The sequence below is a fragment of the Apostichopus japonicus genome, chromosome 15 (genome assembly GCF_037975245.1).
Source record: "Apostichopus japonicus isolate 1M-3 chromosome 15, ASM3797524v1, whole genome shotgun sequence".
NCBI classification, from domain to species: domain Eukaryota; kingdom Metazoa; phylum Echinodermata; class Holothuroidea; order Aspidochirotida; family Stichopodidae; genus Apostichopus; species Apostichopus japonicus.
In genome coordinates, this window is record NC_092575.1 from 12621064 (window position 1) to 13192500 (window position 571437).

The 571437-nt window shown below is 37.0% G+C and overlaps 14 protein-coding genes and 1 long non-coding RNA gene across 34 annotated transcripts in view; 8 read left to right on the plus strand and 7 right to left on the minus strand.

Moving 5' to 3' along the window:
* Positions 1-5593: 5593 nt before the first annotated feature.
* Positions 5594-18224, minus strand: LOC139980556 (NIF3-like protein 1). Its single transcript, XM_071992282.1, has 5 exons — positions 17172-18224; positions 13005-13158; positions 11904-12012; positions 9309-9447; positions 5594-8050 (listed from the first exon to the last, which is right to left on the minus strand). Exons 1-5 carry the CDS (start codon positions 18100-18102, stop codon positions 7782-7784), a joined length of 1602 nt encoding a protein of 533 aa, XP_071848383.1. The 5' UTR covers positions 18103-18224; the 3' UTR covers positions 5594-7781.
* Positions 18225-27891: 9667 nt separating this feature from the next.
* LOC139980557 (uncharacterized) lies at positions 27892-59429 on the plus strand. Its single transcript, XM_071992283.1, has 17 exons — positions 27892-28080; positions 28640-28880; positions 29671-29790; positions 30391-30517; positions 32380-32553; positions 35380-35463; positions 37826-37963; positions 38669-38757; positions 41089-41289; positions 42637-42725; positions 45748-45964; positions 48598-48728; positions 49200-49306; positions 50158-50260; positions 52837-52979; positions 54140-54317; positions 55356-59429. The coding sequence occupies exons 1-17, from the start codon at positions 27898-27900 to the stop codon at positions 55479-55481; spliced, it is 2451 nt and encodes an 816-aa protein (XP_071848384.1). The 5' UTR covers positions 27892-27897; the 3' UTR covers positions 55482-59429.
* A 3097-nt stretch (positions 59430-62526) lies between these two features.
* On the plus strand, positions 62527-80605 carry LOC139981036 (sodium-dependent serotonin transporter-like). Its single transcript, XM_071993142.1, is given in 13 exon segments — positions 62527-62910; positions 68438-68572; positions 70764-70995; positions 71434-71572; positions 72247-72381; positions 73123-73226; positions 73467-73591; positions 74236-74348; positions 75158-75289; positions 76111-76180; positions 76183-76289; positions 77234-77401; positions 78741-80605. Coding segments are annotated over 13 exon segments (1797 nt in total). The 5' UTR covers positions 62527-62660; the 3' UTR covers positions 78828-80605.
* Positions 80606-80744: 139 nt separating this feature from the next.
* LOC139981037 (kinesin-like protein KIF22-B) lies at positions 80745-108224 on the minus strand. The gene is made up of 16 exons (XM_071993144.1): positions 108124-108224; positions 105968-106279; positions 104786-104943; positions 103807-103952; positions 103430-103493; positions 101532-101644; positions 97727-97802; positions 95950-95994; positions 92871-93015; positions 91666-91798; positions 90274-90479; positions 87509-87627; positions 86854-86923; positions 86140-86264; positions 84596-84655; positions 80745-83923 (listed from the first exon to the last, which is right to left on the minus strand). The coding sequence occupies exons 2-16, from the start codon at positions 106248-106250 to the stop codon at positions 83897-83899; spliced, it is 1770 nt and encodes a 589-aa protein (XP_071849245.1). The 5' UTR covers positions 106251-106279; positions 108124-108224; the 3' UTR covers positions 80745-83896.
* Positions 108225-126068: 17844 nt separating this feature from the next.
* LOC139980759 (uncharacterized) lies at positions 126069-132069 on the minus strand. Of its 3 annotated transcripts, none has more exons than XR_011797678.1 (4): positions 130404-132069; positions 129356-129513; positions 128153-128268; positions 126069-127501 (listed from the first exon to the last, which is right to left on the minus strand). It is a non-coding gene; the product is annotated as an uncharacterized lncRNA (long non-coding RNA). The 3 variants fall into 3 exon arrangements; XR_011797680.1 differs by lacking the exon at positions 130404-132069 and adding an exon at positions 130300-130319; XR_011797677.1 differs by lacking the exon at positions 130404-132069 and adding an exon at positions 130099-130229.
* A 138-nt stretch (positions 132070-132207) lies between these two features.
* On the plus strand, positions 132208-140420 carry LOC139980758 (leukocyte cysteine proteinase inhibitor 1-like). The gene is made up of 4 exons (XM_071992662.1): positions 132208-132349; positions 138152-138243; positions 138722-138823; positions 139640-140420. The coding sequence occupies exons 2-4, from the start codon at positions 138169-138171 to the stop codon at positions 139757-139759; spliced, it is 297 nt and encodes a 98-aa protein (XP_071848763.1). The 5' UTR covers positions 132208-132349; positions 138152-138168; the 3' UTR covers positions 139760-140420.
* Positions 140421-146271: 5851 nt separating this feature from the next.
* LOC139980757 (uncharacterized) lies at positions 146272-167254 on the minus strand. The gene is made up of 10 exons (XM_071992661.1): positions 167177-167254; positions 163627-163810; positions 160185-160243; positions 156771-157018; positions 155498-155761; positions 154625-155070; positions 153633-153814; positions 153111-153379; positions 147330-147617; positions 146272-146866 (listed from the first exon to the last, which is right to left on the minus strand). Exons 2-10 carry the CDS (start codon positions 163803-163805, stop codon positions 146762-146764), a joined length of 2040 nt encoding a protein of 679 aa, XP_071848762.1. The 5' UTR covers positions 163806-163810; positions 167177-167254; the 3' UTR covers positions 146272-146761.
* Positions 167255-183511: 16257 nt separating this feature from the next.
* Positions 183512-194801, plus strand: LOC139981085 (probable thiopurine S-methyltransferase). Its single transcript, XM_071993253.1, has 8 exons — positions 183512-184023; positions 184834-184926; positions 187157-187289; positions 188306-188358; positions 188896-188970; positions 190451-190542; positions 191660-191704; positions 193096-194801. Exons 1-8 carry the CDS (start codon positions 183941-183943, stop codon positions 193218-193220), a joined length of 699 nt encoding a protein of 232 aa, XP_071849354.1. The 5' UTR covers positions 183512-183940; the 3' UTR covers positions 193221-194801.
* A 9876-nt stretch (positions 194802-204677) lies between these two features.
* Positions 204678-223566, minus strand: LOC139980501 (probable ATP-dependent RNA helicase DDX52). Of its 2 annotated transcripts, none has more exons than XM_071992167.1 (14): positions 223408-223566; positions 222336-222528; positions 216912-217036; positions 215874-216059; positions 215536-215616; positions 214408-214582; positions 213978-214050; positions 213086-213289; positions 212589-212679; positions 212086-212208; positions 211231-211457; positions 209322-209393; positions 208234-208320; positions 204678-206857 (listed from the first exon to the last, which is right to left on the minus strand). In XM_071992167.1, the coding sequence occupies exons 1-14, from the start codon at positions 223495-223497 to the stop codon at positions 206656-206658; spliced, it is 1929 nt and encodes a 642-aa protein (XP_071848268.1). In that variant the 5' UTR covers positions 223498-223566; the 3' UTR covers positions 204678-206655. The 2 variants fall into 2 exon arrangements, with proteins under 2 accessions (XP_071848268.1, XP_071848267.1); XM_071992166.1 differs by having other exon boundaries at positions 216912-217039.
* Positions 223567-223635: 69 nt separating this feature from the next.
* LOC139980500 (RIMS-binding protein 2-like) lies at positions 223636-416130 on the plus strand. 10 transcript variants are annotated; one of them, XM_071992162.1, is made up of 34 exons: positions 223636-223906; positions 228162-229337; positions 250927-251073; positions 252539-252640; positions 256361-256516; positions 260711-260944; positions 310138-310251; positions 339979-340062; positions 346543-346632; positions 352782-352904; positions 353446-353550; positions 357408-357576; positions 369428-369556; positions 370823-370902; positions 372727-372969; positions 374500-374575; positions 376279-376305; positions 379174-379221; positions 380149-380226; positions 381080-381235; positions 382810-383079; positions 383606-383887; positions 385437-385463; positions 388879-389055; positions 389712-389878; positions 394607-394780; positions 395326-395535; positions 396221-396419; positions 397662-398143; positions 398325-398535; positions 401061-401257; positions 401613-401750; positions 403166-403214; positions 410124-410210. In XM_071992162.1, exons 2-33 carry the CDS (start codon positions 228414-228416, stop codon positions 403172-403174), a joined length of 5628 nt encoding a protein of 1875 aa, XP_071848263.1. In that variant the 5' UTR covers positions 223636-223906; positions 228162-228413; the 3' UTR covers positions 403175-403214; positions 410124-410210. The 10 variants fall into 10 exon arrangements, with proteins under 10 accessions (XP_071848263.1, XP_071848261.1, XP_071848262.1 ...); XM_071992155.1 differs by lacking the exon at positions 403166-403214 and having other exon boundaries at positions 223637-223906; positions 410124-416130; XM_071992156.1 differs by lacking the exon at positions 403166-403214 and having other exon boundaries at positions 223638-223906; positions 396221-396404; positions 410124-416130.
* A 7117-nt stretch (positions 416131-423247) lies between these two features.
* LOC139980774 (SMC5-SMC6 complex localization factor protein 1-like) lies at positions 423248-457996 on the plus strand. Of its 3 annotated transcripts, none has more exons than XM_071992697.1 (20): positions 423248-423481; positions 431826-431985; positions 434207-434285; positions 435537-435771; positions 436272-436458; positions 438309-438411; positions 440143-440330; positions 441011-441076; positions 441213-441380; positions 442015-442208; positions 442609-442767; positions 443179-443356; positions 443665-443812; positions 444335-444504; positions 445984-446108; positions 446269-446363; positions 446559-446759; positions 447702-447821; positions 448919-449050; positions 449433-457996. In XM_071992697.1, the coding sequence occupies exons 2-20, from the start codon at positions 431854-431856 to the stop codon at positions 450002-450004; spliced, it is 3252 nt and encodes a 1083-aa protein (XP_071848798.1). In that variant the 5' UTR covers positions 423248-423481; positions 431826-431853; the 3' UTR covers positions 450005-457996. The 3 variants fall into 3 exon arrangements, with proteins under 3 accessions (XP_071848798.1, XP_071848800.1, XP_071848799.1); XM_071992699.1 differs by lacking the exon at positions 423248-423481 and adding an exon at positions 426993-427188; XM_071992698.1 differs by lacking the exon at positions 423248-423481 and adding an exon at positions 429385-429952.
* On the minus strand, positions 457749-464133 carry LOC139980780 (lymphocyte antigen 75-like). The gene is made up of 5 exons (XM_071992710.1): positions 463877-464133; positions 462230-462454; positions 460825-460986; positions 459489-459767; positions 457749-458730 (listed from the first exon to the last, which is right to left on the minus strand). The coding sequence occupies exons 1-5, from the start codon at positions 463956-463958 to the stop codon at positions 458471-458473; spliced, it is 1008 nt and encodes a 335-aa protein (XP_071848811.1). The 5' UTR covers positions 463959-464133; the 3' UTR covers positions 457749-458470.
* Positions 464134-514654: 50521 nt separating this feature from the next.
* LOC139980777 (uncharacterized) lies at positions 514655-520141 on the plus strand. Its single transcript, XM_071992706.1, has one exon. The coding sequence runs from the start codon at positions 515215-515217 to the stop codon at positions 516910-516912; it is 1698 nt and encodes a 565-aa protein (XP_071848807.1). The 5' UTR covers positions 514655-515214; the 3' UTR covers positions 516913-520141.
* A 7313-nt stretch (positions 520142-527454) lies between these two features.
* On the plus strand, positions 527455-545404 carry LOC139980776 (E3 ubiquitin-protein ligase RNF10-like). Of its 5 annotated transcripts, none has more exons than XM_071992702.1 (21): positions 527456-527887; positions 528777-528955; positions 529605-529816; positions 531259-531407; positions 531712-531838; positions 532494-532639; positions 533812-533876; positions 534497-534550; positions 535411-535455; positions 535829-535883; positions 536956-537041; positions 537734-537842; positions 538636-538872; positions 539829-539962; positions 540940-541057; positions 541729-541830; positions 542759-542932; positions 543157-543233; positions 543496-543672; positions 543813-543846; positions 544411-545404. In XM_071992702.1, the coding sequence occupies exons 1-21, from the start codon at positions 527809-527811 to the stop codon at positions 544503-544505; spliced, it is 2454 nt and encodes an 817-aa protein (XP_071848803.1). In that variant the 5' UTR covers positions 527456-527808; the 3' UTR covers positions 544506-545404. The 5 variants fall into 5 exon arrangements, with proteins under 5 accessions (XP_071848806.1, XP_071848803.1, XP_071848804.1 ...); XM_071992703.1 differs by lacking the exon at positions 543813-543846 and adding an exon at positions 544111-544144; XM_071992705.1 differs by lacking the exon at positions 543813-543846 and having other exon boundaries at positions 527455-527887; positions 535829-535871; positions 543496-543709.
* LOC139980778 (transmembrane and coiled-coil domain-containing protein 6-like) overlaps positions 544615-571437 on the minus strand; it is a 112815-nt gene continuing 85992 nt past the window's right edge. Inside the window, exons 6-13 of one of the 2 annotated variants that reach the window (XM_071992708.1) lie at positions 556451-556533; positions 554751-554876; positions 554138-554237; positions 552463-552637; positions 549779-549876; positions 547410-547577; positions 545846-546018; positions 544615-545815 (exon numbers count right to left, since the gene is read on the minus strand). In XM_071992708.1, coding sequence (XP_071848809.1) covers positions 545893-546018; positions 547410-547577; positions 549779-549876; positions 552463-552637; positions 554138-554237; positions 554751-554876; positions 556451-556533 — 876 coding nt within the window. In that variant the 3' untranslated portion in view covers positions 544615-545815; positions 545846-545892. Of the gene's footprint in view, positions 546019-547409; positions 547578-549778; positions 549877-552462; positions 552638-554137; positions 554238-554750; positions 554877-556450; positions 556534-571437 lie in introns of both variants that reach the window. The other variant, XM_071992707.1, reaches the window with a different exon arrangement.

Below are 571437 nucleotides of genomic sequence, written 5' to 3' on the forward strand. Positions count from 1 at the left end.
CAATTGCTCGTCGATTGCATGCAAAATCCGCTCTTTTGCACTCTATGAAATAGAACCATGTGTTATACTTTTTTGATAGCACTTTTTTCAATGGTAAGAGAGCAGAGAAACCTGTCTGTTCAAAACAATCTGTTGAATGAGTGTTTTTACATCCAATTATATCCAAATTTGAGGGTGTTGTATAAAACAAGTAATGAATGGTTTCCATTCGTGCAATAGTGCAAATATTTCATTCGTTGAAAGATGTAATTTGTTCCATTCAACTCGGCTGCGCCTCGTTGAATGGAACAAATTACATCTTTCAACTCATGAAATATTTGCACTATTGCACTCATAACCATTCATTATTTGTATAATAGCATCTGGCAGCTTATCATTTAATATGCAACTGAAGACAAAATACTTTGCATGTAAAAGTTGTCGTCGATGTAACCAACCTTAACGTGATCATATAGTTACTATCAAAGTTGCTCTTCGGGCAAAGGTTATAAGACTCTAACCAGAAGGTTTTAACAAAATCACATTGCCAAACAAATGCTCTATTGTTTCATTATCTTTCTGACAAAATGTAAATAGCGAGCTATCCTTTACATTGATCTTGAATAAAAATATGTTTGTACTAAGTATTCTATGCAAGAAACGGAACTAAAAGTAATGTATTTTGGTATCTCGTACAGCCAGATAAGGTAACGCAAAAATTATTTCCTATAGTTATACGTCATTGCATTACCATACCAATAGCACTTCCATTGTTGTCGGATAAGTCAGTCACACTCGGTTAGCACCGTTTTGTTTGAGAATATTTGAAAAAAGGAGCTTATTAACAATTTGATGAAGGAATTATACAAAACAAATTGGTTACCATACGTATCTGGTGGTCTGTAGTTAAAATCCGACCATGCGTAACACACATCACGAATACAATATTTGAGATATTAATGTCATTTTTATAAAAGTTGCATTTAAATAAATATCCTTTTCCATACCTCTTAAGTCCTTCGTCAAATAACACTTTCCATAAACCTAGATTTTCATAAGATACAGTTTAACCCACTTGCACTGTAAACTTGCTGCGAAAGACCTTACGTCAATCATATTCAGGCCTCCTTTGCATGTATCTTTAACCAAAACTTTTCTCGTCACTCTGCCTGGTTTACTACACCAAATGAAACCAAAAAGAAGACATTCAACTTCTTAAAAAAATTGTGTTCTCGGATTTAGTAAAGCAGTAAATAAATAGACAAGTTGTGAAATAAGGAACGTTTTAATGAGAACAGTTTTTCCGATGGGCGTAAGATCTCTGGAAGACCAGAGATTAATAATACTTTTAATACGAGACAGTTTGGGAACATAGTTCAACTTATAGAAGTCTTCTTGGTGATGAGTAAAACAAATACCTAAATAATGACAGGTTCGTCGTTTATAACAAACTTTAAATTGCGAAAATAACGTGGTGGGAACAAAAGTCCAAGGGGGAAAAGGCAAGATTTGTCCAAGTTTACTTTTCAACCAAAAACTTTACGAAACTCCTCAAGTATTTTTCGAAATATCTTTCATTGAGCCATTAGTCATTACCACGTGTCATCAGCATAGGTCGGAAGTTTTAAAGCAGAATTTGCAATAACGATACAATGAATGTTAAGACTTGACTTAATAAGAGCAGTAAAAATCTCAGAGCAAGTGATGAATAGATAAGGGCTAAGAGGGCACCCTTGACGGTCGCCCCTGGAGACTCTGAAATACTCGGAAAGAATGCCATTGTTAACAATACAAGATGAAACAGTATACTGTCATGAGTTCTGACCCACAATCTGAAATCATTGCCAAAGTTAAAATAAGTAAGGGTATCTTGAATAAATTCCAAATCGAGTCGGTCGAATGCCTTCTCGTAGTCAAGGAAAGTGCCCCTGGAATATCATTTTCATCACAATAATTGATAAAATCTAAGATTAATCCAATGTTTTCACCTATAAAACGTCTTTTATGGAAACCATTTTGCTCCGGACTTATTTGATCTGAAAGAACATTCTTCATACGGGAAGCCGAACACTTAGCTGCAATTTTGTAGTCTGTGTTAAGCAGGGCGATCGGTCGGGGCCATTTTTTAAATATCGATAATCTTTATTTCCTTTAGGGATAAGAGTTAAACACGCTCTACCCTGCTCATCTAAAATAAAAACCCTTTTGAAATGTGTGGTTAAAAGAATTCACAACCATTGGACCCATGCACGTCTTCGCCAAAACATACGATAGAATTCTGTCGGGAATCCATCGAAACCTGGAGATTTGTTCAGTGGCATTGAGAATAAAGAATTGCAGCACTCGTCTAATGAAAGAAGCCCCTCGCAGCTCTTTGATTGCTCCTCGGACAATTGTGAATGATAAAATACTCGGGCGATTATAAAAAGTATTCGAATTGACGTTTATGTCTTTAGTATAGAGTTCCTTGTAGTATTTTTGAGCTGTTTTTAAATGTCATCAGGGCTGTCTATATCACTTCATTATTATCTAAATTTATCTGCTTGATACTGTTATAAGATTTATTCCCTTTCTCCGAATTTAGGAAATACTTCGTGTTTTCTCCCCATTTTCAGACCAACGGGCCCTATACCTAATAATAATACCTTTTACTTTGTAATCATAGATGGTATCCAACGTTTCCTTAATTCCTCAAGTTGGTTTTTAAGATGAACAGATTAACATATGGCATTCTGCTGTTGAAGAAATGCCAACTTTTCAATTAACCTCTTTTCATCAAGAGAGCGAGGTGATTTGAAATTGGAATGCATCAATATGGAAATTCTACCAAAGGTATTTTACACAGAAATGGCCTAACCATCAATTAAGATCTACATTATTTACATTATATTGAATGTCAAGTTACATTGAATTTTAGAATGAAAATCACGACAGTGGGTTGTGCTTGTTTGGAAAGTCCTTCTCTTTAGCAGGACAAAATTAAGACATCTGATAGACTGCATTATAGTCTTTTCTGTCCAGTGCGTCCTAAATCATAGTATAAGCAGCTTCAACAAATCTTAAGTGTTTGCCAACTCTAGAGAAAAGTTCTTCGCGTGTTGACGGTAACGATTACTGTCATTGTTTCATTTACAATGTAGCTTTTGAAGTTATATATACGGACTTCCCTACGTCATGTAATTTCTTAAAATCGGAGATTATAAATTAGGCAATCATTAAGAGATAATAAACTTCTTCAAAGTAGCCTATAAGGAATCGTATTTTTTCACGTAGACAAACATGTAGGTGCAGGTGTTTATATTGCAAAAATGGGGAGGCATGTGCACCTTACCTCCCGCCCCGTCACCCCACCCTCGCCCAATTCTGACACCCCTTTTGCTATCAACTTTTCCAATTCACTAAATCATGGCAGAGAGCAGGATAATATTGTGTTGGTTCCAGCATGCACTGGTTTACTTTCAATTTTCTTGTGCTTTTGTTTACTTTACACAACGAAGCATATGCGTAGGAGCCTAATTTGATTTGGGGGGGGGGGGGGGCTGTAACGACTTGCCCGAAAAATAAAACCAACAATTTTCGCGCGCGTTCATCTTGTTAATGTGCATATCATATAGAGCATGCATCGGCTATTACATCTCATGCCAATAACATACAAACATTTTCCGTGTTATTACCCTTCCATATTGGTTATAATTATTGGGCAAGTCGTTACAATAATAATGACAACAATAATATAAATTTAACCATTGAAAAACACATTGCAAATTATTTTCTTTCAGTAGGTGCCCGAAAAATTCTCAGCATATTGCCCGAATTTTCACGAGAAGTTTTGGTTGGGGCGGTAGCCCCCCTCCCGCCTCTTACGCCTATGCAACGAAGTAAAGGTGAGTGATGAAAAGTTTTTTTTTTAAACTATTACTTTAATGGACTATAGCTCATGCACATGTAACTCTCTGTTTCTTCCTACTCAGCTACGTTAGGTAAAAGCCGGTACCAGAACCCCTGGTTGTTTCATTTTCTAACAACATTCTGTCGCCTCATTAATTCCTTTCATCAAAACAAACGACGGGTCATCGGTCATAGAACTTATCTTTATTGAAAACTACACATACATACCATTTCCTCTCTCTCCCCATTCCACCTTCCCCTCACATTAAGTAACGTACCTATTTAACTGATACTTATCAATTTAATTATTTGATCATTACGAACCGTTTATCAGAGAAAAGTTCCAACCAAGTCATTTAATTCCGTAGTGTAGTCGTAAAGTTTGTTAGACAACTCCATGGTATGGTGTGATGGGACCGAGGAAGATGTACGGAAGCTTTACAACGCCATCCCATCGTTTCAAAATAAAGCGTTTGTTCATAAACCAAACAGCGCCATCGGTCAAACCATTCATTCGCAATATTTGTGTCGTTTTCCCTAAACTGGAAAAGAAATCCTATATAGCAGGATCATACATCCATACTCACACTGTCACGCAGACACGAAGTTCTTAGTTTTGGTGGACGGGGAGGGGGACGGGCGTGGAAGCGGCGCATATGTTGTCATTATGTCATATGTCCATCCGGGGGTGGGGGTGTCTCACCCCCCCCCCCAACTTGGTAAAACTGACGATAGTTGGAAAATTGGAGTGCGACAGTCGGAATTTCCGACTGTCGCACTCTAGTTTATCTAGGCCTATTCATATATTCCTGTGATTGTGAATGACCTCAAAATTGACCTTTAATCAGTCATATTTACCACGTTTCCTTGCCACTTTGAGAAATTGTATCTCGCGATTCTTATACTCCACCATACAAAACTTCGTGTGATTTTGAATACTCCAAACAAAATGCCTAATAGAACTACCGTCATAGGCGCCCAATTTGATTTGGGGGGTGGGGTGGGGGTGGGGGCTGTAACGACTTGCCCGAAAAATATAACCAAATTTTCCACATGTTAATGTGCAAATTAAATAGGCATGCATCGGTTTTACATCGCATGCAACATACAATCATTTTCCGTCGTTACAAATATTGATGGTAATAATAATATAAACACAATGCAAATTATCTTTCTTTCAGTAGGGGCCCGAAAAGTTATCAGCATAATGTCCGAATTTTCACAACAATATTTGGTTGGGGGTGGGAGAGGGATGATAAGTTTGTGGAGTGAGTGCCAGTGGGTACAAATGTATCGAAAAAAGTTCGGAACAAAAGTGCAGTCGCGAAAGATGGGTGTCTGACTGACACTGACCGTATCGTTGACAAGCAGCGCGGGGGTGGGGGAGGGTACAAGGCGGCAGTCGGAATTTTCTGGATTCAAAACCCATCCAGTTGGATTTTCAGCCACTACACCCCCAGTCATCTGGCCTTAGCTACGTCCCTGGTCAGGGGGACTACAGACTCGACTCCACACTCAATTGTGTGGCCTGGAACATTAAAGAACAGGCAGTGAAAAAACATGGGAAACGGAGTGCAAAAGGAGGGACCCGCTGACATGTTTGCCCCTATGGTCCCACCTGTCTCTCGACGCCCCTGGCTATTGGGGTTATAGGTCATTACTAAAGGATGATAAAATTTCCAATACAGACACAGTTTGTATAAAAACAAAGAGAAAAATCAAATCATTATCATTCATCCGTGTAATCCAATAATGGCAATTGGCTATACATATCTATAACCTTACTCTTACTGCGCCTTGTCTTCAAATATTCTGTCATGATACCATTTCATGGTAACATTATTATACGACATAAATATATTCAAGCTCTACCTGCCTGTTAGTATAAATTCCTTTCGGTAGTCGCTACAAAACAGAACACTAAATACAGAAGCATGTTATATATTGACTGAAATATAGAATAATCTTACAATGCCCCATGAAGTAACAGTATTTACCAAAATACCATCAGAACTTTAACGAAAAATATCTTTTTTCTCATTTTTTTCCAAAGTTACCTTCCATAATTGGATAAATTTCAGTAAATAATAATGTTTAATATCTGCATTTAATGTGACAACAGTATAAGGGATATTAACCTTACTTTAACTACCAACTTGAACAGGTAAAGGTTTTTTTTTTCCTTCTGATTTGGCTAAGTCTACCTTCATAATAATGGTAGCTTTGAGACAAACTAGTCCCACCAAATCCCAAACCTTAACGTGTCTATGTACAAAATTGTGACTCTATTACATAATTCAAGGCGGCCCTTAAACAGCTCTCTTTCCAACCTTCCTCGATCCAACAAATTGGTAATTTTTTCATTAAAAAAGAAAGGGTTCTATGATCCATTAAAACTGTAATCTTCAATCACTGCCTTGACTACACACATTATATCTGTTGTTTAGATATATACGATATGCAACAACAAAAAATGTTAAAATAAGAATTAAAATAAAAAGAGTTTTAAAATCAGATTGGATTACATGAAAACAGAGAAAGGGGGCATGAGACTATAGCTGAAAGTGTTTTCTCTTAAATGTACAACACGGGCAGTGGCGTAGCTAGAGGTTTTGGCGCCCGGGTGCAAGGGTAGAAAATTGCGCCGACCCCCCCACTACTGAATGAAAAATAAATTGCGCGCGAAGCAGGCGAAAAATTTTGGTTATATATTTCGGGCAAGTCGTTACAGCTCCTACGCCTACGATATTTCCACCTTTCGAATCTACTGCCTATCACAATCTATAAATTTGCTAATAAAAACAGCTACATTCAGTTCAGATTCTTATTAGTAACTGGAAAATATTCATGCCTGACGACATACATCAATTTTGTTATGTTTTTCTAAAAAGTGCTTATTTTTTTTACTCTCATTCTCCCATTTCAGCGCCCCCCTAAACCCGGCTCCCGGGGCACGTGCCCTCCCTTGACCCCCCTAGCTACGCCACTGAACACAGGATTGAAATTTACATAGACAGATGTGCAGTTAGAGTATGATATCAGTAGAGAGGAGGTTTGATGAGAGAGAAATTACATTTCAATCTACTAAATGTTATCCTTCTATTGAAGAGCACATTGCATAATACTTATCATTTCATAAAGTTCAAAAATGACATTACTGCATTTCATGCTTGATTTCAGTATCAAAATCTAAAATTTCCATTTTAATTCTCATACCTTCATCTTAACTGCAGTGCATTGAACAGTTTACCCTTAATAGTGATGTGCCAAGTGATTTAGAAGTGAAGCTCCTACAGAGTAGAAAAGGTATTTAGTATAAACTATAACTGTAACTAATTACTTTCCATAGTGGAATATATACATTACAGTGATTACACCCACCAAAGAATGAATTTATCCCAAAGAAAAAATAAAATCTCTGTAATGTTCTTTTTTAAAAGGAAACAAACTGTCTGTACCACATTTGTAAGATAGAAGCTCACAATATTAACTGTATACACCAAGAGTGTATAGAAAGCTACTGACAAAAATCCTCTTCACTTGTTAGACCTACTAGTCAGCACAGGCAACTACCATTGTCCTTCAAATGTGATGCCATAGCAATACATTTTGATAAGATCCTAAACGTTCATGTCACAAAAGTTGCAGAAAATTCCCCTGAAACAAATTAAAGATCCTAACATAGTTCAAAGGCTGTCATTTTTAAGCTGTTCCTTTCTTGCGAATGATTGGACGTGAATCCTTTTTCACCATTTTGGTGGAAACAGACATTTCTTAGCTGCTTGGGCATGTTGTTAATCATTTAGATTCTGTCTGTATTTCCTCAATGAACAATGATACTTGTTATTTGAATCGACTTTAGATGTTAAAATGAAGTTTGTATCTTAATATCAGTTGGCTGAGACTCTCATTTCTTAAACCACTTTCAGAGGGTCTGCATCAACTTCCGAGACCTGCACTGGGACATCCTTTGCCAGCCATTTCTCCAACTTTTCTTTCAAATCTTTCAGGTATCCTCTTTCTGTGTTGCTATGGTTACAAGTGATGACACATGTACCATTGGATACAGCAGCCAGTACCTCATGGTGAGACATTTCGCCAGTCAGGTAGAGGTCGGCCTTTGTTCCGGTGAGGACTTTGCCACCAGATCCCGCACAGACAGCCACGCTTTGGATCGGTGACTCTGTAAAGCATGAAACGAAAATGTACTTCTGTGAGTAATATCACAAACCGAAGTGAGGGATGGATTTCAGCACTTCTTTTTCATTATAATGTGTGCATGGTTAACACCTTATGACAGACATTATATATAGACTTTGTGGCTAGAACAGAAATAGTTAAAAAAGCACAAATATGACAGTGAGGGCTCAAGTTTGCAATTTTTAAGGAACAGTAGGTATTCCCCAAACCTTACCTGGTTTGTGAATAAACGAGCGGCGTACTCACCTCATATAACCTATACCCTTCCGTAATTGCCAGCCTTTTGCGCAAGTATCGCTCTTTCATTGCTCTTAATAAAGCTTAAGATTTCAAAAGGTGGTTACGCGGAACCCGTCTGCCATGGATCGGGACGACCAATTCAGGGAGTCCAATACCAGGTCTCGGCGTGTTATGGTGGCCTTAACCCAAAGACTAAACAAGGCAGTTACTTGACTGTAAAAGTGGGATAACGTACACGACTGCTGTACGTGAAGGTAAACAAACGCTAGGACAACGCTACACTAAAGTGCGGGCCTAGCAACGCTTCCTGAACAACGTTCAAGAGGCAACCAAAAAACGTTCGAAAATCACAAAAAATAAAACGTTTAATTGACAAAAAGCAGTTCAAACGTGCAGGACGTTGAACAGATGAAATAGAATTACAAAAACAAAGATAATAGTATACGAAGTGATTGAATTCTTAAGCTTTATTAAGAGCAATGAAAGAGCGATACTTGCGCAAAAGGCTGGCAATTACGGAAGGCATAGGTTTTATGAGGTGAGGGAGTACGGGCTGTGAATTCGCTAATTTTCTTTTAAAATGTTCTGGTTACACTGCTTTGTTTTACAGAGAATAATTCTTTAACCTTCTTTTCATTACCAACGATATTGCGACTATCCTTGATTTATTTCCACCAGGTATTTGAATAGCATACAGTATATGTACAGAACACCCAAAGGATTACAGAGGTATTCTACAGTACACCATCTGTATATCACAATCTAAAACAGCTTACCGAACTGGATCCACGTCTAGAAATTACTACAATTTTAATTAGTTTTAAGCTAAAATACTACTGATCAAAATTTACAAAGATTTCAAATTGGCTTCAACTTTTTGCTACACATGAAAATGCTTTACTGGTAATCTCGAAACATTTTTATCAACTTGAATGTGGAAAAAGTATTGATTCTATTTTCTATTTTTGGTATAAAACTGACTTAGAAATGTACACACTTACCTAAAGTTTTGCCCTTTCCCAGAGCTAGCTGGCAATGCTCAATCTCCAAGTGCTCCTTAACTTTTGTGATACATGTCTCCAGTGGGATCGGGTCCAAGAGAGTTACAAATCGGCCCATGCCAATCTCACTGCAGGGATCCTAGTCGAGTAAAAATTATGCAAGGCATGAAATAGTGACCATACTTGTATACAGTAGTATATCTCTTATTCAGTCTTCTGTTATTAAGCCTGAGCAGTGAGCACTGATGACAACACTGCCATCAGTAACTTAAAAGGATTGGTTCAGTTGTGATACATGTTTATGTTATATGAAAGAGGACAATCAAAGAAACACAAATATCTTTTTCGGTTAAAGAGATATTCAAGTGTAAAGTTTTATCAGATTATGTAGAAACTGCTGAAATCTGACTAGCTGTGATGTCACATCCTCACATTCCTGAAAAGTCTTTGTTTTTTCTATAAATATTTTGTGAGTTTTCATGACTTTCAACCAAAATATATGTCAGGAGATCTCATATTTGTCAAAGGAAGTATTTGAGATTAAACATCTGAAGAATTTTGATTATATTAATTTCAAATGTGTTAAAAAATGTAAATAATTTTTATAGAAATATATTCACACATGTTAAGGAAGTGAGGATGTGACATCACACCCTGACAGTTAGTCTTTCTACACCAGTCATTTGCAAGAATATTTGATATCATCAAAGTGTCATATCTCCTTAACAGAGCATGCTATCATTGTAGTTTCTTCACTGTTCTTTTTGTCTTTTTGTCTTTTTGTGCTCTTTCATACAAAATAGACATGTCAAACACCTAAACCATTCCTTTAACTTAGGCTAACCTATGCCACTTGAAGAGAAAATCCAAACTGAAGCAAAGAACTGGTTATTAGAGCATTATAGTAGTTCAAGGTTATTAAGTTGCATATTTATAAGAAAATATTTTAGAGGTGTAAGAGCCTCCTTGATCGTCCTACTTCTTCCTACCATATTAAACCCACCTGGGAGGCAGAAAGTTTTACAACACTAAAGCAAAATGTAAGAAGCAGCTGTTCAGTAGAATCAGTACAGTATGTGTATAGTATGTGAGCAATCAAAGGTCTTGCAGTTAACGTGTCTCTATCCATGGCTAGAATCTACAAATTATCAGTCTTTAGTATCTTATTTGCAAATTTGGTTTATGATGGTTTGTTTCCAACAGAAAACCTACCTTCTCCCCCCCCCCCCCCACACCCCTGCTGATTCCAATTTCACCACTCACTGGTTCTCTGCATTCATAACCAAGCCATAGTAAGAAATGATTGGATTGGTTTATTCATTGATTTATGTTCTGATTTTGCTTTGACTACTTTATACCTTTCATACCTTGGTACCTTTCTTATATTTGCACTTCTTAAGATTTTACTAGAGTCCCATGTAAAGTGATTGGAGATATTTTTTTATATGTGAACTGCGAAGTGCTATATAAATTATTATTATAGTTGTCATCGTCATTGTGACAATGCACAGTGTGGAACTCTTCGGGACAGTACTGTAGCTTAATTTCACAGAGCACATGTTGATGATGATGATGATGATGATGATGATGATGATGATGATGATGATGATGATGATGATGATGATGATGATGATGATGATGATGATGATGATGATGATGATGATGATGATGATGATGATGATGATGATGATGATGATGATGATGATGATGATGATGTTGTTGTTATCAATGAGCATTGCTTCATTTTCTGTTGCAGTACTCCATACTGAACATGTAGGTCTGACCAGTGAACTGTACCAGTACTGTAATTACCTACAGAGCACATTTAGAATCTTACAATTTCACAGGTTTGTGCGGCCTGTCCCCTACAGCATTGGATCGACCTCCTATGGATCCTTGGATCCCACATATGGATCCGACCTATGGATCCGACATATGGATTCTTGAACAAGAAGCTGCTTCTTTGTTTATCTTCATCATTTGTGGCAAATAATAAACTACTGAATAGTACATATGATCAATCCTTCCCTTACCACAATTTTTTTTTAACAGATGCTCTTTCATTATCTAAGTACAAAAAACGGGGGAAACAGGGGGAGGGGGTGGGGGGGGGGGTACAGGTCTGAATATACAAAGTTACCTTGGTCAAAATGGCAAACATTTTTCAGAGCTGATGAGCGACGATTGGTTAAAAGTCCAATACAAGCTTAAAATATCTTAAGGATAAGACCACTTACAGAAAGCTTGCTGATGAACCACATGCAGGGATCATAATTGTAACAAATTGATTTTGGTTGTTAAAATGAATTAGTATTTCTCATATGTACTTGGCACAGAGAAAGCTGCCATTCAAATATCGGTTAATGTGTTGACCTGAGGTTCCATTGTCACTGGCTAATAAATTATGAATTTAAATTGATATTAATATGATATATATCTATTACTTGAGATGTATCACCAATTCACTCAATTTTTTTCCCCCTTTCATTTTTATAGATCTGAGAGTTCTGTTTCAATCAATTCCATAAACTTACAAGCAGCCGGCACCTGTGAAATTTTTAATCCTACGAGAAGTAGAGTACTTAGCCTACTTACCGAAAAGAGTTTAGTGATCTGCGTGTCTCGTTTCACATTCTGAGTATTCAGAGAGGACAGAATCGAAACCATCGCGCTCCTGTCACATACGGCCGTGAAGAGGTATGAACTATAGATGATGAAATGTAAAAGCTAATTAATTACAGAAATGAGGAGACACAAGAAAAGAAAGAAGCCACTCGTTAGGAAGTAGCAATCTCTAACCACTTCATATACAGATGTTGGGCCACCTTTTATCTGGAATCAATTCTGTGCAGATTTGATAAAAATGAAATAACCCCTTCCCTTAATCCTCTCCTTGTCCCTCCAATGTTTATCTCCTACCTCTCCTCTTCCCCTGTTGCTTTCTTCTCTCCATCCCTTGTCTACTAATCCCCTTACATCTATCTCTTTGTGTTCACCATGCTCATTAACCTGTCTGTATTATGTGTGTTTTTGTCCCTTCTGTTACTGTTACTTGTCGTTCAGCCTCTGAAGAAGATCCTGCTAGGATCAAAATGTCAGGCCAACTTACTTTTACACATTCTCTTACACATGCTCTCTAGTGGATAAGCAGTTTGCTAACAGTTTTATTTTATTTTGAAAATGAAATAAATGCAATGTGATCACAGGTTACTGTACAGCACTGTATAATCAACGTAACTTGCAAAACATGTGATGTGCACTACAGTAGTATGTACAATTTTTTAGTAAAAATAAATAGAATACTGTACTTGTGGGTTTAAATTGTGAAGAAAATTTGCTTTGTCAGAGCCATTATGGAGCCCTTCACATTTCATGATCACCATCAACTTTATGAATTGAGAGGTTATTAGATGTACGTACATGATTACAACTTACTAGTTACACAAATACAGCTAGCACACATCAATAATGAAACTGACACTGAATTTACTAATAAACAGTAAACTCATACAGTATCAATATTTTAAGTTTTTATTTCACTTGCACAAGTTTGTAACACTTACTGTATCTGTAATACATGTATTTATTGTTTATTATTATTATTACTTAAATGACCACTTGATCAGGATGCCTGTGATCATAGTCAAACAGTAATGTACATGTACAGTACATAGCAAACATGCATTCTTGGCTTACCCATCCCCCTTCTTCATTACTTTAGAAACTCCAATTTCAGCTGTTAACTGCGCCAGGACTTTCTGTTTGTACTCCTTGACAACTGAAATCTCTAGTCTAAACTTCTTGGCTTTATCGCTGCTACTACATGAGATAGCAGAGCCCTCCTTGTTACCTGTCAGATATAAAAAGAGAGATAACTTCAACACAGTACTATATATATTCTCATAGATCTGATGAAAGATTTTCTCCATTGATAATCCTACTACCCTGATTATAATGTATGAAGTATGGCTGATAATTACTGCCAATGTACTTGATTTAACCATTTTGTATTTAATTTAAAAAAATGGTTAACTGTACTTGATATACTACAAAAATGCACTTTACAGTACTTCTGTTAAAGTGGCCATGACACGAAAATTTCAAAGTCCTATATTTTTGGGATCCATCAAAGAATGTTCTCTAGAACATGTATCAACCAATCTGCCAGTTTAAAACTTGATTTTTCAAGTCGAAAATTGAGAATGAATTTACCCTTTTCGGCGTTTGAAACTTTGTTTACTCGAAAATTTTCCGATTCGCATGACGTCATGTGACGTCACGTTTTGAACACATTTGTTGTCGCTGCATTCGATCCTCCGAACATACCATTCACGTACACAGTAGACAAGTATAGTCAGTATTGCGAAGTTCGCCATACTGCGAAGTTCGGGCACCCTAAGAAATACACGATTTTCACCATGAAAACCTACAGGAAGAGCCAAATTTCACCAAAAAGTACGAAGCTACAGTTATTTTCTCTCCAAAATGACCCGTGTGCAAGAAATTACTTACATATTTGTCAATAAAATGACGAAGATCTATGAAGTCTGTTATAATTACTGAAAGAGCAACAGCGCCACCAATTTTTACCAGCGCCACACTGTAGGTTGCGTGGCCGAAATTCGCAATACTCTAGCAAGAAATACCAGTTCCACAATCACGAAGAATCTTCTTGGAAAACAACGTGAAAACAGTTTGCAGGAAAGAAAGTTTGGCCGTGTATCGTACTATAACAAAATTCTCCCACCATATGAAGTATATTTTCAAATGATTTATACCAGAAGATTTAGTTTTGGGGTGTTTTAAGTCTTAAGTGGGCGAACTTCGAAGTCACCATCCTACACATACCACTAGTAGTTACTAAACAAAACACCGATCACAAGTGCGATATCAAATCAAAATTTCCTGTGAAATGGCGGATCCAGAACCAATTGCGGCAACCGAAGTTCAAAGTAATAATGGTTCTTCACTAGGCAGTGAAATTGGGCTATAATTAGAGTGCCCTTTCTCATATTCGAAGCAGAGAGTGAAGGCGATGATCTTTCCAATATTGAACCGAACGCTGAGGGTGGAGCGGAGGTGTTAGAACCGTATCAGTTCGAGCCTGTTAAACGAGCCGAAATTGAAGCTCCACAACATATCGAAGAAGAAATCCGTTCGAAACCATTGCAAGGAACATACAACGTGGTAAGAATTTATTAACGAAGCATTTAAAAACAAAATCGAGTCCATTTTGTGCATGTGTTGTTGGAATTCGCGGAACACCCTAAACCGTATTGTGCGTTGTGTTACGGTAACTTACAACCCATATGTAGAGTGTGTAGTGCTAGTAGGGTTGGTTGCATACTGAAAGTTTGGCTCGAAGTTGCATTATGCAGCCATGCTAGGTAGGCATATATGTGTTATTTCATACTCATTATTACTTGGCTAGTACTTTGGCCTGGAGTTTTGCAAATCAATTTTCTGAAACAAAAGAATGTTTCATGATACATGGAAGGTGTAAAATCACAACAAATGTAACCATAACTGTACATTGTATGCCTGCTTGTTATTGTGGACATCATGGGCCAACATTAATACATTTTGTACTTTCATAAATTTTTTCCCAGGCAGTACAGATACATAGCCTACGGTCAACAGGTTCAATGATACTTAGGGTTCCTAACAAGACACGTCAGGGTTGTGCTACCATCACGTGCAGTCCAAAGGATCAGAAGTGATTTTCCAGCCAATGGTCATTACACTGGATTCAAGTTGCCAGGAGAAAACTCATTGTATAGGAAGCCTTGGTTGAGAAATTCCTCCAGAAACACCTTTTCTAAACTACGATTGTGTTGGATTATCAATCCGTCAGGGTTCCCTCAGTGTTGATATATTGAAATTCAAGACTTTTAATTCAGGATGAAAAGGTTATTTTCCAGACCCAACATCAACAATGAAAGAAAAGGCATGTTTTGAAGCATTTGGACACAAGTATTGGCATGACCGTGATGTCATATAATATGTGCATAAGGGAACGGGCATTGACCTTTTTAGGGGCATTTACCTCCCAGACGTTTGATTCGTACCTTTAATCTGGAAGCCAAAATATCCATATCACCAATGATATTTGACAGAAAAGTCATAATAAAGACCAATGGAGGCAGCAGAACTCTTGAATGTTTAGACTTTGTTTCTTCAGTAGCAGTTGGTTTGTTTTGTAGTCTTTCTTCAAAAACGCAGTACACCCTGTTAATGGTCTTCGATTGTTTTAATGCGTGTGATGCTGTGTTTCACATTGCCCATCAGTGTTGCTTGTGTAACATTTTTGCATGTGAGTTACTTCGTGCAGTGTTTCTTGGTTTAAATAACCCTTTATTGTATTTGCTTCTGGATTATTCTAATTAATTTGTCACAACAACGATTGATAGCGATGGACATACAACTGCTTTGTAGGCTTAAAGCAAAAAAATTCATGTAAGTTGTTTTCTTTTAACCTCCTTTGATGTCACAAATTACATTAGTGTAATTAAGGAATGATAATGTTTATGGAAAGTACATTTTTACTTTAATGTCATATAATACAATGATTGTTGTTAATGTTAGTTCAGATTGTCCAGAATGACTGTCTAGAACTGATATTGAATAAATTTTGTTCAATGATTTAACACTTGAACTATGTTGTGTGAATTTTTGGCTCTGAGATTTAATTAAACACCCTTTGGAATAAAATCTTTTTACCTACAGTATTTTGACCCATCCCCATTACCCCCACTCCCTCCACAACATAAAAAATGGTTTTCCTGGAATAGGAATAAGAAATTATTGCTATAACTAACTGATCCAGCATATTCCAGAAATAAATTGGGGCACTGAGATTTGTTCACAAGTAGATGTAACCCATCGCTTCTGAAGCTAACCTCATAGCTTATTTGTATACAAGAGAGCAATGAAGGGGGTGTTAATTTAGATGATACAGTAAAATCTCTTTGTCTATTGTGACTTCAGTGTAGTAACGCTAATACTATAGTACTACTAGTGCTCGGCGCGCTACCTCCTAAGGATCGCCACTCGCCCCATTGGAGGTTTCCTGTTCCCCGATCTTTTTTTTTGTGGATTACTTGACAGAAGAATGACTCTTTTATGTCGAACCGTTAAAGTCCATTTGTTTTATTTCATAACAAAAAGGAGGGATCGTAGTATGCTTCCGTGAAGTGTTCGCTTCATTCGGAGCTGCATACTGGCTAGGCCCAGTGAAATCGGCGCTGGTGTTGTGCACTAACTTGGTCATAATCGCCGTGTTTTTTCGTCCTTCAGCCATGGATGAAGGCTAATTGCATGGGTAATGATATTTATGCAGCCCCCAACAACACAACGGACCGGCATTTCTCTCAGATAGTTTACAACAGTTGTAAAACAAACTTGAAATTTCTAACGATATAGCGTAATACAGTGGTTGTTCTCTCAGTGTAAATGTGCGTGTATATGGAACGGTATGATCGTCGCGCATCCGATACATGCCTGGGCTTTGCATGTGTGTTCCTAACATGATGTCATCATTGTCTTGTTGTGAAATCGCATTCTCAGATATCTATTTTCGGTTGCGAATATTAAAACGTTAATTACTAATTAGTCCTTGAGGTTTTCAAGGTGTTGAGGATAGTTTTGAACATAGATTTTCTCATAGATTCAGAGGAAGTTACTCTCGATGAGTTGGATTTTTCGTGTCATGGCCTCTTTAATGCTCAGTCTTTTCCAATAGGCTGAGCAGAATGTCCTTGTGATTCATTTGGATGAATTCAATATATACCAAGAAGAGCAAAATATTTTACAACGAGAATTCATGCTACTGTATATATAAATAATATTTTGTTCTATACTTACCAAAGGCAGATAAAAGCCAGTCATTGACTCCACCTCTAGCTGCATCATGGGCTGTGTGAGGAGAGTAAATGGCTATCCCTTTCTCAATGGCCTTGACAATAATCCTCTCTTTCTCAGTCTTCATCGTCAATCGTTTCAGCGGTGAGAAGATGGGTGGATGATACGATAAGATGAAGTTAGAGTTGCTTGCAATGGCTTCTTCTAGCACTTCTTCTGTCAGATCATTTGTCAAGAAAATTTTCGTTACGATGAAGTCTGATGTGGGTTCTACTAGCAGGCCTACATTATCCCATTCCTCTGCTAGGCTTAGTGGTGCAAACTTTTCCAGCTTTGTCAGAACAGTCTTCAGATCAACCTTACCATCTGGAATGATTATCTCCTCGTCTGGTTCTGCTTCCACCACACCAACAGCCGTCTCCTCCTCTCCAGAATCCTCATTATCTTCTTGGTTTAAGTCTTCAATCTCAGGATTATCTCCATCGGTGCTTCCTTCATGATTTAAGATAGTCGAGTCAGGGTTGCTTGTTGCACCACCTTCAGGCGGATCTTCTTCTTTCTTGTTCTTTTTCATTTTCCCGCGGACTAAATCTATGACAGAACCCGCCTTTTTGCCCTTTTTAAGACCTGGCATGTTCAAATGTTGGTTCTGATTGCTACAAAAATGTCTTGATTCAAGATTAATGAGTAAAAAACAATGTAGGCCTACTTTTAAAACTTCTCGATGTAAGTAACGGTTCCTGTGCGACGTCTGTGTTATTTTTTGTAAAAGTAGCAGTTCTGCTACTTTAGGCCTTGGACAATATTCGGCTCGGTCAGCACACAAAGTGACAATGTATTTCTCTGTGTGAGGTAGTAAGCAATTTCCTCGGGAATAAATACAACTTCGTCCAAACAGGACTCTTGTCAGTATCTTCGGATAAGCTTCGAACATCTGAAATAAATAAGTAAAGTTCAGTGACAGGAAACATGGAAGAACATCCGTCTGAACTTTTCTCGAAACTAAGAACTGTAAACAATTGGTTTCGGTTTCGCAAGTAAGGGTGCATAGGAATAATAAAATCTACCAAACTTGCTTAAGTGGCTCTTTATGCAAATTCACAACTAAATTCACAACTAAACTCGTTTCCGCGCATTGGTTCAATCTATAAATACTTCGAAAGCAAGTATTAGTATAACCTTAGTTACGTTAATACCTAATATTAGACCTAGATGATAGTCTAAATATGACTCACAAGGTAGCTTTTCTTATTGGGGAGTGATGGGAGTCAGTGTCAACGTCCCCAAGTCAACGACCCCCCCTCCCCCCCCCCCCCCGCCTTCTGAAAGGTCATGGATGTACTCCTGTAAGCCCTTTAACAGTAGGATGTTGGTTTCAGAATCGATCAGCCTAACAATCAAGACAGGCCAAAAGAAAACAATACGTAATTAAGTTTTTGTTGTTGTCTGAGCCATGATTTCTAATATTTTTTATTCGTGTCGAAGTTTACTCTGTCGAGCTCTCGAAAATATTTCAGTTTAAAAGGATTGTATTGGGTTCAGATATATTGTGTGACCGATTTCCAATCGGTTCATTTATTTGTTGTGGCTAAATCCAGTATTACTGAACAAGGTCGCCATTGGTGCTATAAACAGCAGTGCGACCACAAGTTCTTGCGCATTACATTTAGTTTAGAATCTGTTGCAAAGTGACGTTGAAATGCAGATTAAAGACGAACACACAGAACGTTTTGGTTGACTGATTTATCCAGTTCACATTTCAAGTTGGACATTCAAAGGGGATGGTTATAAACTTTTCAATTTGATGAGTTGAGTTATGCATAATTGTTTAATACGATTACGAATGCCTATATGCGCAATCATATTTGCACACAGTGTAACTTCTGATCAACATTTAGATGAAACGCAAACAGCACGAACAACAACAACAAACAAACAACAAGACAGAACAATTAGTCAAAGCTGGAAAGAAAATGTGATTATAGTTTGGATCTATGAACCCTTTTTTTTTTTGTATTTACTTATACAATTATATACATTTTTTAAACGCACTGCATGTATGGTTCCAGGAATATAAGACCCTTCACCGGGCAAGAAAGGACATTTTTTTATTAGAACAATCTTAGCTCAAGCCATAACAATTTTCGAGATAAAGTGAAGTCTTGTATTTATAAATACTGCAATTGTAGGAAGAAAGTTATTATTGCATGAAATGCGCGGCTTGCTCTATACTTTCCTGTCAATTACTTATCAAATCACCACATCATTGTTAATATATGACTATAGGCCTCTTTAATTTCAATACCTTCAGAGGTTATTTATGCGCTTGGGTAAACATCGAAGCAATTCCCTTTCAGGGATTTTTTACCTTCTTGTACATGGCCATAAATAAAATATCACTTCTTGTGATAACAAAATTCCATCTTTACAAATTCTTTCGCAAGTGAATTGATACTATCTCAGTGGTCAAATCTCACGATAAAGCTTTCATTGTTCGTCGAGGCCAATTTACATTTCACTCTGAGAAGGATATGGTCGACGTACTAGATACAAAACTTGTTGCCGCGGCACAGAATAGTAAAGTGCAAGGTCGTCCTCTGTGTACAATAGCGTGTAATGTAAACTCCCTACGAAGTAATTAGGTGATACACCCTCGAGTATGTTGGTTGAGGTATAGCTCAGCTCGTGAAACCTTTTTTCTTATAAGTTGTCAGACGAATAGCAACCAAATGTTCGCTTACATGCAGTCGTAACTTTTCCATTCAAACTAAGAAATGTGTCTCTGGTGGGGGTGTGGGGGTGGGTGTGAAAAACTTCCAGGATCCACCAGGATTCAAATCCAGGCCTCCCGCTCTATACGAGGTCGCTATGGACAATGATTGTATGTCTATTAGAGGTTCGAAACCCTGCAGGAAGGAAGTTCGTCATTCCACTGTAGGACTTGCCACCTGTACCTGAACAATGCTAGTCTTTTTTGGTGATATAATTTACCTTATCACAAGTTAGCATATCAATCATGATGCTGACAAACTCGATATATATCTTTATTTATTGATAAATCTACTTTATATTTCATCCTCCTCATTGCTGTTCCACCCGCTCGCCATGCCACTGTATGCATACGCCAAGGGATGAAGCTATGTTGGAACTGGTGTGATACACCCTAATATCACTTTATTTTTATTCAGCATGAAGATCAAGAAAACAGAGAAACACATTTTGCTGAGGTCACCCAGATCACTGCAGCATGTCACAACGGCGCTGTCGGTGGTATTGACCATAATTGCTCACATTTGCATTATTTCACACGATATAAAGAATACAAAGTTGGGTCAGTTGAGGGGTGTTTGTGGAAATAAGTAAGTTCCACTTTGGTTCAGTCTAGTGTTACCAATCTCGATCGACCACTAAAGGAAGATGTAACCGGGTATATACATATCTGCTTGTTCAGTCCACCAAACAAAAACACGGTGAAACTTGATAATAGTAGGCCTATAGGTCAATAGTTATACATGAAAATAAATACATCACATGAAAAATGTGTATGACAGAAACTCTTGAATCAATCTCGCTACATAGGTAGGAACAACTTGAATCAGCCAAATGCCTGAACAAATAACATATATCTTGAAAGTTAAGAAATGGTGCTCCTCGGAATAAAAAATGGGAAATAAATTATGTCGGTCCGTATAAGGGCTGGCCACAAGTTGAATTTACACAGAACTGCCTTGCTGTAATAGGCTTTATCAGATCATATATAAAGTGTTCATAACATTGCTACATTAAAATTACGACAACCAACTCATGAAACAACGCTAACACCTTTACATCTGAACGCGTTTATGATACATATTCATTCACAGTCTTGAAAACTTTCATAGCCTTTTGCTCATGTGTAAACCAAATCAGGTTACTTTGTAATAACTTTTTCGCTCACATTGTTACCATAGCGACATAGACTGACATAGACTAACAAAGATCGGCCATTTCTGTGCGCAAACGATATTTTTCTTGGCATACAGTCTCCTCAATCACGTATTTATATGACGTCACATGGTATGTTATGGGGGCGCTTTCATTCTTTATCCACTATGGATCAACAAATATTTCACGGAAAAATCGCGGAGAGAAATGATTAAAGACAAATGCCTTCGTGGACTATCTGTGTATTTGAAACTGACTTAAAAAGGAAATGAACACTTGTCTGTTATAAACACTGTTTGTTTTACTCGCGTTAAAATAAAATTACTTCTGGTGCTTCTGTTCATACGGTTATATACGAAGAGAATCAAGAAAGGACCACTAAAACAGAAAATGGACCAACCAACTTATGTTAAAGATAAGAAAAGGAAAACTTACCCACTTGCTTGGTAGTAGCCTATAGAGAAGACCTGAGTGGTTATGATAATTTCTTCCGCTTGTTGTTGTGATAAAAGGGTCTAGTGTGCTCAATGACCCATGACCCACCCCTCAAAAGTAATAGATTTTGCACCCTGTTTTGAAATGAGTAGGTTGTATAGCAACGTATATTTTGCATTCCAAACAACATCATCAGGAGCTATTCTTTTAGAGCTTCGATATATTCAATTATTCAACCGAGGGCGTTTGTTTACTGGTGATTCTTCGACAATTAATAATACTGAAGGTTTGTCAGGGCCGATAAGTTACAAAAAACTTTCAAGAGCTCCCCTCCTCGACTATATATAATATACGAAATTGGTCTCCAAGTATAAACGTTACTGGCTTTATAGATACTAATAGGTGTAAATTATTGAAATATACCCAAGGGGAAGGACGATATAGAAGGGAAAAAAAAGATTTGGTACTCTTTTCATATGTTTCTTCTCATTGTAATATATTGCACTTCAAAAGGCATGCATTGTACTATGTGTGTATATGCAGGCTATGTTAAAGAGTTTTGTCTTTTAGCAGTTAAGATAAATTATATTTTATAAGTGAAACAGAAAGCCATAATGTTTTGAGCATGAGTACAATCATGATTATTCTGTGCTATATATGCGTAAATTAGTTTGCATTCCTGGTTTAAGTCAGTGATGACTTTATAAGATTAAACTGCATGGTTGCATAATATATTCAGTTGCATAATTATCAGACGAATGTCTTATGATGTACTAAATTAAGTTTATTATTCCTTCTTTTTTCTTCTTTCTTGTTTATGTACACTTTGTGTTTTTTTCTTCTATTTTGATAGGGAAATGAAATGTTTCCTGTTGCTTTCAAATTTCCTTGCTCTTTTTCATTTTTTTCATCATTTTTTTTTACTTAGCAAAATGGCCAGCTTTGACAGTTATTCCTTAAATTTGATTAACTGACAGCTCGCCAAATGCTTCTTATGTTTCCAAGCACTTAAATTTGCAAGATCTTTATATTTTTCTAGTTTTTAACGAACTTATCCCTGTGCAATGACATAAGAAGCTTAACCTATATATACTTCTCATTTTCCAGCATTTAATAAACTCTTAAAATCATTTCCGATATTTGGAATGAGTCCGACATTAGAAACTGTATAGGTCTTGTATGTCATAATGAGGGTGAAGGTTATATTCCATGACAAATGACATTATGTGTTGCTGTGGTTATAGAGGAAAACGGCAAAGATATCGGAAGAACTCTCCCTCACCGAGCCAGTCAAAACTATCAATTGTCAACACACGTAGAAAATGTCATCACTTGCTTAGTGGGAGTACAACAGCATGATTATAGTACAACAGCGTGACAACGAGTACAACCAAGGGCGTAGGAACCGGGGGCTGGGGGGCCAGCCCCACTCCCAGTGAAAAATATAGGGGGCGGAAGTATCATTCCGCCCCACCCCCTCCCCGCTTCGCAAGTCAGAAAACCCCTTTTTCATTTCTCAATAAATTATTAAGTGTGAAGTGTGCTATATTGCACCAAATTGCATCTAAGGCCACCTGGAAATGCAAAAAATTTCCAAAGGGGAGGGGGACACCCACTCCCCTTAGACCTCTCCCCCAGGCCGGCCATCAGTCTTCAGCCCCCCCCCCCCAATCAAAAGTACCTTCCTACGCCGCTGAGTACAACAGCATGAATATATAGCAGTACTATACAGCATGAGAACAGCAGGATGAGTACGCGTACAACAGGATCAGCACAACAGCATGAGTACGAGTACAGCAGCTTGGGCAAGAGTACAATAGGATACAACAAATAGAGTACAATGTCCATGTTATATTTCAATAACTCTTTTAATCTTTTTAGAAATTACCCTTAAAACATCTGAAACTCGTCGAGTAAGTGGCTGGAATAATTAGGCTAGCAAAACGGCAATAGGAAAGGATAAGCCTTTCATGGACTTTGAAATGTGTACAACTACTTAGACATCTGGGGTGGGGTTCCCACAGATTAAAATAAGTTTTAGCACCACCCACCCACCCCCAGCTACAAAAAATGGTGATTGAGATCCGGCCTTATATAACACGATACATTGCATTTCAACTTTTGCAACGACATATAGTATTGAATATTATCCAATGGTGACCTTTTATTCATAAACGATCTGTTTTGGTTTAATTATTAAAATGAAGAAATCAATGGATAGACAATAACAATAACTCCTGCACCGAGTCACCGGTGTCTTCTTTAAGGGGCGGGTGGGGATGTGGTGGGGGAGGGTGAGGGAACTATTGCATTTATCAAGACGAAACATTGTGACTAAAGTCATGCTTTATAAAGTATGACTTCCACAAATATGCCTGGTGTTTAAACCTACTTTATTCATCTGTATATACCTTTCAGTGACCGAGTCATAGAATTGGTGAATTTAGTAAAGGTGACAGATAACATCTAAAGTGACACTCCGCCCACTTGACAACAAAAAAAGAAAGAAAGAAAAAAAATATTTAAAGGGTGGGATTACTATTGTTTTGGTATAGATCTGCACATGTCCCTTTAAGATTTGGTTTAACAATTAATCCATTGTGTAATGTTATGTGTACATTGAACCCGTTGCTTTACAATTGAAGTTAGCAATACTTTTGTCATCTCGCAAATGCAGTTATGCTCAAACGATTAGAGCTTAAGTGTCGGTAGGCATATCACTATACATGAGTGAATATAGCACGTATATGTACATACTTACAGTATAGTGTTATCTGTAAATTAATATAAATATATATATATATATATATATATATATATATATATATATATATATATATATATATATATATATATCGAAATCATATATGCGCACAGTGTTGAACATTGGATTTCAAAGGTGCTAGCATGAAAAAATAAGGACAGTCACCACCTTGGAAGGTCGTTGGTAAACGAGTTTAGTAAGTTCGGTTTTCACCCCAGAGCAATCAAGTTTTTCCATCTAAAATAATCGTCCAACGGTTACAATAAAACAAAATTAAACAAAAATCTAAAAGAGCATAACATGTTCATTGGATGGCCATTCAGCTCTCGCACATACAGTTGTGATTACAATAATTAGTGTTGTAACCAGACAAGGTTTTTTGTCGTAATACATGGCACAATCATACTGATGCCCGGCATCCCCGAGATGGTTTCAACAGAGCTGTACTTCTTTAAATTTATTCTGCTTTATCAGGGTGTACACACTGTCTGATTCTTATATACCGTACTGTATCTAGCCTATTGAATGGAGTTTGATTTATAGCTATAGTAGTATAATCGATGTGAAAACAACTATTGTGTTATACCTAACACCTTATAACATTATAGATCAAAGTAGGCCAAAGGTGCATGGTCATCTAGTATATATAAACACTAAAGTAAGGATTCGACACCCCCTATTACTCCCAAAAGGTGAACCAATCACAGTCAGTGTGAAGAAAACAAAAAGAGGACCGAGCCAGAACTAGGCTAACCTGGAGAAACTTACCGGTCAACTTTAACGGGGAAGAAAATCAGGGCAATCCAGCAACAAACGCGGGGTAGTTTTAATTGTTAGCCGATACAAAAGGCCGGTGCAAGGTATCAATTGAAAATGGCCCTAGAGTTTTTAAGTTAGATTATTTTGACTAGTTTGCGCTGCTAGTAATTTTTCTTCTTTCTCTCATATGGATGATGAGAGATCTATAGATGGGACTGCTAGATTGGGTTGTATTTTAACATGTTTACAGGTTTGTTCCTGCAAGAATTTCGGACTGTAGAGTTATACGAGAGTATAACTTTACGTCTGTTGAATTGTGAGCAAAAAAAAAAACATCTCGTTAGAAATTAAAATTATGTCTGAAATCATGCAAGTGCGTCCATCAGGTTGGCAAAAAATATGAATTGATCATGAAATATATAGATTTATTCAGTGTTTAATATGAATTTAATAATATAATTGTGTGCACCAGCTTAAACATTATCTATAGGATGAAATTGCGCATGTCAACCCCTGCACGTTTATTTTTCTTTAAATTTATACATACATTTTTTGTTAGGCTTTTTCCAGTCAATTTTATCACAAATCGAGTAGCGCGAGTATCGACTTTACCGTAAATTATTCCGGTAATATCAGTATTGTATATCCCACTCGACACCTCCAGTACTCCCCTGCTACACCCCCTCCTCCCCCGCCCCACACCACCGTCACCTACTTCTGTTACAATATGTTCTCCTACGCCTACATTGAGAGTGCGCTATAGTAAGCTGGAAAGATTCGTCCTTCTTTATAACTACCAAAAATATATAGTAGGAAATGAAGAGAAAATTAGACCAATTAAAAAGAAACTATACAGATATATATTGTAACTTTGATGTCGGACATCGTTGACTTTGTAGGGACGAGGAAGATTTTAAGTGGAACGAGTGCAGGTCTAGTTAACTCAGCAAACGTTATCATAACATTTTTAAAGGAGCCTCTAAAATACGTTTTTATAACGTTAAATGTGGTGTTATAAAAACGTCGGCATAACGTTTTTATGAGATATTAATGTTATATTGATATTTTAACGAAAAAATGTTTTGAAATAATAGCCTGAAAACGTTTTCGTGACATATTTATTACACCACAAATAACGTTATCAAAACAAAAGACGAAACGTTTTAATAACGTTTCAAAAACGTTTTTGTGTTTACACACATGACAAAATTGAAAACATAAGAAAAAGATATAAAACTGAAGGAAAGTATATTAACCACACGAAACAAGTTTTGCCTCAAGGTTTTAACTCAGAAATTCTTCGCTGTGAAGTAGGTAAATAACAATTTCGAGTGGGTGCAGTCTTTCTGTTTTATTTGTTCCTTCTAAAGTTCTACATGCATGGGATGCATTCCATAACTATTCATCCAGTAAACAGTTTACTCGGTTGTTCAATTCTTCTTAAAACGTAAATTTACGCATCGACCCGTAACCTGACTATAGGCGTAGAGTTATTTTTCTCGAAACACTGTAAAACAGGACTGAAGGTCAAAGTACTTCTCTTTTGTACACACCTATAGTATTTAAATTCTACAATTAAAATGCCGTGCCATGATGGCTTTTGTAATACAATTAGAGAAGTGTAAAAACTGAATTATCACTTGTTTACATTTTTAAAGAACCAGTAGGCTACAGTGTTTGTATCCGGCCTACTCGCATATATTTTACGGTGAATTTCCAGTGCTATAGACACGAGGCCCTACTTATTTACGGTAGTATATACGCCCATTAAAAGCCCAATTGACTTACACACTAAATTACAAAAGTAATGTGGTCTCAAAGCTAGATATAAGTTCTCACTAGCTAAACGCTACCATAATCACTGGATTCCTGACAAGTTGGCCTTTCATGGCACTATCAATATTCCGTATCATGATTGTGCAGATTATTTGCTATCAGAGCCCGAAGTTTTCGTCACTTGTAAACAAACCTCTTCACTCAGTATAAACAATTTTCGTACGCTGCTTCTGGGAGTCCTAAAGGGGTCTAAAATTGCCCCAATGGAGCCAAGTTTTGCACCACATGTATACCTCCATTCATGCACTTTAACATGCAAGCCACAAAACAACAGATCCTGATTAATAACATATCAAACAAGATGTTCTCCTACTGCACTTTCGCACTTTTCCTGAAGTAGGCTAGTATATGTCACCTTACGGTAACGAATGTATTACCCAACAATACCACTTGAATATACGAGGGCGGTCTTATACATGATCTGTGGTACAGTCGACTGCATATGTCCCTTTCCACTTCACTGACACACGGGGCAGCTACATATACCCGGAATGGATTATACAACATTGTTGATGAGATCGTTTGTAGACATGAAAGAAAACTATATGAAACAAAGTCATGTTTAAAGTTGATATTTCTTTTTTTCTTTAAAAATAAAACAAGAAGAGTGGTATCCTTGAGAGATAAAGGATTTTACATGGCCCTAACTTATACTTTCGCAACTTCATGAATACGATGTAGTTTTGCTCAGGGAGGTTACATTTTACAAATAGAACTACTTAAGATTATTCTCGAGTGTGTCACAACAAATCAACACAGTTTTAATCAGCATAATTGCGAGAACTGTTACAAAATTAATTTGACATAGATTTATATAATTATTTGCCTGGATATACGAATTTATCAATTGAAAAATTTAAGTTAATGGCTTCATTTATATTTCAATCGGTAGAAATTTACATAGCTAGATCAACTGATTCGTTACAAGTCGTCTTCTTCCAAATTCAGGCGCTGAAAGTGATAAAAAAGTTTCTTGTTGAGGGCGCACAAACAGAAATCAAAACATTCAAAATGGCCGCCCCCACTTTCGGAAGCGAAAGCGTTCTGATTTGTGTCTCAGTGCTTATTTACAACGATAATGAGCATAAATGCCTCCTCCGTCTCACGCAAGAAACAAATGGGTGGTGGCTTCCTTTTGAGTCTGGGCCTGTACTTTTGAAACCTTTCTCTGCCATTGCCAAAGAAGTTGTGGAGGTGGGTAAACAAAAACTTTGCTCTGCTCAGCCTTTGCTAGCCTACAGACCCATAGTACCTTAGGCCTAGCCTAGTACCGTAACATACAGTAGTGTATGCCTTACCCTAATATTCTTAAAATTATGTTTAAAGAAACCGCGCAAGGAAAGTGTATTAGATAAAAGTTAACTTTTAATACTACATCAAATCTTGAGTGAGTCCCACCACTAGAAGAGCTGTTCGTCATCTTTTGTTTAACCTAAAACAGCTAAATTTGGTCAACTCTCCAGAAGCTGAAGTTAAATTTAATTTTAAGGAAGGCAATTTAACCCATCATACTTACTGTAGTTTCTTAATATCATAACTAAGAACTGACATTCCCGAATAAGTCGACTCCTACGATGAAACCACTGTTCAAAGTTTAATTGACATTCCACCGAAACTGGAATATTCACTTAGAAGTAACATCTACTTTCGAAATATTTTCTAAGTTTGTTAATTTACCCAATTTAAATCCATAATTAGACTATAGGCCTATGCTCAAAATTTGTGAACTTTGTTGGTTTTCTCATTTCTTCAGGGTTTAAAGCTTGGCTCAACTGTCAACATTGAGACTATGATCAAAGTAAACCACACTGTTTGTCAGTCAACTAAATACAGGATACTTCATGTCACCTTTTTAGCCAGGCATACTGGGGATACCAATAAGTCAGACGATGAGGCAGAAATGAAGTGGTTCTCTTTAAAGGACCTCCAAGATATCAAACCACCAGGTCTTCTCTCACCAGAACCTGTAGAGTTGATGCCAGTACTGGATAATGGTAAATTGATTTGAAATGGTACAAGTTGTCAATGGCTACAGGACAATGTTTTGTTTTCTTTGTTTTGTGGAAGGGGAGAGGTAAGGAATTGAATGGAGAGTGCATGGAAAGATGTGTTTTAGAACAACTGATAAAATGCCAATATGCTACCCATCATTTGCTTGTAATTCCTACAAAGCGTTTTACAGATATTGATAGTTAAAATTGCCACAGTTTGTAAGTATGTGAACTTGATGCAAAGAGGTGTGATCTTATACTGTAGTTGTACACTGACAGCAAAATGTCCCTTTTCTCCTTCATTATACCCTTTAAATATCGTCTTGTACTGGATACTGGATAGGGATGTGATACACATGTATAATATCCAAATTGATCTGTTCCAAGCATATTTACATTTATAATTTACAAGTAAAATATTGCATTGTAAACTTACGAGGAAAAAAGATAAAAGTAATAAAGTCAACTTCAAATGTGTTATCCGAACAAGAATATGAGGTAATATGCAAATGTTACCAGGACACTTACTGTACACATTCCTCAGATTATCATTGGAGTCAAAATTAACTTTTCGTCTGGACGATCCCTTCAGTGGATTTGGAAACAACCAAGTGTGACCATGTTAATCTCATATTCAGAATGAAGGGTACTGTATCCAAGCATACAGTACATGTGATTTTATGACATGCCTTGGCCATAGTGACAACTTGTTTTCAATTAAATGCAAACGATTTTGTCCCTCTCATTCCTTTTGTAATTCTCACTTCTTTCAATCCATTCATAAATCTGTAAGGTGGACCGATCAGTATGGAGTTTGAAGAGATGGTTCTACCAATCAAAGAAGATAGTGATGGGACTGAAGCAGAAAACCATTTTCATCAACTGCTCGCTGCTGCTAAACTAGGAGTAGAGGGTTTGTAAATTAATTATATATGACATTGCCAGCTTTATTGAGCTATGATCCGATTAGTTTGGCCATCATTTCAATGTGTGTTATCGTAGAAACTTAAGAAAAGGAGAACTGTTATCCATTTGGTTCATGATATTACATCTCCCTTTTAAGTATGACTGGATATCAGCTCTTTGTAAGATCCTGATCATTGGATATAATCAGTGTAGTGAGCTATTTAAAATTTGTCTGATAAGGTTGAGGAGGGGTGGGCATTTCATCGAGCAGTGTCAATCATCATTTGAGAATGAACTGAATTTGTTCATCGCATTGTCAAGCTATTGGCTTTCCCCATTTGTATAAATGAAATGATTCTTAGTAAATTATCCAATTGAGAAAAATTATTGATTTAATTTGCATCTTTATATTTCTATGCTCTTAAAAAAAAAAAAAAGGGAAGTTTGAAAGACTGAAGACAAATTTACTGGGTAGAACATACTAGCTAAAAGTAGTTGCTCTTCGAACTGTCAAATTGTATTGCAGTTTCCCAGTCACTTTCACCTGTTTGCATGAAATTTATAAAAAATTGCATCAAGCCAGAAGTTAATTTCTTTTATTTTACAGAACAAAGTTGCCTTTTAGATGAGTTTTTGACCACCTGTTATCCGTGCACAGTCATGAATGAAACCAACTTCACCTTGTATATGAAGAGTCAAGACATTCCAGAGAGTCTTTGCCATGCTCATTTTAGGTACTTTTAACTTCAGAAATGGCTAGTATTTAAAGCAGCGTTTCACGTTTGGTAGCCGTTTTCTACAATTCAATTTCAATTTCAATTTCTTTATTCCAGTATAAATGATAACATTTATAAATAGGACACATAAAAAAAAGTGATACATAAAAGACGTAAACATGTACAAAAATGAAAGCATGAAACAAAAACAAGAAATAAGATAGAGGAATAGAAGTTTTAAAGATTAAGGATTAAAAGTATTATAACAGAGATTCTAAGAACCCATTTTGAATATAAATGGCTGCTCTGTAGATAAATGTAGATACATTTTTGACATGTCCATCAAGTTTTTTACATATATCAATCACAAAACAGCAAACTAAGATATTAGCCAAGTTTTTCCCTGCCAACAACGTTAATTGGTGAGTAATTAAGGATATTTGCAGATAATGAAAAAAGTGTCCACGACAAATTCCACATTTAAAATTTATCCCATACAGTTCCCCAAAACCCACTAATTTGAATTCAACCAATCAGAGATGCAGGTTTAGTTATGAGCTGTTACTAAAAATAGATTCAAGATTTTGCTTTGGTACAACCAGGGAGTTGTTCTGGAACTCCCTCGTACAACTGCCATATTGACTGTACACTAATCAAGCATGGTGTTGTATTACTTATTGGTCAATGAAGTTCGTAGTGTTTGAATATTCATATTATGGGCGAGGTTATTGGGTTCCCAACGAAAAATATCTTGGAGAAAAACAAAGTTGAAAGTTGCAGATTTTTCGACTTTTATGCCACCATTTGAAGTAAGATTTAAATAGATAAGCTAGTTATGTATGTCGTTATGGCGTAGTGGAGTCAGTGAGGTTGAGAAAAATCATAGAAAAGGATGCAAAATGCTGCTTTAAAGGAGACACAAATCCAATCATCATCTGTGGCTTATATAACAGTGATCTTTAAGAATAAAAAATTCCCCAAACAGCTAAAACAAAAAAAAATAGCTTGCTCAGTGCGGGAGATACTAGTTCAAAACTTGTGTCTGGCAGCTGTCTTTTCTTGTAAATCTGTGATGTCATAGTGCTACTAGGATTTGAAATCTTTGATTTTCGTTTGGTTTATCTTTTCATATTTTCAAAGGTAGAATGTGAACAGTGTCGACACTGCAACCAATTCCATCGTAAGATCACAGTAAGAGATTCAATAATTTAGAATCAATGTTCGCAAACCCATCTCAAGGCAAGATCAAGTCTTCAGCCTTGTGTGTGAATAAAATATAAACACTGTGATACCTCCCAATCCGAAGTTATTATGACAGTCTCTAATCAAATACAGTACCATCAATAATGATGGAACTGTAAGGCTTGTCTCTCCTTTAACCATGTTACAGGAACTGCTTGTACCTATTTTGGGGCAAAGATACTGTAGGTATTACCATACATCCGTGGTGACTCAGTTTGATGAAGATCTATCAATCTGAATTTGAGGTGAAAATTGTTGGAATTGGACAGCAAATGGAAAATTCACTGCTTTGGGTAGTGTGAATGTGAGGACGCCATCTTACATTCTAGTGATAGAAACATCCACAGTTGACTACAAAAGGAAAAAAAAAACATTTACAAAACAACAACAAAAAATCGCAGAGGATATATCTGTTTGTATTTTGAGATTCTGTATTTCATATATATACCACTGTATGTATGTCAGATTATGTTACAATAATTTAAGAAATTGGAGAAATTCTCTTTTCCATATTGTTCATATAATTTGAAATTAAAACTTGAGAAGCAATCACCCAGATCTATCTCTAGTAAGAACTGTTACTTTTAATGCACGCCCACTGTATTTCATCTCTCTCTCTCTCTCTCTCTCTTGGCCAGGGCATTTGATGTCAGACGGAAGAGTTATCTCGACTTTGGTGATTTTCTCTACGGATTGGCAGCAATGCAGCCATGTACTCCACACGGCGCTTTACCGGCCGAGCTCCGCTGCAGGTATATCTTCAGGTACTACGACTCAGACCAAGACGATATGCTGAACTTTGAGGAATTCAAGTAGGTCTTCAAGTTTGGGATTACACTTTGAGGAAATCAAGTAGGTCTTCAATGTTGGGATTACACTTTGAGGAAATCAAGTAGGTCTTCAAGTTTAGGATTGCACTTTGATGAATTCAAGTAGGTCTCCAAGTTTGAGATAACACTTTGAGGAATTCAAGTAGGTCTTCAATGTTGGGATTACACTTTGAGGTATACAAGTAGGACTTCAATGTTGGGATTACGCTTTGAGAAATTCAAGTAGGTCTTCAAGTTTGGGATTACACTTTGAGAAATTCAAGTAGGTCTTTAATGTTGGGATTACACTTTGAGGAATTCAAGTGGGTCTTCAAGTTTGGGATTACACTTCCAGCAATTCAAGTGGGTCTTCAAGTTTGGGATTACGCTGTTGAAAAATTCATGTAGGTCTGCAAGTTTGGGATTACACTTTGAGGAATTCAAGTGGGTCTTCAGTTTTGGGATTACATTTTTATGGGCTTGTCTATCAAGATTGTTTTTAATATACATTGCGAGTAGTGTTCAACCGATTATGCATAACAGAAAATACCGATTACCGATTATTTTTTTCATAATCGTACCGATTCCGATTCCGATTATTTGAAAATGAGAAAATATCCCGTCTATACGAAATCGGCAATAAAGTTTGACAGAAACAATTATTGTTGTGATTTTCACCTGTTTCCTTTTGCTTCGTTGTTATACAATGCTCTAAGGTATCATTTTGTATGAACCAAATTACCTCTGGAGTTTCTCGGAAAGAAAAAAAAAAGTTTCTTTTTTTTTAAATTTCCAAAATACGGAAATATGACATCCTACCTAGTCAGCTAAGCGAATGGCCTAACCACCTCGACGGGAATGTCACCTGTTAACGGCTTGAAATGGGTTAAGAATAGTTACTCAAAATATCCATCTCAAAAAGTATCTCAGACAAACCATCCATCTTCAATCTATACCAAAGTGTAAATTTTAATGACATATTGCCTTCATTCCGACATTATTTTGTACTTATTTTCAGTATTATACCGTTTATGAACAAATAGAAATGTTACCTATTCGTTACCTATTTAACTCCACTCAGGTTCAATTAGAAAATGTAAGCTTAGGCCAATCAAACTGAAAAGCAAATTTTACCATCGTATCTTGTTTAAAATTACTCTAAAATGTAATACCAGATTGATGTAAACAAATAATAACAACTAGAAACTACTCCAATATAAAATATAACATTCCCTCTTTAAGACATATCACTTACAGTACCTTCCAAACAAATGCCGATTTCCAGCAAATTGAAAGTTGTAAACTAAGCTACGCATTTTTTTTTTTTTTTTGCAAACCGATGGTTAGGCTACATTTCCCATTGACTTAGTGTGGTTGTTAGGCTAACATGTGGTCGAAGATTGCAGTTTCCATGGATATTTTTATTTTTTATTTGCGACACAACTAGAGCGAATAAACAGATGGCAAGGTTAGATTTCCATGCAGTTGACTTAGTGTGAAGTAAGGCTACCATGTGGTCGGAGATTTGTGAGGATTTTAGGTTATTTTCGCTGGTACTGAAATTGCTTCGTGCAGGCCGTAATTTGCCACAGGAACTTCCCGGTGATTGTGCGCGACCCTCTCGCACTGCTTCAAATTTGATGCGGGATGTCAAAACTGTTTGCGCGATTCGCGCTGCAACTGCAATTCCTAGCTAAAGCAAACGCATGTCACAATTAATTTTACACAGACACCTGATATAACGAGGGCGATTTTCTTATATTTCTTTTTTCTTTTTCGCACTCGTAATTGTGCTTTAGGAGGTCTTTTTAGCACTTGCGAATCGCCCGTCGCCCCCGCTTATTTCCGACCCTGTCCAGCACATTTGTTAATTCGCGAAATTGGTATTGCTGCTATGCTTACTGTGCCAAGAAATATGAAGTCACTAACCACGAGGGAAGCAAAATCGGCGACCCTGGCAGCCTAATTTGATGAAAGTATACACTGTGAAAGACGTATAGAGGATGTCTTATTTTAATATTTCGTAGTAAAACAACAAACCTAATACATCAGTTGATATTTTCAACTCCCATATGTTTTTGAATAATGATATTTTCACCTTCCATATGTTTTTGAATAATCGGTATCACAATACTGGTATTCCACGTAATTTTTACCGATTCCGATTATGTTCCGATTATGCAATATTCGTACCGATTCCGATTCCAATTAGGTTAATCGGTTGAACACTAATTGCAAGAAAGCTTTAGTGTAATGGCATTATTTTTTTCCAGGTAATTGTGACTAAAACTTGAAATTTACAACTATTTCAGTTTACTTATCATAAAGTCATTATGATATTCCTTTCCAAATAGTTGGTTAAATTTGTCAAATTTGTATCTATGTCATCATTGCCATGAGTTGTTGCTCTTATATTTTGGGGAAAATTCTCAGACAATGCTTCGTTCATCGAAGTACTGATTGTTGGTAAGTTATGCATGTTAGATGTCAGTTAAAAGCAGTAAAATATCTGTTTTGAATTATGATTCATTGATGATGATTGTATTTTAACTTACAGATGATCGCAATCTTGGTCAACCAGTATATCTGCTGCATGCTTCTGAATGATGTAAAGACCTCTTTTATCAGACTCTGTGATTGTGACAATATTTTGGCAAATCAGTACATTGTTTATCATTGTGGATTATTAACGACACAACAAACCAAACTCAAAGATCAGATAACCAATTATCAACAGATATATGCTTAGGAATCTTATATTGTCATTTTCATCTTGCTTGATACTATTGTTTGTAACATAATGTTTTTTTTTTCATTAATGTTCCCCAGGAACCTAGTGACAGATATAAGAGTCAAGAGGGGCTTGCCATGTGATCAGAAATCTATCAACCTAGATGCAGCTCAACATGCCAAGTAAGTAAAAAACTGGTTATAAAATTATGCTAGATCTTTAATGTGAAATTGCGTTTATAGTCTGTACAAATAAAGTTGATGTATAAGAAGGGCAGGAACTTTAAAGAACCTGCAGTTTTCATATGAATGTTGTGAGAAGAGAGTTAATAATGAAAAGTAAGGAAATAGAAGAAGCCTCTCTGAACACTTGTGTGTGCTGTACATCTCATTGACACTGATTTGGGAATCTAAGAAGAACTTGATTTTCCTCCTGTATTGTATTTGAAGATACTTCGAAGTTCCACATAGGTGTCATCTAACTCAGATACCATTTTATTATAAAGGAGTACCAGTGTAGGGTAAAAATGGTCACCCTGTTAATATCCCAACACCCTACTGTGTTCAAAGCAAGGAATGGTTTAGCCCCAGTTTACCTACAAGAGCTTCTCCAAGAATACAGACCTAGCAGGGTGCTTGGTTCAAGCGTACAACATATGCTATCTGTTCCTACTGTTCGCACTTCCACCCATGGGGAAGGTTGCTTTGCTAGATCAGCTCCACAGCTCTGGAACAGTCTCCCCTTACATCTGAAAACAATCCAGCATGTGTCAACTTTTCAGAAAGAACTCAAGACGTTCTTATTCATGAATGCGTATCCGTTTGTTTAATAACTGTTGTGTCCATTTTGGGTACTTTGCTCCTTCAGCGCTTCTGAGCAGATTTTCTTTAGCTGGATAAAAGCGCTTTACAAATTCTTATATGATTATTATTATTATTATTATACTGTGCCTGCTAATTTTGAAAGGAGGTTGTTTCTATCTTGCATTTACCGGGCCAAAATCATTTGTACAGTAGTCAAATAGAGACACGATGTTATTGTGTGTTCACATTTTGAATAGCAAGCTTGACATTCATGAATATCTGCATTACATATACAGCTCGCATTTATTAATATACCCTACCTTATTCTCTTAATCTTCTCTATGTCCTTCTACAGTTTATCTCCTACATACCTCTCCTCTTCCCGCTGTTGGTTTCTTTCTTCTTGTCGACTAATCCTCTTACAACTAACTCTTTTGTGTTCCACCCTGCTCATTAACCTGTCTGTATTCTCTGCTTGTATTTTGTCCCTGGGAAGTTTCTGTCATTCAGCCTCTCCTGCTAGGATCGAAACGTCAGGACCACTCACTTTTACACATTCATGAATATCTGCAGTACTTTATACAACTCGCATATCAAACCATTGTAAAGTTTAATAACCTGCACATGTATCATGAGCTACAATTAGAGGCCAAATATCGGAAAAAGAAAAGTGTAGATTTACAGCATACTAGACTGTAGGTTTATGACACATTGGCCAGTCTGTAATAACAGATGAGAGTCCTGTGGACAAGGGGTGGAGGCAAGTGGACTTGCAAAGTTAGGGATTTGTATCTTGGAGTTCTCGCCCTTGTGTCGTTGGGCCAGGCACTTAATCTCCATAGCCACCCTTCAATAATATAAAAATGGGGAACCGGCAGGGGGTCTTTGTCTGCGTCCTACTGTATATGGAATGTCCCCCAGAGGACAAGTAGACGTCTCGCCACGTACCATCTTGGGACGACTGTTTGAATTGTGGCCCACTTTGGTGTGGGTGTTAACCAGTGAAGTCGTGTGTAGACCTAAGTAATTTACAAGACTGTAAAACCTTCAAATTTTAATAGTAAAGTGTACTCAAATCTATTCAAAACATTGATGGGTTTTGTGTCTTTATTTGTGATATCAGGACAAGTACTGGTTGCTATAGCTGTCCTAATAACTCAGATTTTTCTGTAGTGTGATCGATCAAATTTGTATTCTTTATCAAACAATCTGTAAGTTGACTGACCTAGGTTGAAAACTCACAGTCAGATACAAGCAGATTTTTTTAAAAGTGGAATATTTGGGTTGTTTTGTATTCTGTTTAATATGCACTTTTTCCTCCATGGTTGTTATTGACAACACAATGGTAATTGTTCACAGGTATTTTGACAAGCGTGGGATCCTTCTTTGTCTGAGGAATGTATACAAATCAACAGCTTGGGGAATTAGTTTTTATAAAAAGGCCGATGGAGTTGTGATACTATGAAAACCACTTAAGCCAAGAAATGAAATATTTGAGGTTTTTTCTGAGTTATTTCCAAACTGAAACTTGATCACTCGAATCAGTTTAAGCACAAAAGTGTAATATCACAGCAGTATGCCAAACTAAGTTAAACCATGTAATATACTTATGAGATAAAGTTTTGTCTTGTTTGTTATAATTTCCAGAATAATTTTGCCCTAATGTTATCTTTCATGTTTCTCTCGTCATGTGATCACAAATAACTAAAACATGAATTATATTTGTTGGTTCTTTCTACAGAGTTTTTGGTCCTGAAACCAAGTCAAATCTAGAGCTTCTGGAATTCCTCAGGGCCGTCGGACAACTGAAGTTTCGCGGCACATCTTCACTGTTCAGACTGAAACAGGCCAGTGGCAAGAAATTAAACGACGATCAGGGGTACGTTGATATTGACTAATGTCTATGCCCCTGATATCTCCAAGTGGCCCTTGGTTTTGCAGGGGTATGTGTAGTGGGTGTCAAACTGAGACACCCCTCTAAGTGTGTCAAAACATGAAGATGATGGAGCCAGTGATCAACGATTCCGTTTGGTTCCGATCATTCTTGTCACCCTGACAATCTTCTTTGCTACCATTGGTCGCATGTCTAATGCTAGTTGCAGCATCTCTACAACGTTTGACTCTTCATTTTAAAGTGAAACATGGCTAGTATCAGATTTGCATAAAAATTGCATAAAAAAAGGAAGGAAAAGAGTACATTTATAATTTTAGTCAAACAATGAAAGAGGTGACTAAACTTGCAGTTAATTATCAGTTTAAGTTAACTGGAAGAATACCATCGGCAAAGACATGAAGGCTCTTTGAGGCATCCTTAGTTTAAATAGTATGAATATGCTGTACCCTTCTAGTAAACCAGGATCCCTGTGCGTTACGGTTTGTATGGGAAGGATCTTACATAAACATTTTTCAAGCTTGTGTCTAAAGAGGTTTTTTTTATTCAGTGTTAAGGAAATTGTAATAAATTAGGTTTTTGGTGTTCAACTAATTTCAAAATTGTCAGTGGCAACAGTATGTACCAAGTTTAATCATTTTTTGTTCGTAACATGTATAAATATGTTTTCTTTTCCTTTTGTTTTTCGTTCAGACAAAATGATATAAGTGATGATGAAGATGAAACACGAGGGGCTAAGAGGCAAAAGACGAGTAACAACCAATCATTCGGAAATATTGAATGTAAGTGATCCTCAAGAACGGCTTCGGAGAGTTGACCAGACTCTTACCCATGTTCCTAATAGTGTGCACTAGTTTAAAACAGTGAATATATAAAGGCCTCAGAACCAAGATAATCATTAGGCTACTTATCATTAAGAAGTATTTATATTTTTGTTGGAATTTGTGTCTTTTTCATTATGTTGTTTGTGTCATTATGTGTTATTATGTCCTTTCATTTTTATGTCTTTTGCATGCCAGTTATACCTACAGGCAAAATCTTCCAAATGGTGTCTCAGTATTTGCTTTTTTTGCAATATTAGCCAAATACACTTTCAAGTCTGTGACTTCTATGTTACATGAAACACTCAAATTAAAAATGAGAACACGTCATTCTGTACTTTGACGCACCATGGCTGGATTTTGAAATGCCACCCAATGCAATTGACAGACAGTACACAATACACATCGCTCCATAGCATCCACGGTAATAATAATAATATAAGAATTTGTAAAGCGCTTTTATCCAGTTAAAAAAACTGCTCAGAAGCGCTGCAGGAGCAAAGTACCCAAAATGGACACAACAGTTATTAAACAAATGGATACGCATTCATGAATAAGAACGTCTTGATTTCTTTCTGGAGAGTTGACACATGCTGGATTGTTTTTCAGATGTAAAAGGGAGACTGTTCCAGAGCTGTGGAGCTGATCTAGCAAAGCAACGTTCCCCATAGGTGGAAGTGCGAACAGTAGGAACAGATAGCATATGTTGTACGCTTGAACAAAGCACCCTGCTAGGTCTGTATTCTTGGAGAAGCTCTTGTAGGTAAACTGTAATAGCGAGTATTAATAGGACTGAGAACCAAGATAACCCTAAGGCCAATAAGGGTTAAGAAATTATAATCGTTTGATTGGCAATCTTTATCTCTTTCATTAGAGAATTGGTTTCCTGCGTGCCCTGTTATATCTACAGGCCAAAATCTACTTCACGGTGTCACACAAATACAATTGACAGTACACAATACACATTGCCTCACTGCATACAGTAGAGATCTAATGATAGTTTTTGTTTGCATTTTTGGGAATTTTAAGATTGTAAACATGGTTGTGCTTTAAAGGAGATTATGCATCTGAGGATTATCACCTGGCTTGAGTACAGCAGCATTAACTAGAGTATGAGAACCAGAAGGAGTACAACCTGGTCTTTCAAGCACGAGTACATAATCTGCATATACAATCTTCCCTGCCTATAGCAAATACTGCCCGAGTTCCCTGTTTTTGGCCAAACACAGGGGAGATTGAATATCTACCCGAGGTTTGTAACGCTAGCCGTACTGAATGCTCCCATCCGCAAATTCATGATAAATCACAGTGTGTACTTTTTCAGTGGTCAAGCCAAATTGGTCTTCACACTGGGAAGTAGTGCTGGCCATTAGAGTACTTGTGTTTACAATCATTTGGTGGCAGGTCAATTAAGTCGGTGCGCTCAAGGATGAGTCCTAATGGCAGTACTTTGGGTAGTTAATGTTATCAAGGAACAAATTATTAAGGCTCAAGTGAATTTGAGAAGGACTGTTTTTCTATAGACAGGCTTGACCGTCATTTGACACTAGAATTTATACTCAAATTTTGTAAATTGCCGAGAGTACAAGTGTATGTACAAATCCACAAGGGAAGTGTGAGTACAGGTAATACAAGGACGAGTACAAACTCACTAAAAGCCTGCATGGTTATCTCAGATGGTTTTGTACTCTCCTTTAAAGGCATAACAGGATGAAACATATATTTTAATGTTTCATTTAAAATTATCAATGATCGTGAATGTTTTCTCCATTTCCATTTTTTTTTTTTTTTTTTTTTTTTTGGTGAGGAAAATTAGGATATCATTTTTAGGTAATATAAATTAGGTTGAATCCTTCACTCCATATAAATTCAGTTATATCAATGAGACCCATACTTAAAATCCAGTCTGTTTCAAAATCTACTACCACCGTAAGGCATGTGTTAAATTATAAACACAAACTATCTGTATTACTGACTATACAACCATTGTTTGAATTTGTGTCGTTTAAATTTGCTAAGAAATTTTGAATAATTCGCTGAAAATGGGTCAAAACTTTGGCGAAAAAGGTGTATACATCCTCATGATTGTGTGGTTATTAACTAGGCAATAGTACCAAACAAAGAGATTGTTGTTTAGACCATCAAGATGGAATGCATAATGGGGCTTTAACATGCCATAATGTGTGGCTTGTTGACTCCACTTTAATACTTTGAAATCTCTCTAGGTCATGGTTTAATTTTTTGGTAATATTATTAAAAAGTGAGGCTATTTCAATCTTTTCTTTAATACAGCTGCTTCTACCTCCAAATGCAGTACCCCAGTCAACAGCAGTACCACAGAATCTCCTGTAATCTTTAAGTCTCCAGAATCGAAACCAAAGTTACCGTCTACCTTGCAGTCTAAGTCGATTCTATATGAGCTGGCAACCCACTCAGTGAAAGTCAAAAGAAGTGGTTTCCTTTCCGATGTTCGCACCCTTTGGGATCTTAGAGGTAAATAGTTTTTAACACATAGTTTATGATTCCTACATTTGAACAATTTCAAGCGAATATAGTCATTTTCTTATAGCTGCTTCTATATGCATATGCTGCTGTACCCCAGTCAAGACCAGTACCCCAGAAACTCCCCAGTCAAGACCAGTACCCTATAAACACCCAGGAACTCCCCAGTCAAGACCAGTACTCCAGAAACTCCCCAGTCAAGAACAGTACCCCAGAAACACCCATAAACTCCCCAGTCAAGACCAGTAGCCCAGAACCACCCATAAACTCCCCAGTCAAGAACGGTACCCCAGAAACTCCCCAGTCAAGACCAGTACCCCAGAAAACCCATAAGCTCCCCAGTCAAGACCAGTACCCCATAAACACCCTTAAACTCCCCAGTCAAGACCATTACCCCAGAAACAACCATAAACTCCCCAGTCAAGACCAGTACCCCATAAACACCTTTAAACTCCCCAGTCAAGACCAGTACCCCAGAAACGCACATAAATTCCCCAGTCAAGACCAGTACCCCATAAACACCCATAAACTCCCCAGTCAAGAACAGTACCCAAGAAACACCCATAAACTCCCAGTCAAGACCATTACCCCAGAAACACTCATAAACTCCCCAGTCAAGACCATTACCCCAGAAACACCCATAAACTCCCCAGTCAAGACCACTACCCCAGAAACACCCATAAACTCCCCAGTCAAGAACAGTACCCCAGAAACACACAGAAACTCCCAGTCAAGAGCAGTACCCCAGATGTTCCCGATTAAAAGTGATTTTCATCATAGCGTTTCTGGGCACCAGGTTTAGAATATACTGACATTTTGTTTTTTTATTCAACTAAAATAGGAAGTTAATCAGAGTATGTGTTGTTCAGATGCTTTACTTTGGATATCAGAACCTTCCTGTTTGATTTATCCTTGAAACATGATGCATCTGGAACGTTTCTTGTTTAGCCGTCAATGTTTTCCGTATTTTATAAACTTCATCGAAAACGCAAATCTTATCTTAAATATTATCTTGCTCAGTGGATTAGGACATTTTTCAGCTCAATTGACCTGATGACATTACTCAGATTTCTTCTGTTGCCAGATGCATTTACAAATTAACGATTAAAAGGTCGATATCTTGGCCTTACAAAAAACTGCTGTGAGAATGTAGTTTTTACCTAAAGCTGCAGAACAATTGTCAGCAATTTATCTAGTAAGCAATCTTGATAAATTTACCAGCTTCAGCCACCAGAATATCCTTTGCGACTCTGTCAGGAGAAAATAAAAAACCTTCATTAGGCGTTCCCCTTAGATTATCCACTTCATATCTGTTTGTGTCATACCATTTTTACTCAGGGACATCAGCAGTCAGTGGGTCCATCGATTTGTCTCCTCACGATAAAACCAGAATGGAACGGGTCCTATCTGTGGATTCATTTGATTCGGTGAGTTATCAGATATCCTTGTACTGGCAATAAGGTTTGGATTTGTCTCTCTTCTACCTTGATTAACTAACTTGAACGGTTAAAGTAGATCAGATTTCAGGTTCAATTTCTCAATTTATATTTCTGTAGTAAATATTTGACAAATACTTATTTATGAGTTAGGACTAGTTGGAATGTAAACTGTTCTAATCATTCTGATTATTAAAGGAGACAGACAAAGGTATGTGATAGAGATAACTGTCATGAACAACTTTCCTTAAAACAGTTATTAAGGATAGTCATGTTCCATCTGGTAGGTATCACAGATACCATGTTTCTTCGCACACAGGTGTGAAGACTTGGTCAAGTCTAGTTTATGACATCATCGAGCCACATGTATTTTACGTTTTCCTCTGTAGGTTTAGGTTGTTTATTTTTTGTAATGAAGATGCGCTTTATACGTATGCTGAATCTAAAGTGTTGGACCTTTCAACATGCATGACCTTATGATGACATTGGTTACGGGGTCAACACTGTTAACATTCCACCTTGAAAATACGAAGAGAGAACCAACGAGAAAATAAAATGTTTTAGATCCTTGCTGATGATGTCATACATTGACAAAGACACAGCTTCCAGACATGACTTTTTGAACTAGGAAATCTCCCAAACAATTTCCATTTTTTTTTTTTATAAAGTTGTACGACACAAATATATCTGCAATGGAAGCTATTAGATGATGGTTGTGTTTCCTGTATTAATATTATATCCCTAGGTGGAAGAAAAAATATTAGTGTTTGGTGACTTTTACTCTTCAAATTTCAAAAATCTGTCAAGATGTGTAATAATAAGTAATATTTATATATCGCATAATCAGCAAAACTGCTCAAAGCGTTTCACAAATGTAAAACCTAAAAACAAATAGTAACAAAAAACCTAAATATTAAATATATAGAACCAATAAGGCAAAAAATGTAAAAGGCTACAGCAACAATAAAAAAAAAAAATCCTGTGCTAAACGATAATAAAAAAGCCCTAAAGATTATTAAAGTGTAAGTCAATATATGTTTAGAGTACTTTACTTGAAATCAGAATCAAAACATTATATGGTTTGATGATTTACTGCGACTGAAATGAACCTACTCTATCCATTTGTCGTCTCTGGCTTTTCAGTGAGTGAAGGTCAAATTGCGGTGAATGGAGTGAAAACATGTAGTACTTGTACAAACATAAATAAAAGTTCAACTGCACAGTCGTGCCTAACTATTGCAAAGTGAAACTGCACAGCCGTACCTAACTATTGCAAATCAGTATTAGATTTTCTAACTATAAAGATAGCCGACGCCTCAAGTGGTGTTATTTGACAACTGCAACACTATCAAAGCCTATTGTAAGGAGAAAACAAAAGGAGGTATTTTTCATAAATTGTATACTGTGGTGGTATCTAAACTGTGGTTAACCTATACTTTCCTTAATTATTCCGGTAGATTTGTGATCAGCTTTTGGGTTTATTTATATTATACAACTACGGATCTGCTCTGCTTGAGCGATTTTATTCTTTATTTTCATTCATATTATTGGTATAGGAGTGCCCATATCAGTGAACCTAATCTGTAAACAAAATTCCTACGTAAATCTGATAAGGAAAAAGTTGGGAAAAATTTCATTGAAAACAAATTTTTCTGATTGTCCCTGTATTTAAACAACTTTAAGCTATATTCTTTGAGATATTCCAAGAGAATTGATTGTTGATAAATTTGAAGAATTCTAAGTGGGCTCCAGAGTTAGCTCTCTGTACAATTACAAGTTCTAATTCTCAAATCTGTCACGTCAAAGCACTTTTGACACCTCCTTTTTAACAGGTGGGCATATACCTGTATGTTACATTGACTCAATATGACTTGTCTTTAGTCATCGTGAAATATCTGAACGGAATTTCCAGAAGGATCTGGCGAGTTTAGCCTTCTAGTGCCAGTCTACTGCCTTGATCCTCACTGAATTATTAATTAGCTGGCTTGTACAGTAGTTCTTTAAGGTCATTCCAAAATATTTAGGAAGAATATCTTTTAGACATTCACAAAAAATACTTATGTCTTCAAAGATGTACAGTGGTTCATGGATTATCCCATCCTCTTATATCCATATCATGGCTCATCCAAAGCTGATATGTAGGGCAGAAGAGGGTTTAATTTGAGCCGGTGGGTCAGTGGGTGAGGAGGGAGTGGGAGGTGGATTCACAAACTCCAAAGGTCAGTAAGATATGTGAATTTAATTTGAGGAAGTTGATTGCCGAATCGACTCAAAACGTTCCTGACAAAATTGACCACCTGTGAATTCTATATGACCAATTCCAATATTTGAATGTGTTTTCAACAATACTGCGACTTTTAAACTACCGTACTATAGATTTCTTGTTTTTAATTTTTAGAGAAAGGCGCACCCTCTAATTACATTTTTCATCATGTCTGAACAAAAGGTCACAAGGTTTTATTCATTAGTAAAAAAGAAGCAGTTATTATATATCCAAATTGCAATTTTTGAGGTGCTTTATAAAACTGGTTGGCATGTGTCCAAAAGTAGGATCAGTTGAATAACCTCTGTTAGTGATAAAGTTCCATTGGTTATAAATTGAGATGTGGCATAAATCCTAGAAACATTGTTTCCTCCCACTCCCTTCCCACTCCCAGGGTTTTAATGATTGGATACCCACATTTTAATTAACAGATCTATATGCTGTTACAAACATTTGGACTACTCTGTATGTAGCCTGACAATGTTTTTTAACCCATTAAATCCACTGCAGATATATCTGTGTGCCAAGTTTCATTGAGTGTTTGACGGTTTTGCTGTTACTTCAAGTATCCTGGTACAATTATAATGAGTTTAATACAATTTTTATTTTATAATTTCATGTATATTTTTCGCTTTCCATTAACCTCCTGGAAAGATACTACCCATCTGTGGCCAACATTATTTTTCTTTATAGTCTTTGTCACTTAATGATTTTATCTATCTTCCTGTTTGATCTTTCCTTCAACTTCAGAAATCTCATCCGAATGAAATGTTGAACGGACTCCGTTACTTTGAGAGGTCAGTTAAGGATCCGAACAGTGACACTCTGAAGAAGGAACCCTTTCACTGGGCTGCGGTAGATATGTTATCCCTAGCCAGGTGTCTTCTCTCCGTCTGTAGGGATGCAGAGAAACTCTTCAGGGAGGAGAAAAGACTTGTGAGATTGTCGGCACCAACCTACATCTTAGGTAAGGAAACAGTAGTTGTCTGCAACCTACGTCTTAGGTAAGGAAACAGTAGATGTCTGTAGCCTGTGTCTTAGGTAAGGAAACAGTAGATGTCTGTAGCCTGTATCTTAGATAAGGAAACAGTAGATGTCTGCAACCTACATCTTAGGTAAGGAAACAGTAGATGTCTGTGGTCTACGTCTTAGGTACAGTTACTGTACATGTCTGTGGTCTACGTCTTAGGTAAGGAAACAGTAGATGTCTTAACAATTTACAAGGTGTCTGCAGCAACCCATGTCATAAATAGGAAAAATACAAGATTGACTGCAACAAGCTACAAAAACAAGATGTCTGTACCATCCCATTTCCTACTGTAGATAACTTAAAAAACACATAAAAGTTCCTGCACCAACCTCTACCTTCAGTAAGACATGGTAAGGTGCCTGCATCAATCCAAGAAATACAAGGTGTGTGAACCAACATAGGAAATTTAAGATGTCTGCACCAACCCAGGCATATAGGAGGTGTCCCACATTTTCTATTTACAGTAAGAATATTTAATAATCCAAACTGTTCATGGGAAAGAAAGTGAGGCTAACACAAAGAAAGGTGACCCCCTCCCACTGCCCCCCCCCCCCCACCAAACCACCTTCAGCTTTACCTTTATTATTAGGTTAATCAAAATCTCTCCAGATTTTTAGAGCAAAAGAAAACAAACTTTAAAATACAGTTTGTTTAACAGTTCCCCTAACCTATATGAATGACCTGGAGTCCTGGTCAAGCATATCAAAAATTCAAACAAATAATTTTAACTGATATAAACAAATCTCAAATTGCCAATAATATTCCCTGTATTTTATGACACACCACTGTTTGCCCTATTAAAGTTTTATCTGATAGTAAACACACAGCAATTATATCTTTTGTGTCCTAAGTACAACTGCCATTAAACTGTACCATCAGCTATACAACGTATGGCAAATAAGTGGGTTTGTTGTTTGACCTCTCTGAAGGCAACAGGAATCTATGCAATCGTGATGGGATGTGTGGTTGTGCACATGTGTATGTGATGCCTTGTTTTGTAAGAAACGGTTGCTCACTTTGCATAGCCACCGTAAACTGCATATTTGGTGAATAGATTTGTCATGGCCAAAGTTGAAAGGTCATTTGAGGTCACCTGTGGCAAAAACATGGAAATCTAGGGAACAATTACCATTTGCAACAAGTACAACTTGTTGTGAATTTTAAAGCTTGTTGGATTCTACAGCAAACGAGACAAACCCTTCCATCATTATTGGCTTTTGTTATGGAGATTAAAGGATATGAACAATGTTCCCAACACAGCTATTACGGCAATCTTTTTACACTGAGGGGAGATACCACTGGATAATTTAATGGTCCTTCACACTCAATGCCGAAGACTTGATCAAGTCTAAATATGACATCATCTGGCTTGTGCTTAAAGTCTCTTGTTTATCATCTACATATTTATTACAATGTTTATTTTCTTTTAATAATAAGTAATATTTATATAGCGCTTAATCAGCAAAGCTGCTCAAAGTGCTTTACAAATGTAAAACCTAAAAACAAATAGTTACCAAAATCTAAATATGAAATATATAGAACCAATAAGGCATCAAATGTTAAAGCCTAAAGCAACAATATAACAAACACCCATACTAAACGATAATAAAAAATATATATATATATATAAAAAAAAAATTAAAAATTATAATGGAGACGTGTTTCGGAAATGTTGAGTTTGCTGGCTCTAAAATATTGAAGCTCGTAAGATGACCTAATGATGGCTTTGTTTTTCAATGTCAACCCTGTTAGCATTTTACATGGAAAATATGAAAAGAAAAGCAAAGAGAAAGTAACAGATGTCCCTGATCTTAGTGACGATATGATATAACAGGTTTACAAAATGACAGCGACCAGACACGACACGACTTTTAAAACTAGGATATATCCCAAATCAAGTAAGATTTTACTTAGCTGTGTGGCGGTAGGGGGGGGGGGGTAGGGGGACTTATTCATCACAAAGAACTTTGTCATATTAGATAAAAAGGATAGTTGAGTTTTTGTCCCATTTAATGGGAACTAGCTTTGTAGATGTTTTGGGTCCATCTGAGGTCATATGAGGTCAACAGTCTTATACAGAAACCTTTTAATGCGGTGAAAGCATTTGTTTCAGATGCTCTTGTGATAAGTTTCGCATAAGATGATCTAATATGTTATACCCATGTATATTTTTTCTAAATCAATGAGTTTATTGTTTTACAGAAAAGGGGCACTTTCTCTTTTGATCCTTCACAAGTTTATGCAACAAGACAATGATGTATAATGCTTTATTAGTTAAGTCTGTTAACATCATTCTGTATTGTCTCTCCTTACTTGATTTTCACTCTGTTAACTATTTTTAAGTTTGACCAATTTGACAAAGTCACCTCAAAAATCCTATAAAACAAGACACCTATATGAGACAAAAACACTGTTAACGTTCTTCTCACTTCCTTTTGCTCGTATGGTGTAGTGACCTCTACTTTTGACTTAGGTCAGCCTTTGGTTAATTAAAACTTCAAGAATTTAGAACAAACATATAGACAATAAAAATCCATCCTGTATGTGGCCTTATAACCTCCTCTTTACAGGCGATCTCCACGGTAACTTCCATGATCTGGTTTGCTTTGAGAAGGCTTTCTGGAGGATGGGTCCTCTATTAACACCTTGCTCCTTCCTGTTTCTCGGTGATTACGTTGATAGAGGCGACCATGGAGTAGAGGTCAGTAGACAGCATTCGATAGTGTACAACAAATCATAATCGTAACATTTCTTTGAGGGGGAGGGAAGGGGAGAGGAGGGGGGTACAGGTATGTTATTTTGCCTTATAATGGCATCTGTCTTTTGCTTTAAGTTTGTAACGCCTGGAGATTATTCACGTTTGATTATATTTGTCTCTTGTCTTTAATTTCCAGAGAAAGTTCTAACTGAAAGTACCTGTGAACATAATTACAGCTATCTAAAAATATCTTTGTTTCAGTCTGGAAAATGGCATCTCCATTTCTCTGAAAGCTTAACTGGATAATATCTGTGTTTACAATATTAAAAAAAAATGATTTTGATAGCATTGATTGGAAAAATTAAGAAAAAGTGATCAGAAACTCTGCCATTTACTCTTCTGTAAGTTGACCTTTGACCCCAATAGATGGGAGCGTCGTTTGTGACAGTGATTGGTCGATGTATTCGTTGACAGGTTGTGGCTTATCTCTTTGCTCAGAAGATCTTAGCACCTGACAAATTCACCTTGATTCGTGGAAATCACGAACTACGGAAAGTGCAAGAAATGTTCACCTTCAAATCGTAAGTAGCAAACCAAAAGAAAGAAGAAAAAAAACATGATTGGGGCAGGATATTTATTTATCACTGTAATTGTTATGTATTGTAACATGTTTCATTAAATATAATTTGTAATTAAATGGAATCTTAATTGTCAAACCATACTTTATTTGAATGAGAAACTTTTTGAGAAATTAGCTAGGACATTGGTTACTCCCCTCTTGTTTGTCATTTTAAATATGGCATTGAATGAATGAATGAATGAAAAGTTTATGCACAACCACTACCTTAAAACACAAGATTGCACGGTCGTGCTGAAACCAAAATACAAAACTGGAGAAATTTATCAATTACAAAATAACATTACTTAGCATTAAACTTATTGAAATAAGTATCATGATTAACAAAAAGATAACGTTTGAGAAGTTTCTTAAAGCGGTTGATAGGAAGAATACTGCGAAGTTCAAAAGAAACAGAGTAAAGATCTGACCAGTACTTGAACTTGAGATGCTGAGATCGCTTGTGACCACAGATTTTCATCGATAGTATCTATTTCATTTATGTATAAGAAGGAGAGTGTTTTATTTACAAGGAAGTTTCAAGAAGAACAATTTAGCAGCTTCCTTGTGTAACCCCCTCAACCATTTATCTTTTTTTAACTTCTTTTGTATGAAACCATAACTGTAAATTCATTTATTGTTGTTGGTTGAAATCAAGTTGAATTTAATTAAAGAAAAGCTACTTCTAATGTAATATATTGTATGTTCCCTATTGCCACTGATTGTATATTGTTTTTTTCTATTTTAATAGAATAATTTATTGAACAATTTTCAAACACGTTTTATGTGTTTTTGTTTTTGTTTGTCCTCTTACAGAGAGTGTGTTAAGAAGTTTGGTAAAACTGTTGGCAAGCAGGTGTGGGATGCAATCAACACATGCTTTGATGCTATGCCCATTGCCGCATTGGTAGATGACAAGGTAAAGAAATCTACCTTTAAGCGGAATTTCTTAGTTATTTCTTTTTTTACCGGGGACTTGCAATCATAAGGTCCCCAGTTGGAGTCACTCTTAGATTAATGGATGTCGTCCAGTTACAGAGTTGTTGACAATTCATAATCATGGACGTTAAGTATGAATGTAAGAGACTGACTTCGGTCAGCTTGCGGCTTTTGATAAGCCAATGAGGCTTTTTTGCGAGTTCCTGCTTGCAACAGGATCTAAAATACATACATACATGATAGTCGGATTTTAAATACCATAGTAGGTCATTAAACTTACCAGCCAAAATTTTCAATTTCAGCACTAATAGGAATAAGAAGCCTTTCTTTCCCCACTATTGCAATTTGCTTTTCAGTTTTTGCTTGACAGACTGTATGATACAAATATAAGAAAGTGTCCCAAAATGTTGTGCAACTGAAAAGGAGTAATTAATTATTTGCTCGTTAAATCTCTATAGTTTGATGAAAACAAAAATAAATCTTAATGAAGTCTTTGTTTGATTAAAATGTTGCAGCTGGTTATTACTGAGACAATCCTTGTATTAAGGGTGTTTGGTTTCTTCATCTCTGCTCGTCATATAATTAGAGACGCTCGGCCCACCTGGCTTAACTTGATTGGGTTTGTTATGTAATAAGTCCCCCATTACAAAAGGGTCTCATGTTAAAGAGTATGAGAGGCTTCCACCCACAGGCGATCTCATGCTTCGCCACACTGTATTTATATATAATAGCAGAGGCTAGACGCTCCGCGATTTCTCGTAAACCATAGCACGCCATCGACATGAACCAGGTTCACCCAAAGTATTGAGAACCGAGTCTGGTCTATTACTAATAGGCCACAGCTGACATGTAATGGAATGAACATAGCCATTGATTTTTGCTGATTAGTAAAGCTGGTTTGTCTGTTATTAGTTTGTTCGAATTTGGTCAATGCACAGTCATTACTAAAGACATAATAGTATAGTTCCAGAACTCTCAAACACCATTTTCAAAGACTTTCTTACCAACGATTTTAAAGTCGCTTTCTTATTTCTCTTGTCACTGAAATACATATCTGATAGCTCAAACAGACTGCCATGCTCTCAATGTAGCATTTTTAAAGTCAGAAAATGATCAATTTGCTCTAACTTCCAGATCAACATATTCGACCTTGGGTAAGCCATTATTGTTCAAATAAAATATTATCGCTATTATTTAAGCCAGGATCTGACCATTGGCCCCAAAAAAATAATCAGAAGAGGTAAAGCAAAACAATTTAGTCACCGTGTCAAAAAGAAAACCATATATATATATATATATATATATATATATATATATATATATATATATATATATATATATATATATATATATATATATATATATATATATATATATATATATATATATATACATATATATGTAAATATATATATATATATACATATATATATATATACATATATATATATGTAAATATATATAATTTATATAATATGTAAATATATATTATATCTATCTATATATCTTTATATATATATATATATATATATATATATATATATATATATATATAAATATATATATATATATATAGTATATCTCTCTCTCTCTCTATATCTATATATATATATATATATATATATATATATATATTATATACATCTATATCTATATATCTTTATATATATATATATATATATATATATATAGTATATATATATATATATATATATATATAGTATATATATATATATATATATATATATATATATACATATATATATATATATATATATATATATATATATATATTATATATATATATATATAGTCTATCTATCTATATCTATATATATATATATTAAATATATGTAACTTCTTCACACAGCTTGCAGCATTTTAAAGCAGTACATCAAAACAAAAACAATATAGTTTTGGGAGAAAAGTATAAAACGAGCCCTTAACAAAATTTCTGATAGAAAGTGAAGGCAGCTTCATCTGATCCATGATTGATCCATAGTTTGGTATAAATCGTTCTCAATAAAAAAATTTAAAATATAAGCCAAAGGTAAAATGGATGGCCCCTTCCACCATGTGACCCATGTTACCTTGGTCAGCACACCTATTCTATATGATCTAATTATGAGTTTTCCCTTTCAAACACAGCAATGGTCTTTCAAAAGTGGGATACCAGGTATTGTAAGTGTTGCATGTCAGATGTTCAACTCTAGTTTCTCAGGGTTTTATTTGTTGTAAACAAAAAGTTTGGCCCTCAGTAGTTGACTCGGGAGTGAAGGGTGTTCTAAATTTTATATTCGTTTATTTGTTTTCTTTTAACCTTGGTTTGGTATTTTTAAGTTAAGTCTTGTCTTTTGTGTTGTGGTATGTTTTTCATTCCTTTCTTACCTTTTCCATAAAGCAGTGAACCGACCAACGACATAGTGAAACGATCCCTTTTCCCAAGAAAATTGAGGAGTTAAATATTCAAAGTTTGCTCTGATGAGTGCACTATGTATCACTGCACGTTTATGCATCAGTTCTATAACATATACTGCTGTACTACTTGGTCAACAGATATTTTGCGTCCATGGAGGGGTACCAAGTCCAGAGACTGGATTTAAAGTTCTGTCAGATATTAATTCCATTCCGGTGCCTTTAAACGATGCAGAGAACGAAAGCCGTTTAGCTTGGGAACTCATGTGGAATGACCCTGTCAAGTGAGTATCTCGGTTTTTGTCAAGAAATGTAGTTTGCAAACAAGACTCAATCAAGGTGTTTTGTAAGAAAGGGTAGCATTTGATATCTCTTTATTCTAAATAATCAAATTTAGAAAATGTAAATATTTCAGTAAACACTAACAACAAGATGGTTCAATTAGTATTTTGAAACAAAACTTCCTGATCAGAAAGAAACTTAATCATATGTTGAATTTATTTTTATAAAGCATAACTTGATTCTTCATAAATTGGTAATGCAGTTTTTGGTTTCCATGTAAATTGTAGCCTTTCCAACCAACATGGTGTGTGTTTGTGTGTATGTGTGACGCCTCACCTCTAAACAGGCGCGTAGCCAAGGGGGGGGGGCGACCGCCCCCCCTTCATTTTCTTCTTCATTTTCGGCCAAATTTTTCTTGTACGCTTCGCGCCAACTCATGGTGGCGCTACGCTTAGATAGTTTGCAGAGCCATATATACGGCTCTGATAGTTTGCCTACAGGTTCGCCCCTCCCTTGGCAAATTCCTGGACGCGCCTGCCTCTAAACAGGATATCTCAAACTTTATAGTGGTGGGAAGGTGATTTTAAACCAAGTGAGGTTCATCAATGAAAATGACTGGAAAATTGAGTCTAATACACAGACCATTTAGGTCAGTTCCTCAGATACAACACAAAACTCAATGGGAGAATCATAAAAAGGGTTGTACAGTTATGTCCTCAGATGAAATGTTTACCCACAGATTTGAAATTTATCAAGGAGGAATGATGCTGACTGTCACATTCCAGAGTGAAATGTTTATTGAATGTGCCTTGTTTCTATTAAGTTGAAAGAACATGTTTGGCTTGAGCTTCTAGAATTTATAGAACTTGATTAGCATTAATATTTGAGCCTTCTGACATCATCTCTTAATATAGTCTAAAGGAACTATTTTTTATCAACATAACATGACCAATCAGAAAATCATATTTTGAAACTTTATATATGATCTATTAACACACATTGCCAAAGTACACAAACTAAAGTTCTATACCAACCCTCTATGATATTATCTCACCACCTTTCAACAAAGTAGGAAAATTCATATAAAAAGTCTTCAAAAGAAGAAAGAAATAAAAGGAGTTTTCGACTGTTTTTGTTTTGTTTTCTCTAACCTGTTTTATAGGATGGAATTGCTCTCTGAAGATCAAAAGACAGATTTGGATTCCTCCAAAGGTTTCCTTTTCAACAAACGAAGAGGCACTGGTCACATATTCAGTTGCACAGCCTTGGAAAAGTTTCTCAACAGCAATAATCTATCTCATGTAGTACGTGCCCATGAGGTGCAAGAAGCTGGCTTTCAGGTGAGGGTAAAAGCACTCTCGGGTAAAACACCACTTTGTTTTAATGTAATGGGAGACTTGAAAACATAAATCAATGTTGGTATGTTGTAATTGACTACAAAACACTGCTGTCAGTCCACATTGTGTTTCTGTACCACTGCAGTGTAGAAGCACTTTGTTGTAATGTAATGGGAGCTAGACTTGAAGACATAAATCAATGTTGGTTTGTGCTTGAAGACATAAATCAATGTTGGTATGTTGTAGTCAATTACAAAACACTGCTGTCAGTCCACATTGTGTTTCTGTGCCACTGCAGTGTAGAAGCACTTTGTTGTAATGTAATGGGAGACTTGAAGACATAAATCAATGTTGGTATGTTGTAGTCTATTAAAAACACTGCTGTCAATCCACATTGCATTTCTACACCACTGCAGTGTAGCAGCACTTTGTTTTAATGTAATGTGTGACTTGAAGACATAAATCAATGTTGGTATGTGCTTGAAGATGTAAATCAATGTCACTATTTTGTAGTATATTACACCACTTTTAACTGTTGACAAATGACCCATGAAACATCTGTGGCTCATCAAGTAAAGTGGCTGGGCTACACAGTCCAATGCAAATGGGGTGGATCTAGGATTTTGTTAAGGAAGGGGTGTTGCCCAGAGGGTGTGTCTTTGAAGCCAAGCCTACACAGGGAATTAGACTGCAAATGGTACATTCTGATGCACATTTGGACTTAAAAGTAGGTCTATAATTAGCTCTACGCAAGGTTGTGCTATTGATTACTATTGAAACTTGTTGAACAGGGGAGGGGGGAATGTACACCCCCTTGATCCATGCCTAATTGCAATCAATAATTAATGCCTGCATAACTGGCTGGTCTCTTAGTGAGGGAGTACCATTGTTTGATTACGCTAAACACTGATCCGGTAAGCTTGGTAGGAGGGGTCTTGGCATTGTATTTATCGCTCTCGACCATATATCCTTAAAATATCAATCTATATTCATTTTAATTTGCATTTCAATTGAGTATAAATTTCTTTTCTTTGCTCGTAGGTTTTACAGAAAGGGAAACTTCTGACTGTGTTCTCTTCATCTCACTACTGTGGAGGATCAAACGAGGCTGCGTGCATCCTCGCCGACCGACACAAACTACGGACGATACGTCTCGACACTTCTTGACCTTGCCGACGAGCTTGTTATATTGCCAGATCTCTTGCCAAAGTCAGTCAGAATTTTGCAGAACGTGTTACATCGTGGTGCGTCTTCCTTTTGTCCTCAAGACACGTTGATTCGATCTTTATCAAACTTTGACCAAGCTACCACCTACCTATTAAAAAGCAATATATATGACTGTGATTAATTTGAAAAGTACTCGTCGTTACACTGGTGCTGTAAAGCTTAGGAATGTACGAAGGTAGAGGAGTGTGGGTAGGGGAGGAAGGGGGTGGGTAATTGGGAATTGGTGCGTCAATGAAAACCAAAAAGTTAAAAGAACTTGCAAACGATTAACAGATCGAAAAGTTGACAAGGTTAATTGTTTTGATTGGTCTGGTCTTCTATTATGATGGCCCAGAAGGAAACATTTTACTCCCAAGGTGAAAAAAAGCCTCCTTGTATTTCTTACCAACGCTGTTTGCACAAACCTATGTACAATAGCCAAGACAACAGTAAAATATCATGCAACTCATACTTATGTACACTGGTACTACTACAGGTAGATATGCTGAATAAGGTTGTATTCAAATTGTGTCCATTAATATTGCATCAAAGAACAAATAATTTACAATGAAAACATTTTTTTTTTTTTTTCAACATCTCTTTTTGTTTCTCACATGTCTTGAAGTGGCAACTCTAAGAACAGTCATTTTCCAGTCCATATCTCATCAAAATGTTTGTAAATGAACCAGGCCTAGACTTTTCCAAATTTAGGACTCATCGCTAACTAATGCAAGTGCCTTATCCTTTGACTAATGATTGTTAACCAACTTACAATGTGTAAATTTCTTAAGTTCTTAATGTCTAATGGTTTTATTATTCAACAGGCAAATGGCGAAATTTCACTTTTATTTAGCCAGTGCATAGCCTTAATGTTTGAAGCCATACAAACATACATGCATGTAGACACAAACTGGAAAGTCTAGTTATGGAATTAAGATTTTCATTAAATTTACTTTGATGTAAATTTTAGCTTTAGGAAAGTATGTTAATTTTTTTTCATATTTTTTTTTTATTATTGTCATCTTTAAAGAGGGTAGGAGGAGCCCTCAGAGGAGCCCTCAATATGTATGTTCAATGTATGTTATAGCATTGATAAAGGTGTGAACAGTAACTTTCAGTTGTGAAACCTTTGTATAGAATAGGTAAAAGTCAAGAAGCCCTTTATCTCTTCTACCTTCCCTAAATATGTTGTAACCAATATAATTAATTATACATCACATCCTAAAGTGTAAATCAGAAAATTTCCAAATTTGCTCAATTTGTCTTTGTTTATTTTCAACTGAACATCTGCAGTTGCTTTTAAAAGTGTATTTTATGATTAAAAATTCCAAAAGAGATGACATACCATAATTTATGCAAAAGCAAGTACTTTTAACCTTAACCTTCATCATACCTGTACAATTTTTGGGTATAACAACTCAGAAGGCAAATTTAATTATCGTTAATTTGTCTTAATTAATTATTCCCTTATCATTACTCCTTCTGAATTTGGGTTTGAGTCTTTCACAATTATTGAACACTTAGATATGTAAAGCTGTGTACAGTAACATTCAGTTGTGAAGGCCTTTATACATTTACCAAACCCTGTTTTCTATTTTCCTTCCCTGATTACATTGTAACCTTGATAAGTTTGAGGGCAGTTAATCTTAATTAGTTTAGTTAAAATAGAAAATAATCAATACATGCATCTAGGTTTATTCATTAAACCAAGGTTATACAGAGATTGACTATTCAATCATTCCAATTAAAGTTGAAGATTTTGTCTCCAAAAGACTTTTTCATGTCATAATAATAATTATACATCACTTTCAAAAAGTGCAAATCAGAAATTTTCAAAATTAGTTGCATTAACAATAGGGATATAAAGTTTACAAAATTATTATAAATGATTTGAAATAAAAACCACTACTCTTTGTGATGTGTTTAATACTAATGTCCGTTACAGTCTTTCAATGGTGTGAAGACTCGCGCACAAAGAAACGTCTCATGCCGGTAATCTGACCTAGTTTTGAATGAGGTGTAACAGAAGTGTTAGACACCACCATCGATCCCATAAAATACACACACAGCTTGCTACCGTCGGTAATTAGACCAGGGAGTTGTTATGGAACATAACAACTCCCTGATTAGACACTAGTGTACAGTCAATAAATACAGCTATGGTCAATACCCACAACACAGTGTACATAGCAGAGTGGACATCTCAGGTCTAGATAAAAGATAACAAGGTATCACGTTTCATTACTGTCTGCATTTTGTAGCGACAAGAAGACAATCGAAAGTTAACTTTTTCAGAGCGCGGCACAGGGTTTGGGGCGAGTCTTCAATGCCTTTAATAATACTTAATCCCATGTGATGGTTTGTATTGTATGTTCATTTCAATGGGTTTCTAGTTGCACAAGTGCACCTCAGTGATTTATACTTTTCACCTCAGTGTTTTTATAATGCAGGGTTTATTATCTCATTGGTTGATTTCCTTGTTACTTCCATAGTATGCAATTGTATTGGTCCAATTTTCTCCCTGTTGTATCTCCTAGTTTTATTACAAGCCTAGTCTGTCAAAGTCAAACTTTTAGAGTAGGGAATGAACTATGTGCCTTTTGTATATATTTAAAGTTACAAATGCAATTTTTTAATTTTTTATAATGATGGTGCTTCTATTACTAATTTCATTAACGTTATTAATACTACTAATTTTGTTTCTCAATGTTGAATTTGTTTGTTAATTAAGCTACTACATCTCTACGTACATACGTACGTAAAAAATTCATTTTGCAGCTCTACGATGAAAATAATTACATTCCATTTTAAATATAATTTCTGTGGTCTTTCATGTTATACTTTGTTAAAATTTAAAATATGAATCCGTCAAGAATCAGAATTAGATGCAGGTTCTCTGCTATTTAGCAGATATAGTTCTTTTGACATTGTTACTCAATTAAATTTAAATAAAGTGTACAATAACAGTCTTTTTTATCATGGCAAGGCCTTCTCGTCATACTTTACAACACTTAGCCCCTTGTTATTGGTAACTTGTTACACCCACACACCCCAAGTGTACACAAACAGTGACTTCCCGGGTTATTACGATGCCTACATATATGTGTCCTCTGGGGAACTTCCCATAAGGTGAAGCCACAACTAGCGCAAGCAACTATAGTTCCAAGTTTCCTCGCAGGTCCCCATTTATACACCTGGGTGGAGAGAGCCAATGGTTTCTTGCCCAAGGACGCACGTTAATGATTTGGCCAGGACTTGAACCTGCAGTACATAGAAAGTAAAAAGGGACTCACTGCGATGGTATACTAGGTAGCAAGCGCTCACATATGTGCATTTCAACCTGTGATCTGGGTATCAATGCAGTTTATAAGGACTAAACGTTTGTGGTGTAGGGGGATAGTTTTTATATCTGGTATCACATAGCAAAACTGCAGATACAAAAGTACCCATTTTTACAATGGACAATTGCAAAAGATTTTTAACAGTTTTGTGCAGAGAACCTTATTACTTTTCACAAAACTTATGATAAACTGATTTGGCAAAACTTAGCAATATATGTTATGCTAGATGTAACAGCTCAGATGTCACATCAAGGTGCCCATTCTGTTCCAAGCCACACGAATCAACTTTGACAATGTTGGCATTGAGAGTTTAAGTTTTCAAAAAGTATGTTCATTTTAATATGTGACATTACTTCATACTATGATATCTAATTCAATGTCAGTCAAGGTACCTGTGAATTAATAGGACGTGACCTATTAGGGTCAAAATTTGTTAGTCTTTTTTAAAAAACTGATACATAATAGTATATGCTAATGTTATTGTTCTTGAAAACAAAGTTGCAAATTACCGTTCCTCTTTCTTTCTACTGTCACCTCTGTTCTTTATTAATTAAATTATACATTTGAATGATTCTTTTCATGGTTGTTTGTGTTTTTGCAGCGTAACATTATACATATCCATTGCATATTCACTGATTGGTATGAACTTAATTGTGCCAGAAATTAACAGTACTTAAAAAAAAAAATTGAGGATATTGCAGGATACATGAACAGTGAAGGATACGCACATTGGTTTTTTGGTTTTGGGTTTTTTTTTTTAAGCTGTAAATTCTGTTATAATGTGAATCAAAGCATTATGCATCCATATAAATCTGACCTCACATTGACAACTTTGTAAAAAGTATTGAATGGTTCAGTGGTTTCAGTAGCCTTGAAGTTCCTACCTTCGATCCCATCTTTGATTTACTACTCCTAGGCTTATACACAAAGATAATGTTATGAGTGATCATGCTCATCAAAGCTATCCTAACATTAGGCCTAAGTTATTAAAATTAGCACCGGCTTCCTATAGCGGGCACGTGTCAACTCGATCCAAAGCCAACTAGGGGCCTAGTTCTAGGTTTAATTTTGATAGCCTTGCACATTAGGCCTAGCCTATATGACATTTATAAATATGAATTAGCCTAAATGTCTAGTATATGAGCTAGGCAATCAAATTCTACTTTTCAACTCAGATTAGGGCTTTAAATCTTCATTTCCTTTAAAATGGGGGAGGGGGGATCGATGCACGACTATTAAATATGAATCAACCAGGAAGCACTTTTTAGCCGATCGAGTTAAATATCAGTTTATTATGGTTGATTTCAGGTTGATATTTATGATTAAATCAGCGCAGAACAATATACAGATGAAGTACGAAAGTAAAAGACTTGTAGTTAGTTTGTTTCTCAACTAACATGTAAAGTTTCAAATGAGCCTGCCTTTACATGCATATTTTTCTCATTGTCATGTGCTACCATATTTCATTAGACAAAGAGAATGCGATAACAAATACAATAAAGGGGTCGGATCCTATTCCATTACTATAAAAGCCTAACGCATGACTAACTATGATGCAAGAGACCACGTGACTTCTCCCACTGGTCCATTATCGTTATCAGCTTCTGAGTTCATGACCTGGAAATTGTCATCAATCCTACTTTCACGTAAGCAATATTAAAAACTTCTTAACTGTGCTAGATATACATATAACAAACAATGCACAAACTATTCCTCCTCAACCACATGGTTTCTATATCTAGGGAACTCTGCCAGGGCGGTAGGAGTCTGGGGGCACATGCCCCCCCCCCCACTTTTTCCAAAATAGCAAATTTGTCCTACTGGCAAATAAAATATGCCCCTTTATAATATTGATAGCATACTTACACATATATATTTAAGTGATATGGCCGGTGTGTATCGGTTTATAGCATAACGAGTGGTGGTTGTGGAATGAGAAAGTGCCACTCTGATGTTGTGAACCCTCTCCACTTTTTGGAAGCTTCCTACCCCCCCCCCCTGAACTCTGCGATCAAATAGGTAAACTCTGGGTCTAAACTTGTAATTATTCAAGAACAACAACCATTGAAGAGGACACTCACCCACGAATATATCTAGAGGGGAATGACTCTCTTCAAAAATCTTAATAGGGAAGGATTCACTCTTTAAATTTTAACTACTATAAACAACTTGAAAAGAAACATTGAATGTGTTCTAAACAATGGATTTCTAAACATGTAAAAACTCTACGACAAACTCTACGACACCCAAATATATACTACTACATGACTCTAAAAAAGGTTGTGTATATTTAGACATTTGCACACAGCACCTGTGTAAGTTCTCAATTACACAGCATTGCGTTACACTGGAACACAATTAACAAATATGTAGCTCGGGTGTCCAAAGAAGAGAAAGCAAGAACCTATTTTGAAAGATGATTTTATTTATTACATAAAATAGCTATAAAAATTCTTTTTATTTGAAAATAAATTTTTAAATTCTAATTTAATTAACTGACCGGGCAAGTTCGAAAAATTTGCAGAAAATATAATGAAGATAATTACAAATGTAAGCAGTCTGGCCAATAACAGTTTTTAGCGGGACCTAGGATCCCAATTCCATATCCTCCCTTAGTCCGCAAAAGCATCCGGGAGATTACGTTGAGAGTCCAGCCCAGAAGTGGGCTAGCTGTCTTGCAATGGGTGGGGGGGGGGGGGGGCTCACGTCTATTAGACAACGTTCAGTGAAACCATGGCCTCAATGAGGCGTATTCTCTTGTTAACTTTGGTTTTGTTTCCAAATTGTTATTTGCAATGCCTTCTCCATCATCTCTTCCTAGGTTCGATTCCCTTTAAATTTCTTTTCTGACTCAGTTTTTTCTCGCTATGTAATCACTTTTGACTTCGCATTATATTTATTCTCACATCTGCCTAGGTTCGATTCCCTGCCGAAGCATATATTTGTTATCCCTTTTCTCCTTAATGGTGGTCTCGACTACCGTAGCCGTTTAGAGAAGTCAAAGATAAAAAAAAAAGTCAGGATGCTTTATTTGGAAACCCGGAACAATTTCGCGATACTTCATTTATTGAAGTATCGTTCAATTCCGTTTAATTCCCATTACATCAGGACCGTGGACCGTGTGATGATGCACACTAACAATGATGCTCATCATATATACAAAGTCAGGGTTTTACCATAGGCTGTTGTGTCATGTGATTTTAGCGAACTTGCCGAGACTCAAGGAATGTTTTGACCAATACCCTACAACCGCTACAGCATGATTCTCACGCACATGCACATAATAATCGTAATTAGAAGATCATTTCTTACTGTTTGTTATCTTAATACCTGAGGGAGAAAACAAAACTCGTTCTTGTCGACCGGATATTAAAAGTCCTTTGTTTGAAACCAGAGCTATTTTTAGTGAAATTTTCTAATCCTAAATTTTATACTGGTGTAACAGTTTAATTGATGGCGTGTACCAACGTGTGGTCTCATTAATTGCCAACACCCCCACATGGTCTCATTATTGATAAAATACAGTATTTCAATTAAGTGAGAGGCCGTCTGCATATGGACACGCGGCAGTATATACTTCTGCGCATGCGTTGGAAAGAAATTTTCGTGACCAATGTACTTCAAGTCGTGAAAAATTTTGAGTCATATATGGCTTTACTATAAAAAGTGAAGGAGAATTTAACAATTTGGACAGATTCAAACATCACCCAACGAAGATTTAAGAAAATATATTAAAAAAAAGTCAGGCGAATTTATTTTCAAGTTGAATACAAAATCGATTACAAAAAAAGACGCAATTATGAAAAGTTTTTCAAAAGATAGCGTGCGTAGTGCTAGGAGGGGGCTGTTGATGTCCACATCTTCCAGTAACAGCCACGCTGGCTATCAAAATGGAGGACCAGGCAGACAGTTGTCCAGGGTTACAAGTTCAGCCTCTCAGAGAGATTCTTGGAATAAGAAGGGGGATTACATCCTCTCTCTGATCGGTTTCGCTGTCGATTTAGGAAACATTTGGAGATTCCCATACGTCTGTTACCACAACGGAGGAGGTAAGAATTACACAGCTTCTCCTTCTTCCTTCCTTTTCTTTATGTGAATGAGTGCGTGTGGGGCCGGATGAGGGTGCTGTGGGGGGGGGGGGGTGGATGGCTGGTTAGAGGAAGAGATTGAATTAGTTATAGAAGACTGGAATGGTGTGAGACAAGTATTTTTTATTTTAATATATAGAAAAAAGTTCTTGGGTTCACCTTAGTTTTGTGTGATATTATGTAACATTAGGCATAAAAGTTGAATATCTGTGCAGAATTGAGAAGGGAAGCGAAAATCATTTCGTATTGATGAAAGTAAGCAGAGATTAGACACACTAAATGTACAAAATCTTCGAATCTAGTTTGCTACATTTGATAAAAAAAAAATAAGCCTTAAAGATTAAAAAAATGTTGAAAAAGACCGACAGGTCTTGAATGTATTTCTGTTATCAAAAGAGAAAGCAATCCTGACAGTTTTAGAGGCTGGCAGGTAAGAAAACTCAAAACACAGAGAACTGGGGAATTATAAACAACCTTTACAAAAGGACAAAAGGAAAAAGACTTATTTATAGAACGGAATTTGAACCATTGACCGCCGGACCAGGGATGGTGTAGCCAGGTGGGGGTAGGGGATTGTACACCTCCCCCAGTTTTTTGTGTGAAACCCTTGAACGTGTCATTTTCATAAATAAGGAGTGTTCATTGTTTAAATAATTTTTGCAATGTAAAGTTTAAGAAAAAAAAAAGCAAAATGGTTATTAAAAAATGCCCTGTTGTTATATAAAATGATTCAAATACTGGAAATTGTGATACGGACGATCAGAAGATCCATTTTGTTGCTATGTTGTAAGTGTTGTGTGGTTTACTCCGTCAAATTAAAGTCAAAAATGTCTCACTGAGATGAAGACCGGTTACGTTTATGGTAGGCCATACGGGAAGTATAATTGCTGATTTATTGTCCGTACGAATTAAATTTTATCGGTATTAATTCTATTTAATACCGGCATTAATTCTCAGCCAATCACCATGAAAACAGGGTAGTTATTTCTGCTGAAGAAAGCAAAGTAAAACGCAATGGCACGCATGATTACAGCCAAACACAATTTCTGCAAGATTTTCGTCGAGAAGCGAAAGATACTTGTAGGTTATTGACAAATGTTGACTCCCAATCCCAATCCGATGTTTTACCAGTTCGTACAATGCTTTGAACCGTTTTGTTAATCTAAATTACGAGCATTACGCTATGAAAAGTTTGGAAGACTCCTGAATGAAGATGGATGAACTAACGGGGCAAGTTTCGCGCTTGGCACAAGAGCTGGAAACATGTAAGGAAGCTTGTCAATAATATTGCATATTATGCAATAGCGCAACTAAAGTTGCAGTGCGAACTAAACAAAGATGGTCTATTCAATTCCGGTATTAATTCTAGTTAATGCCAGTATTAATTCTAGTTAATGCCGGTATTAATTCTATTTAATGCCGGTATTAATTCTATTTAATACCGGCATATGAAGCTGCATGGTGATTGGCTGAGAATTAATGCCGGGATTAAACAGAATTAATCCCGGTAAGAATATTAATTCGTATGGACATTTAATCAGCAATTATTTCCCGTATGGCTTACCATATACGTCAGGGTGTGCGTGTGTTTTTATTTATTTATTAATTTTGTTGCCGCAATCTGAAGCTACAGCTAAAGTTGATATAAACGAAAAGGGGGAAGAGAGGTGTTGCGTTTCTTCCTGCTATTATTCGGAATAGTTGGTGATGACCCTTCAACATACACAGTAATGCACAGCGAATATTTTCATATGTGATTTTTCCAATATGCAATTTGGTAAACTGAGAAATACTGTATTGTAGGAAAAATGTTTGCAATTGACTTGAAACTTGTCCATAAATTTGTGATAAGGGAGTGGCATCTCTTGCTTGTTGATGATTTTTGACATTGATATTCTATTTCAATAAAAAGAACCCAACTTTAGCCCCAAAATTCAGCTATCTAAAAGAAACGCTATTTGAGGTGGGGGATGGGTTGGGGCGGGGAGGTTTGGAGGGGGTTACTACATATTAACTATACATGTGAAAATCATATCAGTACTTAAGGAGAGATATCAACTTTTCTCATTTTGCTCATTAAATATACAAAATGACGACCTAAATATGTAAATGAAGTCATCTTACTTACCCACAATGATCTCTCTCCCAACAACCCCCACCGTCACCACGCCCCACCCCCATGCTGTTTACATCCCATGATAATTATCCAAAGGAAATAACCCACCGGGTGGGGAGGGTGGGGGGTTCTGTATGTTGTCATTGACATTTATCATGTGTACAGAATTTAACTCGATAATTAGAATGAGTGACTCATATAATAGCGATTTTAGTTGACTTTCGATACAAAAGGAAGCTATATATTGACAATAGGAAGCTTTCTTTTTATTTGTTTTTTCCCCCGCTGATGATCAAATTATTGCATTAGAAGTGAATTCTATAGAAATCTTCATAATTGTCCGGTAAAGTTTCAGACCGGTAACAAGTCTCGAGGGACGACCTTTTGACATGTTACAGCCACACACGCTGGTTTTGTTTGTGTTGACATCAAAAAAATAACAATAAAACAAAATAAAAAACAAACAAAAACTAAGAAAGAGAAAAGGTGGATATGTAAAAGAAAATAGAAGTAAAAAAAAAGGTTAATATTATCAGGAGACGTAATAAGGAAACACTGATCAACTCTATCTTAAATGATGATGCTTTGTGTTGGTTCGAAAACGTTGTTCACTGATCTTGCTTTGGTGGTACTCTGTGGTGATTCTTTGGGTGTGGTCCTATCAAGGAGTTGTTATGTTCCATAACAACTCCCTGGTCCTATATGTATGTATTTTAGATCCTCCTGCAAGCAGGAACTCGCGAAGAAGCCATCATTGGCTTATCAAAGCCGCAAGCTGACCGAAGTCAGTCTCTTAGATTCATATTTTAACGTCCATGATTAGGAATTGTCAATTGTCGACAACTCTGTAACTGGACGACATACATTAATCTTGGAGTGACTCGAACTCGGGACCTTATATCGGGCACTGATCAACGGGACAGGAAGTGTAGGGGGTGGAGGAGGCGTGGGGGAAGGGGTGGGGAAGTGATGCATCTCCTTTTGTGCGGGCGGCAAACAATAGTAACATGTGTGCTATTCTTCGTGATATGATAAATAACGTTTCCTTTTGTGGGTGTCGCTAAATCCAATAGAGTGTTTATAAACACTAGATGGTTGCCAGGTGCCTAATGCAATATGTCAAACTCCCCAATTACTATTTTGCTCATGGGTATCTCATTAATTGTAAGAATAATAATTATAATAATTGTTCGTCTGATCTACCAGACAAATCTTTAACAACAAAAAATTAGACTCAAAATAATCTATATTTAATTGTGGATCTTAAACTATTTAAGAGACAGACCACAGTTTGTTAAATTAAATGGCATTTGCTCTGATGTTCGATCCGTTAGTACTGGTGCCCCTCAGGGATGCTGTCTATCTCCTGTCCTTTTCTGCTTATACACTAACGATTGCAGAAGTAAACACGATGTCTGTTCTATTATTAAATATGCTGATGATACAGTGATAACCGGTTACCTGCACAACGATGTTGTTGCTCCGTATGAGAAGGAAATCGAGGATTTTGTTACTTGGTGCAACCAAAACTACCTAAAATTGAATGGCAAAAAAACTAAGGAGATAGTATTTGACTTCAGAAAACAGCCACATGATCATGCTCAAATCAGGGTTAATGATGATATTGTCGAAAAGGTGCACCACTATAAATATCTAGGTACTATCATTGACTGTAAGCTTAACTTCAAAGACCAGGTTGATGCAATTAGATCAAAAGCTTGCCAACGATTGTACTTTTTACGTAAACTGAAATATTTTAATGTCGACAACACTATTCTTTTACTTTTTTTACCAGTCAGTGATACAAAGTGTGCTGACTTTTAGTATTATTTGTTTTTACGGGCTGCTTACAAAGGATTCTTCGATTAAATTAGAGAAGGTTGTAAGGGCTGCCAGCCGTACTATAGGGAGGGATATTTGTTTAAAAACTATTTATGAACTCTACATTGATATGGTGCACCAGAAAACCCATGGAATATTAAAAGACCATACACATCCTCTTTTCGAAAACTATGTATTCTGCCGTTCAGGCAGCAGACTTCGCATGCCACGGTCTAAGAATAACAGATTCAGGTTTTCCTTTGTACCCAATTCTGTTTCTCTTTTCAACCTGAGGGCTGTTAGATAGGTTTCTTTTGTTTTATAATCTTGTTTATATATGTATATATGTGTATATTTTTCTCACATGTATGGATATTGTTGCTGTTGATATTCTTACCTTTTCATTCAACTTCTCTGTGTTTTGTTTATACTAATATTTTACTGTATTCTGTATGTAACTTTATAACTTTGATTTTTATGTGTTTTGCTGCAGGGCGACAAATTTCCATATCTTATGGACGAAATAAATAAATATCTATCTATCTATCTATCCATCCATCCATCCATCCATCCATCCATCCATCCATCCATCCATCCATCCATCCATCCATCCATCCATCCATCCATCCATCCATCCATCCATCCATCCATCCATCCATCCATCCATCCATCCATCCATCCATCCATCCATCCATCCATCCATCCATCCATCCATCCATCCATCCATCCATCCATCCATCCATCCATCCATCCATCCATCCATCCATCCATCCATCCATCCATCCATCCATCCATCCATCCATCCATCCATCCATCCATCCATCCATCCATCCATCCATCCATCCATCCATCCATCCATCCATCCATCCATCCATCCATCCATCCATCCATCCATCCATCCATCCATCCATCCATCCATCCATCCATCCATCCATCCATCCATCCATCCATCCATCCATCCATCCATCCATCCATCCATCCATCCATCCATCCATCCATCCATCCATCCATCCATCCATCCATCCATCCATCCATCCATCCATCCATCCATCCATCCATCCATCCATCCATCCATCCATCCATCCATCCATCCATCCATCCATCCATCCATCCATCCATCCATCCATCCATCCATCCATCCATCCATCCATCCATCCATCCATCCATCCATCCATCCATCCATCCATCCATCCATCCATCCATCCATCCATCCATCCATCCATCCATCCATCCATCCATCCATCCATCCATCCATCCATCCATCCATCCATCCATCCATCCATCCATCTAAACGCTTTTCTAGCCATACTTATAATTAACATATCGCACAATGCATATATATATCTACGAATTTAGGAATGACGTGAGTTGGACTGTCATTTTATTCACTGGAAAGGCCTTGAACAAACTTGTGGGATTTCAAATAGGCATCAAATTACAAACCGTTTTGTTCAACAGAAACAGCCAGGGAAAATCTGTAAGACTTTTCTCAATTATTTATGAAATTGAGTTCTAAAAAAAACATCGTTTATTTTTATTCTTATTTTTTAGGGGCGTTCCTTGTACCGTACGTGCTGATGGCGTTACTATGCGGTATACCTCTTTTTTACCTCGAGCTGGCTTTGGGTCAATATCAACAAACCGGGTCAATCACCGTCTGGACTCGGCTTTGCCCTATCTTTGAAGGTAAACTATATATATATATATATATATATATATATATATATATATATATATATATATATATATATATAATATATTTTTTGTACAATTTACTATTAAAATGTTATTTATCTATGAATGGTTTACCAGCGAACCTCTCATAGCCCACTAGTGTTTTAACTGGAGTGTATTTTTTGTACAATTTATTATTAAAATGTTATATATCTATGAAGGGTTTACCAGCAAACCTCTCATAGCCCACAAGTGTTTACTAGATTACAATTTTGTATATTCATTTCCATTGGCGCATAAATAATATAATTTTTTCCTGTGAAAATGCTGAATTGTTCATTACTGTTAATAAATATTTACTTTGTAAACACAAAACATTTGTCATGATTTTTATTTCAAGTATTTTCAGATTTTCGTTCAAGGGACAAAGTTTTCCAACAGTCTTCATATTTATATTGTATTATCTCATTATCTTTATTTGGTGCTTATAAGAGACAATTTATTCAGGTTTTTGATGAAATTCGCTAGTGAATTGGAGTAGAGTACACTGAAATGCTGGTTAGTACATTAAAATTAACTTTGCCAAAACCGTCTTAGCTGACATTTCTTTTTTTCTTTAAAAATATTTGAAATTTAGAATCTTCCCTTATCTTCCGGAAATGTTGTATTTGTTTTCAGAAAAAGTTCAGATGACCAATTTTTCAATATTATCTTGTGTAGGTGATTTTCATTAAAATATCAGAAAATGCTTAAATGCAATAAATTGGAAGTATTTGCAACCACGTTATATATATATATATATATATATATATATATATATATATATATATATATATATATATATATATATATATATATATATATATATATATATATATATATATATATATATATACCAGATATTGATTCAAAATGCGGTGTGCTATTTTCTCATAAAGAAAAGTAAGATTAAATACATATTAAGTCTAATGTAGAGTATTTATCGGGTAGGAAGAGTTATATTTGACTTATCATAGAAGAACGCGATGCAATATTCTAAGCATCCTGGTGAAACTTGCATTCAATTCATATATATATCGTCTTCGAGATTACAACATATATGAAGCTTACAAGTATTGTATACCAAAAGTGAACTTGAAGCAAACAGACTTGATGTCGTATGTGGATGATACACAATGGAAAATCTGTTTTATACCTTTTTCTTTAAAATATTTATGTATAGGTTAACAACACATGAAACACTTCAGCCATTTGGGGGCATCAGTAACTAAATCACATCTCCTAAATGAAGGTTAAAACCCAATATGATCGAAGGTCAAACGATAAACTGACAACATAAGGGGGGGGGAGGGAACGTTTAGCTTCAATTTTACTTATGCATACCGTGAATTTTAATTCAATTCAATTCAATCTTAACGGTGTCCATATCCCGAAAACGCGATGTATGAGTTGAATGCACATTTTACCGGGTAAGTTCTTCTTTCATAAGACAAAATGAAATATCCTCTGGACTCTCCCTTTAAGCTCACGTCCTCGTCTCCCATCCCGAGTTTTGTGAAAATCTTTAAAAGTACCCATTTTCATCAATTAAAAGTATCTTTTGGGTGGTCAAGGTAGGAGGAGGGGAAGGAACACATTGATCTGACTTAAAGACGTACCCATTTATAATTTAAAAGTGCCAGTTTGATGAAATCAATACTACATAAAAATGATAACATGAGAATTCAAACTTGCTCCTGTTATTGAAACTTTAAAAAAAATATATATATACATCAAAAGTGATCTTTTAAAGTATCCTTTTGTCTAAAGGATAGTCGACCCAAACATAATTCATTTTGGAATCTCTAATATTAAAAATGATCAATAGATATATTTTCCTTTGTTTTCAGGGGTTGGCTACGCCATTGTACTATAGTTAATATATTTATATCTTTATATTACAATATCGTAATTGCCTGGGCCCTTTACTACAGATATATTTTCCTTTGTTTTCAGTGGTTGGCTATGCCATTGTACTAGTTAATATATTTATATCTTTATATTACAATACCGTAATTGCCTGGGCCCTTTACTACATATATATTTTCCTTTGTTTTCAGGGGTTGGCTACGCCATTGTACTAGTTAATATATTTATATCTTTATATTACAATACCGTAATTGCCTGGGCCCTTTACTACAGATATATTTTCCTTTGTTTTCAGGGGTTGGCTATGCCATTGTACTAGTTAATGTATTTATATCTTTATATTACAATACCGTAATTGCCTGGGCCCTTTACTACCTCATGAGCACCTTTACGTCAGCGGAACTTCCTTGGACCAGCTGTGACCATTCATGGAACACTGAAAAGTGTTTCAGTTCTTATCAACATGCAGACAACATCTCGAGAATACTACAAAATGAAACCGTCTCACCCGCAGCAGAATTTTTTGAGTAAGTCAAGTTATTTGATAATTAGTTTGAAACAAAGTGGAATATTCTTACCTTTCAGAATTGTTACAAATCTTGTCATTTAAGCGTCAATTGAGCCAGACTTTTTCTTTTAGCAGGCCATATGCTTTCTTAAAATGTTTCTGAAAACAAAAATTCTGGCAATTGTGTTTACACATTTTTACAATTACAACCGGTTCTCTCTCTCTAATGCAATCAATTATCAGATACATGTTCCAATTTTCCCCTTGCATTATTCTGCTGTAACTAGACCGGAGCGGCCGGTGCGGCCGGTGTAAACTCCCGGCCCCGGCCAGGTATCAATGACTAGTCTTACATATTCCCTAGCTAGGGTAGAAAAATGTAGACACGTCTTCAGTCTCTCATCATCATGTGTGATTTATATTCTGGTAACTTCTCTATTTCTCTCAATTTAAATAGACGCAAAGTGCTTAATCTTCATTTATCATCTGGCCTCGAAGAGATAGGACTGATCAAATGGGACCTGATGCTTTGCCTGTTAGCTGTTTACCTCATTGTCTATTTTTCGCTCTGGAAGGGGATCAAAGGATCTGGAAAGGTTGGTTTTGTAATGCAATAATACAAACTTAAAAAAAAACTTTTATGTATTTCCAAGTCTGACGTTTGCTCACACGCATGCGTAGATTATCGATTTTAAAATGCATCGTATATGTTTGGACACACGAGTTGATAACATTTGTAGTGATATTCATGTTTCAGAAAAAAAAACTCGATCTTTACACCGATTACCGGCGTCGGAAAGGGGGTGGGGTAGGGAGGATTAAATCAGGGGGTGGGGTATGGGAGGGTCATGAACTTCACCGGGTAGGCAACCGTAGGTGTGACGGAGGACTTACTTTCACAGTATTTTCACTCAAAATTTGAGGAGTTTGTGTCCCTGTGCCCCGAGACTTCTCCGCCTCCTGTTTTCTGAAAATGACCGCGTGTAGATTGCCATAAAAAGGTAACATACTTATCATGAACGAGACAGCACTCGATAAATTCTTCACAAACATAGAATTTCTCTTTTAAGGTATAACAAGGGGTGCTTAACGGGTTTATGGCAAAAGTTGGAGGACGCGTGCTCCCCCACCCCCACCCCACCCCACCCAATCCCCACCTCTTTCTACCGCTACGCCTCCCATAATAACGAGAGAAAAAATAAGTTGTTTGCAAACAAGTTTTTTTTTCGACGAAAATTGATACAACCAACGGCATGTTTTCTGTTTCTAGGTTGTTTGGGTCACAGCAACCCTGCCATACATTTGCCTCCTGGTATTACTGATTCGTGGGATAACGTTAGAGGGCGCTAGTGATGGTATTATTTACTACCTAAAACCACGATGGGAACTTCTCTTGGATGCAGGGGTAAGCTTATGTAATGGATGTATTTGAAAGTAAAAACAATTCTTGTTAATAAATGATTATTTCATTACTTGTGGTGTTCATACCTTTTGCCTTACATGTGACTACGTAAGCATGACATCATCATTCAATAATATATGGTTAGTGTACAGTTTGTTATATTCTTGTAACTACCTCAGAGGGCAAAAAAAGGGCCTTTAAAATTCAAAAGGATGGCTTTATTTATCTTAGATCTCAGATAAAAATAAACTGCTGCATTATAAAGGGAAATATGCGATCTCAAAGCAGTTAATTCAAAATGACTAGAATGATGTAAATATTGCGTAATAATGGGACAGATTTTATCATCTGCCAAATTGTGACAAACTTAAGTGAAGCATTTAAAACATTACGTGTAGTTAAAGATGAGTTTATAATGCTTGATCCAGAATAGGAACAAACCGATGTGATATGTGTATAGGCCTATACGGGTAGGTATTTGTTTTGCACAACTTCGGGTGGGTGGGGGAAGGGGAGGGGTTGGGAGTAGCACGTCATGAAGTAACTCTTTCATTGTGTTGTTTAAAATCATTTAGAGTTTTACTATACAGAAGATGAAGCCAATACGTTTATAACATACATATAATTTTTTAACTTCCAAGACATCTTCAAACGACATGATAGAATTATTTTCTCTAGCTATAAATGAGTTATTGCATGGTATATTTAATATTACCAAACTCTGATTTCCATTTCTACGTAAAGGTTTGGGTGGCAGCAGCAGCTCAAGTATTCTTCTCATTAGGGCCTGGATTTGGTGTACTTCTTGCATTTGCCAGTTATAATAAACTTCACAACAACTGTTACAGGTAATTAGAAACCTTATTTCTTGAACTTAAAATTGCCATCCTTCTCATTAGTCTCATTTTCCCTTCCTCTCTTCACCGTACATTCGTTTATACCTATACCACATCGTTCTTTGCTGCTTATGATCATAACATTTCGCATTTTCTTCAAGTTTGATGATATTTCGTCTGCTTATAAAAGTAAAAATCTTATTCATCTTATTGTCATCTAAATAATAACAAGTACTTTTTCATGCATTACAGAGACACGATAGTTGTCAGCGTCGTTAACTGTTTAACCAGTTTCTTCTCCGGGTTTGCCATATTTTCTTTCCTTGGTTACATGGCACTCAAACAGAATACAAGTGTCAAAAATGTCGCCACAGACGGTAAGAAAGTAATATCGTAATCATATCACAAATGTGACTTAAAAAAAAATTATTTAGGAAAATATCGAAAGATCACATGAAATTATCATAGCTATATGTGGTAGATAAAGTTTACTGCTTCATTATAGGTTTAAACCTTTTTTTAAGTTTCTCACAACAATTTCGCCAGGAAAAAAAAAATAGATACAAGCGTGGCATGTCTGTATTGATATGGGACCGAAAGGGGACAAGGAAGTGATATAGGGTGTGAGATGGGGGTGAGATAGGGTGTGATATAGGGTGTGACATATATGGTGTGATATAGGGTGTATTATAGGGTGTGCTTTAGGGTGTGATATTGTATGTGAGATAGGGTGTGAGATAGGGTGTGATATAGGGTGTGTTATAGGGTGTTCTTTAGGGTGTGATATAGCGTGTGAGATAGGGTGGGAGATAGGGTGTGATATAGGGTGTGATATATGATCTGATATAGGGAGTGATATAGGGTGTGAGATAGGGTGTGATATAGGGTGTGATTTAGTGTGTGAGATAGGGTGTGATAACAACTATTTTTAATATGTTGTGTGGGTTTAAAAGTGTGTTTGTATTGGCTTTATCTTAAGAGAAGATCCAATACTTGCTAACCGTTTCTTTTTACCATGCAGGACCAGGTCTAGTCTTCATAGCATACCCAGAAGCCATTGCTACTTTGCCTTGGTCACATCTTTGGTCAATACTGTTATTCATTATGCTCATAACTCTTGGCCTAGACAGCACAGTAAGTGGAAACGAGATTTAACTTTCAGAAAAATATGCAATTACTTTTATATGGCTCGAAACAATGCTTAACAGATGTTAAATATGTTCTAAGGCGTGTTTTTCTGCAGTGACTCAACCAAATATATAGTTTGGTTTATAATTGTTTCATATTCCACTTTTTCCTATCGATTTTTAACGATGATAATAATGAGATTGTCAATATACAGAGAAACAGCCATATTTCCCTCTGTTTTTTTGGGCTTGCCTTAAATAAATAAACAGTAGGGTAAAGAAACTGGGGTTAAGAGGTCATTATACCTCCTAGTCCCGCCGCTATCCGTAATGTACTATATAAGAGACAAGAATTAGAAGGAAATAATTCCACGAACACCTGTTTAGAGTATTCCGTTTCAGGTTTTTATTTTGTCGTTGAACATCGCTACAACAATATTCCAAACTGTTTCGACGACCAGGGCTTTCGTCTCTCCCCCTCTTCCCCCCCCCCCTTCGTCAGTGTTCTCATTTCCTCTTGGCGTCCTCTGTACCTCAAATTACAACAGTAAAATCTCTCCCTAAAGGCGGCCACTCATGTATAAGAGCACGAACAAGTAAATTTATGCAAATTCGCAGGCAAGAGCCCAGTTTAGAAAACCGTGGTAAAACATTAGTTTTTTTTCAATTAGGCTATAAAAAATGGTATAAATTGTTTAATTGAGAATATATTTTATCAGAACATCGTAATATCGGAAGTTCATGCCTTATGAATATACCTTTATCGACAAAGAGGGTTTTCATTTCTGTTTTTCTTATCGTTTTTTCTTTTTATAGTTTGGAGGATTAGAATCAGTTATTACTGCTTTCTCAGATAAATTCCCGGTCAAGATTGGAGGACATCGTGAACTGTTCGTCGGGGGACTGGTGGCTCTCAGTTTTACCGGCGCATTATCTACTGTTACTTACGTAAGTCCTCTTATCAACATGAACGCGAGATAAACTAACCACATAACGTCAGACACACACACACACACTCTTTGTTTGCTTCAAAGTTATAAAAACTATCTGCAAATAGAATAAAAATTCCATTTATGCAGCTAAGGAAATGGTGTCTCTATGTTATATATATTTCGTCAACATTCTTGCTAAGGACTGATAAGAAACCAATCTTGCGTATCATAATATCTACAGTCATAAGTAGAAAAGTACGCTAGAGCTAACTTATTGCTATAAATTGTGATTATTATTAAATAAACAAGAGCGCTATACAGGCCGAGGGGTCAGGCCGGGTAGTACAAGGAGCCGTGCACGTCCCCCTCTCCCCTCCCCTCCCCCTTGCAGAGTACCGTTCATCACCTCCCTCAGGCCAAAGTCTTGTGCACTGAAGATTCAGGACACAGTTATTGTTCCTCTCCTGAAATTATTTGTGCCCCTCCAAATCAGAATTCCTTGCTACGGTGCTGGCACCATAGCTTAAATTCCTGAGGCATATTTAGACTATAAACAATGTTCATAATTACGTCTAAACGCAAGGTTCTGCTAATAATTACTTTTGAATTTGTGTGAAGTTGCAAGCCTGCAGGGGGAGGGAATACAACTCCACGACCCAGGATCCACACCAGGGCTTCCTTGGTCACGGAGGAATGGTCTAATTTCTGCCCCGCCTGAATGTTCAAGTTCCCCGACTGACGTTACGGTCTATGTAGTCCCCCCTCCCCTCCCTCCCCTCCCTCGCCCCTTGCCATATGCACGTCTGTCAACTCTTGTTTTACTTTTTTCAATAACAGGGAGGTCAATATGTCATCCAGTTTCTGGATACATATGGTGCGGGGACAACCCTCCTGATAATCGTCATTCTATATATGGTGTCAGGCGATTTATGAATGATATCTACAGTATGTTAGGCTTGAAGCCTAGTCTCTACTGGGTCGTCTGCTGGTGTTTCGTGAGCCCGGCATTTTTGATAGTAAGTACGATAAGCTTTAACTAAATCTATCTTCTTGTATATATAGGCCCCTCGGGTTTGTCAGAAACTGGGGTTATTGTTAGACATTTTCAACGGAATGGTGAGTTGTCGTTAATTGTAGCCGCCTAATTTGTCACGATTGAGTAGTTAGCTAACATGCATAATAACTAGGTTGTGCTTAACGAACTTTATTCATTTTACATTAAGCTAAGCAGTAAAAATCAATTAATTATTACCTATAACTTAAACTTGAACAATATGAAATCCCGTTCAAACATAACGACGACTGTATAGGTTCCGTTCAATTTATAAATTTGAACACTGATTGCAATATCAAGTGAGCTATTAAATAACATTGTTATCATTTATTGTAGGAATTTATTTGATACTTTAAATCATTGTTATAACTAACTTTTCCTTTGTGTTATCTCGACGTTGAATAAGCTGTGTAGCTCGCCCCCCCCCCCAGTTGTGCATCAGTATAGCGGGAGGCCCCCTTTTGGTCGAGGCCCCGGCTCAGCACGGTCCGAGCCTATAGGAGTTACACTTCTACTGACCCCCTCCTCCCCTCGCCGCCAGGACCCCTTCAACGGTATATCCCATGTTTTGATAACAACATGACTGTAACTACTTTTGTAGTAACAGTGAATGCACAGTTAATTTACACTATAACATTCCCATATATATTCAAGTCGGATCATTGACTGATTGATAATTTCTGGGCTGTGTTTTATGCTGACTCATCATAATTAAATAGCCTAACACAGGCATATTAGTAGTTTACATTCTAAAATCCTACTCTATACAGCGATAGTATACATTCTGCATTTTACATAGGTCAATACTTCAAATAACCAAAAGCACAAATTGATAGAGGCCTCAGTATATCAATATACTATTATATCACTTTTGAAGTGAATGTCCTGTTCCTCGTACCTATACAGTTTGTCGTGATCTTCAGCCTGTTATCGTACACACCGCTGCAGTTTAATGGGTACGTCTACCCGAAGTGGTCTGTCATATTAGGATGGTGTCTCGCATCTTCCTCCATAGCCTGTGTCGCAGTTTTTGCAACTTATAAGTTCCTGATTACTCCTGGATCCTTTACCGAGGTAAGCACATAATTAAATAGTTAAGCTCACCCGAAATAGTTCCGGTTTCTGCTGAGTTATCAACGTCAAATATAGTGGCCTGTTTTAGTTTGGGCTATTTTTTCCTCGAGGTTTGGCTTTCAATCAGAAACATAAGGAAATCCTTATCCAAGGGCGTAGGAACCGGGGGGGGGGGGGCTGGGGGGGGGGGGGGGGCGCCAGCCCCCCAGTGAAAAATGTGGAGGGGCGGAAGTATCATTCCGCCCCCCCCGGTCGGCAAGTCAGAAAACCCCTTTTTCATTTCTAAATGAGAAAAAAAATCTCATTTGGAGCACCAAATTGCATCTAAGGCCAGGTGAAAATACAAAATTAAGTTTACAAAATGGAGTGGGTATTGAAGTGTGCTATATAGCACCAAATTGCATCTGAGGCCAAGGGCGTAGGAACCGAGGGGGCTGGGGGGCGCCAGCCCCCCCAGTGAAAAATGTGGAGGGGCGGAAGTATCATTCCGCCCCCCCCCCCCGGTTCGCAGGTCAGAAAACCCCTTTTTCATTTCCAAATGAGAAAAAAAAATCTCATTTGGAGCACCAAATTGCATCTAAGGCCAGGTGAAAATACAAAATTAAGTTTACAAAATGGAGTGAGTGTTGAAGTGTGCTATATTGCACCAAATTGCATCTGAGGCCACCTGGAAATGCAAAAAATTCCAAAGGGGAGGGGGACACCCCTCCCCTTAGACCCCTCCCCCAGGCCGGCCATCAGTCTTCAGCCCCCCACTCAAAAGTACCTTCCTACGCCACTGTCTGAGGCCACCTGGAAATGCAAAAAAATCCAAAGGGGAGGGGGACACCCCTCCCCTTAGACCCCTCCCCAGGCCGGCCATCGGTCTTCAGCCCCCCCACTCAAAAATACCTTCCTACGCCACTGTCCTTATCATAAGGTTACCAAACAGATATCCGTGAAACATATATGCAAGTGTAATCAGTATGGTATTGGGTAACTTTTAATATACACCCAGGGTCCTCAAACTTTCTTTACTTGTTGAACCCAATTTTTTCTCCTTGACCATCTTGGCGACCATCCAGTGGGTGGTGTTGGGGGTTAAGGACGGGGCCTGGAGCAGGAGGTATCCCCCTCATTATTTCATAATATTTTATTTGATTGAGGGTTACTAATCGTAAACTGGTGTCATGTTTTGCAACTTTTGAAGTAATTTATGTTTCAGATTTTTTCCCTCTGATTTCACTATAATATCAGCAATGCTCTTTTTCTTCCAATAGTTTTGGCGACCCAATACAATATTTGATATTCGTCAGCGGGGTTTGCAATGTTAATTGTTTTGTATTTTTGCTCATTTCAGCGACTGGATATAATCATGAAACCAGAGAGTGAGCCTGATCACGTGACCGACAAACGAGACACGCCATTGGCGGCAGAGTATGTCTAAATGCTACAATGTGTAGATAGACTCATTACGATGTATAAATGAGTAACATACAAGGGGAGGGAGAGGAATTCTTAGCAGCCTACTTTAGCAATAGCTGTTCCCTTCCACTCCCCCCCCCCCCCGGCAAAATCCCCAACCCCAAATCACCACCAAGTTTCCCCTACGGAATTCATGGTTAACTTGCTGCAAGCGACGAGTCGATAAACTGAGGGCCACTAACAGTAGATAGCATACACCGCATCCCCCTCCCCTTACTTTCTCGTAAAATGTTTATGTATGCTATGCCACTATTAGATCATCGGTTATATATATGACAATATTGATGGCTAGATTGCCACGTATCTATTGTGTCGAAGATATATATATTCCCTCATTAGCATGTTGAAATCAACAGGAAGGGCGTAACTGAATTCATGTATGATATCTGTTTCCAGCGGATAAGTTTTTTGATACTTTCGATCATTACTTTATTTATCAATGATATTAATGAAAATAATGGTGAAACCTTCTCATTTTTTTCATCAGCAGCTTTAACCGTTTTATGTAGTATATCCTATTTCGAAACGCACAGAATCACCTTAGATTGTCAAAAAAAATTAACTAATTAATCGATATACTTTAAGATTCTATTGTGATTCCTTGTGACGTAACTTTTGTATGGAATACATCCACGTTCAGCTCAAAACTTACAGATATATATATAACTTACAAAAGAAAAATTATATTGGAAATATTTTAGAAATAAAATCACATATCTTCAATGTGGGTGGGGGTGCATGTGGCATTATTTCTGTACAGGCTATCTTGTATATTTAGAACACACGATAGCGGTAAGCTTCTCTAGTAACACAATCATCATTAGGAAAAAAGAGGATCAAGGATCATGGATTGCGTACTTCCACTAAACTCTTAAAACAATACATTGCTGTACGTCACGAAGACAAAATGACAAGCTTAAATGAGAGTGAAGCTACATTGATTCAGGACTATGTAGCCATGACACATAAAACAAAAAGACAAACCTTTCAGGCAACGGTAAAATACACGCATATCGCAAAGTACATGACTGGCGTAAAACCTCAGCCTGGCGCAGAGATGCCAACCTCTTGACACACACAAAAAAACAGACTGAATATCCTAAAAAATTAGATTTTGGAGAGAAAAATCAGATTTTCACGAAAACTCGACACTACGTTGGCCCCGGGCCAGTAAAATGTTTTACTGGTAAGAACGGGCAAGTAAAATGGTTGCTTTTTCATTAACATTTAATGAGAAAATTGTAAAGCTGCAGATTCCGCGTATTTCCCGCCTATGTAGGCTCGTTGTTCAACGTGTTTGGGGGGTTACTTGTACATGCTTCTATGCGATTCCGCTTCCTTTTTTTTTTGAAAGATGAAAAATCGTATTTTCAAGAGGCAATATCGTATTTCACTTGTTTATAGTACTTTAAAATACGATAAAATCGTACTGGTTTGCATCTCTGCTGGCGCATACTACATTTCTACGCAATAAATAACACTCGATACACACCTGTATGGATAATTTCTTTCATACGGCGCTCCATATTACCTAGCACATCATAGAATCGACTGGCCAACTCTATGAAGGGTACACTATTCATATATTTATGATGAATGTATAAACAAAACAGTAAATTTCTTATGCTTGTTTACAGTCTATGGAAAGGCTAACCACTTGATAGAGATTGTGAGATTCTATGTAGTAACTTTTCAGAAGAGAACTGACATCTAGGGTGCTAACCACATGTACAGACATAAGCACATGTGGTGGCGGGTGGGGTTCAACATTTACGTGTCAGTATTAAATATAATTATGTCACTGTTTATAGACTAGTTTGACCATGGAATTTGTCATAACACTATGAGGAGAAGACAAAAAAGAAAAGTCTCAGAATCCTTCTGTAAGTTATTTTTGCTGGAGAATTTATTATTCCAATATTCTGTGATTTATTAGAAAAGAAACAATTTAAGAAAAAATGTAAATACTTCACAGATAGTGTGTTAACCGAGATTGCATATTGGGGCATCTCGGTGATGACGTCACAAACACATTGGACATAGTGTAAATACTTACAAACAAGGACAGGGACATTTACAATGATATATTGATATATACACAGGGCAAACAGCTCCACATCATGCAAAGTTGATCAAAACGGGGGGAGGGAGGGATTTCTGCATGTTTTCTGCACCTCTTTGTCAAAACCACATATCCTGGCAGCATTTTTATATGCCAAAGATATGATTTTTTCAAAGGTATGAAGGGATATTTTGTTTATCCATCTGGCAACAGCCACCACTTTAATGATGTCACCACGGCAATGGAACTGCCAATTCTTTTACATATTTCACATTTTCATTTATCCAGAGGAAGTTAATATATCTCTACAAAAAAAAGGTTGTATGTTGACGAAATTTTGATACTTAGATTAAAAGTGCTCACATGACAGAGTAAACCTTCCATGCATGTAGATCAGCAGTGTTTCTGTGTTCAAGTTATAACATTTTACAACATCACGAATTATATATTCAAACATTGTTTGTGTTCTAGTCCATTCTTACACGCATCATATTCTGTTTTACATTTCTGACATTGAATAAACTTTTGTAATAGTTGTACGTTTAACCTTTTAGTGCACCCGATTGTATGTTCTTCAACTTAATTCTATAGATGTTTATATAAAAATAAATACAAATGTTCTATCCACATCAAACAATTTTTGTCATTTGAATTCTTTTTCAAGGGTAATTTTGTTGTTGTTTAAGATTACATTTTCCATTAATCTAAACATTTCCCAGACAGTAACTTGAGATTGCAATGCAACTCGCTATTAGTCCAAGAAGTTTTTAATTGTCACGACATCGAAAACTTTTGACTCTGCATAAACGTGGGCTTATGTGATGGTTGTCTATGTGGCCAACTAAGACTCTGAGTGAAACAATTATCACAGATTTAAAATGGATTGACTCATTACTCACTAGTTAGATATTTAGAGGGGAAAACGAAAAGCTAGGCGTATCCTAAGTTGATTGATGAAAGAAACGTTCTTGTTTATCGAAAATTGGCACATTGGGTAAACCTTGCTCTCAACTTACAACCAACACATAGAATGGAGCTATAATGATTCGGTGGATGCTTTATCATTGTTTAAAGGTAAGTTGTCAGTACAAGGACTACCACCATATTCTAAGTAGCGTGGTTCTCATTGAGTAATAAAATTAATCGATGGACAAATTATTATTAAAGTATTATTAAATTAAATTATTATTAATGTACAAGATTGTCCACTTCTGCCAGAGCAGATGAAACACCCTAAATTGTTTTTTTGATGATACAAGTCAACGAACAACGGAAAACTGACCAGGATGTGAAAAAAAACCGGTAAACTGAGCAACAAAAATGTATGGTTAGAATGGGATTTGAGCCAGTGTGACCCAGTGGATCAACAAGCCCAGCACTATACAAAAATGAGCTATTCCAGCATTAAGCTGGTGGCGATCCCTATACACAGCCATTTCCTTTGCTGGTAGCCCCAGTCAGCAGCCACAGTACTTTGCATAATGTGTAACCATGCATCACGCCCCAGTCTCCTTTGATGTACATCCCAGAAAACTGGCATTTGGGACAAATTTCAGCTTTATCAAGAATAATTATACCCATAAATGAACAATGGAAAAACTGACTGGGTAGATTATTAAGAATGAAACAGGAGCAAAGGAATTAAGGGCTAGAACAGGATTTGAACCAGCAGCTTCTGGGTTACCCCCCTCCCCCCTGGGTTACAAGAGCTGTTTTGTGATGATTTGAGAGTACTTGATCTACGGAGCCTCAGTATATCTGACATTCCTGGAAATTAAGAAACATCTTGAGTAAATGGATGTAACAGTCCGTAAATGAGTTGATACCTACATTGTTACCTAGACAAGTTACAGTATCGGGTCAACATGGACATGAAATTATCATACACGTTACTCTCTTTTTTGCTATACAACACGAAAGCAACAAACGATAACAATACTAGCCGTAGCATCTACATATATGCATCGACATACGTATAATACAAAAAAAAGCCAAAGAGAATTGACCTAATCCACAAGGTCACAGACATATTAATGTCCATTTCACACACTCTGTACATTAAAACTATTCACATGGACTTTACTTACAGCATCCCAAACTTAATCCCATTGATGACAGAATACAACCAGAGGACAGATCATCCCTTGCCTTATATTCTTTCTTATTCTCTACGGGATTTACTCCAACCTGTCTAGGCTGTCAGCTAACTTCACTAATATCTCTCTGGCATCAGTTTTCAACTCTTTTCTTCTTCTTCACTTTCAAAATGACCTGAATATTTCTTTCACAAGTAACAACTATGCATACCTCCAATTTGCATGCTCTCGTCTGCACAATGCAAGTGTATGCGTATGTTACAGGAAATAATTTATTTCTTTGAACAGTGTTCTGACATGCTCTCGTCTGCACAATGCAAGTGTATGCGTATGTTACAGGAAATAATTTATTTCTTTGAACAGTGTTCTGACATGCTCTGGTCTGCACAATGCAAGTGTATGCGTATGTTACAGGAAATAATTTATTTCTTTGAACAGTGTTCTGACATGCTCTGGTCTGCACAATGCAAGTGTGTATGCGTGTGTCACAGGAAATAATTTATTGCTTTGAACAGTGGTTCTGACATGCTCTGGTCTGCACAATGCAAGGATGTATGCATATGCCACAGGAAATAATTTATTGCTTTGAACACCGTTCTGACAAAAATCAAGTGAAAGACTCATCTGCAGAGACTGCTGTGTACATCAGACGACATGTATGATATGACGATATCCAGCTTGTAGATTTCTGGGGAGACCGAAGGACAATCTTCTCGTTCGCAAAGAAGGAAGACATTGGTGAGGGAGGGCGGTCCTTTCACTGTCAGTATGTATGTTTGAAGTTATCTATAGACCGGCTTGACCCAGGCTTCTGCTCCGGCTACTTTTAACCTCTCTCGCAGATCTGTCTTCCTCTCTCTCTCTCTCACTGCATCAAATCACCATGGCAATCAAATTGTTCTAGAGAGACAAAAAATGGTCAGATACAAGATATGCCTGGAAACTGTAGTTGAAATAAGATAATGGTCCAGGGAGGTTTCAAACGGAAGTGTCTGCAAATATTACGAGTTTTAATATTATTTATATATATTTATATATTATACATTTTAATATATAGACCGGGGGGGGGGGGGGGTTCTCAGTTATTTTTCTAACAGGGCCAGCGAGAGTAAAATACAACATTGATTGGAGTAACGGCACACACTATACCTAGATTGTGCAATGTTCTGGGTATGGCCGGAGGGTGATCAAGCCTATAACACCTTACATTCCTGCAAAGTGGGAGATTGGGGGTCAATTCTTCCTTTGGCAAGCCGAATTGAAATCTTTGAATGGGGGGGAGGGGGGCTTTGGCTTGCAGGCTGCCTATTATACTGGTTTAGACTATTTGATGTGCTTAATACAGTATCAAAAGTAGTCCACGAGACTTGCAGATATTTTGACATCATATCATCGTCTGTTTCAGGCACATTTAGTAAAATTCAATAAGCAATGAATGAAATGATTTACGTCTATGTTTGCAATGAGTGTATTAAAGAGTTACAAAATGGTCGACAACTGCGAAATGTTCTTTCTGAAATAGACAGGACCGTTGAGTCGAAGGACCACAGAATGATAAAAAATACCGCTCACCTGAATTATTAAATTGACTGTCTTTTGTGGGAGCCCCGTAACTTTGTGCAAGTCTTCAATCTGACAAAGAAAATATTAAAATAAAATAAAACTGTTAGCAACACTGCTTATCCACTAGAGAGCCTGTGTAAGAGAATGTGTAAAAGTAAGTTGGCTTGACGTTTCGATCCTAGCAGGATCTCCTTCAGAGGCTAAATGACAAGTAACAGTAACAGAAGGGACAAAAACACACAGAATACAGACAGGTTAATGAGCATGGTGAACACAAAGAAATAGATGTAAGGGGGATTAGTAGACAAGGGATGGAGAGAAGAAAGCAACAGGGGAAGAGGAGAGGTAGGAGATAAACAGTGGAGGGACAAAGAGAGGATTAAGGGAAGGGTGTAGGGAACATATTAAGAAGAGAATATTAAGAAGCGAGACTTAAGGCAGTGAACAGGTAGAAATTTACTCAGGAGAGAAACTAAACATGATAGCCAGACTTCATTCCCTGGCTGGCAAACTGACCCTATTCTCATTTCAAATCCCCTCACGCAAGGACTGTGATTGTGTCATGATGGCATTGATGTGCCTCATGTAGTTTCTTCTGCATGTTTTATGCAGATAAAGGTTAAAAACCAAAAATCGGAATCCTCCGAAAGCCCATAAGTGCCCTTTGAAAAATATTTTTAAATAGTTTGAATGACTTTTATTAATTTCTTCCTGCAAAATATGAATTGGTAAAATCAAATAAATAATTCGTGGCTAGAAAGTTACATTACAAGTTTTTTATCAACAAATTAATAATATAATCATTAAATAATTCAAACGAATTAAGTAATTCATACAAAAAAAATCAATATTTTGTAGCTACTGATTATAACAAAATATTTGTCAAATGGCACTAATGGAATCCCATACAGTGTCTGAACTATTATTTCTCTAGTATCAGAGGTAATAACCATGATATCAGCCTACAGTATTAGCATACTTATATGGCCAAAATGTCAATCAACTATGAACACTTTTTGAGAAAAACAAATCATGAACCAGTGAGTGACACTAAGTGATCAGATTAACTACAAGATACTTTCCTCCCTTTTTTGTTGTTGTACCTTTTCCATTTCAAAAGGATATTTTACTGTTATAATTTAAAGGATATTTTCACAAGAAGAGTACAGTGATTGTAATGCATCACAAAAAACATCACAAAAACAGCACAGAAACATCACAAAAACATCACAGACATATCTCATTTCAAAGACCTAAACAAAACACTGACGTCACACTTCAGCACAAGTGTGGTTTTTTTACTTTTCTCAGACTACCAACTCATCTGGTAAATTGTTGTAATTACACTGGAAACGTTTGTGCATAACGCCACTTGTGCTTGGACATTATAGCTATGTATTTGGCCACTTAAATTGGACTCTATAGCTAATACCCTTTTTCCATTTCATCGAGCATATAAACATTAATTAATATATAGAAGTAGCATCTGTTGTTACTGTTTGATACTGTATGATATTAAAGACGACATTGCTCCCACATATGGCCAAACTTACACTCTGAAATTGTCCAAACATTTGTCTCCAGTTGTAAATAAGTTGAGCTCTCTTCTCTCCGATGCTCTGTAACGATTTCAGTTGCTTGACTGTTCCAGTGTTTAGGACATTTAAAATAGACGCCACTAGGGGAAAATCAGAGACAGAAACAACACAAAATAAAAATAAAAATTTGAAAAAACTGCAAGGCAAAATATGACGTTCCACCACAACGGCAAACTAGATCAAAACACAAGAGTCCAATTAAAGAAGGACTTCCGGGTTAAATTCCATTTCAAGAACCACGGTAAGATCTAGACATAACCACAACGGTTTCAAATGGAGACAAACGTTCAGTAATTTCATAGACAAACTGTTGAACATTACATGGAAATATTAATCACCATAATTCAAGCAACAACAGTATGTTAATGTAGTATTTGATATTTCCTCTTTTACATTTGATCTGTTTTGTTACATCAAATCTTCCAAAAGTGAGTTAATGACCTAACTTTGAAGAGAACTTTTAGCCCTCTCCACCCCCCCCCCCCCCAAAAAAAAGCAATCTTTGAAATAAACTGAAAGTTACCAATGCTGTTTACTAAACAAACAATTCAAGAGGGCTGCAATATCAATCAAATTTGAAAGTCCGAGCTCTGCTTAAAAATAAATAAACTAAATCATGACAATTTGTTGTTCTTGCAATGAAACCTTTGTAAAAAAAAAAGGTTTTACCATGTCTTTCTTTAAATTCAGGATCCAGTCCTACGACCTGCAGGTTTTCTTTATCTGTTAAATCTTTCACCTAGGTGGTAAGAAGATGCGAGTGTTATATATATATATATGCAAATGTTATATATAGGTAGTATTTTGAAGGGAAAGATGGAAGCAAAACGGTATTGGCCACGGAAACACTTGATTTGATAATGGTAACTAAACAGATCCTAAATTACAGACGTGCTTACAACTAATAGCCAGTTGGAACTTACACTGATACCTATCCAGAGATGCAATCATAATAGCATTTCCTCCATGATGTTAATAAATTTAAAAAGGGGAAATAATTTCAAAAACAGAAATCTGGAGCAGGATTGGTCTCCACCCATTCTCAAAAGCAAAGGGGAGAGCTTACAACACCCCCACCCCCTACCCCCCATCTCCACCCCACTTTCAAAACATTCATTTTAAGCCATTCAATTCAAACCATCTTGTGACCTGTTCTTTCAATAGTGAGAACATAACTGTTAATATAATGGTCATAAATTGTGAACACAAGTTGCTCTAGGTTGGCCTGCATTCGTTTCATGTTCTCGACGTCAAATTTATTTGACATTGCTAAACGTCGATGCCTCTGCAACATATCTCACAGAGTGTTACAAGTCCAACTTACCTTTGCAAAGTGTATTTGTCTCTGTTGGCTATTTTTGCCAGACTTTCTGCTCATTCTTATATTCTTACAGTTAGTAAGAGGTGACCAGCCACAATCGTCCTTCGTAGATGACCTCGGGTCTTCAATTTAAAGAACAAAACAATAGCAGAAAAGTGAAAACTTTTTAAATTAGAGAATGAAATAATAGAAGGAAAGTTGCTGAATATCCTATTTCCCGTGATTTTCTGACCCTACATCTGTCAAAAATAAACTGTTAACTGTGTAGGTCTTATACTGTCCATGTTGGTGTTACGTTGAAGGTTACATGATCAAATATCGATGTGGAATATTTCCTTTGTCAGGCTTTAAAACAAAACCTACTGTATTGATCCAAAGCTGTTTTTATTTTCATTATGCAAACTTGAAACAAGTAAATAGAAACGAAACACCTGCAAGAGTTAGTATCTTACTTGTTTTGTTTTTTTTCTTCTTCCTTTTTGGACTGGTAAACTGAATCAAGTTAGTTTATATTTCCAACTTAGTTAAAACCCACACAAATGCCAGGTAATTCCACACATACAAAGTAAAACTTTCTAGGTCAGATATAGTATACAATTTGTCTATACCTCCAGTGTATACAAAGCTAACTAATTTTCTCCACTTCCATGAAATATGCAAACTAAATCAGTAGGAACGTCCCTAACATCCTGAGGTACTGTAGGTTATGAAATTAACTGTACAACAAATCAAATCATTCAGTAAAAATGATAAAAATTGAAGTACCTCCCCCTCCCATTCCCCCCCCCTCCCCCTAAAAAGATATGCCAGACAATAATAAAACGCCCACTTATGTTCAAACTTCGATTCAGCATTTTACTGCCAATCTAACAGTCGTTCTTCCAATGAGACACCCTACAGTAGGTTGTTTCATTTCATTCACCTCAATGTCAGGAAATTATAAGGAATGGCAAACTTTTATCTTTTCTAAATTCGGGTCAGGACTGACGACCTTTAAAATCTGTCTTCTCTTGCCCCTGCTACCACCCTTGCCCCCTTCCCCATCTTGATTACCATATATCATATCCAACCCACACACACGTTTGTACCTTCCAAATTTACCCCCCCCCCCTTTGTCTCCTTACTCCCCTTTTATTCCCTGACCTCCATTGTTACTCCCCATTAATTCCCTGACCTCCATTGTTACTCCCCATTAATTCCCTGACCTCCATTGTTACTCCTCATTAAGTCCCTGACCTCCATTGTTACTCCCCATTAATTCCCTGACCTCCATTGTTATTTGTTACTCCCCATTAATTCCGTCCTCCATTGTTACTCCCCATTAATTCCCTGACCTCTATTGTTACTCTCCATTAATTCCCTGACCTCCATTGTTACTCCCCATTAATTCCCTGACCTCTATTGTTACTCTCCATTAATTCCCTGACCTCCATTGTTACTCCCCATTAATTCCCTGACCTCCATTGTTATTTGTTACTCTCCATTAATTCCCTGTCCTCCATTGTTACTCCCCATTAATTCCCTGACCTCTATTGTTACTCTCCATTAATTCCCTGACCTCCATTGTTACTCCCCATTAATTCCCTGACCTCTATTGTTACTCTCCATTAATTCCCTGACCTCCATTGTTACTCTCCATTTATTTCCTGACCTCCATTGTTACTCTCCATTACTTCCTTGACCTCTATTGTTACTCCCCATTACGTCCCTGACCTCTATTGTTACTCCCCATTAATTCCCTGACCTCTATTGTTACTCTCCATTTATTCCCTGACCTCCATTGTTACTCTCCATTACTTCCCTGACCTCCATTGTTACTCCCCATTAATTCCCTGACCTCCATTGTTACTCTCCATTACTTCCCTGACCTCTATTGTTACTCTCCATTAATTCCCTGACCTCTATTGTTACTCTCCATTTATTCCCTGACCTCTATTGTTACTCTCCATTACTTCCCTGACCTCCATTGTTACTCTCCATTACTTCCCTGACCTCTATTGTTACTCTCCATTAATTCCCTGACCTCTATTGTTACTCTCCATTAATTCCCTGACCTCCATTGTTACTCCCCATTAATTCCCTGACCTCTATTTTTACTCTCCATTAATTCCCTGACCTCTATTGTTACTCTCCATTTATTCCCTGACCTCCATTGTTACTCTCCATTACTTCCTTGACCTCTATTGTTACTCCCCATTACGTCCCTGACCTCTATTGTTACTCCCCATTAATTCCCTGACCTCTATTGTTACTCTCCATTTATTCCCTGACCTCCATTGTTACTCCCCATTAATTCCCTGACCTCTATTGTTACTCCCCATTAATTCCCTGACCTCTATTGTTACTCCCCATTAATTCCCTGACCTCTATTGTTACTCTCCATTAATTCCCTGACCTCCATTATTACTCCCGATTAATTCCCTGACCTCTATTGTTACTCCCCATTAATTCCCTGACCTCCATTGTTACTCCCCATTAATACCCTGACCTCTATTGTTACTCCCCATTAATTCCCTGACCTCCATTGTTACTCTCCATTAATTCCCTGACCTCCATTGTTACTCCCCATTAATTCCCTGACCTCTATTGTTACTCCCCATTAATTCCCTGACCTCCATTGTTACTCTCCATTAATTCCCTGACCTCCATTGTTACTCCCCATCAATTACCCCCAAAAATTTGTATAGAGTTTGTCATTGCTCTATATGTAATGGATCTACCACATGCACATGATAAGTTATGATTTTGTGACAGAATGCATTACTCACCACTCTGTGTTTTATGAAGTACGTTTTTAACGGAGGCCATTTCTTTCTCCAGCCTTTTCACATGTTGGAAACCCCTCTTCAATTCTGGATGGGTGTCTGCTGTAGATTTAATTGTCTGGGTTAATTTCTGAAGTAGATTTTGCTCTAGGTTATCCAACCTTGATTTAACATTCTCTTCGAAACTGGCTTGTCTCCTGATGAGAGGACTGTTCAGAGGAAAAAAGTGAAAAAAAATTAATTAACCTAGACATTTTATTTGCCAAGACAGATTTCTATTCATCACCATCTCAAAGACAATTCTTTCTTTGTATAATAAAGAAAAACTTAAGTAATGTAATTATATGATTAAAAATATTAAAATATAAGAATAAAAGAAATATATATGAAAATCTTTCATGCAAGTCTTTGTTCCAAAAGAGCTCTAGGAAATATTCTTTTGACGTAGATCATTGAACTTTCTCTTCAAGAAATATAATTTCTGTGTTGTAACTTTTCCTTGCATAATGTTTTAAGATTATATGGAAATAGTGAATGAATATCCTAACAACTTTTCATATTATTGTTTGGGCTTTAGCGCTTAATATTGTCATTTTGTACTGCATCATGGAAGACATAATATTTATCTCTGTCTCTCTATTTCATATTCCATGTTTAATACTGCAGAGTTTTAATTTAACATTTTTTAATTACTAAAACTTTAAGTGATGACTGACAAGTGAGGAATGTTTCTCTTTTGCTACAAAAACAGTACCAAGTGCATCGGAGAAAACATTATAATACTGATACTTAAACAGAAAATTACAAGCACAATCAATCATAACTTAGCTTTATAACTGTATGTAGACTAATGTGAACACTGAACACACACAAAGAATGTACGTTATCTCATTACTGAAAAACCCTATACAATAATTTAATTCTATACCACCAATTTATAGAAAATTATTCTTTCTTTAGCTACTCTGAAAAGTGATGTCTCTAAAAGAATAGTAAAGCATTTGTTTTCCAAATATATGGTACAATACCATAAAAATAAAAATTACCAATTTATATTTTTTCTTAACGGTGTACTCCTTATTTGTCAATTACTGTATGAGTCGTATTTTAATTTTCTGCTTTTGTCTTAATATATATATATATATATATATATCTATATATATATATATATATATCTATATATATATATATATGTAACAAAGATTCAATTGTTCACTTCCTGATATATATTTATATAGTATATATAACTTTGTATATTAATATATACACATATTATATTTACGGGAGGTTAATAGCAAATTGTCGCCATGGGACTATGGGAGGACTTAATTATTTAAAATCAGTTGCAAAATCTATTGAAGTTTCTTTCTTCAATTGAGTTTACAAGTCTTTTACCTGAATCCTGTATCGTGTATTCTGTCAGTCACTGTTCTCTGGTATAGTTTGGCCTTCTTGCTGTCGACATTCTCTTCGTCAGAAATGGAACGTTTCTGAGGGACATTCTTTGCTTCTGGGATCTTCTTTGTTTCTGGAAGGCCAACAATAACATATTAACGGAATCAATGTATACATTTTCTCTGTCTAAAATTAAAAGAGGAAGCAATACTCCTGACAGCAGTCTCTCATCAAAATCATGTGTTCATTCATACTTAGTAAAGATTCCTAAATCCTATTGGTCCATTCAGGTCAGCTGACCGTGGTTAATCCTGTGAGTAACGCACGGTAAAATTACGGGGCATCACTTTAATAAATCTTTGGTTATATGTAACCAAAAATGTTTTGTTTTATGATTTTTCCCCCACACAAATGGTAGTGTATGAATGAACAGGGTTAATCAACGGTCTAGCGTGCGTTACTCACATGATTAATGCACTCCGGGTGTTAATGCTATCGCTGGATGCACTTGGGCTCCGCCCTTGTGCATCGCTTGCATTATCCCCCGATCGTGCATTAATCCTGTGAGTAACGCACGCTAGACCGTTGATTAACCCCTTATTCATTTATATGATTAATATCAATCACGTACTAAAACTAATTATCAGAATCCCCAACATTTATCATTGTGGGAATTATTTCATGTTCGATAAGTCGCAAATTTGATTATTAAAGGCATTGAAGACTCGCCCCAAACCGCGTGCGGCCATCTGAAAAAGTTAACTTTCCGTTGCTTGCAAGCGAGGTTTTGTTGGTGTCGCTACAAAATGCAGACAGTAATGAAACGTGATACCTTGTTATCTTTTATCTAGACCTGAGATGCCCATCGCTGTATTGCTTGTACACTGTGCTGTGGGTATTGACCGCACCAGTATGTAGTGACTGTACACTAGTGTCTAATTACCGACGGTAGCAAGCTGTGTGTATTTTCTGGGATCGATGGTGGTGACTAACACTTCTGTTACACCTCATTCGAAACTAGGTCAGATTACCAGCATTAGACGTTTCTATTTGTGCGAGTCTTCACACCGTTTAATCTCTGTGATTCATACATCACAAAAATAGGGAAAAGTACCTATTGGGTCATAAATCAGTGAGTATAACATTTTGCTGTATATATCTTGCTATATATACGAGATTTCATGGCAAGAGTGTCGATTTAGTACCTGAAATTTCCCTGACGAAAGGCTTGTTCACCACATTTCGTGACTTTGCAGCAAAGTTGAGGGTGGTGTAGGTGTCCATATAAAATTCCTGCTCTGGTGCGATGTTGGTCAGCATGCAGGCATGGGCATGGCCGCCCAATGAGTCCTACCAAGAAGAAGAAAAGGAGGGAAAGGTAAACTTTAACTGCCAAGTATACTACTGACTCCAAATTGTGCCAAAACTCTAAACAAAATGAACCATTCAAAAGATCAAAACTCCTTGATGAGGGCTTGCAGTTAATAATGAAACTGCAAATGAAAGTCTATCAATTTTAGCATATAAGCTGAGCATGGTAATTTACAAAGGGAAGGACCCAACATGGCAGCAAAGTTAGCTAAGACTCTGGTAGGGATGTGCCCAGGATTTCCTGAGTGCTGGGTATACTGATCGTCGTCCTGCAGGAGAGGTCTAAGGGGGAGGGGGGAGAAATTTTCTTGAAGGTGCTCAGATGCCAAATGCTGGCACTTGTGTAGCTTTATAAGCTCATACACAAGTACTAGTTTTGCTAACAATTTACATTTTGTTAATTTTTTTTTAGTGAAATATATTACGTATACCTGGTAAAAGTTATTAATTTGTTTCAAAGAGATTTTAAAAGGGACCGATTGAGAGCCGTAAGTAATGTTTCTCGCATGCGTAACTGAGGCATTATTAGTCTGTATGATTTTGGCATAGGCTAGGCCCAATTTATGTTGAATATATTATTAGGAATGTCGGGATGTTAGATGAAAAATAGTGCTGGGCGGGATTCACAATTTTTAAGACAGTGCTGGGCGGTAAATTTTAGTGCAGGGCGGGGCCACACAGTGACGCCCAGCGTGAGCACATCCCTGCTCTGGATGCCAATTTTAACCGATTTTTTTCTCAATTGGGGTCTTATCGTTCTTCTCTGATGGGGAGAAGACAATGGGGAGGGAGAGACTGTGTGGGAAGGGCAGATCAAGAGGAGGGGTAAGGTAGAATCTTGAAGGACACTTAATTTAAATAATTTGCTGTTATCAGGACTGCACTCATGCATTTTAATACTTGACAATCTGAAAGATCATTGGAAAGGAATTTCAGGACCTACAATGTACAATTATAAATTTATTTTGCATCACAAATTCTTCCCAAATTAAAGTGACTAAATCAGCATTTTCATGCCACACTGCCCATGTGCAGCTATTTTATAAACGATTGATACAGGCTGATGTCAAAGGGATGCCTCGTCATCTCTGAGATGACTATAAGTTAGCTTGACATTGGCAAACAGTAGAAGTCAAGGATACCTGAGACTCTCGGATAACCTTGACTTATATATACTGAGAGGAAACCAACTTGCAGTCATTGGCAAAAACAAGTTAATTAAATAAAAAAAAATAAAAACAAACTGATTGGAAGATGTTTCACTGAGCGAGAGTCATAATGCCAACTAGTAATTTATGAACTGGAGAGTCAACAGTCAAGTCAGTGGTTACTTGCCACGTTGGTTATATACATATAACATTTAATGTAAGCAGTGTTTACAAGGTTCTCGTAATTAAACGCAATCACCATTGCACAAAATCAGTTTGCCTTCGGTATAGGAATCAAAAACTGATTAAAACATTGTCAGATTGCATGGTCCTGCACGGGGAACCAGAAAACAAACATGTTTTAGTGGTTGCTACGCCCAAACGTATACGTAGTGTAATAAGCCATACATGTTAATATTCATGAACTTGTGCACACCAAAATGAAGAGGGATTGTGTATTGACTAATGCGGCAACATATAATATGAAGGCACCAGGAAATCAGTTATCATATTGTCAAAGTCTATTTGGTGACATTGTTTAAAAACATATCCATGCATGAATATTAATGAGGTCAAATTTTACGATCTCAAAAGCATGAATTGTGTATCTACATACAGTACTGTACTTACATTGTGTTAGCCAAGTACATATGTATCAAACTAATAAGACAAACTATTTCAGGGATATCTGATTAAGAAATTTTATGTTCACTGATTAATATTCATTATATGCACACAAAAAACAACACGGTTGATTGAATGAATTTATGTAGTGTGACAGACCTGATACAGTACGTCAAGGGTGAAAATCATTGAACATTTGGTTCTTGTCTTGTGTTTGAAAGTCATTTCTTGCAATTTCATGAATATTAATGACATTGATGGAATTGGAAATGTCCTGAAAATGTGCTTATTTTGTACCAACATAACCATACCAGTGTAAGGCAAATTTTATGTTAAGCCCTGCCCATTCATAAATATTCATGACATGGTAACCACAAACAATCTGTTAATCACAGGCCATCTACCTAAAAAGTATGAGATTGATTTAAGTTGTGTTTGTTGAGATATCATGTCTACAAGCTGTTTTTGACAATTTTCCATATAGACCCACCCATCATGAATATTAATGAGGTGAAAATTGTATTTGTTAAGAACATTTACTTACTATGTAAGTTACATCACCATATCCAGTATGAACTAAATGGGACAAACAGTTGAAGAGATACTGACATTTTCAGAATTTTACATTCAGCCCCGCCCACTCATTCATATGCAAGAAGCCATATCAAAAACCATCGGGATCATCTACTAACCATGACTGAAGTATTACATCAATCACATAATTCCTGCTTGAGATACCTTGTCTACAAGCTAGGGAATCACATACACACACTCATATACTCATACACACACGCATAGGCGGTTCAAGCATATGCCCACACATACACACATGCATAGGCCAACACTAGACTGCATAGGTTCCGACAGATGCCAAAGCATCGGAATACAAAGAATCACTGAACGAACTTATCGATAACGTGTAAGTTGAACCTGTTTTGTCCTGTACCGTTGAACATTGCTTTATTACGGCAGTTTAATTTTCGAAAACATTTATCTTAACGAAGCAGCTATTGATCCAGCTGTGTATATATTCTACAGTACAAGGAATAAACTTCAATGGAAGAAATGCATCACAGTGATAACAAAACAGTATTAAACTATCTATGGGATGTTTCTTGTTATATACATTCTAACATCTTACCTGTAAAAGCCTTGTTAGTTTACTGTCTCTGTATGGTATTCTAGGCTGAGAAAAGGGATAACAAAAACATATCTGTACAGATAAGGCATGAGAAACTAATAAAGAATTTAGTCTTCAAATTTTAAACTTTAATCTCCCATCCCCCCACCACCCACCCTCTCCCCCCCCCAAAAAAAAGGACTGCAAAAAATCACTGTAATGATGTTTATTATTATCCTAAATTTTAAATATTTATAATTACTGATCTATAGGCAACATACAGTATGTCTTCTTTAATTTAAGAAAGATAAAAAAGAAAAGCGGTAAACATCACATAATTTGAAATTTAATTAGTTCAGTGACAAACAATGAACACACAAAGATTTCCTAGATAGCCTGAGGTTGTGTGAAAACTTAGAATGTGTTTTGTAACTTTCGTAACCTGAAAATGGTTGATAATTTTAGAGCAACCGTTTTTTTCCAGTGAGGTAGAAGTCATTAAGAAACCTATTAAAATTCCAAGGGTTGCTCTTATCAGCTTCGTAATTGTCATCTTTGAATAAGGATAATTAGAATATTTGAGGACAAGTTGTCAGCTTCCTCAACAATTATAAATCAAGCCATGTACTTCATTAATTTTCCAAGGGTTGCTGTGTTTTTTCAAGTATTTTTTTCTCAGTTTGTTTCAAGAGATAATTATTCACAAAACAGTCTGGAAGGTGGTATACATGATGATCTTCAGCTCAAAGTCAAAAATTTGACAGCAAATAACTTCAATCTTTTTTTCTCTGAGACTAGTTTTGAAGTGATGATTTTAGCCTTTCATTCAACAATGTTTGGTTTCTAAGCTTGACATGGGGTGTGTAGCAAATGCATCTACATAAACACTGACCAATAACTTATAGGAACTTTGAGTATTTGAAATTAGTCCACTCGAACATAAATAGTGTAAGTATACTATACATACACACTCATTAATATACTTTACACAAACGTACAGTAAAACAATTGAACTGGTATTGCACTGCTGTTTGGTTTTACTTTTCCACTCAACAAAATACAGCTCAAGTAAAGCTCACAGTAGCAAGTACATACTGTATTATTGTACATAATGATAAGTATTATATATACTTCGTCTGTGACAATTGCGGTCGAATTTTGGCGTTTTTTGGAAATATATAAATGAATAAAAAAACAATGATAAAATGAGTAAAATTCTAGAATATACAACAACACAATGTACACAGTACACACACTCATTAATATATAAACTCTAGACAAATGTACGGTAAAACAATTGAATTGGCAGGTATTGCAATGCTGTTTGGTTTTACTTTTCCACTCTACAAAATACGCTCAAGTAAAGCTCACAGTAGCAAGTACATATTATTGTATATAATATGAAGTATTATACTTCCTGTATGATAATTGCGGTCAAAGTTTGGCATTTGTTGGAAATATATAAATGAATGAAAACGAAAAAATCATGATAAAATGAGTAGAATTCTAGAATATACAAATTATACAACAACACAATGTACACAGAGTCAATGCGTTTCTCATTGCCTTATGTTCTTATTTTTACCTGACATGATACTTCAAAAGGTATCACCGAAAAGGAATGTAATATTTTATCCTTAGACGCTATCTGAGGGCTATTCAAACTAAGCCCAGAAAACTTCCAGTGCAGAGGTAAATAAATACTGTCAGCGGTGATATGCCACCAAGATAGGGTTTGAATTGAAAATTTGAGCCACGATAAATGATTGTCCGTGCTACCTGAGACGATCGAACTTACCAAGCCTTGGTTCAGAGCATCCACTACCTTGCCAAGTTGAAAGAGGGACATGTTAATGCAGCCACTCTCTTTAAGTCTAAAGTGAAATCAATATAAAAAAGACAGATATAGGCTTAACAGGTATTCAAGCCAATGCCACAGTAACGCCAAGAATAGTTTTCCAGTTTTTGTAGTACTTAAAGGTAAAGGTGCAATAACATTGAAATAATAATAATAATAATAATAATAATCAGCAGTTATTTTTACGACCCTTAAGGACCACAAATGTGGGAGAAACCTGCAAGGGCTTCTATGGATTATCACTTACATGTCGGGTGGATTCCAATTCAACGTTTGCAACTCAAATTTGGAATCTTTTCGATTTAGAAAGTCATTTCTGATGGCAAAAACCGTAAATTGCCCTTGAATGAAAAACCCACCTTACCTGGCCGGGTATCGAGCCTGGAACCTCCCGATTGCTAAGCCTAATTGCTAAATACCACCAACTTTATCCACTAGGCCACAGCACCGGTTGCAATGCACTGTATCATATTATATTGTATTGCCCTGCACTGTTTGTATTGTAATGTACTGTATTGTATTATAATGTACTGTAATGAACTGTACTATATTGTAATGCACTGTATTGTATGGCAGTCTACTGTATACATTGTAATTCCTATATATTGCAGTGTTCTCCACTACTGGTTTTGTCCAGGCGCGCCGCCCGGACAAAATTTGAAAAGGCTGGCTAGCGCCCGGACATAAAACTACCGCCCGGACGAAAAACTTGGCCGCCCGGACAAAAAAAAAATACACTGGCACCTCGTCAAACATTTTCTAAAAGTCACTCATATTCTTTAAGAGTGACGAATTTGATCGAAAATACATGTTTTGTTCCTGCCGCGGCCGCGATCGATTTGCGCATCACCCCCGTATGCCTGTAAATTCTCCAATACCTACACACATGACATATCGTAAATAAACACCGACTCCGCGAGGTACGAAACTTCTTCGATATTATGAAACAAACTACGTTCGGCAAAGCCCTGTTTCTAGAATGCCTAACAATGAACAGGGTGCACGATACGTACATCAGTTTACAACTGCAGTGTTTAACCCTACTTAAATATCACGGTAGGCTGGCTTCATGTGTTTCGAATTTTCCCAGGTACCTTGCCAAACAACCCCCTGTCTAACACCTGTTTTTTAACATTTTTGGCACGTTTCCAAAAAACTTTTCATGGAGTAAACTATTTTGGCTTCACTCTAGAATTAATTAGGTCAGTCAGTAAAGGATCGGTGAAGTTACGCGAAATATTATCTTATACGTTCAAGAAAAGTAGGTAAATATCCCCGTAACATTAGGGTAAGTAAAACACACCTCAAGCCAACTGACTCCTTCGCATGAACAAAACAATCTATTCCCCATGACACCAGGCACAGTCTATACTAGGGTTGTCCAACCTTTTGCAGAGGAGGGCCACATGGAATGATTATGATGAAGGAGGGGCCGCATGAACCCTACGCTCGATTTTTTGCCCGAAGCCCAAGGCAACAAAATTTGAGCACTGCGCGAGGAGCGCACTGATTTATTTTCCTTCCTGATAAAACAGATGATTAAAGTTCAGCCGCCCCCCCCCCCTACCTCCGCTGAGAGAGTGTCACACAAACTGACCTGTATGCAGTTTTTTGGACCCAGAAGGTTCGAATGATTGATTATATATATAGCTTCAAATTGCTATCAATAAATCTGCTCACTAAAATTTCGCACCGTAGAGCATCTCTGGCGGGCCGGACGCAACCCTGCGACGGGCCGGACTGTGGCCCGCGGGCCGTAGGTTGGACAACCCTGGTCTATACCATACAGACATAGCACCATATCAAGGCCTCAATAGCTACAGTATGGCCATCTTTATGAAAGTAAAACGTGCAATCCCATGTTTTAGGCCACTTGGCATGATTAACTAAATGCTAAATATTGTGTCCTTGTAGAGAACGTCAACTTCGCAAAATTCAATGTAAGTTGTGTTTTTGTTGTTACGGAGACCCGTAACCGACGAAGTGGTTAGGTTATTTACTATACACTTAACTATGGTAGGATATTAATTTTTCCTTTTTTTGTGAAAATTCTAGAAAATACTTTCTTTTTCTGCGGCTCAACACCAGATGTGGTCTTATGGTTAATTCATAAATGGGTGTACTAGAGCCTTGTTTACATGAAATTAGTTGCATTTAGCACGATATGCCAGTTTCGAGTGAATTTTTCGAAAGTATTTTGCTCGATCTTTCGTAAAATTTGAAAGGTGTACCAACTTACTTTTCGTACACAATTGGTAATTTCTCTACTGATTTTCAGAGTTTTGTTCTCTATACAGTGAATGTTGTAAAGGACGGGTTTTTACGAACTTCAAAAGTCATGAAGTTGATAAACTATATTTCTTTTCAACTTTCTCACTGCAATTGTTATCCTGTTAGTGTTGAAATAAATAAAGACTAATTTGTTATTTGATCATCTATTTATCATTCTTTCATTCATTGTGTGCATCTGTGTAATAAGGACTGATAATTGGTTGATATGCCAGAACTTGGCAATTATCCCAGTCAAGCACAGGCTGTGTTGGGTTAGCCTTGCACATTGTAGAATAAGTTTTCATGGACTTAGGGCCTATTCATTACTACTCATATTTCAGCAACAATTTTGAAGTGTTCTTATTTTTTTTTTCATTTGGCAAACGTAAGAGAAAATTTAAAACACTGCCTAAAAAATAGCAATTCCTGGAGATACATGCAAGGCAAATATAGCACCAAATGTTGCCCCATTTGGCGTCTAGCCCACCTTCGGAGTGCAAAAATTTTCCAAATGGGAGGGGGACACCCCCTCCCCTTATAGACCCCTCCCCCAGGACGGCGATTACCCCCAGGACGGCGATTACCACCCGGACAAAAAAATGACCTGCGGAGAACACTGATATTGTATTATATGTATGGCATTATAACAAGGAGTGTTAGCTCAATGGTTAACGCCGGTGCCTTCCAATCATAAGGTCCCCGGTTCGAGTCCCTCCAAGATTTATGTATGTTGTCCAGTTACAGAGTTGTTTACAATTGACAATTCGTCATCACGGACGTTAAATATGAATGTGAGAGACTGACTTCGGTCAGCTTGCTGCTTTGATAAGCCAATGAGGCTTCTTCGCGAGTTCCTGCTTGCAGGATCTAAAATACATACTGTACATACATATTATAATGCACTGTATTGTATTATATAGTAATGCACTGCACTGCTTTATAGTGAATTGTTATGCACTATATTGTATAGTAATGTATTGCACTGCTTTGTAGTGTATTGTATTGTAATGCACTGTATTGTATTATAATGGATTGCAATGAACTGTAATATATTGTAATGCACTGTATTGTAATGCACTGTATTGTAATGCACTGTATTGTAATGCACTGTATTGTAATGCAGTGTATTGTATACATTGTAATTTCTATACATATTGTATTGTAATATAATGCACTGTATTGTTATCTACTATATTGCATTGTCATGTACTATAAATTTTATTATATTATCATGCACTGTTTTGTATTTTGTTATTTTGTAATACACTATTAATTTTTTATGCACTGTATTGCAATTCATTGTACTGTGCTGATGGCAAAGTTAACCAAATGATACAACTGCAATCAAGGTTTTGGCAATGATAACTCAGTGCCTGCCTGTCTGAAAGTTCCATGAACAGGTACCATTTACTGTAGAAACTACATAGGCTCTCCATTATCAGAATTATTTCAGTCAATCTTACTACATTCTCACCTAATTCCCTGGTTCCCAGTCTTCTTATTGTTTTCACTTCCTGCCAGGTCGATCAGATAAAGTTTGCCGATCTGACTCCGCACCTCCTTATCGGTTTCTTTGGTCTTCTTGACCTTTGAACCAAATTGAAAACAAAACCGTATAATAAGTTGAAAGAAATGTTTACAACCACTGATACTATATATGAGGTACTACTGTATATATGATCACAAATACATTCACTGCTATAATTCAAACACATTCTGCAATATCTGAGCATTCAATATCAAATCATGTATAGGTTCAACAAATTATGACAGTGCACTATCAGTCATTTATCATACATGTGTTGCCTCAAATAAACCAATTGCCTAAAGCGATGGTTCGCAACCTATGCTTCGCAACCCGATGTCTCGGTCACAAAAGGATTTTTGGATGTTGTTAGCCGTGTGTGTTATTCTCAGGGTTGCACTGTAGCCCCGGGCTTCAAGCCAAGATTGACGAACTTGTGGCAAGGAAGCAGAGCCAACCAGCACATTCCAGGTGGCATTGTATTTGTAATGACAAATTTAATGTGGTGGGAGTGGGACGATCAATGGGTCGGGCCTTCAAAAAGTTTGCCGATGGCTGGTCTAAGGGCCTTTGCACCGGTAAGTATTTCATGGCTGCCAGAGACAACATTTTGAAAGACAGGCATGGCCTATGGGCCATTAGAGGGCTAGGCTACATAATTATTTATGGGAGCGGACGTCACAAATTGAAGGGCAATCTGAATATTTGAATGTCACTAATCATTTACCATGCATTCTCCTTGTCTGCTTCCCCCAATGTGTTTTAACAGAAACACTTAATACATACTTGTACAAGAAAGTAGCAATAATTCAAGATAAGAAGAGGTGATGTGTTTATGGGGCTTGTTTTGGTTTTCAAAACAGAATATATAGGTCTTCTGGACAGAAATTCCAAAGTGAGTACTATTATTAAGCTTCTGCATGGTGTGGTTCTAGCAGCAAGCATCTAGAATGAACAGAGCTCATTGGATTCATTTTGGAGTATATCGCTTCAAATAGTGGTGCATGGTGACCTCTGACCTTAAATTTTTGATAAAGTTCTGGGCAAACCTTGGTCAATATTCACATTCATTCATTTACAGTGGAAGGTCAATCAATTTTTTATATATTTTCAAACAGCATCCCAGAGCGACAACTATATGATTTTGGACCTACAGTATAGCCTACAGTATGGCCTACACTGTAAACTAACTATGCTACTAAGTACGAGTACTAAGTTAGAATCACCATAACAAGCCCAGCCTTGGTCAAACGTATATAGGCTAGTATTAATATAACCTAGGCTATAGGTCTAGCCTAAGCCTAGTTAAGGCATAAGTAGGGCGACTGACAATATAGCCATGGCTTAGGTTTCTGGCCGAAATAACGCTAAATTTTAAAAACATATCAATCAATAGTGGGTCTGCATATATATTTAAAAGTATCTAGATGAGAAAGTCAAGTTGGTACTTGGTAGACTAACGTTAACAAGACATCTTCGCAAATGGTTTCTTTTCATATCAGTAGCGGAACCTGGTTACGTTTAAAAATTGTGCCACAAAATAGAGGGTGTCCTTTAAAAATAAAAGCCTGAAACAAAAGAAAGTATGTCTTCAACAAACAGCATCCCAGAGCAACAACTATATGACCTTGGACCTACAGTCATCTCTGCTGAAAATTTCGAAAATGACCCCCTGCCCCGCAACTATCCACTGTATGAGCAACTCTATTCCATTCATATCTGCGGGAGGAAAGCATTTATCAGTACTTTACAAGTCTGATTTTGTCTTGAGGTTCGTACAAATGAAACCAATTTTAAAGTTGGCAAAAATGAGAGTTGAGTAGAAATTAGAATCAAAACGGACTTACTTTAACCAGAAGGACGCTGTGACTTCGACTGGATCTGCTATTGAGCTTTGTTGCTGCAGTTGTTCTATCAAATTAGAAAGATAAAGAAAATTACAACAGTCTTCTAGTGACAAAAGAGGTGTTGTTTAAAAATAACATTAAACTGAATCATTATTAATATCATGTATTTTTTAATTGCTTTCAATTTTCTCTATCTTTATTTCACTTTAACAAAATCATCCATTGATGTCAGGCGATGAAGTCAAAAGGTACCTAACAGTTTCTTTTTGTTCATATGAAACATAAGATAATGAAAGATTTCTATCGAAAAAAATCCATCTTTATCTATCAGCCATGACATGACGAATATTCTAGAAAGGGATAAAAACAGATCGTACCGATTTTGATTGGCTGGTTGAAAATGCTTTTGGAAGTCTTGAACTGATGTTATCTCTTGCTCTCCTAAATTTGAGATGAAGATATTACGTTGTTGGTCTTCTCTTATCGGAAGGTTGTGAGCTTTGACCTCTAACAGGTCATATACCTAAAAGGAAAGAGATTATTATCGGCAACAGATAAGAAATGATGGCTTTAACGTAAAAAGGAAATTTTTTTTGTTCAAGCTGATTATTGACCAGTAGTAATCTTTCACGACACGTGAAATGTACTATGAGCAACACTAATATAGGCCGTATACCTCCACATGGGACTTCCACTGTGAGACCGATATTAATATACTATACATATGAATTTAAATGTTTTGATTATACCGCTGCCACATTATGGAATAACTTACCCCAGGACATATGCAATATTAATATAGACTTAACGCAATTCAAGAAATTGCTCAAAACACTGTTTTTCAGAGCTGCCAACACAGATTAATGTACTTATTTTTATACTTGCTGTACATACTTAATTCAGGTGTTATTATTGTATTTGTATTTTTCTTTTTCTTTTTTAACATTTCTATCATTTATTTTTCTATACAATCTTATCTTTTATAACCGTTTTAACTGTTTACTGTTAACAAATTATTATCTTTTGTTGTAAAGCGCTTTAGAGCAATCTTTTAATTGAATAAGGTGCTATATAAATTTCGTGCAATAATAATAATAACATAGATGTATTACGGACAGCATGAAAGGTGGTTATGTACCATACAGCATTAAATACAACAATAACATTGATCAGATGCATTGCTCTGTTGCAGTGGTTATAGATGGACATGTAGAGAATGCGTTATTGTTCAAGGACAGGAAAGTACTTGAAGGAGTGATTGTTAATTTGGTAAGTAGTAATAAGGACATGGTCGTACATGGCTATTAATTGCCAAAAGCTCTAAAATCAAGGGTAAGCGGTCAGTTTTATACCAACCTTCTCTTGGTATATCTCTAGGTAACTGAAACTTATTGTATGTTTCCACTCTGGGTTGGGACCTTTCTCTGAGTTCTTTATCGCTCTGAAGAGAGTGTAAAGGGACCTCGGAATGACTCCTGGCTGGTCCCTGGTGCCTTGCATTGTATATGTTTTACCTGTTAAAAAGCAGAAACAATCAACAACACAATTCAAACGTTTTAATAAAAAACTACCAATCCTCCAGTTGCTCTACAAATGGCATATTAATAATACATTTGTTATGTTGCCACGGCCCATCGTCTAATATGATAGCTAATATCTGTACCTCATAATGGTCAGTAGCGCTCTGCGAACGATCTTGTAAACAATACAATTGTTCAGTTGCATTTACAGTACGTGTGGTCTTAGCCGTTCGCTTATAGCTAAATATCTTTAGGTAATAATGGTCAGCCTTGTTCTGCAAATAGCATAAACGATAGGCTTGTGACGAAGTAACATTGCTTCGATGTTAGCCTGATAGCCTAAATCTCTATATGGTCAGCCATAACATAACAAGGTAAATTGCATGTGTCATCTCTATACTCTGTGATATCTTAAATCACTATTAATGCAATCTACACTTCCAAATGAAATGGACAAATTTCACTGTTTGGGATCTCAGCAGCAGAACAGACTACTGTACAGTATTGGACCCACCAGTCTAATGACTTTCATATCACAATGTCAGTATATACCATATTGATGTGGAAGGGTTTTTTCAGCTACAGTGTGGCTTTAGATTCCAGGGTTGTAAAAACAGACTAATTACTAATTCCCTTGGATAATTCACGTGGCATTCGCAACAGTGCAATTACAGAAAGTTGGCCTTTTTTAGGAATTACTCTCAGATTGCAAGGAGGTATTGGCAGATTTTTTCAACATTAAAAGTGTGATTCATTTTTTTTAACACATGTGGAAAATACTATAATTTTAGTGCATGAGAAATTTTACAAGAATTTCCAAACATTGATAAATACTGCCCACAAGATGAGTAGCTAATGTCATGTTATAAAATATATCCAGATTATAATAGGTTACATACATGTGCCTACAGTATATGATATCTCAAAAGATCAAAGCTGATTCCTGTACACCATCTCAAAAACACCCCTTGAGTAGTACATTTACGATGATACACTGCTGTATATAGTCCATCTTTACCTGCACCAGTTGGTCCATAAGCAAACACACTGACATTTTGTCCTTGCAGTGTATGATGTAGGAGAGGTCGAACACATTTGGAGAAGATATCTTTCTGTTGAGATTCTTCTCCGAAGAAGTTGTCAAACTCGAACCGCAGACTCTGTTCGCTGTTACGCCAGTTCCATATTTCCAGAGATTTGTGGTCAATTCCACTAACACACTTATCAACTGTGGGCTTGCTCAATGCTGGCCTCAGTCTAACAGCCACTTGAACCCTGCTACCTTCACTTTTCACTGCCATAGCTTAATACAAGCAAGTAATCTTCATACCTGAAAGATTGTAATGAGGAAATATTGTTTGCACATGTATGTATGAGACCTGACAATTTTCGATGACGCTACTCAAGTTTATACTTGCTCACTAACTATGCGACTTAAGTGATAAGGTTTTCATTTGAAACTTCCTCAGAATTTTCCTCTGTCATTTCTGTTTGTTTTGTTCTATAATTCTATAATTTTATCAATCATGTCTATGCTGGATAATAAAATGATTGGATTGAATTAGGGCATAAAAACTTACAGAACAGTTATCCGGAGTCAGACAGATAGGAACGTTAGAAATAGTCCTAGTTATTTTGTTCATGCAGGGGATAATGTTAGGGCTAGGTTTAAGGGAATTCATATTCTTTGTTTCATTTTCTTTACCCTAGTCTTTTTATTTCTTCTTTTGTTAGCCTAGGCCTAACACTGAACTGACTTCCACAGAGTAAGCCGTCAATTGACTTAGGCCTAGTAAGCTTAGGCACAGTAAGCCTAGGCACTAGGCAGGCTAGGAAACATGTTCTTGAGCAAACATGCACACATTGTTATTGTTACCAGTAGCCTTGGAAATATTAAACATTGTTGTTTGCCAATGCATGATCCTATACTTAGGCCACCTAAAATACTTAATCTCAGTTCTAGGCCTAGACTACAATATTTGGTTAGGCTTCACCATGGCCAAGTCGATTAGGCTAGTAATTTATAGTAAGCCTATAGTCTAGGCTACAATACAATTATAGTACAGTACCTCAGTCCAGGGAGCTGAGTTAGAGTAGCAGCTCCCTGCTCAGTCCAACACTACCTGTAGGACTAGAGCCTACACTATACACTAACTACTAGTATAGTAAAGGCTTCATAATTTACGCACAGTTGTAATTGACACACCTACAAATATTACTGGCAACGATACAGCATGGCAACTTAAACTCTTTGCAGTGAAGCAGTGTTACATATTTATGAGTTTGAATCCATATCAGCTATGTGCTGATCAATAAGAAAAACTCGCCCGGGAAAGAACTTGGGCAAGAAAACCAAACTACGGAACGCCTGATCCGCTCTCAACCCCAGTCCCCTTGCATCGGGACTGTGACTGTGTGATTATCGTCGGGTGTGCATCACCATTCCCCTCAAAAGGGAACAGATACTACACATGATCTTAGCCAAAAGGGCGAGAAGCGATTCCCTCACCCCAATTTTGCACTGGGGATTTGGAAATCTTACTCCCTAAAAAATAACCAATATTACCACAGCATGATACCACTACTCTCTGGGACCTGACCTGTCTGAGCCTAGGGGCTCAGAGCATAGCAAACAGCATTCAGAGTCAATTGATATATACTTTCACAAAAGTTACAGTAAGCTTATCGAGGAATGTGTCAATTTGGTGGTATGAAAGAGCTTGACACGGCAGACATTTTGTGGTCAAGTTCTGCTCAAGTATGTTCGGATGCACAGAACAATAAATACTTTGGGATCATTACATTTCTGAGGAACCACACATATGAAAAAAACAAACAGTTGAGTGATTTGGATTTTTCCTTGATAGATATCGTTGATCAAATCCTTAAGTGCGTCAATTATGAGCCCACCATGCTACTAAGTTAGAATCTGCATAACATCCAGCCTTGGTCAAACATTTATAGGCTAGTAATTATTAATACAACCTAGGCTATAGCCTAGGTCTAGCCTAAGCCTAGTTAAGGCATTAGTAGGGCGACTGACAATATAGCCATGGCTTAGATTTCTGGCCGAAATAACGCTAAATTTTAAAAACATATCAATCGATAGTGGGTCTGCAAATATATTTAAAAGTATCTAGATGAGAAAGTCAAGTTGGTACTTGGTAGACTAACGTTAACAAGACATCGTCGCAAATGGTTTCTTTTCGTATCACTAGCGGAACCTGGTTACGTTTAAAAATTGTGCCACAAAATAGAGGGGGCCCTTTAAAAATAAAAGCCTGAAACAAAAGAAAGTATGTCTTCAACAAGGCATAGTCTGCGGAGAATTGTACGGAAGCCAAGAAGAGACATGCCTATTGACGATTTTCACACATTGCAACAACAAAAAACCAACAAAAAAAACCGGGTAAAAATCTGCAAAAGACACGTTTTGCACGCTTCCTTACAACTCTACAAACCGTCAAAAATCTAGAAGTTACCAATTTGATAAGATGTACTATATGTAAACCGCGAAAACTGAAACTTACCGTCTTTTCACACTTTCTTACTTCTTGACAAAAAATCAAAGATCTGGAAAATAACGTTTTGACGAAATGTAATTTGCCGTTTTGCTTGATTATACTTGTATATTATTTTTAATGCGAATATATTATCTTGCAATGAGTAAACTACAGGTGCGTATCCAGGGGGGCGTTGGGGGCGCGCGCCATCCGGGTAAGAAAAAGAGGAGAGGGAAAAAAAAAGAAGAAAAAAAGGAAAAAAAGAGGGGGAAAAGAGGAGGAAGGAGAGGAAGGAAGGGAAAAGAAAAAGAAAAAAGGAGAAAAGGACGAACCCACCACTTCTTGAGATTGTTCCCATGTGCATGATAACGCGCGCCCACAACCCTACGCCCAACCCCTCTCATCACTGCCCGATGAGTTACGAAACTTAATGACCTTTGCCCGTAGTACCAAGACCTCTTGACAATATCCGGCAACACACCACTTCATCGATAAAAGGGATTGGGTTGTGTATTAATGACGTCTGGAGGTCGTGCACTGACCTACATGGAGTGTGACCACTCCGGACTTTGCAATTTCCCAAGATCAGGTCCCGAAAAAATCCAAAGGGCACTGTACTGTATGAACATCTAGCAGTATCTAGCGATATCTAGAGATGAAAATCTAGAGATCTTCCCTAGACTGAAAGCAGATAGAGAATCGAAGCCTTCAGTGTGTAATGAACTTGAAACTGTGCGTCTTTCGAAATGAAAAGACTGTGGGGCGCAACTCCTATGGGCTCCTATGGGCCCTATGCTTAGGTTTGATAACTGTATTTGTGCAGTAGTCTCCTCCCCACTGGCCTTGATGCCCTCCCCAAAAACATGTATTCCAAGGCCCTAGAAATTACGAAATTCGAGCCCTGGTTGAAAGCTCCCAAAAATTAACATAATCAACTGTCTGATTGCAAAATTTGGCAAAGATTCAACTCTACGGGCAGCATTAACTAAAATCTCTTGCATGGATACGTAAATGATCTTTTCATAGTTACTTTAGTTTCAATAGCAAACAATCTTATTACAAGAAACATGATAATCGTTCTATGTCATATGAGCTTTGCAACTTAAAAATGCTGGTATATAAAGAACGTGCTAGTACTTTTCCAACAAGTAAAACTTACTATCAGCGCTTTGATAGGGTTAAGATATAATACTATAAAGCACAATGGATCAATACTTATACATCCTCAAGTAAGTTGAAGGATCTTGAATATTTGGTATTAGCCAGTTAAGAAATTAGTTTCCTTCTCTTTTCACATAAATACCCCACCTCTTCAACGTTTAAAGTAAACATCATTTTATAGCTAAAGTTAAATCATAATCAACTGTTGGTTTTGAAGACAATTACAAAGATACAGCTCTTCTTGTAGTCACCCATATATAAGCAGCATTTTCATAATCTGCTGCAGATAAAAGTTTAATTTCAATCAAGAGTCAAGAATCAACCACTACCAAATAAAGAATGAAGAATGAAATGAGCCGATATAATCTTCTTGAAAGAAAATGGAAAAATAGTGAACTTTGTGACCTGAAACATATTTGTATTAAACTGACCATTAGCATTCTTGGGACACTGAATGCTATGACAGTATATCAATTTCATGTTACCTTTTGTGTAATAAATGTTACATTCACCATGTTAAACACACAATCATCACATTGATTCAGGCGCGGCGGAACGGAAAAATTATTGGGGGGGCTAATGTGTGGAGACTATCTAAGCGGAGCGCCACCATCGGTTGGCGCGGAGCGTACAAGAAAATTTTGGGCTTTTTCAAACCCCCAGATGGCCGGAAACGGCACTTCCCGAGTGTATATGCTGCGAATACCTGGCCCTAAAATATGGGTCTCAAGCCTGCAATTTCTCAGATTGCACGTAAAGTATGTAAAAACATTGTAATTTGTATATTCGATGGTGTTTTAAGAGAGTAGCTATTCTCGTAGTGTACTCGCAAAGACGTTTTTGAGTGTAGTAAGGGCAGTGGCGGAGCTAGGGGTATTGGTCGGGGGGGGGGCAAGAATGGTCTGTAGGGGCGCTTTCGACACTATCTAAGCGGAGCGCGACCACAGGTTGGCGCGGAGCGTACAGACAATTTTTGAGTAAAGATACTCCCGAGATTGCAGGAAATGACCCTCTCCGGGGCCTTGCTAATTTGCAGATAAACGGAGAATAAATAGGTGTCGTCGCCATTTTGTCGGAAAATTACACCGACAGAATATGACAAATGTCAATAGGTATATGAGAGCGCAATAAAATAGTCAAAAATCGCGAATAAGTAAAAAGTAGTGAAAAGCTGAAAAGGGCGCCAGCAGTCCATTTGAGTCTGTCGGGGGGGGGGGGGGGCATCCGCCCCTGACTGTATATATGGACGCTCGATCCGCCACTAAGTAAGGGGATGTTGGAGAACTGGCTGAAATGAGGCAAGTCATTGGCCTAAGACGAAGTTGTGTTACGCTTACCGGTACTCACACTCACTGCTTCCACTTTTCACGGGGCGTGAAGACGCGGTTTGGGTGACAATGTGGTCTATAGCCAAGGGACGGGCCGAGGGTCCCCCAGCAATTACTAAAATTATTACACCTATTGAGTATACATGTGCATCGGACAGATCGACAAGTATGCATTGAAAAATGGGCCTTGGTAAATATTGGGGGGGCTTATCATGCATTTGCCCCCTCAACTTTATTATTGGGGGGCTGAGCCCCCCCCCCCCCCCAAGCCCCCCCCCCGGTTCCGCCGCCACTGCATTGATTGGATTTATTATTGTACTGCTGAGTATTAAGTACAATGTATGTAGCACTCTTACAATAACAACAACCCCTCAAGTCATGATGTGACGGGTCTAAATATGTCATGACACAGAAACAACTCTACGACACCGGGAAGAGAAAGAGGAACAGTGACATAATTACAGCGCTGATCCCTATTATATACACAGGGTAGCCAGTGACGGATCGAGGATTTCGGAAGGGGCGTACGCCTCAGCCTACCCCTTACACCGACAACTCCATTTTGACGTTTCCATTTTTCCTCTCTCACTAATGCATATAATTATACCATATATGGTCTATTACGCGTGTGTGTATGGACGCCTTAAACAATTGTACAATTGTGTTATGAAACCAACTGTGGCTGGTCTCGAACATTTTCGGTATTAGACCAGGATCTATATGCGAACTGCACTAGACCTATGTCCTTCGATGCAACACTGTCATCCAAAAATAAAATGCTATACACTCCGACCTGAATGCTAATTGTTACCCCCAAATCTAGTACCGTAACTCGTACAAGGAATCTAAAAATAAATTCCGCATGCGATTGGAGAATTGAGCACATCTCCTGTGAATATCATGTAATGGAGGGGGGCGGACGCACCCATCACTCCTTGAGATTGTTCCCATCTGCATAAGAACGCGCGCCCCACAACCCCAGAACCCTACGCCCAGCCCTTCTGATCGCTTCCAGATGAATGACTTTTGCCCGTTGTACCAAGACCTTGACAAACTCCGGCAACACACCACTTCATCGATAACAAGTGATCGGGTTGTGTATTAGTGACGTCTAGAGGTCGACGTCCACTGACCTACATGGAGTGTGACCACTCCCGATTTTGCAATTTCCAAGATCAGGCCCCGAAAAATGCTAAGGACACTGAACTGTATGGATATGCAATATCTAGGTATGAAAATCCCAAGATCTACCCTAAACTGAAGGCAGATAGAGAACCGATGCCTTCAGTATGTAATGAACTTGAAACTGTGCATCTTTCGAAATGAAAATAATGTGGGGCATCGCACAATAAACAGATAAAAGTTATTTATTTCAGTCTTTTGTTTTCAATTACTCGAATTTGTAAAGCATACAGCAGATATCACATCATATCAGTGAGCATGAAAATGGCGTTCCAGGATGAACAACCTCCAAATTGTATATGCACCCAAGCCGAAAAGGTGTGAGCTTATATTTGTTCTTAACGTGTAGCATATTATGCATTTATATGCCAGGGTGTTATAACACACTAACACGTGTTATGTTTTGGGAGCATGCGAGAGCTAGATATGTTAAAGATACAATACAGTAAATCGTAGTGGTATTATATTTTTTATATTTTTTATTTTTATATCTTTTTATATTTTTATATAATATAAAATATTTTTTATATTTTATATTTTTTTTTATATTTATATATTTTTTTAACACAGGCCGCAATAAAAAGGCCTGTAGCATATAACACGTGTTATCATGTTATAACACAGATGCATATAAATGCGCAATATATTCAAGTCGAAAACGCTATTATAAGCAACTGTACAATTCGGTTCGGGTGGTATATGTATGTAGTGTTCGGTTTCGGAAATATATGGTAGTTTTTCATTCCATTCAACGAAGTTCGATAGTATAGCCGTTATAAGAGGTTTTGATATTTGTACACCAATAAATTAACTGTGTCTGAATTTTCGAAAATTCCCTGACCACCATTCTTCATCATACTTCCCTCTACTCGTGCAATTTTGACCGGTCTGTTAGGGGTAGAAGGAGGTTTTTCTATATTGGTGTCCATAGATGAAATTTGTGCAACATTATGGGTATTTTTGGAAGAGAATTTATTCACGAGAGTGTGAATTTTCAAATTCTGAACCAATAATGGGCTCAAAACCTTGAAAAATTGTGCTTACGGGTATTGTGGGCCGCGACGTAGAATCACCTACAAAAAGCAATGATCCACAGGAGATGCAATGAGGTCGAACAGGATGTGTGACTGGTGACAATCTTCAAAAAGGTTATGGATGAAAAAAACTGTTAGGAAATTCTTGGTTATCAGGCAAAAGTGTACCGTACATTTGGTTGGTCATTTCAAGCCCGAGAAGTGCCATTTCCGGTAATCTGGGGGGTAACAAAACCCGAAATTTTCTTGTTCGCTGCGCGCCAACCGATGATGGCGCTCCGCTTAGATAGTACTTCGCGCCCCCCGGATCAGAAAATCCTGGATACGCCCCTGAACTAACTAAAAGATCAACCTTTGACTTTGCTACGTAAACTACTGAAACCAATGCCATCATTAGTTCATATTAAAAACCTCAATGTGTTTGAATCAGCATTTCCAATACAAAAAATAAATACAGAAAAAAAAAGTTGAAGCACCTTTGGTTCGATGTCATATTTAGACTTGATTAAGTCTTTATTCTTCTGTGTCAAGAAGCATTAAGTTTGTAATATCTAATTTTCCAAATGGAACTTACAATTCTTCGTAGCTGTTTTGAAAGCTGTTCCTGACAGTTATCTCTATCACATACATCCATCATAAGGGTATGTATGTCTCATTTCACCTCACCTCACCTATCCCGGAGTCTGGTAGACCGTAGGGGCGCCACAGATGCCCCCCAACTATTTCTTTCCCCTTCTTCCTGTCCTCGGCCTCTCGAAGGGCATCAGGCAGTTTGAGGCCCGTCCACTCTGGGATGTTGTCCTCCCATCTTTTCCTCTGTCTGCCTCTCCTTCTTCCTCCCGGTACCGTGCCCTGCAGGATCGTCTTAGCCAGTCCTGTAGATCTTGTGACATGGCCATACCATCTCAATTTACGTTTTTTTCACAATAGTGAGCAGGTCATTGTAGGGCCCGATAGCCTGGCCAATTCTTTTCCTCACTTCTTGATTGGAGATGTGGTCCCTGTAGGATATGTCTCATTTAAGTTTGTCATTAATTAAGAATATTGTCTATGGCTGATAACTAATTACTAAACCTGCTGTCGACCAAACTAAAACACAGAGATGGTGGACATTTTCTGATGAAGTGGACTTTCATGCTAGACTTTGAAGCAGTTTTTATTGATAGTATGAGCTTTCGTCTCTCAAACGACAGAGTATTTTTATTTTTCAATTTTGTGATTGGTTGAAAAGAGTTGCTAACGGAAATGGATTTCCTTTTACATGTTTCATGGGTAAAACATACATTGTTAACTTCTTATGCTTTTCCTGTTTAAAATTGTTTAACTTACTAATATCGATAGTACGGCAAAAATTTTAAGAAGATATTTTGTAACTACAAATTTGGTTTCAAATTTTAAAGAACTTTCTCTCTATTCACCATGATTTGCACCTGGCATTACCATTTACCGTAAATATCGCGTAGTGCGCGCTATAATCGTATCGTTACCGGAGAACCTTTGATGAAACACTTTACAGTACACTTTATGTATGCTTTCTGGTTACTTCGCCAGACAACCATTTCGCCCGACTGCCATTTCTCCCAACCAGCATGGTCATTTCGCCCATCCAGCATGATCATTTCGCCCAACCCTGTTGGTCATTTTGACCAACCATTTTTTTTTGTGACAATGTGTGACAATCTATTAATTTTCCAAAATTTGTTCTTTTTTTAATGGTGGTGTGTCACTGCATTGCTGCTACATTTGGGAATTATGTTGTTAATTTCTTTATTAACACAAAATTTGCCATTATAAGACAAGTTTTCAATGATATGGATGATGTTATTAATAAAAAATATAAGAGAATGCATGGTTAGACAAAATTAATTTTTTCCTGAAATAAAGTTTAAAAAAATCTTCTTTAAAGAACTAAATTGAAATTAATAGTAGCAATTATACCATAAAATTAAACCACAACAATTCCCGAACGTTTCCTTATTAAATTGACCAAATCTATAAAAGTATCCCCGTCCGTTATATTGAAGTATAATATTTAATCAATGTTGGTCGAAATAACCAGCAAGGTTGGGTGAAATGACCATGCTGGTTGGGCGAAATGACCATGCTGGTTGGGCGAAATGACCAACAAGGTTGGGTGAAATGGTAAGGTTGGTCGAATTGGCAGTTGGGAGAAATGGTTGTTGGGCGAAGTGACCAGCTTCCTACATTATGAAGGACAGCACATAACGACACATGCAGCACAACGATCAGTTCGAATTCAACCATCACTTACCGTACAACAGAAACATTAATTTTTACTGAGGACGGTGTAAACGTTGCATTATGTCATCCAAAGATTCCAGTTTCTTGGATTCTCGAATAGAATCGGAGCCGATGTCTTGCAAGTGCCGTGGCACTCGTCAACGGGGTAAACCTACCAGGCGAGCCGGAGTTGGATGCCTGTGTAAATCGTTTGGTTCGTTTTGCAATTATCATTGCAAATGTGGCACGCAAAAAAGACCGTGTCTCAACAAAGCACCTTTTTGTCTACTGATTGACAAAGGCTTAAAGTTTGTATATCGAATTCTTTGCAATTTTGTACTAAAGAAAGGTCTATTAAAAGTTAAAATTTGAGCTTTATGAAACAATTCATTCAGCAATCGGTACTGACATATAGGGAAGCCTATAGTAAAACGGTCGTATATTGCAGTACACGAGTAATGCACGGTGACCAACGGGATTCATACCCTGTGAAAATTGAGTTTGAGTTGTACTGACTGGCTAGAGTAAAAGACAACCTGATGCCGTATACAGTCTGTGACATTATGCAAATTAAGGGCATCCTTTCACGCACCAGTGATGTAAGCATAACCGCATATGGCATTTCCTTCTAAATTTCGTATCATGCTCTCGACTGACGTAACTGTACTTGGGACCACAAAACTAAAGCTGCGCTGGATTAAAGGCAATTTTGTTGAATGTGTAACATTGCAGTAGAGTGCCGGACCATACCCAAATTACAGTATGTCAAAGACTTAAGTCAGTGAACTATAAAGTAGCCATGTAACATTTTAACAGTATGTACCTATTATAACTTTGAAACAGCTGCTGATTTTGAACAGCTTACACATGTGTTTATATGCAATAACCCTACAGGGTTCAATGAGGTTTATTTGCAGTCATCAGTAGTGTAATGATATGTTAGTCAGATATCCCTAATACTGTTGTATTGCATCTTGACACGTACACGTATACAGAAGCGTTACCATGCATTTCATTCAAATTTAAATAGTTTTACATTGAGTTTTTTACTTGTTAATTAAAGCCCAATTAAGCGAGTGTTATGTCAACAAACTTCAACATACCAAAAACTGTCTCTTACATGCCTATAGGTATACCGTAGCCTGGTATCACACCACTTTTTTTTCGAAACATTGGCTGTTTGCAAAGTTTGAACGCCTCAAAAGGACCAAATCAAGAACAAAATGTAACTCTGTTTACAATAACAAGACCCAACTTGGCATTTTTGGATAAAGCAATTCCCATTATTTTAAATGATACTGCTGTCTCACACGAAAGCCTTGTTCTGGTCCCTGATTAAGAAATTCTGAAAAGACCATATCGAGTTCGGTAGTCTTATTATACAGAATGCACTTGTACATTTTCTTGACAGAACAGTTATAGTATTTTATATAAGCTAATAAATTGGAAGCCATCTCTCTAGTTAGAAATGCTTTTAAAAATCGGAATAACATTTGCTCTTCTCCAACGTGATGGGAATTTGTTGTTACCTGAACTTGTATTTAGTTTATGTATTATATATACTACCTTTATATGTTTACGTTACTTTTAACCGGGGCATTTCTGCAGCAGTTTCGTTTGGAACTTCCAATGAAGGAAATCACTTTGTTTTGTCACTATAGCGGTAAGACGTCAATGTATACCATCTTCTTAACTAATTAATCTATCATTTTAATAGCATATGATATAACTTGATTAAACCAATGTGACTGACATTTCCGCGTTATCCTCCTCTCTTTTTTTGGAGCCTGTGTCATGAGAATATTATCAGAAGCATTTTCCCAAAATCCCAGAGTTTTTCGGGATTTGACACAATCGCATCCCAATTGCTATCTGCTATATCCCGTTGAAAATATTGGTCATCAATATAGAATGTATGCTTTGATCACCCTTCTTGTTAACTCGCATAGCAATTTCTTGCCATGTAAAATTGATTGGTCGGTGATCACTTTGTAATATCAATCAATCAGTGCATCAATGTGACAGTAGGTCAGTGACCCTAAGTAATGGCTTAATCATCACCTGCTCCAAGATACTGTTTATATATATATATATATATATATATAGATTTTTCTTCAGTTTTTGTTATTATCATGAATAAGCTTAATATTGAAGTCAATAGTAATGAGAAATATCTCTAAATGTGTTGATAGGTGCATTTACAGATTTCAGAAAACGTATTAACAAATCCATTCAGCCTTTGAACCAGGAGGTATATATATATATATATATATATATATATATATATATATATATATATATATATATATATATATATATATATATATATATATATATATATATATATATATATAGACATATGAAGCACGCACATTAAGACACGTTTAAAGTACATTTAGAAGTTTCATTAAGAAAATACTACAAATTTAATATAAAAATGCACAAACTGCAGTGGAACGAGATTATTTCACTTCTGTTCTGGGACAGTATAGTTTTTCGACTCGATATGTTTTTCCAACTTTAGGTATCTATTTGGGGTTATTTTTTTTATAAAAAGCAAATTATTATATTGTTATGCTGTTTTGAAAATTCATCAATTCTTATCGTGATACTAATAGCTCGTTGCTGCTTATTAAAAGATTGAAGTTTAAAAAAAAAAACACGCATCAGTAATTCCATTGATATCAAACATTCTTGTTATGTTAAGTTTGTTAACGTTCAACGGCTTTGTTGTATTAACTTTTCCAGAGAGCAAGGTTTTACAGTCTGTGTATATTAACTTAAAACCAACAACAAAAAACGCACCATGAAATCCTATGAAATTTCTTGCATAGATTCGTAAAATGATCTGTTCATAGCTACGTTTAAGTTACAATTACAAGCATCAGCCCATGAATAATCCTAGAAACCTAATCTTCTATATGTCATTTGAGCGCGGCAACTTAAACATGATGGTATATCATTTTTATACGGGCTCCCATGACCTTTGACATTTCATGATTGTAATGAAATATTCTCAAGCTTTCAAACAATGCAGTCACTATACTACCTCATGGGCGCAACACTTCAGCTTTTTTCCATTTTAAGTACCCATGATGAAATGTTCCACGTGTTGGATAGAAATAATAGTAGAAAAGATAAGGACAAAATGTAATGCCTTTAAATCCAACATAATAATTAGAATAGATATAACAACACGCTACACAAATTTTCAGACACCCTGGTCCTTCGTCAGATGTAAAAAGAGTGATTGAAATCACGTCAGTCTACCGTAAACCCCAGACTACTCAAAGTGCTTGAACCCGGAAAGAAAAGCCATATCCATATTGAGACCATGACAGTGTGAACGTACTTTAACTTAAGGATCACTCTACTTCCTTCAAGTTTCTTTTATTATGATCAGACAGATTACCTAGGATTATGGCAGTCGATATTGTGTTGTGGAAGATTAAAATGTTCAGCCACAGGAAAACTGGATTTCTTGAGTCTGATTGTGCTTTTGTGATTATTAAGCCGTAGACGAAAAGGTGTGGAGGTTTGGCCAATGTATTGTATATCAGTACAGAGAAAAATTGTGATAAGCTATATCACAAAGGGGGTGTCACACTTGGATGTAAACACATGACCCCTGAAGGAGAGAGATGAATGTCAGGGTCCGTGATCATATGATGACAGACCTTACACCGGGATTTACCACATTTAATATTCCCCTTGGGTTGGGAAGTGTCGGTGGAGGGTAAACGACTCAAAACAAGGATGTTTCGTACGCTGGGAGGTTGTCTTCTAGCAACTACAGGGGGTTAATAAAAAATTGTAGTTATATATAGTTATATCTATTCTTATTATTATTTTGGATTAAAAGGCATTACACGTTGTCCTTATCTTTACTACTACATATACATAAATTTATATATATATATATATATATATATATATATATATATGTATATGTATATGTATATGTATATATATATATATATATATATATATATATAAAAATATATATGGAAGGAATATATTACGTACAAATATATATATGCTGTACAGAAATGAACGAAATGATTTTCTTAATAACTAATATGTATTCTGTATAATGTATTTGGAAAAATTAAAAATTTGTGTTAGAGAAAATATATTTTTTTACAGAATATTTTCTGTAAGAGAATATATGTTTTTGTACAGAATACAATATTAGTTATTAAGAAAATAATTTCTGTACGCTTGGAGAATATATAAATATATACTTCAAAGGAATAAATATAATTTTCAGGGAATATATATGTGTAAACATATATATATATATATGTGTAAAATGTATTTTTGAAGTTAAACATTTATGTATTTCGCAAGTACAGCATATATATATTTGTACGTAATATATTCCGCTTTCTCGCACCATAATATATATATATATATATATATATATATATATATATATATATATATATATATATATATATATATATATAAATATATATATATATATATATATATATATATATATATATATATATATATATATATATATATATATATATATATATATATATATATATATATATATATATATATATATATATAAAATTGAAAACGAAATGAGAAGGAAAATTTATATATATGAAACGATCAAGTTTTGATTTTTGTTTCGTATACCCATAATCCGTCAAAGTAAAAGTCACAATTTCAAGGAACTATTTTCGGTGCAAAACAATGCTTCGAAAAAAACGATAACTTCATGAGATGAAAAGCATAAAATATACTAACTTAAAACGTATCATTATTGATATTATGATGTATCATTTCAAACCTTACTGTCTGGATGTCTTCCACTTCAAACTTATACATGTCTTGTAAATGAGATATTAGTTTTAAAACTGACAGAGCAATACCCATTCATTGTGTCGGTCTTTCCTATCTATACTTATAATACTATATCCTGATAAACTAACTTCGTTGTCTTGGAAAGTCAAATGTTTACGAAACTTTATTTATGGCAAAAGTATATGAAATGATTAGTCAGAATTATGCATAATCGTACGCTATGGCACTAGATATGGTGGATATTTAGAAATCATATATTAAGCCCAGTTACCTCATCAGGTTTACAATATGACTCTCTGGTCACTCACCCTTACTTTTGGAGCTTTAGGATCTGGAGATATGGTTCTTTTATAATTTTGTGGCTACCTTATTTTTAATGGCGATTGCGCAATAACAACAAGACATTTTGTAATGCTACCAGATAGAATTATATAATGCTAGCAAGAATCAGGGAATATATTTAACAATTTTGGTAACCTGATTCAACACAATTTAGCATAAAGAAATATTCTCCTGCTAATTGTCAGATGACTTCAGGCCAATTCTATACACCAGTTCCATACTAGCAAGAAAATATTACAAATTTAATATAAAATTGCACAATATGCACAAAATGCAGTGGTATGAACTTATTTTCACTTCTGTTCTTATGGGACAGTATATTTTTCGACTCGATATGTTTATCCAACTTTAGGAATCTATTTTGGGTTATTTTTTATAAAAAGCAATTTATGATGAATGTTGTTTTGAAAACTTTTCGTAATATCTCGTTTCTGCTTATTAAAAGAAAGAAGGGGAAAAACGTACCATGAAATCCTACACTCACAATAACAACTACACATCAGTAATTCCATTCATATCAAATATTTGTGCAAGAAATTTATTCAACCATTGTCATCAACTTCTGGGAAGAGCACAGTGAAACCAAAATGAACCCACGCGTGTATATTAATAGCCAAGGAATACCATTGTCGCAGAAAGCATCGTCAGCAAATAACACGATCGAGTGGACTGTGCACGGAGTTGCAGATCCCACCCCAAAATCATGGTAAACGACAACCATGACGTCACATATCACCATGACTCACCAAAGGTTAAGTCTATAAACCTCGAATTTTACACGGGTACCATGACCTTTGACATTTCATGATTCTAAAAAAATGTTGAGAAACATTAATTGAAACAATGCAGTCACCACTCAGGGGCGTATCCAGGATTTTCTGATCGGGGGGGGCGCGAATTACTATCTAAGCGAAGCGCCACCATCGGTGGTGCGCAGCGTACAAGAAAATTTCTGTTTTAGATACCCCCCAGATCACCGGAAATGGCACTTCTCGGGCTTGAAAATAAGCAACCAGATGTACACTTTTTGCCTGAGAACCAAGTATTTCCCAATAGTTTTTTTTTCCATCCATAACCTTTTTGAAGATTGTCACCAGTCTCAAATCATTTTCGACCTCATCGCATATCCTGTGGATCATTGCTTTTGTAGGTGATTCTACGTCGCGGCCCACAATACCCGTCAGCCCGACTTTTCAAGGTTTTCTCCATCTACATAAAACATTTCGTCGTTTACATTAGCATCCCGCGGTATACTGCGCAATTTTCACGGACCGTACGGTACACTATGGCATGCGATGTAATAACCGACGCTGGCTTATATGATAATGACATTAACATGTCGAACGCGCGCGGAGCGCGTGAAAATGTTTGGTTATTTTTTTGCGGGCAAGTCGTTACAGCCCCCAAATCAAATTTGGCTCCTACGCCCATGACTTCACACATAGACAGTGTTTAGGTTGTTCATCCTGTAACGCCATTTTCATGCTCACTTATATGATGTGATATCTGCTGTTTGCTTTACAAATTCAAACAGGCGCGTAGCGAGGAATTTGCCAAGGGAGGGGCGAAGCCTGTAGGCAAACTATCTAAGCGTAGCGTCACCATGAGTTGGCGCGAAGCGTACAAGATTTTTTTGGCCGAAAATGCTCCCAGATCGCTGGAAATGGCACTCCCCAGGACCATTTGTTGGTGCGAAGCGTACAAGCAAATTTTGGCCGAAACTGCCTCCCAGATCGCTGGAAATTATTCTTCCCAGTCCTTGTTAGTTGCATCTAAGCATTTTTTAATTGGAAATTACTAGCGATATCATAAAAAAATATGCTCAATGGGGGGGGGGGGCTGTCGCCCCCTTCCCGAAATGCGTCATGGTCCCCGACGACACGGTCGAGTTCGAGACCAGCCACAGTTGGTATCATAGCAGGTTTCATATACACACACACGTGTTATGATAGACCATATATAGTATATATATAGATAAATTAGTGACAGAGGAAAAATGGAAACGTCAAAAATGGAGTTGACGGTGTAAGGGGTAGGGTGAGGCGCACGCCCCTTCCGAAATCCTCGATCCGCCACTGGCTACCCGATGTTTATAGTAGGGATCAGTGCTGTAATGATGTCACTGTTCCTCTTTCTCTTCCCGGTGTCTTTGCGTTTTTCTTTTACTCCCTCCTTAATTCCTTTTTCTCTCCTTCTTCTTTTTCTTTTCCCTTCCTCTCCTCCTCTTTTTTCCCCTCTTTTTTTTCCCTTTTTCTTCTCTTTTTTTCTCTCCTCTTTTCTTACCCGGGGGGGCGCGCGCCCCCAACGCCCCCCTGGATACGCGCCTGCTACTACCTCATGGCCGGGCGCAACACTTCAGTATATTTTACATTTTGACATGTACATATAATAACCAAAAGAACAGTTTGTTTATACAAAAAATTAAATGTCTAGCAATCTTGTTAAAAATCAGCTTCAGCCACCGTAATATCCTTAAAACTTGACCTTCTATCTCAAGTATTCTGGAGTATTCTCATCGTAGTTTTGCATTCCACGCACATTCACGGTATATAAAGTAGCCTATACAATATCTGAGAAAAATGAATTTGAAGATGGTTTGAAAAGTTTGGAGAGGTGAAGTACGTTTCTGTGCCTCCCAACGACTGATGCTCTCCGCCAGCCAGTTGGAACAATTTCCTGCTGCTAATACTGTAAACCAATATCATGCTCTAAAAGCACTGGTATTGACAGTATATAAACAGTTCCCAACCTTGATCCGATAGAAACATGATGTTCATACTGCTCGTACTGACAATACGAGTGATATGAAGCGGGACATAATATTTACAGTATAGAAAAAGTTGTCCTTACTAGATGACTCCGCGGCTGTGTTGAATCATTCAGTTGGATCAATTGCATTAGTAAAAGAATCGCCAAGAAATGAAACGATCAAGTTTTGTTTTTTGTTTCGTGTATATATACCCATAATTCCGTCAAAGTAAAAGTCACATATTTTAAGGAACTATTATCGGTGTAACAAAAAGCTTCGAAAAAAATAGAAACTTCATGAGGTAAAAAACATGAGATATATTAATTTAAAACGTATCAATATTGATATGGAAAGTAGTAACTTTCAAGAATACTCTGAGACATTTGGATAAAAATGGATATAACTGGATATAGAGTCAATCCAGATATGCAGATAAAGTTTTATCTGGCCATATAAAGCCAGATATAACTGGATATAGAGTCAATCCAGATGTGCAGATCAAGTTTTATCTGGCCATATAAAGCCAGATATAACTGGATATAGGGTCAATCCAGATATGCAGATAGTTTTATCTGGCCATATAAAGCCAGGTATAACTGGATATACATGTAACACTGTATGCTCTTACATAGTGTATTTTCATAGAGATTTACATTGCACTATATTGTGGTACCGCACTATGCATATATATTTCAATGGTAAATCACTTACAGTGCACACTAAGTCAAAGGGGGGGGGGGGATAACTATCTCTATCTGGGTTTATCAGGGTCTTAGCTAGAAACAGGATGACTTAGAGGGTTATTAAGTGTGAAGCCCGCTTGTGAACAAAAGACATATGTGTATTGATACTCTGGGAGTGAGATAGGAAAGGGAGTGTACACATGGTAGGAGTAGAGAGCAGAAGGAAGTTTAATAGAAAGGATTGGTACATTAAGAAAAGGTGATGGAGATTCGTAAATAATAACCTATTGATGTCCTATAGTGAACTGAACAGTCAGAAGTAAGGAAGAATTGTTTGGAACCGATGGAAACAAGGATGATATTTTGGGACTGAACTTCCATACTGAATGGAACATATATCACCCTCCGTATTTAATAAAGCAAATATATTAAATAAAAGAATAGCACAACGCAATTTAGTATCAACATCTACAGGACCACAGAAGAATAAAGAACTCAACCTTTAAGTATTATTTTTAAGTGTACTAGTGGTACCGCGCGATGCCAGTTTATTTAAGTAAGTAATATGATTTACCTGGGCCCAAAATTTGAATGTACATGTATTCAATATCAGTTTGCAAATGTTTTGGTAAGGATAGTAAAAATGTGTAATGTGCATGCACATTACATATTTCCACTATGTTCCAATCCAGTTGAGTTCTGTGTTTATATTTTGCGTGTGTCTTGCTCTCTGTATGGGTCTCCGTACCAGAACAGAGATAACTGATCACGCTGGAAAGTTACTCTCAATGCTAGTCCAGTTTTGGCCACTTATTTTCTATTTGATCGACATAACCCGCTTACATACAGTTATTCCAGATATGCAGATAAAGATTTATTTGGCCATATAGAGCCAGATATAACTGGATTATCTGGATTTTCTTTATATCAACCAGATAAAGTTGTATCTGGCCCAGATATGGATGGCAAAAAAATTAGCCAGATAAAATTTTATATGGGCCATATTAAAGTTTATCTGGATTTTCTTTATATCAACCAGATAAAGTTTTATCTGGCCTAGATATGGATGCAAAAAAATTTAACCAGATCAAATTTTATATGAGCCATATGAAACTTTATTTTATATCAAGTTATATCTGCCCAAATTTTTTATCTGGCCAGATATAAATTCCAGATCTGGAGCAGATCTGGCCCAGATTAAAATTCCAGATCTGGGCCAGATCTGGAATTTTATATCTGGCCCAGATCTGGGATTCCGGTAAGGGAAGATTGCAGGAAAAAGTCAAACATATGAGAAAACACTTAGTCGAATGTTGGAAATAAAAAATAGTTGAATATTATTTGTTTTCTTCAAAAATTGTTACATTTTATAAGAGAAAGTCAAGAAAAAAACAGGGTCAGCCGAAAGAATCGAAATTTTACTGTGAAAAAGTTAACTATTATGCACGTTATTTACAATATAATGTTTCAAACGTGACTTGGTATTATAATTGAATAAATAAATATACCAACCATATATGCCCTGTAACATCCGGGCCAGCTTGAAGTAAAACACTTTGTTGGGAAGTGGTCCTATGAATTGAGGAATGGCGCTGTTCAATGCTCATAATTAGTGTTCTAGAACCAAAAATCAGAAAATACACCATTTTGGATCACACTGATCATGCATCAGTTAAAACGTTAGGACCCTCATTTAAAAGGAAGATATTGTTTCTATGGTTGATCTTCAAGGATACCATGCATCTACAGGTGTTTGTGAGGATAAAACGTTGAACTCGATATTTCCTGTGAATATTTTGATAGAACTGTATTCATTGCTGACGACAAGAAATGAATAAATATTTTCATATCTGCATAACTCCATTCAATTATTGTTTGCTTTAATCATAAGAATGTTTTGTGGGTTCAAAGGACCACTTTCAACATCAATATTACTGAATAATAGACTCGTTTGCGCCTTGACCGTTATCCCGTCTACCAAATTGACTGGCTCGAAAACTTACACTCTTAAAATTGTTGGGCAAATTGTTGCCCAACCTGGGCAATTATTTACACAACCGTTGGGTCCGTATGCCTCCTGGTTGATATTGGGCAAAAAAGTGCCCAACTAAGTTGGTTAATGATTTTGCCCAGCAAACGGTTAAATAAATACCCAACACCTTTGCCCAACACCTTTGCCCAACGCCTTTACCCAACAATGTTGGTCAGCGATTTGCCCAATGGTTGTGTAAAACCTTTTACCAATGGATTTTTCTTTACCCAATGATTCTTGCCCAACAGCTAGTTAAAAATAATAGTGGTTGGTTAACTAATACAATACCAACATTGGATTGTAACATTTTTCATACAACTGGGTTTATTTAATAGGTTATAAAGCTTAAACAGAGAATGATAAAGAACAAACAAGTAATACATGTTTTTATACTTTTATTTTTTCTGGTCTTAGCCGACTTCAGATTGTTCCTCCAGTATGAATTCTCACAGCATTCAGTGCTTGACTTCTATTTAGCTAGTTAAATGATCTGTGACTTCCATCCAAAGCAATAATTTCATAAACTCACAATGGGGATAAACACATATCAACAATATTAAAGCTGAAAATATTAGCTATCCATATTTTGCCATTGTTTATTATATTCAGTTCTTGAAATGTGTTGACCACAGAAGACCTCCTGTATGTTGACATCAACTACATCACTGATAATTTCCAACATATAGTCAATTGCAGCTAACCAGTTTATGTTTTAAACAAGGACACACAAACCGAAAAATATTGATACACCATTGTATCTGCAATTGCTTTAACAAGGAGCCAAGGCATATTTTGCTAACATTTTGATTGTGCTTAGATGATTGATGAACTGTAAAATTTAAACATCTTTTCAAACAAAAGCCAAATGGTTACACATCCCACATTGATTCTACATACTAGAAATAAAAGCAGCCTCAAGATCACAATTATAAGTGATCATAGGGACACTGCTGGCACCTGATCTGTTAAACACAGAAAATTAAATGTTTGTTTGATATACCAACCCTGCCTCAACCTTTCACAACTGTATACAATAACAAATCTACCCCCCCCCCAAAAAAAAAAAAACATATTTTTTGTAGGTACAGTTTGCCAAGGCAAACAGTTACTATTTCCCTTTAATATGTAAATATATATGAAACCAAAGCAACCTTAAAATGTAAACATGTCAGGTTAATACCGAGAAACCATTTGAAAAGTTTGTTGCAAGACACTGTGACCCTTAAACACTTCTGTTTGCTACGAAAGCTCCAAAGGCACTCAGTGAATGACTTTTGATAAAACCAAGTTCATATACCTCAGCATGGAAAAACTCCCAAACCCCCTTACATTGAGTTTGGAAGTTAATGTCCAACACATAATGACTTTAAAACAAATAGTCTACTGCCGGTAGGAGTGAGGACTGCATTATTGGATGTCTCTCAATTATCACAAAAAAATGCTGAGGGGAACCTTTGCTCTCTCCTAAGTCACCGACTGCAAATTAAAGAAAATAAACTCCTCGAGTTGCAAATAAAATGTAACAAAAACAGGTGGATAGACAGAGTTTTAAGACTTCTGCACAATGCTATGATACTGTGGACCAGTATAATTAAAAGAAAAAACAGGTCAGGAAAGTCAACATAGTTATCTTGACAAGGTTTTCAAAGTGTAACGCCCACCCCATTAATGTCAAATGACCTTTCCCTTGCACTATCAAGTACCGGATCACTTCATTATTATGACCAGGGTTTACATACCGACGATGAAATTTATTGAACCTTCCCCCATTTCATCACTAGTGTAATTAAAAAAAATTGCCCTGGTGGCTTCTAATGAGCTCTGACCTCTACTATAATCAATGGGATTCTTGTACTCATGTTGGCAAACCTATATGCATCACATATGAGATTCATCTAACTTTCACTTTTTAAGTTAGCATATTCACAAGGTTTTAAGTGTTTGGCCCTTGTTAACCTCAAATGACCTTTGACCACTAGCACAATACGTAGCATTCTTCTGCTCACTATAAACAACAACACACCAAGTTTATGAGGTTAAACAAACTTTCAGCTGAGCTGGTATGAACCAAAAGGTGTACCACCAAAAGAATACCAAAAAATATATATAATTAATGATTTTGCTTACTGGCTGATCGTCTATGAATGCTTGAAGGCAACTAGTCACCGTAGTAGATCCGCTTTTCTTTGCCCGTCCTCGAAAAAGCAATGGCAACAGAAAGAAAGCTAAGTTCTTCTTTTCATCTGTAAAAGAGATTAAGGCAAGAAATGAGAATGCTTGCAGGTATAAACGACAAAAACATTAATAAGGCACACTATAGTCTGACCATAAAAAACTTCAAGGACAGGATAAAATTCAAGGGATCTACACCGCCCTAAATGTGCTCCACAACTTTATGCTCATACACATTAATAACAGCAACATGAAAGTTAATGTGGCATGTGTACTCATAGGGGACCTACACATTTGTATTAGAAGACTTAATTACCTACCCTACACACTAATTTCAAGCCAAATTTTATAACATTTTGAAGGAAAAAAATGAAAAAGCCCATAGTATGTGCTAACCTTTCATTGACACAGTCGTACTAAAATCTGAATACAATTGTCCAAAGATTTTTGGAAAAATCAACTTCTAGACGTTTTAACATGTTTAATCTTCCTGCTCATAAAACATCTTGAGAAGAGTACACAACACAACAAGCTAATTTCTTTTCCTCAGCATTGGAAAAGTATACACATAAGGAATCCATCTCATTGGCCATTTTCAAGTTTGTGCTTATCGACAGTAGAATTAATCCAAATATTATATTCAATTGAGCATTAATGAGTAAACAAGGCTAATAATGAGGTTTTCAGTCATTACTCCTGCTGACAAAAAAACACTTCACTTGTTGAGAAATCAACAGGAATTATTCAAACCCTATGTGGAACCTACAAACAACACTGATACATGTCCAAGTGACTGTCATTGAGTTAATATTATAACAGGGCTGGGTCTCACTTCGACCACACACAAACCCGAACGCGACTACAAATAAAATAGTAGCCAATTAATAATATTGAGTGCAATGTTTGGAGAAAGTTTGCAGAAAGGTTCAGAAGCCACCATTTGACATTAACCAGCTGATTTGGTCCTTTCAGATCAGTTGATTTTGATAGATTTTTAAAAAGTAACAAACCACCAAAAACATATTTTGAAGGTTAATCCAAATATTGACCCATCTTTACAGACATACTGGAAAGAGAAACTATATTGTCATGGCATAAGCTCTGAATGAAGCTAGCTATGAATTCACAGGCCATGACTATACAATAAATTTGGCTTACCATCAGTCAGTGCATCCAACGTCTTCTCTAAATGCAAAAAGTTCGGCCAGTTTGGGATGATCGCCTGTATAGCACAAAATGTCCATTGTCAAATATCCCACTCTGTTGTATAATTTGTTGGCAGTTGGTTTTTGTAGTAATTCGAAGTCCTGTTCTACCTGTAGGAAAGAGAAAAATATGAAAACAGCATTATAGGCCTATATAGCGCTGATGTTCTATGCTATACTTATATTATTATAGCCTATAACTCATTAAATGCCAGGCCTAACTTAGGCTACTTTGAAGTTTGAAAAACCCTCGAAGTTCGGCACCCCTAACGAATGCATAATTTCACCATGGCACAAATACAATAGGATCAATTTGACGAAACCTATGAAGCGACTTTTTTTCTAACGAGAATGTTTCTTCTGCCATCGATAGTATCATTTTAAAAGAATTGTGAACAGATACAATTCTGGAGCATTTTAGTGCTAAAGTGTTCGAACTTCGAAGGGTCCATTATTTTACTACTGTATGTACGTACTACTACTAGCATTAACAACGTACGTGTAAGTCTAACATTAGGCCTAAGTTATGACAGGCTAGGTCTAACGTTAAGCTAATATTCATGTGGTCATTTGCCGTATAAAACTTAAAAGAAAAAAAGGAGTACAATTTATCATTTACAACGAAAATGTGCTACAATGAAACCTTGTCTAGCCAAGATATAGGCTAGAGAGACCTGGTGCATACGCATAGCTTACCGTAAGTTGACAAGGATCTGCATTACACTGCAGGCGTTCGCAACGTTAATACAATGTGAGTAACTTAGGCCTAGTTACACACTTGCGGATTCGCATGTGGCGCCTGTCAATCGCTTCACTACAAGCTAGCCTAACGTAATACAACTATGCTGGAAATACAATTAGTATCAGTAGCCTTTACGTATGCCTGGTATAGCCTACATGTAGCACCGAGAGAACGAACGATCATTCGATACCACTGATATGTAGAGATCGCAGTGTTCGATGCACACACCAAGCAGAATATTGTTTTTCTTTACGCTCACCTTCAAATGTAGCACATAACTCTGGCATTTCCCACCTCTTGAGTACTGCGCTAACAAATTCGTCAGCCGTTGTGTAAGTTATAACACGTTCACTATATACGATCTACTCATGATGCATGCACATCGCGCAGAGTGCCAGTATAGTAATGGCGCAAAAATGCTGGGTTTTTGCACAACATTGGGCAAATCAAGCTTGTTTGCCCAACAGAAAGTAACAATAAACTACATCTTAATTTTTGCACAACAAAGTTTACCCATATCAGTTGTGTAATTTCTTTTACTCAGTTGTTGGTTAATATTTACTCATATTGGGCAATGCTTTGTTTGCCCAACCAGTTTTGCCCAACAGTTTTTAGAGTGTATTCACCAATGGAATGAAACACTTTTCCTTAAAGGTTGTGAAGACTCGCGCAAAACGAAACGTCTAATGCCGGTAATCTGACCCAGTTTCGAATGAAGTGTGACAGAAGTGTTAGACACGTGCACCATCGATCCCAGAAAATACGCACACAGCTTGCAACCTTCGGTAATTAGACACTAGTGTACAGTCAGTACATACAGCTGCGGTCAATACCCACAGCACAGTGTATAAACGATACAGCGATGAACATCTCAGGTCCAGCTAAATATAACAAGGTATCACGTTTCATTACTGTCTGTATTTTGTAGCGACAAGCAGAAAACTTCACTTGCAAGCAAGAGAAAGTTAACTTTTTCAGAGTGCTGCACGCGGTTTGGGGCGAGTCTTCAATGCCTTTAAATTACAGGTAACTAAAAGTTTGGAAAATTTCACTTAATTTCAGTGTCTCGTATTTGATATGCATTGTTATAGTGTCCTTACATGTGACTCTGCAATTGTTGCTTTGCCACAACAGACCTATGAGGCTAACCATTATTCCAACAATAACTGATTGATAGGACTGGTGATAAAGCACAATATCAGCTAATGATTGGTCGGAAAAGTTACGACATCACCAAAGAAACCTTCACTTCGAGGTTACCAAAATCCATTCGTTGCAACGAAGTTATACCCGTCCTATAAGAAAGATGTTTATTCAATAGATTCCTCTGTATATGATCTACCCCAATAGAGAATCATATAATTCAAATGAAAAGTTTTGTAAATTAAGCCTTGATTATTTGCGTACCATATTCCAAACTTTAGACAGGAAAATCCAGACAAACTAGTGACCTAATCTAGTCGCGCAATTCACTCACGTATTGTAACCGATTCAAAGTTTTGCCGATGTTTTGTGAATAATTATTCCAGACTCGTAAACTCACGTCGTGAAGTTGATTTAAGTGTACCCATTCCACGAAAAGAATTCCGATTTCAATGGAACGGCTCTCGAATCTTGGATAACAAAAACACGAACCCAATGGAATGTAGCGTAAATCATAAGTGAGGTCAACATATGTTCCAAGCGTTGAAAGTAAAGTTAGGGCGTTTGAAAGGAAACCTCGTAACTAGACTTACATAAGTGTCACAGATCAATCAACAACAAAAATTAATCTGTTCAGCTTAAGCAACATGTTTCTGTGACGTCAATAAACTCATTCATGTTTCGACATTTTAAGATCCGTGGACATTCTCATTCTTCTGATTCCGTGTACCCCTTCTAACTTCCAAGCGATGATCATTATTGATGCTGACGTCACGAGCAATCTGATTGGCTGAAAACTCCGTAATTGAATCTGTTTGAGAAGAAAAATCGCAACCCCGAGCCAGATATCAGCCAATCAGAGCCAATGATTAAAATAACGTATATACTGTAAAAAGGGTTGTAGCCTATTCAGTGAATGCATTCAGACGTTTACTTAATGCATTTTCGAATGTTATACAAAAGGCAAATGCATTCTGAAATAAATCACTTTGATACAAGACCTAATCAAGAACACAAACAACAAAACCGAGGCCGATCATATTCAGCACAGTATACAACAAGGTAAGTAGAATGTCCTTCTTTATTTTTTCTTATGGTAAAGGTAGACATGCAATTTACAAACCAACAATAATACTTTTTTTTTCATGTTGCATCGCTGTCATTATACAGTTTAGCTTATAAAGTGCTAAATGCTAAACGCATTCTATGCATAATAAGTCTAACGGTGTGATGATTGATACTCCCTATAGCTGAGACATGTAGTATAAACTGATGGAGTAACGATATGAAATAATCCAAGATAAATCTTTTTGGTCGAAAATGTAAGCAAGCCGAAAATTAATGAAAACCTTTAAGTTCTTTCATTGGAATTCTGATACTCAGGTTAGACATATCCATGGTGTTAAATAAAATAGTTTATTCATATGATGAAGAAAACTATTTTGAGGTGAAATGAAAGCTTGTGGAATTTTTCAGCTGCTTTCTTGTGTTGAAAAAGCCATCGGATACTCCTACAATCTTGCTAAGAGATCGTTACAACTACTCAGCCAATATCGAAAACTGTATTCCACAACTTTATCGTGTTTGCATAATTTTTTATTATTAAAAACACCTGAGACGTTTTCGCTTAATTTCATCGTTCTTGATGAAATGTTGATGGCGTTTTGTTACAGATTAAGTGTCCATGTTTGGTGGTGTACGGTCAACTTCGCGTGTAACCTAACTGTGGTATACAAAAGCGATATGGCTGCAGTAATAGACACTTTCATTGTCTTCACTTAGCATTTTTTTTTTGCACAGGTTAAGTAAAATTTGACTTGATTTTCATGTCAAATAAGGACAGTAAAATATTTAAGTAAAATGTAATTCACTGCTGTTTTGTAAAGTTTTACATGATCAGCATGTAACGCAACTATGTAAAATTTTGCCAGCGATTTCTACATAGCACCTGTTCAGTTAGCTTGGTGTATCTTGTTCATTAATTCGATCACAACGGGAAGACACATTTAAGAGACAACAAGAAGGAATAACAACACAAATAATTCATAATATTTGATGAATTCAACTTTTTATTTCAACACTTAAGAGGGTATCCTGTGCATCTACAATCATGCATGAATAGTGAACTACAGCCATGATATTTTAATTTTTGTGTCCAGTTATGGATGACAGTTTGCATCAGATACATTAGGCGGCCGTAACCACATTGATATCATATTTTCAAATGGTTACGATTTTTCAGCAATGTAAATCCAACTTTCACCTATAATAAAAAAACTACAATAACAAAACATAAACAATAGGTTATAACAAAAACAGAAACAAAAATAACTATCTTTTAAAGGTGCATGCTTACGAAATTGTAAATGATTAACTTTTTTTTTGAGATGCATGTACAAAAGCATTTGGTCGACCAAGGAATTTTCACCAAATTACCTCAACGTGTAAAGATATTTGAAAGCTCCCAAAATTTAACATAATCAACTGTCTGATTGCAAAGTTTGTCAAAGATTCTTCTCTCCGCAGCATTAGCTAAAATTTCTTGCATAGATACGTAAAATGATCTGTTCATAGTTACTTTAGTTTCAATTACAAAACATCAACCAATGAATATTCCAAGAAACATAATCTTCTATGTCATGTGAGCTTTGCAACTTAAACATGCTGGTATATAATTTTTATACGAGCCCCCATGACCTTTGACATTTCATGATTGTAGTGAAATATTCTAAAGCTTTCAAACAATGCAGTCACTATTACCTCATAGGCGCAACACTTCAGTATATTTTGCACTTTGACATCTACATTTAATAACCAAATGGACAGTTCGTTTTTACACACACAAAAACAATTCTAGCAATCTTGTTAATAATCAACTTCAGCCACCGTAATATCCTTAAAACTTGACCTTCTATCTCAAGTATTCTGGAGTACATTGTGCCATATATCTTTATAGTAACAACCATTACGGAAAATGATCAAGGTGTCGTGCTTTGATTTATTTATATATATATATATATATATATATATATATATATATATATATATATATATATATATATATATATATATATATAAATATATATATATATATATATATATATATATATATATATATATATATATATAATATAACGAAAATCCACGTTTACTCCAAAAGAATATATTATTAGAGAAAACCAGAGAAATAAGATATGACTCATAATTGACAAATAAGGAGTAAGTTTTAGAAAATATATTGGAATTTTCGGTCTTGCTGACGAAGGTCCAATATATTTTCTAAAACTTACTCCTTATTTGTCAATTATGAGTCATATCTTATTTCTCTGGTTTTCTCTAATTATATATATATATATATATATATATATATATATATATATATGTTTATATAATTTGACAGAATAGATTCTTTGCTGAGGTAGCCTATATAATATCTGCGAAAAAAATAATGGGGAGATAGTTTGAAAAGTTTAAGGGTGAAGTACGTTTCTGTGCACCCCCCTCCCTCTCCCCCTCCCCCAACGACTGATGCTCTCCGCCAGCCAGTTGGGACAATTTCCTGCTGCTAATACTGGAAACCAATATCATAACCTTGATCTGATAGAAACATGATGTTCATACTGCTCGTACTGACAATACGAGTGGTATGAAGCGGGACATAATATTTACAGTATAGAAAAAGTTGTCCCATCTGGGTGACCGGGGCTGTGTTGAATCATTCAGTTGGATCAATTGCGTTAGTAAAAGAAGCGCCAAGAAATGAAACGATCAAGTTTTGTTTGTTTCGTGTATATATATATACCCATTATTCCGTTAGAGTAAAAGTCACAATTTCAGATATCAGCCAATCAGAGCCAATGATTAAATTAACGTATTTACTGTAAACAAATATCGTGGCTACCTTATTTTTAATGGCGATTGCGCAAATAACAACAAGACATTTTTTTATGCTACCAGATAGAATTATATAATGCTAACAAGAAAACAGGTAATATATTTAACAATTTTGGTAACCTGATTCAACACAATTTAGCATAGAGAAATATTCTCCTGCTAATTGTCAGATGACTTCAGGCCAATTCTATACACCAGTTCCATACTAGCAAGACTACTATTTAATATAAAATTGAACAATTTGCACAAAATGCAGTGGTATGAGATTATTTTCACTTCTGTTCTTATGGGACGGTATATTTTTCGACTCGATATGTTTATTCAACTTTAGGTATCTATTTTGGGTTATTTTTTATAAAAAGCAATTTATGATGTTGTTTTGAAAACTTATCGTAATATCTCGTTTCTGCTTATTAAAAGAAAGAAGGGGAAAAACGTATTATGAAATCCTACGCTCACAATAACAACTACACATCAGTAATTCCATTCATATCAAATATTTGTGCAAGAAACTTATTCAACCTTTGTCATCAGCTCAAGGGCGGCGGAAGCACTTTTAATCTGGGGGGGCACCGACATCAAAGGGCACTTTGCAGAAATTTGATTGGACAGATGCAGCCTTATTTTAGTACCCTTTATAACTCTTATTTTATTATCATTTTTGCGTAACACATCACTCCATCAACGCCCCCCCCCCCACCCGCAAGGAAAATATGCATACTAGCACTGCAATATCCAATGTGCAAATTGGGAAACAAGGAAAAAGTTTTCTTTTGAGACAAAATGAGGTGAAATCATGCTAGTTGCTAATGTAGGAATCTTCCAAATTAGAGTTTAGTTCTTGTTAATATCTAACAATTGTTTTCCCATTCGCAATAGCTTTGAGTTTGACCCACAGAAATTAATTAAAAAGTCAGCGGCGTAGCCTGGATTTGCAAGGTTGTATGCACGACTATCTGAGCGGAGCGCCACCATCGGTTGGCGCGGAGCGTGCAAGAAAGTTTTTGGTTTTACAAACCCCTCAGATGGCCGGAAACGGCCTTCCCGAGTGTTCATTCTGGTTCCCTGGCCTCCTGCTAACTTGAGACACCTCAATTTTTATGTAGAAAAAAGGGCACATTTTTAACCTGAGGAAAAGTGGGGGGGCACGTACCCCCTGTGCCCCCCGGTTCCGCCGCCCTTGCATCAGCTCCTGGGAAGAGCACAATGAACCAACAATGAACCCACGCTTGTATATTAATAGCCAAGGAATTCCATTGTCGCAGAAAGCATCGGCAGCATCAAAGCGAGCTGCACCTCCGCTCGAGTATCGAAACTATAGTCTGTAGCGACAAAATAACACGATCGAGTAGACTGTGCACGTAGTTGCAGATCCCTCCCCAAAATCTAAACGTAAACAAAGTTTCAACTGACGTGTTTGGAAAGATGTTCAATACAAAACCCCCCAAAATTATACAAGATTGGTAAGATCGTTCTCTAGGATGCATTTTGGTACTTAAACAAAGTATGCAGGATGAAGTATTGGGAAGATACAATGCTTAAAAATGCTCACTCCAACTGTCTGCAATTGCATACACTGCTATGCTAAGGGTTAGATCACTACCATATTATAGCATTAGTTAGGTCTATTAGTATCACCAATCCACATCAGCCTTGGCCTACTTGCTACCTGCTAAAATGGCAAACCAGTAATTATAAATTGCATTACATGAATACGTTTACTTAAAAAAAAATGGTATCAGCGTTACGATAGGCCAATGCTCAAGGCCATTTTAAAATGTACTGCCTAGATAGGCTAAGTAAGGCCTACTACGTAAAAAGGACTAGAAGGATACACTTAGTTAGGATTAGGCTTAACTGAACTTACGAATAGAATACACTAAGGAACAGTATTAATCCTCTGTCCGTCCGTGATTCTCTGACAATTATGAGTTGAATATGACAAACAGCATCTAGCCTATAATATAACTTAATGTATAAATTGAACGTTAGGTCTACGTAACGCAAGGGAATAAAAATCATTCGTCTACCCAATTTAGTCGTGAGTCTAGAAGCATTTCTCAGTATTGTCACGTTCACTTACAGAGTAACTAATCTTACCTTTGAATTTTTCAATCAATTAAACTTTCCAGGCCCCAGTCCTTTAACATGATTGTCCATGCCATTGTAGCTCGAGTGGTCGCGAACTGTATGTGGCTTGCGCGTGTATGGCCATGGATTACTAGTATATTTAGTAAAGATAAATGACTTTAATTGACAGACTGGTACAAGTTAGGTTGCATTATCTAACTCTGCATCTGTTGATTAACGCTTTGGCAAAAGTAACCTGTAATCATATAAAATGACTAAGTGGACTTTTACTATAATTTTCGGCAATACTCAATCGCATGCATACGCATACTTTTACTGAATGTTGTGTAATACTTACAAAATGCCACGTATTTTTTACAACCCGTGATTTACATAACATTATCTTACAAAAATTTTTCTGTGTGTTCTTTGATAGTCAAATTGCTAAAGCTAAAATACATACAATAAAAGAAAGAAAATAATTGTTTCTTTTAATCATGACGCACTTTCATGAATTATTCCACCCCCTCGAACTGTAATATTTAACGCATTCGCAATAGGTTAGAGAATTTTTATCCTTGCTTCGACTGTATCGACGGAAGACCGTTACAAGCATAGATCTCATTCTGGCGGAATTAGATCAAAGCATCGAGGAAATCACTTAGTTAAAACTTTACCACAAAGCAAAGACCAAAGAGATCATCATAAAATTTGACTTTTAAAATGAACATCTCCTGGAGTTACTTTAGTTACCCTTATACCATACTAATTTAATCTATTTCCAATCAGGTTGAAGCAAAGTCAACTCAAAGTAATTGAACATTAATACAGGTGCATGACCTAAGTTGTGGCGACTCTCATGCTAAACTACCTTTCTCTTGTCCATTTGAACATCTACAGTAGAAAGAGAAGACAACATGAGTGAGCAACGCGATGGTGGGTGGTCGGACACGAAACCTACAGGGCCAGAACAGCAGGCCCTCGCCGACAAGGTGCGATTTTGAAGAGTTTGTTTCATATTCATGATGCAATTACAATACATATATAGATAATTGAATATCTACCCCATCATCATTACTCCAAAGAACATTCAAATTGTGGTCCATACAGTGCATACTTGTTACCACAAAGTTTCGGTAGTTATGCTACTCGAGTTGATGCCGCATCGGAGTTTTAACATTCAATTCACACAGAAGGTAGTTTCATTTACGTAATATACGAGTTATATATTCCGTCTCTTGTGTTGCTTCTGTACAAACTGTTGTCACACGGGTACTACAAAGGTGGTAGACTATTGTAAAGGAACAATCCGCTTCCACATTCCAGAAACGTTTGATAAATTGATAATCGGAATCAACCAATATCAGAATCTCTGAACTCCTGACCGTCATGAAATAACCGTGTAGTTGCTGATCCTATATAAACGTTTAACACTTGAAATATTAACGGAGTGTCTCTTATTACTTGTAGGTTAAAGGAGATGTTGAAAAAGCGGCCAATAGAATCTTTTCAGAGTACAAAGCGGTACTTTACCGCTTTCAGGTTGTTCAGGGAATGAACTATATAATCAAGGTAAGATCGTGTTGCATGTACCATCAATTTGATCATAATCATTTTTTGTTAAATTAAAGCATGGTATAAAGTAACAGTTTCATACGGAAACTGTATACCATTGTATCTATCTCGTTTAGGTCAATAGCTGACGAGTACTTTGTGAAAGAATCGTATCTGCAGTACAAATTAAAACTATATTATCTCCGGTAGATTCCTAGGTCTTATAAAAAAACTTTACGGAAACCACGTTTTTTTTTAGCTAAGTCAGCCATGCGTAACCTTTAGTATTGTTTGAATGCGGCGATTCCCTGCACTATACCATTAAAAAAAAACTACTCTGCATTGTACTGTATGTCGCATTTTCACCTGGTTGCTTTTGGAAATACTATCTTGCAAATAGTTGCCGTCACGTAGGTGCCGCACTTGTAAATTGCTTCAAGAGTAGGCAGTGATCGTATTCAGAAATCCTGAAACAGCAATCGGGGTGAGCGTCATTTCCTAAGCGATCAAGGACCAAATCCGGATACGAAAATTGTGTTGTTTCAGATACTTCCTTTGTTATTAAAGGCAATAGGTTTCTAGACAAATAAGAATATACTAATACCGTTGACGAAACTGTTTACGTTTGTCATTTTATAAATGCTCAAATGGAACTTATAGTCAACAGATTACTGTTTGTAGACAACAAACTAATATGCAGATAGTTCTAAGGTCAGTAAAAACAGCATTCCTATATCCTTAAAGTATATAATCAATTTAGTCAACATAAATAAGAGATGATTAATAACTTCCATATCATCTGAGTTTTCTTTTTCAAAACGTTGTGTTTTTTAGGTACACGTCGAGGCGCCTACGTACGTGCACGTAAAACTTTTCCAAGACCTAAACGGCGGAGTGAAGTACGAAGGTTTCCAGGATCATAAGACCGAAGAAGATCCTATCATTATCTTCTAGACGCCTGGCTTTGACCGTTGTCTTTGCTTAAGATTTGAATCATTCTGGAATTAAAAATTAATCTGTAAAGTAAAAAAAATCAAGATTTTCCATTCATAATTCGCTTATAAATTTTGTAAGCAACTTCACAAGACAACTTAACTGGAACTAGTGAAAATGGGATTATGTAGCTACAATGGGTAGTCCTGGCTATATTTCTACATCCAATGGACAGTTCATATGAGACAAGGACAGCTTTGGATGAAACAAACTGAGATATCATCATTTTTAAGAAAGATGACGGGATGGGAGGGGAAGGATAGGATAGTAGGAGGTAAGAGAAAAGGGAGAAAGATGCATTTTGTTGGGGGGGGGGCGGGGATTTCAGAAGGAAGGAAAGGGAAGGGCATAAGCGACCAACATCACACCCTTTTATTATATGTCTTCCAACCAAGACCCATTAAATGATTAAGCGTTTCTCCCGGTGGTGTGGGGGTGAGGGGTGGGTGAGAGAGTTCGGGACCAACTAGCTTCTTACTCAGACCGTCTTCAGTGCCAGAAAACATCAGCATTTTTAATAATTACAGTTGCACATTTGCACACTTGGAATGTCCGATTATGACTTGCAGGCTTCAAAAGGGCAATAGAACGTCTCAATACAACGGATAAACACCTTTCATAACATATGTCACGTCTTAATATTTTCCTTATTAACTGGAATATTCGAGCCAGTGTGCATCTATGAAAATACTATCTATACTATGGTATCTACTTGTAGAAATGAAAGGAAGGTGTAGCTCTTGCAATGTAAAAAATACCATTAACGAGAAAGAAAGGGGCAAAACATAAACGTTAACGGCAGGGGTACAACAACGTACACTTCTGGAGGGCTTTAGAAAACAGGTGGGTTTAGCTCGCCTCTCTCCCCCACCCTCCCCGAAATAATCCTAGTGTTCAGTATATAAATATATAACACGTACACGGTTAAAGGTCTACTGACTAAGCAAAGCGAGAACTTCAAGATGCCGTGATGAAGAAAACAAAAGATTATCCATATAGTGTCAAGTATAATTTCAAACACTGTTTCCCCATTTAGTCTAAAACGAATTATTGGTAGATATAGAGGAACACATACGATTTCCCTGTCCTTAATCTGCTAGTAGAATAATATTATGTAATATGTTAAAGTAAATTTGTGTGGAGATAATTTTCTTATATGTTCTCAGTTTTCATGAAAAAAAATTGTTTTTAAATTCTTAGTGATCCTTCAACAGATGATACAGTTGATACAAAACTGTATCAACCCGTACATATATGGTCAAATATCATTACAGATCAAGTAAGAACAAAACAATTGTAGGGAAGTTTCTTACCAGTCAGGAACAGTAGAAGAGCGAGACCTACAAAATTTGCCATTTCTGAAAGTTGAATTGTTAGCATCAGTAGGCCACCCTAACACAGAAAGGAAAGCAATGCCCTGTGACAAAGTCGTACCTATATGTATCAATATCAGTGGCGGTGGAACCGGGGGGGTGCTTGGGGGGGCTCAGCCCCCCCAATGAAAAAGTTGAGGGGGCAAATGCATGATAAGCCCCCCAATATTTACCAAGGCTCCGAAACGTGCATCTGCCCATTTTTCAATGCATACTTGTCGATCTGTCCGATGCACACGTATACTATATAGGTGTAATAATTTTAGTAAATGCTGGGGGGGGGGGGGGCTCTCGGCCCGTCCCCTGGCTATAGACCACATTGTCACCCCAACCGCGTCTTCACGCCCCGTGAAAAGTGGTAGCAGTGAGTGTGAGTACCGGTAAGCGGCGGGTGACAGTGCTTGGTTCATAGAAATTTGTTGGCAACTGCATATGGTTTTGGAATTACCCATTTGTTGACATTAAGAAATGCTTTCTGTTTTTTCTTATGACATTTATTAAATTATTGCATTTAATTGCAAGTAGTAATTTACTACACTCAAAAACGTCTTTGCGAGTACACTACGAGTAATAGCCACTCTCTTAAAACACCATCGAATATACAAATTACAATGTTTTTACAGATTTTTACGTGCAATCTGAGAATTTGCAGGCTTGAGACCCATATTTTAGGGCTAGGTATTCGCAGCATAAAACACTCGGGAAGTGCCGGGAAGAATATACTACGGTACGTAACAGCAAAGATTAGAAAGTAAAAGAAAAGACACTCCGCCGAAGAAAAACCAGAAGAAGATGCTCACTGGGAAGGACGCCATTACTCTTCTGGTAGGTGAAAAGTTGACAAGTTGTACTGCAGGGATTTGTTACAGAAACAACTCCCTGGTTGTACGTTGTATACAACAGAGGAAAGACCGAAGACATGACTTTGTTCAGTTAATTGCAAGGACTAAAACACCACACAGCTTTTCTACAGTTTACCAAAGATTGGAGGGGTAACTTGAATCCAGTTTCTACATTAAACAAAAAAATTGGGGGCCCAAAATTGGCAAAGTTTGAAATGTTTGTCATTGGTAATTACTGTGCATAATTGTCTGAAATTGTATCCATGCAGGATATATAAAAAAGATACTAGAGCGGCCCGGTTGGACCGTTGACGCCGACGCCCATGTTGGGGCTCAAAATTTAAACCTGTTGAGTGATGTAAAATGACGCATTTTGAGGAACGTATTGGCTACAAATTATAGGTATATAATTAGGTCTGCACGCAATGTTGTGCTTAAATCACTCCTATAACACCCTGGGCCCCACCCCTGGATCTGGGCCCGTTGTTCATTGTATGGAGAAAATCAAATGAACAGTTTCCCATATTGTAGAGTTTAGTACTTAATGTGTCTTTCTTTTTAAGTTTAGCATGATAGTTATTTCTGATTCTTAGAAGGCTCTAGTGGAAAAAACATCACACAATAATTTCACTTCCAAACAAACGAAGAGGTCCATAAGCAATGAAGTTACCAAATGAGCCCAGCGGGGACTTATACATTACCCTCATTTTGTTAAAAGTAATGCTATTTGTCGGAAACTAACATGTAACATTACACAGATGACCGACCAATGACCTAATGACGCTTTTTGTCTTTATCAATCTGTTATCAATCCTGTATTTGTTTTGTGTCATTGAACCATGGAATAGTGTACGCCGTTGACTTTACCCTGCTGAACGATCCTCATAAAAATACGTACTACATCGTTTTTTATCATCCAATCAGAAAGATCCATATAGAAACAGTACCACACCGTTTGTATCATCCAATCAGAATGATCCTCATAGAAACACGTAGCACGCCGTCTTTATCATCCAATACTGGATGAATGTTGCACAGAACACTAACTATATGGAATATCTGTATGGTGTAGGGAATAATCAACCGGACTTTCAGTTTATACATGGACTGGGCAGAGGAACGGTTTTCACAGATAACAGGAATGCTCCCTTCGGCTTTGTACTGCGAGAAGTATTCCATGTTGAGAGTTCCATGCTGTACCGGATGAGAGTTATCAGCAATGCTTTTACTGGTTGTCAAATACAAGTTTCCATTGATAACCACTTCCTCCTAGCTATCAAAATGGACAGTTATCCAATCGATCCAGTACCATTTGATTCTCTTATCAGAAATGCAGGGGGAGGTTTGATTTTTCTCTTCAAGCAAACCGTTCTATCGAGAATTAAATGGTCAAGACTTATTTTCAGGGAACTATTTTCGGTATAAAAAAAGTATTAAAAAAAAGTGAAATTTCAGTAGATGGGAAGCATATGATATTACATAAAACATAGCAGTATAGATGTGAAATATATTAACGTTGAACAAGTCAACACCTTGAGACATCTGGATAATATAATCGCCGTAGACTGCATGACAAATTCAAACATTGGTGAGAAAATATGTTGGAAATAAAATAATTGAAATTTCATCTTTTCTTCGAAAGTTTCCACTTCTTATAAGAGAGAGTCAAGAGAATAGTCGAGTCGAAAGAATCGAAAGTTTTCGGTGAAAAGGTAGAAATGTGAACCCTGTACTACCAGAAAATACGGAATAGCAAACGCGAAGTCATTTCCATGTGAGGTTTGTACATTTAAACCGTGGGCCTAACTGTGGGCCTAACTATGTGTGATGATACATAGGTACAGCTAGTCACATGCATCTTTCTCTTGTGTTCTGTGGTACTTGACCTTTATATGATGTTTGACCATAGGTACGGGTAGCTACAGTTTTTTTTTTTTTTGGTTTTTGTGGTTTTGTTTTTTGTTGTTGAAGGGTCACAAAGATTGAAACTGAGAACATATAAGAAAAAATATTTCAACCCACGTTACTCTTTGTTCCATAATATTTTTCCCTTAGCAGATGAAAGTTTTCTTGATCCATGTTGCTATCTATATTCTTCCACATATATTTGATTAAAACACCCAGATCCGCTTTAAAGAATATAAAAAGCGAGAATTGAAGGCATTAAAGAGCTGAGGTTTATTCCTGAGTTTTTTTCCATCATTAGTTAATGTAGGGGGTATGGGTGTCGCGGTTGTCGAAGACATGCTCTGAACTATTATTGTAGTAGAAGTAGACAGTCATAAGTGTGTGTGCTTGTGAGTGGTGTGGGGGGGGGGGGATATAACCAAGCATCAGGCAAGTATAAAAACGTTCAATGTGAAAATGGCAGGAATTTATTTTGTGTTCCTGTCTATAATTAATTTGTTATAAATTGACTGAACGGGGATTACGGGGAACAAAAAATGTTATTTTAATAACATATGGACCATCTTCTGTTATCTTAATCACGACAAGGTGAAGTTATCGATGTGCGTATTCAGTACACCTTTTACCACGGGCGCAACCACCTTTATTGTTTGGGTGGAGGGTTAGGATGTTAAGTCGTCTAAAGAGAGGAGTTGTGGTTAAATGTTGGTGAAATGGGGGTGCTTTATACAAAATGGAGCTATATTTTGCAATTTTTCAAACGATGTTAAAGAAATTTTGACTGTTATGCTTATACCGCATGTACGCATTATATATTTATTGAACTGAACCCTAGGATTTTTGGCGGGAGGGTGGTTGTTGGGACGGGGGCGGGGCAGAGCCCCACCACATGTTTTCTCGTTTGCAGGAAACAAACAGGCTATTTTTGTGATCTCTATATAATAAGGTTCAATGTAACAGAGCAGTATGTGTGTTTCTTCATAGGACTGACTAATGCTTCCATGAAGTCGCCATGTCGATGCCATAGTTATACAGTTTGATAGACTGAAATTAGAAATAACGACAGATATAGCAAGACCTGAAATATGCACCCAATCATACCATTGCTTGGGAAATAATGAAAATCGACTTACTTATGCGAATGTATATGTAACATGTACATATACGTTCATACTGACACACGTGTCACAATTACGATGACGTCAGAGCAATGACCATATCATGATTCATTGAAATATTAATGTATACAATCGACATTTTTAGCTAACGTTCAATGAAACGTTTCCCTTGTTGGTATACAATTTCTTTTGCAAGTTCTTCCAGGACAACATGTTTTGTTGGAACAATTGTTAGTCAGATGTCATGGAAGCAGTTATTTAGTTGCAAGTACTTGCCGGAATTGAAGGAATGATTGGCAGAAAGGCATGATAAATGGGCTACATTGTTTTGTAAAGAAGTTGCCCTAATTTTTGTCGTAGTTGATATCAATTGGTTGAAGCTGATAAAGAGGGTCAGCCGTTAGTGATCACTACAATATACAGTTTTTGTTCATTGTATAAATGGTGTATGTAAAGGATCCCGTTAGCTGCAACAGTAATCATTCCATATGTGCTAAACAGGGTAGGTCACTGGCCTTTGAAAGTGTGTAGCCTAGCCTATAGATTTGGAACAATTGTTGTGTGATGTTAATGACAAAATACGTTTAAATGAACCCACGCCAACAAGTAACAATCGGTATTACATCATGAGACATATAAGAGTTACATTTTTCAGTAAACATTTACATTAAGTTGGGAGACATTGGGACACGTCAACCCCCCCCCCCCCCGACACACACACACTCCTCTCAGTGTGATAGCAAAAACCATACACTGTGACCAATACGTGTACCACATAAATGTAGTTAAGATGATGGAAATGATAACACCACTTTGCATCAGTCTAAGCCTCTGTTTATTACCCGAAAAACCGTGATGATATATAATCAATTGTTCTTAGCGTAGTGATCCTAAGCGTTTTGTTACATGTGAATAGATAAACTGTTTGAAAGTTAGTTATTACACATATTACGAATGGCAGCGATTCATTAGTCGTTATAGTTAACATTTCTGCAATCATTGTTGAATATATTGTTTAAAATATTATAAAGTGAGAATGACAGGTTTTTCCGAGGATGAACTTTTGACTTTCGATATGTGCGCTTCTCGTTGCAAACATAAGATATTGTCTGTATATTAGCTAGACAAATGTAAACAGGATTACTTCAAATAAATTGTTACGATTTGTCAAGTTGATATATATGGACAAATCAATTCCGTCAAAAAAAAAAAGAGTCAAATACAAAGTTAAATACAAGTTAAATACAGCTGCTTGTTTGCTACGTTGAGAAACAAACTTAGTTGTAAACAGTTGTCTGGCTTCAAACTTAATTTTGCACTCAAAATTACAAATTTCAAATATAAAATCCTTTGAAACTCCTGCGGAATCTAGTAATTGGTGCACAATTTTATGTACTTTTCAGAAAGCTGTACAATTACAAGAGAGAAACAACATTAATGCAAACATGGAACTTTATATAAGATTCATATCTTGGGAGGCCTAAAGGGTTCTATAATTTTTGCACCACATGTACTTCCATCCTGGCTCTTCAACATGAAAGCCACCAAAATAAAACAGATCCTGATTTATAACACATCAAAAAGAGGTTTTCCTACTGCATTTTGGCACTTTTCCTGAGATGGGAGAACATGCAGGCGGATTGATATAGACTCTAATAGGAGTATGCCACCAAATTGGTAAAATAAAACTGAAACTACATATATCCTTGACATATACAGTGTTTAAAACCCAGGAGGAGCAAAGTTGTTACATCGTGGAAAGTTTGGTGGAATCAAACCACGTAGATCTTCATCTTTACCAACTCGGACTACCATTGCCATTCCAATCTGTATATGTAGAAACAAAAAATAAAAAGATATATATAGATGCAATTACACGCCGGGACAATCAAAGCAAGGACAATAAGTTGGTATGACTGTGACGTGGTACAACGTCTTGTAAATAATTATGTGCAACCGTTGGTAATAGTGATTATACATACCAGACAAGTACATGTGAAAACTATTTAACGAGTTTCAACTGCCCTGTAGTTGTCATCTTCTTCAGCTTACAAAATTTCTCTTTGCCTTCAAATGAATTCCTAGAGTAATCAACAAGTCTTCTTGGCAGTATAAACTGGACCCGTTAGACGTTATAAGTTAACTAGTAATAAACTCATCGTGGCTCATTGTAAAGCGAAACTCATATCATTTCTGTTAGCAATGCTTCTAATTAGCTCAGTTTCATATTGTTATGCATATAGCGACACATATGGGAAGGGTGGAAAACAAAAGTCTGCAATACACTTACCAAGGCATGGAAGTCCAGATGGCAATGTAAGAACCACCAGCCAGGATTATCAGCTATGAACTGAATAATCATGTACGAGCCATGGGAAACACAAACAGTGTCTTTGTTTGGCGGGAAATTGGATTTCAACCGGGGAAACTCTCCTTTCATGTCACGTGCTTCAATTTCGGCTGGAGTAAAGCTACCATTTAGTCGCCCCATTCCGACTATGCGATAGGAGAATCCGTGCAAATGCATTGGATGACATGCGTCCCTTGGATGTCCATTGTAGAAAAACAGCTCAACCGTCTGTGAAAGAGACAATATATCCGTAACATGTAACTCCAACTTGATTGCTAATTCCATTGATATTGGTCTTGGATGTGGATGTGCGTGTATGCTGCACTCCACTTGTGCTCTGTCTTTTCAACATCTTTCTACTGGCACCAGACTGATTTCATGAATAAATGCTCTATTAAGCTTTCAGGATAACATCACTGACTTATTTGATGCAGATTTTTGATTATTTTGTTGTGGAATATGCCATCTCTTCCAACATTTCATTTCGGATTCTCAGTGATACAGTCACTATCTCTGAGCACTGAGTGTTCAGCCATATTGGTATACCATGGAGAGTTGTAACATAGCAGTTCTGACACTAATCATCCTATTGTGGTTGGTCTTTTGTCCACTTAATCGCCTAATTATGGAATCAGCACAGCTCAAGTACTCCTATTCAAGAGATTGCTTGTTAGCAATCAATGAGCAAGTCAAACAGAACAGGAATTTGTATTATCTACCAAGTGATTTGTTCAAATCAATACGCTCAATGGGTGTTTCTAAGATTAAACCTACAAGGAGAGGAATGAATAGAAATAATCTGCAACCGTCTATCTCTCATCCTAAAGATAGACTTTCTTTACTGGTATTCGCTCTGAATTGTCAATCTGCAAAGTCTAAATCTACTAGAGGAATCATAACAGATCTTATTGTTGAACATGACATCGATATTTTTGCACTTTGTGAAACCTGGTTTATTGACAATAAAAGTGATGACTTCTATGTACATTCACTTACTCCTCCTGGCTATGATATCATCAATGTCCCTCGTGGAAATGGAGATCCTCATGGTGGCATTGCAGTCATATACAAAAAGAACCTTATTATTGTTTCCACATCTGAAAATAGAGGCTCTAACATCAAGAGTTTTGAATCTTGTGAGGTTGTTTTCTCGACTGGCACCAAGTGTTTTACTTTTGTTGTCATGTATAGGCCACCCCCATCGGCTAAGAATCAGCTCAACACTGGCATATTCTTCTCAGAATTTTCGCAAACCATGCAAGACTATACCATTGCTAAAGGTGACCTCGTTGTTGTTGGAGATCTGAACTTGCACCTGGATGTTGTTAATGACTATGCCACGCTCAATTTCAATGATCTTGCCAAAACACTTGGTTTTCAGCAGTTTGTCACCCAACCTACTCATCAATGTGGGCATACACTTGACGTGGTAATATCACGCTCTACTGACAATATTGTGGATACAGTTCGAGTTCTTGATCTTATATCTGATCACCATATTGTTGCTTGCAATCTTAACATCGCAAAACCACCTCCGCTTGTTAAGATAATAACATCAAGGAAATATCGCTCTGTTGATTTGCCTGCGTTCAAGAACGATATATCATCTTCTGATCTAAAAACGGCTTCATCGGAGTCAAACAATGTATGTGATCTTGCTGACAAATATAATAGTGTCATGTCTGATCTCCTCAACAAACATGCACCCCTTAGTACAAAAAGGGTGGTGATTCGTCCAAAGCAGCCTTGGTTTACTAACTCTCTACATTCTGCTAAGCGCAATCGCCGTAAGGCTGAACGAAAGTGGATTTCAAGTCGCTAGCTGATTGACTTTGATAAGTTCAAGAAAGCAAGAAATAGCTATAACATCGAGCTGTACCGTTCCAAGTGTACTTTCCTCAACAACAAGATCATGGATTGTGGAAATGATTTCAAGTCCATGTTTCGTACCATAAATGACATTCTTCAGAGAAAGAGACCCACAAAACTACCGGACCATGACTCTGCCAAAGACTTGGCAGATCAATTTGCAGCGTACTTTTCTACTAAAATTCAAACCATTAGGGACAATCTCACATGTCAAAACTGCGATTCTTCCACGCCATCTCCTGTTTCTCACTCCTGGGACACATTTGTTATTGTCAGCGAGGACGATCTTCGTGAGATAATTTCCAAGGCACCAAGCCCGTCTTGCATTCTCGATCCTTTGCCTTCTTGGATGGTGAAATTGTTGCTTGACTCTCTTCTGCCAACCGTAACAGAAATTGTGAATACTTCGCTTAGATCTGGCGTTGTTCCAGATACCTATAAGGAGGCTGTTATTGCGCCACTCCTCAAAAAGGCCAACTTAGACCATAACACGCTGAAGAACTACAGGCCTGTTAGCAACCTTCCCTTCCTATCCAAGGTGCTTGAGCGTGTTGTTGCAAAGCAGCTAACCAACTACATGACCGAGAACAGACTTCATGAGCCACTTCAGTCTGCCTATAAGCAGTTTCACTCAACTGAGACTGCCTTAATCAAGGTTCACAATGACATCTTGTGGGCAATGGAGAGACAGGGAGTAACAATCCTTGTCCTACTTGATTTGAGCAGTGCATTTGACACTATTGACCATGAAGTTCTTATACATCGCTTGGAATATCTGCTGGGTGTACATGGAATTCCGCTTACCTGGTTCAAATCGTACCTGTCTGATCGATCTCATCGTGTCCTTGTTGATGGCAAATTTTCTTCTGTTCAGAACTTGGTGTATGGCGTGCCTCAGGGATCGGTGTTGGGTCCTTTGCTGTTCGCCATTTACATTTTGCCTCTCGGAAATCTTGTTCGCGAATATGGGCTAGATCTGCATATATACGCTGATGATACACAAGTGTATGTTTCGGTTTGCCCAACATCTGAGGAGGGAGTGAAGCAAGCAGTTTCGAAACTTGAAGACTGCCTTTGCAAAGTGCAAGCATGGATGTCAACAAACTTCCTGAAACTCAATGCTGACAAAACTGAGGTTATGGTCATTGGGTTTAGAGCCCAATTGGTTAAGTTCAACCTGCCCTCAGTGACTGTTGCTGGTGTTGATGTTCCCGTCCAGACAAACCCTGTCAGAAATTTAGGGGTTATTTTCGACTCCGGTATGACAATGAGTGCACAGGTCACAACTATTATCAGATCTGCTAACTATCATCTCAATAACATTAGTCGTGCACGCAAAATGCTCACTACTGAGGCAGCCAAGCTAGCTGTGCACACATTAGTTACCTCCAGGTTGGACTACTGCAACAGCCTCTTGATTGGTGTAAACAAATCCCTAATCACTAAACTTCAAAATGTCCAACGCACCTCTGCTCGCATCATTGTCAAGCGTAAGAAGTATGACTCTATCACTTCGGAACTCATTGCTCTTCACTGGCTTCCTATACAACAGCGCATTAAATTCAAAGTTCTCCTTCTTGTGTACAAAGCTCACCATAAACAGTCGCCATCCTACATATCTGACTTACTACAGCTGCAAGCACCACGCAGACAGCTTAGATCATATATATCTTCTCCTCACTTTATCGTGCCCAGAACCCGTGCTGTGTCATTTGCAGATCGCTCATTCTCCTGCTATGGACCAAAAGAGTGGAACACTCTTCCAAATCACATCAAGGATGCTCAGACTATTCATATTTTCAAGAAACTGCTCAAATGTTATCTTTTTCAAGAAGTGTATTGTAATTAATTTCATGTAACTGTCTTGAGCGCCTTTGAACAACTTTTGTTGATTTTGGCGCTATATAAATATTTTCTGATTGATTGATTGATTGATATCTGACAAAGTTTCCGCTCAGGCGCCATTGTTTCTTGATTAAATAAAATAAAACTAAAATAGGTAATTTTTCTGGGAGGTGACGTAAATAGAAGTTTGGATGTAAAAGATAACAAGCTTCAGATTCAAAAACTGAATCAGGTAATGGAATGGATAGTTCTTTCGAAGATCATTTTAAACTTACGGAATTAATTTACTATCTTTGTACATGCAGTCCGTCACCATATTTACATCGCATTTGCATGCGCATAATCAAAGTGTACGGTAGTACGTTAGTTATCGGTTCAATAGCTTGTCTATGCACTCGTAGATCTTAGAACCATGACGTGGTCGCAGAACTCCAAACACCCCACCACCCAAAACACCCAAACTGTTATGTATGTGGCATATATGGATAGGCCTAAGTGCAGCATATGTGACGGCAGCTCCGCCATGTTCAATAGATAGCTTCGGACCTTAGTGAACGGACCTTATGACGTAGGGGAAATAGGCTAATGCAAAAAGAAATGAGAACAGTTGAATTATGATCGATTGAATTAAATATATTGATCCTATAGACTCTCTCTTCTGTCTGTCTGGCGTGGTATGCTGACCATTGTTCCTGGCAGGCTATCAGCCTGCTGAAAGTTGGTTCCTATTAAGCATGCTGACGTTTGTTGTTCTTCCGCACACTGACAGTGGATGCTCCTGCAGGACGCTGACAGTAACTTCGACAGTACGTTCCCCGGAATTTCCTCTCAGCATGCCGACGGACTCTTCCAAAGCACGCTGCCAGTTGTTTTTTCTTCAGCACTGTCTTCAGCACAGTCTTCCAAAGTGCACTGAATCTTAGTAGGTGACAGGTAATTATTCTCAACACTCTGAACTGAGTGCAGTGATCTTGGGCATATTGCACTATTACTCGTGAAAACCGAATGTATCGATGGCACGTTAAATAGGAGGAAGGGGAACTGTTAGTAGGGCGCTACATTCCCACTAGGAAATAAGTATGCTTATCAAACCTGGGTCAGGGGGGAGGGGGGTCACAGTTTCGACTATAACCAAAGATTTAATTTCTCAAAGACAAGTTTAGGAAGAACACGAGTATGCGCCAAATGTTCACTTTCAACTTCACCCAAGCCTGACGAACAATAATCTTAATTTACCACTATGGTATTGCTCTTTAATTACCTCACCAAAAATTCCAATTATTGGTGAAACGATGTTTTCTAATTTTTTGCAACTGTTTTTTTTTACCAATGGGAATCACTACGTGCTCTCTGGTTGATGTCTCGAAGCCGATTGATGCAAGTGCACGTTTTGTGGTTTGTCCCAGGACCGGATGTACATGACAGAATCACATGGGCGCGCTGCAACGCGCAACCTTAGCGCATGAAGTACAGAATGTCGCAACTTAAAGGGACCATCAATCGGACTAAGACTCCTAACTCTTATTACACATCCCACGCATACTTCGCAGGTTTAGAGCGGCATAACCAGGTATAAAAGTACATTGGTGAGTGATATAAGTGTTTTCTTACAACATATCGACTTAATTTGTGCTTAAAGTTATTGTAAACAGTTAGGTCAGCACTGAAGAGCTTACTGATCATAAAAAAAAGCCTTAAAGTAGCATTTCAGAGGTGAAACGTATTTTAAAACCCGCATACCTTAAAAGGGGAAAACCTACAGAAATAACAACTCTTAACTATTCATTTAAGTTCTCTAAGGGTCCCAACTGGTCTAATGAGGTGATTCAGAGACAAGTGCAATATGAAAGGGGACGGGGTTTGTTTCCACAAACCTAAATTGGATCCTTAGACTAGGTTCACAAAAGGTTCGGTATATCTCAAATTCAGAATAAATATTACATTCCTTAATACAGATGTAATTATCCTATAGTCACCTCCCTTCCCTTGAGTCTTTATTCTACCTACCTGGTTTAATGCTACAGAAATGATTTGTGTGCATCTACATTGGATGTCAGTGCAGTTGGTCCAAGTACTCGCAACTCTAGCATCACAGAACAACGATTGGTCAACCTCGTTATGTTGTGTAAGAAGCGGCACAGGAGGATACGTGAAGGTTATGTGGTTGATTTGAGGTATGCGTTTCCGTCCTCGTAACCTAGGCTCACGAACTTTCGGATCTTCGAGCCCCAATGGCAGGTAGTAACTATTGGCCTTTTGATTCCCAGCGAACCTGACTAAAAAAATGGGAATGTAGCATGAAACTAATTTAACTTTACAGATCTGTGTTTCATCGAAGAAACACTGATTTTGTTTACTGGTAAGGAAAATGGAAGGAATACAAGTGCTGACTTATATGAGCATATTCAAGTCAAAATACACTATTTTCATTTTGTTGATACAAACTGAACTAAACTAAATTAAATTGTAACAGTAAATACACTCAAACATCCCAACGATTTGAAACAGATAGTCAGTACAACAACTCACTCAGTGACGTTAAATTGATCATCCTAATAATCGTAGGGGCATTTACTGTCGAGCTTTCAGGGGCATTAAGAAGTCTGCTAGGAGTAGTAAGGGATCTTTCCGGTGCTGTAGGATCCTCTTCTGGTGCGCTCATGTATCGTATGATTGCAAGTTCCTGAAGTGTTTCACAATTATCACCCACTCTGTAAAGAGTAATAAGTTCGAGATATTTGCAATCAAATCTAATAATATTATATAGACGAAGAAGTGACTGAGATCTTAAACGGCGAACCGTATAAATATGTATAATTAATCGCAAAGAAATGTTGTGGTTCGAATTGCACACATGATACATTTTTCGGAAAGTTTGTAGCTCGCTCCATCAAAGCAAAGTAACACTATACACACTGCACATCAACTTGATCCCCCCAGCCCCCCCCCCCCCATCTCTATCTCTCTCATATTCAATCATCTGCCGTCGTTCCCGTCTGTTATAATGGAAAGTATTTATGTGTTCTACTAAGGGGATCTATTTCTTTTCTCTGATGGTTCCCTTGTGTCGTTACTGATCCTTTGCTCGAAGCCGATACTTAATCATTTTTAATGCAGAAAACATTACATTTGCACCTCGGGACTTTGCATATTGGGTGTATAGAATGTGTACGTTCTCATCAGTTTTGTCATGTGTGAAAGATACAACTCTTGTTTGATGTGAAAGGATATAAATTCAATGAGAAACTTTGAAAAGTCATGTAACATGTATTTATATGCACTGTTTATCAGTTTTAATGCCTTAAATCCTAGACGGTTTTAGCAAGTCTAATTCCTGTTGAATTGAAATGCTGTAGTGTCTAGCCCACATAACGATCTTATTTAATAGGTATTTCTTATGGCAGATTTGCTTTACTCTCTATATAAATCTCTATATGATTTGATAGTTACAGTCATCAATATGTAAAATATTAATCAGTTGAATTAAGAATGCACTAAATGAAGTTATCATAGAGACTCACCCTTTCAGTCTGAGCCAGTAATTCCCAATGGATTGGTTTGCGTGAAGTATAAAATCAAACCTCTCCCCTGCATTGCTGATTAGAGCATCGAATGGTACTGGAACGATTGGATAACTGTCCATATTGATAGCTAGGAGGGAGTGGTTATCAATGGAAACTTGCATTTGACAACCAGTGAAAGCATTACTGATAACTCTCATCCGGTAGCGCAAGGAACTCTCAACATGGAATACTTCTCGTGGAACAAAGAAGGAACCATTACCGGTTTCACCTTTGAAAACTGGTCCTCTGCCCTTTCCATTTATAAGCAGAAAGTCCGGTTGATTATGCCCTACACCATACAGATATTCCATATAGTTAGTGTTCTGTGTGATATTCATCCAGTCTTGTATAAAGACAGTGTGGTTTGAATCATCTGCGTCATACGTGTTTCGATGAGGATCATTCTGTGTACAAAGGAAACTGCGTAGTAACATTCTGGCAACATTCTGATAACTTCAGATAACTTCAACAGAAGTGTTTGTATCTATAGGCTATAGCGACAGTCATTAGGAAACAAAAAGGACAACTCGGCTCGATTTGCTTTGTTTTGTCATTATAGGTATCCACAAATGGATAATCTTAATTGGAAAAGTACTAGTATAGAGCAAAACCTTTAAGTATCCTGGGTAAAATAGATATAAAATTACTGATTATTGATATGTTTTGCCATTATTCCATTAATGAAGGGAAAACGATTTTCTACCTTAATTTACTTTATGTTAGATGAAATTCACCTCAGCGTGCATCTCGTTACCATGACGGTTTGGACAGATATACAAAGTGTACAGTATCAATTCAGTTGTTATTATGTCTTTACTGAACACTACTCACCACTTCTCGAATAACTATTGGACCAGCGAGGCCGTCTGCTCGGTTTGATCCTATGTGAGAGTGCCAAAAGTATGTGCCTGGCTCATTGGCAATTATCTTGTAGGTGAACGTCGTTGCAAATGGAATCGGGCATTGTGTTATCATGGATGGTCCATCCATTGCGGGTGTATGGAATTGGTTCAAACCGTGCCAGTGGAAAGTTATCCCCGTCATATCGTTCAGCATGTTCGTAACATTTACTATGAACGTGTCGCCTTTGCACACCTATACAAACATATCACCACCAAAAAATTAGGATTCACCAACTCTCGACTTTCACAACGCCAATCATAACGTCATTTAATATGATCCTAATTTGACTTACATTAGCAAATATTTACCACAAAAAAATGAAGTAGATATATACGGCTATACTTGACAACCATATGACGGACTCTTTCTGTGCCGGTCAATTGAATACCTTTTGCGTGTTAAAGTCTATTATCTCACTCCGGATACGCAGAAGCATTTGTTGCTATTTACTAAAACAGATACAGCAATGTGAAGTGTTCTACCAATTTGAAAGGAGAGAGATAGAGAGAGAGAGAGAGAGATAGAGAGAGGGAGAATGTTCCATACGCGATGTCTTTGTTTAACCTCTGTGGTATCCTTTAAAATATATGCCACTTCATTCAACGTTAGGCCATTGCAATTCCATTACATCTCCCGTGCTGTATTAAACTACTGTATGCTGCAGTACACGTCCCTTCATTGTACCACACGGCTCCACTCCACTATACATCACTATACTACACTGCGCACCTCTGTGATTTCGTCGTTCGTTTCTGTTTGACCACAGAGAGCAAAACTGGTTAAACTAGACATGTATTTGTAGTCAATCAGAATTCATTTTTACATAAAAGCAGATAATAATGATTTTATGCATTAAATCTAATTCATGGTCGAACTTATTCGGAACCAATGTTCAATTATATATTCAACTAAAATTCTCTTTTATATTCCAGAACAAACATAACTTGTTCTGTCTGTGAGTATATAATGAATATCTGCTGGCACGGAAGTGTGTTAATTGTAATTCGATGTGATTTCTCATATATTTGAATTAATGCCCACATTGAAGTGATAATATGCCAAGATGTGGACTAGGAATGAATTAATGTGAGCTTCAATCGAATTAATGTAGACATATAGGCATATTTTCGTTTTCAGGTCTGCATTTCTTAACTATTTTTTAACTCTGTGGGCATAATCTTTTTCCATCGACCATACTTACAATAATTTTTGGCCCGGGAACTTGTTGGTTAACTGTTGTCACCGGACGTTTTAGTCCATTCAAAGTAACGCAACCCTTATTGCTGCAATTTTTTGGGATGATCGGGCAGTCCCCACAGGCAGTGTCACCGCTACCCGTGCTATTTGTCAGCATGGTATAGTAGTAAGAGACTTCCCAGTCGAAGATACATGTGCGGATATCCCCTGCTCTGCATGTCCGGTCACATTCTGCGCCGCTGTAAGCTTTATCTACCAGGAAATGATGTTTCGACGTGGTGTAATATCAGTTAAACCAATACCAAACCAACATGAAAATCAGGTTAATCATTTACTTAACAGCTTCATGCAGCCTGTAGATAAAATTCAACATTAACGTATAGGTCTTACAAACAGTAACTTCTGACATTCATTATACAGTATTGTGGCAATATCAAAAAGATATGTATATAGCTCAGCATATTGAGGAAGGGTTGAAAGTCGTTAGGGACAATTTTTTTCCCTGGTGAGATTATGGGGCTCAAATCTTGTGGAATTGAGTTTCCCATTTTTATCTAAGGTCTCACATAGCTTGCACATATAGGCTATATGTGTCACACATACGAAGGTCCCATTTATAGAAAAGTTCAAAATAAAAACAAAATCAAAGACAAAAAAGTAAGCCACCGAAAGAAAAAGAAAAAGAAAGCCACCGTTGGACAACGAACCAAATAGACGGAAGACTTGCTTAGCATTAGCATATACGTAAATCGGACGCATCAGTATACGACGTTAGAGATCAACATAATTATCTAAGTTGTATGATAGTCTCTTTACACAGTAAGACTAGGATGCAAGTTTTGCATGGTTGGTTCCGATGCCAGTTTTATGGAACGTCCTTGGGTAAACTATACGTAACAATGATTCAGATCTGAAACTTCAGAAAACTTCCTACTTTCTGTGACAGACCTAAATATTTAACATACTTTGCTTGACCAGACATACTTTGGAGTTATAGTGTTTGCATGGTTTTAAGAGACTTTGCTCCCTGCTGTCCATAAGTGACCTTTGACCTTTATCAACTCATTATATACTATAGCATGTTCTATAACAATAACGTTTTTACAAGCGGAGGGAATCAAACACATACATCTACACACCTTTAACTCTCTTTTAGAAGAGGCAAAATGACCGGATCTTAGATTAAGGGTATAGGATTAAATTTGAAAAGGAGATCAACAATAATAAGTACGATACTGAAGTAGGGCAAAATTGTCTGAAGGGATTTATATATGGGGAGTAAACAATTTCAAAGACGATTCTGGAAGAGACAGGAAACCAATGAAGTCCCTTCAAGACTGAGGCGCTATGACAATAATGTTTGGACAGGATTAAAATAATGGCTGTGGTATTCTGTATTATTTGAAAGGGTTGATGATCCTCTTTCGAAGCATTTGAGCGACTAATGTTTATACATACTTGATGTTGTTCTGAGAGGGAGCTATATACCACGAATAAACTATTCATATATTTGAATGATCACAGGGAAGCCCTTCATAGCAATGTACAATCAAGGAGTTGTTATGGAAAAACTCCTTGCTCCAAGTGTTTCGGTACTCGTCAATGGTTTTGTATAGCTCCGATGGCGCTTATAGATTGATGACTTTCATATCATTCTGCACACGTTAGTTTTGACAACATGATTTTTGTGCAACGTGTTCGTATTACATGTAATAATGAAGTCCACTTATGCGTATATGCGCGGGTATTCGTTAGACTGAGCTGTTCGTTTCGTGAAACTGCTTTGCCGTATTTCTAAGTGGGCGACCGAAACATTGTTTTAGTAGTAGGCCTATAGTTATAAGGAACCGTTACAATAGAATAGAACAGAACTCATTTTTAGATGTTAATTTGTATATAATTCCAGGAACTTCTGTTTCTAACGAGGAAGGATGTAGGCAAACATTGTTGGAGAAATCATACCGGAATATTATTTGCAGTTACGATGTCCCTTATCTGTTTTGCATAAAAAGTGTTTCTGATTTGGCAAAAGTTTACAGTTAAGCTTCTTACTTTTCAGTAAGAAGTTACGTTTCTAGCGGCTATGGCGCTGAAGCATATCTTTGGTTCACATACTTGCAACAGTTTTCAGTCAATCAGATTGCTCGTGACGTCAGAATCAATAATGACCATCGCTTGGAAGTCGGAAGACATACACTAAATCAATAACTGTCCGACCAATCATGAGCCTGCGATTATTTACACATAGTAGCAAACATGTTTGGGAAGAAAAAATCGCTATACCTTGGTGCTCCGTGAAGTGTCCATGTTACATGCGGAGAAGGCAAAGGGGTGTGGGGGTTAGGGGGGTTAATGTTATCGTAGATAAATCGATGGGGCGCTATAAGGGTCCTGTGGCTTTCGACATTGTATCAGATCAGAGAATCTGGATTATACGTAGATAGTAACATTATACGTAGTGTGTAGGGGTGAGCTAGGGGTGGCACCAATGTAGGACGGGTGAGGATAGATGCAGAAAAGGTACTGAGAACGGGTTAGGTTGAGTGAAAATAGTTGCAATCGCGTTGAACGAATTGAAAAGAGTCACCGAAAGTTGATCAATAGATATGTGTTTGCTGTTTACCACCCGTTTATGGAATATGATTAAACTCTAACAACCAGAAATATTTCTTTGAAACTGTTAAGTTAAATTCTTGGATTTATACAACTTACTTCTAAAATCACACAAATGATAATGTCTCAACATTTTACTCACTCACTTCCCACATATTGAGAGTATATTAAGTTAATATCAAGAAAGGCTGCAAAGATGAACTTGATATAATGTTCATCGGAGTCCATGAATTGTTGTTTTGCTGAAAGTTTAGTAAAGCAAGATTTATTGTCTTTGCAACAATATCTTTTATTTTTATCTTTGCACAGGAAATCGAATTGCATATGTTATTTGGAGACTCGTATTCAAAATAACAATATTTTTGATTATTACTTTGTAAATCGAGTCTCTATGCTAAATCATAAACATCACTTCATTTAGATTTTCTAAATTATTATTTTTTGAATGTGGATATTTTAATTCCGTTTTCGTGAGAAATAATAATGGTTGCTACGACTCAATCTGTCAAGTTGCAGAAAAACTTTTATGAAGCTCAATAACAAAGGAGCATACCATGTCAACGCATCAATACAATTCCTTATTCAAATTAGCTTATTACTAAAAGTATGAAAAGGCTCTCACAACAGTGGAAAGTATACCTTTTAGACATCGTCATGAAAGCAATATAATGCCCATCCCCAGCTGTTGAACATTAACATTCCAAAATGGAAAATAAACACATCTCCATAATTCGTTTGACAATTTGAATTCTAATATCTAGTTTGTTTCACATGTTTAATCCCTCTATTAATCGACATTTCTTACCTTCGGATGTCGGAATAGATACAGTAGGTCCAGTTTCCGGTAGACGATCAACGTTGTCTCTGCAAAAGGTGAACGCAGAAAACGAAAACAAAAATGTTAGTCTTGACAGTGACATATGAGTTCTTAATTCAACAATGGCTTAGGAATAGTTTTACTAGTGGGGGAATGGGGTGGGGGAAGGAGGGGAGGGGTACAGAAATCTAGTTTTGGAAACGTTTCCAGACGAATTTACTTTAATAAAATTGGCTACGGTGACCCAGGTGGAAATTCGACATCACAGTGCTTCCTCAACAAGTTCCAATTTTGAGTTAGTCATTACAACAAAAGGTACTATAGCTTTGGCCCAGGGAGTTGATTGGACGTAGTGCATGCTGGGATATCGATAAGAACCAATAACGGGACACCTGCAGTGATTTTTGCCGTGTGCTAACCTAGCTTATAGTGATTCTCTGTCTTAATCTTGAATTTTAAAACTGTGAATGAAAACATCACGTTGTATCATGAACGACTCAACAACGTACAGACAAGTTACCACCCAAATAAATATAAAATTATTTTAAATTGATAAAACTTCGACGAATTGGCAAAGATATTTTTCCTTCTGATAAACTTACTCCTCGGTTTTGGCTCCGTGAATATGCAGCATAGTTCTCATAGCGGGAATTTCCCCAAAATTAAAACAAAACTTAATTCCCGGACTTAAGGTTTCATGACAAACATGATTGTAACGTCGACCAGTTTCTGGCTGTTTGAACTGAATAATAATCTTCAACACATATTGAGACTAAAATCGGATCAGAGGATGATTAATGGCTCTCTACTTTATCCATGGCCTTGATCACTGGTTCTAATTGATAACCACAAGGTTATGGCAATGACTGACTTTTACAGAGATCACATTAATAAAACAATGTAAATAGAAATGATAAAGTAAATTGTCTTGGTTACGCCCTAATGCGGTTCATCTTCACATCAAAGTCCTGTTATTCGACTCTGAGTACAACTAATGCACTTGAATGCAAAACGATTAACTACGGTATGTTGGAACTTTTAACTTTTTTTTTTTGGAAATTGTAATCTGTCATACCGAAATTGTTATTTTTCATCTCAAAACTGATTTCAACATTTGTCTATATAGAAGTATATATTTCATTTCATTTTATGTCTGTTTTATGCTTTAAATATATTCTTCAACTTTTGACCATTTTTTCGGCTATTATATCACGGAATTACTACTCGTTGCTCGAAATTACGACTTTTGTATCGAAATTTGGAACTTTTGCATTAAAATGTTTTCTTCTCAGTCATTCAAACTTTTGACGATTTCATCTCAAAATATTCATAACACCCTCCATTGTATTGTTAATGTTATTCCTTGAATTTACAAATGAATTTCTCAAAAGTTACAATATTTTATCTCAAGATATCAATTTTCTTACGAGTTAAGGATGAGGATGGAACTTAAGTAAGGTGGATGGTTGTACATAAAGTAGGGTAGGGTAGACAGGTGGCAAAAGGTTACAGTGGAATGCTGACCTTCCTTTCTGTAGATACCATCAGCGTCTATGGTCTAGTTGGTTAGGGCGTCCTCGTATAAAGAGGGAAGCCGAGGTTCGAATCCCGGTGGAGGCTGCAATGTTTGTCGCTATTCTGGACGTTCCAACTCATTATAATGATTTAGTCGGCAGGGCGGGGGGGGGGGGGCTTGTACGGTTGCGTTGTATTCATGTATGTACGCGATATTGATGCCAAGCGCGTTCACACCTACGTTCACGAATGCACACGCTCTATGCACAGGTATTCAAGGCGAGGCGAGCGCAGGCTATTCCACGTTATATGTCCATAATATAACCGTCCATGGAGGATTGTGCGTGATCTATGAATGATCAGTTTTATGGCGTCTTTATTCACCCAGTCTCTATACTGTAGTGTGATGTCCCGCTTCAGAGCACTGGCACTGTCAGTACGAGCAGTATGAATATCATGCTTTGAGAGCATGATGTGAGTCTACAGTTTAGAGAGATAGATGTATGGATGTTTAGAGAGATAGATGTATGGATGTATGGATGTATGGATGTATGGATGTATGGGTGTATGGATGGATGGATGGATGGATGGATGGATGGATGGATGGATGGATGGATGGATGGATGGATGGATGGATGGATGGATGGATGGATGGATGGATGGATGGATGGATGGATGGATGGATGGATGGATGGATGGATGGATGGATGGATGGATGGATGGATGGATGGATGGATGGATGGATGGATGGATGGATGGATGGATGGATGGATGGATGGATGGATGGATGGATGGATGGATGGATGGATGGATGGATGGATGGATGGATGGATGGATGGATGGATGGATGGATGGATGGATGGATGGATGGATGGATGGATGGATGGATGGATGGATGGATGGATGGATGGATGGATGGATGGATGGATGGATGGATGGATGGATGGATGGATGGATGGATGGATGGATGGATGGATGGATGGATGGATGGATGGATGGATGGATGGATGGATGGATGGATGGATGGATGGATGGATGGATGGATGGATGGATGGATGGATGGATGGATGGATGGATGGATGGATGGATGGATGGATGGATGGATGGATGGATGGATGGATGGATGGATGGATGGATGGATGGATGGATGGATGGATGGATGGATGGATGGATGGATGGATGGATGGATGGATGGATGGATGGATGGATGGATGGATGGATGGATGGATGGATGGATGGATGGATGGATGGATGGATGGATGGATGGATGGATGGATGGATGGATGGATGGATGGATGGATGGATGGATGGATGGATGGATGGATGGATGGATGGATGGATGGATGGATGGATGGATATATATATATATATATATATATATATATATATATATATATATATATATATATATATATATATATATATATTAGAGAAAACCAGAGAAATAAGATATGACTCATAATTGACAAATAAGGAGTAAGTTTTAGAAAATATATTGGAATTTTCGGTCTCCCTGGGACCTTCGTCAGCAATACTTGGCAGTCGAATGAGAAGTACAAAATGTGACACAATGCAAGTATGACGCTAGATAAGTGTAAGTTGCCATCTTTGCAACTTACACTTATCTAGCGTCATACTTTCATTGTGTCACATTTTGTACTTCTCATTCGACTGCCAAGTATTGCTGACGAAGGTCCCAGGGGGACCGAAAATTCCAATATATTTTCTAAAACTTACTCCTTATTTGTCAATTATGAGTCATATCTTATTTCTCTGGTTTTCTCTAATAATATTTTCCTTTGGAGTAAACGTGGATTTTCGTTATATTATATATATATATATATATATATATATATATATATATATATATATATATATATATATATATATATAGATTGGATGCATATTAACCTACCGTTGACGTGATAAAATCAGACCAATTATCAATCCGATAACGAAGACCAGAATCAAGGCAACGATGAAGATTATTCCAATCTTTACAGTCTTCCACGAGAAACGACCGTTTTGATCTGACCCATCTGTCGTTCCCAAAGAAAATGGATGCACCACACTTTGATCCGCTGGATCAGACATATTTTCTGAGGATTATTATGAAAATGTAATCATCAAGTAACCAAAATATAACTTTAAAGTGAATTGAAATTTCTTGTTACATGTAACAACTTGGATATTGCCTTTGAAGCGAAAAGACAAAATATAGTGCTAAGAGACACAAGAAACAAACCAACTATTTTATACCAATGGCAATGCAACCATATAATTTATAATGACAACGTAACAGTTTTTAACATATTTAGTTTCGTTTCGTTTAATTGCAAAGTGGTGCTTAACGTTTGCACGTTTAGAAGCAATGTTGAAGAGTTTTCAAACGCACAGTCTGCACTATATATATATACTATATATATGTGTGTGTACTGCACTGTAGGAATTTGTTTTGTTTGTGTGGCAATATTCCGTCTGTCAGTGTGGTGGATCCCCTTCGCCGAAAAATATGCGTAGTACATCTACGCCCCTGATTTTTTTCTTTTCTTGTAGTAACTTCAAACTTCTTATGCCCAAATATGAAAACGGGGGTGATTGTCCGTTTGTAACACTCAGTTTGTGTTCACAAGTTATGAAAATAGAATGCAAGCAATTTAATCAGACTAGTAATGGTTTAGTAAAGAGGATGACAAGATATACCACAAAAAGGTGTTGACATTCTTGTTTGCCAGTTTCAAGAATCCAGATGAATTATCCAGCTACGACGTAGTGGATAGTTTACATCTGTACTGACTGTGGCAGGGACAGAACCAGGGGGTAGGAAGCTTCAAAAAAGTGGGGGTGCACAACATCAGAGGGGCACTTTCTTATTCCACATCCACCACTCGTTATGCTAAACACCGATACACACCGGCTATATCACTAAACTATATATGATGTGTTAGTATGCTTGCAATACTATTTATTGCGATTGTTTATGATCATGTAACCGTGCTACAAAAAGATATTGGAGGCCATAGCATATACAGACTGTTGTGTGTTCCGAACTTCTCAATACTGACTAAACTGACTATGAGATATAGAATAGCCTAGCTAAATTATGAAGTATCTTCAGGACTAGACCTAAGAAAGTGTATGCCTACAGTGTGTCATACCCATACGTAGCAAGACCTAGACCTTCGCTAAATCACGGGCGCTTCTACTTCTACCGAATGCGAGTTATTGTGGTGTATGGTAACTTCTGTTGGCACACCTAACGAAAGCCACAAATTTATACATGTATTGATGTGCACGCCCTCTGCACAATGGACTTCTTACTATTTATTCTTAATTATATACAAACCTAAGAACAATACAATACACAGGAAGTTTTTACGCTTGGGTCAGCACACTTTAGACTCCGTAGCTTGCCTTCACTTTTAAAAAAGACTAAGCCTAAGCCAGTAAGCTGGATATGATAAGACCGCTAGTCGTCTACATGTTCGGGAAAATGGCTATAGGCTACTAGTGATTGCCGACATTGAAAGAAGAAAATATAGCTGTTGCATGTGATGCATTTATTGTAGTAGCCTAGAGTAACCTAGGAAAAACTAACCTAGGCTAGGCTATAGCAATTAAGCTTTAAAAGGTTATATGTATTGATAATGTGAAATTTATTGAGAATAATGATAATTTATACTATTTATTTATAAAAAACATGAAACTCGTGTATGGTTAATCTTAATCTAGACTATACTTACTATACAATCTAAATTGGTCAACAATTAATGCTTTAGGGTAGGGGGGGGGGGTACTGGTGTGTCAAACTCTAACAGGTTTTGGCTGAAATGTAAGTTAATATAGTCTAACCCTAGTAACTTGTATGTTTATCCACATGAGAAATGTCAAATAAAACACCACATAACTAGGTCACAGCTTTGCACTCCTTACACACCTTGCAATATAAAATAGACATAAATATGAACTGTTGGATTATTACATCTCATGCTGTTCTTAAAATACGAGTATACTCCCCAAACGTAGGTTTGGTAGCACTGTAAGTAAGGCAGTTTATATTTCCATTTTAGGCACAGCAGATCATGAAATTGGTGTATATAAATCTCAGCCCATAGCAGGGACTCCTTATGGGATGATTGTCTGAACATTCAATAAGGGACGCATTTACAGTTTTCATTGGAGATGTCACTGCCCTATCATCAGGGACGTAGCCAGGGGGGAGCAGGGGGAGCGACTGCTCCCCCCTTAAATTTCAGTGTCAGTTTTATTTTAAACTGTTCTTTATTAGCATGGTATTTTGTCAGTGCTCTTTTGATCTTGAATACTCGTCAGCTCTGTTAACTCGAATTATAATCGTAGTAACATTCAGGCCTACTGATTCAACTATACTTACTTTGGCAGCTGTAATTAGCTTAATTTAGCCTATAGCCTATTACAAGCCTACAGTTGGCCACTGCGTAATAAAATACTAACCGCACTCGATGGACAACGTTTGTTTTCATCCTTTCTATGATTCGTCCTAATTGTTGTTGCACTAACAGCATGTTATGAAGCTAAGCTAGCAATCGTACGTTATACGCATTTCCTATAAATAATTATTACAGTACTGCTAATTCACTGCGATAACGATATTTGTTTTTAGGCCACTGCACATCTGGCTGTCTTACAAAATATGAAAGTTTATATTGTCCATCAGTTAAGTACGTCAAATGTATTAAAGTCCAGACATTGGACGATAAACAAGAATCATCCTACTGGAAAAATTGTAAACGAGCACTATTTATGTCTTTCTGATATGTACAATGTAAAGGAACATGTAAAAGAATTCAAACAGGAAAGAAAATCTGCTGATAATATGATATCATATGATAATGATGAAACTGGCAAAAGATTGCACCAGATCGCATCTAAGGACCTTCAATTGTTCAAAATATCTCAAAGGGGAGTGGACACCCCTCCCCTTCGACCCTCCCTCATATCAATCGCAAGAAGTGCTCACCCTTTCAAATTCCTGGCTACACCGCTGCCTATAATACATCTCTTCAAAGAGGAATGTTTACAACAGTACATAGATATAAACTGGTAAGTATTTCAACATGGTACAAACTCAACTAAAGACCTTTGGAATTAATTTTGTTTTACTTTTACTTTACTTTATAGCCACCGTACGCTAACTTTGGCTACACGCCAAATCGACCGTATACCACGATACAAGGACATGTGATCTGTAACTTACGGCCGTATACGGCAAGCCATTTCACTTTAATTCGATATTTGATGATATCAACAATTATTGGTGATATCAGCAATTATTTAATGATATTACCAATCAATTGCTGATATCATCAAATCATTTGATGATATCAGCAAATATTTGCTGATAGCAGCAAATCATTTAATGATATGAACAATTATTTGCTGATACCATGCAGCTGTAATAACTATCGAAAAAACATTAATTTTACCTTGTATACTGCGCTGAATGATCGGCCTCGGTTTTCTTGTTTGTGTTCTTGATAAGGGCTTGCTGCCAAGTGATATTTGTCAGACAGAATTTGTTATTTTGCATCACATTCAAAAATGCATATTGAGAAGGTATGAATACATTCATTCAAGCGTGTCCTATACGTTATTTTAATCATTGGCCCTGATTGGCTGATATTTGCGTCTGGGTTGGCTGATTATTTTTGGCATTATTACCAATCCTACCAATCAGCCATTCTCGGAAAAGGGTAGTAGGTGGTAGGTGTATTGTCACTATTGTGGCAACTCAGCAGTTTCAGACAGTGACAAAGCATATCAATTGCGTTATACTGAAAGTAAGTGTGATTTTCCAAAATCTAACTGTAATGTAAGGAATATATGTCGTTTTGCTGCTATATTCATTGGTTTTCGAGCCAGTCAGTCTGGGAGAGGGTATACGGGCAGCGATTTTTCCCAAACAGGTTTGCTAGTGTGCGTAAATAGTCGTTCATGATTGGTCGGAAAAGTTACGTCATCACCATAGAAGCCTTTACTTCGAGGTTCTGCATCCATTTGTTGTAACGAAGATATACCCGTTCAAAATTACCCGTAGCTTTACGTACATATATTTAGATATGTTTGGAATTGGTTTAGACATATTAAGCACACTAGTATTGTATGATCTACTTTGATCGAAGTTTTCTGTGAAGGCATTAATCGATAACATCGCACAGTGAAAGTTTCCTACAGGGTACATCACACATGCGCTGTAGGCCTATATGTATTATAACTATGTACACAGTGCAGTGACGGAAATATATCATACTATACACTATACTGTTTTGCGTATATTCACTCAAGACTCTTGAAGTTGCTTTTAGTGTAGGCCTACCCATTCCATGAAACGAATTCTGATTTCAATAGAACGGCTCACGAATCGTGGATAACGTAAACACGAACCAAATAGAATGTAGCGTATGTATAATAAGTGAGGTCAACATGTAATCCAAGCATTAAAAGTAAAGTTAGGGCGTTTGAATGGAAACCCCTTAACTAGACTCAATCAAGTGTCAGTGTGTAACTCAGTATATAACTTCGAACTTCCAAGCGATGGTTATTATTGATGCTGACGTCATGAGCAATCTGATTGGCTGAAAACTCTGTAATTGCAAACCTGTTTGGGGAAAACAAATCGCATACGGGCAAGGCGCAAATGAGTCTAATATTATTTTATCTATATTTAGGTTGGAAGTGTTCTATGAACCTATACACCCGAAACAACACATTTCTATCGTTAATCGCTCGGTAAACGACATGTGAGCTGTGATACAATGAAAAGCGAAATAACCCATGCCACCCAATGATTGCACGGCGGTTTCGCCAACCGCATTGTCGAAATGGCCAGGGTTATGCAAAGGTACCTCTACTCCAGCCGAACTTCAATCACGTGAAATGAATAGAGACCCCCCCCCCCCCGTTTGTAACCTAATTAACCGCCAAACAGGACACTCTTTGTGGTTAATGACTTTTTATGAGTATTCATGTGTAGCCGATAACCATGGGTGGTGGTTCTGACATATGGACTTTTATGCGATGGTATGAGGATTGCAATTGACGATGTCAGATTTTCCTCAAGACTTCCCATGCTATCACTGGCCATATATAGCAGAATGTGAAAGTGGGTTTACAGAATATTTGTTAACAGTATCGATACATTTTCGCTCTACAAGTGCTGATATCCCATTCTTTCGATTGACCACTACGAAATTTGTGTTTCCAGTCAGTCCCCAACGAGCGGGTTTTTGAGCTCAGAGAGCAGTTTTCTTGTAGCCCCGCCCCAAAAATTTGGCCAGACGTATGAAATGCTTGAGACCTACCCCTCTGACTGACTTGTTTGAATAATGCAAAAGAAGGCGTCGCTAGCCACCATGACGCGGTAAGTTGAATGAATCTAACAACGTTTGTTTTTCGTAATTAAACAGTAAAAAAATATCTATTTTTGTCGTACTTTTTGATAAATCTCCATTGAATTTGGCGTCTTTTATAATGGCTCCAAAAAGTGCCGTTAAATTTGCCATGAACTTGACTTCATCCATCCATCCATCCATCCATCCATCCATCCATCCATCCATCCATCCATCCATCCATCCATCCATCCATCCATCCATCCATCCATCCATCCATCCATCCATCCATCCATCCATCCATCCATCCATCCATCCATCCATCCATCCATCCATCCATCCATCCATCCATCCATCCATCCATCCATCCATCCATCCATCCATCCATCCATCCATCCATCCATCCATCCATCCATCCATCCATCCATCCATCCATCCATCCATCCATCCATCCATCCATCCATCCATCCATCCATCCATCCATCCATCCATCCATCCATCCATCCATCCATCCATCCATCCATCCATCCATCCATCCATCCATCCATCCATCCATCCATCCATCCATCCATCCATCCATCCATCCATCCATCCATCCATCCATCCATCCATCCATCCATCCATCCATCCATCCATCCATCCATCCATCCATCCATCCATCCATCCATCCATCCATCCATCCATCCATCCATCCATCCATCCATCCATCCATCCATCCATCCATCCATCCATCCATCCATCCATCCATCCATCCATCCATCCATCCATCCATCCATCCATCCATCCATCCATCCATCCATCCATCCATCCATCCATCCATCCATCCATCCATCCATCCATCCATCCATCCATCCATCCATCCATCCATCCATCCATCCATCCATCCATCCATCCATCCATCCATCCATCCATCCATCCATCCATCCATCCATCCATCCATCCATCCATCCATCCATCCATCCATCCATCCATCCATCCATCCATCCATCCATCCATCCATCTACCTATCTAATTATCTATCTATCTATCTATCTAATTATCTATCTAATTATCTATCTATCTATCTATCTATCTAATTATCTATCTAATTATCTAACGATCGTCAGCTGTTCTTATGAGCTGGTTGAAGTCCATCCTAGTCCAGGTTTTTATGTTGTCAATCCATGTCATTAAACCGGCCTGCCTCTCCTTCGTACTACATTTGTCCCTTCTTGCAATATAGTGTTTGCCGGGCTATTCTTCTGTCTAATTACATGACCAAACCACTGAAGTTTCCTTTTCTTCACCACTGAAAGGAGGGTTCCTGTTCCTTTATGAAACTCTCCATTATTTGCCATACTTGCTTGTTCGTGGTGTGCGAAGTGTAATAGATCTGGAGAAGTGTCCGGATATAGCTCATTTCAAAAGCATTTATTCGCTTTTCCATCTCCGCGTTTAAAGTCCACGTTTCGCAGCCATACAGGAACACTGTTGTTACTAGTGCTCTCAGGAGGCCCATTTTTGTTTTCATTGTGATGTTCTTATCCCTCCAGATGGGCTTCAGATTTTGCCATTGAAGATATTGCAACTGCGATTCTGATCTTAATCTCTTGCACTGACTTTGCATCATCCGTGATTGTTGCCCATAAATATTTGAACTGAGCCACTGTTTCAAGTTCTTGACCTACAATATGTACCGTTACTTTTTCGACAGAACACATCCTCATGACCTTGTTATTCTCAGCATTGATTTCCATGCCAAGTTGCTTTGCACGTTCCTCTAGTCTTGTAAGGATGGTAAGTTCCTCCGGTTGTCCTGCTATGAGGTCAATGTCATCTGCAAATCTTAGGTTGGTAATAGCTCTTCTCCCAACACGCACTGTTCCCTCATACCCTTCAAGAGTATTACTATGGCCCTGAAATATAGGAACAGAAAATGCATCTTCTTTCAACAGATTATGCAAGCTCTGAAGATGAAGTGTAGCCTTAGAAAAAAATTATCTCACACTAACCACGTCAATATACCACCCTTTTTACCCTACTGTGAAGATATCTTGTATAAGAATTGGGTGGGGGGGGGGGGGCGGGGGCTTAATGTGAAAAGTTTAAAATGGCAATTTCCAAGTAGCTATACATGACATTTACTTAATATTTGGTGTGGAGCGTTGGTCCATCATCACTATGTTTTCACTGTCATTTGGGGTTTGTTGAATGAGAATGGCGGGACCAAATGAGAATGTAAACACAAAATGTAAAAAAAAAATGTATTTATGTTTGAGTTGATACTAGGTATAATTATAACCATTAACCCAATGATAGTCTCTGTTGTTTTTGGTGCAGATATCATGCATAGTAATCAGTGGGCAGGGCTTAATGTACCACAGGTCTTTTCTTATTTATGCCAGACATTAATTAAAACAAAACAGCTTGAGAGTATCTCTGTTGAAGGTCCTTGCTTGATAATAAATTTTTCTTACTACTTGGATCACTATACGTTTATTATTTTCGGATGCAGATTTCACGTTTTTGTAAGTGGTACATGCAAATAAATGCCTTTATTTTACACCTAGCCTTATTATGATGGGAATGTATTTACCTTTTGTTACTTATGAAAGCACCAACTTGCAGTTCTATTTGCAAAATATTTCAGAAAAGCCTCTTGACTTTCTTTTATAAAATGTAATAACTTCGGGAGAAAAACAATAATATTCAACTATTTTTCATTTCCAACAGTCAACTAAGTGTTTTCTCCAATGTCTGACTTTTTCCTGCAATCTTAGACTATTATATATCCAAATGTCTCAGAGTACTAATTATTCTTGGAAGTTACTAATATTCATATCAATATTGATACGTTTTATATTAATATATCTTATATTTTTCATCTCATGAAGTTTCGATTTTTTTCGAAGCTCTTTGTTGCACCGAAAATAGTTCCTTGCAATTGTGACTTTTTACTTTGACGGAATTATGGGTATATTTACACGAAACCAAAAACAAAACTTGATCGTTACATTTCTTGGCGCTTCTCTTACTAACACCCTAACACTTAGTTAAGTCTAGTTTCGGGGTTTCCTACCAAACGCCCTAACTTTATTTTTAATGTTTGTAACACATGTTAACCTTACTTATGATATACATACGCCACATTCCATTGAGATCGTGTTTACATTGTCCAAGATTCGTAAGCCGTTCTATTGAAATCGGAATTTGTTTCGTGGGTACTCTAAAATCAACTTCACGACGCGAGTTCACGAGTGTTGAATGAATATACGCAAAACAGTATAGTCTGCAGTATACTACATTTCCGTCACTGCACCGTGTACACAGATATAATACATATAGGCCTACAGCACATGTCTGATGCACCCTGTACGAAACTTTCACTGTGCGATGTTATCGATCAATGCCTTCACAGAAAACTTCGATCAAACTTCGATAGTAGATCAAACAATCATAACAAACTAGTGTGCTAAATATGTCTAAACCAATTCCAAAGATACGAAAGCTTCGGGTAATTTTGAAAGGGTATATCTTCGTTGCAACGAATATATGCAGACATTTTGGTAACTTCGAAGTGGAGGTTTCTATGGTGATGACGTAACTTTTCCGACCAATCATAAGCGACTGTTTACACACAATTGCAAACCTGTTTAAGAAAAAAATCGCAACCCGCTCGACTACTTCATCATATCGCCCCTATTATAAAGCGCGATATCCTACGTAGGCCAGTGTACGTATTATTATAATTGGGCTACATATTTGTAGACAGCGATAAGCAAAGTTGTCATTTTAATGTTTTTTTTTTTCTAGTACCCTGTATTTACCATTACTGCACTGTTTTGTATGTCTTATTATGTGCTAAATATATTAACTGAACTGAACTGTCGTAGGCCTAGGCTAGGCTCATTTGGACTCAATCGAAGGCTGTTCACTAAATCGTGTAACTGTACCGTGAGTCCCTCATTTGTGCGTCAACTCATATGAATATTTGTCGCAAATTCAGTGGTTTTGGGAGTAGTGAATGGGACTTGATTAAGCTCATTTGTAAACAGTAAGCCATGTTTCGTCAGTAATGATTCATATTCTTAGCTTCTCATCTAAAGAATCAGTAGTATGAATTTGAGAGGGATCTACACCGTGTCACAATGTACTTTAAGAACAGATGGTGGCGCTAGCTTAAAACTCTACGCTTTTTGTATGGAAATTACTATTATGGCACTTACAACCAACATATATTTGCTCTTAGGACAACAGCGCATCATCAGGACACGTATTCAGTGGACGGTGGCTGCAAACATACCGGTGGCAAAGAGTATTTCGACCTTCTGGCCACAGGCGCGTAGCCAGGAATTTGCCAAGGGAGGGGCGACACTGTAGATTCGGCAATGCAAACTATCTAAGCGTAGCGCCACCATGTTTGGCGCGAAGCGTACAAGAAAATTTTGGCTGAAAATGCCTCCCAGATCGCTGGAAATGGCACTTCCCAGGCCTTGTAAGTTGCATCTTAGCATTTTCTCTTTTGAAAATACTAGCGATATCATAAAAACATTAAAACAATTTTTTTTTAAATATGCTCAAGGGGGGGGGGCGGCTGCCCCCTTCGCCCCCCCCCCCCATTGGCTACGCGCCTGTTCCCAAATCTACTTGCTAAACTCAAAACCCTATGAATTATGTTTCGAGTTTCGAATTACTGTGCTATTTCCAGCCATTCAGATTCCTAAATAAGAGTAGTCACATGTAGTTAACGTGTTTGAATTAATAAGTATTGTCCCTTCCTCATTCAAAAAGGTCTTGAAATGTGATTAGGTACCGTATTGTTTGTTGAAATGTTAGGCTTAATCCCAGTTCATAATCGTCTGCATAGAATATAGTTGTAAAGGGAGACAACCTACAACAAGAACTCTCTTGCGAGCATAATCGTAAGCGACCTTTTGTGAATAAGAAGATTTCACGGAATCGGTTTTTCTTTTACTGCTTGCTTCGAATTCATCGATAGTATCAGGGAATAAGCCTATTGTACATTTACGTCTTGAAAGGAAACGACATTCTTACTGCTTGCTGCAATGTAAACAAAGACATTAAAGCGTGAGCTTCTTGTCAATACAGATATTCAGATCCGTTGTTCTAATGAGAGTGAAACAGGATGAATAGAGATTTCGTTGAAGGCAGTGTCATTCACTATTACCAATAGATTGTATCCAACCAATAATACCTATTTAAGCTCGATAAATGTCAACTTGTCAAATGGCTCAGATGGTAGAGCAGTGGACTGGTAACCCGATGAAACTGAGTTCGACTCCATCAATGGTTGGTTATACACGATATAAATTTCTTTTTCTCTTTCAGTAGTCGACGCTAAAGTCTTGATATATTAATTCAACCACATAAATTACTAGCTGATGTGGTGGCCGATGCTGTTAAGTGGGTGACGAAAGACTCATTCCTTGTCGGTCGTGTAAATCGTGGCTAGGGTTCAAGACAGGCCTCTGGCGATAATACCTTTGGCTGTAGGTATGGTACTTTTTGTGGCCTAGGATCCCGTACCATGTCTCCCTTGTTGTCGCAAAAGAACCCGGGAGGATGCGCAGAAGGTCGGTCAAATCGACCAGAAGCGTACTAGGTGGCGTGCGTGAATCCTTGCCTTTGGCCAGAGGTGGTGACATCTCTGCGACCGGCATGCTTGCAGCCACCGTCCACTGAATACGTGGCCTGATGAGGCGCTATTCTCCTAAAAGTGAATCTACGGATGCCTTTAAGAGCCATATAATTATTTTATATTAAAAAACACCCTGTTTCAAACTAGCGCCATCGAATTCCCTAAAAGCCCCTTTTTTCTTGTCACTCTGAAGGTGGAATGAATTTATTGTAATGGGTTATTTGTGGTAAGCCAAGCAATTAAATTCATTGTTGGGTATAAATGTGTTGGCAAAGATTTACCCAACCTACACCAAAACAAGCATTATATTCGTTGCAATGCCAGAGACATACAAGCCAGCAAGACCATGTGATAACATTTTAATATACATAGAATTCAATCTATATCACTTTTGCAAGAAGACCAAAGTATACCAGTGTCAATATGGTCCCATTATAAGCAACAGTGTTGTAGCAATTCTCATACCGGATAGGTAGTTTCGGAAACTGAGTGATTTTAGGAACTTTGTTTGAGATTCACAAACAAAATATATACCCATTATTGTGTTTTGATAACTTCAGGAACCAAATTCACTTTGATATGCCGTGGACCGTTAAAAACCACTGCTCTCGGTCTAGCTAGGGTTGTATAGCACATTTACTTATTTTTTGTTTGTTTTTTGGAATGACCCTTCAAACAGTTGAGGTTCACTAGTTAAAGTGACTTGACCTTTTAGCCCATCAGACTAGTTCCTCAGTTGCAATACAAAACTCAAAGGGAGAAATTAAGATGATATGTTCTCAAATGACATGTTTATAATTTATTACCAATTTGTTAAGGACAAATGGTGTTGAATGTCATCCAAGGGTGCTCTGTTGCGTATATGAAGTTAAACGAACATATTCTGGTTGACCTTAAGAAACAACGGATTAACATTAACTATAAGAACTACAATGAGGAGCCGACGTCACCATCAAGCCTAGTAAACGAATATTCCAGAAATTAAGTATATTTAACGATACATATCTTGAAAAATACTGGAAAAGCTACAGAAACAGTTTTGGACTCAAAGTTTTTTGTTTTCTTTCTATTATGATATTAAGACTAAAATTCTGCTTTGTTCATTATTTAATTATTTAAGTGAGTAATCAAGTTACAACAAAATCTATCTGTCGATCATTCTCCCATGATTGAATACCGGGGATACTTTTTTTTAAAAGAAAACTCACCCAGGAAAGAACCTGGGCACGAAAACCAAACTACCGAACATCTGATCCGCTCTCAACTATAGTCCCCTTGCATCGAGACTGTGACTGTGTGACCATCGTGAGGTGTGTATGACCATTCCCCTCTAAAGGAGACAGATACTACACTTGATCTTCGGGGATGTCTTCAGCTCTTCGGTCTATCTGTTCGTTGTACACGTCTCAGGATAAAACTAGTTTGATCTCGGATGAATGTTATCCGATTCCTTGTTCTTTGTTCTATTTGTTTTACAAGTCAATTGACTACATTCTGATGAACAATGAAGAAATGAAGAAAACCGCCATTACTGGAATACCAAGTAGTCCCGTTATGTCCAACACGTAACACACTAATGGACTTTATCGATACTCATTGACGAACCACATCTTCATTATTTGAAACAATAGAGATAGATTAATGCCATTCAAGTGGTGCATTTGCTTTCATATTACTGAAACCTAAACGACAAGATGTTTACGCTATGTGAGCAGTTCAGAATTCACAGTGAACGTTTTGCGTTTTAACCGGCCTCCGGTAACACGTATCAAGCATTAAATTTATGACTATACAACGACGAAAGACATTAAGCACATGGACATTAATACTCTCTTACTTGAGGTACGTATGTGAATTTGTTTGAATCCATTATTATCATTTGCTGTAAAATCAACTTTGCTAGCATTTTTTTTCGCAATCTGGGAAATCAAACTCGATCTCTTCGAGGAAACTTAAGGTCCCTGAAAAAGCACCGTGTAATGGTATCCCCTCGGTAGGACCAGGGACGATTATATAGGAAAACCCCTTTAATTGGAATAAGAAAAATAAAAGACTATAAATTAAATACGTTGACAATTCGTTACTTGTTAGTGGATAGATCCATTTATGTTTTTGTATTACGTTTGTTTGGTAAAAGTAACGCAAAACCGGTCACGATGTGGTTCCAAGCGGTACCATTATCTGGCAACAGCACTAAACGCCAATGGCGTGCACAAGGAGGGAGGGCGGGAATGCCCCCTCCTGCACAAGCTCCTTCCTTCGCATCTGGCTGTTTCCATCAAATTTCAGCCTCCTATATCTAATTCGCCGCTGCTACAGGCATCTGTAAATGCTTGTATACATAATAATTCTCTAATAATATCTTTACTTACGCGTCTGAGAAGAGTCTTAGTTAAGGTATCAGAAGCACACCCAACCATCATCAGGTGTCTATGTGATAGAGATGAACGACATACCACCCCCCCCCCCCCCCCAAAGAAAAGGTAAGAACATTTTTATTCCACCCTGCATGGAAATAGCAACTTAAAAGTTCTTTGACAGACAAAGGTGATAGCTTGAACAAATCAAAATATTACAGACCGATTCTCATTTGCATTGATATTTATAGACTTATTATTTATAGCACTACATATTTTCCGTTATAAAGTTGAGCTTTCCAAAATAATGGTGGATCAAACATGTTGAATTTCTGAGCATGTACCTAATAAGTGCTTTCATTGTTTCAGTGTCAAGTGCGTAAAATCAGCTTGAACATGGAAAGAAGAATGAAAATGCAAAGTAAAAAGAGAAGAAGAATAGCTAAATGAATAGCCGTGTTTGCACCTTCGACAACACTTTGTCTTCATGACCTGACAAAATGACACACTCATGACACAAATTTTAATACTGTTATCTCCCAAATATTTCGATTTATTCCTTGAAATGTTAACGTTTTAAAAGTTCAACAGGCTATTTTAATCTCAAAATAGCAACTTTTCTTGAAACCTCGGGATAGTGATATCATTAGGTGGTACTCAATAAAGTAGGAGGGTGTATGGGGGTACAACGAAAGGTCCAAATAAACTGTTGAAAGATTTCGGTGTTTTCCTCAAACTTTCGACCATTTATAGAAAGTTTTAAGGAAAAAGCCAACATTTTCACGGACTTTGGTAGGCCTACGAAAAAACACAAAATGAAAATTTGACAGTTAGCTAGCTGTCAATTTCCTCGTAGAAATGAAACCGGGCATTGTTTTTACGTCGGTATACCAATGTGCTATGCAGTCATACTTGTTAAGTTGACTCGAATTTTCAATGATTACAGCAGTCTGGGTTATTATTATACATGTTTAGACATGGCAAAACAAAAAGTGACGGATAAATCCACACCTCAGCTCCCCCTTCTCCGTCGGTCCCGTAGAAGGTGAATTACCGGCACGCGATTATAGTGAGCTATATATAGAATTGGTCAAACTCGTGCAGAAAAGTGTGCTGCAAAGTCATTCCTATAAAACGGAAATGCTTCGAACCTTGAGCTTTTGTGATGAATGTTGTGTTTTATATAACGTTGAACCTTCGTGGTTCACGATCCACACGCTAATGGTTGTCTGAATAATTCATGCGTCACATTTTGGTTCATTCTCCTCCTTGTTATTAGACCATCTTCCTTGTCGAATTCAATATTTGTTTCCTTTTCTATTTCTTCTTTTCAACTTCAACTCTTAAGCAGTTGACGTTCATCAGTTAAAGTGACTGGACTTTGTAGTCTAACCCACCGACTACAAGATCAATTCCATCAGATGTAACACTAAACTCCATGGGAAAAATAGGACATTTTATGACCCTCACATGACATATTAACGATGCATATACAAATGTGTCAAGCACAGATGGTGCTCAATGACATCCAACTCTCTGTTCTTTATATGTTATTAATAAGAACATGATGTTTTGGCTGAATGATTAAAATTGATATAAGAGTTGATTAACCTCAACCTTTAGATATGCAATGAGGAAGTGACGTCATCGGTACCTATCCAGAGATTTAGCATAAAAGACGATCCTTTTATATCATCTTACAGTATCCTGAATCTTCCCAACGGACAGTCAAGATGAACATACCCAGTGACGTCATGGAACAGAATTGTCCGTTGCTTAAGATATCGACCCGGTTAAAATTGTCCGTAGTTAAAGCAGCCCATTGAGTTAATAGTGATAGTTGTTGCCCATATTGCTTACCCCTTGTATCCACAAACCAACGCCCCTGCCCCACTCACTCCATCCCATCCACCTAAAAAATAATTTTTGCTTTGAGACTGCTCATAACGATTGCAAATATAGGAGAGAAATTGATGGTTGATGAATATTGCATCAACCTCCCAACACCCATATGTAATGTTCGGCCCCCTTGTGTAACCCATTCTGAACTTTACTCCGCAGTTCCATAGTATATTACTATCGTATGGAAATATGATGCGCGGGAGTTATCTACTATATATAAAATATATATATATAAAATACCAAACACCAACACCATTTACTTTTACTGCCTACGCTTTCGTCAGCTGTGTATTAACACGAGATTCTGATACGTCAACATATTTACATAATGCGTAGGGACTAAGTTTATCAGCTGCTGATATACCATTTGCTGTTTATTATCAACTCGGCGAAAGTATCGGAATCATGGTCAGTTAAGGGTGGATAAGTACTTGACATGTATCAGGCGCGTAGCCAGGAATTTGCCAAGGGAGGGGCGAAACTGTAGATTCGGCATTGAAAACTATCTAAGCGTAGCGCCACCATGATTGGCGCGAATCGTACAAGAAAATTTTGGCTTAGAATGCCTCCCAGATTGCTGGAAATGGCACTTCCCAGGCCTTGTAAGTTGCATCTTAGCATTTTTTCTTTTGAAAATACTAGCGATATCATAAAAACATTAAAAAAAAAAAAATTTGCTCAAGGGGGGGGGGGCGGCTGCCCCCTTCGCCCCCCCCCCCCCTTGGCTACCGTCGAGCACGTCACCTTGTACGCTGGTCGACCTTAAAATTGACCAACCCTCTTCGCATCCTCCCAGGTTGTTTTGCGACATCAAGGGAGACATGAACCCGGGACCCTAGGCCAGAAAAAAGCATGCATACCTCAGCCGGAGCGTATATATGAACACCGCACATGTCTTAAACCCTAGCATGATTTACACGATCGACGAGGTATATGAGTTATTCGTCACCCTTTTTAATTTCTTTCGGTTTATTGACTTTTCACTTTACAAAACTACCAGAAATCGATAGATACAGGATTATACAAAGGAGAAAGAAAGAAAAAAATACCTATATATAAAAGCTAAAAGTAAAATAATAAGTTGATCTATACACTCTAACAATACGGTATTTTAATTTAATTCCCCGTTTACCATTTCACAGAAAGACGAACCATGAATCCAAGTTTTCATAAAGTTGACTTCTGACCATCTACTAAAATCAAATTCAATGCGCTCTTGCATTACTCTTTTAATCGATTTCACTAACTCCTTTTTATCAATAGTTGTCTTATCAAACACAAGTCGACACCTTCTATTCCAAACTACGATAGCAAAAACAAAGACCAGTCATTTTAAAGTCACCCTTTTTAAAGTATCGGCCACCACATTCAGACTGGTAAAAGACTTGTTTAAATTTGAATTAATATATAAAGTATTAAGTGGAGCAAACGAAAGTGAAAAGATACAACAACCTAACTTCACTTGGACTCGAACTCAGGACATACCATCCACTGCTCTATCCTCTGAGTCATCTGACTGGTCACACTTCCAAGAGCATAATTTATTTGTTTAATTTAACCTTCAACAATACTCCTTCCATTCTTTTTGTAATATTATGCTGTGCGGAAACCAACAATCACCATCGGGAAGGAAACAGATGACCAAGAAACATATTCAGTTTATTGTTTACACGGAACTACGTTTTGTTATTTATTCGAAGTATTTTGTTGGAGGCGTCCCAACTGGCAGTTGGGCAATTACTTCCTAATATTTATATGTTATTGAAGATCTTCCAAAGTTAGTTAAACCCTAGTTAGGTTAATTATATATTGTCTGAGTGACTTAAGTATCGAAAATATCGATCTGACTTAAGTCCTCTGCACTCTTTTGTACATTGTTATTTATTCTATTTATGTGTTTCCTAGATATGCTCAGATCAAAGGTTTAGTAAGATACTAACAAGAACCCTCAATACTCGATTTCCCTTACATATAGACTTGAACATCTATCGACATAACATTGACAAAATAACACCACTTTCTTGCACTATAATAGCTAGTTCACCATCCCCAATCCGCCCCTTACTATAACAATTCATTTCGTGAATTAATGGTGAATTAATATTCATTATTTGTTTATTATTATTGTTGTCCATATTTATTCCAGAAATTGATTGCGTGCACCTCCTCCTCCTCCACCAATCTGTTCGAACGAATTAAGAATTCTTAAATTAGGAAGAACGAAGTTTATATTTCGTCCGAACGAATTAATAATATTTTTCGAATGGCATTATTGAGCTTTCGAAGACCTATAAAATTTAGCTTTCCTGAAAACACATACACTTAGGGAAAATTGACTATACTGAGCGAGGTTCTGTGAGCCCGGTCTTGACGCACAGTGTAGGGAAAACTCTTTCCCATGAATAATTAATATCTTATAAACAGATATTTTACAGCGCCGGGGTAAAGCAACGGAAGTGAAGCAGCCGTACTGTAACATCTTTTGTAGAAGACCTGTAATGATTGTTTTATGCATTCAACAGATTAGGTACATTGTAACTGAAATAAATGGAATAGTCTGGTATGGTTGTCCATCCATTCTTTGCTACGTCCGTTAATCTCGTTCGACTAAATACTAGTTCCCTGGTATTAAATTCAAATTACCATCTTAATTGTGCCTGGTTCTTAATTGTTTTATCCTACTCTTATACGGTTAACTTTCTGTACTACGAAAAAAAAATGACGAGTTTTCTTCGGTCGACGTCTTAGAAATACGGCAAATGCAGTTGCACAAAACGAATAGGTAATTCAAATGAATATCCGCGCGTTTCCGCACAAATTGGCTTCAACTCTAAATGTATAGGAACGCTCTGCCTGAAAACATATTGTCAAAAACGTACGTAAGGATCATACTTCCTTTACGTGCTTTCACGTGCCTTCACGTGTTTGTTAACTTTTCAAGCGCAATTACACTACTCTTATTGTGGTATAGAATACCTATATTGAAAGTTGTGCAGTTACATATAGTTACGGAATAACAATATAGAGCCATGTCCCAAAAGGTGGTTGCACCAGAAGTTTAGGGGTTGGGTGGTTGCGAGGGGATGCTGTTAGTAAATTGAAAAATGCACCGATAAAAAATTAATATACTACAATTTACTGGAATAGCGGGACTCCGTTTTTGTTTAATCGGAGCCGACTGGACAGGGACGACTGGGGGAAAGCATCGCGGTTGGGGAATTTACCAAGCAACCCCCTACCCCTTTCCGCCCTACAGTGACGTTGGGGTCTGGAAACTAGCCCCTCAAGCCTTGGAATTATCTGGAAGTTTGTTTGGATGCCAAGAAGAAGAAAACTTGCAGAAACGAGGAAAAGCAGTTCTGCTAGTAAATATCTAACGTCAGGCAATTATGATGATGATGCTTATTATTATGAATATGATTATAATTATGATTTCGATAATGATTATGATTATGATTATTATCATCATCATCATGATCATCATCATTATTATCATTATGATCATAATTAACAACGTATTCTTGCAGTTAACAATTTTCTGGTTTTAGGTGTTGCTGATTCTCCTTTGTGTACTTTTTGTCGTTTATATGATGAAACACCTATTCTGAGATTGTCATATTGTTGCCAAGTAAGTTTGGAGGGATGCTTTGTTCAATACTGTTAATCATTTTGTTAATCTGAGTAATAAAATATGATTTTATTGGTGGTTAAAGTGATATGTTTTCACCCATTAATTTTCATTTTCATTTTCAACGCCAAGAGCTATATCTATTCCTGGAGGGTCTATATTTCATTGCCTCGTAGTAATCATTTCCATCGTGTTTTGTCTTTCAGTCTGAAAGTTGACAAGTTTATTGAACGGGACAGGATTGATAGGATGATTTGCTTCTTCAATTTCTTTTCAAGTAGTGTGCTTGTGTACAAATGTCAGCTTATGTAGAAAATGTTTAAGCAGAATTGTTAATTTCTTGCAAATTTCGTTTTCATATCACTATGAAATATGTTATGTGAACATATTTTGTTGTTGATTTGGTAAATGATGCATTTAATGTATGTTTGAACTTTGCTATTTATGTTCTTGTAGGCTATATGATTTCATCACGTTAAGAAGAAAATTATGAAGTTATTTTTGCTAATTATGTGTTAGATTTCAATTAATTTGCTTAATGTATTTTAAAATGTTAAAAATGAAATACAGAATAAAAAAAATATTATTACTATTATTGTTTTTATTATTGTTATTGTTGTTGTTATTATTATTATGATCATCATCATCGTCATCATCATCATCGTCATCAACAAAATTATGATTATTATTTTGATAAAAAGGTTACAGAAACAAATGAGGGACAACAAAGTTGCAGAAAAAAGCTGGAAAACTTGCAGGAACAATAAAGAAGGTGCAGAAACGAGAACAAATTAGGTTTAGAAAACGAGAAACATTTTTTATGACATGGCGCTAAACGTCTACCGTATTTAGCAGATTATTGAACAGAAATTACAGCCGATTGTCGACAGCGTGAAGATCTGGTTACCCTCTATTTACTTTTATTTGAAAATCAGGTATTGCATAATAGGTTGTTATCTACCAAATAGCAAACTGGGACACAGAGAAAGTGCTGTGTAATTACGTTTCTTTCAGTTCTGTCACTTCGAATAATGCAGGTTGAAACAGCACGTTGACAGAGGTGTTGGGGATCTGCACGAACACCTCTGCCAGCACTAACACTAGAGGCTAGAGCGTGAAGACATCTAGCTCACTGTGTAACACATGCATCATCCTGCACAGATATTTTATATATACAATTTCTTTGGGCTCATTGACATAGTCGGTCTTGGTTAGTATATGCATACGCCGATTGTTGTAGCCCACAAAGTACAATTCTAATTTCTAGGGTTCTATTACAATAGAGCAGTTCTGCTAGTAAATACCTAAATACACGGTAGCAATAGTGATCAAAGAAGATGGAAGGGAAAGATCGACTCGCTGAGTGGTCCTCAAGATGGGACGATGGGAGAATACAATTTCATCGGTCAAAAGTTACTGGGTAAGTAGTACCTGTAATATATATCAATAACTATCATTAGAGTAAGCACTGGTGTAAGGTACTGTAGGCCTAGTTCAGATCAACAATATTGACTTAATGTGCTGTAATATTTCAATATTAGCTAGGGGTAACCATTAGTCCTAATCAGGCTTATCAAGATTGTCCTGGTTTTCATTGAAAGCAAATTGTCCCACTGGCAAACTGAATTGTTCCAATGTGTTAGGTATTTAAGACGGTGGGAAAATCCGTAACTTGGGCTACATAGTTGCAACAAGTGCTGACACGAACGTTATGTATTTATTTGGCTCTAGTACAGTGTAGTGCTTCAGTTACCTAACCTATTGAGCCTTAAAGGCCAACCCAAATTTTTTTAAAAGGGCAGGACAGTGTTCGACACTAAAACCAAAGAAATTTGGTAACGGTAATACAAAGCACCCCTAAGTTCTTTTTTTCTCTCCTTTTGTTTGGTATTAACTATTACCTCAGCATCTAATTGAAATGCTTTAACACAAAGGTTGGCTTTGAAAGTATCTGTATGCAACCTACAATAGGCCAACCATAACACCAAACCATGAGCTTCAGTTGGGAAAGATCATAACAAATTGTTGATAGATCAGTCCTACAGTAGATAAACCTTTCAATTCATAGCATTGTTTTAAAGCGTATTCTGAGGTAGACTACCAATTAAGAGCTGTTTTAGTAGTTTCTTTGCATCTGAACTCTTTTCTAACATGATTTGTCAATTACAGTACAAAATGTTGTTATTTTATTTTGTTATGATTCTTTGTTACTTTTCATTCATGTTGACAGTGTTTTGATGGACAATATTGATTATCTATCCAATGGCAAGAAAGGACAAAGATTTCTAGTTCCTCTTTGTGGCAAAACCTTGGATATGCTATGGTAAGCAAAGTTGTTCTTCATGTAATTGCTTCTCGCCAACAGTTTCAGGTGACCAAAAAAAATGAAGAAACAAGATGGTTTAGAATTGATCAAGCTACAATTAAAAGGCTCAAGGAAAGATCATTAATACCCTGTAAGATGTCGTACAGTACACCAATAATTGTCAAGCCTACATTACTTGGGATAAATCTCTGTACATTTTAATATCAGAAATATTTTCGTCCCGAGTTTCACGCAATGTGCATATCACGACAAATACATGTATACACAATGTTCTTTATTAGTACTTTATTAGTACTAGTACTGCTATCATGTCTACTATATATACCCACAGTATCATGGTCAAAACATGTTTCAGCATTCATGTTGAATTTTTCTGCATTGACCCTTACTGTGTGCCTACATAATAATCTGACATAATGAGTTGTAAAATTTATACAATAGCCTTCACTTTCAATTCATTAATAAATTTGCATTTGTTTACAATGAGCAGTTATATATTTTATAACCACTGCACTACAGTAGGTCATAATGAGAACTTTACATTATTGTACTAGAAGCAGTACTGATGAATCCCGGATCAAGGTCCAAACGAGGCAACGTATACAGTCGAAAATAAAGAAAATAATTGAAGGGATATTTTAGTAGCCTATAATGTAACTCTTCAAGAGAAGAAAAATATTCCACACTGAAAGTTGTAACCCCCATATCAGTGCTGTTTCGTGCCTGTTATTTGAGATATGCTTGATTGAATGTACATACATTAGTAACCTGTTTAGCCAAAAGTCAACCCTTCTTTCTCTGCAGTAAGTGGATCACAGTACTGTAGGTGATGTGTGATGTCATCGCAGTTGTTGGTGTGACTTACTGTAATGTTCAAGTGGTTCCTGACTACAAACAGTGTATAGCAATGCAAGAAATCATCACAAGTACAAAGAGATGGAGAGTGTAAATTATATATAGATCTTTATTCAATGATAAACAGCATTGTATTTATGCACAGTACAGATTGTGGTCAAGGGGCTCTAGAACAAAGCTGGCAACCATTGTGAATTTGTGACACATCTAAAGGGGTAGACTTTCTCTTACTGTGGTTTGGGATTGATATCACTGGTCTGTACACAAACTGGATTGGCGCAAAAGGCCTACTCTGTGAAGTCACCTGTCCGCCATGTTTGTTCACCCATGGAGTTATAGCCCCATGGTTCACCCAATTAATCTGAGCGATACGTTTCACTGATTTTGTATGCTAGCTGTACCAAACATAAACGTTGATTTAATTGCTATAGTTTCTTGTTGATAGAAAGTATCCAAAGCCAAGAGCAGTAGCACTGATATGAGGTGTGTGCCACTGAGGTGGGGGAAGGTGCTCAGGAGACGTGCCTACCCCCCCCCCCGTACCAAATACTAGGTTGACTTTTTTATTCTGGTCAATTTACTGAGTAATAAGTGGGTTAGTGTACAGATCAGTGATTGGTACGCTTTGTTTACCAGGGAGTTTACTACAGTTGCTCATCATTACACTTTCCAATGATAATATTCTTGTTCATTGACAATATCCTTGAAATGTGATACACATTTGAAATGTTTGCTTTTATTAAATTTATTCACTGTCAATGTTCCTTGTTTTTGTATGATATCAAAATTTATGCAACCATTTGTTGTTGTAGAAGTTTGACTTTCTCCCTAGGTGCATAAATGATCTAAATCTCCAAATAAAGCAAATACATTCAATTTGCATATACGGTATTCAATTACCATAAAGATGACATCGTTTACTCGACAGAACTTTGCCAGATACATTCACAAAATGTAACTAAATTTAAAAAACCAAAAATCCATATCTTCACCTTAAGCACAAAATGCTAACATATGATAGATTTGGCTTATACCTACATTAAAAAGCAAAACATATCCATCAATTGTTGAAACAGGCAACTCCTGTCATCGGTCTGTCCCTTTAAGTTAAGTACAAGTGATTCAATTATGTCATATTTAGACCAGTTTGAAGTTCTAAGTCTTTAGTCTTGTCATTCATATCCATTGTTATTTTGTTTATATGAGTAAAAACTTACAATTGTTTACAAGTAGCAGTACTGTACTGTACGAATCACTTCATACAGAAGGCCAGTGTTGATTTGCTTTCTTTTTCATTTTCTGTTGTGAAAGACATGATATTTTTTATATTTACTTTTGGAATTTCTCTCCTTTACCCGTTCACCTTAACCAGGTTAGCAGATCATGGCCATTATGTGGTTGGCATAGAAGGAGTGTCTAAAGCCTGCGAAGACTTTTTTAAGGAAAATGAAATAAAATATACCGAGACAGACGTGCCAGATATTGCCGATGGTAAACTGTTCAAGGTATCGCCTGTTTCTGTGGTTTCATCCTCTTAAGATGTTTATGGAGTATGTTAGAGGGTGGTAAGGGTGGAGGGGAGGGGTAGGGGGTGTGCTGGGGCAGAGGATGGGCATGATTACAGTTGGAAAAGATTGAAGCGTATGTATGAATGTCTTTGGGATTTCTGTGCCCAGTTGGAAAGTTGCATGTACAGTAGGAAACAGCTCAATGTGTTTAAAGTCCTTAATTTGTATACAGTAGCTGTGTGGAATTGTTAATACATTACAACTTTTTGGGAAATTTCAAGGGAGAAGATACTTTACAAAGTTAGAAACAAAAAAATGTACTGCTTTTTGTTCATCTCCCACTGTAGTATGTATGATGATATCATCAGAGATGGAAAGAGTTGTATGCCTGTTGTTTATTACTGCATGATATTTTAAGTAAAGTCTGTAATATAGAGCGGCTCGCATTATTGCAAGGGTGAGTCCTCGTGATCACATCTCACCAGTTCTGGCGAATCTGCACTGGATTCCGTGTGACTACAGGGTTAGATTCTGAATCCTGACGTTTGTCTACAAGTGCCTTCACCAGTCGTCACCGGCCTACTTACGTGACCTCATCACTCAGTACCAACCGTGTCGCACACTTAGTTCATCATCTGACAAGTCTATTCTGGCGTTGAAACCTTCCAGCAAGAGAATTGGAAACCATGCCTTCAGTCACACTGCTCCTGAACTGTGGAACAAACTCCAGTCAAACATTCGGAATGCATGTTCTTTTTATACCTTTAAGTCTTTGTTTAAAACGCATTACTTCAAGGAAGTCTATGGTTAATTGTTGTATACAGTAGTTTTCTTGTTTGTTCAGCGCATTGAGCTTCGGGATATTGCGCTCTATAAGTACTGGTGTAATAATAATATATATTGCCAAATTTCTTCATTGGAATCGAGGAGAGTTGACTCCGAGTTACACCCTCTGCAGCATGGTTTCTATCTTCTGAATTATGTGTGACCATATTATTCATTTTTACCTTTAGAGTGAAGATGGAAGAATTCTTCTATACTGCTGTGATATTTTCAAGCTCAATAAGTGAGTATGACATTTTTTGGTGATTTGTGCTGTATTTGTTTGAACCATAGTTGGTAGAGGTAGTAGTAGTAGTGCCTACAATGCCTAAGCAGGCCAAATGTTCAGAACGATCGTCCGAGATGACCAGATTTTGAATAGTCGTTTTAATTAGTAAAATTCAGATTGCGTTGTAACTAAATACCCCCAAAATATCTAAAATGAAAATAGGTATTTGTCCTCAATCGTGTTGGAGATACAGAAATGGAACAAATAAAGACTTGTTTTGCTTATTATTCACCCAAAAGGAGAGGTACTGAAATAAAATTGGGCCAAAAGCTGGTCTTCTATTCACCAAACCTACACATATTAGTCGCTATTTATTAATTTGCTACTTTTTTTTGTGCAACTGAATTTGCTTATCTGGACAACCAAAAAGCTAACGCCTAATTGTGCGACAGGCAACCAGAAAAGAAGATCTTAAAATCTTTACCCTGCTAATCCTTGCTCAGGCCTCTGATTGGGTTCACACTGGATGTTTGATTTTGTTTGTTATTTCAGGGACATACTTGGTCAGTTCGATGCAATCGTGGACAGAGGTTCACTTGTAGCCATCTATGAACAGGACAGGCAGAGGTAGGTTTCATTCTATTAAAGATAGTTTCTATTTTACTTCAATGGTGACTAGTCTGTAGTCATGGAAACTTGGTCAGTTTGATGCAGTCGTCGACAGAGGTTCAATTGTAGCCATCTATGAACAGGACAGGCAGAGGTACTGTAGGTTTCATTCTATTAAAGATAGTTCCTATTTTACTTCAATGGTGACTAGTCTGTAGTCATGGAAACTTGGTCAGTTTGATGCAGTCATTGACAGAGGTTCAATTGTAGCCATCTATGAACAGGACAGGCAGAGGTAGGTTTCATTCTATTAAAGATAGTTTCTAGTTTAATTTTGGTGACTAGTCTGTAGTCATGGAAACATGACACACAGAAATTTGCAAATGCATCATTACCATCCTACAGAACTGAAGGTAAGTTAAGCATAGGTATTCTGAGGATTTCAAAAAGTCGCACAAATGGAAACGAATGTAGATTTCCTTAAAGCTGACACAATTTATTCTACACGTGAGCTGCGTGGAAGACGGTGTTTAATGGCCTGAAATGGTAGTAAAACATATGCAACATATTTATCCACTTCAATAGTTGGAAACCAAAGAAACAGAACCTAAAAGCTGTAAAAAAATATTGCCAGCTTTTGATTGTCTTAGTATCGTAGACCTATTAGCCTGTTAATACTTGAAACGGTTCACAAGTTGTTGAAAACCCAAAGTTTGCTTCTCTGGTAACCCGCCTGCCCACTTTTCCATGTGAATCTTTATCTGCAGACATCCATGTTTGAGTGTTTATAAGTAGTTTACTTCTTTTTTTCTCCCTTTCCATGCATTGGTTATGTTGTATTAACGTTTATGTATATGTACTGTACAAATATTTTGTTCACCTTTATACAGTTATATCCTTGCATTATTTTGTACCTGTACTTACAGTTTATGATGGAAATAAAATGTTTCATTGTCATTGTCATTTCATTGTCATTGTTCTAATAAAGTGAGTATTAGCCCATAATGGGAAAGATGGAAATCCATTTTATGACCATGGTATTCAGTTGATGGCCTGGGGGAGGGGCAGTCCGAGCTAACAAAATTTTGTTTGATTGAAATCGATTACGTTCGAAATTGTAATATATTTTTACAACCTTTCATGGTGACCAACCTACGTTTATTTTTTCAATCTTAAGAATTCTAGATCGCTTCCTCGTTGTTCAAAAAGTTGTTTAAAAAAATTGGCTTAGTGTGTGAATACTGCATCCCTTGCTATTAGGGTAAAGTGGTTTTGTTTGGTAAAATTTGCTTCTTTCTTTCCTTCTCTTACAAATTGTCTGGCGATCCATGGATGCCTGGATCTAGTTTTCTGGCTATTTAGCCTACTTTGATAAATGGAGTTGCAAGAACTGCCACCTGGTGTATGGTTTGTTCTTGAAAGATTTTACATAGCAGTTAAAGAGCAGTTTGAAGACTGGTAGTCCTGTGATCGGTCTTTTGTCAATTTCTACTTCCAGGTATATCACACTGATGAAGAGTGTCTTGAAGACAGATGGGAGAATCTTGCTGATGGTAGTCGAGTATGACTCTAATGAGAGGAAGGTCAAAGGTGAATACTTCCTGTAAGGCAGAGTAAAATGTCTTTAGAAATTTTTAACACTGGGTAATAATGATAATAACAATATTTGCTTTTTGTATAGCGCTTTATACCAGCGATAGGTCTCAAAGCGCTTTACAGACACATATATTACCCCTGGTCAATGATAAACTGTCCCAGAGACAATCCCTCCAGTCGGCAGCAGTTATATACTGCGCCCAATGACAAGTTACCTCACAGGTACCCATTTAACCCCTGGGTGGAGAAAGGCAAGTGAGATAAAGCATCTTGCCCAAGGACACAACGTAATGAACTAGGCAGGAATCGAACCAGCATTCTTGGATCCCGAGTCCGACGCCTTAGCCAATTAGTCACCAGGCTCTCACAATTTGTTTTAAGCTAGGTAGAAAGGGGAGAGCACATATATAGGAGGCAGGTAGGTATTATCATTTGTGTATAAAAATCTTTTTATGTGCAGTTTACCCTGCATTTAAGTTAACCCACACTCGCGCCGATTTTTGGCAGTAAAGATTCGGTCGCTTTGATGCATGTGTGATATGTACAAGATGAACAGTAACCCTCCTTTACCCTGCCCACTTGGTTGATGATGTCTAGCAGGATTGGGCAAAATAATGCTGTCCGCAGTGAAAATTATACGTTTCAATCCACTGTCCGTTACATGGCCTAAGAATGCTCCGACCCTCTCACAACATATAAGGAAATATTTGCATTACACAGGACTGAAAAGATCCCAAAGTTTCTATATGCTGGCTGTCCATCCGTTAAGTTGAAATGAGGATTCCTATCACAGAGTATCACATGCACTACATGTAAGAAACCTTTTGGTCATTCAGTGAATTCCTTGTTGAACAGTTGGTTTATAGCTGAAGAAACACATCAATTGTTCTGTTATATGACAGAGTTTCGCAGGGTCACATCAACAGGGGTTTAAAAACCACGCAGGCAGCAGGAAAAAATGCTTGGGGGGCTGCATGAGGCCCTGGTGCTGTACTCTGCCCACCTGTGATGTAATTGATGTACTACAAAGTCATGTAATAGCATATTATAGTGTTATAACCTGTGATATTCTTATTGTGATTCCCTCTCTCTTTACTCTATCTGTTTCTAGGTCCACCTCGTCCCTTTTTCAGGAATGATTTAGACAAATTGTATGGTAAGTGTCACATTTTCGCTTGATTTTCATTCTTTTTTAGTATATTTCACAACGTAAGTCCATGTGTTTGCAGAATAACATCTTCCTTTTGTACCCAAGTACACAAATGAACGCATTATGAACAAACAATGTATTGTTTGATTAAGTATGTGGTAGCATCACAAACAGATAGCTGCTGACATGACAAAGTGTGTTGCATATTAGTAATAGTAGAGGAAGAAAGAAACATTGATACTTAAAGACCAACTATGGAGACTTTTCGATAAACATAAAATCCCACCATTTTGCATGTATGTAATCCTTAACTCACTCCAATTACATTGCTGTAATTAACTTTACCAATTTCGGACGTTAAATACGTGAAAAATGGGAAGAAAAGTCAGCTTTTTAGGAAACCTATATCAGACATTCAAATACAGTACAATTGTTCGCTATCTGTTTATAAACAGTACCTATTTCAGCGTTTGATTTTCGGGGTATACCAATAATGACGTCACACGGTGACCAGAGGCTCCTTTGGGTCAATCTCTGTTTTCAGACATTCCAAGGTACATGTCACGTGACAACCCAAAATGTCCATTTTCGTGGTCGTTTTTGGATGGGTTATAGTAGGTTTTCGAAGATTATTTTTTACACATGTTTATTATGGGTATGTAAACTCCCAAATTTATGGAAAATCCCCGAAATTTTTTTGTCTCCATTGTTGGTCTTTAAGGCTAGGCCTATGCACTTTTGTAGCAAAGTGTACTGATCGTAGATTCCATCATATGTTAGGAGTCAAGGTCAGGGGGGAATTGGGGGGGGGTCATGGCAGATTTAAATTGTCTTTTGGGTGGGGGGACAAGAATTCTCTACAATGTTGGGACAGAACGTTGCACTAGTTGCACATGAATTGGGCTTGGATTCATCTTGACAGAAAGAATTTGTCTTTCCTGACAAAAGGGCCCTTTTGGCCAGTCGAAGTCTCCAGTTTGTGACTTGCGAGCATTATGGGAATTTCACAGTCTTTTTCAACATTAACTGCAATTTGTTTTTTATTCACTGACTTGGAGTGAAATCAAAACAAGAAAAAGCCCTCAAACCATGGATTGCTAAATATGCTTAAAAAGGTTATTTTGGGTGTTCATATAAAAACTAAACCAATTTCCTACATGTTGTACCCCAGATAAGGATAATCTTAAGTGCCACCATACAAGGACATGCTGTACTTAAACTAATCCATTCTGTATTATCAGTTATAGGGCCTGGAGTGGATCTGATGGGCTGTGCAATATGCATAAATGTATGGCCAATATATTGTTTTACACATGTATACAAGCTTTATCGTCACATATTTTTGTTTTACTTTAAAAAAATTTTTTCTTACTTCTCGTTTTGAATATGTCTACTAGGTGACTGGTGTGAGCTACGAGAGATTGACAGAAGTGATATGATGCCCCAAAATCCAGAACGATTTGGCAAGCAGTGGGGACTGTCATCAATCTGGAATATTTGGTACCTAGTGAATCGCAGTTGAACTGAATGCGTTTGGCCCGCCAAATTCAGAACCATCCTTGTGGAAGGGTTCCTCAGTTTCCTCTATACCTACGTATGCAACCATCTTATCTCTACCGAGGATGTTAGTTGTTGACTTCCATGTGAATACAACAAAGCCTACCATCTTGTTTAGTTTATATGACAGCAGTCTTTGTGAAGAACAAGACCACTCCACAACCCCCCAAAAAAAACAGCTAAGAAAAATCTTGTTCTGTTTTGGGAGATAAACTGCTTTAAAAGTTGTGCCTGGGGCTGTCATGCAGATCTGTAACCTTTTCACTTTCTCTTTGTTTTTCTTTTCATAATTTTAAGGTAGAATGTTAAAAACATTGACACTGAACCCAAAATGCTATCACTAAAGCCCGGGTCACATCTGCGCGATTCAACTCGCAACTAATATCACGCGAATCAGAAAAGTTGCTTCTAAGAAGTTGCACTGATTAGGACATTGCTCTATTGCAAATCATCCCAAATCGACGGCGCAACTTTTATTGCGCAACAAGTTGATACCCGTGTCTAACTACGCGATTCAACCTTCAATTGTATTGCGAGTTGAATCGCGTGTTGAATCGCGCAGATGTGACCCGGGCTTAAGTCATGTTAAGTCCTTCAATATTTTAGATTTCAGCATTTGCAAAAACCCATCTGCATTCCCGAAATTTAACATATGTGGCTCTACGATGTCATGTATATATGACTTATTTCAAAGTCTTCAGCTTTTTGTGTATGAAGGAACATTAAATTTGTAATATCTTCCAAATGGAATATTATTTAAGACTTTTACGTATCTATGTGGGGAAGTTTCTTTCGTGGCAGTTGTCTCTATCAGGTAGACGTATAATGAAAGTTCAGGTTTTCTCCTCTTCTTCTTCGTCATTTTACAATAAAAGCTTTATGTGGAGTGTGTTATAATTAGCAGCTGTAGCCTGTGAACACTTGTGCTCTAATCTACTTCAGAGAGTTTTTTATCTTGTATATTAAAGTAATTAATGCCCTTACACATGGGTGTGACAGTGCTAGATTAGAAGGAGGGAGGTGAAGGGGGAGGGGGGGGGGGGTTGTGGACACCATGCATGAAGTCTATGGCAGGGGTTTTCTTCTTTGAGTTTGGATAAAATTGACAATGATGTAAAACATTTCTTCCATGTGCTGTATGTAGTTTCCAAGTATACTGTACATGTCTCCACATATCTGTCTTAATGCCTTAACACACGGGTGAGGACACAATTGCTGGATTTTTGTACGGGGGAGGGGAATGAGTGGGACAGCTGGCATGAAGTGTATGGAAGGGGTTTTCTCCTTTGAGTTAAACAACTTTACTTGGATAAAGTTTACAATTATTGAAAATAAACATGTACTCAATGTAGTTTTCAAGTTGTTTTTTCTTTCACATTTTTAATGCAATCACACCTCTTCAGGTTCCACCATGGAAGGTAACTTGTTTGATAGTTCAATTTTCATGACAGTTACAGAGCTGCCAACCAGTATCGTATTTCATACGATTTTTGGAAGTTAATACGAGGGTACGATTTTTCCTCAATAAAATACGATTTTCCGAAAATCTGAATGTGTTTGTGTATATTGTGTGTGTGCCATTTTCAATGGCAAATTGACCATTCTCACCTGTTATGTTAACAGGCGTGACCTTTTCCGCGAATTCGCGGAATTCCGTGATTTCTTTCTACCGCCGAGCTTTACACCTCCAAATTTCCGTGAATTTCCAACAACAGCGTTACTGTGTCATTAGATCCTTCCGCATGTTTTTCATTTCCGAGGTCATATGAGATTTGAGGGCGTCCTCAGTGAGGTAATAAATTGAAGTTTGAAAACCATTTCAGTTAGTTTCGACTTATGTCTCATTTCAGTTTGAAAACGTATTGATATGATCACAGGGCATTATTAGACCAATATCTGAAGTTTGAGAATACTTCAGTGAGGTCATTTGAGGTTTGAGGCCACCCCCCCCCCACCCCCTTGGCGGCGCCACTGTCTGCAGCTCTCATATTTGGCTTGTGGCTTCCCCATAATTAGTACAAGATACCTTGTTTTCAAGGGCGTATGAAGCGGGTCGACATCCCCCACCTGAAAACATGGGGCGGAAGTATAATTCAGAACGTAGTCTTTCACCATTGTTCAGACTGTTTAGTACTGCGATTATTGGGAATCACTATCTCCGCCGGAAATTCGATAGCGTTTGAGCATGTCGTCAAAATAAGTCAGGGTCGAACCTCGTCCAGACCAATGTGCCGCATGGTTAGGTTTTGCTAGCTTATATGCCTCAGTGTGTACAGAACTCTTGTTTGTTTTGTTCATGTACGGTAGGTCAGGCATACATACTGACATAGTACATACACCATCACCGCTACTCGATAGTTCATGCATATCACGTATAGCACGTACACGCCTGGCAACTGCACGCAAGATGACTAAAGTAAATCAGGAAATATGAGAAAATGTTATTACAAATCAGACATTTTTGGCACTAAACAGCATCTGATGGCCTCTAATTGTTCAAACATTTTCCAAATGGGAGGGGATGCATCCCTCCCCTTTGGAAATTTGTAGGACCCCTCCCTCAGGACGGCGATCACAATCCATCATGCATCAGCCCCCCCCCCCCTGACAAAAATACCTTCCTACGCCAGTGCTTGTTTTGGGTGGAGGTCAAAGGTCATTTTGGGTCAACAAATGTTAAACTCTGTAAAACATTAAACAACAAACGCATAAACGATATCCCAAGATAGGTTACATCACATACCTCATATTTTGCGTGTCTTCCTTGTAGTGTGTACGAGAACCCTATTATTTTGGGTGGAGGTCAAAGGTCGTTTGGGGTCAGCAGAGGTCAAAATATCAAATGGATCTCATCAGGTTAACTAAATTACAAATGCAACTTCAGATCTTTGTTGTTAGAGTGAGCATGCGAAATGAATTACCACAAAAAAAATGTCCATCGTCTTTCTTTCATAGCTGTGGTATGATATATGTCACTTGATTCCCAGTCATCAAACCATGTAATCACTGACTCTGTTTAGGTTTATACTGCTCTCCATCTGCAGTATGAACTTCAGCCAAGGTAAGCTCGCAGACTACTCGTGTGCTGCATATGTCATGTATTTAAAGGCAAGTCAACGCTGGGAGGGATTTCCCATGGTTTGACTGATCATTTGCAGCTCCAATAAAAATAAAGCCAGGGTAGGCTTGCAGATAACTCTTGTGCTGCATATGTTAAGTATTTAAAGGCAAGTAATCGCTGCAAGGGATTTCCCTCTGGGTTGACTTCATTTGCAGCTCCAGTAAAAGTGGTTATACCCCCCCCCCTTTCCCTCCCACTCCCACCTACCCACCACCTTTACCTGTTCCAATGTAAGTCTAATATAAGGCTGTCTTACCATATTGCCATAAATCACATTGCATGGGTCAGAGAATTTTGAATTTACTCATTTCTTTTCTTTTAATTATATATTAGCATCTGGGTATCATGAGAAAAGTACAATTTTAGGTTGGTTGATATAGAGATTTAGTACACATGATATAAACTAAGGTAATAAAAATATAGGTGTACTACAATTAGTTGCTTCATTGACTTACACACTATAAACTGTTAACTTTCCAAGGCCGCGAGAGATCATAGACAAACATCGTTTGACATGTCCTACCCACCAAATGAAAGCCGATGGCTTGGGCTGCAATAGCACATCCAGGTTTCGCCACCATGACCGTTAAGACATTGAACTAGAAGAGGGCAAACTTTAGCATAGTTGCTTCCAACCCATCTGCCTGTTATCACTGCGGAATTTTCTTCAACAAGGATTTTCTAGAATGCATTTTAATCACCTCCAATTGTAGTGGATTAATCCACGTGCACTGTACTTTTGGTATGGTACCTATAGGAGTACTATCTCAGTACGATGCCTTTGAAGGGGCATGAAAAACTTGACAATGTCCGCCTCTCCCTCCGTACGTTGTTCCGTTATATTAACCGAAGGAAACTCTAGCCTACATTTTTCTATTCGGCCGTGTGTAAACCTATAGCGTATAAGTATAGGTAAGTATATATAAGCAGGCGCGTATCCAGGATTTTCAAACCCGGGGGGCGCGAATTACTATCTAAGCGGAGCGCCACCATCGGTTGGCGCGCAGCGTACAAGAAAATTTCTTGTTTTGAAACCCCCCAGATCACCGGAAACGGCACTTCTCGGGCTTGAAATGACCAACCAGATGTACACTTTTTGCCTGAGAACCAAGTATTTCCTAATAGTTTTTTTTTTCCATCCATAACCTTTTTGAAGATTGTCAACCCGGCACACATCATGTTCGACTTGATCTCATCTACTGTGGGTCTTTGCTTTTGTAGGTGATTCTACGTCGCGGCCCACAATAGCCGTCAGCCCAACTTTTCAAGGTTTTAAGCCCCATATTTGTTCAGAATTTGAAAATTCACATTTCTCGTGAATAAACTCACTTCAAAACATACCCATAATCTTGTACAAAATTTCATCTATGGACAACCAATATAGAAAAAACTTCCTTCAACCCCTAACAGACCGGTCAAAATTGCACGAGTAGAGGGAAGTGTGATGTAGAATGTTGGTCAGAAAAATTCGAAAATTCAGACACAGTTAATTTATTAGTGTACAAATATTAAAACCTGTTATAACGGCTATTATAAAACTTGGTTGAAGGAAATGAAAAAATAGCAGATATTTCCGAAACCGAACACTATACACATAGGCGTAGGAGGCGCGGCGGCAGTGTCGGAGCTAGGGGTATTGGTCAGGAGTGGCGAGAATGGTCTGAAGGGGCGCTTTCGACACTATCTAAGCGGAGCGCCACCACTGGTTGGCGCGTAGCGTACAGAAAATTTTTGAGTAAAGATACTCCCTAGATCGCAGGAAATGACCCTTTCCGGGCCTGGCTAATTTGCAGATAAACGAAGAATAAGGTGTCATCGCCAAATTACACCAACAAAATGTGACAAATGTCAATAAGTAGATGAGAGCGCAATAAAAAAGTCAGTAATCTAGAATAATTAAAAAGTGATAAAGAACTGAAAAAGGCGCCAGCAGTCCATTTGAGTCCGTCAGGGGGGGCATCCGCCCCCCTGACCATATGGACGCTCCGCCACTGCGCGGCGGGGGTGCAGGCCCTAATTCGCCATTACTAATGTAAAAGAGAATTTTGACATAATTGGACCTCCATGCTTTTTATACATCTACATGAGACATGTCGTTGTTTACATTAGCATCCCGCGGTATACTGCGCAATTTTAACGGACCGTACGGTACATGATGGCATGCGATGTAATAACCGATGCTTGCTTATATGATATTGACATGAACACGTTGAACGCGCGCTTCGCGCGCGAAAATTTTTGGTTATTGTTTCAGGCAAGTCGGACAGTTTTGAGGCTTTTCATCCTGGAGCGCCATTTTCATGCTCACTGATATGATGTGATATCTGCTGTTTGTGTTACAAATTCGAACAGGCGCCTATAGCGAGGAATTTGCGAAGGGAGGGGCGAAGCCTGTAGGCAAATTATCTAAGCGTAGCGCCACCATAGGTTAGCGCGAAGCGTACAAGCAAATTTTGGCCGAAAATGTCTCCCAGATCGCTGGAAATGACACTTCCCAGGCCTTGTAAGTTGCCTCTAAGCACTTTCTATTTTGAAATTACTTAGCGATATCATTTGTAAAATGCTGAATGGGGGGGGGGGCGGTCGCCCCCATCCCAAAATGCGTCATGTTCCCCGACGACACGGTCGAGTTCGAGACCAGCCACAGTTGGTTTCATAGCACAATTCTACACACGCGTTATGATAGACCATATATAGTATATATAAAGATCATTAGTGAGAGAGGAAAATGGAAACGTCAAAAAATGGAGTTGTCGGTGTAAGGGGTAAGGTGAGTCACACTTTTACGAAATCATTGATCCGTCACTGGCTACCCTTCAGCGCTGTAATGATGTCACTGTTCCTCTTTCTCTTCCCGGTGTCTTCGCGTTTTGCTTTTACTCCCTCTTTTCTCCTTTTTCTCTCTTTCTTCTTTTCCTTTTCCCTTCCTTCCTCTCCTTCTCCTCTTTTTTCCCCTCCTTTTTCCTTTTTTCTTCTCTTTTTTTCTCTTCTCTTTTTCTTACCCGGGGGGCGCGCGCCCCCAACGCCCCCCCCTGGATACGCACCTGATAAGTAAGTATATATAACTTATAGGTACTCAAACACATTAAGATAACAAAAACAAAACACTTAACCCTTTTCAAAATGTCATTATTGGAAAGTGTGATAGAAAGTGAAACGTTATTAAGAGGCTTCGACCTGTATTTCTCTTTCATTGAACGAAGTAAGCGGGTGTGATGATATTTACAATCACCTACCTCTTCAGACGTAAATATTAAGTGCCAATTGAGTATATAATGACTGCAATTCAGAACATTTATGTCAGTTTCAAGTGCTGAGACCGGCTGAGGAGCACGAACACTATTCTTAGAGTGGTATGGTACTATCTCAGCACGATGCCCTTGAAGGGGCATGCATAACTTGACAATGCCTACCTCTCCCTCCACGCGTTGTTCCTGACCAGAAGGAAACTCTACTGGCATTGTGCCATTCACCACGTATACAGTTTATAAGTCAGGACCACAAACTTTAATAGATAGATACTCACATTAAAATAGGGCATCTCCACATTACAAAAAAAACCCACTTCCCATTTCAAAATGTCATTATTGAGAAAGCGAAACTTTATTAATAGGCTACGACCTGTATTTTTCTTTCATTGAATTAATTGTACGCGCCGTCGGCTGTGCTGACATTATTTACAATCACCTCTGCAGCTTGGACGGACTTATTTAGTGTCAATTGAGTAGGCCTATATAATGACCGCCATATTCAGCAACATTTATGTCGGTTTCAAGTGTTGAGACTGTTATTTACCTCCAACATCTTTATCTGGCAAAACGTCCAAGATAGTCTGGCGGTTCAACACTCTGCAAGTTACGCATCTTATAATCACAGTATAGTTATGGAAATCGACGCATTATTCACCCAACTCTCTTCTCTTCTACTGTTAGTCACTATTCATTCTTCCAGAGGCGGCCAATGTAAATCACTGTGTAAACAATGGCGGTGGGAATCTACCACTAGCTGTTTCGTAGATGTTGAACAAGAATCTCGATGTCGTTTGGAATTTAAAAATGTCGTATTCAACGTGAGCGATCTTGGTTATATTTGGGCGCAGATAGAATTTAAGGAACGTACTGTTAGTAATATCAGTGATGGCGGCAAACCAGCTGAGAGAAGTACGATCTCCTCTGACAAAGCGTTTTGGTATACTGATCAATATACCGCAGGAAGATATGTAATGAATATTCATAGTATTGATCGTGATACTTTCAACCACCTGGGACTTGTTTCAGCGACTCTTTCGTTCCAATTGAACCGAGTATCACCGGAAGATTCAGGAGTGTACAACATAACTTTGAGAGAAGGTACCGTGTTTGACGACAATGCTGTCATATTACGTCATACCTACCATTTGTATACCGAATGGGTGCACCCACCTTCCCCAATCTGCATATCGTCCAAATATAATGTTTCTGACTTTTTGTTGACCTGCTCTATATCTGATAATCTCTTTCCTCTTGAAGATGTAAGACTTAATATTGTATCATCGTCACCCGAAAACTGTTCGATCGTACCCATAAGAGAGGAACCCAGCGTAGTTGGAAGCATAATAGTAAACACTCACTACAAACCATGTGACCAGAATTCAACTATTTTGTGCAAATTGAGCCACGAGAGGACCGCACCTTCAAACTTGACATCATTTAATCGGCGGTCATGCGCATTTGATCTTACACCTATTAAAACCCCACCGCATCATGATCAATTAATTTTGTATGTTTTATTTCCTACTCTGTTGTTTCTTAGTTTAGGCCTAATTTGCGGTTCTATTCTCGCCATTCTCCGTTGGAGAAGACTACAATCGTTGAAGGAGACTTGTACTAGTCCAAACTACCATAGTTATCGGACGAGCACTCTACATAGGATGGACAAAACCTCGTACAGCGGTTCCGTGAGATCGAGCCCGCGCGATCTAAGCGCTGAGAGCTATGATATTTGCCAAGTTACAACACTGCCAGAGCATGATGTAAAAAGAGTGTCTTATTTTGAAGTTTATGAGGATATGAACGACTCAGTCTCTACGAATGATTCACAAGTTTACAGAAGATTGGATTACAAGCAACCAAAACAATCGGAAATGTGAATAGATGCATAGGCCTTTAAGGTGGCATACTCCTATTAGAGTCTATATCAATCCGCTCGATTGTTCTCCTATATCAGGAAAAGTGCCAAAAAGCAGCAGGAGAACATATTTTGTGACCTGTTATCAATTATAATCTAGTTTTTTGTGGCTTGCATGTTGAAGAGCATGAATGGAAGTACATGGTGGTGAGAAAATTGGGTCAATTGAGGCAATTTTAGACCCCTTTAGGCTTCCCAGGAGCAGCATAGGAAATTTGTTTACCACTGAGTGAAGAGGTTTGTTTACAAGTGACGAAAACTTCCGGCTCGGATAGTAAAAAAATTTTTACGGTCATGGTACGGAAAATTGATGGTGCCATGAAAGGCCAACTTGTCAGCTATCCGGTAATGGGTAGCGTTAAGCTAGTGAAAACTTCTATCTAGACTTAGAGACCACATTACTTTTGTGATTTAGTGTGTAACTCAATGGGGCGTTTAATGGGCGTATGCTACCATATATATGAGCCCATTGAATGTTCTGTTACGGACGGCTTCTATCCGATTAATAATCGATATGTCTATATTTCACACAATACAGGGAAGAAAAATCAAGAAACTAAAGAACAGCATCGCACTAAAAGTGTAGTATACCGTGGGACGACAAAAAAAAAGCATACGTAAATTTTTGTTTTAAATGTGAGGGACACATAATTATGGAACATTTCCGGTTGAAAATAGTAGTTCTAGTGTTACGACACTTCATGTAAACGAGGAGGGACGCGTAGAGGAGGAGCAATTCCCGCAAGTCTCCTGTTGTTCACCTTACCCATCGTGCTATGTCGCTAATGTAAACTTCAATTAACCTGACATTTTAGTGTATATTTATATTTAGCCATAGACTTCGAATTTTGCTTAGTCAAGTTCAGCGAGTGCGACTAAGTCGCGGTCCGATGGGAACTTCGGTTGGTTTGAATTACACTGACGTCCAAAGATCCCTTTCCGAGTTTATGAAAGATAACTTTTGGTTTGAACTTTGCGACGGGACACTTAGGGTTTCTTTAAATCATAGGACCATCTTTATTTTCACTTTTTCTCTTCTGTTCATGTTTTTGAGATGAAATGAATGTTTACATATTTATAGAAAATATGGCATTAATATTTGTTAATAACATGTTTCTGCAGCATCATTTCCAGAAGATACTCCTGACAAAGAATTCAGCAAGGGAATGAATAAAGAAGAAAAACCATCATACTTTAAAAATTGCTGCCCAAAGAGTCTGGTATATCTAATTTAAACTTGTTCAAAGTGACATTTATTCTTTCATATGTGAGAATTCCCTGATATCCCGCAAAACAAAGAAGTTTACTTCTGGGACGGTGTCATGTAGGCCTAGGCCTACATGATTTCAAAAGGAAAGGAGGGGAATTCTTATTTTCCTCTGACTGAATCATGTAGGAGTATGGACCCTCATGGAAGGGGGCCAGGGGTGGTATCTGGTAGCATTTTATGAATGATTGGACGTGGCCGTGGGTCGTAGAAGGTGACTTCCATGTAGGGGTTATGGATCATTCTCTCCAGAAATCAATTTCAGACATATTGTACAGTTAAAAATGTTAAATTTAGACTGTCCATTAGATATCTAATTGGGTCTAAACACAATGTTGTACTAATAATTACTTTTGTATGAATGAGGTTGAAAAACGTATCTATGCCTGGATATGTATATCTCCAGACCCCCCCCCCCCCCATCCCGCCTTCGTGAAAGACGCCTTAATTTCCACAGGGCCACATCCTTTAAAACTCTTTCACATGGTTTTGAATTCCACACCTCCCACAGACACAGCTTTGAAACCCTGTCTGTCACATCCCCTAAAATGGCTGACGTCCTCCAGTGCCTTGCCCCTCTACCAACAAATATGCCCCCCCCCCAACAGATTTAACCATCTCTCATCGCCATTACACGGAATTCACTATCCATTGATTATAATAAGGTTAACCTCTAGTTCTTCCATGCGTGAAATCATGAAAATCAAAAAGGAATCACAATGCTAGTTAAATGGTTGTGACTAATTTGTAATGCGTCCACTTAGACCTTTCCTGAAATGCCTGCTAAATTGGCATTACTTATGTTACGTGAATGAACCTAAGGAAGCAGGCACACAAAATGCACGGTAGAAATTTTCATTGACAATTTATTTGATTAAAATATGGCATGAGAGACTTGTTGCGTCGTGATGTATGTGCGTCTGAGATATCACTTACTTCACTCTGACCTCACACCATCACGGAGTCTTTAAGGTGACATTGAGATAAATATCTCAACAAATAATTTGTGACAAGGATTTTAAAAAGCTGGCGTTTCATGCAACGTTGTAAACATCATGGTCATACTGTCATAGCGACATACGAATGTCGTAATGTCGCCAAGTTAACATTCATATATTGGAGTGTTAGCTCAGTGGTTAACGCTGGTGTCTTTCAATCATAAGGTCCCCGGTTCGAGTCACTCCCAGATTAATGTATGTCGTCCAGTTACAGAGTTGTTGACAATTAACAATTCATAATCATGGGCGTTAAATATGAATGTAAGAAACTGACTTCGGTCAGCTTGCGGCTTTGATAAGCCAATGAGGCTTCTTTGCAAGTTCCTGCTTGAAGGAGGATCTAAAAAAAAAATACTCAAAAAAAAAAATTCTTCTTTTTCTTTTTTGAAGGTGACGTTTCAGATATTTTCACCAGAAGTCACATGCTTACTTCTTCAACATATTTTGTAATTTGCTACTTTAAAGTAAAGTAAACATTACATATTAAGGAGTTGTTCCTACACAATTTTGTTAACTGCCTCATTACTATACTCATATTTTTATACTTTAATAATGCTGCTAAATCTTAAAATAATAGAGCAAAAACACGGTATTTCTCATCACATTAAAAAAAAAAATTGTGACATCACTTTAGACCTGTGTGATACAATTTCAATTGAGAATGGTTTTCTTTCAGTTTGCCATTACTAAAAAACAAAACCACTTGAAGCCATTTTACTTTCTGTTTCAATTAATAAACACTACACAGTCATGTGCTCAGTTCTACTGTACATACAGCAGAGATGGAAATTCACCAGACAAATATAGGAGCAAAATTATGATTAGAAATTGGGGAAAAAATACTCAGATAAAGGAGATTTTTCAATGATCTTTATAACATTTGACAACTTTATTTCAAACTTGACTCCAGTGGATATCAAAAATGACAGGATAAATATTCTTCTTGTTTCATTATAACTTGCAAGGTGAGTCACAGAAGTGATAAGTAAAGGTGGCTGCAATTTATAAGGAAAACCAAATGAAAGGAAAAGCAAATGAAAGGAAAGCCACTCAAAAGTTTGGGTGAGGAAGGGGATGAACCAAGCATAAAGAATAAAAAACAATAACGAAACTAATGAGATCAAACTTATACAAAAAATTAATCATAGCTTTAAATTAACTTTGGTCACAACAAAGGGCAGAATTATGAAGAAAGGGAGAAAGAGAAACGTATATAGATGGACCCACAAACCTTCTCCCCAATTTTTCCCTTTAACAACTCATTTTTATCTTTCAGTGATACATAAATTTCTGAGTCCTAAAAAACCCACGAAAGGTAGATACTTCCTGGTGGTTGGTGAGTCAATTGATAATTAACAGATTTGAATGCAGTTGATCAATACTTTTAAAAACCAAGCCCTGAGTGACTGGGAGGAACATAACTGTAATACACCCTTGGAAAAACTGTCTTGCTACTGAAGTCGCCCAGTAAAAGAATCAATCGACAACCCACTTTTGGGTCATGGACCAAAAATTTGAAAGGAAGTGTTCTACAAAATAAAAGTTAGCTTCTGTATGTGCATTTGAAAACTTGTGCATCTAGGGAAACAAACCTAAATGCAAGAAAATGGTTCAACCATTCTCTTTGATTATCCCTGATGGTCAGAGATGTACACTAGAAATGAAGGCATACTGTGCTAAAGTGTCTGGCTGTTATTTAAACAGACTATCCGTAGGAAGATCAGCCAGTCCATAAAGTCAAAACTTTGAGATGATATCATAAACAGGAAACATTACTCAAAGCAGCATTTTACTTTGGCTCCTTAGTTTTGAATATAATTTTATCAACCATGTGGAGGTTGCAATAAACATAAAAAACATCCCCTTAGCTGTTTCATTTAAGGCTAGTTTCATAGTTAGTTTTATCAGTCAGCAGCTGATAATTCCATACAAAACTGACAAATCACTCACTCAGAACAATTTTGTCTTTTTAAGTTAGTGTGGATGCTGAATAAACATGGCTTCAAATAAGATACCAATTCCTTCGTTCTTTCTACATGTAAATTGAAGGATTTATGCTAATGAGCTATGGTATTCTAGGGTATTCATGTCAAAGACAAATTCAATATTGCAATATGCTGCAAGATTGATGAAAACAGAAAATATTTGTCAATTTCATATGCTAGTTTCACACTTTATATGCTTAACTAATCATCAATAGCTTTCATACCAGAATATTCCCTGAGTATCAACAAATTCATCAGATTAGGTCTGTCAAACTATCCACCCACTTAAACATTTTCTAAGGTTTACTGAAATTTTTTACTTTTTTTATTTGCTAACTGACGCACTGACCCGACCTGACTGTAGGAATAGGCCCAGGTAAGCTAAAGATGATACTGTTCCAAACTTTCTGTCATCATCTTCTGCAACCTCCCATCTGCCTTGAACGCACCTCCCATCTTTGACTCAGGGCATCTACTTTGTTTGCTTTCCACAACCTCTTGTCTCAGAATCCAGACTGCCAAATTCCTCTTCAACATCCCTCCATCTCAAACTCTCATATCTATCTTCCTCTTCAACATCCCTTCATCTCAGACTCTCACATCCGTCTTCCTCTTCCGCTATCTCTTATCTCAGAATCCAAACTGCCATCTTCCTTTTCAACATCCCTTCATCTCGGACACTCACATCAATCTTCCTCTTCCACTAACCTCTCATCTCATCATTAATACGTCCATCTTACATAATTTCTAAAACCTCTCACCAGAATGCCAGGACCTGTATCTTCCTCTTCTGCAATCTCCCAACTTAGATTTGGTACCTTCAACTCAATCTTCACTCTTTAAAAATGTCCATCTGGCAGACCTCAACCTGTCTCAGTTTTCATTTTCCTTTTAAATCCTGGTTTACTAGCACCATTATTTCTTCCCCCCTTTCTCGATGACTTTTGACCTTTCATGGTTCCCTTGCCTTTGGTCTTTTGCTGTTGTTTCTGATGTCTGAACTTTCCGTCCTTTACACTGTTTTTCTTCCCTCGTTTCATTTTGTTCTCAGTTTCTTCCTTTTTTCTGCAAAGTAGAAAGAAAAGGAATTATGGTTGAAAAAAATTGGCTACCTCATCAGCCTCACATGACAAAGTGTAACTATTACAACATTGTATTCTATGATCAGCTATGATCAAAGAAAGAGATGGAACATTATGAAAAGCAAATACTCCCACCCCTCAGCCCACTGGTCTACAAACAACCTTCTGGATAATAGCTACAATTTGTTAAAGTGCAACTCCCTTTAGGTTGAATTTATGGCATAATACAAATTGTCATGAAAGCCATCCAACTAAACCACAAGTAAGTTGTCAGAGTACTGCTGCAACCAAAAAGTTATTCACCTCATTATGTTTTTGATATCTTTCACACCAGAGGATGGCAGTGGCATAGGAAGGTAATTTTGAGTGAGGGGCTGAAGACTGATGGCCGGACTGGGGGAGGGGTCTAAGGGGAGGGGTGTCCCCCTCCCCTTTGGAAATCTTTTGCATTTCCAGGTGGCCTCAGATGCAATTCGGTGCAATATAGCACACATCAACACCCACTCCATTTTGTAAATAATTTTGCATTTTCACCTGGCCTTAGATGCAATTTGGTGCTCCAAATGAGATTTTTTTCTCACTTGGAATGAAAAAGGGGTTTTCTGACTTGCGAAGCGGGGGGCAGAATGTTACTTCCACCCCCCATATTTTTCAGCCCCCCCAGTTCCTACGCCCTTGGAGGATGGTAAAGGTTTATATTATTTGTTCAACAAGCTTGCTAATTATTGTGCGTATACTAGTATTACCTCTCTGTATTCTGCACCTAGCAGTCTTAGATATCACTTTCTGCAGGATTTCCCCCATCTGTATTTTGATCAATTGCTCAGTGTGATGTCATCGTGAATATTAATGCCTATGTAGTGCATATTAACCAATCAGGAGCTACGAATAACAAATTATCTCATTGCCATACTAATTGGCAGACCTATTCAGATCTCATGGAGGGCCATGAGATCTGAATAAAGTATGTAAGCACCATAGTATCTCAGTTGCTGTGAAAAACAATCGGGTCTCATATCCATTGCATAATATTATGCTTATTCTAACCAACCTTTCTTTGGTTTAGTTTCAAGTGGTTTCATGAATCTTCCCTAGTCTGATTGCTTTGGTCCAGATGGTTTTCAAGATGTTATCAAATCCACCCGGACTCCCGCCCAGCTGTATTTTAAGTGGTCATGACACAACTACATGTTCATACACACCCATATACTTGTATGTACAGATACCTAGACATAACACTGTGACTATAACCAACTTCTTTCACCTTCCAAACAAAATCGAAGAATGAGGGAGTGGGATAAAAAAAAAGTAAAGGCATTTTGAAGCACTTCTTGGGTCAATTTCTCTCAGACACTTTACCTTGGCTCCATGCCTTTGCCACGGTACGGACCAGTCCTTATGGACTCTCTCTCGATGGGTTTCTTCTCCAGTCTTGCTTTGTCTTTCCTGGGGGAAGAGAAACATGAAAGATTGTCAAAAGATGATAATTCTCCCATCTCACCTCAATGTGAAGAAGAACGATGTAACGTCAAGAAAAAGGCGTTGATCAGTCATTTGTAATATTTGATCCAAAATATATAAATGAATTCATCAAACCAACTTGAGAGATAAAGGTTCATTTTTTTTAATTGCTCTGATACCGTTGCAGAAGTAAACTCAAATAATTAAATACTATGTAGACGAATATGATGTTACCCTGACAGACTTTTTGCTGTCCATTGCAGCTGCTATGTGTAACAGTAGGTAGTAACTACTTGTGATTCCAAATTTATGGAAACTAAGTTTTAGTAACCGGTGGTGCTTGTGGATGGGAAAACTAACGGATAATCCACGTGACTTCATTTGAAACATTGCAAAATAGTATTAAAATAACCGTGGAATAATTCATCAGGTATCGCATCCGTACATGCTATGCAAAATGTGGAGATTGCTATACACGTGCTAAACTGATGTATAGCGGTTCTTTTTTTAACATACAAACCATAGCCCTCCATGCGAGACCAAGCTCAGAAGACTTCACGACTGCTACACAAAATTCTGAATGCTGAATTATTCCATGTACACTCAACTCATAGAGCCTTTACTATAGTAATACCTATATCATTGCAATGTAGGAGGAGGTTGTTTTCATATAGTAGTTTCATGATAATTGTAGACAACTTCCTGTTTATGTTGTATTGCAGTAAGTGACTTGAAGTATCTGAACATACGACCAACTATACAGCATGCCATACCTGTATCAGTTTAAGATGTTCACTGATGGAGTTTGACTTACTCCATATTTGACTAACTTGTGTCATTCTGAGTAACCCACATTAAACTCTCCTCTGTATTGCACAATTTAAAACAAAGGTTCATTTTTACAGATAATTTAATCAGAAAAATGGCCAAAAGTCCGGTAGAAAATGTTGGATATCAAAGTTTAAGCTAGAACTGTTTAAACTCACTTGTTCATTTTCTTGAGTTTGAGCATGTACTCTGGAATATCACAGCCGGCATTTTTCATAACGTTGGCAATGCTACAAGATAAAATGACAGAAGTGGACGTGGATGGCATAGTTAAACAGAAACAGGAATGTAAATAATGAAATAGTATTCAAAATACAGAGTCACACACCACTTAATGACTTTCAGTTTCCCTCCTCTCTCAGACGAGGACGTTACAATTCAACTTGATACAATACTCTGAAGTGTTTCGTTTAATATATGAACACTTTACACGGCAAATTAAAAGCAAAAGTACGTTCAAATGAATACAAGGGTTAAAGGATCACATTAGGCACAACAAATTAATATTTGATATGTTGTAGCTCATAAAAAATAAACACTGCTATCAGTCCAGGGTTGGATTTCTGTAACACTTTTAGTTCTTTGAGAAATAAACCTTCAAAACAGCTGAGTTTCTGTAACTTAAAGTGACTGGGTTACATAGTCTAATACAAATACCATTAAGGTCAGTTAAGGTCAGAAGCAACACAAAACTCAATGAGAAAAAACATACGACAGTTGTGGCCTCACATGACATGTTTACAATGCTTTAAGGACATATGGTGTTGTTTGCCATCTATGGGTGTTTTGTTGTTTATACAAAGTTTTAAAAAAAAAGTGTGCTTTTCTTTGAATTATGAGAATTTGATGACATAGTGGATTAACATTAACATCACCAACAATTTACCCTGAAAGAGGCCTTGAAGAGATCATTGCATATTTAAAGGTGAATATTATGAAAACCAATGTACCAAAGTAACCATGGAAACATTTGTAGCACCTAATTGTATTTTTTTCTGGCACTATGACTTATCAAGACTGAAATTCTATCTACAGTGGTCTTTTAAATAGTCTCCATTTCATGTAAAAACTAGAGCAGGCATGCTACAGAAGCTCAATGCTTGTTTTAGTTATGAGCTGTTAAACTCACTGCCAGCAATTCTTTCTGACATTTATGAACCAATTCATAAAATTTCAACTTTTAAAGCCAATTTGCATGCTCAATGAAATTACCGCAACTAACTTTACAAATATCACCAGCACTTTATATCTTAGCAACCGAACATTTAGCAATTTGGCTGATGTATTTTTTATCCGTTCTCGAGACTACCTATACAGTAGTTTATATCTTTTTTAAGTTTTGCCTTTAGCTAGCTCCCCTTTAATTGACAGTGAGACTTGAAACTCCAGTGTATGGCACTGTGGAGTAGAGTAGTATCACTACAAGCAAGCCTCATGCAGAACAATAGATCAAAGCAAACAATGCAACTCATTGTGGAACAATAAAAATTTACTAGTACAGTATAAACGGATATGAGAAAATGTACTTCAAATCAAATCCGAGTCAGTCATGAATAGCAATGCATTTTAACATACTCCACACAAATACTATGATTTTGAAAAGACAAAAAAATTATTGCTTTAATAGGATATGACTTCCATACTCAAGGTATAACTAATATTGCAAGTTAGCAAGACCTCATCAGCAATGTAGAGAGAGAGAAGGGAAATATCATTGAGACTAAAAATAAACGTTTAAGTTATTTCAATATTTTAGATAAATATTTCGTATACTGTCATCTCCTCACGCCAGTTTCTTCCTTCTCTCTTCAAAACTTTCATTCAAAAATGTTTGCAGTTTGAACTACGACATCAAACACCAAATATTTAATACTCTTTAGTAAGCGACATTTTTAGAAATCTCACAGTGAAAGAGCTCTACGAACAGCTCTTTATATATGATGATGAAACACAGACTACGGCTGAGAAATGAGCAGTTCAGTAACCGTTTTATCAAGTTCAAGAAACCTTTATTGAGCTAAAAGATGAGATTTTAAAGCAATGCTGAAAGATATTTGGGGAACTTACCTTCTTAGGCAGACGGCATCATCTTCGGTAAAGAGAGTGACCGCTCTGCCGGACCTTCCCGCCCGACCGGTTCGTCCGATCCGATGGATGTAGCTTATCGCTGAGGTGGGAAAGTCGTAGTTTATGACGAGATTGACTCCTTTGAAGTCTATTCCTCTTCCCATTAACTCTGTCGCTATAAGCACCCAGATCTTTCCAGCTCTAAAACTCTTGATAAGGTTGTCCCTCTGAAGGTATAATACATTAAGCACAATATTTTTGGAAAAATCATTTTCAAATATGAAGTATCCAACTATAAAACCTATAAATTTATCTGCTTATTCTCATTTTCTCATGTCATTTGCATCCTTCTCTGGTCTCATCTTTGTTAAATAATTTTCATTTCGAACAATAAACAAAAAAATCCCCCAGCAATTGCATAATGGTTAAACTCAATACTATGGATTAAAAAAGTTACAATGAAAATGTTGGATGAACAGCTCTGTAACTAATTCCTTCAACAGTGGGAAAAAATATTCTAAAAATACTGTATGTAGCAATATGATTGAAATGCTTTAACAACTCAGAAAAAACTGTGTTTGAAAGGAAAGAATGAATAGGGGTGCAGGGAGGAGAAAGAGGCAGTAGTATGGGGTGAAGGGGAGGGGGGATAAACTGGCCAAAATAAAGTCAAAGTTTACTGCACTTACATAAATTTAAAAGTGGATTAAAAAATTCGTAAGCCTTCCATATAAATAACATGTTGTTCAAACAGAGTACTGAAGCAATAAAAACTGGGTCTTTAATAATAACAAAACAGAAGGAATTTCAAATGACAAGACAGATATAATGATGATAGTGGATTTATTACTGTACCTGTTCTTGAGATTTATCAGAATGAATGACATCAACGTTGAAACCATCGTATATCAGCTCATGAAACAGTTCCTTTGCCCTCTCTTTGGATTGGACAAATATAAGCACTGGTGGTTGAAAACCCTGTTTAAGATAATTAATTAAGAATATTATAATCAATCAATCAATTAATCGATCGATCAATTAATTAATAATATTATAATAATTAATATCATATTTTTTTTTGTAGCCTTTGAAGAAGATCCTGCTAGGATCGAAACATCAGGCCAACTTACTTTCACACAATAAATAATATCATAAGAATCAATAAAGTCATTAATATCATAATAATGTAACTGGAGAAAATCATAACCTATGTTGCTATGTAATGAGTTCTAGCATGCAAAAAAACTTGAAAGTGATTTAACTTTGTTTAGTTCCTTTATTGTCTGCTACCCTTTCACAACCAAAACTCTATAAACTTGGAAATAAGCTACAAGCTACAAGTAAGAAGAATATCTCACTTTGTTGAAAATATCTCGTACTGCCATCAGTTTGCCATGCTCCCCTCCGACAAACACAAGTTCCTGTTTGATGAGCTCTGTTGCTGTATTCCTGTAGTAAAATTTAAAAACACCAATTGAATACTTAAAAAATGCTTTTGTATTCCTTTTCAGATATTAAAATATGATGAACATAAACTTAACTAATATGTTTACTGATTTGATAATTTATTGATTTAATCAGTGGATAGGAAATGTTTGCAATAAAAAAGATTACACTAACGGTCTCCTTCATCTCAGGTGGGCAAAGCCTATGAGGTGTGAGGTTTCACAAACCCTTCTTATGTAGACTACATAACTTTTATGGCAAGGCACAACATGAGATATGGGTAGTTTGTGTAGAAACCACAGGGTCTACTGGTGACATCATATTTAAACATAATAGAAGATCAATGGAACTGTTTTATTTCACTTCCGGGATACCATTGGTACTCATTAGGGATATATAAAATATTTACCTGTGACCCACTGTTACTTCAACCACATTGTCCAAATTCAGCTTACACCAGCTTTCCACTTCGTGTGCGTACGTGGCACTGAACAGTGCCCTTCGTATTCTGGAAGAATCGCAGGCCTGGTAGATGGTCGCCAGTTGATCTCGGAAGCCACTCTTGCCAGATTCAAACAACTTGTCTGACTCGTCGATGATTAGCCACTCGACGCTGGATCGAGAGAAATAGACTTGAATTAAGTATTATTTCTGTACTATTCAGACTAAGAAGGATAGTCGATGGGTAGGACGATGTATATTTGATCGATGAAGGAGGAATGTTATTTTCTGGAAAATTCTCACAGACTCAGTTTCCCTTTTGAAATAATGAGAGAAACGCAACTGTGTAGTTACTTCTCGGCGGCCAACTTTATTGCATTTCTCGTAGCCAATAGCACTTTTTTCTTTGCAAAGTTTTGGGTTATTGCAAGGTATCTCATTCGCCGAGCTTGTTCGATTGGAGGTCTTGGAAAAATGGAAGTATAGAGAACGAAAACGACTGAAGACCTTGACAGTGATAAGAGGTCAAGCTGAGTGAAACAAGCACCTTTCTGTTAATTTCCAAAAGCGCACAAATCTGTCGTCGTACAATCGGATATGTGATTGTATTATTTGGCATGCATGGTCCGAAATGTAAGACAGCTCAATTAAAAAGTATCTTTAATAGTTTCTCTTCAAACTATATATAGTTATTATTATATATATAACTATATGAAAATCTACCCCTAAATTTTTTAACAGCTTAGCAAACTTATAATTAGTGATGAGGACCCGACGCAACCATAATAATGTTGTATTGTTAGGAGAAATTGTTGATGAAAAATGTCGATAGAAAAAGCGATATAAAAATTTAAACTTACTTTTGAAGTTTGATGGCAGGAGGCTCCTGTAACAGCATGTAGACGAGTCTGTTTGGAGTAGCAACTAATATATCTGTTATGGAAAAAAAGCAATGGAAATGTCTTGAAAGTGAAGCGAGTGGAAGATTGTCAGAAGAAATAAGCAAGGATATCCTAGAGATGACTTGTTCAAAAAAAGTAATGCTTAACAATCTTTCCAATCCACAAACATATTAACTTTTGGGTGACTCAAAATCCTTTTCTTTCTACCTTTTGTGAGTGTCCAAAGTAGATTTCCACAATCTTACAAAAAGGCTGGATACTTTAGGTAGTCAAGTGCAAGAACTATCATCAGAAAAGTTTTTGATGGCAAACTGATGTAATTAAAAACATGTCTGGAAACAGTTAGAGAGGTTTATGGTTTACAGTCTATATATTTAGGTATTCTTACCAAATTTCTGCGCCGAGCTTTTCTTATACAATCTGGCTGCTTTAGCAAACTTATCCACCATGTGTATCCTGAAGCCTCTGCCCTCTGATATTCTTTGCAGTTCTCTGAACGTCTGATTGGCAAGCTCCCTCGTAGGAGATAATATGACCGCTCGGAAACCTTGGTTTCTTGGTTCCTGTTGCCAAAGAGAGCGGGAGGGGGGGGGGGGAGAATTTTATGTTTGTTTAACAGATTAAGACAGTAAAATGACAACCAGTCGGGACAATGTTTGATTTCTTCTCCATTTCTTAATTTAAGTCAACTAGACACTCTAATTGCTCATGATGAACAGATCTTTTATGAATTAACTAGGAGAAAACATTGACGATAAGCATTGTTTAAAAGAGTAAAGAATCTTCTTAATAAGAAGCAAGTCAGTTACCTCAGAGTTATACATTCAGTTCTCAGCCCTAAATCGAGTGGAATTTCCTTTGAGCCATTTCTTTGTCCACGGTTAATAATCACCCAACCACGGTAGTATCGATATAATGGTGCAAACCCAGAATCCCACCCAATATCATAAAACACAGCATGAAGCATGTTGAAAGGGTGATGAACTTAGGTAACTATGCAGTTTACAATTTACATCATAAAAGAATTGGTGAACTGAAAAGTTAGGTAGGAATTTCTTGAAGATTTTATGTGTAGAACAACATTTGACTGTTTATGCATTAACTTTTTATCACAACACAAAACTTAATCAAACCAACCAACAAACAAGAACTGTTTTAAGATGTATGAAAGTTTTATTACAAAATATCATCACAAAAGACTGATGAATGCCAAATAATACAGAATAAAACTCATTGGACAATAAGCAAAGAAATAACATTTCATAGAGAAAAGGCTAGAAACAACAAACTTGAACACCGATTGTATTGAATATATTTTTAGTTGATGCAAAATTTGTTTATGCATCTACATTTGTCACAATATATTCACTTATCAATACCAATCGACAAACAGTATTTTCAAGCTGTCATCCCTATATTAACACATTGCAAAAGACTGCTGAATATCAACTAAAACAGAATAAAACAGAATGGACAACCTGGAAGAAACAAAATTTAAAGATAACAACGAACGTACCTTAAGTTGATGCAAAATTGGTAAAATAAATGCAGCAGTTTTACCCGATCCTGTTGGCGCACATGCTAAAAGTTCCCTCCTCTGAAATTAATTGAAAGGTTGAAAAAAAAATTGGTAGATTTTTGAGTCAAAGTTTTGATGCATATGGAAGTGACTTGATTTCATCAAAAGCATATTATATTGAGAAAATATATAAAACCTTATGTAGCACACTTCATCTGTAAGAATATTACAATTTCCTAGGTAGGTTTATTAAATTTTGTAGACCCAATGCAAGCAGCTACTTTTCATAAAATGAACTCTAGAAATACTTCTCACACTGGTTTTTACTTGTTTACCTGTAGCATGACAGGAATTGCCTGCATCTGGATGGGTGTAGGGGTAGCGTAGCCGAGTCGATGTACATTCTCAATAATATCTTGATGGACTCTGTATTTCTCTTGTAACTCTGTGAACTCCCTGAAGGGCTCTGCTACATCAGTCCCTGACACGTTGATCTTGTTTTGTTTGAGGAATGTGGTCAGCTGGAACACAAAGCATACAAACACTTTGATTCAAACTTTACTGCAAAAGCCAACGAGAATATTGTTATTCATAATGACAGACAAAGCTAGCTCTTGTAGCTTGATGATAAATTACTTGCACACTGGTCACTCGTCAAGGACGAACCAAATGTAACTGTGATAAAAGACTATGATGTTGAGCACAACTTGCAAGAAGCTTACATTCTGGGATCATTCTCAGTTTATTTTGTGATAAATCATAGGCGAAGCTTAATTTGCAATCCCTCTTGAAATAAATAAGACAAATGATGTTTGTTTGCATTCCGTGTTAATTTGGACCGTTTAGTTTATAGTCATTACTATTTTGTGCCCATCAAATGAATTTAATCATGTCCTCAATTGTCCATCCAGACTGCTTAAGGCAACCAAACAAGCTGGACTGCCAATTTGGCTATGTAAGGTATCTTGTGAAATGACAAAAAACCTATCATCTGAAGAAAACAATAAAATCATAAATAAATAAGTAACCCAAATAAAAATAAACTTTTATGGGCTCCTTTAACGTCTAACATTACGTCTACGACTTTTGAGTCATCAACAGCTTTACTCCAGTACAGATCATGCAGAGTCCAAAAAGTTAAAAGTACTGTTACTTTTCATCATTGGCAAACATTTGAAATGTTTTCCAAACTGAATTGTATCTGCTGCAATATTTATCGGTAGGAGAAACAGACATTGTTTCCAGTTACCTGACTCTTTTCTTGAACAGTGGATGGTAGTACCACTAGATTGTGACAAGTTCTACTCTAAATGCATCTTTAGTCACAATTAGTGTCTTTCACAAACAATGTTGAGGAATCACAAATTTGTTACCTTCTCATCTCTTTCCTTCTTTAAAGTCTCCTCCTTTGAAGTTTCTTCCTCTCCATCATTGTCTACATCTTCTTTACTGATATGTGATGATAGCAAGTCGATTGATGACCCCTCTGATACAATTGCTGCTGTTACAAAGAAAAATATTTATTTAAAGACACATCATCTTTAATTCCAATTACTGGGATTTTTTTATTAAAGCTGGCAGAAGGATTTATTTCAGATCTTGACTTTTGTTAAAGAGAACACATAACAGGAGAAAGGTAGGGGTGGTGAAGTATCAAACACATTATCTTATCTCAAGAAAGGAATGATTATTTGTAACATGTCCAAACAGGGCAGTATACAGTATGAACATACATTTTTATTTTCAACTTTTGTAAGGCTGTCAAAAATTCTAACCATGGTTTATTTCCTCACAAAGACACCAATGTGTTTGTTACAATATTACATAACAGTAAGTAACATTATCCTACAATGACTACTATTACATACAGTACCGTTCACATAAAATCGGCCGTGGCATCGTGTATCGTGACAAAATATGAGGAGACTCGAGGAGTCTATCGTGATATCGTTTCCATTACGCCTATAGCAAGTACCTAACGTGATATCGTGCGTCGCATCGTGGTCGTAATATCGTGATAATGTGTGCATCATTTCACTGGCACTGTATACTATCGTGATGTTATCGTTATAGCGTGAATCACGTTGCAGAACGATCGATCGTTTCATCGTGATTTGAAAGAATTGTTACGATAGGGTTAATATGCATTTGTAACGCTGAATATAGGCCTACAGTAGCATTTTCACCGTCCGGGATGCATAGGGTGGCATACTTTAGTATGTTTGAACATTGTTTTCACGATCGAATTTTGCAAGATTTTCGAGAAAATTGCTTGCTTGAAGAATGTTTTTCCGCACCATATGATATGCTCAAATAAGCAGTTTCTTTTGCATAGCATCAGTAATCGATATGATCCTGATGGCAACCCGTATTGACGCGCACATTAAAAATTATACAAAATTGGTCATAACTTCTGTTAGAAGCTTTTTTTTATTTAAATGTCATAAAGTCATTTAATTGCTTTTGGCCGGACAGTTTTGTATGGTAGCAACCTTACTTTCTGAAAATACTAGACGGTCAAGTTGATCACTAACCTCGTAGAATTTTCAAACCAGTCCAGACATGTTTAGTTTCACCAAATCCTTCATACCATGCAACAAAAGTATATTTTTTGAATATTTATGTGGTAATACTTGAATTTTTCATTTTGTTCAAACATGTGTTTAAGCATCATGTAACGTAGTTAAATACACATTCGCTCAAAATGCAATGATTAGGGGTAGACCCAGGGACGTCGCCAGAGGGGGGGTGTGGGGGGTGTCTCACCCCCCCAATCTTGGTAAAAATTACGATAGTTGGAAAATTTGATTGCGACAGTCGGAATTTCCGACTGTCGGAATTTCCGACTGTCGCCAGCTTCAATTCGGAATTTCCGACTGTCGCACTCTAATTTTTCTGACTGTCGCACTTTTATTTTGATATGTTCTTGTAATTTGTGAGTGATATAAAATATTCGATCAAAATTGACCTTTAATCAGTCATATTTACCACGTTTTCCTCGTCACATTGAGAAATTGTATCTCGCGATCCTTATACTCTACCATACAAAACTTCGTATGATTTTGAATACTCTAAAAAAAAATACAACGTTCGCCAGCTTCAATTCGGATAATTTATGTATTAATTTTGCTATTGGGTGGGTCGACCCTGTTCGCTTGCTTCAAGTAAGTTCAGGATATACAGGGACGTAGCCAGGGGGAGCAGGGGAGCGACTGCTCCCCCCTTTCAGTGTCGAAAAATATGTTTAAAAACTGTTGTTATTATACTGCTAATACACGGCGATAACGATATTTGTTTTTAGGCCACTGCACATCTGGCTGTCTTACAAAATATGAAAGTTTATATTGTCCATCAGTTAAGTTCGTCAAATGTATTTCTGATATATTATGTAAAAGAACATGTAAAAGAATTCAAACAGGAAAACAAAATCTGCTGATAATATGATATCATATGATAATGATGAAACTGGCAACAAATTGCACCAGATCGCATCTAAGGACCTTCAATTGTTCAAAAATATCTCAAAGGGGAGGGGGACACCCCCTCCCCTTAGACCCCTCCCCCATAACAATCGCAAAATGTGTTCCCTCTTTCAAACTCCTGGCTACGTCGTTGGGATATACATTGTCTCTATAGTATACAATTAAAACGCCAATGCTAATCTATGGAAGCTTAAAAGTGCCATCAACATAAGCAAAAACTTTGCCCCATAAGGTACAAATGTATCGAAAAAAATCGGAACATAAGTGCAGTCGCGAAAGATGGGGTGTCTGACTGACACTGACCGTATCGTTGACGATTAGTGCGGTGGTGGGGGGGGGTACAAGGCAGCAGTCGGAATTTTCTGGCTCCAAAACCCATCCAGTTGGAATTTCAGCCACTACACCCCCCCAATCATCAGGCCTTAGCTACGTCCCTGGGTAGACCCAGTATATTTTATGGGTTCCGGCGTGTCTACGTTCCGACAATTTTTTTTTACTCTGAAGTTCTTTTGACCAATATTGTTGACCAATATGTTTTCGGAGTTCGGACCAAATTTTTTTAAGACCCATAATTTTTTGGACCAAAATATTTTGATGACACAAATTGTTTTTACTCTAAAATTTTTTATGACCAATTTTTTTTCGGACAAGCACTATTTGGGTCATAAAAAACTCTGGGCCCTTTTATTTTTTGTTTCGTAAATAAAAATTGGCGCGTCCGAAGAAAATTAGTCCCCCCAAACAAATCAGGTCAGAAAAATTGTGGGTCCAAAAAAGTTGATTCCACAAAAAAAAATTGGGTCCATATAAAATTGAGTCCCCCCCCCAAAAAAAATTAGGCCGGAAAAAATTTGGGTCCAAAAAAAATGAGTCCCCCCAAAAAAATCGGGTCCGAAAAAATTGAGTCCCCCTAATAAATAGTTAGTGAGACAAAATTTGGGTCTAACAAAATTGATTCCACAAAGAAAATTTGGGTCCAAAAAAATTGATTCCCCCCCAAAAAAATAACTTAAGCCAGACAAAATTTGGGTAAAAAAAAATGAGTCCCCCAAAAAATTGGGTCCGAAAAAATTGAATCCCCCAAAAAATTAGTCAGACAGAATTTGGGTCTAACAAAATTGAGCCCCCCCCCCCAGAAAAAAATTGGGTTCAAAAAATTAGAGTCCAAAAAAATTGTCGGAAGTTAAAGAGACGTCGGAACATAGAGACGTCGGAACATAGGGTATGTCACCCTTCTTAATACATTGAGAAAATACTAGTCAAAAATATTTTCTGAAGAAAAATCGTACGATATATTTCACAAATATTGATGCTTAGATACTGTAAGTGCTTCCTCACAATCAACGAGCCGCCCCGAAATTCACTCCGCTTACGTAAAACTTCTATATATATATATATATATATATATAACACATGGAAAAAACACAAGTTTTTACACACATAATTCCCATTGACATTGTTTACGGAACATAAGTAGGTCAACGACATTCGAACTTGGCAACTTGCCCAAGTTCATTGCACCGTGGGAACGACACAACAAATTGTACATGATTGTACATTTTCCCGCCATCTGGACGCCCGAGTGTAACTTTTGATGTAATATGCAAATTATTAATGGTACTGTGCGGTTAAAACTTAACCTATTGTGACACATACAAATTTTGGGAAGTTGTTGTAGATGTTACTTTTGTATCAAATGTTAAGTACTGTATGGTACTATAATTTATAAAAGACGCTTTTCCTCAGGTGGTAGGGAAAAGGGGTATTTCGGTGAACTCGATCTCTTTGTATAGTATTTGGATACTTAAAATGACCATGTACTGTACATGCAGTTTCAATTCTATTTAGTAAGCTGTTCTTCGCATTTTTATCCTTTGTGGATCTTTATTGGAATAAATTCAAAATGTATTTTTGACGCCAGTATTTAACGGTAAGCATTTTTTAAATTGTTGACTGAGCTTAAAAATCCATTTTCTAAAAAGTCGGTTTTCATGAAGGTTTTATCAAATAATAGCTAGGGTAGGAAAATATTAATTAACCACATTAAAGAAAGTTTTTCTATTATCCAAATAAAATACATGTTTCTGGTACTGAGATCTGAAAAAAAAACAGGCTGACGTTTTTCTTCTTTTCATGCGCTAATACTAGTTTGGAATATGTGGCAACCTTAACAAAAGGTTAGTTAGATTTCTTGAATCCGAATAGAGACTCGGGAATCAGGAAAAGGGAGGCCCCTTGCGCGGACAATGAAGATGTTTTGTTTTTAACCGGCCCTGCTTCAAAGTTGTTGGGGTGGAATTTTTTTCCCTTTTCATTCTGTTCGAACCAACGATAAATTATATAAAAAATTAACACAAGAAAGGCTTAGTAGTACTTTATTATTCTTCAAAATGTTGCCAACTATTCAATGTAACGTGGAACATAAAATCTACAACTAACACTACTAGTAACAGAAAAGTCGCTATCCGTACGTAACGTTACTGTTGTTAAATAAAAAGTTAAACGTGTAAAGTTGTGAGCTGACATCAAAAAGTTTTCAAGGCGGAACTCCTGTAAAGATCGATTTTCGCACAGTAGAGTACTGTAGGAACTTCATGATACACGATATTACGACTTAACGAAATAGCGTGAATAATAAAAACCCAAAGCCCAAACGAAGTTACGAATTGTGTTGCGCTCAGCTTGAAATCACGATCTCACGATATAACGTGTTAGCGTGAATGTAGCAGTCATGCTTGCTATCGTGAAAGCTTGGTATCACGATATAGCGTGTGATCGTGGTATATCGTTATATCGTGGTAGCGTGTACAAAAAATTTACAGTAGTCAGGTTTCACGATAGAAAACGATAGAAAAAGATAAGGGCATCACGATACACGATGCCACGGCCGATTTAATGTGAACGGTACTGTACTTTCTATTACATACTGCTGACAAACTGTCATATTCTCAGAAGTTGAGAATCCAATTTGGGGTTCTAATTTCACGGGATACATATATACTTTCTGTAACAGAAAAGGTACTTAAATGAACAAATGAAATGATTTGCCTGAGTGAATTGTAGTATAAATACAAGCAGCTCCTTTTGGTCATTGTAGTAAAATTGCTGTGCTTATCTGCTACCTCTTCTTTCACATCGTACTGAAAGTCCTTGATGAGCTTTGATACTTTCTAATTCTCTTTGAAACTAAACCAACCTCTCTGATATTGTGACAGATAAATCACTGCTAAATTGCCCAAGACTATGAATATTTGAGGTTCAGTCTCACAGATGAGTTCTATGGGGATACATGTGTAAATAAGAATACATTATTACCATTGACTTCAGACGATTTCTTCTTCTTATGCCGTCTCTTCTTTTTCTGAGGAAGTTGATCATTGCCAGATTCTTTTCTTTTACTTCCTACATCTTGAAATTCATCCAATTTAGGAAGGTGCTGTTCACCAAACTGAGTACTTGCAACTATGGATTCTGTTAGCGACCTATCATGCTTTTTTGGTTTAACAAGCTAGAAAAAAGCATGAAAAGAATAAACGAGGCAAAAGTTAATGACAAAATATGTAGCTCTTGCATCTTCACAAACAACGAAGGGCTTAATCCCAGCTGAAACCTAAATGAGCAGTAGGCACATGGATGTAAATTATTTATTTTGAACAAAAAGTTGTATGAAAACAAACTAGTATATATTACTGTTACATCATTTCTATATGCAAATAGGTATTTCTGTGCCAATAGTGAGATCTAGAAAGGACACTGCAATTCAAGGTTTTCATTCGCAAATAGCATGCTTAAGTGGCAACTTCAGTCCAAGTCTGAGACCAATGATTGAATGAATTCAGACCGAAAAGTTGGAACCAATATGTTAGCCAGCATCCCACTCATTTAGGCAGAAAAAAAAGTACAAGACAAATTAGCAAGTAAAAATTTACCAACAGACCACATACACCCTGGTGCAGAATTAGATGGTTGGGCTTTTTCCAACTTATTGCCCAATTCTCTGCACTTCTATCAGGCCATACAGTAGGTTATTCATCTGGCTAAAGCCTTTGATGTGAACTTGACTTTGCACAGGCTAGACTACCTATCTTGACATTGAGGTACAAGACGAATATCAAAAAACATTTTCACGTGAGCAAGAATTGGATGGCTTTAAACTGCCAACCTGAACGAGATGTGTCAAGTTCCTGCCATGGCATAAGCGTGGAAATCAATTGTGTATTACAATCGCTGATCTACTACATGTGATAATATCTATATGACTATCCATTTATTTCACACGATGTGTTGAAAAAGAAAACGAATTCCTGACGCCATTTGTGATTAACACATAAGTGATTTTAATATTCGAAAAATAATTAACATTATTGCATAAAATCCGTTATGTTACCTCAAACTTTTCAGCATCTCCACGAAATCGCTTAACATCGAATTTAATACCAGCACCTAGCGCTCGAAACGTGCTCGTGTAAGCTGCCATCTTGACTGGTACTTTCAGTCAGCATTATGGACGCGGAAGTTACCGTATAGGGTTACGTATCCAATGAAACAGCCCGGTACCATCAGTCTTGATATACCACATACCGTGACAACAATAACAACGATCGCGATAGTGTAGTTGAACGAAGCTTTTCAACGGCAACAAGATGTTGACAAGTCAGAGAGGCATTTGACACATATTTCAAACACAATTCGCTTTCAATAGCGAGAGACAAACGAATTTCATTTAAATTCGTTTGAAGCTTCAGGGCACTTTTGTAAAGCAGTATTGAAAAGTGACACGAGGTCTATAAGTTTATGAATGCATTTATTTTAGCTCGCAGAGTGTCATCATTGCTGTGTCATGTTCCACGAAAACTTGCAGATAGGAAAGCACTCTGAGTCAGAACGTAAGTAAGCTAAGATTGGCATATGACTGTAACGTTGAGCCTTTTGAGTTTTGTGCAATTCGGCTCATAACCTGGGCTATGTCAATGTATGTGTAGGTCTATTGCAAATGTATGTGATATTGGTCACTAACAACATGATGAAAATATTAAATCTTGCATGATACTTAGCAAATGTTGAGGTCTAGCCTATTTCTCAATGAATATGATTTGGTTAGGTGGGTATGTTGCTGTATACGGCCCAGACTCAACAACATAGTCTAACTTAAGCCCAGTAGAGGTCAATATATAGAAAGATGGATTGGAACGTTGTAGCTAGCATGATTTAGATTGGGAAATTCCGTGCAGTTGTTTTTAGCTTTAAAGGCATTGGAGACTCGCCCTAAACCGCGTGCCGCCATCTGAAAAAGTTAACTTTCTGTTGCTTTAAGTGACGTTTTGTTTGTGTCGCTACAAAATGCAGACAGTAATGAAAAGTGATACCTTGTTATCTTTAGCTGGACCTGAGATGTCCATCGCTGTATCGTTTTACACTGTGCTGTGGGTATTGACCGCAGCTGTATGTACTGACTGTACACTAGTGTCTAATTACCGACGTAGCAAGCTGTGTGTGTACAGTATTTTCTGGGATCGATGGTTGTGTCAAACACTACTGTTACACCTCATTTGAAACTAGGTCAGATTACCGGCATTAGACGTTTCTTTTTGCGCGAGTCTTCACACCCTTTAACATCAGGCTAATCACACCTTTAATTTCCTTCAAGTTGTCCCACAACTAATCCCTGTCATCTCTTAAAACGTGTCTACCTTTAAGAATTAACCATGTCACCCTAGCAAACCAGAAGTAGGCTGTACTTTGTGAAGTGAGTGTATAGTATATGCAAACAGCTTAAACTTTATGTTCATATTGTACTGTAAATATCTGATGCTAATTCTGTACCAAATTCCAGCCATACCACATTGAAGTTCATTTAACTGGACAAGTCATATTTCGTTTTAAATAGACCTTCTGTAGGCTAGGCCTAACAAAGAACTATATCTCAACTTTAAAAAAAAAAAAAAAAAAAAAAATGGCATAACACCAGACTTGCTACCATGGCCCAGTTTCCTGGACCTTCATTCCAATCCATAAATATTTTTGCATTTAAAAGTTTAATCCTTAAATCATCATGCATATATTCTCATGGCAGAATAGATCAATTGAAGTTAAAATAAACAATGAAGTAAGAATATGCCCCTAACATTTTATTGGCTGTCAATTGATTAACAAACTCGGAAGGAGTATATCCTGTAGACAGTTTTCACCTAGCAGTATGGTAAAATCTGGGAAGCATGTCCCTCTCTCCCTACAGCTGCTCAAATTATTAGTACAGTACTTACTTAATCTCCTAATATTCTAATAATATTCTAAAATATACATGTACTAAAGAAAATTTGCAACGTTTTGATTTAGTTTCAGCAAGTCCCTCTGTTGTTACAAGATGCAAATCTTTAGAATATTCAAATTGCATACCAAATATTCATCATGTATGAATTCTTTTACCAACATTGAAGAATTGAAACATTGATCAGTTGCATCAAGTTTCTCCTTCAAGTTAAAGCTTTCACAATTATGACACAAAAAGGCTAAGAAAGTTCAGGATATAGGAATGAAACATATTGCACAGTCAAATTTTGTTCCTTAATAAATTTGAGTTCTTTTTGGATCAGAGCTCCTAACATACAAAAGCTCCTCAGATTTTGAAAGCTATGATTTTGAAGTAATATTTCAAAACAACAAAGATATATGTTTTCCTGGAATGATATCTGAACCTGGTGCATGATCAATACCACAAAGACAAATTACCTTAGAAGTTTGCTTCAATACCAACTGAGCCACAGTATATCTAGGCCTAATTTGTTGGCAATAATTACTTGATGGATATGTTGAACTCATTTAGTACCATATGGGAGTGTAGGATTAAACCCATTATTGTCTGATGAAGTTTTTAACTTTTTAAGGTGGGATTTTGAAATACTTGTTGTCCTTTGAATACTGTATACAGAGCAGCAAAGAATGTACAGAAATTTGAGTTTTGATTTGTAACCAAACTTTGGACAGGTACTGTCAGAAAGGGATGCTAACTGTTTTCCAGATTTCAATCCTAGATTAAATTCCCTTCTCACTGGGTTCAGTAACAGTCCCAAGATTTGTTAATTTCTATTCTTGATTGTTTATCCTCATTTTACTGCCAACTAATCTATGCCACAGAAGTTAGTTGCAGCGTATTGATTACTCCACTGTTGGACCAGTCAGTACAGTCATGAATGGGGACCTTACAAAAGCATTTATTGGTTGTGAGTAAACAACAATAGGTCATTGCAACTGAGTTCATCTATTAACTGGTCAACTAACACACTTGTGTGCTATTAGAGTAGGACAATAGTTGTGGGATTGTTGAATTCTAAGGCAAAAGTTTATCAGGGTATTAAAATCAGCATGGTAGATTAATCTCATTTAATAGTGCATTTAGTAACTGCACATTAAAATGTTATCAGGTATACGTACTATAGCCTGTTTAATGAAAGCAAAGACAGATATAAGGCTATACTGTATAAAGGAAACTAAGAAGTGTAACAGTAACAAAAAATAAATCTTTTAATGTAATATTTTGGAATTGAATTGCCTTGACATGACCTGAATGTCTAGATGTAACAATGAAAGTAAATTACATGCAATTGATTATGTCATTATTTTAATAAAATTAATTTGGATCAGATTGTACAGCCTACGTACTGTAAATGTACTTATTGACATTTAATTTTATCAATAGAACTGAAATTCCCTGGGCAAAACATGTACTGAGCTGTCTACAGTAAGTTGTACACTGTGTAAGTCTGCCAAAAATCTACTCGAACTATGAACAATTGGTAAATAATGAAAGAAATTCAATGTATACTGTAGGTAATACTTACAGTAGTTGCATTATTGATAAATATGTAAAAAGTGTTATTGTCTGACATGAAAAACATTCTTAGAAATCATAAGTTTGTAAAGCAGACCACCCTTAATTTACAAATTTGTTTACCATTTTTTTACAATACATGTACAATAAGTAAAGTATCTGTTCATTTTGTTAGTAGTAATTAATGTTTAAGCCGTATAAATTGTAGGGCTAGATTTTAGGAGTACAATAACTTAAACTAAACAATTGTTCATTCCTATATTTTGAAGAATAATTACAGTGCGGTAAGTACAAACAGTACTAGAAAGCTGTTAAGTGAAGCACAGGTACAGTAGGCCTGAACAGGTCTGTACAGGTCTGTTTTGTAGAGCATATAACACATCTATATCTCAGTTTGTTACATAACAGAATAAATTAGTTTATCAGTAACAGTAAATAACAGGGAATAATTTAGTGTTCAAGTTGTGTAACAGGTCTGTACAGTACAGGAATTATTAACTGTTTTGTTGAGCATGTAACACATCTATGTCTCAGTGTGTTACAAACAGAATAAATTATCAGTATACAGTAAATAACTGGTAATCATTTAGTGTTAAAGTTTGTGTAACTTGTCTGTACAGTACAGGAATTATTAACTGTTTTGCAGGGCATGTAACACATCTATGTCTCAGTGTGTTACATTTATAACACTAAACAGAATAAATTAGTTTATCAGTTATACAGTAAATACAGTAACTGGAAATCATTTGTTGTTCAAGTTTGTATAGTAGTTTTGAAGGCTCTGAATTTGTCTCAAGATTATAAATGAATACTATTGTTTCTCTAAGTAAGAAAACTGCAGTTACATCTTTTAATGTGTATATTAGCAATTTGACCATTTTGTATACATTTTAGGAGGCATAACTGCATAAATTATCCCCTGGTATATATACTGTACTTAAATAGTTGTAACTAAGCACAAAGAGCTCTACTGTACAGTATGTACTGTAAGTACAGGCACAATTAGTACTGTACAGTATAATGTATAGAGTGAATGTTTCACAACATATAGTACTAGTCTATTTGTTACAGACTGAATGTACAGTGTGTATGTGTCTATGCTACACGTGTGTGCGTATGTGTGCATGTGTGTGAGTGTATGTATGCATGCGTGTATCTATGTATGTATGTACCTGAGCAGTATGTACCTGTACAGCTCTGTTTATGCAATTTTGAACGCTTCACTGCATACAGGTACTGGTCTGTAGGTATGTGATTATAGTTAGTACTATAAAGAAAAATAATCATGTTCCTTTTATCCATCTCAACTACAGGGTATTCGTGTCCTTGGTTTTTGGTGCATGGAAGAGCGATTTTGACTTGGCTACCATGGTAACATAGCCACTTCCAGCCTCGAGACTTATTGTTCATCAGCTTTTCGATTAACTTCATCGGAATGTTGGTCACTGCGGTGCTCTACCTTGCTCAGTATGTGCAATAGATGTCTTCCAATGCATCGATGTTTACTCAAGTACCTCAACTAATTTATTAAGAGATCGCTACATCTCTTTCTGCAAAAAAAAAAAATGTCTTCCAAAAAGCGACCTGCTCCTAAGGTTCCATCATCAGCATCACAAAGCAGGCCTTCTGCGACCAATCAGGACAAGCCTGTCGGGAATGGTCACGTCACCTCGAGGGCTTCGCTGACCAAGTCCAACACTCTACCCCTCGACTGGAGGCCAGGGAGGAATACAGAAGATGTGCTACGAAAAAGAATGGAAAGGCTGAAGAAAAATATAGAGCGAGAAACTCAGGGAAAGAATCAGACACCCACCGGTTCAAATAAAAGCTCACAGAAACCGAACGATATCAAATCTCCCAATAGTACTAACAGACCTGGCAGAACGTTTTCTAATTTGTCAGTCACCAAGTATGAAAAGTTACTCAAGCAGAAACGGGAAAATGCTGCCGCCTCGGCAAATCTCAAGAAACAGACAAATGAAGTAAGGACGAGTTCTTCTTTAAAAGGGTCTCGAGTTCCAGTGGCTGCATCGAGGAGGGCATCAATGAGCCCCTCTAGCACCCGTAGTACACCACCTCTGTCATCGAGGGAACCCTTGAGTCAAAGATCGGCCAGGGAGAGAGGGGACTCGCTGAAAAGTAGTAAAAAAAGTAAAGACAAGGAAAAATTAACCAAGACGTCGAGCGATCCTCCAAGGACAAAAGAGATCTTATCTCCAGACTGTGTTAATAAAGTGCAAAGGCTGGGAGAAAATGAGACCAAAAAGATTTTTTCTGGGGATAGTGAGAAGGGCAGCAAAAAAAGTATAAGAGGGAATTTACCGACAGCTGCCAAACAAACTGATGGATTAGTCGTAGTCCAGGAGAGCGAGGATGAAATATGGGACAAAGTGGAACATTCTTGGAAATCAGAGGATGACGAAGGCAGCCATCTCTTGCCATCTATAAACTTTGATATGACACAGCAAGGGATGACCCTTGACCTAGAGGTAAGTTGGAATTCTGCAAATTTAAAGCAACTTTTCACTATTTTCCACCACCATTTTCCAACAATGGTACCAAAACCTTTTCAGTAAAGTGTTATTAATTATTTTAAAAGTTACATCATTAATGAATGATATACTGGGTTGGGTTTTTTTTTCTTTCAAAAGAGGTCAATATGGTAAAAATTAAGTAACGATGCCATTCAAAAAATACCCCGGATACAATTTTTGTATAGATAGATCTACAAACTGTACAGTATGTAAAAAAAAAAAAACTTTTACAACCTTAAAATGTGTGACTACAGTAAGTTTTCTTTAGTAATGAAATTGAGCCTAAGTTGTTTGTTGGGGTAACTATGTATATTTTAAAATAATTACTTTAGTTAGTACTTAATGCATCATGAACTTACAGAAATTGTTAACAACCGAACATTATAAATTTGGCTTCAGAGGGCCAGTCATATTCCTCAAGACCAAAAGAGTTACAGACCGTAGCAGTTGAAAGATACGTATAGTACTCTTACATGTCACATGAAGAAATTCCAACCTTTGGCAATCTTTTCATGAAAAATCATCACAAATGGTGTACAACATTACAACATTTCATACATTATTGCACAGTAATCTGTAACATCATCATGTACTATGTAATTACTGTTTAACCGAACATGATAATGTTTGAGGCTTTAGAGAGCCAGTCATATTCCTCAAGACCAAAGCAGTTCGCAGCTACAGTACTGTAACATTCACTAGAATGTGTGAAGAAATTCCAAACGTGGCAATTTCCATTTTTTTATTTATCATCTCTAATGTGGTACATTAGTGCAGCACATTAGACAATTTACATCATATTGCGCAGTATTCTGCAACATTACATACATGTATGTACAAACATTTGTAGAGAACTCTTATAAGTGAACATTGTTATAATTTTGGATTCAGAGAACCAGTCATAATCCTCCAGACCAAACCAGTTCTAAGCAGAAGATTTCTAGAAACTTTCTGTCAATTTGTGAAGAAATTCCCAAACTTGGCAATACTTTTAATAATCTTCTCTAATTAATACATTATGATTGCATATATATTTCAATACATCATTGCACAGTAAATTGGTGTAACATTTCATATATATACTGTACAGTACTATGCACTGTACATATGTAGCAGTGCTATTCTTTCTGTGTGTCTTTATCATTAAACCCATGAACTTTACCTCTCTCAAATCATTTAAAGATGGCTGACAATTGTGTGCACAGCTGTACCATTTCTCATCTTTCACACATGTGTCTTTTCCTCCATCACCATTGTACATGCACATAAAGTCTGTACAATATGTGTGTTTGTTTTTCATCTACCATCAAATCAATCCTGAATAATACCTGACTAAAGTAATCTAAATGATATGGTTTTAATGCACAAACACCAATCAACCAGACTGTAGACATATATGTATGAGCACTTGTCCAGGCTTCGAAAATACTACTAATATTGTGCAACATGTTGCCTTAAATGCATCCACACCTGATGTGGAAGGATAACATTTTGACAGTGATCCTGCTACTCAATACGTGTACATAAGACAAGGAATAGTTTAGTGTTTAAAGATTTTGTAGCGAGTCTTGGAAACCTATGAGCTTTTTTCCTCTTAAAAATAGTACGGTACTGCCCCTGTGTAAAAGCTGCACTATACGTCTTTGCTCTTTAATACTGTACTGTAAATCATACTGTACGTTTGCCCATTTTGCATCTAGCATTTTGTGATGTGAAACCTACAGATAGATTAATTCCTGTCAGAGAAAGCTACAGTAACTCTTACACTTAAGCTGTAAAGACAGCCTTGGAAGTAACTAACAGATCATACTAACTTCTTTCATGGGTGAAATTTTAATTTGCATAACTAACTTTTACAGTATAAACTGGGTCTCTACATAACCATGTTCACAAAATTTGATTTGGTGTATGCTGAACATGCAAAAAGTCTGTTTGTCCTAAAAAACTCTAGCAATTAATATTGTACAACATTTTTGATCCAATATTACAAAAGAACTCTGTGTTCTACAAAATGAAGGTTTCAATATGTTTTTACAAGTACGTCAAATTTATTTGCCTATAAATAACATCATTCATCCATTTTTGATGAGACTGAGAAGTTACAGGCAAATGTGGTTATATGTAAACTCTCATCATTCTCTGAGATTATAGCACCAGGTTACAACAAATTGAAATGAAAATTGAAAAATGTACAGTACTGTACAGTACATATGTGTACAGTAAGAGAAATCAAAGATTGAACTATTAAGATCATATCTACATACAAACATATATATGTACATGTGTGTTTCTGGACCACACAGAGTAAAACAATTCTCTAATTTTGGTTGTTTTATTCATAAATTATACAGTTGAAACTCCTTTGTTGCTACTGGAGTTACTGTACAGGGTCCCTTGGAACACAGCACTGTTTTTAATTATTGACTAATTTTGTCTGTTTTATATTCTTACTTCTCTTAAATTGCTTTCATTTGATTTCTTTCCTACCTTTTATTTCTATTTAGAGGGCCTTGGGGAAGGGGGGGGGGGGTAAGGGGGGAGGACTGATTAGCACTTTGCATGCCAAGTCTCCGATCCTCTCTGGTTGTAATAACTAGTATTATAAATAGTATTATTTTGTCATTCTACAATGAAAAATTAAAATCCAAATTAGTTATTAAAGAATTTTTCCTGTAAGTGCTTTCATACAGTACAGTATATAGCCTGAAGGAGCTTAATTTGCCCAACATCTTCTTTTCTCCATTTTTAATCATTAATTAATAATTTATTATGCAAATATTGTCATTGTAACTGAATTTATACTCCAAGGTATCAAGATTATCATAAAAAGGCATCAATGTAATCATGCACTTGGAATTATTAAGTTCATATTTTTTGTTAGAACTTAGTGTCAAATTGTTGAATTATTAAACCAGGTCACTGTCTTGTGACTCTTGTCAAACATGTTCTGTTTGTTTCATTCTGTTAAGCATGTACTGTATGATGCAGTACAGTTTCAGAGACTGAGAGATGGAAAATATATCATGTCTTACAGTGTACAAAGTTATGTGCATTGGACGCGATATGGATTGAATACAACTTTCAGTTGTACGCAGCACTTGCATAAATAAATCAATCAACTAATCAGCTAGAATTAATTGTTTGCTATTGCTGATATTAATGCAAATTGAAACAAAATTTTGAAATACTTATTTCACATTAGGGACTCTTCTCATATTATGCTATTATATTTTCTATAATTTGCAGTCCTGAGTATATATGTACAGTCACCTTTACAAACTGTATTAATTTGCTTGCCACATTTTGATTAAATTATAAGAAAATAGCCTCTTGTACTTTACAGTAGTCAGTATACTGTTTAGGCCTACCTGTACATCCCAAATTATGAAAATAAACAGCTCTTTTTCTCCCTACCATCATTTTTGTTTCAACCTTTCAGTTTTGTTCTTTTTTTTTTACATTAAAAGTTTGAGGAGAAAGTTCTAAACAACTAGTTACTTTGTCCACTGAGTCACAACACCCTGGTTTGTCTTCTGATTATTAACTACAAACAATTTGTCTCAAGATATCATTTACATGATTTTTAAACTGATTCCCGTTTTCACGGAGAGATTAACATTTTCAAAGAGGAAATGTTCTCAGTGTCAGTGTCCATCAGACTGATTGTCTCCCCAAAGTTTTAATGATACTGTAAGCAGGGTGTAGTGTTTCTTCCTTCTTAAGGACTAAAAGAAAGTATTTTGCATTCAATCGCTACTCTGTAGTGCAGTTTGAAACTTTGAATATTGATCAAAAAACGATAATTACTGTTCATCAGAATCATCAGACTAAGTAGGTGCCCTTCAAAGGTGCAGTGCAATACAGATCTAGCTGTTTTTCACTTGCAATACTTTTTATGAACGATTCCAGATTATTACCCATTGCAAAGATGGGCTTAAATTGTTAAATTTTCATATTTATATGATCGTGACACAAGTTTGTATCTCAAATGGCCAAGCTCAAATTTGAGTTCAATACTTTGAAATGAAACCAGCAAGCAAATAATACTTGTTAATACATTACTTTGCATTAAATTGTTAAATTTGCAGCATAAATTTGTATTCATGGATATTCTTCAAATTAGATATATTCCATAAAAACAGTCATACACTGTAAACTAGAGCTTGTTCTTTCAATAAGTTGATGTAGAGCTATACAAAAGTTATTCTATATCTGTGACACATGTCATGTACAATGCTTTAAATGACATCAGTGTTTCTTTTGGGTGTGTATAATATTATGTAGGTTATTGATGATTAATTGTGACAACCGAGTCAACGGTGAAGTTTGTCATCAGAGAGCTCTGTTTGTCATCGTTGCAACAATTCCCTGTCGAACACTGGAACGTACTGTTTAATTACATGACATATGATAATTACTGAGGGATGTTGTAACTTTACAGTCCACTTGCAAAGATGTACTGTACTTGATATACGGTACCAGCATGGGATTCCAGACCCACAAACATGGTCACTGACAAACTTTTGACAATTTCTCATCACTATTCTGAATGTACAGTATATACAGTACAGTATGCTTTTATATAAACTGTAATGTGTACCATAGCTCCATAACCAAAGTACTGTAAAGTGACAGCTGTAGAGTACATGTGCCAATGCAAATGAAAGAAACTTACATGCTGTTCTATCTTGTTGGTAGTCTCACAAATAGGCTTTTTGTACACTGGAGAGCTCAGCTTAATTTTAAGGCAAACTTTTAGCAGTAGCCGAAAGGTTATCCCTATTAGCTTAAACAGAACTTAGTAATTTAGCATGTTATTGTATATTAGCTAACTAGTGCTATTGAAAGTTGTTTGTCAGGTGGCGCTGTATATGTGCTATTTTGTTGTGCACTTTTAACTTTTAAGAACAACATTCTTATAGTGCAATGGATGAATCTATAAACCTTCATGTTGAATTTTCTTTTCTCATAATTGCCAATTTCAAAGAACTTGGATGACATAAACCAGAAATGGGAGACGGGGAGAAATTGAAGATTATATGTAAATTTATCATTTTGGTACATGGATCATGCTTAAAATATTTGTCCCTGTTAAAGATCACCTATAGATGTTCAAGTTGCAATGTTACTGTCTAGATACAGCGTAAAAAATGTACTTATTTCATATATCATGTTAGAAATTAGATCTGTGTGTACATTAATGATAAAACTACGTTTTCTGCAGTCAGTTGAGATTAACACATGTATGTATGCTGATCCACTGTACTGTAAGTACTGTACTGTACAATTTAAGTACTGCAGCAGTGGGCAGTAAACCATACACGTCTGTACCATTTACCATTAATATTAAAGTACACATGTGATTAAAGTAGTTAGCGACATAATGTAGTAATTAGGCTAGTACTGAAAGCTCTCTGCATCTCAGTTCATCCATTGATGAGGAATTACTGTACCTGATTATGACTGACTTGTGGTGTGACCTGTACTTTAAGCCTTAAAGGTACAGTATGCTGCATTGGCCCCAAATATGCTAGATATTCAAATATGGGCACCTTTGGTCAAAATTCTTAAACTGTTTGTATTACAACCTTTGATGAAATTGTCCTCACTGGGACATTCAGAAGATCTTAAGTGCTCCTTAAAAATGTCTGAGAACAATTTGGAGTGTAAAGACCTCGAGGAAACTACTTTTTGAAAACTTCTAGCAATTATGGCATGCTAAAATTTGGGGCCTACTGTATACTGACTACCTTTAAGATTACTGTACTTGCAATATAGTGTACAGCAAAATCATCATAATTATACTGCAATATTTTATGGTACCTCATACAGTAATGTACTAATAGTCACCAATAAGGATTGCCCATGGTATGGGAATACACTTGCATCAGTCTTTTCAGATCTATGTACAGTAAATTATTTTCCTTAAAAGTTGTCATCAACAAAACTACTTACATAATATTGTACTGATGATACAGATACTCTAGCTCATTGTTACTCGTAAATATTCATTTTGTCTGTTTTCTGTAAAGTGGAATTGACGAATAAATGAAGCTCAAATCTGCAGATAATATTAATTATGGTTTTAATAAAGACATTATTTCAATGCAATGATGACACGGCACCTGAAAACTGTGTTAATATCTTGACAATGACAAAGTAATATTTGTCTGTCTCTAGTAGTGAGGACACAAAGCATATGATTCACCGTCTTTTATAAAAAAAATTCTCTGCAGAGTAAGGTATTGGCAAAATTTTAGGTATATAGTTAATTGGATAAGGACTGAGAAACTATTAGGGTTAAAATGGTTGTTTCCTTATCATTTAAAATAGCTAAGATGCAAAAACAAGTTACACACAAAAGTGTGGAACAGTTAATCACAGCCATCGAAACTTACACACTGTGTCATTTAAACTGTACAAGTTTACACTGTATGCGAATGATGCATTTCGTGAGAAAATCAGAGATAAATGATTCAAACTGGTTTATTATATTGTACTCGTTTTTTTCAAATTTACAGAGCTCAGTCTAATACAACAGTTGATGGGTATAAGAATGTATAAATAAAAAATAAAAAAATACTAAAAAATGAAAATAGAGTAAGAGCTTGTTAGATTCTTCAATGGCGGATTTATCGTGGAGAAATGGTAGTACAGTTATAGGTGATATGTTGACAGATCGCTCCTGACTTACTGTGTACTGTACCTGTCTCCTCCAATCAAAGACACTCATGATGTGATGTCATCCAATTCACACCTGGAAATAGATTTAAAGTGTGAGGGTTTGTAGGGAAATAAAATGTTGATACAGTACTATACATATAGTTTTGTACATTGTTAGAACACAACATTTTCTCTATTTGACTATTGTCACAGCGGTATGTGAACAAGAAAATAAAGGCACAAACAAGTAGTTGAGTTTAATGCAGAGTATATTGTATCTTCCTTGGCTGGATGTATGCTACTCAATACAAATGGTGAAAGTTGCATCTTATATACTCTTTTACAATGGATTACAAGAGGATGGGACAGGATGTTACTCTGTCTACATAAACAGTGGTTAAGCTAGTGTGAAGCTAACCACACATCCTGCTGAAGATTACATAATAAAAGGTGCACAAACAGGTGTAGGGTTTTGGTTGTAGAAAGTTACACTGGAGGTTACAGTGTGGATGATCTCTTGTGATAACAGTAAAATGCTCTCTGTTATAATTGCCTCTCCCTTAAAAAGTTTGGTCCCCAAATGTGAAAGGAAAAGAAAGAATGAAGAAACAGCAAACACTAAGAATTGCAGAAAGTAAAAGTCCTTACAGAATACGTTAACAAAAACGTATATAAAATGCTCGAATGTAATTTCAAAGGTAAGGTGAACCATTGATATATGAAAATAGTGATGAAACTCAATAAAAGAAACATGACCAGTAATGTCTCACTGTTTGAGAAAAAAAACAAATGATAATAACATATACATCTATAAATGTTGTCGACAAAGGCAAGAAAAAAAAAATTACAGGAAAACCTGAAAGAACATAATGACATACATTTACTGTCACAACATTAAAAAACAAAAGCAATGTATCAATGATGATCAAAATAGAAAATTGTGGCAGTACGGTCACATACTGTTAAAATAATGTCATGCTCAAGATATAAAACAAAGGAATGAATATATTATAAACAATGAAAAAGCCTTTGACATGTAAAGAAGGTTTACTCGTAGAGTCTGATAAATATGGAAGCAACAGACTAACCATATTTGTTTACACGATCAACTTTAATAGTACACAGTATTTCTAAATGAAGAACTTATGTCGTTTCAATGGACGTTTACGTTTTCTGCCTTGCAGAGTACGGGTGATGTGATATTCTCTAATAAGATTAGAAGATAAATCCCCACTAAGAACCCATGAAGATGGTGTTTTATCTGCCCACTTAACTTTGTAATACATAGCACCATTATATTTACGTGCCTGAAGAATTCGATCAACATCTTTCCATGAACTTTGTTCTCTTATATGTTGGGTTTCTTGGGAAGCTCCAGTAGGACTAGTCCCAGGAAGTGTTTTAGTTTCAGAAGACAGGGTAGGGTGTGGCACAGTAGGCACTTTCCTGTCCCTCGGGTCATGATAGGGCTTCAGCCGATTGGCATGAACCAGAGATTGCAATTCCTTGTTATCAGAGCAATTCCTGAGTTTGAAGGTGTCATTAGGACCTAACTCACAGACATAATATGGCCCACACCATTTACGATGTAATTTGGATGAATGGCCCTGTGGTACTTGAGGGTTAAAAACTAGTACACTTTGTCCCAAATGAAATGATGGTTCCTTGGCATTAGCATCATAAGTTTGTTTGTTCTTGTGTTGTGCCTGAACAATGTTTTCCTTTGCAACCTTACGAAAGGTGGCTAACTTGTCCATAACAGAAGTGATATGCTCTTTTGCATCTCTACCCATGGTGTCAGTAGGGTGTAAACTAACATCCAAGGGAGTATGCATATCCTTACCAAACAAAAGAAAGTAAGGTGAAAATTGGGTTGAGTTGATCGCAGGGGACATACGATAAGCCATTAAAATACCAGGTAGCATATCTGGCCATTTGGAATCGTTTCCCCCACAATAGGCTCTCATGGATTGTGCAATAACTGAGTTAAACCTCTCACATGTCGAATTAGTCTGTGGGTGATAGGAACTAGTATGGTGACGGGTGATGTCAAACAACTCACACAATGCTTGAATTAACTTTGACATGAAATTTTTTCCACGATCTGAGATAAGGGTATGTGGTGCACCATAACGACAGAAAATTTCTTTGTACAATACTTGTGCAATGACAGTTGCTTCCTGAGACTTAAGAGGAAAAGCTTCTGGCCAACGAGTAACACTGTCTGTAACTAATAATACATACTTGTGACCGTCTGAACTGGTGGTAAGTGGACCAAGGATGTCCATATGCCACCGTTTAAATGCATCCTCAACAGGCATTGGGTGCAGTGGGGCAGGGTGGCCATGAAAATGACGTTTAGCTCTTTGACAGGCATCACATGATTTAACGTAATCATAAATATCTGAATACATTCTTGGCCAATAGTACTTTAAACGAATCGAATGATAAGTTCGATCAAACCCTTGATGACCCCCTCCCGCAATAGAGTCATGATATGACAATAAAACGTCAGGTCGAAGGACCTTAGGCACAGCTAGTTGCTTAATTACCCTATCCGCCTGTGAAAGATTTTTAGCTCGACGGTAAAATAAATGATAAAGAGTGCCATCAAGACACACATATTGTTCAGCTTCAACAACAACTTTTTTAGCTACTTTCTGGTCCTCAGGTAGCTCACCTGTTTCTAAATACTTAACCAAATAAGAAAAGTCTGAGCACTCCCTCTGAAATGATTTAACAGCCACAGGATCAATATCTGGCTTCTCTGAAACAGCTCCTACAGAAGGTACACTAGGATTGCTAGCATATTCAATGTGATATTCTACAGTGGTATCCTGATCAAGGTGACTGGTCTTAGTTTGTTCAATGCACATTCCCTCAGCCTTTGATGGAATTTGTTGTGAATCATAGCTTCTCCTAGAAAGGGCATCTGCATTTTGGTGTAGTTTTCCTGCCTTGTGTTCAATAGTGAAATCATACCCTTGAAGCGCTATAGACCACCTAGCTAAACGACCATTAGTCGCATGTGAAATTTTATGTAACCACTTAAGAGCTATATGATCAGTCAAAACAGTAAATTTGTTGTTAGCTAAGTACGGACGGAATGACTGAATTGCTTCAATAAGAGCAAGGCACTCTCTTTCTGATATAGACCATTTCTTTTCCATTTTGTTAAGAGATCGTCCGCCATAGGCAATCACACGTTCCCTGTTACAACTATCACGCTGTCCAAGAATATAACCGATGGCACTCCCTGAGGCATCAGTTGAAACAATGAAAGGTTTAGACATACTAGGATAAGCTAGTATGGGTGGGGTGGTTAAAGCATGTTTGAGACTTTCGAAGGCATCTTCACATTGTTTAGACCAGGTGAAGGGAACATCCTTTTTTAGGAGGTTGTTTAGTGGGGCAGCAATTTTGGCAAAACCGTGTACGAATCTACGGTAATAATTACAAAGGCCAAGGAAACCTCGTAAAGTAGAGACATCCCGAGGACAAGGAAATTGAGAAATGGCCTCAGTTTTAGAGGGATCAGCCTGAACGCCATCTTTTGTGATGACATGTCCTAAATAAGTAACTTTCTGTGCAGCAAAGTCACATTTAGAAGGTTTGAGTCTCATATTGGCAGTTCGGAGGCGGTGAAAAACATCCTGAAGATGGTCTAAATGATCCTGAAAATTTTTGCTTAGAATAAGGATGTCATCAACATACACAAGAGCATGTTTCCAATTCAAGCCTCTTAGTACTTCTGCCATGACCAATTGAAATGAGGCAGGTGCATTCATTAAGCCAAATGGGAGTTTTTTCCATTGGTAGACCCCATGATGAGTCACAAATGCAGCCTTATGTTTTGAGTCAGGGTCCATAGGGACTTGCCAAAACCCTGAAAAGAGGTCTAACACAGAAAAGATTTGTGCTTCAGATTCACCCACCGCATCAAAAACATCCTCCAATAGAGGTAAGGGAAAGTGCATTGGCCTAGTAACGCTATTGAGTTTCCTATAATCGACAGCAAACCTGTAACTGCCATCTTTTTTCTTGACCAGAACAACAGGACTCTGCCACTCTGAAATGCTGGGCTCAATTATACCATTTTGCAGCATATCATTGACCTGTTTTTCAATTTCGTCTTTGATTTTAGGGGTCGTGCGGTAAAAACGCTGTCGTTGGGGAGGTGCACTCCCTGTATCAATATTGTGATGGTAAAGATTAGTTTCACCAAGTTCAGACAGGTCAGTGGCAAAAACATCACGGTTCTTGCCGATTAAAATAAGAAGCTCTCGTTGTTGTACCTCAGAGAGATCAGAAGTTGCTAAATTTATACCCATATCCTGAGCTAAGGTGACGTATTGGTCATCATCATCAGGAGAAGTCTTATCGAACAATGACGAAATATTAAAGTCGGACAGATCAGGCTCAGAACCCGAAAAGTCACGAATGTCCTCATATTCATGTGCATAAGCAACGGTAGTCTTGACAGGAATACACACAGCAGAATTAGTGGGATTCATAAGCTTAACAATAACACTAGAATTGGCAACTGAGCATACAGACCTGGCCGTGAAAATATTGAACTTACTAGCTAAAGACGATGCTGGCTCTAAAAGGCAAACACTATGGGAAAAGTCAGGGTTAATAACCTTAACAGGGCAAATAACTTCAGTTTTTGCTGGGACAGTAACTGAAGTCTGCAATCTTATAACTTCATGTCGTTCACGATCAGCCTGAAGGAAAGACACTTCGGTCATACCATCATGAAGAGATAGGCAATGGTTGTGAAGATCAATGGAAGCCTTATTTGTCGTTAGAAAATCTAGACCTAGTATAAGTGGGTGGTGCAGTCTTTGAAATACATAGAATGTCTGATATAAGCACAGCTTGTTAATAGTAACAGGCAGATTGATTGTCCCAAGAACAGTGTGAGTTTCACCACACACCCCTTTAATATGACTAATGGTAGAGTCACCAAGTGTAGACACTTTGAGAATACAAGATCTCTGTATGAGAGACAGAGATATACAAGAAATGGAAGCTCCTGTGTCAACAAGGGCTTTAGAAGTACAACCATTTAGGGACACATTAACCAAATTCTTTTGAAGTGGGGTCACTAAAGTCACAGAGGGCGTGGCAGAAATGGCTGCTACAGAGTCCCTACAAGATGCCTCACAACAGTAACTATTCACAGGGGAGGAGGGCCTGTGTGACAGTAATTGCTATTGGGGCTGTTGATCATTCTGGTGCTGCCCAGAAGATTGGAGGAAGGGGTTGGTTGGGTAAAAGGGGGGTACATAACGGCCAGACCTACATACTCGAGCTATATGTCCTAGTTTACCACAGTTGTAACAGCTAAGATCTTGAGCATGACAATAAGACCTTAAGTGACCGTACTCACCACACCCAGAACAAGCACGCTGTGTCTGTGATGGTTGACGATGCCAAGGACTCGGGCTATCCTGTGATGGAGGGGAAGATTTCTGCCAGGTCCGTCTCCCCTGTTTTTGCGGAGATGGTGGTGGTTGACCTCTCCTTCCACCGTGAGACTGGTCCAGTGAGGCTGCATTTACCGTAGTGGATAGGGAATGTAACCGATCTGCAAAGCTCTCCTGGGTTGTGGTTAGCTGTTGGAGCTGGTCTGCTAATCCTTGGACAGCCATCAACACTTCTTCCTGTCGTGACGAATCCACAGAAGTGGCGAGTTGGTTTGCCGCCCTACGTATTTCCTCGACAGTGGTAGGGTCTTTTTGTAGGACAAAGGGCCTGATGTGGGAAAGTAGGCCTGCCAGAGTAGCCTGGACAATTTGTTCTGACGAGAGAGATAGATCTGAACCCCTCATGCTCATCCTAGATGTAAAATCGTTAACAGTTTCAGTTGGTTCCTGTTTAGCTGTAAAAAACGAGCTTAGTCTTTGCCAAGTGGGCACCACATCCTGAAAGCGTAACAAAAACGCAGCTTTGACTTGTGTGAAGTCTTTCCTGACAGAGTCATCAAGACAAGTAAACCAATCCAAAGCAGAATCTCTAAGGAGTAGTCCAAACATAGCTAAGGCATCTTCATCTTTACAGCCTTTAAGTGTTACAAACTGGGTTAAGCGAGCCAGCCAACGCTTGGCATTTTCTGTAGATAACCCATGATAAGGGGTGGGTGCAATTGCTGGAACAGTTGAAGCCATTGTGAAACGAGTAGATGAACGAAGGAAATACGGAGAACGTGTCATGTAAAACTTAAAATAGGAATTTTTGCTCCTCCACCAAATTGTCACAGCGGTATGTGAACAAGAAAATAAAGGCACAAACAAGTAGTTGAGTTTAATGCAGAGTATATTGTATCTTCCTTGGCTGGATGTATGCTACTCAATACAAATGGTGAAAGTTGCATCTTATATACTCTTTTACAATGGATTACAAGAGGATGGGACAGGATGTTACTCTGTCTACATAAACAGTGGTTAAGCTAGTGTGAAGCTAACCACACATCCTGCTGAAGATTACATAATAAAAGGTGCACAAACAGGTGTAGGGTTTTGGTTGTAGAAAGTTACACTGGAGGTTACAGTGTGGATGATCTCTTGTGATAACAGTAAAATGCTCTCTGTTATAATATTAATGGTGAATAACTTGATAATATGATCCTACTATATGGCTACTACCAAATAAAAACAAGTCAAGATATTGAGGAGTATCCAGTTAAGTGTATATTACATGGCTTGGTCAATTTATTTAATATTACTGTACAGTAAACTGTACAGTTACAATTAAACCAATGGAAGCAAATTCTGCCAGATCATGGATAATCAGAGATAAATTCTGAGCATTAGAAAAGCTTCATATTTAATTGAAATGCACAGTATACAACCATGGATGATTGTGTATAATTTCTCCCTCATCTGCATGCATCTGGTTGGCATTGTATCTTTATGCAGTACTATGAATAACATAATATACCATAGTTTGAAAATATTCAGTTCTCAGCAATTTGTTACATATTTAGGACTGCAGGAAGATGAACAGCTTTCTGAATTACAAGTGAATTAAAGTTGAAAGAAATATAGATACATGCAGGCTTGTAATACATGTGCAAAATTCATTTCTGCAAGAAAAAAGTTAAATTCATAATTCTCTGCTCTATTGAATTTGCATTTTCGTGGTATTTGTTTCTTTTTTTTGACAAAGGTAAATTTTAATATTGAGCTGGTGGTTTCGTGTAGGGTTTAATTGATCGTCAGTTTTTCTGTAAATTTTTTGAATTCTTCATTTCAATTTTGGCGGGTTATAGTAGATATTTCAGGTTTTAATTTTGGGTATGAAGAAGTCTTATATATGTACATCAATAGAATTGTCTGACAAAATTTCAAACTTAAATGCCAAATTCACTTCCCTTTCTCCCTCTCCCCGCCCCCGCCCCCCCCCCCCTGATAAAAGGAAAAAAGAAATTATATTTTACCTCTAATTTCAAAAAGTCTTTAAAATTCAGCATCTGGCTACAGTAAAATGTCAATCTGACATGTAGAGCTTTATGCATGATGTATATATAATTTTAATTTTAATTTTAATTTTAATACATGATATTAATACAAACTCAAGTTTTACTCAGTCAGTTTACTATATCGTAATAATGCTGTCTAAAAGTCTGTAGATCTCGTGATTTTGAACCCATGCAATGTGATAATATGACAGCACTGATAGTGTTTCAACCACTACCTGTAGAGTACAGATTTCATTTTAAGTTTCAATTGGAAGTATTTTTAGGATCACTGAGGTGAACGTCATGGTGAGTTCGGTCAGATGTTAAATATAGATGATTTAATATTGCTTGTTATAGCCTATATAGAGATTTTATTCTCACAAATGGGTTGCCATGGATAGTACCATAAACAGGCGAATGTTTTTTTTTTATACCAAAGAGATGTGTTGTGGAATGTATCAGGATAAATTGGGTTATTCTGATAGTTACTATGTAGTAGGAAAAAAAAAAAAACAATGAAGGCCTGGAGCTATACTGTACATGTTTTAGACATTTCCTAGTGGTATGTATGTACAGTAGGTTTAGTTTCCAAGTCATTGGTAGAGCTGCATATATGTCTAGGCTAATAAATAGTTTACAAGAAATACATTAGGAAAACTTAAATGGTATATATGTATGCATACATACTGTAGTCTGCCTGTTACATGGACAATAAGTACTGTACAGTGGAATTATAATACATGGTGCAATGTCCTACACTTTTGCTAAAGTTTTACATAAACCATTAATGCATTGTAATTAGAATATATGCAGCAAGTTTGAGGTTTCAGTGTGAACTGGTAACATTTCAATGTGTACTCTGTAGCTCTGTAATATACACTGTCAGCGACACTACAGGTCAACGACCTTAACTGAACCTACTAGAAACAGTTCTCGTAGAGAAGTTTCATCTGTTTGAATCTGACTGCATTGGTGGCTACTGTACCTACCTATCCCGTATATATGCAAGAACAACAGTACATTTTACAATTTGGTACATCCTACTGTATATACTTAGTTTAAAAGCATTCGGCATTGTGGTAAATTTATTAAAGATAAAATGAGGCCTAAAATGTTGCAATGAATTTTTTTCCTATTTAATCACTGGTTTGAATTTTAATTTGCAAGGTAAGTCTCTCCATGTAAATATTGAAATCGGATCTGCAGATTGTACCAAATTGAGAGAAAATGAGTATTATACATGAAGAACTTTATGTGCCAAAGTAAACAATTTGGAATATTATAATAGAGTTGGCATATGTTTGTTAAGAACAAAGTCCATTATCAGTTATATCTGTGTGCATGAAATCTCTTCACACAAACTCTTGAAAATAGGTTTCGGTCATACATGTTCCTTCATCTGTGCATTGTTCTCAAATACTTGACATTTATATCAAGACATACATACATTTAAGTAGTTTGAAATGTCATGTACCTGTACGGACCTCCTTTCGGGAGTTCGAACCCTATTGTATTTATATTACAGTATTACAGTACGTGTGTTAACTTGACACAAGACATAAGAAATTGAATTTTGTTCATCATTATATATATTAATAATTATGTAGCTGCTTGTGAATATTATACAGGAATTATACCGCAGTAGGATACTGTATATGCAGGTACTTCTTTTGCGGTTGACAGAAGATAATCATATTTACAAACTTGCTACTAGTGTACAATATGCTATACATCAGTTAATAACCATTCCAATCATTAAAAAGGTAAGTCTGATTTCTACAGTATCGGTAAGTCTGATTTCTACAGTATCTACGGTATATATATCTGGACCAGGTACTAGTTTAATCTGTTAACTCTCATACATTGCAGGAACATACAATTTGTGTCGATACTTACAGTAGAGAACAAAATTTTCGATCAGCGAGATCATATTCCTTCAGTGAGATCTGCTATCTATGGTATATCTAGGTATTAGTTTAATATGTTAACACTCATACACTGTAGGAACATACAATTCTGTGTCGATATTAATTAGAGAACACAATTTCCCCATCAGCGAGATCATATTCCATCGGTGAATCCGTCCAGTATTAGTGATTTTTCATTTTATTTTATTTACCCGTGGACCCAGGGCAACATTTTTTAAGGATTCGTATCTGGTCATGTCCCTTAATTTAGACAATCAAGCCTTACCAATTGGTTAATTATCCGAACAGATAAATGCGTCTATATGGTTTGAGTGATGCTTTCCTTTAATATGTTGGTATCAAAGAATGTTAAAAGAATTAAATGGAACTGTGTAGGGCAAAGGTATCCAGAGTTGTCTCTGCAGCTTTTGTATTAGTATCACAACGGACATCTTATCGGATTTCTGGCCAGTCCTGTCCGCGATTTCATCCTGGCAGGAAGTCGCTACATCAGACAAAAAGTCAACACCACAGTAACAAAAAACCACCTTCATATTGGGTGCAATGAATCAGAATTGTTTAAGTATATTGGTCTTCATAAGCAGTCCACGAAAGCTGGTATTACATACCACCGGGAAAACTACTATGCCAAATCCCTACTGCCAATAGTCATCAGCAAAGATACACAGAGAGAAGGAGGCTAGTCTAACATCAGAGGAGTTCAACTCCATGCATTCTAAACTCTAGGCCAACTGATCATGTGGATTGCCAACCAAACCAGACCCGATCCACATACTGTGTGACACCTGTTCACTAAAGAATGGTAATGTTTGCAATAAGATCGTTCGAGGTGTTCATTTCGAAACTGTCGATCTTTTCATCTTAAGAACCGCTACACAGCGAGCAAATTTGCAGCGATTACATGGATCGGGTGAAGCAAAAGCCCAAGTGGAGCTACCTGTCCCACCAAAGAGGGAGCCTCATCTCATGCTCATCTGGAACTTCTTGAAGGAGGACTCTTTCAAACTTCACAACTAAAGTCAGTGACAATCAACCAGCTTGCATGGGGTCAAGCACTGATGTAGAAAAACTTTCTGAGTGCTCAGCCTGATGCTTCTCTGAAATATATTTTTTGGGTTCTAGTTTTTCCTAAATTATGTGTTTGTTGTACTATATGGCAGTCTTGACATCAGGCCTCGACAAATACTGTCGCCAACTCGCCAATGGCGAGTAGAATTTTGCGACTGGCGAGCAAAAAAATGCATTACGCTCGACATTTTTGCGAGTGGCTCATCTGCTCACTGCCTTTATACGATAGGCTCACTATTAACTTGTGAGCCAATCAACAACAAAGGCCTAAGGCTATTGCGCAGTATATTTAGTAGTGACATATTTGTTATCCGTATTTACTTCGTTCCCCACTTACCTGTCTCCCCACAACCTATGCACCGCATTCTACCGCGTCTAGAATGCCCTGGTAATCTTTTAACACTGTACACCCTAACTGGCCCTAATGGCCTTCCTTCATTTTTCTACCCACAAAGTGTCTCACTGTGCTTTTCGGAGTTAGAAAAATTTTCGCGAAATTCGCCCGGATTACGTTGGATTTATACTCTAGAAGTTTCCTATCAGGACTTCTGCACTTCCAAGGATCTTTTCCAGCCTGATAAGTATCCTTTTCTTGTAGGGAAGGGTGTTTTTGGGGGCTGTTTTTAGTGTACACTCTCGCCCATGCGTTTGTTTTTTCTTACGTAACGTGACATATTTGTTATCCGTATCTATGATTTGTTATTTGCCTCATTGTCTATTTATAAGGTTCCTGCCTTCATAGCAGCTGTTACTCACATTTGCATATATAAAGATCTTTGTCACTGACTTGTTGTTTAATTAGTAAATTACTATTAAATGTGAGCAGCTTTCTGTACAGTACCTACTGTACTGTACGACATGTTAGATCTGTTCCAATGTATTAATTTTCAACTGTCGTCAGGTTCAGAAGGTATTTGCAATTTTCATTTCCATAATTTTAATGCAAGTAAAGGGGGATAGTTATATAAAAACCAATCGAAACATAATATTTAATGAATTGTTCATCAATCCAGTTAAAACAACATTAAGCAGGAACTGTTGGTAGTAATTGCTCAGTTGCTTTGACACTCAAATTTGTAAAACAAAGAAAAATATATATGTGTAAGTTTAGACTCAGCTGTTTGACAGATCTAAATTTTTAATTTTTTCGCATGGTCTGTGCCAGGTGTGACTCTACATCAGCCAAAATTGAAAAAATCAATACAAACAAATCATTAATCATAGTTTGCGCGATTACCAACTTGCTTCCACCAAGAGCTGCAAAGAGTAACGCCTCTTTGCGTAATCTTTTGTTTTGTGTTATTATTCAAACATCAGTGCACCATCGTTATTAATCAATACTTTTTGAAGAGTATGTTGCAAAATTTCGAATTTATTGAACTAAACTTTAATAGATCTATGACTTTAATACTTCAAATGAATATATATGTTGAAGTCTGCCGTTTCTGTTCTCGCATACACGTGTGAAATTGCGGGCAATTTTAACTTACTGCAGTTTGATTGTATTGAAACGAACATTTTTCTAACAAAACATGGAAAGCTTTTCCCTCGTTATCTATTTAATGTATCAAATTATAAAACTAATCAGGCCAAAAACAAATCTTTTTTTGCGGTGCAGAATAGTATTAATTTGAGCAGACACTCTTGGCATTGCTTTCATTATTGGTATGATGGCCATGTTAGCAGCATATAGACAATGATTTTTTTTTTTGGAAACAGTTTTTTGTAATAAAATTTCTTTGTAAGAAATGTTCTGCTTTGTTAAGGATATATATATATTGTGAAGGATTGCATATGTTTGTTTGTGGAAATGTATTTTCCTTCGAATATAGCCTTAACTTTTTAGGTACCTTAACTGTGATAATAATGAAGGTAGAGTAATTGTTAAGACCTCTAAGTGTTGAACAACAACTACATAGTACTGCACAATACAGTCGTAACACAGTACTGTACGTTTCACCATGCAGAACCAGAAATAGGTGATTTGACATGGAACTAATTCTATTTTTTTAAATTTCATTTCGTACCAGTATACCAACCATGAATTCACAAGATAATAATAAACGTAGATGAATTGTAAAGACCTCTAAGGTTTGAACAACAAAGTCTACACAGTACTACACAATACAGTGGTAACACTGTAAGTTTCACCATGCAGAACCAGAAATAGGTGATTTGGCATGAAACTAATTGTTTTGGGTTTTTTTTTCCATTTCAAACCTGGATACCAACCATGTATACTGTAATACTGTATCCCTCTTGAATACAAAGAAAATGGGACATTTGCATAATTGTATTTCATATTATACTGCATGCGATATAAACCACAAAATTCAATTGAACTATGACAATAATTTTAAAGAGACATTTTTCAACAAAAAAAAATCAAAGCTTACTTTTTTTTTTTTTCCCTTAAATTTATATGATGACTGTGCAATAATGAATGTCATGCCATGATCACATATTACATGAATCATCACATGTTGCAATTTGCACTGTCTTTTCAATGCAGAGACTAATATCAATATCAAAGAATTGAAGAGCTTGTTTGGATTGGTTGTGTGCCAGACATTTGAAAAATTAAAACAAATAGTGATATATGGCATAATTTTATCTACAATCTAGTGATTGTCTCTTTTTCGAGAGTGTTATTTGCATACCAGTTGGGTGTGATGCCAGTTATTTATTCCTGTTTTATAGATTGTGGGATACCACTTAACTTCACTCCTACCTTACCTTTCTCATCGTAATGAGCACTCCTGTCTTCTCAGCACTTGAAAGCTACAAACATTTGCAACGTTTCATGTAGCACTGCGACGCTGGTTGAAAGCTTTGGAAGCATATTTATGATCAATAGGAGACAACTGTTGTATTCTGTTTAGTTGTAATTGATAACGAAAACTTTGCATTTTCTATATATTAATAAAGCAAAAACTAAGAGAAATGAAGTATACAGGCAAAGCCATTTGCATCATTCTTGTTCAGTGTTAGCCCTACACTCCTCCCCCCCCAAAAAAAAATATATATATACTAGAAAATTTAATACCAGCATGGTCAAAGTTCAAGTCATTTTACTATCACGCACAAAGTATTTCTACAGGTGTACCTCATACACCGAGACATTTAATACTCGTCATATGTAATACTTCTGAAAAGGTTGGGAACATATATTTGGATGATCTTGACCCTACAGCTAGGACAGGACTTCTGGAAACTTTAATTGAAAACAAAAGTTGAGCAAATATGCTTCAATTTGGAGCTACTGTAGCATCGATAACCAGTACACCATGTATCATTGTTACACATACAATTACTAAAGATCAACGTACATTAAAAGAATATTCTACTGCAAAGACAACACGACCGATTACTGTACATGCTCTTTAGGACCTTGAGGGAGACATTTATTGGAATTGAATTGCTCAGAGTATCATGAGACCCAAAAAGGGTATTAGTTTGAATTCTCTGGTGTGTCGTCATCTTTAATAATTTCAGAGATATATAGCTGTCATACGTACCACATAAACGACACGTTCAGTTAGGTCGTAAATTGCAAATCTTCCTTCTTTTGAGATCATTTTGTTACTGCGATTGCTACATTGTTTATCCTGTTTGCTGTACATGTATAAAGAGGTACAGGACTAATTGTACACAGTACAGTAATTCTACCTCAGGTACTATTTTCATTATTCTTGTATCGAAATTGTCTCAAGACTGAATCATTCCCTTTGTGATATCACTATATCTTACTACGGTATGATTTTGAGGCCCTTACAGCAGTCTGCAGATTCTCTGTACATAATATTTAATAAAGAAAGATGTATAGATCTAGAAATCTTGTACACTGTTGATGAACAATTTTCACTAGTGTTGAAATGAGAGCCGAGTAGTGCAATTACTGTATGAACTCAACCATACCGCCCTCTAAAACTTTAAATCAATTGGACATTTTCTTATTCAGGAACACCAAGCATTAAGCCTTTAACCCTGGTAGCATTTTTGTTCTTCATACATGTCTAATCAAATGAATGAACAATTCCAAGAAAAACTTGGTGATGATATTACTTTGGGTTATTTTTTTTTCAATTAAAAGGGATTACATATTTGATATTTATGTATATATGTTCTATTTTATTTATTTCATAAATTTGTAAAACAGTAAAGAATCTTTTGAGCTACTGTAGTCCTTTGAAAACTAATGTTTCACAGATAGAAGTTTCCCATGCATTTGTTTAAATTCCATTATTGCTTTAAAGTTAAATTTTATAATTTAAAGTTTAAATCTTGAACAAAAAATAAATTGAGGTGAAAGAAGAGTGATGTGACGGTATTAAATGGTTAACCTTCCTATGTCTCTATCCAAACCAACCTTGCATAATTTTAATTTTTTATTTTGCACGTTTTCATAATTTTGTTGTAGATGCCCCAGCTGACAGAAGGCGACATTTGCGACGATGTCAAGAAGGGTGAGCTGTCTCCTGAAGATAACAAGGTAAAAGAAGAACAAACCAGCTCCAGTAAGAAAATACAGAAACAATCATCAGGAGAACAGACTGATTCAATAGATGTGAGTCATTGTGGAATTTCTGTAAAATTTCTTCATCTAAACATGCCCTTAAAGGCATTGAAGACTTGCCCCAAACCATGTGTCGCCCTCAGAAAAAAAAGATAACTTTCCATTGCTTGCAAGTGAAGTTTTCTACTTGTCGCTACAAAATGCAGACAGTAATGATACCTTGTTATCTTTATCTGGACCTGAGATGTCTAGCGCTGCTATTTACACTGTGTTGTGGGTATTGACAGTAGCTGCATGTATTGACTGTACACTAGTGTCTAATTACCGACAGAAGCAAGCTGCGTGTGTATTTTCTGGGATCGATGGTGGTGTCTAACACTTCTGTTACACCTCATTCGAAACTAGGTCAGATTACTGGCATCAGACGTTTTTTTGTGCTTGAGTCTTTACTCCCTTTAATATCGACCCATACTACAAAAGTTGGGATTGTATACTACCACTGAGTCCCTCATCCCTAACCCTGTCCCTCACAACCCACATCCAGGCCACACGATAGATTTTCTCATTTACTTCACTCCTCTGTTACCTGTCTCCATCCTAATTATATGCACAAGTTTAATCTGCATAGGTAGATTAAGTGCATATTTATAGAATGGAGACAGACCTGTTAGTATCATCGTTCGTAAATCCCCAAACCAGTAAGTTTTGGGGATTCCTTCAGAAGTGTGTTTTAGTGGGGTGGTATTGTGATCTTTAACACATTTTCTTGGTTGGGTATTTGGGTAAGTGCCCTGTTTAATGTAGAGAGAGGCATAATGGGTCATTGTTGGTAACAAAAAGCAGTTAGTTTTGTCATATGTAAACTATACTGACAATTTCAAGTGTGAATTTCTGTCGAGTTAGGTAGAAAAAGACAGGAAGAAAAATATAACAAAATTGAATGAAAAAAGAATGAAACATTTAAGACATACATTTGAAGTTAAGGAGAGGTAATGTAAACAGCATCACTAGGATTACTGCAGCTACAGTTATAGCCCTTTTCCTTGTTTATAATTTTTTTTAATTCCCTTCTTCATTCAGGGCCACAAGTAGACCCATTTAGCTCTGATTCCTTACTCGAAATTGAGTGTCAGCGTATCTGAAGCTTAATAACCCAAAGTGCATTTGCGTAGTGCCTGTAAACAATCATGTATTTTACCCAACTTTATCTTAAATAAAAATAATTGCGAGGATGTTGGGTATAATATACTGTAACATACTGAATCTTACCAGTGGTATTTAATAATTACTTTATAGTTTAAAACAAATATTGCAGAAAAGTGATGTTCATTTGAAGAGATTCAGAAGTTTTAAGCTAAATTGAGTATTAATTTGTCATAATTGATATGTTTATTGGGGAAAAGATAATTGGACAGATATGGAGTGAGAATTAGTGTTGAAAAAATGCCAACAAATAGTTTCTGATGCTCATTTTGTTTTCCCTTTCTTTTTGGGGGATTGTGACATGTTTTCTTAGAAAATTGAGGGTGAAACAAAAAAGCAAACTGGTGCAAGCCCAGATGAGGATGAAGCCGGCATGTCACCTAAAAGGAGGTCGAGGCAAAACTCCAAGAAAGAGGTAATATCATTAAGGGATTTTCTACTGGCTGAAGTTGATTGCATAGCAAAAACCTTTTTATCTTCAGCCAAATTGATATCCTCAAAGCATTTTGTATCACAAAAGGAATGATTTTTCAATTTTTGTGACATTTTTGAAGAATGCATCTGGCAACAGCAGAATGGAAAATTGTCATCTGGGCACTTTGGCTAATTTGTCATTCGTTAATCCACAGAGGAAAAGAATTATATATCTTCAAGGAAGATGTCTTCTGATGAATTTACAAAGTTCAAATTACAGAGGATGTTAAAAGCTTAGCCAAAATTCCAAATGTATCAAATTTCAAGGATTTAACAACAAGAATAATATCAATAACCTAATTAGTTAAGCATATTGAAGACCATTTTTGCCAAGGTGACATCAGACTCCACTATTGTTATCCAACTTCCTGGAGTAGTTGAAGATTTAGTCAGTCATAATAAATTACATTAAAACAAGGACAATTTCGAAATTTACAGTTGTGTTTATTCAAGTGGTTAACTTCATAGTACAAGTTTTTTGCACCCTCCCCCCCCCCCTTTTATACATGATCAGCATTCCATGTCACACACATTGCTGGGAAAGTGATCAGTAAATATCATTAGGTTATATTCCTCTGGAATTGTATTACAGTAACTTCTGTCCATAACGCTGCGATTCAATTAATACTAAAAAGGGTATGTTTTGGGTATTGTCATGGCAACACAGTTTTGCCATTGAAGACCGTAATTTAATGTTTAGAATAATAACAGATTTCCTATTATCAGTAAAACACTTGACGAATGATGTAATCCTTTTGAATGAAGACAAGCTTGATGAAGGTAATGTGGTATAGCGCCCTCACTTTTGTTAACTTTTTGCCTCCATGAGATACTTCCAAGTTTTTGATAGGTGCGTTCTTCTTGTGCTGCCCCTCTCATCTGTGCTGGCATAGAATTTCACAGATTTAACAACTAGCTAATACTTGCCAGTGCTTAAACATATGCTGGCAAAAATGTTTCCTTAATTGCAATACACATCAGTTACTGTACAGGTTTTGAGAGCAGGCCAATAATATTTGCTGATAACAAGCAGTTAGGCTTATGTTGGTTAGGTACAAGAAAGAGTAGGATGATAATGTCCACTAGCAGAGAACTATCAGTTTTTCTTCTACTGGTAAATGACAAAATTTACTTCACTCCTCTCCTACCTGTCTCAGTTCTACCTATGCACTTAATCTACCTTGCCTACAACAGTTCGTAACATTTTAGCATTGTGCCCCCACAGACCTTCTTTAGGGTCAACACCTACTGCCTCTTCCTTCCAAATCTACCATCCTCAAGGCTTACAACTGTTTTTTTCTAGTGTGATTAACATCCATTTAGTCAGTTAATAACCAACATTTTTCAGCCTACATCTATGTGTAGAAAATAATAATCAAACAGGCCTGTTAGTTTTCTTCGCCTGCACTTTACATACTACCGTATGTGGAACTGGAAGATTCTTCAAGTTCTTCAAAATTGAGTCGCAATTGAGGAAGTTTAGTTACTGATTGTTAATACCTTTAATTCCATAGACAGAAGTTACATCTCCAAAATATTGGGATTCATAAATGGGCAATTTGCCATTTGAAAGTATTTTCTGCATCTTTCAGTTTTAATTTTGCAAATGAAGATTGGAATCAAAAGCAAATGTTGAGTTGGCGAAACACTCAAGATAATATTTAAGTGATCATCAACTTCATCCAGGAAGTTTGTCTTATCGACAAAAAGTATCTCTGCTTGCTTGGATCATGGCATTCATTAAAGACAGTACTGGAAGTATGTTATTTCTCACTTTACCTGTCCTCACTCATATAACCTTACACACTCTGGGTAATCAACACATGGTCTTTAATATAGACTACAAGAAGAAGTGAAAATAAGGCAGTCCTTTTTATTTTTGATGGCACTGAAATTACTTACAATACACCTCGCCCAACTTGTGTCACCATAACATCATTAAGAATACAAGGTTCATTCAAAATTATGAATATTCAATGATGAATATATCAAAACTGCCAATGAACTCTCTGTGTTGTGAGTTTCACATTTTAGCATACATTACAAGTTTGAGGTCACAACATAGTCCCTTTAGCTTGAACTGGTAGAAGTTGCAGAAATAATGAGTGGTTTCTGTTCCAGTTTGCATTAACAAGACATGAAATGTGTGTGAACTTTGACCTTTTTAACTTGTTTGATCTATCTATCTATAAATAAATAACCTTTAACAGCAAATTGAATTTTCTGATAAACAGTCTCAGAGACAGATCATTTTCTGGACCAATTACTGTAGATTGTTTGTATTGTTTTTTGTAGTAAATGCAAGATTTCCTGCTATGGCAACAGTTTTGGACATGCCGTTTGTTGGTTTCTTAATTACACATTTTATGCCATTCAACCAAATGTCTAGAGGTGAAATGGTTATCTCGTTCTTTCATTTGGAATTCAAACAGATCAGAGAAATTTTATTTACTAAAGAGAATGAGTGGATTTTTTTTGGTTTTTCTTCTAAAGTTAGAGCTATACCTGGCTGTGGTTTTGGAATGAAAAGTGGAAATTGATATCGTAGGCTTCATGTGTCATATGAATAAGGTACTCAGTACATACTAAGTCTCAAGCTATAGGTTCACCCCCCCAGCCCCACCCCCACCCCATCCCAAACCATCCCAACCCCATCCCAAACCATCCTAACATGTTAAACTTACTATATGTTGCAGTACTATCTTCCTGTGGGTCTGTTATAACATTCTTTATTCAACAAAGCGCAACAAAATTAACGGTTACAAGAGTAACTGACACAATGTCCACTATGGAATACAAGTAATTTCAGAGCACGGTAATTTCAAACCAAGGTTTAAACTTACCCACCCACTCTTTCAGAGAGTTTGTTAGTTTGGATATATTAGAACTGGAGCATACTTTTGTATATTTCTCACTCTGACTGATGCACAGTAGGTAACAGATACAGTAAGTGGATGTACTTCGCTCCTCTCTTACCTGTCTCCCACTCCACATCTGCACTTCCCCATCTACCTCACTACGCAAATTGGAATGTTTTGGCACTGCGCCCGCCGCCCTCGCTCCCTGGGCACCGCCCACTTACACCTACTTCTGAATCTACCATTCAGGAAGAATGCTACGCATTTTTTCAGCGCAAATTGCTTTGACGTTTTCTATCGTTTGTTACGATTTTCGATCACAGTGGCACTATGACATCACAACATTTACAAAATGACAATTTTGAGGCATGACGTTTATACTTGGATATCTCCCAAATGGAGAAAGGTTTTAACTTGGCCGTTTCTAGGGAGTTCTGCGAAACAATATGTCATATATTTGACGATGGTTGGGTTTCTATATCTCCTTTAAAAGAAAGATGATACACTCTCCATTTTGTTTTCTTAAATTTATATAAATCTGAAAGATATATAGGCATTTCTAGTTTCTGGGAATTTGTGACATTTTTTTCTTCTTATAATGCTCAGTGCGGGATAACACGTTTGTCAATTTTTCTCATATGGGTAAACTTTGGCAATACAGTTAAAAGGCATTCTATTATAAAAGCATGCTTCATTCTGCCCCCTGGAAAGCGAAGTTATTTTTAAAATGCATGCAAGTAGATCAAAACAATAGGAAGAATCCCTAAACTATGTAAGTTTTCATCAGGTTTCTTCTCTTACAGATGAAGGCGCAGGATTCAGACAGTAACTCAGAGGCAGAGAGGCGGACGGGGAGCAAGATACAGAAACTCAGAGAGAGGAATGCAGAGTTAGCAGCGATGGCCAAACGACTGGAGGAGAAGGCTAAAGAATTACAGAAGCCCATATCAAGCAGGAAGGTTTGTTCATACCTGATCTCCATTAATTTATAAAGTTTCCTTTATTCCCCATCTTTATCTGAGAATTCCATGAACATGCACGATCTCAATCAATCTTGCATTACAAGTAGCGGTACCAATTTTTGTCGAATATTTACTATGCTTTTATTTATATTCATCTGTTTTATGGAAACGTTTTCTCTGGTTTCATAGCATAGATTCTGTTCATTGTGCAGGACTGGTGCTTATTAATTAGTTGCATTTAAATCTTGCCTGTGGGGATCTCTACTGTATATTGAAAGAGAGCCCTCACTTTAAAAATCTGTTGCTGAGCCCTCCCTTAAATCTTGAGTAGGAGTCTTCTCTAGATCTGTGAAAAGTTCCAATCTTCTAATTGGTTTTCATTACTTTGTCACACTCTAGAGATTTTAGGAAAATTGAATAAAAGGAGGGGAAAAAATGACATATATCTGGTTGTTACAAGGCAATAAATCAAATGTGTGACTGATATGGCCATAATTTCATACCAGTTTGATAATACTTTCTGCCAGATTGATAGAGCATGGTTGTATAAACCAATCACCATGGTAACAGCTTCTTGAAGCATAAAAGTAATTAAACAGTGACTCACTTTCTCATAAGGGTTAGCATTTTTGTGGCCTAATTCCAAATTTTTGGGGAAATAAACTTGTATTCAGCATTGTATTCAATCTTTGACAACATTTATTAAAGACTTTCTGCTGAATGGAATTCCACTGGATTTAAGTTTCATAAAGGTTTCCCCTTATTTATTGCCGATTGATAATTTATGTGTAGCGGATTACAGCACAGGTTGTTTTGTGTCTCCATGGTTACCATTTCAATGGAGTAGACAAATTATTATGGAAGTGTCTGCTTCCAGTAATTAATAATCCCAATGCTGATCAAATTTTACTTAGACAAAAAATTATGTTTTACTTTTTTATCTAATGCTTCTGTAATGTGCAACACTTTTGGCTAATTCTTCCAGATTTTGCTCTCTTGTAGTACTGAGTATTTGATGATGAGATTGTTTCAAACATGCTGTATTTGACATATATACATTTCCTTTTTAATAGTCTGTTTAACTTTTAAAAAGTGACATGTCTTTTCAACGCATTTTTTTTTGGTTCTCTATGATCAAATCCCAAAAAGCAAACAAGTATCCTTACTCCGTACTCTGAGAGAAATTGAGATATTGACCTGGAGACATGATGTATTTCTGTTTAAAGATTGTAAACGAAATTAATGATTTAATGCTATATAATTGGCTTTGGTTTTAATATTTTCATTCCCCTCTCCTTCATTCCCCCCACCATCCATTTTTGTCTTTTTTCGTTTTTTGTCTCTAAATTTTTGTTTCTTGTCTTTTCTTTTGTGTCAGACCTCTAAGTAGGAAGCCCATAAACAATAACCATATCATTGTTTCCTTTGTATAGTAATAATACACCACCCTATTATATCCTACAGTATCACAGGAACATAATGGGGTCACTCTTAAATTGTGATCTACCTTCTGATACCCTTAAACTAATATCATCACCCCTCCCCCCCCCCTCCTCCTTCCAGCTCCTTTCATACCGGTCCTCTAATATCAAACCCAACTACCCATATCCTCCTATCGTATATCTTTTGTATCTTTCTACACCCACATTAAAACCAGATCTGAAAGTCACCCAGTGAATACTTAACAAATGGAAGTATTTGGATCAATAAAAGTTGTTTAGAGTATAGGACTTAACCCCTGTGGAGGGATGAAAAAGTCAATAAAATTAATTATTCAACAGTATTACAGTTAAGCGATTGGAAAGCAAAACATGAGCGGTGCCGTACCACCGTTTAGGATTGTACAAGGATTTACTGGGATGTATTGTCCAATTGGAACAGGAAATATCTATAACTGTTTGGTTGTAGTTTTCCATTTTAAACCTCTCTTGCAAGGACCCTATCTTGTGGGAACCAATTATTTGCTGGAATAAAGTGAATACATTTGTGTCAAAGTATTTTTCGTTGCTTGTGGGAATAGGATATGTTTGATGAGTTTCTGAGGAGTTGATTATCATGAAAGCCCTTTGGTTTATTGAAAAAAGAAATGAAGTTCTTTTTGGATGTATCAATTCTTTCATGCCCAAAACTGTCTTGAAGAGGATCTGCTTCTGAAGCTGAAAGAGAGATACCAACGGCAGATTGGATCATTTGCAGGTTATTTGTGAAGAGAATTTTTCTTTGAGAATTTTTTTTTCTCTTTATAACAATCCATCTGATGTGATTATTAAGCTTTGCAAAGAGATTTAATAATTTTGAGGGCGACTGCATCTCCCACATCAAAGACTGCATCAATAAATTAAAAGATGAGAATTAATTGACAATTAAGAATGAGATCACTACATGGAAAGATCGTGACATTGTTTTGAATTGCTTGTGTAACAGACGTCTTAAAATGCTGACGAGATGACGTCACTTCTTGGCTTCAGGCTTCCATTTGATTTTAACATCTTTCAAGATGATGTCAAATCCCCCGCCCCTGTTCCATATGAGCACCAGATGATCGGAAATCCAGCTCAAGAAAAATCTCAGTCGATTCATAATTTTGCAACTATTCCAGGAAAGCAGAATAATTCATACGATGGAATCAATGGCGTCTCCTTGGAGTCTTCCAAAACCTCCTTGCGTTCATCCGATGCGGTTTCGGTATTTGCAAAGAACGATGCGAGTGATGGAATGTCCAAGGTGGGTGAGAAATTGTCCATTCCAAGAACTTCAGTGACAGCCGAGTCAGATCCTCGTGGTCCCAGCAGAGGTGTTGAAATTGCTTCTAAAGATATCTCTGCACAGTCAACAACATCTTCAGTGTCGTTACCACCACATTTAGGTAATGTTAAGCATCCGCCACAGCTGCATTTGATTGGACATTCACAGAATGGAATGAAATTTAGAGATGGTGGTGCTGCCACAAACCTCGCATCTCCATATCACCATACCAATGGACATGCAGTAAACTCTGCCAGACGATCTCTCCCTGAGGTAACCCCATCAGTGGCTAAATCACAAGAGGCAAGGCAGAAAGGTGAACCAGTCATTGGCAAACAAGTCGATCGGCATCCTTCTAATCGACAGCAGCATGTTCCAACTTCCAGACAGTGGAATTCTGTCAACGGACAGTATCCGTCGGAACAGTTTGAACCAGAATATCCGGATTGCGATAATAAACTCGGACGAAATCGAGGTAAAAGTCGACCCAGATCCAGGCAAGTGACCGAGTATCCTACCGTCACATCTACCACAGCAAAAAATGGGCAAGTGACGACCAAGTATCCTGGCGTCGTATCTGTGACAGCCAGAGATGGTCAAGTGCCCAGTCAATATCCTTCTGCAACTTCTGTGACAGACAAAGATGTTCCTGTGGTTTATAGACATGGCTGTGTCACACCTCCAGCAGCGAAAGATACGCAAGCTGCCAAGCATCCCTCTGTCACATCTACGGCAGCCAAAGAAGACGTGATCAGACATCCTTCTGTCTCCTTACCAAAGGAAGGACTGACGAGCCATACCTTTCACAATATAATGCTTTCACTCTATGACATGAAGGTATACGAGCCTCATTACGTTACTCGCTGAAATCACGATTCGTCATGGTCAAAAAATGAAAGTTAAAGGATTAAGGGGATACCGTTGTTAGTGGGTTTATAAACCTGTCTTTCTTTAATTGATAACAACAAGTTACTTAAAATTCTGAATATCCAAATCATTAAAACTGATCCTGAACTTTGCATGTAGCTTTGCTGTGTGCTGATATTCCCATTATGTCTGTGTGAGTTCTGGGCATGATATCATGATTAAAATTTTAATGAGAGAGACAGAAGTAGAACCCCCTCTCCTCCTCCCCCTCCCTCATCCCCACCCCCACCCAGTACCTCTTAGATCACTCCCCATATAGCTGCCTCATTTCTGGAAGGTGACATTCATGTTCAGTTTGATTGTACAGTATAACATTACATTATAAACCTTTACTTTAGCATGATTTAAAAAGGTTTGACCTTCTGACCTATATATTAACTTTACCATCCCAGAGCTCAGCAGACTCTCCCCCCCCCCCTTCCCCAACCAGTAGAGTTGAAAAATTGATTTGCCTTGTCTTCTATTTATTTATATCTCTGTTGTGAACAACATCTGTTAAAATTTCTTTCCATTTTTCAGAGTGATTCATATTCTCCCAGGTCTGGTCCCACGTCACCCACCAAAAGCCCTTCACAACAAAATGGCGGAGACAGTCCAAGAAAATTGGGTTCTCCTGCTACAGAAAGAAGTCGCAACGGGTCTGCCTTTAGCAGTCCAAGGGACGTTAATGAGATACGCAGAAACCTGGTAAAACAAAGGTCAAAGGAATTGGCTGAAAGTGCTTCTAAACTCTCAAAGAACGAAGTTAATAAGGTTAGTCTGTTTTTTCTTCTAATTCTTCTACTTCTTCTCCTTTTTTTTTCCTATTGAAAAGAAGAAGAAAATAAAACATAATTCATTGTTGCAGATTGCATAGCACTTATAGTACTTATTTAAATATTATGCTCTCTGCACAAATGTCTCTGCTTCCATATAAATCCCAAAGTTTTGCATTGCCCCTGTTGGATTCAGATCTTGTATCAACAGGCACTAGAGATCCCCGTCTAAGATGAAATGAAATTATTTCCTGTTGTTCTCTAACCTTAAAAACCCTTCAAGGTTTTCAGTGTTACCTCTAAAATTATATTAGGTACTAAACTTACCCTACCTGATCTCAGATGTACTATACTGGATGACATTATGACACAGTGTAGATTATTTGCAGACACTGCAGGACCGTTCTATATTGGGACAAATGAAGGGATGGTCCCAATCAGGAAAAAAACACTTCAAGGGATAACTTGGGCATGAGCGACCGTTATATGCCATCATAGCATATTTGGGAGTGGGGGAGAGGGGGAGGGGGAGGACACAACTGATGACCTGTACATGGTGAGGACTTTCTATATTTCGATCACAAAGCACATAAACTCACTACAGTAGCAATGATAGGAGACACAAACCTAAATTATCATCTTTAACTTGTATATGTTCATCACGAACAACTCTCCCAAACGGCTGAGAAAAATCTAGCTCCGTTCAGGAGATAACCTAGCTTGGAACATGTATCTGAGGACTGCCATTTTGTGTTTGGGGTTGAAAGGGGGATACACCCCAATAGCCCCCTGGATGAGCACAGGGATAAACTGTTATCTGAGTATTGAGATTCAGCAGCATTGCTGCTCTAGTAGGATCCATATCCTTTTACTTTCTCTTGTTTTTTGTGTTGTTTTTTTTCACTTTTCATACTTTCAAATCAGAATGATAACAGGGTTGTCACTGACACCAATGCTGTCATGTTGTGAGCTTCTGTATTTGAGATTTAGTATTTGAACACCCCATCTCTATTTCAGCAAAGAAGTAAAGGAAAAAGATAAATAGTGAAAGCACATGATGATCGATGATGTCATATTTTAGACTTGTTCAAGTCTTCAGCCTTGTGGGTGAAGGACCATTAAACCTGTGATATCTCAGAAATCCAATAGGAAGTTTCTTAGGCAGTGGGTTCATCACGGTTATTTCTATCACATTGACCAATGATGGTGGTTGGGTGTGTGTGTCCTGACTGTGGAGGTGGGGTGAGGAGAGAAGGGAGGGAGGGGGTGGGGGATGGGGAAGTTATTCATCAATGTTGTCTCTATCACATTGACTGATGATGGTGGTTGGGTGTGTGTGTGTCTCCTTTAATGAAATTGGAGACTTGAGTCACTCGGGCGTTACAAACGCAGTATTGCCAACTCCGCCATTAGTCTTTTAATTTACATGATTTTCTCGCTATTTGTCGATTCTCTCTGAGGATTAGATTTCTCTCTGTGAGTCATAAAGCCGCTGTATGATTACTTTGCCCTCTTTCTGCCTCCATGCCCACCCCCCCCCCCCCCCCCCCCGTACTGTCTTTCTAGAAGATCAACGATTGTCAATTAAAGTCCCAGATTTGTACAATGCAGACTACAAAATTTGGTTTAAAGCAAAGAGTAGTAAAAAAAAATTCACAGATTGCCTCATCCGGGATGTTTTTCTGTTTGCCGTGAGTCTTATTTGCCTTTCTGGTTAGACTCCTATCTTCCAAGTTCACTAGAAACGGTCGGACCTGACACTATAGGGACGTTTATATGCGGCAATAACCTAATTATTTCGCAGAAGCAGTGCGCTTGTTTGCTCAACATTGATTGAAAATTTGCCGCTTCTTTTAATAGATTTCACAGCTCTCGCGTTAGCGAGGAAAAGATGTGTGCTATGAGATGCATTCACATTTTTTTCACAGTATATCAACCTTGTGTTTGCTGTATGACAAACTGTAGAGGGACTCTCCACCCCCCCCCCCCAACCCCACCCCTCATATGAGGATGTAGTACAGTACTTCATACAGTTTGGGTAAAGGTGAATTCAGGAAAATTAATTCACAGTAAAGATAATTTGTTGTGTAGCTGGTGAGGGGCATGGGTTCTTTCAATGTTAGTTCTTTAAGAACTCATGAAAAGTCTGCAGTGCTTACCTCAAAACAAATATCATCATTTTAACATATGTGGGGGGGGGGAATGTATTTGGTCTCCCACTCTTGCTGCATTTTTTTTTTTTTTGTGGCAAAATCAAACTTGTTGCTTAAAAGCTGCAGATAAAATTTGTTGCTAAAATCAACTACTAAACTACAACTTAAAATTTTGCGGGACAACATCTTTTTTTTTTCTTTGAATGGAATTGATTGACTTAAAGTTACAACCCAACTAGAATTGACTTAAAACTACAGCCCAACTAGATTGACTTAAACTTGCAACCCAACTACATTGACTTAAATTTACAACCCAACTAGAATTGACTTAGGTTGCAACCCAACTAGAATTGACTTAAAACTACAGCCCAACTAGATTGACTTAAACTTGCAACCCAACTAGATTTACTTAAGTTGCAACCCAACTAGAATTGACTTAAAACTACAGCCTGACTAGATTGACTTAAAGTAACAGCCCGACTAGAATTGACTTAAAGTTACAACCCAGCTAATTGATTTAAAGTTACAACCCAACTAGATTGACTTAAAACTACAGCCCAACAAGATAGACTTAAAACTGCAACCCAACTAGATTGACTTAAGTTGCAACCCAACTAGATTGACTTAAGTTATAATCCAACTAGCTTGACCTAAAGTGACAAAATTATTACAGATTCTTTACTGTACATAATACTGCAACAACTGCCTACAATATTACAGGTTGCATTTAATTGTTTGTCAACAGTAAATTGTTCTTCATAAGCATTTATCTAAGTCTCTTTTTATAACCGTTCCACATTCTGTGAGCATTAATATTAATCGAAAAATAGATATTTAGGGGAAAAAATGCGTATGCTTATTGAAGGGAAAGTAAGGGATGCATTACCCAGAGATTAGCTATCACCGAGATGCGGAGATTAACTCGAGGCTGGTGTTTAAATTTGAAAACCCACTGAAGGAGATGAATTTTGCAGTTTCAATATGCCAACTTTACTTGCCAGCAGGTACTGGCAATTAATTACTTCTTAAACAGAGCAGTGTGATGTGACATGCAGTGTATAAGAAATAACATTTTTTTTTACTCGTTGCCATAGAAAGTGAATTTTTGAAAGCGGGAAAAAATGATTACTTCAGTACACAATTACTAGATCTTGTGATACCTTGGCAATTTATGTTTTATGATCAAAGTACATTGTTTATTATATGAAGTCATAGGAACTTACATTTAAAAGAATAGTCCAGGTCAAAATTTCTTTTTGATATGTTAAAGAGGAACATAATCTCAGCATTCTGATGAAATTTGCATTCAATTCCTATGTACCGTTTTTGAGATATTGACAGTTGAAGTTCTCTGATATTCTGCCAAAAGTGAACTTGAAGCAAACAGGTGTGATGTCATAGTTGCACACTGACAAATAATGTTTTTTATTTATTTTTCAGTCTATTGATTTGACCTTCGATTGGATAAGAGGTACTAGTTTGTTTAAAAGGGGAGGTGAAGTTTATAAAATACCAGTACAGTACCTACAGTACAGTACTGTATGGTTCATTCACATTATGGATGCATCCAATTGTGGAATAAAAAATTCATTTCTGTAATTTTTTTTGTGGCATCAGTACTTCTTTTGCACCTCTCAATCTCTCTCCCGTGACAGTATTTGCTCAACACCGAGCCTCTTGGTCGAGTGTTAACAGATCCTAAAGTTCTTTATGTTAAATTGTGTATAAAAACTTATATAAAACTTTCAAGATCTGTGTAACAATTTATCCATTTTGCAGATGTATTAAATGCCTTCATCTAAAAATATCATATTAACCTATATGGTAAATGTACAATTTATAGCATCCCAAGATGAGTTATCATACTTGCATATCATATCATTGCATATATCACGTAACAGAGCATGAGTTGGTTGTATGCCCGTCTCGTAAAAAAATTTCCGTAATGTGGCATTTAAATTTTCTCTGAAAGATGTTTTTGAAATCGTAAAATTTGCCAAACAAACATTTATCTTTGTCCTCATTGTTATCGGTAATTATTGTTTTGATTTTCGTAAACAAAACTATTACCTTTATTAATTTTTTTTTTCAATGGCACATTACTTTGCAAATTTTTTTATTATGATTTTTTTTATTACTGTCATCTTAAATAATGTTCTCTTTGCTACTTCTTTGTGTGCCTTTGAAAACAAAAGATTCATGTATATATAATGAATATACAAAAGGAACAGCTTGATATGTAATATATGGTATATTTGGAAATCAATTTCAATCTACTCTCTCTTCATGTATACCATCAGTCAGTGTCCTCCAACTTTCCTTTGACTATGTTTTTCTCAACGTCCTTCTCCATCTTCATCTTCCTCTCCTTCTTCCTCTTCTTCTTCGTCGTGTCCTCAATAGTATCGTCAACATATATATGTGAGTTTTGCCTCTCCCGAGGCGTGATCAATAGACTGCCGTTTTAATGTCGCTCATAGGTGACAAACTCTCTTCATTTTATCAGGAGAGGCTTGAACCCTGCCGTGGTACGGCTACTACTATGGTAAAAGAAATCAATAGTGCAAATGTCGTATATTCACTGCTTCGTATTCCACTGAGTCTCGTCCACCCGATACGCCCGTAGCTCAGCACGCATGCGATCAGTCTGTATTGTATGTACACACAGTAGCTGCCTGCAGCAAGAAAGAAAAGAACATGCTATTGCCGGGTCGATATCGGGAACCGGGAGGTGATAATTTTGCTTAAGGGGGTTGGGGGTTGAGGTGGGGGGGGTTGAGGCGGGTAGAGTGTGGGAGAGGAAGAAAAGTGGCGGATAGAAAGATTAAGGTCAAAATAGCTACTTGATCAAAAGATGCTCAGAATATGCATATACATATGCAGCATGCATATGCAACATGCATATATGCAACATGGATAGAAAGATTAAGGTCAAAACAGCTACTTGATCAAAAGATGCTCAGAATATGCAACATGCATATATGCATATGCAACATGCATATGCATTGTTGCATTATGCATATGCAACATGCACATATGCAACATACTGTACATATATGTAATGAGCATGAGTTGCTTTGGGATTGAAGTAACAAATATATGAGTAAAAGTTTGTATATTATGAGCCATTTTTTCAGAGGTCATTCTTTGGACGATGACAGTGTGTTTGTAAACACATCATGTACCCCTTGTTGTAATTACCTGACAGTTCTATTATGGGCAATAATTGTACATAGTTTTTCTACGATCCATTAACTGTATTCACCAGCCTCTTCTTAATTCCCCTTGAATGTGTTGATGCAGGTGTTCTCTAATACACAGGAGGTCATGTGACAGACCGCAGTGTCACATTACGTAGCGTGGTGTGTCGTCTAATTACAAGTCATTGACGATCGTCATTCAATGGGGAATGACAACTTTACCGAAGTTACAGATGGGGATGACCAGACAGATTCACAAATTTGTCATTTGTTTGGCCGAACTAAAAATCTCTAGTTTGAAAATATAGATTGAATACTTATTTCTCTAATGTACTTTTCACCTTGGTTGCCTGTCACCAGTCAACGTACATATTATGCACTTTCCCAATTATCTAACAAGCAAAAACATCGGCTTTTAAATGCTAAAAGAATATATTATCGAGTCTGCTCCCCAATGAAAAATCACCAAGTTTTTAATTAGTTGAAGAATGAAATTCTCATTAAATGTACTTTACATGGAGTTTTTAGGAAAGAAGTAAAGGAGCAGTCGACTTAGCTCTTCAATAGGTATCATTATGTATCACTGTGCCCCTTGACACCCCACTTTGAATCACTATCCACTTCTGGATCATCCCCCCCTTCCTCTTTGTTATTTATCTGATAGCCATTTGGATGGCTGCTAATCTCTCGGTTCCCGATTGCAAAATCGTGATTGCAAGGGCGCATCGGATTTTAAAAGTTAAAAGTATACTATGGAGTCTGCTCCCAATGAAAAGTCGCAATTTCTTTTAATCAGTTTGAAGAGTGAAATTCTCATTAATGTAACTCTCACATGGAGTTTCTTTAGGAGGAGTTGACTTAGCTCTTCAACCTTGAGAGTGAAAAAATAAAACAAAAATACCCAAGAGGGAAAATGCCAACAGTTGACTCAGGAGACGAGATTTCTCCAACCGGGGTATGAAGCCACATTTTCGTTCTAGGGTAAAACCAGAAAACGTGCTGTTTGAGTAGCAAAACATCGTGCAATTCCAATGAGAAGGACAGCGTTCAGTGCTTTGAATCCCACCGAATCAATGTCGTTAAACATCCGCACTCCATGCGAAAGTAAAGAGCAGGCCTTTTTTTTTTCGAGAGAGAGTGAATTTTAGAATTCGCGGACAAAAGTCTGCCTAATTTTTTGTTCTCGGTGTTGTCGGCACAATAGCACACAATGGTCCCAACACGCATTAGTGGCACATCTCAAGGCCTGTAGCCTATCATAATCCAATAATTTATCACTTTTCAGGCAGCAACACATGTTTGTTTTCTCTCTGCCGGGGATAAAGAGATATAAACCACGTACGTATGTATGGTGTCAACGACAGAAATGATACAGTTGCTGTTAAAAGGATGAACATGCCAGCTAGAGATTTTTTGATATAGTCCAGGAATTCTGAATCCAAAATTCTCTAAAATTTTAAGGGAATTGCTAATAACCTCTTAAAGGACTTCTTACAGTGCTCGATCCTCTGGTAGCATCGTTTCGTGGAGGCTCAAACGGACTTGATTTACGTCGGTCATCAATCTGACCTTTAAAGTAAAGCTTTATTGGGAAATAGGAGAAACAAAAAATAAAGAGGGAGGGTTTTTAATGATTATACAGTACAGGCTATTTGGATTTTTGTTTTGTTTTCTTCTCATGTGCTGGCATGGAACACTGAACATGTAAATTCTCTTTGGATAAATAAAGTGCATGATGGTAGAGATTCGTTCAGTACCATAATACTGTGTCAGGTGCTGAAGACAGTGGTATAGGGAAGGAAGGTGAAGTTGTAGTTTGGAGGAGTTTCTTTTTTGAAGGGAAAACCAAAACCAAAACTGAGGAGCGGAGCCTTCAGGATGGCAGTTAACGGAATGGATTATCATCCTTTCTCTTATGTAAAGGTAAGAATTAAGACAATAGAGTTTAATCAACTAATCAGAAAGCTTGTATTGGATGTGTCCGTCTCTGTTTTTCTGTTTCAGAAAGTATACAGTATATCTTCTTCTTTTTTTTTTGGTAAATAATATTATGCAACGATAATTGGTGGGGAGGGGGTTACGTTTAAGTGATTATAAATTGATGACAACATAATCTAAAATTCTGAGTAGAGAGAAATGTGATACTCTAAGAAAAAGACAAACAACACAGTTTGAGTGAGAAACAATTTTTTTTAAAATTTTTTTGATTTTTTTTTTTTTTTTTTTTTTTTTTTTTTTTTTTTTTTTACTTGGACTAATATGTAGGAAAACTGTGATGTTGTGTCATCTGAAGTTAACAGTAACAGTGTTAACAGTAATTACTGTAAAATTACTACACAATGAGATAAAACTTGTACCTGTAACTGCAGAGATATGGAAATTAATGCATATCAATACAGAAACATGATTATAAACCTACAAATCCTTTGAGATGTCACTCAATCAAGAAACCTTCAACTTTTCAATATGCAAACATTGGGAATTGTATCAGCCCCTGCTGTGTCGTAATCATATTTATTTTGCATCGAAGGAAAAATTCCCAGTGTCCATAAATTATGCTTGTCAGTTTTGACGATCCTGGAGTTTGCATGTCCCCCTTCATAATTATCATCAGGGAAATTACATGATATCTTCACTTCACAATTTCAAAATATTCATCTAAATTTGCTTAACTTTTTGTATTTTTATGTGTGTGTATATGCATGCATGTATATGTATGTATGTATGTATATATATATATATTTATGTATATATATATATATATATATATATATATATATATATATATATATACATACTGTACATACATATACATATACATAAAGCTTACAGTGGAACTACAACCTTCCTTACCAGTTTCGAACCTCTGGACATACAATCAGCGTCCATAGCCTAGTGGTTAGGGTATCCGCATTTTAAGCAGGAGGCCTAGGTTTGAACCCCGGTGGAGGCTGGAAGTTTTTCACTCTTCTGGATTTTTCAACTCCCTGCAATTTCAATTATATATCATTTGCCTTTGTTGTTTATCTCCATTTCATCAAACAGTATATATAAATATATATATATATATATATATATATATATATATATACTTATATAAAAGACCTGAAAGTTAGTTTCCTGATCATGAAGTGGGGCTGGTTTTCTTCTATGAGGCAGCTTGTTATGCTTGTTTTCATTAATTCCAATTGCCAGCTTTTAATTTATCAGAGGTTATTCAAGAAAAGATTGATAAAATTTATCAACCTGAAATACCTCCCTGAGTATTCTCACTATATTAATATTAATTAGAAAGTATATATTCATGAGCTTTATGAATATTGATAAGCAAGTATATTTTCATGTGCTGGAGTTGTGAAATTTTGTCACCCAGACACCTTACATTATATCCCGAGCTTCTACTTTCATTAATTCATTAAAATGAAACTTAACTGACCAAAGCCAGTGAACTGAATTGCAGAAACAGGATTTTATGATTGAAAAATCAACCAAATAAACAGCAAACTATCAGGTAATTACCATGGGATTGTTAAAATGTGACTGTTCAGCACATTAATATATTATAATCAATGTTATTCATTATGGAACCCTCCATCAGTCACTAAAAGTTGTAAACCTCAACATTCAAAATTAATCACAGCTTTTTGAATAAGTATGTTTGCAGTAACGATTAATGGACCATGGTATTACCAGCTGTCAATCTCAGATCAAGTGTTCAGGGTTTTTGGACATAAGTGATAATTGTTACCCTGCAGTCGCTACCCCGCCCCCGTTATTAAAGTGGCTCTCTGAGTGTAAGTGTCATTTCCGTCAGGTGGCCTAATAGGATACAATGCCTAATGAAAAATCTCTGAGGTCTTGGTAGCTAAATTATCTCTTAATCTCTAGTTTATTAAAACTTAGTATGAAGCTGCAGTAAGTCTAGCGGACGTAGCTAACTTCTTCAAGTGTTAATTAAATTGAGATGTTGCAGCCTTTACGTATTCCATTGTGAGAAAACTGGATTTGGGGCACATATTTAGCAAGTGATGTGTACTGTACACGCTCATCTCCCGAAATTCTTTCCAAAATCCCTTAGCCCACCCTCCCTCCGCCCTCCCCCCCCCCCCCCACCAGCACTGCACCTAAATTTTCTCTCGCTTGTAATATTAAATCTGTAGTAAGATTATTTTGCCAGTCTTCACATCTAATTTGTTGAGTATTAATTAAAGTTTAATGTCATAGCTACATGGTTGCCTCCCACACCCAACCCAACCCCATCCACCGTACTACCCCTCCTTTTACAATCTGATACTTTCTTTCATAAATGTTTTGTATTAAAGCCAGTAATGATTTTTAAATCAGATTTGTACATTTTTTATTTTTCCTTTCAGTTAGGTTTTTCTTCTTCCTATTTTTCCTTCTGTTGTCACTTTTATATGCAATGCTAAGAATTACTCAGACATCTGTATGAGTTTGGTCAGAAAATTTAATCCACGCCTCTGTGCCAACTTTAAGGTTTTCTTTGAAAGCTGTGGAAAGACGGCGGACGTATTGTATACACCACAGAAATAAGTTTTTTGGTCAGAAAATTTAATCAAACGTCTCAGTGCCAACTTGAAGGTTTTCTTTGAAAGCTGTGGAAAGACGACAGACGTATTGTATACACCACAGAAATAAGTTAATTGCAGAATAGTCGACGGTTTTCAAACCTTCCTTTACTAGAAGAAGACAGCTGAATAATGATTTTAATTTTATAAAGCAAATGCAGACAAGTTACCTTCAACGTCTCATCTCAGTTGGAACTGCTAGCTACTGAAGTCTTTCAGCAAATTTTCAACCATATCAGGGTCTCTTGTATGTCCCAAGCTTACAAATGTTGATCTGAACTTTCAAGTGTAGATTTATATTTCCTACTTTCGTACTGCAAACGATGATGATCTAGTCCGATTTTCCTACGCACACAGTTGGGTGGACTCTGTTGTTTAATGTGAAAGTCTGCCAACCATTATACTAAAAACCCACTAGAATGCAAACTATTTCGTAAATGAGATTGTGGCAAAATATCACACCATATGTGATATTTAAACATGCAAGAAACGCTGTTTACTTTTCGAAAAAGATAATCAACAATCGTTAAACTATTATTTTAATTGGTAAAAAAGTGGCGGTGTATTAAAATCATGGCTCCTTTAACTTACCCTGTAAGATCTCTGCATGTGAAAGATGCCAGAATTAGACATTTTTTATTGCTGAGTAGCACCCAGGCAGTGGACCACTCTCTGACATATCTTTTTTTTTTTTTTCAATTAAAATATAAATGGCAAATATAAGTCATATCTGAGGCAACCTTGTTGTTAAATGATAAATATTAAAGCTCTGTACATACCAAGGACATCACCATAAATGAGAGAGATATGCCAAATAGTTCCCATGGTAACTCTACATAGCAACCCCAGGTAATGCCACTGTAACCCCAGGAGTGCACTGTCTGTGCACAGTGATCCTTGGCCATGGAAATGTTTAATTTCATGCACCCTTGGTTACAACAGTATCATACTTTAAACAAATGGAAGTATTCCTAATTAGCATAATAATTTTGATATATAATAAGAATCTAGAGTTTTCTTTGTTTATAATTGTGATTAAACTAAAATCATCTTTTCGATGAGAAATTTTAAACACCTTGAATAATTTTAAAAAATTTCAAACTACAGCATCATAGCACTTTCACAAAACATTTCACTAGAGTTTGTAGACAGCTAAAACAGAATGTGTTAAAATAATTATATAACTTGAGTAATGAGCCCCAACTAGCTACTACATGATTCTCTTAAGAATAATATATTCCGCTCTCACTGTAAGCGCTTGAGACTTTATCAGCATATATTTGCTCATCCGTGCCTCTAACATCATTAACTTCATGAAGAAAATAATTTAAGGGAAATTAAAAGATTAAGTCGTGCATTAGTCATACAAATTTGAAATACACAGACTCAAAAAGAAGCATACAGTATGTGACTTCTTTCCAAGAAAAATGATCAGAGTGGCATTTAAAAAAAAAATATAAAAAAATACGCACTCACCTTGTTATTTAAATTTGTTTGGGTAAGCTGTAAAGGAAACGTTATCAATAGCTTCCAGATATGCTTTTGATGACACTTCAAAATATGGTTACGAAGAATTATCTCAGATGTCATTTCAGCTTCTTCTTCGAGGAGACCCTCTTTAGTATTCAACCTTACACCTACCCCACAAACGGAGTTTAATATTCATGATTGTTTTTCCCTCCACTTGTTAATTTGAGTCGTTTCTTTGAGATCACAGTCGCCGCGGCGATGCATGGCCGAGCTGCTCGCTCCACACGTCTGCGGTCTCAAGACGTAACTGCTGCCATTCAAGAAATGGCTGGTAACCCTTGACGATAACGAACATAATCAGTCCAGAAGGAAAGCGGTTTTGAGTGCCACGCTGTCATCCCTCGTGCAAATTCAATGAGTTTTACGCATTAGTACGAGATTCCTCGAAAAAAATTTAACCGGACTCGGTGTGCGCCGACGAGCGTTCATGTTTTTAGCAGGGATTTTTACTCTTTTTGGAGTGGCTTTAAGCAAAATTAGAGGAATTTTTGAAAAGGGAAGGTCTATGAACTCCAGGTGAGAATGTTAGGGTCTAATGACAGGATTTTAGGAGAGTATTGCCTTTGGTTTTATCTTTCTTTTTTCCTGCTTTGGACATGTAGCATATTATAGTGTTGTCAGTACTTATAGTGTTGTCAGTATAGATTTGACATGCAGACACACGTTTATATACTAGCTGTTATATATATACCTAATCAACCATGCGATAGAAGCTGGCAGTATTAAGCGGTGTTAACTGAATTGTTGAGTGACCTTTCTGTACAATAATGTTTGCGTTCTTTAGCAATTAGTTAATTTTAAAAGCCAACAGCACAGAATAGTGTATATATGTTATTGGTCAAAATTGCTATGGATGCTTGTGTAGGGTCTGAGTACACGTTTAAACTCGGAGGGAGAATGGCATATGACTTTGTTCATCGATTCTCTTCCGTGGAATATACATTACTTTCTTGGGTTTTGTTTTGCTTTGTGTAATTCTGCTTCTCAAAAGGGTTAAAAGATTTGATTTGTGAATGAGAAACAACATTTGCGTGTGCTTGTATGGTATATGTATGTTAATGTTTAGTACTGTGTTTATATGGCCAACAATAATTACAGAGGTAATAATTATGTAATCTGCTTCATAAAACTCTAGTTTATTGTTTTTGTTTAAATTGTCTCCTCTGTTTCTTCTTTTCTGTAAACGTTTCCTGAGGCTTTTCTCCACCGACCCTTTCCTCTTTTTCTATCTTCAATTAATTTATAAGATTGTTTTAAAAAATTAATTCTTCTAATGTCAGGTATCAGAGTTATACCGAATAGACTGTACACACTGTAAGTGCTTGGACAGAAAAATCTGGGCATGATGCATGTTGAAAATGTACAGTAGTGAACAATCAGATGCATTACAGTAGATTATGTGTTTCTTGTGAGGTTATTTCTTATCCTATCATCAATTTAGGTGTAGTATCCCCCAACATGGTATCAAAAAGTGATGGTATAAACTTACAGTTAAGCAGGCCTTTACTTTGTTTAACAAAGTCAAGAATAACGATAGTTGCTAATTACAAAAGCAGTGTTTTATGTAAACTGCTACATCCGAAGATATTTGTTTGTTGATCTCAGAATAATGCAGCCAATAAACTTTCATAAACCGTTTTAGTTGTATCGCAAAATCGACAAGAAAATTAGGTTTTGTTAGCTAACCGGCTGGGCTGTTGGTATTATTTACAAGGCTAAATTTAGTGGTTAATTGACACGTACCAAGTCAGCAATGTTTTCGTTTGCAAAGGGATAGGCTGAGTAGGTTGAGCTACATATTACTTTGGTTTTTAATCTGCATCCATGAAACCTTGGGGGTAACCTTGAAATGTATTGAATTTGTTCTCATTAAATACTGTACTCAAATACTATCTTATATGGTGGAACATATATGACTGCTGTATATGTGTGTGACCATGGTCATGGTGCATATGTGTGCATTGTCTCTGCCAATGGTTAAAGGGCCTGTGATAGTGGCGGATCCATGGGATCCATTCTCAGAAGGCACATTATATGTATAGTACTGGAATTATGGTATATAGTACAGAAACAAGAGGTGTACAATAGGAGAAAACATCGGGTAAGGCATGGTTGGGAAGCATTTTTGGTGAAAAACTTTGGAGGTTATACCTTGTTTTGATCAAATTTGTGTTTGCAGCTAATTTTTAATGCCAAGGAAGGTTATAAAAGAGGGAAACAGTCGGGTATTTTAGGCCCGGCTTCCTGGATCTTCCTAGAATCTGTCGAATCTGTTATGTGAATTACGATCCCTCCACGGCCACCCTATGCTGAGAACCAACACTGCCATATCACTCACTCCATCTACAGTATAAACTCTGCAAAACAAGCTCTGGACACAGCACTTGGTAATTAATATGCACACTCGGACAATAAATATGCATACTCTGGTAATTAATATGCATACCCTGTGTGTAACTAAAGTCAGTATTTTTTGCCCCTGGTCTCAAAGTGGTAGACCAATCAAATTGCTTGTTGTTGAACATAATGGTTTGAACAAGCACCAAACATGTTTTGTTTGTAAGTAGAGTCTGCTTTATCAGGAACCCTCACAATTGAGGCACTATATGGATAAGTTTGCATACATAATCCATAGTTATGATTATGTCGCTAGATAGTTGTTAGTTGACAATATTCTGAGATTCCTTTGTTCAAAATTCCATTGTAAAGTAGTATTTTGCAAGTTACAGTAACTTTGGTGAATGGGATGGTACAATGTGCAGTCTATTTTTATATGTACATGTGTGTGCGATCTACAGTTAGTTATCCACAATATTTTTCCCAGGTGTTATAGGTCCGGTGTTATGTTAATAAATCAGGGGGTCTCAGGCTTCCCTTCCCTCTCCCCACCCCACCCCACCCCCCCCCACAAGAATGGAGAAATTATTACATATTAAATTTGAAAAATAATAGCACCAGGGAGGGAGGAGATTTTGTTGTTACTTATATCAGCTGACTTGCACTTAGCATTTGTCTACTGTATATAGATGAAAATTGTCACAAATTCTAGAGAAAGTAAATTATCAGACTAAGGCAGCTCCCTGATTTTAATGCAAATTAGACAGTCACCTTGAATTTTTTTACTTTTTTATTTTTTTTAAATTTATCCTCAAAATTTAAACACAACCTTGGAAGAGCTTCAAGGAAACCAAAATTTACCTTCATTACTTTGTCTTTTTCCACTAGCAGTACAATGTTGTCTATTGTTAACAGCTGACTGAGTTTTTGTTAGCTGCACATAACTTCTTTTATGCTGTGTTAAAGTCTGCATGGGACTTACTTTACAGTCTCTTAATTTTGAGTCTGTTTCTGTACACGACAGAAATGATTACATTAGTATAACCTTGGATGAGTAGTTTACGCCTAACCTTTGCCATACGTTAACCGTTGTCATTTCCATCTTCTTCTCAAAAACCAAGTTAAATGGTGGGCATCATGCGTGATGGTTTCTTCCCGTTTTGACATTTATTAAGGTGACTTTAAAGACATAATGACAGCCTTGATGCTACATTAATGGTAGTGATTGCCATGATCATCAAATTATGATGTTCACAATGTTCAATAGCAAAAAAAAAATGATAATAATAATAGCAAGTATAAACATAGGAATGGCTTTAAACAAGGCCAGACAATATCAAAGTTTGGTATGCAATAATTGCGCAGTTTATGGGCATAATTTTGTTGCACATGATACAATATTTTCTGGTGTTTAATACACCAGGTAGCATTTTGCTTTAAGCTCAAAGTTGTTTTGTTGTTTTGGAGACTTCCAACCCCCTCCACCTAATAAAAAGGAAGAAGGATTTGATGGTGGATATTCATAGATTTTCTGAAGCTATTCCATGAACAGAAATCTAATATGATAGATAGTTTTCATTAGTGTGACTGAGTCAAGAATCATTTCAGATAATGTTCGAAAATAAAAGTAACAGTTTCTGAATTTTTATCTCACTTGCTGTTTGCGTCCTGTAAATGCCGTAAAAACTACGCAATTTAAATTAAACTTCATTTGTTGAAAAGCAAAAAAAAAAAAAAAACATCTGGAACTGTTTTAATGTGATCAGTTGCAGCCTTTGTACTAATATTAAGTAATATTTTGGGTAACATTTGACCATTTTGTACATGCAATGACTCCTAAATTGATATTTGTTTGTCTGTTGTTTGGCACATGTACAATTAGTTGTTTGAAATTTGACCTGACTACTCTTTTTACCTGTCACCTCATTCATTTCATTTCATTTCATTTATTTCGTCTAAACATAAGAACAATAGAACAAAGTGGTATAGTATAAACAGGACACTAGAAAAACAATAGAAGTTTATCCAGCTAGCGACCCAAAAATAACAAATAACAATGAAAGAAGGTAACAATTAAGAGTCGAGAAAAATAAACATGAGATAATCAATACTCAGTCAGCGTAGTTTCCAATTAGGTGGGCTTTAAGTTTGTGCTTAAACGTTACATAAGATTTAACAGTTTTTATATCATTTGGAAGCACTTTCCAGGTTTTATAGCAGTAGTTCTTCAAGAGTAATTTACCGTGTTTCGAGTGATGTCTGCCAACAGAAAAATGGGTATTATTCCTCGTACTGTAGCGCCTCACAACTGCAGCACTAACCCATTTCTGCGGCTGGTCACTTCTGGCCTTGCATCCTCGTTAGTTAATTCTCTTTAAATCTGACAAGCTTACATGTACTTTCCACGATCCAAAGTGCTTAGTCGAGTATTTCCTAAATAGATAAATTGTTGATCTTTGATATTATTTGGCGTTTGAGTTTTTATGTCAAATCTTACTTTACACATCTTACTGAACTGTAATTACTTAATTGTATTCTTCTTTCCATGAATATTTGACACAGTTTGCTTTCTATGTTCCCTGTGTATAGTGTTAATTTGTACAACTATCCCATGTCCAAAATAGGCTCAAGTATTGCTCAACTATCCCTTCTTCTTGAAAACGTCTTTCATACGAAATTTTTCATGATTATATACTGATCATTTACAATTGGTTGCCATTATATCATCTGCCAAAAGACAACCCCAAACAAGTATTTAAATAAAGAGAGTGTAAAGGATGCCATTTAAAACTCAAGAGTCACAGATCAGTAGCCAACCTCTCCTCCTCGTCGCCGAGAGATTGCTGACGAGTGGAGGCCCCCGTCTCGTGTCAATTACATGACAGGACGGTGAAGGGCCTCTGATATTGTCAAACAGTCAAATAAAAACAGGTAAACATATTCCCTCTCAACTTGGAAAATTATTGCTTACATAACATTTTCAATCTGTGATGTCTTAGCGAAGTAACTTTTAAGATTTATCGCGTGCATCTCCTGTTCGGAAAAAAATTGTGAAACCGTTTTTAAGGCATGTATATATATTATACGAGAGATTTTCATTATTCTGGAAATAGAGGATTTTCAAAAGTTAAAAATCCTATTTGCAAGGGTCGTAAATTATGACACAACCTCTCATAAAGATCTCTCCTACAGGACCCGTCTCTCCTTTGAACAGGAAATCTCGCATCTGTAATTAGCAAAGCAGACAAGAGATTTGATTCATATGTATAAAGTTGTATACACTATTTTTGACAACAGCCATCTGTCCTGTTAAAGGATCTTATGCGTCCTGTGGAAAAATGGTATTACCTTGTGGAACTTAAATGAATATAGTCCAGGTCAAAATTTCCTTTTTGATATGTTTAAAGAGGAACATAATCTAAGCATTCTGGTGAAATTTGCCATTCAATTTCTATGTACTGGTTTTGAGATATTGACTGTTGAAATTATCTGATTCTCTACCAAAAGTGAACTTGAAGCAAACAGGTGTGATGTCATAGTTGCACACTGACAAATAATGTTTTGTATTTTCTCTATTTTTCAGTCTATTGATTTGACCTTGGATTAGATAGGATTACTAGTTTGTCTGAAGGAGATGTGAAGTTTATAAAATACCAATACCTGTACCTATTGTACATTCACATTATGGATGCATCCAATTGTGGAGTATAAAATTAGATGTAAATTTTAAAGAAAAACAAAACATTATTTATCAGTGTGCAACAATGACATCACACCTGTTTGCTGCAAGTTCACTTTTGGCATGAAAGGTGGCAACTTTCAATGATGACTTTAGGCAGAACTTTATTCTTGTTTTTATCTTTATCCTTAGGTAAAGGAAACACTTGAGTTAAACTAGAAATATTTTCTTTATAGCTATTCAGGTTTGCAAATTTAAAATATAAGCCAAACCTCTGGCGTGCACCTTTAAGGCTAAACTAGATGATGACATCGGTTCCTCTGCAGTGCACTGGCCTTAATAATAGAGTTAACCCTTTTTGTTTTATAAATTCTAGTGGCTTGACCAAAATATATTCTTTTAACTTCAAAAATAAACAACAGTACACCTTTGGATGACATACTGTAGTTCCAACATTTGTAAATCACAAAATTTGTAACACATGGTAAACATGTCATTTTTGGCCATAAAAAGTCTGATGTTTTCCCATTTGATGAGTTTTTGTGTTGCATCTAAGGTCTGTGTATTATTAATAGTCAAGTCACTTTAATCGATGAACCTCAGCTGTTTAAACGGTCATTTCCCCCCAAAATTTAACAAATATATAACTATGAATTAACTTTAATAGTGTGACTGATTTAATACTCCGATTATATTAATACTACGTATACCATCGAGAAATTGACAGCCTAATTCACAATTTTATTTTTAATACTTCAGAGACTTTAGTAATACTACTTTATACTAATACCTACTTATATACTTTTATAGAGTATATAGTTGAATTGACTATTGGTTTTAAGAATGGACATTTTAGACTTGAAGGGTAAACTGCAATGTGATGCATAATTTGATTAATTTGGCATGTTAAGACTACAATGTACGTTATAAGACATATGGAAGTCAAAATTGTGAATGTATTTTGAGTTTCTTTCGCAGTAAATAGTAAATTGATGCTTCATACACCTGCTTCCATTATTCGTAATGAGCTGCCGTAGAGCAGCAGGTGCAAACAGAGTTGGCTGGAGATTGGTTTTTACTTTTACCAACGTCTGTGAAATTAATTCACAAAACTTTTTTTTTTTACCTGGAAGGTTTGAATACCATGGCTCACTCTCTCTATCTCTGTTATCACTAAATTTGTCTCTCGGCAAGGTTATACCGTAAAGAAGATTGCGTTAATGAACAACCTTGAAGAAAGCTGTGACTGCCTTCGTTTGATAAGTAAACCTGGGAAAACTAATATGTCACACACAGCCCCACTCCACACCCTATTACAGTATATAAAAATGTCATATTTCCTCAAAGGGCATCTGTTCTAAATATCCTTGAAATGTTTTAAGTCGACATTTCATTCGGTTGTCATTCAGTGAGAATTCTTCCTTTATTATTTCATCAATTTTGTATACAATTCTGCATTATTATTAATTGCTGATTGTGATTCAACAAAAAGTTCCATCTATATATAACCCTGTTTTTGGTCTGTGTGTATGTGTATAATCACTACTGTAATTCACTGACTTTTGTTTGCTTGGGATGTGAATTTAATCTGCAGCTTCACATCGGTTCATGTCTGAAAAGTTTAAAAATTAAACTCAAGCTAGAAGTAATTGAACTGTATTTAATGTTAGATTTTAGTATATTGTCTCATCTGGCTTTCCATGAACAAATATCTGAACAACAGGTCGTGAAGTAATTTACTTTTTATACTGACTCCAGCCCACTTCCAACTAACGGCAAACTTACAGTAACCTTCAATGTATTTTGCTCCATACCTGTTCCCACACCACTACTGCTGTTGCTCTGCCAGGTCCTTCCTTTTCTTTTGGTAATTAAATATGGTCAAAAAGCTCTGACAGTTGCAGCCACCAATTTGTATGTATTTTGCTGATTGATAAATTCCTGAAAGAAAACAAGCCTCTTGCAAATTTATCAAATGGTCATCTGGTTACTCTTCTTTTTTTCCTTTTTTTCCTTCTTTTTTTTACTTTTACTCATTATGATGACTTAATTCAATCAAATGTTATATTTAATAGTTGAAACATAACAGTATCTTTCAGTTGTAGCAAAGTAGACCCTTCATTACTACTACCTTATACTACTACATTGCATAGCCAGACCAACACATATTGAAACTTTATATTCATAATACCTCTGAATACCTCTAAATCTGATCTTGTGCTACAATGGGCAATTGCTATTATATATTAAGTATGCCACCAACATAGCTCAGTGTTGGGTGTTAATATACCCTGTTACCCAACCTCCTTCTCAACAACATTTCTTTTCAAAGATTTCTTCTCATCTAAAGTGTTAAAATACAATCAACTACTGCTCAGAGAATCAACTGGAGAGAATATTTCAGTTTGTGGTTGAGTGAACATAGTTGCCTCAATGGTTGCTTTAAAGGGACACTGTACTGACCGCATCCAGTGTAAGTCAGACACCATGCATTGCAAGACCATCCAACTACGGTCAAAATCACGGCTCGGAAGTAAAAAAATGATCACATTCATTTGAACATTTTTTCTTCTGAAGTGGAAATTAAAAGGTTAAATTTCTTATAAGGTTTGCTAGAGGCTTCGAAACTGGACCTATGATCAATCATGTTTCTTAGCATTTAAACTCCGCGATTGAGAAGTGAGAAGCTCAGTGTTGGGTGTTAATATACCCTGTTACCCAACCTCCTTCTCAACAACATTTCTTTTCAAAGATTTCTTCTCATCTAAAGTGTTAAAATACAATCAACTACTGCTCAGAGAATCAACTGGAGAGAATATTTCAGTTTGTGGTTGGGTGAACGTAGTTGCCTCAATGGTTGCTTTAAAGGGACACTGTACTGACCGAATCCTCTGGAAGTCAGACACCATGCATCGTAAGACCATCCAACTACGGTCAAAATCACGACTCGGAAGTAAAATATAGATCACATTCATTTGAACTCTTTTTTGTCTGAAGTGGAACTTAAAAGGTAAATTTCTTATAAGGTTTGCTAGAGGCTTCGAACTGGACATATGATCAATCATGTTTCTTAGCATATAAGCTCCGCATTTGAGTTCTAGTGAGAAGGAAGCCATTATGAGCAAACGTCGGTGGGACTCTACGGTGTATATATACCCCTGTTATGTCCCTTACATTTTGTAGTTGAGTTACCTCATTTTGCTCGTCTGAATTGTCCATATAATTTGCGTCAGTTCATAAACTTTGTGTTTATGCATGTGCTTTGCTGTTTCACCCAATTAGTAGTCTCACTATTTACATTGTCGTAAAAAAGGTTAAAAATAAAAACTCGTCATAAGTAGATGAATCTCAACAAATTAGGTTATTTTTCTGGTACAGTTTCAGAAGTAGGTTACATTTTGCCATTTGCTTGCCTCTTAAATTGTGTCGTGCTATTCTTCTGTGTAGCGATGTAAAGCAAGATGAGAAGTAGTGTGTTTATTTTAGCCGACTTGTGTAAATCTAAAGTCCTTGCTGTCTCCTGTGACATCATTTTGTAAGATACACTATCCTTGGCTTGTTTTTGTTTGTGTGATGAAAATGAATTTGCATGGAGTATACTGTATTGTGACCTGGAAACTTTGCAAGACATAATTCACAATATAAGCTAATATTAATAAATATATTGTCATTTTTTTGACAAGGATTTCTATAATGCTAGTAACAACAGTGTATACTTAACAGTAAAAATATTTAAAAAAAACAATAGGTTGCAAAATTTCTTTTTCACAGGTTGAAAAGTTAGTTGGTAGTTGGTACATTAAACAAGATGGAGTTTAATACAAAATAATACTACTTTCAATACCATTTGCTAAAAAATTGTTTGTGTGTGAAGAAACTAAATAGATCCATGAAATATCTAACATGGATATAAAAGGAAAGAAAAAAATGCAACATTTGCTTTCATAATTAGTAAAATACAGTATTAACTATAATGTGTGAATAATTTGAGATATCATGTATCTATCTATATACGTACATATGTATGTATATATATTTATGTATATATTTATATAATTGAAATTCTAGTGAGTTGGAAAATCTGCAGCCCCCAAACCAAATATTTTTGTGAAAATTCGGGCAATATGATAAGAATTTTTTGGTCACCTACTTAAAGAAAAATAAATTGCAATGATGCAGCTAAAAGAAATCGATAGTTTGAAAAAAATCTCCTTGGTAAATAAAATAAAGTTCTAAGCTTGCCCAACTAATTCGCCATTACTATAATGCCATTACTAAATGTAAATAATATGGAAGGTATTAACACGGCAAATGATTGTATGTAATTGGCATGCGAGTAATAACCGATGCATGCCTATATATGATATGTACTTTAAGATGTTGAACGCTCGCGGAGCGCGTGAACAATTTCGATTATATTTTTCGGGCAAGTTGTTACAGTCCCCCAAATCAAATTGGGCTCCTACTGTATGCCTGATATGGGCATAGGCTATGCCCATATCTTACTGATTTTGGTCGTCCTAAAACAGCAAATCTGGAAGTCTGATATAATGCACTTATCAAAACAGCCAAGATTACCACCACTGTAGGAGAGATGTGTATAGATCTGGTGCTTTACCTCCAAAGTGATGGAGGTTGATACCAATAAAAATCTGAATTTTGATGTAAACAACTAATTAAGTCCTCTGCTGGTCGACGTTCAAAGTTGATCTTGTTCATTGGAAGAGAAACTTGACTCGGACAATTAACCGGTAAGATTTGCCCTGCATGTTCTAGATACTCAAAGCGCCTATTTTGGGTATATCTTCTTTCTTGTGATTATATCGTTTTGAATTATCTGGCTCTGTCTAATAGATTAGCTCTGTTGTCGATTTACATTTTACCAAAAAGTGATACCTTGTTATCTTTTATCTGGACCTGGGAGAACTATAAACTAAGATTGTACTTTCTCCAGGCTTCAATTTTTTATGATTATAATTTTTTTTTCTCCCTTCCGAGAAGATTTAGGATCGTTTAGTATTCATGTACTCTTTGGGTGAAATCAATCAAACTTGTCATAGTGGATACAGGCTGTCGGCATCATCAGCATCTGAAATTATTATAAAGCTTAAATTCTTCCAGCGGATTTTGGAATCGTAGTCGTAGAGATTGTGTGTATTCTTGTAACATATAAAGAAACACAGTCATTTGGATGGCTTGCCAATAGCTACTTTTTTAATATATTTAATTCTTCTTTGAAGTACCACTTTTTCTGCTTCTGGCGTTTAATTTACTCTGTTTGGATGTCATTGTGATGGAAGTCACATGACTTATATGTACTGTAAGCATCGACAGTAATTTTGGAAGGTTTGAGATAAGGTAAGGTTAAGAGTCTTAAAAGTTGTTGAAACTTGTTGTATCATTGCAGGTTTATTTCTAGAAGTTTATGTATCATATCAATTATTTTTCGGTATAGATACCATTATCTTGTCATGTTACAATTATAACGTTCCGACGAGGTTATACAGCCGAGCAGAATACCGTAAATCCCTTATGATATCTTAGCAAATTATATCTCAGAGCCAATGAAAATATCCAAATATATTTCATCTAATCTTGGGAGAATTTTTAATTTCCTATAAAGAGGAAACAGATCACTGCATATTAGTGGAGCAAAATATTTGATTGAAGTCAGCGTACGGCATATGACATAATTTATAAAATGTGATTAAACATCTAAATTCTAAATATTTCCTGCTTTATCAACATTACATTTCAGGTTTAAATTAAAGTAAACTAATACTACAGGTCATCTTGATTTTATGATAGAGCTTTGTTTTTAGTTTCTTCCTTAATATAAATCTGCATTCAGCTACTTCTTAACCCATCCCCAAATCCATTTAGCACAGATCACCATGAAATTATATTCCTAGCTGACCATTATCAGTTGATGCATCGCATTCATCACCTTTTATTCAATTAATGCTGGCACGATTAATTCCTATCTCAAATCCCATGAAAGCTGCATGTCCACATAGTTGGGAATTCAGGCATTAAGAGATTCTTCTATTAAGGGAAATTCTCTTAATGGGTCAATGGGAATACCGACGACATTTTACATCGGGATCGAAGCATGAGTCTCGGTATATATGCTGCCACAGTGTAATATATCGCAGACAGGCTGATGTAGGTATGATTATGCCGAAAATAAGTACGTAGTAATATATCAGAAACATGATTGCCAAAGCTATAACATTACAGCATGTATTAGTAATTCAAATGCCTGTTTAAACTGGGATATAATAGAGATAAATTGAGACTGGTAACGTACAGTACAGTACCATATAAACCCAGATATAATGCAGAATTGAGTGTGAAACATTAGTCAAGTGGTTGATATACAGTAAGAGTTATAGTAAGTACGAAGTAAGGCTGCAGTATAGTTATAATAGTGCTAATCATATTAAAAGTATAGGCTAGGTAGGCAATGACTAGCTAAGGCTAGCAGGAGGTTGGTGATTATACGTCTGACAATCACAGTAGGGCCGGACAGTACAACCATTCAGTGCAAACGAGTTCCAACCGGCAGCTACAATGGGGATTCGCTCGCTGGATGCAAGCATGTCCAGAAGTCCTAACTAGAAGGATCTAAACAATACTAACTTAGCATTTCACTTAAATACGAAAACCTACACATCTTTTAAACTGATTCCCTGTACATGCATGTTCTGTATAGGCTTCAGTGTATGGCATTAATGTACACTCATACCTATGTGTTAAAAAATACCAGCCATTAATTATGCATGTACATTGGTATATATGTAGTACTGTGCATAATGACATTATCTCAAAGGATATTCCACTTGCAGAATTGAACATGGTTATGAGCAGCAGCCCATGTTATCTTATATGTTCTTGAGTTTATGTTGTAAATCCACCAATTTGATGTCATGCCAGTAAACAACCAAGCTAATTATGAAAGAACATGTTTAGGCTAAAGTAATGTAAGCTTACATACTACAATATTATATCAAATGAACTCTACATTTTTAAGAAATTACATTTTCTGTAATACATTTCACAAAGTGACCCCCAGTTTTGAATACTAGGACTCTACACAAATGCTATGATTAAGTTTTTTTTCTTTTTTTCTTCAAGCTTGACCTAAAAGGTAAAATTAAACAAGCTTAATATGATACTAAGTGTCTTACTTCTATAATACATCTGAATTTACATATTTGTCCAAGCCTCGTTTCTTGAGGCTTCTGTTTTCCAAATATCAGCAAATAACCTAAAGTATGTGAGGCTCAAGTTTAATATGCTGGCTTCACTCATAACAGAAAATACAGTTTTAATCTCTGAATATCGTCTTTTGTCGGAAGCTTACATTTACAGTAAGCAATAACAGAAAAGTACAGTAGGTTGTTTATTGTACAATAGTATTCCTCTAAATGTCAGCTTGACATTTAAAGAGGCGTCCTTCTTCCATTAATGAATTTGTGTTGTTTTCTTGCAGTCTGTATTTCCAAACTGTTATTTTAATGGATATAAACAAATTTGTGCTGGGTATAGGATTTAAAAAAACAAATTAAATGTAATAATTTATAGTTTTAAGAATTTTCACCACTTATTAGTAATTGCATTGGTGCACAAATATCAAAGAATATTACCCAGGTTACAAAATCATCGCATCATTAGAATATAACATTGAATCAAATTTGCTGTCTTCTAAGGCATTTGGATAATTTTGTTCTGTTTGTAATATATAGCGCCAGTCAATTTGTTAAATTTGAGAAGATTTTGATCTTTGCTTAAAATTATATATGCATTGAATCCAACTCTGTATAAAGAAACAGGTCCCAAAAAAGTAGCTTTATTAGTTCATTTCTCAATATTAATTAGTCTTGGGAATGATTTACCTCCAACTTTTAATTTCTCTCGCACACCTTTTTTCCTCCAGTATATCATTAACATCTTATGAAGAATAAGATCAGGAATTTTCAATTTTCAAACTTTTGACCTTTGACCTTTTTTTAACTTTTTGAGTATCCAACCGCAATGAATTTTGATAATTTTAGTATCGATGGAATATCAGGGAATTAGTTACCTGGTACCGCAAAGGAAAATGCTACGCAAAATTTCTATACAATTGTGTAAATAAAGATGTATACATAACAATTGTTTTGTACCCAACAATCACAGTATTTTTAATAAGAGACATAGTTCACAGCCTTCAAAACTACTAGTTTGAACACTAAATAATTCCCTGATATGAAAAAGATTAAATTAAAAATCATTGCAAGGTATTGCATTGATTGTGAAGGAGAAAAAAAATTATTTGGGATATTTCATTAGGTACATTGCAGGATATTTAGATTCTTCATTACCTGTAATTCCTGCAATTAAAAAAAATATAGAAACAAAGTAAAACATCTCAGGAAAAAATAAATAAATTAAGCATGTGTAGTATAGCTCAGTGATGTCATATTTAGACATGTGTGTGTGAAGGAACATTAAAAACCGTGGTATTTACCAAATTGAACAACAATTTTTTTTTCTCACTTTAGCTGTGTGGGAAAGTTCTGTCCTTGACTGTTATAAATCTCTGTCACTGTAGATCAGTAAGGATTAGTAATGTATAAATATTGTAATAAATATGTAATAAATATCATAATTTAACAAATTTAAAAAATATGTATAAATTGTAATAAATAATGTAATAAATTACTGTAACGATTATTAGGTATAAATTGACATGCGTCTCCTTTTAAGATACAGACACTGACTGTTATGTACAATACTGTACAACTACACACTGAGACACTGATACATGGAGTTAAGTATTACACATAATAAAGAATATACCAGATATATGGTACCTGTACTCTTAGCATTTTATTTACTTCAGTCCCCTCATTTGTAAGGTTTGCCATGCCTAGTAAATTTAATAAAGTTTGATGAATAATATTGCTTTCACGGTTGAATGCTCAAGCGATATGAGCAGATCCTCCCCCCGATGGCTTCAACGAGATGGGAAAGAATTAAAATCCATATGTTGTCATTTTAGAAATTACAAAACTGTACATGGGTAACCCCTGGATCTGAGTGTTCTGAACTTAACCTGGGAATATGTATATGAACATGATGCATGGTTATGAGTTTAACTGAAAATAAGGAAAATGAAAATTTTTTATTAAATAAGTCCTGCAAAATGTTATCAATAATTGGATTATGAGACAAGTATATTTATCTGAGATAATTACACATACTATCAGTTAGATACTTAATTGTGTACCAACATGGTCATGTATTGTTGTTGGTTGATAACGAAGAGAGTTAACATTTTTAATAACAAAATTGGTCTTGGTTGATAGACATCATTTCATTCATTATTAAAGTTATCACCAGAGAATAAGTTTGGGATCACCGTATTGCTTATATTCTGCTTTATCTACTCTTCTTCAAGCTTATCATCGTTCTAACAGCGAGATGTAATTGTCCATTTTTGGGGCTAAATAAAGTTTATTTGTATTTGAATTTGAGTTTTCTAGTTTAGCCTGTCTTTACACAACCATCCGTTCTGAACGTTGTTTAATTCTATTATGCATTGTAATTGTTTGACTATATTCTTCTGAATACAGAGACAAAAACATTGGAAATTAGTTTACATGACAATTGCCATCCAAAGACAAGTGATATGTTAATGTCATTTGTCACCAGATCTAGTTTCATTATAAAAGAGATAATAATAGTTGTATTTAACATAGTTTCAAATCAGTGACAATTTTTGTTTAACATGGAGCTCATACCTGCACAATTTTTGTTGTTGTTATAAATTAACTTTGGATTCCACCAGTATCACTCTGCTATTAAATTGATCATCTCAGAAGGAAAAAGGTGCAGGCCAGCTGATAATTATGACTATGCCATTGAATACTGACTGTATTCACACATATTCTGGCCTGAAGCTTATATGCAAAATAGCTTGAACCTTGTAGGTTTATTTTTCCTGTCATGAATTTAAGCAATAAGCAGTGGTTATATTATCTGAATATAGAAAGTATTGAACAGTAATTGATATTTCACAAACTTTAAATTGACACTATAAAGTTTTTTATACTTTATGTATGATATGTGAGCACTGCATGGACAGTGTGACATGTGCAAAACACACATTAGCTAGAGCCCTTAAACCTTGAACTGGGTCCTGTAGTACAGTGCAGTTTTATAAAGTTCTATCATGTGTGAATTATATTGAATACTGGAAGCGTGTGAAGCTAAAATTGAGTTAGTATGCATGCAGTGGCATACAGTGTGTGTAATCTGATTGATGTATGTTCACTGGTCCGTATCATGAATATTTCTACTTGTGGCCTACGTACACGCCGCTCGTAATACATACATACTATAGTCAGTATGTGGCCTAATGAAGAGATTAATGATGGTTGTTCGGTGGGCAGGGAATGCGGGGGGGGGGGTGGAGAAGGAGATCTAGACATTGCAAAGCAATTTAGTCAAATCAATGATGCATGTTTATATGCAGGACTATATGTGCAGAGTGTAAACTTATTCCACTGATGCAGCTCTGATGTTGAGGTAGTAAAGAGATCAGGGATTAGGAGATTAGGATAAGTGGATTAATATAATAATTAATATTTAATTTAAAAATGCAGTCCTATACAGTATGTGCAAGTGTAAAGTGTAGTCTGTACCATGCTGGAAATGCACATTGTATTTAACTTCACATATATAAAATATATACAGTTGGCACATGGAGACCAAACGGGTTAGAATTTAACAGTCAAGCTAAGTACTGCCTCTCCTTATATAGGAAGGAGATCGATTCATGTATATGAAGGTCATAAATATTCATGTATATGAAGGCCAGAAATATTCATGAATACATGTGTTTTGTCATCCTTATATATTTCTGCACATAATTGTTATTTATTAATAATGTGTAACCCATGTATCTTCTGCGATATATATCGGCAGTCAAACAGCCTTGATAATGTGACACCTTATCAGTCGTGCAGTATATATATACCCTCCAAATTCCTCATACGACCGAAGAATGTGCAATTCTCATGGAATATTTATTACAAACCGAATCAATACAGTTGACTACAGCTGCATGACACAGGATTTTGGCTGAGTGACAAAATTCTCTCTCTTCAAGTGAACCGTGGTCAAACCTTCGTCCAAAGCATGACAGGTAGCGATGTTAACCCCTAAACTGCATGCAGCCCCTCTGGTTTCATATATACATCCTCCCCCCCCCCCCAAAAAAAAAAAGGAAAAAAAAAACATATGACTTCCTGGATTTACATGGCTAGCAACTCTTAATGGTTTTAATCTGAAGAACAATCAAAAATCAAGTTGGTGACCGCCTTGCTCTCTCTCTCTTATGCATGAGACTGGGAAATTTAATTTCCGGAGGGAACGTTACGAGGCTGATGACTGGAGTCGAGTGTGGACGTCTCAAGTGGATGTGTTATTAATATGGCAAAGTTGAAAGAATCTGGAACCATGCTGGATGAGTGATGGAAGGTCTTTTTATTTATTTATGTATTTTTTGGAATTTCTTTTTTGGGGGAGAGCCTTTGTTTGTTTGTTTTTTTCTTGTTGAAGTTTTTGCTTTTTGTAAATAATATACTTCATTTATTATGCAGCTTTTTGACTTTGGGCCACAATGTTATCACACCTTAAACAAGCATTACACAAAATAAGGATATCTGATCAAAGTATTAAACAAATATGGTAGATTTTTGCACCAAATGAAATTGTTATGAATCCATTTCATTTTCAACATCGCGCATTTAATACTCAGTCACTTTCTTCATCCCCTCAATTAATTGTGTAATCAATGCAAATTGGAAAAGTAGCAAAATAAATTCGACCTGAATGTTATATTTTGACGTGGATGCTAATTAAGGGAAGGTTATGCGAGGAGTGAGGACAGTTTTTAACGTTGAATACCAACACTTGTTGTTTTCAAGAACAAAATCTACAGAATTTCTATGATTATTTGTGTGTTTTTCATAATGCATATGATATTTGGTCACATGATGCAAGCTAGAAATTGTTGCGAATGGGTGATTCATTTAATATACGATGCATGCAGCAAGCAAGTACATAGCAGATATCAGCTTTAAGCTTCCTGTAAGGTGAAAGGTCTCCATGGAATCAGTGTCCATGAGGAATAATCTGTCAACAACATTGAATGAAAGAGAATAGTTGCTCTGTACACAAGTAAATCTTAAAGACTTACGTCTGCCTTAAAGGAAGCTGTTAGGCACAGTGGCGGAGCTAGGGGTATTGGTCAGAGGGGGCGAGAATAGTCTGTAGGGGGCGCTTTCGACACTCTCTAAGCGGAGCGCCACCACAGGTTGGCGCGGAGCGAACAGTATATTTTTGAGTAAAGATACTCCCTAGATCGCAGGAAATGACCCTTTCTGGGCCTTGCTAATTTGCAGATAAACGAAGAATAAATAGGTGTCATCGCCATTTTGTCAGAAAATTACACCAACAAAATGTGACAAATGTCAATAGGTATTTGAGAGCGCAATAAAAAGTCAATAATCGCAAATAAGTAAAAAGTGGTAAAAGCTGAAAAGGGCGCCAGCAGTCCATTTGAGTCCGTCAGGGGGGCATCCGCCCCCTCTGACTGTATGGACGTTCCGCCACTGGTTAGGCATTGCCACATGGTGATAAGCAGCCACAAATGCATGTACAGTAGAAGAAGCTAAATAATGACTGACTAATTGTTACTAACAGTAACAAGTCTTCATGCTAGATCGCGAAATCCCTCAATTTGCAGTTTCTGTTCATTTTGCATTTTTTTTTAAAATTTTAGGCAGATCATTTCAGAGGGGAAAACCATGGTAATTATTCTGGATGAAATTAAACCCCACCGTATTTTGGCCGGCCAGGGGTCCAACCCACGACCTCTCAGATGCTTAGGTTTATAATCCTAATTCTCATCCCACCTATCTTTATGGCATCACATAGGCTAGATCTTTCTGTTGTACAAAGAATGTTACTCATGCATTTGCAATGTTTTTGTGCAATAAGATGAGACTTTAAATCTGTGCAGAGTTAATGTTTGAACATGGAAATCTGTATATAATTTTTGTATATTGTAATTGCTGGTTCATACTCCAAGTACATCATCGCTGGCGATAGAATTTAATTAAGTAAACGAACCATATAAATGGTTAAAAATCATCTTCATCGCAGTCGTTGCATTTTATATACAGCTGAGTACTGAATTTTGTTCAATTTATCGCACGATTGGCGTGCCATAAACATCTCTGCCATCCTGACAGAAGTACAAAGACACAGTGCAAAGTATAGGCGGAAGAGGTAGCGAACAGAAGCAGTTCAATTTCCATTTTTTTTCTATATTTGTCTTTAATTTTATTGTGTTCATCTGGGATAGTTTACTAGAGGGGACTATGACATTCTATGTGGACCTATGTATTGTGTGCATTCAGATAAGGTCCACTAGATAAGGTCCACAGGGAGTGTTTAGCTCAGTGGTTAACGCCGGTGCCTTTCAATCATAAGGTCCCGAGTTCCAGTCACTCCAAGATTAATGTATGTCGTCCAGTTACAGAGTTGTTGACAATTCGTAATCATGGACGTTAAATATGAATGTAAGAGACTGACTTCGGTCAGCTTGCGGCTTTCCTGCTTGCAGGAGGATCTAAAATACATACTGTACATACATACACACACTAGTATATTGTTCGTTTCTCATGAACCTGTGGGAAAAGTATGACCAATTTCATAGTATAATATAGCACGAAACTGCTATATTGTTTTATACATTATAAGCTGTTAGCACTTTGCTGGGGTGTGAATGGTGTTTGATATAATATTATCAAAAAATAATAAAATTTAACTCAATTACACAAAAAGCTACTTTCAAGAAATGTATAGAGCACCAGAGATCTGGTATTATCTTAGAAATGAAAAATATATAAAAAAGCAAAATCAATTTCATTAACTCCAAGAGATAAAAGTTTATAGGTGGACCATTACATCTACAGAAGATACTACTTTTAATCATGTTAATCTGTCTCTATATTTAAGTCTTAAATTACCCTCCCTCTGCTCCTCTTAACTTTTCTCTCAGCCATATACAGCGAAATGGAGCGGCCTGGTCACAAATCATAGGTTTTAAGACTTTTGTGAAGATAATCAAATAAAAGCTCAGTTCATATAATTGAGTCTTGAGTAAAAAACTGCCGTTTCGCATGTTTCTAATTTTCATCTATTTGTTATCTATCTTTGCTGCCATATAATAGTTAAAGGAGCAGTGCATAATTTTGGTCGGTAATTTTCAGTAACTTCTGTCACACACAGTTCAGTAGTACAGCTGGGAGTGTCACTGTGGCAATCAAAGTTTTGTGTACACTGTTGCAGCAGTCTGAATGTTAGATTCCAAAGGAGGAGAATGCAAGTAGATGGTGTCCTGGAAATGGGCATAGAGGGTGCACTGCTAAAACATTTCCAGTTATGTAGTATATAAGTAGATTTTAGGAAAGTGCAGACATAGATTGGAAGAAGGTTTGTAATACAGTAGTTGTTTGTTATTCCCAAAACCAGTAATTATTTTAAGGGATTTTGTCTGTTAAAACATGATTTCCTAGATATACGAGACCTGTTTATATAGCTGGCACTAATATCAATCTGTCCATTTGGCAATCTAGCATTTTGCTATACATGTATGCAAAATATCTGATCATTTTTCCCTTCACTATATTTCAAGGTTGGCTCAATTCCCTTCAGTAAAGACACATTGAATAAGCAATGAAAATTTCATAAAAATATCCTCATTAAATAACTGTTAATTGGTGAGTATACTAATGAAGGGATCCACTCAAGTTTGCATATTTGGTTGCAAAGATAAGACTTTTTTTCATAATTAGTGCATATTACTATGTAAAATCCAATGACATGGAATATTGAAATGTTAAAAAAAAAATTTAGGTTTAAGTAGTCATTTTTTCAAGATATAACTCCCCTGTGTTCTTTTAGTATTATTCTTTACAGCAACATTTTGTTTTGACGTTATAAGAATGAAATGTTACTTTCTTAAGAATAGTGGAGTTATAGTTTTACATTCCCTACTGTTAGTTTAATATTTTAGTATAGTACTGAAAATTGACCAATACTAATTGTGGAAAGCTCCTTTAAGTTTATCGATTCCCTGATAGCATATATAATAATGTCAGATTTTCAAAATTTGTTAGTTTTGACATAAAGGCATAATTCTCCACGGATATACCCTGCTGACTTATCATCCGGCTTGCGAGATTACGGAGTGAACTATTACAGACTCAACCCCATACGACAGTAAATTTGAAATATATATCTCTTTTACGTTCCACAGTTGACAGCTTTACAATCTGATTCACGTTGTTCCAAAAAATTGTCCCCAAACTATCTGAACAAAACCAGGATATTTTTAAGGTCTAAAAATGCCAGATTTTGAACAAACTATCGTGATGGATGAATCACCGCAAAATCGTAAAAAAAAAGGGGAAAAAAATTTATATATGTGACCGAAGATTGGAGTATCAGATGTAAATGTCACATTTTCTAATTTTTGTCGTTGGCATTTTTTAGTTTTATGTTTTTACATTGTCTGTAAATGTGCACAATATATCCCACCACGGTCTTAGTAAAATAATGCAAAAGAATGTATGTCAGGGTTCATCCATCAAAAATGTTAAAAAAATAGCATCTGATTTATTTCTGCATTATGAATTAAGAAAAAGATGTTGTAAAAATCTATCGGCCTACTTTTTATACTGTAGTTCTTAAAGGTCTACACTTAAACACAGGAAATATCAACGTTTGTAATAATCGAACCGTGCTCTTATGAAACTTTATTTATTAGCATTATATATAGGCTCAATTACTTGGGTGTCTGTGAATTTGGCTTGTACAATTACACCTGTAAGAGTTTAACATCAGCTAATAAGTTTAATTCTTGTCAATTAATTTCCCTGTAAAAGGAAAAATTAAGACAAAAAGTGCTAATGGACTGTAATAGTTCTGAAATGTTTTGCAGTAGAAGAAAAAGATTAGAAGGGATCAAACAAGGGAATGCATTAGTACTATATATATATTTACTTCCTTCCTCGCTTACCTGTCTCCCCACAACCTTAGCACCTCGTTCTACCGTGCCTAGAATGAACCCATGGTAACCTTTTAACACTGCCCACCCTCTTTGACCAGCTCCTCTGGTCAATGTGTTTTCTGATTCTACCATCCAAAGTGCCAGCATTGTGCATATTTTTGTTTTTCCTGATCGTTATTGTACGGAACTGTATTAACCAAGGATTCTAGTTTTTCCAAATCTTGGATTCTGAAGCGTTTACCAAGCGTCACAGCCCAATAACTAAGTTTTCTTGACTTAAAGGGGGGTTCTACATATATATATAATTGAAAACGTAATGAGTTGGAAAATCCAGAACAATGAAAAAACTTCCAGCCTCCACCCGGATTGGAACCCAGGCCTCCCTCTTGATATATTTTGATCTCTAGAGTAAAGGCAAAATATGTCACCAAAAATAGAACTAGTATTGTTCGATACAGGTGACAAACGCCTACAGTGGAATTACGACCTTATTACCGGTTTGGAACCTCTGGACATACAATCAGCGTCCATAGCCTAGTGGTTAGGGTGTCCGCATATAAAGAGGGAGGCCTGGGTTCGAATCCTGGTGGAGGCTGGAAATTTTTTCACTGTTCTTGATTTTCCAACTCATTAGGATTCCAATTATATATATAAATATTATATATATATTTATATATATGTATATATACATACATCTATATGAGTTCACATATATAGTATACCTATATGGTAACTTACAGCATGTTGTTACTCAAGTTTCACGCCTGCAGTGAGCGGCAATCATCTGTTGTCTGATGTCACCTTTAATGCATGTTCACCAATAAGTACTGTGTTTTATTGAAGCTAGCTGAACTTTTCTTTACAATTTACTATCTTTTTTTCATCTATAGCTATTATGTCATCCAGGTTTACAAAAGATGACACAAATTTATTACAACAAAAGGTGTAGTGATATTTTGTGCCATTCGATACCACACAGTCTGATACACTGGGAAAACAAATCAATATTCTGAGAGAATTAATGGATTTCATATATGAGTTAGCACACATGGTGAAGATTAACTGCTTGCTATAAAACCCAGCCTGTATGTAACGGTCAGGTTATTCGTATGCAACAGCTACACAACAGATGTTTGCAATTCGCCAGTACGTATTGACTGAAACTAGGGTACACTGTGTTTAAAAAAGAATCGTCTATAATTATTCAGCCCAGGGTAATGTACTTTATAATAACCGTCAGGCTTAATTGTCCAACTGTTGTTGTAAAGTTATTGAGTTAGTACTGGTGTATTGTTGTCGACCATCTAGCTGGACTATTATTAGCACAATAATGGGGAAAGTGCTCTATCTATTGGTAATGTGTTATTGTGTTTTGAATTCTATTCAAACATATCTATCACCTGGTCAATGCATCGCTAGGGATGTGCTAATAAGTAGTTATGGATTAATTAACAGTAGATCTTAGAATAATACCTCAATATTATAATATTTCCTAGATAATTCAGCATTTTTGCCAGTACGCGCTATCATTTTTGTTAATGGACAATGTTAATTGGTAATCAGGATTTAGGTTTTGAAATGATAAGGAGGGATATGAAGGTGTAAGAGTTGAGGTGGTCAAAGGTCATTTGTGAAGGGAAAAGGAAGGGTACATTGATAGGTTCAAAACAAATGTTATATTGTGTCACAATTTGTAAATATATAAACAGGGTGGTGATTACGACTGAAGATGATATATGAGTTACCCCATATTTGGAATGTGTCTGACCTTAGCCAAACAAGGTCATAGGTATTTTTTGAAATAGTCATACATGGCATCTCCTTTCCATTGTAAACAACATATTTTGAACATATTTATCGCTTTTCATTTATGTTTAAGTTATTAGTGCACACATATTTTCACCAATGCAACATAGAAGTTTATGATATTAACTTAAAATTGCTATATAAAGAGCAATAAATATATTTTATTCCTATATTCTATATTTTGCCTCATCATGATGCTCTAAGCTAGTTTGCAGATATTTCCACAAAAATTTGGGGGGAGAAGAATGTGAGGACTGAGCCATGTCAATTTTTATTGTTGCATTGTTACATGCATGGACTAGAAGAACATAATATCATTCCTTAGTTTTTCAGTTCATTATAAGATACATCAGTGCTCCTATATGAATACAGCAAGAAATTGATATGACGTAACACAGATATTTGTAAAGGTTGATTAAATTAGGAAAGATAACAGAAAAATTAGATGTGAAAGGATGAAGGTAGGACTTTATTTTCAAACCCCAAATTATACTTTTTCAGCTCTGTAATATGCCAGACCATCAGAAACTATACCTTTATCAGTTAAAGTCATTTATCTGACTAACACTTTAAAGGTTGACTTAACACAGAATCTATAAAGTTATGATTTGTTACTGCTCTGAGAAACAGATCTGAAACAGCAGAACCATCAGCAACTATTACTATCATCAATGTCATTTATCTGACTATCACTTTAAAGGTTGACTCAACAATTTGTTACATGCAGTCCAAGCAAAAAAGAAATATAAATAATGTTGACTGCAGTATCGACTCTAGCTATTTGGGTTTACAAGGCGTTCACCTTTAAAATATATGTTAAATCTCTGGAATTAGGGGCCTTTAACGCTAAATTAGAATGCCGATGGTTATGATGTTTGTTTCCATCGTTTTTATCAATTTTAATTACTCAACGACAAAAACATATTCTTCGAACTCATACAATAGAGCACCCTTGGATGAACACAACTTGTCCTTGACAATTAATGACAAACATGCATTGTTCTTTGGGCCGTGTTATAAATGTCATCCCATTGTGAGGGTTGTTGACAATTTGCATCTCAGGAACTATTGAAGCTAGATGGTCTGTGTATTAGCTTATAAATATAGTCCAATTATTTTTAATTGATGGACCTTGACCGTTTAAAAGGGGTCATTTCTTGAAAATGAAAGGTGTTGTAGAAATCGAACAATAGCAATTGACTGAATATAAGCAGTATTTTTTAACTAGTGTAGAATCTACAACATATATGCAAATTAACTCTGTGACTAAAGTCATCGTTCAAGATCTTGAGAGATTTGTAATGACATAATCGGATGGGAAAGAGAATTCAATAAGACATCTCAGTGTAATCTGATTGGTTTAGTAAGCATTTGAAGGTACTTTCTCACTCAGTATACATTTAGATGATTTTGCTACAAAATGTATGTCAAAACGTGTTCTTAATACCATTACAATAACCACCCATGTGTTTTCTAAAGAATGATAACCGTGTGACTGAAGACAAAGCATCCATAAGCCACAATTGTAATATTTAAAGTATTTAATCATAAAGCCAATTAGCATAGTCATTTAAGTGGCTTTTAGATTTGGTTAACAATTTTTACCAAACCTGCAACAAGTGTATTATATAGATTACAATAGATTGCAATTGAGCAAACTTAACAAAAATTCCCTTGGACATTTTCACCAAACGAAGGTAAATGTGTATACAGTTAAATAAAAGAATTATATGTTAACATAAATGTCATCATCCAAACCCATTTCATCAGATATTATAGCTTTCAACACATTTAATAAAAAATATTATCATTATTTTTTCTTTTTAAATGTTAATCTCAGTGGAAAAATAATATATATATATATATATATATATATAATATAAAATAAAAGATAAACAAGCGAATATTTTTAACAACGACATACTGCTATATTTCGGAGTGGTCACCACTCCATCGTCAGGCAATTGTACAAGATCAATTAAATACAAGGGCTAATATACATCCGAAGACGACAATAGTGATAAACATGAGTGAATTTTTAAACTAGGAATGATTAGAACAACCAGCAATAAAAAGTAAATAGGGATTAGAATAGCTCCAACCCGTAGCTCGCTACGTTTCTATTTAAGTCAGCATTTAAGTCTTTTAATAGGAGACTCTCTTTAATCTTCCTCCTGAACCACTGGGGTTCATTACCAATAGCGGCACAATGGTCAACAAAAGTACTTTTGTATATATATATATCTATAAAAGGGAGTTGTCTGATGATCGCTCAACGCGTGAAACTCAGAGTTACAACTACTAGTGTTCCACTAGTCTCAACTAGTCTCAACATATACATACACACATATATATTTATATATATATCTATATATATATATATATATATATATATATATATATATATATATATATATATATATATATATATATATAAATATATATGTGTGTATGTATATGTATATCCAACTCACTACAATTTCAATTATATATAGACATATTCCTGCAAATACTGCAGCAATGTTTAATTTTATATGTGAACATGTGACATACTACTGTACATATATATGTTCAGTAAAGAAACTTGTCCATGACGATCGACGTAGTACACTGCGACGTAGGTTTCATCATAGCAGTTGAATCCTCTAATTCTGCGGCTCGAGGAAAGAGGAAGATGATGAATCAGTGAGAGGCATAGATATAACCTGATACATTGGTTGGTGCTACAAAGTATTGATTGGTTATGGAGAGCCGTATGTACCGCAAAGGCCTTCGGGGAGAATAGTAACCATCTTTCACACTTTCATTCATTTGAATTTGGGGCGGTATTCCATTATGACCTTTAGACATTCGAGAAAGGAGAAGAAATAATATATAAAAAAATAAATAGAGACACATGGAAATGCTGAAGACAAAAAATTGCTAGAAGAGAAATTTATTTTATGGAATGGATTTTGTTCGATGTTGATGGCAAGAAGTTGATTTGACATTTATGAAGAGTGTTAAGTCTTAATATATTATGTAAATGTAAGCGAAAGATAAAACAGGGACAGTGTGATTCATTTCTTAGCCGATGCATGTTGGTATTATGATAGTTAGACAGTGAGAGATGTACTTGTGTAGCTGGATTAAACTCTCAAGATAGATCAAGATCATCAACATCTGATTGGTTTATTAAACATGCTGAAAATGTCCTGCATCTCTAAAGGTGTAAACCACATCCTCATAGCATCTTGTATGGCAAAGATATGAATTTAAAAAAATAATAATATATAATAATAATAATATATATACATATATTATAATTAGATATTTTGTGAATGCATCCATAATTCTGGCAACAGCTGAAGATTGAATGATATCATTTAGCAATTGAATTGCACATGTCTTTGTTTGGCATTATACTATTTATCTCACTTAAAATTATCATCTCATAATAACTATTTCTCCAATAATGTTGCATGACATCTTGAATTAAGGAGACCATTAACAGCTTAAGCAACCATTCCAATTGTTTTACAATTTCTAGGATAAATTCAACGATAAGATTATAATATTAAAGTAAGGCTTTTGTTTAACAATTCCTGCGATGACATCACAGACACGCACCCACTACAATCCACTCCATGGAAGAATCGGAGGGTTTAGCCAGTTAGAACAATTACATATTCAGGACATAATTACTTAGTGTTTCAAATTTTGCTTAGCATTTTTAAAGCTTCTGAATTTTGATTTAGCATATAAAATACTATGGTGGAGTTTTGTGTGAAAAAACATACAGGGCTATACATCATTGGTCACTACAGCAACTTGACCATTTTGCGTAGCAGTTTGTGATGTGATACTGGATAAGTTATTGCCTGATATCCAGTCAAGCATATTAATTCATTTATTTGTTTTATTGCCAATTGTGTACAATGGGAAAGGAAGTCTCCTAAAATGTTTTAAAATGACTTAACAAAGTAGGAGACTCCCTGGAAGAAAAAAAAAACGGTACAAATATAAATAATACAGTATATACGTAAGGATTAAATATACAGTAATAATATCCTAATGATGCTGAGATAGATACGTGCCTAGATTATATAATACTAGTACAAGTTAATAAATTCCTTTTGCAAATGTCTGGTGAATGTGGGTTTTGAAGGTATAGACTTCAACTTTTTGATAGATCATTCCAAATTTGTATTGCTCTATTACGAAGACCGAATTTCCCTACAGTATGTTACTATGGTAAAAATTGCAATGAGTGTTGTCAGTTTGTCGGCATATATATCTCAAGTTAAGGACAAGATATTGATATGCAGTGGTTTTCAACTAGCAAGTTGAAGAAACCCAAGGAAATGCTTAGTTTCCTCCCTGAAACTAAGCATAGTAATAATTATTGTTTGACAAAATTAACACCAGAATATGTACCAGCTGAAGCCATGAATCACTGACCAAGAACCTGTCACTGTGTACAGTAATCTCGATCAATGGATGGAACAATTTTTAGAAAAGATGAAATCGCAAAAATATAACTAGAAGAATCGTAGAATGAACTAATTGGACAAAACCAAGCCATCCTGTGCCCTCAGTGATACGTACAAAGCCAAGTCATAACTTGTTGCCTACCTATATTTATTGTTAACAGTCATTCAGTATCGGCCACATATTTTGGCATTGCAAAAAATTGCTAGGATTTTCAAAAATACTTTCTTCCATCTCCAAATTACTACCAGAGAATGTTAGGCATTTTAATTCAAATTAAAGTGTTTCATTGAGGAATGAACATTTAAGGGTTGGTGGTAAAATTAACGCTTTTGGCAGGGAAAAACTTGGCTTATATCTTAGTTTGCTGTTTTGTGATTGATATATGTAAAAAACTCAATGGACTTGTCAAAAAAGTGGAAAATGGCGACAAAATGCAAAATGCTGCTTTAAGGCTCATAGCATGGAATCATAAACTGCCAGACAATGAGAGAGATGACACTACGTTTGTCCATACAATTAGCTCTCACACGTACATGATAGGCAACATGTGTGTGCTGCTAACAATGTGCGACCTAAGCTGCAGATCTTTATACCTTATAGATTATACTCTAGTCAATTACTGTTTACTGCCCTCTTTCTCAAGTATTCATCATCCAAAAGTTTATTTTGTACAAAGTATTATCGTGACGATATAAATTCGTCCACATTTTCAATCCTTTAGGCGTCTTGCCTTTTTTGGACTTTCCCGTATCCACATTTAGGACGAAACAATATTCTATACTTACGTACCCCTCTTTCAATGGCAATAAAGTTTACAGGTTATCAGTGTGTTGGCCCAATTAACTTTTAGCATGCCGAAAGAAAAATTGATAGAATTGCAGGCTCTTCAGAAGTAATTTCTTGAAGATTCTGGTTCACCAAATTGTTAGCTATCTGGAGTGGCAGTACTGATGACCTACTGATTCACTATAGGTATAGTTTTCACCCTTGAGTATTTTATTTTGGGATCCAGAAAGACCAGCTTATCTCTTCCAGCAATTATACTAGCAGGGAAGTTGATATTGCTTCAGGGTAGTCTGTATAGTATGTTGCAATCTGTTGATCATGAAGCCAAGCTCTTTTGATCAAGGTAGCTAGTGGTCTTGACTCATATTATTCCACTTTTAGTTTGCTATTTTTCCTGACGTTTACCATTTTAAGTTGTTTTAATTGACCACCTCCCCCCTCCCTTTACCCCTCACATCTCCCAACACTCATATAAAAGAGGTCAATATATTGTTGCTAAGGTACAGATCACGAATATTGTCTTGGTTTCCGTGGTAACGTATCTCTAAGGGCATCGCTCCTCTTACAGTGTACCTTTCCTGTTCTAATTTCTAACGGTTTGCTGATGGCCATAATTCCAGCAAAATTCTCCCAGGTTTTGGATAATTTGATGTTCTCTCATGATGCAGTGACCACAAATCCATTAACACAATTCCGTCCTGCTCGGAAGTTAAGTGCTCCACAGTTTGTCCCAGGGAGATTTGTCAACATTCTGGAAGTTTTTTATGAGAAGAAGAAGATATACTGTAAATATTAGAGGCCTTTCCTTTCTGCCCACTGTGACATGGCTGTAACTGTATAACTGTATGATTTGCATACATGACCTATTTAGTGCTATGTTAATTCCTCATGTTATATTGATAGACTATAGTGGAACTACTTTTTGTGATTCAAAATGGCCGCCAGCTGTTACGTCAATTGTGGTCTTGCTTTTTCTTATCTCTTTAAAATGCTGTTGTTTCAAAGTGCTCGTCAATGAACAATTAAAAATTTCTGTTCTTCAAAACTATATAACCACATAAAGTGTTTATTACCAATTGATTACTTTGGGGACATTTTAATTTCATTTCATATTCATGCCTTGAAAATATTTTGATTATCAAAGTAACTTGTAAGACAATAACTTTCCACGATCTCTGATCATCAAGACATATAACTGTTATACATACATACATATACTATAAAGCTCTGTTTACACTTGAAAGGAACATTTTTGTTTTTCCTTGATTGTAACATTTGGGATACCCCCCTACAGTCCATCCATACAGGTTTATGACCCCTTTATCTTTCATACTCAGGTGCAAATTTGTCCTCCACCCTCCCCCCTCCCCTCCCCATCCCCCATCTGAAAATCCTTTGCATGTCACTACATGTTGCATATATCATAGACTCATGCTATTAATCTTGCGCAATGTATGCCGGCACAGATGCATGAAACAAGTCAGCCATTCCACGCAGAGGAAACGACACGTTTTACGAGGACCTATTCTTTCTAAGATATCTTTACACCCTCGTTTGTTCACTTTAACATTAACTTCTGAGTGCCTGGGTTCAGTCATCCCTTGGAAATGATTACTACGTTGCAATCATTAAACTAATTGTACCCCAAAGCTGTTTGTTTGCAAGACTCGTTGACTGACAGCTGCACGTTTGTTTCTGCGATTGCTTTCGAGGTTTTCGTTCTCCTTTTCCTTCGATCCGTTCCATGCTTTTATTATCGATACAGTCGATGATCGATACCATTGACGAGAAACAAGAATTGGCCTCTGATTAACCCTGACTTTAAAAGTATATCTATATCTTGAAACTTAAACTGAGACTGATGGATGACCGACCCTCAGTCATTTGACATTTTACATTTGAAATAAATTTGACATGGCTGAAAAAATTCTGACCGAAATGTCACTCAACGAAAGGATATTTTAAGTTTTAATCGCAATGTAAGTTGACCTGTTCAAATATTTCTTTGTAGAGTTGATACATGTTAAACACAACCTTGAGATGTATATTAACACTGACTTGGCTTATTTACCTATCTCCACACAATGGTAGCACATGTGCTATGAACATCGTAGTATTTAAGCTGTAATGCTCTGTCTTAGCTTCGATTTTTGCAGGTATTTTCATTTGGGATATTTTACATATAAACATCTAACCATTCTGAAATTTTAAGAGCTAAAATATCAAAACAAATTATGTATAACTTAAAAGATTATTACAAACAAATCAAAGGTACAGTATGAAATGTTTCCCAAAAGTCAATGAGGGCGGTATTGAAGAACTTAGCATGCATAGACTCTGGATGTGTGACCTGAGTAATTCACTTTGGCTTCGGCTTCAAGGACAACGTTGCTAAATGCTGCAGTGTTAGACGAATCAAACGGTAATAGTAATAGTACCATCTTTGTGATCTGCGTTATAGTTGCCGACTTTTCAATCCGCTCTCCCTTCACAATTTTGAAAGTTCGGTAAGAGTGACTCCATAGTTTTGCCTTTCGGGAAACCAAAAGCGACATTTATTTCCCCAATCAAATTTGACAGTTGCCCACTTTAATTAGAGATTAATATGAAAGCTGCTAAACAAACTATACATTCATCTTTGTATAATGTGTTAAAACTACAACAGCTTAATATCCTCCCAACTACAATTTCCCGTTCCATTCCTAGGTTCACTGGTTTGCAACAAACCTTTTCCTCGGCCTCCATCTCTCATTCGTTAACTTCACTTGTTTATTTAAAAATTACAAGGCATCCAAATAAAAAACTAGCAGATGCCAAATTGGAGGCTTCTACTTTTCATGCTTTATGTAAACACCTTCGCGGTCACCTTTCCGCTCGGGCTGTTTTTTCATCCGTGGCAATAAGAGTCTCTGGGAAATGCTTTATTCCTTCGGAGACGTATAAACGAGCATCTCGCGCCAGCACTTTCTCCTCGAGAACCGTGGCATTTATTTAGATAGGAATGATCTCGCCATGCTTCAAGTTCATTTATAAGTGTTTGTAATTTGCGTATCAAGGTTCGAGTGAGCTAGGGAATGTCCCTTACGGCTTTCTGGCATCTTCTCGATTTACATCGTTTAAAAATCCTCTAGGCTTCTTCGATTTATTGGTTCATCATTAGTGAAAGTATTCTGTGAAATCCTCGCTATTCAAAGTTTAAGGACCTTTTTTTTTTCGCTTTGTTTTTTATTTACTACATTAATTATCATGGCATAAATAAGATAAGGTGTGTAGATCAAAGGATAGACCTTTGACTAGGAATATGTACAGCAACTGTATCATTCACAGTCACCTAAATATCACGTAAGAGGTGAAGGATATGTATTTGAAACCTTTTACTGTTATGCTCATTTCGCACCGTAGTGTGAGTGCAAAGTGTTATTCCATGCAGTTTTATTACATAATGTCATATAACAGCATTAGTCTTAAGTTTCAGTTGGTTCCTTCAATGCAAGGCTGCTCATATTTTTTGACATAGTAAAGTTCACTTGTTCACATTGAAGAACGTATTAAAGGCGGATCAGGGTTTTGTTACCCCCACGGGGAGATAGAAAAACATAACCCGGGCGGATTCACATTGGAGAACGCTTGCCAGATCAAGAGGTAAAGAACGACTAGGGAAGCATTGTGCAAGCGTGGAAAGGTCACCATGATTGTGTACAAGTTACAGTGTGAGGACTCCTACAGCTGCATTCCCAGTTAAAACACATAATAGTACATTGTGCATATATACTATTGTGATATACTGTGTCGTATTTGTATGGTGTACCCTTTCCACGATGACTACCGCTAGCTTGTTCACAGGGAACTTTTTCTTCTCCGAAATTTTAAAATGGACGATAGAATCGGCGTGCTAGCAATGTGAAAAATGAAATACTACCACTCTGTAAACTTTTGCTTTTGTGAGATGTATTATTCTTCCATGCAAGGTGTAATTAGCGGGTGTGAAGACTCGTGCTAAAAAGAAACATCTAATGCCGGTAATCTGACCTAGTTTTGAATGAGGTGTAAACAGAAGTGTAAGACACCACCATCGATCCCAGAAAATACACACACACACAGCTTGCTTTCGTCTGTAATTAGACACTTAGTGAACAGTCAGTACATACAGCTATGGTCAATACCCACAACACAGTGTACAAACGATACATCGATGGACATCTCAGGACCAGCTAAAGATAACAATTAAGGTATCACGTTCATTACTGTGTGCATTTTGTAGCGACACGAACAAAACGTCACTTGCAAGCAACAGAAAGTTAACTTTTTCAGATGGCCGCACGCGGTTTGGGGCGAGTCTTCAATGCCTTTAAAATGGACGGTAGAATCGCCGTGCTAGCAATATAAGAATAATATAAGAATATTACCACTCTGTAAACGTTTGCTAATGTGTGATGTATTATTCTTCCATACAAGGTGTAATTAAATACACAGGCTCTCTAGTGGATAAGCAGTTTGCTAACAGTTTTATTTTATTTTAAGGTGTAAGTAAGGCAGGAAATTAGTAGTGTCTAGACGCACAAAACTCGCAAAATCGCAGCAGGTTAAAACTATGTAGAACAACTAAGGATAAGATAGTAGTGCCTGCATGCATGAATTACGTGCTCCCACAGTATCACAGGCATCAGCTGTGAGGGCTATATTGAGTCACCCACCATTATGCATGTATGCGGAAGTGACGCACCAGTAACCGGGCGTTCACATTATAATCTTGATCACCCGTGTGGGCTCAGGGATCCTGAAAAGAGGATCAAGATTGTGGCGTCCTATCCTGAGTATGTGAGCGTTCTCATTTATTACAATCTTAATTGCCCTTGGGAGATCAGATCCTTGTTGCGTCCTCAAATTTGAACAAGCCCCATGTCTTTATATACTGAGATGTTGTGTTTGCTACGAGATATACAGTACATCGGGTACAATAATGCATGGTGAAATGCCTGTTTAACATTTATAATATTCATGTTGTGTCTACTATGAGATACAGTGATACTGTAGGACTATGTAGAATGCAATAAATGTAAGGCTGTGCCTACATTTATTCATGTTGCCAGTGTGTCTACTATATCAGATACAGTATTGGACTATGTAAATTCACTGGTAATTTTAGCCAGTATATAATCCCGATTTCAAAGTTTTGTTGCATATGACCGTATGTAACAGGTTGCTGGTTTTATTTTTCGAGGAAGGCCTGGCAGAAACAGATATGGTTATGTTGACCTTCATCCTTGTATAGTGTTGAATATTTGTCAACAGTTGTCAGTGAACTAACTGACCATGCATTCAAGGAGATCATTGCAGTTTACTGTGGGAATCATATTCCTGCAGTAAAGTTATACTGATGGCCAGAGTAATTTATGCGGTACATCGATCATAATTTAAACCTGATCAATACAGTGTCACTAAAGTTTTTGCTAGTTTTCGCATATCTAGTATGAATCCCCAACTGGCCATTTTAGAAAAAATCAAGGTGACTCTACTGTTTATAATACTGTATAGTTACACCATAGCGTGTTTACAGTAGGCCTATACTTTCTTCAGTGTTGGTATTAATTCTGGCAACTTGGATGAGGTTTAACTAGTAATTTAGTAGGTTTCAATTGTAAATCAGTGCCAAAGGTAGCTATAATATGATAGAGAAATTTGAAATACAATATAGTGTTAATATAACTTTCATAGGACTCAAATGTGTCGGAGGGAATTTGCCCCAAAGATACCATGTAAAATTTATAGAACCAAATGAAATGTGTCGTAGACTCTCTCATTATGCAATCAGAGTACTTGACAGCTGATCAATACAACACACACAATAATACAATAACTACACACATACTGTCATAATACACAAATGTACTTTTCACTATATATATACACATGAAATGATACAGACACATTTAAAGTTGTCTCATAGTGGTACCGTAATTAAAAGGATTGTCTGGTGGCCCAAAGAAGTTACCTTAAAAAAATAGTAAATAATTTTCCAAATATGTTGTCAAAGTATGAGAACGCTAATGTTGCGTTTGACAGAGAAACGATTTTTTAATCGTTATGGATAGACATTTCAAATATGATTTGAACAGTACAATACGTGACGTCAGCTCTGCCATAGCAGATTGCGTCATAACCCACCCTCCGCACAGTACCTATACGGTAATCACAACAAAAACAGCGTTTGTATACAGATAAATTTCTTCCTTAATTTCCGGTGAAATTTCTTAAAAATTAGATATGTTTTCAAAAACTTCTTAAGCCGCCATGTACTTGATCGGTGGTTCCGTGGTCTTTGTGTAACACAAGGTAAATTTTAACAGCAGACTCTGAGTTGTTCAGGCTATACATCGCGCTATCCAGCTCCAACGCGAAAAATGTTCGCATGTAGGCTATACTCAAACATTGACAATCGGACAGTTCTGCGAAGCCTAAGCTTCTCAGTGCTACATTCTGCTCTGACAACGATTCGATCAATTTCTTCAATAATTTCGGGTGAAATTTCTTATAAATTAGATATGATTTAAAAAACTCCTTAAGCCGCCATATATGTAGTAGATCGGTGGTTTCGTGGTCTTTGTGTAACACAAGATAAGTTTTAACAGCAGGCTCTTCGTTGTTTATACATCGCGGTATCCAGCTCCAGCGCGAAGAATGTTCGCGTGTATAGGCTACTCTAACGTTTACAATCGGACAGTTCTGCGATGACATCGATTCCGCCAAGTTTCATCTTTCGGTTTAACGAATACTTTACAAGTTTCCTTTTACTGTTAATTTGATCCGTGAATTTTATTTCAGCGATTTCGAAGAACAGTTAATGAACTGTGGTTTGAGTGTGAGTGTACTATGTGTAACGCTATACAAGTACACCAACTGAGCATCGTAGTATATACGTTCGCGAGTATGTACGTTATATATATGAGGCAATCCAATGTGCTTACACGTGAGTTTATTTGCTGCGGAATTGGGAGTGCTAACTTCAAGTCGCCTGTTTTGCCTATCTGCAAGCACTACGTCAATCACCATATTGAAGCGTTTGAACAAACGGTACTTTTGGTGAGAAACTGGTGAATTTGAAAACCAGATTTCTACAAGAAGAAAACGTCGAATGGGGACAATTTTTACATGGTTAGAAAGAGAAAAATAATAACTACAAGGACAATGTATCAAAATCTTCCACCAGACAATTCCTTTAAGACAGCTTTTTCAATGTTGTTAGCAATTAAGAACCTGCAGTTTTATATATTTGAGACAATTATGTAATAAATTGTAACGATTCTGGAACCTTGCATTGGTGATGATCATAGTGTCATCTCTGAGAGTCTATGATATCACAATAGAATGATATTATATGCTGAATATGACCTTTTTGCTTCCCTTATCATTTGACTGGGGGAGCATTATTAATATTATAATATTTGAATGAAAGTAACATTTGACAACATCAATAAGTCTAATAATTAATCCACTGTATCATTTGTGTTAAGGTCAGTTTTCAAGTTCTATATTTTCCTATCCAAGCTTGCTCAGGGTATCTTGATCTTGAGACATACACATGAGATGAAAGATCTTGTTAGAACATCCCGATCCACAGCTATGTTTACATGTCAATCGTTCAGGTTTTAAGACCTAAAATGTGTTTTGCAATATAAACTACTACCTTAAGAATTAAAATGGATGCTTTCCTTCTAACCAAAATATATAATAACCAAAATCGAGTGAATAAATCTGTGAATCGAGTGAATACATCTAGTGAATCTAGTAAATAAATCTAGTGAAGGAGATAACGAAACAATGTTGATCATCCCAAGTTATATATCACTTCAAAGTTAGCACTGACCAATGAGCTACTGACACACACAACTATTATGCAACAGATTACAGTGCTAATTTTCCATTGATCTCCAGCCTACCAGTGACTGGCATATTCCATACCATTCAAATCAGAGATTTGCATAGGTCTGCATGGACAGCTCTTGGAGTTTTTCACAGTCATTCCATCACGATGCATGCATATAGATCAGGGTTTCCCTAACTTTATCCCCCCACGAACCCCCTGTGGATGTCAGAGTTGTCCACGAACCCCCAACTTTTCCAGACACGATATGAGTCATTATTATATTATAATACGCATAACAGCCTATGTCTGTTTCATAATTCAGTTATTTATCACATGCACGTTACGGTACTACTCTGGCAACATATGCGTATGGAACACGAAAAGAGTTTGTTGATAGGTACAACTTTTGTACATTACTAAATTATATGATATATCAGATTGTAGTTCAACAAAAAGTACTCTAGTTTTTACTTTCAGAAACATCTCACGAACCCCCTGGGATGGACTCACGCATCCCCTGGGGGTTCATGCATCCCAGTTAGGGAACCCCTGATGTAGATTGTTGTTCGATGCAAATGTATATGTTGCCAATTTAAAGTCACATGACAATGTATAAGAATTTCTGTCTGTTCTACTTTACAGGGAAGTGCGGAATCCTTATCGAGCGTCAAGAATCAGATCAACGAAGCTGCTCTGAAACCGGTCTATGAGGAACTCAGACGGCTAGCAGAGGAAGTCAGTCTTGCCAAAGGATTGGTAAGTCATATTTGAGACATATATATTTCTTTCCTTGTAACCTGTCTTTCATTTATTATTGCAGTCTCATCTACAAAGTCCAACATGAATGAGGAATTACTTAGAATCATACTGGACTGGCATAGTGTACGCCCCGTTTTTTATATTAATTGTTTTTATAATATAACTCTCAAGTATTCCTACGTTTATGAGGCAATATAGTTTTGGAGGGATCTTCAAGTAAAAAATGTGAGCAAGTGTAACAATAACTGGCATTAAAGGCACTGTACCCCCAAAACATCATCCTTAGCTTATAGAACACCTTGATATGCATACATGTGGTACAACTCTCCACCCCCCCCCCCTCCCCCTTGTTGTCTGTCCAAGAGTTTGAAGACTGTTAGAACAGTTACTTATTTTGGCTTTGCAATTGCTCAAAGCAATATTTACTATGAAGAACTTATTAACAATCTTTAACTTTCAGGAAATGACCCAAAAGCCCCCCTTTGAATTCTGTTTTTAGTCTATGATAAGCTACAATATTCAGGAAAAAAAATTCATTTGCAAGTTGAATCTCTGGAGTTCAGAGCGATGTGTTTAATCTGTCAGAATTGTATTCCACTTGGTTTGAGGCTATCAATCAGAAATGAATATATTGAAAAATTGGTTGGGAAGCAACATGAACGGAAAATTGCTTCTTTTCATAGCTATAGTAATAAATAGCTATATTTTAATAAACCCTACACAGGAAAACAGCCCTTGAAGTGGTTTCATTATAATTGTTCATACCGCCCTCTATATGAAGTTTACATTTTTACTCTAAGAAATTCAATTTGGAAGAGTGCCCTCACTTGTTCAACCACACAAGTAGGATATTTGCAATATCTGTGGAGCACCCTCTTCAGCCGACAGGCTTTGAGAAATATAAATGGTTAACTTGTGGAGCTATATAACAACCCCAATGATAAACAAGATATTCATAATCTCCCCCATCGGGTAGAAATTTCAGATCAACATTCTTACTCTTAAGAAATTCAATTGGAAGAGTGCCCTCACTTATTCAACCACACAAGGTGGATATTCATGATCTCCGCCACCGGGTAGAATTTTCTTTAACTATTAAATAGGATTGCTAATTGGTTTGGTTCTGCTCACAAATTGCAGTACATATCATTTTTGCTTGTGGACTACGTACTTTATGCAGAACATCCATGATATCTGGTTACCTACTATAAGTATCAATTAAGTTGTATCTCCATGCAAACATAAAAATGAAAAATTCTTCAACATCCATAACTTGACGAACCATTATAATTTGAATGAATGGAACATATCCTATAAAACATGCCATTCAGATATTAATTTTTTTTCTAAAGCTTGTGTAGGATGACTGCAAAATTTGTCTCAGTGATCATGCAGGAAAGATGCTTTATATGTGCCAGTGAAATGCCTATTGAAGTCTGTGCATGTGTGACCATTTTTTGGCATTCTAGCATATTGTGTATCATTATCTGAATTTATATTCGGTTACAAATACGAAAGAACTTTAAAGAGTATGCTAGGCTGCGTCTGGAAGGAATTATCACCATCATTGTACAATATATGCTTTTAATTGCTGCCTAAGTTTTACCGTACAATAATAATGGCCAGTATCAGACTGTGACAGACTCCTCCCTACCCCTCACCCTTGCACTGCCCTTTTGTGTATGCCCATCCCCTTTCTTCATTCTCATGTCCATCCGATAATAACCACAATGGATATTTCTTCTTTTCAATCTGACAGTTGTTTTCATATAATACCGGTCTTATTCGTTGAAATTTAAGAAATCGTTTCATCTCACTATTTTTACGACCACCAAATGCCCACCTGTTTTAAGATAATTGAATCTTAGTTTCAAGGTTGACATCACGATGAAATCCCCATCCTCAACTTTGTCAAGATTTGTAATCGCCGTCCTTCCAAAGTCTTGTAATATGATTTAGCACTTAACCTTTTTTCTATCACCCGGTTTCCACTTTCCTACGGTTTGGGTAACATCTCTCTGTTTTGTTCTGTTCTCGGCATTTTATCCTGCAGATGAACGAAACAATGGAAAGGTTAAATGAAAAATAAGCAGAGGATGAGATGGATTTATCTGACTTAAAATCTTGATGCAGATTTCATTCAGGACAGAATTAGGTTGTGTTCCTTAAAGCCCAAATATAGGCATCTGTTGGATATATGGGAGAAAAAAAAATTCAATAAACTCACAAGTTGAAGGGTGCCCCTTTTCCATCAACCTGAAATATTCTTGTGACTTCACTCAAAATTTGAGTAACTTTTGTCTTCATGTTCGAGGTAAATCTGCAAAGAAAAATGTCAGCCCATTTGTATATTTAGCAGCCATGAGTTTCAGATAATAGGAACCATAGTGTACTTTGGGTACATGTTTTAATAGGAATTTTTACTGACAACTAGTTTACTATATAAACACAGAGTTGGGACAAGATTACTGTTTTTTCATGCTTTGAAAGTAGGGCACAGTGTGAGCATCACAAATATCCTGTTTCTATGAGATAAAGAGTAGGAATGTCTCATATTACTGTCACTACAAAGGCTTTAAACTGTGACAAAGTTAAAGGCATTGAAGACTCGCCCCAAACCGTGTGCGGCCATCTGAAAAAAATAACTTTCCGTTGCTTGCAAGTGGCGTTTTGTTCGTGTCGCTACAAAATGCAGACAGAAACGTCATACCTTGTTATCTTTAGCTGGACCTGGGATGTCCATCGCTGTATGTTTGTATACTGTGCTGTGGGTATTGACCGCAGCTGTATGTACTGACTGTACACTAGTGTCTAATTACCGATAGTAGCAAGCTGTGTGTGTGTCTTTTCTGGGATCGATGGTGGTGTCTAACACTTCTATTACACCTCATTTGAAACTAGGTCAGATTACCGGCATAAGACGTTTCTTTTTGCGCGGGTCTTCACACCCTTTAAGTGCCGATATGAAGGATTACTAAACATTAGATAAAGTATCCCAGCTACTGTAGCTGTTTGCCTTTTTCATGGTTTCTGTCGGATGAAAGATAAATTCTTAAAGGCACATGTACTCTTAGTATGTACATGCAACACTAACTAAATTGTTTTGTGAACAAAATTTAGTTTAAAATACTTCAATATTAAAACTGACCAAAGTCAAGATTTAGTTCTTTAAAGAATACAAACATTTTATTCTTTAGTATCTTACGAGTGTTAATACACAGAATGGGCATGTAAAACTAACTTTACAGTTTAAGTAAGGCTGTTGTATCTGCATGCAGGGGCCCCTTTTCCCAGTAGAGAGCCTGTCCTAACTTTGGCTTGTATAAAGAAAGACATGAGACGTCACTGTAGGTTAATGTTGAAGCGTTAATAATCAGTAGATACATTGAGAGTATTCATGCAGACTGTTATGTCATCAGGTTCCACAACTTGCCGGGATATGTACTTGGTCCTCAAGTCCCATGATGACATACTCCCCACAGACATTATTTTCCATCCTTTTGAAGGAAATTTGTTAATAACTGCAAGTATGTATGTTTCTAACAGTTGGTAAGAAACATAGGACTCTATAAAGCAGCAAGTAGGGTTTGTAATGCATGAACTGGTCTTTGTCAACAGTGCGTTAAGGGTCTTTGTCACGATTGATAGGAGCATCCAGGCGATAGGATGTACAATCTATGGGGTATAAAACAGTGAAAATTTTAATGTAACGTCCATGGATGCATACACCTAACACCAGCAATGGTAGAGGCACCAACTGAACAATTGCAATCCTTGATTAAAATTTGCTAATATTATACATTTCTTTCATAAATGGAATATTGCATTATTATCAAAAAAATACATCATTAAATTATGCAACTTAATTGAAGGCTGATTACTTTTAGGATGAATTTAAGTTTGAAATGTACAGTAAGAATTAAGTTATGCCACTGTTTTCTTGCTTTTGTTTAGATCTACAGTAAATGATAGCAACTTCATATATATGCACTTTGCAATCCAAATGGATGTCTGTTTTATACATTCTACCATTCCCCCTTCACCTCCAATGAAGGGGTTCTTGATATCAAACATGTTCCTAATCATCTCAACGTTTCACTACTCTCAGGAGGAATATACCATTCCATTTGGTGTCATTCTTGCATACACCTTTTGCATCACCATAAACATCGTAAACATTGCGACGTGTTTTCTTTCCTTACCAGCCAAAAAATATAGGCTACCATCGTTCGTGTTGTAGCGATTAATCGGCAGCCAATGTCAGTACTGGTTAATTATGCGGTATCTATTGTCAGGTGATTTACTCCCAAAAATAGTTTGTTTCCCGTCAAAACTCCGGGTAGAACGAAACAAAAAGAGAGAAATCGTGAAATCCTCTCCAGCCCGCTCGATCATGTTTCAAGAGAAGATTGGCGAGGCAATCATTCGGTCTTGGAACATGCATCTTGTCAGTTCTTGATGTCGGGCTTAGCAAACCTTAACAAGCCTCTTTAGCCTTTGGAGATGCCGGTTATATTACAAGGGCGCCGAGAGATTAATTTCAGAGGTTCACAATGGCTCCCATACAAAAAGGCAAAGTAAGTGACTGTCCAGATATCTTTGGCTATTTCCACATCCCATTATCTTGTCGTGAAGTTTGGAAATTTTGAAGCGAAATTGTGGAGTGTTGGCAATTTCAAATGATTGATTGGCAGCTATGCGTAGACGTGGAAACATTGGTCATAAACAAAATTCTTCTTTAACTAAGATAAAATGATATTTAGAGACATTTTTCAATTTTTTTGTCGTTGCCGTGTTTAGCATATATGTCACCATTTAGGAAACATTGGTACTTGAGGTTTATGATCGATATGCCATAAATGTCACTTACAGGTGTTTAAAATTGGGGTTTAGATTTGCTACTACTTTTTTGTAAAACATCACCTTTGAAATAATTAATGATTTAGCACTGTTAACGACATGCTTACTCTCATTGACGTAACAATTATTAATTTTTATTTTATTATTATTATTATTATTATTATTTTTTATTTTTTTAAGATGACCAATGATGCCATGATGCATTCAGTGGTATCTTTGGTATGTTATAAATTATTAGTTATTCACGTTTCATCTCTTTGATTATTAAACGTTTTTGTAGATTATTTTAATAAACAAGGTAAAATCTATTGCATGAGAGTGTCTGTTTCTTGTCAAAGTGATTTCGAAAGTTGAAAGAAGAAAAACAAGGATGAATGGTTAGTAAATTATAAACAACAAATGATGGCATCAAGACAACATAATCAATGCATTTTAAATATCAATTTTAGTTCAACGGCAAGCAGTTGGAATATATGCAGCTACGAGCATTGTCGTGAGTGCAACAGGTATGCTGCAGTTCAAGTTATGCTTGGATGAAGAATTATGTGATGGGTCAGAGTGATTTAGTATATTTGTACATTATGCATACACCTGTTGCACAGTGTCAGATTTGTAACAACTATTTTAATGTACAGTAAACTGCACACAGATTTCTGTGTCGATACGTGTTGGAGCAGATTTCAATACTCATGATATCAGTCCGTTGAAACGTCTTCTTTCGAAAAAATTAATCAATCTTTTAATTCGATTGAAGTTGTTTGTATATGAAAGGGTCAACTTTGTAGGAAAGCAGATGGGGTCGAGGTAACGAGAACAATTCTGTATAATTTACTTCACCGACCTCACTTAATTACCTGTCTCTCAATTATACATACGTATGCACTCCATCTTCCAATGACTACAGCAACTGGTAACATTGTTGCAATGTGCCCTGTTGTTTGTCACTGCAATTGCTCTTCCAATTCTACTATTCCAACGGTACAGCAATTTTTCCAGACTGGATTTTTGTCCATCCGAAATCCAAATTAGACATTCTGCAGCATTTTTCACAGTCAGAAGAATTTCTAAACCTATTCTCTTCTTCATCCACTATGAGCACTGAATAAATATCATTGAAAATTGTTCATGTTTTTCACATGTTGTAATACTAAAATATTTTAATGTTCTTATGTCTCCAAGTTTTGAAGTATACTTATATACGATACAGAAAGAAACCTTGCTTTCATCTAGGTTAATCAATTTTAGTCTTTTCCCAAGATTACTCTAAGCATATTAGCTATTACAATTAAGTTGATAAATGTTTAATAATAAAAAATGGATGATAATTTTCATAATCAATAAAAGCCAAAATTGGCAACACTCTTTGTATTCCACTTAAATACCTTAATTCCTAGATGTGCTTTAGGTTTAAGTGATTCTAATGTCCCTAAAGTGTCTGAGAGAAAAAATTGTTATAATTGATTATGAATTGCTAATTTTTTTCCATGCATATATCAAAATACACTTCAGATGCAAGGATTCGTTGGCTGGGAGAGATTTTTTATTTAATAGTTTAATCTGTTGCAATCTATAAACATTGATCTTTGGTATATTTCTAAAGTAAACTTGTGTTTCAAGCCCCGGCTGCTTTCAAAGCAAAATGCTTTTTTTGAATCCATATATGTCAACTCCCAATTTGCAAGGGCCTCTCTAAAAGATTTTAAAGACTGTGTCTGTCTAATTCATAATGGAGTGCCAGCTGCTTGTAACTATCATTTTGAATTTCTGTCCGGTATTGTGTTTCTTGGAAATGTCAAACTCTTGTCAGTGAGGTCACAGTCATCTCAACAGGTGCTTCAGTAACTAGATCAGAAAATGGCGTCGTCGATATTAAGAGTAACCGCAGAGTATCGACCTGTTACCTGGAACGCAGTCAATAACCGCGCTCTTGTTGCATGTGGACGGAATCCGATGAGAGGAACATGAGCCTATGATGTGAGTTTTGACTGATGGAACACACATACTCTAAGATAATTAGAGCCATGATTATGCCGAACATCCCTCCGTTCTAACTATGTCAAATCTGCATTGTAAAATACCGTCAGATTCGAGTGTGGACGAGCAACTAGACACCAGGGCAAGGAAGTAAAAGACAACAATTTGTCAGATTTTATGAACATCGTTATTGTAACTTTTAATCACTGATTCTATTTTTGGGGTGTGTGTTTGCAGCGATGCTCTCGAGAGTTCCATCTTTAATACCTCCATTTCCAATTCCTTCTTCTCTCTCTCTCTAGCCTCTCACTCCCAATAATCTTTGTCCTTTCAAATGAGTCAGGGGGGGATGAGTAAGATGCAATTAACCACTGGAGAAATATTTTGTTATACGTAATAAAAATTGAGGGCTTTAAGAGTAGGGATGACGTCAGTGACACCAAGGGTGCCAATATGGAGCCTTTAGGTAATATTCAGAGAGATCCGATATATTCATGGAGACTGCTGGCGCTGCCGATATGAACAGTGGGAGAGCAAAGTATGCAAAGTATCAATTCTACTTTAAATGTTAAATACATACATAATGTATGTTGTGTACAGTATATATAACAGCTGTTAAAAAGATACATATGCAATAGCTGATCACTAGTAAAGTAAGGGTATCGGTATTATTCACATCTCAGTTTAGAAATATTTTTAAGATCTATGGTTAGGGTTATCACTAGGCAGCCAAATATATGAAGTTTAATTTTAATTTAGATTTCAAATAAAAGTTACAGAGGAACAGGTATCCAAGGGGGGTGGGTCCTTTCCCTCCCCTCCCCTCCCCTTGTTCAGTCAATAGTTTCTCATTACGTGTATTAAGCCAATAAATATGAGTCTATGGTGGTATCAGGCCATAATTTTCACCCTCCATTGAATACAATCAAAACAATGCTGAAATGAGGTATCAAATACAACTAGTTACAAAGTGGTACATGATATAATGGCATGCATTAGGCCATAGCTGTATTTTGCCTTGACATCGTTGTAGAGAAGGGAAGGAGGATAAGATCACTGTATCTATACCTCAAGGTTATCCCAACGTCTTTGTTTACTTTTATAAAATTTCAAATCCTTTCAATGAATGACTTGCCCTCCTCTAATGTCAAAATGTCTTTGAGGAAACGCAGTCTTCCTTGGTGATCATTCACTCACTCACCAGATTCTGAAAGGTGAAGGGAGAGGTGACGTACGGCCGTAAGAGTTCGGAGTCGTTTTCATCTTCTGTCAGGATGTGTACTTTAAGTTCCTCTTTTGGGCTTTTTAGGACCGGGTTTCTATTTTCTCTCGTTATCTTCTATCTGAAAGCTTTTTCATCGTGTCTTGTTTGTCACATTTGTCTTCAACAGAGATCTAGAAGGCTTTCACTAGTGATTCATAAACCCTGCGTTACTTTTATTGCAAAAAAAAGCCTTTCACACTTGAGGCCTCAGAATGCTTAAGGCTACATTGTCATGGCTAATTATGCTGGAAAACAATGGCTAGAGCTTGTTTTGATTCGTCGGATAACAGCTTTTGTAAATTATCTTAAGCCTTGTCGTTAGAAATCTGCCACCCCGTAGAGTTTGACATTTTTGAGTGATTTTTGCTCGTTTCACCTTTCTTTGTAAATCTTTGCGATAAATACCATAATTTGTATTAACTGGTAGTACTTGGTACAGCTTTTAGGATTTTTTGTTTTGATCATTTTTAGTGTTTGTTTATATTTCCATATACCTTAGCATAAGCCCCTTTCCTGAAAAGGGCCTTATTTGGATTTTAGTTTGAAGGTCTGTTGAAATGGCAGATGAAGTTAGCTCTCAAGGGAGGGGGAGCAAAGAGGGTGCATATGTCTTTTATTTCATCCGGCCGATCAGTGTGATGGGTTTCTGCTACAAATTTTCTCTCCTCAAGCAATTAAAACACCAACATGCAGTCTTGGTTTGAATATTGTAGGATGAGACAAAATTGCTTTTTGTGTAAATTATGTCAATTATACTGCTAAGTAAATTCTGCCTGATATAGTCAGCCTCGGTTGCAGAGAAAACTGAGCGAACTGTATTATACCAAAATTGTAATCAAGTTGTCTGTGATTCATCAACTTTGTTGTGGTGGCATTTTCACTATTCATATGCATGTACATCAAAATTAGCTATTAATGTACATTGTTCAATGGCATTGGTCACCTTTTATGGAGCCAGTTACATGAACTCCATGCTTTTCCTGTTGTTGTAAAGTTTTTAATTACTGCATGTTTATCCAGTGTGTAAAAGTATTGTGGTTAATGACTGTAAAGTTTGTTATAAACAACCGCTGTTTGGTGCCAACTGAAATGGTTGCATTTGTTTCTGAAAACCAATAATATATCCCTGGAGTGTATCCCCTAACTGTCTGCAAAAATGACCTTTGACTATCCTAAGTCTATCCTGTAAATTAATTCCCAACACAAATCTCGTACAACAATCCATAAATCGAGCTGATAAGGGTGTAAATGTGCACCCTGACCAAAGCCATGTTATATTCAAGAAATGTAATCAATTTTAGACATTTATATATATGGTTGCTAACTGACCAATTTGGATTAGGAAATGCAAACTTTTATTAATCCATTTAATCTAATACAGAAAACTTTGTGTCTCACAAAGTTTATAATGGACAATTTTTTTCACTGGCAACCCATAACAGGTCTAACACGTATATTTGAACGCAGAGTAATTGTGTATTGACGGTCTATTGCAGCACATTGTTGTACAGTACACTCACAGAACCTTTACACATTGAACATGTCCCTTGTAGCACAAGTCCCAACGCTGATCCTTGAAAGCCTTCAAGAAAACCGCAAAACATGTCTCCATATTATCATCTCCGTGAACAAACAAAATTATAAAAACATCTCATCTACAATTATCCAAAACTATTTGCATCTGTTTCATTGGTTTATTCATCTGTTTTCCATTTTTTCCCAAATGTTCGTTGCTGTAAGACTTATATTTATGCTTCTCTGTTAGGCTAATGTACTACACATTCTCCAGATCAGGTCCTTCAAGTTGTCTGAAATGCTGTCGGCCACGTAGCAAGATTTAGACTGCCCCGTCGTCCTACAATAATTACAGGACGTCGAGTCGATCCTCCCGATATTATTTTCCAATTATTCATTTCCTCCGTGAATTAGACAAGCAAATACTGTTTATAACTTTGCCATCATCTGATATTTCTCGTCCTTTGAAAGTAAATACAAGTTTGACAAAATCAACAAGTAGCTATTTATTTTATGATCCAGTAAGATCTCTTACATCGAAGGATGACCCAATTAAAACCGTGGAGGATTCTTCTTTTTTTTTCTTGATTTTGTAGATCACCTCCGTTTAAACGTTATATATATCGTAGAGATCGCACTCAATAAACTGAGCAAAACCTTAAATTTGAACAGTATCCAATATTTCGAGGAAAATTGATTTAAGACAGATTCTATGGTCGAAGAAATTAATACAGTATTTGGAACGGCGTGAGATAGGTGTCATGTTGCGAAGAACGTCTGGCTGTAAAATGAATTACTTCGTCCAGATTTATAACGATGTTTGCCAGCTCGGGCGGATGGTGTGTGCGCCAGGTTTGAATTTCATTTCCAAAAGATTGGAAGCAGTGTCTAGATGTTACCAAATGGCTGGAGGAAGAAGCGTTTACGTAGGATAATAACTCGATACAGTTGCTCGTTGTTACAGATATGTTTCAATTTTTGATATTAAAAATGGTGATGTATATTTTCTGGGTCTGGAGGTGAATGTACACATTGTTCCGTGCGAGTTTTTGATGTCGGAGTGGCATGTATCTTTAATTTTTTATTTCGTTCTGGCTCACCCGTGCGACATTTACGGACGATCGGATAATTGAACTGTTCTGGGCTATAGTTATGCAAATCAAAATATTGAAAGTTTTCATATCTACAGGTTGGCTCTTTGAAAGTTAGTTCGGTTTCATGCTTTGTCTGGAATTTATGGTGCCTGCCAAGAGGCAACCCTGTGTAAATTGATTTTATGGTGGAATGTCGTTTTGAAGGTATTCTAATGTGGTTTATATGGTTACAGATGCGTACTGGCATGGTGGAATATTTGTTTCTTGTATAGTGTTCTTTCTTGACAGACTCAACCGGGTTACGTGGAATAGCTCAATCGATCAAATTGTTGCCGTCTTGCATCCACGTTGAATTCACCGAATGTTCTGGCATTATTAGCCAGTCCTTTGTGTTCCATTTCTTCTGTTTTCAAGTTATTCATGGTGTAAAAAGTGTACCTCACAGGACCATTATATTTGTGCCTGGGAGAAGGTGGCCAGAAGAGATGTGGGAACAGTATGTTTATATGATGGACAGATATTGTTTATTTTGTGGGTTGTTTTGTTATTGAGGTAATTTAATATTGAATGGTGTCCTATTGATATTACAAGCTCATGGAAAGATGTCATAGAATTCTGTAACAGCATCTATGGTTATTCTTTCCAAATTCTCGTGATATTTCTTACTTTACATATAGCCTAGATGCATTTGAACAAATGCGTAACGTTAACTATTCCAAGTGGTCAATGGTTTGATTTAATAACCATTGTTTATATATCTTTTGCCAAGTAAGTACAGTTATTGAGAACAACAAGTTGTATTCTTGGTGTACATATTGCAGTTAGTATGTCACACTAGTTCACAACAGATCATTAGAACTGTTATAAAAGTCTGTTACTGTTGTAATCAGACATCTATTTAGCATTCAACACCTTCTCATAACATATCTAGCTTAGGCTACTTTGCATAAAAGAATTGGGACAAAATTTCAATATTTTTTCTTTGTAGTATTAAAACTGCAGTTATACAGTAATTAATTGCCCAGGTGTCTACTGTAAGAGGAAGGAGGGAGGGTCAAAAACAACTTATCTCTCTTTTGTTTGGTGTTAAAAACTTGAGGGAATGGCAGAAATGAAAATAAAGGAACACATTTTCCCTCTCATGTGCTTGATGATAACATGAATATTTATTTTTGCTAGCTTACTTGCAACAATGATGATTAATGTTAGTTTATAGATAACTTTAAGATACACTCAAATAAAACCAAAGGGACATCATCCCATTTCCAAATAAACCCTATCGACCCCATTCCCACCATACCCATTTCTCCAGAAATACCTTCCGTATAAACTTGCAGGTGTGCTATATTAAAGAGTATGTGCAGCATTGAATGGGTGCAGCAAATTCTATATATATTATAGCTGTGTAGTGTAACATACTTCTTGGCCAGTTGCATCATATTAATGTTTACTTTCATCTCTTAATTCATGTTTTACAGTATAAGCCCAATTGTTCTTGAAACACTGATAGCAAAGATATGGATCCCACGCCCAACCTTTGTAAATTGGAAAGAATGCCCAAAAATTATTATTTTCTCTTTCTGAATTTGCTCATGAATGTTAAACATACATGTTAAATTTGACGATATAATGATGAGAATGGAAACACGGGAAGTTATCATCGGTTTAATTGCTTAAGATACTTCAGAATGAGTGTCAGATACATTTCCTACGATATGTGTGTTTGGTTATTATAGTCATAACATATTCATGAGTTAAATTGTTCAGCACTTTACAAATTCATTCCTAGAATTCAGTCAATCTACCATTTAAGGCTGTGTATCATTAAAATAGAAAGCTTTTTTACAGTCTAGAATATCTTTACATATTAAGCTTACTCTGTAGCCATTAACATTGATTTATGGATAACGTGCGATGCAGTTTACTCAAAATCATACGCTGTTGCACTTAATATACCAAACAATGTAAAAAGTGCAATTTCATGTGAATTATGACAAATTTTGCCAAGGTGCTGTTTTGTATCTTATTAAACATCAGCTACCTGTTGCCAAGGACAACTGCCTACCATATATGCCTAAGATATTAATCTAACCCATTATCATTCCGAGCAAGATGCTTGGAGCCTCGATGAAGATATAATGCAAAAAAAAAAGATGCATAACCTAAGATACTCTAGGAGGACTCACAACACTTAAAGATATCCCCTGGAGGGTTTTTTCTTCTTCAAAGGGTCTCAACATACTCACTCGGCTCGGAGGATATTTTCACAAGAAAGTGGTGACATGGCTTTTAACGTTGTCATATTGATCAGCTCTTAAACGTTTCCTTCGAGCCGTGCTATAATTCAACCGTGAAATACTCCCCACAATCCTATATCGTGTCCCCGTTTGTTTGGCTCTTAATCTATAGAATCTGTGCACTTAGCTATCATCATTAGATATGTGTGATGACTTGGGCATAAATTTGATGGCCTCCGTGCCTCGTCATAAACTGCGTTTTTATTTCTCTATTTTTTTTTCCCATTTTTTTTCTTCCTCTCGTAGTCTGTTTTCATCTATCATATCATTTGTGATAAGTGCTTGCATTTATCAGGATGTTGTCTTCCATTTTTTTTCTTTTTCATCTTCATCTCTCGGTAAGTTGCCAAACTCTCCCCCCGTCTTACATTCGCACATCGTACGAAACGAGATTCATAAGGAGTTCACTCTGTCAGGAATTACACGCACTGCGTTATCTTTTTTCCCCACCAGCCCGTGTGAAGTATATATCTGATTAAATTGAGAGCAAATTTAGAAAACTTGTTAGTCAGGAGCCTCTGAAGAGGCAGCTGACAGTCCGAGTGGCGATAGTGCTCCATCAAACGGGACTCAAGTTAGAGTAACAAGTGGTTAGACGAAGGAGAAGAAGAAGAAAAATCACACCACGAATCATTCCTCGGAAAGTTGGCAGCATTTTATCTTGTTGTTTGGACAAACTGCCTTTTGGTGGCATTTATTTCAACTTGGGAAATAGCTGATGCATTTCTGCTGTCTCAGCTGTAAAAAAATTATCCTTTGGTGCAGTTTTTTTTCTTCTTGCTATCATCCATTCTTTTAAAGCTATAAAGATGAACGAAAGTTGACTAATAAACTATACCTGTTTTTCGTTATCTTCTCGACGAGGTTAACGTCATCTTTCGTCATTTTACCAGGATTCTATGATTTTCTACCTTTGTATGATGTCTTTCAAGGTTTTGTCAAGTGTGCAGTTCTTAATTATTAACTTTTGACCAATATGTTCATACATTTAAGAGAGTTCGAAATCATTAACAATAGCTTCAAACCTTGTAAGTCACATTCTGTTGTATGATGATATTGGCTATTCATATCCCATCTAGGTTACCATGGTGAACCTCTTTCAAAGCTTTCTAACCATCAATCTTTCCTCTTCATGTTGTGTTTTTTGTCAGGATTACAGTCTTAGCTAAGATGTCTTACAGAATTGTTTTAATTATTTCCGGATGGGATTTTTAATACCTTTGTTTCATGGTGGTTGGACAATATTGTAAGATATATATATGGAAGGATGTTTCTGGCACCTTTGTAGAACTTTCATGCTTGGATTCAGAAGCTAAATTGCAGATAAGGAGTCCTGCTACGGTGATCGATAGAGCCTGCAAATTAAATGTTTGCTCGTTTAGGCTTCCTGTCTGAGGAATTTCTTCTCTGCATTTGCGAGTCGTTTGATCTATAGTCTCCTGTTGTGTTTATTAAGTAGCTTTATTCATCTAGAGTGGATGGTTGATTGAGAATCTCATTGCAGGTGTTTTTTCGCCAGACTCTATTAAGCAGTCACAGTAAAAGTTCGGAGCAGAACAATTGATTGGAAGGAAAAATCGACAGAGTGAGCCTAGAGAATTTTGACAATGGTTCTCTTTCTTCTAAAAGCTTCTTAATTCCTTTGTCGTTTTGTCGGAATGTGATTACGGACACAGAGTTATTTAGTCTTGACCTTCCATTCTGAGTTTGTCGCTGGAATCGCTTCCAGTCTGAATAATCTTCTCTGCAGTGCGAGTTGTTGGATCTGTAGTCTCCTGTTGTGTATATTTAAATAGCTTAATTCATCCAGAGTAGATGGATTAATGAGAATCGCATTGCAGCTATAGACTGAGAGCAATCGTTTGATCTGTAGTCATCTGTTGTGTATATTTTAATAGCTTAATTCATCCAGAGTGGATGGATTAATGAGAATCTTATTGCAGCTATAGACTGATAGCAATCATTTGATCTGTAGTCATCCGTTGTGTATATTTAAATAGCTCAATTCATCCAGAGTAGATGGATAAATGAGAATCTCATTGCAGCTATAGACTGAGAGCAATCGTTTGATATGTATTCATCTGTGTTGTGTGTATTTAAATAGCTTAATTCATCCAGAGTGGATCAATTAATGAGAATCTCATTGCAGCTACAGTATAGACTGAGAGCAATCGTTTGATCTGTAGTCATCTGTTGTGTATATTTTAATAGCTTAATTCATCCAGAGTAGATGGATTAATGAGGATCTCATTGCAGCTATAGACTGAGAGCAATCGTTTGATCTGTAGTCATCTGTTGTGTATATTTAAATAGCTTAATTCATCCAGAGTGGATGGATTAATGAGAATCTCATCGCAGCTATAGACAGAGCAATTGTGATAAATGGTCGGAAGTTTAACAATAAAATTCAAGGGGAAGTTTAAGTACAAAGAGATGGAGGGATCTTGCAATGGTGCTGTTATTTATAACCTTCTTCATTCCTTCACATGTTATATTCGACTGTGACCGCACCGCACGTTAAACTGTGCTGTGAATCTCAATGGAGTTTTTTGGTCTCGACCCTTTCAGAGAATTTGTCGGTGGATTATCTTTTGCCCAAGATGCAATGAGTCACAAGTAATCTACTTATGAAATAAAAAATACTATCAAATTAATGCAAAGCGGAGGCTCACAATATTGTCTGCTTGCCAGGTCAAAACATTGGCCATGAGTTTTACTAGATGACTTTCTGTGTAAACGCACAGATAAAGTCAACCCCTTCCCCCAAATCTTTTCCCAGATGCACCAATCAGTGGGATTTGACTTTGACTGGGATTTTTTTATGTTGTTTATACAGCCGGGTGTCATTCTCATCCTTTCGAAATATCATGTTATTGAAAGAGTGGAGTCATTTCTTATTATTGATCGTCTGTTGAAATCATTCTTGGATGAAACCAGAGAAAACCCTCTCTCTTCGCATGTAATCGATGGAAAAATTCAGTTGACAAACGTAGATGGAATGTCATTTGCCTTAAGATCCATTCACTATCGTGTGCGTTCTTGAAATCAGTCTTGGATTTTTTTCTTATTTTTATTTTACTCATCTTGTTTTCATGTTTCATCTTTCAAAGCAAATTTAAACCTGTCATGATTTCTGCTTAATGTACTTCAGCTTTTCTCCAAAGGCACATGTACAACGACTGTTACATTCAGTACCTTCTTGTTCTTGTTGTTGCAATTTGTCTTTTGGAATAATTGGTCTGTCTGTTACTTTGAATATTTTTCTCTCTTCTGCAAGGGATGCATCAATTTTCAAACGATGTCATGAATAATACGAACACAGTCTGGATTGAGGTTCGCCACGGCGATGCGTTTCCTGCGATATTGCTAATATGCATCATACTGCACGGAATATAACACTGACAGTTAACAGGTCTCGTGAATTGCATAATCATACGCCGTTAATATACGGCTCAACTCTCAGAGGAGTCTGATCACCTGTAAATATAGATCCCAGTGAGGATTATATATTCGTACCTAAGGATTCCTGTTTTTCGTGCTGTCAGCACAATGGTCGGATAAACTGTGGATAATGCGTCTCTGTTGCGGTGACCTTTGACATTGGCAATCTTTTACACATTTTCTATATATAGATGTATATATATATTTATCGTCGGAGTGAATCTGCTTTAGCAATTTGCGAGTTCAAGTGAGGGAATCGTTTTAGGTATGCCTCTGGTGAACAGTTGTAGAATGGCAGTGACGACGCAGAACTATTTGAATAACAATATACCCAACAAGATCCTTTCGACTACCGATATACACGATTGCGAATGCAAAATCTCTGTTGTAAGTATTTGTATATATATACATATATATATATATATGTATATGTTTATCAGTAGCTTTAATGTTTACCAATCTCAGGGTTAAATGCAGGATTAAATGCAGGGTTAAATATCAAAGAAGGACAATGTCATTTTGTATTCTATCGGTTGAAATCTATCAAAAATAAGAAAGAAAGAAATATCAAATAACTGCTGTCAATATGTAATAGTAGTAATTACATCAATTTTAATTTTAATTCTCGGAATGTTCATGCACATTGATCAGTGATTTTTTTTTTACAAGTCTGGAAAGAAAAAGACTGAAAAGAAAATGTGCATAGCATTTTTGTTAATCAAAACAATCTGGAATGCCACTTTAAGTTGAAGCATAAATATTTATTTTCAATATGTACATGAAATTTAGCACTGGCAATGCGAACTCGGAATCAGTACCTGTAATTATATCAGATATTTAATTTTAAGATGCAAATAGCTGCCTTTCAACTAAGTAATATTTTCAGATTGTGAATTCAAGCTTACTTTTGTGAAAAGATTTAGTTACAATCAGGATCCTACTGTACAAATGAAGAACCACAAATGCTTTTGATTTGAATTTTAAAGTAGCTTTTCATGTGAACTTAAAAATCTTGTAGTTTGTATAAATATTTGATTGAATTTAATTATGATATTATTTATAATTATGACCCATTAGATCTATCTAAACTATACTGTAGAGTTAACCTACATTTTTGCAAAGTTCATGCATAACTTTTTAAATACAGGAATTCAGAAAAGGGTTCTTTCATAATTTTCAGTGATATGTGCATGTGGATCTTAAAGATGTGGTTGGGCTGGCCAAATTCTAAACATCTCCAGGACTGATTTTAGCTAGAGGCATGAACCTTCATGGAAGGGCTTCCTGCATGGGACCAGAGTAGCCGTCTAATAGTTCCTCGACTGAATGTAGACAAGCATCCAACTGAAAGTGTACTCCACCTACCCGCCTCCCCTACCCCACCCCTCCTTTTGTGAAAATGTACCAATCTGTGCTTTCCACTACTCAAAGCCAATCATAATAAAAAACTATTTTAATTGAAAGATTTAGTTTTTCTTTTCCCTTTCATTTCTGATTCATGGCATTCTTTCATATCCAGTAAAATCTAAGGTATCTTGATTAAAAAAATGAAAGACATATGATATATTAACAAAATGAATGATCATAAAGGAGGGGAAAAAAAGTCAAAAAGTAAACATATCATAGATTAATCATCTCATGTGATCAACTTTGTTTAGGATACATTTCCTCTCTCCGATCATTTTAGTATCAAATGATAAATCAACATCCGTCTCGCTCGGTAGGGCGAGCACGGCCCGTGACGTCATAGAGTCGGAAAAAAAATCATTTTCTGAACCATTAATCAACCTGCAATCATAATCACTGGCAGAAATTTTATGTCAGTCTCCTGTTGAACATGGAAAAAATTAGACTTATGTTAGAATGAGAGAGGAAAGAAACCAAACAAGGCGGGGGGGGGGGGGGGGGGATCCAAACTTGAAACATGGGCTAGAGTTTATATGGTCGATGTTAAAAACGAAACGGCAAATTGGGAAGATCTCGAGCGAGGCAGACTCTGGGTTGGCATGATATGTTTATGGTCGTGGATAATCAAACACGCATGTACAGAACGAGCATCACGTTCTTAGCAAAGCGCATAGCACACTCTTGGTAGTGATCTTTAGGTTGCATGTATGAAGAACCATGTTGTATTCAGTAGTTAAAAGTGGGACCTCTTCAATTGTTACAAACTTAAAAATCAAAAATACGTTCTCCCACTTCTTTGTTTGCTTTATAAGAGGGTGACATGAATGTGCAGGTTTAAACGATAACGTCAATTTATTTCGTCGTGTGACATTTTTTTTAAGACATTGATTGGTGGGGATCGAAAGACGATTAAAATCTTGACTGTTTAATCGTGGGAATCGTATAAAAAGGTATTAAGAGGTTATTAAATGAATAAATTGGAATATAGGTAGAGACTTAACAAAATAAAATGACAATGACAGTATTGTTTATGTGAAGAAGAAAATTAAAAACCTACCTTAACGGCAAAACAGGGAGACAGATGATAAACTAAATTTTACTCTCAGACCAAACTAAATCCTTCCCGAATTGTGAGATATTAATTACATATTCAGGGTTTATGTTTTGAGTTTCATTTATAATAAAAAACTTGAAGAGAATGCTGAACATTCAGGGGAAGTTTTTTTCGAGTGGTTTATAATCCATCTGTGGTATGACTGATATAGATCATACCATTAGTAATGATTGTTTTGTTGCTGAGGGATTTTCTTTGAAGGAATGACAACTTCGTTCCCAGAATATTGCGTCAAGAATACCATTTGTCTTTTTTCAAAAAATTGCAAATTATTATAATATAATAATTCCACATTCCTTTACTAATATGCTGCTTAACCCAATTTGACAGTTGTGGATAATTTTATTTCACTGATCAAGCCAAATTGAGATCTAGTTCGTGATTAAAACAGATATGGAAAGTCATGGTAACCAGGCGCCGACTGGGATTAGTGCGACAAAATGTCAAGAAGCCAAATGGAATCATTAATTCTGTGCTTATTGAATTTCATTTGTTGCCAAAAATAGTATGTCTTTTAATATTAAAGTCCATGTAATCCTCTTTTGAAAAATTTGCTTACAAATCATTGATCAAACTCAGCAGCCTTCAGTTGCTTAAATTTTGGCAAAATGAGTTCAGTTATATTGATTGTCATAGGTATGCGAAACAAAAAATAATACCAAACTGAAATATATTTAATTGCTTTCATTGAAATAGTCACGTCAAAATATTATGGTCTTCTGTCATTCTTGCATGAAGCTTTGTTGCAACAAATCCCCAATTAAAAAAAAAATAAATAAATAAAAAAAAGGTTGCAATGTCTTACACATAATCCAAGTTTACAAACCTTCATCACACCAGTGATGGTAAACTTTAATACCAGTGATAGTAAAAAAATTTAGTTCGAAAATGTATTCTCATTATGATAGCTGTAGGCCCTAAGTGTATGGATGTATTAATGTACATCACGACATCACATTGATTGATGCAGGATGCAGAAGATACTAATTTTTCCGTTTGCCGTTAGAAGCAAAGCATTTCGTGGCTAAGCATTAGCTCTGATCTATGCGAGTGAAGACGGGAGTTACAGCGATCATAAATCTCTACGAATCGTCGAGAGTATATATCCATTTTTGAAGATGGGATGTGGAGAAAATAATCAGCATGTTTACATCAAGCCTAAATATCAGCACGATGGTGATAAATTTATTTCAAAGTTTTGTCGATCGACATACATAGTTAGAACCTGTACCGACTTTGACAGAGTAGCAATTTCAGCAATGTTTGAAAGAAATGGACAGATTTTTAGTATGTGTGAAATAAATGTGTGCGCATATATATATGTTTGTGTCGTTAAACAAATATTATGGAAGAATCTTTTTTTTTCGTTAACCTGATAAAATTGTTGTTTTTCCCTTTAAAATTTTAAAAGAGCTTTGTATGATGATTGCACGATACCGTGTCAGTGGGTTATAAAGAAACGTGGGCACGGGGAGCTGGTAGGGGTATAGAGAGAGAAGAATGTGAGATGGTAATTTTGTGGCTCAAAATTTGCTCTTTAAGTTGTTGGAATAGGGCTAATGTTATCCTTACATATCCCTGTTGAGACCAGGCATGTTAGGAGTGTTAGCTCAGTGGTTAACGCCGGTGCCTTCCAATCATAAGGTCCCCAGTTCGAGTCACTCCCAGATTAATGTATGTCGACCAATTACAGAGTTGTTGACAATTGACAATTCATAATCATTGACGTTAAATATGAATCTAAGGGACTGACTTCGGTCAGCTTGCGGCTTTGATAAGCCAATGAGGCTTCTTTCTGGGTTCCTGCTTGCAGGAGGATCTAAAATATATACATATATGTTGCATCAGGTATGATTAACATTGCCACGATTGCTCCTGTGGGTAATATGTTAAATATCTTCTGGATGGAAGAATTGATGATTCTGGTTAAGATTAATACATTGGATATCATTTCAGTCTATTGCATCAGCACCATGTCAGATTTCGGTGATTGTGGATGTGTGTTGGACAGATCTTTAGAGGTTAGTTGGGGTAGGGGGAGAAGGGATGGCAGTTGCCTGTGGTAATTGAAGAGGTGTAAAAAAAAAAAAAAGGGGGGAACCTACAGTAGTACTTATTAGCAGTGTGAAATATTGACATGTTGTTCACATTTTTAACATTCAGTGTTTACAAATTTCATGGTTGGTTAATTTATCAGTATATATCATTAATCAAACAGCACAAACACTTTAAGCTGCAGTCTGAGGTAAAGAATACATAGTCTGGACAATTAAGAGAGACAATAAGTTTCCCATATTTTGATTTTATTCGTGATTGATGATTCTTCAAATTGCCAGCGCTTCTCTTTGATAGATAGATGCAGACAATTACCTTATTTGATGACTTGAGAAAAGGTAAAAGTAAGCCGCTCAGATATTAGTTATTGCATTGATTTCATTCATAGCTCGTTCGATAACAGATGGTTTTCCACCAAACAATATGATGCACACGTTTTATCTTTCAGAGTTCTTTCTATGACATCACACCTGTTTGTTTCAAGTTCACTGATTTTGGTACGAGTGGTTTCAAATTTCGATTTGAGCATCATCGAAACAACAGTACCTACATATGGGAACTGACTGCAAATTTTACTAAAATGCTTAGAGCATGTTTACTATGCATACATAATCAGTCAAAAATGAGTAGACTGCACAGACTATCCTGTTAAGAATACTATTGAACAGTTCAAATTGAAACAACATTTATAGAAATAAAATCTTAATACTGTAAGGAGAAGTAGTATTAATTTTGTGGATTGAATGTCATCCTTTCAGTATACTTAGCTTGACAAATGCAGTGGTATGTTTAATAAGTTCTTGTAGTTGTTGTGGTCCATATTGGAGAAAGATCGGAGCTAATTATGTTTTTTAAATCTATAAAAAAGATTTTTTGTGTCTTCATACTTCTATGTTGAAACAATATATCTTCACAGATAAATTAAAAGACAGTTTAGCTCTTAACCCTTTGATCTTATTAAAAAAACCAAAACAATTTGCATTGGAGTTTTGTGCAGTTCCCCTATTGTTCACAGGATAAATTATTCCGCAAAGTTGCTTTTAATATGTATCATTAATCTGTATTTCCATACATACTTATCTTAGGATATTTAAAACACCTTATGATCTGCTATTTGCTGCCTACATTTTGGTTTATTAATTAAAATATTACATCTAGTATATATGTAATGTTAATGTGCCATCTCGCAATACTACAAACCACAGATCTACTTAGTGGGTAAATATAATTCCTAGTCTGTGACAATACACTTTAATACTACATTTCTCTGTTATAATAAGTATGTAATAATATTGTTTCTTTCTGTATATATAGGTTACACACTCTATTCCTTGACATCCTTGTCCACATTTTCTGCCAAGAAAATTACCATCCCATAACATTTGTTGGTCTTAGCATTACATATATTTCTGTTCATAACTGAAAGTGTCTGCATATAGTCTGTAGTAGAAATTAGCAGAATATTCATGGCAACCCCAAAATAATGTTTCAGTGGCTTAACATTTGGAATGACTTGGAAACTAACAATTCTCCATCAAATCCCAATCCCATCGTATAATTCTGTATTTTTTTACTGTCTCAGATATCAGATATACACAGGTCCCATTTGTGATATGGTGATACAAGCATAAACAAAAAAGGAGGAAAATCTGTCCTCCAGAGGTTGCAAGAGAATAGCTTTGACGATCGTTGAAATTCAGACAAAATCAGAGATAAAAACTTTTAATGTAAACCGAAACCTCCGGCTGGATATTTTGCCGACAGGTTTTATCGATATTAATGTCAGAAGAAGAAAAAAAAATTCTTCCTGTTGATTATGAGAAATTTGTCGCCGGTTTGCTTCCACAGGACTCATGAATAATTCATGCCGAGGATTGTACCAAACTGTTAAAAGATACGACACCCTCACATCACTAGCAATGTCGTCGTCGAAAGGTTCAATAAATAGATGATGTATTGGATGGAGAGAAGTTAGCTTAGACTGAGTCGGGGAAAAAAAAACTTGTAAACGTTACCAGTAATTTATCATTCCCTGTTGGATTTCAAGATAGTAAATATAAAAACAAACGGCTATCCTTACTTCTCGGTTTACATCTTGATGGTCTCCATGTTCTTTCGACTCAATCTTTTCTAATCACGAGGGGCCCTAGAAGATTCTTCAAGTGCTGATCGAGCGTGACTTAATCTCAAACAAAAATCGGAAACTCTGCTCGGGTTCTAAAAGTTTTAATAAACATTTCCCAGTTTTAAACACTAGGACTGTTTGGAATCCTGCGAAGAATATTTCTGGAGACATTATGCGATACCGAATGAGTACTTGAAATGTTTACAGATCAAGCATTTCCACACGCATTCGGATCGAGCATTCCAGCCCTTAACATATTCTGAGTGTTCCAGTGCCCTGTTTGACATGTTCAGTTAATTTGCACTATATACAAGATTGAAAAGATTGAAAAGCAAAAATTGTTTTGACCAAATATTGTACTAGGACAAACTAATTCCTTTGAATCTTGTTTAGTTCTGTTACCAAAGTTCACTTGTATATTCTAAAGTAAGTACCAAAAATTTCAAAAGTTTTGATCAAAATTGGAAAATTACCTTCAAAACTACTGCTATTTAAATTACCTCATTTCTTGAATTTATGGATGTAGCTGTTTTCAGCCAAAAATATTTCAGACTATTAAACTGGTTAAATGTCAGGGGATTTTGCCATTTGCCAGCTATTCAGGGGGAAAAAGAGATAAACACATGGTAAAGCCGATTAACAATTATACTCAATCAAAACAAAACTGGTATGATTTCCGTAGTCCTTACATGATACCTCGATTAATGCTTATTATATTATTAGAATGCTCCCATAATTCCCAGTAAAACTTGATGTGAGTTGCTGTAATTCAGAAAAATGCCACTGGGAACTCAATTTAATAACTTAAAATAGCCGATTAGAATTTTGATATATTATTAAACTTATTGAAATGCATGTAAAGATAGGTTTATTGTTTGTGACATTGTTATTTTGACACTTTTGTGATGATTTCTTTTCTTTTTATTATTATTATTGTTACTTTTATTTTTAATATTAAAGTTATTTATTTTATTTTACTTCACTTTATATTTCTGTGATTAGCTTAAAATTAGAACCCGTCATTCACGACTTCTCGAGCACTGGGGCGAACATTGGCTGTCATGCTCCCAAATATTTGCAGAGCTGTAGTAGATGTAACTGAATGTTGCATTAATTTAACATGCACGGCTTCATGCAGAACATTTTGTTTACTTTGTGATAATTGTCATGGTCATCCAATTTATTTGCACTATTGCACTGTGAGCAGAAACTATTCCAACATAATGGATCATTAGGTTAAATTATTATCAAATTGTGACCTTGGAAAACTCTCAACAAATTTGAAAATTGCTGGTGTACTTTTTTTCTTCTTTTTTTTGGCACATACAGTAGTGTATGATTTATATTAGCTACTTAAAATATGGAAAGTGCCTGACTGAAGAAATTTATAGAATTGGATGAAATTTCTAAGATTTATTCAGATCGCTGTTTGCTTCAGGATTAATGTTTTTCATTATTGAGTAAGACTTTGTCATTAATTATATTAATATGCAAATGTGTCATTGTTCTTAAGTTTATAGGTTTATTATGGATTGACCATTCACAAATTAGTTATATTAATATGCACAAATGTGTCATTGTCTTAAGTTTATTGTTGTTTTATGGATGGACCATTCACAAATGTTGATGATTCGTCCAAATTATTTGCAAATCCTGCTGACGGTCGATTCCTAATATATCAGTCCCAAAACCTCATGAGTGGTCATATCCTTGCTGATCTGTTTAAAAAGTACAATATTAATAATAAGTAATATTTATATATATAGCGCATAATCAGCAAAGCTGCTCAAAGCACTTTAAAATGTGAAACCTAAAAACAAATAGAAGTACCAAAACCAAAATATTAACTATATTGAACCAATTAGGCAAAAAATACAACACAAAGATCGGAAGTCAGCCATCTTTCTTTTCATTTTTTACAATTTTCTTTTAAGGAGCAAATAAAAAAAAAACTTGAAAAACAACAACTGTTGAATGATGGATAATACTCAGTTTATGGAAAGAAAGCCTTTCCTTTCAGGAAACAATACATCTACATACGATAGAACTCCATATTTGGTAAAATGTCCCAGAAACTCTTAGTTGGTCCATTCAGGTCATTTATGGGAAGAAGATCTTTCCCTTTCTTAAGACACATGAACATATAATTAAGCTCCCATGTCGTATAAAATGTCTCCGAAAATGCAGTAACATAAAATTACCAGCTAATTTATTAGCAGTTGGCGGTGTTTATGCGTGAGGCTATGAACACCTTCTGTTTGACGCAAGTGATCCGCAAAACAAATACAACTTCCCCGGTCTTTTATATCCCGTGCGATTGATCTAGGTTGACAGTAACGACCACTCAAAAAAAAAGGAGGGGAAAAAAAAATACAATACAAAGGAGAGATTGGATCCGTAGTCAAATAGAGATTACCTTCTTCTTGCTACGTCGTTTGACGAAGGAAGACAGTCGTAGATTTCACATCCCCCTTTATTAATTGATTCATGCTTGTTTTTTACCATTTTTAAAGGTTATAGGTAATTGTGATGGAGCGATGTAAAGTTGCTCTTGCTTTATTGGAGGCCAGGGGTGTATCAGTAAGGAGGGGACAGAGTGTCGTAAGGAATTCTTAAGAGCATTTAAATTTTATCGGTGTATTTAACAACAATGGAAAAACTGCTTCTTACCCTCCTCCCTGTCCATTCAAATGTGTCACACCAGAACTTGCAGATATTCTTTTCTCTGAATTTGGTTCATAATCATAATTTATGATTTCATAATTCTAAATGATGAAAGGTACAAATGAGAATTGTGACACTTGGTTTATATTAAATATGGTTGTCACACTTACTGCACATGTTTATAATCAGTTTGCGACAATAAGAACATACGGTAAGAAAGGTAATTTTAAAAATGTGAAGGATATGATGGAAGGGATATAATTGTTCGATATCTGAATTAATTAATATGTCAGATACATGTATATGATACATCTATATGATATGCCAGTCTGCATATTGCATTGCACTTGCACAGATCTTGGGTCGTTTAACATCCACCTGCAATAAATGTCTCCGCTAAAGTTGATCATTAGCGAAATCTTGACTGTAGGCTCAAGAGGACGTGATAAACAAAAAGTATCCAGATTTTCTTGAAGAACTGGAAGCATCTTTAAGCGAAGTTCTTTTCCAGAATAAAAACTGCCCCATATCTTATGCCGGGGTGGAAGTCGTCGATATAGTTTCACCGATCGTGTACACGGACAACGTTTGACGTAAATCTATCAATCTGTAGGGAGATTGGTTCACCTTGGGTGCTTATCGGATTCTGCCTATCTTTTTCATTCCTTTCCCCTTTTTCTCTTTTTATCTTCTCCTTCTCCCTTTTTCCTTTCTAAATTGAGTTATGACTTGCAGTATTAATATAAAACCTTTGTAATTAGAGTTTCCATCAGTTAAGACGAACACCGCACCCGAGGTCCTGAGGGGCTCTAAGTCTACGGCTAGCGCTCGGCGGCAGAATCGTCGAGATGAACAAACTACCTGTTCGAAATGACGGTGGCAACTCATCTTTTTTACTAGCCTTGGGCAATCATGCCATTTTGTTTCAATCAATACTAGATTTCGCCTTTCTGCCCTGGTGGAGTAGAAATTCTCCGGTGCAGCTTTACTCTCCTCCAATAGATAAAACTCTTGGCTCTTAGTCGTCAAATATTCTTTAATGATTCTTTTAGGTTGATGGATCCTTAATATGGAAGACATCATTTTTTGCTTACTGGAGGAATATTGAGTTGAATGAAGATTTTTTTTTTTCTTCTGCTTCTTCTTCATCTTCTACTTCTTTTACTCTTTGTCTTTTATTAGTTCCATAATGGAGGAATTTTTTCCTTAGTAGTGAAGATTTATTATTTAGAAAATATTAAAAGAAAGATGACATAGTGTGCAAATAATGTGCAAATTCAAAATTTAAGTTGGCATTTCCTGATCATCACAAATTTGTACACTACTATGTTTGTGTAATCATTTAAGTGATTGCCAATTTAACACCGTCAAATTTATGGGATGAATTTTAAAAAAAAATGTGTGGAGCCTATATTTGGTCAATTATTAAGTTTTTTATTATAATTCACATAAAATCCTAATTTGGGAAGTTGAAATGTATGCTTTTATACCAAGTATGCTTTAGTGTTTCTTTAAATTTTGCATAAATGGTAAATTTCAAAAGCATATGTCATTAATGTTTAAGTATGTCAGTAGAAGGTAACCAGATCTAGCATCATACAATTATCTGAAGAATCTGCTGGTATAGTCAAGGGACAACTATGGAATGTTTCAAATTCCTTTCATCAATAATCATTATAAGTTCAGAGTGATTGCAGTATTGTGACAACTAAAAGATCATTCCTAACAGAATTTAAAGTAAAATGAAGGAATATTCTCTCCCTTCATTTCTCCTCCCACCTCCCAAATGAATATTAGGTGGCTCTATGCTGCTCAGTCTGGTGGGCTGACCAAATCCCCCATACATTACAATTTTGTATAAAATGGCATAAATTTGGTGTACACCAGGGATGGGTGGTGGTAATTATGAAATGATTTTGCATGCCACATTGCCAAATTATTAAACCCATATATACTAGGATGTGTATACTGTACTCCTGTGAAAAGTGGGTGAATTGTGTTACATTACTTAAATATTGTAAATTAGTCAAAAGAATGTAAATTCTTCATATGATGTCCTTTCAATATGTTGAACTTGACCAATATCTTATCACAAGACGGCCTTGACTCCCCAAAGTATACATATGTTTCTTGATTTCATAGCTATTAGATTAGGAAGTAGTCTTACTTAAAGAGGCAGCATTTGGGATAACTGCCCCCTTCCCCACCCCCCCCCCCCAGTTAAGTGTTAATTACCACTTAACTGGGGGTTAAACCAAAACCCAAAGTTTGCTTCTTTGTTTTTGCTGCGGACATCCACGGACCCGCAGCTCAGCATTATAACAGTTATGAAGTTACCATCTTGCAAGCTACAGAAAAAGTTGTCCAAGGGTGCACACTTTGCCCACAATGTGTGCTTGAATATACAAAGCCCCATGATGCATTAGCCAAACTGTATCTTCCAACTCTCATTCGATATCGTCCGTTCCTAGTTTGATATCGTTACGACACTCATCCCCGCATCATAGTGGCTATGATATTACAGTGTGCGCACACACTCAGAACAACTGTTTATAGCGTATTCCTAATTCTTGCCCACGTATCCGGCGTCCAATACCATTCCACGGGGAGCTATAAATAAAAACGTTTTCCAGAGCATAAGTTTCTTTGCGTTCAAGATCAATTACCGTATCAAACTGGGGATAAATTGGGTTTCGGGAGGACAGTATTTTTAAGCTCATCCAAGCTGAGATTTTAATGGGATCATAGATGGCTTGTCCTCCTTCACGTAAACACAGCGGTGTTGGCTATGATGAAATGTTATTTTCACATTTTCCGACGGTCGTTATGTAAAGGTTGGACGCAGTGAAGATGACATAAGATGTAATGAATATCTGGATTTTCAGGTTGATTTATTTATATATTATGGACAAGCTTTCATACTTTTGTTTTGGAGATATATAAGCCATGAATTATCCTTTAAAAGATTATTTATAATTGAGCATGATCTTGATTTATGTTCTTTAATAATTAGGGCAAAAATTGAAATAGATTTGGCTTGTCTATTGAATTGCTCATCTTTGAATGACTTTAGGATTTATTCTGTTTCCTTGCTTACCTGTCTCCACACAGCCTCAGCACTCTTGCTCTACCATATGCCTAGAGTGAACTGGTAACCTTAAACACTGTATGCCCCCTAGTACACTGTATGCCCCCGACACTGTATGCCCACCAGTGACTAGTAAATACTGGTCAATTTGCATTTTTTCTTATTCCATCTCAAAGCTGGACCATATACAGGAGCATTTGATATAAATCACTAACATGAAAATGGGGCGTTTCCAAATGAAGCATACTTCCAAAACGGGCAAGATTAGGAGGATTCATCACTTTCAATCAGAAATTGAATATTTTTCCTTCTCTTTCCTTCACTTTGAGATCTCATCAATTTGAAAAAGTTGGTTTACGTTGTGTATGAAGGACTTAAATACTTCAACTTGTTTTTCTCGGTAACATCAAGAACTTTTACAAATCCCTGGAAAAAATGTGATGTTGATTCTAAAGTGAATGCTTCAGTGACATTTGTTTACAGATGATAACTTTACAGATGATACTTTGATGAATTATGGACTTCAAAAGACTCTAATTTTTGTTCGTATAAGCATCCACTTTAACCTCGACTGGCATAGATCTGTTGGTTTTTCTATTACACTACTGCAGAACGGTTTAATCCACATCCACACACTGAAAAGTGAAACTTTTGACATGTTGCTCATGTAATTGCATATATGCCTCGTGGGATATCCTGGTTGTAATCTGTACTGTTGTATCAATTATTCAATTAAATTAATAAATAAATATTTCGTACATTTTATTCGATGGTTATTTCATTTTTTTTAATTATTATTATCATTAATGTTCTCCTTGCCTCACAGGAAGTTGAAGTCAGCCAGCAGAGGAAAGTCTGTGACAATCTCGAGAAACAAGTGACAGAAGAGAAGGGGAAATTTTCCCAGCTCGTAAGTACTAAATTTTCGTGAAATGCTGTCTCTCCTCGCCGCCAAACGTTATCTCTTTTCGGCTGTTACGGTACTGGTGTTTGTAATAATTGACTGATGAGGAGTGGATAGAGGGAACGAAGGAAGGATGGAATAAATCAGACAAATTTCTTTACTGAGATAAAACAGCTAGAAGTTGAAGAGGAGTCATTTTCAAAAAGACTAGCAAATATGCTTTCATGTGTGTAAGGTTTTATAAAACACTTCCTATACATATAAGCTAACTATGTAGCCCACTCATAGCTCGTGTGAAAAGCTTATTCAGTTCAGTTATTCCAGTGTTAAAATTTTGAACCAATTTGTAAAGAAGAAGGTAATAGAGAGTAAGAAAGTTAAGGAAGCATTTAAAAATTAAGAACGTAAAAGTAGTATAAGAAATGGAGGTTACAAAACTAAACATGAAAGGAACAAGTGTTGAAAGAGGAGAAAGAGTTGCAACAAAGGTTTTAATATTCTAAATTGGGTAAAAAGGGCTAGAGTGAATAAAAGCGAGTTTTGAGAAAAGAGGTATCTTTAAATTAATATGATGTTATTGGAGGACTTCTTAAATTCTACTTTGTGTTATATTGCACAGAGTTGTTAGGCAATGACTAAGTTACTACAATATTAGTATTCTTAGCATTCCTTATAAAATCTTGTCTTACAGCTTTATTTGTCTTATGTTTTAGAGTTAACAGTGGAACAGACAAGTTAATAAGCCAGTCTGCAGGGCTTTGGCAAGGCCAGTCTTTTAAAAAACAAATTTGTCAGGAAATTAACATTTTTCCTTCTCTATATCTATTTGGCTTTATTCAAGCAATTGAAGTCAATGTTATAAAGAACTTTAATAAAAGGTAACTTGCTATTAAGTCTATTAAAAAAAGAAAAAAAAAAAAATAAGCCATTAAAACTGGCATGCAACTATTCTGACGTTCATACGTAGTGAATTAATACCTGAGTCGGTTGATCGGCGTACAGTCATCACTAATTTATAAATTGTAAATTTATATCAGATTGAAATGTGGAAAGAAAAGATGTAGCCAAGCGATAAACTCATCCAGATAGACATTGATGGATGTTTATATCAACATTTTAAATCGATTTATAGTCATGTGGTAAAAACAAGAAAATGAGGAGGGAGTCTCTCAGATCGTAATTATGAAAGCATTCTGGCATAAATGGTCACTAGGAATTTGGTAAGCCATTACTGGCTATTTCAAAAGAGGAGTGATACCAACTTCAAAGTAAAGCTCAGTTTTGAAATCGTGTCGTACATTTAAACAGCAGCTGTCAAATAAATTGAATTATTGCACGAAGTTTAATTTCTCATAGAACACTGAATCTGATGTATGTCTCCTAATTGTTTACTAATCTGCTAAACGTCTTTGCATCTGCGTAGCGATCTGCCCATTTTTGTGGAACATTTTATAAAGCTATGGGGGACTGGATTAGTTATTCCCTGTCTATGAAAGATATTTTTTATTTAGAAAATAACCTGTCTGCAACAATAACTGCACTCTAGCTATTGATGCACTATATATATATATATATAAAGCATCATGTTTGATCTCTAGAGTAAGGCAAAATATGTCACCAAAAATAGAACTAGTATTGTTCGATACAGGTGACAAATGCCTACAGTGGAATTACGACCTTCCTTACCGGTTTAGAACCTCTAGACATACAATCAGCGTCCATGGTTAGGGTGTCCGCGTACAAAGCGGGAGGCCCGGGTTCGAATCACGGTAGAGGCTGGAAGTTTTTTCACTGTTATTGATTTTCCAACTCATTACGATTTTCATTTATATATATATATATATATATATATATATATATTAAATTGATATTCATTTTGATTCTACCATCGTGTTTTAATTATAGGTAACCCCACAGCTGTGCTCGTGTCATTACTTAATGTTTTCATACTCGTAAAATATGCAGAAATTTATTCGACTTAGCTATTAAGTTCCAGATCCAGATTTGAAAACAAGACTTCTAATGCAAATTAATTTCACAGAAACTATAATAAATTTATACGACCATTGGCGCGGCGGTAATTTGCTCTGAATTTAGCTGACGTAGGAAATTAAAACACAAAATCTCTCATCACCTCATTGCATGTCTGATCTTATCCCTGAAACATTCATATTTTACTGTTACATATTTCATCATCTCCAAATTATGCACCAAAGAAAGGAAAACAAATAAAGAAGAGCAAAGGTGGGGTGGGGGAGGGTAGGGGGCAGTAGATTAGCACACGTCATGCTCAGATGACTTTGGGTATTACTACATGCATACATTGAAACAACCAGTGCTCCTCTTGCAAAATGGAAGAAGTCTGCTTACCCTCCCGTAAGATCGGCGATTTTTTAGAGCGTGAAAATAAAACTCTGGTAAGAATACAACTAGATTTATGCTTCAATGTCGGTTTCCCGAGAGCTCAATTTGATTTTGTTTTTTACTGATCTACTGTTTGAGGAACCAATTATCTATAGGGTTATACAATCTATATACACTGGTGTGGATTCTCTGGCTCTGATGCGAGCAAGTGATGTTAATTGTCATCTGTGATGCATTCATGTAATCTGATTACAATGGTTACGAATGCGAAAGAACCATTTTGGAAGGGGGGGAAGGGGGGGAAGGGGGGGGAAATTGACCCAGATCTATACTTTAAAGTATGCTGTATGTATCAATTAAAGACAAAGGTGTTTGTAAATAGATACTCTTTATAACTTACTTTTTAACATTCACAAGTTCTTAATAGTTTGTAGCATTTTATGTTCAAGTAGACCACTTGAAACATTTGTAAAGAACAGCATTTATTGATTCACACCGCTGTGTGCACATGAAATTCCATCCCTTCCAGAGATAGGTTGCTAAATGCTTGGTGGAATTCAGCCTGCTACCATTTTAGAATACTTGTGTCCTTCTAGCTTGCAATTGAAACTGTACATGCACATGTGGTAACGACAGAGTCAGAAGTTAATCGATGCTTCCAATGGGGAGGGGGGGGAGGTAGCAGGAGTGGGAAAGGCTCAAACATGAGTATACTATGGCTTAGAAAATACGGTGTGTAAAATATTGTATTTCTGAAAGCTTGTACAATTGGTACATATGTTCATCCTGTACAAGCAAGTTGGAGTAAAATTCACTAACTTAAGAGTACCCTGTCAAAATAGAACAGCTGTTTAGCAACTAACAAAATCCACTGTAGCAAGGCTGAATCTATTGATAAACAACAGAGATTATCTTGTTAAGACCAGCAGTTCCTTTATATATTGCATGAAACTGCACAGCACAAAAGAATATGTCCTATACAGAAAGGCTGCAGCCCCCTCAGCATACTATAGCCATTGGACAAAGTGCCTAAGATAAGCATGTGCAAGTAAATCCCAATTAGTTGATTTAACTTAGATGCCCAGTTTTTATCACGCTATGTTGATTTTTTTTTATAAATTTTTTATATCATTCAGGACTTACTAGAAGGCTCCTATTATCATGTAGTCCTATAACTAGATCCACTTTACCTAATCAACTTGCTCATTATTAGCAAATTATGTGGCTGTCTAAATAAAACTAATCACTATTATGAAAAAGACAAAATATTTAGAATTGAAAAAGAGTCATTGTTTCCATGTTAACGAAGGTTAGGCCTGTTGAATTAGCAATATAGGGAAGTGTTTCTTGCTTTCATCGGTTGCAGCACTGTCATGTAGAATAAATATTAGAAAGGTTGGGGATATGAAACCTGTTGAAAATTTGGGCAACCTTTCAAGAAGCTGGCTTTTAAGTTTCATTGACAGAAAAATTAATCTAACCTGTGGCATCTGTTACTTTGGAAGGCTGTATGCTTTGTGTCATTATGTTACTAATGGGAAATTCACTTTAAAACCTGATAACATAAGATAATGTTTTGTTATTTAATATTTATTGTACTCTTCAATCATGACCAACGCATTTTCTGTATGATAAGATACGCTACAATCCTTCTCTTGAAGAGACATGCTCGATGGCTTATCTAACTAAAACCAATTTGCTTTAAAAATGAAAAATTGTTTGACTAAATTGTTATACTCTTCAAACTGTTAGCAAAATAAACATCACCATCCAATCTACAAAAATTAATGTTTACCTGAGGGAGAATGCTTGGGACAGATTGATATGTCTACTGTAGATGTACTAAGCTGTCAAGGCAGGTAAACTCTTCTAGAACTTTCCCCTTTCTTACTCTGCTCATAACTTTCCATATTTTCATTCTAAACATTTAAAGAACATTTAAAAATAACATGAGTCATTAACTCTTCTGCACTTGCAACAACATTGGATGCAAACACCCAACAATCTGCTATCAAAGAAAGTATTTAAACAAAGTATTAATGAATAGAAACATATTTAAAAGAAATACCAGTGGCTCTGTGATGTCATTTCTAGACTTGTTCAAGTCATTTAATCTTGCAAACTTTTAAACTTTTATCAAAATAAACATCACCATCCAATCCACAAAAATTAATTTTTACCTGAGGGAGAATTCTTGGGACAGATTGATACGTCTACTGTAGATCTATGTACTAAGCTGTCAAGGCAGGTAAACTCTTCTAGAACTTTCCCCTTTCTTATACTCTGCTCATACTTTCCATATTTTCATTCTAAACATTTAAAGAACATTTAAAAATAACATGAGTCATTAACTCTTCTGCACTTGCAACAACATTGGATGCAAACAATAACAATCTGCTATCAAAGAAAGTATTTAAACAAAGTATTAATGAAAAGAAACATTATATTAAATATAAAACACCAGTGGCTCTGTGATGTCATTTGTAGACTTGTTCAAGTCATTTTATAATCTTGCACCCGAAGGAAAATCAACAACGGTCTGCATTAGATCTCCCAAACTGAAAAAGAAGATTTTGCTGAGCGTTTGATGAGAGTTCTCTATCTCAATATATCCTTACCATATAGGTCAATGATGATGGGTTGTTTTTATCCGTCCTTTAAAAAACTCTAGGAGAATAAACGAGATTTGGGATGAAAAAGAAAGACAAGGAAGTATTGACAAGTCTGTAGGTCTTACGACCTGATTGTTCGATGTAATCAGGCGAAATGTGTCAGTTCTTTTTAGAATAGTAGATGGCCATTTATGCTAATAGCAAAGCACATCAGCTATAGTTTTCCCAAGAAAGTTTGTAATTTAAGGAAATTTACAGCTGGTTTGAAATCATTTGGTTGTTTGCTTCAAAGTTTAACTTAATTTGACAAATTTCTCAAACCAGTTCACTTTGCTTTTCGAGTGTCCATGGAATTTGCCTCATATGCATTGGGAAAGTTGAGTGGCTTAATTGTAGCTTACTCTTAATGGCAAGTGGCTTACTGTAGTCTATAATTAAAAACATTAGCTTGTGTTTGGATGTTTGTCTTACCATTTGAAAGAACCTTCCTTCTTGAAGATAAAAACTGAATTGTTTCTCGGGGGCAAAAAATACCATTCTTTGGCCATCACCAGCTAAGACGGCAGCTTTTTCGCTTCTATATTACCATTGCCTATATCCATGCAACAATTGCACTGGTCTAATTTAAAGTCACAAGTGGATGAGAAATATGAAAGGACATTATTCTGGCATGCTTATTGTCCAAGGTTAAAGCTATATATAAATTACAACTATAGATCTATGAGACTGTTGACCAGAGATTTCACCCAAAGAAAATTATCAAAATAATTAATATGTATTCAGTATGGTGGTTGAAATTTACATTGCTTTTTTTTGGTTGTTCCAATAGTTATATTTGAATAAAAATCGAAATAATTTCCTAAAGTGGCTAACCTATGAAAGATAGTATTTAATGGTATTGATATCTAGCTATTTGAAAACCTCTATGGTAAGTTTGAATGACGTGTCACTAGCAGTGTTCAGAAAAAAAAATATCTTAATTCAAGAACATTCCTATATATAGATATACACATCGACTATCATAAAGTGTGTATATATTCAAATGCAGATTGCTCTGCAAACACAGGAAACAAACAGTGTATATAAGGTAGTGAACTTAAAAACATTATTCCAAGTCTGATATAGGTCTATATATAGCCTCTGCAAATTTACATCACTCGTTCAAAATTTTGAAGTTCCGAAAACCTAGAAATGGAAGTCGCTGCGCACGATTTGCCCGGTAAAGGTTATTCTGGGATAAATTTTTGTCCTGGAATTTTGTCGAGCAAACCGTGCATCTCTCGAGTCGTACGTGGTGATAAACTGCCCCGAAAGGATTAGGTGGTAATATTTGAATAGGGACTGTTTGAAATCCTCACTTGGCTCGCGATCATTTTCTACTTTTAAACCATCACTCATTCCCCCCATTTAATTGAAATGAGAAAAAATGTCGCAAATAGCCCCAAGCCGTAACAGTCTCCCCTCAACGGGGGTTTACAATTTCTCTTGTTCTTTTTTCTGCCATCTACAGACGGTTCAACTTCAAAATGCATTAGCCCAGAACTCATCCCTGGTCAAACAGCTTGCAGAACTTCAGGGGAAATTAAGCGTCTTTGAACAGGTGGGTAAACCTTTGAGACTTGACATTCTCCTGGGTCGACTGTCAACTTCTTGGTAGTCGAGTGAGCTTACCCAGGGAGACGTTCACCTCTGCGAGGTTTTCTCAAGGACGAATACTTATCTCGTTTTCTTCTCCCTTTCTTTTTTTCACATTTAATATTGTTCTCCTTTCTTCGATTCTCCTTTCTCTGAAGAGCAGCTTTTGAATTTTTGGTCAGTAAGTTTATAAGAAACCTATATGTGGCATGAAGAGATTGCAGTTGGTCAATCTAAGTGAGTAAAGTGGACGTCTCATACCATATTAAAGATATTTCGGAATTGTCAGCTCGGGCACTTTTGCATATAGTGCATAAACAAAATGCAAACAAGGAAATTTATCCAAGATTTTGTTCTCTAAAGGCATTTTCTTTTCAGTTTGGGAAATTAAAGATGATCAGATCAGGCTGAAGAACATGCATTGTAATTGGATTTGAATAACAGCATCTTTTCGGAGATTTTAAACTATCTCAAGAATAGAGCAATATTTTGTAGTTCTTCACAATTAGGGATCCAGGTACATTCATTCATTTAACATTCATTCAGGGGAAGAATTAAAGTATTGCTCAGGAATCCCCTCCCTGGGGATCCAGGGGTGTATGGCATAACCCCTAAGTTTCAACCTCACACAAAACTTCAAAAGTATTGATTAGCAAAACCTTTTGTTCATACCTAATGACACACTTAATTTATAGTTTCAAATATACCTTGAAATGCACCATTTGACATAATAATCTTCCAATTTTGCTGGGTATGACCAAACCTAACCCCCCCCCCACCCCATACCATTTAAGAATCGGATTCAACGGAGCCGCAGTGCTACATTCCTCCTTTATAAAATCTTGGATCAACCTGCAGCCCTTCCATTAAGGTTGGATTGGACCACCTAAATCAGTCACAGGCCATTCAGAGTCGACCCCTCACCCCCCCCCCTTGGCCCGGTCCCTTAAAATCCTATTCTCTCCACTGGAGAGATACATTAACTATAATTTCAAGGAAAACAAGACACAAAGCACAGTAGCACCAAATGTGGGTAACCTGGGTGGGCTGTACTCTAGTACTCTCCATTATAATCCAGATCGCTTTTCGTAACACTTTAAACAACCATCAATGCAGGATGGGTCAGTCGGCTTCATTCTCCAGCCTCTTCATGATTATGTCACAGCTGCACTAACAATTATCATTATCAGACAAATCAGCATGATTCGAATTAGTAAATCTTTAGTAGCATCATGTTCCCTTGCTACACTGTCATCTTAATCACATATTAAATTATTAAAAAGATCTGTGGTCGGGCGTGCGTCTCCTTTGATATTCTTCTCGATACAGTTAATATACTAAGGTACGTGTGCCTCGAACAATTCTGCTATCCAGCTGCTGTTCTCTGTTAAATATTCATAAACATATCAAGAGCATTTTATATGCTAACAGTCAGTTAGGCTTTCTACCTATCGTGCTTCCTCTTCCAGAATAATTTCCTCCCCCGGCAATTTGTTTTGATTTTCTTTGGGGTTTTTTATCCTCCCAACGATGCAAGCCGTATCCGAGCATAATTCAGCTGCATGAAAGAAAGGATTTTTTACCCGGCGGTAGGCAGCATCTCGTGCCCTCGAGAGACAGATTGAGATTTATTATCGGCTCATCCTGTTTTCATTTTGCCAATTTGTGCTCTTTTTTTCCATCGCAAATCAGATTTTCATCTTTTTTTTTTCATCTTTTTTTTCTTTTTTGATCACTTTAAATTTGGTGTCTTGTCAGTTGAAAAAGGTGTTACTTGGCTACCATAGCAATATCTGCTGTATTCACTAAGAGCTAACGAGGGAATTGTCGAAATATTCAATTCGAAAGATTTCATGAAATGAAGTCGCGGTAGTAGCTAGTATAAATAAGTATGCATAATGAACACACGATTTCTTGCCTTTGTTTATTAATTTGTAAAACTAGCAGAATGGCTGTACATACTTCTTTCAGTCTATGTCGGATTTTTTCAATATTTTTTTAGGTTCAATTCCTTTATGGAGAATTGGGATTTGAATGAAAAAGGAATATTGGAATGATGATATTTTTCACAGAACTATAAAGTGGGCCAGGCTACCGAGGAACTTTTTTCCACATTTTTTTTAACTTTAGATTTAAGCGATTTTTCAATGAAATAGGATGTGGATTTCACAAAGAGATTTTATAGCAAGAACTGCCTTGGAAAAGAGCAAAGATATGCATGGCTAGAATGGGGTTTGAACCTGGTGACCTCTGGGTTACAAGCCCAGTGACCTCTGGGTTACAAGCTCAGTGACCTCTTGGTTACAAGCCCAGTGACCTCTGGGTTACAAGCTCAGAGACCTCTCAGTTACAAACCCAGTGACCTCTGGGTTACAAGCTCAGTGACCTCTGGGTTACAAGCCCAGTGACCTCTGGGTTACAAGCCCAGTGACCTCTGAGTTACAAGCCCAGTGACCTCTGGGTTACAAGCCCAGTGACCTCTGGGTTACAAGCCCAGTGACCTCTGGGTTACAAGCCCAGTGACCACTGGGTTACAAGCCCAGTGACCACTGGGTTACAAGCCCAGTGACCACTGGGTTACAAGCCCAGTGACCACTGGGTTACAAGCCCAGTGACCACTGGGTTACAAGCCCAGTGACCTCTGGGTTACAAGCCCAGTGACCTCTGGGTTACAAGCCTAGTGCTCTACAAACTGAGCTATCCATCCCTAATAGTTGGTGGTGATCCCTACTGCATAAAGCCATTTCTTTGTTCGTTCTTTACCATTGTCTAAACTTTCAAAGCCCGTTTTCCATCATTTGAGAATCCTTTCTTCTTTGTTTCTCTTCAAGGGTAATGAACTACCTCAAAGAGATTAAAATTCATCTGCATCTTGTCGTAATATTCCAGATAAAAATGCAGATAATCGACGTTGCCTCTCTGATTTCCTTTTATCTCGAAACAGCCATTAGTGAATTCCTCCATTGGATAAATTGAATCAAATTTTCATTCCCTGTTTTGTATCTTTTCTCCTCGTCAACGTTTCTAAAATACAGGACGAGCTGTAATTTGAACACATTTGTCGATAGAACTGATTTCTCATTATTCAGATCTACTTTTATCCCTGGTCTCGCCACAAAAAAAAATTCATTACGAGGCCGTCCGGAAGGTTAAAAGACAAGTTTTGCATAAAATTCATTTTGAGTCGGAGTGTCAGGAAATGCAAGCTACTATATTTCTAAGGTGTGTTTGCCAAAAGCACCTCCAGAATTTATTGACCTATTGGGTACAGCTTTCCTCAATGTGAAACCAGCTCAATTAGTTTTGTAAGCATTTAGAAAGTTTTTTCCATAGAGAGTATTATAACTCATTTGCATAAAACTTTGAAAATTTTCCTTTTTTATTTTTTTATATATTTTTTTTTAATTATTAATCCTTTGATTTTTGGAAATAATACTTGACTAATAAAACTAATATGGCCTACATTGTAATGGAATTTTAGTGTCGAATAACATAAATTTTTTGTTGTTGTTGTTGATTGAATCGAGACACTCTGATGTTGTTTGAATGGATATGAAGTTTGTCATCGATGGTATGAAACACACACTTGTATTAAGCCTGTAAAATTTACCACTGATGTATATACCATCTCAGTTCATCCTTGCATGCAATTGGAAAGAATCAAGGATGTACGTGGAAGAAACAGCTTTTTTTTTTTATATATTTCTTTTTTTCTTATCACAAATTGGGGAGAGTGTAATAAATGTTTCCATATTGATAGAGTACAGAAGACCTAAAGGGAAATGTCTGCATCATTTATGATGCGCCCCGGTCTCCGGTTTCACACGGAGGAGAGAGTTGTCTTCTTCATCAACATAAACCATATCCTCGAGTTAATTTGTATCTTCCAACGGCCATAAACTCTTGGCAACAGGTTTTTTTTTTAATGCCACAAGGAATAATAAAATATACAGCATAGTCACTTTTTTTTTCAATGTATATAGAACAGGCCCATCAGAGATTAGCGAAACGAAACGTCGGCGGTTTGGTGTAGGATATACGTCCTTTCCTTCTCGCATTCAATTATTAACGGTAGATGAAAACACTGTATGATTTATGGTTCTCTTTGTGTAAGAAAACTGGAACCGTCCTTAATGTGAACGCGTCACAAGTGGTGAGAACACAGAGATGAACGAAGGAGTTGATGGAATATTTATGAAGTCATGTTTTGATAGGAGATTATAAAGTGGTATTGCTTGGATGCATGGTTAGAAATTTATGGTACTCTTTAGTGTTTTGTTTTAACATGATAAACATAATCTCTCCATTAATTTCAGAAAATGTGAACATGCTTTCCATAAAATTACGAAAACTTAAAAGTTCTGTTTGAAACAATAAATGAAGTGTTTCTTTTGGCCTATGAACACAAGACAACCTGCCGGTGGTTAGTGTGATATCAGTCACTGACAATAAAATATTTATGTCCCAAAGCTTATATGCAAATTAGACTTTACCAATACTTAGATCTATTTGCTATGGAATGTTATTTAGGACTGGAATGTAGAATTGAAAATAGAACACTGCCCAGACTGAGTCATAACTTAAGAATCAGACAATGAGACAGTATGTCTGTAAAGCCGTATAACAATGTTTTAATCTGGTCATATTAATGTACGGTGGCAGTAGTGGGATTCTCCGATTATTATGTTTTGGCACTCATTTCATAGTCAATCTTTAACTTAAAGGAGGAGGTACTTCATCTATTGGAAAAACTTTACTTTCTAAATGAGGCTCTCCAGCCATGCTCAAAATCGATAGAGGGCGCTGTCATATCGGACATACAGTATCTAATTCCGCAAAACTAGACTTGTTTCAGTCTCTGACTGCAGATATACATGCAGGTATACCTAAGTTGACCATATTTCACTAACTGGAATCAGGGACATTTATTGCGTGACTGATATGGGGAGGGGTCTAAGGGGAGTGCCTAAGGTGCTTAGATGTCAAATGGTGATTTTAGAAGCACTTTTTAAATCAATTTTACTTTCAAAAATGTAGCTGTTTCTTAGATGAAATTCACTTACTTTACGTGGTTCTTTGAGAGCTTGTGAGTTGCTCATGCTCACACTATAAGTGTTGTTGTGTCACCGTAGTTGCCAATTATACGGTCGAAAGCGTGCTAGGCTAGATCGATCTAGCATATTTTCACAGTGTTTCCACTTTACACTGGCCCACCTGAAATACTGGTTATAAGTTCCGTTCTGCGACTGCACACTTGACTAAATTTTGTTTTTACAATTATTTTACTGATAATGCGGGATATTTTCGAAATTCCTGAACATTTTGACGAATCGGGGACATTTTCGGGACACTTGTTCATCGGGGACAGCACACTGTAATCGGGACGTCTGGTCGCCTTAGGTATACCATGAGTTGTTATCACTAGTGGTATACACAATTTCGCTCTCTAATTATGGAGGAAGAGATCTTTTGAAATATATATTTTCAAACTTTTCAGTAGCACTTTTATTATTGGTACACCCAACCTGCAAAAGTGAAACCCTGAACTAGTCAATCACCCAGCGCGTCAGTATCCAGCGAATTTGCACGTGATCGTGGAACTTTGATTGGAAGAGGTCTGTAAGCAGTACAGATTACTCGCATTAAGAACAATATGACAGCATCCTCTGTTGAAACACTGGAGGGTCAAACTTGGGTCATCAATAAATCAATACCGGACAGAATATTTCTGATTGAAGTAAATTTGTATGCGTAACCTGTGAGAGTACGAGCATTTTCTTGCTAAAAACTTCTTGGTGAAATTTGCATGAATTTTGACATGCTGTTTGGGAGATAACTGTATTTCCTACTCAACAATCATGCTCTCATTTGCTGCTCATATATACTACTTTTTTTTCATGTACTAATGTGTTCATCTAAAGGTCAAGAAAAGTATAGTGTCTCTAATAAAATTCTCATGTGAATACTGTGTTATCCTCTAGGAGATCAAGTAATACATAGATAGTATAGAGACACCAATAGCAATTAGATTAATATTAGTCTAAGTGCTTAAAAATGACAATTAATAACAAATAAAAATGTCTTACTTTTTTCTCTTTTTTTTTCTGGTTGTAGGTGTCTGAAGAATGTAAGAAGCTTAGGACTGACCTAGATTTGCACAAGGCACTGCTCAAGAAAACCACAGACGAAAGAGACTTATTCAAAGCAAGACTGGAAAAGCTAGAGAACGAATTTAAGGTACATTATGATAAGATATTACCATTGCAATCTGCCTGTACAGGTGATGCTCAGGCTCAGTGTGCATTTACATGATCTACGATACTCTGATTCACAGATGATACGTAGAGGCTCAACAACACTGGTTATGTGGCTTCGTTGAAACGTTATTCATGAAGCATGAGAACAATTTTCTGTTCACATGCTAATACCTACACAGCTGTGATATATGTAGAGGCAACATATTGAAGAGATGTTAAGGTTTGTTCTTCAAAGGACATTTTGGGCATATTTCCAAAATGATAAAGTTTTCCCCAAAAGTCTTAATAATGAACTATTAAAAATATGTGCAGCTAATATCCCAGTGTGAGATAATTGTCTTATGGTATCATGTTATAAATGAAAAATGATTATCTGACAAAACAGAGGAAGAAGAAAAACATCTACATGCCAAAAATCCGCTGCTAATAGTCGTAATCGATCCACTCATATCTGCCATATTGTAGCTTTGATATCAGATATCAAAAACCATCTCAATTTTTACCTTCCCGTTCCCCCTCAGCTGATGCAGAATTCCATAAGAGAACGGCTTCTATTAGAAAAAGAACACGCGGATGCCTTGCAGAGTTTGAGGCAGAAGCAAGATGAGATTAAAAGATTGCAAGAGGTTAGGGTTTTCATTTGTTTTATCCCACTCGACCGTGTGAGCCGGTCAACACCTTTTCTCTCCCGAGAGAAATTAAAAACAGTCGGACAAATTCTTTCGTAATTTCTTTCCAATGATGCAATGAGGATGCACAGGGAAATGAAATTATTACTTATGTCCATTTTATTTTCTGATTTGATCAAGTTTTGGCTGAAGTCTGTTCCAATGGGGAAAATGGAGAGCACTGGATGCTGTCTTAATTCATTAAAGGGGTTCAGAAATGGGTCATAGGTGGCCTAGCTGAAGGGCAGTCATTCTACGAACTCTTAACAGCCCAAGTGTGTCTGTGGGAGATTAGCTGGGGATATGCAGTCTCTGGGAGATTAGCTGGGAGATTAGCAGACTGTGGGAGATTAGCTGGATAGTTAATGAGGTACACTTCATGATGGATGGATGGGTAACAGAGTTACAGTTTTTAGCACATCTGGATTTTTTTTTTTAACATTTTGATGAACATTTCAGATGAGAAAAAATGTGTATTTCTGCTAAATGAAAAAACCCACCTTAGTTTAGCTAGCCTGGGCCTGAACTCAAGACCTCAGATGTTAGGTTTCATAACTTCTAATGCCACAGCTTTATCCACTTGACCAGTGCAGCAGACCCGTTGCCAGATTTTGAATGCATGGGGGGGACGGGGGGGGGAGGTGGGTGCACATTGCTTGGTTGATGTCCATCCTGGGGAGGGGTTGAATGGGAATTGTTTCAACTCTCCTTTGAGTAATTTTTGTTTGAGTGGATGCACAATGGTACAAATCATTTCCATCATTTTCATCACATTTGTTTTAGTATAAGTTTTAATGTTGCCAGTTTACAACTACTTTGCATGCCTGTGTTATAAACTATCTGGAATGGTCTAAAATATTTTTGGGTACCCCAACCCCCACTCTGCATGGTATCATTTACAACATCTCTTTATTTACAGTGGTATGCAAAATATGCTAGAAGAGGCAGGAAATGGTCACCAGTGGTAAAGATTAAAGGAATTGGTTGCTTTTCAGTCTTAAAATTACAAGACCACTTTTCATTATCCACGACGAGATTCATACAAGTCACAACTGTTCAGTAGCATGCCGACGCTATGAAGTATTTCACCTCGCTCAAACAGGCACGATTTAGCCTATAACTATATACTGTAGCTAACAGCTGATAAGGACAACAACTGCCAAACTTTTGGAATTCAGGCTGTAAGCCTGAGTAGTACATCTCTGTGAAACTGTTGCAAAGTATCGATTTTGGTTTGGAAAGTAAACCGACTTTTATATGAGGTGTAAAAGAATCTGTGGCAACTCCAGAGCAACACAAACTGCAAAGTGTACCCAAACCAGCTGCTAAGAAGATATTAAATATCACCTATTTTATGCTGGGTTACCCATTAGATTCTTAATTTTGGACATGCTCGGTTAAACTCTTGTTGTGTTTTTAAGTTTGAAAGCAAAAAAACAAGATGGATTTTGCAATTTTTCAGTATTGCCTAAAAGTGTTGGACAAGTTATCACTGCTTTTACATAGTAGGGTTATGTATAAAGTTAACAGTCTGAGAATTGAAAAAAAATCTTACTTCTCTGTTACCATGGAAGTACACATTGACAGCCTGCAAAAACTACAAGATCCAGTCAGTACATCATGATATGGGAGGTACTCATCTCTAAGTCTCATCTGACTTAACCTTGCATGATTATTTTATTTTTTTGAGATCAAAACGCACGGTAAACACCGAAAAAGGTGAGAACATCTCTTCGGTGTAATTTTCTCTTTCCAGAGAATATTAATATTGTACTAGAACAGTCCAAGGTTAGGTATAATCTTGGAGATGCATTATAACCTTTACCCAAAGTACTTTTGGCAAACTTAATTAAAGTGGAAATCAAAAGTTTTGAGACGTGAAAACTAATTTCTGCAAAAACAGAAGAGAGACTCTCCCGCTCGCTTTGTCTCGCCAAGTCACCTTACGTGTTGTTTTGCATCTTAAAAGACACTTCTTCCTAGACCAGTAAAAACAATTCTGATATCTTTTGTTTTAGTAGTAGAAGATTATCAAGTACAACAGCATCCAATGAAATAATAAAATTTGCCTAAAAGTGCCTACCCTTTATGTTGGAAATGAAGGGGACAAATTATTTGGGATTGATGCATACTATCCTTTTTGTACTTAAAATATTTCATAAAATGTAATTTACAATATTTTAGTTAAACATGGACAGACCAACAGCATATATCCTCTAAGATTATTTGAAACAATTTACTTGCTTGCCACTTTTCCTGATTACTTTGACAATGACATAGACCCACTTTAATAACCAATTGCGATTGGACATAGCCTCACTTTAATAACCAATCGGCTATTGCTATTGGACATAGACCCACTTTAATAACCAATCAGCTATTGCGATTGGACAAAGACCCACTTTAATAACCAATCGACTATTGCAATTGGACATGGACCCACTTTAATAACCAATCGGCTATTGCGATTGGACATAGACCCACTTTAATAACCAATCGGCTATTGCGATTGGACATAGACCCACTTCAATAACCAATCGTCTATTGCGATTGGCTGAGGATGTGTTTATATAATGGCAACATAAACTTTGAAAAAAATATTGAAATCTGTGAAGGTCACAACTCTTAGCCGCTTAGATAACACAAAGCATGGAAGAGTTAATAAATTTGTCCAGTAACCCATGTTCACCACTGGCATCTGAGTAATTTAAGATGCATAAATTTGTCCATGCTGTGATGGATAGGAGCAAAGAACGGTTTGAATTTCGAACATGGATTCTAACCAGTAACTTCGGGTTCCTTAACCTTGGGGTTCGTTAACCTCAGGTCACTCATGGTTTGAATCCAATTCTAGCCAAAGATTTCTCTTCTAGCTTCCATTGTTTATGATGATTTCCCAGTAGGTTTCGGTTGTTCATTTACCGTTTTATGAAAATCACATTATGAAGTAGATTTCCACATGGTACGTCGCTTCATCGGAACGTTGAATTCAGAGATATTTTTCCCATGTTTTTCCAATTTTAACCAGCTGAGGGGATAGACAGTTGAAGCTTTCTACAGCACCTGATTCTGTTAGAAGTGATTTTTAAACAAATGTAATTATGGCATGCAAATACGTATTCATTTAAAACAAAGAGAACTCGTCAAGTGAACAACTCTATTTTTTAGAGATGCCAGGGTCTTGTAATATCGCAACGACTAAAAGATGAAGTACGTTTGCTGCAAAATGAATTAAACTTAAAGAAAGCACAGGTCTTGAAAAGTAAAAGAGGAATGTTTGCGATGAAGAAATTACAATATTCTTGCTATCCTTTTACTTCTTTTTTTATGTACTATTTTTTTCTTCTGTTTTTCTGTTCTTCAATGTTTCTGTGAACCATGAGCTGAAGTTAACATCCGAGTAGGTTCACATACCCTATCATGAATGAATGCCACTTTCAATCGTAAAATACCTGCAGCTCTGCGTAGATGTTTCAGGTGGAGTGATTTCTCTGTTTTCTTCTTCTTCTTCTTCTTTCTCTTCCTCTTCATCTTCATCTTCCTCTTCTTATTTTGAATCTCATGATTCAATAGTCGTACGTTATGCATGCTCTGAATTCCAGCGTTTTCTAACTTAACTCAAACGAAGAATAAAACATTAGATAATTCAATACAGATTCTTGAAATGAATAAATCATGTCAGGAAGTAGAGGAGTCGGAGGAATGGAAAAACGATTGCTCGATTCTTCGATCACGCAATCCTCCGTTTTTTCGAGACAGAGATGACACAAGGAAGAGATTATTTTTCTTGTAAATTGGTTGTTGTTAATTTCTAGGAGCAAGACCAGGCCAAGAGGAGACATCAATTTTCTGTAGAAAAACTGGAAGCAAAAGTCACAAATCTGGAGAGGAAATGGGAAGAACAAAGCAGTAGCTTTAGCAAGATATCCAAGGAACTGACATCGATAAGACAGGATACTGACACCCAGATCAAACAGATAACTGGTAAGACAAAATTCTCTCAAACTTCCTACCTCCCTCCCCACCCCCCTCCCCTCTCCAAACTATGTATGAATGTATGTATTTTAGATCCTCCAAGCAGGAACTTGCGAAGAAGCCTCATTGGCTTATCAAAGTCGCAAGCTGACTGAAGTCAGTCTCTTAGATTCATATTTAACGTCCATGATTATGAATTGTCAACAACTCTGTAACTGGACGACATACATTAATCTTGGAGTGACTCGAACTCGGGACCTTATGATTGAAAGGCACCGGCATTAACCACTGAGCTAACACTCCTGTTATTAGTTCATTAACTGGTTCTAGCTCAAAACTAGTTCATTAACTGGATGTGATTCTGGCCTGGCCATAACTTATTTAGATAGAAAATTTTGTTCCTTAAAGAGGCCATGACACGAAAAATCCAATTCATCGAGAGTAACTTCCTCTGAATCTATGAGAAAATCTATGTTCAAAACTATCCTCAACACCTTGAAAACCTCAAGGACTAATTAGTAATTAACGTTTTAATATTCGCATCCGAAAATAGATATCTGAGAATGCGATTTCACAACAAGACAATGATGACGTCATGTTAGGAACACACGTGCAAAGCCCAGGCATGTATCGGATGCGCGACGATCATACCGTTCCAGATACAGTACACGCGCATTTACATTGACAGAACAACCACTGTATTACGCTATATCGTTAGAAATTTCAAGTTTGTTTTACAACTGTTGTAAACTATCCGAGAGAAATGCCGGTCCGTTGTGTTGTTGGGGGCTGCATAAATATCATTACCCATGCAATTAGCCTTCATCCATGGCTGAAGGACGAAAAAAACACGGCGATTATGACCAAGTTTGTGCACAACACCAGCGCCGATTTCACTGGGCCTAGCCAGTATGCAGCTCCGAATGAAGCGAACACTTGACGGAAGCATACTACGATCCCTCCTTTTTGTTATGAAATAAAACAAATGGACTTTAACGGTTCGACATAAAAGAGTCATTCTTCTGTCAAGTAATCCACAAAAAACTACTCTGAAGACCAGATCGGGGAACAGGAAACCTCCAATGGGGCAAGTGGCGATCCTTAGGAGGTAGTGCGCCGAGCACTAGTAGTACTATAGTATTAGCGTTACTACACTGAAGTCGCAATAGACGAAGAGATTTTACTGTATCATCTAAATTAACACCCCCTTCATTGCTCTATTGTATACTAATAAGCGATGGGTTACATCTTCTTGTGAACAAATCTCAGTTCCCCAATTTATTTCTGGAATATGCTGGATCAGTTAGTTATAGCAATAATTTCTTATTCCTATTCCAGGAAAACCATTTTCTATGTTGTGGAGGGAGTGGGGGTAATGGGGATGGGTCAAAATTGGTAGGTAAAAAGATTTTATTCCAAAGGGTGTTTAATTAAATCTCAAAGCGATTTATTTTAAAGTCACAGAGCCAAAAATTCACACCACATAGTTCAAGTGTTAAATCATTGAACAAAATTAATCGATATCAGTTCTAGACAGTCATTCTGGACAATCTGAACTAACATTAACAACAATCATTGTATTATATGACATAAAAGTAAAACTGTACTTTCCATAAACATTATCATTCTTAAATTACACTAATGTAATTTGTGACATCAAAGGAGGTTAAAAGAAAACAACTTACATGAATTTTTTGGCTTTAAGCCTACAAAGCAGTTGCATGTCCATCGCTATCAATCGTTGTTATGACAAATTAATTAGAATAATCCAGAAGCAAATACAATAAAGGGTTATTTAAACCAAGAAACACTGCACGAAGTAACTCACATGCAAAAATGTTACACAAGCACGACGACACGTACAGCACTGATGGGCAATGTGAAACACAGCATCACACGCATTAAAACAATCGAAGACCATTAACAGGGTGTACAGCTGAGTTTTTGAAGAAAGACTACAAAACAAACCAACTGCTGCTGAAGAAACAAAGTCTAAACATTCAAGAGTTCTGCTGCCTCCATTGGTCTTTATTATGACTTTTCTGTCAAATATCATTGGTGATATGGATATTTTGGCTTCCAGATTAAAGGTACGAATCAAACGTCTGGGAGGTAAATGCCCCTAAAAAGGTCAATGCCCGTTCCCTTATGCACATATTATATGACATCACGGTCACGCCAATACTTGTGTCCAAATGCTTCAAAACATGCCTTTTCTTTCATTGTTGATGTTGGGTCTGGAAAATAACCTTTTCATCCTGAATTAAAAGTCTTGAATTTTAATATATCAACACTGAGGGAACCCTGACGGATTGATAATCCAACACAATCGTAGTTTAGAAAAGGTGTTTCTGGAGGAATTTCTCAACCAAGGCTTCCTATACAATGAGTTTTCTCCTGGCAACTTGAATCCAGTGTAATGACCATTGGCTGGAAAATCACTTCTGATCCTTTGGACTGCACATGATGGTAGCACAACCCTGACGTGTCTTGCTAGGAACCCCAAGTATCATTGAACCTGTTGACCGTAGGCTATGTATCTGTACTGCCTGGGAAAAAATTTATGAAAGTTCAAAATGTATTAATGTTGGCCATGATGTCCACAATATCAAGCAGGCATACCAATGTACAGTTATGGTTACATTTGTTGTGATTTTACACCTTCCATGTATCATGAAACATTCTTTTGTTTCAGAAAATTGATTTGCAAAACTCCAGGCCAAAGTACTAGCCAAGTAATAATGAGTATGAAATAACACATATGCCTACCTAGCATGGCTGCATAATGCAACTTACATCCCCGAGCCAAACTTTCAGTATGCAACCAACCCTACTAGTACTACACACTCTACATATGGGTTGTAAGTTACCGTAACACAACGCACAATACGGTTTAGGGTGTTCCGCGAATTCCAACAACACATGCACAAAATGGACTGGATTTTGTTTTTAAATGCTTCGTTAATAAATTCTTACCACGTTGTATGTTCCTTGCAATGGTTTCGAACGGATTTCTTCTTCGATATGTTGTGGAGCTTCAATTTCGGCTCGTTTAACAGGCTCGAACTGATACGGTTCTAACACCTCCGCTCCACCCTCAATGTTCGGTTCAATATTGGAATGATCATCGCCTTCACTCTCTGCTTCGAATATGAGAAAGGGCACTCCAATTTTAGCCCAATTTCACCAAGGGCGTAGGAACCGGGGGGGCTGGGGGGCGCCAGCCCCCCCAGTGAAAAATGTGGAGGGGCGGAAGTATCATTCCGCCCCCCCACTTCGCAAGTCAAAAAACCCCTTTTTCATTTCCAAATGAGAAAAAAATCTCATTTGGAGCACCAAATTGCATCTAAGGCCAGGTGAAAATACAAAATTAAGTTTACAAAATGGAGTGGGTGTTGAAGTGTGCTATATTGCACCAAATTGCATCTGAGGCCACCTGGAAATGCAAAAAAATCCAAAGGGGAGGGGGACACCCCCTCCCCTTAGACCCCTCCCCCAGGCCGGCCATCAGTCTTCAGCCCCCCCACTCAAAAGTAACTTCCTACGCCACTGAATTTCACTGCCTAGTGAAGAACCATTATCACTTTGAACTTCGGTTGCCGCAATTGGTTCTGGATCCGCCATTTCACAGGAAATTTTGATTTGATATCGCACTTGTGATCGGTGTTTTGTTTAGTAACTACTAGTGGTATGTGTACTTGTCTACTGTGTACGTGAATGGTATGTTCGGAGGATCGTAAGCAACGACAACAAATGTGTTCAAAACGTGACGTCACATGACGTCATGCGAATCGGAAAATTTTCGAGTAAACAAAATTTCAAACGCCGAAAAGGGTAAATTCATTCTCAATTTTCGACTTGAAAAATCCAGTTTTAAACTGGCAGATTGGTTGATACATGTTCTAGAGAACATTCTTTGATGGATCCCAAAAATATAGGACTTTGAAATTTTCGTGTCATGGCCACTTTAACAGAGCAAAATTTTTAAGGATATTTCTGGTTTTCCCTAGTCGGCCAAAAAAATGTCCCAAAATATGACAAATAATGACCGATGTCTACACACTGTAGGAGAGATGTGTAGGTTTGATGTTTAGTACACCAGAGTCAGTTACAAAGTCTCCTTTGGGGGGATCATAGGCCGACCTTTATCTGTTGTTCTTTTTTAGTATCTACAAAGTGATACCAATTATTCATTCTACCTATTTTGGGTGTTCATAGTTAAATTTCAAATGCAAACTGAATCTGGTGTACACAACTTAATCGTCTGCCGTGCGACCTTCAAAGCTGAATTTGGTTGACTGCACATAAGTTTGGTCGTCTGAGACGACGACGGGACAAGCATTAAATATTTGCTCTGTTTAATCCAACTAATCTAATCTAATCTATGTGGTTGTGATCATTTTGCAAACTCTACCTTGAAACCAATCATGCATGATATATAAAGCTAACTTTCTAAATTTGTGTTCTATAAATTTAAAATAGTGCACTTTGTTTTATTTGGTGACATTTGAAGATTTTGAGTAATTCTGGCATTTCTAGTTAGCTTTTGGTGGTCCTTAAGTATTAGAATATATGTCTTCAGGTATATTTATCTCGCATGTGTGTGTGTGCGTGCACTTGTTTTGTATTCTGACCTAGGACTTGAACAAAAGAATTCCAGGTCCTCGGATATGATTTCTAAAGGATCACCACGTCCTCGAAAGAATTCTATTGTAATGGGGTATTGTTAAGGTTAGGGTACGTGCATTTGAACAATGGAAAAAACAATGGGGTCCTCGGTCTGAATGTAAAACACACCTGTGTGTGTCTGTGTGTCCAGCACCATGTTGCAAGATTGGGGCAAATTGAATACAAAATGTAAAATTTTTTAGTTCAAAGCTTAGTTTTCTTCCCAATCACTGTGCCCATTTCTGTTTCCGTTTCATAAATTTGTAAAGATTTAGACAGAAGTTCTGTTCTGGAAAGTTTTTTTTTCTTTTTAAATGCAGATGTTTCCTTGCACTGTACTTTATTTCTCTAGGGAAATATCTTAGCTTTCAAGAATATTCGGTGGACTCTTTCCATTTGTAGAATAAGAAGAAATTATTCCTTAAGTGGATAATATGAGGAGTAACTTGTAGCTCAGCTAATGTGATTGGATAAATATTCTCAATAGCAAGATAATAGTTGTGTGATTGAAGAATTTGGCCTTAATCCTACCCAGGCCTTACACTAAAATTGTCCAAAACTATGTCCAGCAAGACAAACCATTCCAGTTTTATTTTTTAAAGTGCAAACAGTGTATTTACCTCTGACCACTGAAAACCAGAAGATTATTTTTCCATTTATATTAATAAACAATATTCAAGTTTGGTGGCATGTTTTGTATGCGATACCACAAAGTTCAGTTCAGTTCAGAACTTAATATATTTCGCATATACATAGACATACAAAACAGTGCATAATGGTATAAACAGGATACTAGAAAAGCATAAAATGTTTATCAAAGCTAGTAACCCTAAAGAAAAGAAAGAAAATAACAGAACAAAGTAAGAAAGAAAAACAAAATGTACAAAACAAAATAGACAATAATATCAAAGGAATAACAAAGGATGTCACAAAGGATGTCACTTGTATTGTGAACGAGTGATTACCAGATCCATATTGCTGTTTGTGCAGGTCATAGTTCAAAGTCTAAAAACTTTGTAAGCATAAATAATTTCAAAAGAAAGTAAATTGTTATGGATGGACAAAATTCATAGATTCAGTGTACAAGTACAAGAACTCTTTCATGTTTTTGTGAAGGTCAAAAGAGGTCACAAGACGGAAACCTTATAAGCAGGCTAACTCTAAAAGTAAAGCTTGAACTTCATACTTGGTATGTACGTGTCTACATTTGCACAAGAACCTTCCTAATGGCAACAGTCAAAACTTGAAACGCATGCAGTATTATATTAAATATTCTCAAAGAAATGTGGCAAGGATTCACTTAGCTTGTTGGCTTCCCATTTTTTTCATTTTTTTTTTTAAATATATAAACGCTGCTGTTTCATTCTCTTCTACAAGTTTTATGCTGTCATTACATTACTTTTTTCCCCTTTTTTTTCATAGTTTTTACTTTTCTTGTTCCTTATAAAGAAGTTGAAAAGAAATATTCTTTTTTATTTTCTCAAGTCCAAAGTTATTGTTTATTTTAGCTTCAAGGAGTTTAGTCAGAATGTTCAACTTTGGTTAATGTCGCGTATAAAATTTAAACTTTCATATGTTCCTTTTGATGAAACGTACTGTTCAAGGTTGTCTGGACAGTATGTGCAATATTAAATTTCCCCCTAAAGGGAGTACTACATTGTATTTGTCTCCACTTTCATTTGACTCTGCTTACGGCAAAGTGAAGGCTGCCAATGTTGTTTTGTCCCGTGCGTCGCTTATAAACTTATTCATTTAGCTTTTTCGCTTAACCTGAACGGTGACAAAAGTTCATGATTAAGATGGCTGCCAGAACTTTCTGTAGAACTAGCCCTTTGGGGTATAAATCGTAGAGAGACAGAAGGGAGAATAAAACTGCAGTTGGCAGGATTAACCAAATTTATCTCTTCGAGTCTAAAAGCATTTTCTTGTTACTCTAGCACAACCAAATCTCAATTTTGTAGCCATCCTTTACATTTGAAGCAGAGATATTATTGTGTAGGCCTAAATGTTCAAAACCTCATTCTGCATTCTAAACTAGGTTGTGAACATTGAGGGCTAAATAACATTTTGTAAACAAGAGGGCTAAGAAAGGCTTACAGCAACTTAGTTCATCTTCATTAGAAAGTGTAACATTTAACCATGTTGATATTAGCAAATGGAAAGCTTGAAATATCTGTGCCATAGGGCTAGGAGTTTCTGGGAACATCAGCATGACTTAATTACAGTTAATTGGATAAAGGATTACATTGGCTGTCAGTTCTGTGTCTTTTATAATTACTGAAATGAGATCATCACACCCACTCCATTGTCATTTAGTGTCATGTGCTTTATGCGTGTGATCTTGGTGTTGTAAGGAGGGTAGAAATGTTTGTCACTTATAAGGTGCCCAAGGTACTATGTAAAAAGTAGGACGCTGAAGGGGACTGTGACCATCATGCATCTGTGCTGCCATGTAGGACAGACAGTAGGCACAGCCATGTAGACAGTAGGCACTGCCATGTACTGTAAGCAGTAGGCACTGCCATGTAGGCAGGGGGCACAGTAGGCACTGCCATGTAGACAGTAGGCACTGCTATGTACTGTAGGCAGTGGTTATAGTAGGCACTGCCATGTATGCACAGCACAGTAGGTATAGCCATGTGGAGAGTAGGCACTGCCATGTAGACAGTAGGCACTGCCATGTACAGTATACAGTAGGCACAGTGGGCACTGCCATGTAGGCGGGGGGCACAGTAGGTACTACCATCTAGGCAGGGGGCACCACCATGTAGTCAGTAGGCACTGCTATGTAGATAGTACTAGGCATTGCCATGTAGGCAGTGGGCACAGCAGACACTGCCATGGTCTGCAGTGATAATCTCTTTTGATACTTATTCAGCCTAGCTGCATGAGCAGGATTTTGTAAGCAATAGCAGCTTTTGAAGTTATTTTGGCATTTCATTTGTCCAAAAATCCAATACTGAATCGGTAAGACCTAGATACTTAAAGGGGAAAGCAAATTTGACTGGTGAAAGAGGAACACATTATAATTGCACCCCCGTGAAATTTGAAAGCAATTGCTACATGACATTATTGAGATGTATTCAAAATTTGAAATTATCACAGATTGTATACCGTGAGTGAACTTGGAACAAGCATGTGTGATTATTAAGTCATATGTAGTCGAACTCTGGTAGCAAAATTATTTTTTTTTTTGATATTTGTTTTGGGCATGCAGGATTCCAATTTTTATCTGAGGGGATGTAGAGTGAACCATTATCAATGACTGTAAGTGTATTCCTATGGAAAAGTGTCCATCAAGACACAAAATAAATGTCAATTTAAAAGAAGAATATGTCAAAGAAATATTGTCAGTGTGCTTCTATCAGACACCACAGCTGTTTGCGTCCAGTTCACTTTTGATACTCTCTCAACTTCAAATGCTGTTATCTGGAAAGCATTACTTAGAGGAATTGCATGCAGACTTCTCCATGCAGGATACTTAGAATATGCTCCTTTTCTTTCATATTTAAGTCAAAACTAAATTTTCCTCTTGACTAGACCTTAATTGGCAGAGGAAATATTAAGAGATAAGTCATGTGGGGTCCATGTAGGGGGGTTGGGGTCCATGCAGGGGGAGGGGGACTGGGAGGGGAATGTGTAACCTTACTATTTATTTTATACCCAATGTGCACAAGTATGTTCACTCTGGCCAAGTCGTTGGTGATAATATTTTTAGCCATCAGATAGTTGAGATATATTTAATATCCAGAAGGATTTAAAAAGTCACTGAAAATGATCCATGCTATACTACTTCATCACATGACCCAAAAAGGGACAGGGGCTATAAGAAAGGACTGTCCCACCTTCCTGTCGTTTTTTTTTTTGTCCCTAGTGTTTTTTTTCAATTACAAATAGTGGTCATTTCCTATCCATTCGTGCATTTAAATAAAATTTGAAAATGATAAGGTCATTTCTTTCCGCCCTACATTATTTGTTTTGTTCATAAAAAATCACTCAGACCTTTACTTTTTACTATCAAATTTCCTTGAACCATGTTGCACCATAATAAGAACGCAGAGGAAGAAGGCGCTTTGGTTACAGTTCTCGATTTTCACTGTAAATATTCGACGACTTCAGAAATGAGTTGAATCCGTACCCACCGCGTTTCGGGGAATCGATTCGATCACGATCCAAGTCTCTAGTTACCGTCTGACTCCGAAGTTCGAGGCTGCGGAGAGCGTCCTCGCGAATGCTTCTCCTCTTACCATAATTGTCTCTGATGAATGGATTTGGCCAAAAGCCGTTTAGGAGAAGACCGATCTGTGAAGTGACATTTATGTCATCAATTTCCATTTTCTTTTTGTCCAGCTGATAAATTTTACGGATGTATGCGTGCAGATCGATGGACGTGCAAATTTTATGACACATTTCCACCGATAACCTTGAAGGGGTAAAAAAAACAAGATTGCTTGCAATCGGTTGACCAAATAATAATCCTTCCAATTGAACTAATATGTCCGGTGATAAGGTCACATGATCTCACTTGACCAATTACCAGCCTTTCTCTGATCCATAACAAAACTTCATCCTATACATGAAACTTGTTGGCCAGATCACATTTTCGTTGAGTTTTATTATTATTTCTTTTTCATTACTTTCTTGGTAATGCATATAAACTAGTATATGGCTGCAAAATAAAGTTTGTTACAAAAATGTCGCAATTAGAGCCACAAGGAATGGATACATTTGGACAATTGGCAGTTTTTGTTGATAACTGTAGGATTTTACCGATCAACATAGGCAGTCATGATATATGTTAATAATGCAGGACAAATGTTGGCTCACATCCTTCCCCCTCCCCCCATCCCCCTCCCCCCTCTGAGACTTTAAAGAAACCAAGATTTGAATATAAACACAAAGAGAATGACTCTACAAATCATGTGGAAGTGAATGAAAATTAATATCCCCAGCATTTTGGTTCATGTTTTTACACAATTACCAACAACGTTCTTTAAATTGCCTCCAGTTAAAACCTACCTCTCTGAGAAAAAAAATTTCTTTTGCGGGTAGCAAAAATTGAAACAGTTTTTGTTTGGATATTAATTAATGGCAAAAACAAGAGAAGACAGATTGCGTTTTTGGAAGAATGAATGCTAACGTGAAAGATGACTGTTAAATCCTTCAGAATACTGCCGGTTGCTATAGAAATAGCTGACCTGGATGGTGTTCCTTTCATTTTTTCATATTTTTCTCACACAAGATTGTTTGTCCCTGGAGTATGAGATACCTCTAGAATACAGTATAATGTGTTGCCATTGCCGTTACAATCTGTATCAACATTTATCTAGATTCAGTGCTTCAAACATCTGAATATTTGCTTACGTTAAGACATTTCTGTTCCTCGGCAGTCAGACTTTCTAAGTAATTACTTTCACTGCGTAAAGTCAGAGCTGAATGTTGTTCTGCCCGGTAAATTATTACATTTCCACTGTCCTTGTCGTCAATATCAATTTGAAATTGACATATCCTTTTTTTGAGTAAGACAAAAGAAATATTTTTGCCTTTTTTTTCTGGATATTTGCAGACAATTTATTTAATTTATTTGATTTGTTTAAGCTACATGCATCCCTTTCATTGAGATTGACTAATCATGCTAGAAGACAAACATCACATATTAAAAGAATAGCATTTGTAATTAGTTTGATATTAACTAGTACCATAACAAGTTGCCATAGGCATAGGAGCCCAACTTGATTTGGGGGGGCTGTAACGACTTGCCCGAAAAATATTACCAAATTTTTCGCATGCTCCGCGCGCTCAACATGTTAATGTGCATATCGTATAGGCATGCATCGGTTATTACATCGCATGCCAATAAAACACAATCATTTCCGTGTTATTACCCTTCCATATTGGTTATAATTATTGGGGAAGTCATTATAATAATAATGATAATAATAATATCAGTTTAACCATTGAAAAACACATTGCAAATTATTTTTCTTTCAGTAGGTGCCCGAAAAATTCTCAGCATATTGCCCGAATTTTCACACAAATTTTTGGTTTGGGGGGCTGCACCCCCCCAGCCCCCCTACCCCCGCCTTCTACGCCTATGCAAGTTGCATTTGGAATAAATGGAGACAACCTTTTCCAGTTAGTTGACAAACATTGCTATGAAAGGGGCAGTCTGAAACAGTGTTAGAGCTAGGATGTAAAGAGGATGGGTGGTGGGGGGGAGGGGAGATTTCATGATGTTAGTTGTTAGATATGCGTACATATGCCCGTTCCGAGATTTAGCACACATATAGTACATACAGCGCAGTACGCATGGTCAACCACTGCGACCAATACACACTGTGTATTGGAGCACTAACAAAGCCAGTGTTTTCTTTTTGGAAAGAATTGACCAATCACAGTTCTCCTTACAAAAATCAACAAAACTTCATAATATCCAGCTTGTTATTGGCAAGTTTTGAAAGTGAGAACATTCCTTCAGTTCATTGACAAATGTAATATGTTTTGTTATTTAATTCACTTTATTGTCACCCAGACTTTTGTTCATTAGAGTATATTTATCACACACAAAAGTTTTTCAAGCCAAAGAGAATTTTTCAACATTTTGGACTATTTTCTTCATTATTTCTTACTTTGAATTAAATTTATAAAATAAAAAGTAAATGATATGTGAATTTTTAATAATTTGCATTGTAATGGAAACTAATTACCAACTGTAATTAGAGCCTGCTGCAAGAAAGATCTTTACTGGAATCAAGAAACAAATTTCATACATTTGTTGATAACAGTAATGTAATTAGTACATGTATCTCACAGATGTTAAAGCCAAGGGAAAATTTTCATAAGTTTGGACTTTCCTTAAATTATTAGACAAAATCAGTCTGGTTATTAAAACTAATGCAGTTGTATAGCATATTAATGTTGTATAGTAATGGAACTTGACAACCGAACTAAACAAAAGTTCCTGCTCTAATGTCAAGCAGGGTAACATTTAGATTAAATATCAACCCAGGATCACAAAACCCTTCTGCATTGTGCATGGTGTATGTCACATGCAAGAGACATTGCAGTAACCAACGACCACAGTGAAATGCATGTAGATTTAATGTAAATAAAAAGTGAGTCATGTTTCCCTGTTACAGACAACATGGCTCCAGTCGATTCTAAATGTCTTTTAAATTTTGTGCTTTATAAGGTTCCATGCAAGAGCACAACTCACCCGAGAGGATGGCTTACCAGAGCCAGCCGGAAGATGACTGGAAGAAGGTAGCAGAAGAAGCTAAGACAGCGAGACTAGAACAATTAGTGCCTAGATTGAAAAGAGGTCTGTAGAATATGGTTGAATTTAAAGTTACAGTTTATTTAGCTTGATGTTGTTTACAGAGGTTGATCTAAACAGGGTGCCAATAGTTTAATGCCATGAAACTGTATATATTTTAGCTTTTAAAATTGTATGATTTTAATTGAGTCAAACTTTGACACCCTCTGTTGTTTCCACAAAAAAATTCATTAAAATGGATATTCAGGTGGCTGAAGTTGTTTGCTTAAATAACAAAATCTGCTGGAAATGTTCTGCATAATTGTCAATTCAGATCAAATCTTCGTAGAATATTGTTTGACTAAGATATGAATTTTCTAATTTTGCAATATTTTATAAATGCATCTGGCAACAGCAGAATTGGATGATGTCGTCATGGCAATAATCAGCCAAAAACGTGGGGATTTTTTTTTTTTACTTTATAAAATTTTTTCTCACTTATTCATAGAGGATTATACATTTCTGAGAACATTGACAGCTAAGCAAACATTTTTTCCAAAGGTATCACATTGTAAGGATAAATCAACAAGAAGATTAGAATAGTCAAGGAGAACATTTGTTGAGCATCTGCAGTAATGACATCACAGGCCACCTACTGTGATCAACTTCCTTGAAGACGCAAGGGTTTAACCAGGCCAAATAGGTTTCATTCAATGATTCAATCAAAGATATCTCATAGTTATTGCGATAGGTTTTTCAACTAGCAGTGTAGAATATTTTTTCCCTTTATAAAAGTCTGACATAACCTGCCAGACTGCCACCAGAATATCTCTTTAAGTAAAATGAACTAGTGATGACAGTCTGCTTTTGATATTGCTGCTTTATCGCTCTGTTGTAAAACATTTAAGGCCGTCAATATTGGCTGGATCCAAATTGTAGCCGGCGAAAGAACTGCGAACAGTTCCCGAAAGTTCTCTCCAGATTATTCTCAGAAATGCAGATTGGGTTAAATTAGATATAAGTGACCACTTTGTTACTTTCTATCTTATTTGGTTGCTAAGCTGCATGGTGATGGTTAACACAATATCCAAGTCCTCCGTAATCTGTAAATCTGTTTTATCTGTAAATAATGAAATGTGCCTTAGACTCTTCTCTGACAAAGTGAAAAAAATATGCAATCCCTTCTCGATGTTTCGCACGTTTTCTTAGAAAATTATAGAACATTATTTTTCACAAGTAACATTCTGTACCCCCAGACTTGTGTTGCTGTATGTTACACGATTCTCATTTTTCGGGGGAAAAAATGTCAATTCTTATGTTTTTACATTTCAGAAGACCATTCTAGCCTATCTTCTTCACTTCAATCACACAAGTCTTCCAGCATAGCAAGAAAACAACCAGAAAATGGTGAGGTAAGGTTTCAATAAACTCTCAACTTTTTTTTTTTTACTTTGATGTAATGCAAATAAGCATCAGAGTAAAACTTCACATCCCAAAGGTTTTAATATATCTCTTGTTCCTTTTTCTTTCTTGTTCAATTTTGAGTTGACATTTTATCACATATTTCAAATCAGTGGCAGTATGATTACCCCTCGTAAATTTCACAATCACTTTGACCCGACCAACCGTCGAAATCCATTTGGTCATCGTTCTTACACTGAAAATCTTTTGTCTCCATGACAACACGTTGTAGGTCGTGTGCTAGTTTTAAAGACAGTTCGGTCATCATCGGTCTCCCGTTAGTTACTAATATCGCAGAAGGAATAAAACGGTTAAACGTCCATGTTTCAAAACGTCGTCAAGGTCTTTACTGAAGCAGATAAATTTGACATTGGGACTGATGTTCTCCTTGGATTTCAAATTTGTTTATATTTCCCTATCGAATTATTCTTCGTAAGACTCGTACGAATGTCAATGAGCATATGAGGAGACGGATAAAACCGCTGGGACAGATATTCTAGCAGAACTAGGGTGAATGGCTCAACAGCATTTGGAATCGATTATATGCTCGCTTTCTAACATGTTTAGAAGAGCTTAAAGAAAGTATGACAGTCAAAATTGCAGACACAGGGTTCAAGGATTTGTCCTACTATTTAAAGTGAAATTTTTTCTTTCAACTTTAGATTTTGTAGGGTTTAATGCTGTGAAGTTCTTGGGCTGGCTGTGGCTTCAATAGTGTGAACATTTCATAGTACACAGAATTTACTTTCTACAGATGATATACTTGAAAGTTAAGCAAGCTACTGGACAGACAAACATACAGACAGACTGACTGACAATAGAGTGGGACAGCTGCTGCTTTTAGAGATGAGCTCTAGTATCTTTAGTTCATTAAATTGATATGTGAAGTTTTATCAACTTAAATTGCAGTGAAGTTCTGGCGGCTGAAAGCATATGTGGTGTAGTATGTATAATATACGTTGAGCACTTCATCTAACTGAAAGACAAACAATCAGATGGACAGACAGACAGACAGACAAACAGCAGACTGATAAATAGAGTGACACTGTGTTGTCAGGTTTAGAGATAAAGTACTTATCTTCATGTAATTTGCTATGAAAAGCCAAGTCTGTAATTCATGTTCTTGATCAGCAATGATTGACCAAAAAGTATCACCAATCAACACTGTTGAGTTATCGTTATCGGCCGATACAGATTAGCAATAATTAATTATCCTTGTATTTTTAGTATTACTTTACATATATAAGTTACCAAGTTAGAGCAATAGATCTATTTTTCCATCGGTAGCAATCAAAGAGATCATGAAAACTCAATGTCCAGTCTAGCCTGATCTAAGCAAGTATATGAACCATTTCAGCAATATCTGTTAATAAGGAGTTAGTGTTCGAGGGTGGGGGGGCGGGGGGGGCAGGAAGGGGAAGCATTGGGACTTATAGTAACTGCTCCTCTGATTTGAAATTATCCTATTCTGGCAACACTTGTAATATAATCTAGGGCTCTTGAGTTCATTTCAGATGTCGCTGAGTAGATTATAATTTTGGGGAAATATCCTCTTTTCCAACCTCTCCCACACCTCCATCCCCTCTCCACCCCACCTCCTACACACAGAGTAACTTGCACACCTTAGCCCATACTTCACTGCCTATTGTTTAATGGTTATTGGTCGCCTGTTTTCGGTTGATTGATCAAGGATGTACCTAGCAGATTTATCACCCCGATATATCTTGTCACTGCCGATACCCTATTTACTTTATTGTCTCCTTTTCCACCCTCAGCCCGACTCTGGAAGCGAACCAGAGGAATTACTGGAAGATGTCAGCGATAAGATAGATGAGGTCTTACTCTCGCGCTTACAGCCATCTTCTCTGTCCAGCGCGGGAAGCGCCATCAGTAAACTTGCCGTATACGTCGCCAAGTACAACTACGACCCGTACGTCGATTCGCCGAACGATAACCCCGACTCTGAACTTCCATTGAAAGCCGGGGATTACATCTACGTATACGGCGACCCAGATGAGGTAGGTCACCTTATACGACCATGTGGTCCCTAACAGACCCCTCCCACCTTTGGTTATTCATTATTCTTGCATACCATGGCAGAGTGGTGATAAGAGAAAGTTAGGAATATGCATAAGGACGGCTGGGTCATCTTTCAAGGGGACCCATTTACCTATAAAGATTCTGCCATGGATTAAATCAGTAACTCATAATCTTTGTTCAATATACTGCTTTAAACTTTCCTTGGCAAACCTTGAAAGTTTTTGGTCTAATTTCCTGCGGAGATTTTTGTGGATAAAACTAATGTTCAGTTAAACTACAAAATCTGCAGTATGTTATCACTACATCATCACATTATCACTACATTATCACATGATCACTACATTATCGCTACGTTATCATTTTGAGAGGTGACATGAGATTCTGATGAAACCAACCAAAGACCAGGCTTTAACAGTTACTTGCAGTTTATCCATCAGCTGTGACCTCATGCTTTAACAGTTACTGCAATTAATCCATCAGCTGTGACCTACAAAGAGTGGTGATCTCTTCCACGTTGTCTGTCTCATTAAGTAGATCTAGGAAACCCCCATCAGGGCTATTACGCATGTTAATGAGGGTCATTGAATATTCATGAAGGAAATCATTCTTAATCTATCCATTTATGAGATTTCCTGAGTTTAATTTTCCTAATGTGGGGAGGGTGACAGGTTGACTTGATTTATTAAACCGATAATCTCTGGCCTGTCACGCTAATCTGATAAGAAGAGCATCGCACTTAGCTAACGGAACAGAATCATCTAATTAACTCTCGTTGAATCTGTCAAAACAAACAAGGCCATTAAAAGAGAGAGAGAGCTTTGTACATCTTGCAGACTAAAAGGATATTCCAGGAGTAAATTCAATTTATAATCTATAATGGCGGAACATAAAAATTCAAACTTCCTGGTGAAATTTGCATTAAACTGCTATGTACTATGAGTTTTTGGAGGTCACAGTGTTAGAAGGTGATATTTTCTGTACCGAAACTGAACTTGAAACAAACAGTTGTGATTTTGCAGATTTTTAGCAAGAAGAAAGATTTTTCTTTTCTTGAAAAAATTTGCATTCAGTTTTGTACTTTTATTATGATGTGAATGAATCCACCATATTAGTTAATATTTTGTATACTTTTTGCAAAAAATAAGCTCATGAAATAAAGCACATCAAGAGTGAGGTAGAGACGAAGGGAGTTTCGTACCATCAATGCGGAATATTTTTGTCTTCTCCAAAATAGAAAAAATGTGTCAAATTGTCTGCTTCTGGAACATTTTAGCACCTCAATATCGCACCATTTTATCTAGATGATTAGTGTTTGCAGATTTTCCAAAATATATTTTATAGTTCATACAACACAATAGAACAATGCAATCCATTGTTATGAGCTGTTTATACTGTACTGTGACTTCAAGCATTAAAACAAACATTATAATATCCTAAATATATTCATCAATTAATATCAGCTATGAATATTAATGACGGAGCTGTATCTGTCTCCCTCTCTGTTTCAGGATGGCTTCTTCCAAGGAGAATTAATGGATGGCAGACGAGGATCGGTCCCGAGTAATTTCATAGACAGAGTTGCGGGTAAGTTGAGGGCTTCTCTGGAAAGCAGTGCTTCTGCACTGAGCAGGACTACCCTCATTAAAGATGACAATATTAAAAAAAAAAAAAAAATGTAAAATGACACTGTAGCTTTTAAATTGTCTACTTGTTGTTCAGAAATTCATTAACACAGTCAAAGGAAACCTTTGTCATTATAAGTTGATACTATTTTGTTTAATCAATTTACAAGGTAGAAACTCTCTCATTAGTTAGAACATAAACTGGTCTGTAGATGCAGGAAACAGAACCGTTAGCTCAAATCGGTAGAAAACATTTATCTTTGGCGATTTAGTAATTGATTAATATTGTAGTTTATAAAAAAATAAAAAAAGACTGGAGAGCAGAATTCCGCCTCTCGCAAGTTTAACTGCTTCCGTCCTTGAAATGTCTATGGATATAACTGACCAGGTTTTGCTTTGTGTCTTCATCGATATGGATATCGATCAAAGCAGCTAGCCGAGTAAACTCGTTTCCCAGCATACCAGAAATTAATAGACAACAAAAGCTTATGTCAAATTTTTTGAGTTTTGGTGTGAAAATTTATTAACAATTTATGTAACAATTTACCAGTAAATGTGGGTCAAACATGTCTCTTTTCCCTTTTATAAAGTTTTAAATGTACTTCCCGTTTACCATATTTGTAGTAAAAGCTGTCACAAACATTCTAAATAATTATCATCATCTCAAGGACATAATACAAAAGTCCAATAAAAGTAGAGAGTTATAATGAGCTGTTGTGAGACATATACCTCCAATTACATCATCTAATACCTGTAGAGTTAATTTTCCTACAGCAGGAGTATAAGGACTTGAAAGGAATTTCTGTTGGCTGAAGTTAATTTGCGTAGCAAATTTGTGGGAAATTCTCCTTATCTTTAGGTGAAAAGCCCACATCCTCATAGCATTTCGTATCACATAGCTACTTTTCCTTATACTTTCTCAATCACTTATCCTCAGAGGGAAAAAAAGAATATTTTGCCAAAAATGATACATTTTGATGAAAATTTAAAGTACAGAGAACTTTGAGGTATTTATTGCAAATGTTCAAACTGTATCAGGCTGTTCATAAAAAAAATTTCATGAGTTTACCATCTTAATTAGCATCACTCAAGGTCACCCTATGCATATATGCATACTGCAGCAGATCAAATAGTTTTGGGTACACCTTCATGCTAAATGAGGTACAATAAATTATTACTTTGAATTCCAACCTTGCAATTCTTTCGACAAATCTCATTAAAGCCACAATCAATCGCTCACGGATGGTAAGCAACAAGGCCCTTGATATTTATTAGGGAGAATCCACTTTCCTTTGGGGGAGGGGGGGGGTCACTTTAAAGATACCACCAAAGGTTGATCCATATCTTAATCATGAAAATATTCTAGCTTGATCCCTCAAAGCAAGTATGTGAGAATAGCATTATCTTTCACAACCGCATCGATAATTTTTTTAAGTTTAATTTGATTTAATCATCGCGGTATCTAGATCCTTTGCCCACAAGAAGTCTAATTGGTCATGGCATTTATTTGGCATTTTGCAGAAAAGTCATTTCCAGTTTGTAGAAGACAAGTTTTCTAAGCTTGTGTCTCATATAACATGTGCCTGCTTCCATACAGCGTTCGTAATATACCAATGCCATTTTCACAAGGGATCATTTCTATTTATTTTTGGTTTTCTTGATTAGATACAAAGGATTTATTTGATAACAAAGGTACTAATGTTTTTATATCTATTCATGGCTTCCTTACATACCGCTCCTTGCACATGTTATGCTTTCACCACTCGTATAATGCATGGGGTATGGGCAATGGACAGTCTCATCATAGTGTGCACCCTTCATGTGATGTCATACTGTATGAGTTTTCATAGCATAGATACAATCTTAAGTTATCCCTTTGGTATTCTTTATGTTATCAAATAACAATGGCATAAACTTGACCATGATCATATAGAGTCACAAATATCTCTTTATTATTATTATTATTATTATTATTGTTATTATTTCAGTCAACTTGGCAGTGGTACTAAAATTTACTTTGCCAAAATAGCAACTCGTGGTATTATATGATGGCACTGCAGCCTGCTATAAATAATCATTTTTTTATGCTGCGCGAGAGCAGTTGCCTTTACTTTACTACTACAACCATTGTGTTCATCCTTTGTGACACTCCTTTACATCATTGGTTCAGATCAGATATATATATATATATATATATATATATATATATATATATATATATATATATATATATATATATATATATATATATATATATATACATATATATATATATATGTATATATATATATATGTATATATATATATATATATATATATATATATATATATATATATATATATATATATATATATATATATATATAGAAATATATATATAGAAATAGAAATATATATTTATATATAGATTGATTTTTGCAACCAAACCTCTACTCAGAGTTTCATGCTTACTAGCAATCGTCGGGAGGTGTACTAAAAAGCTATCTCTCTTTCATCTTAGTTTTGACTTTATTTTGGGGGTGTTTTTGTTGGTGTCTGCAGCTTGCGAGGATTTTTGATCTTTTGTTCAAGAGATTAGGGCTAGAATGATCTATTATTGCTAGTTTCTCGGCCTGGCATAAATTACAAGAACCTGAGCTGTTGATCAATGTGTTTGATCTCCTGACAATGGACCAGGAGATTTGGAAGGCTCTATTACTTTCTTTTAGAGACCAAACATGCTTTGAAATATATATATATATCTGGACCCATCTTGCATGGCCTTCCCTCATATTTCTATACACGTTTCCTCCTAAACCCGGCACCCATGTCCTAAACCTGGCACCCATGTCCCCACCTCTCTTGTTTCTTCCACATTTGGATTTTCCTTGTTCTACAGCTAATTGGCATTGTTTCTGTAGTCAGTATTCACAAAGCTTCATACTTCAAAGGTACTCATAATGTTTGAGACAACAATAGATTTGAAATAAAAAACAATCAATAAAAATTTCAACCTTATGCATTATCATTAAAACAACCAACTAGTGTCATATAGTTATTTAAGGTTTCTCATTTTTGCTGGTATATGGCTTCTCTTTGATATGTTGACATCACTTATCTAAGCTGCACGATTACTTACTACAATTACTTATGAACACAGGCTCTCTTATAACCATCCAAGTGGAAAAGTTCATAAGAATGAGATCTTTCTTCAATAATATTGCTAATAAGGTTACAGCAGCTATTTCTTCTACTCATCCAGTTGTCACACCGCCCTTTCAAAGGTCACCTTTCAAATTTATTTCAGTGCTTCTACAACCCATTTGAGTCTTATAGAAAATCTTCAAGATTTATCTGAGAAGTGACCTTTGGCAACATTTCTTCATTTTTTTTTAAACACATTTCCTCCTGGTAGAGGGAATATATTATCATGCATATTTTGTCTCCTTCATATGTGGGTTTTTTTTATAATTTTTTTTATTTTTATTTTTATTATGTCTTGTTCGTATTTATGGTATGATTACCATAAATTACACATTTTCTGTGTTTATCATTTACATTCTATATGAATGACATGTAAATTTGTCGGTGTTGGGTTGCCATTGACGTCAGAGCCCCTGCAGTTCAATGTTAATGATAGTCGTTGATTCATTTGCATGCATAAAATGAATTTTTTCTTTGTATATATTTCTTTGCTTTGATTCAGCTGCTAGTATAGTAAATGGGTACATGTTGCTCAATATGGTTACATATGTATATTTTGAGGAGACCAAGTACAGAAATGGGTTGGTTATCAATCGTAATAATAGCAATGGGGTGAAGGTTTCGCACTGTTTGTGCTCAATAATGGTGCAAGGTGCACCTGAAGTATGGGATCTTCAGTGGATGACTTTTATGCGGAAATCAATGTTAAATATTGCCCACTTCTCCTTATACACTTTTATGATTATTAAATTATTATCATCTGTAATATCTTCTCTAATTTTAAAGACAGTGAGGTATAATAGGCAATACCTCCTAAAATTGTATCCCTCTGCCAGGGGTGTTCATTGTCTGTCCACCTTGAGACAATGAGTGGAAGTTAAATTTCTTTTTCGGATAAGCAGTGTTCTACATTGACAGTGAGGTATATGAGGCACTACCTCGTTAACCTCCCATTTGTGTAAATCATGATCTGTTCGTTTTCCGTCCACCTCAAAAAGAGAAGCAGCTTTCTCTCTCCGACAACCAGTGAATTCCCTCTTCAGGGACTTTAATTCATGATGCCTTTGATATTATACAAGTATGTTCACTGACAGCTCATAGATAGCAGTGCATTGCTTTGGTGTTCATGGCAATTAGCCAGTTATAAGGCTCTACCTCATCGATTTTAATCTATATGTGAGAATAGTTGTATAGTCTACCTCTCTGAGTGTACCAGCCATTTTCTATCTTTGTATCTACTTTGCACAGATGATAAATGTCTTGACTTGATTACAAACTAGAAAAAAATTATTTGAATCACCCTGTAACATCATGCATATATATTGATGATGTTATATATATTTCAACATTCCATATCCATCATGATTTATTTTTCAGATGACAGAATTTTAGATGTCTTGCACCAGAACGGTTCGCAAGCAGAAGGTAAGAATGACACAGCTAGGTCACACTCTTTTGTAGGTTCCTCCGGTTATAAGGGCCTCACTCTCTCTCTTTCATTTAAACATGTGATATTACTTTGAAAAGATTCGTTAAATTTATACGTTAACTGACCATTTTCGGCATTAAAATAAAGGGTAGAAGATCGAGGGGCAAGAAAAAGGTTGTGTACTTTACCATACTATATTTGATCAAATGTGCACCATTCCTTATAAATCAGAACAGAGTTTTATAGATGATGATGACAGTTTATTCTCAGACAATCTCTCCCCCTCTCTCTCTCTCTCTCTCTCTGTCCACCCTACACTCCCTCACTTTGAAGTGGCAAGGTTTCATTAGCCCTAGGCATATCAAACAACCACTTGAATTATGTTACTTGTAATATTTCACACAATCTGTTTACCCAGACTCTGAAGATAACCCATTTTCTTGCCCCGAAACCTGTATTAATTTTCCCAAAAGAGAAATCTTGCGTTCCATTTGTTGATACCTGATGTAAGAGGGCTCGGAAAGCAGGACGAGATGTTGCCATCGTTGAAGAACAATATTTAGTATCCAGCCATCGATCAATGGATTATCTGCTGATACTATTCCCAATCGAGTTGCAACAATTTTTCACTGCATTTTAGCCGATGAAAATAAAACTGCACTTTAATGTAACATATTCCCTGTAGAAATTATCATCCCAGAGAAACTTGAATAATTTATAAGTGATGCTTGCCATCATCTCGTATCATATTCTTGAATGTGCTTTCTTTTTCTCCTCTCTTTTCTTTTTCTTTCTATTTTCTTCTTTTAATATAATTCTTCTTTTTTTCTGCTTTGGTTTTGTTTTTACTTTCTGTGTTAGATCTCAGGTTTTTCTCCATGGTCTGTTTCTGTAATGTCCTCATTTTTCTCTTCGTATTACAGGAGATGTGATAAGTGATTTGTCATTTAACAGCAGCGATGAGACCGATGTAAAGAGGGTGCCACCTCTAGCATTTGCAAGTAAGTTGCCTGGAACATTCTGCCTCGAGTGATTTCTGTCGGTTTCTCGTGTCACGGCGTAAATTGAATCAGCCTCGTTGAGCGAAATTTGGATCTTCTCCTTCTTCCTCGTCAAGTATAGACTTATAGTATAGTACAGAATATAAATTAGATGTGATAGATTGCTTGGAAAAATTATTTACACCGAGGAATTCTTTAATTAATTGAATATAACGTATCAATTGATTCAAGTTAGATTTTATTTTTCTAACACTTTTAAAATGCAGCTGTATTTTGTTTTTATCTCACAACTTGCAGATTTATAGGGCAATATTTTTTTTTTTTTTTTTAGCTTTTCTTTTTTAAAGAAGGCTTTTGATCTTAACATCCAGTCATAAAACCTTCTCTTTTTTTGGTGAAATTTTTCTTTTTTGTCCTCGTTCTTACCCTTTTCTTGCATCATGATATTTTCCTTCTAACTATGTTTTTATCCATTTTCCATTCAATTCCTTCCATTTGTCAATTATATTGTTGATTTCAAGATCAGTTATTAAGAAAATATTAATTATTTGTGATCATCAAATCAGACAAAATAATTTTCACCATTTAATAGAGGTTCAGACTAACCTAAATTTGTACTGTTTCGTTTGTACTGTTTCCCAATACGTACGCATTCCCCAATATGAAAATGCTGTTCTTACATTCTTTCTCTCTTGGTGGTAAGACTCTAAAAGTCTGCAGTTGCATGACAATAAATGGTATCAAGTTTGCTGCCCTCATTCAGGAACTTTGCTATTACCCATTCTCTGGCAACCTTTCTCTCTCTCTCTCTCTTGCTACTACTCTCTCTTCCCCGATCTGTCCTACCACCCAGACGAATTGGCCACTTATAATCGCAGTACCGACCATCCTAGCGATCTGGAAGATATACCAGAGGTAGAGGAAGAGGACGAAAGTAGACAACAGCTGAAATTGGCCGGAGACTCCTTAGCGTCTATGAGCGACATAAACTCTGAATCACTTCTGCAAGGTAGGATTGTTTTAGGAGGAGGAGAAAAGAGTACCTTCCCCCCCCTCCCCACCCCCCAGAAAAAAACAATTGTGAGAAACAGTGACCGTGTGGGCTTTGTGTCATTCAACCTTTCCATCTTTCGTAATTGAACCCTCCCTAAACAACTTGCATAAACCAAAGATGAGCTCTATAAATATCGTTACTGCAAATTATGGTTTAAAATCTGTTTCAAGAAAAGATGCAGCGATTCAATTTCTCCTATCGAGCAACTTGGAAATTCAAAATGCATGCAGCCTATTCAAAGTACACATGTACTTTTGGTAAAGAAGGATGCATGCCTTTGATATGAATAAGATAATTCTTTTTACTTTTATACCAGAAAGACCAATACACTTTCCCTTTCCTTAGATCCATCAAAAACTTTCTTTTCTTTTCTTTTTTGTATAATTCTTTGACCCAATTTTGTGCTCTATTTTCAAAACACTTTTACATGCTTGTCTTTTAAAAGTTGCTAGTTTTTGCTTTGCCGACAAATAACCAAGAAAGCCTTTGAATTTTATGACATTTTCCTCATGTTTTCCTTTCCCAACAAATTGAAGGTGTGGGTTTTACGTGTTTCTATACTTTTCATCTTTTCTATTCCTTTGGTTTGCGTATGTTTTATCATTAAACTAGAGGGAAAAAACTTTCAATTTTGAAGTTCAGGTGACTGACTTCGTAAAGTGTAATTGATACTTACGACTTCAATTAGCATTGTTTTAGGTTAATGACCATCTCCAGGGAGGCTCTTGTCTTTTCCGTTAGAATCTTGGCAATCTCGATCAAATATTCAGAAGAACATCTGCGGTTTTCTTCTGCTCTTTAAAACATTCATGTCTCATGTGCCACTAGGGCTCGAGTGGTGTCATCGATGAATGTTTCTGTCACAGAGAGAAAAAAGATTCGCTGAGGGAGAATGTAGAACAAGATGAGTCATTACCTAATAAAGTTAAAAGTTGCAGGTATACCATCTTTTATTGATGCAAGGCCTTCTCGCACGACTTCAAATTCAGTTATCCCCTGGTCATTGGTAACTTGTAACACCCAACCACTGAAGTGTGTAAATTTCATACAGTGTCCCTCTGGAGGCATTGCTGTGTGCCACATCTACGTGTCCCCTGGGGGGACTTAGCATAGGGTGCAGCCACAAACAGGCACACGCCACTATATTTACAAGTTTAACCTCGCGGGTCCCCATTTATACACCTGGATGAAGGGAGGCAGTGGAGATTAATTTCCTTACTCAAGGACACAATGTAATGGCAGGACTCCAATCTGTAACCCTTAAAGTTGGCAAGTCTATTTGGGTTAAATCAACTTTGAAGCTCTATATTATGCTGGGATGTACATTGCATAGGCCTGTAGCCAGGAATTCTCTGCTGCATGGGGTTTGAGGGCGAGGGGATTCGGCTCCAACACTTTGAGGAAGGGCGTAATATTCATGTCCTGTAAGTTGCAAAGTTGTAGCCGCTGTTGGAACTACACTGTGATATATGCAATGAAGCAAATGATGTTTGATCTTTTTTTTCTTTTCTTTTTTTCAACTCCTCTAGTTCCAGCTCCAATGAAACTTAATCTTGAAAGACAACTGAAGAATAGTATAATAATTTCATGGGTGCACCCTGATACCATAGCGAGACAGGAGGTCGAAGAATTCCGAGTCTACGTAAACGGCCAATTTCGATGCAATACCAAAAGGGACGCCAAGACGAGGGCGCTAGTCGAGAATATCAGACCGGGAGATACGTACAGGATCTCTGTGCGGACGGTCACCACCAAAGGCCAATCAGACGACGCCTCGTGCTCTATCATGATTGGTCCAGGTAATAAGTCGTTCAAACCCTCTATGCAGGTTTACGTTTATTTTGAATCGATTGAAGAAACGAAGCTAAAAGGTCACTTTTATTGAATTCTATAATGACACCTTCTTTTTTTCCCAAATATTTTTGTTGCCTCGGTAACGTAGAGACCAACAAACGAGTAACGTAGAGACCAAAACTTGATCAGAGAGAGAAGAAATTTAATAACTCATTGTTTCATCCTGCATGGAGGCATTCCTGTATCTGGAAATATATGTGTAGAACATGAGTGTGTGTATTTTTGAAAAAGTTTCGGTACACTGTTAAACATTTGAGGTCTTATCAGAGGTTAAACTTGGTGGTTGTTAAAGATGGCGTTATTAAAAGAAGCTTGATTTGAATGCATCGATGGTCACCTCTTCTTATGCCTTGCAGTCAGCAGGTTCCCATGGCAACAGTTTCTTGGCAAGCACCATCCATAGAAATGCCATCTTTATTTATTTGTTTTTTTGTTATTTATCATTTTTCTCTTTTTCCATCTTCTCTACAGAGGCATCCATCACACCGACTGATTTTAAGGCTTCCAACGTTACTCCTTCCTCTGCCCAAGTCAGCTGGGTCCCCGGCAACAGTAACTTAGCGCACGCTGTCTTCATTAACGGCAAAGAGCAGCATCTCCTCAAGCCGGGCATCCATCATTATTCCATCGGAGGTCTAGCTCCGCTCTCTGTCTACAGAATCAAAGTTTTGGCTAAAGGCCGCAGGACATCACACGATGAGAGAATCAACAGTAACTTGGCAGCCGAAATTGAGTTCAAAACGCTTCCCGGCGGTGAGTAAAGATGGCCAGACTTCTGTTGTTTGTCTTATCAGTTTTAAGATGTTACACAGAGTTTGTTGCAAAAGTTAAAATGTGAATTTTTTTCTCTCTTAGGCTATTAAGTGCCATTGCTGTACAAATAAAGTACCAACTAGATATCAAGTTAAGTGACCACTGTGATATCAAGTAAAGTGCCAACTATGTAGTAATTTAGTTAATTGCTCTCTACATCTCTACATGACTTTTCATATAAAGTGCCAACTGCATACCATCTGAAGAGTCAGTGGTGTATCATGTATAGTGCGGACTGTATATCAAGTTAAATACCAACTTTAGTGAAGTGCCAAATATATATTGAGTTTTGTTCCAAATATCTATCAAGAATATTATAAATGTATGTTCAAGTTAAGTGTCAACTATATAAAGTAAAAATAAGTAAAGTATATTAAAAAAAACTGTAAAAACTTGGTGTTATTAAACTGCAAAATATATTTAGATATTATCGACTGTATAAAGGATATGCCCGACATCATTTCAAACTCACAAAGTTCGAAAAGGGGATTTTGGAATAGAGGAGCATGTCTTGACAGCAGAAATGATGGAATGTAAATACTTTCTATAGTTATTAGTTTGATGCTGCTCTCTTTATCTTCTCTGGAAAATAAGAGAGTCGTTTTAAAAACAAAGCAGAATAAATCAGAGATGACCTTCCCAAACTCAAGGATATCGATCAAAGAGTTCTTTCTGAATATTTCTGTCTGCAGTTCTGGGCAGAACATAGTTTACTCAATTAAATTCACCTCGTCTGAACAAACCTTCAACTTTATCAGCGGGATTCAAGTTGCTAAAGTAGATCGGCCAGTGTCAGTTGTCTGCTTCTGTTTGTTTGAAAAGTTCCATTAATTTAGCAGTAGACGGATGACATGAAAGCAAATATGAATGTTCGCGATGTTCTATTTGAACAAGAGACAAACTGAATTCCGAATTGAAATGAAAAGGTAGTGCACTGGATTGCAAACACTACAAGCAAATTTGAATGTGTCGTCGCTTAGCAACGTGAGTTATTTGCCTAAGACTCTGTGTAATGTTATGTTGGGAAGGGGGGGGGGGGGTGATGGCAGGTTGAGCGATATAAGTGTGCCGCTCTCAAACATTGTTATGTAAATAGCTAGTCTTCGTTACAGAGGCTTCTTAATGAAATTGACATATCTCTTTGTCTCCGATGTTCACGCTACAGGTATAGTAACAAACTAATCAATTATACTCACAGAACTTTGTCAGACTAAGGATTGATATCTTAAAAGGAAAAATCTTTGAAATTGACTTTGAAGATTCTCATATTTGCACTTACCTAAATCAGAGGACACAAGTGTACATTCTTGCAATTGGTCTAAATTTTTCCATATATATATATATATATATATAAAAGTATTTTTATATTTTGATAACAAAGGCAGATCATTGGTCAATTTAATTTTACAAGAACCATGTATATAAAACATAAACAACAACTCTTCTTCAAAGTGTCCCTCACTTATCCTTCATTATCTCCACCTATCAGGGCGTAAACGCAGAAAGCACCACAAAGGTAATACCTTCCCAAAATTGCTTTGCAACCCAACCTCACCTATCTTTAGCCAGCCAAATATTTGCATCCTTTCCTCAATCGATGCTGACAATTTTCTACAAACCAAAATATCAAAAACCCAACTTGCTAAACCATGAATCTATCCAGCTTCCCTTTCACTCCCTTCCCCAACCCCTCCCCCACCCCTTCCCACAGGTCGTTTGTCGGATATATTTGATACTTTTACCCACGTTTGTTGCTGCTACATTCAACCTTTGACATAATTCCATGCTTTGGTACCATTTGGGCCCATTTTAAATTGTTGTATCATTTTTTTTAAATTCAAAACTGTTAGTCATGTTGCAATGTACTGATTGTTTTAAAAGGATGACTTAAGGCATTGTTTCTTTAGTTTTAGTCCACAAAATTAGAACCTTTTAGCACAGAGGTCATGTTTCTACTTCTCTTTGTATCTTGAGATATATTCCTATGAAATAGATAGAAACTCTTGGGTTTCCTTTTAGGTAAAATAGATGCTGATGGCAATGTTGATGTTTGCTCATCAGTTCGGTCCAAGTCTTTGTCTTTTTAGGGGTTTTTTTTGCGGGGGGGGGGGGGGGGGGGGGGAGCAGCTTGGAGTCAATTGTCACATGGTACAACCATGATCAAATTGCATACTATCCATCTTTTGTACTTCTTTAATGCATTTTAGTAAAGTTGTTATGTGAGACCAAAATATGTCTTCTAATATCTTATCGATCTTTGTGCTAAACTTCATAGTCCAGCCACTTTGAGTGATGAGCCTTTAATGTTCAAAAGCACTTTTCTTCCAAAAGTGAAAAAAAAAAAGTTATTGAATGCAAGCACTGGTCTTTGTTACTTGTATTAGTCTTTCATAGCTCGTCAGAAAGTGTGTTGTTTGCCCTTAAGTCATCTTTTAAGTGTGTTGTTCAGTTGTTTTTCAAGAATTTATAAGTTTACTGTACGTTTTGACCTGTTGGATTGTCAGTGGTACCAATATCCTTTGTTTATATTTTGTTTTTGTTGAATTTGTGTCAAGATCAAGTGTATTTAATGCTCCAAACTGAGATGTAGAACATCGTTCAGGGAATTTCAAGAGTGTGTCTTATGATTTACTGTCCAATGCTATCCAGAGAGAATGTTTGAAGCGCCCCCCCACCCCTCCCACCATCCCCTTGGTTTCTATAAAGTTCCTGAACGAACGATGGAAAACTTCATTTACTCAGCCTTAACACTTAAAGACGTAATGAGCCATACTTAATTTCCATGATGAAAATAAGGGTTAAATATACAAAAGTCTATTAATAAATATTGGGAAATGGCTCAGTGACCAAAAAATTTCTCTCGGTAGACATGTTATCATTATGTACTTTTTTATTTGAAAATAAAAGTTACGACCAATTTCCAAATACCCATTTCATCTTCCATCCTTCTTATTTGTACCATTCACTCATTAAGAAGTGACTGCATCCAATTCTTTTTCTTGGGTGGAGATTTAGTTCTTAAAACCAATAGTAGTGTGATTCTTGTTTTCCCCTTATTTTTTTCCTTTTTTTTGGGGGGGGGGAGTGAGGGGGGTGCCGGAACAGAGCTTCTACTTGTTGGACCATTTTAAGCAAACAAATATATTTGGAGCTTCCAAAATCATCAATACTAAATATGAAAACTCCTTGGTTGTGCTACTGATATATTTTTGTATTTTACTTTGTGGTCAAAAGTTATTTTTAGTTTGGCCAAATTAAATCGATAAAATCGCCCCAAGTACGTACAGCAAAAATAAGTTAACTGCAAGTGTTTTGTCTCCCTAAGGGCTCCAAGCTAGGGCATACAAGCACCCTGTGTTTTTTCAATTCTATTTCAGAACAAAGGAGAGCCTTTTGAAGTGTTTTTTTTTTAATTTAAAGATTGAACAGGATTTCCAAAAATTAAAAATAGATTGTTTTTTCTTCTTTTTGTCTAATTTGAGCTATGTTTATTATTTCCAATTTTTTTTCTCCATTGTATGATTTTAAGGGATTCTGACAAAAACAACATGTTCAATGCTGTTAATGGTTTGGGAAAATTAACACCTTGATAAAAATAATTTTGAGACCTGCTGGAAAATTTAGTACAATAAATTTTATATCTGATTCAACCATACTGTAAACTAACATTCAATTCAGTTCAAATTTGTGTGCTCATATGACAGAAACAAAATATTTCAATACAATGTTACAAATATGTTGAAAATGATATTGTGACATATGAACAGAAGTCCATGAGATAATATAAGCTATGGTATCTGACGATAGAAAGAAGGAATTTGAAATAGAGAAAAAACCTTTGGTTTTAACTTCAGACAACTTTCACTCATTAATATTCATGAGGTGGCATTGTATTGCACCCAGTGAGGATCTTCTGCCATGCCCCTAAATTCAACAGAGGGGGCCCTGTCATAACATCCTTATCTAGTTCCTACCGATAAACAGCACCCTCTGCATAAGCACATTAAGATCCCCATGATCCACACCCTCGTAAGGCAATAGCCATAGGTAATTAAGGTTCTTGTTTTTGAATGATATATTGTGGGGAAAGTGTACTTTTTGTTACATGGACATGCACTTTCTATAGGACATAATAAGGTGAGTTGTGTTAGCAGGTTTGTATTATGCCATGGTTACCATACATTTATAATGGTTGTGATGGTTAGGTCATATAGTAACTTTGCTTTCCTTCAGTTTCCTCCATAAACATACCAGTTGTTGAATCTCATCAACATTTTTTTCTTCCATTTTTCAGCTTTTCCTATACATCCCTGTATAAGTTTATGATTCTTAATGCTATTATTGCTATTAAAGTCCACCTTGAATACTGAGCAGTATTTTTAATATTTTTCTCTACCATTCTGTTTTGTACATGTGGAGAATCTATTTTATTTTTTGTCAGAAGTATACCACACTCCAGAGGTGGTGCAGAAGGACTCACGCTGCAGAGCACAAACTTTGAGGGACAATGAACTGTCTGATTTTAGTGTTGCGAGGGGGAAGGGGAAAGGGTGGGGGAACCAAAAAATTACCCCAAAACATTGCAAGAAAGGAATCCATTGTACATTCCAAATCACAAAATTCTATTTGCAGTCAACAAAAGGACACTTTTATTTTACCAAAAGAGGTCCTTTTCATTTACAAGCATAAGCTCTTAAAACTTTTTCTGAAAATGGAAAAATTGGTACATTTCATGAAAATTGATACTTTTCAGGTTTTTCGCAAAAGTCTTGTGGGGACATGACATCCTGTACCCCCCCTCCCCTCTGCATGCAACCCTGCAGGGTTTTTCGCCCCTGTTGCACTTTTCTATTATGCATCAGTTTATGAGATTTAGCACAAATGAATGAAACATTATTGATTTTGTTGTCATTTTCTTGTGACCCTTACAGGGCTTCCAGACCCCCCTCTTGATGTGCAGGTTAAACCCGGACCAAACCCCTCCACAGTTATGGTAGAATGGCTACCAGTGACCATAACTACATCCGGTCTTTCAAACGGTGCTGTCGTGTCCGGTTACGTAGTCTACGCAAGCGATATTAAAGTTGGAGAGACCCTGAATCCAACCGGTAAATACGATCTTCTTGTTCGTTGGTGACTGCAGAAACAAACAAACAGAAAGTGAGGGTTGAGGGCAGTGGTAACAATGGGGACAACATGGGGTACAAGAGAGTACTCTTGGGACCTTCTTAAACCATTAAGCAATCCTAAGTTTAGATTATACTTCAAAGATTCACCCCCTCTTTCTTTTTACACAAGAAATTATATTTTTTACTGTTCGGTTTCTATTTTTAAAAGATTTGTTTGGTTTTATTTTGTATCTTAGGTTGCAGCATGAAAACTAGAAAATAACTAGAAAATAAAAGTTGTGCTGGGTTTCTTGATTTTAATCTCTTTTACCATGGTCGAGTCTTGGCCAGATCATTGCGTTGTGTCCTCGGGGCAAGGCACTCTATCTCCATTGCCTCTCTTCACCCAGGTGTATCAATGGGAACCTGGGAGATAAAACTGTCAGCCGGGCACTGTTTAGCTGCTGCCATATGGAGGGATTGTCTCTATGTTTGACAGGTTATCGTTGACCAGGTTAATATTGTGATGCGCCTTGAGCACCGTTATCGGTGGATATGTCTGCGCCTTATAAATCCTCAATGTTATATTATTATTATTATTATGTTCATTGGTGCAATGACCTTTAACCTCTTTCATCATCTCGTTACATATGCAGGGGATCGCGTCGCAATTTCAACGTCTCGTCTCAGAGCTGTCAGAGCTAGGGACGTGATCGTCAGGACGATATCTCCTAACGGCGAGTCGTCGGACTCCATCCCAGGGAGAGTAAAATCACAACTCCTTGAAGACAAGAAAGAAGGAGGAGTTACTGGTAAATCCAAGGTCAGAAAACTTCAAACTTATTTTTAAAATTAATTGAATTCATTAACAAACTTAATGAAGTTTACCTTTTATAGAAAATGTGGTCTTTACTGAAGTTTAACATAAAATGCTAAACAAAATGAAAACTGAATAAATTCCACCGAATAATGAGCAAATTTTTTTTTTTTCCCTTGACACCAGTTAATTTTTTTTTTTTATGTTTGTGAAGCGGGTTAAATTGTGCACAAAAACAAATGATATCAGAAACATTAAAATTTTAAAAATGGTTTGTACGAGCATTCCTTCGTACCATTTGTCACTTTGCCATTTGTAGGTCATGCCAGTGTGGAAACCTCTAGCCCTCTAACAAATATAGCTTATATCTACACTGGCTTTCTGGTAACAGTATTCAAGCAAACTGTTTATTTTTATTTTCCCCTCTATAAAAACTTTACCATATAATGGGAATGTTGTTATTCTTTCTGATGGCAAGAATGAGATCCTTAGAGATAAAGTTAACAAACTTCAGGTGTAAAAGCAATAACAATTCTACTATAATTAAGAATAGCTTTTCAGTTTGTAACTTTTGTACTGTATGTAACTCAAGAATGTTCAGTTTTGTTAAATTATTCTCTCATGGACCATCCTGTAAACTATAATACCTATGAATGTCTTAATCAAGTTAATTTTTCAAACTAAAATCGTCAGTTCTGATATGATTCAGTTTTAGCTGTCAACCAGAGGTAAACTGGTGATGCATGTAATGTCTTCCCCGAGTAGATATATGAAGAATAGATTTCAATAGTTTAGTCCTCCAATCCTTGAAGGAAAATACGCATCTTGAATGTAAAACAGAGTAGGTCGTAGGTCTTAACCTATGCTACCTGTAAATTTTAGGAACAAAATGAATTCCAAGTAAACTAGATTTGTTTCTTTTACATATCTGCTTTACTATATCTTAAATTCTACCTAACTCATTTAACCTTGGCTGTGTACATACAGTTTTGAAATACTACCCCATATTCAATATGTAAATCCATTTCCGGTGGCCATCTTGAATTAAGAGCGTCCTGTTTGGTTTGTATGCGCTTGTTTTGCTATCTGACCAAGGACTTGAACAAAAGAATTCCAGGTCCTCGGTTGTGATTTCTAAAGAATCACCACGTCCTCGGAAGAATTCTATTGTATGGGGTATTGTTAAGGTTAGGGTACGTGGATTTGAACAATGGAAAATACAATGGGGTCCTCGGTTTGAATGCAATACAAACATGTGTGTGTGTGTGTGTATTTTTGTCGGTCCATAGTTTTTCATCGTCTTTTTGAAATCAATAACTATCTATCATTTGAACGTTCATTCTCATCCACGCTGCAACCCAAACAGTCCAAACGGAAAAGGAAAAAGGTGACCTTTGACACGGATAGTCAATTTCACCTGTATGATGAGGATTCGGTAAATTTGATCTGGCAAAAAAGTGGTCATGCTGTGTTTATCTTTTGTAGACTAACAAACTTCTTTCTTCACTTTGTTTATGATAATTTAGGAGATTGAATATTAACTATTAATAACATGAAAGTGTGTAGATTTAGATGTTCTGTAGGTACAGGGAGGGTAACAGTGCAAGCAGGTTGCTACCGTCTTGCTTGTTTAATACTCGCATGTCCCTATGAGGGGGGATTTAGAAGGTCATTTTAAGAGGCCCAGAAGTCTCAGTGTGCATATGTACACTGACAAAAAATTTAGGGTTCAGTTTAGTGCAGACTGCACTTAAAATTTTTATCAACCATAAACAATTTTCTTTCCAATTCAAGGGAAAGGTGTACAACCAAATCACACCTTCTCGATCCTTATAGTTATATCAATAAATAATTGCATACCATATTTTCATTTGGCAATATCCATTCTGTAAATCAGCTTGTTTGTAAAAATTAATATTACATCAAAAGATTTTTTTTGGGGAACTAGACAACTACATCTCAGAAATCCGAAATCTCACAGATGTTACATTTATACATTGGATGAAGGAAACATTCCATTGTAGAAAAAAGGAAGTTAAGGGAAAAGTATGTGATACTCAGTTTTGTAATGATACCCACATATGGTGAACGTTAAATCGCTCCCAGCGACAATCTATCAATTTTGTTCTAACTATTTTGTTTTTTAATATTTTTTTTTATTATCGTGATGTTTTTTTTATATCACGTTAGTCATGATCAACAACAGGCAGTGTTTGAACCATTGGAAACTTAAAAACGATTTAATGTTCAGGTAGAAATATTTCATCATGATTATTTTCATTAGTCTTTTCTCCCGCTACTGTGGTCTTGAAAGTAAATGAGACATCCAAAAGTTGACATTTAGTGCCAATTAGAGAAGCAATATGCCGTCAATCCATCGCTGTTATATTAACAACCTTGTCTCATTTGTACTTAAGATAAACATATTAATCCTTTTTGATCTGCATGCAGCAAATATCGATGGCGTAATTTTCTCGAAAGTTTGGAAGTTTAGTTTTTGAGTTGCTGTCTTTAATGATGTCATTAATTTAAAAGTCTGAAGATATTAATCTGTTTAATAGTTTTCTAGTTTGAGCTTTTCTTTCTTTCTTTCTCCCTGTATTTGTTTTTTTATTCCTCTCTGTCTCTCTATTTTTTTTTGTGGAATAGATTTCTTATTTGTTTTCATAGCTTGAGGCTAAACATTTGTGTCACAGCATCTCAGCCATTGTTTGGTATTGTCTTGATTTTAGAGGCATAAAATTGGCAAGGAAGAATGAATCATTGCACCCTTTTCTCAGTTACATTAGCTAGGGAAACATGCTGTGACATCAAAATAAATTTGGTTGATAAGTGCAGGGAGGGGGGAGGGGTCTAGGGAAAGAGGCAAATTTTGCGATCGTACTGTAAATTTCTAACAACCCAAGAGTGGGATCAAAACTAACTGTTTTGTCCAAAAATTCAAATTAGCAATGTTGTGTATACCTTTACATGAGTTCTTGAAGCTGTGGTCAACCTTCTCCTTCCTTTAAAGGAGACACAAAGCCCAATTATCATCTTTAGCTCATATGTTAGAGATCTTTGTGATGTGCCACACCCTTCAAACAGCTAACAAAAATCTTGCTCTGTTTGGGAGATAAATCCTACTTCAAATGTTGTGACTGTTGGCTGTGATTTTATGAACCTATGATGTCATAGTGTCACTAGGATCTAAACCTTTTTACTTTCACCTGGTTTTTCTTGTTTAATTATTTTCAAGGTGGAATGTTAATAAGTGTTGACAATAAAGCCATAGCCATCACCAGGTCTTGTTAAGACTGTTCAATATTTTAGTTTCTGTATTTGTCAATAACCAACCTCATTTAACAGAACAATAAACATTGTAATAAGTAAAGAGAAACATAGCAAGTTTGAAGCACAGGTGGCATTTAAAATGATGTCATAGTTAGACTTGATCACGTCTTAGAGAAGGGACATGGAATCTTCGATATCTCCTAGATGGAATGATGTTTTTGCTTGGCTGTTTTGGGGAAATTGACCATCACAGTTCATCTTTATCACATAAAGAGCAATAATGATAGTTAGGTTTGTGTGTTGCCTTTCATGTATAAGGATACTACTGTAGGGTTTTTAGTAGCCTACACGTATGTATCTAGGTAAGCTTAGGATTCTTCAGTAGGGTTTTCAGTAGCCTACATGTATGTAGCCTACAGTACATGTATGTATCTAGGTAAGCTTAGGATACTTCAGTAGGGTTTTCAGTAGCCTACATGTATGTAGCCTACATGTATGTATCTAGGTATGGTTGCATGGACTGAAAACAGCATGGTGGATTCAGGAGGTCTGAATAGAAAAGTAAATTGGAGCTTGTGGTGATGTGAGGTGCATGTCCTTTCCAAGTTACAAATGAAAGACAATCTGTCAAAGTTGATGAAAACAAATTATGTTCATTTATGGTTTATAATAGACTGAGTTTCAATTTCAAAAAATATGACAGGCAATTGTGTTGGCATGGGGAAGTTGACTCTCATTGAAGAGGATAATTTGGAAAAAACAGTCGTGCCATATTACAGATTGCCATCTTCATCTTCCTATCCCCTACAGACCCCTTCCACTCTTGAAGACTGCATATTAAATTGCATCCAATTTCACAAGTTCATTGATCAGTTTTAAGGGAAAAAAAGGCCTGTTAGTTTATGGCGAGCTGAGTCAGTTTGCAGCCCAAAGGCCATGCAGAGGTCAAGTAGAGGATAAAGAATAGTATATTCTCATTTATACTTTTTCTCATGTTTTTATGCAAAGTGGGACCTGGTGACATCACTGTCCCTGTGGCTCTAGACACCATCCAACCCTTCTTTTGTCCTCCCCCTCCCCCCCCCCTCCCTGTCCTGTCTCCCTCTCCTCATCTAGAGATTTTGCCGTGCACCATTAGTTTACAGATGCTCATATAGGGTATAGATTGAAAACCTGAATATATTATTATTTTACAAGCATAGTAAAAAATATTTGTCTTTAAGCATATATGTCTTTTGGTGAGGCAGCTGGATCAATTTTGGACTTCAGTACCATTAACTTTATAGTGACAATGACCCTGTAAGAGATGTATCATTTAAGGTACCGTACTTGCCGTCCCCTCCAACCCAACCCCCTTTCTTTCATTGTGTTCCATTTCTTTCTCTCTTTTACAAATGTTTGCTATATCTTCCAAGGTTAGTTTACATAATATTTTGATTTTTGTTTTTTTTTTAATCGCAGAGTTCGATGTATGACAATGCAGATGACGAGGACAGCAGCTCTCGCAGTCAAGACGTCTCATCCCACAAGGACACTTCCAGATCAGAAGAAGACAGCGTAGACAAATTTGTGAAAAAGGTGGCCAAGACAAAAGCATCCAATGGAGAGGATGTGAATGATAATGGACCAAACAAGGTAGGAGATCAAAATCAGTCTACTACCTGTTTGTTTTATCAAATTCACATATTTTATTTACATTTATTATAAACCAAGAATATACATGTTTCTTAAGATCAATATGTCTTCCATATATGTTTTGTATATATACATATCAAATCATTTTACACTGTTTATTCAACTGGCTCTGCTCCTTTTGAACATACAGACTTCTCTCTATATAAAATGAAAGTTACTAGATCAATAACCCTCGGAGGGATTTATTTCAAGATCCCAAACTCTCACACCAAAACCCTAGCAGTATAGAGTTAGCTCATCTCATTGGATTGAGAGAATTTATTTCCACCTTTCATAATTGTTATTGTCAGGTTTTACAACCTTGAGACTTCCATAGCCATATGCCTCACTACTCACTCTGGGATCTTTTTACCCTGGGACCCATCACAACTTGAACGTTGTGAAGTTGAGAAGCATTTCCATCTCTGCTGCAGCAAACAAATGAGGGCCAAAAAAGATTGAAGAGAGCCTATCCATTCTAAGGTTCATAGTTATTTTCTCAACAGGCTAAAGGAGACGCCAAAACTCCGAAAGACTCTGACTCGGTCTCCGATAGCGACCGCTCCGAGCTTTCGGATATCATTGAGGAGAGGGAGGAGGAGGTATCGGAGTTTGGAGAGGCATCGCTACCGGGGCTGAGCGACAGCAGCAGCTCAAGGAGGAGGAGGAGGAGAGCAGACGACGAAGACAAAAGGAGGATGGACGACGTTTTAAAAGTAAGAGATGGGATCCACACTGTGAGTTTAATAATAATAATAATAATAAACAGTTCTTATGTAGCGCAACTTACAATAAAGTCTTGCCGCGCTGTACAAAAGAAAGTGAAAGATATGTACACAATATACAATAAGAGTAAACATAACAATTATAACAATGAAAACAGGTGTATCTTCAAAACAGTTTTGAACATCTCCACAGACACGATCTTCTTTATGTTGAGTGGGAGATTATTCCAAAGGAGGGTTGAGGAGTACTGGAAAGATCGCTCGCCATAAGATTTAGTGGACACAGGGTGCATAGAGAGCAATGATTGGGTGCTAGAGTGTAGGAATGGTTTAAGACTGTTCCTGTAAGAAGGAGATTGTTTTGAGGAAATAGATTAGACCAAAGATCTCCAGTTTGGGTTGAGAGTGGTAGCCCAAAAATCCCAGATTTTGCCAGACTTTTTTTCTACCATAAAAATATTTGACAGAATTTCAGAATGGCACGCTGCATCATAGACTTACTTGTAAACAAGTGTTCTCATGAAGGATGCATTGCATATGAACAAAATAAAAACAATGGTAGGATGTTTACTGAAGTAATTTCATATCATAGTTCCTCTGTATTTAATAAGCAGAAGAGAAATAACATTAAAAGGACAGATTTCAGTTTCTTGGATTTCATCTCCATCACTTGCAGCATGCCAAGCCTTCGGAGTTTGACACGGATCCAGAGTTGGAATCGCTGACCAAACCGGACAAAGTGGTTCCCATACAAATCATCAGGAGGCAGCAGGATGTGGACCGAGAGACCGAACAGTCGCCGCACAACCAGGTGGTCGAGCCGGTCCCGATGAAAGCACGGAGGACCGTGCCACATATAGGTCAGAAATCAAAAGGTTATAGTGATGAAATATTTTCTGGGAGATCTCGCCACTTCACAATTGTTGTTGTTTAGGTGGTGGTGTAAAATGACTGATATAGAGGGTAGGTTATGTTGTATGTATGTATGTATGTATGTATGTATGTATGTATATATGTATTTTAGATCCTCCTGCAAGCAGCAACTCGCGAAGAGGCCTCATTGGCTTATCAAAGCTGCAAGCTGACCGAAGTCAGTCTCTTAGATTCATATTTAACGTCCATGAGTATGAATTGTCAATTGTCAACAACTCTGTAACTGGACGACGAACATTAATCTTGGAGTGACTCGAACTCGGGACCTTATGAATGAAAGGCACTGGCGTTAACCACTGAGCTAACACTGAATGTTAATGTTAATAACAGAGTTGGGGTCCCACAACATACTTGCCTTCTCTAGATGAGAAATAAGCTGGTCTTGGATGTATTTTACAAGCTCATCTCTTTCAATGTATCACTTCTTGATCTCTTTGGTTAGAATTTTTGTAACACAAATAGTGTAAATTGCCCTCCATTATTACATCACACAACAGAACTGATATCGCAGGCAGTGGCCGGTCGTCCTTTGGGTGACGTGGAATTTTGTTTTCACTTACTCCCACCAGCAGAGCTGGTTTCCAAACAAGGTGGTTGTATATTGGTATGATGAAGTTGTTATAAGGTAGTATCTGCGAGGTCATGGGTCGAAGCAGTTGTTGGCTAAATTAAGGTGTGTTGGTCATCTAGGAGCAATCCATGGTTTACTCATCTGCAATAGTCTGTCTCACTGGTTAATTTAAAAATCAGTTTAACCTGGTCATTAGATAGTTACCCCATGATGAAGTTTGAGCAAGAAGCCCATCTGATCTCCACACACATAATGTAACTGCCTTCCAGAACGTTGAACTACTCTAAATTTGCAGGTTGCAAGCTCAAGCACAAGAGTAGGTTTGGATTTCTGGCCAAAACTTCAGATGTTTGAGATAGCCTCTAAGATGAGCTCGGCATTTCATCCCTCAGTTAGCCTGTATAAAGTTTATTGATTTATTTGTTTTGCCACAAAAGTACAAAGTGTAGGGAAGTCTTCCAGAAAGCTTAAAAGCTTAACAATGTGGAAGACTCCCTGAAGAAAGAAAAGAAAAGAAAAGAAAAAAAAAGTTGTTAGATTTTTTATACTTGCATGAAAAGTCCTTATAAGTCCGCTTTTATATTAAACACTTGTTTGTTGTCATTTTCTACAGAAATCACCAAGGAGACAAGTGAGGACAGAACCCCTACCCCTACATCTCCTTCACATCACCACAACTCAAAGTCTTCCCCTCCAACTTCCAGTAGGGGTAGTAGGAGTGGTCCACCACCACAAGAGATGAGGGATGTCAACTCCAACAACCAGACTCATCCCAGCTCACCGAAGGATCCATCATCATCACACAACAGTTGGAACGGTGTCGGTTCTCGTCACTTCGACGAGAAGTCTTCTAGCGAGGTGCACCGTAAGCTGTCCCGGGGGTCCAGGGGTTCCCGGAGCTCCAGGGGGTCCAGGTCTTCCAGAACAGAGGATACCCTTGACGACGAATTCTCGGCCAGCGAACCTGAAGAAATTAATGACGAGTCGACCGTGAGGTATTTCGTGGCCCTTTACGACTATGACCCGGCTTGCATGTCTCCGAACGTGGATGCCTATGACGAAGAACTCGCTTTCAGAGAGGGCGATGTTTTAAGGGTGAGTGGAAAACGCCTCCACGAATTAGTCGATACAGAATACAAGTAATAATTGCAAGAAGTTAACTTTGAGTTTAATGGGGGGGCCAACCCTTTTCTCATTCCCCCCCACCCCTGTTACACACCTTCCATACCATGAGGGTTTATTTGATTGACATTGTTGCAATCTTTGTCCTTGATAGGTTTATGGAGACAAAGATGATGACGGCTTCTTTCTCGGTGAGATGAATGGCAGACGAGGCTACGTCCCTTTTAACATGATAGAGGAGTTAGAATCTACAGGCCAGAATCCTTTAAGTCCAGTTAAGAGACTTTCAGTCACAGAGCCTAGTGACTCTCCAGATAGGATAGGAGGCTACAGCGATAGCCTGAATACCACCATGAGCAGCCCAGGTAAGCTTAAAGTCAAGTGCTAGGGCAACAGGCTACAGTGATAGCCTGAATACCACCATGAGTAGCCCAGGTAAGCTTAAAGTCAAGTGCTAGGGCTAGAGGCTACAGTGATAGCCTGAATACCACCATGAGTAGCCCAGGTAAGCTTAAAGTCAACTGCTAGGGCTAGAGGCTACAGCGATAGCCTGAATACCACCATGAGTAGCCCAGGTAAGCTTAAAGTCAACTGCTAGGGCTAGAGGCTACAGTGATAGCCTGATACCACCATGAGTAGCCCAGGTAAGCTTAAAGTCAAGTGCTAGGGCTAGAGGCTACAGCGATAGCCTGAATACCACCATGAGTAGCCCAGGTAAGCTTAAAGTCAACTGCTAGGGCTAGAGGCTACAGTGATAGCCTGAATACCACCATGAGTAGCCCAGGTAAGCTCAGCGGCAGGGCTAAGAGGCTATAGTGATAGCCTGATACCATCATGTTTAGCCCAGGTATGCTTAAAGTCAAGTGCTAGGGCTAGAGGCTACAGTGATAGCCTGATACCAACATGAGTAGCCCAGGTAAGCTTAAAGTCAAGTGCTAGGGCTAGAGGCTACAGTGATAGCCTGATACCACCATGAGTAGCCCAGGTAAGCTTAAAGTCAAGTGCTAGGGCTAGAGGCTACAGCGATAGCCTGAATACCACCATGCGTAGCCCAGGTAAGCTTAAAGTCAACTGCTAGGGCTAGAGGCTACAGTGATAGCCTGAATACCACCATGAGTAGCCCAGCTAAGCTAAGCGGCAGGGCTAAGAGGCTATAGTGATAGCCTGATACCATCATGAGTAGCCCAGGTATGCTTAAAGTCAAGTGCTAGGGCTAGAGGCTACAGTGATAGCCTGATACCAACATGAGTAGCCCAGGTAAGCTTAAAGTCAACTGCTAGGGCTAGAGGCTACAGCAATAGCCTGAATACCACCATGAGTCACCCAGGTAAGCTTAAAGTCAAGTGCTAGGGCTAGAGGCTACAGCAATAGCCTGAATACCAACATGAGTCACCCAGGTAAGCTTAAAGTCAAGTGCTAGGGCAACAGGCTACAGTAATAGCCTGAATGCCACCATGAGTAGCCCAGGTAAGCTAAAAGTCAACTGCTAGGGCTAGAGGCTACAGTGATAGCCTGATACCACCATGAGTAGCCCAGGTAAGCTAATAGTCAACTGCTAGGGCTAGAGGCTACAGTGATAGCCTGATACCACCATGAGTAGCCCAGGTAAGCTAATAGTCAAGTGCTAGGGCTAGAGGCTACAGCGATAGCCTGATACCACCATGAGTAGCCCAGGTAAGCTAATAGTCAACTGCTAGGGCTAGAGGCTACAGCGATAGCCTGATACCACCATGAGTAGCCCAGGTAAGCTAATAGTCAACTGCTAGGGCTAGAGGCTACAGTGATAGCCTGAATACCACCATGAGTAGCCCAGGTAAGCTAATAGTCAACTGCTAGGGCTAGAGGCTACAGTGATAGCCTGATACCACCATGAGTAGCCCAGGTAAGCTAATAGTCAACTGCTAGGGCTAGAGGCTACAGTGATAGCCTGATACCACCATGAGTAGCCCAGGTAAGCTAATAGTCAACTGCTAGGGCTAGAGGCTACAGTGATAGCCTGAATACCACCATGAGTAGCCCAGGTAAGCTAATAGTCAACTGCTAGGGCTAGAGGCTATAGTGATAGCCTGATACCACCATGAGTAGCCCAGGTAAGCTAATGGTCAACTGCTAGGGCTAGAGGCTACAGTGATAGCCTGATACCACCATGAGTAGCCCAGGTAAGCTAATAGTCAACTGCTAGGACTAGAGGCTACAGTGATAGCCTGAATACCACCATGAGTAGCCCAGGTAAGCTAATAGTCAACTGCTAGGGCTAGAGGCTACAGTGATAGCCTGATACCACCATGAGTAGCCCAGGTAAGCTAATAGTCAACTGCTAGGGCTAGAGAATTCACATGCAGAACATATTATAGCAGTCTTGTACACACAGGAAACAGTAACTTTAAAGACTTGCAAATGCTACACAAAATTATTTCCTGAAGTAGTGGTAGGAAAAGAAATAAAAAGGTTTGAGTCTGAAAAAATGCACTCTAAAATAGTGATTTTTTTTTACTTATGGAAGAAAAAGGATCTGTTCAGCTACATCGGTATTTGGATATCCACATTCAGATCAATAACTGCTAGTATATTTAAGCAGTGTTTGATTATCTCTCCTAACACTCAGACTACAGACTTGCCTCTGTAAAATTCACATTGAAAAGGTACAGCAATAACTAGAAACCCAGTGTGTACCAATATATGTGTTTTGTAGTAAGTGAAAACAGAATGATCATACTTACAACAGTATTAAATTGTCTCATTTGGTAGAGCATTGATACGACTGGACAAGAAGGCCTAGTCTAATCATGTTTTACTGTCAAAAAAGGAACATTTTTTGTTAATACTAACTTGTTTCACTTTATAGATTTAATTTTCTAAATAAATCATAAATTTCTCGACGGTTATTCAGGTCACATGTACGACAGTCCCGCAAACGGCAGTCAGCTGATCATTCCACGAGATGCGATCAAGCGTACGATGAGGGCGCTATTTGATTATGATCCCAGAGAGCTTTCACCCAATCCTGACATTGAAATGGAGTTACCTTTCAGACAAGGGGAGACCCTGTATGTGTACGGAGAGATGGATGATGATGGCTTTTTCATTGTGAGTCTCTATGTCAAATTCTTCTCAAAGTTAAAAGAGGAGATTTTTAAATCTTGAATATCAACTAGATTTTAGCCACTTTGTCTATGGACAGAAGTCTATGCAATTCATAAGGACTCAGGTTTGATTCCTGTTCTGTAACCCAGTACATTTCTCTGCTATTTTCCACTGTTTGATAATTTCCTAGTCAGTCTACAGTCATTCATTTACTTAATATAGTTTCAACTCTTTATGTATTATCGACATTACCACTTTGTTTGATGGGTTAGGCTTTTCTGCTTTGACAAAGGTCAGTGTCAGGCTCTACTGTAGACGTCTGTTTTGATCTAACTTCTTCTCCTTTTTTCATGCATAGGGGGAACTGAATGGAGAAAGGGGCCTGGTGCCGTCTAACTTTCTGGAAGAAATCTCGGACAGGGATTCGGTGACCACCCCGTCCTCGTATTCACCATCTCCTGCTAAAGGGCCTCCCTCTGATAAACAATCAAACAAGGTAAGGTAACATGTCCATGTTATCTGGACTCTTAAAATTATTCAAATTTATCAAGATATCAAACTTTTACCCATTTTAGAAGAAATTATATGAAATGTAGTTTTGCAGTCAGTATGCAGAGAAGAAAGGTTCCAAGTGAAAGAGGTAAGGCACCTCAGTCATAATGTTTTAATGATATGTCATTTTAAAGTCACCAATGGTGTCTTTAAGTGAGTCAATAGTGTGTGGGTAGAGTATGCATATGTAAGAGCAAGCCGTAATTTTGATTTGTGTTAAAGAGTTCAAATTATTCAGTAATAAGATATAACCAGCCACCAAATTGCCTTTGCATAGATATGCTGTGAAAATGTGACTAATTATATTAGACTGACTAAAAATGAGAAATTTCTTCTCTTTGTATATCAAGACTGTTGAAAAAGCAAATAACCTCATCAGCATTGAACAAGCTTGACTCACATTTTGGCTAAGTATGTTTTCAACACTTGGCATAGTGGGCAGGGAATGGGGGAAGGGGAATACATATATGCCATAAGGCCTTTGTGGTTTCCATGTATAGCTTTGGTTTCTTGCAGTTGGAAGTTAAATATGTCACTATGATATTTCCATTTCATTACACTAGAAGAGCATTTTTCTCTGGCATATATAGTTTTGCCAAGGTTTTTAATACGAAACCTACCAAGTGTCATTCAAAGATATGATTGCTATTCATCAAGCTAAGAAACAGTGGTAACTCGTATTTGACACAAAGATCACTGAATAGCAATTAATTATTAAACGACTCTGTTAGATTTTTTTTTAAAAATGTTGCCAAGGCAGTTTGTTTAAATGAATGTCAATCACAGGCCTGAATGAAATGCTCAATAAGTAGCCAACACATATTATAAGTTTGTCCTGTTTATCTAAATGATGCAAAATTTTGTGTCTTCATTCCAAATTAGCGTACGCCTTGGATCTCAAGATTGACAAAACAAATTTCCATGAAAGAAGTTCTTGAGCCTCTGTAACTCATATTAATTTGTCAATTTTGTGTGACTCACGTACTCTCGGTGTGGAGTATTCATTTATGTATGTGTATATGCATGTATGTATTTTAAATTCTCCCGCAAGCAGGAACTCGCTAAGAAGCCATGATTGGCTTATCAAAGCCACAAGCTGACTGTCTCTTAGATTCATATTTAACGTCCATGATTATGAATTGTCAATTGTCAACAACTCTGTAACTGGACGACATTAATTATGCTATATTAAAGTGTATACCAAAGCTGCCTCACTATATACTTTTGATCTGTTGCATTACAGGCACATTGCTTTTGCACTTATGTGTTTAATGTACTACACAAAATGGCTGCTTTTTATATCCACCTCACCATTATTTGCATGATCTACAAACAAAGCCTGTATTTTTACCACCACAGACTATTTGAGGCCTTGTGTGACTCTATGTTATCTAAAACAATCCTATTTGTAAGTTTTTTTTTTAATCTTTCTCTTGCCTCGAGCATGTCAGTCTTCCCATAATGCATTGCACGGGTTGCAGGGGCAGGTGCTCTTTCTGCTTGATATTAATTTTGGGGTGCTAGCTCTTCTCACCTTTCCCTCCCAAATAATGAATTACCAATACCAAGTAACCATAGCAACATACTTCTCCTATAAATTTACCCCTGGTATTATGGTAGATTCTTCATTATGGCTGCTCTGTACGTATGCTAGTGAGCTGCTGATTGATATGGTGAGGGTGCACGTAAATGCATAGGAACCAACTATTCTATGCATCATCATTACCCACAAAACCAGTAACCATGGTGATATACTTAACCTGTACTAAGAAAGCTTTTAAACATTTCTTTATCTTCTTACATCCAAGATATTATTCCTGCAAACATAGCCAAAGTTTCAAACAAAGTTTGCAGGCAAAGCAATAACCATTGAATGTCCACCATAATATAAGAAAGGTTGACCACTTTCTTCTTTAATATTTTAATAAACGTTTCGTTGGAAAACCATCATGTTGGATATTAATTAGCTAATACAATTAATTTAAACCTCCAAAACTGGCAGTTAGTTTCGTTTCGTTTCTAAAATATCTTTAACGTAATGTAAATATATATATACTTATCAAATGCATTACATGTATAACATGGCAACGCATCTTACAAGCATAAAATAACAAAAACCAAACTAACAAACGATACCATTATAAAAGAAAAGTTTCAATAGTGTTGTGTGTCTCCCATGAATATTTAGTGTCATCCAAAATGGTGCAATCAACTGCTAAACAATTGCATGGGGCATTTCATGAAAATAGCAACGTTAGTTCATATCCTTATTTACACAGTAGGCTAGAGCTTAGGCCTATTGGATGTCTTACATATCTAAGGCTACCGAACATTCCAAACTGCATTGTCCCACCAACCAACTGAATTGCTATTCTTAAGGTCTTTCAGACATTGCAAAATACGATATGAAAATAAAAATATGCAAACTAAAAATACAAGCTAAAGAAAGGAGACATGTATACTTTGAATGACCGTTTGGAAGTATATGACATAATCATTTCTAACGAACAAACATGATTTGGTGGCTGCATATTAACCCTAAAACTAGGCTAAAAGCTTAGTCTATGTAGCAGCATCAAGTACATACACTCACTTCAAAGTAGCTATTTGAAGTTTCTCCACTTGGTCCCCATCCCAGAATGTGGCTTCCCACTTTTCAACCAAAGAAATATGTTTACCCTTTACATATCTAAGCTAAATATTGATGTGTCTCTTGTGGAAAAGGACCTCTTTTTTTGTAAGTTGGTTACCATCTATTGTTATGACATGCATTACAACAAACCTACATGAGCTTTCAGTGCATCTCTTTGGTGACATGCACTGCATTGAAAAGACAACCGGATGTTGTAGTTAATATTTAGAAGGATGTTTTAAGGGAGGTCAAATTAAATAAAATTAATTTTTCCCATGAATTATTTATTTGAGTCTTATTTGTTGTTGAGGATCACGACAACATACAGATTGCAATCTTTCATATAGTAGCTTGCAATGCATTTAGGTGTGTGGGTTGGGAGATCTTGTTAACAAATTGTATAAAGTACAACAAAACTTTTCTTAAATATCAATATTAAACACTACCGCACATTTCATTCACTTGGGAATTGAAAACAAAAGTATTCTACTAATTGCTTTAGTATATTTTAAATCAAATATTTCAGCTAATTAACTAGTGACTTAAATCAAATTTTGATATTTTGTTTTGCACAACAGTTTGGGGTTTTTTTTTGTTCTCCACTTCTGCTGCTATCATCTTGGTTGAAAAAAAAATACAGAAAATAGATCCTTTTGGAATCTCTTTGCTTTCACATTATTTTCCCTTTTTAAATAGAAAGAGCACTTTCTTGCCGTAGTTTTTTCATTTGTTATGATCTTGTCGGTGATTATTATTGACTGAAGATTTATGCCGATCCTTTAGTACCCTTTATGACTTTTTACCGTACCCCTTTAAGAGGTCAGCTTACCCCTGGTTCTAAGTTAACTACCCAAATATTTTTTTACCCCTCTCTTCACCCTGTGACATATTTTTCTCTACTCTGCACCTTTCTGCTCTACAGAAAGTTAAATATTCAGTTTACCCGGCAGGTGGAGATAGCTGAATGAAACACCAAATTCTACTTCTGATTTTTATCTCCCTTAGAAGTTGCTTTAACAGTTGAATTTTTTTTTAATCTAATTGTAGCACAATTATGCAAAATATAATTGAATATTCATGTTGCATTCGACTACTTGTATGATGACTTTGATCTTGTGTTTTATAAATGCTACCATATACAAGTTTATATCACTAATACTGGTCACTAGACAGTTCCATCATTTACATGAAGATAATTATCCATTTTGTTTTCTTAATTATTCTCATTATTAATTCTAATGCCTCGTTAGTCCCCTACAAGGAAGGATGGGTAAGAAATTATTGCACAAATACTAACACAATAACATGGATTGAAATATCTAACAAAAATTTGAATTAATAAAATAATCTGAGTGGTTTTAACTCATTAACACTTTATGAAATTCAATTAACATTCATAATTTATATTGCATCAGAAACAAACCCTTTAACAACTATACCTTCACAATTTATTTATATGATTTTGTTGTAATTCGTTTTACGGGGAGGCAAAAGATTTAGCAAAAATTTAGGTAAAAAGTTTCAAAGTGATGGTAAATAATAAGTGAAGTCATTTTATAAGCACTGCCCTCATTCTTGACGAAAAGCCTGATTGGGTGTGAATGGGGAGAAATGAAATTTCAAGAAGTAACATGTTATCCTCCCATCTATGAAGTAGTTTCAATGGTATGATATATGGATTATTGAGAAATACCAAAATTTTGCCTTTGAAGTATTAACTTACCTGTTAATATCAAGTAAACATATTTTCATCAAGTAAACATATTTTCCTCTTCAGTTGAAAGTTATAACCACTTCCAAATTTCAATGAATTCATAAATTTACAATATAATGCTGGGCTTCTTAATCTATGGATCACGACCCCAAAATAGGTCCCCAAGCTGTAACGGTGGAACGTGGGCCGGTAGCACAATTTGATGGGTAAACTATCTCTCCTACTGAAACAAACAGTATACGTTCTCCATATCCTTTGGTGATTTGCTTCCCAAAGTTTTGATAAATATCTGTGTGCTGTTGTGTACTTCAAACTTTCAGTAATTGTGCAATCAAGTCAGTCAACGTGTAGTCAACGTGTAGTTTTTATTATCAATCACCAGGGAGTATACATTGAGTGGTTTTAAGTCTTTACAAGTTTATTGGTCATGGCGAGCCTCAGGGTTTTCAAAACAAGGGTCAGCAAATGGAAGACATTTGGAAAGCAGTGATCTAAGTAATAAACAAACTAAGACCAAAACAGACTAGAAGATTCCTACTCTTAATATTTTGATAATTCCAGTTTGCTCCATTACTAATTAATGTAACAATTTTTTCATCTCTCTATCAAATAACAATGGACACTCTATCATTCTATACATATGCAAATCAGTGTTGTAAATTATGTGCTGTGCAGTGAGAGCTCTGTCCTTCAAAACTCTAAACTCACTTGAAAGTAATACCAAACAATGGACTAATGTGTGATACAGTGCCACTCTCCCCCACCCCCCCCCTCCCCTCCCCCCAACTTCTTTCCCCAGAACGTAGCAGACACAAATAAGCCCTGAAGTGAGTGATACAGTACATGCAAATTTAAAGTATTACTAGTTCCCCCACCCCCCCTCCCCTCCCCCAACTTCTTTCCCCAGAACGTAGCAGACACAAATAAGCCCTGAAGTGAGTGATACAGTACATGCAAATTTAAAGTATTACTAGTTGATTTTTTTTCATGTTTTACTATGATTATTCAGTTTTTCTCCTTTGCTATTGAAAAATTAAAGCTTATATTTTAATGTATCATATCATTTATAGCCACACAAAAAAAATAGTAGGAAAAAAATTCAATTGACTTTTGTATTTGTTGCTACTTTCCTAAATAACAACCGTTTCCCTCAAAATTTTCCAAAATTAACGGAACAGTATAAATTCCCAAAATGCAGCTTTCTTAAATGTTTTTACTTTTCCTTTCCACCTATTATTTTCACAGTTTTAGCATTTCCCTCCCCCACCTCTCCCCTCCCCTCACAGTTAAATATTTGTCACAAGGTAGTTTCAATTCCCCAAACCTGATATCCTTATATATACCTTCTTCTAATGTTGGTGGCAGAAAAGGAAATTAAATATATTAATCTTCCACACAAAAAAAAAAAAAAAAACCACCATCTATTTCTTAACCATTCCTATTTTCAGTCCACATTTTCTATGGGGAAGCTAGTCTTAGCTTGTTTCTTCTTTCAAAGGTAAACTGTGTCTTCTGTAAAAAATGCATATTCCACTGTTTTCTTCTTTTTTTCCCTTTATTTTAATTTGCTTTCAGTTTGAACCTTTTTCAATTTGCCACAATTTACAACGATAATTTTTAACGTTCCCTGTATTATTACTATGCATATTTTGTCAAACCCTTACAAAAAAGAAATATGAAACAAATTTTCTTATCTTTATTACAATTTTTTGTTTGTTATTTTGAAACATAATAATAAGTGTTGGCAGGTTCCTCTTTCATTTTAGTTTGTCAGTGTAACCCCTTGCTTTCAGTAACCTTTGTACATACACTATATATACTTTCAGTTTAGCACCATACTTTATACAAAATTACTGATTATTTGAACGAATGCAATGTAAAATTATAATTTTTCTTTTTTTTCTCTTTTTTTTTTTGGGGGGGGGGAGGGGCTAGTCCCAGTTGTAATCATGCAAGAATGGCATATTTTTGCTTTTGTGAATTTTCCATTGTTAGATGCAAAACAAGTAAGGATATTTATGGACATTTCGAATACTTCGTTTTACTTTGTACTTATGATAAACCTAAAGAAAGGAAACTGCAGTTTACACTTTCTTTCTAATTATTTATATGTCTTCTACAGTACTATTTCCTTAATTGCTCAAAGTGAAATTTAAATAAAGCAACTAGTTAACATTCTATCATCTCAGCAATGATAAAGAAAAAGATAGAGAATATTGATGATTCAAACTGAAGCTTGAAACACATGATGCTGCAATGTAAGCTGTTTGTAATCCAAAGATAGAAACAAAAGGAATTAATATTGTACTTTGTGCCTTATAATTGCGCCCATTCTAGATAACGTTGAGGAATGATTGGTACTGAAGCAAACACCACCTGCCATAAAATTGCATTTGAATATACAAATTTTCATTGCAATTTATCATTTACATTCCTTATATCTTTCCTTAGGAACTGTGGGGGGGGGGGGGGGGTTGAGTGTTAAAAACACTTGTTGTTTTCATGTTAAAAATAATCACATATATGCAATACAGCAGGCCAGGAATTTCACAGTTTTGGTAAAAAAAAAATGTCAATGCATAGAAAAATATGGTTAGGGTATTAAATCAAATTATCAATTGCATTATCCTTGAACTAATTGCAAAAAGCAACATTAATTTTGCGCTGGCAGAAAATTTTTTACTCTTTTTTCTACTGGCATACGGTGAAATCTACAAGGCATTTAACCAGTATATAACCTGAATTTGGAGCACTGTACTGACTGTGCTGTGATCAAATTGCTTTGAGTACCATTAGTGTTAGACTGTTAGGTATTGCTAATCAAGTCAAATGCAGGCAGCCATGTTCTCAGAAGCTAGAATGGACTATTTAGTATTTTTTATCATCTTTTTCTTTTCTTGTTATCTAAATTGCAAGAATACACAGATTTTAATTTGCATTTGTAGGATGTGAAATTCAACCTGGTTATAATTGCAATGATCAGTTGGAATCACAGGTATTGGTCCAGGGGAGGGGGAGGAGTGAGGGAAATTTGATCAAAATCCTTCGTTTACTGACAGTCAATTCAACCTTAAGCTTGTATCCAAGAGTAGACCTTTTTGGTATTCAAGTCTGTTTGAAATTACCCCCCTCTGGTTATGTTCCTGTTCTCAAGTCTAATGGTTCAATGCAGTCGATACCATCTTTAATGCATGCAATCTGACAAGTAAATTTTGAAACTGAGTAAATTACATTTATCGATGTTTTATGTTACTGTTCTACGCACCAGAAATCCGAATGTTTTCATTTTAAGATCAACCTTGCCGATAACTTTTACAGGCCTGTTTTCCATGAGAATTCTGCAATTTTGGCATTGTGACAAAAATATTAAATATGCATTACTTTAAGAATTTTCTTTTTTTGAAGGGGGGTAGGGAGGGGGTGAGTGGGTGTGGTGGGGATTGTCAGAATAGTGGATGACACTTTCTGAATGGTTGATTTAATATTGATGACCCCATAAAGAGAAGTTAATTTAAAAAACATGATCTGATATGAAGGTTACCAAATTAATAAGTAATATGTCTGTGTGCTTCATCAACAACTAACAACTTCAGCTTCCTTAAATGCAACCCAAAGCACAGTAGCATTGCTCGTGTAATTCAGGTCAAAACAATACATATTTGATTTCTCTCAGTATGCAAATTATGTAAACCAAAAACAGGGTTGCTGATAATAGTCTGTGAAACAGATATTTATTGCTAAGGAATGATGTAAAATGCAAGAATGTTTCAGGTGCTGCAGGAAATAGGGAAGCTAATTTACTTATCAAACTGAGGTTGGTATAGCTTTAATTATAGCAACACCCATATTTGTGACATTATATGTTTTAACTGTTTATGTCAAGTTTGGTGTGATGATTATTTTGTTTTAAAGATACATCGATTGTTCTTGTACCGTAAAATAATATATATATTTACATTTTTTTGCCGCAGACACAATCAACCCCAAGTAAGCAAGAGAACGGTAAAGCACCCCAAATCCAAAACGACAAAATCAGATCGTCGGAAATAGTGGATCTGACGCCTGATTCAGCTGCAACCATGGACACGAAGAAGAAAAAGGGATTTCTCTCCAAGGGCAAAGCCCTTTTCAAGAAGCTCGGTAATTCTGACACAAAACAGAAGAACAAGTGAGATGCAGCAGAGGAAGACCTGAAGGGGGTCGGAGGTCAAAGAATGTCACTCGAGATGGAGATTAAACAGATATCACAAGTGAAACATCGTTTGCATTCGGAAGAAGAGATAAGAGGTCACATGGTCATTAGCGTTACCGAGCATGAATGGTCGATTAACCTATAAATGGAAGAAGAATTTTGTGTACTTATCTTGAATACTTTTTGATGCTCTTTTATACTAAAATTGCAAGACAATGTAGGTGATTAGCTCGATTCATTATAAAGGTATTTTTCAACTCAAGAGTAAAGGTCAAAAGCTTTGAATTTGCTTTTGGCATGCAATTAATACTTGACTTTGGAAAGTATCCTGGAGATGTAATATTGATGATCGAATCCAATTCATTAAATATGCACTCATTAACATAAGGCCAAATTTCCTCTCTTTTTTGTCTGGTTGTCTCTATGACAACCAGGGTCATACATTTGTCATCTGAACAGTAAATTTGGTTGTCCAAATAATGTAGAAAAATAATAAAGAATGGCCAATATGTACTCTGTGTGAGAGATGTGTTTATAGGTTAAAACACCAGCTTTAAACCAGTAAAACTCCCATGTGTTAGGATAAAAAGCCTATCCCAAGTTTTGTTTCAGTATATCCAATGTGATGGAGGATGATACCAATGTATCATTTTTTGAATTTTCCAAATTAACATAGGAATGCTGAAAATGGCATTGTCATTTTTAAGACGTTGAAGATAGACACACGCTCTATTTCACTGTAACAGTTGAAAAAATGCTTCTTCACAGAGTTGCATTCAGATCATTGCATTGGTAATTTGAGTGAAGTAGTTGAAAGGTGAAATATTTTCGTGGAAATTGTTACTGGATTATTTTGGTTATTAGGTTATTGGATTGCGTATACCTACCAGAAATAAATGAGTCCCATAACAACTTAAGTTCAATGACAGTTTTATCCTGACCTAAATAATTCAAGGGAGTTAGCAAGAAAGTGAAAAGACAACATTTGGGAAAGTCATTAAATGGTGATGATTGATTTATTAAGTTCAGGATGTATATAAAGCAAATTTATATAATTGCTGCTTCAAAGATTTCTTGACAGGAGTTGACTTAAGTTAAAGAGATTAATTCTATGAGGCACTGATCTCAAATACTTGCAACTTAGCCTCCTTCATTATTCAAGACATATCTCTGAGACAAAAAAATTGTTTTCAATAAGAGAAATTGTTTAAATGAGTGATATCTCAGAAATTCAAATAAATGAAAATACAAATCCAATATTATGTTGGACAGTATGATTTATTTAAAAATAAACAATCTTGCCAATATCGATGAACTGACAAATTATGTTTCCTCCTATGATATCCCTTCTTCTCCATATAGCATCTTGATTATGTTTGGGCCGAAAATTGAGTAGGAGTCAGAAATAATTACTAAAATACTTGTTTTGTTTTTTTCTCTCGTTTTTATGCACTGTTTACCCACTAGAAACATAAAACATGGGTCCACTGTAACGGTTAATTGTATGAAGAAGGCACAAAACTCACAATACATTCCATTTTGTATTATGTGTTAGGTGGTGAAAACCTAGTGTAATTTTTTTCAAGTAGCTTTTTCTTTTCATTTTTTTTTTTTTTAACAAATCTCTGACTCAATTTTTTTTTTTAACAAATCTAATAATCAGTGGACACACATCTTTTATAAACTATGATTTTCTGGTATCATTGCACAATGGAACATTTGGTTTCAACACTTGATTTTTAAACATATTTTTTGGCATTCGGTGAGGTATATTGCACCATCAAGCATTGATGCTTTTCACTTAAAGTTGCTCCATGCAAAAAGTAAAAACAAAATTCCAGTAATACCGTCAAGCTACTGTTTGTTGCCTACCAGTGGTGCCCTGTACCCATCCCCCCACCCCTCCCCCTCATCTCTAAACGTTTTCATACTTTTGTACTTTTGTTGTATGTTTCTACATACCAAGAACATAACACAGTGTTGTCATTAACACATTTCAGTTTGGGCAAGTTCTACTTGAGGTGTGGAACAACCTATCTCATCGAAGCCTATATGCTTTTATCTTTTTACCGTTACCGTTATAGTGCTCAATTCAAAAAGTTCTAAATTGGCTCAAATAGACTTTGACCCTCTTTCGATGAGATTTGATAATTTATTGCTGTTTACTGTTTTCTACCTTTGTCATATATTTGATAGGAATCTTAGTTAATTAGTACCATGCTTGGTTATGACATACAAATGACGGTAGCAATCTTTGGTACTATTGATGCTATTAATAGTCCTACTGTGGGAAGAAATATTAGAAGGCCATGTGGTATTGACTTTAATGGAAAAAAAAGTTTCCCAGAGGAAAGTTTGAAATCGAATATCAAGTTTTTTACATCATTGTTAGAGAGTGAGCTATATTCTTAGTCTGCGACATGAGTTAAAGTTTGTCTCCCTCTCTTTTTCTCTGTGTCTCTCTGGTTGTTATCATCCTTTGTAATTGATTGTTCTTTCCACTTTGCGTTTCTTAATATCTCTACCCTTTTCTTCTTCTTTTTTTCTCTCTTTTATCTTCTTTGAGCTCTTCTTCTGTCCTCTTTCCTGTGGAAACTTATGAGATGAGTTTTTTTTTTTCTTCATGCTGTTTCCACTAAACTGTCATTCTAAAGGCTGAAAAACTAGTGTGCTCATTTCAAATGTTTAGTAATATATACAGTGACTATTTAAGGAAAGAGACCTTCAGGGATAGGAACAGGATGACTGTTACAGCTGCATCTTGGCTGGATTTTTGTAAAAAACTTACTCAAAGTTGAAGGTAAGACAAGGGTTAACCCACTGTGCACCAAATTCTCTGCAGTAGTGAAGAAGTTATCCATAAACGATGAAAGGGTAGTCACAATTGAAACAGAAAACATCGCATGAAAAATTTGTGAGACACATTTTTTTCACGAGTAAACAGATGGATTAAACAAGTCACATTTTAGGGATGACTATTAAGTGATTGTAACCACATAATCTCTTTTAGCTTTATGCAGATACGGTCAGATCTGTTATAAAGGTTACCAAGATTGATCAGTGGTTAATCAGTGAAAAATATAGCTTCAAAGATAAATATGACAGGCAGTGCATGGAATTTGTCAACAATCAATGCCAACTAAGAATTATACAATACTGTTTTTTGGGGGAGAGGGGGGGGGGGGTTGATGGGGTGGGAGGAGGGAAGGGGGTAAAATACAGGGATATGATATGACATCACTTTTTGCAGCTGCTAAGTATGAATTAGTCACCTGTCATTTCTTTAGATATGTTTGTATTCCTGTTAACTTGTTTTAAGTATAATAAAATATTGTGAAAAGAAATGGAATATTCAAACATGGGGAGTACTCAAATCTGGGCATTTTGATGTTTTAAACTGTGTTACAATGAGGCACATGTTGTACTATAAGTGTATCAGTGCTGCTATAGTGTTAAAGCTATTTGACCAGATCATTGGATGAGATTAAATTATAAATTATGGCATATGTTTACTTAAACTTAAAGAGATAACTAGATATTTTAAAATAAAATTCATTAAAGATGTACTGTTTATATAAATATAACTATGTGTAGAATACTTTATTTCTACTATTTATATTTTCCCAATTTTTTTCTCTTTTTTTTCTTTAAGATTTAGCTATTTTTTTTTCTCTCTTCCTTACAATCAGTCGGAGTACAGTTTATGTAATCCATATCAGGATTAGACACTGCTCTTGTGTGTGTCACAGTTCACATGGCTGGTCGATCAAACAGTACAAACAACAGAAGTACACATCACATTTGCACATATTGTCCTCTTGCTCATCAGTTTCATACATTTAGTGACTGATTTCTGATTCAGCTTTGTAGCCATATTTAAAATGCCAAGGATATCAGCAATATTATTATTTACTTTCCCATTTCATGACTATGTCCCACCTACAATTTTAACTTAGGTGATGTGCACCTAGATGGAGTGTTTATTTGGCTTATTGAGGGTTACCATTTCAGAGGCTGAGGAAGTAGCTAACTGTGAATTAATGCTATTGGTCTGGTTTGATTGATATGTAACAAACAAATGAATTTTCCTTCTAAAGGTCTTTTATCCTGTTAAGATCAAACTCTTAGTCTTTTCAAAACTGTGTATATTTACATTCACCTGTTTTCTTGTGGGGTTTTTTCCTGATACAAAGAAGGGCATTCTCGAAATATTCCCAAATGTGAACCTAAAACAGGCCAGCATACTACTTTATGGACATTATTTAGCATAGAGTTTCAAAGCTTACCCTAATTGTGTGACTGAACTGAATGCATTTTTACAGTGGTCTTAAAGTGTCATTATTTACTCGTTTTCTTTGGTTCATACTTACAATCATGTTTCCATGATAGTTTCTTAGTGCTGTTCATTTCCTTTTCTTTTTGGGGGTGAAGGGGTGCAGGATTCTGCTTTTTTTTTTTTTTGCTTATGCTGCCATTTTCTGTATTCATTCTGTGAATGTTTTCTTCAGAGGAGCAGGGTGTGGCTCAAAGCAAACCACACAATGAAACCACAAAAGTATTCTCACATATTAGTGTTTGAGGAATCGAAACTTAATTTCATGATTCAGGAAGCTTGATACATTTCCAATCAAAGTTCAATGATCTGTATAAGCCATGGAACTTTACAAAGATACCTAATCAAGATTCGTAATCTCTATTTTGACAGGTTCGTAAATCTGAATTATTACAAACAGTGATTAATAGTTAAAAATTTGTATAATCATCAGAGCTAAAAAAAATTACCCACAAACCTATAGCTTTGTACATAGTGGACATACTATTGATCACACTTCACGCATGTACATTCCAAACATTTTACCAATGCTGTGCATTGCCATTTATGTAGTTATTTCTCTCTACTGATACTTACATTACCCCCTCCAATCCACTACCACCCCCTTCCCCTTTAAGATAATGATCCACCAATTTCCATTCATTTTTGGCTGGTTGAGAGAAACATTCAATTATAAACAATGGCATTTACGTTCAACTCCAGACCCAGAGGGATTTGGTGAAAGAAAGTATTTCTAAATAGCTACTTAGGAAAGGTAGACAAACTCATTAAAATTAAAGCAAAATTTAAGAAAAACAGTGACTGAGTTTTCTTTTGCAAATGTATCAAGCTTCCTTAAAGTCAAAGGTGTTTGCTCCAGTCAGAAAAGTGAGTATTTGTCTGAAAACAGACAAGATTTGAAATAAACTTATATCATTGTTTGTTGTTTTTTCCTGTTTCTTTCCTCATGGTATCTACTCATTCTTTTTTCCTCCTTTTTTTTGTATTCATTGTTAAGTACACACTATCAATCACTAAGGGAAATAGATTGGTCAATTCGTGGTATGCGTTCATATCTGCATCAATAGAGGTGGACGCAATACCCGAATGGTCTGCATACCTGGTGCTTGATTACAATATTGTGAATGTAACATACGCTTTACAATGCTCTTTCATAAACATTCCTTTTTTTTTCTCCTCCCCAAGCTGTATCTATATTTATAACTGTGCATATTTATAACATTTTTTAAATGAAACTCTCACCAATTCCATTGTAACTTAAATAAAAAAAACGACATATTTTCCAACCATTTTGTAGATGTTAAATAATATTATCTGTCACTTTAACTTAATAACCTGTTTCGTTATATGAGAATTTCATAGATAAATATGTTAACCCTTATTTCATTTGAAAGACAATGTAAATAGTCAGAAGGCAGATTGTATAACAATAAAACTATGAACTATAAACTGATTCTATGAGTTATTTAACTTTCTGTTCTACCTTGTCACTTCACCCCCCCCCCCCCACATTCACACTTCCCTCCCATTCTGTAAGTGATAATTACCATTCACTGCATTTTATACTGAGAAATACTTTCCCCCCCCCCCAGGCTTTCTGAGTATATACAGAAGCTTCAACTAGCACAAGGGCGTAGGAACCGCGGGGGCTGGGGGCGCCAGCCCCCCCAGTGAAAAATGTTGAGGGGCGGAAGTATCATTCCGCCCCCCGCTTCGCAAGTCCGAAAACCCCTTTTTCATTTCCAAATGAGATAAAAAATCTCATTTGGAGCACCAAATTGCATCTAAGGCCAGGTGAAAATACAAAATTAAGTTTACAAAATGGAGTGCGTGTTGAAGTGTGCTATATTGCACCAAATTGCATCTGAGGCCACCTGGAAATGCAAAAATTAGACCCCTCCCCCAGGCCGGCCATCAGTCTTCAGCCCCCCCCTCCCCACTCAAAAGTGCCTTCCTACGCCACTGGTTTTAGCCTCCATTGGTCGAGATCCGTGCCATGAGAGACTTGGAGTGGTTGTTGAACCGCTGTTCATATGGGCCTCCTTGGGGGGCCTTCCTCAAGCTATACTATATAACAAAGCACTTCCATCGAGGCCACCTGCTACACACGCTTTTTAACAGATACACAGTGAAATTCTATCATAAAATCCCATAATTCAAAGATCACTTGGCACACCAGCAATTCAAACTCATCTAGATCATGCAACTGCACATCAACGGAAAATTGCCCCTACAAGGAAATGTTTAACCAGCTCTATAGTGTATAAAGCCCAAGTCACATCGGACTCAGAATCCAAGTCTCATATCGGCATTTCATGAGGCCCATTTAAACAGCGGTTCAACAACCACACAAAATATGTCAGACATGAAAAGTACCAAAAAGAAACAGAACTGTCAAAGTACGTATTTAACCTGAGAAGAAGGGGAATAAGCCACAACATAAGCTGGAAAATAGTAAAAGAATCAAACACATACAAGCGTGAATCGGGACGATTCAACCTCTGCATGGACTAAAAGCTGGCAATCCTACGCGCCAAAGACAAAATAAACAAAAATATCAGGGCTCATCTCAAAATGTCGCCACCGTAACAAACCACCTGACCGCGCCAGCAAGAAATAAGAACATGCGACCGTTTACGTTCAGTTGTCTGATGGTTGCCGTGAGGCGTGAAACTCGAGTAACCAAACGCTGTAAATTACAGTATATGTGCACTATATATTATATAGTATATTATAATATATATATATATATATATATATATATATATATATATATATATATACATATACATATACATATACATATACATATATATATATATATATATATATATATATATATATCGCGACCGTTTACGTTCAGTTGTCTGATGGTTGCCGTGAGGCGTGAAACTCGAGTAACTAAACGCTGTAAATTACAGTATATGTGCACTATATGTTATATAGTACCGTATATTATAATATATATATAGTATATATACATATACATACATATATATATATATGTATACAGGTGCGTATCCGGGGGGGGGGCGTTGGGGGCGCGCGCCCCCCGGGTATGAAAAAGAGAAGAGAAAAAAAAAGAGAAGAAAAAAGGAAAAAAGAGGGGGAAAAGAGGAGGAGGAGAGGAAGGAAGGGAAAAGAAAAAGAAGAAAGAGAGAAAAAGGAGAAAAAGAGGGAGTAAAAGCAAAACGCGAAGACACCGGGAAGAGAAAGAGGAACAGTGACATCATTACAGCGCTGCAGGGTAGCCAGTGACGGATCAATGATTTCGTAAAAGTGTGACTCACCCTACCCCTTACACCGACAACTCCCGTTTCCATTTTCCTCTCTCACTAATGATCTATATATATACTATATATGGTCTATCATAACGCGTGTGTAGAATTGTGCTATGAAACCAACTGTGGCTGGTCTCGAACTCGATCGTGTCGTCGGGGAACATGACGCATTTTGGGATGGGGGCGACCGCCCGCCACCCCCGATTCAGCATTTTTTTAAATGATATCGCTAAGTAATTTCAAAATAGAAAGTGCTTAGAGGCAACTTACAAGGCCTGGGAAGTGTCATTTCCAGCGATCTGGGAGGCATTTTCGGCCAAAATTTTCTTGTACGCTTCGCGCCAACCTATGGTGGCGCTACGCTTAGATAATTTGCCTACAGGCTTCGCCCCTCCCTTGGCAAATTCCTCGCTACGCGCCTGTTCGAATTTGTAACGCAAACAGCAGATATCACATCATATCAGTGAGCATGAAAATGGCGTTCCAGGATGAAAAGCCTCAAAACTGTCCGACTTGCCTGAAAAAATAACCAAAAATTTTCTCGCGCTTCGCGCGCGTTCAACGTGTTCATGTCAATATCATATAAGCAAGCATCGGTTATTACATCGCATGCCATCATGTACCGTACGGTCCGTTCAAATTGCGCAGTTTTACCGCGGGATGCTAATGTAAACAACGACATGTCTCATGTAGATGTATAAAAAGCATGGAGGTCCAATTATGTCAAAACTCTCTTTTACATTAGTAATGGCGAATTAGGGCCTGCACCCCCGCCGCGCAGTGGCGGAGCGTCCGTATGGTCAGGGGGCGGATGCCCCCCCCCCCTGACGGACTCAAATGGACTGCTGGCGCCTTTTTCAGCTCTTTACCACTTTTTACTTATTCTAGATTATTGACTTTTTTTATTGCGCTCTCATCTACTTATTGACATTTGTCACATTTTGTTGGTGTAATTTGGCGATGACACCTTATTCTTCGTTTATCTGCAAATTAACCAGGCCCGGAAAGGGTCATTTCCGGCGATCTAGGGAGTATCTTTACTCAAAAATTTTCTGTACGCTACGCGCCAACCAGTGGTGGCGCTCCGCTTAGATAGTGTCGAAAGCGCCCCTACAGACCATTCTCGCCACTCCTGACCAATACCCCTAGCTCCGCCACTGGCGCCGCGCCTCCTACGCCTATGTGTGTAGTGTTCGGTTTCGGAAATATCTGCTATTTTTTCATTTCCTTCAACCAAGTTTTATAATAGCCGTTATAACAGGTTTTAATATTTGTACACCAATAAATTAACTGTGTCTGAATTTTAGAAAATTTCTGACCAACATTCTACATCACACTTCCCTCTACTCGTGCAATTTTGACCGGTCTGTTAGGGGTTGAAGGAAGTTTTTTCTATATTGGTTGTCCATAGATGAAATTTTGTACAACATTATGGGTATGTTTTGAAGTGAGTTTATTCACGAGAAATGTGAATTTACAAATTCTGAACAAATATTGGGCTTAAAACCTTGAAAAGTGGGGCTGACGGGTATTGTGGGCCGCGACGTAGAATCACCTACAAAAGCAAAGACCCACAGGAGATGCGATCAGGTCGAACATGATGTGTGCCGGGTTGACAATCTTCAAAAAGGTTATGGATGGAAAAAAAAAACTATTAGGAAATACTTGGTTCTCAGGCAAAAAGTGTACATCTGGTTGGTCATTTCAAGCCCGAGAAGTGCCGTTTCCGGTGATCTGGGGGGTTTCAAAACAAGAAATTTTCTTGTACGCTGCGCGCCAACCGATGGTGGCGCTCCGCTTAGATAGTAATTCGCGCCCCCCGGGTTAGAAAATCCTGGATACGCGCCTGGTATATATATATATATATATCCTGGAGGATGTCTCGCAAGCGATATAATCTACAAAGCAAAGGTCAAGAGACAGCCGTATATATCGATCTGACTAGTGGAAGCTTCAAGGCAAGGTATAAAACAACCACACCAAATCGTTCCTCAACGAGCGTTACCAAAAGAAACTTGAGCTCTCAAAGCATATTTGGGACAAAAGCCACAACGTAATCAACAATTGTAGCGAGATTGTATCTACATGTCGTCATGGCAAACGGTTTTTCTTTATATTTTTTCTTTCTTTTTTTTTTGTTCCTCCCAAAGTTTTCACATCGGAAGATTTGTTCTATGACTGATTTTATTTATTTCTCTCCGGAAATACCAAAAATATAAGACGACATCAATTATAATCTATCGATCGAGGTACCTTGTCTATTCAAAGTTCAAGTTTACATTAATAAAGGAAACACTTATTGATTTCCAGTGTTTAAGGACGATGATTTCTTGCCCTTTTTGAGTTGAATACAACATAACAGGTCTGGTTGCAAGGGCGTAGGAACCGGGGGGGCTGGGGGGCACCAGCCCCCCCCCCCAGTGAAAAATATGGAGGGGCGGAAGTATCATTTCCATCAGTCTTCAGCCCCCCCCCCCCCACTCAAAAGTACCTTCCTACGCCACTGAACTAGCATATCCTACCCATCATATGACAGCTGAAGGCTTGGCCTATCCTGGCACCAGCCCAGATGATAGGGCAGCTGGATGCTACAGCCACGAGGCCCGAAGTCGACAAGTATGGAAAAAAGAATAACTTTTGTATTATCCTTCTCATAATAAAAATAAAGAGGCCCACTGTGATAACTATCACCACGGCTAGATCTGACCAGGTGCGTAGCCAGGAATTTGCCAAGGGAGGGTCGAAACTGTAGATTCGGCATTGCAAACTATCTAAGCGTAGCGCCGCCATAGCTGGCGCGAAGCGTACAAGAAAATTTTGGCTGAAAATGCCTCCCAGATCGCTGGAAATGGCACTTCCCAGGCCTTGTAAGTTGCATCTTAGCATTTTCTCTTTTAGCGATATCATAAAAACCTTAGAAAAAAAAATATATGCTCAAGGGGGGGGGGGCTGCCCCCTTCGTCCCCCCTTGGCTACGCGCCTGGATCTGACTCTCCATACAATAGCGTGGCACTTGCAAATTGCCACATTAAAGGCACTGAAGACTCGCCCCAAACCGTGTGCCGCGCCCTGAAAAGTTAACTTTCCGTTGCTTGTAAGTGAAGTTTTCTTCTTGTCGCTACAAAATGCAGACAGTAATGAAACCTGATGTAATCTTTTATTTAGACCTGAGATGTCCATCGCTGCTACAGTTACACCTCATTCGAATCTAGGTCAGATTACCGGCATGAGGCGTTTCTTTGTGCGCGAATCCTTTAAGACCAACAATTGTGTGTAAGTGGACGGTCGCTCCGTTTTGCGCGGGAACCGATGAAACGCACAGAAGTCATGCCTCACTCACTGTGAGTGTACAAACTAGGAAACTATACACAGGAGCAATAACAACAAAGCATGACTAAAAATAATAAAAAGAAGAAAACTGAGTATTACTACGATTATACCAGGTTTGCTTTAAACATTTCAGATAGGCCTACAATTGTTTTCCTTCAAAGTTTGGTGCTATTTTGCCAACGCATCTGGTAACAGCAGAGTGAATGATGACGTCACGATAACTGCGCTTTTTTTCTTCTTCTCCTTCTTTTTTGAATATTTAGCTCACTTGTTCACAGAGGAAAGTAACATTTCTGCAAAAGCAAATATATCACACAAAGTTCACACACACAATATATCACACAAAGGTATCACATTTCAAAGATAGACCAACAAGAAGATTATCAACGGAAGTAACATTTGCCACTATTTTATTGTATCACATACCACTTATTAAGATTCACTTCCCTAATCAAGTGTTTATAGCCAGTCAAAATATGTTACATGCAGTCTATATCGATACATCATGTATGGAAATGTACTAATTAGTTTTCAAAAAAACTTGATATGTATGGTTCTCTCCAAATGATTGCCAGATACTTAATTATAACCTACACGGCGTGTGTATAAAATGATGGGAAATTCGGTGTTTACAGCACAGAGCCGAACTGACCGTTCTTGCTTTTTGAAACCCATTTCGGGAAACGACGTAAAGGATAATTGCGACTTCAGTAGAGTAACTTTCAGTAGAGTTGGTCTTTTTTTCGCTAAGTTAGAACTTAGATTATAAGCTTATATTACAACTTGTTTGTATGGAGAGGATAGTATAAAGAATTTCACAGGAGTAAAAACTTGTGGGAGGCGCCGAGACTCGTTTAAAGAATATGGACATAGAATGACCGTGTACACATTCTCGATTTATTGCTCCGTTATAATTAGAGAGTTTTTTATTAATTTAAATTAAAAGGCGCCTGTAGTGAGCGTATAATTGGTTTAACTCTTTGCCCACCCCCCCCCCTTTCCCAGCCGGCGTAACACAAGTGGACGTTTGAGGGTGTGAGACCCCGAGCCAACAAAAAGTAGTGCATCATGCAGCACATTGCATACAATAGTGACGGTTTCAAAATTTCATCAAGAATTTGTCGGAATTGGATTTCAAAGCGCTGTTCTCGTTCTCTCGTTTATTCTCTTCGCTCGTTTGAGGTGGCCATCTGCAATTCTTGGTCCCTTACCCAAGAATCGTTACGTCGTCCCCCTCCCCTCCCCTTTCCCCATTTAAAACCACTCGGGGGATTCCTTGCGGACTTGTCCGACTGACCATTTACCAGCCTTGATTTATTGGACAAACGGAACCAATTGGAGTAAAAAATAGTCAAGGTGCTGTCAAAATATGTCAAGATCTTTTTCTGCAATGCTGAAAATTGTTGAAATGATGGCATTCATCATTTTGTTGCAAAATGTTAAATTAACGAGACTTATTATTGTATGCGATCAATTTATAATATTGCAGCACAATGTTGAATTCCTCACCTATCAGGCTCCAGGAAAATGTCTTCTATTTTTACAAAAAAAAAGATCCTAACATTTTGAAGTCACCGACGGTTGCGAAACACATGCCTATAATGTTAGCTCATCTCAAGATATTAAGGGACCTACGGTCACCTACCCCGTTAGAGTAATATAGACGATACCACAAATATGAGGGGGTACTGCGAAACATGAGATTTATATTATGGTCACAGAAGAACCAATTTTCCCCTTTTGTGAGTTTGTAACTTACTTGAGTTTGACAATTTTAACGTTCAGTAAAAACAATGGTGCAAATTAATATTTGTTGTACTAATGCTCTACATAATTAATACCCCATATACCATACATAATTAATTAGTCCCCCCATTTTCTCTTGGTTGCCTCGATGAAGCTTGAAATATGGCGCGAGGGTAGCGCATTCTCGTATACAGTAAGTACAGTATACGCGCGTACCGGGTAAGGCCACGGAAAGTCCCGCACACGATACGTACAATAACAAATGCACTGCCTAAATGTACATGTAACGTTAGTAACATTAGGCCAACTGTACAATGTGACTTGTGAGTCAGAAAGATACCGGCAGACTATTTAAAATAACTTACTATGTTAATACCTCATTGAGCCAGCAGATAAAGTTAATTAACTTTTAGCCTGTTTTATTTTCCTTTTGAAAATTCACAGCGGGTGAGTAACGATCTAACTTCGGCTAGGCCTAGGTGTTATGTCAAATACTAATTTACAAGCCTATCGTACTTTCGTATTGCCTAGAACCTAGGTCGTAATCGTAAACTGTTTATTATTGCCACAGTTAGTTAACATAATACTTCTGCTTAATGTTATGCCACGCCAACATGACGCCATAGTAATAGGTCTAGTCTTACACTTATCAATATTGGGCTCCGGTATTAAATTTTGGATAACGTTTACAAGGTCAAATCCATTGTGGAATCCAAGCTCCAACTTTTCCAAGTGGGCCTAGGCTATAGGCTTAACTGCAGAATATCCAGCAACACAAAGCTCCACGCTATAGCTGGCTACACCATCACCCAAACTAGGTAACCAAATTACCCTTCAGAAATTTCCCTTTCACAAAATGGCTCAATTAAAATAATTGATTATGCTGTAGCCGGCTGCACTGTTGCACAACCTAGGTAACCTACTGTAATTACCCTTCAGAAGTTTCCCTTTCCCAAAACAGCTAAATTAAAATCAGAATGAGAATCTGATTACGTTTAATAATATTTATCACAATCTAATTTTAGTTTGAATCTGGTCACATAGTAGTAATTATAAAAATGTAAAGAAGGGTTCATAAAGGGTGTGAAGACTCGTGCACAAAGAAACGTCTCATGCCGGTAGTCTGACCTAGTTTCGAATGAGGTGTAACAGAAGTGTTAGACACCACCATCGATCCCAGAAAATGCACACACAGCTTGCTACCGTCGGTAATTAAACACTAGTGTACAGTCAATACATACAGCTACGGTCAATACCCACAACACAGTGTACATAGCAGCGATGAACATCTCAGGTCTAGATAAAAGATAACAAGGTATCACGTTTCATTACTGTCTGCATTTTGTAGCAACAAGAAGAAAACTTCACTTGCAAGCAACAGAAAGTTAACTTTTTCAGAGCGCGGCACGCGGTTTGGGACGAGTCTTCAATGCCTTTAAAAGGAATGGCAGGAAATGAACCGTCCACACTGTGTAGATGATGTACTGTAGCCACAACAGCATAATACATTGAACTTAGTTTATTTTCAGTATCTACTGTATCTCTGCTTATTAGACTCCCGTACATAAACAAACCATCTCGACTGTATAGCCACAACAGAAACAACAGCAATAAACTTAGTTTATTTTTGGCATTCCTCCTCATATTGAAGGCCCTTATGCATAAATAAATCAAAAATGTATTGATCAGACTACCTAGATTGAATACATAAATAATGAGGCTTTTAATTAAAGTTGGCATTCATTCTATCACTGCCGAGTACAACAGAGAAATTGTTCAGCAAATGAATCATGTTTTTCCTTCGTGTACAGATTGCACAGTGATGCGTGCGATGTTCGTTTTGAACTAGTAATGTACAAGTACAGTATTCATGATATTCATGATGAACAATCAAAAGTAGTAAATGGAAAAATTAAATGGAAGTGGAAATAATTTGTGAGGTAAAGTAATTTGTGAGGAAAGTATGGTGTATTGAATCAAAAACCTTTGAGGTATTCATATTTCAAAATTTGATCACCACAGGTTGAATTTGAAGTGTTAAATCTAGAACATCATTCAATTCCACAACAGGAAAGAGACCAACAGTGGCTTGGCTTACATTACATATGACCTTGACAACTTTTGTAATTTGTTTTAGTCTTGTTACCATCAATTAGCAAGTTCTATTAGACTTTGCCTCCAAAAATGTATCTTTCATCGAGTTTTTTGTGTAATTCCTGTAATTGAATTGGGAATTAAATTTTCAGGTTACTTTTCCCAGCTCTTGATGATATAGGCTTTATTCTTCCTGATTCCTGATTTTGACCACAAAAACAAGGTGTCAATACAAGTCATTGCATAACTATAGGACAGTGTGATTGAAAACTATTGTGTCTTGTACTTTAGTCCGGGTGTTACTAAAACGAATGACAATTGCGTTACACATAACGAATGACAATATGTTGTACACACTAAAAAATTGCGTTGACTAAAACGAATGACAGTAATGACAGCACAGACATTTGCTTCAACCGGATATCACAGTTCAGACTTCGTGGGTATCTAGATCTAGTAAAGTACGGACAAGATGCAAACGCACTTATAGTAAGCAAAATTGTAAGTCTGATTTTAAAAAGTAAATTTAACTTCATTTTTCCGATATTAATTGTTAGAAACTAACAATAGGCTACTATAATCTTGAAACGGCTTCAGTTATCTTTCTATATAAATCTACAGAGGTAAAAAGCACAGCACTCAAGCGCATTCTCACACAAAAACTTTCCCTGTGGTTTCTATCCGTAAATTACACCGAAACCCTGCAACCACGTAACATGCAATTTTCCTCAAATCATTTTTGCGCAGAAAACCAGTAACCGCATTTACTCCACTCCGTTAATCATTTTATCTCTTCTCAACACTGTCCTTCGTTGTCATTCGTTGTCATTCGCTGTCATTCGCTGTCATTCGCGAATGATAATTAACCCTGTACAAAGTCAATTGTCAATCGGTCATTCGCTGTCATTCGTTTTAGTTTGTCCCCTTTAGTCCTTTGGTAGTGGTCAAAATCTGTCATTATTTTTATAAATTCTTATCAAAACACCCAAAAATTGTCGATTTAAAATTTGCACACTCAGTACAATCTTGACAAAACATTAAAAATATGAGTGTATATGGAGTGTGCAAAATTGTAATTTGACAAGTATTGTGTTTTGACAAAACAACTAGGTATGCAAAAAGGTTTTTTTTTGTGTGTGTGTGTGTGTGTGTAAATTCTATATCATATTTTGTATTTCATCAATGTAATGACCCTTCTTCACTTGTATGTGTGCTCACTCAGCTTCAAGATTGAAAATGAGAAGTGAATGTAACATAACATTTACTACTAAGTTCTAATTAAATAACAGCATGTAATTAAAATATGTAAATGAACCTTACCAAAATTAATGAACTACTGCACTATAGCACATCAAATGTTTCAATCGGGTGTCTACAAAACAAACACCTAAGACCTGCAAAGCTAAGACCCCTATCAATGCAAATCTGTGACCCTACTGCAAAAACTAAGACCCCACCAACTGCAAAACTAAGACACCGCTGTGTAACAGTCTGTTTTGCATAGAAGTTAGTATTTAGAAGAGACCTGTTTGTCTGAATATCTTAAGCAATTTTTTGCCCTCCCACTGTCCCCATGTCAGTTTTATTCATGGTTTCATTCCGAGGGTTGGGATTGCTTTGGAAGCAATGAATCCACATTTTATTTGTACAAGTTAAGGCAGACATACTGCTTTAATAATAGTTTCCTTGTCCTTCGGGAGAAAGTAAACCCATTCACATCAAACAGTGATAAACCACTTGAAATTTGACCCTGGGGACAGTAGCTTAGGTTCTGTACAGTAGTCTGGTTTATTGACTATCTGACAGTCAGTCCATCTTCTTGGTGGATTAAAACAGGGAGTTGTTATGCCCTGATTAAAACCACCTCTTTGACACACTCAATAAATTTTGAGGTGTACAGTTTTGGACATGTGGAAGTTGCAGAGAGGAGCCATTATCTTGTATGGTGGTTTGATGGATACACAGTATTAACTCAGGCCATGGGAACAGTTGCATCCTCTGCCATAGGCCCAACAGAGATAACTTCAAAGCAGGTTCTAATATGTGCCATGCCCTTCAGGGTAAGTTGTACTAGCGGTTGAACTAGAAGAAGCAATTAGGTCAGATAATTTTAATGCATTGGTACGATTCAGAGGTAGTTATAATGAAGCTTGGTCTACAAATCCTGATAGCAGGTAAATTTATCTAAAGCACCTTTTTTCTGTGATTTTTCTTCTTCAACACTATGATATAGACACATATTAAATATTGATAAGTTTTTCGTACTGTTTTGGTAACTTGCAGAACCATGACATTACAAAATGGGTGCAAGTGAAAGTCTAATACTCTTTGACGATGGATTACATAGGATAGGACAGGAAGTTACTCAGTTCACATATTTACCTTTCTCCTTAAACAGACTTTAACTACTGTACTAAGTAATGACAACAATATGACATCATTGGGAATGACATCATACTGAAGTTTACTTTCTTGATATAGATCTGGTATTAGGTGCACAGACAGGTGGTAGGGTTTCTGTTGTAGAGAGTTACTGTGGAGATCACAGTGTAAGTGATCTACTGGGACTTGAGAAGTCAGAAAAGTTTATCATTTTTTATGGCTTGTAAATAGAACCTGTTAGTAATCTTTCTGGGAAGTGTGATGTAGGAGGACTTCTTGTCTGTGATGCTAGCTAGGTGCTAAGAGATTATAAAGGTGAACCTATGGTAAGGGGAAGGGGAATATAATAATGGTAAAATGCTCTCTGGTATAATACTTGTATGAACTACAGTACATGTACAGTAAAGCATAATTTTCATCATGCTGACAATTTGTTGATTTTGGCCCATTTATAAAGTGATAAAGCGATTGAAAAAACCATGTAAACGAACCCAAGATCAATGTGTCATAGTAAGAGTAACTCCTGCCTTTGTCTACTGACAGAGTAACAGGTTCTTTTTTCCTTCAATATGTTAAACCTATGTATGCGTTAGTAAATGTCTTGACTTCAGTACTAGTAGCAGCACCTAATATTGCCCAGTCAAGAATTGTCCTGGCAAGTGCCAACCAAGCAGTCACATGTTCTGTAGGGTACTTGTTTATACTTTGTGATGCTGAAGAAAAAATCTGCTTGTGCCCAGTGGTTTATTTACTCACTTTTCATGCATAGATGAAGCAATGGGACCTCTGATGAAAGACAAACTACTGTTGTTTGGTACATTAAATGGTAGAATATATGGTATGTGCATACAGATAGTATAGAAAACCTGCTTAGTCATTGGAAAGTCTAGAGAATCCAATTTTATATCCAAAATGTAAACATTTCCCCTTGGCTTTGTAAAATTGTAATATTACTCTTCCTATTAAATCTTCTTTTTTGTTACTCATTTCATCCACATATATATCAGCTCCAATAACCAACTGTTTGCTTTTCTCCCTTTATCACAGTCTAGGCAAACATAAATTATACTTTCAGTCGTTCTTGTACCATTCAAATCCCAAATTATACTATTCTTGATTATGCCTTCGCTTTTGGTTTCAAAAATATTCCTTTGAATTTGTTCATTTTCATCATGTAATTGTTTTTTTTTATGTTATTATTATTATCCATTTTCTCTCCTGTTGTAAGGTCCACGTAATAACAGTGTATTGTACCTATGTAATTTACAGTACTACTCATATTTGTCAGCAGCTCTGCTCATTGTTTTGCCTGCTGTGATAATTGGCACTCTGTCATTGTCTTTCACTGAATGTTTCCTAGAAACCAAATTGGAAAACGTTTTGTTCCTGAAGCTATTAATATCTGTGAATGGATTACAAATTGACAACGCTCTTGTCACATTCAGTACTGTATGTAAAGATACATTGTTATGTTCTATATATCATAGTTAGTATTATTACTGTACACTACCCAAGTATCATTTATAGTTTGAAACTGATCTGACATAAAGTGCACTTTATGATATAGGCCTCTTAATTTTTTTTTCATTTTCTGTTTTGGTCAAATTTTGAGAGAAATCAATAGTCAGGATTCAATTCAAGGCTAAACCTGTGAGCTGTTACCCTGGTAACAGTACCATGTTAAAGCACAGAATCTCAAGTTTCAAGGTGAGGATAAAATAATAGATAAATACATGATTTACATGCTGTGCACAGTAGAGTGTTACAGAGACAGGCCATTCAAAGGGCTTGATGGATTGATGGCTGACCAGGGATTAAAACTAGGGAGAAAAAGAAACCCACACTCACTTTAACCATGGAGCTATAATAGCTCCATGCTTTAACTGATCAATACAATGAAGAAGGTGTCACTGGCTAGTAAACTGTAAAATATTGCATTAGTGTTGACCACACATAAGTGAAAGAACTTCCTGTTTGGTTAGTGCAGGGAGTTGTTATGGAACTCCCTGGTTAGTGTTAGTGAATGAGGTATGTGTAAAAGCCTGGGGATTTGAGGTGGCATAGATATATACAGTATATGCATGACTCAGGATTTGTAAAGAATTTTACTATTGAATATGCCACATGTAGGGCTATGCATGAACACACAACATTCAATTGGCTCACTCTCTGATATACAAACACACATGTGTTCTGTTTGTTTTGAATTGGCTTTATTAAATCTTTTAAGTTAGTAGAATAGTTATTGTACAAACACAAATACACAGTGGCATCATTTAATGTGGATTATGTGGGAACGCTTTTCTTGTACAAACTTTGTGCCCTGTTGAAAGTGTAGGATGTTGACTATGCATTCACAGTACTTAGGAGTATATATATTAACTTATAGCAAATATTGCATGCAAGAGCCTGCCACTGGATGTGGTAACATTCTATGTTGAGGTAAGTACTGTAGGACCATTATTAAGTGTTTGATTAAGTATGTAGGATTTACTGATCAGCTAAGCACTGTATATTAAAGGCTTCATAATTGACGACGCACCTTTGTAATTGACACAGGTCTTCAAATATTACTAGCAACGATACAGCAGGCAACCTAAACTTTTTGCAGTCAAGCATAGTTACATATTTCATGAGTTTGAATCCATTTCAGGTATATGCTGATCAAATTGTATTGTTTTTATTAAGCTTTTTACACCCTACCCCCCAGTCTTGCACATTTTTTGGGCATTTGGAAATCTTACTCTCTTAAAAATATCCAAAATTACCTCAATATAATACCACTACTCTCTGGGACCTGATCTGTCTGAGCTTAGAGGCGCAGAGCATAGCAAACAGCATCCAAAGTCAATGGATGTGTACTTAGGCCTACACAACAGTTAGCTTATCGACGAATGTGTCAATTTAGGGGTATGAAAGAACTTGACACAGCAGACATTTTGTGGTCAAATTCTGCTCAATTGTATTTTGTGTAGGCACAGAACAATAAATATTTTGAGATTATTACATTTCTGAGGAACTACACATATGAATTTTGGATTTTTAGATTGTGTGATTTTGCTTGTTCGCATGTGATTAATACCAGTGTGAACTATTCAAAATGTATCAGTGTGACAACCTTTTCATTACCCATCATAATCACTGATTTCCTCCCAATATCCCTATTTGGTGTTCATAGATAGGTACAGGGAATTTTTTTTTTTTTTTCTGTTTGTGGCTATGGAATTGATCAGTTTGCAATCTCTGTTTGACTAAACACTTGAATGGTCTGGGAAACTGGACAGAAATTTCTGACCAGCTGTAAGAAGCAGGTGGCTTATGGTTTGGACCAAAGCCAAAAATATGGCCATCACCAAACCTAAACGTGTTACTAATTAATCAATTTAATGATAAATCCTTGGGAACTCAAAATCAATGAAAGCATATGTCCTATTATCCTCACAGGGTGTAGGGATGGAATTATGGAAAAGTGATGTACTGTACTATCAAAACAAATAGAGAGTATATATTGTTATAAAGGATCTCAATATCCCCTATGTAGCTTACTTGAACTACTGGAGTTGTTACTAAAGCTAGGAGTGCTGTGGACATAAAATTCACCTAAAGTTCATCACACTTCCCAGAAGATGTTAGTTAATGTTAGTATTTATTTACTAGCCCAAATACTGTATTTAAAGTAATAATTCTTTGCCTCACAGTCACAGTTGAGGATTACACAGTTTCTGACTTAACTACTGAAGAGCAAGGACACTGTACATGGTAGGGAGGGAGATCTATATGGGCTCTGAGATATTAATATCTACAAAATACCAAAAAATCAAAACTACAGTTATGCAATGTTTGCTACTTGAAGTTGGTGTTGAAGAACATAGCATGTATAGACTCCGGATGTGTGACCTGGTTAATTCACCTTGGCTTCGTCTTTGAGGACATCGTTTCTGTATGCTTTTGCGTTGGACGAATCTACAGTAACCGTAATAGTGATTACGGACTTTGCGATCTGCGTTATAGTCATTGCTGACTTTGCAATCCGCGGTCCGCCTCACAATCCTGCATGGTCGGTAAGAGTGACTCCATAGTTTACCCTTTCTGGCAACAACAAAGGAATGGGCTCAGTTTCTCCTCCAATGCTGGCAAGGTCAAATTTGCTGATCTGGAAATCTGGAACTGTGGTCAGAAAGGTCATCGACACTTGTAACATGTCTGTGTTTAATACTTCTGTTCTGGGAGATATCACAGTCAGTACCTGTAGAATTGTGTTGCAATAATTCCATACAGGCACAGTCACCTTCAATCTTCTTCCACTCTCATGCAGTTTCAGATAACAGGGTGTGACCAGAATCATGGAGATCAACAGGTCAACAGACATCAGGGCATGTAAGAGGCTGTTCCTGTTGACTGGATTTACCAGTGAAGAAAAGAGAGCTTTGATGCAGATCATCGTTAAACTGGGGGGAAAATGGGTCGACACCCTGGTAAGTTTCCTAACTTTATATGCGTTAGTATTTATTCTTTTTACTTCTTGTACTCCATATTTGTTAATTCTATGATGACTTTTTTTCTTACATGGTGCAAGGGCAATGGAATGCAACATGTGCAATTCTGCTTATCAGCACAGTTTGGGTGGGAGTGGTGAAGGAAATTTTCCACTGAAAATCTGTCAGTACAGTTGTCATTTGTTAAATTGGTCATTCTTCAGACATTCATTGAATTCTTTCTTCTCGATACTTTGTAGTCACAGTTTTTAATTTCTCGTTAGACCAGAATGTGAATGATTATAAAGTGGGATTCTAGAAACCCTGCTTAATTCTGACAAAATTACAGGTTTTGCCCTGGCAAGAAAAATGACTTCCATGGGTTAGGCTTGCTGAACTGACCACAGTACATACTGTTGGTTCTAGCCTGAGCAACAAAAGTAGAGAACAGCTCAACAAAATAGTTGAACTGTTTCTGTACCGTACATGTAACCTTCGGAGCAGATGTGGATATATACCATATTCTAATGGTATTACGGATGCAGCTAACCGGTGCAGGAGTAATACACATCCACTGTGCGGGCAACAGCACATGTTGATTTAAAGGAGGCTGTATATGACTAAATAGAATTTTGCACTCATCCTCTCACTCACCTTGACTTCATAAAATCAGTTCTAACTCAAAACTTTGAACCTGCTGAGATCTTGTCAAGTTGTCTGGTCCCATCATTTTACTGGACCACAGACTGCGATGCATGTTTTCACTATATTTTGAAGCAATGTGGCTTTATTTGAAACAATGAGGCTTAGCAATCCGGAGGTTTCGGGTCTCGATACCCGACCGGGTCATTGTAAGGTGGGTTTTACATCCAAGAGCAATCTACTGTTTTCCCATCTGAAATGACTTTCTAAAATTGAAAAGATTCCAAATTTGAGATAAAATGTTGAATTGGAAGCCACCCGAAGTGTCGTTTGTAATCCATAAGCCCTTACAGCCCTTGCAAGTGGGTTTCTCCCACATTTGTGGCTGCTTAAGTTTCATAAAAAATAAAGTTCTGCTGATTATTATTATATTATTATTATTACTATATTATGATTATTTTATGATTATTATTATGATTATGATATTCCCTCATAACTCCAAAGGTCGGTGATACTGCTCAGTACTATCAGTTGATCAGTGAGTGATTACTTATACATAACATTAAACTACAGCAGGCAGAATACCGGTCAATATAACATGTATAGTTCAAGGTGGTTACTACTGTAGTAGGTGTGGCTAGATTGCTATCAGGTTAAAACAAACACACTGGGTGGAACATTAATTGTGAAAGTCTCTCAAATCTATCTTCTGGTACAGGATCACCTACTGTATTTGCATGTACATGTTTATTTGTGTAGGCCAAAGGTCGTTCGGTTCACTGCTTGAAAGTATACCCAAAACAACAGTCAACAATTTCAAGTTATAATTTTAGGCTTTCAGGGCATATTCTATGAAATCACAAAGGAAAAATGTAATATGATTAGCGAAAAGTATGTTCTCCTATAAACAGATTGAGAATAGTATGAATTTAATGCACAACATTGGTGTCATGTCTATAGGCTAACAAAATGAAAAACATTGAATTCTGAGAATTTTTCTCATGTATTTCAATGTTCAAGGTCTTTTACCTTGTCTAGATATATTTTTCTTTTCATGGAATGCCAATCCAAAATGGATTGACTCGACAGCCCAGACTATTAATAAGATCAGTGTCATCGAGAATTTTAAAATTTCTTATTCCTCTAGTCCTCTACCAAAAATGTAACTTAACATCTACATTAATATGAGGGGATCCCAAATACGAAATTTGGATGAACAATTTTGTAACATAATCTTAGCTCAGTAATAAGTACTCAATTTGGTGTGTGGAACGACAGAAGTCCTCATGCGTTGGATAATTTAAGTTTAAATTTAATTTAAGTCCTCATGTGGAGATGAGGGGCCCTTCCTAGAAACAAGCAACTTGTAATCAGTTGAAGAGAAGATATACGTTCAGTATAATCTCCATTATAACTTCAAACTGGTGGATGCCAGTGGCAACTGCTTTAATGGTCTGTCACAGTCAATTGTACAGTCCTGTAAGTCAACCCCTAAATGGTGCTTGCATTAGTTACTACTTACTGTATATTGCTGTGTATAACAGTCAACATCTTGAATCTTTCTTTCTTCCACTTTCAGGAGTTTGTACGTGAATGCACCCACGTGATCAGTGCAAAGCCCCTGAGAAGTGAAAAGTTCTTATGTGGCTGTGCATCAGGTAACGTTGAGCTACTCTACTGGGAAAGATTTGCACCATGCCCCAAAAATAACTGCAAGGGAAGGTTTTAGATCACATGCGTTAACATCTGAAACTGGAAAGTGACACGTTTACGGTCTGAAATAAGTGATAATTCATGCGGTTGGGTGAGAGGTTACAGTAACTATCTGTCTCAGTGTCCAGACTCTCAAATTGTCTTTCATGGCTTACATGGCAAATTTTTAAATGTTTGTCCGCTAGTCCAGATGGACCAAATTTCTCTTCGGACAACCAAAATCATCTTGGAAGGTTGTCCAGTGTACGACTAGTTCTTTCATCAATTTCAGATTACATTGTAAAGTTCTAACTACTCCAAAATAGGCAGTTAAAATTGTAAAAAAAAAACATTTCCCGCCGTCACTTTGGAGGAACTGAAGTAAAACAAAAGCGATGATAAATCTATTTAGGATATGCCCAAAGAAGGGGTATTACTGGCCCAAAAAGCTGGTGTTCTATCCATGAAACTATATATACCCCAAATCAGTATTTAGATGATAAATTGGGCATCACCACAACTTTGGTGTTCTATTCAACTTCTATACATCAACCTACACATCCCTCCTATAGTGTACTGTACCTATTGGTGATTGTTATTTAGTGTTTGGTCAACCAAAATGTAAGACCTGCTTGTCCAAGGGACACTCATCTCCTATCACAAAATTACATTCCCAATGGACTACTGAAAAAATATATATATTTTTGTATTCCTTTTGCAAACCACTGAGATATAGTGAAATACCAGGGAGGTTGTTCCTTCTTGCATCTCCTTAGTATCAAATACTGTAGATGCTTTTCAGGGAATGCTGGGTGTACGGTAGCATCTAGTCTCTCACAGAATTAAAGTTTTAGGATTCATTTTGCTTGTGGGGAGAACAGACGTGACAAGTGCCTAGCTGTTGCAGTCACCCGTATGATTCTTGTGTTAATTGAAGTCTCTTTACTCTGGACCTTTGTTTTCTAGCATTTTCTACTGTTTATGAGAAATAAGTAATAAAGTACAATGACGGTTTATAAATGTCAGGTATAACATCCCCCCCCTCCCCACCCCACCCACTGTCACCCCATCAGTGACCTTGTTCGCTCACTCTCTCATGAAGCTGTTTTCTACCGATTTACTTCTGTTTTCACTAACCAGTCTCCTTCCAAAACAGCTGCACTCTTGCTTAAATTAATGCCATTGTTTTCATATATATATATTATTGCATCCATCAGGTAAGTGGGTTCTAACGCCTCTTTACATCCGTAAGAGTTTCGGCGCCATGAAGTGGTTGAGGGAGGAGCTGTTTGAATGGTCCGCCATAGTCCACAGTAAATTCCCTGCGGATATCCTATCCGCGCCAAGACGGTGGCGACATCACGTTTTCAGAGAGGGCAAGGGTGCGTTCGCCGACTGGACGGTGTTCGTGATGGTCGAGGATAAACACAGGAGACCAGAAGTTTACCAGAGGTATATATTGCAGCATGAGGTTTTTCTATTGATTAAAAACTCGTGTGTCCTCCAACATCGAGCAACTGGTAGCAAAGTTGTCTTCAATTGATACAAGTGGCTGATATGAACATTAGATCTGGTACATGGTAAGGCCAGTAGACTTCCTTAGGGAAGACTACGTACTGTGTTATGTATCAATAGCTAATATCTGTTGATTTCACTGAAGGGTACATTTTTTTTCTTTCTTTCATAACCACTATACTATATTAAAAACAACCAAAGACTTACTTACATACAGCAGTCACACTCAAAGGCTTGTTAGTTTTCAGTCATAAAAGTTAATAAATATTAAAGGTTCATTGATAAGCCAATTCATTGATGAGCCAAAGTTCTTTGATAAGCCAATGATTATTATAATTTTTTGGGGGGGGGCTTTCCCGAGCCCCCACCCTCCTTATCACTGAGTTGCATAATGACTGAGGTATCTTCGTTTGATCTATTTTTCTTTTTTAATGCAGATTAATCGAAGCTGGTGGAGGGAAGACCATTAGCCTTCCAAGGGGCTCCTCCAGAAACAAGGAAGTTTTTGTGGATTGCATAACACACGTCATCGTCGACCACTGTTACGCCAGTGAAGTCCAGATGTTCGCACGAGCTGGTGTACCATGTCTTCATCCAGAGTACCTAGCTGAGTTTCTCTTTCAGGTGAAAGATTGTTTCCATAGTAGTAGCTAACCAATAAGTTGTGATTTACAGGGAGAGTAGGAACTGTCAATAGCTGCATTTTGTGTTGGATATGCCACAGTCCTTCTGGGGGTGGGGGGGGTGTTGGAAAGGGGATGTATACATGAAAATACCATTCATAGCTCTGGTCCACCAAAATTTGAATCACTCTAGGGTGGATGAAATTAGTCATTAACTTTAAGAGGTTGCAAATGAAAAAGATCATACAATTTCATTTTGTGTCACAAAAAATTGTTCCATTTTCATACAATTTCAAGATGATACAATTTCATTTGTCTGTCACAAAAAAATGTTCCATTTTCACCTATATGGTAGAGTAGCCTACCAAACTTGAGTCTGCTACCTTACATCTAGATCTCTGAGTTCCAAAAGTTTTTTTTAATATTTTGTGACTTGGTAGGGTAACAACCCTAGTCAGGATGAAATTAGTCATTAACTTTAAGAGGTTGCAAATGAAAAAGATCATACAATTTCATTTTGTGTCACAAAAAATTGTTCCATTTTCATACAATTTCAAGATGATACAATTTCATTTGTCTGTCACAAAAAAATGTTCCATTTTCACCTATATGGTAGAGTAGCCTACCAAACTTGAGTCTGCTACCTTACATCTAGATCTCTGAGTTCCAAAAGTTTTTTTTAATATTTTGTGACTTGGTAGGGTAACAACCCTAGTCAGGATGAAATTAGTCATTAACTTTAAGAGGTTGCAAATGAAAAAGATCATACAATTTCATTTTGTGTCACAAAAAATTGTTCCATTTTCATACAATTTCAAGATGATACAATTTCATTTGTCTGTCACAAAAAAATGTTCCATTTTCACCTATATGGTAGAGTAGCCTACCAAACTTGAGTCTGCTACCTTACATCTAGATCTCTGAGTTCCAAAAGTCTTTTTTAATATTTTGTGACTTGGTAGGGTAACAACCCTAGTCAGGATGAAATTAGTCATTAACTTTAAGAGGTTGCAAATGGAAAAGATCATACAATTTCATTTTGTGTCGCAAAAAATTGTTCCATTTTCATACAATTTCAAGATGATACAATTTCATTTGTCTGTCACAAAAAAATGTTCCATTTTCACCTATATGGTAGAGTAGCCTACCAAACTTGAGTCTGCTACCTTACATCTAGATCTCTGAGTTCCAAAAGTTTTTTTTAATATTTTGTGACTTGGTAGGGTAACAACCCTAGTCAGTGCAAACATTTCTTTAGAAATCACTCTCATTCGATGGGCAATACCTGCAAGATTTGTAGTGCAGCTCTTTGGACTTAAGTAGTCAATTGGCTTAAGTGACTTGGTCACATTATCCAACTTGTCTATTATCTCCACCGTCCTTAAGTGTTGCTACTTTTGTGACTGATGTGACACTTTGGTAACGACGTGACTGCAGTCCCGAATCCTTGCAACACTGACCTAACACAGCATTTTGGGGCGTGTTCAGGCCTATCGTAATATATTGAGTCTTAAGAGATGAAAGGCCTGCACTGACTTAAATCAGAGTAACTGAATTAATCTACCATCATTTGGTAGCACAGTTTGTTGGATCATTTTCAGCTTTTGATTCTGTCGTTAAGGTCAAAAAGTCAGTTGGTGGAAAACGTAAAATTTCAGATTGTTACATTGTTGTTTGAATTGTGTGTGAAATTATTGAAATCATAGTCCCTGTTAAGTTACATAGAACATTTGTTCATTTACTTATATTCAGAAGGAAAGATATATATCCATTCTGCTGCCATGATGCAAGATTTTAATTTAGGTGAAATCTTGTTTGATTTAAAAATGTCAGAACTCTTCATGTTTACAGGTGCATCCAAGAATAAAGCCTTATTTGATCACGGACCAACAGAAACAGAAAGAGGAAACTAGGATAGATGAGATCAAGAAGTCTTCTAAGAAAGTCCCTAGAGGTGAGAAACATGTCATTGTCATCTGTAGTAAGAAGCAGAGTATAGGTCTCTAGGTGATAGGATATGTGTATCTTGTAAGAAAGTCCCTAGAGGTGAGAAACATGTCATTGTCATCTGTAGTAAGAAGCAGAGTATAGGTCTGTAGGTGATAGGATATGTGTATCGTGTAAGAGAGTCCCTAGAGGTGAGAAACATGTCATTGTCATCTGTAGTAAGAAGCAGAGTATAGGTCTCTAGGTGATAGGATATGTGTATCTTGTAAGAAAGTCCCTAGAGGTGAGAAACATGTCATTGTCATCTGTAGTAAGAAGCAGAGTATAGGTCTCTAGGTGATAGGATATGTGTATCTTGTAAGAAAGTCCCTAGAGGTGAGAAACATGTCATTGTCATCTGTAGTAACAAGCAGAGTATAGGTCTGTAGGTGATAGGATATGTGTATCGTGTAAGAGAGTCCCTAGAGGTGAGAAACATGTCATTGTCATCTGTAGTAACAAGCAGAGTATAGGTCTGTAGGTGATAGGATGTGTGTATCGTGTAAGAGAGTCCCTAGAGGTGAGAAACATGTCATTGTCATCTGTAGTAACAAGCAGAGTATAGGTCTGTAGGTGATAGGATATGTGTATCGTGTAAGAGAGTCCCTAGAGGTGAGAAATATTTCATTGTCACCTGTAGTTAAAAGAGGAGTATAGGTCTCTAGGTGATAGGATATGTGTATCGTGTAAGAGAGTCCCTAGAGGTGAGAAACATGTCATTGTCATATGTAGTAAAAAGCGGAGTATAGGTCTCTAGGTGATAGGATATGTATATCGTGTAAGAGAGTCCCGAGAGGTAAGAAACATGTCATTGTCATATGTAGTAAAAAGCGGAGTATAGGTCTCTAGGTGATAGGATATGTGTATCGTGTAAGAGAGTCCCGAGAGGTGAGAATCATTTCATTGTCATCTGTAGTAAGAAGCAGAGTATAGGTCTGTAGGTGATAGGATGTGTGTATCCTGTAAGAGAGTCCCTAGAGGTAAGAACATTTCGTTGTCATGTGTAGTAAGAAGTGGAGTATAGGTCTCTAGGTGATAGGATATGTTGTGAATCCGTATTCCATGTGAAATCGTAGGTGAGGCTGAGAGACTTGCATATTCAGTGTCAAGTGCTTGACTGAAGCTCTTCTGATTCGCAAAATATTTGGGACACAAGATTGAAATTCCAGAATAGTGAATAAGGTGCATTTTTATGGTAAAATTGTCGATCGGTGCACCCCTGCATGGTAAATATGAAATATTAGGTGAGACAGAGCAATTTGCATATTTCAGAGTCAAGAAGCTGACTGAACATCTCAATAAGTTATTATGAAATATCTATGGGTCAACACTCAACAGTAAAGTCAAAGCTTACTTGTCTTATATTAAGTCAGGCAAATCACCTCTTTTGAAGCATGAAACTGATATCATCTCCAATAGCTATGGAGGGTTGAAAAGCCTTAGCAACTTACCAGACTACCTACCACACATCACCTAACCCGCAGTTTTAATCTGTACACACATCCCATGTCCGATTACAAACGTGACTTTAATGTACGAAAAGTTTCCTTCCACAGAAAAATGTTGTTTATGATTTAGACGTACAAATTGTCAACCTATAAATTGTCCTATTTTAAAAGCTTGAAAGTAAATGACCTCCGAGAAGAGAAAGGCACCCACATAGTTAATCAATCATTTTTTTCCTCAATCATTTTCAAAGTCTACCTAGGTAAGAGCAGGACAGAGTTACTGACGTCAACCAGCCAAGTGCCATCCCCAACACCGGAGGTCAGAGGTCAACAACATACCCCCTCTTGTAGCTCGGCCTCTCCGTCTAAAGGGTCAAAAAGGAAACTACAACTACGCCAGGATATAGCGGGAACTCTTGAAATGAGGAAGCGAAGAAAGGTAGCAATAATCAATTAAAACTTAACTCAAAAGAGGACGACTTGCGACTCAAGTTTAACTATATGTCCTTACAGAACCTTTCACAATTACCATCAATGACTGCAAAGTCAATTTCAATACCATTGTGATTCAACTTTTGATACCTTGCCCTAGGGCAAAGGGAATCTTATGTGATGATGATGGTGTGTGTAAGTACCCTTAGGCCTTTTAGGATGATAAAAAACTCCCAAATTAGATGGGGGTTGAAACTCCATATTTGGGGGTGTACGTAGGTCTACTCGGATGAGTTCATGAATCTTGTTGTTTCTGTGACTGTCAAAGGTCATTTGGGGTTAACAGAGGTCAAATTTCTGAATACCTTGAAAACAAGATAACTCCAGGGAAGAACCAAGGGTTAAGCTAGTTAAAAAATAAATTTCATTCAATCAACCATATCTTGAGATAGAAACAATGTAGTGTGATTGGGCCTTTCAACAAACAGGGCATAATATTTGTTTCCCCCTATATCAGTATCATTTTGTCTGCCACTGTAATGTCCCTTTAAAAATTCTTGACTACCAACATTTTCCTTTGTGTGATGAATGTTAATTATCCCTGAATGTAACATCATTCACGTTTTGAAGTCATTGGTGTGTGACAAAAAAGTAAACATTGCAATTTTTCTTTTTTTCAAATTTTAGATGGTTCATCACCAACCTTGTGTTCCTCCATGGGTTAGAAGCAGTTACAAGACATTTAAGTCCAAGGTACGTAGTCTGTTATGTAACCCCTGACTGGATTCATAAGGTATAGGTATATTATTTTATGATTTGAATGTAGTCTCGTAGTAACATTTAGTCATTACGCCCACTGTACTCTCTCTCTCTCCCCCTCTCCACACAGGACAACCAGTCGGCCGTACCATTCACTCAAGCACAGCAATATATCATAGATGCAAGCATCGAGGAGAAGCAAGTGCTGGACGCCATAGTAACCGTTGAGTCCTACATCTCCACCAAGCACTACCCCCCTGCCCAGCTACTCCATGTCATTATGCAACTGATCTTAAAGGTTAGCATAAAAAAAATGTTAAATAGATGAGGTGATGAATTTCCGATGATACAATAAACAAAAAGAAAAATTTCTTATTTCATTGGGCTGGGTCCAAATCAATAATTCTATGATAATTTCCCAGTCATTGTTCCATTGCTCATTTGCTTAAAGGTAACCTCCTGCGTAATTTCAATAATTCCATCATAAAGTAGTCCTGTCTGTGATACCCCTCATAAGCTTTATTTAGACCCCTGTGGTACTTCACATCTGAGAATACAGATTTACTTCACTTTTAACTTATCTGCCCCCTCGGTATCATTACTCTTTTATCCCACTCTTAATTTACCTCTCCCCACGGTATAATTACTCTTAACTTACCTGTCCCCGCGGTATAATTTTTTTCATCCCACTCTTAGTTTACTCTATATTTACCATATCATTCTCTCAGCTTTCTTTTCAATGACTCTTTGTCTCTCATTGTTAATGTGGGAATACACAGTTTGGATGTTCCCTTGACATTGTTAACACTGTGTGCATTTGGGTATATACCCTGTAGCATGACTTTCAAAGGTATTGTGAAATCCTGTTTCGCTTTAAATATTAATGACTAGTTTTATGAGGTAATTGCCAAACATCTCTCCTCTTTGCCCAGACCAAGGACAATTGGCTGGCAGTAGCCTGTATCAAAGTTCTGCAATCGACGTTGTGCATGCATGGCCCCGCTCTCAACCCCCAGATGACCGAGGTGTACCTGGATGCACTCCTCGACGGACCCAGGGAAGTCAGGGCCTTACACAAGTACATTACAACCTGTGATCACTGGGACTTTTTATACATTGTTATAAAGTAAGTTCCTTGTAACCTTCCCACATAACGGCAGCCTTGTCATTGTAGGTGAAAGTAGCTTCTTGCATTGTGTTTTGGCAAACATTTGTTGATACCATTCCAGGCCTTGAAATGTAGGCTTTTTTACATGCTACGTGGCAGTAGACTTTGCCAATTTTCAGTAACACATGAGGCACTTGCATTATTTTCCAGCCAATTCAAAATTTAATGTTCCTTTTGGTATTTATTCAAGGAGATTGCACGTTGGGAATTTGATTCATGCCAGTAGATCTACTATGCATTGGCCTCTATAAGCAAGTGGCTAACATTGTGGGAACTCCATTGCGACCTGAGAGGCATATCTTTCAGTATTACTATGATGTTTACATGGAATATATCTTCTGGTTTAAATCCTCTGCAGACTAGCAGGTTGTAAGCGGTATTCCTTGGCAAGTAAAGAGCCAACAACCAGTCAGGCTGACGATGGGAGTCCTGTTGACGAGGCTCATAACAATGCAGTCTTACTGTTAGAGTTCCTTACGTACCAAATCGAGGAAGACTTCACAGCGTGGAAGAACAGGTAAAGAGGGGGCGTTAGTTCAGTTGTCATGACAACCACGAGGTTGCTGCTAATAGCTAGCTGCAGAATATCCTTTGTAAAATTTAAGAGCTGTTCTAAGCACCAAAACTAAAAATAGTGGTATTGTTTGACTTGATGGCTGATAGTGTGTATCCTACTCTTTATCCCTCCCTCTAACTTCCAGTAAAGAGATCCATCATCTGGTATCCTAAAGATACATAGCTTCTTTACTATCATTTCTCCTGTTAAGTTCTCTGCATTGATTTACGTTGAATTACTCTTTGATCAAAATAAAATCTCTAAATTCAGTGGAGAAATTCTTTTTTCAGCTGAGTAATTTATTATGTCATGTCTCTAGTCAAGGCACTCCAAAGCTTATCATTTCTTACTTGTGTGTGTTTTTCTTCACAGGAAAGAGTACAAGTTGCCAATTTCCAACTGTGGCTGTATGATAGCAAGGATCATCTGGCCCGCATCCAGAAAACGCTACCCATCGCGGTTACTGACCATGCCATTCAAACAACTAATCAAAAACGTTATGAAAAACTTGGTCAAAACTGAAGTGCCTGTTGCATTTGGCGACACAAAGGTAAAACGAATACTTAGGTTTACCTGACCTTTGCAAGAAAAGTGTATTGTTTAAATATTCATTGTTTGATAAAATCTTCATTCAACATTCAATCCATCTTCCTACCTGATGTAGTCAAAAGCATGTAATTACCAAATATTCTTTGAATATATTGAATATTCGAATTTAGTGACTTTCAGATCCATTTGCTGGTCCTTATCAGCAGGGTTTGAAGGTGTCATCCTAAATTTATGAAACCCATAAAAAATTACCGTAAACTCGATGCTGTCAAGGTTAGAAAACTACCAATCTGAATTTTTCCTTTCCAGTTTAAAATCCTAAAGCACCTTCTATCGTTACTCAACATGGCTGCCGAGTATTGCACATATGAAACACAACAATGCACAACCGAGTTGAATCTAGCAGGCAGTCTGGTCACAGAATTCAGCATGGCAGTTGCGTCGCAAATAATAGATTGTAAGTATTAAGCTATGGCTTGCCTTTAGGACTGTAGCATATTTGTCACATTAGCTTCATTTGATGTCAGAGATTGTAATGTTAAAAGATTTCAGTGCTTGGCTTCATAGGTTAAAGGTCAAAAGGTATTCTGTTCTGTAGCTGTCATTAAGGATATGTTTGTCTTTCTTTGCTCTTTGTTTGTTTTTTCATTTACATATGTTTTGTTCTACTATGACATGTTTTCTCATCAACCCTCGTTCCATGAAATTGTCTGTTTTGAATAATACAAGCTGGGGTTGGTAAAACTGCTGATTGAACTAAACAAATGCTGCTTTAAAAATTGCAAGAAACCAAAATCAACTAAACTGTTTCATTAAAGATGTTTCCCCTCAACCATGTGCATCTCAACACGTGTGTCTCTTCAAGTAGCAAAATACCATGGAAATGCACCGTCCATAGGTGGTGGAAAATTGCTCATTAGTATTTTCTTGATGTCCTTTTCCACTTTGCTGATACTGTTCTTTTGTTTAACCTCTTCAGCTGGTATCCATGACAATCCAGAGAAACTGTCTCTGCTCCTCTCCTTACTCCAACCTCAGTGGCTGAAGCTGAATGTGATGCAGGGTATCCTTGACCGAAGGCACCAGTCCATCTTGGAGAAGAGAGAGGCGGAGAGACTACAAAGTATGCCTCTAACCATGAATAAGATTGTAAGTGTAATTCTCTGTGAAGTGTTTTCATTGCATATGCTGTATGTTTTGGTTTCTGTTGGCCGGGCAGCATGCACACAGGGGATAAAACCTTTTTGTTTTCTGTGAAGTGAGTTCATTGCATATGCTGTATGTGTTGGTTTCTGTTGGCCGGGCAGCATGCACACAGGGGATAACACCTTCATGTTTTCTGTAAAGTGTTTTCATTGCATATGCTGTATGTGTTGATTTCTGTTGGCCGGGCAGCATGCACACAGGGGATAACGCCTTTATGTTTTCTTTGAAGTGCTTTCATTGCATATGCTGTATGTGTTGGTTTCTGTTGGCTGGGAAGCATGCATGCGCACAGGGGATAACACCTTTATATTTTCTGTGAAGTGTTTTCATTGCATATGCTGTATGTGTTGATTTCTGTTGGCCGGGCAGCATGCACACAGGGGATAACACCTTTATGTTTTCTGTGAAGTGTTTTCATTGCATATGCTGTATGTTTTGGTTTCTGTTGGCCGGGGAAGCATGCATACGCACAGGGGATAACACCTTTATATTTTCTGTGAAGTGTTTTCATTGCATATGCTGTATGTGTTGATTTCTGTTGGCCGGGCAGCATGCACACAGGGGATAACACCTTTATGTTTTCTGTGAAGTGTTTTCATTGCATATGCTGTATGTGTTGGTTTCTGTTGGCCAGGCAGCATGTACACAGGGGATAACACCTTTATGTTTTCTGTGTAGTGTTTTCATTGCATATGCTGTATGTGTTGATTTCTGTTAGCCGAGGAAGCACGCATCTGCACAGGGGATAACACCTATATGTTTTCTGTGTTGTATTTTCAATGCATATGCTGTATGTGTTGGTTTCTGTTGGCTTGGGAAGCATGCATGCACACAGGGGATAACACCTTTCTGTTTTCTGTGAAGAAGAACCGAATTCTGTTACAACTATGTTTTGACAATTTTTGCCAGCGACCTAAGCTCCTATTGCATGTTTCATTGTGAATGTTTGTAGTTTGATATGATTTTGTGAACCTATCTGACAACAGAAGTGTAAGTGAGGTCATCACAACAGATTGATCTGAGACAGCCTGATCAATTGCTTCATAATTTAATACCTCACTTATCCAAAGTTTAAGAGAATAGTTTGAGTCTCCATCAGTTCAAAAGTCTGATTAGTCTGTGTGTCGTGTGTCACAGTAGAATAGAGGAGACTATTGTGGAAGGGCACAAGGAAATATACCAGATGTTAGTTAATGTGTTTGCAGTGCATAACAACAGTGCATGTGTCTTGTGTCACAATCGAATAGAGGAGAATATTTTGGAAGGGCACAAGGAAATAAAATAACCAGATTAAGTTAATGTGTTTGCAATGCATGATAACAATGCATCGCATCAATACCAAGATGCACTTAAAATGTACATTATGAAAGCCATACATAACGAAAAGCTATGTAATATGTCTGTGCAATGTGCCTTTTTCAGGTGCACTACTATTTCTGGATGGTTCCAGAATTCAAAACATCAGCACCACCACCCGAATCATCAACGTCCCGGTCTAAAAAGGGGGTCCATGTGTCCTCAGGGAAGTCTTCGATCAAACCACTCGGGTAGGTCATCCTCAATCTGAACCTTTTGTAAGCTATTTATATTTTACGAAATGGTCATGTTTGTACTTTGTACGTCCTTTTGCCATAAAAACGATCAGTGTTTTTCCAATGTAATCTCAAGTCAGTGAAAGGCCAAAGACATCTGCATCTTCTTCCACAGAGATTCTAATATTGACAAGAGGAAGAAAGTTGCTGAGAAAGATGTCAGCAGTAAGAAGAAGATGGCCGCTTCCATCAACAAGAGAAACATGAGAGGTTTGTATGACTCCTATGAGTTTTTTCTTTTTATAATTCTTAAATGTTTACTCGTTTTCCCTTTCATCCTGGTGTGTTCTCCCTATTAGCTCCGTTTGATATTTTAAACAGCTGAGTTTTCTGGATGAAGCCAATTGAACAAGTCAAGTCGAATGTATTTGTACCGACCGTTATTAGTATTTATATTTTTTTTAGGAGAGACGCAACTTCATGTTGCCTGCATTAGGAATCAGGTGGACAAACTGAAGCAGCTACTGACAGTGCCGGAGATCAACGTGAACGCCGCGGACCACGCAGGATGGACGCCGCTTCACGAGGCGGCCAATCACGGCCACACCCTATGCGTTAAGGAACTATTGAAGTTCCAGCCCAAGTCAGAGGGAGTAGTAATTACAGGTGACCTTTTAAAGAGCAGAGTTTATGTTGATAAAATAAAAACATTGATGATGCTTGTCTTAAACTTTTGCTGGAAGGGGAATCCCAGCTGATCAAAAAGTGGCCATAATTGCTGATATGGCCATCTGATTTTGATAATATATATAAATATATAGGTCATAGATAACAAGAAAAACTAATTGATTTGACACTGGTGGCCATAATTTCTGATATGGCCATCTCATTTGACAATATACAGAATTAATAGGTAAAAGATTACAAGAGAACTAATTGATTTCACACTGGTGGCCATAATTTCTGATATGTCTGTCTCAATAGATAATATGTACATAAATATATAGGTCATGGCTTACAATAGAACTAATTGATTTCACACTGGTGGCCATAATTTCTATGGCAAGCATCCAGTGAGAGGGTCTTTAATCTGGTTTTATTGAGTAATTTCAGTGTTGGCTAAGCGGTATAGAGTTGAATGTGGAAAACTGTTGTTTAGATAAAGATGTGACATTACAAACTGGTGAAAACATGACTTCAAGTGTTGTTATTTCTAAGAAGTTTGCTTAATTATTATCCCCCTTTCTGCACAGAGATGTCTTAATGGGGATCCATTATAAGCTGCCTGCCTTTTGATGATTGTATTTTTTGGTTGTTTTTTGTAACTAGGCTAGGCATGTTTAGCTCATGCAGTCTGTCATGGCAGCTTGAATAACATCGATATGTGAAAGTCACTTTCACCATTCGAACAATTTGGCGTACAAAATGGAATCCCAGATCCCGGGAGTAACTTCACAACTGGTTTACCACAATGTCAGGTGTGAACCAAGCATTGGGTGCAAACACTAGTCAGTGTTTCTTTTTAACTTCCGAGAACCATTCAAACCAAGTTAATGTAGATGGCATTAAAACCTCCTTCTTTGCACTTTGTGTCTCTTAACCCCTCAGATAGTCTCCGTAAACCGGTCGACCTTCTTGCGGCACCCACGGAATGCGGCACCACGGCGCTCCACGATGCGGTATGCAACGGTCACATTGAGTGCGCTCGTCTTATAGCGGATGCTGGAGGTAGGTCAGATTAGATATCATTCAGTAAAGTGAACATATATATTCATTATGGAAACCAGTGTTTCTGTGACGCAACCAGCCAAATTGGCAGCCCGATTAGGTGAAAAATGTCAGATACAGTTTGGCAGACGTTTTGTGACAATTGGCCCAATTTATGGGTTGGAATAATGTGGGTTTGTTGCAAGTGTGGTCTCTTAGATGAACATTAGGGAGTGAAATATGGTTTAAAACATTCCAACATTTTTAGTGACGCATAGGCCTATATGCAACCTTGAGTCGAGACGAACATCATGAAATGGTTGAAGTCAATGTTCTTTGGGGGAATTTAACAATCGTTCTTCTTTCTTTAAAATTGGCAGGCCAGTTAAACCAAATAATAAAAACAGATATGCTGTTTTGGCTGGACATTTCATTTTCCATTCGGCCAATGAAATTTGAGAAAAGCGTCAAATTTGTATTTTTTGGGCTCCAAAGAGCCAAACTGGCAAAGTATCTGGAATCCTCAGCTACGGAGGAAGAATCGTGCAAATTCAGATCGACTCTCTCAGATGCTTCTACCAGAAAAAGAAAAAAAAAACTGAAAGGATTTGAACAAGTGGAGTTAGTTGATAGTGTCATTACAGAACAACACAGTTGTATATGAAAATAATGTTGGTCTGGTAGCATCAACATTTTTGTTTAATTCAGCATTAAATTACATGTAAATGGCTCTAAGAATTATGTTGGGGGGGGGGGGGGGTTGTATTGGTGAAGTTTCAACTGTTCTAGCCCATTTGCGACTTACACTGTTTTATTTTTATCGACTCTCTCAGATGCTTCTACCAGAAAAAGAAAAAAAAAACTGAAAGGATTTGAACAAGTGGAGTTAGTTGATAGTGTCATTACAGAACAACACAGTTGTATATGAAAATAATGTTGGTCTGGTAGCATCAACATTTTTGTTTAATTCAGCATTAAATTACATGTAAATGGCTCTAAGAATTATGTTGGGGGGGGGGGTTGTATTGGTGAAGTTTCAACTGTTCTAGCCCATTTGCGACTTACACTGTTTTATTTTTATCGTATTACATAATCCTTATTGATTCTCCCATGCTTAGGTGAAACTGTCCTGTGTGCTAAGAATGTGCAAGGCTTTACTCCCTTGGATATGGCCAAGTCTGAACAGATGCAGGCAGCCTTGAGGGTGGTCTCTCGGGTTCTGGCCGATCACAACAAGGAAAACCATTCAGGTGGGTTGCTTGCCTCACAGAAGAGAAAATTAGGAAAAGAAATCGAGTCATTTGCATACATGTTTTTGTTCAGTTGCCTGTGCTGCTTATTAGTGCAAATTTTATGGATTCACTTTCTTGCTAGGTAACGGTAACTATGCAACTCTACTAAAAAGTTAATCAATTTGATTTTTATCAGTTTTATTTTTTTTTTTTTTTTTTTTTTTTTTTTTTACAATATTTTTTTTACAATATTTTATACCACTGAGTGTGATTTTCTTTATCCCTTGTTTAATCCATTTTTTTTTTTTTACTCCAGTTTTTTATTTATCTTGTTCTATTTTTTATTCGTTTTGGTTCTATGCAGCTGAAGTTGCTTTCATTCTCCCTATTTCCTTTGTAGATTCGTATAACGATTTGCACAAAGTGAAGCATCCACGGTCCCCGGTCACCGATCAAGAGGACGTCGGAAACAAGTTGTCAGAGCGCCAGTACATCAGCCTGCTTGGTCCCAGAGCCTCGCGCAGACAGGTGGTCTCAGAGCAGTCTTGTGAATGTTACTGCGTGCTGGTGACACAACTACTCCTATCGTACGCCAGTCTCAGAGAACTGCGTCAGATCAAACAGGACATGTCGAAGCAGTGCACACTGCCGAGCTCGACATTGAACAAGAAGGAATCCCTACGCTCAAATCAGGGAACGGGTGCCGATCGTCCCTCAAGTCAGGGTCAGGTGCAAGGGGGAGCGTCCGACTATGACAGGGTCGATAACGAAAGCGAGCAGCTGGGAACGGTCGGGACTATTTACACCAGCAGGAAAGTCTTGATAGACGACGTGGAGTTGTATGCATCACTCGGGAGGCACCTGAAACAGTTTGTGGAACACATGGAGAGGCTGGGGGCTTGGGAGAACGGGCTACGAGGGAACAAGAGGTGTCAAGCAGCTGTAAAGACAGTGAAGTTAATCTCTCTGTGAGGAAAGGATAAGCTATAAACTTTGATCTAGATCTGTACATAATTTTTTTTATTCAGAATTTATAATTTTTGTTTTTCTTATCTTGTGATGTGTGATACATTACCTGGGGTTCAAACCATGATCTTGGCTTGTAACTGCTCTGGTAGTATTCTGTATGTGAGTTTCATCTTCTCTGGTCTTAGAGTAAAAGCAGAGATCTTAGTGAAGATGACCTTATGGGGAGGAATTGTATTTGTTGAGATATTTTTCAGGTTATTTTCATTGGACCATGTTGGAAAATGTCTTTTCTTGCTGTGTGTTAATTTTTGGTCTGAAGTGGTCGATGTACTTGGAGACAAAGGTATGATGCATGAATGATGAGTTTGTAAAAGGGCACAATATACAGAATAAACAGATCACATGTCATCCTGCGCATGCTAGAGTGAAAGACTGAGATTAGTTGCAGTACATTGCTATTTCGTTTAGACAGTTGTTGCACCCGACCTTTAACAGTCTTTATTCATCAGTTTGGACCACAAGGAGGTCAAAAGGATGATAGGTCAAACCATGGATCAAAATCTCTGAGCTTTGGCTGTCACTTATGTTGAAACTTATTTATATTGAAGGGACAATGAACTGTCAAAGCATATCGCCTAACTAATGGGCTTTAGCCAGATTTATTTTGTCTTATTTAAACAAGTGTTAAAGAGCAAAATGTCTGAATCAATCTGTTTCTCAATCGATATATTTGAGGTTAATTCCAAAGTAGATACACGATGCCAGTCAATGCAATTGGAAGGGTTTTTTTCTCGCTTGGTATTGGACAATTTGGTCATGTGACATGTTTGGAGTGATATTACAGTGTGACATGAGCACATGTGAGACCAAAAGTTGTGTGACCCATGATAAATAATAGTACATGTTGACTTTGCAATCAAATTTCATTTAAGGTTGTCGAAGTCTTAATAACTTGTAACTAGCTAGGATGAACTTCATAGTTGATATTTAGGTCCACTGCAAAGGGGTAAGATTCCACTTGCCAATTATCTTGCTGGTAAACAATGGTCAAATCTTGAAAATCATGGCTGCAGTCTACTTTTAAATGTTCACATTAAATAGGTCAGTGCTAGGATCACATTGCAGTGAGGTGTAGTTCCTTTGTGTGGCGGTACAACCAGTTCAGGGCTGGATCACATGACTGTCTATGTCAGTTCCTTGAGTAATAGTACAACGGTCGGAAGAAATTATGGGATATCTGAACGGCAGAGTCTCTTGTGAATCAAAGTTGGTTTGAATGTTTCAGTTTGATAAATCATTTCCAAGTCTTTTTTTTTTCTCTCTTTTTTGTACCATAAAGTTATGGGAATATTCTTCCTTTCCCTCCTATTCAAGTTCAGGAGTGCAATATTGTATAACCAAAAATTAACAAGATTCATGTTCATCGATCCTGTTTTCATCTTATCCTGAGGTCCGATCTTTCAAGAGATGAACGCCTCTTAAATGAATGCACAAAAGGTCTTTCTTTCTTTCTTTCTCCTCTCATCTCTTTTCTTTTTCTCTCTTACATTTTCTCTCCGATCACAAGACGACGGATCTTTGTGGAAGTGACTAACACTCTCCCATTTTACTATTCAGACAGAATCTGGTTTATTCGTGTTTGAAAGCAAATTTCTTCATAGCCCGAATCACTGTTTCCTTTTCTCAGTGTCGTGCTGCAAAAGAAACCGATAGTCAAATATTTTTTCCTTGTCATGAAAGTTGCTGGTAATTTGCCACAATTATTTCACTTAGAGAAATTCGATACAAATTTAAACTCAAACTGCTCCTAGTGCTTAGCCATTTGAGATTTTGTTTCAAGACACTAAGTTCCTCTTTTTCTACTTTCTTATTGATAATTTGAGATCCTTTGTATTAATGTACTTTAAAAGGTTTGTAGGTAATGTATTTTTTTTTCCAACCAAAAGGAATAACCAAACATGTCTTCTTAATAACAATAAAAAGAAGACTGCTCTTATGAATAGTTTCCATAGCAACCTACTTCAATTGTTTCATTCATAAACTGAAGTGATTAGAAACAACATAAAAAAAAAGCAAATTTTTGCAATTTCAAACCAGGTAGAAATTTTGGCCCTTTTTGTATTCCATGTACTATGAGGTACCAAATTATTACTTTTGTACTAATATTTATTTTCATAATGGAGAGTGCTTTTGTTCAGTGTCCATTATTTTTTTATGTTACAGCTACCTCTATCACTTTGTTTCATTCTTCAGCTCTCATTTCATACTCATTCTCCAGTGTTTCATTCTGCAGCTTACATATTATGCAAGGATTTGAGCAACATGGTAAAACCACATACTATGAAAATAGACAGAGAAAACATAAGACTTTGTTTTTCATTAATTTGCTTTTTTTTGTTTTTCAATCTTTTTGGAGGGGGGGGGGCAGGGGATCAGAAGACTTTTGGTGTTGTTTTTACTTGCTTCTGATGAGCTGACCTTAAGGTCATTGTGCTAGGCTTGGTAGTCCAGCCACTTGGACTGTTAAGTATAAACGGTCATCTCTCAGCATTGTGCTAGACATGTAACATATGTTTTTAATGAAAGATGCCAACATCAAGCCGAAGCAAGTTTTTTTTTTGCGCCTGAAGTCATCTGTAAGATGTATCGTATTCTTCCTTTGTTCACGGAGAAGACGATTAATGACGGTTTTCAAATTCAGACATTCAGATTAGTTCTTCAACATCGTACTTACAATTGCTAGCAATGTTATCGTGGTTAAATCATTGATGTTCTTAATACTTATTTACTCATAACACTGTGGTTAGTGCGACCGCAGTTGGGTAAGGGAGGGGGTTGGGGAGTCCGGTAACAATTACTGAGGAAAATATGACCACCCATCTTACTAGTATTGATATTAAGTTAACGTGAACTTGGTAAACCAAAAGGGCACTACGTACTGTGTTAAGTCATGTTTACAAGCAATAACATCATATAGGAACCGAACATCTTTCCCCTTCTGTAACCCCCCAACGGTATCATGTCACTATATTTTAAAGAAGAGTCCAGGATTTTTGGTTCCTTGCTTTAGCAAAAGGAACCTATGCAGTCAGGTTGGCGTGTGTGTGTGTGTATGCGTGTGTGTATGCATGTCTGTGTGTGTGTCTGTGACACTTGCTTGGGTACGCTCTATCTCAATAAGGGAATGTTGGATTGAGGCCAAACTTGCACTATAGATCCGCCATATGGAGAAGGTGTGCCCTATTGTTTTTGGTGCCCACAAAGGTCACCAAAGGTCAGTAATGGTCCAAAAACCGAAAAAATTAAAACTGCAATAACTCCCAGTGCCATTGTGCGACAAGGTTGATATTTTGGGACAAGTTGTGAACTGGTTAGGGGAACATTTTCAAACTTAACGGTCATGTGATCCGAGGTCACCAAAGGTCAATTAATGATAAAAAACTAGTATTTTTGCGATAACTTGAGAACGAATTGTTCGTTAGGGTTGGGAGTTGCCTCAATGTAATCCATACGTCGACCCGCATCTGGGTGACCCTTGACCTCAATTTGACCTCTGGTGACCTTTATATGTTTTTGGGGATTTTTGCAGTTTTGATGCTATTTTCAGATGTCAAAGGTACCTTCTGATCTTAAATGTCATCAGGTTGACCCCGTGTGACCTTTATGTGCGAAGTTATATGGGGTCAAAGTTTTTTGGTCGGAGTTAGGATGGTTGTACAGACTTGTCGTTTTGTTTTTTGGAATCAGGAGATTAAACTACATCTGAAACCAAGGTCAAAAGGTCAAAGGTCACATTAGAAAAAATGTGCTTATTTTGGGAGGAAACAGGCAAAAAAGAAAATGTTTGGTTTTGATGCTAGATTTGGATACCAAAGGTACCTTCCGATCAAAAATGTCAATTGGTTGACACGCGTGTGACCTTCGTGTGCGAAGTTATACGAGGTCAAAGTTAATTTTCAGACATTTAATGCAACAACTCCCAGTGCCAAGGTGTGACATGGTTGATATTTTCGGACAAGTTGCAAATGGTATAGGGGAATATTTTCAAACTTAACGGTCATGTGATCCGAGGTCACCAAAGGTCAATTAATGTTAAAAAACTAGTATTTTGGAGGAGAAAATGGGCATAGAAAAAAATGTTTGAATTTGTATAGTTTGATGCTCTATTTAGGTCTCACCAATCAAAAATGTCAATAAGTTGACCCAAGGTGACTTTTGTATGTTAAGTTAAATGAGGTCAAAGTTAATTTTCAGACATTTAGTGTAATAACTCCCAGTGCCAAGGTGTTACATGGTTGATATTTTTGGAGTAGTTGCAAATGGTGTAGGGTAATATTTTCAAACTGAACGGTCATGTGATCCGAGGTCACCAAAGGTCAATTAATGATAAAAAACTAGTATTTTTGCGATAACTTGAGAACGAATTGTCAGTTAGGGTTGGGAGTTGCTTCAATGTTATCCAATTGTCGACCCGCATCTGGGTGACCCTTGACCTCAATTTGACCTCTGGTGACCTTTTTGTGTTTTGTGGATTTTTACAGTTTCGATGCTATTTTCAGATGTTAAAGGTGCCTTCTGATCATAAATGTCAATGGGTTGACCCCCGTGTGACCTTTGTGTGCGAAGTTATACGAGGTCAAAGTTAATTTTCAGACATTTAATGCAATAACTCCCAGTTCCAAGGTGTGACACGGTTGATATTTTTGGAGTAGTTGCAAATGGTATAGGGGAATATTTTCAAACTTAACGGTCATGTGATCCGAGGTCACTAAAGGTCAATTAATGATAAAAAACTAGTATTTTTGAGATAACTTGAGAACAAATTGTCCGTAAGGGTTGGGAGTTGCTTCAATGTAATCCAATTGTCGACCCGCATCTGGGTGACCTTTGACCTCAATTTGACCTCTGGTGACCTTTTTGTGTTTTGTGGATTTTTACAGTTTCGATGCTATTTTCAGATGTTAAAGGTACCTTCTGATCATAAATGTCAATAAGTTGACCCCCATGTGACCTTCGTGTGCGAAGTTATAGGAGGTCAAAGTTAATTTTCAGACATTTAATGCAATAACTCCCAGTTCCAAGGTGTGACACGGTTGATATTTTTGGAGTAGTTGCAAATGGTATAGGGTAATATTTTCAAACTTAACGGTCATGTGATCCAAGGTCACCAAAGGTCAATTAATGATAAAAAACTAGTATTTTGGGGGGGGGGGGAGAAAATGGGCAAAGAAAAAATGTTTGAATTTGTACAGTTTTGATGCTCTATTTAGGTCTCACCGATCAAAAATGTCAATTGGTTGACCTACTGTACGGGTGACCTTTGTGTGTGAAGTTATGTATACAAGTTCAAAGTTAAGTTTTAGACATTTAATGCAATTAAATCCCAATGCCAAGGTGTGACACGGTTGATAATTTGGGACAAGTTGTGAATGGGGTGGTGGAACATTTTCAAAATTAAAGGTCATGTCATCTGAGGTCACCAATGTTATCATATCTGTTGACCCACTTGTAGGTGACCTTATATTTCTTACATTTTCGACGCCATATTTAGATCTCAAAAGTGCCTTTCGATCAAAAATCAGATCACGTTTTGAAATCACAAAAGTGTTGGCTATAGTGTTGGTTACTTTATGGGTACATGTAGGACCACAGTTACTTGGACTATTTGAGCCCAATCTTGCTTGATAATATTATGTGTATTGTCATATACCCCAAGCAAGGAACCTCAGTGCCCTTGGGCTCTTGTTATTAATATTTATCGCATATACCTCGAAAAGCGCTAGAAATATTTCACCATTGCATGAAATTACAGAAAACGACATTTGAAAATAACCTAGGCTAACCCAACCCCTCCTCCGAAATAAAAACAAGAAATTAAACAGTGTGTGTCACGGATTCACTCTGCGTCCATTTATCCAACCTAGATAGATCACACCCCCCTCCCATACAATCACTGCACATATTCCTATTTGCCACCTAGATCACACCCCCATACAATCACTGTACAGATGCCCATTTGCCAAACGCACAGGTGTTGAAACAAAGACATGAAAACACACCACCAAAAGAGATTTTGCCATTCCAAATTCCTTACATTGATTACAACTTGTATTGTTTCGAAAGCTGAATTATTCCACAGATAAAGGAGTAAATAACTTGAAGTAAAGGTGAGTGAGCCTCTCAATTGCATTTGATTCACTACTGGCTTTGTAACAGATAATCCTCTTCATTAAGTTAATTATACTTAGCTTGGTACCTCTATAACGCCCCGTTACAATTCACAATACTATAGATTTAGCTATACACGAGCCTACATTTATGTAGGTAAATAGTCTGAAATATTGTTACACTTTAAAGGCCAGGAAGTTCTCTTTATTTTGGGAAACCGGACCTAACGGGCAGAGGTCCTAGAAATGAGTTGGCTGAATGGGGGAAAATTGAAGCCGTGTCGTCGTCACAAACGCTCGTACTGTTTAAAATGTTTGGAGGATTGTGGTAAGTTTCAAGATATTATTTTCTTACAACCTGTAAATGAGATATGTACAGGGGCGGCGATCTGTGTCAAATATTGGGGGGGGACATTTGCTTGGATGCAGGGGAATTACTATCAAAGCGGAGCGCCACCATTGGTTGGCGCGCAGCGTACAAGAAAATTTCTGGTTTTGATAGCCCCCCAGATCACCGGAAATGGCACTTTTCGGGCTTGAAACTGACCAACCAGATGTACACTTTTGCCTGAGAACCAAGTTTTTCCTAATAGTTTTTTTTCATTCATAACCTTTTTTTCAAGTCACCAGTCACCAGTCACACATCATGTTCGACCTCATTGCATCTCCTGTGGATCATTGCTTTTGTAGGTAATTCTACGTAACGCCCCACAATACCCATCAGCCCCACCTTTCAAGGTTTTAAGCCCATTATTTGTTCAGAATTTGAATAATAAATTCACTTCAAAAAATACCCATAATGTTGTACAAAATTTCATCTATGGACAACCAATATAGAAAAACCCCCTCAACTCTTCATACCCCCCTTGGCTACGCAACTGCGGTTAGAAATCTTGTAGGAAAGAGGCCAAATGGAAACCCGGTGAACCCATATCGATGTGGATCATATACGTACTTACACAAGATGCAAACCAAATTTCATTACGGATGCGGTCCGTCTAGCTATTCATTTCGAAAAAAGTAAAAACTACTTTCGGTCATATATAATAACAAATTGTGACACGGTTAGACAGGCGCCTTGCGAGGAATTTGCCAAGAGAGGGGCAAAGCTTGTACCCAGACTTTCTAAGCGTAGCGCCCCCATTAGTTGGCGCGAAGCGCAAAAGAAAATTTTGGCCGAAAATGCCTCCCAGATCGCTGGAAATGGCACTTCCCAGGCCTTGTAAGTTGCATCTAAGCATTTTCTATTTTGAAATTACTAGCGATGCCATAAAAAAAATACAAAACATATGCTTAAAAAAAACTATGCCACCAAATATTGGGGGGGATATTAGATACTATATCCCCCCACCTAAAATATTGGGGGGGACATGTCCCCCCCCGTCCCCCCCCCCCCATGATCGCCGCCCATGGATATGTATATTTGCTTTGGTGAAGAGTTGTTTTGTATTTTTCGTGTTGTTTATGATTAATACGAAAACGAACATTTTTGGACTATTCCCTTTGAGTTAAACAATGACACAAAACAGATGATATGCTTATACTAAAATTTCCAAAGACTACGAACAAACTTTTCAGCATCCCATTGTCTGTTACAAATATATATTTCTGTCATTTTCATAACATTGTGACAATCTGTGATTTCAGATTGTTTTTATTGTGACAGGAACTGAGCAAGGCTGTTGAATTTTCGTACAATCAAGCATTCATTTACTATACAATATAGCCCCTATTAATGAAAGGCGTGAAACTTTTAAAGTTACCAGTATTTGCCCCATACAGGGACGTCTCTAGAGGGGGTGTGGGGTGTCTCCCCCTCCCCCACCCCCATGCACCCCCAAAAAAAACTTGGTAAAACTGACGATAGTTGGAAAATTCAGTGGAATGCGACAGTCGGAATTTCCGACTGTCGCACTCTAGTTTACCTAGGCCTATTCATATATATTCCTGTGATTGTGAATGACCTAAAAATTGAAAACTTTCGGTCAAAATTGACCTTTTAATCAGTCATATTTACCACGTTTTCCTTGCCACCTTTAGAAATTGTATCTCGCGATCCTTATATTCCACCATACAAAACTTCGTATGACTTTGAATACTCTAAAACAAATGCCTAATAGAACTACCGTACAACGTTCGCCAGCTTCAATTCGGTTTATTTAGCCTATGTACTTATTTTGCTATTGGGTGGTTTGACCCTGTTCGCTAGAATATATTTTATAGTAATAGCATGCATGAAGAAGAAAAAGTAAAAACAAGTTCAGGTTACCCGGCTTCATGTAATAAAAACAAAATAACAGCATTAGTATGATGATTGAGAATCAGAGTTTTCAATCGATTGGCTGAAGTAGTCGTAATAAACGGAATGTTGTGAATAATCCGCCTTGGTAGGAACAAACTCGCAAATAAATGGTTTTCTTTGGTTACACGAGATATCCTTCCAGGTGCCAGCGTCAGGTTTGAAAACGACACAGCGGTTAAGCTCACCAGGTCTGCCCTTGGGTGCCTGGTTTACCCAGTTCATGTACTTTGCGTTACCCACACTCGACCAGGTAAAATGTCCTGAGAGTAGAGAGAAGATTGAGAGAGGGGAAAAAAACCATCTTTGCCGTTTACTTAAGGAAGAACATCATAATTACAAATGTTACTTAATTCTTGATTAACTCTTTTTTTTATAGTGAATTTAATATTTCGTCTAAATTTACATAAGACCTATGATCAGAAACGTAGAAACACTCTAGCTTCAGGTAAAGAAAGAACACTTATAATATGAATCACAAATTTGATCTCTCAAAGGCATCGTGTTTCTTGTTCGCAACATAAATTGGACGACCTGTAATGCTATAACAATCTAACAAATGTTCCAAAGCCCTTCGGCTGTTTTCCATAGCCGACTATAACCCCCAATTCCCATTCCTCCTTCCCGTGATCTCGTCCTTCCCTCAATCTCGTCCTTCCCTCAATCCCCCCGCCCCACCCACGTGTTTAACACTGGTGATGATAGACCTGCATACTATAACGAAACGTCTTCATTTGAAGGGGGCGGGTCCATGTTATGTTTATGGAACAATTTGATAGACGAAATTGAACTTACCTAAGTTAAATGAATTTTTGCCTTGACCGAACGTTTCTCCAGGCTGAATTCATTGAGGCCCATTTACAATGCTTATCTTCCCCTCCCCTCCCCCATCCCATCCTCCCCTCCCCATCCCTTCCCTCCCCATCCCTCCTTATCCCTCCCCTCCCACCCTATACCCCAACCCCACTATACCTACCAACCTAACAGCTTATTAAGAAAAAGAAGCAGCCTGTATACTTACGCCAGTAACTCCACTGGATGTAACTTCCAGACCCTGAAGCAAATCCGATGTAATTACAAGATATTGGATCGTTATCTTGCGCGATGAGGTAAAGCTTTGGGTCGTTCCCATCGATGGTTTGAACGCTGACTCGGTCACGGAAACATTTAACAGCAAACACTCGTTCCTGGATGGTATTTCGAAAGAGCCCCGCCGTCATAACTTTTCGCCTTCTAGTACAGCTTCCATCCTTCGTGCATCGGCTAATTGTTACAAGTGTGTCTTTCTTTGCACCTAAGGCTGTATTAAAATATTATGAAATAGTTTTTAGCTACAATTTTTTTTTCTTGGCGTAGTACGTACTTGCGCTTCTTAACATATATACACAGCACCCTGCCACGTTTTGCCCCTTCCTCTTTCAAGCCGACTAATTCAACGATGGAAACTTATTTGCAGATGTTTCATTAGAGGACAGTTGGTCCACAGGAGTCTGTGAATTAGCTAGGTGGAGTGTGAACCTAGTGTCGTGAGAAAGACATGAGACTTACATGCATCATACCTGATGTTTGTTGCATTTAACTATATCGAAAGATTCTAATGTATATAGGAATAATATTGTTCACCTTTATTTAAGTACCCCGTACACCCCCCCCCCCTCCCTCCAGAAAGGTTTTCTAATTGGGAAAAGGTCAATTTTGATGGAGGCGCCTGCCTTCCGTTTCTTTACAAAAAAACACAACTAGATGATACATGATAGAGCGAATACACTACCCGAACTCAAGTTAAGACTGTAACGGATCTCCTTCCTATCTCCATCGGAGTCCATCCACACACCCACATCGCCTCACCCCCCCCCGCCCCCCCCCCCTCCCCATCTCTACCCTCTCCTGTTATCGTCATCGACCATTGTCAGAGATATCTCCTATTTACGGCCGATGTTGTGGGTTCGAACTGAACATTTTCAAGTTCACCTTGTTACGTGCAAGACTGTACGTTTCATGATAAAAGTCGCTGAGCGACTGCCAGAACGGAAAACAAAGCATGACGTCACCATTTCCCGAACTGACCCATTCTCATGTGATGATGATAACGGTACTAGTGCAGTAATATTTTATATTAGTATGGGTTTTATTTGTATATTATCCTCTTGGGTCGACATATATGATAATGCCACACCAGAAACGGCACGTGATATTACATTATATTTAAGGAATTATCACCGTTGCTATGGTGATCTTGTCTTAGATCTCATATACCATGAATATAATGGAAACAATACGGTGTAGCAATATCTGACTTGCATGTCCATGTATGGGTTACATGCCCAAAGACTTTCTTATAGTTTAAAATCACCAACCTATTTCGTAACTATTATTTGCATTTCCAAGATCTGATGTTAGTTTAACACGTGCATCATATCCTTCAGTATCCACGGAGAACTCCTGGTAAGCAGTACCATCTGGTAGAACTTGATATGACTGCCAAGTACTGCTACTCGACGCAAATCCACCACCACCACCTACAGCAAGAAAAATCAGAGGGTATCAAAAAGATTACGCCATTATAGACATCCACATATTCCGTTCTCTTAGAAGTTAAACCCGTGCTACTACCCACATCACCACCTACAGCATCCCTATGCATCGTAAATTTATAAGTTTTTCACTGTTCTGGATTTTCCAACTCACTACAATTTCAATAATATATATATATACATATATATATATATATAAATATATGTATACACGTATATATATACATATATACATACATATATATATACATATATATATACATACATATATATACATATATATATACATATATATATACATATATATATACATATATATATACATATTTATATATATATATATATATATATGTATATATATATATATATATATATATATATATATATATATATATATATATATATATAAATGAAAATCGTAATGAGTTGGAAAATCAAGAACAGTGAAAAAACTTCCAGCCTCCACCTTGATTCTATCCCGGGCCTCCCGCTTTGTACGCGGACACCCTAACCAACTAGGCCATGGACGCTGATTGTATGTCCAGAGGTTCGAAACCGGTAAGGAAGGTAATTCCACTGTAGGCGTTTGTGACCTGTATCGAACAATACTAGTTCTGTTTTTGGTGACATATTTTGCCTTACTCTAGAGATCAATATATATATATATATATATATATATATATATATATATATATATATAAAACATTGGTTGTTCCATATAATTCAATTATTAAAATATGATATCCAAAATCTCCCCATGATGATAAATAAAGTGTTTGATAACAAATAATTTAAGCATGAAGAGTTATTTTGTAACTGACTTGTCTCAATCTACAGACACATGAACATTGTTATTGTAAAACTATCAGACTTTGATTTACTTCTGTTGAGACTGAGCTCAGTGAACTTTGAGTTTTATGCCCGAGAATTAGTTTGCTTGTCTGAAAGATGCAAATGTCAAAAGTCAAAGTCGGAATAGACATTATACACAACATGCACGGTTTGCATCGTGTGTGGGCCTGAAAAATGGTATAAATCAATCAACACATGTGAGTATAGACTATATACGGCTAGATTAGACTGAATGTTCCCCCGAAAGCTACTTGCAATCTTACCCTTCCTCCCCATCCCCATTCCCGTCTCCATCCCACCCCTATGCCATCACCTAATCCACTCCCACACATTCCTTGCTCACCCACCACACATCAACTTTATTAACATATCATACCTCCGTATAATCCGCTTGCTAAACCAATCCACAAATTTCGGTTCTGCGATGTCATGGAGGAGAGCTCGTTTAGAATAAAGTCGTTTTCAGCAGCTGTTTCTATGGCAACCAGATCCATTCCTCGTCGAGTACAGTAAGATCTAGCATCTTGTTGTTGGAGAGGTTCGTTATCGACAACGAGATAACAACTATCTTCAAATCCCCCAATCTGACCCTCTGGACATTCTGAAAAAGAAGAAAAAGAAAAGAATATAAAATATGTAAGAATTAACCTTTTGGCAGAATTAACTATTAGCACATAATGTGAGAATTTTCGTTTTCACAAACTAAGGAGAAAACTATAAGTTCCATGCATATCAGTATACAGCAAACACTTCAACATCCTAACCCTACCCCCGCCCCCCACCCCTTGTACACAGACCCTTTCTTTCCATTTTGCAAAACGGATAGAAACCTCCATCCCGCTATATTTCTCGCCAATCTTAACTCAGACTTACTGGACCTTCCACTCGCCAATCTTTCCATATAGCACCTTTCCCATAGCTACCGCATCACAGCCCACGTTCTAGGAAAACATGCTTTCCTCCAGTGCTTAAATGGATTATATTAAATAATCGAAAATCATATTACAAATGGTAAAATCTCAACCAAGGCGTGTCTTCTACGTATTAATATATAGGAGTTACCTTATGATATTTCGTTATTGAAAAACATGCTGGTAGATCTTCAAAAAAATATTAACCAGCATAAATACTTATTTTAGTTTAATTTTCATTTCATGACTGCGCTATTAACTGCGTTATATTGTCCACGATTTGCACGGACTACATTTCACACCTCACCATATGGTCGGCTGGATAACTATTATTTCCAGAGCTGGATTTCAACTTAAAAAAGTTAAATCGAATGACCAACCAAAAAGGGTATATAGTCATACGTCATGAGACCATGTATGCAGATAACTTTTGTGATCGATATTATGTATATATAGGAAGTTGGAAGTACATTGGAAGTACAGTCTGCTTAAACTAACATATTATACCAACGAAATGATCTGTTTAAATCATTCTGCAACAGATGGAAATAGGATAAGTCGTGTGTGTATTGTGTACATTATATAGCGCTAGACAGAAAACAATCCGAACAGAGTTTAAACATATATTACTGTCGACTTGGACGAAGACTAGCATAATGCCGCCAACCCCCCCCCCCCACCCCCTCCCTACCACAAGTATGAGGGGAACGAAACAGAAACTTCTGTCCGAATATCGAGAATTCGCGCAAGGCATGAATATTCTTCCTTGTTACCCTCTTACGGGATTTCTTACTCATTTCGCAATAAAAATTCAAGACTTGCTTATGTGTGGTCCTGTTAGTCCTGTACATATACAGTATAAGCCATCTGTGGTACGGAACCGACCTTCAGAGCTAAATTTACGTTTTCATACATGAACCTTATGCTATCTTGAAAAAAGTCGAACTCTAGAAGGAAAAATGGGAGTATTTCTTCTCTTTTTTCTTCCAACTTACCCAACCCCGCGTAGATGCGACGCCACTACCATAATGCGGCATGAGAAGTAGGTAATCATGTAAAATATATATCTACAATGTGAGCAGAGAATAATTCAAGAACAGATGAAAACTTACCTGTCAGACACGCTGACTGGTCAAGGCAAAATATAACTGTAGAGAAAATAATTTTCAGCGTTCGAAAAGAAGTCGTCGCCATTATTAGCTAGTTCGGGTGAACCCCTAAAGAACAGCCAGTAAAGGAACTGGATACACATGCAGTTGAAGTTATCAGAATATCACCCACTGAATCGAGACGTTTATCTTGAACAGACTATGCGGGGGCTGCTCAGTATATCCACAGAACTGCGCTGTATGTTTCCGGTTAGTAAGCTAAGTAAACCTCTCTTGGTAGAATAACACAATCCGTCGCGTTGTATTCTTTGATTGATTGGACATATTAAACTATGATATATATGTGTATTACACAGATATTATACTTAAAGGGGTTCATGCAGTGGCGTCTTCAAGGGGAATGGGGAAACATGTCCCTCCCACCCAACATCATTTTCGGTCCCCCCCCCACCCCATCCCCTAGAATGAAAATTGCCACGTTCGAAAAATAAACCTTGTAAAAAGCAGGTATAGGAAGATAAAGAAATCTTTTGCTCAACTGAATATAATTTAAAGGCGTCTATTAGACCGACAGCCCAGTGCACTTTGATCAAACGAACGAGGTACCAATATCTGAGTATTGGAACATTTGTGGAAAAACCCAGTTTATCCAAAAGTGGATGTCTGCCGTGGTCGCTCTGCTGCATGTGGCCCCTGGGGCCGGTTAAAGGGGGCCCAAAAATGCATCTGATCAAACGAACGAGGTACCACTTGAAACCAATGTCAACTTAATGCATGAATGCCACATAGTACTGAATGGCCCATGCCAGACAAATTTTCTGCTGCTAAGGGCCCGCCAGACGCCCCCAAATATGGCCCAAATGCCCGTTAGCGTAGCGTAGCATTGACCCAGATTAAATATGCAAGGTACCACTCAAAACCGGTTTGGAATGCTCGGGTTGATCTTACAGACTATGGAAATCATCATGCCAGACAAATTTTCTGCTACAAAGGGCCCGCCAGACGCCCCAAAAGGGCCTATAAAAATGCATTTGATCAAACGAACGAGGTACCACTTGAAACCAATGTCAACTTAATGCATGAATGCCACAAAGTACTGAATGGCCTATGCCAGACAAATTTTCTACTGCTAAGGGCCCGCCAGACGCCCCCAAATATGGCCCAAAATGCCCATTATCGTAGCATTGACCCAGATTAAATATGCAAGGTACCACTCAAAACCGGTTTGGAACCACACAAAAACAATATTAAATGCAAAGGTACTTTCCACAGAGTAAAGAACTGCCAATGCAAGACAAATTTTCTTCTGCATAGGTCCCACCAGATAGAAAGAATAGGTGGCCCAATGTGGCCCTATATATGGGTCTAAAGAATTGGATATATGTGCCTTGTAACGTGACATTTCAAGCTCATGATTATATTGTTTCCAGCATAAATTGGAGTTACTGTACACAAGACCAGTGTTTTATCCTATTTAGCTATTCGCTGCTCTAAGCAAAATAAAGATAACACTTTCACCTAAGCCTCTAAATATTTTCGGATTTGCTGGCCTGGGCAAAAATCACAGTTCCCCACATTATAATTCTAGCACTCTGAGGAAGAGTCTTGCCTGGCTTGGATCCACAGAACTACGGTTGGAAGAGCAAGAATGGGTGCTACAGCCCTGACTGGTTTGAGGGACCGGCTCTCCCAGATCATCTATTCCAAGAGGGGGAACTGAGCGAAGATTTTCAAAGTAGCCGACCAGACGTGGCTTCCGAGTTTGATGCCGATGATTCAAGTACTGAACCATCTTGGAGTGATGACTCCGACAATGAAACATAGATTTGAGCTTCCATTGTCTTTAAAGAATCAAGTTCATGGGAATACTTAATTTTCATAAACTTACTAATGATTCTTTTGAGATCTGTCTGAATGGCAAATGCAGTGTCTTTTTACAATGCCCACACTCCAGTGTTTAATCACTGTCAAGAGACATGAATTCTCAGTTCTTATACTTCGAACCTAACATGTGTCATGTTCAGAGTAATCACATAGTGATCTTTTGTTACTATCTTTGCCAATTATGATTTTAGTACATTTTAAACTAGCAAGATGACTTTCTTGAAAGGTAAAAGATTCCTTCATAGATGAAAACAAAAACCCTCATCTAGCATTCATATTTCTGAAAAATGGATGCCACATCTATTTGTTGGACTTGTTACAAGCTATTCGAATTGAATTAGTGTAATGATGGAAGTTCTAAAAGACCAAGATGGAGTAATATACGCCAATTACTCATTTTATATCTTGTATCAAGGAATGGAGTCATACGTGGTGATATCAGTATTTGTTTGTTCAATCTTAGCTATTTAAGTCCTTTAAAGAGTGTACCTAGCATAAAGGTACATATACATTTCTATGCTTCAATTATGTATCTTTTAAAAACCATATTGGACAGTTTCAACCCAAACCTTTATCGTTAAGTACACGTTAAAAAGCATTTTCACCATTGTTTGATAATTGTTTCTTTGTCTGAGCTTAAGAAACAAAACAATCTCTTTTGTTCGACTACATGTATGTCTTAAGATGACACTTACGCGTTCTTTCTCAAGATTTTAAACTTTGTAGATTTACAATGCTAACGTAAACACAGTGTTTTAAGATACAAAATGATTTTGGGTTTCTTATTTACAATACATAAACTGATTTTAATCTGCTCCAGTGTTTCCAGCGAAACAAAGTAACTGCCAAGTTAAACACTGCTCACGATACAAAGTACTGACTGGATAAAAGGAAAAAGAATGGATAAAAGGAAAAAGAATGGATTTGAGAATGCATTATAACTGTCAGGATCTCCCTCAAAGACTGAGTTCGCGTCATTTTTGTTTTGCTCAATGAAATGTTCAGTAATTGATACACCTACTAGTATACTAATCTCATTATTCCATTGGCCTATGTAGCGGGAAGGAATTTGAATAATTCAGGATGTTCTTGATTGTTATAGATTGGTTTCTTGTGGTATCTTAACTATTTAACTATGCATAATTTTTTTTACATGTGGTGGGCACTTTGCAGAAGAAAATTTGTCTTGTATTGGCATTTCTTTACTCTGTGGAATGCTACAAATGTCATGTCACAAGGCACATATAGTCTGCATCGATATACAATTCATTAGGCCCATATAGGGCCGCATTGGGCCACCTATACTTTCTATCTGGTGGGACCTATGCAGAAGAAAATTTGTCTTGCATTGGCAGTTCTTTACACTGTGGAAAGTACCTTTGCATTTAATATTAGTTTTGTGTGGTACCAACTATGATTGATCATGGCCCATTTGGGGGCCCTTTTTTAGTGTGTCTGTTAGCCCGTTTGTAGCAGAAAATTTGTCTGGCATGATGATTTCCATAGTCTGTAAGATCAACCCGAACATTCCAAACCGGTTTTGAGTGGTACCTTGCATATTTAACCTGGGTCAACGCTACGCTAACGGGCATTTGGGCCATATTTGGGGGCGTCTGGCGGGCCCTTAGCAGCAGAAAATTTGTCTGGCATAGGCCATTCAGTACTTTGTGGCATTCATGCATTAAGTTGACATTGGTTTCAAGTGGTACCTCGTTCGTTTGATCAGATGCATTTTTTTAGGGGCCCTTCTTGGGCGTCTGGCGGGCCCTTTGCAGCAGAAAATTTGTCTGGCATGGGCCATTCAGTACTATGTGGCATTCATGCATTAAGTTGACATTGGTTTCAAGTGGTACCTCGTTCGTTTGATCAGATGCATTTTTGGGCCCCTTTAACCGGCCCCAGGGGCCACATGCAGCAGAGCGACCACGGCAGACAGCCACTTTTGGATATACTGGGTTTTTCCACAAATGTTCCAATACTCAGATATTGGTACCTCGTTCGTTTGATCAAAGTGCACTGGGCTGCCGGTCTATATCATCAAACTTCTGCTGATTTGAAGCTGACATAATCTCTGGAAATAATGAAAACCGCAAAAGCTCAGGGGCACTTCGCCTCCTTTACCCCACCAGGGGCCTTTTGAATAGCATCTGTACCCTACATCGAAATGGATTCGCGCCCTGGGCTCACGCTGACCCCTCTAGCGTTAGCTGTGTGCCCGCCCCACCCCCATGTTGCTCTCATTTTACTGTATCTGTCCAATTTGAGCGTTAAATGTGAAATACAAATATTTTACAATGTTTTCGTCAGAAATCCGCCTACTTATAAGGAGCTATAGACAATATAGTGTAATTGGTCAGTAATGGAGTGGAACACCTCTCCCTGTTCAAGATCAGCAAATGTAAAGCAGAATTTTAATATGCTCAATTTGTAAGTTGCCAGAGTGTATAACCTCTTTAAGGATACCTAAGTTCACATAGGCTACAAGTTCTGTTTACTTTTAATGCAGAAAATTATCCGACTTTAAAGGATAATAGTTCCGGAACCATTTTTTTTCGATTCAAGAGGAAACATTACAGTCATAATAACTCGTGTATCATGTATCTCTAAGTGCGTTCGTATGTTTGCGTATAAGCAATGATGATTTTGCGCATGCTCGTAACCAGCCTTTGTGGTGTGCGGGGGAAAGAGCGAAATTGTTGTCCCGATCTAAGATTCAGAATATTTCAGTTTACTAAACCCTTGTATTGATATGACTTTCTATGACACCATATAATGCTGTACCCCTATATTTTAGGGTCGTTGAACCCGATTCCTAAGTAGGGGATCCCCTCCCCACCCCTGAAATTTACTGAGTGAAAATTCCTGAGTGAACAGAAAGATTCCGCAGCACGGAGCTGACGGATGGGTGCACTATATTATCGAGGAAATGTGAAGAAATCCTGTTTGACAAGCGCTGCGTGAGTATTGTGTAAGGGGCAGGGGGAGTATTGTGATGGGCAGTGGCGTAAGATCCAGGGGCGCCGAAGGAAAAACTTCAACTCCAATCCTCCCAGTTGTCCCTAACAACAACAAGAAAAGATAGATGCACATCAAAGCATTGCATTTCGAAGAAATTTACGTTTGTTCTCTCTGACATGTATTTTATTCGTTGTTTTCGATAGGATTCATGGTCCTATACACCAGAGACACACCATTGCCATGAACAAATATGTCCCTATACAATTTCAAAAAGGACTATAAAGTTTGCGGTGTATAGTATTCGGTGAAATAATTGTTTGGTTTTTCGCGCCGACAGAATTACAGGACACCTTTACTGCTATACTGTATGTGTATATACACTTTGATGAGGGCTAGTGCATTGGAGTGCCCAAGGGGTCGGAGCACGGCCTATTTTGAAATTAATATGGATGAAATTTTTATGCATTTTATACATTACATTCGGTATCGTTTGTAAGCTACAAATGTTACATGAGTATAAAATATTAATTAGGACCCCACACTATTTTCTTGTAACGGCTATGTAGCCTTTTGGACCTGATTAAACTTAGCAGGATATTGCATTGTCATTCCCATTTTTATAACATTGTAAATACATTTTAACACTATATATTAAGTCAGTGGCGTAGGAAGGTACTTTTGAGTGGGGGGGGGGGGCTGAAGACTGATGGCCGGCCTGGGGGAGGGGTTTAAGGGGAATAATTGGAATTTTGTGAATTTCCAGGTGGCCTTAGATGCAATTTGGTGCTCCAAATGAGATTTTTTTCTCATTTGGAAATGAAAAAGGGGTTTTCTGACTTGCGAAGCGGGGGAGGGGGCGGAATGATACTTCCGCCCCCCATATTTTTCACTGGGGGCCTGGCGCCCCCCAGCCCCCCGGTTCCTACGCCCTTGTATTAAGTGTTCATAAAGTTTTGCGATGAACAGAACCTACCAGATTTTCTTCTTGTATATATCACATAGATACTACATGCAACGATAACGTACGGCACCTGTAACATGATAAAGTAATTAGAGACTTTCCAATCACGAACATTATACGAAGTATAAACTTGCAAAATGTAAATATGTAAAAATGACGTCATGATATCGTTATGCGCTCTCTACCGTTTGGGACATAAATCAATAAGGTATTACTAATCAGCATTGTAGCCAAGAGACATTTCTTTCCACGTGCGGGAAGTCAAAAAGATGCGCTACTTATCAAATAGTATCATGAATGTATGAAATAAGTTTTGTGATGGAACCTGTGAGCTTCCATAGGTACATTATTAGGAGAATAGCACCTCATTGGGCCACGGATTCAGTGGCTGCGCACATTCCGGTCGCAGAGAGGGTTTCGATACGCAAGGACCCTGGACAGATCTAACGAACAATAAATAGTCTCACTAGGCTGTCAATATGGATTTCCTTCAAGACATGGAAGAATTTAGATTACGAGATTACAAGTAAAAAATACTCCCTCTATTTGAAGGAGTGAAGCTTTACTTGAAATGCTTGTTTATAACAAATTTGGATCCGATTAAATAATCTGTTATGTTATGTAGTCAATCAAATTCATTATTTCTTGCGTATGTCTGTTATTGGTCGCTAAAACTTGACTAACCTGAACGTCAGAACATCAATTTTCTCAAACTTTCAACACAAAACAGTACATGTTGTAGATCGGTGTAGATATGGTATATCTATTCTCTCTCGAACGGACTCGTTGTTCATCAATTGATGTAACTCCGTCATGAATATATGGTTACCGGTTGGCGGGGGTAGCAATCAACAACTACATGTTTAAATGCTTATGCACTACAATTGAAATTACTTGAAAGAGATTGGAGTGATGCAAATTACGTAGGTCTAACAGTAAAGTACTTCACAGGCCATGTATGTATGAGATCACTGACTAGGACGAAAATGTTTGACTATTGTCGTGTATATATGCGTGCACACAAAGCAAATTTGATGCGCGCGCTGCCTAATCAATGGTTCACATAGTAGGGATTGTGTACGCGCGTCTATGAAACGTGAGTACCATGTCGTCATAAACAGTCGTTTTCAACTAAAACATCTCTGTTTTCATTCCACAATCGTCCATTACAACACCTATTGAACATTCTTCTACTTTTACTCTATGTAGTGTGCAAGTCTCAGTTCGTATACAAGTCGCTCTTTGTAACGTAAATGACCAACCATTCTGATCAGGGTTATTGAAGGAACCGAAAGCCATTTGAACAGGCATGCATGAGAGGTTAGTAATTAACATACTAAACAATCTTGTACGTACTTTGTTTATGAAATCGGTTGTTTTTCGTTCTTGGTATGAATAGTATACTATACCTATAAAGATTGTAGAACCTCTGGCTTTGTCGCATAAATATGATAACTTCTCCGCAAAAAGCTGCGAATATGGTCTGCAAATACTATACAGTCACAAAAAAACTACTAGATCTGCTAAAATGTCAACAAACTTTCAAAAGCTAATCAACGTTTCTTTTCAGTTTCGGATGATCCATATTCTTGATATTGATAACTTTGTGATAAGTATCGTATTCACTTGTTTTTTTTTTCTCCATTTATTCAGCATATTTTATATTTTTAATATAGCATATACATATTGTTATAATTATAATCACCTTTTACAATTCTTGCATAGAACATGTTTTAATGAAATTTCAAGAACGGAACAACTCTGGGCATTCAGAAAATGCCTGTTGTAATTGAATATAACTTACTTTATCTTTCTTACACTTACTTGATTTTGAATGGATATAACGTTCAACATCAATTGCAAACTTAAATTTATAGAAAAATTCGCAAATATTTGGTAAGTTCTTATTTCGCTTACAATCATAAATATAATACTTCATGTGTATTATAAGAAAATTATATGGGTGACTATATCTATTTCCGTACCCGAAAAAAATATTTCGTTTTGAAAAGAAGAATTGTTGCTTTAAAAACCGATTCTCTACGTCTAATATGAAAGACCCAGTAAAATTACAGTCCCAAAATAGATATTCGATATTCTCAGTTTTTCTGTTACAGAAGGAACAGACCTCTGTATCATTTATACCCATCAACGCTAAAAGTTTATTTGTTGCAATAATACGGTGTAAAAATTTAAACTGAAAGTATTGGAGCTTTGCATCTAATACAGTGTAGTATGGAATCTTAAAAAACCTGTCCCAGTATTTTTTGGTCAGATCTTTAAAGGAGCAACTCCACTTCTCTCTCGCAGTCGGAACTTTTGATAAACTATGTAAATACATTTTATAGATATGCTGAGAGATAGAGCTAGCCAGAATGGCATTAAAATACATGATAGTATTGTTGTTCATAACTTGTTTGCATGGTGACATAGATTTCACTGAAATGTGTTGTACCATGATCATAATGATAATCCCTCCATATTCCTAACCTACTATATATAGGGCCTTCTCATATTTCTCACATATCTGCCAATATACATTTTCAATGAAAAGCAGTCCTTTGCTGACGACTTCATTGCAAAATCACTGCTGAATTTAGCAGCCTATGTAAACAATTTTGTCGTAGTAAACCACATAATTGGCAAGCACGAACGAACATGAAATGTTTGCAGCTAGCTGCATACAGAAAAACCACCACTTCGGCACCGTATACTAATAATACACCTACTTTCACAACATATAACAGTCGTCAGTTAACTTATCCGCCACTATCATTTTTTCACTCGAAATGCCACACATTTCATTTGCCGCTCATCGGACATCTCGAGTTCCCCTTCATATCCGCACCATTTTTACCACAAAAAAAAAAACCTAAATCAAAATATCATCCTCGAAACAAGAGAAATCTATGTACTTTTCCTGAAGGTTCTCTCGCCCTTGTTCTTACAAGTCTTATTAATATTACCAATATCAGTAGGCTATTATTATTATTATTATTTTTATTACCTTTATCATTTTTCAATGATTATTAGTATTTTTAAATATCAGTAGGCCTATTATCTTTTCTTTCGTTACGATGATTACTATATAGGCTTATATATATTGCTACGAGCCAAAGCAGTCTCGAGTGAGCATTTTTACGTATATTATGCGTCTATAAGGAACGACATAGACGCTGATTTCGGGAATAATTTGTAAATATGTATGATGAGGTGCAAATAGATACCCAGGGCAGGGGCGTATCCAGGATTTTCTAACCCGGGGGGGGGGGGGCGCGAATTACTATCTAAGCGGAGCGCCACCGTCAGTTGGCGCGCAGCGTACAAGAAAATTTCGGGTTTTGTTACCCCCCAGATTACCGGAAATGGCACTTCTCGGGCTTGAAATGACCAACCAAATGTACACTTTTGCCTGATAACCAAGAATTTCCTAATAGTTTTTTTTTCATCCATAACCTTTTTGAAGATTGTCACCAGTCACACATTCTGTTCGACCCCATTGCATCTCCTGTGGATCATTGCTTTTTGTAGGTGATTCTACGTAGCGGCCCACAATACCCGTAAGCACAATTTTTCAAGGTTTTGAGCCCATTATTTGTTCAGAATTTGAAAATTCACACTCTCGTGAATAAATTCTCTTCCAAACATACCCATAATGTTGCACAAATTTCACTATGGACACCAATATAGAAAAACCTCCTTCAACCCCTAACAGACCGGTCAAAATTGCACGAGTAGAGGGAAGTATGATGAAGAATGGTGGTCAGGGAATTTTCGAAAATTCAGACACAGTTTATTTATTGGTGTACAAATATCAAAACCTCTTATAACGGCTATACTATCAAACTTCGTTGAATGGAATGAAAAACTACCATATATTTCCGAAACCGAACACTACATACATATACCACCCGAACCGAATTGTACAGTTGCTTATAATAGCGTTTTCGACTTGAATATATTGCGCGTTTATATGCATCTGTGTTATAACATGATAACACGTGTTATGCTACAGGCCTTTTTATTGCGGCCTGTGTTAAAAAAATATATAAAAATAAAAAAAAATATAAAATATAAAAAATAAAAAATATTTTATATTATATAAAAATATAAAAAGATATAAAAATATAAAATATAAAAAATATAATACCACTACGATTTACTGTATTGTATCTTTAACATATCTAGCTCTCGCATGCTCCCAAAACATAACACGTGTTAGTGTGTTATAACACCCTGGCATATAAATGCATAATATGCTACACGTTAAGAACAAATATAAGCTCACACCTTTTCGGCTTGGGTGCATATACAATTTGGAGGTTGTTCATCCTGGAACGCCATTTTCATGCTCATTGATATGATGTGATATCTGCTGTATGCTTTACAAATTCGAGTAATTGAAAACAAAAGACTGAAATAAATAACTTTTATCTGTTTATTGTGCGATGCCCCACATTATTTTCATTTCGAAAGATGCACAGTTTCAAGTTCATTACATACTGAAGGCATCGGTTCTCTATCTGCCTTCAGTTTAGGGTAGATCTTGGGATTTTCATACCTAGATATTGCTAGATATCCATACAGTTCAGTGTCCTTAGCATTTTTCGGGGCCTGATCTTGGAAATTGCAAAATCGGGAGTGGTCACACTCCATGTAGGTCAGTGGACGTCGACCTCTAGACGTCACTAATACACAACCCGATCACTTGTTATCGATGAAGTGGTGTGTTGCCGGATTTTGTCAAGGTCTTGGTACAACGGGCAAAAGTCATTCATCTGGAAGCGATCAGAAGGGCTGGGCGTAGGGTTCTGGGGTTGTGGGGCGCGAGTTTTTATGCAGATGGGAACAATCTCAAGGAGTGATGGGTGCGTCCGCCCCCATCCATTACATGATATTCACAGGAGATGTGCTCAATTCTCCAATCGCATGCGGAATTTATTTTTAGATTCCTTGTACGAGTTACGGTACTAGATTTGGGGGGGAACAATTAGCATTCAGGTCGGAGTGTACAGCATTTTATCTTTGGATGACAGTGTTGCATCGAAGGACATAGGTCTAGTGCAGTTCGCATATAGATCCTGGTCTAATACCGAAAATGTTCGAGACCAGCCACAGTTGGTTTCATAACACAATTGTACAATTGTTTAAGGCGTCCATACACACACGCGTAATAGACCATATATGGTATAATTATATGCATAAGTGAGAGAGGAAAAATGGAAACGTCAAAATGGAGTTGTCGGTGTAAGGGGTAGGCTGAGGCGTACGCCCCTTCCGAAATCCTCGATCCGTCACTGGCTACCCTGTGTATATAATAGGGATCAGCGCTGTAATTATGTCACTGTTCCTCTTTCTCTTCCCGGTGTCGTAGAGTTGTTTCTGTGTCATGACATATTTAGACCCGTCACATCATGACTTGAGGGGTTGTTGTTATTGTAAGAGTGTTACATACATTGTACTTTATACTCAGCAGTACAATAATAAATCCAATCAATGTGATGATTGTGTGCTTAACATGGTGAATGTAACATTTATTACACAAACAGTAACATGAAATTGATATACTGTCATAGCATTCAGTGTCCCAAGAATGCTAATGGTAAGTTTAATACAAATATGTTTCAGGTCACAAAGTTCACTATTTTTCCATTTTCTTTCAAGAAGATTATATCGGTTCATTTCATTCTTCATTTCTTTATTTGGTACTGGTTGATTGTTGACTCTTAATTGAAATTAAACTATTATCTACAGCAGATTATGAAAATGCTGCTTATATATGGGTGACTACAGGAAGAGTTGTATCTTTGTAATTGTCTTCAAAACCGACAGTTGATTATGATTTAACTTTAGCTATAAAATGATGTTTACTATAAACGTTGAAGAGGTGGGGTATTTATGTGAAAAGAGAAGGAAACTAATTTCTTAACTGGCTAATACCAAATATTCAAGATCCTTCAACTTACTTGAGGATGTATAAGTATTGATCCGTTGTGCTTTATAGTATTATATCATAACCCTATCAAAGCGCTGATAGTAAGTTTTACTTGTTGGAAAAGTACTAGAATGCTCTTTATATACCAGCATTTTTAAGTGGCAAAGCTCATATGACATAGAACGATTATCATGTTTCTTGTAATAAGATTTTTTTGTTATTGAAACTAAAGTAACCATGAACAGATCATTTACGTATCCATGCAAGAGATTTTAGTTAATGCTGCGCGTAGCATTTTTAAGTGGCAAAGCTCATATGACATAGAACGATTATCATGTTTCTTGTAATAAGATTTTTTGTTATTGAAACTAAAGTAACCATGAACAGACCATTTACGTATCCATGCAAGAGATTTTAGTTAATGCTGCGCGTAGAGTTGAATCTTTGCCAAATTTTGCAATCAGACAGTTGATTATGTTAATTTTTGGGAGCTTTCAACTATTTTTACATGTTGAGGGAGTTGGGTGAAAATTCCTAAGTCGACCAATGCTTTTTTGTACATGCATCTTAGAAACTAAAAAGGAAATTATTTAAATTTTCGTAAGCATGCACCTTTAAGAGATAGTACCTTGATACCTTGCCATCCATAACTGGACACAAAGGTTAAAATATCATGACTGTAGTTCACTATTCATGCATGATTGTAGATGCTCGGGAAACCCTCTTAAGTGTTGAAATAAAAGGTTGAATTCATCAAATATTCTGAATTATTTGTGTTGTCATTCCTCTTTGTTGTCTCTTAAATGTGCTTTTCTGTTGTGATCTACTTAAAGAACAAGGAATCAAGCTGCTTTTAATAATTAACGTATGAAACACTTATGAACGGGTGCTATGTTGAAATCGCTGGCAAAATTGTACATACAAATTTTGTAGTTGCGTTAGATGCTGATCATGTAAAACTTTACAAAACAGCAGTTAAGTAAATTCAAGTAAATTTTACTAAAATGTTTAAGTGTTCTTATTTGACATGAACATCAAGTAAAATTTTAACCTTCGTACAACATTTTCTGAATGTATGTACTTTCAAAAGCAAGACAAGCATGATTCCTGCCACGTTGGCAGTCCATCTAATGAAAAGAGTTTCCTTCAGGCATATTTACAGTTTTTGTTAATAAAAAACATTCAAAAGTAAAATCTGAAATATACAATTTTCGGACTAGCTTTTTAATATGATATAAGAACAATCAGTGACGATGCTGTGCGTGATCGTATGCATTTCTGGTTTTGATACCCCCCCCCCCCCCCGCCCCACTTGTTAAGGTTTTAAGCTTATTTTTTGTTCAAAATTGGAAAATTCACATTTCTCGTGAATAACTTCACTTCAAAAAATACACTTAATGTTGCACAAAAATTTCATCTATGGACAACCAATATAGAAAAATCTCCTTCAACCCCTAACAGACCGGTCAAAATTGCACTAGTAGAGGGAAGTATGGAGAAGAATGTTGGTGAGGGAAGTTTAGAAAATTCAGACACAGTTAAGTTATTGGTGTACAAATATTAAAACCTCTTATAACAGCTACTATAAAACTTCGTTGAAGGAAATGAAAATATACCAGATATTTCCGGAACCGAACACTACGCACATCTGCAGTTTGGAGGCTGTTCATCCCGGAACGCCATTTTCATGCTCACTGATATGATGTGATATCTGTTTGCTTTAAAAATTCGAATAATTGAAATGAGACTGAAATAAATAACTATTATCTGTTTATTGTGCAATGCTCCACCAGTGGCGTAACGATGAGCCTGGGGTGGCTCCTGGCCCAAAGGGGCCCCCATTAGGAAGCCTAGCAAGGGCGTCCGCAGAAATATAGTACAAGGAGGGTCAGTAGGTCATATAGGTGTAACACACTACTTGATACTATCTAAGCGGAGCGCCACCACCGGTTGGCGCGGAGCGTACGACGATTTTTTTTTGCCAAAAAAATACTCATAGACACTTCCCGTTCAGGTTGCATTTACACATCGGTTATTTTGAGATCTCATGTCTTAGGATTTTGACTTTCAGTAATGCATTATGGGTCAGTATGCAATGAACATAACTAGAGAACTGTTGGCTGGGGGAAATCATTGAAATGTCAAATGCTTAACTTTTTTTTTAATTTTCCAGGGGTGAGCAAGTGCCCCCCCCCCCCTACTGTTTGGAGTATAATGGAGACTACTGCACAAATACAGTTATCAAACCTAAGCATGGGCCCATAGGAGCCCATAGGAGTTGCGTCCCACATTCTTTTCATTTCGAAAGACGAACAGTTTCAAGTTCATTACACACTGAAGGCTTCGATTCTCTATCTGCCTTCAGTTTAGGGAAGATCTCTAGATTTTCATCCCTAGATATCGCTAGATACTGCTAGATGTTCATACAGTACAGTGCCCTTGGGATTTTTTTCGGGGCCTGATCTTGGGAAATTGCAAAGTCGGGAGTGGTCACACTCCATGTAGGTCAGTGCACGACCTCCAGACGTCATTAATACACAACCCAATCACTTGTTATCGATGAAGTGGTGTGTTGCCGGATTTTGTCAAGAGGTCTTGGTACTACGGGCAAAGGTCATTAATTAAGTTTCGTAACTCATCGGGCAGTGATGAGAGGGGTTGGGCGTAGGGTTGTGGGCGCGCGTTTTCATGCACATGGGAACAATCTCAAGAAGTGGTGGGTTCGTCCTTTTCTCCTTTTTTCTCTTTCTTCTTTTTCTTTTCCGTCCTTCCTCCTCTTTTCCCCCTCTTTTTTCCCTTTTTTCTTCTCTTTTTTTCCCTCTCCTCTTTTTCTTACCCGGGGAGCGCGCACCCCAACGCCCCCCCCTGGATACGCGCCTGCAGGGTATGCATTTCTACAGTCAATAAATAGCTATTTACGATCGGCAATACGCAATTGCAGTGATTACGTCATCTGTTTCTCGTGTCGAAGGTATACCGATAGCTATTACCGATTGACTGGACGACAACATGTCGCAGCGTACTTATAGGCTGTGCTTATGTACAAGCGGCCTGTTGGTTTATAGGTATGGCTCTCGTTTTGTGTGCGCGAGATCCCGGGATCGATTCCCTGTCAACATTTTTTCTTTTACATTTTTTTCTCGATTTGCGCTATTGTTGAACATGCAGCATTTGAATATGTTGCATTCTCTCTACTAAAAAGGTATATATTTGTTTTCATGTTTTCACGGTCAATAAATAGCTATTACCGATCGTCTATAGGCAGGGCGGACTGGGTCTTAAAACCGGCCCAGGGCATTTCCACCTAGACTGGCCCATTATTCATTGATATGCTACTTAAATAGTGATCGCCGTCCTGGGGAAGGGTCTAAGGGGAGGGGGTTCCCCTCCCCATTGAAAGCTTTTGGAAGTTAAGATGCACAATGGTGCTATATCTCTCAATTATGTAGGTTACAATAATCCTCTATAAATGACCCAAAAATAAATTTCCAGAAGCAACACTTGATTAATCCGAGGAAAGATAAAAACGTAAAGAAAAATAGACAAAATATATGTTTTATACTGGATTTAATTTAGTTTTTCAAGCATTTTGTGACAACATGCTTGCAAAAATATTGCAAAAAACCTAAATAAAATACATTAGCACGGACGGGTTGCTAATAGCACGTTCTTTTGTTACGAACTAACAGACTAACTAACATGGTGATATAAGGAGCTGATTCCCACAGTTAAAAATGTATTTCTACACAGCCCGTCTGTATTCTATTAACTACTGTGGAAATGGGCTGTAAATTTTACCAGGCTCCCCAGCCCACCGGCCCACCGGGCATTGCCCAAATGCCCGTGTGGCCAGTCCGCAACTGCCCGTAAGTAATGTTCGACCCCATGTGTAACACATGCTGAAATTTACTCCTCAATTCCATAGTATATTACTATCGTATGGAAATATGATGCGCGGAAGTTATGTACTGTATATAACATACCAAACACCCACACCATTTGCTCTTTACTGCCTACGCTTTCGTCAGTTGTGTATTAACACGTGTTTATGATACGTCCTATATATAAACATGTTGAAATAAGTACGTAGGGACTGAGTATATCGGCTGCTGATATATTATTTGCTGTTTTTTATCAACTCGGCGAAAGTATTGAAGTCGTGACCAGTTCCCTAGGGTGGTACTAAGTACCTGTATCCATGTCTGATTTCGGAAACGAGCAATTTCTGATCAGAAGAAGGGGCCAGAAGGATACAGTAGTAGTAGTAGTATGTTGAGTCTCGTCTATCCGACATGCTCAGTGATTAACCTCCGCCACGTATCACGATCTTGCGCAAGGTTTATTGCTTCCTCGAAATTGTTAATATTAATGTCCTTAAATTGCGACTTTATTTTTCCAAGCAAGGTAGTCACGGGCCTTCCTATACTGGTTTAGCAGTATGTCTCAGTGCTTCTCTTAAAGCAACCTTTGCTGGAGCGTCCTCCTGGAGTCTTGCTACATGACCGACATGAATGATACAAGCTGTCATATTTTTAATATCTCAGAAAAAACAACAATTCAACAACAACCATATTTCCGTTAGTTAACATTTAAGACATACTTTTTGCCTACTGACATGAATAGTTGTACAGAGAGAGGGAGAGAGAGATGAGACGAGGAGGGGTGTGTGGGGGGGGGGGGGAGAAAATATTAGAGAACGTCTGCCAACCTAACCTCTCCCAACTGTTATTCAAAAACGTTTAGTATGTTATTGAGATGTTTTTCAGCAAATAACTTGGAGACGACTCGACCTCCTTTATAGATGATATATCTATAACCGCTTCGAAATGTACAGCCAGGTTAGTTACGTAACGAAATTATGTCAAATCAAGCCCAGATATGAAAACTGATTTTCTGATAATGAAAGTTGGTTCATCTCGTTTTTTGTCGGCTTTGACAGAAAGTGAAATTTTCTGGTAAAATTTCTATCAGATTGTTTAATCACAGGTGGTAACGTGAAAACTGCATTTTACTTGCGTTGAATTCTAAACATCCTGACAGAAACACATTGAGAGGTTACTCAAAAAATAAGGTATCTGATAACAACTTAATGCGTAACGTCACTCAATGAAACGTCGGGCAGATTGAAACGAGACGGTAATATTATCAAAGATTTGCCGATTCAAACAGTAAACAAACAAAAAATATTAAATTCGTTATACACAAATAATTTGTGTGCGTGTGTTGTCTGAGTGTGTCTGAGTGTGTCGGTGTGTTAGGATAAATATTTCGGTGATTTTAATTCTTTCTGGCGGGATCATGTCTTACATATGCAAAGTATACTACTATCTGTTAAATTTCAATTGTAATCTTAGCTACAGGAATTCTCTATTTATTTGTCAACTAAATTGGAACAATGGTACGATTCAAGTTGATAACAAGCCAATAATTGCTTATCATGCATTGGAGTGAGCTTGACACATTTGCTTGTTACCCAATGGTGACACCAGTTGCTAATACCCTGGTTACGTACATTAGTTTACCCCTCACTCATTCGCACAATGGGAGAATCCCTGCTAGTGAGAATCCCCTACTAGTGAGCCTCTGCCAATCGTAGTTCATGCGATTGGAAGATTGAAAATAGGTGGGCCACGGTTGTATTATTCACTTTCTTTCGATCTAATGTCGTTAATTTTAAGTCCATAGAAAGAATCAAGCAGCTTGTAAAGCTCTTTTATGATTGCATAGAGTATTTATTTTCAGTTGGAATTTCTTACAAGAATGATTTCCCTATTAGCATTCCTTCCATTTCATGGAGTATTATTCTTGGATCAACGTAATCGCTATATCCTCCAATGACTTGAAAGGAAATGCATAGAATGTTTCTATAGTTCACATATTCTCATTGGTTTATGAGGCGACATTCTCCTAAAAGTGAATCTACGGATGCCTTTAAAGGCCATATAATTATTTTATATTAAAAAACACCCGGTTTCAAACTTACGTCCTTAAAAGCCATTTTTGGGGGTTTCGATGATAATCGTAACCTATGCATTCATGCAGGCGGAGAGTGTGTGGGTGCGTGTGTGTGTGTGAATGCACCTCACCCAGAATGTCAGGACCGGTGCTGGGAAACACACCTTAAAGGGCAGGACATTTTGAAAAGACAGGACCGAAAACCCGGTCCTGGGATTTTCTTTGGCTCATAGCCATCATCATGCTGCCCTCTTTCTTCTCTCAAAGTTTGAAGATGGTCCTGTCTTTGCCTATAGTATGCATATGTGAGTAGTATAGAGGGCCCCGGATTGCACCGGTGCAATCCCAATTTTGGATGTATCTTGATTGTCATAAGAGATGTACCCCCCCCCCCCCCAGATCGCACCCGTGCAATCCCAACTTGTGATGTACCCCCGGAAAGATGTAGCCATTATGATGGCACCCGTACAATTCCAACTTGTGATGTACCCCCGGTAAGATGTAGCAACTTTGATCGCACACAGTACAATCCCAACGTGTTATCGACTGAGAATTTGAGAATTCACACCGTCAGTGTCATCCTCGCTGTCAGTAATCATTCCCGCCTTTTGATTACTAGCGTGAATGTTAGATTCATGTCGACGAAGATTGAAATGACGGTTAAATTCTTTATTGCATATTTTACAAAGAAATCTCATCTTGTGAGGGTTTACTTCTTGGTGTCATTCGATGCAATGAGAGCTTTTAAACAAAAATTTGAATGATATACTTTTTGAATATATCAATATGAGCACGTGCTCAATTGCTCATCTAAACGACTCTCTTTTGCTCACGGTGTGCTCTTTTGCTCTTTGAGTCACTCATTTTATGCTCACGGTGTGCTCTTTTGCTCACGGTGTGCTCTTTTGCTCTTTGAGTCACTCATTTTATGCTCGCGTTGCTCACGGTGTGCTCTTTGCTCACGGTGTGCTCTTTTGCTCTTTGAGTCACTCATTTCATGCTCGCGTTGCTCACGGTGTGCTCTTTTACTCTTTGAGTCACTCATTTTGTGCTCGCGTTGCTCACGGTGTGCTCATTTACTCTTTGAGTCACTCATTTAATGCTCGCGTGCTCATGACATAAACCATATCATGCGTTTTTCTTGTTGCCTATTCTAATATGAGCACTTGCTCAATTGCTCATCTAAACAACATTGCTCTTTGAGTCACTCATTTTGTGCTCGCGTGCTCATCACAGTTAAGGGTGTGATCTAAACAACGCACTTTTACCCCTCCTCATGACATTACCAGTCTGTCATGACGAAATGAAGCTCCTATCTAATCGAGTGACGACTTAACGAAAATGCGTGTTTTTAAAGTGAAGCAAAAAATAAATAAATAAAAAAAAAGCCAAAGACAAAACTTTCAAAGCATGCAAGTTTATTATCTCTTTCCTAAATATATGCGCCTGCTTACCGTGAATAAAATCAGACCGTCAAATTGGAGATATCCTCTTTTTGGAGATTCATCCTTAGTGAATATGCACGTTACGAAAACGGGTAAAAACAAATCAATACAAAATAGACACAAAGACACAGATTGCATGTTTTACGGAGGAAGGCTCGCTCTTTCTGGATTATTCAGTGGCCCTAAAAATAGCCGTTAAATTTGATCAATCTCTTTCAGTTCATAAACTAACGAACTCTTTGTTATACATAAGGCGTGTCCAGGATACTAAATATACGCTGGTCTCGTTGTGATCATGAACACAAAGGGTATTACAATTAGACATCTACCTACCAGTCATAATTATTATTTTCTTAATGAGCGAGGGCTTATTCGTTATCCATGTTATCGAGTACCATTAAACATACAGATAAAAATTCAGCGACCTAAAATAAGTATGCTGAACGTTTTAATGCAATAGCCGATGCCTGCGCTTAGATTATCACTAAAGGAACTAGGATTAAAGAGGAAACATTCTGGTCATTTTCCCCCCTTTTATTCGTTACCGGTATTCAAGTGACCATTCTGTACGTGGCAATTTCACGCAGGCTTTGTTCAACAGCATGGCATATTGCCTTTAATCAATTTAAACACTTAGACCTTCTTCCTCCCCCTCAATTAATCTTACTAGAATATCGCTAAAATGTTTCCAATAATATGCTGGTTCATGGAATATAATGGGAAAATGTTGCTCGTTCTTAAAACGTTAAAACCCACACGCGTTGACTGAGTTATAGGAGACAAAGAATTTCACATTCGTTCACTTCACGAATATATATCAGTAGCTATATTATAGTATATTGAACAAGTCTTAGACGATTCGGATATCCAAATATAATATTCCATTAATATACCAAAACTGTGGGCCTATACTAATTTACCTCTCGAATTACGAATTTCTTCCCTGTCTCATTGCTGAAAACTATCAAGAATATGATTTCAAATAAACCTGCTTAAGATACTATCATGCGACCTCAAATAGGTACCGTACTGGTGGGCGATCAATACATATATACATATATCAATAGATATCATCGTAAATCCAATCATGGTCGGGAATGACCTAGGACTGTGGGCGATCTTTGGTGGCTACATCTCAGTTACAGGGAACCTGGGTACGTTACAAAGTAGGATTGCACGGGTGAGATCATTGATGGCTACATCTCAGTGATAGAAAATCTCAACTGATAAAAAATTGGGATTGCACGGGTGCAATCATTGGTGGCTACATCTCAATTATCGGGAATTTTGGTCCGTTACAAAGTAGGATTGCACGGGTGTGATCATTGATGGCTACATCTCAGTGACAGAAAATCTCAACTGATAACAAATTGGGATTGTACTGTGTGTGTGATCATTGATGGATACATCTCAGTGACAGGCAATCTCAGTCGATAACACGTTGGGATTGTACTGTGTGCGATCAAAGTTGCTACATCTTACCGGGGGTACATCACAAGTTGGAATTGTACGGGTGCCATCATAATGGCTACATCTTTCCGGGGGTACATCACAAGTTGGGATTGCACGGGTGCGATCTGGGGGGGGGGGGGTACATCTCTTATGACAATCAAGATACATCCAAAATTGGGATTGCACCGGTGCAATCCGGGGCCCTCTATACTACTTATGTGTCTTTTTTTCAGCATGGTAAAATTTAAAACACACATTGACTTTGACATGCAACTTTAATGAATGCTGCCCTCGGTCCTGAAATTAAAACACACCTCTTCCATAACACAGGTATGAAAGTATATTGCCTACAATATGGGGACCATAGAAATACTTCAGGACTAACATATTGTGTTAAAACAGGACCAGCCATGCGTGATCATTATTTATATAGAGAAGATTATGACAACTAAATTAGGCATCAATATTCGAACAACTTCCAAATCAGACTTTGAGACAAATAAAAGTTATTTGAAAAACCAATGTGCCACCTACTAACATAGAATGGATATATACAAACAGCATTAATTAAATAAGGGCATTGACGAGCAAGTTACAGACGAATTTTGCATGATACAAAGACGGTGATTTTTCTTCCAACAAATATTTTTGATTTGCATGTAACCATGTTAAATGGTTTGGGTATTTTCCCACTATATTTCCAACAGCTACAGAATGTATCTACATTTAAAAAGAATGTTACCGTAGGACTTTTTAACATGGAAAAGGATTTTCCTTATGCTTGGATATAGAGAGTTAATGCCTATGAATAATGGTATATTATATAAATTAATAAGAATATGTAGACAATCAAGACAGGTGACCTTTCTATCATTAAGTCAATTTCAACGTATTTTTGGAATAGTTTTTTATGAAGCATAGCATCATTAGAATAGAAATACGTGAAGAAAAGACTTAAGTGAAGGATTGCTTTCCTAAACTATTTTAAAACAACTAACAAAACTAACCTAATAAAACTACTATATATTATTTTCGACAGGTTTGCTTGTTTTTCAACATATGTCTTAAACTTATAGAACAATTTAAGCCGTTGTCAGAATATCTCAGTCCTTTATTTTAGTAAGCTAGGGAGCATTATGAGTTTTAAATCGGTGCATGTTTGAAATTGAAATAAGACCGGGTATAAATAACCCATTTTAAGTTCAAGTAACTCCAAATGACGATAAGGTACCTACAATTCGAAGACCGATAAACACAAATTTCATTAGCCGTGTATATAATCAGGGGACCGAATAGTCAGGGATATCAAATGTTTTCACCCCCCCCCCCATTCCCAAAAGAAATGATAATAGAATAATATAACCTATTATCTATGATCGCGTTTGGGAGAATTACCGGCAAATTTCGTAGAAGTAGAACAATTTATTTCACATTGACAAACAACGTAGCGAATCAAAAAAGTAGTACAGGATATTTATGTTTCCTTTATTTTCTCACAGTATTTCATACTTATATCCGTTTTCTCATTCTGTTCTTTTGTGGACCGGTCGATTTTAATCATCTGGAATTTATTTAACCCCGAAGATCGGTTTTTACATGTTTTTAGCAGAGTGAACTGAAACCAACTATCTTCTGTGACGTTCAACTTTTATTGATTGATCAGAAAAAGTATGTACTGTCTTCAAACAAAATTTGTAACTTGAAACAGCAAAACCTAATAAAATAAATATCTGTGCTCTTCCTGTATTCAGATTCAATCTCTCAAGTCTCCCTTTCAGTAGCCTAGGCTACGAAACATATTACAAGAAAAAATCCCAAATAATACAAATAATGAGATCAGAACGGTGCTTGTTTGAATCTGTAATAGAAAAGGCTGATTGGCCCATTTTAAGTTCAAGTATAATTCCAAATAACGATACGGTACCTACAATTCGAAGACCGATAAAAACACATTTCATTGGCCGTGTATATAATCAGTGGACCGAATAGTCAAGCATTCTTAACATGGGAGAGATTCTCCACAAAAAGGGTTATCAAATGTTTTCATCTCCCCCTCCCCTCCCACCCCGCCCCCCCCACACCCGCCAAAGAAATAATTAGTAGAAATAATATAACCTATTATCTATGATTGCGTTTGGGATCATTTCCAGCAAATTTCGTAGAAGTAGAGTGATTCACATGGACAAAAAACGCAGAGGCTAAAGAAAGTAGTATAGGCTAGTTATGTTGTCTTCGTTTTCTGACAGTATTCTGTTCACAGAGCGAAAAACTTTCATCCCTTTCGCATTATGTTCTTTTGTGAACCGGTCGATTTTAATCAACTGGAATTTATTTAGCTGCATTCAGATTCAATTTGAATTCAGATTTGTTTGAATCTGTGATAGAAACGGCTGATTGACCCATTTTAAGTTCAAATAACTCTAAATAACGATACAGTACCTACAATTCGAAGACCGATAAACACAAATTTCATTGGCCGTGTTTATAATCAGGGGACCGAATAGTCAAGCCTCTCCAATTTGAAAAACGTTCAAAGCGATGAGCACCTAAAACAAGATTTGATGTTTTTGTGAGCATGGTAGTGACGGCAAGTCGAATTTCAGAATCTGCTACAGGTTGCACAAGGTCATAGTTGTTCATCTCAAGCAGTTCTTGGCGGGACAGAAACCCCGGGCCTGTAAACCACATACTATCGTGAAGCTCATGTGCTGCAATGGATCTAGAGGCCAAGTCTGCAGGATTTTGTTTAGTAGCAACGTAACACCACTGTTCTGGACGTGTTGACTGTCTGATGCGATTTACTCGATTTGATACGTAAACATAGAAACGTTTGGTAGTGTTGTTAATGTAACCAAGGACGATCTTACTGCCTGTGAAAAACCTTACAGTATCTATCTCTAAATCAATTTCATCATTGATGTACTCATACAACTCCACTGCCAAAACTGCAGCGCATAACTCAGTCGGGGAATTGTGTGGGCTAGTTTTGGTGCTAATTTCGCTTTTCCCAACAAGAATCCGACTTGACAATTTCCTTCTTCGTTGACAACTCTGATGTACGCCACTACTCCAATGGCAACTGTAGAAGCATCAGAAAAGATACACAATTCCTTCTTTTTAGTCAACGACAATAACGATTAAATGACACACCGGGGAAAATGCACATCTTCTAACAACTTCAAGGATTCCATCCAATTAATCCATTCAACGTCTCTTTCAAACCTGAGAGGCTCGTCACAGTTGTTGATCTCAGAACTAAGTTCTCTCAATAGGGCCTTTCCTTTTATAGTTATCGGAGCTGTCAAACCAAGGGGATCATACAAACTGTTGACGACAGATAAATCACATCTCTTTGTGAATGCTTTGTCTTCTGAAGAAACACTGAATGTGAATGCATCAGTATCCAGGTCCCACAACATGCCTAAACTTCGCTGAATCGGGAGTGGATCTGAGGATAGATCTAGGTCCTTTATGCCTTTGGCTCTGTCATCTACATCAAATGCTTTTACCACTTCTGCATTGTTTGAAGCTATTTTATAAAGGTTAATGTTTGACTCAGCTTGCATTGCTCTCGTCCTTTACAGAAGGTCAATGGCTACTTGAGGTGTGGGGGAAGAAGAGAGGCCATCGTCAACATAGAACTTGTTTTCAACATATTGTTTAGCATCACTTCCATGGATTTTTTTCCCTTTTTGAGCTGCTCTCCTTAAGCAGTCAGTGGCGACTGATGGGGAAAGGACTATTTTCAAAAACATGTACCTTCATACGATATTTAGAGATTTCCTTTGTCATGTCGTTGTTATTTAAACCACAGGAACCTGAGAGAATCTCTGTGATCTTCCTCCACTAGAAAGCTACATCTTCTGTATGTCGGCTGCAAAGGCTATGGGATCCTTCCTGAAACGCATCAGCACACTCAAAAGTGAGTTGTTCAGATCTGGACCGCTAAGTAGCACACTGTTCAACGAAATTTAACAAATTCTGCTGAAGGAATCAAACACGACACGAATCTGGTCAGGCGTTTGTGGGTGATGCACCCCAAATATGGAGAGATACCAACATTCTTTGCCATTTTCTAACGGAGGGGCAGGTTCGGCATGATCATTGTCTAACATTTTTTGAACAAACTCCGCAAACTGATTCTTCTTGGTGGAATTCTTCTCCAATGACTTGCGCAGAGAGTAAAAGCGCTTCTGTGCTTGTACCCGGTTATTTGGTAGGTGCCTTCTCTCAGGACGGAAAAATAATGGTGCCACCCAACTTCCATTTTCATCCTGATGGACATGTTTGTCCATTATGTCCAGAAAAATGTTATCTTCTATAGAAAGGGCTTCTTTTTCATAATCATTTGTTTTATCAAATACTGCTGTACCAAACTGAACCTTCCCTGTAGATCCTTTGTTACCGGTGATGTTTAAGTCACTCTTCTTAGTCTTGTCAATTCTTTCTTTCACTTGAATCATGTTGGAACAAGGTTTCATGAGAGAGGTACGCCCATTACTGTAAAGACTGGTTTTGAAGACGTTGTGGTGTTTGGGCTGGTGGGATGTGCCCAAACACACTTCTCCAACAATAACCCATCCCAAGTGTAGTCGCTGGTCATACGGAGCATCATGGGGGCCGTTGATGTGTTCCCGCATCCTGTGGGCCCTCAAGACTTTTCTTCAGCAGTAACAAAATCTGCACTTCCGGGTCAGCTGGTGGTATCTTGTTTGCAATGTTCTTAAAATGGGAAAATGATTCGCAATATCTGGTGTGGGGATTTCCTGTCTATCATCTGGAATCATCTCACACTGTATCAGCGATGACAAGTGAAATTTGACTTTGTAATCAATGGAACTTATCATCAGGTTGTAAGCTCTCCTTCCAGCAGTCTCCATAATACCTGAAAAAGTCCTCCGTGTGTAAGGGGTAGCAGTAGATGCTATGCCTAGTGCATCAAATAGTTGTGGTTTAGCCAGGGACCTGTTACTCTGCTCGTCCAATACAGCATACACCCTGATAGCTTCATGTTCCTTCCATTGTGAATTCACCTTGACTTGGCATACCTTCGAACAAGAGCGTCCACACAAATTATAAACACAAATTCAGTGCACTAAGAGGTAACAGACGAAGAGTTCTGCTCCCTACCATTATCTCCCTTAGTAACTTGTGTAACACGAAAGAAAATGCTTGATGAACATGGAGAGCGGTGTTGTGTCTCACACTTCCACATTCAGAACACTTCACCGATACTTTGCAATGTCTAGCAACATAATCACTTGTCGCCATGCATCTGAAACTTTCAGTCATATCAGTGATATGTGTCTTCACTCTTTCTGGATACACAAACCTACCTGCTGAGCTATTTAGCTTAAAACTAGGAGCGTTGAGAACTTTGGCTTCCTGTCGAACAAATCTGTAAAACACAGAAAATGGTGGGAACGTCACATTGTAGTCTTCCTTGTACCTAGCTCCCTTTGAACGCCATTTATCTTGAAGTCCTGGTGGGAGCTTTTCCACTATTTGCTTCACCCCACCGGCCGAGTCAAGGTAACTGAGACCAGGGAGAGTTCCGTCTCTCATAGCACACTCCAGTTCTAACAAAACATCACTTAACTCTCTGATTTTTGTGTTATCCTTGGTGTTTATCATTGGGAAATCATCAACTTTCCTCAACAATGCTTGCGTCACTACTTCTGGAGCTCCATAACATCCAGGCGTTGCCATATCATATCCAATCCCACTTATGGGTTAGTAACTTGAGCAGAGCGTAATCTTTGGCATGTAGTGACGACTTTTCACCTAGCCATTTTATCAAGAGATAAAGTTCTTCCCTGGGCAACAAATTAAGGTCCTAAATCACATCTCTAAATGATGCCTTCCACGCTCTGTAATGTTCTGGTTTCTCGTCAAATATAATAAGTCTGGAACTCACCAAGTCTTTCCGAATGAGATACTTAGCGAGGTCTTCAGACTCTTGCCGGTACTTTGCTCTTGTCTGAGTGATGATTGGATTTCTTAAGGCCGCCTGATCGCTAAAATGGTGTTGAATATAATCACTGATTCGCTGATTGGAATTTACTTCGTGAATATCTGCATCACGTAATTCGTCATGGTTTCCTAATGGTTGGTCTTCATGATACACTGCGGCTTCAGCTGAAGCAGCAGCTACCTTTTCACTTTGAAGAATAAGCATATCAGCGTCCAGTGCTGCCTTTTGTTTCAACAGTTCCGCCTCTTTGTTTGCATATGCGAGCAATGTCCGAGCCGATTCAACCTTAGCTCGTGCCTTCATTGCTGCTGAACTCGTGGACGATCCATATATGCTTGAGCTTTTAGTGCATTTTGACTTAACAGATTTTGTGTCAACGTTAACTGATTCACGATGTTGCCTTGTACTAATGTCGTGATCCATTGTTTTAATTTTGTCTGTTTCCTTATCCGCTGCTCCGCTGGGTTCTTTCTCAATACGGAAATTTCTTCCTGATCGTGTACCCATTGATATGCCTTGATTCAGTCTTTTTATTGTGATACCCTAGCGCTAAAAACACAGGGCGATATTCAGCCAGACGACCATTTCCCATCAAACCCCAAAACAAAGATAAACATTGACAAGATCATGGACGTTTGCCAGCAGTTTAATTCAAGTAAATGTTGGTGAATGAGTGAGTGGATGGTAAAAAGACTATCACACTCCAAGGTTAGAAAAAAAATGAGAAAGATTAAGGCTAAATGATCGCATCTAAACCAAGCGATGCTTCTGAGATGTAAAAACGTGTCAAATTGTAAACAAAACGATTTCTGAGTAGTCGAAAGGAAAAGAGTGGCGCTTTACTAAAAAGTTATATAAATACAATTAAAGTCAAAAACACAACAGACATATACCGATTTTAGTCAACATATACCAGTTTAAATCGATGATATGTTGAATTAATTGGTAGAAGTCAATTTCCTTGGACTTATAACAGTTTCTAGCAACTCAAATTGACATATACCTATTTAAATCGACATATCATCGATTTAGCTCATTAACATATTCCAAATCCCAATTTCGGTGATGATTGACGAGTGGAGATACATAACGTGTAGTCACCTGACAATGCGCGCGAATTATTGAAAATAAACACAAGCACAGTGGAATGCATGATTTGAGCTTGAATACTGTAATTGTTAATCCCCTGGGTATGTATTTAGCTACAGTAAAACGTAACCTTACAGTAGGCACTGCAGAACAATATCATCTTTGTTTATGGTGTAACTGGAGTAGGTTGTTGCATCGGTGTACGTACTGTAGGCCTATGTATTTGTGTGTGTATTTGGCTAAAAGTATTCCTATACTATATAGCTCCACGTGTTTGAGTAGACAAGCCCAGTTTGCATTGAGATAATTGCACGTCATTGACATATCAGTTTTTCAGCCATATTATTACACTGAAATCTTTTTGCAAGTAATTGTCCATAATTACCATTGACACAATCATGATGAATACCCTTGCTAGCTTGGTTATTTTGGAACTATGTATTTATGGACTTGCATTAACAGGAGACTGAACTGATGTTACGAAGACACATAAATTTAACCGTATGAGCATGTCAGATGTGCAGAAACATGGCCGTTTAAAACAGAGATATTTATAGAAACATTAACAACATTAACAACCAAACGACCAAAAAGGTGCAACGTACATAATATCGTGACGCAACATTAGTTTCTCAAACAACAGTGATCGTGACAACGAAATGATTTCAAGCACGAATTTGGGGGTCCAAGAATGTGTTCGTGAAAATTCATCATTACATATATATATATATATATATATATATATATATTAACCAACACCCTTTTGGACAATGTTTGACAATATGACGCTGCAAAGCACATCACAGTCCAGTTTCAATTGGGTAAATTTTTGGAAGTGCACTTTTCACTGTCAGTATGATTGCTTCGAAGCGTGACATGGACGTACACTTTAAGGACACGCCGTACTAACATATATGTCTTAGACCATTGTCTCTATTTATGGTTCACAGACCTATGGTTAACCTATTTTGACTTGCTTAACACTCCCTAGTTTTTTTGGTGAGGCGGGGTGGGGGTGGGGGAGGGTGAAGGGTGAGGGGAAGTAAATAGCAAACAGTAGGGTTGAAATATTATCACGGTAGATGTGCTACCATATAGTATTACTCTCCTATTTACATATTCTGTCTATTTCCCCTTGAAATGTGATACATTCGCAAAGTTTTTGTTGGTCTGTATATAAAACTTCATCAAAGTACAACGGTTTTTTTCCTTCTTCTTCTAAACATATTACTTTTCTCGATGAATACATAATTTTAATATGAATAAAGAAGAACAAAGAAGACAACTTCAACACAATTGTCATGATGACATCATTCACACTGCTGTTGCCAGATGCATTCACAAGTATTATGCCCAAATTGAAAATCATATTCTATAGGTTTACCTGCCCGTGTTTGGCCAAAATATGTTGACGGTTATTGGTCATCAGTCATGTCTAGAATTAACGGTGAAGCAATGTCATATCGGTCTTATCTAGTGGACAACCTGCAGTCTTTGAAATATTTGAGAATGCCTTTGGGCAATCTCTTTCACTTCTGGGCAAAGTACCTGTGCATTCTCTTTTTCAAACATAGTGTGGGATATTCGAACTAACATGTGGTTTTTTAACCACTCCTATAACTAGCACAGTTTACACATGCACATCTGGTAATCAACCAATCAGAAAATTTCTTTGAGGTAATTTTAATCACGTCCGCTAAACCAAAATTTAGCTTTGAGCGTCTTTAAAATTGTATCCAATGCTCCGAAATGAAATATATACTGGACAATATACTTACACTTGGGATTCTTCTCGTAAGTAATTGGAGACGAGATCTCTTTAAACATATTTTCACAACCAGTACATATATTGAGAACGTTACAGCTGTGCTATAGCCTACAAAATATTTGTAAAACTGAAAAAAGGATCGATCATGCGCATTAGGAACCAGAACCGTATGTACGTCACTGTTTGGACCCAGAACCTAGACACATCCCTATTAGGACCGGTATAACAGCGCCTTCTGCTAAAAACGGTAAAGATCCCTGTTTGCAGTAATTAATGCGTTAAAACCATCAAACCTCTGTTAATGGGTTATCACAGCTAAATCAACATAATGCATTAATATGCATGCATGACCTCCTTTTCCTGCCTCTTTTCTTTAATCTTATATACTGCCTTGCGGGGTTTTTAAACGAAGGTTTGATTTATTTTGCCCTTTAAAACCTCTTGAAATAATTTTAATTCTATCACTTAGCTTTCAATTTGCATATGTTACAAAGTGCTCCGTTCAGTTGCTGTCCACTCGGTGAGTATAAATATAAACCAAACCCTTGTCCAATTCAACAGTGTCAACAAGGGTTGTGTAATTTTGTTCATAGCTTGACCAAGGATAACTCAATAACAAATTAAAGTATTAAGTAAATAGCTTGGAAAAAAGACCTCACAAGTGTTGACGTCACTGAACTGACAGTGACAAATATCACGTTTGAACATAATATCACTAGCTAACATTGAATATATCAAGGAAATGGAATGCAGAATAACAAAATAAACCCTAATATCAGAAATTATTAATTAGGTGGAAAAGCAAAGGAAACAAAAATTGGCATATGCAATATATCTTCGGAAATGAATGTCATGTTATGAGTTAATTACCGTACTTGTTGTTATTTATGTTGTCTATAGTATTTTTCGTCTTCCACTTCGAGGAGTTGGTGTGGGACTACCGCCTGCCCGCACCCCCCCCCCCCTCCTCCCCTTTATTCTTTTAATCACCCTCCAGACCCATGCTATATGTCCATGCACTTGATGAATAATTGGTACTTATATAAGGGCCCTTAACAACTCCCTGTTAAAAGGTTATAGTCAATTTTGATATGCCGAAAACCTTTAAACAAGTAATATCCTATTAGTCAGTTAAACTGACTACTTAGGTTTACAGTGTAACAATTCAACAGAATAACATAAGACTTTCATGTCATGGTAAAAGTATACCCTCATATTAAAATTATGTTTTCGCCCGTAAAATAATCCTGTAATTAGAATCTTTCAGAACCATCCTACTTGTTAAGGATATAGAAGAATTTGTCAACTATTGAAATATTTAGACGACTGAAATACTGTAAGCAGCCTAATTTCAAATTAGGAGTGAAAGCATAGCAAGAACTAACGACTTGAAAGCAATGCGACGTTCAAGAAGAAAATTTTAAATTTTTGGCATGCAACTTTTCAACTTTAACAACTTAAAATAGGAAAAAACTTGTTTGGCATTATATTAGTGGTGGGTGTGGCCATCAGGGCTGTTGCCATGGCAACACTATAAAAATTGGGAACAAATCATATCTTTCGGAGTATACAACATGAAAACACAATCTAAGTGTTTAGTTACATCAATTGTATGGTGGCTGGTTGATTACAATCAAGATATGAGTCATTTAAGGATTTTATTATGCCCAATCAGGACCGTTGCGATGACAATGCTTCAAAACTTTCTTGGGGTGGGGTTGAGAATTTAAGATAAATCATTTAATTGTAACTTAAAAACATGGAAACACAATCAATGTGTCTTTGCCATAAAACTTTCAGACTGTCTGGTTGATTGATCTCAAGATCAGGCCCATTTAAGGTTACTATCGAGCTCAATTAAGACTGTTGCTATGGCAACACTAGGCTGACTGAATTTGAGTTTGAAATGGACTTTGACAACAAAATGTCATATTTATGTAACTAAACAACATAGAAAGTTACACAAGCCAAGTGTCAAAATATATATATATATATATAGATTTAGGGCTGCCTGGTAGATTAGATCAAGATCATTGCAGATTAAGCTCATTCCCAACACTTTGCTGATAGAATTGTAATTCTAATTTGAGAAGAAAATGTCATGTCTTTGCTCAAATATACAGTTAGCCATTAGTAACTTTACATTTTGTTCTATACTTTGAATTGTTGATCAATGGTGTTACCATGGCAACAGCCCTATTTCGACATCACAGTGACCTTAAATGATCCAGATCTTGACTGCAATCAACCGGGCAAAGTCAGATCAATGTAGAAAAGACAATTAGTTTGTATTGTTTGGTATATGTATATTATGTGATATTTTTCTCAAAGTCCAAATTTCATCATGGCTATTGCCATGGCAACAGCCCTAATTAGGGATGACTTTGACTTTCCTGGTTGTGATTGGTTTCACCAAGACAGCTTCAAATATATATACTGAGACACTAACGTTGTGCTTTTAGGTTATTTAATTACAAAGATATGACATATTCTTAAATTCCAAGTTTTAATGAATGTGTTGGCAACTTGGTGATCACACCAACCATTAATTAAATGGCAAACAAGCAGATTGTGATAGCTGAGGGTCTTAGCTAACAGAAAAACATGGTGGGGTGGCAATCCCTAAAAAAAACATGGTGGGGGCGAAACTCCCTAAGGGATTCGCTTCTTTTTTTTTCTTTTGGGGGAGGGGGGGGGGTCTTTCGGTGCGTTGCCCTTGTACGTGCTCCTGCTTCAGTCCTTGCTTTGCATCCCTACTCCCTTGTTCTCACGTTATTTTCTTGATGACAAGATATATTTGCGTCAAACTGTATGAAGTGAGCGTGACGCATTTGCGAGTTACCCAATAGTAATACCAGTTCCTAATACAGGACGATACCATGGTTACGTACGGTTACCCAATTTACCTAGCTACGTTTATACCTTTCATGCTTAAACCTGATTTTTGACATGTCACGCCTAATAAAATGACACAACATCTTTTCTTTTTTTCCCTCTCATTATGGGTTCTATACTTATGGCATATATCTTACAGTTCAGATGATTTAATTCAGCTGTGTCAACTGATAGGCTACTGATTTGCTACATTCCACTACAAAAGAATGTACAAAACACAAATAAATGGAAACAAACATAAAAGAAAGTAAATTTGAATCAATGGTAAACAACATGAAAAAATTGACTTGACTTTACAATATTTCGCATATAGCCACTCATCGATCTTGTTGACAGAATTATATCTTTTCACTCATACGCAAGCAGGGAGAATCCCCTGCTAGGGAGAATCCCCTACTAGTGAGGAGGGAAACTATGCCTGACCTCTGCCACAATCGTAGTTCATGTGATTGAAAGATTGAAAACAGGTGTGCCACGATTGTATCATTCCCTTTTCTTCGATCTAATGTCTTCAGTTTTAAATCCATAGAAAGGATCAAGCAGCATATAGCTCTGTTATGATTGTATAAAGTGTATTTCTTCTGAGGGATTTCTTATAAGAATGCTTTCCCTGTTAGCTTTTCTTCCATTTCATGGCGGTTTAGTTCTTGGGATCAACGTAATCTCTAATCATCCATGACTTGAAACGGAAAACAAAGAATGTTTCTATAGTTCACATGTTCTCATTGGTTCTTCCTTTCTTTTGACACTTACAATACTTTGTAACATGATGTTCTTTTTTCAAGATTAAATGTAATGCATGAATAAATTTGGGTCGGGTGAGGAAGTTAAAGTTAGTTAGGTGGAGGGAGGATTGTCTCCGTTGGCCCATCGTCTAATTAAATATGATGGCCCCACTCAATTTTGCATGTTCTTGATGATAAGATATATTTGCGTCAAATCGTATGAAGTGAGCGTGACACATTTGCGTGTTACCCAATGGCAATATAAGATCCTAATACAAGACGATACCATGGTTACGTACATAAGGTTACCCAATTTACCGAACTACGTCTAAACTTTTCATGCTTAAACCTGATTTTTGTCATGTCACGCCTATTTCAATAACACAACATCTTTTGTTAAACAGAGTAAAACAGAGTTCTGGATGAAAGACAAATAATAAATTAAGGTGAGTTCTGGATGAAAGACAAATCATTTATTTGTTCTATGTTCAATTTTTTCAAACCCACACTCTATGAGAGGTGACTCAAACACCTCTTTTCAAATCAATAGGAGTAGGAAATTTAAGTTTTATTCCGTTCGTTTATATCTTTGTTATAGAGATCTAATATACAACTGTCATGGTTCAGTAACGTATCGGCAAATGAAATGAGAAGGAGGGGCGGCGGTGAAAGGAGAGTAGCTACGACCTTGAAAGGGACTAGCTATTGTCTCCTATGACTTATGCTTTATAGAGATTTTAGCTACTGATAGAGTCGACCATGTCAGAGTGTTGACAAAATATACACGCAAATACCGCAGTTTCAGAGTATCAATAAACACAACAAGTCACTGCGGGCTAAACAAAGTCTTGTAGTTGACGAATTCCCGATCCCCGTGTTTCCCAAATCTACTTGCTAAACTCAAAACCCTATGAATTATGTTTCGAGTTTCGAATTACTGTGCTATTTCCAGCCATTCAGATTCCTAAATAAGAGTAGTCACATGTAGTTAACGTGTTTGACTTAATAAGTATTGTCCCTTCCTCATTCAAAAAGGTCTTGAAATGTGATTAGGTATTGTTTGTTGAAATGTTAGGCTTAATCCCAGTTCATAATCGTCTGCATAGAATATAGTTGTAAAGGGAGACAACCTACAACAAGAACTCTCTTGCGAGCATAATCGTAAGCGACCTTTTGTGAATAAGAAGATTTCACGGAATCGGTTTTTCTTTTACTGCTTGCTTCGAATTCATCGATAGTATCGGGGAATAAGCCTATTGTACATTTACGTCTTGAAAGGAAACGACATTCTTACTGCTTGCTGCAATGTAAACAAAGACATTAAAGCGTGAGCTTCTTGTCAATACAGATATTCAGATCCGTTGTTCTAATGAGAGTGAAACAGGATGAATAGAGGTTTCGTTGAAGGCAGTGTCATTCACTGTTACCAATAGATTGTATCCAACCAATAATACCTATTTAAGCTCGATAAATGTCAACTTCTCAAATGGCTCAGATGGTAGAGCAGTGGACTGGTAACCCGATGAAACTGAGTTCGACTCCATCAATTGTTGGTTATACACGTTATAAATTTCTTTTTTCTCTTTCAGTAGTCGACGTTAAAGTCTTGATATATTAATTCAACCACATAAATTACTAGCTGATGTGGTGGCCGATGCTGTTAAGCGGGTGACGAAAGACTCATTCCTTGTCGGTCGTGTAAATCGTGGCTAGGGTTCAAGACAGGCCTCTGGCGATAATACCTTTGGCTGTAGGTATGGTACTTTTTGTGGCCTAGGATCCCGTACCATGTCTCCCTTGTTGTCGCAAAAGAACCCGGGAGGATGCGCAGAAGGTCGGTCAAATCGACCAGAAGCGTACTAGGTGGCGTGCGTGAATCCTTGCCTTTGGCCAGAGGTGGTGACATCTCTGCGACCGGCATGCTTGCAGCCACCGTCCACTGAATACGTGGCCTGATGAGGCGCTATTCTCCTAAAAGTGAATCTACGGATGCCTTTAAGAGCCATATAATTATTTTATATTAAAAAAACACCCTGTTTCAAACTAGCGCCATCGAATTCCCTAAAAGCCTTTTTTCTTGTCACTCTGAAGGTGGAATGAATTTATTGTAATGGGTTATTTGTGGTAAGCCAAGCAATTAAACTCATTGTTGGATATAAATGTGTTGGCAAAGATTTACCCAACCTACACCAAAACAAGCATTATATTCGTTGCAATGCCAGAGACATACAAGCCAGCAAGACCATGTGATAACATTTTAATATACATAAAATTCAATCTATATCACTTTTGCAAGAAGACCAAAGTATACTAGTGTCAATATGGTCCGATTATAAGCAACAGTGTTGTAGCAATTCTCATACCGGATAGTAGTAGTAGTGATTTTATGAACTTTGTTTGAGATTCACAAAAAAAATATACCCCTTATTGTTTTTTGATAACTTCAGGAACCAAATTAACTTTGATATGCCGTGGACCGTTAAAAACCACTGCTCTCGGTCTAGCTAGGGTTGTATAGCACATTTACTTATTTTTTGTTTGTTTTTTTGGAATGACCCTTTAAACAGTTGAGGTTCACTAGTTAAAGTGACTGGACCTTTTAGTTTAGTACACATCCCATCAGACTAGTTCCTCAGTTGCAATACAAAACTCAAAGGGAGAAATTAAGATGATATGGTCTCAAATGACATGTTTATAATTTATTACCAATTTGTTAAGGACAAATGGTGTTGAATGTCATCCAAGGGTGCTCTGTTGCGTATATGAAGTTTAACGAACATATTCTGGTTGACCTTAATAGAAACAACGGATTAACATTAACTATAAGAACTGCAATGAGGAGCCGACGTCACCATCAAGTTAGCCTAGTAAACGAATATTCCAGAAATTAAGTATATTTAACGATACATATCTTGAAAAATACTGGAAAAGCTACAGAAACAAAGTATTGGACTCAAAGTTTTTTGTTGTTTTTTTTCTATTATAACATCAAGACTAAAATTCTGCTTTATTCATTATTTAATTATTTAAGTGAGTAATCAAGTTACAGCAAAATCTATCTGTCGATCATTCTCCCATGATTGAATACCGGGGATATTTTTTTTTTTAAAGAAAACTCACCCAGGAAAGAACCTGGGCACGAAAACCGAACTACCGAACATCTGATCCGCTCTCAACCATAGTCCCCTTGCATCGAGACTGTGACTGTGTGACCATCGTGAGGTGTGTATGACCATTCCCCTCTAAAGGGAACAGATACTACACTTGATCTTCGGGGATGTCTTCAACTCTTCGCCGTCTTCGGTCTATCTGTTCGTTGTACACGTCTCAGGATAAAACTAGTTTGATCTAGGAAGAATGTTATCCGGTTCCTTGTTCTTTGTTCTATTTGTTTTACCAGTCAATGGACTACATTCTGATGAACAATGAAGAGATGCATGAAGAAGACCGCCATTACTGTAATACCAAGAAGTCCCCGTTATGTCCAACACGTAACACACTAATGGACTTTATCGATACTCATTGAAGAACCACATCTTCCTTTTTCGAAACAAGTTTATAACAATAGAGATAGATTAATGCCATTCAAGTGGTGCATTTGCTTTCATATTATTAAAATCTATACGACAAGATGTTTACGCTATGTGAGCAGTCCAGAATTCACAGTGAACGTTTTGCGTTTTAACCGGCCTCCGGTAACACGTATCAAGCATTCAATTGATGACTATACAACGACGAAAGACATTGAGCACATGGACATTAATATCCTCTTACTTGAGGTACGTATGTGAGTCTTATTTGAATCCATTGTTATCATTTGCTGTAAAATCAACTTTGCTAGAATTTTTTTTCGCAATCTGGGAAATCAAACTCGATCTCTTCGAGGAAACTTAAGGTCCCTGAAAAAGCACCGTGTAATGGTATCCCCTCGGAAGGACCAGGGACGATTATAAAAGAAAACCCCTTTAATTGGAATGAGAAAAATAAAAGACTATAAATTAAATACGTTGACAATTCGTTACTTGTTAGTGGATAGATCCATTTATGTTTTTGTATTACGTTTGTTTGGTAAAAGTAACGCAAACCCGGTCACGATGTGGTTCCAAGCGGTACCATTATCTGGCAACAGCACTAAACGCCAATGGCGTGCACAAGGAGGGAGGGCGGGAATGCCCCGTCCTGCACAAGCTCCTTCCTTCGCATCTGGCTGTTTCCATCAAATTTCAGCCTCCTATATCTAATTCGCCGCTGCTACAGGCATCTGTAAATGCTTGTATACAATATAATTCTCTAATAATATCTTTACTTACGCGTCTGAGAAGAGTCTTAGTTAAGGTATCAGAAGCGCACCCAACCATCATCAGGTGTCTATGTGATAGAGATGAACGACATACCCCCCCCCCCCCCCCAAGAAAAGGTAAGAGCATTTTTATTCCAAACTGCATGGAAATAGCAACTTAAAAGTTCTTTGACAGACAAAGGTGATAGCTTGAACAAATCAAAATATTACAGACCGATTCTCATTTGCATTGATTTTTATAGACTTATTATTTATAGCACTACATATTTTCCGTTATAAAGTTGAGCTTTCCAAAATAATGGTGGATCAAACATGTTGAATTTCTGAGCATGTACCTAATAAGTGCTTTCATTGCTTCAGTGTCAAGTGCGTAAAATCAGCTTGAACATGGAAAGAAGAATGAAAAATGCAAAGTAAAAAAAGGAAGAAGAATAGCTAAAGGAATAGCCGTGTTTGCACCTTCGGCAACACTTTGTCTTCATGACCTGACAAAATGACACACTCATGACACAAATTTAATACTGATATCTCCCAAATATTTCGATTTATTCCTTGAAATGTTAACGTTTTAAAAGTTCAACAGACTATTTAAATCTCAAAATAGCAACTTTTCTTGAAACCTCGGGATAGTAATATAATTAGGTGGTACTCAATAAAGTAGGAGGATGTATGAGGGTACAACGAAAGGTCAAAATAAACTGTTGCAAGATTTCGGTGTTTTCCTCAAACTTTCGACCATTTATAGAAAGTTTTAAGGAAAATTCCAACATTTTCACGGACTTTGGTAGGCCTACGACAAAACACAAAATGATAATTTGACGGTTAGCTAGCTGTCAATTTCCTCGTAGACATGAAACCGGACATTGCTTTTACGTCGGTATACCAATGATGCAGTCATACTTGTTACGTTGACCCGAATTTTCAATGATTACAGCAGCCTGGATAATTATTATACATGTTTAGACAAGGCAAAACAAAAAGTGACGGATAAATCCACACCTCAGCTCCCCTTCTCCGTCGGTCATGTAGAAGGTGAATTACCGGCACGTGATTATAGTGAGCTATATATAGAATTGGTCAAACTCGTGCAGAAAAGTGTGCTGCAAAGTCATTCCTATAAAACGGAAATGCTTCGAACGCTTGAGCTTTTGTGATGGATGTTATGTTTTTATGTAACGTTGAACCTTCGTGGTTCACGATCCACACGCTAACTGTTGTCTGAATAATTCATGCGTCACATTTTGGTTTATTCTCCTCCTTGTTATTAGACCATCTTCCTTATCGAATTCAATTTTGTTTCCTTTTCTATTTCTTCCTTTCAACTTCAACTCTTAAGCAGTTGACGTTCATCAGTTAAAGTGACTGGACTTTGTAGTCTAACCCACCGACTACAAGATCAATTCCATCAGATGTAACACTAAACTCCATGGGAAAAATAAGACATTTTATAGCGCTCACATGACATATTAACAATGCATATACAAATGTGTCAAGAACAGATGGTGCTCAATGTCATCCAACGATGCTCTCTGTCGTTTATATGTTATTAATAAGAACATGATGTTTTGGCTGAATGATTAAAATTGATATAAGAGTTGATTAACCTCAACCTTTAGATATGCAATGAGGAAGTGACGTCATCATCAATGTTAGCCTTCAATTACCTATCCAGAGATTTAGCATAAAAGACGATCCTTTTATATCATCTTACAGTATCCTGAATCTTCCCAACGGACAGTCAAGATGAATATACCCAGTGACGTCATGGAACAGAATTGTCCGTTGCTTAAGATATCGACCCGGTTAAAATTGTCCGTAGTTAAAGCAGCCCTTTTAGTTAATAGTGATAGTTGTTGCCTATATTGCTTCCCCCATATACCCACAAACCACCCCCCCCCCTGCCCCACTCACTCCATCCCAATCCCCTAAAAAATAACTTTTGCTTTGAGACTGCTCATAACGATTGCAAATATAGGAGAGAAATTGATGGTTGATGAATATTGCATCAACCTCCCAACACCCATATGTAATGTTCGGCCCCCTTGTGTAACCCATGCTGAACTTTACTCCGCAATTCCATAGTATATTACTATCATATGGAAATATGATGCGCTGGAGTTATGGGTGTGTATGGGGGGGGGGGATTAGAGAACGTCTGCCAACCTAACCTCTCCCAACTGTTATTCATAAACGTTTAGTATGTTACTGAGATGCTTTTTAGCAAATATCTTGAAGATGACTCGACCTCCTTTATAGATGATATATCTATAACCGCTTCGAAATGTACAGCCTGGTTAGTTAAGTAACAAAATTATGTCAATTATAAATCAAGATGTGAAAACTGACTTTCTGATTATAAAAGTTTGTTTATTTACAATTATATCGGCTTTGACAGAAAGTGAAATAATCTGGTAAAATTTATATCAGATTGTTCGATCACACGGGGTAATGTGAAAATTGCATTTTTTGCGTTGAGTTCTAAACATCCTGTCAGAAACACATTGATAGGTTACTGTAAAATAGGGTCTGGATAACAATTTAATGCGTGACATCACTCAGTGAAACGTCGGGCAGATTGCAACGAGACGGTAATATTAACACAGTTTTACCCATTCAAACAGTAAAAAAAAACCCATTACATTCGTTATACATATATAATGTGCGTGTGTGTGTGTGTTTGATATAGACATATAAAAGTTGTATGGTTCAACGCTAGGAGAACAACACGTGTGTGCGTGTGCGTGTGTGTGTGCGCGCTTTTGTTTTTCTTTTCTTTTTTCTATCTTTTATTCACGGTGAAACTTTTGTGCGAATGTACAATACTCCAATTGGGGCATGGTATCTTTATGCATTCATATCACATTGTTTTGGAACAATCTGGAACTCTAAGTATTATTTCGACCCAAGAATCACCAGGCTGGCGTGGTGGCCTGAACGGTAGGAAGACAGCACTGCGCGTCGGTGATTGTTGTCAGGCTGTGTGAATCGCGCCGATCGGATGACAGACACTGCTTTGTTTACAATGGCATCGCCAAGGTGGAATTTTTATACGGGCCTAGGATCCCAATTCCATATCCTCCCTTAGTTCGCAAAAGCATCCGGGAGATTACGTTGAGAGTCCGGCTTTCGGGCCAGAAGTGGGCTAGCTGACTTACAATGGAGGGCTCACGTCGATTCGGACTGGGTTGATGTTCAACGTTCAGTGAAACCATGGCCTCGATGAGGCGTAATCTCTTGTTAATTTTAGCTTTCAGTCTTCAATTTTATAATACATTAATTCAAATTAATTATTGCCTTTTTCATTCATCTTTTTCTCGCTAAATAATCACTATTTATTTAAGATTAAATTTATGCTCATGTCTGCCTAGGTTCGATTCCCCGCCGAAGCACTCTTTTATTTTATTTTGTTATGATTTATTTTTTTGGTTGTTGTTAATATCTGCATGTCTATGCATGGTGTTTTAAGTTTGTTTCGCTTTGTTGTTTGTCTGTTTTTTTGGGGGGGGGAGGGGGGATGTTGTTTCTATTTGGCATTTTGTTTCGCGTAAACACAGTAGGTCATTGCAATATTTTGCACAACTTGTCAATAGAAACCGATCGGAACTTAAGACCTGAGTAGTAAATTTGATTTCTGTCTCGCTCGTCGCCTTTCACTGGAAATTTTAATGAAAGTATACATAAGGACGAAAACTGTACTTGCAAAAGTAATGCTTCTTTTGTACAGTGTAAGGCCACCGCGACATCTTTTCTGACAAGCTTGATAATATTTGTTCTTCGGGAATGTTGTGTCATTACTATAGCCTTTATATTATAAACCGTTAAGTGTGGAAACAGCTATGCTCCTGTTAGAACAACTTCACAATTCTTAAATGCTGATTTACTGAGGCAGGCGTTTGAAAGACAGTGTGATACAAACAGGTACGGTAACGTCATAAACAATGCCACGAGCTCTCCGTGCTTTAAAAACAATCGAAATGTGCGGTATTCATGACAGTACACAAAGCAGATAATGCGGATACAGCAGACATAGCCGAGAATAAAACCTAGTAGCGTGGAGGATTCAATTATGACATACTAGGACTTTCTACTGGTAAACTTTACTCATTGTCGAATAAATCTATCTAATTTCTACCTTTGCTCTGTATTTAACGTATTATGACCAAAACAAATATGAAATTCACGACAATTCCATGGGACTTGTATATTCGTTTAAAAATAGCTCCGTTTCGAATCTAACGCTCCGTTGCTATGGTAACATCGTGGAATTACAGAAGGTACGTCCGGAGTATTTATAGTAAAAGGTAGCAAAGTCAAAAGAAAAAAAAAAGATAAAAGAACGGATGGCCTATATTGACTTTTTAGGCATACGGTGCATACATTTCTTCATCTCCTCTCCACAGTATATTTTCTCGACGTTTTCGTTGAATAATAGCCCTGCCGCTAATGGATAGATGACAGGTAGAAGATGGCCATCGATGGCGCTCTCAACTTCTCTTGCCACGTCTGGCACCTACAAGTAAGTAGTACTAGTAACCGACATATTACTGGCGCAATCCCGAACGAACATATTTTAACTCTCCTACAGACTTTCTACACTGATCCCAGAAAGCATTAAGTGCCGTCAAAATGCCTCAGTTGCTAATAGGTTCATTTCCATGACGTTACACTGTTCTCGTTGTGCATAAAACTGAAGTCAAAGGTAAGGCATATACTGATAGGCCTAGACTAGGTATACGTTGCAGACTGCTGCTGCTGCTGTTTTGCCATAGTCCTCATAGAACCGTCGGCATTCTCTTGTTTGCCTTTGCTCTTGCCACGGCCATTCCTCCATCTGTCCACTTCTTGATGTTATCGATCCATCCTGTTTTCCTACGTCCTGGCCTTCCCTTCTACTTCTCCTTCTACTGTCATCTGAATTAGGCTAACTTCACAGACAGACATACATGCAGACAGACAACTTCAGATAATGTAAAATATCACTAACCGTAATCACGTTATGTTTACTATGTCTTCAAATGTCGTCCTTTTCGTCTCTGCAACCCCGGGCCGTCATTGGAGTCGTTCGAACAACTAAATTAAGGCGAAGAACGACGTCAAGATATATCCAACGTCTAGACCACACTGCTTGCAATGGAGAGAGAACTGCCCAGTACAGTACAGTACGTGTTGATATGAACGCCTGCAAAATGACAACAAATATTTCCCATTGACAAACCATTGTGTATGACGGTATAGTAAACACTCGTATATAGATCAACGCACACGCACGGAGGTATTCTGTACGTACAGCATGCAATGCAGACAAATATTTCGGAGCGCGCGCTTCTGATTTTGTGCTGATATTCTTGTGAGCGCTCTTGTATCACTGTTTGCATGCGCGCACGGACAAGATAGACGTAAGACTATCACGCTGTAGCTACTACACCTTTACTTACATGTGTACAGCAGAAGACTACTGTCTTAGTTGCATGCAGCAGTTTAATTTGGTGTGCACAATAATAATGTCAGCATTGTACGGTGGCTTAACAGGGACATAGGAAAGAAAAACAGTGTCCCCAAATCTCACAATGTTGACTTTTCATCTCAAAATATTGCCTCTTTTTATTCCTTCAAAATTTGGACTTTAAAAGATCCAAAAACAAAAGTCCAAATGTAGAGAAAAAAATTCCAAATGTTCAGATTTGAGCTGCAGGCTTGTTTCCTTTCCTATGTCCCTATTAAACCACCGTAGTATTGTAACTATTTTATGATCAGAAAAAATGTAAAAAGCTGACGGAATTGCTAATGTTAAGAGACTGGACTTTATCATCCCTGTAAAGTCAGAACGCGACGGTGTTTATTTCAGTCACGGTTGGCAGCCCTCTTAGGGTTTTAATCAGGAGTTTTCTATTTTATAGCTGTTGTAGGTGTCGTACCAGAAGTAATCCGTCCATTATCTTACACACTAAGCCCGTCACGTTTAGGGTCCGAAAAGTATAGCTAGAAGTTGTCAACTGACATATCATATCATCCCCCACGTTGATATCTGAGGGCTTGGCCTGTCAGGGTGCATGCGGGCCATTTCTATATCATGACAGTTAAGACTTTGAGCCAGAAGAGGAGCAAGTTAAGCATACTGAACCTTCTGCTCGCACGGAGAAACATCCAGATTTAAACACAGAATTTCTTAACTGCTTTGTGTCACCTCCAATCCTCCTTATTTGCACACTCCATCTCTACTTTGATTTATGCGCTTCCACATCAAGGCATTCAAAACGATCGTGGTGACTAAAAATATGCCAAAACAAGCACTGTGTTATGTCATATTACGTCTTGCGTGTGTGTTTGTGTGTGCTTTTGTTTTACTTTTGTTTTCTTTTTTCATTTCTTTTATTCACGGTTAAACTTTTGTGCGAATGTACAATACTCCAATTGGGGCATGGTATCTTTATGCATTCATATCACATTGTTTTGGAACAATCTGGAACTCTAAGTATTATTTCGACCCAAGAATCACCAGGCTGGCGTGGTGGCCTGAATGGTAGGAAGACAGCACTGCGCGTCGGTGTTTGTTGTCAGGCTGTGTGAATCGCGCCGATCGGATGACAGACAATGCTTTGTTTACAATGGCATCGCCAAGGTGGAATTTTTATACGGGCCTAGGATCCCAATTCCATATCCTCCCTTAGTTCGCAAAAGCATCCGGGAGATTACGTTGAGAGTCCGGCTTTCGGGCCAGAAGTGGGCTAGCTGACTTACAATGGAGGGCTCACGTCGATTCGGACTGGGTTGATGTTCAACGTTCAGTGAAACCATGGCCTCGATGAGGCGTAATCTCTTGTTAATTTTAGCTTTCAGTCTTCAATTTTATAATACATTAATTCAAATTAATTATTGCCTTTTTCATTCATCTTTTTCTCGCTAAGTAATCACTATTTATTTAAGATTAAATTTATGCTCATGTCTGCCTAGGTTCGATTCCCCGCCGAAGCACTCTTTTATTTTATTTTATTTTATTTTGTTATTATTTATTTGTTTGGTTGTTGTTAATATCTGCATGTCTATGCATGGTGTTTTAAGTTTGTTTCGCTTTGTTTGTTTGTCTGTTTTCGGGGAGGGGGGGAGGGGGGATGTTGTTTCTATTTGGCATTTTGTTTCGCGTAAACACAGTAGGTCATTGCAATATTTTGCACAACTTGTCAATAGAAACCGATCGGAACTTAAGACCTGAGTAGTAAATTTGATTTCTGTCTCGCTCGTCGCCTTTCACTGGAAATTTTAATGAAAGTATACATAAGGACGAAAACTGTACTTGCAAAAGTAATGCTTCTTTTGTACAGTGTAAGGCCACCGCGACATCTTTTCTGACAAGCTTGATAATATTTGTTCTTCGGGAATGTTGTGTCATTACTATAGCCTTTATATTATAAACCGTTAAGTGTGGAAACAGCTATGCTCCTGTTAGAACAACTTCACAATTCTTAAATGCTGATTTACTGAGGCAGGCGTTTGAAAGACAGTGTGATACAAACAGGTACGGTAACGTCATAAACAATGCCACGAGCTCTCCGTGCTTTAAAAACAATCGAAATGTGCGGTATTCATGACAGTACACAAAGCAGATAATGCGGATACAGCAGACATAGCCGAGAATAAAACCTAGTAGCGTGGAGGATTCAATTATGACATAGGGCTACGTGAAACAGGCCTATTATACACCTAGAATGTGATTAGGGGCTGAAATCATCAATTCGAAATTCCCATGGTGTTACCTGTATAGTACAATATACTCCATAGAATATGGCTTGAAGTTCGAAACTTCTTTTTTCTCTTGTTGAACAAATTCTACAAAATTTGGCAAAATAGGAGAACATACCAGTTAATACAATATTAGAAGCTACACGATAAGTGTCATACTGTGAACTAATTCGAATGACGCAAGCACGTCAAGTACTCCGAAGAAACATTTCATTGGAATTCTACTGCTGTCTTGATTCTTTCACCGACAAAGTCTTTTGTGTGAAATAAGTGCTTTGAAACGTACGCTTTCGGCTGTAATGAAAAACGACAAAATTTCTAGAAGTCCAGGGCACCTGGCTTTGAGATTAGATCAAGTCATTAACCTTTTATGTCTATAGCCGAGGAAACGTGCCGTCACCCTGCGCCCCCCCCCCCATTCCTCCCGCACTATACCACCACAATTTATTTATATTGTTCAAAAAAGAGAAATTAAGTAAAAGGTATTTAAAAGTGCCCTTTTGCAAAATATAAAAGAAAAGAAAAAGACAAAATAATTTGTTTGTCAAATGGAAAACCCATGCATTTATAAGAGGAATAAGCAAATGCGTGCCTGCTACCACTCATTGATTGCTGCAAACTAAGGATACTGAAGAATAATATTAAAAATTATAAGTCTGTAGTTCTTGTTATTTAGAAAAGTTTATTGGAATCTCAGATGGGTTCATATTAAGATTCATTCAAAGTAAGAATGTATGAATGTAATGTATGAATGTAAGAAAATATGAATGTAAGAGACTGACTTCGGTCAGCTTGCGGCTTTGATAAGCCAATGAGGCTTCTTCGCGAGTTCCTGCGTGCAGGAGGATCTAATATACATACATACAACTGTATCGGCTACTAGTGAAACGCATGTGTGTAAATGCCTATTGTTACAGTATATCTTCTTTCTTTTCCCCCATTGGATCTCATGTTGTTTTTTGGCCAGTGTACCCTTTCTTGATCTGTGTATAACCTGAGAAATTTTGAGAGAGCGGAGCTGAAAAGTTTTCTTCTTTTCCAAGCAATAAAGGAACAATAGGATAACACGTAGGCCACAGCATGTAAACATGCAAATATCAAAAATGAAAATTATCAAACGTCAGAGATCAAATTTTATACACCTCAGATCATTAGGCCTACTAACAAAATAGGCAAGAGGTAAGTGCGTCGCTTATAAATGGTAAAGGAGGTAAACGCTAACGGTTTTGTGAATTTTGCAACTGACTGTAATAACGAAATTCGATGACTTGTTTTGATCTGTAACATCTACACCAACTCGGCGGCCTACATGATTCTTTTCAATGCTATTTCAAATTTTCGATATAATTTGACATAGATGAATAATTGGAACATAGTGGTGTACTGGATTACATTTATTGTACAATTTTAAGCTTCAGTGTAAGTTCTTTTCTGTGTAATCGATTAAATAGGGGGCCAACAGAGAGCAGAAATATAAGATACCGAGTCACTGTAAATTAGTAACCTGACCAGGCTATATTATACTGCTCTCCAGCAAATATATAGCAGAACAAAGAATGGAAGAATTTAACAGAAATGCATTGTTATTACTATTTGAGGTGGGGGTGCCACTATAAAGGGCAGACTAAATTAGCGGACAATATCAAGACTGTTTCTTTTTCTTACCTGTTTTAAAACGATAATAACTCACGCTATGCATACTGTAAAAGGCCGAAATGGCACCATAATAGAGATGAGATAATGTTCTCTCATGTGATATAATTCTGGAATTTAATGGTGGACGATTTCTGCATCCATAGTCAAATTAAGTTTGTAATCCTACCAAAACTTGTGGAGAAAGGCGTAAATTGCGGCAATTTTTATACTAATTTGTTTTTTATTTTCCCCAAATGTCTAAACAATTTATTTATGAGAATATGCAACAGTCAAGAGGTACGATGACGAAGTTAAGTTATTCAACTTACATTTGGTATGAAAAAAACAATCAGTAACACTTTGATTTATCGAAAATCGATGCTACGAAACCGTTCGATCCTAACGGGAAGGGAATGACAATGGGAATGAATAGAATTCGCCTGAAATGCGCGGTAATGTATGTATGTATGTGTATGTGATCTTCCCGCAAGCAGGACTCGCGAAAGAAGCCATGGAGGCTTGTAGACTCGCAAGCTGACCGAAGCCAATCTCTCGGCACACATCCATTTAACGTCCATGTCAGGAAGTTCTTATTGAACAACACCCTTGCCAGACGACACACATTGCTGTCGGCGGGGAATCGAACCGGGGATCTCATGACTGGGAGACGCCGGCGTTAACCACTACGCTATACACTCCGCCTTATGTGTTTTGCTATACACAAAAATTAGAGGCTATAATCCTGAATATATACCAGGTGCGTATCCAGGGGGGGGGGCGTTGGGGGCGCGCGCCCCCCGGGTAAGGAAAAGAGGAGAGAAAAAATAGAAGAAAAAAGGGAAAAGGAGGGGGGAAAAGAAAAGGAGGAGAGGAAGGAAGGGAAAAGAAAAAGGAAAAAGAGAGAAAAAGGAAAAAAGGAGGGAGTAGAAGATAGCCAAGACCTCGGGAAGAGAAAGAGGAACAGTCATAGTTAAAGCGCTGATCCCTATAATATACACAGGGTAGCCAGTGACAGATCAAGGATTACGGAGGGGGTGTGCGCCTCACCCTACCCCTTACACCGACAACTCCATTTTTGACGTTTCCATATTTCCTCTCTCACTAATGTATCTATATAAATACTATATATGGTCTATCATAACGCGTGTGTGTGTATGGACGCCTTAAACAATTGTACAATTGTGCTATATGGAACCAACTGTGGCTGGTCTTGAACTCGACCGAGTCGTCGGGGTACATGACGCATTTCGGGAAGCGGGCGACCGCCCCCCCCCCCCCCGAGCAAATTTTCTTTATGACATCGCTAGTAATTTCAAAATAGACAATGCTTAGATGCAACTTACAAGGCCTGGGAAGTGTCATTTCCAGCGATCTGGGAGGCATTTTCGGCCAAAATTTTTCTTGTACGCTTCGCGCCAACTCATGGTGGCGCTTCGCTTAGATAGTTTGCCTACAGGCTTCGCCCTCCCTTGGCAATTTACTCGCTACACGCCTGTTCGAATTTGTAAAAGCAAAGAGCAGATATAACATCATATCAGTGAGCATTGAAATGCATGTTCCACGATGAACAGCCTCAAAAACTGTCTATGTGTGTAGTTCAAGGCGTAGGAGCCCAATTGGATTTGGGGGCTGTAATGACTTGCCCGAAAAAAGCCAAAATTTTTCGCGCGTTCAACATATCAATGCCAATATCATATAAGCAAGCATCGGTCATTACAGTGCATAGCATCGTGTACCTTACGGTCCGTGAAAGTTGCACAGTATACCGATGCTACGTAAACAACCAAATGTCTTATGTAGATGGAGAAAAATCATACAGATCCATTTATGTCAAAACTCTCTTTTACAGTAGTAATGTCGGCCAAGCTTAGAACTTTATTTTAATTACCAAGGAGATCATTTTTAAGCTATTCATTGCTATTTATTTTTCTTTCAGTAGGTGCCCGAAAAAGATGGGGAAAATTTGGTTGCGGGGGGGGGGGGGAGGGGGGCTGCAGCCACCGCCTCCTACGGGACCTACGCCTATGTGTGTAGTGTTCGGTTTCGATATACCTGATATCGGAAATGTCTGCTATTTTTCATTTCCTTCAACCAAGTTTTATAATAGCCATTATAAGAGGTTTTAATATTTCTACACCAATAAATTAACTGTGTCTGAAATTTCGAAAATTTCCTCACCAACATTCTTCATCATACTTTCCTCTACTCGTGCAACTTTGACCTGTCTGTTAGGGGTTCAAGGAGGTTTTTCTATATTGCTTGTCCATAGATTGAATTTTGTGCAACATTATGGGTATGTTTTGAAGTGATTTTATTCACGAGAAATGTGAATTTTCAAATTCTCACCAAATAATGGGCTTAAAACCTTGAAAAGTGGGGCTTTCGGATATTGTGGGCCGTGACGTAGAATCACCTACAAAAGCAATGATCCATAGGACATGCAATGAGGTCGAACATGATGTGTGACTGGTGACAATCTGCAAAAAGGTTATGGATGGAAAAAACTTTTGGGAAACACTTGGTTCTCAGGCAAAAGTGTACATCTGGTTGGTCATTTTCAAGCCCGAGAAGTGCTATTTCCGGTGATCTGGGGGGTATCAAAACCAGAAATTTTCTTGTACGCTGCGCGCCAACCGATGGTGGCGCTCCGCTTAGATAGTAATTCGCGCCCCCCGGGTTAGAAAATCCTGGATACGCGCCTGTATACGCTATACACTCCGCCGTAATGTGTTTTGATCTAAACGTATTATTATTTCAAAATCGATTAATTTTTGAGTTATCGACGTAGTTAAGAGGTCCGGTTGCGGCACCAAATTAAAGTAGAAATGTTGCTCTTTCACGTGGTATATCTCTACTATCGGTAAAAAAAACCTTTAAAAGGTAAAAAATACCTTTCTTATTTATGCACTAATTGAACAACACACTCGACCGCAGTAGCAGTACTGTGTGTCATGTCTTACTGTCCCTTTTCTCTTAGTGGCTGCTGCTAGTGTCTGCTGTTAGAGGCTGTTACCTTCAATGAGGCGTGCTGTGCGTTTGGCAGGCCAAAGCCACCAAAAAGTATTAACTTGTGCAATCTAGCACAAGTTAGAGCTACTTTCAAGTTATTTGTGTTTGCATCACCTATTTTCTTATTAATATCTCATAGTTTAACAAGAACTTAATTTTTCTTCAACATGGCGTTCTAATCTTTCCAGTTCGAATAATGTGTCCTGTTAGAGCAAAATCATCTCCAGTTGGAGTATTCAGGATTATAGCCTCTAATTTTTTAGTCAAGAATAGGTCTTATGGCCAAGGAGGGAAAAGATATGGACAAGTAATTATAGAATACAGGGCCACTCAATGATTCTATCTGAATCATTGATGCTCAGTCTCACCCCAGTAATTGTTTGCGGTCCCTGAAATATTCCTGGAAAGAGGGGGGTGGGTTGGGCCTTTCAACCCCCCCCCCCCAGGTGAGCATTATTAAGTGTAGATTGCGTCTATTAGGAACGACATAGACGCTGATTTCGGGAATTGTTGGTTGCCCCGAGAATGAAGGTCAAAATGTATATAGGCCTATTAATATAATACTAACAGCATAGCTGTCGCAATACAATACAATAAAGCCTATTCCTAGGTACTACAAAAGACTACACTAAAATGCATGATATGCCAGTTCATTTTGTGGGTTTTTCATATCACGAAACCATGTACTTAGGCCTACCACTCATACCGACATTTCCCCCAATTGAGTCCCATATATCTCTCTTCCGGGTAGGATCCTTACACTTCTTGTCTGTTTTATCGTATAGTGAGGGATTCAACCTCACAAATTCAACCAATTTCTCATTTTCCTTGTGCGCCAAAATGATTGGTAGCTAGTTAGGAACTTACAAAATTGTGACGTCAATATAAATAGAGGCACTGATTGGACAAAACTATATATATATATATATATATATATATGTATATATATATATATATATATATAGTTGTTGTTATGGATATTATAAAAAATATAGCAAAGTCATAACAGTCATACCCTTAGCACAGCTTGACTATAGATTTGAAAAGGTTCATCGAAATAAAGAGGTACTAGAAACTTTTCACATGGCGGTGTTATGAACAACAAATTCTATATTTATCTGAAGGTTTTGAAATGTATGACTAAGGCTCAGAGTAAGCAAATCATACCCATATAACTTGTTTTTGCACACTCATCTTGATGATATGAACAACAAACTATTTATTTATCTTAAGGCTTTGAAATGTATGACAAAGGCTCAGAGTATAAGCAAATAATACCCATATAACTTGTTTTTGCACACTCATCTTGATGTTATGAACAACAAACTCTTTATTTATCTTAAGGCTTTGAAATGTATGAACTGACTTGTTTAAAAACTTGTTTACGAACTGTCCTATAATTATACATCTGAAAGCTTTGAAATGCATGACAATAGGCTCAGAACTACCAAACTCGTATCCATTGAAATCATTCGTGCGCTGTCATGACTGACGACACCATAAAAGATCGACCAGATTTGTAGAGACGTGTAAAGGCCTATATCTGATTGTTTTGAATAATTCACAACTAAATCACGGTATTACACCAGTTGAGTTAACACTGATAAAACTAGTGATATATGTCTCTACTGCAATTTCAAGTTTTGGTTTTCATTTATATTTTTAAAATGGATTTGATTACAGCATCATTACTTCTGCTTACTTTCAACTTTATAAATTGTCTATCGACTTGTCCAACAATCGAAGGATGCTCTTGTGATGATGATGATAGTTTTAACTGCGACTTGTCATCCACAAAATTACAAAGAATACCGTTTCCATTGCCAGAAAACACAAGAGAGGTTAGCTTGGACTTTCATGAGATAGAAACTCTAAAAGTAGGTGATTTTAGTGGCCTTACGAATCTGTCTTCTATCTCACTCTTAAACAACGTCATAGAGACTATTGAGGATGGTACATTTTTTAATTTAACTTCTTTAGTTTACCTGGAATTGAGAGACAATAAATTGTCTATATTGGGACAAGACGTGTTTCACGGGCTTAACAAGTTGGAGACGTTATATTTAGGGTTCAATAGTGAGTTAATTCTTCAACCATGTGCACTGAGCCCACTGCCACTGTTGAGACATTTGGACCTATCGAGTACAAACGTATCCTTTGAATTGGATTTATTTACGGGTGAAAATTGCAGCAATGGAGTAGTGCCGCCATTGTTGATTCATCTTAATATCCGCAATTCAGCGACAGAAAGGATAACTAGCAATCTAATCTCTAATCTTTCTCACCTGCAAGATTTTGTGTTTGGACGAGAAGGAATCGTCATCGAGGAGGGCTCTTTACATCACTTTCTAAACTTACAAAACTTACAGGTTGCTTACTTACCCTTCTCTTTCTTTTGCGATGACAATATTGGAAGTCCATTGCCAATGTTATCATCCATACACATTTCCAACATTGACTATTTTACGAAAGGGATCTTACAGGACAACAATTTAAGAAATCTTGTGTACCTACAATCGACTTTCACCTATTTGCCCGCTGATGCCTTTCTCGGAACTCCATCTTTGGAATCCTTAGGCTTTGAGTACAATCGGTTGACAACCATCCACAGAGATGCATTCAAAGGTTTAGCGAAACTGGAGGAACTACGTTTCAGTCATAACTTGCTTACTAGCCTACCCGAAGGCTTATTTGCTCACACACCATCGCTGTCGAACGTTTATTTGGATGGTAACCAATGGCTTTGTGATTGTGGCATAAAGTGGTTGATTACTTTCTTGGATGATAAAAACCCTGATAATGATGGACGATGCTCTTCACCTGCACAGTTATCAGAAACCGAGTTTGTAGATCTCTCTATTGAACAAATAAATAACTTTGAAAATTGCAACAATACAGCAACAACACAAGAAACAGAGGTAGATCTACCATTAATGTGTTCGGCAACTACTCCTGTGCCCACATTGATTGTTATTCCTTCGCTGTTCCCAACAAGTGTAGACAGCACGTCAGACTTCCCTATAACATTTGTATTGCTTGGGTTCGGTTTGGGTGTGTTAACATTAGTGATATTGGCAACGATTGCTTGCTTCATCAGAAAATGTCTCATCAAAATTGATCATTGCAAGACGGAAGAAACAAAGACCGAGAATATTGCTCAAGAACCTGACATATATTACGTCGAAGTGGACGAAAACACAAATGGCGGCGATGTTGAATTAAGGGATATTTCAGACAGGGGACCTCGCGTTTATGATCACCGAATACATAACGATGCCATGGATTCGGAGTATACCAGAAGAATTTACCGACAATAAACGTGATTTGGGGATTAAACATGTAATCTTTACATCCTATTTCTTCTTTTATTTTCATGTTAGTAATCTTGTCGAAAGTTCTAAAGTTGTGTTCCCATCTGTCTAGTTTAAGTGTCTTCCTGAATTCGTTTTAGTTTCTTCTTTGAAGAAGATCCTAAGAGGAAGAAAACGTCAGACACTCTAATTTACACTTTATGTATTGATTTACTCAAGATTGAAGACATTCAATGACAGACATTTTCTTCTTCAGAATCAAACAATTTTTAGCTTTGACAATGGTAAATGATATTGTACATTGCTACTTTCAATGTTTAGGCTTCAAAGTGAATCTAATTTCAAGCAAGTTCATAACTATACATCTAGTTTTCCTACCAAGATTATATGAACTATGAGGAAGTTTCCAATTTCTTTACAAGAGAGTTGTCTACCTTTGGATAAATGTACAGAAATCTAGAAAGTTGCGTATCCTTATTTATGTTGACCATCGTTAATTGTTTCTTGTAAGATTAATTTGTGACCACTTGGCGTTGTTAACCCAGTAAATATGGCTTTTTACTTTTGTCGGTTCATTGTAATAGTTTGAAAGAAAGTACTTCCAATCAAGGAAACTAGGCCAGGACCTCAAGAGGTCCTGTCATTAACAAAAATCTTCTATATAATGAAGGATTAGTTTGACCGATAAGTTAGTAAAATATTGGATATCGGTGTCGTCACATATCCCTGGTTGAAAGAAATACAATCGTATATGTAATACGCCACAGTCTGCATGGGCAAAATTGTTGACCATATATGCAAAAAGTTGCTTTACCTGTTTGTTTCTTAATTACAATTATAAAACAACTTCTAAAAAAGTACTTATAGAGCAAACGTCGTAAGAACAACATCTAAGAAGCAGTAAGCACTTACATAGCAGAAGTCATAGTAACAACATAATCTCATAGTAACGACATCTAAGGCACTTAGTACTTCTTAGCAAGACTTCTGAGCAAACTTTTTAGTAACGACATCTAAGGCAGTTTTACTTGAGCAAAACTCATAGTAACAACATCGATGACAGTTAGTTCTTACAGAGGAATTTAAACTAACCCTGTAAATAACATTTAAGGTAAATTTAATTGATCAACGAATGTTAGCTGTTGTCTTTCACCTCTTGGTTATGAATATTACAATATATTACGATACATTTCCTCAGCCATTAAAAATTGTATTTTAACCGCATAATTTGTATTCAGACCAAATTGCTGTATAGTACACCTCCATCATAGCCTCTTTTATGGTATCCCAATGTCGACATGTCACCGGTGTAATCATTTTTGTGATTTGTTTTAGTATAAAGACTTAATTGAGCAATCCCATGATAGATACGGAAAGCGATTGTACCTTACATCTCAAAGAAAGAGGATTCTACATTTATGTAGTTTTTTTGTCATTTCTAATTAGCATGATTTGAATATGCTTAAAGTAATTATTAAGATACATGCGTATGATCGCTTCTGAAGCTTTAAAGGAGTTGCACTGGCTTCCCATCAGACAAAGAATTCTGCTCAAAATATTAACGCTGGTCTTTAAATGCTTTGTTGATAAATCTGCTCCTCAATATCTTATATCTAGATTCACTTTAGCACCACAATCTAGTAGGTCTCTACGTTCAAATAATATTCTTTATAAGCTGATCATTCCACGAACACAGAGGGTCACTTTTGCTTCAAGAGCAATAAGTGTATTTGGCGCCGAGCAATGGAATAAATTACCTAATCATGTCAAACAATCTGAGAATCTTGCAATTTTTAAAAGAAAACTCAAAACATATTTTTTTCCTGGCTAATCACTTATATACTCAATTTTTCAAATTTTTAATATTTGTATTCAATATAGTTCAAATTTTTTAACTTTCTTTTAGATTTTTTATAACATTTTGCATTTTCTTTTTTTCTCTTTGATTTTCATAACAATTGTTTATTTTTGTACATTAATCTAGTATATTTTCTACGCCATTTGATATCTTATTTTCTTATGAATGGTTTATTCTTTCTTTGTATTTTGTTGTAAAGCGCAACCGAAAACTTTGTTGGGGTTGGGCTATATGAAATTCAATAAATAATAAAATAATAATCGTTACATTAAAAATATGTAACATCACAAGTCTCCTGTTTGTAGGGGAATTTCGAGCCGTGGTTCGAGACTGTCAATACTTTAATGAGTAACCTTAACAAAGAGTTAGGTAGCTCCTTGTTTATCTTTACTTAAAACCTCAGCACCCTGAATACGTAGTAATAGTTGAAGTTTATAGATGGGCATGTTAGCCTAATACTTGTTCACAGATGTACACGTTGTAATAGTTGAAGTTTATAGATGGGCGTGTTAGCCTTAGACTTGTTTACATATGTACACATAGTAATAGTTGAAGTTTATAGATGGGCGTGTTAGCCTTAGACTTGTTTACATATGTACACGCAGAAATAGTTGAAGTTTATAGATGGGCAAGTTAGCATAATACTTGTTCACAAATGTAAAGTCTGTTACAGCTCCCTGGTGTGTTACAGATTTTTCCACATGGCCCCTAATGGGCCATCGTACATCCTCGATTCAGATGGTTCCATTTTTGTTGTTGTGGGTTGAAGTTCCTTTGTATATCATTGGTGAGTACAATCCGTTGTGAAAATTCACCAAAAGTCCCAAATTTGGAGAAAAGACGGACGTTTAAAATAAAAGTTTGGACATAATGTCGAAGTATTCTTTTGTTAATGTAATAAATAAATCATGCAAATAAGGTCAAAATAACTCGCAATGTTTAGATGAAAAGTAAACATTTCCGTGTGAACGGGTTATTTATTCATGTTTCATGTAGGCCACCGTATAACATCTGCAAAAGTATATAGTATTACTCTTGCAGATGGTACGGTTATAATATATAATAAGATAATATAATAATAATATAATAATCAGCAGTTATTTTTACGACGCTTAAGCGACCACAAATGTGGAAGAAGCCTGCAATGGCTTATGGATTACAGCTTACACGTCGAGTGGCTTCCAATTCAACATTTTAACCCAAATTTGGAATCTTTTGAATTTAGAAAGTTATTTCAGATGGGAAATCGTAGATTGCCCTTGGATGAAAAACCCACCATACTTTGACCCGGCCGCGAATTTTTCCCCCAAACAGGTTTGCAATTACGGAGTTTTCAGCCAATCAGATAGCTCGTGACGTCAGCCTAAAAAATGACCATCGCTTGGAAGTTCGAAGACATACACTGAGTTACACACTCACACTTAATTAAGTCTAGTTACGGGGTTTCCCTTCCACACCCACAAATTTTACTTTTAATGCTTGGATCACGTGCTAACCCAACTTATGATACATATGCTACATTCCGTTGGGTTCGTATGTATGTTATCCAAGATTCGTGAGTCGTTCTATTGCAATCGGAATTTCGTTCGTGGAATGGGTAGGCCTACAGTTTAATGTATTATTTTGCTCATCTATATATAATTACCCCTTTCTAAGTTCTCCTGCTTCCTTTGCTTTCCTTCTCTTTTCATATTTTATATCCTGTCTCTTTCTTTTAAATATATTTCGTTGAATTGAAGCTGTTTTGTTTCTGAACATTATTTTTGTTTATGGCACTAGCCTTGTATTTCTATTTTTTTCGAGTGGTTTTCGTAGTGTGCTCTTTTACGACTGTATTCATGTACATAATGTTGTTTTTTCTGTACGTAGTATGAGAAATAAATTTTAATGGGACTGAATTTTAGTGGTTCGCAAAGATGAGTAAGCAACATCAAATGTGGCACCACGGTGCTAATGTTTGCATTACACTCTGACGATCCCCATGGTTAATGATTGAAGCATGACACAAGAGTTATGTCTTTTCCATTAAAGGAAAAATACAAACGCGTCAGTTGTCACACTAAGATTTCGATAAAGCTCTGGCCGTTTTTCCCCTTCAATTCTCAGCCGTTTTTCCTTATACCGTTTCTGAACTGTTTTCTTTTCCAGAGAATGAAGTGCGTACTGCACAGGCATATCACGGTCATGATCACGTGATCAGTCCCAATACGGATTCCCTTCATTGGGTTACGTTTCGCAAAATCTGATTGTTTTATGTGTCTTTTTTACGTGAATCGTGATAATTATCTATAGATATATCAACTCATGATCAAGTAAGTTAGTATAGCACCATTTTCAGCAGTGGCGGAGATAGGGGTATTGGTCAAGGGGCGCTTTCGACACTATCTAAGCGGAGCGCCACTCCAGGTTGGCGCGGAGCGTACAGAAATTTTTGAGTAAAGTTACTCCCTAGATCGCCGGAAATAACCTTTTCCGAGCATTGCTAATTTGCAGATAATGTGACAAATTCAATAGGTAGATGAGAGCACAACAAAAAAAGTCAATTAATGCGAATAAGTTAAAAGTGGTAAAAAGCTGAAAAGGGCGCCAGCAGTACATTTGAGTCCGTCAGGGGGCATCCGCCCCCCCCCTGACTATATGGACGCTCCGCCACTGTTTTTGAGGCTAGTCTCTGTCTTGGTGATCGGACTTTTTCAAGTTAGCATAAACATTTAAGCTGCCTTTTCGTGCAAACCAAAGGTGGGGGGGGGGGGGGGGTGGAACTGTTGTAACTTACTCGATCATAGCGTTACGGAAGTAAATACAGTGTCATTTACAAGCATGATGAAGCATGGCAATTGACGTAACCAATGGTTTTGGCTACTATATATTCAAAATTGATACTTTATGTTAAAAAGAAAATGCAGGGGGAAATGCAATACAAGAAATGGAAACGATTGTTTCATATTCGATGAACCGTAAATGTACTAGTCGTACTTGACACGGAACGGATGCATTTTAAATTCATGTGCTATTAAACCACGGGTGTATTCATGTCAAATTCTTGTTAAAGTTATGTCGTTATTCATGGACAAATTTACCAAGCCAGATTTTTTTCATCCGCGATTTCCTTTAGAGATAATCATACATATCTCAACAAATTCTTGCAAAATCTTTCATATTATAAGTTATAAAATCTCAAAGTAAACATACTGCCGATTGTTACATTGGTAAGTCCATGGGCGCAGATCCTGGTGGGGACAGCGGGACGCGTCCCCACCAATTTTTTCAGTGGTGGGAACATGATATACCATGTCCCCACCAATTTGTCTTGACCAAACGCTGCATTTCAAATTCCCCTGTATTGAACTTTGGCGCAGTTTGATCCAGCATTGTGCAAATGACAAGTTATAAAAGACGATAATGATTACTATTGACATGGGCGGCGATCATTGGGGGGCGGGGGGATATGTCCCCCAATATTTTAGGTGGGGGGATATAGTATATAATATCCCCCAATATATTGTGGCATAGTTTTTCTTTTGTATAAATAGAAAATAATGCGTGAAATTATTTATCCAAATCATATTTGGCGGTGGCTAAACTTCATTCAGCACATGCTGCATGAGGTAAATGGCTCTTCGTGGTCGTTTTTGTGACTTGTGACCGTATAGCATGTTGTCACTCATGATTATTAACAATTTCTAGAAGTCAAGGGAACCTGGCTTTGAGATTAGATCAAGTCATTAACGTTTATGCCTATAGCCGAGGAAACGTGCCGTCACCCTGCCCCCCCCCCCTTCTTCCTCCCGCACTACCACCACAATTTTTTTATATTGCTCAAAAAAGATAAATTAAGTAAAAGGTACTTAAAAGTGCTCTTTTGTAAAATATAAAGAAGTATCGGCTACTAGTGAAACGCATGTGTGTAAATGCCTATTGTTACAGTATATCTTCTTTCTTTTCCCCCATTGGATCTCATGTTGTTTTTTGGCCAGTGTACCCTTTCTTGATCAGTGTATAACCGTAGAAATTTTGAGAGACTGGAGCTGAAATGTTTTCTTCTTTTCCAAGCAATAACGGTACAATATGATAACATGTAGCATGTATGTATGTGTGTATGTATGTATGTATGTATGTATGTATGTATGTATGTATGTATGTATGTATGTATGTATGTATGTATGTATGTATGTATGTATGTATGTATGTATGTATGTATGTATGTATGTATGTATGTATGTATGTATGTATGTATGTATGTATGTATGTATGTGTGTGTGTGTATGTATGTATGTATGTATGTATGTATGTATGTATGTATGTATGTATGTATGTATGTATATTAGATCCTCCTGCAAGCAGGAACTCGCGAAGAAGCCTCATTGGCTTATCAAAGCCGCAAGCTGACCGAAGTCAGTCTCTCACATTCATATTTAACGTCCATGATTAGGAATTGTTAATTGTCAACAACTCTGTAACTGGACGACATACATTAATCTGGGAGTGACTCGAACCGGGGACCTTATGATTGAAAGGCACCGGGTGTTAACCACTGAGCTAACACTCCATTACATGTAAACATGTAAATATAAAAAATCAAACGTCAGAGATCAAATTTTACACACCTCAGATCATAAGGCCTACTTAAAAACTAGGCAGAAGGTAAGTGCGTCGATTGCAAATGGTAAAGGAGGTGAACGCTAACGGTGTTTTGAATTTTGCAACTGACTGTAATAACGGAATTCGATGACTTGTTTTGATAGGCTGTAACATCTACAACATCTACGCCCTACATGATTCCTTCAATGATGTTTCAAATTTTCGATATGATTTGTCATAGATGAAATAATTGAAACATAGTGGTGTACCGCAAGGAAAATGAATTGGATTAAATTTTACTGTCAATGTTTAAGCTTCAGTGTAAGTTCTTTTGTGTGTAATCGATTAAATAGGGGGCCAACAGAGAGCAGAAATATAAGATACCGAGTCACTGTAAATTAGTAAACCTGACCAGGCTATATTATACCAGGGGCGGATCCAGGATTTTGAGAAAGGGGGGGGCCGACATCCCGATGGTAGCACTTTAGTGATCTGCGTCCTGGGGGAGGGGTCTAGGAAATTTATGGTTAATTGTGAGTGCTAAGATGCAAAATGGTGAAACATTTCGCCAAAAACTAGAAAAACCAGAAACGTTGCAGACACGCTTTTTTGTGCACATATTTTTTCTCGATAGACACATATTTAACAACGCTCAACAGTGCATGTACAATGGATACACTATTATTGCGTCGATTCGTTTTTTCTTTTGCGCGAAAATTATGACACCAGATTCACCCCAAGAAAAAACATAAAACAAGATATATTCAATGAGATAATTATGATATACTTATTAATGAAAGGGGGGTGTAGGCGGTTTTACACTATCTAACGCAACGTAGTCGCCAAGAACCTGAAGTATTTTTAAGGGAGGGCCCGATAATAAGCGGAAACGGATCACCGACCGAAAAAATATCGGAATTTGTGGACTATTTCTTGCTTCCTATTGTATTAAAACAAAGCACCTATGTGAAAGACACAAATCACATTCTGAAAATTGTGGAAGCCACCCCGTTACCAAAAGCAGTAGTACTTGCTACACTCGATGTCGTCGCCATGTATACCAATACTCCCCAAGAGGAGGCATTAGATATATGTCAAGAAGTCTATGAAAAGGCGGAAAAAAGCGAATATGGAATAAATAAAATATCTTCCATATCCATGTGCAAACTAATTGAACTTATTTTTAACAAGAAACTGTTTCGAGTTCAATAACCAATTCTATCTACAAAAGATCGGTTGCGCCATGGGTAGCCAAGCCTCTCCGGAAATCTGTGATATCGTCATGCATAGACTGGAAAATCAGATTTTACCGACAGATAATAAAATCTTAAAATGGCTCCGCTATAGAGATGAAATTCTATTGCTTTACGACGGTTCACCTCAGGAACTTGAACAACTAGTAAACAGGCTGAATGAAATTCACCGCTTCTTAAAGTTTACGGTAGAAATATTACACACCGAGGTAACATACCTAGATTTGAAAATCTTCAAAGGTCCAAGGTTTGAAACCAATGGGTTATTAGACACCAAAGTCTACACCAAACCCACGGAAACCTTCCAATACCTCGACAGAAACTCTGCACACCCACTTGCCACTTTTAAAGGCTTTATTAAAGGGGAAGTCTTACGATACGCACGTCTATTTAACAATGAGACTGATTTCTTACATAAAAAGAATGCGTTCACAGAGAAACTCTTACTCCGTAACTATAAGAGGAAATTGCCTCAGCCACGAAAGGCATAAAATTTGAAAACCGTGGGCAATACCTCACTACCAAACCTAAACAAAAGGAACCACCAGTGGTGTTCAAGCTTACCTATACACCCCATATCAAAACCACGCATTTGAAAAATGTACTTTTGAAACATTGGCACTTAATCTCGCAACACGCGGACAGGGGCGTAGCAAAGGTTTTTTTGTTGGGGGGGGGGTGTGGAGGATTTGATTTGCCGACGGATCTGGAAGATGTGACTGAAATGGGGGAGGGGTCTAAGGGGAGGGGTGTCCCCCTCCCCCTTTGGAAAATTTTTAGTTTTGAAACGTCCTTAGATGCAATCTGGTGCATATTTTAAGTCAAATTTGGCACCGTAGAATTTCCATTTCGATATTATTTTTATGGCAGTCGGCAGAAGAAGTTATAAAGTTTGAGAGCAGAAACCGGTCTAGTTGGTCATAAGAACCTACACTAGTCTCTCCTACTATTAACAGTACACTCAATTCACCTAATAGGTGCAATTATGTTTCACCACGAGGAGCATGCTATAAGTTCATGTTCCTCGGGCCCTCCCTTAAAAATACTTCAGGTTCTTGGCGACTACGTTGCGTTAGATAGTGTAAAACCGCCTACACCCCCTTTCATTCAGATAATTATGATATACTTGCTAACTGTGCATTGATTTTCCCTGACAGTAATATTCAGCACTATAGTACTGAGCCGTATCTAATTAATACGTGATGTCGCGTAGGCCTGATAATTGCCTTAGTTTCAAATTTGGAATAAAAACGATCGCGTTTCAGGGAAGAGCAGCTGGATATATATTAGGCTTTTCTTTCACCAAGTTATGCCTATTAGGAATTTGAAGTACTCCCACATAAAAAAAAAACGCAACTGATTTCCAAAAAGGGGGGGCCGGGGCCGGGTCGGCCCCCCCCCCTGGATCCGCCCCTGTATACTGCTCTCCAGCAAATATATCGCAGAACAAAGAATGGAAGAATTTAACAGAAATGTATTGTTATTACTATTTGGGGGGTGGGAGACGGTCGTCCAAAGGCATGGGTTACCCCCTTTCCCCTGCCCGGCCCTCCTCTTTCTTTTTCATTTACGGGCATGTTTATCAGAGGTAACAGCTGCACAAACCTGTCTAATGGCACATAAAACCTTTTTCATGTAGCATATCAACTGACCCTGAAACTGGTCAGTTTTATGAGCTGTTATCGATCTGTGCTGTACACCTGTTTGACGGTAGCAGCCATTAAGAGCAGCCCCTAACAGCAGCCAATGGTGTTTACATCAACGTTACGCGCCATTGGCCACTGATGTTTGTACACTGTGACGAGAGCTGGGTACGCTGTTGCGGGAAAGTGGATCCCCAGCAGCCACTATAAGGGTAGACTAAATTAGCGGACATAACAAGACTGTTACTTTTTCTTACCTGTTTTAAAACGATAATAATTCACGCTATGCATACTGTTAAAGGCCGAAAATGGCACCATAATAGAGATGAGATGTTGTTCTCTCATGTGATATAAGTCAGGATGATTTCTGCATCCATAGTCAACTTAAACTTGTGATCCTACCAAAACTTGTAGAGAAAGGCGTAAATTGCGGCAATTTTTATACTAATTTGTTTTGTTTTTCCCCCCAAATGTCTAAACAATTAATTTATGAGGATATGCAACAGTCAAGAGAGGTACAATGGCGAAGTTAAGTTATTCCTCTTACACGTGGTATTAAAAAAAAAACACGGTCAGTAACACTTTGATTAATCGAAAATCGATGCTACGAAACCGTTCGATCCTAACGGGAAATGAATAAAATGGGAATGAATAGAATTCGCTTGAAACACACGGTCATGTGTTATGATCTAAACTGCGTATTAATTTCAAAATCGATTAATTTGAGTTATCGACCTAGTTAAGAGGTCCGCTTGCGGCACCACATAAACTGAGTAGAAATGTTGCTCTTTTACGTGGTATACCTCTACTATCGGTAACAAAACCGATTTCTTGACCAAAAGTGGCATTAAAGTTTTAACACCGATACGGACCCTCTCTAAACGCGCTGTATATACGTAATGTGTAATAATCCAAAAATTGATTTAATTGTTTTTTTCTTTTAAATCGATTAATTTGAGTAATCGACCTTAATGAGATATCCAGTTTGCACCAAATTAAATTAGAAATGTTGCTCTTTCACGTGGTATATCTCTACTATCGGTAACAAAACCTTTAACAGGTAAATACCTTTCTTATTTATGCACTAATTGAACAACACACTCGACCGCAGTGTCAGTTATAACACACACGACCGCAGTAGCAGTACTGTGTGTCATGTCTTACTGTCCTTTTTCTCTTAGTGGCTGCTGCTAGTGTCTGCTGTTAGAGGCTGCTACCTTCAATGAGGCGTGCTGTACGTTTGGCAGCAAGACAGGGCGATCTCCAAAAACGCACGTCAAATTTTCTCGAAAATTGGTCCATTCGCGACCGATTTTGAGGCCAAAGCCACCCAAAAATATTAACTTGTGCAATCAAGCACAAGTAAGAGCTACTTTCAAGTTATTTGTTTGTGTTTGCATCACCTATTTTCTTATTAATATCTTATAGTTTTACAAGAACTTAATTTTTCTTCAACATGGCGTTCTGATCTTTCCAGTTCGAATAATGTGTCCTGTTAAAGCAAAATCATCTCCAGTTGGAGTATTCAGGCTTCAAGCCTTTAATTTTTTAGTCGAGAATAGGTCTAATGGCCAAGGAGGGAAAAGATATGGACAAGAAATTAAGTTCCAGAAATGGGTCCGTTGCGCCGGAGGCGAAGGGGAAAGGTGAGATAATGTGTTACTGTGTTAGGCTAAGTTAACAACTAATCATACGTTACAACAGTGTAAGCTTCTGTTACGTAAGACTCAGCCTAAGGTTAGCCCTAGCCTACACGAAAATGCGATAATTCGAGGATATAACGTAAGTGACACCATGAAAGCATTTATAAGTTACCGCCTTATAACTAGCCCAGCCCGTGTCTAACTTTTTTGCACAGTAAAGGTGGTGTCAGGTGGTAACTTTTACTCAGGAAAGCTAGATTTACTCATAGCCATCATGCTGCAAGGTTTTCACATGCAAAATCCAAATTAGCCTCGGCCTAACCAGGTATAAAAGTATTGAACAATATTCTGGGCAGAATGATACTCAGAACTCCATTTCATCCTTCAGATCAACAAATGTTTTAGTTGTACAGTACTTTTGAAATTCAAAATGCTAAATAAATTCCCTTTGAAATGTTTCGACAACCCTCCATAGTTTTAGGGGCAACCCTAAAAGATATTCCCCCCTTTAAATACAAGGGCTGTAGTACACAATAGGTCTATCTTCATAATTGTACTGCTTGGAAAGACTGAATTTAAGTTTGCTATTAAACATGAATGGTTGTTTTTCTTTCAGTTTGACTTAGAACAGAACTTTGAATTTAAACAAGGCTTCAAAATCAAAACGGTTGAGGAAAAGGATGCATCTTGTAACATTGTAACTCAAATGGATGTGAATGATTTCTAAATAATGTCTAAATAATGTCTAAATAATGTCATAACAGACAGGAGTTGAGGGGTATGTTGGAAATTTAAATAAAGGTGTATCAATTTTTTTTTGCTGGAAGGACTAGTATTCCATAAATTTGAGATTAATATATTTTTCTGTCTCGCTCTTTTGTGCCAATATCAGACTATAATGGAAAGAGTAACAGCAATAGACACCAGCGCTTCCATGGTAAAAGGAGGGAACCATGGTCCGCAGATGGCAATCTGCAACCAAAGTACCAACCTCCAGTACCGAAACCAAGAAACAAGTCCTTCGAAAAGAGGGTTCGTGGTAATCAGAATTGGTCTGGGAGACGTGATGAGGTCAGTAAAATGGTAACTGTACGAGAAATCACGTCCTCAGGATGTCGTGAAACATTTTGTTCTTGAATTGTCATTTTAAATCATTGAAGTTGGAAGGACCATGAAATTACTGTTAAGTTACCAATGTTGGAAATTGAATCTTGGCTCCATAATTTTTCAGTGTGTATCTATGTTTGGTTTGTGCTGAATCTGATTGTGTTCCTTGGCTTACTGTACACATATATCTATGTTCACTGTTATTATTAGCTTTTGTTATGAGCTTTTATTAGCAGTTTTGCTATCGGGTACTGTAAGATACAGAAGTGTGTGACGTCAGTTCTAATGACAATATAGATGTTAGACACTTGATGACATCACATTGTAATAATCCACGAGTACAATACATACAGTACTTAGCTAATTGAACTGGGCTGAAAAGTACACCAAATAAGCAATTATGCTGCCATTTTGGTATTTATATAATGTCATTGAGTGAAGCTAGACCGATTTTGGTTCTGGTCGTAGCTTGGCTTTTGCCTCCTGGTAGCTGTATGTGAAGTTATCCAACAGTTAAGTGGTTGGGGATGTTTCTTCTTTTTCTTTTAGCACGTTCATGAATTTATGTAAAATTTGATGACTTGACTATCATATTCCATTTTTGTGTTTTCAGGTGACACAGGCTCAGAGGGCTGAATTTGGTTCAGCCCTCCCGCAAGGGTCCAAGAAGATAAACTTAAATCATCTGTTGAACTTCAAACTTGAACCAAGAGGAGGGCAGCAGCACCATGGCAGAACAAGTAACAGAGGCCAGTGGAGCACTCGTAACAAGTGGGGCAGTTACAAGCATACCAGATACAACAAGGAGCAATTTCTACAGGCCAAGTAAGTTTGTATTTTAACATCAGAATCTTTACAGTTTGTGGCACAAATGTAATGAAAACTTGGTCATATTTTGTTTATATTACTTCAAAATCTCCAATTAAGAGCTCAGTAAGATGAAAAAAGGAATATGTCTCAGACACATTTTTAGCTCATACCAGCATGCTGGTGTGAGCTATTGTTACAGTGCGGCGTCTATCACTCTATCACTCTATCCGTTAACAATGAGTAAAACCGCTCCCACTCGCACAGTGTTTGATGGAATTTCATGAAACTTGGACACAAGGACCATTGGGTATAGGGCCATCAGAGATGGTCCAAAATTTGGGGCCAAAGGTCACCTGTGGGCCGTAATGGGCCATTTTGTGGAAATACGCAAAATGCTTCTTCTCCTACAGATTCCATGGTACAAATGTTGAGGGTTTGTCACGATAGTGCTATGGTAGTTTTACCTTCAGGGTGTTCATGAATTTGAGATCAAAGATCAACTAGGGGTCTTTTGTGGCCCGGGCCGCGGCCCTATATTTTCAAATTGCTCCTGTTCGTACAGTGTTTGGCCAATTACAATGAAACTTGGTCACAATGTTCCTCGGGATGAGAGTTACCAGGGGTGTTCGGAAAATTGAGGTCAAAGGTCATTTAGGGGGTCATCGGGGGTCATTCTTTGTAATATTTTCAAATATCTCAATCTCCTCAAGATTTTGATGGATCATATTCAAAGTTGAACTGATGATTGTTGGATTGTGTATGAATAAGGTGATGCCTAAAAAATTTTGGTCAAAAGTTAATTTATTACAATTAATCCCCATTGTTTAAAAAAATCTGAGCCTTCACTTTTTGCCAAAGCTCCTTTAATTTGTCTCCCAATCCCTGCAGTGTTTGTTTACATTTGTGGTTAAGCTCTGCAGAGGCTGTTAGTGGAATTAAAGCAGGACTGGGAGTTGTTATTAACTGTTGAACTGTAAGCATGAGAGCCCTATAGCCAATCAGCACTTGCCGATTCTTATAAGTCTTTGAGCCTGAGGTATGTAGGCAGCTTGTGAAGTTATGTCTTGTAGGGAGTGCTTGTTATGTCTGCTAAGGTAGAGGGGAGAAAGTTTAATAGGGTAGGCCAGTGGTATTGTTTGAGAGAGTGGGTAAAATAGAATTTAAAGGGGAAAATAGGAATTATAGCCAGTGGTGTGGCCAGGATTCTGCTAACGGAGGGGGGGGGGGGTTATCCCTCACAGGCCCAAAATTGGTTTTGTGGGCCCTACATTTTTCAGCTCGAAAAGGTATGAGCTTCTGCACAATTGGTGCTCTAGTACTTATGCTTAATAGTGTTAGAAATTTTTCTCTTTTATTTGTTTTTCTTTTCAGTAGTAGCTTTTAGACATCTAGGCTCTATCTGTTATCCTTAGTTGTTACTCACTAGTGTTGTTTAAACTTTTCCCCAATACAAACAGCTGTCAGTTTGTGGTGAAGTCTAATGGAGATTACAAAGTCCACATGCTCGATGCTGATGCCATAGTGGACTGGGATGTGGTGGAGCAGGTTCGTCTGTTGGGCCATGAGGTACCGTCATGCCCCATTTGCCTCTACCCTCCTTCAGCAGGTGCGTATTTTACTTACTGCTTTATAAAAGGCATCGATCAACTTGTATTTTCCCAACCCCTTCGACTGCCCAATCATAATAAAAGCCCCCCCCCCCTTCCCAACCCCGAAAAAAATGGTGAAAGTGGCGATGCACTTATCCTTACTGTGACTAAGACAGCCATACCTCTGTACCTATTTTCTGCATTCTCTAAGTCACAGATAAGAAGTTGTCATATGGTAGTTCCATGTCTTTAAGTCAATTAGTTGTTTGTATATAATTTTGCTGACATCACTGTGATAATTTGTTTGGTTTTCATGCATAGCTCAAATCACTCGCTGCGGACACATCTTCTGCTGGTCATGTATCCTGCATTACCTGGCCCTCTCTGATAAGACTTGGCGAAAATGTCCAATCTGTTACGAATCGGTCATTAAGAAGGATCTTAAAAGGTGAGTCACTGGCAAGGCCTGCTTATGATATTGATGTAGTTGATTGGACCGCATGTGTTCCGATGGTGTGAAATTTATATGGTCTTTCACAATTTGTATTGTTGTACTGTAAGAAAGAAAAGATTTGTGTTCTCACCCATTACTCTTGCCCAGAGTCCATCTGGACAAATCATCTGTGAATTGCAAGTGTGTAAAATGGTGGGGGAGGGAGAGTGAATGGAGCGTGTTAAGATAGTCGAAACAGAAAGGGAAGGTGTCACTTTGTTGAGATACTCAAATACCATTTCATGACAGCTGATGCCATGAGGTGTAGTTTGAGTGTCTCTTCAGAATACAGTCCAACTGCAGCACAAACATGGAAAATGTCAAACTGCCCTACATTTCATTTCAACAGATATAGGACACCTCCGATTCACCACCAAATGTCACTGATATCAAAATGCTTCTTGCTTTGGTTCTTTGGTCGTGGGAGTTTTCTGGTATATTGTGTAGTTGTAAATTGGTTGGCTTCCAACAAACGTACTAAGATGGAGGCTTCACTCTCTACCAAAGTGTGGAATATTTTTGTGTTTAAATAGTTACCTACCTAATATATATCACATTGTTTACCATCAGCTACTATTGCCATTTAACCAATGATTTAATTTCCTTGCAGTGTGGTAGCTACTGAGCAGCATCTGTTTAAGCCGGGAGATGAGATTACCATGTGCTTGATGAAGAGACAGAGGGGCTCTGTTGTCTCACAGCCAGTTTATCTTGGAGAAGATTTAGAGGATGTCGTTAACCCTTACAACATCCTAGGTGAGTACCCTTACAACATCCTTAATGAGTACCCTTACAACATCCTAGATGAGAACCCTTACAACATCCTAGATAAGTACCCTTACAACATCCTAGATGAGTACCTTACAACATCCTAGGTGAGTACCCTTACAACATCATAAATGAGTACCCTTACTAAATGCTAGGTGAGAACCCTTACAACATCCTAGATTAGCACCCTTACAACATCCTAGGTGAGTACCCTTACAACATCCTAGGTGAGTACCCTTACAACATCATAGGTGAGTCCCCTTACAACATCATAAATGAGTACCCCTACTAAATGCTAGGTGAGTACCCTTACAACATCCTAGATTAGCACCCTTACAACATCCTAGATGAGTACCCTTACAACATCCTAGGTGAGTACCCTTACAACATCCTAGATTAGCACCCTTACAACATCCTGGATGAGAACCCTTACTAAATGCTAGGTGAGCACCCTTACAACATCCTAGATGAGCACCCTTACAACATCCTAGATGAGTACCCTTACAACATCCTAGATGAGTACCCTTACAACATCCTAGGTGAGTACCCTTACAACATCCTAGATTAGCACCCTTACAACATCCTAGATGAGTACCCTTACAACATCCTAGGTGAGTACCCTTACAACATCCTAGGTGAGTACCCTTACAACATCCTAGGTGAGTACCCTTACAACATCATAAATGAGTACCCCTACTAAATGCTAGGTGAGTACCCTTACAACATCCTAGATTAGCACCCTTACAACATCCTAGATGAGTACCCTTACAACATCCTAGGTGAGTACCCTTACAACATCCTAGATTAGCACCCTTACAACATCCTGGATGAGAACCCTTACTAAATGCTAGGCGAGTACCCTTACAACATCCTAGATTAGCACCCTTACAACATCCTAGGTGAGTACCCTTACTAAATGCTAGGTGAGTACCGATACAGCATCCTAGGTGATTAGTAATCCCTAGAGTAGCCAGTTGCTGTAATTTGGTTATATTTTTAATTTGTTTTGCAGGTAAACAGTTTGGTAAAGCGATAATAATTTCAGTGCTATTAAGTATATGCATTTTGGCAATTTATTCAACTCTACCTACTATTAATTTATCTTTATTTGCCTTCAATTAACTATTGAATTCTTTCTGTTGATAACTATATTTTTCCAGAGAGAAAAAACAAGACCTGTTATGTGAAATTACTGACTGCTTCTCTGGAAGAAGTGAAGCATCTGGTGAGTTAATGCAATGACTGGGCAACACAAACAATATCTCCTGTCAAAGTAAACAGCAACCTTAATCTCCATCCTAGAATCTAAAAGATAGCAGTGGTGACTAGATCTATTGAACACCTGATAAAACCAGTATCCATCATTTGCATATAAAGCAATTGGTTTATTTGAGGATTTATCTCTCTTGCTGTTTCATACAAGTGCATCATAACCATTTTGTTCTGTTTCTTGTATTCAATGACACACTTTATGATTAAAGTCTTGAGAAAACTCTGTTGCTTTGTAAAGCAAACATCTACCCCAGTTGCTACCACATTTTCTTAGCAGAGGCACATAGCCTAAACCTATTTTGCATATAGGACTCTTGGCTGTAGTTATTTCCAGATCAGACAGCTTATATGTATTGACCCAATGTTTTAGCATGTTGAATATTTCAGAAAGCCCCCTGCAGATTAATATCTCTAAGGATCTATATTTTGCATTGAGAGCCTCGAAAATAACCCTTGCATTAGGAATAACAAGTATTCATAGAAGTGGCATTTTCTCTCACTTATTTGTGTATCAAGACCCTTCCTGCAGAATCGTGTAGCTTTTACTTTATTTTTTTTATTTTTCCTCCACAGATTCTAAGTTCGGAGAGAGCTGCTTTGGAGAAACAATTGAGTGATAATGATGATGTAAGTACACAGGAATGTGGAGTATGCACTGTATTTTCTTTCCTCTCTGGAAGTTAGCTAGGACTGGTAATGACAGGTAAGGTTTCAGGATTCCTCTCTTAAGGCTTATTTGTTAAACAGAATCCAGTAAGAAAATAAAGAAGAACAAGAACCAGTTGAAAGGTATTTCTACAAATAGAATATAGAGATTACCATGAAAAATTTGGCAACACAAGCAAACATAATACAGGCATTTTAATAGAGTAAAATATATAAAATACAGAACATACCGCATACAAAATACATACAAATGAATACAGACACATTACATAAATGTTACACCACTATGATGAATAGTCACTCAGTTTGCTCCTAGGATTTTATCACTCTGGATATTTTGAATGAGGTACAAAGCAGTAAATATTATTCTGTAGCATTTCGTGTAAGTTGTTATGTAAAGTCATGATACGTTTCTAACACTATACAGTAGGAAAAGTTGATTAATGTCAACAGTAAGTTACCTACATATATAGTTTGTCTGTACTCTAGTATCCTTTGTTCCACTAGTGGACTGTATTAACTCAATTAGTGCTTAATTTTGGCATAGGAGTTTTAGGTTTATAGACCTGTTAATTATTATAAAGCGGTGGGAAGTAGTTAAAAATGTTATCTTCAAAATTTCTCACAGTTTGGTACATTTCTGTCGGTCGAGTTGCGTAGAATTTTGTTTGGCAGCACTAGAATTGAATAACTTGGTCTGGATTTATTTGGGCATTATTGTAACTGATAAAAAAATATTAAACAAAAGATTTGTTGATTAGATTGTAAATTGGTTCCAAGTATTTCATATTCATCATTCTTTTTATTTATTTTTATTCCAGGAGCTGGAGGGCACCTTTATTCGAGCAGCCCTTGATTCATTGAAGGTAAGTTCCAGATAGAATCCATTACAAGATAATATAAGGAAATTAACATTTTTAAAGAACACCACCCTATGACATCATAGACCAGCTACTGTGCTGCACTTCCTGGAGTAAGGGAAGGTAGCTGATCAAAATAGGTCACATTTAATCAATTATATCTCAAGTTTGGGACAAGATATTGAGATGAGGCTTCCAACTTTAAAAGTGTGGAATATTTTACTATTCAATATAAGTTTTGTCTCGTCTGCTAACAGATTATCCCTTCCAGAAATTTTACTAATTAAAAAAAAAAATTAACAATAATTTGTTTAATAAATATATATATTTTTTAATTTTCTTTTAATTTACTAATTTTACAATTTCTGTGTTCTTATAGGAAAGGGAAGAACTGTTGTCAGGAGGAATACCATCCATTAAAAGTGAGGTCAAAGGTTAGTTGAGTGGTCTAAAAGCATTTTGCTCCAGTAGACTTTCCTAGTATGAATGTTTCCTCTCCCCTTCACCTGATTGTCACTTCTTGAAAAAAAGAGAAGTCAAATGTTAAGTTGAGCAATTTGAATGGTTCTCTGCTGTACAGTACTTCTAGCTTTCTGGTTGTAAGGAAGACATTTTGTAATGAGAAGGGTTAAAGAATTTAAATGACAAAAACAGAACAAGCTCAAAATAAAGATGAATGAGTCTGAAATCATTATTTGCTCAGAAGGAAATGTAAAACAAATAATACCAGTGCTCAGAACATCAAAGAGTTCTATCTGTTATGGTAGGATTCTTGCTCTCAGGATATTTGTAGCCATCATTGAGTCCTGTTAGGAGCTTCAATTTTTGATATTCAGCATTTGCCAAACCCATCCTGAATATTGACGATTAAACTGGTAATGCATGAAGGGGAAAGAAAAGTGCCGTGCATATGGCTTGATGACAATTATAATGATGATGTTATATCTAAACTGGATCAAGTCTCATGTCCTGTGTGTGATGAAACATTAAACCTGTCTTATCTCCCAATAGTATACGATATTTCCTAGCTGTTTGGGTTCAGTGACTTTTGGTCACATATAACCCAAGTTATCATGGTTAGAGTTGTGTCTCGTTTAAGTTGTTTAAGTGAACAAATTGAAGGTATTAATCGAAAGTACAGAGTGTTAGTTTTGCTAGAAAGGTATATTTATATTTTGTGACCGAAAGGTGCTTTCTCAGTCATACTTATGAAACACTTGTGATCAATTCTTAGTACAATTGTGCAGTCCTTGTTAAATTAAATTTCTTTTGTTAAAATGTTGTAAGAGCAAAGAAACTTTTGGCTAGAACAGGACCTGAGCCCTCTGCTTTCATTTACTTGAAAATTAATCTAGGTTTTATTAGTTTGATCAATGCAATCTTATTTTGGGTGAAACAATAAGTTTGATCAAAATATGGGACACTGACGACCAAACGCTAATGGCTGTTGTAAGTTCTCATTACTCTGGCTTGTCGAGGGACGTTCACTTTTGTATTTATCTTCAGAATCACCAGCCCGACCGTCCAAGTCGGCGAGTTCAGCCAGTGAAGAAGAGGAACATTTTACCATCAGTTCAGCACCAAGTGATGAGGTTTGTAGAATGATTTTTGTGAGCATAAACGTAATGTAGGTATCAGGATTTGATCACCAGGTTCCAGAGACGAGGCAGTAACATCATTATGCCTAAGACTTATTTTTTTTTAAATTGGTGACTTCAAACAAACCTATTCTTGAAATTTGCTGGCCCATTAAAAACGTAAAAGAACCTTTTAAGTAGCCTACTGTACTGAGTTGAATTAACGTTTCCCCAATTTCCCCGCAAACTTTCTGTCATTGGAATGCACAGTATCTTGTTGATAATGTCATTATTTGGTACTTACTCTTAACATTTGTCTCGCTGTTTGTTTGTCTTCAAATTTGAAGGATAGAGATGATTTGACTGTTCGAAAAAATAAATCTTCACCTTTTCGAAAAGGAAGAATACTTTTTAGTTTAAAGAATGACTGCTTTAGTGACCAAGTCAACAAGCAGTTAGTGAAATGATCAAATTGAAGGCTTCTAAAATGAAAACGTTTGTCTCGTTTTGACAATTAATGTTCCTTGTTCTAGCAGTATCCTTGGTTCATCCCAAGGGAAAATGGCAATTGATTGCTTTTGAGCTAAGGCATTTGTACTTTGTGACAGGGGTGTGTTAGGGGGTGTGGAAGGGGTGTGGCGGAGCCAGGCAGTTACAATCTGTGTTACATAGCCTTAATTTAAAGTCTGCCTGTTTACACCTCACAGGATTACTTGGTGTATGCATCAGCATTCTCTGATGAAGAGGCAGAGGAACAAACTCGAGAGGATACAGGTGGAGGAGGAGACAACTCAGAATCGGCGCTAGCTCAAACAGGTCAGACATTCCTAGAAATCTTTCCCAATTTTTTCTTAATTTTTTCAGATAAAAGCTGCAAGGACAGGACACTGCTTTGTACTTATGTAGGTCAGTTGGTCTGTCTTAGGAATTCTGGAAAGCAAGAATTTATGTTGTTACTACAAGCACAAGGTCTCATTTTGGTTGTAAGTGCATTGTAAATATCCCTCCTCACCGCCCCATTTGAAAGGAAGAGAGCAGAGGGCATCAAGTACTGTATAAAGTATTGAATAATACAGCAAGATCTTGTTAGCTTGTAAGTACCGTTATTTTGATACTTGGGGAATCAAATTAATCTCAATTTCAATTTGTAAACAATGCAGTGTTTGCGAGTTAACTGAAACTTATTTTGCACACTTTCAGGAGAGTTGAATGTATGTTAAACTGTCATCAAACATCGTCCTGCTGCAGAAGGAGATGAATGCAATATTAACCTTGTCATTATTCTTCTGATATTGCATAGCAAAAGTGCTATGCAAAATGGGCATAATTGTACCCAGAACCTTAATTGTTTAGTCATTATATGTTTAAGTTAAACCTCAATATCTAAAATTATTCCCTTTTTATTTCGAAAAAAAGATAGCGAGCATATATTTTTATTGCTATCAAGTTTGTTTATTTGAAATAAGTTTGAATTAATCAGAAGTCGGCAGAAGGATACGATGTCAAGTATCATAAGCACTGTATTTCTGTTAAAGCAACAGTAAAATATCAAACCTTGTCTTAAGAGCTTGCTGTAAAAGATCTTCTTGGTAAATTCCTTTTGTACCAGGTGCTTCAACAGATGAGGATGTCAAGAGCAAGGAATCCTTCTCTGGGACGGTAGGAGAATCTCCAATTCTTGAGAGTTTAGAACCACTCAGCCCAGGAGGCCTGTCATCAAACGATGAAGTTGGTAAAACTCGTTATCCTACCACATCTGAATCGACAGAGGAAGAATCCTTGGCTGCTGCTCCTTCACCAAAGGGTAGACAATCCCAGAAAACCCACACTTATTACTTCTACCAAAGTGAGTTATGGTTTGCTTTAAATATATCCCTCCAAACCATTTGTTGTCTTTGTTTAATGTTTGCTGTATTGGTTACATATAAGTATATGAAAGTTTTGGTAGTTGAAGAAACAACTTGAGGTGGTGGACAGGAGGGGGTGGGGTGTCACATGGGTGTAGTTTCCAGTGAAGTAGTAATAGGGTGTAGGTGGATAGCATAAGGCTTGTAGACTATGATTTGTAGGTTCTTAAACCTGTCCGGTCAATTGCATCGCATAGTGAAATTATCAACATTTTAGACGGTAATCTTTTCACCGGACTGGTACATTACTTGTGAAGGACATTTTTATTGAAAGTGGAAGAAATAGAATTTACTTGAAAGTTTGGAAAAGATTGATGTCAGTTATTAGAGAATTATCATTAATTTGGTTTTAAACTTGGTTATTTATAACTTAGGAAATATGACAATAAAAATACTGAGCTTTAAAACTATCTTTTGCATTGTTTTGACTGACCACAATCTGTTGCTACCATGCATCACCTTTTAAGAAATAATATGGTTTGTAATCTGTTACGATTTTCCCCCCCAAAATTCTACCAGAATGATGGAATTGGACGTAAACAGTTACTGTTTGAACATGCAAACTGATAATTTAAATTTGTTGATCACAAACTCCTCTGCAATTTAGTAAACTGATAATTGGTACATTAAATTTGTTGGACACAAACTCCTCTGCATTTTAGTAATCGGGTAGTTCGATTATAACTGCAAAGACCTTTTGAGTAAGAGTGGTTTGGGAACTTACAGGCATCTAATCATACTTGAGCAATGTGTGGTCAGAACACAGACTTGCAACCGAGTGCAAAATGCAGCTGATGTTATTTCCTCCATTAAAAGTGTAAAGACCGACATAATGTTCGGTTGCCTGAAGGTCGCATTTTACCGATGGAAATTTGCTTGCATCCTTCCCGTACAGGTGACGATGGCCAGCCTATCTTTATCCACCCTCTCAACGTGCGATGTTTGGTCCAACAGTATGGCAGTCTGGATAAATGTCCGCTCACCATCAAGGCCAAGATTGTGGAGATGGAGCACATGTCCATGACTGAGGTAAGACTAACAGGATTTGGGAGAGGGTTGCAAGCCATTCATAATTCAGTCTGGAAGAAACAAGTGGTGTGTAATATCCTGCACATCAAGGGTATAAATCTCACATCTAATTTTCCCATTGTAATATATCATGTTAAACTTGTTTGTTCATGAGTAGAATCAAAGTTGAAATTTTTGCCAGGAAATGGATGCAGTAGGGTGTAGCATAGCAAAGTGGGGTAATATATCTGAGCATTTGATGTGCATAGAATGTTCATTATTTTCAGGGGTTTTTATTATTCACAAATTGAGAAACCTCAATGAGATGTATATGCTAAACCATCTAACTTGGTCAGACCAGTGGGCTCTTGCTTCCACACTTGGTGGTCACTTGAATACAGAGCAGAAAGTGATCATTATCCCATTGAAAAGATTCAGAAACACAAATGCCCTTGAAGGATTTTGTAAATAAACTAATACAGCCTTCTCCTTTTCACAACAAACCCAGCACTTATCGTACTAGTAACTCTTCAATAATGCAGTTTAAATTCTCCTTAATACCGGCCCGAAGTGTAACAGTCGTTTAGTAATGTGCTCACTTAATACACATGATTACAAAAAGTTCCCTGTTTTGTATGGCTGTTACGCTCTGCCCTAGATGCATCTGCAGTGACAGTGCAATAGGACTATGCTCATTTGTAAACCTCTTTGTGGAGAAAAAGGCCATTTCTTAAGTTCATGCATATGTTTTGACACCGTCCTGAGCTCAAGTGTTACAGGCATAGGCTTTATTGTTTACATTTTTGTCTTGAGGACTTCAGCAGTGTCTTGAGGACGTCAGCACTGACATCAGCATTAGCACTAATGCAATTACTTTGTGTGCTCGATGTGATCGTATTATAAATAATATATCTGGTGATAGTATTTGATCACGTAGAGATCTCGTTTTATCTCTGTACATCCATTTTCTCCATTGATCTCTTCTCTTATTCTCTCAGGATATTCGTCATCGCCTGCGGTACATGGTTCATTTGCCCCTAACGAGCAACTTCAGCGTCTGTGAGCTTGACCTGAAACCTCCGGTTTTGTCTGAGGAGACTATTTCGCTCTTCCAGGGTAAGAATTACATCATGCACAGGTGCCTGAAATGGCGTGAAAGCAGTCGTAATGAAGATTGATGATGACCTGCATAGATTCTTGCGACCCAAGGAGCAAAAACATGTTTAAGATTAAGAGTTCTAAATATTACCAGTTTGAATATTCTTTATACTAGTATAGTTTTTTTTATACATATTGTCAAAGGTATTAAAAAAAACCAGATATCACATTAAAGTGAGATGGTGTGTCATACCTATAAGTGTTTTCAGTGAAATTGTACAAAAATAAGGAGACATTTTTTGTTGACTAAGAAAGAAGCTGACATATGATAAAGGACATTGACTTTGCACTGATCAATGATAGTCAGCACTGATAAGACTCTTAGCTGCAAATATACCAGATCTGTGGTTTATCATGTTATCAGTATCTTAGTGTATAATTGATACTTATTGTATCAATATTGTATCAATATGAGGTAAATATTGGATTACGATTGATACATTCATATATCCGATAATATCAACCAAACTCTGTAGGGTAAACACAACATAAGCCGCTTCAGGAAACGAGACCAGAATTGTAATCGTAGCAATTTCCTTTAGCATTGTATGTCGCTGAGAAGCAAATTTGGTTTTGGTTTTCAACCTGTGATTTGTGCTAATTTTGGTCAATTTTTTGGATCCATTCAGACGATTTCCTGAAGAGGAATAAGGCCAGAGATCGGAAACTGAAGGAAGAAAAACGCAGAGAGAGAAGAATGCAAGCAGAGATGGATAGAAGCTATGGCATTTGTGAGTGTTTGAAAATAGACAATGTTTAAGATTGGCTGGAAAGAGTTGGTGTTATTAACATATCTCAAGGTTGTATTCACTGATATTTTGATGCTCCTGTAGACCATATTTAGTCATTGGAAGTTGCTATTAGTTTTCTGAGATATGTTTCTCATTGTTATCAGTTTTTGGGATAAATTCTATGAATTCATTGGTAATGATACAAAAGTGATTTAAGGACTTTGAAAGGTCTGCCAAAAGTGGCAACTAAGAATGCAATTTACTATCACTAATGTTGTGCACAGTGCACAAGCATTTGTATAGTGAGAAGCCTACGTTATAAAACTCGGGCATCTTCCTTAAAAGTATGATGATCCTCTCAGCTTGAGGTCAGGGAATTCCGACCTTACCAGTCGGATTGATTTTGACGACGGCCGAGTAGTCTGTGAGGAATATCAGTTGTCTTGGAGTCATCATCACTGTCACAAAGATTGATTAAGTAAACGCCTGACAACTCCCTGGGTACATGTCCTCTAAGGCTAAGCCTTCTTGCAGCATCGATTTAAGATATCAGCATTAATTCATCATGTGAGGCTTTCTGGCTACATGTAGAAATGATCCTAGTATCAGGTTGACTGGGGAATGTTTGGATAAATGGGGGATTTTTGGAATTGAGGATTTTGGAACAAAGTTAAAGTTAAAAAAAAAAATGACTACTAACATTTTACAAAGATTTTATTTACATCATGGATAGATTAGAAGACAGAGGAAAAGATGACATTGGTATCTAAGTGGACTCATTGTAGTCCTAGATCGAGGAGCTCAATGTAAATATGGTTGTAATATTGCCAATGTTATACCCATGAGAACCTTCTTGGTCATAAAACTTCTTTTAGAGAATTTGGCACTTAAGAGTATACTAACAAATGTTGTTTTGGTCTCTATTCAGATCCCAGTGCTCGGTATTCATTGAAGAGTAACCATCAATTTCCTTCTGTTGGTCCATCCACTGTGTCAGATGATCAGTTGACTGTTTCGTCTGGGTCAGGGACCTCCTCCCCCGGCCCTGCTACACCCCTGTCGGCCAGTGTAGAAGAGGATATGATATTTCCTGTGTCTGCAGGTGAGCTTCTTTTATCGTTATTAGCAACTATCAATATTAATTATAAGTGGATTCGTTTTGGGTATTTTTATTATTTTGAGCACTGCTTCAGTGTGTTCACATGTGGCTATGTTAGGCTTGGCATCATGAACCAGTTTGCCTTTGTCTTCTCTTCACATGAAATGTAGACCATTTATGTATTTATCTCCATTAAATTTACTAGCATTTTCTTTACTTTTTCCTAGATACCATTCAACAACCCCAATCTCCAGGAAGCATGTCGGGCACCCCTCCTGTCCCAGCAGTACCATCCTTTGCACAGGTAAAGTAGACTTACCCTAGTCATCCTTCAAAAACTCAATCGTCCTTTAAAATAATTACCTAAATGAGTTCTGTCATTAGGAAACATCTTACTTATACATATTCTGTATATATATATTTTTTATATTTATCCATATATTCTGGAATATCAAATATTGTTTCTGTGTGTGAGATTAAGTGTTTTAGTGAGCAGGATCACAGTACTTTTCTACCTAAAAAGAATAAATCATGCCATAAAACGGCTTTCCTTTTGACATTTCTAGATGTTACGTGAAGGTCAGGCTAAACCAGGCCCTCACAAGAAGATTTCTGCCGTCCAACCATCGGTAGAGACGGTCAAACCTGGTGATGGCAGCGATGAGAGTGAGAATGAGGACTACATCCCGGTCCCTCAGTATCAGGATGCCTTTAGTGATGCTATACAGGATGCCCTGGATAAAGTTACACTGAACGCATCATCATCATCTACCAAAGCAGGTAAGGAAGGGGTTTGTGGTAATGAGGGGAAGGTGGCAAGAACTATGAGAAGGAACTGGAAATTGAAACAACAGTAGCTGTAGAAAAATGGTAGAAAGATTAGGTTACACTGAACACATCACCATCTACCAAAGCAGGTAAGGAAGGGGTTTGTGGTAATGAGGGGAAGATTGCAAGAACTATGCGTGGAGAAGGACTGAAATTGAAAACAAGTTGCTGTAGAAAAATGGTAGAAAGATCTGGTTACACTTAACACATCATCTTTTACCAAAGCAGGTAAGGAAGGGTGTTACAAATGTGGTTTGTGGTAATAAGGGGAAGATTGCAACAACTATGAGAGGGGTAAGAAGGAACTGAAATTGCAAACAACAGTAGCTGTAGAAAAATGGTAGAAAGATCAGGTTACACTGAACACATTATCATCTACCAAAGCAGGTAAGGAAGGGTGTTACAGATGTGGTTTGTGGTAATAAGGGGAAGATTGCAACAACTATGAGAGGGGTAAGAAGGAACTGAAATTGAAAACAACAGTTGCTGTAGAAAAATGGTAATAAGATCAGGTGGGAGGAAGGGTGAGTAGATGTAAGCAGAGATTTGAACCCCAGTTTGAATACCATGGCTTTAATAGAGAGCCAAAGGATGGCTCGAAAACCCTTGAGGTCGTCATGTAGTTGCTGACATCATCTCCTTTCATCCTACAGGTGATGCCCCTGTGAGCTCCGGTGGACGCAAGGGTAAAAAGGGAAGGAAGAAACAGCAGTTGCTCTTCTCGACAGCTGGTCCTCGATTTAAATGAGTTCTGAAAGTGTCGCCTCCTGCATGTAAATGGACAACAGTTGTCAAGAATAATTTAAAGTAAATTTTATTTTGGTTCTTCCTGGAGTGTTGCATGTCTTCTTGTATTATTTTAGAAGGTGTCTAGACGACCTTAGTTTACTTTTATTTAAAATCTATCCAGAGTGTTAAATTTTGGCATTGGGAATTGTTGGGAATCCTGGGAATCTGTGGAGGTCAAGAATACACAGTACTTCCAAATGTTGTGAATAGTTTTCAAATATTATAATTAAATCATAACCTCGTAATTTTTGCAAACCACAGCTTCAATCTATACATTCAATTCACAGATTTGTTCTCTTTAAAGGAGAACAGACTTTTGTTTTTGGTAAGAACCTTGTAGTTCTGTTGTCACAAGATGTTACGCCGACGTGAGTTATTAAAGCTCGTGAGGATGGAATTGTGATTAGTTCTGCTTCGGTTCCACTGGTCGATACTTAATGATTCTTGTTATGTTTTCACAGCTGCTATTATTAGATCTAGATAAAAATGTTTTGTGTGTTACTAATACCTCACATTTGATGCCCTCCCCCATAGTCATGGGCGATAGTCATGGCCATTTAGTATAGGTGAACACAAAGTTCCATAATGGCAACTGCAACTGTCAGAAGACCAAATCCTGTTCTAAAGAAACATAGATATGCAAATGGAACAGCAGACATAAATAGTAGCGATTGGACCAGTATCGTTTTACTCAAATATTTCTTTCCTTCTTCACTGTTACACATCATAGAATTGTCCATATTAATAATTCTGTTGAAAATCTTTGGTATCAATTTGAGAGTGGCTTAAATATTATATCCACATATCTTATATCATCCACAAAAATGAATAAAAGGTTATCATTTATTGAAAAGCTTCTGCAGTGCTTTTGTGTCTTTCTTTAAAGTACCCTGAGAAGAACATCTAATCTGTCTAGTTATTTGCCTGGCCCGTCCTCCCAGTGATATCACATTATCAGGTGATCAAACCCAAGCTTAAAAATGACCTTAAAAATGACCTGTTGTCCTCTAAAGAGAGACAGTTACAACGGTAACCAGTGCCCCCAGTGAATCATTGTCTTCAACAATTCTTGTTGTGAGTACCTCGGAATTACCTCTGGCTACCTGACTTCTCCAATGAGCAAATTCAAACTGCCAGTCTGTTCCTTCGATAAACAGCAACTTGGAATCACCTGTTCTCCTAGTGAGTGCCTTGTTGGAATCAACTGTTGTTTTCCCGGTGAGCAGCTTACACCATCTGTTCCTTCAATAAACAGCATCTTGGAATCACCTGTTCCCCCTGTGAGTACCTTTGAATCACCTGTTCCCCCAGTGAGTACCTCAGAGTCACTGATGAGTACCTTGGAATCACCAGTTCTCCCAGTGAGTATCTTTGATCTGGCCAGCTCTCATCCTTACTTCATCATCATCCCCCATCACTAAAGAATCCAGGAGGGAGATGATATTATTCTCCTCGCAGAGACGTCGTTGTACCTGGATAAACAAAACAACAGGACGACTAAAGATTTAGATCACTGAACAACACGAACCCGACACGCGTCAACACAGTCTATTTTCATTGGGTACTGATGCTTACAGTATTAAGTCATGATTGTGGTCAGATTTTAACATCACTCAATGAAACTTATTAAATTTAAAGACAAATTGTTTAACTTTGATATGTTTGTAAACAAAATATTCTGTCCTTGATATTGATGGTGGCCACTTGTGCAGACACTGTTACACACCTGGTTATGGCATTGGCTTGAACGCTGCTGTGGGTTGCTATGTACTTTGAAATAACACTCGGCTAAATTCACAGGTAGTGTAAGACAAGGTTCTGTATCCTTGGCTACAGTGAATTTTATTGAGACTTAACCTAACGATGAATCCTTGATGTGAGGACAATGGAATGTATTAATGAAGCTGATTGCAGTATTTGAAACACCTCTCAGACTTTCATATGTATCATTAGTTGATTAATACATAACATGATGGGTACAACAGAAGTTTAGTATGTCAAAGACAAACTTTTATTTTCAAAGCAAATTTTTGACTATAAATCATGGTATTTGCTACTCGGAAATGCAGGAGGACAGTTGTACCCTATGATAAAGGAAACATTCAGAATATTGGGGGGGGGGGAGGGCAGGGCAGCAAATTGTGATGAAATCGTTACATTTTCAACAGTGAGAATCTGTCAACTGTTCTGATCGTACACTGGCACATTGAAGTTAAACTCCAAATCTGTTGCCCTCTTCATGTAGGTACCCTTCAAAATACCTTGAAAGGGTAAAGGAACCCCATCTACCAGACCACCCCAAGTTGTCTCTCAATCTTCAGATAAAAGAAACCGTAAATAATGCTCACTTGTGTTTCAAGTCCATTTTCACTACTTTACTGCACTGTCTCAGTGTGTGGGGGAATTGAAAGATCAGAACCAAAACTTCCAAATTTGAGTTCTAGAAACAGTCACTAATTTAGTAGCACATTAAAGTTTCGAGGGAGGATCTATAAACCTTGGTCTCGCAAACCAAGCCCATAATCAATGGAGGGCAATGTCACCTCGAGTCTCTAGTAGTATGTGCAATTTTGTTCGTAATTACAGTCAACCTTGTTATCAAACTAGTTGTTTTAAGCACCTTAACTGTGTTTTCTTTGACCAAACTGCACAAGTGGAACCTTGAACTAGCCAATCACGCTATGTGTCTGTACGCAAGTTCATCCAGCGTGTGTGCACGCTGGTTAGCCCTTTCACATGATCATGTAAACGGTACAGACTATGCACATTTGCACCGATGTGACAGCACCCTCTGTTCAGACACTGGAGAGCCCCCCTCCCCCCCCGCACTCCCCCATTGTACATCTAACATTGTGTAACTCACCTCTGGCGACTGACACAGTAAACTATCCAAAAGATTCAGACACTGTAGGGTTGGTTCTTCTAATCGTCGCAACAATTCAGATATCTTTGGGAGTATGCCAGCATCAATGAGTTGTACCATAACAATGTAAGGACTGGTACTCAACAAATGGTGGATACAGATAATACTCTGCCAGAAAGGATATAAAAGATGATTTGATATAAAAGAAACCAAAGAGAATGTTACCTATTAAATGTTGGGGTCCTTTAGGTGAGGCGAGTATACAGGACACAAAAGCAGGTAAAATTCCACCGCTAGCTGGCTACACTCAGTGCCTTATGCTACCTGATATCCATGGGCGGCGATCATGGGGGGGACGGGGGGGACATGTCGCCCCCAATATTTTTGTTGGGGGGGATATAGTATCTAATATCCCCCCCAATATTTGGTGGCATAGTTTTTTTTTAAGCATATGTTTTGTATTTTTTTATGATATCGCTAGTAATTTCAAAATAGAAAATGCTTAGATGCAACTTAAAAGGCCTGGGAAGTGCCATTTCCAGCAATCTGGGAGGCATTTTCGGCCAAAATTTTCTTTTGCGCTTCGCGCCAACTTATGGTGGCGCTACGCTTAGATAGTCTGGGTACAAGCTTTGCCCCTCCCTTGGCAAATTCCTCACAAGGCGCCTGTTTAACCGTGTCACAATTTGTTACTATATATGACCGAAAGTAGTTTTTACTTTTTTTCGAAATGAATAGCTAGACGGACCGCATCCGTAATGAAATTTGGTTGGAATCTTGTGTATGAGTGTAAGTACGTACAATCACACATATGATCCACATCGATATGGGTTCACTGGGTTTCCATTTGGCCTGTTTCCTACAAGATTTCTAACCGCAGGTGCTTTGCCAAGGGAGGGGGGGGGTGAAGGGTGGAGACCGACCTCCCCCTCGAGCAAATTTTTTGGTATTTTCTATGATATCGAAGTTTTATAGTAGCCGTTATAAGAGGTTTCAATATTTTTACACCAATAATTTAACTGTGTCTGAATTTTCGAAAATTCTTTGAACAACATTCTTCATCATACTTCCCTCTACTCGTGCAATTTTGACCGGTCTGTTAGGGGTTGAGGGGGGTTTTCTATATTGGTTGTCCATAGATTAAATTTTGTGCAACATTATGGGTATGTTTTAAAGTGAATTTATTATTCAAATTCTGAACAAATAATGAGCTTAAAACCTTGAAAAGTGGGGCTGACTGGTAAGGGGCGTTACGTAGAATTACCTACAAAAGCAATGATCCACAGGAGATGCAATGAGGTCGAACATGATGTGTGACTGGTGACAATCTTGAAAAAAGGTATGATGAATGAAGAAAAAAATCTATTAGGTAAAACTTGGTTCTCAGGCAAAAGTGTACATCTGGTTGGTCATTTTCAATCCCGAGAAGTGCCATTTCCAGTGATCTGGGGGGCTATCAAAACCAAAAATTTTCTTGTACGCTGCGCGCCAACCAATGGTGGCGCTCCGCTTTGATAGTAATTCGCCTGCATCCAAGCAAATGTCCCCCCCAATATTTGAAACAGATCGCCGCCCCTGCTGATATCCATTCCGAATGAAGTTTCAACTTCATTTTGTTTGTCAAGTTTTCTACCACTGGAGTAAGGCATGTGTTCTTTTGCTTTCGGTGTAAGCAAAGCTGCACTCAGGACCTACAGCTTCTCTCTATAATTGAGCCAATCACTTTCACTGTACAAGGCATTGGAGATACCAGCAAAAAAAAAAGGCTTATCATTAGCCAGGGAAAACAGGGTACACCATTGATAGCTGCAATCTAACCTTGGGATTGTGAAATTAAAAGCCCTTGTTTCATAACTGAATGGAAAGTGAGATATTAGGTCAGTACGGAGAGAACTTATCTTCATTTGGGAGAGGTATGGGGTGAGGGTGAGGGCTAACAAATGCAACCTATTCATGACAGTTCCAACTGCATACATGTATGTAACAATGATTGTCACAGGTTGGACAATACCACCAACCCCCTTACCCCACCCCCCACACACACACTGAAAGACAAACCAAATATGAATCCAAGTAATCATCATTAAGAAATTTGTATCCTCATGATGGAAATCCAGGTTTGTTATTCCTGTACTATAAATTTATGGCCTCATGTAGTACCCAACCCCTCCCTCATACCCCCTCCCTCATACCCCCTCTCTCATGCCCCCTCCCTCATACCCCTCCCTCATACTCCCTCCCTCATACTCCCTCCCTCATACTCCCTCCCTCATACCCCATTCCTCATACCCTCCCTCATCCCCCGCCCTCATGCCCCCTCCCTCATGCCCCTTCCTCATACCCCCTCCCCTATACCCCCTCCCTCATACCTCTCTTTGTATGTCTGGCGGCTTTGAGAGCAGCTGCTGTGTCAGTAAGATGTGTAGATTATTCTCTATACACTGATGAGATACAACTGAAGATGACGCTGAAGAATGAGAGAAATAAGAGAGTTGACCAGAACTTCAATATATATTTCATTTGGTTTTTTTCCACAATGATATACATTATACACATATTAAGGGTGTGCTCATGCCGGAATGCCCCCGGCAGTTGTGAATGCCATCCAGCACAAACAGTATCTTAAACATTTCTGCCCAGCACTTTATTTGATGATTAATTTAACAAATTTTTCCATTACCAAAATATGGGTGAATACTTGGCACAGAAGTTTGCTCCAGAATTGGAAAAAGATAGCACCATTTGCCATCTAAGCATAATTCATTGCAAAATGTTTCCAAAGGGAAGGGGCACCCCACCCCTTAGGTCTCTCACCCAGGACATGGATCACACTACCACACAAATTCACCTGGCACTCAAATAATCAGGAGGTAATCCCTGACATATAACTGTTTTAAGTTAAATATACTGCATGCATAGTTGTGAAGGTAGTGTTCTAAGGAACCTCAAATAACAAAGCAAAACACTACCATGCAGGATAGGAAGCAAAGAAAGAATTAAGGAGCACAAAAATTATATATATATATATAAGAACAAGTAATGTGTATAACTCTGTGTACACTCCTGAATGAAAGTATATTTGGGTCCTGATGGGGACAATATTTAGAAATGCTTTGCAGGTATCTATTATATACCCTCCCATTAAGTATAAAAACAAATTGATAAACCTTTTTTTCATGAGTCTTGTACCTATTGATACACTTTATTATAATTTTTATTAACTTATATTGTGAGTAATCCATCCACTCTCTCAGCCTCCCTTGGTCCCCATTACCCCCTTGGTCCCCCTTATCCCCTTGGTCCCCCTTATCCCCTTGGTCCCCCTTATCCCCTTGGTCCCCCTTATCCCCTTGGTTTCCCTTTTCCCCTTGGTCCCCTTAACCACTAGGCCCCCTTACCCACTTGGCCCGGCCCCTTACCCCCTTGGTCACATGTGATATGACTCCCCTCTCCCGCAATTTCTTCTTGACACCAAATGTTTTAGTGGTATACTTCCCGATCATATCCTGGCCTCCACAATCACAAATCCTTACTCTGCTTTTACCATTTCTAAAATTTATCAGTTTTTTGCCATGTTCTACATGCTGATTTATAGTGTAATAACAACAACAAAAACAACTACAAAAATCATATTGGTAATATTAATACTTTGAACCTTAGATGTTGTTTCTTCAAGCAATACTTCACACCCCTGCCTACCTGGCGAACTGGAAACTTGTCAATGCAAAGTGATTATGCAAATTTTTCACTTTTAAATTAGCTTGGGTAAAAAATATTTCAGCTGTTACCGCACTTATGAATAAGTCCTCACCGACAAAAAGGCCGCCATATCGATAAATTTCACTCCTAGTGATATCATAAATTGCTGTATGATGATCCAGGCCCCATCATATATTGATTCTACCCTTTTGAAGTCCTGCTAAACTTGACGCAGGAGGCTTTATCATGGAAAAGTTAATGGCAGGACAAGTGTTACTGTACCAGTGGAGAGCGCCACTTGTAAAGGTCATCCAAAATTTAATGGCAGAAGTTAAAAAAAAAACAACCAAGGTAAATTTTCCCAAAAGATGCCTCAGAAAATTTACATCTAGTAAATATCATTGTGAGGGTTCACTGACATCCTGTGGAGTTTTGCTTTTATTTTTTTTTTTTATTCGCCAAAAGGTTGAAATAGATAGCAATATTTTTTTCTGAGAATCTTTGCTGCTTTCAATAGTATTTTAAAACCAGTCTTGAATATCTCAACATCATTTACATATGTGCATCAATCTGCGGGCATGGTGATCTTATGATCTCTGTAAAGCAGTTTTCGACAACATTTTTTTGTGTGTTCTTTAAGCAGGATGTTAGAGGGCATATATGTGGGTAGAAGTTGAATATATTTAAGGTGCTGGCAAGGGTGTACAGCCAGATTTAAATATAAGATGGGGCTATTCAAGGAGGCCTCGCAGAAAGCATGCCAAAATATCTGTCCGGATCTGGCCCCTTTTTATTACTAACAGTACAGTATTTAAAGGGTGTGAAGACTTGCGCACAAAGAAACCTCTCATGCCAGTAATTTGACCTAGTTTCGAATGAGGTGTAACAGAAGTGTTAGACACCACCATCGATCCCAGAAAATACACACACACAGCTTGCTACCGTCGGTAATTGACACTAGTGTACAGTCAATGCATACAGTTACGGTCAATACCCACAACACAGTGTAAATAGCAGCGTGGACATCTCAGGTCTAGATAAAAGATAACAAGGTATCACGTTTCATTACTGTCTGCATTTTGTAGCGACAAAAAGAAAACGTCATTTGCAAGCAACGGAAAGTTAACTTTTTCAATGCGAGACACGCGATTTGGGGCGAGTCTTCAATGCGTTTAACTTGATCTAATGTGGTGATTTTATTTTCAGGGCATCTATATGGGGGAGGGTGGGAGGGGGGGGGGGATTGAGTGTTACTGGTAAACCTCCCTAATTCAGACTATATAACAGTGTGTGAATTAAGAGTTAGTCGTATATACCAGGTAACAGTATTGTCACGTTGACAAAATATTATTACCTGTAAGGTTACTGATCATCCACAAAACTTCCTTCTGTAAATAGAACGGCAAGGTCGCCGTCTGAAGGAGGTGGAATATAGAAGCAACAAGATGGCCGTCTTGAGTTGCCATGGTTACACTGTCATGGTACTGACAACCTAAGTTTCCAAGGCATCTTATGAGAGGCGTTATTATCTGTAAATATTAAAGAGCATAAACTGATAGTGAGGACAGTATACCTAGACAAACTCTATCATGAGAACTAAAAAATTGAAATTTGAAATGTCCTAGAATGTCCACAGGGGCTGCAGAGATGAAGATAACATATAGAGCCACGTAATAAGGCGTGTTAAACATGAAACGATGGGCCGATGGCACGAATGAATTATTTCTTATCAATAATTGCAGCAAAATTCCCAGCAACTCGATATGAAGAAAACACATCCAGGTGGCACATTGTATTGTGAAGGTATGAATTTTTAAACAATTTAGGGTACATTTAGGTGTTATAATTGCAGAAAGTGTAGGTAGCAAGATATTATTGTGACACCATTTTTTTTACTGAAAACTGCCCATGGGTTTTCCTTGTCTAACTACAGAATATTATTGATGAAGTGGCAGGAAAATTATGTCACAGTTTTGACATACAAGTGTAACTTATGTTAGAGAAGAAAATAATATCTTTCAACTACAACTAGAATCTTACCATTTAACTTTACATAGTATAGATACTCATGCAGGAGATATTACTATGAACTTTGACCTACCGTCACAAACAGCACCACAACAGCAAGCGACATCAACTGTGTTTTATGTGACTAGGTTTTTCCCTATGTCCCCACACAAATTCCCAGCTAACAAGCAATATGCTAAACTTTGCTATTAATTTGCTCTAATCGGCGTATTAAACAGCTAAACCGTGGTAGCTTCAAACTGCAACCAAATTTTTCAAGAGGGTAAATAATAAATAAATCATAAAAAAATCATAAAAAATTCAAAATATGGGTAGGAGACATTAATTTAGATTAGGGGTATTTCGCTGAAAATATATATTAGTCTAAAATAGTCACCCAAAACCCCCCAATCTTCCACACATTTGTTACCTAACAAATTCCCTTCTTGGTTTGTCTACAAGGTTTATGAATTTATTGCTATCAATATGAGCAATAATTAGATTTTGGTATTTGAAGCACTGGTAGCTATGTGTACACGCATCTACGCTTACCTTTGTGGAATATAATTAACCATATTTCTGTGACACATTGTTCATCAGTGGTACTGGAAATATTGCATGAGAACACTTGAAATCGGTTTAATTTATTTGTTTAATATTGTATAGATTCATGTCAATTATTTTAATACCGTAGTAGGACCTACTCTAAATAAATATTTCTTTATCTGCATTTCCTGTTGAAAATACACCAACCCTTAATTTTACTACATTAATTTGGATTTGCTGAAACATATTGCCTTTACACGAAATGACATATTTTGCAATGGAAAATATCAAAGAGAGCATCTCCCAGATTTATTGATTTAATTTTTTTTTTTGTGCAGCTGTAGCTAGTTGAGCGGCTGATAATCTACGATAAGATAAGGTGAGATGAGAGAGGGGCGGTGGCAGGGGTGGGGGTGGGCTTGGAGGGGGTTAAACCAAACTAATCTTATTAAATTTTCCATTGATGTTTGACTTGCCTTGATATAGTCCTCGGGGCGATCTCGTACATATTCTATCAGTAGCACTGTAAGCTGTGTGAACACACCAGCAGAAAGCAATACCATGTGTTTGTCTTGTCTGTAGGAAAACAAAGGAAACAGACGATATATCGACCCAGATCATTTTCACTGAATTTTTTTTTTTTTATAACAGCTAGAGTCATATCTACTTCAGAGACTAGATAGTGGCACAGAACTTGCTAGAACATTCTGAAAATGACCACAAAATGCCGTAAGATATTATCATTTCCTGACAGTTTTGAGTAATATAACCACTGGCATGGTATTCATCACATGGTGACGGTATTTATATTCATGGTGACATTAACTTGGCATTAAGTAGTATTCACTGAAGTTTGCACCATTAAACCATGCTTTGTATTGCATCAGTGCATAATCTCTTTTTTTCCTTCAGATTTTAAGTATACCCGCTAATATCGGCAGAAATGGTTTGTCTACCAATTTATCAAGGAGTGAAAACGTTATTGAAATACAATCTATATTAAAAATGGCATATTCTATATTCTACCATTTTTTTCTTGCCTAACAATTGACACACAGTAAAGGTCAATATCAGCTTGTCAGTCTGTACCTTGCAGAAAGATGGAAGAGTAGACGGCACACATCCAATCTAATCCCACTGCTGACACCAGTTACCATTTGACTTTGACTGAAATGTAGTAACCGTGTAATGAATTCTGAATCGATGGAAGGGAAGCTAAAAATGGGGAAAAATTAAAAAAGGAGAGTTGAAGATTAAAATAAATATTCTTGTGCTTGTACAAGACTAAACAGACAAAGAAAAGCAGAGAAAATCAGAAACAGGTTTCAAGTGAAACTCAGTGATTTTGATCCTAGGATATCATTGGATATTGCCTTATTCACATTTACATATTGTACATTAATTTTACAAACATTTGAACTGCTTCACAGGCTAGAAGCACATAATATTCCAAATTGTGATAAGTTGCAAGATTAGTCTCATTAGCTGTTCAAATGTTTTAACAACCAGGTTTTCCAGAAGCAGTGCACACAATTAGATGTATAGGGGTGAAATATATGTTTTCAAGTAGCAGCACACACAAGTAGATGTATAGGTGAAACATATTTTCCATGCTTGTCACTTTGGATAATACTGGTAGTAACAATCAGGATGTATAATAGAAAGCACATTGTTGTGTTTTGCTGTTTAGCAAATTTACTTAAGGTCCTGAGAATAGTAATCAAAATATTGCAATAGACCAAACAAAGGAAACTAGATCAAACTAGAAGTGCCCTGGTAGATTTTGTTTCCCCCAAAGTGAATATCTATTAGCAATGTCTCAATGCCCTATAATGCCTCAATGCCCTATAAAGTCCCAGTGCCCTATAATGTCTCAATGCCCTATAATGCCTCAATGCCTTATAATGATTCAATGCCCTATAATGCCCTATAAAGTCTCAATGCTTCAAAGCCCAATAATGTCTCAATGCCCTATAATGTCTCAATGCCCTATAATGTCTCAATGCCCTATAATGCCTCAATGCCCTATAATGTCTCAATGCCCTATAATGTCTCAATGCTTCAATGCCCAATAATGTCTCAATGCCCTATAATGTCTCAATGCCCTATAATGTCTCAATGCCCTATAAATGCTTCAATGCCCTAGAATGCTTCAATGCCCTATAATGCCTCAATGTCCTATAAATGCTTCAATGCCCTAGAATGCTTCAATGCCCTATAATGTCTCAATGCCCTATAATGCTTCAATGCCCTTTAATGTCTCAATGCCCTATAATGCTTCAATGCCCTATAATGCCTCAATTGCTTCCATTCTAAAAAATTTACCTCAAAGAAAATGTTTCGATCTTCACATTACTATTAATTATATGAAAATCCCCAAAACTTACGAGGTTTGGATTACATTAATGAGCAACCAATTTTTAATATCTTTCTCCCCACAAACTCAGCATGGTAGATGGAAAGTGCTAAGGTTGTGGAGAGACAGGTAAGGGAGATAGCAAGTAAAAAAGGAAAACCACAGATAAAATTCAATTTATTTTCTTCCATTTGAATTGAAACTTAACTATACTTAAAAAAGCTAACTTGATCGTTTGAGGAATTTGTTATAACAAGGAATAGTAGGAACAAGTAATACCCTGGTTGTAAATGCTCCCTGAATCGACTGTTTTGCAATACTTGAGGAGGCAACTCAGACGTGATCTAGTCCAAACATTTGATGATCTGTCCAAACTTGTAGCATATGAACTTGTTGTCTCTTTAAAATATTTTTACTAACACTATATGCTTACCTCAAACAGATTTTTTCATTCTTCAATAGATTTGCCAGAGCAAATAACGCAGACTGCATGAGATTAACATCGTAAGCCGAAGTCTAAAGATGGGACAAAGAAAATAGCAATAAAAGAAAGCAGATTAACAAAGGACTGAATTCATATTATTCAACAAAAATCAGATCAAATCATAAAAAAGAAATATATATAAAAAAATCATGGTGCTTTTCATTGAAATGCTATTATCATGCACACCAAATATTTACCAATAGGGACAAAAGCCCATTGGAAAGTCAGAACTGAAATTTGTTTTCATATGTCAACCAAGTGTATATAGCTTTTGTTGATTTTGTGAGTATGAAGTTTTCATAGATGTCACATTTGAAAGCAAGGAGGCAAATCATTATACGATAAAATAGCTACTTTTTAATAAAATCTTCCAAAATTCTCTGTTCATTGGAATCGATTACTCCCTAAAATCAATCAGTGCGTATTACATCTGAATCAAATATTGCTTCTATTAAGTAATGAAAAAGAACAAATATCACCCCAAAGATTAAAAAAAAAAAAAAATAGGTTGGGTTTACAAAACATAAACTAAAGGCTGCATATATTGGAAGAATTTACACGGCAATTAAGTAACAGACAGGTGATAGAAAAAGTAAAAACACACAGGTTGGAACAAACTATGACAACAAGAAAAAGTACAGATCACCCCCAAAAAACATAACATACTTCCCTGTAACTAATTGCTTAATATTTGGCACACTTATACACAAAACCAATATCAGCAGTCATGCATAAGAAATATTTTGTGCAAACGTTGTACCAACAATGGTAAAAATAACATAAAAAGGGGAACGGGGGGAGGGGGGATGAGGGGGTCATTTAAATTTTTTTTTGGCTTTTGGCTTTGGCTTTGGTTTTGGCTTAAGTTGCGTTTTAATTAATTTTTCTACCGGGGGATCCTTAGATCCACTTACATTGAATCGGTTTCAACTACCCCAGGGTCACACTCTCCCCTACTTTATAAAATCCTTGATTTGCCTTGGGGCCTCCCCTAATAGTTTCACCTTCTACCTTAAATCAGTCTGGTGGATGTTAGAACTTGGCTTCTCCCCCACCCCCTCCCCAGCCCCCCGGCCCCTGTCCCTCCCAATTCCTTAGAAATCATATTCATGCCATTTAGCTGTGTTGTACTATTTATAAAGTTAGGTGTACATATTTCCTCGTGTTTCCACTGCAGGGAATCGTGGTCCACTTTGATCAAATGTCTGTAAAATTTAAAATTTTCCACATGTTTCCTTGTTTGAATAAATTTACATATGTTTTGCACATGATTTCAATGCATGTTCACAACTTAGTATCATATCTTTCTGTGTCAGAGGGTGGAGTAATACTTGTATGTTTCTTCCTATGTACATGATAATTTACAGATGGAGAGTATCAAGTTTCCTCATGTAATTCAGTTTTGCATCCCGACAGAAGCTAAATTGAATCCCTATATTCATGTGACGATCATGAATTATGAGCACCGGCTTATACTAAGACATCTCTATTCAATGAGTGTTCAGAAGAGGAGATACAATTATGAAGGAAGAGATGTAATTGTCGCACCCATTCCTGCTACCGAGACAGCCAATTTAATTCTCCCCATGTTACAGAAGGCACTTGTACCTTCAGCAACTGACAACTTTCTCAAATACTGAGAGATCGTGGTAAATGCCACTACCCCATTCATCATGACTGCGTTTTATGCATTTAGGCTTCAAACATTAGTAATTATAACAGCTAGAAATGATTTTTGAAACAGACTTGATGTGTTTCGTACATGGTCCATACAGTACTATTGTACTAAATTATTTAAATTGGTGATGCTGAAGTTAATGATTGATGTATCGCATTGACTTGTAGATCTGTGAAAGTCCCTGATGCATACATGTGTGATGTACTGAGCTTGTAACATTACTCATGTAGCCATTCTCGGGCATGGTAATTGTACACCAGTATTATATACTCATGACCTTACAGTTGTACTGATGGCCCTGTAATCTTACTCATGTAGCCATTCTCAGGACATGGTATTTGTACACCAGTATTATATACTCATGACCTTATAGTTGTACTGATGGCCCTGTAATCTTACTCATGTAGCCATTCTCAGGACATGGTATTTGTACACTAGTATTATACTCATGTTCTTATGGTGGTACTGATGTCCCTGTAATCTTACTCATGTAGCCATTCTCAGGACATGGTATTTGTACACCAGTATTATATACTCATAACCTTATAGTTGTACTGATGGCCCTGTTATCTTACTCATGTAGCCATTCTCAGGACATGGTATTTGTACACTAGTATTATACTCATGACCTTATGGTGGTACTGATGTCCCTGTAATCTTACTCATGTAGCCATTCTCAGGACATGGTATTTGTACACTAGTAAACTCATCACATTATAGTTGTACTAATGGCCTTGTGATCTTATTAAAGGACACACCACCTCCCGCACTTGGCCCTCCCTTCCAGATCACTGCTCTGTATGCCGAGAGGCTAACCTCCGTAGATCATGCTCTTTACACTGACCGAACAATCCATAGCCATCACCAAAATCCTCACTGAATCACAATACCACTTACAAAAATTAATTCACACATTATTTGGAATACAGGAATTGAAAAAGACAGAATTTGACAAAGATTTATGTTCTTGCATCTCTCAGGAAAGTGTAAACATCCAGAGTAGAAGATTAATTTTTTCTCTCTCTGTCCTATATATAAACGATAAACGGCATATCACCTTTGAGTTCGATATCACTTCTTTCATATACACATAAAGCATATAAGTTTGACCAATAAAACACTCGACCAATACTTAATTGACTTCATCAAACCAATATATATAGAACTCTAATAATCTGTCTATAAAAAAAGTCGCACCTGAAAAGTCAACAAATAGCGAGGAATTCCATGATTAAAAGATAGTCTTGTTCAGATTATAGGTTCTAGGTTATTTGTCATTTCATCCTCTTGATGATAGCCTGATGAGCACCCAGATGCAGGAATGAAGATTCCTTGTTCGATGTTTCAATGGGTGGGTCAAGTGTGTGTAAATCATCATTACCATGAAGAGTACACTGAGCTCCATCTCAGATGAAACAACGGCAGGATTAATTAACTACCTGAGTCATCAGACGGAGAGAGAAAATCTGTCCAATCTTTTGAGACAGCGAGAGAATGTGCCAGGTAGTCGAGAGATGAGGAAGATGTCAACGAGATGGGGAAAAAAAACCATTACACAAGCCATAAAAAGATGGATGATTGATATAAGAACTCTACTTTCACTGGTGTGAAGCACTTTCTAAATTGTGTTGGAAGGTTTTAACAATGAAATGGGTTACTCAGAGTAGCATCTCCATATAGCCCTACTGGGTTTCTGCGTTGTATCTTATCTAGTAATGTAGAATTTCTGTTTAGAAATTTTACAATGGTACTGTTGTCAATTTCAGTGCACGAGAACGGATACACTCACAAGGAAACAGTGAACCTCAAAAACTCTATAATTGCTCCCATCTCCAACCCCAAACCAAACCCCCCCCCCTTTCACCCCACTACCACATTAGCAGACACAGACTTAATACATTCAACAGCTTATTGAATTTGATAGGAAGCTGAATAAATTATAGAGGCCACCTTGCTTTATCATGGAATTATTCATTGGAAATAAATCCCTTCACCTCTGATAAATAAACGGATCATGCACTGCATCGGTAATTTTCGAGGTATCCGTTCCAAAAAATTTTAAGGGTTGTAAATGAAATCAGCACTATTTATAGAAGAAATATACTGTGGGTCATGTCTAGAAAAAGAGTAAGCAATAAGCAAACCTGATTATAATGCATCAGAAAAAAACATTTTGCTTTGGGGGCAGGGAAGGGTTACATAAGTGATTTCTTGAAATTATTTCTTCTTCATTCATAGTAAGATTAGCAATTTGTGCTTAGGGACATAAGGAGGGGGTAATAAGTGATAAGTTTCTAAATACTTATTTCTCTTTTTAGTCATATTAGCAACTTGTGCTTTGGGATCGGACAAGACTTATAAAGTGAAAAGTCTTTTATAGAATGGTTTAGGCATTGCTAGATTAACAAGGAACAGGGTAAATTAAGCTAATGATACAGTAGGGTAGGGAAGAGGTGTAGAGAGTGGGGTAGTGGAGACTGGAGAGGGCAAGAGGAACAAATGACAGTATTGAATGATCCTTACTTTTCACCAGCAGAGAACCAAAGTATGTGTTGATGTGATGGGGGGGGTGCAGGAGAGGGAGAAGGGGGGAGAGAGGGTGGAAGGGTTGGTGAAGAGCTAAGTAACAGGTAAATTCTTTAATTCTAGTTTGACTGGTTTCTTTAGTTTTCCATTGATAATCCATGAATTCCTTTTCAACAACTTTTAATCAGGAGGGGTTGGGGATGTTGGGGGTAGTGGGTGGAGGGGATGTTGGAATGGAAGGATAAGGATGTTGGGTGGAGTTGGGACTGGTGGAGGGGACACTGGGAAAAGATGTAAACCCTAGATAGAAACAAATGCTCAATATTACTGCCATAAGATGTCCTTCATGAGCCACTGCTTAGACTGTAATTACTGGTTCAACAATCAACAAAGGGGAATATATATATATATATATATATATATATATATATATATATATATATATATATATATATATATATATATATATATATATATATATATATATATATATATATATATAGATATATATATATATATATATATATAGATATATGTGGAAACCAAACAGATTCCTTACTATTTTCATCTAACATCTTCTAGAAAAAAAAAATTACTCATTCATCTTATTTCATCCATCCTTTGAAAACAGCTGATTCAGTTAAACTTGGACCAACCCTGTCTTCATTTAAAGTATAAAAGCATCTTTCCTCCTCCTCCTTGGGGGTATCAATGGACAGTTCACCCATCTCAATATCATCCATCTAATTTCATCTCTCTTCACTAACCAAATCACACCCCAACTCCAAATGGCTTCATGTCCATCCACTCCAACAAATCTTGCTGAGAGACTAGCTCTCAAATTCATCCCAGGATGAGATGGGATAGAAAATAAAGATGAAGACAGACGGAGAGATGCAGCAAACACACACATACACACTGATACGCACGAGCAGGGTTATCCATGGGAGGGCATAACTGGGATAAATTCTATGGTTGAGTGAACAGATAGATACCAATCAAGAGATAAAATAATCACTAAAGATATGGAAGAATGTAATATGTTACCAGCTTGTGTCAAGCTGTGAAGGAGTTTAACTTTCTGATAAAGTTCCTCCGCTTGCTTGCTAATGTAACCAGGAATGCCTTCGTAGGCCGCAGGAGACCAAAATTTTTCCAGTTAGTTGCACGGCGTGGCATTTGAGTTGGTTCTGAGATGGATTATTGTTATCATCTCTGACGTCGTCTTAAGCTCGATCGTAGATATTTACCTGGGCTGTAGTTTACTATAAATGCAATTAAACATAGCTGATACGTTTCAATGCTATCCTGCATAGTTACAGTTTTGTGTTGGAAGCCTTCACGATAATTTACTCTTCTTTGAGAGGTAAAGTTGGAGGATGAGAGTTAGAGTTCAAAAACAAAACGAAATCAATATGAGAGGTTAATTTAATATTCATTTAAGTTTTCTACAAAGTCTAGAGCTCCTTTAAAGTGTCTGATGCACTTCTTAATTAAGTCATCTTTGATGACATATTAGCAAAGTCTGTTTAGAACATCATTTGTTCAACACATGGTTTTATATATCCATTAGCGATCAACGGGCTTGCCCCTCAATATATCACTGACATTCTTACTCCTGTGCATCGGTCAACTACAGTTACGCTTCGCTCTTCCTATCATGCGCATTTGCAATTAACTCCTGGTCCACGTACCCGTACTAGTTATGGCGATTGTGCCTTTTCTGTCGCTGCGCCTTCTCTTTGGAACAAACTCTCATTTCACGTTCGTGACTCTCCCTTCTTTTATACATTCAAGAGACAATTTAAAACATTTCTGTTTGATTCCTAGTTTCTTTTTTTTCCCCCTTGGTTTCCTTTGTCTCTTTACTACTTTGTAAAGCGCTTTGAAATGCTGTACTAAGCACTATATAAGTGTAATTTATTATTCATGTTTTATATTTTGAAACGGTTCTAAACTACAGACTGTTCTGTTTATAAACTAAACTTGAACAACGATGTCAGGAGAATGTCGCATACATTGTTTCCATGAAATTAGTAATACATTGTTAGCAAATATCAATCACATATCACAGTTCAGTTTTAGATAAATGAGTCTATAACTATGACTCATTGCTGAATCCCTTAACGATGATGAACAGAAAATGGTCAAAATTGTCAGCCATGTCAAACTTTTAATTAAACAGCTGTTTAGTTATTGAATTAAATTCACCGAAAATGTTGATAAATATACAACCATGATTTAAACAACCACACAAATTATAAACAGATCCTGCACATATGGGCAACAAGAATATTCAAAGTTCATTATGGAGCAGTTTCATTATAAAATATAAATTATAATAGGCAATTGTTTTAAAGTTACATATAGTGAGTAATTAATGACAGCCAAACGTACATTTTACTGACTTTTGTTTCCTGAATGTGTAATGCATAATGTGCCTAAATTTCCAGTGAGGTAATTAGGTTAGAAATTTCAACACTCAAAATACACTGTTTTTAAAAACTAGATTTTTTAATTAAAATTCACCAAAAATGTTGATAAAAATATAACCATATATGATTTTAACAACCACATAATTTATTAACAGATCCTGCACATATGGGCAACAGAATATTCAAAGTTCATATGGAGCAGTTTAATTATAAAATATAAATTATAATAGACAATTGTTCTACACCTATTGTTTCTTGCACATAACAATTAAAAAACCCATGGGAGATATTAAATGTTGCCAGGTGAGAAATTGGAAACTATACTTGTTGAATATAAACATTAGTGTTGTTGAGAGCAAGATGCTTAAAACTAAATAAACATATTAAATTAAGCTTCTCTACTTATGAAATCATCATTGTAAATAAAAGCAAGTTCCAGGGATGATAAATTGCTAGAAATTTCATGACTCAATTCTCAAATTTTCAATACTGCCTTTTGAAGCATATAAATTCAATGGGATGAATGCTATAACATATCATGTTTGCTTACATATAATGTTCTATTACTATAATGACTGAAGGAGAATTATACTTAAAACGTCACATCAAATTCAAATTATCTTTCAAAGTCACATAAAAGTCGGTACATTATTCAAACTGTGATATAAGTCTCAGCTAAAGAGAGATGTTCTAAATATTTATGTTCTATGGGGCTCACAAAGAAATAGCAGAGGTAAACAACCAAAAACAATGAATAATAAAAATATGTTACCTAACCATTATCTTATAATTAGGTAAATCACCAACTTACATTAATATTTATCTCAAGAGAGGAAGAGTATAACTTTTTGCTTATAGAAGTTAGTCTTCCTAAAAGAATAATAAGAAATGAATTAAGATATTCAATCGAATTGAATTATTAGCAATTACGTTCAATAATTTCATGCTGGGGCCAACACAGCGATTTTCTTTCAAAGAAAATACTTTAGCAGGAAAACACAAAAATACTTGATTTAACAACTATGTATTGCCATAATATTTCCTGGGCATTAGAGCATTATAATGGGGACAGAAGTGGGTTCACATTGGAAGGAAGGGGGGGGGGGTATCATGAGGAGGGGACACAAACTTTGAGGAACAGTGTATTTTAATGAGATTTTGATTGAGGAGGCAAGGCACAAAATCACATCCAAACTTCCAGACAAAATGGATTCGATCTTTGCATTCTCTAGCAAAATTTGGGTGATTAATCCTTTTTATAAATTTTCTAAAAAAAAGGATGCTTTTTAGTAAACATTTTTCTTAATTACTTCACAAAACAAATAAAGACCTTTTCATTTTCACAAAACAAATAGGTCACATGCCTCCTGTGGACCCCCACCCCCTCACCCCCCCCTTCTCCTCTTTTACACCCATATTAAGGATCTATGAACTTTGTCTGTTAAAGTAATTATAAACAAAGTCATTTTACAATAAGTGACACAGTGATATGTTTACAAGTTAAGCCAAAAAGCTGATGCAACATTCTGCACACAACTGTAACATGGGCTTTCCTTGGTAAAACCGGGTTTTGCACATTTGAATGTCTCTTTCATAATTATAACATAACAAGTGTCCTGATATAAACCCATTCTGATTCCCTGCCTGCCCTGTTCTATATACCCATCCCCATAGTAACACACACTCAGTGATATGATAAATATCTACTGTCAGTGTTTCAGATCATTCTTAAATGTGGGTTAGTATAAAAAAGTCTTGATATTAATTTATCCCTTGACTGCCAATTACAGGACAAAAAACCCTTGAAATGTTAATATTCCCAGCAGACTGAGATAATTTGACAAAACAATGACTATCACTGACCTCCAAAACCACAAAATCAGTGTTTACATCCAAACATATCATAGGTAACTGACAAAGTTTTAGTCAATAATTAATTCATGAAGGAGTAATTAACTTAATATATTGAGTAAGAGTGCAATGGGACTAAAAAAGCCCCCCAAAATCCAATCAATGCCATTATACTAGCCCTAGCTGTAATGTCCCAGGGTAGAGGTCTAATAATCTGGTGGCAGAGACGAGTGGCACACTCGAATGTTTGGACGTCAATGACAGGAAGTTTACCGTGACCAAAGTAAATGGGCATGCAGAAAACCAAACTGAAAATTAGACAAAGAACTTGAATCTAGTCAGCTGAGTGGGGGAGAAATAACCATTATTAGTTATTCAAATTCATTATCTCTGTTAACAAGGAAAGACTGCATATAATGAACCTAATCTCTTTTGATTTCTTTGTTCAAATGGCTTCCCATAGAGTAGGTCAGAGTATATAGAACTACTACACACACTAATTAAATGGAATCAATAAATTCTTGTTTATCGTCCTCACAATTGGAATGAGTTAATGGAATATACGGAGGAAAAACAAGATTATCGACAGTTAAAAGTACAGGTTGTAATATTCAAATATTTTATTTGGAACAAATGCTGCCAAAAAATATGTTTGAACGTTTCCAAAATGTCTACAAGCTGCAAATACCCACTAAAGTTAATATTTTCAGTCACAAAGTGATTCAATAAAGGTTCTTGCCTTTCTTTCTTCATCATCGACATCATTATGTTTATTTTTCTGCTTCTCTTCTTATTGCCCTCTATGAAATAAATTAGTATGACTTTTAAGGTTTTTATATAATTTTTTTAATATTTTTTTCTTTTGTACATTGGGTTTATCTTTTCTAGAGTGTCAGGTGAAGGTTAAAAGTGAAATTTTAATAAAAACACTATAAATTATTCATTTTGGGGCACTTTTATCCAAACTGAACTTCATAATTGCTTTAACTGACATTATAATGGTGATAGAGCTCACAATTGACATAATAGATAGATAGATATGATAACAAGTTTTTGTACTTTTAACAAATTTCGGCAATGTCTACTATAAAGGGAACTGATAGCTTTTTTCCATCAATTCTATTTTTCCTCAAAAATCCTGGAGTTTTGTGTCATGGCTGCAAAGCAATTCCATTCAATACAGATCAAGACCAAGTTTGTTTGCTGAGTGGAATATTTTGGCAATTAAAAATTTAAATGTTAACTATAAGCAATAACTGACCCCCCCACCCCTCTCAAACCCCCTGCCCCACTCACTCTCGGTCACATATAGTAATCCTGTGCCTTTCAGAAGCCCTGCGGTTACAATAGGGCAGCAAGAACAACACCTAAGTAGGCCTATATATATATATATTTACATGAATTAGAACAATATTACATGTATTATCATATAAGCTTAGGGCTACAGCCTATAAATATATTAATGACAACTTAAAAGCAGCAGTTTGATAAATTTTCTGACAATATTTGATACATATCAAACGCCATCAAAAATGAAGTTCACTAGCTTCACTTGTCAAGTTTCATTTCAAGTGATGAAGTAACAAAAAAAGTCTTTATAAATTTTCCAGAATGTATTGTACATGTTATAAATACTTCCATAAAAAAATTTGTCTTAGAAGCAATGAAATGTTGAGATCCAAAAAAAGGTGACAAACATCGGGAGAGGATGTCTTTGTTTGATCAATTATACATCTACGAGATGATCGTTAGCAATACTAATTGCTTCTGTAGGTTTGGTAAAATTGCCAACCAGAACTAAAAACACTAATTATAAGGGAATTGCCTCGGGGACTAATTTAGTGTATGCATTCAAATCTTGTGCAGCAGTTTTGCAGTCTCTGAATTTTGTCTATCATAACATACTTTACTACAGTTCCTGCATAAAAAACTGCTATATATTTTTGTACAGCATATTGCCCATATAAGTTTATAACATTTAGCGATGCGAAACAGGATAACTTATCCCCGGGCTGAACCTAAGTGTGGCAAATTTTATATTGAAAATCAACAGAATCCACTAGGACTTAGCATCACATGATCTCAGACACATTTGAAAATAGCTGTTGTTTAGGAAACATTGCATATATCTCTTTCCTTCCTTCCTCTCCTCTCCCCCCCCCCTTCCTCAATACCACATCCAGTTGTTATATTTACATCAATGGCCTAAGAGCATTTTTCTTGTAAATAATGCTTGGCAGTATGTGGAATTTTCCGCTGTCAATGCAAAACATAACTTCCACTGAAGCCTGACAATATGTCTCAGTCTGTCATTGGCCGATCCATTTGACGGTACATATTTTTGGAAACCTGGAAAGCCACATAGCAACAACGAAAGTTGTTTATTAAAATACGATATTTCAAGCAGCAATTGTTTTCAAACATACTACGATATGTATATATCGCCAAATTGTACAAATGAGAATATTCTGTTTTCTACCTCATTAACCGAGTAAATGAGCCGATGAGCAAAGTCGTTAAAGTTCAAATCAACATGTCTTATCCTTAATGCAGTCTGTATTAAATGTGTACACCATCTGAATCATATGGTATAATAAAAGAATATAAGGTTTTGTATAGCTGTCATACAGATATGTATGGAAATGGCATAACATATTATGGACTGCGGAAAAGAAAGGATTCCATGTTGGGATGTTGAAGGGTGGGGCGGGATGGGGGGAGTTAGGCTGGGGGGAAGGGAGTTAGGCTGATGAAGAGGGGCCGGAGGCTGCGATGATGAAGAGTGAGGATTTGGCTCAATGAAAGGTGGGAGGAGGGTTGGTGGCAGTTGGACAAGAAAGTGAATACCAGAATCATAGCTACCAACATTTGTTTTTACTTTACTCATTACATTATGCCTTAACATTTTATTATTCAGTATGTAACAATGACGTGGTCAAATACTACTTTCCATGCATGTTCCCACCCAACCTTTAGCCCATCATCTCCCCCTACTCCCCCCATCCTACTCCCCTCCCCCTCCTCCTCCCCCCTCCCGATACTCCCTGCTATGTAATGCAGTGAGTGGTGTGTACGTGAGAGAATATATCAAGTGTCCAAGCAAAATAAACATCCAGTGTACCGAAGGCAGAGCTGATTTCATGCTAAGGTTGAAGACAGTGGGTACCAGATCCAGCCTCTCCCTCTCTCCTTCAACCCCTTCCCCTCTCCAGATGGGGGAAATCCCCCTGAGAATTATTTCCACAAATTTTTACTTTGCCCTATGTCCCACATGTTTACCCTTTTACAGTTGTCACAATAGCTTTCAGTAGTGGCGTCATCATTAATAACAGGCTTTGTTTCAGGTTTCTATTTGCGAAGGGTAAATATTTGTTGAGTTTAATCAAGTGGCAGCTGTAGGTAAGTGTTCTTGTTCACATATGCCCTGCCGTACAATAATAAAAAAAAACAACGTCCCAGAGGAGAGACAATACCTCATTATGACACCCTGGCTTTGTCTTTACATCTGATCAAACACAAAATAATTAAGACACACTGGAATGACATCACGTCCCAACTTGTGCACGTACGTAGCGAGTCAAATAACAGGCCGCAGTATAATATTGCTATGACAAGAAGCTATGACGAGAAATAATTACATTACGTTACGATCTCTGTCACAGCGGCCAATGTTGATAATAATAGTGATCCACAAACTTAGCTAGAGGAAAACTTAATTTGCTGTTTAATATATTTGCAGACGATTTTGAGAGAAAATGAAAAATGAGGTGGTGGCAGAGAGAGTTTTAATCATTACATTAATTTGGTGTCTTCTCGTTTAAAGGTCTTCTCGTCTTCGAAGTCTTTCAAAATAAACTACCTTTTTGTTTAGTGTCTGTTTCTGTTAAACCTAATTTTCTGTTGATTTAGAATTGAGTATTTATACTGTAGTGGTCTGGGTTTTGTGTCCACTTCATACTAGACATTGGCGAATATGTTGGCTAGACCTTAAACATTTTCAAATACACATTTGCTTGGGCACGATTACCATATCCATGGAATTATTTATTACAGTACGATCGCATCACAAAATGCACTACAAAAATGGTCAAATTGCTATCACAAGTCCAAATATATGTTTTACAGTTTTCTTCAGAGTAACTATATAGTATTCAATGAGAGAAAGAATTCAAGACTTCAAAATGCTACACAAAATTTTGAGCACTTAGATTATACCCTGATAATTGTACGGCCATCGCCAATGGTATGGATTACACATGGAACAGTTTAATACAAAACCACATTTCAATTACCAAATTTATTTCTGAAAGAACTTATGGTTTATAATATATTGCTTTCACATTCAAAATAATACATATACATGTGCATTAATATGACAAAACTTAGAAATAAAGACATAAATCAATTCACCATGTATCTCTTCAAACATTCATGCCACTTTCATTGTTTACAAATGTATAGCACAGCCAGATGTGATTGTTAAGCTCCTTGAGTACATGTGAGAGAAACCTGATATGCCTAAACTCAAACCTTTCCTATTACTCCATCCCTGCCCCAACTCATCGGTAATTTCTCGTTTCTTCCTCCCATTTCTCTGAGGCTCTGAGCGACTCACCCTGACACATGCTTACCATAAATATAGACATTCATGTACTAGTATTTACTACACAGACTCTGTATACCAATGCGGAATATTACTTTCATCATCCAAAAGGTTGGTTTTGAAGTAAGATGGAAGGTTTAACAACCAACCACATTTGGAATACTTATGTTCGCCAAACGCCCGAACCGCGACCCATTTAATGAGAGCAAATTAATCACTCTCGGTTTTAGATTGGGCAGGAAAGTAAAATGTTGCAAACCAAAAAAAAAAAAACAAAAAAAAAAAAAAGTGGCATTGGCTAAGGAGTCTTCTAGTTAAAAATTGACTCATTTGTTGTTCAGTATACTGAAGCAATTAATACCCCTTAAACTAAAGTCTGTTTGACAGTTGGGAGTACCACTGCAAGGGGCAAAAACTAATTCCTTTGTCTGGGGGTGATTTTGCATTGATTAAATGGAATGAGATACATAGTATCATGTTATTGAGGCCACCAGGACCACAGGCAGATTATGAGTAGAAAAATAGTTTAACATGAAAACGTTGAAAACATTTGCTAGGCACTGGAGTTTCATTTGGATCTGATGGAAGGGATGTAAGGGGAAAGAGAGGCAGGGCGGGCGGGAGTGGAATGGAATGGAAGAGGGGTGGAGGGGGCAGGATGAGTGCAAGAAGGGAATAAATTATCATGAAATGTTGAAAACAATATACAGGAGTTCACTTGGATGGATGATGGTGGGCAAGGTGGGACTGGGTCTAAGCTAAAATGCATGCAGGGGAGATGTATGGCAAACACCGCATAATATATCCTTGTATTAATACGAATATATCTGCATGTATTAATTTGAATATATACGCGTATTAAATCAGACAATAAATGGCATGTCTCAAGCTTTCACAGGCCAAACGTACTTGATCTAGACAACAGCATGATTTAATACATGTTATTATACAAATTAATACGTGTATATGTCCGAATTAATCATCATATGTATTCGAATAATATGTGTTTATATTCAAATTAATACGCGGATAAAGTTAAGCTTTATGATTGGGAAATAATATATATGCGTGTATATTCAAATTAATACGCGTATATATTATGCAGAGTTTGTCCCGCATGGCTTGCCATGGAGGTGCAGTGGGAGATGTAGAAGAAGAAAATATAAGTTATATCATAGAATGTTGAGAACATAGGTATACACAGGAATTCACTAGGTTAGGTGGTGGAAGGGAAGAGGAGAGTGGGGCTGGTGATGGGGTGAGGGAGTGGTGCAGCGAGAGGGAGGGAGATAAAAACTGACAATGTTTAGATAAAACATTTATGTACCAACAACAATTGCGAATCATGCAGGGATATGTAAATCATGATGTATTCCTCTTCTGTGTAACACTGACACCAAACTGACATTTTATGGTTGTTAATTATATGCTATTTTATCATTGCATGAAGCTCTGAGTAAGTTACATGTACAATATAGCTTCCAATAGAATAAGGGCAGCTACGATGTAGTGATAGGCCTCTGTCTATATCGCTGGAAACAGTTCCCATTTCCTGTCTTGTAAATTAAAGTCATAATGTGTATCAATTAGTCCTACTTTGTTTACCCAGCCCGGGTGCGTTTGAAATCATCACTGGTCGAAAGGTTGGTAATGACAACAACATAAACCGAGCAGTTTGAAGGATTAAGATGACCGAGGGAGAAATATCAGTCGATTGATGGGGCACATGTCTTTTCAGACAGAAAGGGGTAGACTAACTACATACATATTTAAGACATCACAATCAGGCTCATGATAAAGAGACTGATTGACCAAGTTAAGAATGAGAAATGACTCTTCCTTA

Coding starts and splice junctions, on each gene's coding strand:
- LOC139980777 (XM_071992706.1), top strand. CDS start 515,215: ATGTCTCTACTGCAATTTCAAGTTTTGGTTTTCATTTATATTTTTAAA.
- LOC139981037 (XM_071993144.1), bottom strand. CDS start 106,250: ATGGCAGTGAAAAGTGAAGGTAGCAGGGTTCAAGTGGCTGTTAGACTG. Junction 87,628..90,273: donor ACTTCATAAAACACAGAGTG/GTGAGTAATGCA, acceptor TTTAAATTGAAG/ACCCGAGGTCATCTACGAAG. Junction 83,924..84,595: donor CAGTCAATTTAATAATTCAG/GTGAGCGGTATT, acceptor TTGTCTCTCTAG/AACAATTTGATTGCCATGGT.
- LOC139980556 (XM_071992282.1), bottom strand. CDS start 18,102: ATGTTCGAAGCTTATCCGAAGATACTGACAAGAGTCCTGTTTGGACGA. Junction 12,013..13,004: donor GTAATGAAGAAGGGGGATGG/GTAAGCCAAGAA, acceptor CATCATCTATAG/TTCATACCTCTTCACGGCCG. Junction 9,448..11,903: donor AGATCACTAAACTCTTTTCG/GTAAGTAGGCTA, acceptor TTACTCGACTAG/GATCCCTGCAGTGAGATTGG.
- LOC139980780 (XM_071992710.1), bottom strand. CDS start 463,958: ATGGCGACGACTTCTTTTCGAACGCTGAAAATTATTTTCTCTACAGTT. Junction 462,455..463,876: donor CCAGTCAGCGTGTCTGACAG/GTAAGTTTTCAT, acceptor CTTCTTTTTCAG/AATGTCCAGAGGGTCAGATT. Junction 458,731..459,488: donor CATCCAGTGGAGTTACTGGC/GTAAGTATACAG, acceptor CTCTACTCTCAG/GACATTTTACCTGGTCGAGT.
- LOC139980757 (XM_071992661.1), bottom strand. CDS start 163,805: ATGTCTGATCCAGCGGATCAAAGTGTGGTGCATCCATTTTCTTTGGGA. Junction 157,019..160,184: donor ATCTATTCCGACATCCGAAG/GTAAGAAATGTC, acceptor ATTTCCTGGTAG/ATAAAGCTTACAGCGGCGCA. Junction 147,618..153,110: donor TTTCTGTAGCATTAAACCAG/GTAGGTAGAATA, acceptor TCTCTTTCACAG/ACGGTTGAGCTGTTTTTCTA.
- LOC139980501 (XM_071992166.1), bottom strand. CDS start 223,497: ATGGCAGCTTACACGAGCACGTTTCGAGCGCTAGGTGCTGGTATTAAA. Junction 215,617..215,873: donor CAATTCCTGTCATGCTACAG/GTAAACAAGTAA, acceptor AATTAATTTCAG/AGGAGGGAACTTTTAGCATG. Junction 211,458..212,085: donor CTGATAAATCTCAAGAACAG/GTACAGTAATAA, acceptor TTATACCTTCAG/AGGGACAACCTTATCAAGAG.
- LOC139980500 (XM_071992155.1), top strand. CDS start 228,414: ATGTCTTCCAAAAAGCGACCTGCTCCTAAGGTTCCATCATCAGCATCA. Junction 376,306..379,173: donor GGATTTATTTGATAACAAAG/GTACTAATGTTT, acceptor TTTATTTTTCAG/ATGACAGAATTTTAGATGTC. Junction 379,222..380,148: donor GAACGGTTCGCAAGCAGAAG/GTAAGAATGACA, acceptor TTCGTATTACAG/GAGATGTGATAAGTGATTTG.
- LOC139980776 (XM_071992701.1), top strand. CDS start 527,809: ATGGCCAAGGAGGGAAAAGATATGGACAAGAAATTAAGTTCCAGAAAT. Junction 528,956..529,604: donor GGTCTGGGAGACGTGATGAG/GTCAGTAAAATG, acceptor TTGTGTTTTCAG/GTGACACAGGCTCAGAGGGC. Junction 535,456..535,828: donor CAGCCCTTGATTCATTGAAG/GTAAGTTCCAGA, acceptor GTGTTCTTATAG/GAAAGGGAAGAACTGTTGTC.
- LOC139981085 (XM_071993253.1), top strand. CDS start 183,941: ATGGAAGGGAAAGATCGACTCGCTGAGTGGTCCTCAAGATGGGACGAT. Junction 188,359..188,895: donor GATATTTTCAAGCTCAATAA/GTGAGTATGACA, acceptor TTGTTATTTCAG/GGACATACTTGGTCAGTTCG. Junction 191,705..193,095: donor TGATTTAGACAAATTGTATG/GTAAGTGTCACA, acceptor TATGTCTACTAG/GTGACTGGTGTGAGCTACGA.
- LOC139980557 (XM_071992283.1), top strand. CDS start 27,898: ATGGCCGCCCCCACTTTCGGAAGCGAAAGCGTTCTGATTTGTGTCTCA. Junction 28,081..28,639: donor TTGCCAAAGAAGTTGTGGAG/GTGGGTAAACAA, acceptor TCATTTCTTCAG/GGTTTAAAGCTTGGCTCAAC. Junction 42,726..45,747: donor CTGTGGATTCATTTGATTCG/GTGAGTTATCAG, acceptor CTTCAACTTCAG/AAATCTCATCCGAATGAAAT.
- LOC139980758 (XM_071992662.1), top strand. CDS start 138,169: ATGAGTGAGCAACGCGATGGTGGGTGGTCGGACACGAAACCTACAGGG. Junction 138,244..138,721: donor AGCAGGCCCTCGCCGACAAG/GTGCGATTTTGA, acceptor TATTACTTGTAG/GTTAAAGGAGATGTTGAAAA. Junction 138,824..139,639: donor GAATGAACTATATAATCAAG/GTAAGATCGTGT, acceptor TGTGTTTTTTAG/GTACACGTCGAGGCGCCTAC.
- LOC139980774 (XM_071992697.1), top strand. CDS start 431,854: ATGGAGATCAACAGGTCAACAGACATCAGGGCATGTAAGAGGCTGTTC. Junction 438,412..440,142: donor TTCTAAGAAAGTCCCTAGAG/GTGAGAAACATG, acceptor TCATTTTCAAAG/TCTACCTAGGTAAGAGCAGG. Junction 440,331..441,010: donor AAATGAGGAAGCGAAGAAAG/GTAGCAATAATC, acceptor TTCAAATTTTAG/ATGGTTCATCACCAACCTTG.